This window comes from Leucopleurus acutus (genome assembly GCF_964270905.1).
Source record: "Leucopleurus acutus genome assembly, chromosome: 9".
Lineage (NCBI taxonomy): Eukaryota > Metazoa > Chordata > Mammalia > Artiodactyla > Delphinidae > Leucopleurus > Leucopleurus acutus.
Window position 1 is genome coordinate 14,261,141 of NC_139144.1, and position 556,057 is coordinate 14,817,197.

At 43.0% G+C, this 556,057-nt stretch overlaps 1 protein-coding gene across 1 annotated transcript; it reads left to right on the forward strand.

Moving 5' to 3' along the window:
- Positions 1-146,849: 146,849 nt before the first annotated feature.
- GLI3 (GLI family zinc finger 3) lies at positions 146,850-417,969 on the forward strand (the record flags this gene model as incomplete). Its single annotated transcript, XM_082845989.1, has 15 exons — positions 146,850-146,951; positions 148,059-148,223; positions 228,111-228,353; positions 301,930-302,035; positions 330,241-330,446; positions 333,942-334,088; positions 338,604-338,805; positions 352,029-352,242; positions 353,211-353,324; positions 355,379-355,519; positions 402,893-403,042; positions 404,499-404,663; positions 409,688-409,978; positions 414,412-414,739; positions 415,640-417,969. The coding sequence occupies exons 2-15, from the start codon at positions 148,100-148,102 to the stop codon at positions 417,967-417,969; spliced, it is 4,761 nt and encodes a 1,586-aa protein (XP_082702115.1). The 5' UTR covers positions 146,850-146,951; positions 148,059-148,099.
- Between the last annotated feature and the right edge of the window lie 138,088 nt (positions 417,970-556,057).

The window sequence follows — 556,057 nt, forward strand, 5'->3', positions numbered from 1 at the left end:
AAAGCCTTTTATACTCAGATTTTTCTAATTTCATACTCTAAGGCAATTAATTTTTGACAATGTAAAAATAATTGTGATCTATTTAGGAAAGCACATAGAACGCCACTCAGCAGAAGCATACACAAAGAAAAAGACTTGATCCTATTGCACAATTGTGGCCAATGATTGTACACTTATAAATTTTAAGTACCAATCAGTGATATTAAAAAAAAACTATTTTTCTATGCCTATGTCATGAAGATATTTTCTTATAACAATTTCTATTGGCATTTCAGTTTTGGTCTTTTATCTATCTGGAGGCTATGTTCCTATGCCATTTTTTAAAACTTTTTATCGGAGTATAGTTGCTTTACAATGTTGTGTTAGTTTCTTGCTGTACAGCAAAGTGAATCAGTCATACATATACATATATCCACTCTTTCTTAGATTTCCCTCCCATTTAGCTCACCACAGAGCATTGAGTAGAGTTTCCTGTGTGCTATACAGTAGGTTCTCATTAGTTACCTATTTTATACATAGCAGTGTATATATGTCAGTCCCAATCTCCCAGTTCATCCCACCCTCCTATACCATTTTAGGTAAGGATTCAGTTTCTTTTTTATTTTATTATTTTTTTTTTTGTATAGTGATCATCTTCTTTGCTTGTTGAAATAATTTTCTTCTTTTTTATGCATTAATTTCCACTCATACATGGATCTGAGTTCCCAAGTCTATTCTATTTGTTTTCATGCCAGTCCTACACTCTTGCCATTCTGTGGCTTTGTCTTAATATCAGGGAGAGTGAGTTCTTCTCAAAGTTATCTCCTTGTTAACTTAGCTAGTCACAGATTTTTATCCCTCAAAGGATGTTTAGTAAATCAAGTTCTTTATAAAACTTCCAGTCAGAATTTTGTGTGGGATTGTGTTGAATTATGTTTATTATTTCAGCTCCCATATTTTATGAAATATGATACTTGGTTCTTTTTATGATTTTTTTCCTGCTTTATATTAATAATATCCCCCTTATACCTTGGACATATTATTATGCTTATTATAAATTTGTTGTTGACGTAATCTAATAATTCTCCTTTTTGCAATATGTTTTTCCCTTTTGTTGATGTTTTTTAAGTGGTTGTGTTTTTCTCTTGTCTGTTCTTTTGACCTGTGACTTTAAGTTTCCTTGGGAATATCAGCTACCTTATCCTGTAACGTGCATAGCGAAGGGTCAAAACACACACTCTAGTTCTCATCCTACTAGATAGTTTAGGGGAGAGTAGGGGTGAACCCATATAACTCCACTGATCACCATCTCTTTGCTGTCATGCCACCAGGCAACTGTTGGGCCAGGAAGCCATCTATAAACTCATCCAAAGAAACAGCTCTGGGATTTAGGAGGGTGAGGGGGGTGGTGGATGTTAAAGGCCTGGGCTTGTTGCCACATCTGATTTCCTCAGCTCTGCGGGGCTTCTATGAAGCTCTGATATTTCCCTGTCAATGTGTGGTGTACTATGGCAACCTGCAACAATCTCCCAGCTGAATGGGACAGGCAACAGCCAAATGTAAAATCCTCTTGAGGTTCCATATCTTGATTGAAGTGTGGCTTACCTGGGGTGTACATCTGTCAAACACATTGAACTGTACACTTGAGATCTGTGCATCCCACTGTAAGAACACAATACCTAGGAAAGACGGGACATCTACTATCATCACCCTTATTTTACTGCTATTGAACACTGAGCTGGAAAACTAGCAATTAAAATAAGTTGTAAAACTAAATAAGAATTATAAATATTCAGAAAAAAGATATAATATTATATTTCATTGCTCTTATCGCATTTTCTCTGGAATCCCCAAAAACTCATTGAAAAAAATATTAGAACTACTGAGAGTTTAGTAAGATTGTCAGTTAATCAATAAACCCACACTGATCTATAACTGGGGGCACAGTTCAAATGCTTACAGCATTTTCACCTAATGAAAATGGATGAAAGAAAATAAACTGTTAGGAAGGTAATACAATTTTTTAAATTTTATTGATTGTGGTTTAAACAAGTGATATAAACATCTGTGATACTGAAGATTATATTTTAAATTTGAAGGAGAAAAACTATGAATGGAGAAATCAGAACAATTTTATTTTATATATATTTTTCTCACTTGGGGATGCTGTTTTAAGCCTGAAAAAATGACATATTTTGCATAAAAATATCAATATCAAGCTTTATATTTCCATTGTAATGTGCAGAACAGAATTCAACCTTGAACTCTTTAACTGGGTGCAATATTTAATTTTATATGGTTTCATATTTCATGAGAGAAAACAGCTGCTCACAAATTTAGGAAGTTCCGCACCTAACAGAATCTTTGTACAATGCTTTTTTTATTTAGTGCAATCACATTCCGGATACTTGTAGAATTACGGAATTCTGGCGTAACGATGTAAATATGTACCACAATATTGTACTGAGTTCAGAAACTTTTCTTTGTAGCTGTTCATTCAGTCTTCTTCTGATAAAGAAGAAGTGATCACTATTGGTAATTTTTCTCAAAATATGAAGTCATCACAGTAGACTGTGTAGACTGGTTTAGAGGTTTAAGAGAATTGATTCTGCGGCCAGACCACCTGAATTCTATCCTTGCTTCAACACTCAGGAAGTGTGACCTGGGGCCAATTTCTCAGCATCTCTAGGACTCAGTACATAATTTGTAAAGTGATGAGGCTTATAGCACCTACATCAGCAAGAAGATTAAATTACCTAATATACACAAAGCTCTTAGATGATCCCAGGGCATAGAAAGTTCAGTTATTATTAAGAACCTGTTTTTGAATTCAGTCTTTTAACCCACTATTTAGAAAGTGAATATAGAAACTAAAAATGATAAAATCTTTTGGATGGCGGAATCCAAATATATATGGATGGCTGTGCATACGTAAGTGTCGGTTGTGTATGTGTGTATATATATATGGATATACTCTTTATTAATGTTTGTATTCACTTGGATCCAGTAATTCTTCCTATGGGACTGTATCATGTGTCTAAATAATAATCATTTCAGTGTCAAAACAAACAGACACCAAAGAACAAATAAACAACCCAGAAACTTACTTGACTCAACAGGAGGGAGACATTATTAAGTCAGAACCTAAGAGAAACATTTGAGGTCAAGTTTGAGACAGACTCGTGAACCGGAGGCCTCAAGAACACAGGCAGCTCTCATCCCATCTTTCTCTTTACCCTAGGACAAACTCTCTGGGGAGGGGGTGTGAGAAGAGCCTCTAAGAAGGGAAATAGAGGAGTAATGGGAAGCTTTTGTAGTAGGCTAAAGAAATAATCATGAATTGTACAAAGATGTACCCAAAAACTTGTTTATAAAAATAATATATGTCATACAATGTCTAAATGTATTGTCCAAATTATAGTAAAATAGCTAGGCATTTAAATTACATTAGAGAAGACTATTTAATAATATGGAGAATCAGTTACTACATAATCTCTATTATTATGGAAAAATACGTATTTCAAAAAATGATAAATATGATGTGAATTACATTTACATTTAAATTATAAATATAGCCTGCAAATGATCTGGTTTCACCAGCATGCAACTAAAAATTAAGGGGATACTGCTTTTTCATGTTCAGTAACGACGGAGAAGTGGTTCAAATGGACTACACAAAATACCTGGTCATTTCTGCCCTTTCCACAGGTCCTTTCACTCGGTGTTTCTGGGGACTCCTGGTGGTTGGTGCCAGCATCTCAGCCAGTGGTCTGGTTTCCTTTATGGTTCTGTCGTCCCCTGGGACATCGCTTGCCCTCCTACAAGGGCCTTCAGCAGTCTCAAGGCTCCTTGCCTCATGCTTACTGCTCCCTGCTCTCGTCTGTGTCCCCGTTGTGGGCACAGACTCTACTCCATTACCTAGATCAATAGAAAGGGTTAGGCTGTAACTTTCTATGAGACATTAGTTAAATTTCATGGATAAGTAAAGGTAATATCACAAAGGTTAAGGCTAGACATGGCCATGCAAAGAGCCCACCTACAAGGCTTGGTTGGGGGGTGGGTCCTCGAAGAGCATCCTCACTTTGTAACCTGATCACCTCCCCAGGCTGGGGACCCCTCTTGACCTGAGCCCTGGGAGAGCTTTGGGAGTCTCCTTGCCTCAGATCCTCAGCCCAACCTCCAGGAAACTCCTAAAGAGAGACTCCCCCTCCCCTTATCCCATTTCATGATTCACATTTAAAACATTTTTAAAATTAGTTTGTTTTTACTGAGATAAAACTCACACACTAAAATTCACCATCTTGCGGGGGTGGGATGAATTGGGAGATTGGGATTGACGTATATACACTATTGATACAATGTATATGACAGGTAACTAACGAGAACATACTGTATAGCACAGGGAGCTCTACTCAATGTTCTGCGGTGACTTAAATGGGAAGGAGATCCAAAAAAGAGGAGATATATGTACATGCTTAGCTGATACACTTTGCTGTATAGCAGAAACTAACACAACATTGTAATGAAGTTACACCGTCTTAAAGTGTACAATTTAGTGGGGTTGTTTTTAGCATATTCACAGAGTTCTGAAACCACCACCACCATCTAATTCCAGAATATTTTCTCTGATTCCCTTTTCAATCCTTATTTCCCATTCCTGGTATTTGAGAACAAGTTTGAGAACCTCACGTCTAAACTGGTGGTTCTCAAAGTTTAGCAATATCCAAATCCCCTGAAGGGCTTAACACACCACCTGCTGGTTTCTGATTCTGCAGAGCTGGGATGGTGCCTGAGAATCTGCATTTCTAACAAGTTCTCAGGTGATGCAGCTGCTGCTGGTCTGGGGACCACACTTGGAGAACCACTGACCTGGATATTTTAAAAACTTAGTTTTCAATCATTTTAATCTACCTTTGAGATTTAGTTTGCCCGCTAGTCTTTCAGATTCCAGTCTTCTGTAGAAGGTGGGATTTTAGGATCTGTGCACTAGGGAGGGCTCTTCCCTCCACTGGGTCCCCGGGAGCTGTGACTACCACTCTGCTCCCATCACAGACTGTCTGCTGCTGTCACGCTTGTGTTACCAGTGTTGAACTTGGGATCTGTCCTGGGCTCACTTGGAGCCCGGTGGCCCTTCAGCTCTCACCGGTCCTACATACCCTGCCGGAACTGACCCTGCCTTTGCTTGCGGAGGGTCACTTTGTCCCCCCTCGACAGGCCCCATGGCCAGCCCATGGGGCTGACGGACTCAGCATCACAGCCTTTCTCTGTTGGACCACGCTGCTCTCCCCTTTTAGCTCTGCCTCTAACAGGAGGACAGCAAGGTCCCCGTGCCCCAAGGTCCCTCCAGGCTTTGCATCCTGGAGCAGAGGGATGAGAGCGCCCTCTGATGATAAAGAACCACTGGACGAGAGGGAAACGCCCTCAGCGACTCCAGGACTCTCAGATGGAGGAACCGGCAGAAGCCAGGGCTGGGAGGCGGGGTCCCAGTTTCTCAAGCACGACCTCCGCTCTCCCTTACAGCAATCATGCTCCTTCTCTGCTCTCTTTTCTGCTTAGCTGCCCTCCTTAGAGGTGGCTCCCTTTTTCTTTTCTTTTTTTTTTTTTTTTTTGATGATGTGGACCATTTTTAAAGTCTTTGTTGAATTTGTTACCATATTGCTTCTGTTTTATGTTTTGGTTTTTTGGCTGCGAAGCATGTGGGATCTTAGCTCCCTGACTGCTGCATTGGAAGGCGAAGTCTTAACCACTGGACCACCAGGGAATTTCCCAAGGTGGCTCACTTCTGACTTGCAGGTGTTATGGCATAGTCCTGAATCCTTCCTGTGAAGTGCCTCTTGCCTGATCATCAGACCAGGGTGTGGCTGGGGGTGCGGGCAGCTGGATCACCTGCTGCTAGCTGAGCCACAGGCTCTCAGGCCACAACCCAGACTTACCGAATCAGAAACTCCAGGGATGGGACGCGAGAAGCCGCACTTGAACGGGCACCCCAGATAACTCTATGTACACTCAATTTGAGGTCGTCTGTACTAGGCTAATAGCCACAGAAACTGAGGGATAGAAACTGTGCTGTTGACCAGCGTATTTTCACCACATGGCACACAGCATGTGCAGGAGTCACTGTACAGAGGACTGGGTTCCACAGTGGGGATGGGGTGGGGGACAATCATAGGTATAGTGACATGATGCTTGCAAATTGTGCGTGTGTGCGCGCGCACGCGTGTCATCTCAGCACCACCTGAGTCCTCTTTGGCTCTGGAGCAGACCCCTGCTTTTGCTTGGACACTGCTCACCAGAAGTGATTGGGTGCTTTAAACACCAAAGTCACAGCCTGTTGCTTGCATGAGAAGAGAGTCACAGAAACCAAGACCCACGTAAGGTCAGAGGCAGGGTACCCTTCTCTGGTTTGCCATTTTCTCTGGAGCAATTGCTGGTGGAGTGAGTGAGTGGCCAGGACTGTGCTGGCTAGATGTTCTCTCTCTGTCCTTGTGTGGTTACATTCACGGAAGCTAAAAGCACACATTACACGCCTCCACTGTGAACACAAATAAATGTTTGTTGGAGGAATGAAGGAACAACACGTGGCAGTGCATGGTCTGCAATGAACTTTCTATAATAAAGAAAAATAGCTGTCCTGTAGATCGTACTTTTCACGCACCAGGTCCTGTTCCAAACATTTTCCATATAAGACTCAATAAAATCTTTGATTTTATTATTTTTCTCTTTTAAATTAAATCTTTGATTTAAAAAAAAAAAAAGTTTCCCATTCGACAGAAGCGCAGGCACAGAGATGAAGGAACTCACTCAAAGTCCCAGAGGCAGGGGCTGAGGCAGGGGCTGAACCTCAGCAGTCAGTTACAGCATCTGGGTGTTTGGCCATCTCCCCCTTGGCTCCCTGAACACATATACCAGGGGATTCGAGGGCATTTCTGAAAGTCTTCCTCAGCCAGTCCCCCTTTCATGAGCACATATGGATGTCCCCCTGAATCAAACTGGAAAACCAGGTACAAATATTTCCAGAGACAGAAGCCACCTTCTACGCTAAGGCATGTTTCCTCCAGCATGTTTTGTACTGGTGAGGAATTGGTGGTTGGCTGGATTGAGATAACTCTCTTTTTCTTTGAAAACCTCACACACAAAAGAACCCCACAGCTCCTACTTAGTTTGCTTTTTCCTGCACTTTATATTATGTTGCATTCAGTGGAATTTTGATATTTCAAGTCATTGTAAATTTTATAGCTAAATAAACACCCCAATTGCAGGCTTTACTGTGTAGTCAGGGTTAGGTGTAAACATGAGAAGCTTTAGTGGAATTATTATAATACCTGTTTGTAGTTCAAGATTATAAAAATTCTGCTTAAATAAAGTAGTACATATAACCTACATAACATTAAGTTATATCATAATCATTCTTCTACACACACAAAATTTGAAGGCATTCCACTGATAATGATGGAGAGTTTCAATAATTTGTACCTTTTCTAACAGAACTAGAGTCTGTTTTGCTTGTTAAAATGCACAGTGATTTACAATAGTCAAAACTGCATTTGGCAACAAGTTATGTTGAAGACAAGATAGTAGGAAATATTTTCTTGATTAGATAGCGGTTGGTGCAAATTCTTTCCAGCTTTGGCGAAACAAAAGTTAGCAATTGAAAGCATATCAGATGATGCATCAATTTCCCATAAACAGAAGACTGTGCAACCTACTTTATTGAAAACACCTTTATGCGGAGCTAGATTTAATCTCTCAATTTGAGAAACAGTGCCATGAAATAAGACGTTTGCATGCAAAATCCACAGATTTCCAGTGGAAATATAAAACAAAGAAGCGCTCTGTTCCCTTGGGGACGGCACCTATCTTGGATTTGTTTTTTCTCTGATGTTCTTGCATGGTTTTATCAGTGGCTTCGGGGAAGCGAAACAGCAGTTTGCTTCCTTCAGAACAAAGGCTTGGAGAATTAGGAAAAAAGAAGAAGATAATATATTAAAAGTAGTTCCCCTACTGTTCTTTATATTTGTTATGGATTTCCTGAGGAGTAATCATTGTTTCAGATAATTTGTCTTTGAATGATTTTAATATTTAATCTAGCAACTAAATATGACCTGACTTTATGCTTTGTTTTCTTGGTTTTTGTTTTTCTAAATCACACATGCAAATGTTTCTTGAGGAAGGCAAGTCTTAACTATGTAAAACTGAAAAGAGTGTGGACTTAAGCAAACTATACATTTTTCCTAAGTGGCTAGTTACTTTACCAAAAATAAAAGCGAAACTTTACTAACATCTTTAAGTTTATTTGGTAATTAAAATATTTAGCACACGATATGTGTCTGATAAATGAATAAATGACAAATAGGACATGGTCCCATGGTCAAGGTCCACTAATGTAGTGGTGCATAACTGGTGTATATTATAAACATGGTGCCCAGGGAGAAAATACATCCTTTCCAGCACATGCACCTTATTGGCTATATGGCAACCATATTGGTTTCTCCTCTTTGTTTCTGTAACAAGACAGTCATTTCATATGCTGTCAAATTTATTGATTTCTATTTTCAGTTGTTAAATGCTCCAAAGTTCTACCTACTTATTTAAAGCACTGCTGCAAAAATGTCTAGTGTTTCACAGTCCATTTTATAAAAATATGACAGAAATATGTATTTCTGTCTACATATTTATTTGTGTCTTAATAGGCAATCTTAGGTAAAGTAAGTGTAATTTCTTACCAAAGCAATTTAGCCAAATTTAGTTAATTATCTGAAGCCATAATATCGTGATGTGCTTGGACGGTTTTCCCTAAATACTATTTCCCATGAAAGGGAACCAGGCAATCTTGGAGAAATCTCCAATTCCACATCTGATTCCTATAGCTGGAAATGTACAAGATAAGCCTGGATTATCTCAAGATTGTGTCAAAAAGACATAGAGCATTTGAAGAGGTTTCCCTGGCTAAAAGTGGGACAATTTCAGCATCAGAAAGCATTGATATCCTAAAACAAGTAAATAAAATGAGCCAAAGAAAAAAGTCAAGCACATAGACAATACAAATACAAACAGCAATATAAAAGCCTGAGGTCAAAAACAATAATTCGGGGGACTTCCCTGGTGGCACAGTGGTTAAGAATCTGCCTGCCAATGCAGGGGACTCGGGTTCGAGCCCTGGTCCGGGAAGATCCCACATGCCATGGAGCAACTAAGCCTGTGCGCCACAATTACTGAGCCTGCGCTCTACATCCTGCGAGCCACAACTACTGAGCCTATGTGCCACAACTACTGAAGCGCATGTGCTTAGAGCCAGTGCTCTGCAACAAGAGAAGCCACCGCAATGAGAAGCCTGCGCACCGCAACGAAGAGTAGCCCCCACTCGCCGCAAACAGAGAAAGCCCAGGTGCAGCAATGAAGACCCAATGCAGCCAAAAAAAATAAATAAAATCTTAAAAAAATAATAAGAATAATTCATGTTACAGGTAGTAATGAGACATAGGGGACATTTTAAGTTATTAAAAGTACAATTCACAATAAATATATATCAATCATAAAGATTCATGTGATAAACAATATGTCTGAATATTTAAATTAAAAATGAAAATGAAACATGACAAAAACATAATAGTAGAAGATGTGGACATATCTCCCAGCTTTTGTCAAGGGATTACACAAATGTTTTAAGAATGTATAAGAAATTTTATTAAGGCAATAAATAACTATTATTTTTAAAATGTTTTTAATTTTTCTTTTTTACCTTATAAGCAGAAAGTATCATTTTGTTTGCTGTGTCCATGAATAGTTTTTAGAAAATGATCTTATTTTAAGCCACATATTAAATTTCAATTTATTTGGAAAAACACATTCTCTGTCTTCAATAAAATAAAATTAGAGGTAGTGGTAAGGGTTTAAATAAAGAATTCCTCCAATTAGAAATTTTACAATGGCATTCTAAATGACTTCTAAGTTAAAGTGGAAATAAAAACTGCATATATAAAAATTTTGTAAAAATTAAAATGCCAATTCAAGAAACTTCAACAAGATGTTAAAGTTTTGCTCAGAAGGGATTGTGTATCGAGATGGCTTTATTAATCTCAATACCTAATGATGTAAATGACTGTATTATTCAAAACTCAAGGACTAGAAAAAGAATAAACATTGAAAACTAAAGAAAGGATAATAATAATTTCTACATTCATAAATTGACAAAATGCCATCAGGTCTAATCAGGAAAATACAGAAGAATACAAAAGTATATACAACATTAGGCACAAGAATGAGGATAGAGAGACATATAGATAAGAATTTTAAAATTATATTGACTTAAAAATGTTATAGCTATATCTCAAAAATATATCAATGTAAATTTCGGATATAGTACATACTTAAATATTTTTAAATCACTAAAATAAAAAAGGGAATATTAATGTTAACCTTGGATGGAGACAGATTTTCTGAGCATTACAACAAATGCAAAACCCAAAATGTTAAGCATTAGAAGACTTGAGAGTTTGTCTACAGCCAACTCTGGATCAGTGCAGACAGATTCAATAAGTGAGTGGCAGTGAGAAGAGCAAGTGACCCAATAAAAGACCAATGAACATGTCTTTTTTGGATGCTCGAGGCCAACCATTCAATCCAGAGTGAGATGGGGCTCCCACACTGGCTTGGATTTGGTGGAAGATATTTCCAGCAATGCCACTTCCAACCATATTAAAAAAATTTTTTTTCAGTCAAGCAGGGTATATTTCCTATGAACCAGCCAGGTCAACTGGCTCAGACCCAGTGTTTTTGAGCAAATGCTTATTTGTTTTAATAGACCTTAGTTTTCAGAGCAGTCTTAGGTTCACAGCAAAACTGAGTGGAAAGTCCAGGGATCCAGGGACTCAAATGATGTCATCCAGACATGATCTGACTCCCTGCATCCTGTGTGTTGGCTTCATTTTCAGGTAAGCTTGTCTCATGGATGGCAAAATTGGGCCCCCGGGAGCATTAGGCCATGCTGTGCCAGTCCTTTCCTCCTGGAATCCTGTCGTGGTAAGAAAAAAAATGTTTAAAAAAAGCAGAAAACTCCTTTTAGAGGAGAGAAAAGTCTTTGCTGAGCAGAACACCTTGAGGAGGATTTGTGGATATAGAAAGACGCACTGGGGTCATGGCCAGTTGGGCTAGAAGAAACACGTATTTTATTATCAAATCAGGACACTTTGGAGGGTAAGAGGGAGTACTATTAATCACTTCACTGGAAAACAGGTATCATCTGGCATCGTTCCCTATAAACTAAGCATATGCTCCCCTTCTGAAGAAATGAAGCCAAGAGGTAACTAAACTGTTGTGCAAAAAAAAAAAAAAAAGCACGATGAGATGACTAAATGACTGACCATACCAAACGCTGGTGAACCCATGGAGCATCTGAAACTCTCACACATTGCTAGCGGAAGCGAGATGGTACCTACTGGTATTTGCCAAAGAAAACTGAAGTCACAAAACCCAAAGATTTGTACGTGAATGTTCGTTGGAGCTCCATTTGTAATAGCCCCAAACCCAGAAAGAATCCAAGTCCATCAGCACACAAATGAATAAACACGCTGTGGCGTATCCATGCAATGGAATGCTACTCAGCAATAGAGACACATAGCTCTTGACGTACACAACAATGTGAATTCATCTCAGAATCATTACACTGAGTGCAAGAAGCCAGGCTAAGAAAGAGAACAAATTGTATGATTCCACTCATATAAAACTCAAGAAAATACAAGCTAATCTATATACAGAAAGAATGTAGATCAGCAATTGCCTGGGGAGAGAGCTAGAAAAAAGAATGGATGAAAAGGGGCACAAGGAAACTTTTGAGAATGAGGGAAATGTTTGAGAGGTGATAGTTTTGTGGGGTATGTATGTCAAACCTAATAGAATTGTACAGTTTAAATATGTGTAGTTTTGTGCACTTCAATTAGACCATAAAAAAGTTGGAAAACTTCTAAAAAATAAAAATAAGTGAGGTTTTTTTTTTTGGAGAGGTGGGGATTGGAGTAGTTTGAGCCAGGGTAGAGAGGAGGAGGTTGAAGGGGGAGTGAAGGGGCCCAAGAAGAAGCAGAGTCTGAAGCTAACCGAAGAGACCAGTGCCCATTCCCCAGTTGGGCTGGGGCCCCTGGAGAGAGGGTACCAAAATGCTGCCAGACGAATGATATCTGACAGTCTACTTTATCTGCTGCAGTATGCTCTGATGTAACCTTCATACTACACCCTACGTCTTTAATACGAAATGGCCTTGGATGAGCGCCGTTTAGGGGATATAAAGGAGCTGAATCCCTGATTCAGGATAGTGAGAAGGGACAGCTAAAATACGCAACATGAGAGAAAGATGCAGGATTCACTGGCAGCACAGAATCAGTCTGAAATGAACCAGTGAAATATGACTTTCAAGACTCATCACTGAGATTTGGAATTTGGCTTAAGGTCCCAGCACACAGGGAAGCGGGGGATTTGAGACAGTGTCATTGGACTTTTGAAGGCTGTTAGAGCCTGACTGACACCTGAGTTACATGACTATGTCAAAGGGCAGCGGTCCCGTCATTCCAACCAAGTGCTGCATTTTGGAGCCGCTGCTCTTTATAACCATTTTCACCTGGGGTCAAAGAGATCAAGGTCAATGGCCTTCTGCATCTCAGTCATCGGTTTCAAAGGTAAATTTCGATTCAGGGGGAGGGAGAGGTGGTGGAAGATGAGAAGGAAAAGCAGTTTTCAATTTTCAATTTCAATACCCACGGTGCCAACACTGGAAATGCCGTAATGAGCAAGACACTTGAGTCCTCTATTCCCAGAGCAGAGAAGCCAGCAGGAACATAGACGTTAAATCGGGAAGAGCGATGCATGCTAGCATAAAGAAGGGAGGAAGGGAATTCCAATGTGAATTAAAAATAACTGAGTCTAGGGGACTTCCCTGGGATGTAAAGGGTAGGATGGGATTTGAAACATGAATAGGGAATGTGCCCCACCCCCAAACACTCCCACACGCTGTCCTTGCAGAGCAGTCCCCATTCCCCAGTCACTGAGGTTCAGCCAGGCTGCTGACAGCTACCCTGGCACCAACACTTGTGCACCGGCCAAGCTGGATACCGTCCTGAATATTGGTGTGACAAAGCAACATCTCCTACTGCTGTGGCCTCAACAGTAGGTTTGTCACTCTCTACCACAGTGGGCTCCTGTGTTCCCAAACTGATGAAACAACCAGGCATTGGCAGTATGGTAAGTCCCCTACGTACGAATGAGTTCTGTTCCTACAGCACATTCCTAAGTCCAATTTGTTTGTAAGTCCAGCAAAGTTAGTCTAGGTACCCAACAAACACAATGGGCCATATAGTACCTTAATATAATAGGTTTATAATACTCTTCACACAAATAATACATAAAAAACAAACACAAAAAAATAAACATTTTTAATCTTACAGTACAGTACCTTGAAAAGTACATTAGTCCAGTACAACGGCTGGCATCCAGGGGCACATTCACATCTTTGAAAATTCGCAACTTGAAGGTTCGTATGTAGGGAACTTACTGTACACTTGAATATTCTAAATCAGAGCCTGCCTTCCTGGGAGTCATGGCATGGGATGGCACAGAAGGGCCACAGATGGACACCGTGGGCGATGGTAATAGACATGCCTTCAGCCTCCACGTTTAGTCATGGAATGTTACTTCCTCTTCTGCTCTTGTATATAGACACTCAGCCATGAGTCCCACTGTCAGAAGCACTTTTATCTGGTTCTCTGAGTCCACTGCTCTACCACAGAGCAGCCTGTGCTGGACTGTTACATTGGTGACCCCCAGTGAATCATGCTTCCTGGTATCCTCATCCCTATGTAATTCCTTCTCCCATTGATTCTGGGCTTGACCATGTGACTTGCTTGGACCGGCGGGACATTAGCAAGAGTAAGGCAAGCACAGGTTTGATGAGCACCTGCCCACTGGGTCCTGTCCTCTTGAACTGTTCCCTGTTGGAATTCAGCTGCCATGTTATAGACAGGGAAGTTCTTGCTCTTCTGTTGGGAGAGAGGGGCCACGGGGAGAAGAACTAAGGCATCCCAGCCCACAATCAGCACTGAGGCCTCAGGTGTGTGAGAGAGGCCTTCCGGAAACTTCCAGCCCAGCCCAGGCACCAGCTGGCTGAACCAGCAAGAATGGGAGAAGTCCAGCAGAAGCCACAGAAGCAGAGAGACCACTTAGCGGAGGCCTGCCAACCCACAGGGCCATGAAAAAGAATACACCGCTATTGTTTTAGACTTACAAATACTGAAGTCCTTGCCTCACAACAACAGTTATCTTATAGATGTGCCCTCAGGCCTTGTTTTCCCAGACTTGTCCACACTGAGCCTCCATCAGTTCATCAATGACATCTCAGATTTTCCTACCCGGGTGCTGGTTCCCATGGGGGTTTCTGTTCATGGGTCCCCAGTCTAGTAAATTGTGATTATTTGTATCCACCTGTCTGGGTCTCCAATTTGGAGGAAAGGGTTTCGCCCTGTGACTCCAATTCTCCAGCAGATGTAGAAAGAGTCGTTGATTTTTAGTTTTTCAGCTTTTTACTTGATGCTATGATAGAGTGACAACTTCCAAGCTCTTTCCATGCCAGATTGGAAATTGGAACCTGGAAATCCAATGCTGGTTTTTTAATTGAGATTATATTGATAAGCAAAATTAAACTAATTGTTTAACATATTAATAGTTGGCTTTTTTCTGCTTTTATTCTTAGAACAATTTTCCTGTGGATGCTATGTTTTCTGGTACAAGTTTTTGAGTTGATCACTGAGGGCAGATACCTACCGATTTTCATTCTATGATTGCAATTTTCCCTTTCATGGGAAGCCACAGGGTAGGGTGCTCTTCTGACAGATGTGATATCCTCCAGGTTGGCAGGTAATGCCCTCAAGTGGAAGTGATCAAAGTGCTTCCCCGGTCACATTACCTACACAGTCTCTCAAAAGGAAGCAGGCCTCCTTTGCAGGAGCAAAACGTAACTAAGTAGAGGGCTTCCCTGGTGGCGCAGTGGTTAAGAATCCGCCTGTCAAGGCAGGGGACACGGTTCGATCCCTGGTCCAGGAAGAGCCCGCGTGCCACAACTACTGAGCCTGTCTGCCACAACTACTGAAGCCTACGCGCCTCAAGCCTGTGCTCCACAACCATGAGAAGCCATGACAATGAGAAGCTCACGCACCACAACCGCAACTACAGAAAGCCCGCGCACAGCAACGAAGACACAACACAGCCAAAAATAAATAAATAAATTTATTAAAAAAAAAAAAAAACAACTAAGTAGAGGTGGATTCCATCCTCACTTTCCCCAGCTCCACTAGAGGCTGCACTAAGGAAGTGTGGGCAGATTCCGTCCATCCTCTGTTTCTTTATTTGCTCCACTTCTCCTGCAACTGATTCCATTGATGAAAAGTAGAAGCTCTGGATAACTGTAGAAATGGAGGTGCTGATGACAGCCATGGCTTGGGAGTGAAGGGTTAGGGTGACTCCCATTGCTTTGGAAAGCAGAATTTTCACGGTAAGAACAGGTACTGATTTTATAGAAGTGAGGATAAATACCCAGATGTATTCATTAGAGTCCTACCAGCTTCTTCAAGAGATAAACTGCAAATCAAATTAACACAGTAGAAGTGTGTTTCTCACTCACATTAAGTCCATTTGGCAGTTAACTGAGCAGGGAATAGGGAGGGAAGCTCTGCTCCATGAGGTCATTCATGGAGCCAGGCTCCTCCGTCTCGTGGTTCTTCCATCCTCTGGAGCCTCAGAACCCTCTCCACTCAGTCAGAAGACGAAGTGGAGAATCATGCAGGAGGTTTTATGAGCCCGGCTGGTAAACAGGACCCACCATACCTGGTCGTATGGCCACAGCTAACTGAAAGGGATGCCGGGGAATGTAGTCTTGCAGTAAATGAGAAGATAAACATTGGGTTTGGTGAACACCTAGTCAACTCCTTTTATACCAAGATAAGGGTAGACAGACTGACAAGTCTTTGCTTCCTACATTAGTGACTGTGTTTTAAAGGATTAATGTGCATTAGCCACAGATTGTGTTTTTCAGCATACTCTTCTGTTTTTTATGAATGTCCTAATATTTATTTATTTTTAACGTCTTTATTGGAGTATAATTGCTTTACAATGGTGTGTTAGTTTCTGCTGTATAGCAAAGTGAATCAGCTATATGTACACATATAGCCCCATATCCCCTCCCTCTGCGTCTCCCTCCCACCCTCCCTATCCCACCCCTCTAGGTGGTCACAAAGCACCGAGCTGCTCTCCCTGTGCTATGCGGCTGCTTCCCACTAGCTATCTACCTTACGTTTGGTAGTGTATATATGTCCATGCCACTCTCTCACTTCGTCCCAGCTTACCCTTCCCCCTCCCTGTGTCCTCAAGTCCATTCTCTACATCTGCGTCTTTATTCCTCTCCTGCCCCCAGGTTCTTCAGAACCTTTTTTTTTTTTAGACTCCATATATATGTGTTAGCATATGGTATTTGTTTTTCTCTTTCTGACATACTTCACTCTGTATGACAGACTCTAGGTCCCTCCACCTCACTACAGATAACTCAATTTCATTCCTTTTTATGGCTGAGTAATATTCCATTGTATATATGTGCCACATCTTCTTTATCCATTCATCTGTCAATGGACACTTAGGTCAGCATACTTTTCTTATATAAGCCATAATTAGTCAAAACTTCCACCGAGAAAATAGTTGCAATTCATATGTATCTGACAAGAACTCTCATCTTGAATACATTAACAATTTCTAAAATCAATAAGAAAAAAAGAAAAACAACTTTTTAAATTTTTATTTTATTTTGGAATACAGTTGATTAACAATGTTGTGTTAGTTGCAGGTGTACAACAAAGCGATTCAGTTATGCATATACCTATATGCATTCTTTTTCAAATTCTTTTCCCATTTAGGTTATTACAGAATACTGAATAGAGTTCCCTGTGCTATACAGTAGGTCCTTGTTGTTTCCCTATTTTAAATATAGTAGTGTGCATCTGTTAATCCCAAACTCCTAATTTATCCCTTGCCCCCCACCTTTCCCCTTTGGTAACCATAAGTTTGTTTTCTATGTCTGTGAGTCTGTTTCTGAAAAAACAACTTTTTTTTTTTTTTAATGTTCAAAGGACAAGAAAAGGCATTTCACAGAAGTTATCAAAATGGTGCCTAACATCATCAGAGAAATCCATATTAAAAGCTAAATGAGATCCACCATAGAGCCATCAGAATGGTGATAGTTGAATTTTCAATTCTTATTTTTAAAAAACTGGAAATACCAACTATTGGAGAGAATATGGAGCAATGGGAATTCTCGTATGTGTTGGCAGGTCATAAAGCATTACAACCACTTTACAAAAATGTTTTGCCAGTCTCTACCAAACCTATATATCTAAACTGTAATCCACCAATGTCCAACTCAGGAATTGAGTGGATTCCAATTCCAAAAGAATCAAAGGTGTATATCCACTAAGAGCCTTGTTTCTGAGTTTCCATAGAGCTATATTTATAGCTGGGATTTTTAAAATGTACATTAGTAAGAGAATTGGCTAGCTAAAATGGGCTAACTGATCTGGGTGGTACCTACACTGAAGTTTTGTGCATTTTCACTGCATGTAAGTATTTTTAGACCTGAATTTTTTAAACATCAGGTTTCTTGAGGAAGAATTGAGGTAAAATTTCCCCTTTTTGTTCAGTTTCATAAGTTTTGACAAATGTATATACCACCATAATCAATATATTTCCATCACTCCAAAAAGACTCTTAATGGCTATTTGCAGTCAGTTTCCTCCTTCCAGCCCCTAGCATCCACTGATCTGAGTTCTAAAGTTATGTGTTTTCTAGGTTGTCATATAAATGGAATCATACTTTATGTAGAATTTTTGTGTCTGGCATCTTTCACTCAGCGGAATTCTTTTCAGATTAATTTGGAATGCATATATCAGTACTTCATTCCTTTTCACTGTTTAGTACTATTCCTTTGTTACGGATTTAGCACTCTTTGTTTATCCATTCACTAGTTGATGGATGTTAGAGTTGTTTCCAGGTTGGGTCAATTACGAATAAAACTGCTGTAAACATTTACATAATTTAGCCTTTCCAAATGATGTGTAGTATCATTTTGATTTTAATTTGCCTTTACCTAAATAATGATGTTGACCATCATCTACACGTTTATTTGCCATTTGTAAATCTTTTTTTGCAAAGTGACTGTTCAAATCTTTTGCCCATTATTCGTTGGGTTGTTGCATTTCTAGCAAACAGTATGTAACAGTTACGTGTTTTGTAAACAAGCCCTTTTTCTGACATGTGTTTTGCAAGTAATCTTTCTCAATCTGCACTTGCCTTTTTATTTCCTTACCAGGTGTCTTTCAAAGGACAAAGGATTTTAATTTCAATGAGATCCAATTTATCATTTTTTTTAATGATTTCTGTTTTCTGTATCCTAAGAAATATTTGCTTAACCCAAAGTCACGCAAATTTCTTCTGTGAATGCAAATCAAAACTACAATGAGGTATCACCTCACACCAGTCAGAATGGCCATCATCAAAAAATCTACAAACAATAAATGCTGGAGAGGGTATGGAGAAAAGGGAACCCTCTTGCACTGTTGGTGGGAATGTAAATTGATACAGCCACTATGGAGAACAGTATGGAGGTTCCTTAAAAAACTAAAAATAGAACTATCATATGACCCAGCAATCCCACTACTGGGCATATACCCTGAGAAAACCATAATTCAAAAAGAGTCATGTACCAAAATGTTCATTGCAGCTCTATTTACAATAGCCAGGGCATGGAAGCAACCTAAGTGTCCATCAACAGATGAATGGATAAAGAAGATGTGGCACATATATACAATGGAATATTACTCAGCCATAAAAAGAAATGAAATTGAGTTATTTGTAGTGAGGTAGATGGACCTAGAGTCTGTCATACAGAGTGAAGTAAGTCAGAAAGAAAGACAAATACCCTATGCTAACACACGTATGTGGAATCTAAAAAAAAAAAAAAAAAAAATGGTTCTGAAGCACCTAGAGGCAGGACAGGAATAAAGACACAGACGTAGAGAATGCCCTTGAGGACACGGGGATGGGGGAGGGTAAGCTGGGACTAAGTGAGAGAGTCATGGACATATATACACTACTAAATGTAAAATAGCTAGTGGGAAGCAGCTGCATAGCACAGGGAGATCAGCTCAGTGCTTTGTGACCACCTAGAGGGGTGGGATAGGGAGGGTGGGAGGGAGACACAAGAGGGAGGAGATGTGGGGATATATGTATACATATAGCTGATTCACTTTCTTATAAAGCAGAAACTAACACACCATTGTAAAGCAATTATACTCCAATAAAGATGTTTAAAAATTTTTTTTCTTCTGTGTTTTCTTTTGGAGGTGATAACCAATTTTAGGTCTGTGCCTTTGCCAGTTAATTACCACTCAGCTCCAAATTCATCCTCTTTGCCTGCTCTGTGAAAATGGATCTGGGCCCATTGTATATTTTTTCTTTGCCTTTTTGGCACTGAAGGCTTGTCAATAGAGGGTACTAGAGAGTATTTACTAGCTGTATTTATAGTAGCAGGAGGCCAACGGGTGGAGATCTTGCTACTCCCCTTCATCTGCCCGGCGCCAGGCTGGCTCCTTGCTCACTGGTCTCTTGACATGTTCTTCCCTCTGAAATCCAGTAGGGAAGAAGAGTTTGCTTCCTGCTTCTAGAGTGCTCACACCACAGGCTCCTGCAACACACACAACATCTCCAGGGCTAGCTCCTGCAGTGCTCTGTGGTCAGGGCACCCAGCAGCCAACAACATCCCCTGGCAACCCCTAGGGCCATTGTGTAGGTCAGTGCCTCCCTATGAACAGGTCCTAGAGGGCAGTTGTCCAGCATGTCCCACCAGCACAGCACACAGTGACTCTTTGTCATCAGGCACCCACAGCCATGTCCTAACAACATCTATATCTCAGCCCTGGAGACAGTGGCTGATCTTGATATCTGCTATGTCTCTATTGCTTAGTGTTGTTATTTCTCACAAGCCAATCCATTGTTACTGTAATCCCTGAATATAAAGAATATAAAGTCAATACTTCTTAATATTAACTTTTCCTTGTTTTGGTATGGTGTGAGTTATTAGTGAAAGATATTATATGGATATCCATCGTCCTAAAACCATTTGTTGAAAAGACTATTTCTTTCATTTAATTACCTTGGGGTCTTTGTCAAACATCAATTGACCGTACATGTGTAAGGTCTATGTTTGGTATTTATGTTCTATCTCATTGATCTATTTGTCTTTTAATTCATCAATACCATATCTTGATTATTGTGATTTTTATATTAAATCTTGAAATTAGCTAGTATAAATCCTCCAACTTTATCCTTCTCTTTCAGTGTGGTTTTGATCATATTTGGTCCTTTGCTTTTCTGTGTAGAATCAACTTACTGATTTCTACCAAAAAAAAGAAGAAAAATCCGATGTTGACTGAGATGACCCTGAATCTATAGATCAATTTGTGATGAACCAACATCTTAGCAATACAGAGATTTACAATCCATGAACATGATATAGCTCCTCTTTTATTTAAATCTACTTTGACTTCTCTCATAAATGTTTTATAGCTTTAACATACATATCTTGCATGTATTTTGTATTAAGTATTAGGTATTTTAAGAGTTAAGGATTTTGTATTAAGTATTTCATGTTTTGTTGTCATAAATAGTACTTTAAATTGTTTTAATTTTAATTTTTAAAACACTTTTTTAATATTGGCTTTGTATCCTATGACCTTGCTAATGTTACCAGTTAATTTTAGGAGCTTTTTTTGGAGATGCTTCAGGATTTTCCACTGGCTTAGTCAGTTTGAGATGCTATGACAAAGTACTATAGACTAGGTGGTTTATAAACAATAGAAACTTATTTCTCACAGTTCTGGAGGCTGGAAGTCCAAGATCAGAGTACCAGCATTGTCAGGTTTTGGTACAAGCCCTCTTCTGGGGTTGCATACAGCTGACATCTCATATTCTCACATGGTAGAAAGAGTGTTAGCTAGCTCTCTAGATTATTTTTATAAGGACTCTGATCCCATTCATGAGAGCTGCACCTTCATAACTTAATTACCTCCCAAAGGCCCCATCTCTAAACACTGTCACATTGGGATTAGAGTTTGAACATATGAATTTGGGCAGGGGGGACACAAACATTCAGTCCATTGCATCTACGTAGACCATCATTTGATCTGCAACTAAACACATATTTATTTCTTCCTTTCCAGTCTGTATGCTTCCCTCCTTTTTCTTCTCTTGTTGCATTGGCTAGTAACTCCACTAAAAAGGTTGAATAGGAGTGGTGAGAGCCAACAGCTTTGCTTTGTTTACAGTCTTAGAGTGAAAGCATTCAACCTTTCATTAAGACAAAATAATTAGAAATGTCAGCTATAAGTTTTTCTCCTACATGCCTTCCATCATGTTAGGAAAGTTCCTGTTTATTCCCAACTTGCTGAGAGTTTTATCATGAATGGATCTTAAAGTCTGTAAAATGCCTTTTGTGCATTTATTCAGATTATCATATGGATTTTCTCTTTTAGTCTGTTGATATGGTGAATTACATGGCTTGGTCTTCGAATGTTGAACCTTGCGTATCAGGGATTCCCAGCGTGTTGCTTAAGCTAAAAAGCCTTGACATTCAAATTAGTTAGAACACATAATCAGTTATGATTAGTAATGATTTATCATACAAGCTATGAGGTTTTTTTAAATAGATCTTTATTGGAGTATAATTGCTTCACAATACTGTGTTAGTTTCTGAAGATGTGGCACATATATACAAGCTTTGAGTATTATTCATTCAGTTCTTCAACAAGTATTTATTGAGACCTACTATTCTCCTGAATTAGGTGGTTAGGAAGATCTGTGCTTGGTTTTCTAGTGAGATAGTCCTGACTCTATAAGTTTTTAGCTATACGACCTTCAGCAAGTCATTTCACTTTTCAAAGCTTCATTTTTTAAAAAAACAAAGCATCAAACAGAAACAATAATTATACTTGCCTTATCCTAGATTCCCACAGGGCTCATTTCTTTCAGTTCTATTCTCCTGGAACCATCTTACAGAAGGCTTCTTTGACCACCCATGAAATGAGGCTCTTCTCTCACTCCCTTACTCCCAGATTTTTTCCATGACACTTCAGGTATGAATTCATACTTTCTGAGCCTGTCCAGTACAATTTAATCTCCACAAGTTCAAAGTCTTCTGCTTTCAATACTAGTTCCCAAAGCCTAGAGGTATACCTGATATGGAGATATGATCAAATTGTATGTTGAATGAAGAATAAACTAAATGAGATTGTACATGAAAAGCATGCAAGCCTTATCTGGCACAAGATAGATGTTCATTAAAACTAACTCTTAATATAAATATGTATTCTTCATTGTGCTTTCTCATATATGTTCCGATCACGAATTGTCAGGTCCCAGCAGATGGCACACTCAAACAGGGTATTTAAGGAGAGTAATAAATCGTTTTTTTTTACAAAAGGTGACTTTAGGTGGAGAAGTTTTAAGGGAAACCAGTGAAGGAAAGAGAGGGCTAGATAACAAGAGGGGCAGACTTTGGGGAATGGACCCCATCATAGGGCAAATGCATATAGACCCTAACATCACTCCTCTCCAACTACTGGCTGAGCCCAGAAACCAGAGGGCAAGGGAACCCCAGTGAGGTGCTCCACAACGGCCAACCTTTCAGGGAAAGAGACAGAGTGGAGAGGTGTAAAATAGATCTGGAGGGGAATATGCAAACTGTCCGGCACCCATAACACACGAACCAATTTTCCAAGTTTAAATGCTCAACAACCAGGACATTTTACAAAGTGCTACCCTTCTAGGCTACCTTTTGGCAACATCTTTTTGCCCAATCCTTTCCCTCCTTGACCTAGCTCTAGAAGGGTTGTTTGGCTGAATGCAATCCTTGGGTGAAATTGCTTTGTTCCTCTGAGATTCTAAGGAGAGCACATTCATAAGGACCACTGTAGTTCTCCCAGGCAGTTTCCTGGTTCTCTTCCTCCGATCTGTGTCTTTTGCCATACAAAATAAAAGAGAGCTGCGAACCCGGCAGCCAACTGCATTCATGTAGCATGCAGTATGTCTGTGCATTGTTAAGCAGCTGCTACAGTTTCCCCCAGAGGTTGCTACATTTCAGAGCTGGATGAGGTAATGGGGATATTTAGCCCAAATTAAGCTTGTAAAAGTGCTTTGGGAATCTTTGGAATGAAAAGGACCGTGCATACACAAAGTTCGCTATTAATTACACGATGTATGCCCAGGGTTGGGAAAAGATCTCTGCATGGGTGTCTCCCACTAGTAAATATGACTATTTCTTTGCTTGGACAAGATTAATCTGACAACTGAAATGCAGTAAAATAAACTTTAGGCAGTATTAGTGGTAGAAAAATTTGAGATCATTCCCCTACCTACAAATTGCAAATACTGATAATTATTACATCATCGAGACTAGGGGAGGGTATAACGGCAGTAATATGTATGAATTCATTTATGAGGAGTTTTTCTGAGGTGTCAAATAACATTCTTGGAATGGTAGCTAGATCATGACAAGGTTCCTTGTCATGCAAGGCTGGTTACAGAACCATCCACCTGCAAATGAATTGCAACTTATCCCTCTGTCTGGGTTATATCTTGAAATACAGTCAGGCAGGACTCAATTTGTTGAGTGGACTGAGGGGCCTGAAGACAGTCAGACAGACTGAGGGCTGGGGCTTTAAAACCAGACCTTCCCTCCTGCAGTGGGACAGGTGGTAGGCAGCTTAGCCCAGTTACTGATGCTTGGAGGAAGTCCAGCCCAGCAGGCAGAGTTTAGCTTCTAAGAGAGAGGCAAGAGGCCAGGCCAATAGTCAATTTCAGAGAGTTTACCAGGAAGGTCCTCATGGGATAGAACAGTACAAGCAGGAATGGCAGATACATGGAAACCCAAACGGGCAAGGACCACCATGGATGTCCCTCAGCGAGCGGCTCCAGCTCAGATTGTTACTTTACAGAAGGAACACTGGCAACTGTAAGCCAGAGATGGGGGTAAGAGGCAGGAGGTCTATGGAGAAAGACACCCAGGTGCAGGGAACATCACTCCTCCAGAATTCCTATATAAAGTGCATTTGGGGAAGGCAATCTTGTTGGAAGGGGAAGTTTGAGGCTGTGTTTACACAGAACTTTACATAAAGTTGATAAGATAACAGTTTTCCATATCACAGAACATAGTAATTATGGAAGAAAGGGGATTACAGCCCTACTCACCCACACATACTCATACACACTCACACTCACACACACATATACACACACACTCACAAACTACCTCCATGCACTACTAGTAGCCCAAAACTAGCCAACAGAATTAAAGTCCAGAGTTAGTGCTGGTAAGGAGACAGCAAGACTGAGGTCAGGATCTCAGCTCCGTCAGCTCTGCCAAGTACCAGGTGATGCCTAAAAGGTCCAACCTGATACACCCGCTATGTTTCTGACATTCACTCCCAATGGTCCTTTTCACCTGCATGTACAATACAACGGAAAGGCTTGTGGAATGATCATCTCTGCAGCATTCCCTGAGCCATACATAGTAAGGGAAATTAGATCCTTGAGCAGAAGGATGCATTCAAGACTCTTCACACCCAATATATCTCATCCACCTTCTCCCTTATCACTTTCCCCAGTAATTAATGCCTAACATGTCCTGCTGGCCTGAGGATGTCTCTTCTGGGATCAAAAACCTCCCAACAAACAAAAGCCCAGGACCAGATGACTTCACAGGCGAATTCTGTCAAACATTTAGAGAAGAGTTAACACCTAAACTTCTGAAACTATTCTGAAAAATCGCAAAGGAACGCTCCCAAGCTCATTCTATGAGGCCACCATCACCCTGATACCAAAACCAGACAGATATCTCAAAAACAGAAAATTACAGGCCCAGTATCACTGATGATCATAGATGCAAAAATCCTGAGGATGTTTCTTGAACCGCATCTAATTCAGGGGTGTTTGGACTCCAGAACACCTAAGCAAACTTTTGTTTTTAGTCTCTTTTTTCACAGGTTGTGTCAGTTTTATGCATAAGACTCTGGGCTGAGGACCCACACCCTGAGCCTCAAGAAGCGAGAAAACTCCAGCTTCCATTATAGAGCCGGTTCCTTGTGACCATGGCCCCTGGCACCATCTTCAACAGAATTTTCCTGACACCCAGTAAGACACCCCAGTACAGCCCCGAACCGTGGACTTGTGCTAATGGGTCAAGATTACCTATAAAGTTGGAAATAAATAGAGGTGCCCGGGCCCATCCATGGAGATCCAGTACTGTAGATTTGAGGTGGTATCTGGGCACTGAACCAGAGGCAAGAATGCAATCAGTCAAAATCCAAATGACAGCCATTATGGAATGAAAAAGATTTCTAAGAGTTCCCGGTGATATATTCTTCTGCATGAAGGGATGAAGAGAATTTGAATTCAGGAAACACAGGTCTTTCGCACTGTATTCTGTTCTGCATGCAAAATTGTACAGCCCTCTACACCATTGCATGTTCTCTGTGCATTTCTCCTTCGTTTGAAAACCAAGGGGGGAAAGTGGCAGGGGTGGTGGTGGTGGGATGAACTGGGAGATTGGGATTGACATGTATACACTAATATGTAGAAAATGGATAGCTAATAAGAACCTGCTGTATAAAAAAATAAATTAAATAAAATTCAAAGAAAGAGAAAACTTGGCAACCAGGAAGTGATTGCTGTCATTGCCGGCTGGGCAGGGGCACTACTCCACAGCAGCCCTAAACACGGAGCCTCTGGCCCTGTGTTGTGTGTGGATTTCAGGGATCTGTCCTGAGTGTCAACTAAATTCGTCTTGACCTTAGAACAGATGTTTCCACTTAATTTTTCAGAGCCACAGACAGTAATCAACTTACAGCAAATCTTGGTCTCAAATATAGCCAGCCACCTGGCTTCCCAGAGCAAAACCGGCGGCATTTCAGCAAATCTCCGGATGGAGAACTTGGAGGAAAGAAGAGAAATGTAATGCTTTGTAAATGCCAGGCGTGGTAGGTACACAGAAAGAAAACATTGATTTAGATCAGAAAGAATGCAAGATACATTCTATAATCAAGGACCTTGGTGTCCGAACAGGATCCCCTTAGGAGATGAAGCTCAGAGACGGTGTTCCTCAGATGTAATGTGCGTACAAACCACCTGGGTGCTTCTTAAGAGGCAGATTCAGATTCAGTGTTTGGTCCTGAGACTCTGCATTTCTAAAAGCGTCCCAGATGATACTGAGGCTCCGGTCCAACAGCCACATTCTGGTCACGAGACCCAGGCCACAGGCCTCTGAGCCACGTTCAGTAGACAGATCATCAGCGTTGGGGAATCATCAGCCAGAGACCACAGTGACCTGAAGGCCAAAGAGGAACTCGATCTTCACCAGGCTCTCCAAGGGACAGAGGCCTTCCCATCCATGGAGATGCAAAGTAATCTTGTATCCTCTCTCTCCCTCTCTTTCTGATCAGAGCCCCAAATAACCTGTCCTAGAGACTCCAATGTCTTGCAATTGTGAGTTAAGTAAAGGAGACATTAAGATGATTTCAAATTTCGAATAAAAATTGAGTCTGTTTCTTAGGCCATGTTTAATTCAAGCTCTTGCCATTGATTTTTGGGGGGGGATGGGGGTTGGATTCAACTACATCATCACTTTCACCCTTTCTACACAAATGAAGGGCTGATGAGTTGGATTTTAGGAGGAACTGGGTGAGTGTTCTGCTCAGTGCCTGCCGTATTCAGTCCCCCAATCTCCTTGAGACAAATGGCAGCTGGCTTGGTTTCAGACTGCTGCCCCAGGTCCATGTGGGGACTGAATTCATGACTGGGATGCATTAGAACAACCATGGTAAAGCAACTGAGCAATGGACCAATGAATGTGACTAATGATGCCGAAAATTCAGCCTCTGTGCACTGGTGTGGAATTGAATCTCAGAGACAAAGTTTTGGGTGAAGTAGAAAAAATTAGCTTTATTGCTTTGCCAAGCAAAGGGGGACACAGCGGGCTCATGCCTCAAAAACTCTGTCCCAGCCCGGGCGGGGGGTCGGGCGGGGGAGTGGGATTTGGTGAGGAGTTTTATAGCGAAGGTTCAAGGGCAGGGTTGCTGATGAGAATCAGGGTGCGTGCGGGGCCTGCACTCCTGTAATCTGGCCCGAAGTGGTCTCGTGATGAGCTTCTGTGGTTATCAAACTGTGACCCCTGGAATGAAAAATGCTAACATCTTCCATTTGTTGGGGGTTTTAGTTCTGCAGAAGATCTCAAAGATATTGTTATGCGTAACCCTTGAGGTGGAGTCAGGACCCTGCCCCAAAGCTGTACTATTGTTTCTTGACTGCTCCTCCCTTGTGTCTGCATCCCCTCCCTTCTCTGATTAGCAACTGTTCAATCCGCCCTTCGAAACTCAGGGAAGGTCATTGAGGCTGGAGTCTATTCCTTACCAACAAGAAATGGGGGGCACAGAAAGGCTTCCATGACCAGGAGCTCCACAGGGTCCTGCTCGGTTTCACTAACAGGAAAAGCCAATTCTGGTAAGGCAGGGCCTCAGATCCCAGGGCTGAAAACATGATGTTTAATGCTACCCCAAGTATGATACACAATCACCTAACGCATTCACTAAAGGGCAGAACTGTGGCTGCCTGTTTGCTATGCCTATCTGAATCTTTCCCTCCTTCCACTCTGACAGCTCATGTAGCTGGCCTGATTCCCCTTATCATGGTATTTTTGTAAGTCAAAATTTAATACATATTTGTTGAACCATTTTTTCACTGTAGTCATAAAGAAGAAAAATGATTCTCTCCAAAAAAAGTCTTGCTAGGATTTATCAATGGAATATGGAATTTATCAGAGTCAAGCTGGTAGAACCCACCATGTTGCCCATCCCCCTGCTGTAGGCATGACTAATACTTAGACATCCCTGCTTATTAAGACCTTTTGTGTTATTTTATAATAAGCATTAGAGAAACAGATTCTATAACCTTCTTAAAGACTGTCATTACAGTTAAGAGCATCTACAGTAAGGAGATTCTTCTGCCACCTGATTGTATTTCTTTGCACTGACAGTTTTAAAAGAAAAAAAGGAAACAAAGGATCACAATGCAACTACCATGAATTCTGCTTCCAATATCACACCTGTGAGTGGACATCTTTCTTAGCACATTCCCTTATAGGTCCTAGAACAGAATGACAAAACCACTATTCAGTTCCACAAATAAGCAAGCTCTAACGAGCAAAACCACCAAGTTCCTGGCACTAACAGTTTCCTGGCATTCTTTTTTGACCAATATAAATAAAATATGGTTTTTGAAAAATCTATGCTTATGTTGAATATATCAGTTTGCATATTCAAAGAAAGACAAAGAGGAGCTTGGGATTCACGTACACACACTACGATATGTAAGATAGATAACTAACAAGGACCTACTGTTAGCACAGGGAACTCTACTCAACATTCTGTGATAACCTATATGAGAAAAAAATCTGCAAAAGAATAAATATACATCTATGTATAACTGAATCACTTTGCTGTACAGCTGAAACTAACACAACATTGTAAATCAACTATAATCCAATAAAAATTTTTAAAAATTAAAAAAAAAAGACACAGACCACAGCAATATGGCAGCCACCAGCCATGTCCACATACATCTAAATTAATTCAAATCAGGTTATATTAAAAGTTTAATTCTTCAATCGCATTAGCCACATTTCAAGTGCTCAATATGGACAGCTAGTAACTATTTTGTGTAAGTGCAGACATAGAACATTTCCACATCAGAAGAAACTTTTGTTGGACAATGTTGGTCTAAAAGGATGCATAGCGGATAGTAACTATTACGGATACCCCAGAATATTAGTGGTGATTATCTCTAGAAATTGAGACTGGAGGGTGGTGGAAATGTTGTTTTCTAATTTATGTACTATTGGCTTCGGTTACTTTAAGGAGTCTTATTTACTTTTATTCTTTTTTTAACATGAAAATCCTGAAGGTTGGTGAGGAATCTAACTTTAGTTAAATGTATTGTGGAGCCACGTTGGGTCAATGTGTCCTGTTTCTTTATGTGCATTTAGGAATCGAGCTCTTTTTCAGTAGATATGGAGTATGCCCATGTGAGCACTGCCTCATGATCAAAGCAGAATCATTCTCACTGTTTTTCCCATTTCTATTCTATGAATAAAGGAATGAAGGAACATAAGCTTGGAAGCACAATTCTAAGTTGAATTGAGTTTAACAAAAATGCATTGAGCTTCTGTTGTGGTCTGCCCTGTGTATCAGAGTATAAGCATGAATGTCACCCTTGAGGACCTTACAGTCTGGTGGGAAGACAGGTCTAGGAACAGATTACTCCAAGGTAGGGAGGCAGGTGTGATGACGGAGGTACATGTAGCAAGTGACAGGAATCCAAAAAGGGTCATTAGCCCCACCCTGAAGAGCAGAAAAGTCATAGCTCAAATGACTTAGAAAAGGGGAGTACATATTAATGAGGAAAAGGAGGCATTTGGGGAAGGAGAAGAAATCCATGCTTGGAAAATGATATGAGCAAAGGAAGGGGTTAAAACAGAGGAGGGTAGTACACTCCCCAGGCAGGGTGGCCCCAATGGGACAGGCCACCCTGTGGCTGAAAGGCTTATGCTCTGCCTGACTCTGGAAGGGATGGACACTGCAGTCTTGGTGAGAACAGCATGAGCTGTCATGTCCAACAGCCCTGGGTCTGAATCCCAGCCACTTTCCTTCGCAGTTAATTGAATGTGTAAGCCACCTCACTGATGCAAGTCTTCTTTCTCTCTGTGCAAAATGCCCAGTCATACCCAGCTGGCAGGATGGAGTGAGGACCAAGCAGGATAAGATGCGTAAAGCACAGCACACTGCCGGCCCTGATGCCCTGTGATGCTCTATCACTTTCTTCTTTTATCCCAATTGTACCATTTACTAAAGCATTTCATTCCTGGGACTCATGGAAGAGGTAGAATCATGATAACAACATCACCAGCATCATTACGCTGAGCATCCTTTCTGCTCATCGTCCCTGTGTCAAGGGCCATCACCGTACCCGTCTCTATCCTCCTAACAAGTCCCTGCAGGAAGAATGATTCCCCTCCCTGCCACTTTGTAGCAGGGAAAGCTGAAGCTTGGAGTGGTAAAGTGACATTCCCAAGCTCCCACGCCCAAACAGAAGCCCCAGAACTTGCAGCAATGTCTGCCTGCAGGCAAGCCTGCCTGGGGACCTCTGCGCGCTGCGCTTCTGCAAGAGGAGTAGCTGAGCATCATTTTGAGGCAGCCGAGGATCCACTTTTCAGAAGAGATTTTGGAAACAGTTCGAACAACAAAGAATTATCATTCATGATCTCAGTTCCCTGAAGGACCGTGCACAGGACTCTGTTTTAAAAAGTACAGAGTTTCTCTTAGGATAATATGTCTGCGTGATTTAATTTTGTCCCCAAGGCAGAAAGGGTAGCCTGATTGGAAAGCCAAGCTCTAGCAAGGCTCTAGCAAGCCTGGGCAGACTTCCGGCCACCCCCACCCCCCAGCCTCCAGGGGCTCTAGGCGGCTGCAGGGTGGGCTCTAGGAGACCCTAGACTCCAGCTGTTCAAATTCTGATCAAGGAGTCATTCAAATAACAATAATTGCAATGATAGCTGAAAGCAGTTTCTCCATCGACAGTAGGCAACACAGATACCTCTTCAAACCCCCGGAGCCCAGCCTCAGGTGCCGACCCAGCCCAGCTCCAAGCCAAAGAGCTGACGGGCTGGAGCCACGAGCCGGGACCCTCTTAGTGTCGGCTGGAGCCCATCCACCACCCTCTCCCGCGCTGCCCTTTCCGGGCACCTCCCAGGGCCCTCTGCCTCTGGCCAGCGTCTTGTTTCAAGAGAGAACAGAGGGAGCCACAAGCCCGGGAAGGACACTTTTAATCAGTTACCAGATGCCTTTGAACTTCAGCATGAGTCCCCCTCAAGGTGTGCTTCAAATTTAAAGTGGAAGCCGTGGAGAGAAGCAGTCTGAGATAATCGGAACCAGAGTGGCAAACGCCAGGCGTGCACGTGTGCATCAGCCAGGCCCCCAAGCCCCGTCCTGCAGACACAGACATTAGACACAGGACTCGGGAGCTCCGGCTCTGCTCTGAGGATCACTCTGTAACTGCTGGGATGCGGCTACGGAACAAGAGGCCACCCCGCTGAGTCCCCGCTGGGACCAACATACCTCTAGGGCCCCAAACCCAGTGGGTTTGTCATCTGTGAGCAAGAGATGCTGATTATCATTCTGTTTTTTCAATTTATTTTTATTGAAGTTTAGCTGATTTACAACAGTGTGTTAATTTCTGCTGGACAGCAAAGTGAGTCAGTTCTACGTATATATACAATCTTTTTCATATTCTTTTCCATTATGGTTTATCCCGGGATACTGAATATAGTTCCCTGTGCTCTACAGTAAAACACTGTTGTTTATCCATTCTCTATATAGAGTTTGCATCTGCTCTGATTATCATTCTCAATATAGTTGTTTATTATTGGCATCCCGAGACTAAACAATTACTCTGAGGCAGTAAACATTGTCCAAAGCACTTTAGCAATAACCCCTCATTTAACCTCACCCAAAACCTTGCAAGGAAGGAAGCACCATCCCCTCTGTACAAATTAGGAAACCAAAGCTCAGAGAAGTTAAATAAACTGGCCCAGAAGACGCAGCACTGCGCGGTGGAATCGGGGTTACTAAGGACATATTGTGATGATTAGGAAAGAAGGGCTGGAGAGCAGAAAGCTGGCTTTAGAGCAAAGGATGTTTGTTAATTGGCTTTAAGTGACATCTGTGCAATTAGTCCTCATGTCGAACTGATCTTAATTTCCTCTGGGCCATGGATCTCCCATCAGGAAAATGGGACTCACGGCTCTGCCCGTTAAGACCTCCTCGCTAATTAATTGACTCACCTATAACCTCTACGTGCAAGGTCTCGACTCTTAATCGTGAAGCACTTACATCTCTCTGCTCTTTCAAAGAAAACTTCACAAAAGGCGTGCAGGCTGTGTGGTGTATGTGCACACATGGGTTAAGATGCAGTATCTATTTAGCCAGTGGTCCCCAACGCAGGCGGTGTATTGGATACTCTGGAAATCACGTTTTAAGTGATGGGGGGTGGGTGCTGAAGAGAACATGTCCCTTTAGAAGAAATAATGAGGTCTTTGTCTAATTGCTCATTCATCACAGGATTTTATCTCAGTCTGCCAGCCCACGAAAAGGAAAAGGCAGCCACTGATTTAGCCTTAGTTCATCTACGACTTTAACCAGCATGTGCTTCTAATGAAGCGAAGACTTTCTGGGCTGGAGAATTTACTGGTCTAGAAGGTAACCGAATGTTCCATCACCTCCTCTAATTGGACAGTAATAAAAATGTCACAAACGGTGTCAATTACCCATTGATGGGTTGCTTTCCTCCTATGTACCTTTTAAGACAGCAAGTGGTTCTGGAAAATACTCCAGGCTGCTTTTTTCTACCTCCAACTCTCCCCACACCCAGTAATATTTCTTTCCAAAGTGACAAGGAGAGAGTGTCTCTTGTTGGTGTCTGGTCATTAAATATCTGTCGGAATCCCTGACTTAGGTTGGGTCCAGACACTCAATCACAGAATGGGGGCGGCGGGGGTGGGGGGGAAGTCAAAATAAAAGCAAAAAGTGAGTGTTGGTTAATTATGATCTAAAAAGTCAATAAAGTCATCTGATGGCAGATTTAGGGGAACTCATTAGAGAGTGGAATTCCATTGTGGAGAAAAGCAAGCTGCTATAGCTCCAGAACCAGCGCGTTTCATTAGGGTCTTCAAATGGGATGAGAGAAATGCCTCCAGGGCGTGAGTCCCCCCGCCCTCCATCCCAGCAGCCTACCAGTGGAGCATCTGTAAAGCATTTGCAGGAATAAGTCAAGAAGTAAGAAAAGAATAAGATAGCCAGGTATCCAGCGCAAGCTGCTTTCTTCTCATTTCACAGAATGAAATCCCTTACTTAAGAAAGCCAGACAAACTTAAGGACCCTAAGGACTGCAGGGGCTGCGGCGGCCACGGTGTTTTGCTCGGCCAGCATTAGGCATCTTAAAGCCATAGGCACCAGGGAGAGCCGTGTGACACTTTCGTGTGTGTGACCATTTTGAGTGTGGCTATTAATAAGAAACCGAATAGTGCAAGGCTGCAGAAGATGACAGTGAAAACTCCTTGTGAACCATATAGTATATATTTGTTTAAGAGTGGAATTTGGTCTGGAACTTAAATCTCCCAAGGCAAAGCTATAAAACAGGCAGTGTTTATCTTTGGCTTCTTACTGCCAGAATCCTCTCCTTTTGGGGGCCCTCTGTTCCCCGCATGTTTGTCCTCATGGCTCAGGGTCCTGTTCCTCAGCCTCTTAAAACTTACCTACCCATCTTTTATGGATCAAGCGCCCAGCTTGTGACACCTTGCTAGGGCTATGGGGGAGTGATCAAAAGATGAGCAAACTGGAGTCTGTGTCTCCCGGGATCTGTTAATATTGTTGGAGAAACAAGAGATGAACATATGCCAAGCAACCATCCTACTCTGTCCGAGCCATTCCTTAAAAGAAAATGTCCGGTTCTCCCCATTTATCAGACAAGGTGATCTGATATGAGGCTCGCAAAATCTGTACCTGAACATATATACCCAGATCCCCATACTAAAAACAAAGAAGCAAGGCAGTGAATTATAACAGTATGTTTATACTACTGGGTGTGCTTACATGGGTCCATTTCTATTGTCCAGCCCTTAGGAATCAGATTTTCTCTGCCTTCAAACATGGAACTAAAAAGCTGGCATGACATATTTCTCTGAAGCTGGTGCCTTCCCTGGAAGGTAGGGATTTCACGAATCAATGTGAAATAGATGGGCCCCAAAATGGAAAAAGAAATGGGGGGGGGGGAGAAAACATACCCATTAAAGGAGAAAAGAATTCAATTATATTAATGCTCAAGTACAAATTAAACAACTGTGAGTGTCATTTTTCACCTATGGTTAGTGTCCAAAATTGGTGACGGGTTAGTGAAAAGGGGACAGCAGTTTGCTGCTTGGCGCAAGTGTAAACGGGGACAATTTTTTTATGGAGCCATTTTCTGATCAGTAATCGTCAAAATGTTCATAGCCTTGGGCCTGGTAATTCTCCTTCCAAGAATGTATCCTTAGAAAATAAGCTCAGATGCATTTGAGGATTTAAGCACAAAAGCATCCAGCACACATCCCCGCCCCCAAGCATGGCTGCCTCGCCCGGGCTGGGCTGCCAGGAAGCCTCCTGCACCAACTTCCCCCCTGGGAGCAGCTTACACTTTTCAAACACACTGAAGGAATCCAGATGTGCTCCTGACCTCCCGATGGTCTAACGTCATGTCGGCCCTCGATCCTTTAACCTAAGGGCTATTAGCAGGTTTCTGCCTGTGTCTCTGCCACTTACTCTGTCTGCACACTGCCCCTCTTCCACTGAGGGTGAGTCATGAGCTTGCCTTTTCTTTCAATTCATCCTCCTTATGCAGAAATTCCTGGAGATTTTGTGTGCACATTTCAGCCCGACCAAGCATCAGCACTGGCTGCAGTTTTTCCTCTTCTTCTTCTATCGGTCATTCAATTTACTTTTTTAAATTTTTATTTATTTATTTTTGGCTGCGTTGGGTCTTCCTTGCTGTTCACAGGCTTTCTCTAGTTGTGGCGAGCGGGGGCTACTCTTCGCTGTGGTGCGCAGGCTTCTCATTGCAGTGGCTTCTCTTGTTGCGGAACACAGGCTCTAGGCGCGTGGGGTTCAGTAGTTGTGGCTCGTGGGCTCAGCAGTTGTGGTGCATGGGCTTCGTTGCTCCACGGCATGTGGGATCTTCCTGGATCAGGGCGCAAACCCGTGTCCCCTGCATTGGCAGGCGGATTCTTAACCACCGTGCCACCAGGGAAGCCCCTTTATCGGTTATTTTAATGGGGATCTGGAAGGAGAGGAATTAAGACACTTGTTTTGACATAACATTCTTACCCAGAAGTCCTGGGTTGCTTTTCTAAAACAAAAGAGCATCAGAGGGAGGCGAAGAGGGAGGAGAGAGGGGAGATCCATTTGCGTGGCTCCTCTTCATAATTGCAGATAAGTTGCTGCAAGTTTGTCTGTTGGTGTGAGTTATTTTAAACAGTTTGCCACTTGTCTGGATGTTACTGAGCAGGGATTTGCGGGGGAGGGGATTGGAACAGAAAGAAAAATAGCTGCAGACTTCTGGTGAAGAGTAGATTTAGATGGGACACCATGATGCAAGGGAAGGGATTGGTTTGCCAGGAAGGACCTTTAGAATCTGGAGTCAAGATAACTGGCATCCTGAGAAGTCACACAGAGTCAGTGAAGTACACCAAAGAGCAAAAGGGAGAGAGGTTTCTAAAAGTCTTATTTTGTCCCCTCTTGCAAATTTTCCTACAAATCTGGTGGTAGCAGCCATCTCCTTTGCAATCCCTGAATCAAAGGTCCACCTTGATGAATTGCACGAAGATATTCGGCTACACAAAATCGATTTCCTCAGAGAGCGATTAATTTTGTTGGCTATTTTGAAAGTGAGAAGTGGATAGCCAAATGCTGTCAGCGTAATGTACAGATTTGACAGAATACAACCCGAGCTGTGTAGAAGCAGTGTTGGCTTTACAAAACACTTTAGAACATACTAAACCATGCAGTTGTAGTTTCTTTGTCTTTTAATATTCATCTGAGGTCTACAGACTTCTTTTTTCCATCTTCAAACGACCCGTAGTTGATCTTCTCTAGAGGGTCTTGCGCTCTGTTACGGCGCCTCCTAGTAAAGATAGCCATGCAGATAGGGAAACTCCAGGCTTGATTTGGTGGTTATTACTTTTGAATCACTGAGAACCCTCACAAAATTGTCATTGAGTTCAACAAAATTTGTCATAACATCAGTGGTGTGCGTGTGTGTGTGTGTGTGTGTGTGTATAAAAATCTTTTTTAAAACCAGGCTGATTATAACTGGAAAATGCTTGAGAAAAAAACAAAGCTGATCAAGGAAATTTGGGTGATGTTTAACAGCTGTTTCCTGGGTACATATCTGTTATATTTTTTCAACCACAATTAAATGTGATTTTAAGAATCATTTGGTATTTAAATAATATACTATGATTGTCATATGGAATTTTAATTAAATGCACATTTTCTTCTAAAATATGAAGCGTTACCACTGTGAGAAGACCTTTTCTCTCCTAAGAACATTTTTTAAGAGTAATGTTCCCTGTGATTCAGTAAAAACAAAAAAATTCTTTTCCAATGTTATTTACCCTCCTCCACTAATCCAGCATTTGATGAGTCTTAAGGGACTAAAAGACAAGAATTTTAAACCAAGTAAGTGTTCTCATAATCTCCAAATGAGGATAATGAAAACAGCGCACAGAAGGATATGTTTAAGATAAAACATTCTTCAAGTAAATAGCACATAAGAAGCAGAAGTTACTTCCACTCTGTCTCTGTTCCAGGCATTTCCTATACGCCATGTTTGTAAAGCAGTCACATTCCATCTTCTTTACCTTTGTTCTCCTTCTCTTTGGGAAACTTTATATCTTATATGTTTTCCCCCAGCTTTCAAAGGCTCTGAACTTCGATCTTAGTTAAAAGCAAGCTTGTAAATGGCACTGGTCAAATCAGCATCCGTCCTTCCCAGACTCCAGAAAATCATTGTTTGCGTGCTCATCACGTCTGTGTGCTAAAAACCCCTCTACTTTCTATAATTTTATAGAATCATTTTTCAAGTATCGTTTTTCTGGTGGCGTCCTTTTATGATTCCTGCCACCTGTTCACCTATTCTTACCTCTGGTTTCAGTGTGTCTACTGAACTATGAGCAGCCCAGGAGCTAAGGATTGGTGTTGGAAATCAAACGCCTGATGCATTCAATGATAATTAAAAAATTAAAAAACTAAAATGTGCAATAATTCCCCTTCATAAAGCGGCAGGAGTTCCGGCAGCTGCCTTTTCTTTTTGTCCTTCTGTTTGCTCTTCATCTTCCTGGAAATCCAAGAACCCTTCCTGTTAGAAGCATGTAAACCAGATTTCAGCCCCATTTCAGAGTGAAAGACAGTTTGTCATGCGAGTAGTGAAAATCAGACAACTTCCAGTTATTTTTTAAAGCCGAGGGTTAGCATACGAAAGGGAAAACATTGAGCCTGGTGAATAGCTACTGAATCTCTCTCCTATGGCTAGAAGGAGGGAGGAAATTATGAGAGGCAGGGGAGAGGCAGCAAGAAGCCTCACCTGGTCGAGAAGGATTCCTTGAACCTCAGGTTAGGTAATAAAATGTCTCTTCCCCTTGGCATAGGGAGCCTGACACCAGCTGAGCTGAGAGGCAAACAAGAAGTTGAAGTCTGTAAAACCTAGAAGGGATTCCATGTGAGCCACCAAATGCAGGGAGCAGAGCAGATATCATAGGGTAGCGTATGGAATCAAGGACTAGAGGACCAGAGAGGCAAGATCATGGAATCAAGTGCTAGAGCTCCCCAGAATGTCAACCAGTGTCCTTAGTGACATTCCCTAGAGTACCATCATGTTCACCAGGGCAGAGGGCCAGGATGAGGTGTGAAGGGCAGGGTCTGGGACGCAGCAACAAACACCAAAAGGTGGGGGTAAAGAGGTATCTCTGGTACCTGGAAAGACCACAAGAACCATGTTTGAGAATTGGCAGGCGGTGCATAGATGTGAAAAGAGAGTGTAATCTCTCTCCTATTCCCATATACATCTCTACTGCTAAGGTAGGAAAGTAAGCTTAGGATGAAAAATATGTGGAATAAAATCTAACACGTCCTTCTTCTTAGCCCACAGTGAGCACTGCTTATGGACTATGGGACTCTCTGCATAACCAAGTTTCAGAATTCTTTTTAATGCAGCCTTCTAAGTTCTTAAGGACCGCTAGGAGTTAACACTCAAGTTAAACCCACTTGCCCTCTCTACTTCATGCTGTTCTTTGATACAGACAGTCCCTGCATCTCTTCCTTCTCTAGTTACTTGTTGGCTGTTGGTGACATAGCATAGTCGTAGGGTTGGCTCATACCAGCTCACAGTGCCAAGTGTTAAATTTTCAGGAATCTTGCAAGACAGTTGTTAATCACAGCCATCTTTAAGAGTTAAATTATATAGGGAATCCCCTGGTGGTCCAGTGGTTAGGATTCCAGGCTTTCATTGCCAGGGGTCCGAGTTCAATCCCTTGTTGGGGAACTGAGATCCTACAAGCTGTGCAGTGCAGCCAAAAAACAAGAGTTAAATTATATTCAAAACAAGTAAATACTCAAAACTCCCCGCTTCCTAATTATTTTACTACTACCTGTGAGGTTACTTACATCTATTGTATCTATATGACGGACATACTATTACCTGTGCTCTTGAAGTTATTTATTACATTTCTTGTATCTGTATGGTGGAGAGATCTGTTGTATCTTTTTTTTTAATGCTCTGCCATGAGACATCTCTTCCTCACCTCACTGTTCAGTGGCAGTATTGGTCGTTCAAAATTGGCCAGGGTGTAAATACCACTGAAATAGGCAAACACTGTAAATCAGCCCTTTTTACTCCTCCAGGATAGCCTGTTATCCAACATTTATCAGCACACTACTGGAAACAGTATTGCTTGAAGTTGGGGAAAATGTTGGAGGAGTGGAAGCTAGACATTTGAGAAGACATCATCTGGTGAAAGAGTAGAGTGAGACTTGCTGTGAGGATTGGCTTTTGTGTGCTTATCTTGGTGTGCTCCATGGGCAAATCAGCACCATTTACAGGCTTAGTGAAAGGGTCAACAGTCAGTGCCTCTGAAGGCACCATTCAGCTTACCAAATGAAAAAGTGCATCACAAATGATGGATTTTTCTGTAAATTGTCATGGAGGACCCTTGAGATGATTCTCATGGGAGAAATGAATAGAGTACAGGTGGCCAGGAAAGGAATGGAAATTAATATAAATCAACATAAAGAAACTACAAAACAAAAAGAGGAATTGGAGATAATAGTGATGATATAAAAAAATAGGTATGTGGAAGATGCCCCAAATAAATATTTTAGAGGAAATACTAACGCAGATGGAAGAACCAAAGCCATGGCATTGCTCCTTTTTTGATCATGCTTGACAGGGTAAGCCAGTGGATGTCAGTGGTGTTCCCTAGAGAATTCAGAATGTAGGTCAGAACCGAAAAGGAGGTTCAAGATTACAGAAGACCAGGTTCCCCTACCCTCTCACCGGGGCAGCTATTTTTCTCATTTCACATTGAGTTTTCTAATATGACTCCACTTGAAGAAGGGTTTCCTCTGATTTCAAAAAATGGGGGAAACATGAAAAAACTAACTATTGGGTTTCTAGCTCTTTAATTGAAACATGAATTTATAATCAAAGTCATTACAAGAATCCTATCAAGCATTATCATTAAAAATATTATTGAAGAATCCATTTTAAACGCAACAGCTCTAAATTATCTACCTATTCATGAACCCCTGAATGTGCTGTGCTGAATGTGGTGTGCTTCGTGCATAACTATTTTTAATATCTTCACATTGAAACCCATAGTTTGATTAATACTTTTTTGCCATCTATTAAAACCTTTGCTGATTTTTTTAAAGTAGGAATCAGGTATGAAAGGCCGAACGAGCAGAAACGAGCCATCTCACGTAGGGTCTTTAAAATGCGGGTCTGTAATTTCAGTTGAGGGTGACGTGATTAGATTTGCATTTTGAAAATGGACCCTGATTCAATGTGGAAAACAGATTTGAAAGGGCTAAGGATGGATATGGGAAGATTAGTTAGGAGACAATTAAAATGGTCCAGATTTACTATTGTGGAGACGTGAAGATGTACAAAAGTGGATAAAAGATATCTGGGAAGTAAAATAAGCAAGACTTTTAAAAAGAAGGAAGTGTAAAGAATGACTCTTGGGTTGCTGAACTATGCAACTGAAAGAGAGAACTGAGTTATACAACTGAGATACGGAACTCTAAAAGAAGAACACGAGGGGAGGAGGAAAATTATGAATCCAATTTGGGTATACTGTCTTTGAGACATCTCTGAGGTTTTCAAAAGGAGATTTAAGGTAAGCAAGTGGATACTATGCCTCTGGAGCTCAGAAAGAGACATTATGCTCATAAATTTATAATTCACATACCATAAGTCACCCATTTAAAGTGTACCATTCAATGGTTTATAGTATATTGACAGAGTTGGTAATCATTACCACAACCAATTTTAGAACATCTTTATCACCAGAAAAGAACCCTATTCCTATAAGAAGTCACACCCAATTTTTCCCTCACCCTATCCATAGGCAATTACTAACCTACTTTTGATATTGTGGACTTACATATTCTAAACATTTTATGTAAATGGAATCACAAAATATGTGGTCTTTTGTGTCTGGCTTCTTTCAGGTAGCATGTTTCCATGATTCATCCGTATTGTAACATGTATCATACTTTATTTTTTTTATAGCTGAATACTATTTCATTGTATGGGTATAACATAGATACCACATTATGTTTACCCAATCATAGGCTCATAGACATTTAGGTTATTTCTACTTTGGGGTTATTATGATTAATGCTGAGACAAACATTTGTTAATGAGTTTTTGTGCGGACATATATTTTCATTAACCTTGACTGTATACTTAGGAGTGAAATTGCTGGGTCATGTGAAAATTCCATGTTTCGCATTTTGGGGAAATGTCAAACTGTACTCTGCAGTGGTTGTACCACTTTACTTCCCACCATCAGTGTATGAAAGTTCCAATTTCTCCATATCCATGCCAACACTTGTTATTGTCCAGTTTTTAAAGTATAGCCATTCTTAAAGGTGTGAAGTGGCATCTCATGTGTTTTGATTTGCATTTCTCTAATGATTAATGATGGTGAGTATATTTTCATGTGCTTAGTGACCCATTGCATATCTTCTGTGGAGAAACATCTATTTAAATCCTTTACTCATTTTTAATTGGGTTATTTGGGTTTTTACTGTAAATATTTTTATATATTCTAGATACAAGTCCTTTTATCAGATATATGATTTGCAAATATGTTCTCTCATTCTTTTCACTTCCTTGATAGTGTCCTCTGGTGCACAAAAATGTTTAGTTTTTTTGGAAATAAAATTCCTTTTTTCTATGGTTGTTTATGCTTTTGGAATCACATCCACCATTGCCTAATTCAAGATCACAAAGATTTAAATCTATGATTTCTTTTAAGAGTTTTATAGTTTTTGATGTTACATTTAAGTGTTTGATCAATTTTGAATTAATTTTTGTATACGGAGTGAGGAAAGTGTCCAACTTTATCCCTTTGCATGTGGTTATTCAGTTACCCAGCACCATTTGTTAAAAGGACTGTTTTCCCCATTGAACTGTCTTAACATCCTTGATGAAAATCAATTGACCATAAATGTAAGGGTCTGTTTCTTGATTCTTAATTATATTCCATTGATATATGTCCATTAATATGCCAGTATCACATTGTCTTTCTGCAAAGCTGAATATTGCAACTCTGTAGTAAGTCTTGAAATCAGGAAATATGAGTACCCCAACTTTGTTCTTCTGTTTTCAAGATTGTTTTGGCTATACTGAGTCCCTTACATTTCCCTACAAGTTTAAGGATCAGCTTATTAACTTCTGGGGAAAAAAATGCAGCTGGGATTTTGATAAGGATTTCATTACTTCTGTAGACAAACTTGGGGAGTGCTTACACTTAACAATCTTGTCTTCCAATCCATAAACATGGAATGTCCTTTCATTAGGTCTTATCTAATTTCTTTCAAAAATGTTTAGTAGTTTAAAGTGTACAAATCTTGCATTTTTTGTTAAATTTATTCCATTCCTCAATAGTTTATTCTTTGTATGTTATTTTAAATGAAATTTTTTGAATTTTATTTCTAGATTGTTCATTGATAGACATACAACTTATTTTGGTATTTAGATCTTGTATCCTGCAACACTGTTGAACTTGTTTAACAGCTCTAAAAGGGTGTTTTTTTTGTTTGTTTTTCTGAATTCCTTAGCATTTTCTGTATAAAAGATCAGATCATCTGAAAAATAGTAGCTCTCCTTTCCAGTTTGAATTTGTTTCTTTCTTTCTTCCTTTTTTTTTTCTTGCTTACTTGCCCTGGCTAGGAACTTCAGTACAATGTTGAAGACAAATGGTGAGAGCAGACCTCCTTGTCCTTTTCCTTTCCTTAATTTTGAAGAATTCTTTTGCTGGATATAGAATTCTCGGGTAACAGTCTTTTTCTTTCAACACATTGAATGCATTATCCCACTGCCTCTTGGCCTCCATGATTTCTTTTTTTTAAAAAAATAAATTTATTTATTTATTTATTTTTGGCTGAGTTGGGTCTTTGTTGCTGCGCGTGGGCTTTCTCTAGTTGTGGCGAGCGGGGCTACTTTTCGTTGCGTTGCGCGGGCTTCTCATTGCGGTGGCTTCTCTTGTTGCGGAGCACGGGCTCTAGGCGTGCAGGGTTCAGTAGTTGTGGCGCATGGGCTTAATTGCTCTGCAGCATGTGGGATCTTCCCAGAGCAGGGCTCGAACCTGTGTCCCCTGCATTGGCAGGCGGATTGTTAACCACTGCACCACCAGGGGAGCCCTCCTCCATGATTTCTGATGAGAAATTAGCTGTGAATCTTATTGAGGCTTCCTTGTACGTGATGCTTTTCTCTCGCTGCTTTCAAGATTCTCTCTTCGGCTCTGACTTTTGACAGTTTGATTACAATGTGTCCAGCTGTGAATCTCTTTGATTTTGTCGTATTTGGAATTTGTTGAACTTCTTAGATTCACAGATTAATGCTTTTCATCAAATTTGGGAAATTTGGGGTCTATTTGGTGAGACATTTTTTACACACTTTCCTTTAGTTCTTTAAACATAGTTTTCTTTAGTGCTTTGAACATATTTTAAATAACTGACTTAAACTTTTTGTCTAGTGAGTCTAATGTCTGGGATTCCTCAGGACTCTTTCTATTGGCTGCTTCTTTCCTGTATATGGGCCATACTTTCTTTTTTATTTCCATATCTCACTTTTTGTGTTGAAAAACTGGACGATTTAACTAATACTATAGGGCAACTGTCAGATTCTTCTCCCTCCCCAGGGTTTGTTGTCATTGCTGTTTATTGTTATTGCTTTGCCACTGCTATTTTTTGGCAACTTCCCTGAACTCATTCTGTTAACTCTGAGTTGTTTGTTGTGTGTGCCATTGAAATCTCTTCCTGGTTAATTTAGTGGTCAGCTAATGATAAGACAAATATTTCCTTAAATGCCTGGAACCAATAATCTCCCAGTCTTTGCCAAGGGCCTCTGTGTAGGTGTTGGAGTATACCTTCTGCCTTTAAATGAGGACACTACTGTTCACAGGTGTTATGAAAAATGGCACAAGTTCAGTAAATGCAAGTGGATGCAAGGTAAGAACCAGGAATTTTTGACTTCATACTCTTCTGGGACACCACACATGTTTAAATTTTAATCTTCAAAAGTTAATGAAGAGGAGGAAGGAGTATCTACACTCATTGAGGCTCCATCATGCCACACACTAGCCAATACTTAAATAAATGTTATTTCACTTTACCTGTCCCAAAACACTGCAAGGAATCAGAAATATGGAGATGTTAAAAAATCTGATAAAGTCACACCTTTAGAAAATGCCCAGAACATAGATGTTTAATAACAGTTTATAAAAAGATGAATACAAGTGGCAGAATCTGGCTCTAGTTCTGATGGATGACCCTCTTCTCTTCTATAATACTATCTAGCTATACTGATAGGCATGGAGCAACATATGTGATTCCTCATACACAACTGGGTTGTTTTTTTTTTTTTTCCAGTCTATTAAAGAAGCAGACCCTGGAAGAATCAGATCCTTGCTTTGGTAGGGCAAGGAGATAAGAAAGTCAGGCTATTGCAGTGCCCAAAGCAACAGGCCAGTTTAAAAGCCTGGAGAATGCTACATGGTAAAGATAGGGCACCTGGCAAGCAAAGTCTTTGCTTTCCACCTACAACTAGGGCCGCCTAAAAGCCACTCTTCTGTTAGTCTTAAATTCGAACAATGATTTCACAACAATCTTTTCTATTTTCATCAACTGAAAAGATGAAAGATTCCAAAGAAGGTGGGAAGAGCACTTCAAAATTTCACCTCACAACTCTTTTGGATCACAGGAGTTTTATTTTCTTGGCAGTGAAGAACTGAAAGGTCAATAAAAAGGCACAATATTTTATAGGGTTCTTCACTGATGGGTTATTCTTTAAATGCCAAGGAAGGAAACAAATAACACGCCTATTTAATTAAAGCATGCCCAAAGCCTGTGCACAGCTGTGTCAGAAGCACCTCCGCAGAACTGTTAATGAGAGGGTCAGAGTTAACACATAAGGGCACTTCTACAAAAGTCTCAACAATTACTAGTCATCTGCTTCCAACTTCCTTGCCTTAATCTCCAGGATGTAAGTAGGGATGAAAATGCACAGTCACTTGATTTACCTACAAGATCAACTTGGGGGAAACAATGTGAGAATTTAAGACAAATGGTTGGAGAAGTGATGAGCTTCAATGAGTAAAAATAAAGGGTAGTCTGGTAAAGAAGGGCAAGAAATCAACGCAGGATCAGAGACAAGGCCCTGCAAAACCAGGCTCTGCCCACCAGTCTGGCCTGATCTCTGCCACCTACATACGCACTTTTCTCCATCCCTAAAGTGAGCTACCTGGGTTCCCCAAGCCAGTGATAGCAGTTATAAAACACTGCCTTCACACCCAAAGCTGTTTCAGAATTCAAGGACGTGATTTCTTTCAGTTGATCTACTGTAGTTTGTTCTCCCACCTTCCCCTCCAAGAACCCTCTGCTGCTCAAACTGTGAACATACCTTGTTTCTCAGACCCCGTGTCTTTGTGGACCAGACCCTCCATTTTTTTCTTTTTTCTTTATTTTATTTTACTTATTTATTTGCCACACCATGCAGCATGCAGGATCTTAGTTCCCCAACCAGGGATCGAACCCACGCCCCCTGCAGTGGAAGTGGGGAGTCCTAGCCACTGGACCACCAGGGAATTCCCAACTCTCCACTCCTTTCAACCTCCTTGTCTGGCCTTATCCCACACACTCATCAGAGCCCCGTCCAATAACACCTTCTTCCTGGAAGTCTTACCAAATAAATCCTGCTCATTTGCCTCAACCCATTAGCCTCTGGGGACACTCTGTGTTCACTCTCTGTCCCACTCATGTAGTCTCCGCTGACCCTTTTTATTCAACTTGCATGTTTCCTTCCTACAGGATTCAAGTACAAACACAGTAACCCGTGGATTTTTCTACTGATGCTTCCAGGGCCTTATGTTAATTCTCTGTGACTTGAAAACTGAAGGTCCTTTGACATATTGAGTCCACATTTATTTTCATAAGGGTGAATTGATTATGTGAATAAATAAAGTACTAATAAAGTACTCATTTTTGAATGATACGGTTTTGGTAATTTATAATTGTGGTTGAAATATTTGAGGTCACATTCTATTCCAGGTTAGAATGACCTGATTCTTCTTACAATATTTGGTTATGTCATTAACTTTATTAGGCCCATATTAAGTCATTTTGGTGAGTCGTTTTAAAAGCAAAGGGTTAAAACTTACAATAAGGTCTAGAACTAATAACTAATAGCTATACTGAGAACAAATTCTGACCCATGCCTACATTAGATGCTATGAGACTATAGGAGCATGACACACAGATCCAGCCAGAAGTGCATCTGTACATAACAGCTGGAGTTTTAGGAAAAGCCAATATCCAACACCTATCTGGGCTGAATTGTGCCCCCCTCCCAAATTAATATGTTGAAGTCTTAGCTCCTAGTACCTTGGAACGTGACCAAATTTGGAGATAGGGTCTTCAAAGAGGTAATTAAGTTAAAATGAGGTCATTAGGATGATTCCTAACCCAATAAGACTGGCATCCTTATAAAAAAAGAGAAGATTAGAACTCAGACAGGGACAGAGGGAAGATGAGGTGAGGACACAGGGAGAAGATGGTCTTCTACAAGACAAGGAGAGAGACGTCAGAAGAAACCGACACCTTGATCTTGGACTTCTAGCCTCCAGAACTGTGAGGAAACAAATTTCTGTTGTTTTAGCCACCCAATCCGTGGTACTTTGTTATGGCAGCCCTAACAAACTAAGACAATACCTCTTCTCTTCTTCCAAGTTCAAAGTCCATTGAGAGAGAGACACAGGAGTCAGTCATATCAACAGGAAAACACTATGTTTATTCCTGACTGATCATGTTGAAGACCATGGCTTTAGTTCTATGACTCAAATGCCTTGGTAATACCCCTTTTTAAATTAGGCAAATTTTCCAACCAGTTTCAGGTATAGCCAGACAACCTCAGGCCCTGGAATTAGGTCCCTTACTATGTGGCACAGAACAGACCAGAATGTATGCCTCTTACGAAGACGAAGATCTGAAAGAGAAAGAAAGAAGGAGCTGAGTTCATTTTCTTCTAGAAAATTCACCAGCAACATAGGACTGAGGGTATAGAAGGAGGCCAGGAGTGTTACTACCAGAAGTTGCTAGTCATGGAAACAGAAAGAGTGGGGTTAAGTACCCCACACAACAATCCTCAGGGGTTTTGCTTTCTTGACTTGTTTGGGGTAAGTGCTAAGACTATGGTCAACCAGGGATATGACCATTTCTCCTAGGAGAGAGAAGATTTAACATCACAGAGCTGGTCTATGTGCATACATCCCAAGCCCCACTGATTCCATCAAACGTCATCAGGATTACCCGGAGAATGAGAGCAGCCAGTCAATGCCAATTGTCCACGATGGACAGTCAGGAGGTTAATTGTAGGACTGTGTTTATCATATCTGTGTCAGAGGGTGGAAGGTGGACCTCATCTATGCTTCCTTCCCAGAGAGAGGCAGCATTTGCATTTTATAATATTAAGTTTAATATTCTGATGGAAGAGGAAATGCTAAAAAGCTATTATATGGTTATTAAATTTAAGAAAAAACTGAACCATTTGTTTAATAAAATCCTGACCTTTAGAAGAGAAAAAATTATCCATAGCAAGTCAAGTTTAAGTTAAAACTATATTCACCAAAAAAGCAAGTTATTTATCTTTTATATTTGAAATTAGATGCACTTTCAATGTGCTTATTAAGTTCAGCCATAAGAGAGAATGCGTGATTATCTTCTTTTCTAAACTTTTACTGAAATAAGAGTGAAAGTGAATAAAGGTGAATTAGTCTATAGTAGCACTGAGAACAGGAGGGAAACCATCAAAACACAGATTTCTGATTAATTTCTTGAAGATACAGAGATAGGAGTGCTTTGAAAGAAAGCAGTAGCTATGAATGTGCTTAGGAAAGGCTGCAATAAAGGTGGGAAACATTGATTCTCCTCAGTGGAACCAGAGAACTTCCAAGCCCAAAGTCAGAAAGTACAGAATATAGATGTGAGCCATGTGGCATAAACCCTTGGGGTAGGTAATTAATTAAAAACTGCCCACAGAACAGCTGATCCCATTCTCCCATTCATAGCGCTGAGAGACTGGAAATAAGAGCCTCAGTCCTCATAGCAAAACTGGAAGTTTATCCTCCAAAGAGACTGAGCACTGTGCCCTGGAAAGGCTGAGCCTCCAAATATTGGCACCCCAAAGAAGGGTGTTCCATGTTTGGCACCAAGGAGAATGGTCAGCCTGCTTATACTTTCTGCCCTTATACCCGAGAACAGGGTTGCTCAGCAGTGGCACTGTTGATATTTTAGGCTGGATACTTCTTTGGGAGCTTTCTTTGCACTGTAGGATGCTTACCGGTATCCCTGGTCTCTACCCTAGTAACACAGTAGTAACCCCATTTGTGACCACCAAAAATGTCTTTGGACATTGCCAAATATTTTTTGGGGGACAAAATCATCCCTGGTTGATACAGCTGCCCCTGAATGAAGTGTAAAGATGAGCCCTGCCCGCAAACACAAAACTGGAAGTTGGAATTGAAGAGAAACAGCAGTTGGGGAAAAACATCTACACCTGTTCTTCATAAGTGTGAATGGACAATCAAGATCCTCAGATATTTGAGGAAAATCAAGTACAAAATTAAAAGGTAATCAAATACAATGATGGACCCTAAGAGAAACAGATATTTATTATCCAAAGACAAAAAGAAAACTTTTCAAAAAATATAATTAATATGCTCAAGAAGTTTTGAAGATAATGGATCTGTAAAATTTTTTTAAAGATTTTAGTTTTAAAAATGACCTTCAGAGAAGAAGGAAGATTTTGTGGAAATGAAAATATGATCCCTTCCCTCCGAAACAAATGTACACACTTGATAGAAGCTCTAAAAATTAAATTCAAAGAAAATAACTTGAAACTAGAACAAAAATATCAGAAATAGAAAATATAAAAAAAGAGTTTAAGAAGTATCAGGGATAAACTCAAAGCTTAACATCTGTTTAACAGGAGTTCTGGAAAAGAGAAAACCGAATGGAGGGAATAAAAAGGAGAAAGAGGAGATTTCTCAAAGCTTAAGAAAGATGCTAGTCTTCAAACTGAAAACAAATCCCACTCTTAGACTCATCTTAGAACAATGAGGATGAAAAAGTATCCTAACATCTTCAGAAGGCAGAGGGATGTCAGTGTTTATTTACAAATAAACAGTAATCAGAATAGTCGAGTCCTTACGTGAATGACAGATGGAAACAGAGCAATGGTTCAAGTTCTGAGGGATATGACTTCTTAACATAAAATTCTATGGTCAGCACAGTTGTCAGGTTTTTTTCCTACACACCTTTTCTGAAAGGGTGACTGAGGGTGTGCTGTAAAAAAACGAAACTGGGATCTAAACAAGGAAAGGTAGGAGAGCCAAGAAAAAGTGAGACTAAGCCAGAAGTGAAATGAAAATAAATTTCAGAGTGAACTCTGTTCAGTCAAAACTGGAAATGAAGTCTAAAGTCTCTGAAAGACCCTCTTCAAGAAGAAAGTGAATTCCACTCAATCCATAATTAAGAAATTGGGAGATTGAAGCAATACGCCAGAAGATTGTTTTTAACATGTAACCATTCATTGGCAAGGGCTACTTTGCCATCCTTACAGTGACAGTGGCAAAACCACTTCTCAAAATTACAAAGGAATTCACAAAATGGGTCTGGGGAATCAGTATTAGGATTAGATTAATCTGCAAGTTTTATAACGTCTTGTCTTGGTTGTTTTGGGCTTCTATAATGAAATACCACAAACTGGGTAGTTTATAAAAAACAGAAATGCATTTCTAACAGTTCTGGAGGCTAGAAGTCCATGATCAAGGTGCAAGCCCAAGATCAAGGTGCAAGCATGGTCATGTGCTCATGAGGGCCCTCTTTCTGGTTCATAGCTGGGGTCTTCTTGTTGTATCCTCACTGGTAGAAGGGGCCAGGGGTGTCGCCAGAGCCTCTTTTGTGAAGGCATTAATCCCATTCATGAAGGCTCTGCAGCTCCCAAAGGCCCCACCTCCTAATACCAACATCTTTGAGGGGGGAGTTAGGATTTTACATATGAGCTTAGAGGGGACACAAACATTCAGACCACAGCATATTCTATAAGAAGTGTAAAATTCTTAGGCCTAAAAATGGGTTTAAAGTGTTGAGAAGATGAAATAGCATAATAGCACACAAAAGCAACAAGTAAGAATGAAAGCTAGTAAGAATTCCATGTAGACACGTGGGAAAATAGTATTTGTTGAGTAATCATAGCTTATTTTTAGTCACTTTGGAAGCTGTTTTTCAGTCATTATCAGCTTAATCCTCACAATAATTTTAAGAGGTGGTTATGGTTATCACAATTTTACTTATTAAGAGATTAAGTAACTTGCTCCAGGTCTCAAAACTGTAAGTAGCAGAATCAGCCTTCTCAATCAGGCCTGCTTGTGGTTATTATAAACTCTGGGCTTCGTTTTCTCCATTCTACCTGTATGAGGGATGTATAAACCTAACTGACCATATGCAAGGTATCAATTATGTCAGAGGAAAGACACAAAATTCATATCAGACACTTCTCTAAAGACCTGAAGCCCCATAGTTGGCTCATTCTGAGATATTATCAGGAGAAAGGAATATTTCCCTTCCTGGGTACACAACAATAAAAGGTCATCTACAATGCTTATCCATATACCTCAAGAACAACTTCATAAAATCAGAGAAAGTCCACGAAAAAGCAATTAAAATGACCAAAGGGCTAGATGCACTGTTTTATTAAGCTAGACTAAAAGGATTGTGAAATTATTGGTATAAAGAAAATCATAGACTGTAAACAAGAAAATACTTAATCCTGCCAGGATAGTAGATCAAGCAGACATCTCAAAAGTCTTTCCAAAAAGGAAAATTTAGGTAAAAGTAAAGGAAGAAGAGCAAATAACCCAATCTTAAAAAAGACAAAAGATTTAAAGAAACATTTCTCCTAAAAAGATATACAAATGGCCAAAATCCTATGAAAAGATGTTCAACATCATTAGTTATTAGGGAAATGCAAATCAAACCATAATGAGATACTACTACACACCCACTAGGATGGCTATTATCAAAAGAAACAGACAATGACAAGTGTGGACAAGGATGTCAAGAAATATGAACACTCATACATTGCTGGTAGGAATGTATAATGATGAACCCAATCTGGAAAACAATTTGTCAGTTCCTCAAAAAAAAAAAAAAAGGTACCATATGACCTAAGAGTTCCATTTTTAGATGTACACCAAAATGAAATGAAATATGTCCACACAGAAACTTACCCATGATTGTTCATGGCAGCTTTATTCATAGTAGCCAGAAAGTAGAAAAAAACACAATATCCATCAACTGCTGAGTGGATGAACAAAATGTATTATAGCCATCCAGTAGAATATTATAAAAACAAATAAATAACTGACACATATTACAATATGGATAAAACCTGAAAAAATTATGCAAAATGAAAGAAGTCAGACACAAGACACTACATAGTATATGATTACATTTATATGAAATGTCCAGAATAGGCAAATCCGTAGAGACAGTAAGAAGATTAGTGGTTGTCTAGGGCTAGAGGGAAGAGGGAACATTGAATAAGAGCTAATGAGTACAGGGTATTTTTTGGGGGTGATTAAATATTCTAAAATTAGATGTGCACAATCTGTGAATGTAATAAAAAACGTTGAATTGTAAAGTTTAAATGAACGAATTTTATGGTGTAAGAATTATATATTAATAAAGCTGTCTTATAAAAGAAGTAAAAGATGATTGACTATCCATTCATGATAAAACTCTCAGTAATAGAAATAGGGGGAAACTTCTTCAACTTGATCAACAACATCTACAAAAAACCTGCAAGTAGCATCATACTTAATGGTGAGAAACTTGATGCTTTCACATTATGACCAGGAACAAAGCAAGGATACCTTCTCACCACTCCTTTTCAACATGGTACTGGAAGTGCTAGCTAATGCAGTAAGTAAAGAAAAGATATACTGACTGGGAGGAAGAAATAAAATTGTCTTAGTTCACAGACTACATGATTGTCTATTTAGAAAATCTGAAAGGATTGACAAAAAAATTCCTGGACCTAATAAGTGATTACAGCAAGGTTTCAGGACACAAGGTTAATATATAAAAGTCAATTGCTTTCCCATATAACAGCAATCAACAACTGGAATTTGAAATTAAAAGCACAATACAGTCATGGACATATATACACTAACAAACGTAAGGTAGATAGCTAGTGGGAAGCAGTCGCATGGCACAGGGATATCGGCTCGGTGCTTTGTGACCGCCTGGAGGGGTGGGATAGGGAGGGTGGGAGGGAGGGAGACGCAAGAGGGAAGAGATATGGGAACATATGTATATGTATAACTGATTCACTTTGTTATAAAGCAGAAACTAACACACCATTGTAAAGCAATTATACCCCAATAAAGATGTTAAAAAAAAAAAGGCACAATACAATTTATACTAGCACCACCCAAAATAAAATTCTCATGTGTAAATCTAAAAAAAAAAAATTACAAGATCTATATGTGAAAAACTGCAAAATTCTGATGAACAAAATATAAAAAGAACTATATAAATGGAGAGATATTCCATGTTCATGGATAGGAAGACTCAATATTGTCAAGATGCCAGTTCTTCCCAACTTGATCTATAGATCAATGCAATACAAATCAAAATCTCAGCAAGCTACTTAGTGGATATTGAAAAACTGATTGTAAAGTTTATATGAAGAGGCATAAGACCCAGAGCAGCCAACACAATATTGAAGAATAAAGTTCTGACACCTCCCAGCTTCAAGACTTACTATAAAGCTACAGTAATCAAGACAGTGTGGTGTTGGCAAAAGAACAGACAACTAGATCAGTGGAATAGAACAGAAAGCCCAGAAATAGATTCCCATAAATATAGTCAACTGATCTCTGACAAAGAAAAAAAGGCCATACAATAGAGCAAAGAGAGTCTTTCCAACAAATGGTGCTAGAACAACTGGACATCCACTTGCAAAAAAAAGAATCTAGATGCAGACCTCACGCTCTTCGTAAAAATTAACTCAAAATGGATCACAGACCTAAATGTGAAAAAAAAACCCAAAATACTATAAAACTCTTGGAAGATAACATAGGCAAAAACCTAGATGGCCTTGAGTTTGGCAGTGACTTTTTAGACACAACACCAAAGGTATGATCCATGAAATAAAGAATTGTTAAGTTAGACTTCATTAAGTTAAAAATTTCTGCTCCACAAAAGACACTATCAAGATGACGAAAAAACCCACAGGATAGTAGAAAATATTTGCAAAAGACACATCTGATAAAGGACTGTTATCCAAAATACACCAAAAACAAACAAACAAAAAACCCCACTTAAAACTCAACAATAAGAAAGCAAACAAGCTAATCAAAACAGAATGGTATTGGCATAAAAACATATAGATCAATGAAACAAAAGAGAGTCCAGAAATAAACTCACACATATATGTCTATTAATTTACTACAAAGGAGGCAAAAATATACAATGGGGAAAAATAGTCTCTTCAATGAATGGTATAGGGAACATTGGATATTCACATGCAAAAGAAGAAAACTGGACCGCTATTTTACATCCACAACGTTATCTTACATCTTAACTCAAAATGGATTAAAGACTTGAAAGTAAGACCGGAAACCTGAAACCACAGAACTCCTAAAAGAAAACATAGGCAGTGAGCTCCTTGACATTGGTCTTAGCAAAGATTTCTTGGACCCGACTCTAAAGGCAAGAGCAATAAAAGCAAAAATAAACTGAGAATACATCAAACTAAAAAGTTTCTGCACAGCGAAGGAAATCATCAACAAACCAAAGGCTACCTACGGAATGGGAGAAAATATTTGCAAATCATGTATCTGATAAGGCGTTAAAATAAAAATACATAAATAATTCCTACAACTCAGTGACCAAAACAAATCTGAGTGAAAAATGGACAGGTGATCTGAATAGACTTTTTTTCCAAAGAAGACATACAGATGGCCAACAGGCATAAGAAAAGATGCTCAACATCGCTAATCATCAGGGAAATGCAAATCAAAACCACAATGAGGTATCACCTCATGCCTGTTAGAATGGCTATTATCGAAAAGACAAAAAAATAACATAAAAGTGTTGGTGAGAGTGTGGAGAAAAGGGAACGCTTGTGCGCTGTTGAGGGGGAATGTAAATTAGTGCAGCCACTATGGAAAACAATATGGAGGGTCCTCAAAAAAATTAAAAATAGAACTCCACATGATCCAGCAATTCCACTTCTGGGTATTTATCCAAAGAAAACAAAAACACTAAGTCAAAAAGTGTTATACACCCCTGTATTCATTGCAGCATTATTTACAATAGCCAAGATACAGAAACAACGTAAGTGTCCATTGATAGGTGAATGCATAAAGATGTGTTAAGTATATACAATGGACTACTACTGGGTCATAAAAAAGAATGAAATCTTGCCATTTGCAACAACATGGATGAAGCTTGAGGGTATTATGCTAAGTGAAATAAGTCAGGCATAGAAAAACAAACACCATATGATTTCACTTATACGTGGAATCAAAAAACAAAACAAAACAAAAATCATAGATACAGAGAATAGATTGGTGATTGCCAGAGAAAGAGGGGTTTGGAGGGTGGGCAAAATTGGTGAAGGGAATTAAGAGGTACAAACTTTCATTTATAAAATAAATAAGTCATGGTGAGGTACCGTACAGCATGATGATTATGATCCCTATTGTACTGCATATTTGAAAGTTGCTTACAGAGTAGATTTTGAAGGTTCTCATCCCAAGGGAAAAAAAAATTGTAATTTTGTATGGTGATGCACGGTAACTAGACTTAATATTGTGATCATTTCACAATGTATACAAATATCAAATTATTTTCTTGTACACCTGAAACTGATGTAATATTATATGTCAATTATACTTCAATAATTTTATTTAAAAAAACCAACAAGCTGATTAAAAAGCAAAGACTTGGGCTTCCCTGGTGGCGCAGTGGTTTTGACAGTCCGCCTGCTGGTTCAGGGGACACGGGTTCGTGCCCTGGTCCGGGAGGATCCCACATGCCGCGGAGCGGCTGGTCCCGTGAGCCATGGCCGCTGAGCCTGCGCGTCCGGAGCCTCTGCTCCGCAGTGGGAGAGGCCACAATGGTGAGAGGCCCGTGTACCGCAAAAAAAAAAAAAAAAAAAGCCAAAGACTTTAACAGACACCTCACCGAAGAAGATATACAGATCTCAAATAAGCAAATGAAAAGATGCTCCACATCATATGTCATCAGCAAAATGCAAATTAAAACAACGAGATACCACTACACACCTATTAGAATGGCCAAAATTCAGAACACTGACAACAGCAAATAATGGTGAGGCTGTGGAGCAACAGGAGCTCTTATTTATTGCTGTTGAGAGTGCAAAATGCAAGTATTGCAGCTTTGAAAGACAGTCTGGCAGTTTCTTTGAAAGCTAAACATCTTTTACTATATGATCCAGCAATAGCACTCCTTGGTATCTACCCAAAGAAGCTGAAAACTTAATGTCCACCAAAATAACCTACTTGAGGATGTTTATAGCAGCCTTGTTCATAATTGCCAAAACTTGAAAGCAACCAAGATGTCCTTCAGTAGGTGAATGAATAATAAACCATAGTGCATCCAGACAATGGAATATTATTTAGCCCTAAAAAGAAATGAGCTATCAAGCCATGAAAAGACATGGAGGAGCCCTGAATGCATATTTCTCAGTGAAAGAAGACAATTTGAAAAAGCTACATGCTATATGGTTCCAACTATATGACATTCTGGAAAAGGGAAAACTATGGAGATAATATAAAGATCAGTGGTTGCCAGGGGTTAGTGAGCAGGGAAGGATGAAAAGGCAGAGCACAGAGTTAGGTCAGTGAGACTACTCTGGTATGATATTATAATGACGGATACATGTCATTATACATTTTTCCAAACCCATAGAATGCACACCACCAAGAGTGAACCCTAATGTAAACTATGGACTTTACGTGACAATTATGTGTCAATGTAGATTCATCGATTTTAACAACTGTACCACTCTGGTGGGCATGTTGTTAATAAGGGGGGCTATGCATGCGTGGGGACAGGGGATAAATGCGAAATCTCTGTACCTTCCATTCAATTTTGCTTTGAACCCCAAACCACCCTAAAAAAATCAAAGTCTATATTTCTTTTAAAAAAGGGAAGAATCATTTTATACATTTATGGAATTCTTTTCCTCCAAGAAGTGATAGAGGCCAGAAATAAAGGTAAGTCTACACACAGTGAGGTAACAAATGGCATATAATGTGTTATGATGAAAAGTAAGGCTATTTTGAAGATTTCCATAATCTTTAGAAGTTAAGCCTTCTAAAGAGATAATGATCTCCCACAAAATGTTTCCTTTGTGTTAATTTTATGAGATAAAATATTGGGCAGAGTAAACCATTAGAGTGATGTTGAATAATTCTTTCTCTCTTTCTCCTCACTAACCCCCCCCCCAATTTTCCCAGCAGAATTAAGAAAGGTTACTAATTACAAGGATAGAAAAAAGAAAGAGTAACATTCCTCTTCTATGGTGGCCCTAAAAATAATATAGTACAGAATAGCAAAGGGCCACAGGACACCTGAGAATTCTAGAAGTTTCTACATGAAGACTTTGAAGCAAAATGAAAAATATCACAGTGCAGGTAACACAATCAAAGGAAATGTTTTCTCCACACTGTTTACACTCTCTCACTCCCAAGGAAAACAAAACCCTCACAATCATGCACTCAAGACAAATTTTATGTGGACAGAAAATCAGTTGTTCAACTTTTTTTTAAAGAAGTCATTGCAATATTATTTCATGAAGGTTGGAAGATGATGAGCCATTGTTTGTTCAATGAATATTTAAGTGGTATAGTTTACCAGAGTCTCACCACAGCGCAGTTTTGTGTGTGCAGCACAGCTGGAAGCAAAAATGCACACAAAAGAGAAAAAACAAACCACTGAGTTATTAAGCTGAGACAGTAGAGTAACAATGAAACCAGTCTGGATTTTTTTTTTCCTTTTCCACATAAGATACTATTTGTTTGAATAAACAGTGCATTCTTTGCATTGAAATAAACTTAATTTTAAACAGCAGAGGGAAGAGGACAGATGAAACTAAACCAAACATAAAACAAAACCAGAGATCATTAAAAAAGGGACTTCAAACCAAATTTTTATTCAATTAAGACAACACCCAACAACAGAAATCTGGGAAGGATGTTGATGCAAGGACCAAACTCTTTCTTTTTTTCCAAATCTAACTAATCAATTGAGGTGGATGGCCTCCAACTACCTATATAAATGGAAAAGATCATCATATGTCCCAATGGAGCCATGTGACAAGAGAAGCTTTAACTGCTTACAAGATGTGGTGGTTACTTACAGAAAACCTGAAAACAATACGTGCTTCCCGGCTCTCTAACTCGTAACTGGAACCCAGGAGGTTACAAAAACAAATGCCACATTTTTCCGAGTCTAAACAAACTCCTTTGAAGTGTCATCAGCCTATGAAATGCACCTCTGTTCCCTTCTGCAAAGGGAGCATAGGGAGATTACAGAAAGAACTCCTCTGAGGAGAGAGAGACTTTCTTGCATATTTTAGAAATCCGTGGCTGCCTCAAGGGACATCCATTATCCTAATCTTACCCAAGTCTCAACTACTTCTCAAGCTCTGGCCGAAAGGCAAACCTTCTCCAACATGTTCTAATTATTGGATTAATTTTCATTCACTCAATCGTTGTTGACTCATCACCTTCTTTAGCACAGGATACAAGTACTACCCAGCGCAAACTACCACCACAATCTGCCTCTATTACTTTAAGGAAATGTAACTTTCAGAAGGTAGACAGTAGGGGATAAACGGGAAATGTGACCCACTTGAAGCTAGGAGGTGAAGGGCTTCCAAGGAGATCCTAAGACCTTCATGACAGCCCCAATCTCTATGGCACTGAGAGGCTGGGGTTGGCCCAAGCAAAACAATGATCAGATTTATCTTCTCTATCTTTGGCTGTAGGTGTTTCTTTGCAGCTTTGAGGACTGGCTAGAGCAAAATTTAATGGCTTTTAGAGGTGGAGCTCTTTCTGGCAACAGAAAGCCAGGATCTAAAAAATGGATGGATTTGTGAGTGATTTGATTTTGAGAAATATAGACTTAATTCCTTCCTCAGTCTCCAGTTACCTTTCTCTTTTGCTTATGTAACACTAAAACCAGGAGGGGAGGTAAAGATTTTTCAAATTCACTAATGTGGTTTTTTTTTTTTTTTTTTTTTAAGAAATACAGAAATAGTGGAGGATTTAGTCATTTGAACCAACTTTCTTGCTAAAATAGTTAGAAAAGCAGTTCAGAATATCAGAAAATTTAAAAAAGTAGTTCAGAATATATTTGAAAGCATAGAGAGCTAATAAGTTAGTGAAAAACTACCATGCCAGGATCTGATCGAGGATAAAAACTCAGAAGAATTTTCCTTGGGGGTATTTGCTGAAAATGAAGGGAATGGCTCAAAAGCTAAGTAACATTTTAGTACCCTCACAAAATTATCAAAATAGAGATGGGAATCTAGGGCTCAACACAGTGAGAAGGTCCTGGAAAACTCCTAGCACTCTTCTTAGGACCTCAAACATCTGGTCTTAGAATTAAGAATGAATTGAAATAGTCAGGTTCTTGCAGGGGATTCAGCTCAGCTTTGAATCATTGTTGGATTAAGGTGATCCCATTTTCCTAAAGTATCAGGCTTCCTAGAGTGATGGTGCCCTCACATCTCTGACAAAGACAAACATGAATTCTCTGTAGGGAAGGAGAATCTCATACTAGGCTTCAAATTATTTTTAGAAACTGCTGTGAAACTACATTGTCCAACAGAGAGTTAAAAGTAACCAGGCATACAAAGAAACAAGATACCATGAATGAAAGGCAGCAGGTAAAAAAGATAGGTGATAGAAATAGATGTTGGAGGTATACAATTCAGATTTTTAAATAATGCTCCTTACTATGTTTCAGAAGATAAAGTAATCAACACATCCCGATTTGTTTTAGTATTGAAAGTCCCATGTCCCAGGAAACCCCTCATTCCTGGCAAAATGAAGGTTTGTCACCCTAGAAAAGACAACACTGAAAATTTTAGCAAAAGAACTGGAAACTATTTTAAAAATGTAAATTCTACTAATTAAAAATACAATAACTGAAATTAGGAACTCAATAAATAGGATTTATAGCACACACACACTAGAAGAGAGAAATAATAAACTAAAATTTGGTCAGAAAAAAATATCTAGAAAGAAAAAAATATCCAGGAATCAAAAATAGAAAAAGGAGAGTGAGGAGTATAAAGAACAGGGAAGGGGCCTAAAATACGTGTACTTTGATTTCCAAAAGAAGAGGGGAGACAAAGTGTGTTGAAATCAATACTTTAAAAGATAATGACTGAAAATATTTCTAAACTGAAGAAAGACATAAAGCCATAGAGTCAAAAAGCACTATGAACAACAGGCAGGAGGAAATCCTAGGCCCATCACAGTAAAAGTGCTAAAAACTACAGAAAAGAGAGAGTTTTTAAATTGTCAGAGGAAAGTGACAGGTGACTTACTGCCAATAGTGACAATCTGACATCTAGCTTCTAAATAGAAAAAAACTATCCAGAAAACAATGGAAATATACCTCTGAGGTAATAAAGGAGAATGATTTCTAGGATATTGGATAATATCAAACACCTAAATCTGAATCTCTTAAAAAATACTTCAAAAACTATAAAGAACAAGAAAGAAAGCAAATTAAGCCACCTATGCCTAGAACATGACTGAGAAACAAAGAAGACTACAAACATAAAATTCCACGTGGGTAAGAAAACAAACTGCAAAACCAGCAGAGCCAGCTCCAGAGCACATGCTGGAGCAGCAGCACAGGAAGCCTGAAAAAGAAAATAAAACAGGAAAGTGTATCCTGGTGTTAAAAGTGATGACTAAGGATTACATTGTATCACCAACCCCCTCAAAAATGAGTTCAACTGGGAATGGAGAAATATTTAGAACACGTCTAAGACCTAGCTGATTTCTCTGACATATGGGTAATTAAAACAAAAAGAAAAGAGTGTAGGACCACATGTTGGGGTCTCAGGAAGACAGCACTTCTAGCACAGAGGGGGCTGATTTTAAAGTGGTGGTAGTATTTGGTGGTCATGAGAAAGGAGAGGTTATAAGCAGTGAAAATTAAGGGCTTACAGAAAACAAATCACAAATTCAGAACGTATACCAACCTCTTTCCGCCCCCTCCACAAAGAAAAGGGAACTATCATCTTTTAAAATTGCACATTATTATGCTAAAGAAAAGGGTGTTCTTGAACTAATAAATCAATTAAGCTACCCAAACCCATCATATCTTCCTTCAATTGTTTGTCCAGAAAAAAAAAGAGACATTTCAAAACAGCACATAACATCCATACAAGCTAATAATAGGAGAAAACAGAAAATAAAAATCAAATATTTCAGCTGATGAAAATTCTCGCCACGAAACAACCACAAAATACACTACCCCAAACTAAAATAAATATCTTTAGGCAAGAAAATATATGTATTTTTCAGTTATACTGGGAAAATTTTTAAAACAAAAAGTAGAAGGACATAAAAACATGACCATGTAGAACAGGAGTTGACAGAACTCAGGAAAAAACTTCTTTTACAAAAGACAAAATCCTCTAAAAAATAAAAACATAACTAGAATATGTCAGAGGGAGAATAGATTTGATTGAAAATATAACAATGGGAATTGAGAGGAATAAAAACAACTAAGAAAAAAATAACAAAAAGTCAGAGGTAAATAGGATCAGAGTGAAGAAAAATGGATGTAAAAAGACAGGCAAATATCCAACATACATATAACTGGAGTCCCAGGATGGGAATGGGGGTGGGGATAGGGGGGCAGATAAAAGAAAATGAAAGCAATGGAATTGAATACATATTTTAAACCATAATGAATAAAATTTCCTGAAATAAAAGAATCTGAATCTACAAAAGATTCAGAAAAGAAAGAGCTCACCATGTACCTGAAAAAATTGGTTTTGAATTGTCATCTCCAATATGTATTATAAATATTAGAAAAGTGTTTCTGTATCTGTAGGCAAAAAACCAAGTCACAAAGGAAAGACATGCAGGTTAGCAAAAGACATTGCCACAGAAATATGCAAGGTGAGACAGCAAAATTTTCAAGGAACTTGAGGAAAAAAATTATGAATGAAGAATTTTATATCCAGCCAAGCTCTCCTTGTAATACCCATTTTACACATGCATAATCTCAGTAAATATTGTACTTACAAGCCATTCCTAAGGAAGCAAGTAGAGGATCAGTTTCATATGATTAAAAGACAACAAGATAAACTGCAGCAAAAGGGCTGTCAGTGACAATTGAATATATCAAATTGTAGATCTAAGACTAAAACAAAAGTGGGAAAAGGAAGGAAAAATAGTATGTAAATGTTATATGTTATAACAAACAACCAAAATAAATGGAAATATAGGGAGAAAAAAAGAGGAAAGTAGGAAAGAAATCTATTTTATTATTACATAGAAAATGGGGGGAGTCAAAGGATATGTTTTAAAACAGACTAAATAGTAGAAGCCCCACCCGCAAAAAAACTAAGTACTAAGGACGTTATATAATGTAATAGTAATAAAGTAAGCAATAGAACAAAAATACAAACTTTCCTAAAAATCAAAATGAAGTATAACATGGAGCAAATAAAACAGATAACATAAAGAAAGAAACACAGTAAATATAACAAAAGACACACAATAAATATAACATAAAATAATATGCCGTACCAGTCTTATAAATAAACATAAAAGGACATAAAACACCTATTAAAAGAAAAGACCCTCAGATTTCTTCCAATGGCAAAATTCAGCTCTATGCCGAATGCAATTAATACACCAAAAATTAAAGTGGTCCTGAGAGGCTAAAAATAAAGGGATAGGCAGGGAGGGGATATGGGGATATATGTATACATATAGCTGATTTACTTTGTTATACAGCAGAAACTAACACAACATTGTAAAGCAATTATACTCCAATAAAGATGTTAAAAAAAAGGAAAAAGATACACGCAAAAAAAAAAAAAAAAAAGGATAGGCAAATGTACACCAGGCAAATGCAAATATTATGAAATCAAGGATAGAGAACCTGGGGCTTCCCTGGTGGCACAGTGGTTAAGAATCTGCCTGTCAATGCAGGGGACACAGGTTAGAGCCCTGGTCCAGGAAGACCCCACATGCCACGTAGCAACTAAGCCCGTGTGCCACAACTACTGAGCCTGTGCTCTAGGACCCATGTGCCATAACTACTGAGCCCATGTGCCACAGCTACTGAAGCCCATGTGCCACAGCTACTGAAGCCCATGGCCTAGAGCCCGTGCTCTGCAACAAGAGAAGACACCTCAATAAGAAGCCTGCGCACTGCAACAAAGAGTAGCTCCTGCTTGCCACAACTAGAGAAAGCCCACGTGCAGCAACGAAGACACAACGCAGCCAAAGTAATAAATAAATTAATTAAATTAAAAAAAAAAGGATAGAGAGCCTGACAGCAGATAAGATTAAATTTACATGGTAAAGAAAAATATGCTCTAATGCTAGCGTCAATAATTTACAATGAAGACACAACAGTTATAAATGCTTACGCAGAAAGTACAAATGACTCTTTAAAAAGCAGACTACAATAGATGCAAAGAGAAATGAACAAAAATACATTCGGAATAGGAGATTTTGAAACAGTAGGCAAGTGGACAAAAAATAAATTATGCTATAAAAGTCCTAAACAATATCATCCATAAAATAATATTTGGGGCCATATATTGACATTTTCACACATATATATAATTTTTGTAGTGATGTCTTCTCCAGATTTATCATATCTAACTAGATCACAAAGGAAATTTCAACAATTTCTATGCAAGTTCTAAGTAGAAATTAATACAAAATTTTAAATGCGTTGGAAATTTTTTTAAAGGAACACCTCTCTTCTAAAGAACTCATGTAAAAAATGAAAAAAGACTAAAATTGCAGAAGGTCTAACAAATGACAATACTACATATTGAAATAGATGGAATACAATTAAAGAATTGATTAGGGAAAAATAATAGCCTTAAATAGTGGCTTATCAGCAACCAAAATTGAAGAATAAAATTATAAGAATTAAATGATAGCCTCTACAAAACTAGAAAAATGTGTAACTAGACAAGGATGGAAATAATAATAAAAGCAGAATAAATACAGTATAAATTACAGAGATAAATACAACTAATGAATAAACCAAAATGCTGTTTCATTAAGGAAATAAATCGCCTACAGAAACAAACTACAAATTTCTACAGTAGAAATTTACTTAAGGAAAGAAATGAAAAATATACAAAACAGGAAATGATAAGGCAGCAGTAACCATTAAAAGAGATGAAAGTTTCAAAATAATAAAGGACTACTTTGAACAACTCTATGCAATTTGAAAACCAAGATCCAATGAAAAGAGTAATTTCCTTGGGGAAATACAATTTGCAAAAGTTTGCTCCAGTAGAGATAGAAAGTCTAAACCATCCAGTTTATGTAAAAGAACTTAAAAAGTTATCAGTAACAACCCCACAAAAAAGTCCCAAGTCAGAAAATTTCCTAGGAAATTCTACCAAAAATCTAAACACCAGATAATCAAAATGCTACATATATTATTTCAGAAAATAGGAGAGCAAAAATGGAAACCTCAAAACATTTATGAAGCTAGTATAACGATGATAACTAAAACTGGTAAAGATAACATAAACAAAAGGATCTACAGATAAATTATTAGAAATAATACTTGATATAAACATATAAAATGTAATATTATTTCTATATATCAGCAATCAAATCTGTAATAACATCACTTGTGATATCAAACACACATCAATGTATCTAACAAAGAATGCAAAAAATCCAAGCCAAAAAAGTACATATATACATACATGTATATAATTATTGAGAGTTTAAGAGAATGAAAGGTAAATCACAGACTGGCAGAAAATATTTGCAGAACTGATCTGATAAAGGGTGTGTATTCAAAATAACACAAAGAGCTCTGAAACTCCATAATAAGAAAACAAACACTTCAATTAACAGTTGGTGAAAGATCGAAATGGACACCTCAACAAAGAAAATGTATATACGGTAAATAAGCAAGTGAAAAGCATATCAACATTATATATAATTATGAAATTGCAAAATAAGAAAATGAGATATCACTACATATCTACTGGAATGGCAAAAAATCCAGAAAACAATATCAAATACTGGCAAAGATGTGGAAATACGGGAACTCTCATTGATTGCGGGTGGGAATGCAAAATGGTACAGCCACTTTGGAAGACAGCATGGCGGTTTCCTACAAAGCTAAACACAGTCTTACCATAAGATTCAGCAATTAGGCTCCTAGTTGAGTTGAAAACTTATATTCACACACAAACTTTCTCATAAATGTTAACAGCAGCTTTATTCATAATCACCAAAATCTGAAATAACAAAGATGTACCTCAATAGGAGAATGGATAAACAAACTATAGTACGTTGATTCAAAGGAACATGATTTAGCAATAAAAAGAAATGAACTATGAAGCCTCAGAAAGGCTTGGAGGAGCCTTAAATGAATATGGCTAAGTGAAAGAAGTCAGTCTGAAAAGGCAACATACTCTATGATTCCAACTGTGTGACATCTAGAAAAGGCAAAACTATAGAGACAGTAAAAAAAAAAAAAAAAAAAAATCAGTGGTTGCCTGGGCTTCAGGAGGAGATGGGCAGTAATGAATAGGTGAAACACACAAGCTTCATAGGGCAATGAAACTATTCTGTACAATAGTGTAATGGCAGATTCATGATACTATGCATTGTCAAAAGTGATAGAACTGTACAAAACAAATCTCACTGAAAGTCTGGATTTTAGCTAACAATAATGTATCAGTAATCATTCTTTAATTGTAGCAAATGTACCACACTAATGTACGATGTTAATAATGGGAAACTTAGCGCGGGGCAGATGGTAATATAGCAATTCTCTGTAATATCTCATTACGTTACTAAAACTGTTGTAAAATACTGAATCTTTTTTTAAACTATACTAAGCAAACAATAAAGACCTAAATAAATATTCATGAATTAAGACAATAATAGATTCTATGTAATACCTGTCAAAGCCTAGCAGTTGTTACTGTTTTGGGGAGTTTGGTTTGGTTTGGTTTTGGTGACGCTTTACAATCTGGTTCTAAAATTTGTGTAGAAATGCAAAGTAGCTAAGGCAATGTTCAAGAGAAAAGGACAAGTTTGAGGACTTACTCTACAAGATATTAAGACTTGTTTTAAGCCTACAGTAATTAAGATAGTATGAAATTTTTACAAAAATAAATAGAACAATGGAATGAAATATAGCATCCAAGAACAGACCCACATGCATAGGTATACTTGATTGATAACAAAGGTGGCACTATAGAATAGTTGAAAAAAGATGTTCTTTTCAGTCAGGGGTGTTGAGAAAATTGAAAATCCATGTGGGGAAAAAAAAAATGAATCTTAATCCCTACCTCACTCTATAACAAATCTCAGTTCCAAATAGACTGTGGAGTCGTATGCTGAAAGTAAAGCAAGAGAACTTCTAGAACAGTTCTTAGCCTGCGGTAAGAACAGATTCCTGAAGAGTCTGCAGCTCAACTCCAGAAAGTTCAGAAACTTGAATGGGGGAAAAAAATGCATGTTTAGTTTTACTAATTTATAACTCAATTTGTTATTTCCTTCGATTTATCAATATGGGCAAAAAACCACAGTAATGTTAACAGTAACCGTCAAAACGACACCAATAGCAATCACAGATATTTTCATATCAATATAGTAAGTACAGATATTACATATATCTTGATATGTCATTTATTTTTATCCCTACTTCAAAATTATTGAATATGTGTAGCTAAGTTTCTGGAGGAGACATTGCTCTGTCATAGGGCATGTTGTAGCTACTGATCTCCAAGATGCTGAATCCATTTACATCCCACCAACAGTGTGTGAGAACCCGTTTTTCAACTCTCACCAATACTCTGTATTACTTTGTGTTTTGATCTTTGCCAACTGAATATGTAAAAAATTGGCCTCTAATTTAAATTTACACTTTTTTATTTTTGCAGTACGCGGGCCTCTCACTGTTGTGGCCTCTCCCGTTGCGGAGCACAGGCTCCGGACGCGCAGGCTCAGCGGCCATGGCTCACGGGCCCAGCCGCTCCGCGGCACGTGGGATCTTCCCGGACCGGGGCACGAACCCGTGTCCCCTGCATCGGCAGGCGGACTCTCAACCACTGCGCCGCCAGGGAAGCCCTACACTTATTATTAAAGGTAAGTTTGCACATCTTTTCATATCTTTATAAACTTGTTTTTCTGTGAACTATTCATCTAGATAACACAGTTCCTTGGTTCCAAAGTCAAAAGTTGTAAAATGAGATACATTAAAATTTTCCTCCTATCCCTTGTCTCTCCACTATCCAGTGGCCCGCTCTCTTAAGCAACAAATGTCATTACTCCTATATGTACCCTTGCCAAAAATATTCTACGTATAATGTGGGAGTGTGTGTTTCCCTTATTTTTCCCCAAATGGTGGTTTACCATACATAATCTTCTGCTTAAATCAAAGATTTCTGAAGACTTTTGGAGGTTTTCTCTCATCCCAGCTGACCAAGTGGAGGCATGTAATAGACACGATAATTCCTACCATCCAGATACAACAAAGGAGGCTTAAATGCGGATGGCAGGAAGAAACCAGGAGAAGGAGGTCTGTTTCTAAGAAGCGTTTTTCCTAAAGAGTCTGCCCTGAAGCTGTTTCTGCCCACCAGAAACCATAGGGATAAACAGCCCCTCCCAAAGTGCTGAGAAAAAAACCCCAGCAGATGTACAGCCGTGACCTGAGCACATCAAGAGGGGCACAGCACAGACGTGGGAGTCCTAGACAGCAAAGGGGACATAGGATGGCCAGTCTGAGGCCAGACAGGTGAGAAGGTAGCTAGCAGGGGTGGGATGGCAGCACACCGCAAGCAGAATTCGGACTCATGAAGGCAGGCTTCCGCCCTCTGCCTGGGCACAGCGTGGTGCAAGGGCGAACTGCAGAGGCCCAGAGCTGCCAGGGTAACAGCAGCAGTGGGAGTCACAGACGCACAAAACGCCCTGGGACCAGGACTTGGCACTGAGAAAATGCAGAGCAGCACGAGATCCCGGAACAGACCACATGAGTCAGGCACCGGGGGTGGGGCTTAGTCCCACACCATTATTCCAACTGAGACGAGGCCTCCAGGCACTGTGGTCACCCAGGAGGGATGAGTGATTAAACAAGATCTTACCTGCACTCTGCCTATTGTAGTAACTAGTTATGTGCGGGTCTAAATTATTTAGGAGGTAGATTTTTATGTACTCACCCATAGGATTGTGTGATGTTGCTCAGCTTAGCTCCCTTCCTTGTTTTTCAGTATTCCTAACCAAAGAACTTCATCAGTTGTTGGAAAACTGAAATCCGTAAACTAGCGATAATTATCCAAACTGACCATCCACTTGTGCTATGAACGCCTCAATGGAGCTACCTTCACATCAGTTCGTTCTTTTGTCCTGCAGACATTGATCAGTGTTAAGTACCTACTATGTTCCAGGGAAAGTGATGGAAGCTGAGGGCATGACAAGTGAAGCAGACAGTCCCAACCCTCCAGGAATCCAATCTGTTATGGGTAAGAGAGACAAATGAAAGCAAACTGTTAAAATTCAGTACAAAAAGTTCTGCAATAAAAATATTAACTGAGTGCTTACAGAGGAAGGAGTCACCAATTCTGCCTGAAGTTTTCAGGAAAAGATTCCCAGAGGAAATGAAATATGAGCTAGGTCTTAAAAAGAGACTTTTAGGAGTTTATTAGGCAGAGAAGTGGGGGAAGGCATTCCTGGATGGGAGAAGAGTTAAGTATAAATGCAGAGTCATATCTGGGCGTTGCATCTCCAGGGAAGACTCAAAGTTCACTGTAGCTGATGCCATGGTACTCGGTGAGAGGAGAAGTTTCGGGAAAAGAGGGAAAAGTGCCAAACTGTTAAAGCATCCAGGAAACCAGCAAGACCCAGCCCAGATGGATTTGAACGAGAGGAACCAGTGGCCAAGTACCCACCTAGGCAGGAAATGCAATCAGTTGGAGAGAACACTGAGAACCACCAGTGATGCAGACCCTTGGGATGCACTGTCCAGCTAGGAACCACCTGGAATGGGATTTTGCAGGTCATCAAAATTTTGCACATTAGTGCTGAGCAGGAATTACCCCTCCCATCCTTACCCTACACCAGTGCTTTTCAACCAAGGCAGGTGGTTGAAAATGTCACAACTCAGGGAGCTATGCATCTGTCTAGTAGGTAGAGGTCAGAGATGCTGTTAAACATCCTACCACACACAGGCCAGCCCCCAGAGCAGAGAATTATCTGGGCCTAATGTCAATCATGCCCATGGTGAGAAACCTGTGGTACACAGAAATATTTAACCACATATGGATCTCACATTAGAGGCACTACTGCACAATGGTGACATCCCTTTTCAAATCCAAGACATATAGCATAATTATTTACAGCAGCTTAAGTACTTCTTCTTCTATCTTCCTATCTTTTCCTCTTCCCCCGCCCTGAACTTTAACTTCCTGAACTGCTGGATCATCTGCTAACCACCTACTTCTGCAATCCGACATCCTCTCTTCCATTCTTGGCTTCCTGCCCCTTTGCATCCGTAATAATACCCTGTACTATACTGTCTTCACAGTGTTCAGCATGCTCTCACCTGCATTTGGTACTTTTACCCTAACAACAATCCTGTGGGGATGAGACAGGCACCGTCAGAACATCTTGTCGGTGAGGAACCCAGATCACATAACAAGCAGAGCCAACAGTCAGACCTCCAATCTGGACTGACTCTGGCATTAATGCTCTCTTACCCACCCACCTACCCACTGCAGCAGGTTGCCTTCAAACTTTTTAATTTGAGGCTAAAAACTGCCATAAAGGGGGGAAGGATAAATTAAGAGGCTGGGATTAACGTGTACACACTACCGTGTATAAAATAGCTAACCAACAAGGACCTACTGCTTAGCACAGGCAACTCTACTCAATAGTATGTAATAACCTATAATGGAAAAGAATCTGAAAAAGAATATCTATATATATATGTATATATGTACATATATACATATATATATGTATGTATATATAACTGAATTGCTATGCTGTACGCCTGAAACTTACATGATATTGTAAATCAACTATGCTTCAAAATAAAAGTTTTTTAGAAAACTGCCATAAAATGCTGACCCCTGTGTAAGCAATTTTAATATTTAATGGATCTATGTGTTCAGTGATGTTTCAATTACACAGTGAGACTTAACAGTTCTGTTCGTTAGATGTCATGTCTTTTTAAGGATTATTATAGATGAGAGTGACGCTCACTTTCTATTTCTTCCTTCTGCTTTTATTTTTTTAACATCTTTATTAGAGAATAATTGCTTGACAATGGTGTGTCAGTTTCTGCTTTATAACCAAGTGAATCAGTTATACATATGTCCCCAGACCTCTTCCCTCTTGCAACTCCCTCCCTCCCACCCTCCCTATCCCACCCCTCTAGGTGCTCACAAAGCACGGAGCTGATCTCCCTGGGCTATGTGGCTACTTCCCACTAGCTATCTATTTTACGTTTCGTAGTGCATATATGTCTGTGCCACTCTCTCACTTTCTCCCAGCTTACCCTTCCCCCTCTTCGTATCCTCAAGTCCATTCTCTAGTAGGTCTACATCTTTATTCCCATCTTGCCCCTAGGTTCTTCTGACCATTTTCATTTTTTTTGTTTTTTGTTTTTTTTTTAGATTCCATACATATGTGTTAGCATACAGTATTTGTTTTTCTCTTTCTGACTTACTTCACTCTGTATGACAGTCTCTAGGTCCATCCACCACACTACAAATAACTCAGTTTCGTTCCTTTTTATGGCTGAGTAATATTCCATTGTATATATGTGCCACATCTTCTTTATCCATTCATCTGTTGATGGACACTTAGGTTGCTTCCATGTCCTGGCTATTGTAAATAGAGTTGCAATGAACATTGTGGTATATGACTCTTTTTGAATTATGGGTTTCTCAGGGTATCTGCCCAGTAGTGGGATTGCTGAGTCGTATGGTAGTTCTATTTTTAATTTTTTTCAGGAACCCCCATACTGTTCTCCATAGTGGCTGTATCAATTTATATTCCCACCAACAGTGCAAGACGGTTCCCTTTTCTCCACACTCTCTCCAGCATTTATTGTTTGTAGATATTTTGATGATGGCCATTCTGACCAGTATGAGATGATATCTCATTGTAGTTTGATTTGCATTTCTCTAACGATTAATGATGTTGAACATTCTTTCATGAGTTTGTTGGAAATCTATATATCTTCTTTGGAGAAATGTCTATTTAGGTCTTCTGCCCATTTTTGGATTGGGTTGTTTGTTTTTCAATATTGAGCTGCATGATTGCTTGTATGTTTTGGAGATTAATCCTTTGTCAGTTGCTTCATTTGCAAATATTTTCTCCCATTCTGAGGGTTGTCTTTTGGTCTTGTTTATGGTTTCCTTTGCTGTGCAAAAGCTTTTAAGTTTCATTAGGTCCCATTTATTTATTTTTGTTTTTATTTCCATTACTCTAGGAGGTGGGTCAAAAAAGATCTTGCTGTGATTTATGTCAAAGAGTGTTCTTCCTATGTTTTCCTCTAAGGGTTTTGTAGTGTCTGGTCTTACATTTAGGTCTTTAATCCATTTAGAGTTTCTTTTTGTGTATGGTGTTAGGAAGTGTTCTAATTTCATTCTTTTACATGTAGCTGTCCAGTTTTCCCAGCACCACTTATTGCAGAGGTTGTCCCTTCTCCACTGTACATTCCTGCCTCCTTTATCAAAGATAAGGTGACCATATGTGCGTGGGTTCATCTCTGGGCTTTCTATCCTGTTCCATTGATCTATATTTCTGTTTTTGTGCCAGTACCATGCTGTCTTGATTACTGTAGCGTTGTAGTATAGTCTGAAGTCAGGGAGCCTGATTCCTCCAGCTCCGTTTTTCTTTCTCAAGATTGCTTTGCTATTCGGGGTCTTTTGTGTTCCATACAAATTGTGAAATTTTTGTTCTAGTTCTGTGAAAAATGCCAGTGGTAGTTTGATATAGGGATTGCATTGAATCTGTAGATTGCTTTGTGTAGTAGAGTCATTTTCACAATGTTGATTCTTCCAGTCCAAGAACATGGTATATCTCTCCATCTATTTGTATCATCTTAGTTTCTTTCATCAGTGTCTTATAATTTTCTGCATACAGGTCTTTTGTCTCCTTAGGTAGGTTTATTCCTAGATATTTTATTCTTTTTGTTGCAATGGTAAATGGGAGTGTTTTCTTAATTTCACTTTCAGATTTTTCATCATTAGTGTATAGGAATGCAAGAGATTTCTGTGCATTAATTTTGTATCCTGCTACTTTACCAGATTCATTGATTAGCTCTAGTAGTTTTCTGGTAGCATCTTTAGGATTCTCTATGTATAGTATGATGTCATCTGCAAACAGTGACAGCTTTACTTCTTTTCCAATTTGGATTCTTTTTATTTCTTTTTCTTCTCTGCTGTGGCTAAAACTTCCAAAATTATGTTGAATAATAGTGGTGAGAGTGGGCAACCTTGTCTTGCTCCTAATCTTAGTGGAAATGGTTTCAGTTTTTCACCATTGAGGACAAGGTTGGCTGTGGGTTCATCATATATGGCCTTTATTATGTTGAGGAAAGTTCCTTCTATGACTACTTTCTGGGGGGTTTTATCAAAAATGGGTGTTGAATTTTGTCAAAAGCTTTCTCTGCATCTATTGAGATGATCATATGGTTTTTCTCCTTCAATTTGTTAATATGGTGTATCACGTTGATTGATTTGCATATATTGAAGAATCCTTGCATTCCTGGGATAAACCCCACTTGATCATAGTGTATGATCCTTTTTTTCTTTTTTTTTGCGGTACATGGGCCTCTCACTGTTTGGGCCTCTCCTGTTGCGGAGCACAGGCTCCAGATGTGCAGGCTCAGTGGCCCAGCTGCTCTGTGGCTTGTGGGATCTTCCCAGACCGGGGCATGAGCCTGTGTCCCCTGCATCGGCAGGCGGACTCCCAACCACCGTGCCACCAGGGAAGCCCTATGATCCTTTTAATGTGCTGTTGGATTCTGTTTGCTAGTACTTTGTTCAGGATTTTTGCATCTATGTTCATCAGTGATATTGGCCTGTAGTTTTCTTTCTTTGTGATATCTTTGTCTGGTTTTGGTATCAGAGTGATGGTGGCCTCGTAGAATGAGTTTGGGAGTGTTCCTCCCTCTGCTATATTTTGGAGGAGTTTGAGAAGGATAAGTGTTAGCTCTTCTCTAAATGTTTGATAGAATTCACCTGTGAAGCCATCTGGTCCTGGGCTTTTGTTTGTTGGAAGATTTTTAATCACAGTTTCAATTTCAGTGCTTGTGATTGCTCTGTTCATATATTCTATTTCTTCCTGGTTCAGTCTCAGAAGGTTGTGCTTTTCTAAGAATTTGTCCAGCAAATTTTACAGCATACTGTAGACAGCATATATACGGGTCTTGTTTTTTTATCCATTCAGCCAGTCTATGTCTTTTGGTTGGAGCGTTTAGTCCATTTACATTTAAGGTAATTATTGATATGTATGTTCCTATTACCATTTTCTTAATTGTTTTGGGTTTATTATTGTAGGTCTTTTCCTTCTCTTGTGTTTCCTGCCTAGAGAAGTTCCTTTAGCATTTGTTGTAAAGCTGGTTTGGTGGTGGTGAATTCTCTTAGTTTTTGCTTGTCTGTAAAGCTTTTAATTTCTCCATCAAATCTGAATGAGATCCTTGCTGGGTAGAGTAATCCTGGTTGTAGGTTTTTCTCTTTCATCACTTTAAATATGTCCTGCCACTCCCTTCTGGCTTGCAGAGTTTCTGCTGAAAGGTCAGCTGTTAACCTTATGGGGATTCCCTTGTATGTTACTTGTTGTTTTTCCCTTGCTGCTTATAATATTTGTTCTTTGTATTTTATTTTTGATAGTTTGATTAATATGTGTCTTGGCGTGTTTCTCCTTGGATTTATCCTGTATGGGACTCTCTGTGCTTCCTGGACTTGACTATTTCCTTTCCCATGTTAGTGAAATTTTCAACTATAATCACTTCAAATATTTTCTCAGTCCCTTTCTTTTTCTCTTCTTCTGGAACCCTTATAATTCGAATGTTGGTGTGTTTAATGTTGTCCCAGAGGCCTCTGAGACTGTCCTCAGTTCTTTTCATTCTTTTTTCTTTATTCTCCTCTGCAGTAGTTATTTCCACTATTTTATCTTCCAGGTCACTTATCCGTTCTTCTGCCTCAGTTATACTGCTATTGATCCCTTCTAGAGAATTTTTAATTTCATTTATTGTGTTGTTCATCTCTGTTTGTTTGCTCTTTAGTTCTTCTAGGTCCTTGTTAAATGTTTCTTGTATTTTCTCCATTCTATTTCCAAGATTTTGGATCATCTTTACTATTATTATTCTGAATTCTTTTTCAGGTAGACTTTCCTCTTCATTTGTTAGGTCTGGTGGGTTTTTATCTTGCTCCTTCATCTGCTGTGTGTTTCTCTGTCTTCTCATTTTGCTTATCTTACTGTGTTTGGGGTCTTCTTTTTGCAGGCTGCAGGTTCGTAGTTCCTGTTGTTTTTGGTGTCTGTCCCCAGTGGCTAAGGTTGGTTCAGAGTGTTGTGTAGGCTTCCTGGTGGAGGGGAATAGTGCCTGTGTTCTGGTGGATGAAGCTGGATCTTGTCTTTCTGGTGGGCAGGTTCACGTCTGGTGGTGTGTTTTGGGATGTCTGTGGCCTTATTATGATTTTAGGCAGCCTCTGTCCTAATGGATGGCGTTGTTTTCCTGTCTTGCTAATTGTTTGGCATAGGGTGTCCTACAGTGTAGCTTGCTGGTCGTTGAGTGGATCTGGGTCTTGGCATTGAGATGGAGATCTCTGGGAGATCTTCGCCATTTGATATTACCTCTCTTGTGGACCAGTGTCCTGAACCTGGCTCTCCCACCTCAGAGGCACAGCCCTGATGCCTGGCTGGAGCGCCAAGAGCCTGTCCTCCACACAGCTCAGAATAAAAGGGAGAAAAAAAAGAAAGAAAGAAGAAGATAAAATAAAATAAAGTAAAATAAAATAAATTTATTAAAATAAAAAATAATTATTAAGAAAAAAAAATTTTTTTAAGTAATGAAAACAAAATGGACAGACAGAACCCTAGGACAAATGGTAAAAGCAAAGCTATACAGACAAAGTCACACACAGAAGCATACACATACACACTCACAAAAAGAAAAAAAGGGAAAAATATATATATACCTTTGCTCCCAAAGTCCACCTCCTCAATTTGGGATGATTCGTTGTCTATTCATGTATTCCACAGATGCAGGTACATCAGTTGATTGTGGAGCTTTAATCCGCTGCTCCTGAGGCTGCTGGGAGAGATTTCCCTTTCTCTTCTCTGTTTGCACAGCTCCCAGGGGCTCAGCTTTGGATGTGGCCCCGCCTCTGCGTGTAGGTCGCCGGAGGGCGTCTGTTCTTCGCTCAGACAGGCCGGGGTTAAAGGAGCCGCTGATTAGGGGCTCTGGCTCACTCAGGCCGGGCGGAGGGAGGGGCGCGGAGTGTGCGGGGCGGGCCTGCGGCGGCAGAGGCCTGCGTGACGTTGCACCAGCCTGAGGCGCGCCGTGCGTTCTCCCGGGGAAGTTGACCCTGGATCCCGGGACCCTGGCAGTGGCGGGCTGCACAGGCTCCCCGGAAGGGGGGTGTGGAGAGTGACCTGTGCTCGCACACAGGCTTCTTGGTGGCGGCAGCAGCAGCCTTAGCGTCTCATGCCCGTCTCTGAGGTCCGAGCTTTTAGCCGCGGCTCGCGCCCGTCTCTGGAGCTCCTTTAAGCAGCGCTCTGAATCCCCTCTCCTCGCGCACCAGGAAACAAAGAGGTAAGAAAAAGTCTCTTGCCTCTTCGGCAGGTCCAGACTTTTCCCCGGACTCCCTCCCAGCCAGCCGTGGTGCACTAGCCCCCTGCAGGCTGTGTTCACGCCGCCAACCCCAGTCCTCTCCCGGCGCTCCGACCGAAGCCCGAGCCTCAGCTCCCAGCCCCGCTCGCCCCGGCGGGTGAGCAGACAAGCCTCTCGGCTGGTGAGTGCCGGTCGGCACCGATCCTCTGTGCGGGAGTCTCCCCTCTTTGCCCCCCGCACCCCTGTTGCTGTGCACTCCTCTGCGACTCCGAAGCTTCCCCCCTCCGCCACCCGCAGTCTCCGCCCGCGAAGGGGCTTCCTAGTGTGTGGGAACCTTTCCTCCTTCACAGCTCCCTCCCACTGGTGCAGGTTGCGTCCCTGTTCTTTTGTCTCTGTTTGTTTTTCTTTGGCCCTACCCAGGTACGTGGGGAGTTTCTTGCCTTTTGGGAGGTCTGAGGTCTTCTGCCAGCATTCAGTAGGTGTTCTGTAGGAGTTGTTCCCTGTGTAGATGTATTTCTGGTGCATCTGTGGGGAGGAAGGTGATCTCCGCGTCTTACTCTTCCGCCATCTTGAAGCTCCTCCCCTCCTTCTGTTTAATGACTCGATGCTTAATGAATAAACACAGTTGTGCGTAGGATACCTGATGAGAGTCTTTCCAGTCCCAGCCACCTTTCTGCAAGTACTCCTTCCTTTGTTCCAGATCTGCACGGTTCAGAGGGAGCTGTTGGTACCCATGGTTGACTCCTTCGGGTACTGTCAGTGAGTCCAGGGCCTTAGAGCTGGACCAAATTGGGCCAGAGTCCTTTCCCTGAAAGTTGACATTGAGACCACAAGTAGCATTTAGCCTCTCCCCAGGTGGCTACAACACGTAACCTTGGGAGCTATCAGTTTTCATGTATTAAACATGTGGAGAAAAAAAATAAACTAGTTTGTAGAAACAGTATAATGAAGCAGATGACCAAACATAAAAAGAAATGGGTATTTATACACAAAAGAATGTAATTAGACCCCTTCCTTACACCATGCACAAAAATTAACTCAAAATGAATCATGGAATAAATGTAAGTGCTAAAATTATTGGAGGAAAACACGAGTAGTATACTTGAAAGTTGCTAAGAAAGTAATTCTTAAATGTTCTCAAAAAAATGGTAATTACGTGACACAATGACGGTGTTAGCTAATGCTATAGTGGTAATCATTTTGTAAGATATAAATGTATGAAATCAATATATTGTATACCTTAAACTTACAGTTATATGTCAATTATATCTCAGTAAAGCTGCAGGGAATATAAAAATTAAAGAAAAGAAAAAAATATAAGTAAAGCTTCATGACCTTGGGGTAGGCAACAACTTTTTAGAAATAATACCAAAACCACAAGCAACAAAATAAAAATAGATAAACTGGACTTCATTAAGACTTTTGGGCTTCAAAGAACATGAAAAAAAGTTAAAAGACAACCCATAGAATGATGGAAAATATTTGTAAATTGTATATCTGATAAGAGAATTGTATCCAGAAAATATCATGAACTCTTATAACTCAACAATAAAAAGATAACCCAGTTGAAAAGCAGGCAGACAGTCTGAAGAGCGATTTCTCCAAAGAAAATATACACATGAACAATAAGGACAGAAAAAGATACTCAATGCCATTAGTCATCAGGGGCTAATCAGAACCACAAGAAGATACCACCTCATACCCGCTAAGATGGTTATAATCAAAAAAGCAAAAAATAGCAAGCATTGACAAGGATGTGGAGAAATTGGAACACTTTCTTGTACGTTGCTGGTGGGAATGTAAAATGGTTCAGCCACTGTCTTTGTCAGTTCAGGCTGCTATAATAAAATAGTACAGAGTGGGTGGCTTAAACAAAATCCTGAGTCGCACAGAGGAATGAAGCTTCTCATGTGTGAAGGTCACTCCAGTGTTATTTCTCATGTGAAAGTACTCTAATTTTCTCATGTGGGTGTAACCATCCTTTCTTCTAAGCTCTCGTCATTGTTTGTAAAGTTCTCCACTTAAACATCCATCATATTGGATTGGCATTTTCTGCAAGAAAACTGAAACTTCTAGATAATGAGATACTTTTTCCAAGTCTTTTTTACCAGGTGCCAAAGCTGGCAGGGATTCTAAACAAGTAGATAAATGCTAGGGTGTGGGTCTTTAGCAAGAGCTTGGTCAAAGGAGTAGCTCCTGGGCCAGCAGGTACCAGTGTGATGAATCAATCAGTATTCCTCCTGAACCATGGGTGCCCATGAAGTACTGGTTAAGTATTTTGAATGTCAGCTCTGGCATTGGTTACCCAAATCATCCTGCAGTAGGAAAAGCTATATCCTTGGGCTTAGCAAAGTGTCAAAAAAGAAGTCACCTAGAGATTGTCATATCTCATTTAAAACGGTTAACCAATAAGGACCTACTGTATAGCACAGGGAACTCTGCTCAATATTCTGTAACAACCTAATTGGGAAAAGAATTTGAAAAAGAATAGATACGTGTATACGTTTAACTGAATCATTTTGTTGTACACCGGAAACTAACACAACATTGTTCGTCAGCCGTACTCCAATATTAAATAAATAGTTAACGATAAAAAAGAAGTCAGAGCTTTAGAAATAGAGGAAGGTGAGGTCAGGAGCCAAAGAGACTTAAGAAGAGAAACCAAAGTGAGGGGAAGCACCAAAGGTACGGGGGTGGGCGTGGCGGATCTAAGTAAAGGGAACGTGATGGGCGAAAGACCGTAGGTTCTGCATTCCCAGTTCCACTCCCAAATGTTCTCCTTACTTGCTTTGAGATCTAATTACATAAGGTAACCTCTTTGGTTCCCATTTTCCAAATTAGTAAAATGGCGGTTTTATAACCTACTTTTCAGAATTGCTAAAAGAACTGGAGGAATGAACATTTCTCTTCTGTAATAAGGTAATAAAGCCATATTAGGGCATGTCTACATGGGGTCCTAGAACATTTCAAAAAACACAGTAATTAGCTATTCAGCAAAAACTATTAATCGTTATCCTATGGTATCTCTATCTTGTATCTTCCTCTATCAGTATGTTTCTCAGGGTGCAGTATCATTAACTTGCTCTCAGTCTTTCTCTCCTCTGAGGCCCTGGGTTATTTGTGGGCAGGGACTTTATCCCAATTGTGTAGTACAATGCATGCCTTTCCCAAAGGAGGTGTTCCATAAGGATTTGGTGAATGATGTAAGTGAATTTATTGAATGGACCTTGGGTAAGACCAGGAGAAAACAACCTGAATAAAGTTGAGGCAGAACAATATAAGCAGATACAAAAGTCACAATTATATTTTCCATGCCCAGGATGCTATGGAAGGAATGGGAAGTATCTGTGCTCTGCCTTTAGCTGAGTCATAAAGGATGAGTAGGAATTAGTCATGTAAACAAGATGTGGAAAGGAATTCCAGGCAGAAAGAGCAGGATGGAGGTGTGGAAATGTGAACAAATGCCAGCAGGTAGTTTGTGTGCATTCGAGGGAGGGAGGGGAGCAGAGTCTGTGGTCAGGAGTGAGGCTGTTAACCTTGCTAAGAACTTCAGATTTCATCCTAGGGTAAGGGAAAGCTGTTAATGAGGTTTAGACAGAAAAATAAGTGATAGTATTGCCATGAAAGAAAAACAAATATGGAGCACAGATCAAAGACAACCTAGGGGAAAAAGGGAGACCAGTTTGAAGGCTATTGCAATCCTCTTCTTGGGAGATGATGAGAGACTGAAGAAACAGAAGAGAGGGACTAAAGGTGGCAAGTTCTCTGGGGTGCTTGGCTAAAGCAGGGCCATGTTTATAAGCCCAGAGCTTCACCAATGACCATGAAGTAAAGCATTAAGGGGATACATTTTCTTAATTAATTAAGACCGTATCTTCTGAGTAATTGACATTAGTGTTGTTCTAATTGAGATATAATTTACATACAGTAAAATATACTCTTTCTAGTAGACAGTTCTATTAATTTAACAAATGGACACAGTAAACAACTACCACCACAATCAATACATAGCTAAATTCCATCACTGTAAGAAATTTCTTTAAAGCTTCTCCCCACTCCCAGCCCTACCCATCTTGTTTTCTGTTCCTACAGTTTTTCTTTTTCTGTAATAGAATGTCTTATAAATGGAATCATAGAGTATGTGACTTTTAAATCTGGCTTCTTTCACTTATCACAATGTACTTGACATGCTTCCATGATGCTGTGTGTATAAATTAGTTTGACTTTTTATTGCTGAGTAGTATTCCAATGTATACCATTGTTTGCTTATCTGTTTATCTGTTTAAGACTTCCAGTTTGGGGCCATTATGAATAAAGGCTTTATAAATATTTATGTACAGGCTTTCATGTGACCATAACTTTTCATTTCACTTGGCTAAGTAAATAAAAGTGGGTTTGCGGGGTACTATGGGAAATATTATGCTGACCTTAGTAGAAACTGTCAAACTGCTTTCCAAAGTGGCTGTAGCATTTTGCATCCCTGCCAGTATTGTATAAGGATTCCAGTTACCCCTGACCCTCTCCAGGGTTTGGAGTAAACATATTGTCGGTATGTTTGGTTTTGTGTTTTGTTTGGAGTAGTTGTTGTTATTGCTTTTAGCCATTCTAATAGGTGTATGCTAGTAACTCACTGTGGTTTTAATTTGCATTTCTCTAATGTTAAGGATGTTGAGTATCTTTTCATGTGCTAACCTGCCATTCATATCTTTTCCTTGGTGAAGTGTCTATTTAAACCTCTGCTCATTTTTTTTGAGTTGTTTATTTTCTCATGATTGAGTTTCGAGAATTATCTATATATTCTGGATACAAGGCCTATGTCAGATGTTTGCTTTACAGATATTTCCTCTCTGTCTATGGCTTAGTTTTCATTCTCTTCATAGTGACTTCAGAGAGCAGAAGTGTTTAATTTTGATGGAACCCTGTTTATCTTTTTTTTTTCTTTTATGGACTGTGCTCTGGGTATCATATCTAAGAAATCTTCTCTCAACCCAAGATTACAAAGATTTTGTTCTGTGTTTTATTATGGATGTTTAATAGGTTTTTTTTCTTTTTTTAATATCTTTATTGGAGTATAATTGCTTTACGATGTTGTGTTAGTTTCTGCTGCACAACAAAGTGAATCAGCTATATGTATACATATATCCCTATATCCCCTCCCTCTTGAGCCTCCCTCCCACCCTCCCTATCCCACCCCTCTAGGTGGTCACAAAGCACCAAGCTGATCTCCTAGTGCTATGCAGCTGCTTCCCACTAACTATCTGTTTTACATTTGGTAGTGTCTATATGTCCATGCCACTCTCTCACTTCGTCCCAGCTTACCCTTCCCCCCTGGCCTGTGTCTTCAAGTCCGTTCTCTAGGTCCGAGTCGTTAATCCTGCCCTACCACTAGGTTCATCAGTACCATTTGTTTAGATTCCATATATGTGCGTTAGGACACGGTATTTATTTTTCTATTTCTGACTCACTAGTTTTAGATTTTATGTTTAGGTTTATGATCCATACTGAGTTAATTTTTGTATATGGTACCTGATAATAGGTGTCGAACTACAGTTTAGAAAATGGTAGTTTGTATTCCTCATCCTAGTCATTTTGCCTAAAAACTAAAGAAGGAATTTCCTTCTCTCCAAACTTCCTTCAATGCAGCTCAAAAGTGGAAGAGATAGGGCTTCCATGGGGTCTCAGTGGTTAGAAGTCCGGCTGCCAATGCAGGGGACACGGGTTCGATCCCTGGTCCGGGAAGATCTCACATGCCACAGAGCAACTGAGCCCGTGTGCCACAACTACTGAGCCCGTGCACCTAGAGCCCGTGCCCCACAACAAGAGAAGCCACCGCAATGAGAAGCCCATGCACCGCAATGAAGAGTAGCCCCTGCTCCCCGCAACTGGAGAAAGCCTCCATGCAGCAACAAAGACCCAAAGCAGCCAAAAATAAAATAAATAAATTTTTTTAAAAAGGTGGAAGAGATAACATTCGGTCCGATCCCAGATAACCTACAGATCTACTTAAAAGAATTCTAGTAGATGACTGGGTTTCCTAAACATTTCATTGTTTATCTAGAGTAAATAATCAGTGAGTCTAGCTTTATCATTATAGCTTGTTTTTTATGATTCCTATAAAACTATCATAGAATAATACTAAGCTCAGGATGATTCTTTGATTTCTGCTTTTTGAATCTCCAGCTTAAGACTTATACTCTTGTGGCAAGTTTATCTGTTGTAAGTCTCCCATGCTATTCCCTGATAAGTTATTGGGAATTAAATGAAAAGCCTAACATTCCCCACAAAGATCTAATGTGGTTTGCTCCTCTGACCCCAAGCTCTTAGCCCTGGTGATACATTAATTAAGAGGGCTGCCGGTCAGTTTTATAACTAAAATGTTGATATTTTGAGAAATAATTCTCACCACTTAAGCTAGATAGCAAAGCAGATAGCTGTAATAGGCTTATCTGTATGAGTCAACAATAACATCTGAGGTGGGTTTTTGGATTTTTTTAACAAGATAGAGAACTAAGTGCTTCCAACTAGAGGAGATGACATTTGAATTTCAAGCTACAGTGGTGTGTTTTGTATTTGGACAAGTACTTTGAGTTGAGGACTAGGTTAAACATGGGGCAGAATTTACTGGGCTGTTCATTGCAAAGGTTCTTAATTAGCATTGCCATTAGCAGAGCTAAAGCTGATAAGGGGCAGGCCAGGAGGTAGCTAGTCTTCCAGTGTAAAAGGGATAGGAAAATACTACTGTGGCCACGAACTATCCTGGAAATAACGAGAGGTGGGGAAAACCTTATTTTATAGAGTTCTCATGGAGAATATGACATGACTGTAAGAACTTTGGTGGACCACTCACAGGGTGCACTGGGCTGAAGCTTCCGGAGGGGAGGAAAAAAAGGTCCATGACAACACGAACCTGTAACTGCCCGCTAAGGTGTTGAGGGTCATCTTTTTTCTTGGGAGGAGTCTATGCATAAGACTCTAGGTCCTTGACAGTCCTTTCCCCGAAATGGATGTCAAATACTCAGTTTTTAAATATCATATTAAGGTCCCCCAAATTATTAGTCTGTGTGGAGGTTCCCATGTAGCCAGCTCTGCCCTTACCTTGAAGTAGTGAATGACATTGCCGAAACCTTAATCCAGAGAGTTAACGGATTTCAAGAGAGATGTAGTAAAGACAGACAGTATGCAATTCAAATTTGATGTTCAAGCTAAGTTTGTCCCTTGAGCTGCAACTATTTAGGCATTGGTTAGGAGAAATGTTGTATCTGGAACCAAAGGATGAGTTCGGTTTGTGGTTTGGTTGGTTGGTTGGTTGGTTGGTTCGTTTGGGGGCTGTGTTGCACTTGGGGAAGTGGATGAGGGTGTCTATTTCCAGACATCTAAAATCTGATTAGATTTAAGAGGTAGGTGTGGATGCCATGGTAAGAGCTGTACACTCATGATCTAGGAGACCAACTAGAATGACAAATGTACTCTTCACACCCCCCTATAAATGATGCCTGAGAAGCTCTGGGATGTAGGTAGCGGTTGGCATTCGCCCACTTTATACAATGGGCAGTGCTGTCGGGGGATGTGGAGCAGAGCTTAGCTGGATGGTGTCTCCCGAGTATCCCTGCTCAATCTCTGAGTCCCCCTCAAGCCCCTGGGGGCGGGGGGAAGAGATGACCCACTCTTCCTTCTTACCCTATCTCTGCAGCACCTTAGGAAAAATGATTCCATCAGACATAATCAATGTCCAAAAGGGGAAGTTGAAAAGGCTGGAGAGTGAGGGCCATGCAGATCTACCCATGGCTGGTATTTGCTGGAACAATCCTGTAGTGGCTTCAGGACTTGGAGTTCACGTTAGCTTCCAATCTCCATTCTACAGTATTTCCTTATTGGGGTAGAAGATTTGAAATGTTTCCTTTGATTTTAGGTTGGCTGCCTAAAATATAAGTTCTTCTGTAAGAAGAACTTATAGACAGACACATGACAATTTTAAGAATGACTATGACCCAAGCCGTTTGGTAAGCATGTCACCATTCTTAGAAGTAGAAGTCAGCTTCTATTTGCTTCTATTTCTTTTAATTCTGTGAGGAAACATAAACCACATACTCATAGCGTCTTGAGATGAATCATTCCTATGACAAGAATCTGAACGCATTGCCATCCACTGGGCATCTTAACCTCCCTGGGATGCCAAGAAGAGCAGCTACTGACAGCCATTGATGTGAACTTCTGCAAATCACACACTCTCTGATGCTTCAGTTGCCCCAGTCTTAAAGTAGTACCCTAACATTTGCAACTGCTACCCTCCATCCCCCAACACACACACACACACGCACACTCACAAAGCAGGCTAAATAACTAAAGATAAATAATATGCTGGTCACTCAATGGGGGTGAAGGGTACTAAAAGAACATAAAGGGACATTAGGAACCAAACTCCCACCCTGCACACTCAACCAGGAGAGAACTGAGCACCTATGATTATTAAATAATATTGTCTTGGACAGGAGCCAGGGTGCCCAAGACTCTTTTTCTGTAGCACCATTAAAGGCATGAGAATCAAAAGAAGGTAATTTCCCAGCTATAATCGGCCCTTCATTACAAGCCAGCTCTGGGTTTGGGGGGTGAGTAATTAGCCTCTTCCTCAGAATTACTTCCCCTCCTTACATCACCCCTACCTTATATCTTGGCTATAGCTTCCCCTCCAAGAAGCACGGAATTCCTGCAGTCACCCCCTCCATCCCTGAGAGGTCTCTGCATTTCTGTTTCTTTGCTGGCTCTAGAGCAGCTCTGATTTACTTCCATCTTTCTCCAACTAGTTCTCCTAGTGCCAGTTATTGAAGGATAGCCTTCTACTTCTAAATACACATCCTAACAAGCATAAATCTGTAATCAGTTTGGGGACGTGATTAAAAAATGTATTTAAATTTGTTGCAGTAGTGATGGGGCAGAAGATAGGAGGCCTGGGGGGAGGATGTCCGGCCAGCTGCTCAGAGAGAGCCTTGTAAGAGCCGATACCACCGTAATGGAGTCCACATGTTCCAAGAGCTGGACCGCGGCAGGTGAGACATGCAAAGTGGATTTGGTCAGTTTTCCACAGTGTATAAAACTTAGGGAACAGAACCCGTATTAACCAAACTCACTAAATTAGTGGTTGCCAAAACCAGCATTTCTGCTCATCTTTTTTTTTTTTTTTTTTGCGGTACGCGGGCCTCTCACTGTTGTGGCCTCTCCCGTTGTGGAGCACAGGCTCCGGACGCGCAGGCTCAGCGGCCATGGCTCACGGGCCCAGCCGCTCCGCGGCATGTGGGATCCTCCCGGACCGGGGCACGAACCCGTGTCCCCTGCATCTGCAGGCGGACTCTCAACCACTGCGCCACCAGGGAAGCCCATCTGCTCATCATTTTTACAGGTTAACAGGGAACATGCAAGTAGACCCATGTTTCCGCCAGCTAACAGTACATTTTATCCTCCAAAACAAACCCTTCCAGGAAGACAACCAAGAGAAGGTTTGGCTACTGCCCTGCTTCTGGGAAGTGTGTCCACCGACAGGTGACATCAGCAGCTTTGGGGATGCTTGCTGAGCTCTCTGGGGAGACTGCCAGCAAATCTGTGCTTTATTGAACTCTCTCAGTGATTCTTATGCCTGCCGGTTCAAGCTCTGGCCAAAAGGCAAAGCTTCTCCAGCATGTTCTAATTATTGGATTAATTTTCATTCACTCAATCGTTGTTGACTCATCACCTTCTTTAGCACAGGATACAAGTACTACCCAGCGCAAACTACCACCACAATCTGCCTCTTTTACCTTAAGGAAATGTAACTTTCAGAAGGTAGACAGTAGGGGATAAACAGGAAATATGACCCACTTGAAGCTAGGAGGTGAAGGGCTTCCAAGGAGATCCTAAGACCTCCATGACAGCCCCAATCCCTATGGCACTGAGAGGCTGGGGTTGGCCCAAGCAAAACAATGATCAGATTTATCTTCTCTATCTTTGGCTGTAGGTATTTCTTTGCAGCTTTGAGGACTGGCTAGAGCAAAATTTGATGGTTTTTAGAGGTGGAGCTCTTTCTGGCAACAGAAAGCCAGGGCCTAAAGAATGGATGGATTTGTGAGTGATTTATTTTGAGAAATACAGACTTAATGATTCCCTACTAGGTCTCCATCTACCTTTCTCGGAGGAACTTGAACAAGAAGTTGCGCAGAAGATCCCTTAATCCTACAAACATTAGTGAGCCTCTCCTCTGTGGGAACATGGTGGTAAAGAAAGAAATCCTCTTCCTGAGGGAACTCATCATCTTATCTGGCAACAAAACATCTAGAGATGTTCAGTGCAACACAGGGCAGGATGCTAGAGCTACACACAGGCTTCTATTAGAACACCTGGGAAGAAAATCCAGACTGGCATGAAAGAAAGTAAAAATAAACAAAGATTTCCCATCTAAGAGACTTTTCATGGAAGAATATGAACTAGCCAGATAGATACAATGGGGAAGGGTTTTATCATAAAAAAAAAAACTTTGGGTATTTTAATTCCCCAAAGTTAGGGAACTGGTTTACTCATCCAAATTGAAATTTGAAAGTCTCTTTTCTTTTCTTCTTTTTCTTTTATTGAAGCATAGTTGATTTTCAAAGTTGTGTTAATTTCTACTGTACAGCAAAGTGATTCAGTTATATGCATATATATATTGTTTTTCATATTCTTTTCTCTTACGGTTTGTCGCACGATATTGAATATAGTTCCCTGTGCTATACAGTAGGACTTTGTTATTTATCTATTCTCTATATAATAGTTTGCACCTGTTAATCCCAAACTCCCAATCCACCCCTCCCCCACCCCCATATTTTATTTTTTTTTTAGGCTTTGGATTCTTTCTGACTTTAAACAAAACATGAAGCAGATGTTATATGCGTAAAGCAGCTAAAAGCAAAGTTGCACTGAATGCGCTCCAAGTGGGGACCCTCAGCCCCTTGCCCGTTTCTCCCAGTACCATTTGCGGGGACCCTGGACAATGGCAAGTTAAGTAAGAACATGCAGCGCTGGGGAAAATTCTGGGAGGTCCGCTAGTAAGTGAAGGAGCAGATCACAACCCGGGCGCTCACTCTGCAAGGTCATCTTCCAAAGTGCACATTCCTAGCCTGATGGATGGACCTGGGGCAGGTGATGGGGTTTGGTGGGGGAGACATGCAGGCTGGGTGGTCACACACATGCCAGGCCCTCGTGGGACATGAAGAGGACAGGCCAGGGGACCACGATTTCTTGCCACTTTCCATCATGGAACATGGAGGAGCCCAAGAATTCTGTTTCCGTCCTTGGGCTTCCAATTTGTTTTGAAGGTTTATGTGTCAAAGTAGGAGAGAACATATTTTATTTAACAGTTGGTTGGCTTGACTTTTAACCTTGGAATATTGAGACATATGGTATGAGGATCTCTGTTTGTACTCTTGTTTCAGGCCCTGAAAATATTAGGGGTGACTTGTTTTTCTTAAATTGACAGTGCCAACCCCATCATGTTTTATTTTGCGTTGTGCTTGCTGAATAAATATTTATTTAACCTTTTATTTTAAACTTTCTACATAATTACAGTTTAGGTGTGTCTTTTTAAAGCAGCATATAATTCCATATTTTTTTAGCCCAATCTGACAATTTTTTTTTATCTTACTTGGGACAATTATTTATTTAGTTTTATTATCTTCTTTTCTACTTTTTCAATATTTCTTATGATTACTTGCTTTTTACACTTCCTTGTCTTTGTTTTGCTATATGTTTATTTATCCTCCCCAAAGATTTGAAAGGTATGCATCCTGTTGCAATTCTATTTCCTGTTACATTTAAGTTAAAAAAAACTCATTCCTCTATTGAAATAAAAAATGGAAAGTTATCTTTTTACTCCTCATTGTTGGAAAAAGAATCTTATTCCAGTTTTCTTTCCTTCACTTCCCATTCCTTACTAATATAAAATGAGATTTTCAAACCAGATTGTTATTAATTTTCTTCATTTTACAGAGTCCTTTTCAGAAATTATTTTTGACGAGAATTAGATCCTGTAATAATATTTATTTTTTTCTTCCAAATTTTCATCCTTGAGATCTTAATTTGATTCAGCTTTCAGTAAGGAGAGTATACGTCAAGTAAGTTTTAATTGAAATTTTAGTTGAATAGCTGTAATTTCACATGCAGTTGTAAGAAATAATACAGAGCGATCCCACTTACGCTTTACTTGGTTACCCTAATGTCTTGTTGAAAAACTTCAATACAATATCATAACCGAGACATTGACATCAATACAATCGACAGATCTTATCCAGATTTCTCCAATCTTATTACTTGTACTCACTCGTTTGTGTTTGTAAGTGTGTTTATTTCTACACAATTTTATCACATGTAAGTTTGTGTATCCACCACCACGGTCAAGGTGCAGAGCAGTTCCTGCGCCACAAAGATCCCTCTTGCTGCCCTTGATCACCCCACCCACCTCCCCCCTACCTTCACCCTTATCCAGTCCCTAACCCCTGGCAATGACTAATCTGTCCTCCGTCTCTTTTTTTTTCTTTTTCGTTTCAACAATGTTATATAAATGGAATCGTACAGTACGTTACATTCGGGAGGTGGCTCTTTTCACTAAGCGTAATTCTCTAGAGATAAATCCAAGTTGTTGCAGGCATCCACGGTTTGTTCCTTTTGATTGCTGAGTAGTATTCTATGGTCTGTAGCACAGTTGAACCATTCATCTTTTGAAGGACATCTGGCTGCTTCCAGTTTGGGGTTATTACAAATAAAATTTCTATGAAAGTTGGTGTTCAGGATTTGTGTGAACCTAAGTTTTTATTTCTCTGGGATAAATGCCAAAAGTGTAATTGCGAAATCATTTGGTAATTGCAAGTTTCATTTGATATGAAACTACCAGATTGTTTTTCAGAGTGGCTGTACCATTTGACTCAAGCAATTTTCAAAAGAAAGATATGAATTTATATTTTCTGGGCCCTTATTTATCTCCAAATGTCTCTCTGTTGTCTTCACACATATGATAAATTGGCTGGGAAAATGTACTTGTTTCACAATAGTTTTTCCTTAAAGTTCTATAGAATTTGTTCCAACATCTTCTAATAGTCTATGTTTCAGAGAAACCTGTGTCTAGCTCAAATTTCTTTGAAGACAACCAGTTTTTCCTGTTTGGTTACTTCATATGATGCTTTTTCTTTGCTTAAAAAAACACATAAGTATATAAAAAACGGTCTCTTTTTAACAATGTTACATGAAATATGGTGTTTTCTATCTCTATTTTTAGGCCTTTGTTTTAGCTCAGAGAAAGTTCCTCAATTGTGTTTTCGATCATCGATTCTGTTAGGTTCTGAGCTCCGCCGTTCTTTGCAGTATTTATTACCTACACTGTCATCATTTTCTTATGTTTGTTCTTTCTTTTTACATTCTAAGAGAGCATTGCAACTTCGGGGTCTTTTTTCTCTTTTGCATCAATCATTCATTTTTGCATAGTGACAATTCACGTATTGAGCAGCTCCAACTGGATTTAACTTTTGCTCTGCAATCTTAATTATATTTCAAACTTTCCATATCACTCATAGCTTCCTTTTTACAACATTCTGTTGTCTTACAGCTCAGAAAATCCTCCCACTGGATTTCTCTGCACCTGCCTCAAGAAGTCGTAACTTCTGTCAGTTGAAGTTACTGAGAATGCTTTTTTTTTTCTGGTTTACATAATAAATTGTTTTCAAAGGCACGTTTCCCCCTGCATTTTCAGAAGATGTTTCCTTCCCTTGTGCTGCAATATTTTTCTCATTTTTTAGTTGAAAATTTAAAATGTTTCTGAACTCACAAAAAGACAAAAGTCACCATTTGAACTATTTTAAAGCATACAGTTCAATGGCTTTTAGTACATTCACAACGCTGTACAGTCATCACCACTGTTTAATTCCAGAACATTTTCATCACCCCCAAAGGAAACCCAGCACTTAGGAAGTAATCACTTCCCATTCCCTCCTACCTTAGTCCTTGGCAACCACTTCTCTGTTTTCTATCTGTAGGGATTCACCCACTCTGGATAATTTATATAAACAGCATCATACACATTGTGGTCATTTACGTCTGGCTTTCTTTCACTTAGCACGTTGTTTTGCAGTATATTTTTAATTAGATTTTTGGCTTTGATCATTATTCTGACCCACATAGATTAATCTGGCCACCACGTTTGTCAAGAGGTAATGTGGCTGAGTTGCTGCCCTGAGTTTTTCCTTGGTGGTTGGGATAAGCTCCTTCTCTACTCTCTATGTAGCAGGAGAGCACATAGATGTGCTGAGATTTTATCTCCATCCCCAGTGCCTGCTGGCTTTCATCAAGTGTAGTTCTGCAGGAATCAGACTGAATCATCTCTCATCTCCACTGGTTAATTTAAGAAAAGCCTGAACGATTTTTAGAAAAAGTAGTTTCTTTGACCAGTGTAAATAAATGTTTAACAATGATAGCTTTGAAAATTGGCTCCTTCTGGAAAGCTAGGGAGCAAAAAAAAAGATCTTTTCAAAACTTCAGTGTTCAGCGAATCCCAGGCCAGGAGAGCAGGGTAACTCCTGCTACCAGGAGTCCTCGAAAAAAGTTATGGACTTTTTTCTTAGAAAAGAGTAGCACATTTGTGGTTACTGATGAAATCACTGAGCTAGGCAGACTTTTCAATTTGGATGTTTCCTAATTGTAAACTTGATGTGTTGGTCTATATCTCCAAGTAGAGTATGACATGACGGCCTGGGTTTTAATTCCTTTTCTTGTTTGATATCTCTAATCAAGTTTAAATAAATAAATTTGCTCTTATGTAAAGTCAAAAAATAATTCAGTGTTCAAGATGGTTTATGTCATTGGAAGGCAGAATATCACAGGGCTGAAGAACTGAGGTTCAGAAGTCTGGCAGACTGGGTGGAAGGTTGCTCTGTGACTGATAGGAAGACAAGTTCCTTAACAATTCTGCACCTTGGTGGAGAGAAATAATAATACCTACATCAGAGTGTCTTTTGGGTAATTAAATGAGTTAAGACACAGCTGACTTATAGGAAAAAAAAATAGGTCGATGACAACTGTTAAATTAGAAAAAAAAAGGTTGATAATGTTAAATTAAAGCATACATTTTCAATCAAATCACAAGACAAATTATTCAGGTTTCATATTTGCTCTCATTTCAGAGACCCCATGATTTTTTCAGCTTTCTTTTGCATTCAGTGTTCAACTATGAAGGAAGCCAGTAGCAACTCAATATTTCTGATTTCTCTCTTCTATACACAAAGTTTGCTCCTGATCTCTTGTTCTCTACTCCCAGAAATATCCTTGTCCAATATCGTCTACATTTTCTGGCAACTCATCATGAGCACACTGCACTTAGGCTATGATATCGCCATGCTCGGTGAAGTTGGAGCAGAGAAATGTGTTCCCGGTGGGGATCCATCTCTGCGTGGTCCAACTCTGCCACCTTCCTGGGGGTAGACAGGGGGCAACTGAATCATCCTCTGGAGGGGTGAGATTTTAGGTTCCCTGGGTAGTTCTGTCAAGCAGCCAAGGAGAAGAGTTACTTTCCTAACATCCATTCCTAAATTTCCTTCCAGGTGTACCATTCTATAAATCAAAGTAAACTTTTTTGTTCTTTTCCTTTTAGCCAGAGTCCTTGACTTCTAGCATTGCAGAAAAGGGCGTGTGATAGACATTTATTTATACTCAAGTTTTGACTCAGTCCCATCTGGGTAAGGACCTGGGCATATCTTCTTTTCAAGAAAGATCATTTTCCAGGAGAAAAGTTGATAATTCTTAGAAATCTAAGGCCTTCTAAAAAGACCTGTGCCTGGGAAAGCACAGCAGGGGAGACAGAGTCAGAGGATCCACATTTTAAAGAAGAGATGAAAAGGTCAGAGAGGCCTTTGGGTTTTGCACATTGGGAAGGAACCACCCACCCACCTTACTAGATAAAAGACTTCCATGCCTTCAAGAAAGTGACTGGGAAGGGATGTTTCTGCCTATTTGGGGTTTTCAGAGCTAAACATCGCAGAGGTTTTTTAAATGTCGTATGTAAGAGACAAGTACTGTACAATGATCAAGCACATCCTGGCCGATGGTCGTATCCCATTAGTAGCCTAGTGGGCTGACCATCTTGGCTCTGATTTTATAAATGATGAAGGCTCTGAGCTTATGTGTGCCTTAATTATCTTTACATAAAAGTTTCCAATTCAGAAAATTAATATGGATGGTTAAATAATACAGTTACCCCTCACCTCCAGAGAATGCAACCATTTGGACCTCATATTACATGGGAACAGAGTCCTACAATCAGAGCTAGCTTTGTTATCCACTGGGCATTTGCTTCGGTCATATTATAGAACTTTTCCAAGTCCTGATTTCCTCAATGCCTGGCCCACGGACCATCATAAATGAATATTAGTTACTTGTATGAATGAATGAATGAAGTATGATGATTAGCTCTGCCGACCTATAAGAATTTTGGTAAGCACCCTTTGAGAAGAGATGGGTTACCATGTTTACAAACTGAAGAGTGTCATTTACAAAAGTAAGGTAGCTATTATTCGAATCAGTAATATCAGTACTAAAACTGATAAAGTATATAAGCAAATAAAAGACCTTTTTGTGACCAAAAGAATGCCTCCAAATCCAAGCACTTGATTTCTTGTATTATATTCATAGAAGAATAAAAGTGTTTTAAAACTATTACTTACTCAAAATCCAAGCACACTGAGAATATGTTTTAAAACATAACAGTTCTTTACAGGATGGTAGTTTGTGATTCTGATCAGAAGCAGCCAGCCCGAAGACTGGACAAGGTGAATGACAGGACAAACAAGAAGTAAGAACTGACAAGCTGACAGTAAGAACAGGGCCTGCAAAAAAAGCTATTAAAACTTCTGGATTCAAGGAGCAGATTATGATTATGTAATTTATGTGCAAGTATCCCACTCTTAGACAACCCTATGAATATCATTTTATTACAGCATTTTGCAACAACTGACTTTATTCACAATGATGAAGACAACTTAATTGGCATGAGTATACTCTAGTTAAAAGGCAAAGAAACGATTAGGACACATCTTAGGGATAATTTCCGTTAAAAATGCTTCTTAAAATTTTGGCTGCTTTAAAGAGCAATTCTCAACATGTGGGAGAGGAGTGATTACCTAATTCTGTATCTCATTTCCTGGGACCTGGGTTTTGTCTGCTGTAAAGGTTCGTATTAAGTGAGCCTACTTACCGCAAGCAACACCTTGGTCTTCCCTCCTACATGCAGCATGTTCCAGCTCATAGTTTCTTTTTTTAATTTTCTTATTTTATTGAAGTATAGTTGATTTACAATGTTGTGTTAATTTCTACTGTACAGCAAAGTGATTCAGTTATACATCTATATACATTCTTTTTAACATTATGGTTTATCACAGGATATTGAATATAGTTCCCTGTGCTATACAGTAGGACCTTGCTGTTCATCCGTTCTCTGTATAATAGTTTGCATCTGCTAATCCCAAACTCCCAATCAGTCCCTCCCCCTTGGTAACCCCGAGGCTGTTCTCTATCTCTGTGAATCTGTCTGTGTTTTGTAGATAAGTTCATTTGTGTCGCATTTTAGATTCCACCTATAAGTGATATCATACGGTATTTGTCTTTCTTTTTCTGACTTACTTCACTTAGTATGATAATCTCTATGTCCATCCATATTGCCGCAGAGGGCATTATTTCATTCTTTTTTAGGGCTGAGTACTATTCCATTGTATACATGTGCCACATCTTCTTTATCCATTCATCTGTCTATGGACATTTAGGTTGTTTCCATGTCTTGGCTATTGTAAATAGTGCAATGAGCACTGGGTGCATGTATCTTTTCGAATTATAGTTTTCTCCGTATATATGTCCAGCAGTGGGATTGCAGGATCCTACAGCTCATAGTTTCTTTTTTTTTTTTAAAGAAGATTTTGGGGGTAGGAGTTTATTAATTAATTTATTTATTTTTGGCTGTGTTGGGTCTTCGTTTCCGTGAGAGGGCTTTCTCTAGTTGTGGCAAGCGGGGGCCACTCTTCATCGCGGTGCATGGGCCTCTCACTATCGCAGCCTCTCTTGTTGCGGAGCACAGGCTCCAGACGCGCAGGCTCAGTAGTTGTGGCTCATGGGCCTAGTTACTCCGCAGCACGTGGGATCCTCCCAGACCAGCGCTCGAACCCGTGTCCCCTGCATTAGCAGGCAGATTCTCAACCACTGAGCCACCAGGGAAGCCCCAGCTCATAGTTTCTTGAAGTATAGTTCATAAAGGTCCTACTAACAAATCTGAAAGTCCATTTGTGAGTTCTTATGGGTAAGTAACATAACTTCATAGATCCTTACCACTTGGTGCTATTTATTTATAACTTACTAATGGAGATATTAAAGATAATGAAAATTTGGTGTTCAGAGACTAAAATCAGCAAGTTCCCTGAGTTTCTTGAAGATTCTAAATCAGTATTCTTCTAAATACATGACCATCACACAAGGCTCTGTGGCTTGGCAAAGGTCCTACCGTGCATGTACACGTAGGTTACAAAATGTCCAATTTGGGGAGAAATTTCCACTTTGTTATTAGTTTTGCTGTCTCGAGTCAGTTGTAATTTTTAATTGTTGCTCTTTTTGCTTTTTAAAATATAAATGATAATTTATCTTCTGCTAGTAGTTCATTGTGTTGTGGGTTGCTTGGTTAATGACAGCATGGTGAGACATAGTTGCATCAATAATATTCTGACATAAAACTTGCAGTTACTGAGCTTGAACACATGCGTGTCTTGGGTTTCACACATGACTCATTCTCTATAAAAATGTATACAAAAAATGCTCCGTTGTTTGGTTTTGCACAAGCCCTCTGCATTTGTGCTGTTTATACTATTAAAGTAGCTATAATGAAATTACTGGGCTATTTTTTAAGTTTATAGAGTATAATATCATAATATAAAACTGTGATAGAAGCTAACCATTTTCTCCTGTAAAGTAAATAAACAATTCACAGGTGCTTCTAGCAAGTTTACTTATGTAGTTTAGTCCCCTCTAATGCTTCCTTATCTCAGAGTTATTTTATACTAAGACAGAAAGGGAGATAACGGAGCTGGGGGTAGGGAGGAAAGGAGTCTTCTAAATCACTAAAACCATACGGCTCTCCAGAATGAATCATTCTGTGCGGATTCCAGATAACTAAAGTCCTGATGTACACGGAGAACTGTCCAAAACGTTTTTGCCCAAAAGCTTATAAACAAGCTGTAAACAAACACATGTGACTCTGTTGCCCTGCAGCTGGAATCTCCTGACTCTCCTGGCTGGTCCTCTGAACATGCAGAAGAGAATTTACTTCAGGATCGTTTTAATCAGCCTGAGGTTCTCTGCTGGTCAGAGGAGTGTAGAAATTTACATTCCCCAGAATGCACTGTCCGTCCTCAGCCCGGGATTCTCAGCTCAGATCCCTCCCCACCCCCAGGGTGCAGGCCTTTTCTAATCCCCTCCCTCTTCCTTCCAGATGGCAGGTCAGGCCCCTCAGACACCCTCGCTCCCTCCTACAGCGTAATGTTTTGGGCCTAGTTTCTGTCTCCCAGCCTTGTCTCTTTCCGTGGATACAAACAGAACAAAATCTTCTCTTTAATTTGTGACCTTAACTTCAGCCTTTATGCTGCCTTGAAGATTTTCCTTGGGTAGTCCGTGAAGGGGCGGTCTAATCACTTTTCACACCTGCCCCGGAAGGTCTGTGTCCTGGGCAGAGCTTCCAGAACATTCCTTGGAGGCGTTGTTTGGGCCTGGTGCTGCAGCTGATTGTCCCATGATGACAATGACAGACATACACAGAAGCTAATGCTGTTCATGAACTCTTCCCATCTCTGTCCTCAGCACACAACTTCATGGCCCTGACTACAAGATACAAAGGCAGTCTGCCCTGTATTCCTGTTGAGTTTCAGGAAGTGATGTAGAAAAATGTGGCAGTGAACAGCCCCCATAAGTGATGACTGTCTAGCTTTCTGGTTGGGTCTGAGGCAGTGGTCACAGAGTAGGGAAGCCAGAGATGAAATGCTTTGTCTTCTTACTTCCATCAATTTTTTTGAGCAAGAATGTTGTGTTTTAACAAGGTGATGGGTGGGTAAGCTACCAACCCTTGTTCTTAAATCCCTCTCCACTAGCCTTATAGTTTGGGAAAATTCCTCAAAGATTGGAATTTTAACCTAATTAAAATTAGAATTTTAATTTAACCAGGCTAATTCCTTTTGTGAGGTATATATGTGTGTGTCTGTACCATTTTAGTAAGTTAGAATAGACCAGACACTGTCATTTTTTTTAAGTGTATTTAACAAAGTATTTAAATTGAAAGCAGGAACATCCAGTTTCAAAAGGTATTTTTGAGTGTCTTCTCCCATAGCTCTATTACAACGACTAGGAAAAAAAAAATTAAAGCAGCTGTGAAAGCCAGGGATCACAGGCAATATTTTGGAAAAGTCTTGGAAGTATTGCTAAAATTACTACCAAGCAGATTTAGTGAGAGCTGGATAGAGAAACAGAACTTGTTTCTACATGCTTTACCTTTTAAAATATAAGATCCCCTTTCCCAAAGTACGTAGGAAGAAGTTTAAAATTTCTCCCACCATCTACTTCTAACTGGGACATCCATGGTCTACAGCTTGTGGAGAAAAAGAAAATCTGTCCAGCCATCATTGCCAAGATACAAATGCTCCTGCTTTCACCATGTCCATTCCATGCCCCACTCCTACCAGCATTCTCTTTCTACATTTGTCTAGAGGTCCCAGCTAATGGGAGAAGAAGGTCTGTTTCTTGGACAGAGTTTCCTGTCCATTTGGAAGAGGCATTGTCTTAAATGGCTCTGGTACTGAATGGGAGAGACATGCAGTCCTAAGACCGATTTTCTGATCATTTGAATGACAGCCATATACAGAAACCTTTCCTGTTAAGTGGACTCTTCCCTTCTTGTTACTAAGCCCAAGGGAAAACAGAAGAGAATACATTTTACTCACAGGTAGGTAGAGAGCAAGATCCCAAAGGCCATGTACCCTGGACTGAGAGTCTTACATGCGTGTATCTGTTGAAGGAGCCTCTTTTTAGATAAAATGTAAAGGTTTCCCTAAGTCTAAGAGAACTAAGCAAAGAACAGGTAAATGAATATTCCCCTTGATTCTAGAAGAACAGAAGAAGATAAATGCCTGTAAGAAAGGAACTGACAGCATTGACCTCCCCTAAGGCTCTCCATCTGGGAGGAATCTACATGAACTCAAGTGCAAGTGCATGGGACCAAGGGTCTGGGTGGGTCTCATGTTATTAAAGGATAATTAAAGAGAAAACAAGCACACAGTGGCATGGAATGGAGAAAATGCACAGGGCACCACAAGGAAAAAGAGTTGTTTTTTGTTTTTTGTTCTTTTTGCGGTACGTGGGCCTCTCGCTGTTGTGGCCTCTCCCGTTGCGGAGCACAGGCTCCGGACGCACAGGGTCAGCGGCCATGGCTCACGGGCCCAGCCGCTCCGCAGCATGTGGGATCTTCCCGGACCGGGGCAGGAACCCATGTCCCCTGCATCGGCAGGCGGACTCTCACCCACTGCGCCACCAGGGAAGCCCGAAAAAGAGTATTTTTATCTGTTTTAGAGGCACAGTTCACCTCTGAAAATGATTTTTGACAGGAAACACAAGGCCATTTCAAAAAAGGGCTTCTTGGTGTTCTCAGTAAAACAGGAATTTACAGCTCCTGAAAAAAGGGAGAATAGGCTTGTATGGAAAGATCAAAGATAAAGAAAAGATGCAAAAACAACAGCCCAAGAAATAGGCTGAGGGATAAATTGAAACTAAAGCAACGCTAATTTTGAAAAAGTACGAAGCAATGGAAATTAAAATACTAACAGCAGAATTAAGGGTAATTTTAATTTTATTATTCAGGATTTTTCTGCATTCTCTAAAGTAACTATCTTTTCATAAATAGGAAAAATAAAAGTAATAACGCTATTGTGTTTTAATTATAAAAAGCAATATAATAATGTAGTAGAAAAACTTAACAACAGGAAAGATGTATAAGTCACCCCTATTATCATTACATGAACTCTCTTCCTTATTTCTTTCACATTTATATTTTATATGTTTTAATCATGCTATAAATACATTGTTTCAATTTATGTTGTTTAGGGATTTCTGTTCATTTTATTTTGCTGCATAATCTTCACAAGTGTTCATTTAATGGCTGCAAAACATTCCACCCCAAAGCTATTCAGTAATATGCTTAATGTCTCTCTTATTGATGGACATTTAAGTGACTTTCAAAGTTTTAAAATATGAATGATGCTCAAATAAACACTTTTGTATATGCAATCTTTTACTTTTAGATTGGTTTCATAATTTAGATTCCCTGCAGTTATTATGGTTCTTCTTAGTCCTAACAATGACTCTTCTAAATTAGGTATTATTATCATCTTCATTTTAATGGAAGAGGAAATTCAGCCTTAGAGAAGGTGAGCACTTGCCCAAGTCCCACCGTTGATGTGTGGTAGAACCGTGTTCACACATGGCTATCTGCAGGGGCAGTTCACACTGCCACATTTCTTTCCAAAGTAGGTTCTTTGCAGATTAACATTGCTAATTGCCACGGCTGACAGTTCCCATTTCAGGGCACCTTTACCAGCAATTGGGTATTTATGTTACATTTTTGATGATTTAATAAGCCAGGGTGGGATGGAGGGGAAAATAACAAATTTTTGTCCTGATCTTGGCATGCTACACAATGGTACTCTTTGCTGATTATTAAGATCACTAAGAGGATTGTCTAAATGCAGAGCAGTGCCTTCAAATGATGAGAAACTAGACTCATTCTGACTCATACTATAAGCGGGAGCTATTCAACACAAATCAGAAACAAAAACACAGAGCCCAAAAGAACTTAAATTGAAATTCTTGCAAGAATAAAATTAATGAACTAAAAGTAATCTATATGGCAGTGGATGCCATGCTCTAGATACAATGTATTAGACTAAAAAGCCTCTTCAAAAGTTTCCAGAGAAGAAATCCTGTGGAGTCACTGAACAGGGGTTTTGGTATGAAAGCCATGACTCAAAACTGCAGATTTCTACATAACAAAATTCATAACAGCTCTAACAGTCTCTCAGATTGCCTTATATGAAAATTGTCTGTATTCCTAAGGGGAAAAGAACAGTTACCAAAATAAATTCTAAGGGAATAAGAAATAAAGTAACCTGCCTGTATCTCTATAACATTCAGATTGGAAAAAAATGTATTTCACCCCAAAGTACTCGATTCCTGATTGTAGAACACCATAGCCATCAGGTGACTACTTTATATTTACCACAAAGATGAGAGCTTTTCTACCATATGATCCTGCAATCCCACTCCTGGGCATATATCGAGAGAAAAACATGGTCCAAAAGGAGACATCCACCCCAATGTTCACTGAAGCACTGTTTACAATAGCCAAGATATGGAAGCAACCTAAATGTCCATCGACAGATGCATGGATAAAGAAGATGTGGCATATAGACCACATGCAGAGAAAGACAGACGAGATGAAAAGGCAGAGGGCTATGTACCAGATGAAGGAACAAGATAAAACCCCAGAAAAACAACTAAATGAAGTGGAGATAGGCAACCTTCCAGAAAAAGAATCCAGATTAATGATAGTGAAGATGATCCAGGACCTCGGAAAAAGAATGGAGGCAAAGATCAAGAAGATGCAAGAAATGTTTAACAAAGACCTAGAAGAATTAAAGAACAAACAAACAGAGATGAACAATACAATAACTGAAATGAAAAATACACTAGAAGGGGGCTTCCCTGGTGGCACAGTGGTTGGGAGTCCACCTGCAGATGCAGAGGGCGCGGGTTCGTGCCCCAGTCCGGGAGGATCCCACGTGCTGTGGAGCGGCTGGGCCCGTGGGCCATGGCTGCTGGGCCTGCGTGTCCGGAGCCTGTGCTCCACAACAGGAGAGGCCACAACAGTGAGAGGCCCGCATACCGCAAAAAGAAAAAAAAAAAAATGAAGGTGTGACATGTATATACAATGGAATATTACTCAGCCATAAAAAAAGAATGAAATAATGCCCTTTGCAGCAACATGGATGGACCTAGAGATTATCATACTAAGTGAAGTAAGTCAGACAGAGAAAGAAAAATAGTATATGATATCACTTATATGTGGAATCTTAAAAAATAAAGGTACGAACTTATTTACAAAACAGAAATAGACTCACAGACATAGAAAACCAACTTATGGTTACCAAAGGGGAAAAGGGTGGAGAGGGATAAATGAGGGATTTGGGATTAACATATATTAATATATGGGGAAATGGGGAGTTATTGGTTAATAGGCATAATGTTTCAGTTTTGCAAGATGAAAAAGTCGTAGAGATTGGTTGCATGACAAAATGAATGTTCTTGATACTCCAGAACTATACACTTAAAAATAATTTGAATGGTAATAAATACATAATAATGAATAAATAAGTATACTGAGAACACGTATTGCACACGCACTGTATGCCAGGTTCTGTACCAGTGTATTTTAGATTCCATGTCAGAAAAGCATCTCGAAATACAAATGCCTGTGCTTTGCTTTTCTTCTCTTCCTTGTTCAGCTCCCACAAAACCTGAAGGAGAAAGAGGACAGTTTAAACAGAGAGAAAGAAATTGTCAGTGTTCGGTGTTTTAACTTCCAAAATAAGTTCTTGATCCCAGATCCAAAACAAAACTTTTGAGAGCCAAAGTTTTTGATATGCAAGAGGAAAGTTTTCAAGAGAAGAAAAGGCGATTAAGAAGCAAATAGAGAAGGCCTGAGAGTAAGGAGGGCAGAGGATTTGTGCCAGAAGCAGGGCTTGAAAAGAAGATGGCGGAAGACCAGGCTCCCACGCTCCACCCCCACCCCTCAGGCTGACAGAGTAGGTCAACCAGACTCCAAGGCTGGAACATTCCACCAGAGGAGTAGAACGGGGCTGGGCACCGAGAGCAGGTAACTCCTACCGCCAGGTAGACTGAGCTCATCTAAGTTGCACACTTGTGACCTGGCCGGTACTGGGTCCCATTCCACCTGCCCCATTAACAGACTCTTTTCAGGAGGTGCTGCCCTGGAATGGTTGAGAGAGTGCTTAACCCCTTCACCTGTGTGTGACTGTGGGCAAGTTACAACCTGTGGGTCTTAGAAGCAGAGCTGCTTCTTGTGCACATGACTTACAGAGGAGTTGTTCCCTGGCAAAACCAGGAAGAAGTGAGGGAAGCAGAGGAGAAGGAGGAGAGGTTGGGGAAGATGGGCAAAAGAGGTGGGAGCAGCTGACATGTAGCCTTGAGAGACTTTATCTCGCACCTGAGAGGAATTCCAGATGGGTACGACAAAGGAAATGGCAGCAAGGCAGGATTTAAAAACTAACTAGCTTAGAATTTACGAGAATTAAAGAAAGACATGAGTCATCCTAGAAAGTATGAATTGGGTGTCCAGAATATATACAACTCAACTGATCTGGGTGAACCTACAGAACTTTAAAGATAAAAATAGTGTCAAAATCTAACAGAGAGGAGAGACTGTTTACCCACCAAAAAAATAGCACTTATGGAGACAGCAGTTTTCTTGCAAGTAGCAAGTGAAGCCAAAGGTTTAGGAAGTCGTATCTTTAAAGTGCTGAGAAGGAGGAGGAGAAGGGACAGGGGGAGGAGGAGAAGGAGGAGAGTGGAGGAGGGGGAGGGGAGGCGAGGGGGAGGGAAGAAGAGGAAGGAGGGGGAGAGAAGGAGACGAAGAAGGAGGAGGAGGGGGAGGGGAGGGAGGAGGGGGAGGAAGGGGAAGGAGAGGGGAGAAGGAGGAGGAGGAGGGAGGGGGAGGGGGAGGGGGAGGGGAGGGGAGAAGGAGGAGGAGGAGGGAGGGGGAGGGGAGGGGAGGGGGGAGGAGGGAGGGGGAGGGGGAGGGGGAGGGGAGGGGAGAAGGAGGAGGAGGAGGGAGGGGGAGGGGAGGGGAGGGGGGAGGGGAGGGGAGGGGGAGGGGAGGGGAGGGGGAGGGGAGGGAGGAGGGGAGGGGAGGGAGGAGGGGAGGGGAGGGGGAGGGGAGGGGAGGGAGGAGGGGAGGGGAGGGGGAGGGGAGGGAGGAGGGGAAGGAAGGGGAGGGGGAGGGGAGAAGAGGAAGGACAGGGAGAGAAGGAGGAGACGAGGAAGGAGGAGGGGGAAGGGGAGGGGAGGGAGGAGCTATTGACCTAGAATCCTAAACTTCTCTAAACTACTATTAAGGATTGAGAACCAAATAAAGTCATGTTCAGTAGTTGAGAAACAAAAACAGATTATTACTCATGGACCTTCACCAGAAAAAAGTGCAAATGGATGAAACATAGCAAGGAGAAAAATAAATCAAAAAGACCGGAATATGATGTAGGAAAGAATGAGAGTCCAGAAATATATCCTCAAATTTATGGTTATTCAGTGCTCAACAAAGGTGCCAAGACACTTCAAAAGGGAAAGTGTACTCTTTTCAACAATTGGTGCTGCAGTAATTAAATAGCCACATACAAAATGATGGACTTGGACCCTCACCTCACATTATATATAAAATTAATCCCAAATGGATTAAAAACCCAAATCTAAGAGCTAAATTATACAACTTGTCAAACCATAAGAAATGATCTTCAAGGTACTGGGATGGACGAAGTGTTCTTAGATAGGACACCAAAGCATAGTATAAAAGAAAAAAACCTGATAAATTGGATTTCGTCAACATTTAAAACTTTTGTGTTCCAGAATACATAAAGAACTCATAGCTCATTAAAAAGACAAATAATTCATTTAAAAATGGCCAAAAGATTTTAATAGACATTTCATTTAAAAAGATATGCAAAAGGGTATAAAGCATATGAAAAGATGCTACAGTCATTAGGGAAATGCAAATTAAAACCACATGGGGGCTTCCCTGGTGGCGCAGTGGTTGAGAGTCTGCTTGCCGATGCAGGGGACACAGGTTCGTGCCCCGGTCTGGGAAGATCCCACATGCCGTGGAGCGGTTGGGCCCGTGAGCCATAGCCGCCGAGCCTGCGTGTCCAGAGCCTGTGCTCCACAACGGGAGAGGCCACAACAGTGAGAGGCCCGCATACCACAAAAAAAAAAAAAAAAAAAAAAAAAACCCACATGGGACACCACTACACACTCACTGGAAAAAAAGACAAGACAATCAAGTGTTGGTGAAAAACTAGACCCCTCATAAATTGCTGGTCATAATGTAAAATGGTCTGACCACTTTGGAAAAGAATTCATCAGTTTCTTAAAAAGTCAAATATGACTTACCATACAACCCTGCAATTTCACTTCTAGGAATCTACTCAAAAGAAATGAAAACATAAATACACATGAAGACATGCCTGTGAATGCAGCATCATTCATCATAGCCCCAAACTGTAAACAAGATGAATGTCCATCAAGTGGCGAATGAATAAACAAAATGTGGGGCACCTATACAATGGAATACTATTCAGCAATGAAAAAGAATAAACATGCTACAACACAGATGCATGTTCCCTATTGCTCTGTAAAAATGAGGAACAGAAATGCTGGTTTTGACAACCACGTTCTTAGTGAGTTTGGTTAATACGAGTTCTTTTCCCTGAGTTTTATACACTATGGAAAACTGACCAAATCCACTTTGCATGTCTCACCCACCACAGTCCAGCTCTTGGAACATGTGGACCCCATTACGGTGGTATCGGCTCTTACAAGGCTCTCTCTGAGCAGCTGGCCAGACACCCTCCCCCCAGGCATCCTATCTTCTGCCCCAACACTACTGCAACAAATGAAGTACGTTTCTCTTTCTAATCACTTCCCAAACTGATTACAGATTTATGCTTGTTAGGATGTGTGTTTAGAAGCAGAAGACTATTCTTCAATAATTGACACTAGAGGAGAACTAGTGGGAAAAAAATGGAAGTAAATCAGAGCTGTTCTAGAACAAGCAAAGAAACAAATGCAGAGATCTCTCAGGTATGAAGGGGGTGACTGCAGGAGTTCCGTGCTTCCTGCAGGGGAAGTCATAGCCAAGATGTAAGGTAGGGGTGATGTAAGGAGGGGAAGTAATTCTGAGGAAAGTATCACATGTATAAAGATCTTCGATGCAAGAACGAGATCAGCAGGTTGTGAGGTAAATGAAGAACACTAGTGCAGATGGAGTATATAGTAAAGGCTGGAATGTAGCATGAGATCAGGATAGACCCATGATTTAGGTTTCATTATAGTAACTTTTTTGGGTTTTACTTTAAGAGCAATGAGAAATAATTGAAAAATTTTAAACTAAGCAGTAATGTGATTACATTATATGGATTTTTAGGAAAATCACTCGTTACTATAGATCAAGGGTCAGCCAACTTTTTCTGTAAAGAGCCAGATAATGAATATTTTATGCTTCTGAGCAACACAGTCCTTGTCCAGCTATGCAGTGCTGTCTTTGTGGCACAAACGCTGCCAGAGATAAATGTAAACAAATGAGCTTGGCTGTGTACCAATAAACTTTATTTGCAAAAACAAGCAGCAGGCAGGACTTTTCCTTCAAATTCTAATTTGGCCACCCCTGCTACAGATGGATAATGGATTAGAGAAAAAGGCAAATCTGGAGTTAAAGAAACCAGGTTAGAAGATAAGTGAAAAATTTAAGTGAGATCATGCAATATTTATCTTTCTGTGTCTGTCTTATTTCACTTAACATAATGCCCTCCTGTTTTGTCCATGTGGTCGTAAATGGCAGGATCTCCTTTTGTTTTTAAAAGCTGAATAATACTCCGTTGTATATTCATAGTAACAGAATGGTGGTAAGTAGAATGTGGTTGCTGGGGCTGGGGGGAGGGTGTCACGGGAAGTTATTATTTAATGGGTACAAAGTTTCAGTTTTGCAAGATGAAAAGGGTTCTGGAGATGGATGGTGGCGATGCACAACAATATGAACGTCTTAATACCATGAAACTATGCACTTAAAATGGTTAAGATGGTCAATTTCACGTTATGTGTATTTTACCTGAATAAAATCTGGTGGGGGGGAAAGAAGGCAAGGGGAAAATGTTACATCTCACATTAGGGTTAGCAGTAGAATTGTACAGTTGACTCCAGACAGAAATTACATTGTATACAATGAGGAGAGGTAGAGGGAGGGGTCAAGAATAACCCCTGGCGGCCGTCGCTGGGGAGACGGTGGTCCTCTCTGTATCTCGGTGGAGAAGTAAATGTGGGCCTGGGATGCGGAAGCACAATATTTGGAGGAAATGAGAATCACAGAATCTAAGTGTTATTGACATGTAGGTGAAATAGTCCAACAGTAAATGGTCATTTGCAGGATGCTTCAAAGCATTCTGTGGGGAGAATTCCCCCCCAAAGACCAATAGAATGGAAAAAGGAATGCTCATATTCTCTCCGGCATGCCTGAGGTTCCCTCCACTCTCTGGGACCATTTTAGGCTCTAGCAAATTTGCACAGGTGGGTGGGGTCAGATGTATGGAATTTGGCCCTTATTCCATCAGCAGTGGAAAGCTGTTAGAAGGCTTCCCATCAATGGGAGGGAGTATGGGGACTTCCCTGGTGGTCCAGTGGTTAAGATTCTGTGATCCCAATGCAGGGGACACGGGTTCGATCCCTGGTTGGGGAACTAAAATCCCGCATGCTGCACAGCGTGGCCAAAAATTAAATTAAATTTTAAAAAGGCGGGGGACGAGCATCTGACTGCCATTTTAGGACGCTGTGGCAGTGGTCGAGGCATAAACTTAGGTAGACTGTCAGTCAATCGATCAATCAATACTGAGGTCCTGCTACCAAGCACTGTGGTAAACGATGGAGTGCTAGAGGAGAAGAAAAGATGGATTTAAGAGCTATTTTATAGAAAAAAAACAAAATGGAAGCGACTTGCTGACTGCTTAAGGGGAATTTTAGAAGAGGGATATAATTTTATATTAAAGCAAAGTTAGGAATTCGAGTGACCAGGAGAATTAGTACCCATGAGGGAAACAGGAAAATTTAGAAAGTTGGCTAGTATAAAGGCCAAGGTGAAAGATGTTACATTCTAATTGCTGTGCATTTGTGTTGACTTTGGACTTCCAGTAGGTTCCTTAGGAACCATCAGCACCAAGATGTAAGTTGATGCCAAGGGACCTGATGGATTTTTTTAAGGGGGCATAAAGAGAGAAAAGAAAGGACCAAAATGGAATTTCTCTGTCATGAACTTATCTTGCTATGAACCAAAGGGCAAGAGAAAGATGTGAAGCAAAAAAAAAGGGGGCAGAGTGAGGCACTTTCCCAGGTGAAGAAGGATCACGTAGCTACATGAAAACCATCAAGAGTTTTCATATATGAACCTTGTTTCTCTTCCAAATGTGTTCTCTCCTTCTCCACTGTCTCTCTTAGTTCAAGCCATCAGCATCTCCCTCCTGGATCACTACAGTATTCTTTTAACCCACCTCCACGCTTCTGGTCCATTTAAGATAGGAAAAAAGAGAGAACCACTGTTCTTTGATTAGACAATGAAATACTCAGTGTTCCACCCATCGCAATGGTCCGACTTAATCATAGTTATTTATCTATCTATAGCTCCCACTGTTAGCTCACCCAGAGTGCACGCTTATGACTTCTACCTCTGCATCTGATACCTGAGATGCCTAACAAAAACAGATGAGATTTTTTTTCCCTCCTGTCAAATGAAGTCAGAAATGTTGGGGCTTCTCAGGAAGATGGCCAGTAATGCCTTCCAGGAGTGGGAAATACATTTCATGGGCCTGGCTGAGGATGGAGGAGGGAATGAGTAGTTAGGAAATGGAGACAGAAGATGCAGACAATCATTTCCATCATTTTGGCAATAAAAGGAAGGGGAAATACAGGGCAGTGCATAAAAGAGAAAATAGGTTCAAACCAACATTTTTTGGCTTCCTCACTTCCCATTTCCTCCAGTCTGGCTCTTCACTAACCATTTCACAGAAACTTCTCTAGTTAAAGTTACTAATAACTTTTACTGCTGAATCCACAGCACATTCAAATGCTTAGCTTCCTTGACGTCGTTGATGAGCATATCCGCTTGCAGCTCAGTAGGACGGCCTGTCTTCTAGAAGTACTCTCTTTCTTGTCCTCCTGTGTCATCATGCTAACTTACCTGTAAGATAGGATTTTCTTCCTGCCTTTTGGGCCACCCCTTAGCTGATGCCTTATTCACCTGCATTCACTCTCCACATTGGAGATCAAAGCTTTGAACTGGGTCCCCTCGTCTTTCATGCTACATTCTTGCCCTGACTACCTCATCCATCCCAATGACTTTGAATCCCACCTATACGTCAATGACTCTCTTCTCTTTAAAAAAAAAATTTTTTTTAGTCCACTATATATCCAGACATCATCCCATAACTATCTCACAAATACCTGAATGTATGTTCACAATTCAGTTCTTTATACTTCTTCTCAAATCCCAGTAAAATGGTATATACTTGCTCAAGAAAGACGACTGAGAACCGTAATTCTCTCCTCCCTCTTGTTCACCTTGCCTTCACATCCAGTTTTTAACCAGGGCCTGTCAATACTACTTACAGAATACATAATCATCCACCTCCTTCCCTCTGTCTCCACTGCCACCGCCTGGTTTAAACCACCATCAGCTCTCACCTGGGGTGACTACAAGTAACACCTACTGGGCTTTCAGCTTCCATTGCCTTTCAATTCATCTACACACACCACACTTTGGATCATATTTCTACTTCACTCAAAACCCCTCATACCTAGGGTTAAAGATGAAATTCCCCCAGGTGGCCCATAGGGCCTTATAAGATCCGACCACTGTTTGTTTCTCCAGCCCTACTTCAGGCCACTCCTATCCACACATGCTCATGACACAGCCCACGGGTTTCTGTATTACATACACCAATTCCTTCCTGACTGAAAACCTTGGAGATGTGATTTCCTAACACTAGAATCCATTCTCTGCTCCTGTCCACGTCCTTGCCAACTCCTAACTCAATTCGCGTGCCCTCAGTTTAAATATCCTTTGTTCAGAGCACAACCGTCTACCACTTTCCAAACAGAATTAAGCAATTTGATGCCGCCATTAAATTCTCTTCTGGTGTCCTGTGTCCTGTGTTTTCCTTCATAGCATTTAGCACAGTTAGTCTCTATACATATATTCATTTGTTTGTCATCTTTCTTCCCTACTAGCCTATAAGCTCCACGAATCCAGGAACCATATTTCATCTCTAATCAATAGCTCTTAGCCCAGGACTGGCATGTAGCAAGTACCATAAATAAATAAAAATAAATGTTTGTGAGATGAATAGATAAATAAGTGAATATTAAGTGATGGAGAATGAAAGAGAAAAAGCTTTCGAGCTTAAAGACAATTAAACCAATATCTAAATTCACACTACTCTATATAAAATAGATAACTAACAAGGACCTACTGTATAGCAATATTCAGTATTTTATAATAACCTATAAAGGAAAAGAATCTGAAAAAAATAGATATAGATGTATGTATAACTGAATCACTTTGCTGGACACCTGAAACTAACACAACATTATAAATCAATTATACTTCAGTAAAAAAAAAGATAATTTATATTTTATTTATTTTTATTTATTTATTTGTTTATTTTTGGTTGCATTGGGTCTTTGTTGCTGCGCAGAAGCTTTCTCAAGTTGTGGTGAGCAGGGGCTTCTCATTGCGGTGGCTTCTCTTGCTGCGGAGCACGGGCTCTAGGCACGTGGGCTCAGTAGTTGTGGCTCGTGGGCTCAGTAGTTGTGGCTCGTGGGCTCCAGAGCACAGGCTCAGCAGTTGTGGTGTGTGGGCTTAGTTGCTCCATGGCATGTGGGATCTTCCCGGACCAGGGCTCAAACCCGTGTCCCCTGCATTGGCAGGCGGATTCTTAATCACTGTGCCAGCAGGGAGGTCCCGATAATTTTTAAAAATAACAAAATAGTAAATTCAGTCACTAAGCAACTGATGTTGAACTCAAGGATTGGGGAGTAATAACCCTGAGGAACAGGTTCAGAGTACTTCACGTGCAAGGTCACTTAATTCACATAAAGCCTCTGAGCTTACAAATGAGGAAGCTGGGAAATAGAAATGTTAATTAATTTACCCCAAAGACACAGAGCTGGGAAGAGGAGAAACTGGGATTCCAATCCAGGCCATCTGGCTCCAGAGCCTTCACGCTTAAGCACTATGTAATTCAGAACTTCCCAGATGGTGAGCCAGGAATGAGCTGCAGAGGTGCCAACAGAAATCGATTCGTTTAGCCATGGGGCAGCCAGGCTGGTGGCCTCGGGCGGTGAGCAGCTTTGTCCGGGGCTCCTCAGAGCATGGCAGAGGAAGTCTGATGTCATACCGCTGTCCGACGGCAGGAGTCAGGAGCCCTGACTCAGGCCGGACCACGTGCGGACATCCTGATCCCCGGTGCAGCAGCTGCAGAGGGTGCCACTGTGCACCGTGGACAAGGCGCTCCCGGTGCAGGCAGGTGCACCGGGGGCGTGGCCAGCAGCTCAAGATGCTGAGGGGAGAGGGGCAGAGGAGGAAGGCCGGAAACTCTGCCTGCATCTAAGGGAATACACCTGTCCAGGCGCGGCTGCTGCCACCGTCCTTTCGGGCGCCTCAGCTGGCTGCATGGGGGCCCCCCTGACACCCCACGTGCCTTCTGCTGACTCAAGCTTCATCGGAAATGCTTTATTACTAACGGTTTGCCTGCTTTGGAAATCCATTCTCATTTCCACCTCTGTCCATGAAAGAAAAAGAAGAGCTCTTAGATATCTTAATATAGTTTCAACTTTTGTACCTCTTTGCATGGTGGTAAAATAAAACATCTAAAACGTTTTATTACCTGCTGGTGTGAACAAATTTTCTGTTGATGGCCACCAACAGGACTTTGAAGAAATGCACACGGAGAACTCTTTGAGTGGAGTTCCTTGTGGACATTTAAAGCACCAAACCTGTTATTAAAAAGTTATCTTGGTGGAAGCAAGATCAAGTTTTTCACCAAAAATGTTGAAAAAATTTTAGAACTTTTACATAAATTTTATATTAATATCTTCTTAATACTTTTCATTTTATTTTTCTTGTCATGATTACATAATATAAAGAAAATGTAAGTAATTTTCATCAAGCATCATATAGACACCCCCAAATTTTATCCAGTGGTCACTTTCTGTGTGTACAATGAGAAAAAAGTTGAGGACTCCCTCTCTGCAGCGTTTTCTATGTGAAGGGTGTTCATTTTGTGATGCACTTACTTCATAGGTATGGTCCCAGTCAATCATACTAGATAAGCTGCAGTTACTTCTGAACCCACCATAATTTCTCTTGCTGTTTTCTCTGTGTAGAGGTTAAGAACTAAAGCTCTGGAACCAGGATGCCTGGTTTGAATCCCAGCTTTGCCACTTATTAGCTGTGTGACACTGAGATGGCAACCTAACCTCTCTGTTTTATCATGGGGAAAGGGCATCATAATAGTAACCACCACAGAATTGAGGTAATACAGATAAACAGGTCAGAATTATGTCCAGCATATAGTAAGCACCCCAAGAATATCAGCTATGGTCATTGCTCTCTCCCACTTTCTCCTCTCTGCCCTTCCTTATCCTGCCTTTGCCTGCCTGAGTCGTACTCAACTGTATGACCTCAGCTGACATGTCATTTCCTCTAACTAGCCTTCCCTGTCCACCCTAGCCTAGGCTACCACTCCCTTAGGAGCTCATGGAGCCCATAGTATCGCCCCTGACATAGCACTTAGCGCAGTGCTTGGTAATTTTCATTTTCTTGTCTATTGCCCACCACAGCACCATTAGAGCAAGGTCCTTTAGAGCAGGAACTGTTGCATTAGCTTGTGAATTCCCAGCGCCTGTTATGGTGTCTGGTACTCAATAACCAGTCAATGAATGAACGTTCCAAATGGAAGAACCCCATTCTGTGCTGTTTCCATAGCAATGACTCTGGAAGACAGGAAGAAGACAGGTGACTTTCCTAACAGGTGTTAGAAGTCTGATTACAGAAGTAAGTATCCATGATATTTTCTTACTCATTCTCTCAATCCCAACTTCCCATTGACCTTCATGTTGGGAAAAATAGCATCCCTTTTTTTTCCCACGCAAATTCATTCAGCTGCCCTTTCGTGACTTTCTGTCTCCCAGCACTGTCTGTAGCTCAGAAGAAAGTCTGGGAACTTTGGTGTTAGCCATGGGCTGGGCTGTATGTGGGTAGAAGTTTCTTGATGCCCAGGCAATGGGTGGAGCATATGTCACGAGTGCGACTGCTCTGGCTGCGTGGAGGTCGGTTAAGCTGGGCTCTGAGCCAGTGCCTGAGAAAGGGTAGCAAGGGCTGGTCCACACCTCTCAGCATGGTGATGACTCCCGGGTGACAGCTGCAGAAGGTTCTGGACTCTGATGTGGTCAGCAAATTGGAGTCCAGCTGCCTTAATGCAATATGTGTTTGTCAAAGCTTTCCCATTCTTGCCTCGAATTGCCCAAGTTCACATCGTCTGTCGTTTCCTACACTTGGACTCCTGAAGATGTCAGGTTTATTTGTTTGTGGTTTGTTGGGACTGTTTTGTTTTCATTTTCAGGAGTAAAAATAGCAAAGGGAAAACAAGTGGTCCATCGTATGAATACTGATTTTCCAAACGGAACACTGATTTTCACAAGTGGGCCTTGTGTGATCCTTTACTCACTTCAGTGCCATGGGGTAACTGGGAAAGAGAAGAAGGAAATGAAAGGAAGGAAAGAAACTCACTTTTTAAAGTAAAATATGTGTGTGCGTGTGTGTGTGCGCACATGTGTGTGTACTTGCATGGGGTTTAGAAGAGCAGAAAGCAAGACAGGGAGCTAACATTTATTCAGCATTCGCTCTGCTCAGACTCCAAGCTGAGCCCTCCATGTGGTACCCCACTCAGGCCTAATGGCCACCCTGTGAGGTAGGTGGTGGCCCCTGCATTTCCACACAAAGATGCAGAAAAGTTAAGTAACAACGTCAAGGTACATTTTGAAAGTAGGTCTTTTATTTATTTATTTATAGTTTGCATTAAAATTTTTAATACAGTTTTAAAGTTAATTTCCATCTACAGTTACTACAAAATATTGGCTATATTTTCCATGTTGTACAATACATCCTTGAGCCTGTCTTACACCCAAAAGTTTGTACCTCCCATTTCCCCACCCCTATATTGCCCGCCCTTCCCTCGGCCCGCTGGTAACCACTAGTTGGTTCTCTATATCTGTGAGTCTGCTTTTTTTTGTATTCACTAGTTTGTTGTATTTTTTAGATTCCACATATAAGTGAGATCATAAGGTATCTGTCTTTCTGTGTCTGATTTATTTCACTGAGCATAATACCCTCGAAGTCCATCTATGTTGCTACAAGTGGCAAAATTTCATTCTTTTTTTATGGCTGAGTGATATTCCATTGTATATATATACCACATTTTTTTTATCCATTAACCCGTTGATGGACACTAAGGTTGCTTCCATATCTTGGCAACTGTAAATAGCGCTGCTATGAACATTGAGGTGCATGTATCTTTTCCAATTAGTTTTTTTTTGGGGGGGGGGGTGGAGGGGATATATATACCTAAGAGTGGAATTGCCGGGCCATATGGTAGTTCAACTTGTAGTTTTTTGAGAAACCTCCATACTGCTTTGCACAGTGGCCTCACCAATTTGAAAGTAGGTCTTTCAGACTTGAATCCCCAACCACTTTTTTCCCCACTAAGACAGGTTAGCACACACACAAGCCAGATTTGGCCCTCTACCTGTTTTGGTACAGCTGCAAGCTAAGAAGCGTTTTATCTTTTTAAAGGGTTGGGAAAAAATATCAAAAGAAGAATAGCATTTTGTGACACATGAAAATAATGAAAACTATATGAGATTCAAATGTCAGTGTCCATAAATAGATTTACTGGAACACAGGCCCACCCATTCATTTACTGTTGTCTCTGGCTGCAGAGTGGAGAAGTTAAGCAAACTGTGTGGCCTGAAAAGTCTAAAATATTTACTATCAGGTCTTTTACAGAAAAAGAGGTTTGCCAGCCCCTGTTGTCAGGGAATGATTTTGAAAGGCTGTAGTTGCTTCGGAAAGTTTATTAAGAAGGAGAAAAAGGGCATTTCTCACTAGGCACTCTGATCTGAAGTGGCGGGTGTGAGGCCTCTGCATGAAGCATCCTGGGAACAAGTAAAACTAGACGAAGCACAAAGGAAAAGAAAAGAAAAAAAAAGCAAACTGCAAACCCTCTGGAAAAAATGCCTCTGCACCTCTAGCTCTTGCCGGGGTTGGCGTCTTCAGTGGCGTCTCCTATTGCAGGGGGACCTTCAAGATGGCAGAGAAGTAAGACGTGGAGATCCCTTCCTCCCAAAAAGTATGTTCCTACAGAACACCTACTGAACGCTGGAAGAAGACCTCAGACTTCCCAAAAGGCAAGAAAATCCCCACGTACCTGGCCATGTGGCAGACAGGGTCTTGGTGCTCTGGCCTGGTGTCAGTCCTGAGCCTCTAAGGTAGGAGAGCCGAGTTCAGGACATTGTTCCACCAGAGACGTCCTGGCCCCACGTAACATCAATCGGCGAGAGCTCTCCTAGATATCTCCGTCTCAGTGCTAAGACCCAGCTCCACTCAACGACCAGCAAGCTGCAGTGCTGAATACCCTATGCCAAACAACTAGCAAGACAGGAACACAACCCCACCCATTAGCAGAGAGGTTGCCTAAAATCATAATAAGGCCACAGACACCACAAAACACCCTGCCAGACGAGGCCCTGCTCACCAGAAAGAGAAGATCCAGCCCCACCCACCAGAACACAGGCACCAGTCCCCTCCACAAGGAAGCCTACACAACCCACTGAACCAACCTCACCCACTGAGGGCAGACACCAAAAACAACAGGAACTACAAGCCTGCAGCCTGTGAAAAGGAGACCCCAAACACAGTAAGTTAAGCAAAATGAGAAGACAGAGAAATACGCAGCAGATGAAGGAGCAGAGTAAAAACCCACCAGACCAAACAAATGAAGAGGAAATAGGCAGTCTACCTGAAAAAGGATTCAGAGTAATGATAGTAAAGATGATCCAAAATCTTGGAAACAGAATGGAGAAAATACAAGAAACGTTTAACAAGGACCTAGAAGAACTAAAGAGCAAACAAACAGAGATGAACAACACAATAAATGACATTAAAAATACTCTAGAAGGAATCAATAGCAGTATAACTGAGGCAGAAAAATGGATAAGTGACCTGGAAGATAAAATAGTGGCACTAACTACCGCAGAGCAGAAAAAAAGAAAAAAGAATGAAAAGAATTGAAGACAGTCTCAGAGACCTCTGGGACAACATTAAATGCACCAACATTCAAATTATAGGAGTCCCAGAAGAAGAAGAGAAAAAGAAAGGGCCTGAGAAAATATTTGAAGAGATTATAGTTGAAAACTTCCCTAACATGGAAAAGGAAATAGTCAATCAAGTCCAGGAAGCACAGAGAGTCCCATACAGGATAAATCCAAGGAGAAATACGCCAAGACACATATTAATCAAACTGTCAAAAATTAAATACAAAGAAAACATATTAAAAGCAGCAAGGGAAAAACAACAAATAACACACAAGGGAATCCCCATAAGGTTAACAGCTGATCTTTCAGCAGAAACTCTGCAAGCCAGAAGGGAGTGGCAGGACATATTGAAAGTGTTGAAGGAGAAAAACCTGCAACCAAGATTACTCTACCCAGCAAGGATCTCATTCAGATTTGATGGAGAAATTAAAACCTTTACAGACAAGCAAAAGCTGAGAGAGTTCAGCACCACCAAACCAGCTCTACAACAACTGCTAAAGGAACTTCTCTAGGCAGAAAACACAAGGGAAGGAAAAGACCTACAATAACAAACCCAAAACAATTAAGAAAATGGTAATAGGAACATACATATCAATAATTACCTTAAATGTAAATGGATTAAATGCTGCAACCAAAAGACATAGACTAGCTGAATAGATACAAAAACAAGACCCATCCATATGCTGTCTATAAGAGACCCACTTCAGACCTAGGGACACATACAGACTGAAAGTGAGGGTATGGAAAAAGATATTTCATGCAAATGGAAATCAAAGGAAAGCTGGAGTAGCAATTCTCATATCAGACAAAATAGACTTTAAAATAAAGACAATTACAAGAGACAAGGAAGGGCACTACATAATGATCAAGGGATCAATCCAAGAAGAAGATATAACAATTGTAAATATTTATGCACCCAACATAGGAGCACCTCAATACATAAGGGAAGTGCTAACAGCCGTAAAAGGGGAAATCGACAGTAGCACAATAATAGTAGGTGACTTTAAAATCCCACTTTCACCAATGGACAGATCATCCAAAGTGAAAATAAATAAGGAAACACAAGCTTTAAATGATACATTAAACAAGATGGACTTAATTGATATTTATAGAACATTCCATCCAAAAACAACAGAATACACTTTCTTCTTAAGTGTTCATGGAACATTCTCCAGAACAGATCATATCTTGGGTCACAAATCAAACCTGGGTAAATTTAAGAAAATCGAAACTGTATCAAGTATCTTTTCTGAGCACAACACTAGGAGACTAGATATTAATTACAGGAAAAAAATCTGTAAAAAGTACAAACACATGGAGGCTAAACAACACACTTCTAAATAACCAAGAGATCACTGAAGAAATCAAAGTGGAAATCAAAAAATACCTGGAAAAAAATGACAATGAAAACACGATGACTCGAAACCTATGGAATGAAGGAAAAGCAGTTCTAAGAGGGAAGTTTATAGCTATAAAAGCCTACCTCAAGAAACAAGAAACATCTCAAACAAACAACCTTACATCTAACCTTACATCTTAACCTAACCTTACATCTAAAGCAAGAAACAAGAAACATCTCAAACAAACAACCTTACATCTAACCTTACATCTTAACCTAACCTTACATCTAAAGCAATTAGAGGAACAAGAACAAAAAGACCCCAAAGTTAGCAGAAGGAAAGAAATCATAAAGATCCTAACCTTACATCTAAAGCAATTAGAGGAACAAGAACAAAAAGACCCCAAAGTTAGCAGAAGGAAAGAAATCATAAAGATCAGATCAGACATAAATGAAAAAGAAATGAAGGAAACAATAGCAAAGATCAACAGAACTAAAAGCTGGTTCTTTGAGAAGATAAACAAAATTGATAAACCATTAGCCAGACTCATCAGGAAAAAAAGGGGGAAGACTCAAATCAATAGAATTTGAAATGAAGAAGGGGAAGTAACAACTGACTCTGCAGAAATACAAAGGATCATGAGACATTACTACAAGCAACTATATGCCAATAAAATGGACAACCTGGAAGAAATGGACAAATTCTTAGAAAAGCACAACCTTCTGAGACGGAACCAAGAAGAAATAGAAAATATAAACAGAGCAATCACAAACACTGAAATTGAAACTGTGATTAAAAATCTTCCAACAAACAAAAGTCCAGGACCAGATGGCTTCACAGGTGAATTCTAGCAAACATTTAGAGAAGAGCTAACACCTATCCTTCTCAAACTCTGTCAAAATATAGTAAAGGGAGGAACACTCCCAAACTCATTCTATGAGGCCACCATCACCCTGATACCAAAACCAGACAAAGATGTCACAAAAAAAGAAAACTACAGGCCAATATCACTGATAACATAGATGCAAAAATCCTCCACAAAATACTAGCAAACAGAATCCATCACACATTAAAAGGATCATACACCATGATCAAGTGGGGTTTATCCCAGGAATACAAGGATTCTTCAGTATATGCAAATCAATAAGTGTGATACACCATATTAACAAATTGAAGGATAAAAACCATGTGATCGGGTTTCCCTGGTGGTGCAGTGGTTGAGAGTCCGCCTGCCGATGCAGGAGACACGGGTTCGTGCCCCGGTCCGGGAAGATCCCACGTGCCACGGAACAGCTGGGCCCATGAGCCATGGCCGCTGAGCCTGTGCGTCGGGAGCCTGTGCTCCCCAACGGGAGAGGCCACAACAGTGAGAGGCCCGCGTAATGCACAAAAGAAAAAAACCATATGATAATCTCAACAGATGCAGAAAAAGCTTTTGACAGAATTCAACACCCATTTATGATAAAAACCCTCCAGAAAGTAGGCACAGAGGGAACCTGCCTCAACATAATGAAGGCCATATACGACAAACCCACAGCAAGCATCATTCTCAATGGTGAAAAACTGAAACCATTTCCACCAAGAATAGGAAAAAGACAAGGTTGCCCACTCTCACCACTATTATTCAACATAGTTCTGGAAGTTTTAGCCATGGCACTCAGAGAAGAAAAAAAAATAAAAGGAATCCAAATCAGAAAAGAAGAAGTAAAACTGTCACTGTTTGCAGATGACATGACACTATACCTAGAGAATCCTAAAGACGTTACTAGAAAATGATTAGAGCTAATCAATGAATTTGGTAAAGTAGCAGGATACAAAATTAATGTACAGAAATCTCTTGCATTCCTATACACTAACGATGAAAAATCTGAAAGAGAAATTAAGGAAACACTCCCATTTACCACCGCAACAAAAAGAATAAAGTACGTAGGAATAAACCTACCTAAGGAGACAAAAAACCTGTATGCAGAAAACCATAAGACACTGATGAGAGAAATTAAAGACATTACAAACAGATGGAGAGATATACCATGTTCTTGGACTGGAAGAATCAACACTGTGAAAATGATTATACTACCCAAAGCAATCTACAGATTCAATGCAATCCCTGTCAAGCTACCAATGGCATTTTTCACAGAAGTAGAACAAAAACTTTCACAATTTGTATGGAACACAAAAGACCCCGAATAGCCAAAGCAATCTTGAGAAAGGATAACGGAGCTGGAGGAATCAGGTTCCCTGACTTCAGACTATACCACAAAACTACAGTAATCAAGACAGCATGGTGCTGGCACAAAAACAGAAATATAGATCAATGGAACAGGATAGAAAGCCCAGAGATAAACCCACACACATATGGTCACCTTATCTTTAATAAAGGAGGCAAGAAAATACAATGGAGAAAAGACAGCCTCTTCAGTAAGTAGTGCTGGGAAAACTGGACAGCTACATGTAAAGGAATGAAAGTAGAAAACTCCCTAACATCATACACAAAAATAAACTCAGAATGGATTAAAAACTTAAATGTAAGGCCAGACACCATCAAACTCTTAGAGGAAAACATAGGCAGAACACTCTATGACATAAATCACAGCAAGATCCTTGTTGACCCACCTCCTAGAGAAATGGAAATAAAAACAAAAATAAACAAATGGGACCTAATGAAACTTAAAAGCTTTTGCACAGTAAAGGAAACCATAAACAAGACAAAAAGGCAACCCTCAGAATGGGAGAAAATATTTGCAAACAAAGCAACTGACAAAGGATTAATCTCCAAAACATAAAAGTAGTTCATGCAGCTCAATATCAAAAAACCAAACAACCCAATCCAAAAAGGGCAGAAGACCTAAATAGACATTTCTCCAAAGAAGATATACAGATTGCCAACAAACACATGAAAGGATGCTCAACATCACTAATCATTAGAGAAATGCAAATCAAAACTACAATGAGGTATCACCTCACACCAGTCAGAATGGCCATTATCAAAAAATTTACAAACAGTAAATGCTGGAGAGGGTGTGGAGTAAAGGGAGCCATCTTACACTGTTGGTGGGAATGTAAATTGATGCAGCCACTATGGAGAACAGTATGGAGGTTCCTTAAAAAACTACAAATAGGGGCTTCCCTGGTGGCACAGTGGTTGGGAATCCGCCTGCCGATGCACGGGACGCGGGTTTGTGCCCCGGTCCGGGAGTATCCCACATGCCGTGGAGCGGCTAGGCCCGTGAGCCATGGCCGCTGGGCCTGCGCGTCCGGAGCCTGTGCTCCACGGCAGGAGGGGCCACAACAGTGAGAGGCCTGCGTACTGCAAAAACAAAACAAACAAACAAACAAAAAAACTAAAAATAGAACTACCATATGACCCAACAATCCCAGTACTGCACATATACCCCGAGAAAACCATAATTCAAAAAGAAACATATACCACAGTGTTCATTGCAGCACTATTTACAATAGCCAGGACATGGAATCAACCTAAGTGTCCATAGACAGATGAATGGATAAAGAAGATGTGGCACATATATGCAATGGAATATTACTCAGCCATAAAAAGACACACAATTGAGTTATTTGTAGTGAGGTGGATGGACCTAGAGTCTGTCATACAGAGTGAAGTAAGTCAGAAAGAGAAAAACAAATACCGTATGCTAACACACATATATGGAATCTGAAAAAAAGAAAAAAGGTTCTAATGAACCTAGGGGCAGGACAGGAATAAAGACACAGATGTAGAGAATGGACTTGAGGACACGGGGCGGGGGAAGGGTAAGCTGGGATGAAGTGAGAGAGTGGCACTGACATATAGACACTACCAAATGTAAAATAGCTAGCTAGTGGGAAGCAGCCGCATAGCACAGGGAGATCAGCTCGGTGTTTTGTGACCACCTAGAGGGGTGGGATAGGGAGGGTGGGAGGGAGACGCAAGAGGGAGGGGATATGGGGATATATGTATATGTATAACTGATTCACTTTGTTATACAGCAGCAACTAACACAACATTGTAAAACAATTATACTCCAATAAAGATGTTAAAAAAAAAATAGCAGGAAAAGGAATCATTTTGTCCCCTAAAATATCCTCCTAAATGCTCAGAAGGATAACAGAATTATGAAATAGATGTCAAATCAATATCTTATTGTAATAAAAATACTAATATTGGGTCACATGGATGATAAAATAACTTTTCCCTCTCCTCTATGCATATGTTTTCCCATTTCTCATAGGTATTTACATGTTTAATTTTGCAGGGTGTCGCCGGGGACGAACTTAGCAGAGAGGAAAGATGGAGCCGTGGTCCTGGCTTTGCTCCTAAGTACATTAAACTAATCACTTTGATTTAAATTTCCTTATCTCCAAATTGGGGGCTGGACAAGATAATCCCAAAGGTCCCCTACAGTCATAAAATGATAGGCCTCTGTGACTTAGAACATATCACTGAGGTTTATAGCAGTTATGGCTTTGCATTTATGGTAGATCAGTGGCCATATTTATGATTTATTTGACTCCAAATCCTTAGTCAATATCTCAACTCCCAATTACGGCATTGTCCCTATAGGAAAATCTGAGCAACTTTATGATGATTTGATTCTCAAGAAGATTTCCAGGGATGCATTGAGGGAAAAACTGTAGAAACTTTTATAGTTCTATAGTTTATTACCAATTTGAGATTTGAGGGTGTTTAGGAAAAGACAAAAAGTACACTGGTATGACTTTTAAATGGGCACTAATTATTTTTTTCCGTTAAATAATATACCTCTTGTAATTGACAATGAAAATATTGAATCATTTTTTCCAGAGTGTTCCATCCATTGACCTATATGCGGATCCAGACATCGAAACAAATACTCATTGTGTTTCTTAGATGTACATACGTCTTTCAGGGCTCTGGGTCTGTTCTGATTGGTGGATCAGCTCGGAAGGTTGAGAAGTAGAACTGTAATTCTATCAAGGGCAAGTTCACATTTTATTCTATACTGCCACTGCGTTGTTCCCTTCCTTCAGGCAGAGTTGCCGTGATTATCTGTAAAGAGAAACTCCTGCAGGGAGTCTGCCCAGAGCTGGGGCTCCAGGCCAGAACATGCAATGCCTATTTTCCCTGGGGAAACAGCTGAGCTGCAGGAATGGGTGGAAGTGGTCAGTAGCCCCTCTGCCCAATGCAGTGTCAATGATTTCTACTTTGGGTTTCGTGTCAACCCATTATAAAATTAAGTACCAGGTCATGTGCAACAAATTTCAATGGAAACAATAAAGATGCAGAAACCTGGTAATGAATTGAAAAGAAATGGAATATTCTGCATTCTTTCTTTCTGTAACATTGTTTGCTTTGATCCCCCCTGAGATCTAAGGATGTTTGTAGCTGGATGAGCTGCTTGAAGCCTCTCAATACATTAGGTGATGACTGTACAGGATCGTGGTTAGAAGTTCTTTTTTTTTTTTTTATTTACTGGGGTATAGTTGCCTCACGATGTTATGCTAGTTTCTGCTGTACAGCAAAGTGAATCAGCCATATGTATACACTTATCTCCTCCCTTCTGGAGTTCCCTCCCATATAAGACACCACAGAACATCAAGTAGAGTTCCCTGCTCTATACAGCAGGCGCTCACTAGTTTCTCTTCCATACATAGCAGTGTATACATGTCAATCCCAATCTCCCAATTCATCCCACTCCGCTTCCCCCTCCTTGGTGTCCATAGTTTGTTCTCTACATCTGTGTCTCTATTTCTGCTTTGCAAATAGGTTCATCTGTACCATTTTTCTAGATTCCACATATATGCGTTAATATATATTTGTTTTTCTCTTTCTGACTTACTTCACTCTGTATGACAGTCTCTAGGTCCTTCCATGTCTCTACAAATGACCCAATTTAATTCCTTTTTATGGCTGAGTAATATTCCATTGTATATATATACCACATCTACTTTATCCGTTCATCTGTTGATAGACATTTAGGTTGCTTCCAGATCCAGGCTATTGTAAATAGTGCTGCAATGAACATTGGGGTGCATGCGTCTGTTTGAATTATGGTTTTTCTCAGGGTATGTGCCCAGTAGTGGGATTGCTGGGTCATATGGTAGTTCTTAATCAAGAAGTAGCCTGGAAACTCACACCAAGTTGTCTACATCAGTCCTGGGGAACCTTGTTTGCAAGCTAGAACTGGCCCCAGCCCCATGCAGCTGGGGGATGGAGGAAAAACATCACGTTTTATTTCAGTGATTGCAGAATGCAGTTTAAGAAGAAGTGAGCTTGGGGCTTCCCTGGTGGTGCAGTGGTTGAGAGTCCACCTGCCGATGCAGGGGACGCGGGTTCGTGCCCCGGTCCGGGAAGATCCCACATGCCGCGGAGAGGCTGGGCCCGTGAGCCATGGCCGCTGAGCCTGTGCGTCCGGAGCCTGTGCTCCACAGCGGGAGAGGCCACAACAGTGAGAGGCCCGCGTACCGCAAAAAAAAAAAAAAAAAAAAAGAAGAAGAAGAAGCGAGCTCAAAGCCCTTCTACTACACCATCTTGTCCCGAGATGAGAATGCAGGTTACAATGTTCATCTTCTCCCGTCTACCAGCCACCTCTAAATACCTTGCCAATTTCCCCCTCAAAACAAAAGAAACAATGTTAGCCGCTGCATTGACCCCCAAGCTTTGAGAAAACAGACATTAGGTAGGCCTGCCCCCTGTAAAACCAGCTGAACAGAATCAGTCAAAATTTATGGTGCAAATAATTTTAGACTGTATTAGACTGTATTTAGACTATAGTAATGAAAACATTAACATGTAAGTCACTGGTCCAAGAAATCCACATCCCAAATTCCCAAAGGAGTCTTTTTGTTAACATTTCAAGTACAACCTTTTTTTGATTTTGTTTTTACAGTTATATGCCTGGGATACACCAAATTTTAAGCAATATACCTGGTCAGGACTAGAGGGACCTCAAAAACGGTACATACCATGTTTTTAAAAAGGGAAGGAGGGAAGGTATGGCTGAGGGACAGAAGATGTTATCTGGAAAAATCTTCCTACTTGTTATGGTTGGTCAATCAAAATGGTACACATACAGCCAGAGGTTCCCAGGTCAGCTGCATTGCTACCAACCCAAACTTCCCTCTTCACAGTAATTCATCCCCACTCTCTGAACACCTATTATCTACTGGATTCAATCCTCCACTCACCTGAAACTGCTTTCCAAAGGCACCAATAGGTCCCACTTTTTCACTGAGGATCAAAGCTGACTTACTATGACGTATAATGTCATGGTGTCTAAACTCTTAGTGCTCAAAGTGAGACCTTCAGGTACACATCATCTCATCACCTGGGGCTTCTTAGAAAGGCAGGACCTCTGGTTCTACCCCAGGCCACTGAAGCAGATTGTACCTTGTACAGAGATCTCCAGGTAACTGAGATGCACACTAATGTTTGAGAGGCACCATAGCGCCTTCCTTCCTCACCTCCTCCCCAGCATCCGTGCCTGGCACATATTAGATGCTCATTAAATGCTGATTCAGGAAATCAAATTGCCAAATCTGATAGCTGCTTTTTCATGCTCACGTCATTTAACCTCTCCTTATATCTGAACAGTGGCCACTTCATTCTTCAACAGCCCTTCCTTTCTTTTTTTTTGGTGGGGGGGGGCGTGGTGTCTGGTTTATTCAAACAGTCAGGATTCCCACCAAGGAACAGAAACTGACTAGCTGGGAGCTGTGGGGGTGAACAGGGCAGGGATATCCAATGCTTCTTTTCTTGGTTTCCTTTCTACTGCTCCAGCTTCACCTTCTCAGTCTCACTTGCTGTATCATCATTAGTCAATCACTTAAGTGTCGTCATTGCCCAGGGTTGGATCACATTGTCTTATTCGGGTCTATCTGCTTCTCCTGTTGGATCCATCTTTTCCCATAATTTTCACTAATAAGTATTTAGGATTCCAACGTATTTAGAATTTATCTCCAGCTCAAACCTGTCTGGCTTCTTTATCTCAACTCCATGTTTATGTATCTAGTATCCTCAGAATATTTCTAACTCGTTACCACACAGACTTCAAACTTGAAATATCAGAATGATACATATTCACCCTGCCTTGCCTACTACAGTTCCCCTCATCTCTACCATCTCATGCTCTTCAATCCTGTCCTTTACGTGAGGTTGATGCCACCATCTCATCACCAACGTGAGGAAGTGGAAATTAGGCTACACTCTGAGACACTCCCTACAGAGCAAACCGATCACCAAGTCCTAATTCCTACATCCAGGTTTATTGGATTCATCCCATGGGATTTTTGACATGAATCTGAGGTAAGAGAGCCATCCCCTCTCCAGGGTCTGAAGCCACAAGTGGTAAACTTTCTTTTCTTCTCACCTGAGGTCATGTGTTCTACCATGTGGTTGGAGAAACCCAGTTCTCAGCAAGACACTCTAGCCAAAGCACAGAGAAATCTAGAGAGAAGAGATGCTCTGAAGGTCATCTGCATCGTTTCTTCCTGGAACTTGTAAAAAGAGACCCATGAACTTCAGATAACTGAGGGGCCACAGCAGGAGCCACCATGTTCAAAGGCCTGTGATTACAGACCAGCTTGCTTGGGGGGCTGGTGCATAACAGATCAGGTGCATATAAACCCACCCTCAGAAGGTGTCAGGGACATCATAAAATTTTGCCAGATAGTCCCAGCAGAAAGAAGATGGTCCCTTAAGAAAAAGATGATCCAATAAACCTTTAACTCTCAAAGGACTAAAACTGTATGAACTGTTGAAGATAACAGTTGTTTTGGGGGCCTTCAAAAATGTTATTTAGAGAGGAGAACATAATATTGGGGATTCCTTTGGGTGCGAGTGTTGTAGGTCCAATGTGTTTCTATTTTTCACATCTGTACAGTGTGTTCTCTTAAAACCAATATGGCTCCATGATAGGACGCAGTTTTTCCTGTTTTACTCTTAGTAGGCTATGTGTAGTGCTCAGAGACAGCCTTGTCCAGTAGAAAATACGCACTTGTTAGTAAATGAATAAATGAATGAATGAATTTTCACATGTGAGTTGATGCTGTTTTGACCATTCCTCTGCATATAGAGATAAGCTGGGAGAGAGTTAAAACTGAGGGCTGAAAAGCAGTGTTTGGGACCAGGAGGTGGGTTTGGTTGAACCCTGTGAAGATGTCAGTGGTGGGCTGATAGGACTCTCTATTCCCCTATTAAGAGGAATGGGTGTGGCGTGGGGACCCCTCTCCTCGTGGCAGGGGTGGAAACAGATCCCAGGGATTCGGGTTTTATTAGATCTATGCATCAAGTCTTTGAATGAGCAATGGTAGATCTATACTAGGTGCAAGTTGGTGAGGGAGGAACAGAGGGTGTGGGGAAGGGGCCCAGCTCCAGAGAATGTGGTCTTTAAGAGTTTACTCTACGTGGGTCTCTGCCCAACCTAATTTCAATCAAGCTTGAGCTGAGGATGTTCCTTCTAGTCTCTGTGACCTTTATGGCACTCAAGCTCGCCAGCTCCTATTTGAGCAGAATACATCCAGCTTCATGTCTTTATAGTCTGTCTCTTCTCATGGCACTCCATCTATCTACCTGTCATTTGTCTATCTATCTATCTATCTATCTATCTTTCTATTATCTATCTACCTACCTATCATCTATCTGTTTACCTCTCATCTATCTATCTTACTCATTTAAGACATGTTTATTGAGATCCTACCATGGATTTACTCTAAGTATCATTAAAAAGTGGGGGGAAAGAAGTCAAGTTGAGTGTCTATGTGCCAGGCAGGGAATAAGTATTATCTAACTGAATTTTCTAAATCATTTTTTAAAGTAAGTCTTATGATTCGGCTTTACCTCTAGGGAACTGCAGCTCAGAGGGGTTGAGTAGTTTGCCCAGAAACTTATGGCCGAAAAGGGGCAGAACTAAGATTGACTTTGATTCTTTAATCCTAGGCTTCGTCACCAACACCAAACTGAATTTTAAGTGTAAGAGAGCTCCGTGTTGACTCGATAGTAAGGGGGTGGACTAAATCTTTTCCTTCCATTACTCCTGTAATTGGGATCTTGTGGAAATGAGATAAGAATGGGAAAGCCCAGTCCACCATAAACCAGGAGACACTTTTGTGAAGACTCTTGGAAAGCATGCCGGAGCTGTCGGTTAGGATTCTGGGACATGAATCATTTCCCTTAGGAAACGTTGGTGTCTGTGCCCATTCCTGCTCCAGAGCATGGTATAATAGACAATACAAAATAAAGAGTTAGTCTCTAAAACCCCTAAAACCTGTTCTTAACAGAACCTTTATTGTGAAAGGTACCTTGTCCAAGCTGAGCACCCTCCCTTCCGTTTTGAGAAACATGCAGGAATTTAATTACTGCCCAGATCTCTCTTATTTGTGCAAGCTTGAATAGAATCTTCATGGCCTGGCTTCTTCTCTGGGAGACTTTTTAACCTTGTTGACTATCTCCCTAGCACCTTTCCGATCAACACTGTGATTATTTTTTAAATGATCACATTTTTTAAAAGAAAGGTGTTTTATTCCAGCTTTCTGGCACAGCCTTCTGATAAGACCAGAATCTGGATAATCCAGGCTAACTAACCAAGTTTTGCCTTAACTGCCTGGCCCATATAAAGATAATTTACTCAATTCTCCACTTCATTTTGCAAGTGCAGAGGAAATCTGACTGCAGAAGCTCAAGCACTGTTAATTCAAGTTAACAAGCAACTAAGACTGCGGTGCATTTGGTATTTCAAGCTCAACCTTGAGTTTACTTTACTGCCTTCATACGAACGTGCTCATGGCGTGCCTCTCTTTGAAATGTGCTCCACAGATAGGTACCACATGTAACCTTGTATATTTCTGTTCTAAAACATATCTAATATTGGTGGAGCTTAAGAAGTGGGCAGAAGGAATATTTTTTATTCGGTATGTCAAATGGTAAATAAGTGGAGCATATGTTTCTCTCCATGGTGTCTTGGGAACTGAAGCAACATGTAGAATCAACACTTTCAAATGTGATGTGAAACTTGAAGGAAAGAAAAATAAATGCAGCGTGCGGTTCTTAATTCACGCGGGAGTAGAATTATGAGCTAAGCATATACGGACACTTCATTATAATAATATGCCTTTAAAACCAGGATCTTGAAACCCTTTTTGACATCACCTAAGGCCGCGGGATTAATTTCCTGGGTCAAGTGGAATATAAGCAAAGCCAACACTGACCTTCTGTCCTGGAATCTGGCAGGCTCTGCCTACCTCCCAGCCTCTGGCCATGCTCCTTCCTCGGCCTCCCTCTGCCTGGACCACACCGCCAGACTCAGCACTGCTCTGCATCCTTGGGTCTCAGCCTCAGTCACCTCCTCAGGGAAGCCCTCCATGACTCCTCCATTTATAGCAGCCTCCCCCCCCCCCCCCGAAATCTGTCACGTACTGCCCTGTTCTTGTCCTCCATGGTGCCCTCTAGAGTCTAAGCTCTGTGAGGGCAAGGAATGTGACCACTGGCTCACCGCCATAGGCCCAGTGAACTTGGGCAGCCTGTCTCATAGCACATGCTCCCTGCACGTTTGTTGAATGAATACATGATCGAACGGAGAATCAACCAGAGTCCCTTGGGTGTAAGCAACCCAAACTAGGAAGGAAACCTCACCTCTTCACTGAGCCTTGCCTACACAGTGATCCTGCAGGCCAGGCCTGTTGATGGTTTGTATAAAGAAAAATCTAGAGTAGCCAAGGGTCGGGTGCTGTGGACCTTTGTTGCTTTTGAAGGTTGTAGTGGTAAATGATTTCTAAACGATTGTGAGCATGGCAGAGTAACAGGTTATCTGGAATTGGCAGGTGGTTTCTTTGGGGGAGAAATTTTTCTCCCAAGAGCTCTTTGTGAGTAAGACTCTTGAAATAGTTTTGTGACTTTGACTATTTTGGAAAAAAAACAAAAACCAAAAAAACTGTTCCAAACAAGTCACACTTTTATAGGGGAAGTAGAACAGAGACTGGAAACCCTACCTCTCAAGTGTCTTCCTTACTGAGTGTGAAGAGGCTGTGACTGGTAACATGGAGCTCAGTTGGCATAAAAAGGAGAAAGAAGAAATCTGCTTTTCTTGGCATCTCTTAATCCATACAGCAGGCCCGTCCCTTTCTAATCTGCCATCTCATTTCCTTCTCACAAAAACTCTGGGCGATGGATATCATTATTTCCAATGTACGGATGGGCAAACTGAGTGAGTTGACTTGGCAAAGTTACAAAGCTAGTGATGGTGGAGGAAGGATTTAAATCCAGGTCTGTTCTGTCTCGGAGGCTTCTGACTAATATGAAAGCCCCAAAGAAGTGAGACTGTTAGTTATTATCATAAAAAGCTGAACCATATGTTACAGGTTATGGATAGGTAGAGAAAGAGATGGAGAGAGATAGAGACAAAGAGCTAGAGACAGAGAGATAGAGATGGGGAAAAAGAAAGAGAGAGAGAGAGGGTCCTATCTTCCACCTTCTGTATGTGACTGTGCTTCTCTACTCAGCCACAATGGACCCTGGAAGAGCCATGAAAGGAGTGTTACAATAACAAAGGTATAAAAGTAATCACTGGCTCGGAGCTCTCAGCTGTTGGGATAGTGGGACACAGAGGACCTATATCCTTCCTGTCCCCCACTAGGTTCTCTGGTTGAGGAATGTTCTCCCATGGCCAAGATGAGCTCTGCTGGAACATCTCTGCTGCTGCTGGCTGGCCTTGCTACTACTTGGGGGTTGAGACTCCATTTTTCTTCCCGTCACCATTCATGTTAACCCCTCACTCTGGTCTCAGAGCTCCTCCTCTGAACCCCATGGTTATTGAGGTGGGGGAGGTCCCTCTTTCCATACAATGGTTCCCAAGCAAATGACCACTGCTTCTTGTCTTTTCTTGAAATATCCCAGTTCTTCATTACATTCCCAGGTTCATGGCCTCAGTTTTGTCAGTTTCTTATGTAGCAAATACAGGAGGTTTCATTCACCAAAACTCCTCATAGGAATTCCTCCTGCTCCTTTGGAAAAGAAATACACTGATGAGTTGCCGGGTGTATGTGTGGAGGTTTAAGGGAGTAAGAGTCAAAAGATAAGATGAGCTCATGAGCTCCTATGGATGTCCTAAGCCACTTTCTAAGGAAGATGAGTCCTGGAATCTCTCAGAACACCCAATTTAGAGGCGCAGAAGCAGATTGCTCTAAGAAAAGGGAAATCAGTGGGACTGGGTACCGATCAGGAGAAGATAAATTAATGTAGTAGGGGCACAGCCGGAGACAAATGAAGGACAAAGTTTAGAGGGAAATGTTGCCGATATCTGGTGTGATGTGTTTGATGTTACCTCCCCTCCTTTATAGGCTGTTTATAAAAACGCTCGGTAAAACCTACAGTATGTGTCAGTGGATTATTTAGGGCAAAACCAAGCAAACTCAAAATGTTTTCAGGAAGGAGATGGATGATGCAAACATGTGTAGCTGCAAGTAGGCTGTGGCGAAATGAAGAGTCCAGGGCAAAATGTACTCATGCCCATGAAATAATAGACATCGGCAGACAACATGTGTCCCACGCGCCACTGCTTGTTACCTTAGCTTTATGGAAACTCAAAGAAGTACCGAGCACTGCTGCCAGGTGGCTGGGAGCTGATGACAAAGGCACTGGGGCAGATCCTGGGCAAAGAGACACGGAAGAGGCAAGAGAAACCAGCATGTCATGTGAATAAGCTCCTGGGGACGGAGGGTGAGACCTCAAGAAACAGATGCTGGCCACTCAACTGCTTTGTTTGAGACACAGAGAGAAAAACTAGTTTTATTTTTGAAAGAGAGGGATGGAGAAAAATCACCCTTGAGCTACCCAAATCATCACTAAAATGTACCAAGCTCCCTCTGTGCCTGCTGTAGGTGGGTTTCCTGTGGATTGGGCAAGGGGCAGTGTCATGCAGCATCCACAGGGGGGTCTGAACTTTGCTGCAATCCAAAGGGAGGGTTTTAGGTCTTCCCAACTTGTGGGATTGGCTGAGGTCCAAGCCAATTATAGCTACATCTCCAAGGTGAAGAGGGACACAGCCCACATCTGGGTTACATTTAGAATCCCAATGTTGTAGGAAGATGCAGGAATAAGTTATGCGGGTGCTGAGTGAGAGACCCTTGGAGGGCACCTGTGCGATGCACTTTACAGCATTCTCCCTCTTGGCAAGCGGCCAGTCAGCGTGGGGAAGCTTGGGCTGTCCATTCTGGGCCAACTCAGAGAGGGTTTCTTTCCCTGGGGCGCTTGCAAGACGTGTGTGTGTGTGTGTGTGTGTGTGTGTGTGTGTGTGTGTGGCTGGGGGTGTCTGCCTGGGTCCCCCAGTACTATCCCTACGTGCACACTGGTGGCTGCAGTGCATGCAGAAACACCACGTCCAGGAAATGAGAAGGGTGCAGCAGGAAACCTAAAGGGGCTGAGGTGCCTTCAGGACGTCAGATCAGCTCAGTCTAGGAATCAGTTGTCTTGGCCCTGGGGGTGAATCGGAAGAGAGCACTTTAGGAAACTAGGAGTCAGAGGAGAGAGGGGGAGGGAGAGAGAACGATGAGTAGAGCGACACTGGGGTCTGGAACGCTGGCTCCTGCTGTATCTCCTTTGCACCCCTCCAAGGGCCGAATTCCCCTTCTCCTTGTACTGACATCCATGAGATAGCTCCAAAGTCAGGGCTTCCTGGCTGGGAGGGAGGTCTGCCTTTTCCAGCTGCTCCCACTCGTGGCGGGGGATAGGTCAGCTGCGGGGAGCATGGTTGGATGGAAGAAACCTTATTGTCTTTGGAGTCTAGTTCTCTAATGCAGCCTGGATGGTATTTCTATTCTCATCATTTCTCAAAGTGGTGAGACTCCTTAACTGGCACCTACAAACTTCCGAAAGACATACAGACAGACAGATGTTAAAGGTCCTAGTTTCAACATTAAGCTATGTTCTCTACTGAATTTGGAAACATTTGGAAATTGGCTGGTTGTGTTGTCTGTAAGGAGTCTATTTGCATGCCAGACTGAGAAGCCTCCCAGAAAATAACTCACCATAAGTGTAGACAGTATGTGGCAGATAGGCTTGGTCCAATAGTGAACCATCACTGGTGAATGGGTGGGTGGATGGGGAGGTGGATGGATGGATGAATGGACGGATGAATGGACAGATGGACGGGTGAGTGAGTGGGTGGCTGGCTGGCTGGCTGGGTGGATGCACGGGGATAGGGATGTGAAGGTTTGCATTTTCATTATGAACATTTATTATCTTGAGTTTGTAGATGAAAAAGGTATGAATCCTTGAGCTATTTTCAGAAAAAGAAATTGGTGGGATATTCATACACGAGGACAAAATATTAAGAAAACTTGTGATCACGTGTAACTTCAAAGAACAAGAAAATCCTTCTCCCCACACAGATGTGGGCTGCACTGACTTCAGCGTGCTGAGGATGCCCCAGAACATGGTGGACTGAATGTGTCACCTCCCAGTAGGCAGCCCTACGTTGGGCAACTGAAGCAGAGGTGACAGTCCTGCATGTATGGGAGGGGAGCAGTGGAAAATGTGATAGTCTTGCATTTACAGGAAGGGAGGAAGAATATGGTGGCTATCATGTTGGGCTTTATAGAGGACTTATGCTAACTGTTCACCTGGCATGCAACTCTCCCCCTTGCCTGGCCAAGAGGAATATTGCATCCCCTTGGCCAAGGTGATTATTCCCTGGGAATGCAAACAGTGAGACGGACTGTGTAAAATGCAGCTGCCTCTGGCCACCATCCTTGGTTGCCTAAAAAACATTGGCATGAAGTGTGAATAAAGCCTAACTGAAAGATGGAAACAGGACTCGGCTGACACTGTTTGAGCCGCTGGATCCTACCTTGCCTGAAACCTACCTAGACACTTCTGGACTTTTCAGTCAACAAAACACCCATTCCCCACTTTAAATTTAACTTAAGGCAATTTGAGTTGGGATTTTGTCACTTGCAGCTGGGAGCTTATCAATACACATGAAATTGTACTTGGAATTCCCCAATAATTAATAGGGGGCTTATGTGAAGAGAGATGGAAGAGCTGTAATAGTAAGTGAGGGCAAGAAGAGTCATTATGGATAAGCACACAGGACAGGGCAAAAAAATACAGAGGAGCATGCAAAGTTTGTTCTCAGGTTCATCCTTTGTCCTCTCAGTTGCAGATCCTTCATCCTCTTCTGTCACTTTCAGTATTTTTATGGGTTGAATTGTGTCCCCCAGAAAGATACGTTAAAGTTCTAACTCCTGTATTCTCTCAGAAAGTGATCTGATTCGGAAACAGGGTTGTGGAGATGCACTTAGTTAAGATGAGGTCATACTGGAGTAGGGTGGGCTTCTAATCTGACTGGTGTCCTTAGGAAGAGGAGAGAGAGAGAAACAAAGGGAGGACGCCATACGCCTATAGAGTCAGAGGTTGGAGTGAAGCAGTAGCAAGCCAGGAAACACCAGGGACTGACAGACATCACCAGAAGCTAGGAAGATGCAAGGAAAGACCTTCTCCTAGAGGTTTCAGAGGGAGCACGGCCTTGCTGAGACCTGGACTTCTAGCCTCAAGAACTGTGAGGCAATGGATATCTGTTGCTTTAAGCCACCCAGTTTGTGGTCCTTTGTTATAAGCAGCCCTAGCAAACTCATACTAAGATCTTCAAGTCTCCTGCTTCATCCAATTTGTTGCCAAAAGACATACAAACAAAAACTGTCTTATAAGCTTCATCATTTTGAAGACATATATATATATATATATGTTTAACATATATATATATGTTAAAATGTATTAGGACATTTGCGTTTGAAAAGAGAACTGATGAAAGCTCTCAGTAAGTGACTCTATAATGGTGGAATTTTAGACATGGACGAAGGCCTGTAAATCTGTAAGGGCCTGTTTATCATTGCAAGGTTACACTATTGAGCGTCAGGGTGACTTTGCGGTTTTTAGAGCTGTCTGAGGAGCCATTGAAGAAAACAAGGCTAGAGGGCTGGGCCCTGAGATCCCACCCAACTGCAACCAGAGTAGCCTTCTTTTGTATTTTGGGATTCCATACAAGATTTCCTTTGGAAAAATAATTTTTGTGTTAATATAGATGGAAAGTCGTTGCATTACGGCAGTATTTAACTCACACGAGGGCTAACCAAGTTTTTTATTTCCGCTACTATTTCTGCCAAATGTTCCCACTCACGTATATGTTTACCACTAAAGCAGAAAACTGTTCATTTCTGTCAAGAATCTAAGGTGAGGACCCAGGAACACACAGGAGACACCAGCTTTATTTCTCCTCTTGTTTTTAGCTATTCTGATGGGCATAAGGGGGAAAGATGAGCTGCTTTTTCTTCTTGTCTTTTTAAACCTGAGAATCAAGATCTTCACGATCCAAAATGTGCAAAAGACTTTTAAGTAAAAGTCAAAATATCTAGTTTATTCCAGTTGTTGATTTATTGGCTGTCTGTCTCCTTTTTATTTATTTATTTGCCATTGGGTGAACAGAGGAGGCTATCAGGATGTATTATTTGCATTCATGTGATTGAGGCAGAAGCAGTACTTGAATACAAAAAAATACTGTGACTGATGCTGGAGTATATACAGGAAGTGTAATAATAATTCTTACACATTTGTGTCCCTTTCTACTTTCACACGCATTATCTCATTGGAAACCCTTACAAATCCTGGGAGGTATGTGGCCTGGTTTTCCTATCACTATCCCACAGATGGGCTCAGACAATCCTCCCAGGCCTAAGGCCAGTTAGTGGGGGGAAGCTGGGACCACCACCCATGTATCCTGAGACCCCTGCTCTGTATGATGAGTCAGTGGTGAGTTTTTTTTTTTTTTCCAAGCATGGTGAGGTAGAGAGAGAAATCGTAAAATGAACGGCTAAAAAGGACCTTCAGCCCTCCTTTATCTTCACTGCTTCTACCATAAAAGCTTAAGTCAGGGTCTGCTTCTGTGGAGTCTTTGAGATAAGCAACAAGTCCCAGGAAACAAATAGTGAATAACACCATCAGTTCCCTTCAAAATTCTCCAGTTAAGCATTTGAATCTCAAAATGCTCTTCAGATCCTAATAGCTAATCGTTCATCCACCTACGGCTCTTCTTTCAGTCAAGATGCTCCTCGAGTCAACACAAGTGCACCCTGAGCTCCGAGGCGCTGCTGGCGGCCGGTGGGTGCGTGGAATCTCAGGTTACCCCACGAAGAACGGATTTAGGGATGCCACAGGGGTTTTCTTTCCTTTCTTTCTCCCCCCTCCCTTTGTTTCCCCCCATGGGAACTCTCTTTTTTGGGTTACAGGTCCAGGTTGAGTACACTGAAAGGGAACAGTTGGATGCAGGCTGGCCGGTTGAGAATAGAGGGAAAATTTTTTTTTCTGGTGTGGGCCGCTGAAAATCAATCAGGGACAGAGACACTTTGTAGCTCAGGGAAAAGCACCACGTTGGAGTCCAGGCTCCAAGCCCGGGGTCTTTGTTTTTGTGTCCTTTATAAAGTAGCCCATGGGGACAGCAGGCTGTGTAGTGGGAGCTCCCACTTCCCAGATTTGGCCCCAAAGGGCAGATGAGTCCGGTGGAGAGAAAATCCCTGAACTTTCAAAAGCATCCTTTGGCGAAAGGGGGAGTTTCAGGGTTGGCCTGGGGAAATGTACAAGGAGTGGGCGAGCCAAGGAGGGGGGGGTTGTGATCTGAGAGGCCTTAAAAGAAGAAAAAGGGAGCCCAAACTGGGAGCGGGGAGAAAAGGGAGCGGGAGAACCGGGCTGGGAGGCGATGGGAGCTGGGAGACGCCGCCGGGGCACGCGGGGCGCGGGCTGGCGGGGGCGTCCCGGCGGTGTGGCGAGCGCGGGCGGGGAGGGCGGCGGTGACCTCACGCCCGGGCCCCCTTCCCTTCGCCGGGTGGGTGGGGCCTCGGCGCGCCGAGCGGGCGCGGGGTCAAGGAGGGGGAAGAGGAGGGGCAGGCTTGAATGTGTCCGTGTGAGGATCGGGGAGGGGCGGAGGAGGCGGAGGGCGGGGAGGGAGCGCGCGCGTGGCTCGGGGCGCCCGGGCTCCCCCCCCGCCAGCCCCCGACCCCGGCCCGCGCCGCCTCTTCGCCACCGCCCGCGTCGCCGCTGGGACCCGCTGCGGGCGCGGGGACGCGGCGGGCGGGGAATCGCGGGCACCCGGCGCGGCCTGCAGGGAGCAAGAAAGCAAAAGTAAGGCGAGCCGCACTCCTCCAAGTTTTCCCAACTTCGCCCCCTGCGGCGGCAGGCGTCCTGCTGCTCGGCGCGTCCCCACCGCGCCGCCGGAGAGGGGCCGAAAGAAAAGGGACGGGGCGGGGGCGGGGGCGGGGGAAGAGGGAGCACGAGCGAGAGCCGAGAGTACGGCAACATCTGTTAAAACTTGGGGGAGGAGGAGCGCGGGGAGGAGGAGGAGGAAGAGGAGGGAAGGAGGGAGCGCGAGGGAGGGAAGCGCAGAGCCGAAGAGCAACTTTTCCACCCGTGAGTAGCGCAGGCTGCGCGGGTCCGGGCGGGGGGCGCCTCCAAGCCCGCGCGGGTTTCCAGGCCGGGATGGGACCTTATTCCAGAAAGTCGATTGGATGCCAGGAGGGGAGTGCGGTGGGGGCTTTCTTTCTTTCTCTTTCTCCTCCCTCCCGCGGGTGAACCAAATCAGAACTGTCACTCAGGGCCTGTGAGTCAGAAGGGATCGGATTACACGATCCCTGAAACCGATGCCGGAGCCGCACGAGCGGGCGGGAGCGGGCAGGGGCAGCGCCACCGCCACCGCCGCCGGCGCGCTCGCACCCTCGCCCTCGCGCCCCCTCGCCGCCCCGACCCGCCCTCCCCGCGCGCCCGGCGGCCGCCTGCGCCGCACCATGCCCGCCGCCGGCACCCCCCGCGCCCTGCCCGGCCGCTCGCCGTAGCCCGAGCCGCCCGCGGCCGCGCGGAGCCCGGAGCTGCCCGCCCGCGCCCCGGACGCGGGTCTATGGGAAGTTCGGGGACTTGACAGCCGCCGCCGCCGCAGGTACGTCCCGCCTGAAGTTCTTTGTTTCGCGGGGCTCCGCACCCGGGAGCCCGCTCCGGCGGCCGCGCCCGCGCCTCCGGGTCGACAGGGGGGGGTCCCCGACGGGGGGCGCGGGAGGAACTGAATATGGCTGTCTCGAGGCGCCCAGATTTCGGGAGCAGCGGGTAAGGCGTCGGAGCGAGTGTTCACTTCGCCCCCTCCTGCTCGCCTTCCCAGCGTCTGACTCGGCGCGGCCATCCGGAGACGGACTGGAGAATTTCATCTCCCGAAGTTGGGGCAGGGCGGGGTGGGGGAAGAAGTTTGCAGCAGCCGCGGCGACGGGGCCCCAAGCCCCCACTCCCCACCCCGAGGGCTTAAAGGAACTCCGCTAGCCCCCGGGGCCCCGGCGCCCGCCTTCGCACTGTTGCATCCCCCCGGGGGGCCGGGCGCGGAAGGCGGCGGGCCGCGAGGTGGGTGCGCGCGGGGAGCGCCGCGGCGGGGGCTTCCTCCAGCCTGCGCTTCCCATCCGAGGGAGGCGCGCCTCCGTCCTGAGAGAGGAAAAGTGAAAGCTGTACCATCTGTGTATGATTTGGGATTCTTTCATTTCTTTTCTTTTCCAGGGACAGCATTAAAAAAAAAAATAAATAAAAGAAAGAAAAAAAGAAAACAAAAGAAAGAAAAGCACTAGAAGCTGCAGGGAGTGAGCTGTGGAAGTTGGGCGGGGGGTAACCGTGGCCCCTGCAATAATCATTTAAGAGGCCGCGTTTTCACCGAGCAGAGTTGGGTATGAATCACTCTGCAGGGGACAGTTACTTTTTGCAGTTGCAGAGGGCACAGGGCCGGGAGGAGGTGGAGAGGGAATAAATATTTACCCAAACTTGGAGAGTTTGTGAAGCGACTTCTAAGCAGATTGCCAGATGCCGAAGCTCCACCGCACACCCAGGCCTTTTATGCTCCCCTGAACTTTGTGCTCACGTCCCTGATTACACCTCATTTGGGAGATGCCATCCCGAGAGCAGCTGGACCCACGCTTCCCTTGCTGACCCCGTGTAGACAGAGCATGAAGGAGGCATCCTCCCCGCAACTCCTCCCGCCCGCCCCCAGGGTCTCATCTCCCGGGTGTGCAGTCCCGAACAGACTCTGGCCTTGGGTACAGCGCTCGTGGCCCTCTGCCAGTTTATATGTACATATATTTATGTAAAACATTTTCTCCCAGCTCTCTGCCAGCTGTTCCACATTTTCCAGCTGCCATTTCAGTTTGAAATGATGGACTGTCCGCATCTCCAAGTAAAAGAGCCCTTTAGTCGGAGGTATGGAGGGTCGGCCGCTGTGCAGAGACCTGCGCAGTGCCATTTGCCGGACTGGTTCTAGAAAACACCTTCTGCTCTCCTTTATCTTTCTTCCTTCTTCTCCCCAGTTCGTCTCTGCAGAGCCGTTTGCTGGAAATTCGTGGTAATTAGGCTTTTCCCTCCCAATGTGATTTTGGACAGAATTGGGATGTTTTTGAGATCCCTGAAATAAGTGTCTGGTGGAAATCAGTTAACTTTTAAAAAGCGTTCCAGCTTGAGTGCCTTGGGCATGGCCGGTGCGGCCCTCTGCCATGGTCCTTTCTGTCTGTTTAGGGCAGAAACTATTCGTGGTCCCCATGTTACACTTTTTGTGTTGTTTGAAGTCTTAGCATATTATAGACGGAAATCTTCAAGAATTGGCCTAAAGTATTAATTTCGAGTATTTATGTAATTGCTCTGTAATTTGAATAGGTGCCTTATTGATTGATTCCTGTAATTATTTCATTTAGGTTTTAAATTAAAAATTAATAATGGTCTGACAGTTTCTTAATTACACGTGTCAAGATTATTTTGAAGGAGGAAAATGCTATGTTTCAAAGTAGTGGAATAACCTCAAAATCGCTTCATCTTTCTGAAGCAGAACAGTATTTCAGTTGAGGCCCTTTATTAAAGCAGTGGTGATTGGCTTTCCAATGTAAACTGTGTGAAGTATCTAAAGAATTTGTTTATGTTAGGAAATATTGGTGTTAACCTGGTACACAAACACTTTGGCCAGTTGGACTATAGTCAGACCTGAAACAAACATGAACTAACATTTAAATTAGTTGTAATAGCATACTTATAGGGAGAAGAGGTTTATTTTATACTAAAAGCTATTTAATTAGAAACTGCCTGCCTAAGGGAAGATCCTTTGAGGGTATATGATTCTTGAAGTCAGCCTAGGGAAGCTTTGGTTTCAGATGCCTGAGTAGGTCCAGTGTGAGAGGTGTCCAGTGAAATTTCACACACGCAGAAGCACTTTAAACGGTATAGATTGTATTCTTATGAAAGCCTAGTAGATTCAACTCAGATACCTACGACTTCCTGGTACCTTTAACATGTTTGTGTTCCTTGATCGAACCCTGACATAAACACATTTTTCCAGTATGTCGAAATTGCAAAGGTCTACAGACAGAAATGAGAAAATTCAGTACTGATGAAGAATGACTCTGGTGAATTATTTCATTACTTATTTAATGAAAGAGTCATTAATTTATCAGTTTGATGCCCAAGCCTAAAAGTTGAACTTTCCTTTGTTTCTTGGCCAGTTTTCTCAATTACCTGCATGCTGTAAGGGTTTCAGACTTCCTCTGTGCTTTGCCATTTAGGGGTCCTTACAATCTATGTGAGGTATCCTGCTTACTGAGATTCCCCTTGCCCCCCTTTTTTAAGGATAGGGTTTGGGAGTTTACGAAAGGAAACAATTTAATGATCATTGTGCCATGCACTCGCTTATATGGAGACAGTAATGTACTAAGAAAAACCAGTCTTGAAGGAAAAGTGAATCAGTGAGTCATGAAATCCTCAAGAAAACCTTAGTAATGGAATGTTAATGCTTTTAGACTATAGTAGATTATCTTAAAAGTCAGCCTTTTCTTCTTTATGCAATTGTTGTAAATCCCCAGCTAAAGAATTCTTTGAAGGAGGTTTTAGTTTTGCTGGCATCCATATTCTATAGTCAGTCTGATTTGTTTTGGAAGATTCAAGAAATTTTCTGCCAACTTACATATATCATGAGAGTCAATTAAAATGCTGACATGACTGTAGAAGAAATTGTGCGTGCGTGTGTGTGTGTGTGTGTGTGTGTGTGTGTGTGTGTGTGTGTGTGTGTCTATTTCATTTGTTAAGCACAAGATTCCACTCTAATAATGACTTCAGGTTGTCTTTTCATTAAAGGCTACTAGAAGATGCTGCCCTTCACTTCCTGTTGTCATTTTTCCAGATGAAAATTGATTTGTTCTAGTTTCAAAGCAAATAAAGGGAGACAGAATAAACAACAACAGGGCAGGGGGAGCACCACAAACTTCTCTCCAGCACTTTCAGTGTATTTTTCATCTCTACTTGTATTTGATGGGCCTGTGAAATAGAGCTGTAGACTGGCGAAGACTTTAAATGAAATTTCACACTTTGATGATTTTTTTTTTAACTTTGATATATTGACAGCAAAAGGAGCCGCAAAGCTTTTTTAGAACTTGAGCAGTAACGCCAAGCAGCAGTCAAACGTCTCTGTGCATTTGTGTTTAACTGCAGAAGAAAAACATGTCCGTGGGCAGTAGAGGTTCTTATCAACCCCCTAATCCCAGATCCCAGCAAACCTTGAGGGCATGCCTCAGATCTTGCTGAAATCACTGTAGACTCGCACAGTTTGCAGATTAAATATGCTATGTGTTCCTGGCTCCAATAACAGGTTTATGAGCTCACCAAGCTTCCTGTTTTAAGATCCTTTTCTTAAGTTTTTAGAAGCTGTTAAAGGCAATGCTCTAACAGTAAGTGGTACTTGCTAATTTAGAGACACTCTAGATATTTCATGCCCTCTTTCGAAATTGCCAAAATTATGATTTTTCCATCTAAGGGCTGGTTTTACAGGGTTATAAGGGAGGGGAGCCGTTGGGAAGAAATTGGATGTTAACTGTGTTGGCAAGTGTATTCGATTGCAAACCTTACGTGGTGTCTCTATTGTTTCAAGGCACTTCTCCTTTGCCTCGCCCCTTAAACTTGGGCTTTTTTCACTTGTAATTCTAAATGCACTATATTTTAGTGTCACACTTCTTAGCTACTCATGACCACTCTCGGGGTTTTTTTTTTCTTTAATGTGAAAGTGTTTTTTGTTCTGTGTGTGTATATTTCGACCCAACAAAACGTTCCAGAAAATCTATGGCTCTCTAAAGAAACTGAATGAACAGGCCATTACCTAGTTAATAAGGTGGCATTGGAACATTCCAGTCCCCTCCTGAAAGGCAATATTGTGTTGAGCTCCACATATGCATCTGCAGTATCTGGAGTTGTGTCCTCACATCAGGGTGCTTTTGCATTTTGCATACGGAGTCATAATTAAAAAAGGAAAATACTCACATCATAGTCCAAGACATGTCACATAATTCCCAAGAGAACTCGAGCCAATTTTGTGCTTAAAGGTTATTCAATGAATGAAATTGTGAAAGCCCATTTGTCAGAGTACTGCATGGTTTCTGTTAGTTTTCAAGCCCCAAATTCATTGTATGCCCGGCCAGCATCAGTCATCAGGGCATTAGCGCTGCCTCCAGGCCATGTGGCCCAGCACCTCTTCACACCATTATAGCCTTGAAAGTGTACTCTGTCGACTTGTAGAATTACTGCTCTGATTTCTGCTTGGCTGGGTTTGAGGTAAGTCCCCTCCCTACCTTCTAGCTGACTGTAATCCTTGCTTTCTTTTAAAGCTCCTTTCCAGAGATTGAGGGGAAAACTTTCTTAAGGGGCCTATTGGCATCACACTGTGGTTTCGTTGCGGCGTGCAGTGTACATGTAAATTGTACCTGCAGTAAATTGGATTGATGGCTAGCCTTAAACCGCTAGTGGGCTTTTCTTTTCTTTTCTTTACTTTTTTCTTTGGCGGGGGGGGGGGGGGGGGGGTGTTGGCATGCGTGTTTGTGTGTGTGTGTGTGTGTGTGTGTGTGTGACACAGGAGTATGTTTGAAACATCAGCATTTGTTGGTATATTTGGGTAATTTTTATGCTGCAAAATGAAATTAAATAATGGGAGATAAGTGGCCTTTTATTTAAATCTCTGGCCTGTTGGAGTACCTTCAGAAGGCAGTGTGACATCTTATTTGTTTATTTTCATGTGGAAATCTGCAGCTTTAGCTACTTGAACTTTGGGGGGAGATTGCAGAAAACACCTAACAATATTCCAGAGTGCTGTACGTTACAAACTACGGATTTTTACGAAAAGAGACTGAAAACTCACAGTTCAGATGAAAGCTAATTCTCCAGTTGTCGTAATGAAGGAATGAAGCAGTTAAACCATATTCTCGATTTCAGCTTGTGGCATTTTAGAAAAGAATAATTCAGTCTCAAGGGAGTTACCTGTGTGTCGAGGAACCTCAGGCAGTAGCTCGAGAATGAAGCCTTAATGAACTAAGATGTGTGGAAGTCTGAATGGAGCGTGGACCAGGCCACGCCACTTCAGGACAACATCTGCTGTTTGAACTGTGAGGTTCAAATGACATCCCACACCAGGGCATTTCACTGGGAGGGTGCATCGTTTGGTATAGTTTACATTGGCGGTTTTGTACATGATTGGTGGGCAGGGGCCAAAAAGTAAGACAGCTGTAGAATTCTGCAAAGTTGATAGGCTGAGTGGACCAGGGGGGAATTGTTACTGAATAAGCCCTGATTAAAAATCCTTAAGTTATGAAAAATGTGCTTTTCAAGTTGCAGTTAAGATTCAAGAATCCCCAGTTTAAAAATCGGGAGGATGAAGTATGATGAACAGTACCAGACAAAAGAAATAAGTACCTTTGGGAGATCTGCAGCTGATTTTAACACCCAGCAGATATTGGTCTCCTATTTGTGATGATTTAAAAGTATATTCCTATGCATAGAACATGTATTCTACTCTCTCAAGCTTGATTGTAAAGGCACACCTGATTCTAGGAGCCAAAAGTTATAGAAGTTCTCTAAGAAGGATCTTTAAATGTAGGGATGTTTTTCTTCTGAAAATGTATGAAAACTTTTAATACCTGTACACCCTAGGGAAGTGAGACAAGGGTCACCTTTGATCAGTCATGCTGTTTTCGTGATATACGTAGGTTTAAGGGAAATGCAGTTTTCATGAGCTTAGCGGGATCTATAGACCAATAACTGACCTAAAGATGTCCTTTTCTGTCTGGGATTGTCTGTCTCCAGCAAGCCCACAGAAAGTCGGGGATGCCAGCTCATTCCTTCATGGCACCTGCTATGCAGGGCACTCCCTGCAAAGCCTAACCAAAGTACACGGAACTGGTGTTTCATAGTTTTTGCAAAACTCAGAAACAGTAACAAGTATGAAATAGAGACCTTTACCCTTCAACTGTTTCTCATAAAGTCCTCCTGGCAGCAGAGAACGTCAGAGTAGCCGATGATCTTTCCTTTTAAATACACATGGCAGAAAAGTAAAACTGGCACACAGAATGCAATTTGTGATTTTAACGCTAGTAGCAGTGATGACTTCACGTCAAATAATGCTTTTCAGTAGTCGAAGTTAATTAAATATATGGGTTTCTTAAAAGTTGAGATGTAGTTAATCTACTAAAACCAAACTCAGTCCGTAGCCAGGCAATTACTTCCCCTTAGAGTAATTCCATTCCCTTTCGAGGGACGTCTGTCATGAACACTGTTTATCTGAGATTAGGAGCTTCAGAAACTGGGAAAGAAAGATCCGAAAGCAATAGGCAGCAGATTTGGGGAACCCTCTAGGCTATGAAAGACCATTTTTGGCAACTTGAACAGATAGGAGCTTTCTTACTTGCAGTTACGGCTTTAGGCTTCCGGCTTTCCTAATCAGGGGGGCGGGGGGAATCTCATGTAAAGGTAAAATAATTGCACATTTAAAAATACTATAGTTAAAAATTCATGAAGATTTCATTAAGAACTTACGGAGTTGAGCTTGCCGGAAAGAAAGGCAGTGCAGACAGGGGAGGGAGAGGAAGCCTTAGGAATCTTGGGAACTGTTGGTGTGTCACAGAAGTTATGCATATCTAATTGATTTTAAGTTCAGAAAGGTATTTCGAGCGCCAGGAAACATCAACCACATTACCAACCTATAAGAGGTTTTCTGTAAAGCATGATTACATGAAATCCACTGAAGTGTTTCAAATTCCCTAAATTTGGCTCATGGAAACTCATGCTGTTTCTCACTTCCAGAATTGCTCAAAAGTTAAAATCAGCATTAGTTTGTGCTTCTTGATTTTCAAAAAAAACCAAAAAAACCCAGAGCTTTTCCTAGAGCGGTCATGTTCTTTAGGAACTGAATTTTAATGCTGCAGGAAGGTATAACTATTTAATAGCAATTTTACCTATAACGGTTGCTCTCGGACTGGTGTCTTGAAGGAACAGGTAATCTGCTAGTAAGTAATACAGTATGAGAGAAATGTCGCTTTTCAGTGTTACGGTGGCAGCGCCTTAGAAATCCTTACACAGGCTAGTTCCTCTGGATTTTTGAAATATTAGCATACTAGGAAGATCATTCAGCTTGTTAATATACGGGCAGGTGTAAGTAAAGGTACTTTCTCTGGAGGAAAGTCTTATTCCTCTTGAGCAAAGAGTTCCCTGGGTTGCAGAGAATCATTACTCGCTTAAGGCCTCATCGCCATGCTGTTCAAAGTGCTGCCCCTTCCTCCTGGAATGCCTCTTTTTTCTGATCCCTCCTTGGCAATAGCTGTTTTAACCCATCAGAAACTGATCAGGTTGCCACGAATCAGGCTTTTAACTTAGTTGTTTTAAATCTTTAAATGCATTAAGAAAAAAAAAAAAAGGAAAACCCAAATTCAGGCCACTGAAAAATAAACCAGCTGGATTAGGGAAATAAATGAAGTAGTCTGCTGTTCACAAAGGATGCATTATATCAGTTTATAACTACTGTTTCATTTCACCTTCGATTAGAAAGTCGTTTTATACAGTTCAAACATCATTTCAAACGTTGGTTTTAGCCCTGGCGCTTCCTTTTGAACATTGTAAGGGTTTAACCCATCATGGAATCCTGCTTGTATGCGCATTCCCAGGGTTCACTGCAGAGATCTGCAAGGGGAAAGGCTGATTTTTGCACATGTTCCCAGAATTGCGATTTCTCACGCTCTCCATTTACTGTCTAAAGCCTCGTGGTTAAGGTTGAACTTTGGAACCCCACTGAGGGCCCTCCTCCCCTAGAGCCCATGAGATGGGTCTGTGCCTACACCATTCACAACACCTAATCTATGTGGGGCAGCTGATGAACGAACAACATTGGGAACAGGGTTAAGAGCCGGTGAAGCGAGTTAGAAGTTTGGTGAAGTGACGCACACAGCCAGGGCTTTCCTGAAGACGTCAAGGGTTCCGCAGTGTTGTACTGTAGTGCCGAACAGAGGGTGTTGCCTTGCAAAGTGCCCGGAAAGTTGCCTCTCTCTCCGAATTCAGCCAGTGAAGCAGTTGTGTGACTGCCTGCGGGGCGGCCACCGACCGCTGTCTGCTGGAGATGCTGCCCAGTTGTGCCGAGAGTTTTCCAGTGCCCGGGGAGCCGGTGACCGGGGTGATGCAGAGTGCAGAGGGCTGCTCTTCGGGCGGCGGAGGCCCTGCAGGGTTCCGATCGTCCGGCCCCTGCTCTGCGCTTTCCGGGGGGACGCTGCCGGAGGGCGGATCCGAGCGGGGCCGGCCGATTCCGAGGAACCAGCGCTGCGCGGCCGGGCGCTCCGGGCTCGGGGCGCTGACCGGGAGCTGTGGCCGGGTCTGCCCGCGCCGGGGAGGGAGCAGACGGCGAGGCGGGCGCCCCGGGGCCTCCGCTGCACCGACTGCGACCGCGTGCGGGGAGCGGGGCCCGCACGGCGACGCCGGGATCCCGGCGGGGTGGGGGGGAGGCGGCTGGGACGCGGAGACGCGGCCGAGATGTGAAGACGCGGACCCTGGAACCGTGCGGGGAACAGAAAGGAAGCTGGCGTGGAAGCGCAGGTTGCCAGCGCTTCCAGGCAGCACTGACCACAGCCCACTGCTTACTAAATGGAAAAAGAAGCACACAAATGACAACTTATCTTTGCAAAGATGAAAGTTCTTGGGTTTTTTTTTGTTTTGTTTTTGTATTTTTTAATTGCAGCTGCAAGTGGCCACTCTCAAGAGAGGGCCACCCGAGGCTTTGCAGGGGTGGGGTGGGGGGGTGCTGTTTCCAATGCAGGTCTTCCCCCCTCCCTGCCATTTCTCCAAATTGGTAATAAATGTTGCAGCTTTTCTTTGGGTGCCTTTCAAGTGGAGACATGCACTACAGCATCACCTGGTCAGTGGCTCCAGGATAGGACGTCTCGTTTGGTAGGAGGTTGACGCAAGTTCAGATTTATAATCTAGAAAGGAAAGACCCTCCTGTGGGCAGGTTGCTAGTAGGAGAGGGATTACTTTTAAAAGAGGGTCCGGAAATAATTGTGCCCTGGGTTTAGGCCTCGGGAAAATTACAGAAGGATCAGGGACAGCTGAATGGGGAAAAGCCATGACTGTTTGCTTTCAAGAAGGCATTTTCATTCCTGCATTTACCTATGAAACGTCAGGCTTTAGCAGGTCATCTTAGCAGAGCGGTTTTTCCTGGCTGCAGGGTTTTTTGTTTTGTTTTGTGTTTGTTTTTCCCATATACCCAAGCTGCTGGGACTCAAACATCAGCTACAAATAGTTTTTCTTTTTTCTCTTTTTTTCCATAAGCATAAAAAGTCAAGGGGCATGCCAGCAAATCTTGCATGTAATGTTGCAGTGATGAAAAGGATTGAGGGAGAACAGTTTGGCCCTGTAAGAAAGGGAGCAGGGTCTAAAAGTCTCATTTCATTCACATCTAAAAACCAGTGGCATGTTTTCCTCAGAGAAAGATCTTTGAAGTGAAGCAGAACCAAAAAGTTCTCCTTGAGAGTTACGTTCTAAATAAATTATACTTTATTATTTAGGAAACGCCAGGTTTTATAAGGAGTCCTATAGGCTACGGCCCTAGTTATGTATGTTTTAGGATTCCATCAGGAATTTTTACTGGTCACTTCTGTACCTCATGCTTTCCTGTATCAACTCAGGACAGTGTTTCCCAACTCGGCTGAGTATTCTATGAAAAAATTGCCACCCCAGCTAGAAGCAAGCACTCTTTTCTGCTCCCTAACTCTTGGTGCAGAGTTTTGATGAGGTGTGAGAGTCTAGAATGTTAAAACTTTCTCCCTTAGGGCTTCCCTGGTGGCGCAGTGGTTAAGAATCCTCCTGCCAATGCAGGGGACATGGGTTCGAGCTCTGGTCCGGGAAGATCCCACATGCCGCGGAGCAGCTAAGTCCGTGCGCCACAACTGCTGAGCCCGTGTGCCACAGCTACTGAAGCCCACATGCCTAGATAGAGTCTGTGCTCCGCGACAAGAGAAGCCACCGCAGTGAGAAGCCCGCGCACTGCAATGAAGACCCAACACAGCCAAAAGTAAATAAATAAATAAATTTATTTAAAAAAACCCAACTTTCTCCTTTGTAACTGACAGGAACAAAGTTGGGTTTTTATCAGTAAAATAAGCTGATATAATTTATAGGGATATACAGGAAGCAGATGTCTGCCTTGGCAAGTTGCCAGTTTTATAGCCTTGTTCCAAGCATAAACCACACTTTTAAATAATTAGTTACTAACTAATGAGATCCAAAAATCAGTTGTCAAAATAGAAGAAGGGGGTAGACTTTTGAGTGACCAAGGGTCTATTTTTTTAAAAATCCATTTTGAACAGGGGGTGGGGGGAGGAATTAGTGTTCTCCAAGACCATTAATTAGTGCGATTTCAATCAGCGCCTGGGGCTTTACCTCTTCTCACTGAGCCTCTCTCCGGTGATGAGTATTTGGAGGCTTTTTATTGCTTTGTTAAAATGAAGTCTTTCGCTTGGGGGGAAAACCAACAACTCCACAAAAACCAAGTTTGTCAAGGAGCTTTGGTGACTTGTCTCTTCGCTACTATTAATTAGTTCCCTCTCCTAAGGAAGAGACAAGAATCCCATCTCTTCATGGCTTTTTTTTTCTTTCCCCCCTCTGGTCCATTAGCTTGTCTCTGTGTCCAGTATTCGTAAATTCCATCCAGATTCCACCGGTAAAACTGTATTTGTGTTTTGAGGGAAACAATTATAGTAAGTGCCCCCTTTCCTCCAAAATGGTTGAGAATGGAGTGTTTTGATTAATTAAATATTCCTATTAAAGTTTTTAGTTTTGATATAATTTGCCAGTTTACAAAGAAACAGGCTATAAAAGAAAAGATATGTAGCTAAATCTATGACAATTAAGATTTAAGACACTGCTGAATTGTCTGGGTCATGGGATCATTGCTGGATCGCTTACTACTCAGTAAATATTCTTACAGGTATGAGGTGCTGGGTAGATAGCCCGGCCTTTGGAGTTTAGGGTCCAGAGGGGAAGACGGACATTCAACAAAGATTCCTGACCGATGCAGAGTTCATTATTGGGATGGCAGTTGGGATAGGCTCTTCTGGGCTGTTGGAATTCAGTACTTCATCCAATGTGCCAAGACTTCAGTGAGGACCACCTACAGTACTGGGTACAGAGCAGCAAACAAAAAATAGGTAGAGCAGTTGTCTGCGAGCTTCACTGAAGCTGATAGTCACCAGTGCTGTTTCAGATAAAGGTTCCAGTGGTCACCTCAGAGACATCAGGGGTTGGACCTGCAGCTCTGAATGTTTTGCAAGCACCGAAACAAGGCTGATGCAGGTGGCTTTTGTACCACGCTGAGAAACAGTGCCATGGAGTGGGTTGAACTGTTCTCGTGGCATGCTTTAAAAATGATCTTTAAGTCAATTTGGGGGGAGCATGTAAAAAATTTAGAGAATCATTCTGAGATTGGTAGAGCTAGAAGGGGTGGTTGAGAATTTCTCCTACAGGGGTTCTTTAACTGGTTTGGAGGGCCTGTGATCCCTTGGAAATCAAATGGACAGTTTTTGGTGCACTTAAGGGGATTCTGGGGGGAGAGGGTCCGTAAGGTTTAACATATTCTTAAAGAGGACTGGACACCCCCCATTCCCACCTCCAAGGTGAAGTCCCACTGTGTGACACTGTCATGTGACAGATGAGGAAACTGAGGCACTGGACAACTCCAGGGGGTGCCAATCAGGCCCTCCCCTGTGGACTTGTGTACGGTGGCAGCCTTGAGAAAAGAAGGTCTATATTCCTTCACTGTTGTGATCTATGGGGGCTCTTTTTTTTTTTTTTTTTTTTTTGCAGTACGCGGGCCTCTCACTGTTGTGGCCTCTCCCGTTGCGGAGCACAGGCTCCGGACGCGCAGGCTCAGCAGCCATGCCTCACGGGCCCAGCCGCTCGGCGGCATGTGGGATCTTCCCGGACCGGGGCACGAACCCGTGTCCCCTGCATTGGCAGGCGGACTCTAAACCGCTGCGCCACCAGGGAAGCCCCTATGGGGACTCTTTGAGGGATGTTTCTGCATTCAGAGTGGATCTTGTAATTGATATGTACATTTAACCTAGGGCTTCTTTTTGTCTTTTTTATTCTAGAAAAGCTGTTGTAAATAACTTGTGTGTTTTACGGTGAATGCCACTGGATAATCAAGGAAAAGAAATGGAACTTACTGGAAGAACTGGTGCTCCAGGGCCATGAGGCCTCTGGGCCTTCAGCTTTTCCAGTTACTTATCCCAGATTGCAGTTCCCTTGCAAGTTTGAGTTAAGGATGACTAAAAATCTTCCGTCTGGTACTTTAACTCTTTTAGTCTGTGAAGCACTCGCTTGTTTTATTTCTCTAATCCTTGTTTTGATGGAACACGGTGGCCTCCGCTAAATGTAGAAAACAGGCAGGTGACTCCACGGAAGAAATGCCCACAATCTAGAGAGCTTGAGGGAAACGTGCTAGAGAGGAGACTTGTCATCTTCTCTTGTATTCTTTGTAGGTGTAGATCATGACTGCCAAAAAAGAACGTGAACCAAACAGAGTGAAAATTGATGAATGATGAGTTAGGGCGATTATCACATGAATGAAGCTGGTGAAAGACAGACTAACTGCCCTTGCCTTTAGCTGAGTTTTAATATTTCTTAAGTGGTTCCAGCCTTTGCTGTGGGTGATCTTTTGCCTTTTCCTGTGGGATCCAGAGTGTGTTGTTCTATCACCTTTGTTTGTTTTAAAAATGTAACTTAAATGAATGGAAACGTTCTGCTGTTTTAAGAAAGCTTAAAGTGTATGGCTTTCCTGAAAGAATTAGGTTTAAGAGGCATGTTGCGATTCACATATCTTGGTGAGGGAAGCAAAATCATCGACCAGAATTCTCTGATTCAGAATTTGGAGTTGGGCTTGGATGGGAGAAATTGTCGGTCACTCTTTAAAACATCTAACTAATAACTAAAAAACTTCCCTGGCTTGGAAAGTTGTCCTACTGCCCCTTCATAGAAAAGTGGCCACTTTCTTATAAGTGTCGGAGACATTTGTAGATGTGGCTTGAAGGAGTAATGTGACGCTTGGATTTCTCACCGTAAACACAGCTGAAGATGGAGATATTTAGACCATTTAATAACAAATGCCCAGTAGGATTTTGGGAGAAGTCCCACATTATGGACGAGTCCCTTTCTCCTCCTTTTGCACGTGTAGACAGAATTCGCCTGGCTTGTTACTAGCACTTTGAGGCCTTTTTGCAAGAAAGCCAGCGGGTAAGGGGCTTCCAGATTTTGAATTAGCTGATGCTCCAGGCACCTCCTCAGGTGACAGGTGAAGTGGCCTTTGGAGTGGGATTTCCTTTTTCCCCTTCTTATTTGAAATTGATGGCGCTGCTGTTTTTGTAGGGGTTCCTGGTCGCCCAGAGCTGAAGTAATGAGAAGGCGTCATGGAGGCCCAGTCCCAGAGCTCCACGACCACTGAGAAGAAGAAAGTGGAGAATTCCATAGTGAAATACTCCACTCGATCAGACGTCAGCGAGAAAGCCGTGGCCTCCAGCACCACTTCCAATGGTGAGCGGCCACGGGGATTACCAACAGTCAAGCCTACAGTCCTTTTCTGTGCTCTGCATTCCTTGCGAGTTGAGCATTTGCACCTGGACCCGTGTTTGTGCTCTGAGAGCTGAAGAGCGCAGATGGAGGTGGAGGTTGGGGTGCGGGCTCGGGGTGGCCAGGCTGTAGCCATCTCTGTTTTGGCGCTGAAACTACACGTTTTCTTCCAGATTTGCTAATTCGAGATGTAAATGTGATAGGTTATTTATTATAGGAAGTTCCTGTTTTGGCATTTTGGAAATCATCTTGATGAGTCTGGCTGGGGTTCAAAATACTCTGCATTTCCCATGGAAAGTCTCTACTCGTCAGGATAATCAGTTATCAGTTATTACAAAAGACACAAGAGTTGCCTTGTCCAAATTAGTGATAGGGTCCCCTGCAGACCCCAAACCCTAAGGAGTCCGCTCGAAAGGATTTTAAAAGTTGTTAACGGTTGAGCCTCATCTAGTTTCTGAGTTGCAGGTTTTGCTGTTGGCATATAAAAATTTAACGTCCTTAATTTGCGTTTAGAGATACAGAAAGCCAACTGTTTTACATGCTGTATGTTTTAATATTTTAAGCAAAGTGTTGAGAGGCATTTCAATTCAAGCATGGAGCACTGAAAATAAATTCCAGAGCCCCCTCTGGTAAAAACAGACTGAATAAGTAAAGAGTAACCTTCACTTCCTTTCCCTGCCTTTCGGCTCTGGAAGGCCAGCAGCGCCTTGGCTTTTTGTAGATTTCATAGCCACCCTGGCCTCTGCGAATCGCTCTCCGCTTTGCCATGTGCCCTTAGGAAGAATGGGCTGGTCTCAGTCCTGGACACTGCCTACCTGGGTACAAGGTTTTGCATCTGCTGAGCCAACCTGCGCCCTCCCTCCCTGTGCATTTATATTTTATTTATTCCAAAAAGATTTGACTAGGCTGATTTCCAATTTTTTTTAATTTTATTTTTTATAATTTTTTAAATTTATTTTTGGCTGTGTTGGGTCTTCGTTTCTGTGCGAGGGCTTTCTCTAGTTGCAGCGAGCCGGGGCCGCTCTTCATCGCGGTGCGCGGGCCTCTCACTATCGCGGCCTCTCTTGTTGCGGAGCAGAGGCTCCAGACGTGCAGGCTCAGTAGCTGCGGCGCACGGGCTTAGTTGCTCCGCGGCATGTGGGATCTTCCCAGACCAGGGCTCGAACCCGTGTCCTCTGCATTGGCAGGCAGATTCTAAACCACTGCGCCACCAGGGAAGGCCCTCCAATTTTTTACATACAATGGGAGAGTGAGAATCTGCTTTGGAAGGTAACAGCCCAGAAGTGTAGGCTGTGAGGGCAGACATCCAATAAAAAAGCTGCACCTTCCTGTCTGAACTGTGGCATTGCCTGGCCCTGCCCTCTGTGCCCATCCTGGTCCACAGTGTGTGCTGCTCACTTTTCTCCTTCCCCGATGTCACCAGTGCGCACTGCTGGCTTGACCGGGCCAGGGGAGGGGCTGGCATTAAACCTTTCGGCTAATGAGTCCCATTTTGAATTGATCCTTCAGGGAGATCTATTTATGTCTGAGTTAAAATAATGAATTTACTTTACATACATACGAAACTATATTTCTTTCTTGATTCGTGGTCTTTCAACTCAGGACTAGAGCTTATTTTAATAGAGCCAGATTTTTGCATTATTCCTGTGATGAGGTTATAGAAGGCATATTTTCTCCTTAAAAAAGCAAGCTGTGGCCCTTGTTTCTTTTCTCTGGAATTTGTAAAAAATTAGACACGTCTATTTCAGAAATAGAATCAGTCTGTGCCATGTAGGTGATTTGGTAATTTTAATAGCAAATTTGTAGGAATAATCGCTTTCTGGATATCATGCTTAACGCAACATCGACGTTGGGTGATTTTTATAGCAGTGTGTGTGAGTGTGAGTGCGTGTGAGTGAGTGAGCGTGTAAGTGTGTGCGTGAGAACAGGCTGCACCACGTGGAGCCTCCGTAAACCACTGTCCTTTCTGGGAATTTCAGCGGAGTAGCAATAGCGATCTGTCCTTATGAAGGTGCTGCCCCTTGGGTGATTCTGGCCATTGGACACCTGCTGGGCAGATATTTGGTGCCGTTGCCTTTGTCTGGAGCTGCTCTGACCATGAGTTCTGCCCATTAACCTGCTTAGGGTGACCAGGAACAGAACTAACCTAATCAGCCCAGCAGCCAGGAAGCCACTGGGGAACAAGTATCCAGGGAAGAAACAGTCATGGTTTATAAAAGTTAGTCCTTGAGTCCGAAGTAACCACAGAACTGACTCCGAAACCGAATTCCACGGGCTTCCCACCCTGATCAGCTCGGGTCCTTGAAGTACCTCCTAAATGGGTGTAAGACACGTCCTACCTTGGGGCAAAAACCTCATTAGTCAGGTTTGCAGGGCTTCTGCGTGAATGATAGCTGTCCTAGAATCCTGTGAGCTCTGACCATTTTTTCAGTGTTCTATTTCTTGTAAGAGATTGACTCCTTTTTGTTTTGGAGTAACATAAAGAGCCAACCAAATAGAGAAAAATGGAAGTGGTGTTTCTGAAATATCAATGGCAATCCTGCTGGAAGATTCCAGGAAAACCAGCAAACAAGTTTAAAGGTGGGAAAAATTGAAACAAATAAACCTTTTTCTTTGTGATTGCTTTCCATAAGCAATGCGAATCATTGTAATGATTTTTTTTTTTTTTACGAAGTCCTCAGCAGGATTCATCTAACTAGTTCAGAGCCTCTTTATGGCCCCAGGATCATGCTTAGGAGGGTGTGGAATGGCCCAAATTCTTTGTTCTGCCAGCTTCTACCTGGTGGCACGCTGCCCTTTGCTCTCAGCTCTGGTCCCACAGCTAGTCTGGGGGCTTTGGTCTGTGGTTTGGTTTGGGTTTAAGAGCTGGTGTGGGGGGCAGGCTTTCAAAGGTTGGTATACTGTCATTGCTATGGTCATCCATCCGTCCGTCTATTCTGTCTGTCTCCCGTTCTGTCTTTTCTCTGCAAACATTTCAGAAGGGCTTGGATACCTCCACTGACGCCCTTCACAAAAAGGAAGTGAAAATTACTTGGATCCTATAATAGGTAGTACCAATTGCTACTGTTCCCAGGGGGTTCTTAGGCTTTCCTTACAAAGTTCTGCAATTCAGAGACTTGTAAATGAACAATGAAAAATGAGTTCCTCACCAAGATATATTACGGAGGTAACCTGTGTATTTCTTCTCCCGTCCACAATTTCAAGATTAAAATAAAACAAACAAAAACGTTTCGCTATTGGCGCTGTTACGTTGCCTTAATTAACTTTTCCAGCCATTATGTGCTGCAGTTTATTCCTGATTGTGAGCCTTCCAGCCAGACCATGCACATTCCTCTGCATGTCCTTACAGATCTGTTTTCTTACTTTTCTCAGCCAGGTATCTACTCCTAGAATAACAGTCATACAGAGTTCTGTTTAAACGCACACATACACAGGAACCAAAATGTATGGTTCAAAAACCTTAAACGACATTTTAAGGAAGGATTTGCCTTTAGACCTTGAAATTTAAAATAACACAAGTGAAAAACTGTTCTAAATCTTCTATGGGTAAAACACAGCCAAACTGATTTTTGTAACATTTAAGAACCTGTATCAACATATGAAGCGTTCAGTATACTTACTCAGGAACCACAGTGTTTGCTTCATGTGTTATAGTTTGATTTTAAGCTCTAGTGTTATTTATGAAACATAAATGACAAAAGAGAAGACATTCAGTTTTCTGAATATTTGTTCAGTGCAGTTGACACGTAGATGATCATTTCTGGCGTCCAAGATGGTGTCTTTCACATATAAAGTGTGCATTCATATCTTAGGTGTCATTGTTTACTTAAAAATCTCAAATCTGTTAATATGCTAGTACCTTAAGTAAAATGCCTTAATGATCTGTTTCTTTCAGGTATGGATTCATTACTTTCCAAGCTGCCTATTGTGTTTTGTAAATAATAGACATGTTTTAATCTAGGTGTTCCAATGTATTAAACATTCTCATTGTCCTATAAAATTTCCTTTAATGACTTGCAAATACTGACTTTTCAGTGTGAAATGTTTTATTTCATTTTTGGCCTATGATTTTTTTTAAAGGAGTAATCTGATATTTCTTATTAACCTACCACTCTGCTTTAAAAGAGAAAGCAGCTAATAATAAGCATATGTAGGTCCTGCTTTGGGGATCTTTTATCAGATCTGATAGTTATTGAGAACATACCTTAAAGTGATAGAAAGCAGAAATTATCTTAATGGTGATGCAATATGAAACCAAAGTTGATAGATTAATAATGGAGAGGAAGTTCCCTGTTCACTTTGATTCTTTCAAAAGGAGGGCTTGGTTCTCCTCTGCTTAAAAAAAAAATTCTTTGAGGTTTCTAAGGGGAAAGTGTTGTGGTTTGCAAATACGTAGGAGATTTTTTTTTTTTTTAATTTTAACTTTTGGTCACTTCCTGGCCTTGTGATTTTCTTTCAAACTGTCCAGTAACTCCTATGAGTGTTAATCAGGATATCTGTTGGTCTCCTGGCTGGGAGTAAGATAGCTCAGAATTTTGTTAAGAGTTGGGAATTCATCGGCTGTTCACCGCCAAGATCTCTTGTCTCTTTTTGTCCTTTTTTATGGTAAGAGTTTATGTACCTAATTCTGCTCAGAAGTGGGTGGACAGTTCACAGCAGAAAGCCTGTAGGTTGTGAGTTTTAGGTTTCCTGTCCCTTTAGATGTTCAATCCCTTTTTTCTTGGCCACATCCCATTTCCTAGCACATGACAGACGGACAGATAGATGGAAAGGACTTTCAGATAACGTGGTTTCACACTGTAGGGTGTTGGATAGGAGCACCCCTGGGGTTTGGGTTGAAAGTTTGGACTGAGTTCTGACAACACCAAGGACTAGCTTGGTGCGTGTGGGCAAATTCACTTCTCAAAGTCTCAGTTTCTTCATCTGTTTAGCAAGATACTAATTAGACCCACTTCACAGGATCTCCAGGCGGATTAAGTGAGGCAATGCCTGTACCTTTCTGGTAGGACTGCACACGGTAAGAGCTTAGCCATCGTTATTAAGACAAAGCATGGGGATGAATTAAATGTTATGAATCCAAAACAAAACGATTGTGTTTTCTTGAAAATATACATAGGTTTTGAAATTAAGGGGAAAACGTTTGGCAAAAGTAATTTTAAATTTGCTGGACTCTCCGAAAAATAGTTCAAGGTGTTTCACAGAGCCCCCAAATGACCGAGTTTACACATCTTAAGGAAGAGCTATTAAAAATTTTTTTTTTCTCTACCTTCCTTCCAAATGCCTTCTCAAGCCAGAAAATAGGGAAGGCAATTTTGAGAAAATTTATTTTGATTTCTTTAACCTTGAAAACTACCATTGATTATGTCTTAACACTAGAAACAGCATATGGTACATCCCTTTTCTTGAGTCTTCTTTTGGGGTAAACTGTTTCCTTTCAGGTTGTGGTACCCATTTATAGGGTAGTTTGTGCTGCATTAAATTTTATGCTTTTTAAAAGAGCTTTCATGTTTTTAAGCCAACTAACTCATGGCAAATAATCTGATTCTCGTAAGAGCGCTGACTCTTTTGAGCTCCAGACTCATGTGTTCCTTTACCTGGCAACCTCTGTCTTCTTATTTTGGCTGAGTGTATCAGCTTCCTGTGGTCATCCAGGCTTGAAACCCCACGGTCACCTCTGACCCCTTCCAACCTCCGGCTTCCCGTGTCCTACCAGTTTTGAGGTCCTGGTAGATTTTCCTCTGTAATTATTCACCCACGTGTCCCTTTGGGCCACCCTACTGCACAATGCTATTTCAAACCTCACTACCTCATGCCTAGACAGTTAAAGTGGCCTTCTCTCCAATCGCTCGGCCCTGATTCATGGAGTTGCTCTTACCCGATTAATCTTTTTACGGTTATGCCACACCCCTACTCTAGAACCTTCAGTGATTCCCAGCTACTTATAAAATAAAATTCAAAATCCTTCGCTTAGGGCTTCCCCGGTGGCACAGTGGTTGGGAGTCCGCCTGCCGATGCAGGGGACGCGGGCTCGTGCCCCGGTCCGGGAGGATCCCACGTGCCGCGGAGCAGCTGGGCCCGTGAGCCATGGCCACTGAGCCTGCACGTCCAGAGCCTGTGCTCCGCAACGGGAGAGGCCACAACAGTGAGAGGCCCGCGTACCGCAAAAAAAAAAAAAAAAAAATCCTTCGCTTAATATTGAGTTATCTTCCAAAATCAGACCCCAGTCTGCCTCTCCAGTCTCTCCAATCTGATTTACTGCGACTCGGCTTTCCCATCTATAACCTGTGCTGTAGCCAGTTGGAAGGACTCCTTGCCTTCACACTGCTCCTGCATAGAATGACCTTTATTCTTAACATCGGGGCACGTTGCATGTTTACCTTCTTCTCAAATGCGACTCTGCCCTCCATCTTTCCATATGATCTTGTGTCCTTTGGGGAGCTACCTAATAACACTTGGTTTGGGGAGGCTTATTTTATTTATTACTATTTTAATCAATAGACTATATTTTAGAGAAGTTATAGATTTACAGAAACATTGATCAGAAAGTACACAGAGTTCTTATATACCCCTTCCCCCCCTCCCAGTTTCCCCTATTAACATTTTGTAATGGTGTAATACGTTTGTTACAATTGAGGAAGTAATATAGATACACGATGATTAACTACAGTCCATGGTTTCCATGAGGGTTCATTCTTTGTGTTGTGTGTCCTATGGGTTTTGACAAATATATAATGTCCTGTAGCTGCCATTAGAGACTAGTTGCACCCCTCAAGTTTCCCTATGCCCCATTTATTCATCCCTCCCACCTTCCACATAACACTTGAAACTTTTCGACATGGCACCTGGTTTGTCTTTTCCCTGCCTCCACCTCATCCTCCTTTAGTATTTTGGGCTTGGAGGGCCCCAGCCTACACAGTACACAGACCTGCCGGAACTTTCCTCGGCTCAGTGGGGCAGGGGGCATGTGCAGAGCAGCAGTGGTGTGGATGCCAGGGTTCGACCCTGGCTCCGCCCCTTTATCACTGTGTGATCTTGGGCTAATAACTTAACATCTCTGAGGCTGGCACAGTAAGGACTCAAACATGGTAGCTATTTTTAGGAATGGTAATAGCCTCTTCTGGATAAAATCTGGCAGGATTTAATATAGTGACACTTTTCATCTCACTCCTTTCAACACAACATCATTTGTTAATAATCTGTGCATGGTTAAGCTTGAATCCGATGGAGAGAGTTAGAGGGTGTTGGCTTACAGAAAATCTTTAAAATGTGGGGGCCATCAGGACCTAGCTTCACAGACAAGGAAATGATAGGAGCTGGGATCAGGAAACAGTACCTCAAATCACTGATCCTGAAATTGGCACAAGTTGGATTTAAAGAATCACATTTTCAGGCCTACCCCTCATTCATAAATACGCCTTCCCATTATGGGATAAAGTCAGTAATTCTGTGCAATGGGCTTCGCTGAGGGCAAGGCTGCTCTTCTCTCTTGCGTATAGCTATTGGATTTCTCCTCCGAAAACAATTCTTGGGTGCTCCGAGAAATCAGGAATAAATCTCAACCCCTCCTTGCCACAGTTTTCCAGACTTGGGAGTGAAAAGAAGCCACAGCATTATGTGTTCAGCTTGTGGGAAGTTTCTGGGTTGCCCTGATTACTTGTGATCCAGTGATGTGAGTATTTCACATTTTCAGAGAGAAATTGGTCAGAATCAGAAACAGGAACCAAAGAGTTGAAACTCGGGGCCAAAATGGAGCTTGTGGGAGGGCAGTGTCTCTCTGGGGAAGTATCTCGGTGGCCTTCTGCTGGGTACCACTTTGAGCCCCTACTTGGGGGGAGGGCTTTTGTTCCAGGGCTTCTAGAGGGTGAGACCGGGAGTGTTGGGAACCACGAGGGTCCCAGGCAGAGAAGGAGGTGGGTGATGGTGAAAGCAAAACGCTTCCCTTTGTCGTATTTACGTGGAAATCTTGCCAAGTCCCCCTGCTGTAATTTCTGTTTTTAAAACTTTACATACAGCATCATTTACTTTTTTTTGGTGTACACTTCAGTGAGTTTTGACAGATCCATAAAGTTCTGTAATTACCGCCACAGTCAGGGCGCAGAACGAACGGTTCCAGGCCCGTCCCCCCCAAATTTTGACAAATACTTGTTTTTAAACTCAGTGTAGTAATAGTTACCTTATGAGTCACTGATAATAATAGAAAGCGTTAGAACTGTAGAAGTTGCTTGATGTTATGGGGTTTTTTGTTTTTAAAAAAATCCGTGAGTTTTTAGATCCTGTTCGCTATACTCACTGTGAGTTTTCTTTTCCTTTCTATCTAAATATTTCATATAGAATTAGTAGTAGAACTAACATGTTCTTAAACACTGCCCAGAAACATATAACCTTCTGTCTCTGCCAGTCTGAGTCTTTTTCGAGTGTCCAGTCAATGTATTGTTTCCTTTTAGGCCAGTTGAAGATGCCATTTTATACTTAAAACTACAAGGCAGTCATATTAATGAGGGTTTTTTTGTTTTTGTTGTTTTGTACCATGAATGAGCAGGAGTGTGTTAGAATGAGAACATTTAATGCAGCTCTAACCTAGAAGGAAAGTATCCAAGGCTTTGTTAGGTCTTTCTCTTTTTTTTTTTGGTAAATCATTCTTTTCCCCTTTACTTTTATAGATAGGACTTCATCTCAGGTAGGGGAAATTTTTCTATAAAAGTTATTCTTACTCTGACTTAGGCTGCTGTTCTTTTTCACTCTTTTTTTTTTTTTTTTCTCTTTCTTTGACTCTTTCCTCTTCTTGGTCTCTTTCTTTTTTTTTTTTTCCCCCTTTAGTTGTAGAAAGTTGAGTTCCATCCCAATTATTAAATCTTAGGAGACCATTCCCACATGGTTCCGTAAATGGTAGCTTCATCCTGCGTTCTTTCATCTCTTCCCCTGCTCTCTGGCTTGACAGTTGAAAAGGTCTGACTGTGCCACACAATGGTTTGATTGGTTTCTCTGGGGGAGACTTTTCCCTGCCTCATCATTCGCCAGGCAGGTGGACCAGAAAGTCTCTTGATTCTTTTGTTGCCTCTCAAAGTCCGAGGTCTTTGACTGAATAAATCCGCCGTCATGGGATAATTTGCTAAAAGGAGTCTGAAAGATGTGAGAGAAAAGCCTCCCGACTTGGGTGCTGCATTAATGAAATCACGGGGCCTTGGAGTTTGCAATTGAAAAATCACCAGGAATGCAATGGGTGGAGACGGGGCTTCTTTTATTTCCCATAATAAACTTTTAGTTCTATCATTTAAAGCACGCCTAGCCCTTTGCTGGCCCACTGGCCCGAGTGTGGTTTTTTTTTTTTTTTTTTATACCCATGTTTCAGGGGACAGCCCTGTCCGACTGAAAGCCATTTGGGTGCTGTGTCTAGTTAGTCATTAGATTATTACTAGTAGATGGAAAGAATTCCATATGACAGGACTAAGGTTGAGTTAACACAGGACGAAAAGTAATTTACAGATAGGCTGTCCCCAGCCATCTTTGTAGTGCCTGATAAGGTTTCATTTCAGAATGGATAGGCGACATTTCCACTTACGGGCCCATTCTGCGACACCTGTGATAACAGCTTCTGGATCCTAATTGAAATTGGTTTCAAAATGGATTTTCACTTTTCTCTGTCTGTGGAAAATATTGAATGGACTCAGAGCTGCCACAGAAAACCCCGGACCTTGGAAAATGGAGCGGGAGGCTAGGATCATCTTTCATAACAGTGTCGATGATATGACAGTTTTGTTATCTGTCTTATTAATGAAATCATTGATCATCTGATGAGGGAGATAATAAACTACATTTCCCACCCAGCCCCCCACCAGTGTTCCCGAAACGCAATTAGATTCGGATTACCAATAAGGAGGGGGGGGGAAAAAACAAACAACTATGGAACTCAAGTCGTCAAGGTCGATGAAAAGTTTTCCTTACCCAAGGGACCATTTCAGATCAGAACATTATGAGTGATTGCAATCCAAGTATTTTGAAATTATAGAAAGCCAGCGTTGTATCTGAAGACTGTCTTTTTGTCCAAGTCACCAGCATTTTTAGTAAAGACCTATAAAGTGAAATTCACAAGTAGAAAGGGCAGTTCTGAATGAAGTGCTTTTGTAATGGGGAGAATGGGGGAAAAAATCCCCAGATTCTCTCCTCCACCCCTAGGGTGAAGGGATTTGGGGCTTGTCCTGGGTGGGTATAGTGGGCGAGGAGGACCAAACTGAAGGAAACGTAGCTTATTGTCTGTCCCTCTCTTAAAGCGCTCTGGGAATCCTAGTAAGATGGGAATTCGGTTTGGGTTTAATGAGGGGGCTCTATTGTTTGGTGTTGGGCTGCTTTGGAATGTGCTCTCTTGTTCCTCTCCAAGGAGGGGAAGAGATGCTGATGACTCTCATGTTTCATGGTGAATTGTATTCTTAGGTGTTTCTCCATTCTCAGAGCCAGCAAGGATCAATCCAGTCCCATCTGAGCTTGAAAGAGGAGCTGTGATCAAAGGCTCTAATGATGTCACTGGTCTCTGGTGATTGATTAGGTACAGAAGTTCTAGAGAATTCTGCCTTTCCTTATCATTTCCAATTCATTAGTGTCTACCATTAGGGTAGCTAGCTCTTCATTTCTGTAAAATTAGAGAAAAGAATGATATATTTAAAAAAGATATATAAAAAGATAAAAGAATGATATATAAAAATGATATATAAAAAATGATATCTTTTTCTTCTGGATCTGTCTATCTATCTATGTCTATTTTTTTTTTAAGTTTATTGGAACCATGGCTGCCTTTTATAAGCAGTCTTCCCCTTTAAGTATACTGCAGAGAAGCAGAGTTCGCTATATAAATTGGGGTAAGTATTTGGGAATTTAAATTGGGATAGTATTTGAGAGTGAAAACAGTTCCATTGTTTCCAAAGCCGTTTAAGCATATATAGGTAATTACATGTTAGGTCAACGTTAAATATATTTAAATATTTTATTACCTTGGAAATTTATGATTTTAGGACTTTTTAAGTTCTTTTAGTTATTTTTATGGAACTATCTAACATTTTTCCTCTTGCCATTGAAAAAGAAAAACAAATGCATTTCATGCCAAGAGGTGACAAATCTTACAACTGGGGAAGATGCAGCTTGAAAGAAAATCATAAAAAACCGAGAGAGAGCCTGAGAGATCTCTTTCTGGAACTGCTCTTGACTGTACTGTAACTATTGGCTTAGATCCACCTGGGGTGGGGATTGATTGCAAAAGCATTGAAAAAAATTCTGTTTTGGGAGGCTCTGCAGCCCAAGGAAGAAAAGTTGAATGGAAAATGGAGAATGTGAATTACATTAAAGTGACTGTTACCTTCTATCTTTGCTGTTGATTGTCAAGGACTATTGCCTCCTGCTTGCTTAGAGCTAATTTCTTTCATAGAGAACTTCATTTTGAGAACTGCTCTCTGAGTAGGACTGATAAATGTGTTTATAGTGTAGGGTGAGTATCTAAAGAGAAGTGATCATGCAAATGAGCCTTTGGGAAGAGATGGTGAGGCAATTATGAATACTAAGCTTTAATGGATGTCAAAGACTCCCCTTTCACAGAATATTTTTGTTCTATTGGCAGTGATAAGAAAAATAATCCCAGACTCTTGCCCGTAACCAAAAGAGAACTTCTAGAAAGAATACAACAAAGGCATGGTTAAAATAATGGGACTTCCAGCAATGTAAACATTTTCTGGTAAAACAGGAATCTAATATTCAGTTGAAGATTTCTTCCAAGCATTTAAAAACTAGAAAACACACAGTGGCCCATTTCACATTAAGTTTAAATCAAATCTGTCTTTAAAAAAACTAATGTTTCTAGGCTTGTTTTCAAATTCTGGCAAGATTTAGAGCAGTAGAAAAGTTCCTTTCCTATAAATGTTGACAGCAGTTCCGGTGGAGGCTAACAATGTTTTATAAATAGAGTTTGCTTAGCAAAAACCATATGTACGCCTAGTGAAATAAGCTCACATTTATTTATGTTTTGATTTATAGAAAACATGTGCCCCTTGACAAAGCCTTTGGGCTCTTTTCCGCAATTAAAAGGAATCATGCTTGAGAAAAATAGCTACCGTCTTAACGGGAAACTTTTTCACATCAGTTGAAAGCATTTTCTTTGATCACTTTCACACAAATTGAGAATATTTTCATCCATCAGCTTGACCCCCAAAATTGGGTGAATTGAAAAAAAGATGTCTATAAATATGTACACATACACACGCGTATCAGCATATATATTGGTTGAATATTGGGGAATCCCAGATTTTTAAATCTTGGGTAATAGGAGAGTGGTAGTGTACAGTTTGGTAGCAGGAATTATTTTATTTCATTTTTATTTAAAAAATTTTATTGATGCTTATTCTTGCTGTGTCTAGTGTTGGTGCAGCATGCGGTGGTCTCCTGTTTGGTTTGATTTGGGTTTTTCAGACTGAAGACGGGCACAGATTCTGTGTGTACCTGTTACTCGGCCTTCATCTAGCTAAAATAGCTGAAAAATATCTCTATCTTGATTCTCTTTCGAGCAAAACAGACAATAAGGCAAAAGAAGGATAAGAAGGTGGTTTGCAAATCTCTCATCCCTGTCCTTTGAAGAAAAGACTTCAGAAGTCTTTTTTGTATTTTTTTTTTTAAGAAGAAGACTGTATAATTTAGTTTAAAAGATGTTCCTTTTGCTTATTGATCTTTCAGGAAGTTCAGGATCGGGAGCGTGTTGCTGAGAAGAAAAAAAACCCTTTTTTACCTTAAGAAAGAAGTGGTTATATTTGCTGGGACCAGGCTACAAAATACTGTTCTGTTTCTATTCTAGACTAGACTGGATCAATGGTTTTCACACTGCTGGGGGCGTGGGAGGAGGGTGCGGAGAAAGTCAGTGTTTAAATTTGAGAACTTCGGGCTTCCCTGGTGGCGCAGCGGTTGAGAGTCCGCCTGCCGATGCAGGGGACGCGGGTTCGTGCCCCAGTGTGGGAAGGTCCCACATGCCGCAGAGCGGCTGGGCTCGTGAGCCATGGCCGCTGAGCCTGTGCGTCCGGAGCCCGTGCTCCGCAACGGGAGAGTCCACAACAGTGAGAGGCCCGCGTACCGCAAAAAAATAAAATAAAATAAAAATAAATATGAAAACTTCATGATACGTGAGTATACTAATGATACAAGTACAAATCTTACATGTAAGGGCTAGTATAATTTGGTACCTTGTTTTAACTGGGGGTGGGGGGGTTATTTTTAGTTACAAGTGAGAGATTATATGTGCTTAAAAAAGTTAAATTAAAAAAATTTTTATTGAAGTATAGTTGATTTACAGTGTTGTGTTAGTTTCAGGTATATAGCAAAGTGATTCAGTTTTACATATATGTGTATATATATATACACACACACATATACATGTATATATATCTATATATAGAGATAGATTCTTTTTTCAGAATCTCTTCCATTATAGGTTATTACAAGATATTGAATATAGTTCCCTGAGCTATGCAGTAGGTCCTTGAGAGTTAAATTTTTAGAGAAACTCTTTCTCATGAAGGTGATGTCAGTGTCCCACACCCTAGGAAAGCCTAGCTCCTAGCACCATGCCCTCAGGAATAAGTACCATTGAGTCTGGTGGCTGATGTCTCTAGGCCAGCATGGCATGTAAGAGGAGTGAACCATCTTTTACAGCATGGGGGCTTCATTGGGAATCCAGGAACCCTTGAGGTTCATGCTTCAGAGAATGGGCCAACCCTCTGAAATTACTTTATGCAAGACTTTATGGGCGTGAGCCTATATCCTTTGTTCAGGTTCTTAAAGAGACTTGTAACCTAGTATTTGCCAGAGCCACTGGTCTGCAGGCAGGCTTTGGAGCTCTGACTTCCTTCAGGGAAATACTGATTGAATGATTAGAATTGCTCTTTGAAAGGATGATGGTCTATGAGAAGAGAGCCTCTTAAGGGTGAGGGGAGATGAAAATGAATCTTTCTCATGTAATATGTGATGTGATAACCATAGTCGTGACCCAGCTTACTTTATAGAGGCCACACATTAGGAAGTCAAAAGACTGCTTCCACATCACTTTATTGTTTTTTTTTTTTTTTTTTTTTTTTGCGGTTCGCGGGCCTCTCACTGTTGTGGCCTCTCCCATTGCGGAGTACGCGCAGGCTCAGCGGCCATGGCTCACGGGCCCAGGCCCAGCCGCTCCGCGGCATGTGGGATCTTCCCGGACTGGGGCACGAACCCGCGTCCCCTGCATCGGCAGGCGGACTCTCAACCACTGCGCCACCAGGGAAGCCCCACTTTATTGTTTTAAACGAGGAACTTGAGTATCTGATTTAAAGAGCTTTTCCCCACGAAACTCTTGTGTCTGTGACATTCACCTAAGGTTCCCTAGGAATTTAGAAGAGTGAAAAAAGACAGGAAAGATGTCAGGTAGATGAGAGGCACTTGAAAGGGATGAGTTAACATAATCTCAGTTGAAAAAGGGAAATCCACCATTCTCTTTAATCTATATCAGTCACATGTATGTGTCCCTCTTGGGTTAAAAGCTACCGAAGATTGTGTTTAGGCCAAGATGTGTGGTCATACTGTTAAGTCAAAATAATACCAAGTATTTTGGAGGGCTGTCTATAGCTATTAGTTTCAGGTGCACGGGTAGGGAGATTTTTGCCCCGTTTTGACTGAATTGCGGATAATTACACAGAGTTGCCACAAAAGCAGTGGATCCTCTGAAATCTGAGATGTGCGTGTCCTTGATTTAGACCTGGTATCATTCGTTACTGACCTGATTTCCTGCACTGGTCTTCCTGGGAGTACTTGGGCATGGCTGGAAGGAACATTTGACTCTTGAGTGAGACTAACTCTTCCCAGACCACAGTCCTCTTTTAAACGTCCCAAACATCCTCCGAGAGGGGTCTGCCTAGTTCTCTGTTTGGCATCTGGTTTGATGTCGTTACATTTTATCACGGCCTCGCTGAGAGCTTTAGCAAATTTCTTTGATGCTAATTTAGTCGCTTTAAACTCTGGAGTGGAAAAAAAAGAAACAAAACCAAGAATACAATAAACTTTGATTGCTAGTCTCCTAAACACTGCATCTCTCAAGTAACCCATATTTGTCGTTATTTTTTGAGAATGGAATTTATAGGGGGGAGCTGTTCAGATACAGCCCAGGGAAGGGGGCAGAGTCAAAGGCCAGAAGACACCGCCCTTCGCAGGTTGCCTTGGGGAGATGCTGCACCCTCCAAGGAAGGTGAGATGGTTCCTTATACTATAATTATTAAAATAATGCATTTTCAGGGAATTCCTCAGCAGGCCAGTGGTTAGGACTCGTCACCCTCACTGCCAAGGACCTGGGTTCAGTCCCTGGCCGGGCAACCAAGATCCCACAAGCTGTGCTTCCAAGTGTCCAAAATCATAATCATAATGCATTTTCGAAAGCGTTTCAGTGAAAGTGGAACGTAAAGGGGTATGGGCAGTGAAGGACGTGCTCACCACAGCCCGAGACCTTAGAACTACCTTTCTTATTCTCTGCTTTCCTCTCTCTTGAAGTTTTTTTTTGTGTGTGTTGAGTTTTATAAAAGGAATACCTGCTCATTGGGAAATTTAGAAATGCACAAAGAAAAACATGGGCGTGTCCGGGAATCTCACCACCCAGAGATAACCTTGGTTAACATTTTGGTATATTTTCAGGTTTTTTTCCTCCATTTTCTGTGTCAAGTCCTACAGGTTCAGGTGACCATATGTTTGGGGGATATTCCTATGTCATGTGCTACTTTTCTCCAACCTGACTTTAATGGGGATGTAATTTATTCACCCACTCCTCTTATCATTTATGTTCTTCTTCCACTTGTAAATAAGGATGTGGTGAAAATCCTTAAACAATCTGTATGCTTTGAATACCTCTTATCAAATTAACTCCAAGAAATGTCGCAACTTATATTTCCATCAGCTGTTGATGTGTGCTCACTTTCAGAAATGCTTATTAATACGAGTGAAATCTTTTTAAAGAAAATATGATTGGTGAAAACGTCACCTCATTTTTAAAATGTTTTTCACTGAAGTGTAATATGCAGAGAGAAGAGTTCATATAGTGTAAGTGAGCAGCTTTGATGAATTTTCCCGATGTGAACACATCATGTAAACAGCACGCGGATCAAGAAAAAAAACACTACCAGTTTTTCTCTGGATATATGCCCAGGAGTGGGATTGCTGGATCATTTGGTAGCTCTATTTTTAGGTTTTTAAGGAACCTCCATACTGTTCTCCATAGTGGCTGCACTAATTTACATTCCCACCAACAGTGTAGGAGGGTTCCCTTTTCTCCACACCCTCTCCAGCATTTATTGTTTGTAGATTTTTTGATGATGGCCATTCTGACGGGTGTGAGGGGATACCTCATTGTAGTTCTGATTTGCATTTCTCTAATAATTAGCGATGTTGAACATCTTTTCACGTGCCTCTTGGCCATCTGTATGTTTTCTTTGGAGAAATGTCTATTTAGGTCTTCTGCCCATTTTTTGATTGGGTTGTCATACTGAGTGGAGTAAGTCAGACAGAGAAAGACAAATATCGTATGATATCTGATACCCATTACATGTGGAGTCTCAAAAAAATGACACAAATGAACTCATTTACAAAACAGAAATGGACTCACAGAAGTAGAGAACAAACTTATGGTTACCAGGGGGGAAGGGAGGGGAGGGATAGTTAGGGAGTTTGGGATTAACATGTATACACTGCTATATTTAAAATGGGTAACCAACAAGGACCTACTGTATAGCACAGGGAACTCTGCTCAGTATTATGTAACAATTTAAATCGTTTGAAAAAGAATAGATACATGAATGTGTATAACTGAATCATTTTGCTCTACACCTGAAACTAACACAACATGGTTAATCAACTATACTCCAATATAAAATAAAGTTAAAAAAATAAAATAAAAATAATCCCCAAAAAACCCCACCACTACCAGTGTCTGGAAAGGATGTCTCACGTCCTGGTCAGTTACTTCTCCGGCTCCAAGGGCTGGCTCTGTTCAGCCCTTCTACTGCTGAGGGGCACCTGGATGGTTTCCAGCGTGAGGAGGGTTGGCTGTTAGGTACCTGCCTTTTGGTGGACCTGTGTGCACATTTCTGTTGGTTACGTACCTAGAATACAATTGCTGCATCCTAGGGCTGCATATATTTAGCTTTAATAGATACTGTTCAGTAGTTTTCCCAAGTGGTTGTACAGAATTTTTCCTCATTCTTGCCAAACTAGGTATTTTCTGTATTTTTCATCTTGGCCATTCTGTTGGCTGTGTAGTATTCAGTTGTGGTTTTAATTGGTTCCAGATGACTAAGGGAGTTAAGCATCTTTTTAGGTATGTATTGGTCATCTTAATATGCTCTTTTGTGAAGACTCTGTTGTGTCTGTTGGAAACGTTTTTAAAAATTTGTACTTCTTTGAGGGTAAATAATTATTTAGTAGTTGTTCTCTCACTGATTTTGAAATGATACCTATATCTGACATTGCCTTAAAATATTTTATAGCTTCTTATTCTGAACTCTTTTATGCTATTGACCTGTTTGTTCTTTAGCCAGTAAGTACCACACTCTCAGACGTTATGACATATATTTTATTTGAGAGTGCCGTTATCTTTTATGATTCTTCCTTTTCAAATGCTTCTTGGCTCTTTTCCAAGTTTTTGCTTCTAGAAGAATTTTAGGACTTCTTTTAAAATTTGCAGCTACTTGTTTATGAATTCATCCATACGTAGTAAAAGTATAAAAACATGAACGGATGCAATTAATTTCAGCAATAGAGGTTGCCTCTGAGGAGAGTGGAAGGGGAATGAGATGGGGAGGGTTCAGATGTATCTGTACCATCTTACTTCTTGAAAGAGAAAAGGTTTTAAGCAAATGTGGCAGAATATTAACATGTGTTAAATCTGGGCGGTGGGTATCCTGATGTTACTTATATTATTCTCTGAAATATGTCATGATGAAAAGATTCCCCTTTGGGATTTTATTTGGAATATATTCAGCGAGCTTATCTAGGCTTTGTAACTCTACTGGCTATAAGAAACAGCCTTGATTGCTTTTCTGCCTCATTTTCACAAGGTTACTCTCTTCCCAGACATACATCAAAGCGCACATAAATGCACACTCTCTTTGGCGCCCGCGTTCTGCATTCATCTTCAGAAGTATTTTTTAAAAAATCTGTCTCTTAGGGCTTCCCTGGTGGCACAGTGGTTGAGAGTCCGCCTGCCGATGCAGGGGATGCGGGTTCGTGCCCCGGTCCGGGAAGATCCCCCATGCCGCGGAGCGGCTGGGCCCGTGAGCCATGGCCACTGAGCCTGCGCGTGCAGAGCCTGTGCTCCGCAACGGGAGAGGCCACAACAGTGAGAGGCCCGCGTACCGCAAAAACAAACAAACAACAAAAAAAATCTGTCACTTATAAGAAAATACGTCGGAAATCACAGTTGGCAAGACCTAACAGGTGTTTGCTTTCTTTTCACCTTTTATACTTTAACATGTCCTGGAAGCAATTTAGTTTTACTTCTGTCTCATCTGTGTTGAATTGAAAGTTGCAGGTACATCGATAAGTACTTGGGTTAATGTAAATACCTCTTGTATTCTCTCAGGACAGATCTGATGCTCCAGCTTCTTGGCATCAGGCTAGGTTTTTATCAGGCGCCAGCAGCTGCCCTCTCTGTGCCTTGACAGTGGTATCTGTTACGTGGTGGCTTTTTCTACTGAAATCAGTCAGTGCCAGGATCAAGGATTAGGAGTGGGTTGAGGGTCTCTGTTATTTGTTTGTTTGTTTGTTGTTGCGAGAAGATTGATTCAATGGAAAAGGCCAAAGGAATCTTGGTACTCTCACTTTTGACCTTGGAGTAACCTTGGTTCACTCACGACTCAGGCGTAGAGGATGTAAGTGGATGTTGGTTGTGGCCAAGTGGAAGAGAGAGATCTGTGAAAGGTCCGGTGTCAGTTTGGTGTGTGCCATGTTGCTATGATGCACGTGGATCCAGCAGAACTTATAAAGAGAGGCGAATCACAGACACCTTTAAGGACACCAAGTAGCAGAATATTCGTGCCTTTGAAGATAGGAAGTGTTGCCTTCAAAGGTGTAATTCCAGTAGCTCCTTAAGCCTCAACTTCATACACTTAAAAGCATGCCTACAACCTGTTGCCTAAAGCTTTTGGAAATAATTTAGAGACATGATTCTTGTTTATTTTCCAAATTTCAGATCATCCAGCATTTTGTTGCCTTTCTGTCTGGGGAGATACACATTCACCAGAGTGATGACAATACGCACAGAAAATTTGCCAGCCCCCAGAGAAATTCGAACTTCCTCCCTTTTTCCCCACAGGAGTGTCTTGGGGAATGGCGCATACAATAGAACTTTTCATGTCTAGGCCCTGCCCAGGGGATTTCTGTCTAATAAGAACCTTTTCTTCTTCTTTTTTTTTTTTTCTTAAGCATACCCATATGGAACAAAGCTCAGGAAGAGGTTGGGGACCGAATGCAGGGAAAGAAAATATAGAAAACCCTGGAGCATCTGAGTTTCCCGAGTTTCCTTTGCACCCAAGTCCAGGCAATTATAAATGAAAGGTTCTATTTTCCTGATGTCCCGCCTGTAGTCAACATTCTTGAATAAAATATGCTTTCTGCTCTAAAGATACTTATAAGTGAAGGTGTAACCACACTGATTTGGTGCAGTATAAATGATACCTACCGAGTATCGAGGAAAGTCTCCTCACTTGAATTAGATCTTTTAAATGTAATTGGTTAAGGCAGGGGTAGACAGGACTCTGGACGGTGAGGGCTGGAGGATAAAATAAAGAAGAAAGATGTTCCAGGTAGAGGGAGCTATGTAAGCAGCCACTTGGAAGTAAGGACGTTCTTGGTGATTTGGGGAATTGATTCCAGTCAATGTAGGTTGCTTATTGGATGGGCATGGGTTGAGGGTAGGGAGCCTGATGATTGAAAATGCTACTGAAGAGGCATATGGAGTCCATATGGTAGAGGCCCATGAATGCACAGCTCAGAAGTTTGGGCTTTATCCTTAAGGAAAATGGGAAGAGGGGAGTGGTAGGGTGTCATCTGTGTAAAGATAACACGTTGGTCCGTGGTGAGAAGGATGGCTTGCCCTGGGGGGGGGAGAAGGGAGGCATCCCGGCCATCAGGAGGCTGCAGTGACCTGGTGGCGAAGTGGAGGGCAAAGGACACCATGCAGAGGAAGGCAAAGAAGAAAGTAGGATTGTGGACAGAGAAATGAGCACGCCTTGGAGGAAGTAATCCGGTTGTAAATGGTTCGATTTCCGGTGTTTATCTGAACTGAACATCCAGAGGCCAGGAGAAAGATGAGGCCTGATGATAAAGATTCGAGATTCATCTCAGAGGAAGGTAGGTGGTAAAGGCAACAGGAATGAGGGAATGGGCTGGAGAAAGGACCATGTCTGTAGCTAAGACTCAGCAGGAACATGGGATGGGGAAGAAGAGATTGAGATAGAGGACCAGGACCAAAGAGGCTGAGGCTGGGCTTCCCTGGCGGCGCAGTGGTTGAGAGTCCGCCTGCCGATGCAGGGGACGCGGGTTCGTGCCCCGGTCCGGGAGGATCCCACATGCCGCAGAGCGGCTGGGCCCGTGAGCCATGGCCGCTGAGCCTGCGCGTCCGGAGCCTGTGCTCCGCAACGGGAGAGGCCACAGCAGTGAGAGGCCTGCGTACAGCAAAAAAAAAAAGAGGCTGAGGTTTTTAGGATGGGGGGAGAGGGGTGTGGCTTCCAATGTGTCAGAGAGGCCAGGAAGATTGAGGGCTGGGAAGAAAACACCGTCTCTGGCAGTTGGCACTTGAAACGCATGCAGCTGTCAAGAGCAAGGTGGACTGGAGGGCAAGACACAGCGGATGTAAGTATAGGCGTATGGGAGCGTGGGAAGGGGAGGTGCCGTGAGCGCGTCACTCTTTAAAGGAAGGAAAGGGGAGAAACAGCTGCTGGAGCAGGAAATAGAGGCAGGTTTAAGGGAATGTGCTTTTAGGATGGAAGGTCTGAGTCTGATTGTAGGTGCAGGGCGGTGAAGGAAGAGGGAGCAGAGGTGTAGGGACGGTGATGCTGAGCGGTGAGGCTGTGCAGGTGCCCTGGGCACAGTGCCTCTCCAGCCGGCCTGCAGTTAGGACATTGGGATCCGCAGCTCTGGCCTCGGGGCTAGTAGTTTAAGCTCCTGGGTGGTTCCAGTGTGCATTCAGACTGTGAATCTCTGCTCTGGGGGATGAGGTGGAAAGGGAACCTTTCATCTGAGAAACATGGGACTCCTGGGTAGAATCTGTGGATAAAACTAGAGGGGGCGGGGAGGGAAATTAAGGTTGCTGCTCCCGCTTTTTCCCATTTTCTCAGTGAAGGATGATAGAAAAGTACCGGGGACGGTTGTAGGCCAGGCAGATCTCTTGTGAGGAATGGGAAAAGGTGCTGAGGACACGTGAGGAGGGTTGTCTAGTCGCATCGGGGGCCCAGCTGTCGTCAGGCAGGGTCATTTTATGACTGCATCCATAAACCCCATCCATTCGTGGCAGCTTCTAGCAGAGCAGAGGGAACAGGTGGCTGGCCTAGTGTTAGGGGTTGGCAGCCCAGAGGTCTAGAGGGTACAGGGAAGGATGGATGTGTGTTTCCCATCTGCACTCTCACCCCGTCTACCTGGTGATACACATGTGCGTCCGGAAGGTTCACAAACTTCAGTCTTTTTCTTTCGTGCGAGGGTACAGTGACAAGGTAGCCCTTGTAGAGATGAGACCTGTAACCTTGCTTCCCTTCATAGGATGCTAACCAACTCTGCTAGCCTATCATTGACATAGAATGAATCAAATCAGTACTGACTACGGCCCTGACATGAATTGCTTGCTTTTAGTAGAATTGCTGTCTTGCGTGTGTGTGTGTGTGTGCGTGTGTGTGTGTGTGTGTGTGTGTGTGAGAGAGAGAGAGAGAGAGAGAGAGAGAGAGAAAGAAAGAGATCTTATGAATTTCAGGTGAGGTCAGATTTTGGGGAAAACATTAACCAAAGAAAGGCCAATCCTCTATCTTTGAAATCTTGTTGTAATCTGATTTACTGTAAGTTTTAAGCATTAATTAAAAAAAAAACAAAACACAGATTGCTTTTCACTTGGGTGTGTATCTAAATCTACTCTGATCTCATATCTTTTTGTATGGAATTTTAAATTCTTTTATAAGGGAAGCATGTTAAAATAGCTGCTGTTTTGGGTTTTGTTCATGCATTGCTTAGCATTTCTTAAAATGAGTGGCTAGGATTTGAATTTGTCTCAACATAGAAGGACGCTGGAGAGGTACTTAGAGCTGAGTTTTATACACACACATTCACCTACACACACTCACTCACTCATCTCCCTTCCGTTCCGCAGTTGATGTTGCTTAAAGGCTTGGAGCCCAGCAGGAGAGAACAGTCAAGGAGCATTGACTAAGGCCGGGTGGGGGAGGAGTAGTGATCTGACCTCATGCTGACGATCTTGGCAGCTAGAGAAGGAAATCTGCGCCCTGAAGGGCCCATCAAGTAGCTGGGTGTGTCAAAACCATGCAGGAGGTGGCAGGTTAGTACCGGCAGAAAACGGCCAAGGACTAGACCAGGGGCACAAAATAGCACTTTCCCCGCCAGCTGCCCCTTTTAGAAAGCAGATTATTTTTGAACTTATTTACAAAACAGAAACAGACCCACAGACATAGAAAACAAACATATGGTTACCAAAGGGGAAGGAGGGGGCAGGGATGAGTTGGGAGGTTGGGATCGACACATACACACTACTATATATAAAAGAGATAAACAACAAGGGCCTACTGTGCAGCACAGGGAAATCTACTGCGTATTTTGTGATAACCCATAAGAGAAAAGAATCTGAAAAAGAATATATATGTATGTATAACTGAACACTTTGCTGTACACTGGAAACTAACACAACATTGTAAATCAACTCTACTCCAATAAAAAAAAAGAAAGCAGATTATTTTCCTGGGAGAATCCACTGGTAGGTAAGTGGAGAAGGTCAGCATACAGGACGCCTGGAAGGAGGAAGCCAGAGAGGTCTGAAGTACAGGTGATGCCCCCGCAAAGCCCCGTGGAGACCCCCAACACCCAGGCATCCCTTGCCCTGTGGGAAGACTTGCCCTGTGCACTTGCAGGACCAACTAGGCAATTTCATGGTTTCTCCTTCTTTCTTTCTTATATTAATGATGCTGGAGTGACAGCTTTGGGGATTTCAGTGTGGGGACAGATATACATGTGAAGTCCTAGTAGTTGCTTCCTGAAAAATAGCTTCAGAGGAGCAGGGGGCCGAGCCTTAGGCATCTTTGTTTCCTTGAACCAAAATAGGTTCAGTGTTTCGGAATTCAGAAAGCATGACCATCTTATTAAACCAAAGAAGGAGCTTCTTGTGGACAGCGTGGATGTCTGGGAAGGAGGGCAGGAGTTAAAGAAAGAACCATTCTGGTTGACGAGCTCCCAGCCTGTGCCTTATACTTCCTCACTGCCGTCACGGCCCGGAGTTTGTGTTGGGTCTTTCAGAGAAATTTCCTGTGCTTACGCTGAGATGTCATTCCATTCACCGCAAAACCCAGCCTGGGTCCCATTTTACAGATAAGGAAACTGGGGCTGGGAGACTGCTTTTTCCAAGGTCTCCTGGCTGGGCAGAAGCAGGCCTGCCCCGGTCTCCTGCTCTCCTGGCTCTTGGCCTCTTGACCAAGGTGGGATGGGGTGGGGACCGAGGAAGTGGTGGACTCTTATATTTTTGCGTCTTGAATCAAAGATCAAGAATGGCAGTATATGAGAAATGATCATTTTCTGTCGGGTAAAGTTTAGTTGCCAACCACTATGACGTTCTCACTATATATATATGTTGCATAGATGCCACTGAGTGTGTGTTTTTTCTGTTTTTGAATCAGCGCACAGCATACATGTTTTTCCTCTCTAAAATCTGTGTGCTTTTTTTGCCTTTGGATGGAAAACTGAAACATATGATTCCATCTCAACGCAACAAACTGAAAAAAGGACTACTTTGAAGTACAAATGACGGTATCCGAAAATACTTTAAAAGGCACCGAAAACACTCAGTTTAAGGCAGCCATATCGTGTCATTGCTGGTGGCCAAGCTTGGCCAAGCGTTCGGTTTTAGAAGGAGGAACTTCACCAGTTTCACAGCTGTGGCAACAACAATTTCTCCCTCGCTGGTTGAATCTGTCAATTGCCTAGCAAGTTTTGGCTACTTCTTTTTTCATTGCTATTAGTTAATACTGAGATGTTCATTATCTTGTCGTCTTTCAGATCCTAGAACACGTAGACCAGGGGACCCTTCCATCCTGCTGGGAAAGGTTCATGCATTTCAGTGTCTCCTTGTGTCTTCAGACAGGCTCATCTTGAACCAATCCAGATATAAATGTCAGTTTTTTTCCTGAAAAGTCTTGCCTGAAGGAGCTTCTTCTGTTTCATTAGCCCACGGTGCCCAGGAGTCGTGAGAGAGTTAGAAGAAGCCTGGACACCTGTACAACCTCTCTCAATCTGAATGGCCAGACCAGAGCCCAGTATGAGAAGCATTCTTTCAGACACAAGAAGACAGTTCTTGCCAGCTTTATTTTCAGTGTATAGAATTCATCATTCTTAAATTCAATATTTGAATTTAAGTGTAGGTTTGAGTCCCATCTCCACCAATTACTATCTGTGATTTTTGAGCAATTCAATTGAGCTCTCTGAATTTTAGTTTCAGCATCCATAAAACAGATATAAAAATATATCCCTGGGGCTTCCCTGGTGGCGCAGTGGTTGGGGGTCCGCCTGCCGATGCAGGGGACGTGGGTTTGTGCCCCGGTCCTGGAAGATCCCACGTGCCGCGGAGCGGCTGGGCCCGTGAGCCATGGCCGCTGAGCCTGTGCGTCCAGAGCCTGTGCTCCGCAACGGGAGAGGCCACAACAGTGAGAGGCCCGCGTACCGCAAAAAACAACAACAAGTGCCACTAACACTTTTTAACTGGCTAGTGATTTTCATCAGTTTTGCAGGTGAAAAGGTAGGGTTAGTGGAAAGCTGACTTCAGAATCTTTGGGGAGCAAAGCTTCTCGGGACATAGTTGATGTTAAGAGAATTAGAGAGGTTTTCCAATCCATTCCGTTCTCTGCCTCCTATGGGGTCCTCCCTGAAGAGGCAGGAGAATGCTGAAATGATAGCCCATCTGCGGTACAGACCTGGGCCCTGCTGGGGGCTGGGGCGAATCTGCACGGACGGTGCTTATGTTGTGGCCACATGTATCCGCCTCCCTGACCAGCAAATGCCCAGATGCCCCTTACGGCCACTGCCCAGGCCGTGTGTCTTCTCCCCCATCTCCCAGGTCACGTGAGGAGTCAGTGTCCCATCAGGATGAGGTGCAGAGCAAGCATACCACGGATAAGATGCTTCAGATGTGAAAACGGGTCACTGGAGTCATACGTCTAATGAGTGCATGTCTCAGATTCATTACCATTTTTGTGGCCAGCATTAAAACGCTTGTGTGAATCCTTCCCCTCCCGTTTTGGTTTTTATCAGAGAGATGTTTTTCTTTTTTTAATGTTCTTTTTAAAAATATTTTAAAAAAATTGAAGTATAGTTGATATTACAACATTTCAGGTGTACAACGAAGTGATTCAGTTTATCTTATCTATCCACCCATCTATCTATCTTTCAGATTCTTTCCATTATAGGTTATTACAAGATACGGAATATAGTTCCCTGTGCTATACAGTAGGTCCTTGTGGTTTACCTGTTTTATATACAGCAGTGTGCATGTGCATCTGTTAATCCCATACTCCTAATTTATCCCTCCCCCTTCTTTCCCCTTTGGTAACCATAAGTTTGTTTTCTATGTCTGTGAGTCTATTTCTGTTTTGTAAATGAGTTCAGTTGTATCATTTTTTTTAGATTCCACATATATGTGCTATCATATGATATTTGTTTCTCTGTCTGGCTTACTTCGCTTAGTATGATAATCTCTAGTTCCATCCATTTTGCTACAGATGGCATTATTTCATGCTTTTTTATGGCTGAGCAGTATTCCATTGTATATATGTACCACATCTTCTTTATCCTTTCATCTCTTGATGGACACTTAGGTTGCTTCCATGTCTTGGTTGTTGTAAATAGTGCTGCTGTGAACTTTGGGGTGCATGTGTCTCTTCAAATTAGAGTTTTCGTCTTTTCTGGTTATATGCCCAGGAATGGGATTGCAGGATCACATGGTAACTCTGTTTTTAGTTTTTTAAGCCACCTCCATACTGTTCTCCATAGTGGCTGCGCCAATTTACCTTCCCACCAACAGTGTAGGAGGTTTCAGAGAGAGATTTTTCTTAATGGTTAAGAGCTCTAGTACACAGGCACCCCTCGCCCACCCAAGGTGCAGGAATCTGTGAACCATCGCTCCTAGAGATGGCGAACTCTTAGGTCTTGAAGTCCATCCTTCTTCGATGTACACATCTTTCGGTAAGAGCCCAGGAAGTGCTGCCGCCATCACTCCTCAGGAGGGATGAAGCCTTCACAGGGCCGCCCATTCCATTTTCAGAGCATTTTTATTATTAGAATATCCTTCCTTGTGTGGCGCAAAGACCCACCTCCCATCACTTCAGCCGCATCTGCGCTCTCCCCTCCCTGCTGCCTTCGAAGGCACTTTAGGTGATGGATTTGGGAAGGGCGAGTGATTCTCTGGCCTCTGCATCCGCACGAGTTAGTGCTACTCTTCTCCCACAGATACGTACAAACATCTGAAGAATAAGGCGCTGAGGCCTCTGGGGTGTCTGAGTGTCCACTGTCTGTCCCCACGAGCTGGACACGCATCTCAGAACGAAAGCGCACCGTATGGCTGAGCGATGCTGCTCCCGTTACCACGTGAGATCGGAGCTGGGTCTGGGTAGCCAGATTCCACAGCTGATCGTGACCGAGAAGCGCATCCCTAGGTATCCTTTCCCATCTGCCGCTAAGCCACAGCTCTGCCACCTTGGACTGCAAATGACTTGAGTATTCATTTTTTTGGCTGAAGGATAAGGCCACTGTATTTACCCTCATTACATTTCTTCTTCACCTCAGCCCATCATCACAGGATAAAACTGATGTCACGTGGCTTCTGCCCTCACAGAGCTCCCCATGTCGCAGCTCCACAAGGCTTAGGTAAAAGGAGGGGGCACACACTCACGCCACACACGCACACCACACACACAGTCTTTCATTCACCTGTCCTCTGATTTTGAATGACAGCCATCACACATAATAACTCACGTCAAGTTGCTGTGACTATATGGCAACAAACTGATTGGAATGGAGGAGGAGAAGCCTAGGGGAAGCATGGGGGGTTGTGCCCCGCCGCCCCACCAGCCTTGCAGCCTGCTGCGGAGACAGTGGGGTTGAAGGGAGGGGGGCGGGAGCCGTCTACCCACCTCTGCAGGTGTGTACTGAGGAAAATCAGAGTCCTACTGTGCTTTTGGTGTGCTTTCTGTAAATTTATTAGAACTAGGTACCTTGCCTGGGGCCTGTTATTTACCTTACATCCTAATGTCTGTGTATCAACAATGGAAAATTTTCATCTGCTCCCAAGCAGGCGAGCGGCCTGAAAATCATTTTCAGAAATTTTAGAAATGTTAGTAACCCAACTTTGTGGTGAGCAGCTCAAACCACATCTAACATTTGGATCAAACCGTACGCTTTCAAAGCACGGCCGCCTCTCGCATGTCTCACTGGCATTTTCTAACCATTCTTCATCTTTGCAGTGTATTCTTTTGTTTTTGGTTATTGAGTGATTGCTTTATAGATGCCATTTGTTATCTATCATCATAGGAAATTTAGGGGAAAACACTTTGTCATTCTGTTTGGCAGTGAGATTGTCCCCAGTCTTTTCCTAAGTTTTTTTTTAAAAGAAACTTTTTGAAAGAGGTTTGAGGATTGGAAGCTATGCAGTTTTGATACCATAGATTGTGCTTCATCTGACTGTTTCTAAACTATAAGGGTCTAACATTTCCTGTGCAGGAGAATGAATCTGTGTACATGGTGTGTGTGTGCGCGCCTGCACGTGTGGCTCTCAAGGTATCAAAGTTAGATCCTAGAAGGATGTACTGATTTTTAAGGATTTAGATACCAGATCAATCCCTTGAGGGGAGTTCTGCAGCCTTTATCATCTTGAAAGGCACCACAGCTATTTGCCTAGAAGGCCTTGGTTCCAGATCTTGCCAAACCTCCATGCGATGAGGTAGAGGACCTTTGGAGAACAAAGAAAACTTGTCTTGGCCTGTGAGTGCAGTAATGCAGTCCTCCCACATCCCCTGGGTTCAGCACCCCCGGGATCGGCTCCAGCACTGAGGCAGCTCCTGGGATGGGTACCGGAGTTGGAAAAAATCCCACCCCGTGGGCTTGGTCCTGTCCCGTGCCCACCTGCTCACCTCCAGTGCTTCAGCCTTCCTCCCTGCCCCCGCCCTGTGCTCCCTATCACATTTCCCTTTCTTTTTTCTTCAAAGAACGTAGCTCTGTGAAGTTAGTTATTTTACTTTTTATAAATCTGCGTGTTTACTGTCTGTCTCCGCACCAGGATCTGAGAACCAGCAGCCCCCTTGGTCTTCTCTACATGGTACCTCTGCTTGGACCGGTGGCCAGCACAGGATGGGGACTCAGTAGATTCGTGTTGAATGAATGAGTGGGTCTAAAAATGACCTTAAACCACAGCTGGAGGGATTTAGAATTTTCACTCCTTTTACAGGACACAGTTCTACAGATGATCGATCTTCAGGTTTTGGTGGGTTCTGTTTAATTTGCCGAGCAGATGTGTGTGCCGTATGTTTTGGACAGCTACACCTCTAGTTACCAAAATCGCTCTACTTTGCTCCCAGTTCGGGTCTATCTTTACCATCTTTGACTGGTTTCCATGGAAATAGCAGTGTAGGCTTCATAAAGATTATGTGGAACCTTCCAGAAACATGGAAGGAATCTTCAGGGGTCCTCACAGGTGCTGTAACACCCGGTCACATAGGGTTTTAGTCCAGAATACGAAGGCAGGTGCTTACTTTCAGGGCTGAGATGGGGAAGTCTGAGATGGCCATCAGGCCTACGAGTAGTGAACTGTCCTCTTGCTAATGGGATCACTGACGTGGTCCATCTTGATGTGAGCAGAAGCCAGTACCCTTCCCTGTCTACTCAGCAGGGCTCTCAGCTCTAGTAGCAGGATGTTTGGTTTTGCTTTGATGTTATATAATGAAGAGTGACTTCGTGGGTATCTGAACATACAGCTTCAGGGCTATCCAGTGGTCAGATACCTCTGTTCTCTAGCAAGTAACTTTGGTTATCTAGTGAGTCAGAGGATTACAATAAGAAAAGGGCTTCCAACGCAAGATCCCTGCATTCTCTAGAAAGTGGCCATTGTTTTAGGGCTTTAGCTCAGCTGGGGAATCTGCCTTACCTGGCCTCACCTTGCTTTGGTGTCTGAGGTGCAGCGTCTTGATTGGTATTGGTAAATTAGAGAAAGCCTACAATGGAGTAATTATTTTACATAATTACTCATTTGGCTGCATAGACATTGGATAGCTGCTGATGGGTTGTGAAGACGTGATCTTTCTATGGATCCCAGGAAATTTTATGACATTAATCTTAATGTCATAAATTTTATGACCTTAAGAGGGATACATGTATGGGGAGAGCTGTAGTGGGAAATGGTAGGTTATATAGGCAGAGAAACTTGGATGTGAGTCTCGGTTCTGCCCTTAGTGGCAGGAGCTAGTAAGGCCCAAGGAAAGGTACTTTCTAGGCCTCAGTTTCCTTATTTGTAAAACGGGGATAATAATACTTTTTGAGGCTACTGTCAGTAGTAATAGAATGATGCCCATCAAGGACCTGCAAGGTTGTCAATTTCATGTTCCATTCTCTTGTGCTGGAAACTTTCACTCTCTGGCTTCTTTCCCATTTTGTTCCAGAAAAAAACACGTTGCCCACCAATATTAAACTTGATTTCTTTCTTTTTCTTCTTTTCTCCTCTTTCCCTTATTCCTCCCTTGATGAGAAAGTTACAGGATTCTCTAGCATCTCAAATGAGACATGAAGACACCTAGAAGATGATCTCTTATCAAGTTTACCAACAGAGTTTTTAGAGAAAAATGGGAATCTTCATTCCGAAAACAATAGTTTTCATCCGGTTCATAAGTCGAAGCTAAGAGGAAATTGTAGCAGTAATTTGGAATGACAAAAGTGGTGACCTCTTTAAAATTTATGTAAATCAAATCTTTAATGCTTTTAAAAGTAAATACTGGCCAGTGCTTTTGTGTAATATACTTTTTGGGTGTTGTCCCATTTAAACATAGATTTTTAAAAGGTCTTTTTTGGGAAGTACATCTTCTGTCATTATTTGTTAATCAAGACTCCTTTGTAAGAAGATAAAATATTTAGTCCCTCCTATGTCTGCCCTCCCCTCCACATTTTCCAAAGCTCTTATTTAACCCTGGTGAGAATTGTTAGTTAAGTTGGAAGTGCTGACCCACAGTTACATTTCTTTACCACTGTTTTGCTAAGAGAGATTTACAGTGTATCCATCAATACATTTAGATGCAGGTCCCTTTAAAACATATTTCCCTTATTTTTTTAGGACAAGGAAAATATCTTTAATCCTAACTAATTGAATGGAGTCAGCATTGTTTCCTGAAGCAACTTGGGAACCTTAATTAATTAATTAATCAATTATTATTAATATCCATGCTATCTTATATTAGCGAGGCTGGGAGGCCGTTTTTGCTTTTTGAACCATTAATTTTTGTGTTTAACTTTGTTTAGCTTACTAGAGACATTCCACCTGGACAACCTGGCAACAGATGATGTTTGAAAAGTGATCAAAATGGAAATAAATTCAATTACAGTATTGTAGCTAGAGCCAAGATACATGGAAAATGACATAGTATGTCTGTTGACTTGGCTCCTGGGTTCTGGAGGAGGAAGACAGCACACCAGATTTATTGAATCTTCTCATCCATCCATCCATCCATCCATCCATCCATCCATTTGTTCAGTAAATACTTTTCAGAAACCTCCTCTGTCCCAAACACTGTGCTAAGTACTGAGGGGTGAATTAAACAGAAATGATTTCTGCCCTCAGGAAATGTCTAGTCTGTATACTGATTAATTAAGTTAATTGCTTTCATAATGCAGACCGCAGGGGCACTGGCGCTATTAGGACTGCAGTTGGGTATCAGGGAAGACTTCCTGGAAGAAGGCACATTCAAGCGGAAACCTATAAAGTTAAAAAAAAAAAAAACTGGGTGAAAGCAAAATAAGAATGGCTGAGTAGGTACAGAGGGAAGTTATGGTCCAGACAAAGGGGTTGTAGGTGAGACTTCTCAGAGGTGCAAGGGATCCTTGTGTATTCAGGCAGCTAAAATAACCTTAATGGAACTGGGGACTGGACAGGGAGGTGGTGAGTATTGATAGACGGGGTAAATACATAGAACCCTGGTGATGCAGGTCCAGGAGGTCTTTTGTGGATTTTATCTTAAGGGTAGAGAACAAAGGGTTTAAGTGTGGAAGACAGGATTATATTGGGGTTATATCAGTGTATCTGTCGTGTATATAGTAGTAGGTTAAGAGGGCAGCACGGAAGATAGGAAGACCTGTTGGAAGCTACTGCTTTAACTCACATGCAAACTGGTGGTGGCTTAGAATGGATTGGTGGCGGTGGGGATGAGAGAAGTGGAATGCATCAGAGACATAGATTTGGGAGGGTTTAATAGGACTGTGGAGGTGAAGGAGGGAGGGTCAAGGATGCTACCCAGTGCTCTAGCTTGGGCTCCTTGTGGAGATGGTGTACCATTCACTGAGACAGGAACGGGAGCAGGCTGGGAGACTATGACGGCCTCAATTTGTCAGGTTAAGTTTGAGGGCATCTAAGTGTTTGGCACATTAGAAAAGAGGCCTGGGTTGGAAATGCTGATGGTCATTGAGAAAGCATGAGCTCACAGAAGCAGAACAAGAAGAGATGAAAGTGGGCCTGAACCCCGTGGGAGAGCAGCGCCTGACGCCCAGATAGAGGAAGAAATGCCGTCTTTCCAGAGGCACTTTGCTAAATGAGGATGGGATGGATCTTCTGAGAATGTAAACCATGAAGTTGGGGCCTATCCTTTCTAATTGTAAATATTTATGAGTCTTGTTTCCTTTTCTTAATTCTGTCCTAAGTTTGTTATCCTCAGTTTGATGTTGTACAGGCAAAAATGTGCCTATGATGAGGTTGATCGTTATTGGAACAAATAGAGTGGGTGTCAGATGGAAGGCTTTTCTAAAAGCGATTTGCTGTACAGAATTGCTAGTGGCTGGGACTAGGGCAAGGGACTGTCCTTTATGCATTTTTAAAACATAAAAATCGATATTATTGTCATGGGTAAAAAAGTAAAAAATACCCGCAGGAAAGACTTAAGTTATTTGCTGTGTTTGTATTTCTGGAGAGGGAGGGAAAAGAATAAGCCTTGGGATTTCCCTGGTGGCGCAGTGGTTAAGAATCCGCCTGCAGGGGACACGGGTTCGAGCCCTGGTCCCGGAAGATCCCACATGCCTCGGAGCACCTAAGCCCGTGCGCCACAACTACTGAGCCCACGAGCCACAACTACTGAGCCCACGAGCCACAACTACTGAAGCCTGTGCACCCTACACCTTGTGCTCTGCAGCAAGAGAAGCCACCGCAATGAGAAGCCCGTGCACCGCAACGAAGACCCAACACAGCCAAAATAAAGAAAGAAATAACATAAACATTAAAAAAAAAAAGAAGAAGAAGAAGAAGTCTTTCAGGGGCAGGGGATGGGAGACTTTGGCTCTATCTGTTTTATTTCCTTCAAATTATCGGATGCAAATATGAGAACCTGTTAGCATTGCTTAACATTTGAGTTGTAGGTGACATGAATAACTACCTCATCAATTTTAGTCCTTTTCTGTACCTTTGGAATATTTCATAATTTAAAAAAAAGAAACAGAAGGACGGTGGGATGTTGTATGCGCCGACTGCCTGTTGAGTTTGTTTAGCTCAAAGAATCCAAGGAAACCAGACTAATAACGAGCAATAAATAAATAATAAATAAATGTTTAAAAATAAAAAAACATGAAAAGCATTGGGAGTGTCCAGCCATGCAAACACATTTCTGTGTTCAGAAACCTGGCCTTTGGTGGACATAGATGTTCAGATAGTTCTACATAAAAGTTTCAAAACTTTTGTTTCAGAGACAAAACCAAACATCCGTGCTGCTTGTTGCACATGGAGACGAAGCCCCACCGAGAGCAAATTCATCCTAGAAGGAGGTCTTTGCTTTTCGCTTACCTTTTGCTACCAGTAGAATTCCGGAGTAATTGGATTCAGGAGTTTTGTTGTTTTTTTTTTCTTGGAGCTCCTGATCAAAGCTGTTTCCATCCAAGTGAAGGCAGGATGGCGCACAGGAGACGGGTGCTCTCAGGCTGGGGGCGTGGGGTGGGCAGCGCTTTCAGTCCAGGAGATAGAAGCTTCCTCCAGGGATTTTTAAAAAGCCCTTTTGAATGGGCTCATTGTTTATAAGAACAGCTCCTTAATGGAAAAACAAAAAAGGCAAGAGGGTCTGGAGCACGCTCTCTGCTTTCCTGTGCCGGTCTCATTGTTTATTTGATTTATCAAGTCTCCAGTAGTTGGCTCTGCTCTGTGACCTTCCTTGAGCTATTTCTCTAGAGTATCCATTTACTTTATTTAGAAACATAATATTTAAAAAAGCTGGAGCTGAGTCAAAAAATCATCACCTATTTGATGTGGCTGGTCCCCTGTCTTTTGAAACTTTAAACTTGCCCTGAGGCTTACAGTCTCTGCATCAACAATGTTTCTGGGTCCTGGCTTCTGCTCCCAGAGCCAACTGATCCAAACCGTGGTCCTCAAAGAGCTAGGAAGTGGGGCAGCAGCTCTGCCCACCCCTCTAGGCCGGCTTACACACACCTAGAGGGCACAGTGCCGGAGAAGTTGGTGCAAAGGTACCAGCTGAAGGTGATGCTTGGATGATGGGGGGAAACCTGGTGGACGATGTGGCCCTGAAGTGGGACAGGAAGCATGGGCTGGCGTGGTTCTGTGAAGAGATGTCAGGGAATACAGAATTCATATTGGGCATCCCTTTTTTTTTTTTTAATTTTATTGAAGTATAGCTGATTGACAGTCCTTTCCTTTTTTAATACAGCTGTCGAATTCTTCCTGAGCTCTGCTTCTTCAGATTAAACATTCTGAACCTCTGCTACCTTTTTAAGAAGTTTTCTTAAGATAATTTTTCAGTTATTTTTTTTAACATTTGTTCTCCCACCTCCTTGCTCTTTTTTTTTAACTTTTAATGATAAAGGTTCTAACTATAAAGAAAGTTTGAAGACCAAAGAGTAGATATCAAATATCATTTCATCAGTTGAACACATTAGCTGTTTTAAATTTTAGCATATTTTCTTATGAGTCTTTACCTGTCTGTCGTTATTACGTTTTGTGGGTTCTTTTGTACTTTCTTTATCTTTCTTAAAAGGGGCCACCAAAGGTGTCCGTAGAACTCCATTAGGAAATTGCTTGTGCGAACAAGGAACTGTATGGACACAAGCCTGGAGATGACAAAGACTAGCATCTTAAAGGAGAATTTAATCCCCGTTATTAAAATTTCTTGGCTGGATGTTCACTTCTTTTTCCTCTAGAGGAACTTTAGAATCACGTTATTAAATTCTACCTCCCACCAAGGAAAGCACGCCAACAAAAGTAATATTTTCTTTGTAGAATGTGATTGGAATTACATTAAATCTATTTATTATTTGGGGGCTAATTGACATTTTTATAAAGTACAATTTACCTGTTGTGAAATATGGTGTGTCTTTGTTGAGAAAGGGTCTTCTTGGTGATTGTCAGAAAGTTTTTAATTTTTTTAACATCTTCATATGGTTTGCATGCATTTCTTGCTCTGTTTATTCTTGACATTTTTAAAAGCTTGAGGTAGGAGTGTGCCCTTCAGTGTATTTATTTATTTGACATCCTTAAATTTTTTTTTTTTTTTTTTTTTTTGCGGTACGTGGGCCTCTCACTGCTGTGGCCTCTCCCGGTGCGGAGCACAGGCTCCGGACGCGCAGGCTCAGCGGCCATGGCTCACGGGCCCAGCCGCTCTGCGGCATGTGGGATCTTCCCGGACCGGGGCACGAACCCGCGTCCCCTGCATCGGCAGGCGGGCTCTCAACCACTGCGCCACCAGGGAAACCCCTTAAATTTTTTTAATTGAATGAAAGAGTCTTTAAATTCTGTCGTGCTTTACAATTTTCAAGTTTCACAGCCCTTCAGTTTAACTGGGAGGCAGAGGTGAGATGGAGTGGAAGTGAGTCCTTTTTATTCACTGGACCGGTCTCATATTGGCTCTGTCATGTGCTACCGTGTGACCTGGGTAGGATACGGAATCCTTCTGAGTCTCGGCTTTCTCACCTATCCAATGTGGATCATAATGGTGTCTACTTCTTAGGGTCGTAGTGAAAATTCAATGAGCTAATAGATGTTAAGGGCTTAACACCATTTCTGGCAGTTCATACGTGTTCAAAAAATATCTATTTCTATTAGCTAGTAATTGCTGGTAAATAGGAAAGCTGTTGACTTCTACATATTTATTTTCAGTTGTACGGCTACACTAAATGTCTTATTTGCTCTAATAGTTTTTCTGTTACATCTTCTTGGCTTTCTCGGTTAGACTATAATACTATGTGCCAATAATAATATTTTTCTTTGCTTTTCAATTGCTGTGTACTTGATTTCTGTTTTATATCACATTGAACTGCCTTCAGCTTCCTGGATAATAGAGATTAATAGTGATGATAACCATCTTGGCTGTTACTTTAATATTATTCCTATGTTTTTTTTATCATGCAAAGGAAATATCTTTCTGGTTTGGGTTTGGTACTTTTTTTTTTAAAATCAAGAATGAGCGCTGAATTTTATCACACACCTTTTCAGCATCTTTTGCTTTTATGATACATGATTATTCTCCCTTGACCTATTGATGATCTTTATACATTTTCTCATAATATTTCTTTTTTAAAATTCAATTTATTTAAACTTAAAAAAAAAAGTTCACCCATTTCTCCCATCCGCCTCCACCCTCCGCCTGTGGCAACAACCGATCTGTTCTCTGTATCTATGAGCTTGTTGGTTCTTTTAAATTAATTTTTTCTTAGACTCCACGTATAAGGGAGATCAAACAGTATTTGACTTTCTCTGTCTGACTTACTTCACTTAGCATAATGTCCTCGAGGTCCAACCATGTTATCACATATGGCAAGATTTCATACTTTTCATAATTTTTTAAGGCCAAATAATATTCCATTGTATATATGTAACACATCTTCTTTATCCATTCATCTGTCAACGGACACTTAGGTTGTTTCCATATCTTGGCTATTGTAAATAATGTTGCAGTGAATACAGGGGTGCATATATCTTTTTGACTTAGTGTTTTTTGTTTTCTTTGGATAAATACCCAGAAGTGGAATTGCTGGATCATATGGAGTTCTATTTTTAATTTTTTCGAGGAACCTCCATACTGTTTTCCATAGTGGCTGCACCAATTTACATTCCCACCAGCAGTGTACACACTGCTGTGTGTACACTTCCTTCTTCACATCCTCACCAACACTTGTTATTTTTTTGTCTTTTTGGTAATAGCCATTCTAGTAGGCATGGGGTGATATTTTGTTGTGGTTTTGATTCATATTTCCATGATGATTTTTTTAAGATTTTTTTGATGTGGACCATTTTTAAAGTCTTTATTGAGTTTGTCACAATATTGCTTCTGTTTTATGTTTTGGTTTTTTGGCCCCAAGGCATGTGGGATCTTAGCTCCCCGACCAGGGATCAAACCAGCACCCCCTGCATTGGAAGGCAAAGTCTTGACCACGGGACCACCAGGAAAGTCCCTCCCTGATGATTGACTATGTTGAGCATCTTTTCATGAGCCTGTTGGCCATTTGTATGTCTTATTGGGAAAAATGTCTATTCAGGTGTCCTACCCGCCTTTTAATTGGCTTGTTTGGTTTTTTGCTATTGAGTTGTATGAGTTCTTCATATCGTTTGGATATTAGCCCCTTATCATATATATGATTTGCAAATATTTTCTCCCATTGAGGATGTTGCCTTTTCATCTTGGTGATGGCTGCCTTTGCTGTGCAAAAGCTTTTTAGTTTGATGCAGTCCTACTTGTTTATTTTTGCTTTTGCTTTTGGAGTTACATTAAAAAATTATCATAAAGATCTGTGTCAAGATGGTCAAGTGTCTAATCCATTTTGAGTTAATTTTTGTGTATGGTATAAGATGGTCCAGTTTCAGTCTTTTGCATGTGACTGTCCAGTTTTCCCTATACCATTTATTGAAGAGACTGTCCTTTCCCCATTGTGTATTCTTGGCTCCTTTGTTGTAAATTAATTGGCCGTGTATGCATAGGTTTATTTCTGGGCTTTCTTTTCTGTTCTATCGATCTATGTGTCTGTTTTTATGCCAGTACCCTACTGTTTTAAACACTATAGCTTTTGAATATAGTTTGAAATCAGGGTGCATGATGCCTCCAGCTTTGTTCTTTTTTCCTCAAGATTGCTTTGGCTATTCTGGGTTCTTTATGGTTCCATACAAATGTTAGGATTGTTTGTTTATTTCTGTGAAAAATACCATTGGAATTTTGATAGGAATTGCATCGAATCTGTATATTGCTTTGGGTAGTATGGGCATTTTAACAATATCAATTCTTCCAATTCATGAGCACAGAATACCTTTTCATTTATTTGTGTCGTCTTCAATTTCTTTCATTAATGTCTTGTAGTTTTCAATATATTTCATAATATTTCTAAAATCATGTTTCCTGGTATAAAATCTGTTTGATTCTAGACTTTCTAGACTTGATATGCCAATATTGTATTTAGAAAGTTAGTAGTTTTGTCTATAAATAGTTTTAATTCTTAGGCTTTCTTTTTTTTTTTTTTTGTCCTCACAACATTAGATTTTGGCATTTGGATTGCATTAATTTTTGAAATGAATTAGAACTTTTCCCCAAAATGTTTTCATCTAGAAAGTTTTTTCTAATGTGAAATCATCTGTCCTTTGGAAGTTTGAATAAACTCACACATAAAACTATTCATTGGAAATATATATATATATTTTTTGTGGTACGCGGGCCTCTCGTTGTGGCCTCTCCCGTTGCGGAGCACAGGCTCCGGACGCGCAGGCTCAGCGGCCATGGCTCACGGGCCCAGCCGCTCCGCGGCATGTGGGATCTTCCCGGACCGGGGCACGAACCCGTGTCCCCTGCATCGGCAGGCGGACTCTCAACCACAGCACCACCAGGGAAGCCTGGAAATAATTTTAAATGACTTTTCAGATTCTTCCATTATTATTGGATCTTTCATATTTTCCATCAATTTTGGTCCCTTAGATTTAATCAAGATTCTAAAATTTAATTGCATAGAATTTTTGTAGCTTCATTTTAAAAGGCAGCTCTTCCTTATCTATGTTTATATCTCCCTCTCAAGTTGTGCTTGTATCTTCTATCTTTTAGTCTTATGTAGACTCGCCAGAGGTAGTTTAGTTTATTGTGCCCCTTCTCTACAAACAACCTGCTTTGGACTGTATTTATAAATTCTAATAATTTTCAGTTTGATACTTCATAATTTTTGCATTATTATCATTATTCCTGCTTTTTTTTCAAATTCTAAAAATTTAGTGTGTGATTCCATATATTGGGTCTTATAATAGTAAGACAGTATTCATGACACCAGTTTTGTTACTGCATAAAATGACTGTTGGTAATATTATTTGCAACTGTAAATATGTATTTTATTTTCCCTATAGATTTGTGAGGCATGAAATTGTGTGTGTGTCTGCACACATGTGTATCACATGGGTATGAATGTTCATTATAGGATATATACCCGAATCTATCAAGATGTAAGATAATATGGTATTATAGCTTTCAAAGACTTCAAAGGTAGGTTGATTTTAGACTTTTGGTTCTTACAGTCCAAGAAAGGAAATGGTTTATTCTGTTGTTACCAATAAGCAGGGAGGAAAACAGACTCTTGCTATTCTTGGTAATTTACTCCAGGACTCTGTAAGATTTTGGTAAGAATATTATCACTTCTGTGTCATCAGGTTTTACTTGCTATTTTTTAACCTATTTCCTCTTCTTTATCCTTCAAAGCCATTGGAGTACGAAGTGGGTGTTCTTAGTGATATTTTATATGCTTGATGATATGTATTATATTATCTCCTATGTCTAATTTTCTCCACCAGTCATTTTATCCATTTTTGGCTGATTGCAGCTTCTCCTGATTGCCTTTTATAAATGGAGAATAGAGGGACTTCCCTGGCAGTCCAGTGGTTAAGACTCTGTGCTCCCAATGCAGGGGATGCGGGTTCGATCCCTGGTCGGGGAAGTAAGATTCCGCATGCCATGCGGCACAGACAAAAGAAAAAAATTTTTTAAAAAAATGGAGAATAGAAATAAACCTTTATTTTTATAAGAGTTTTATTAACACTTAGGACAGGAACTCTGAAATGTTCACTGTTGATTAGATTGTTCACATTAGTGGTTTTATGTCTATTTCTATCTTTTTCTGACAGTTTGACTTTCTATACCATCTACATGGCTTGAATGAATGTTTAGGATTTCTGTACATTGCATGTTCTCTCTTAGTTGATGGTCATTCTGTTTTAAGTTTGTCATTCCTTCCAACTATTACACTGGTGGGTTGCACCAGAATTTATTTGATCAATCCTTTATTGTTGCTTACAGAGTCAGCTTTTTAGTTCTCTTTTTACTGTTATAAATAACAGTGCTGTGGTGGCTATCCTTGTAGCTAATTTTTTAGCTCTGATTATTTGTATAAATGTCTTAAAGTAGAATTGCTGGATCAAAGAATAATCACATTTTGAGGCTTTGATACATATTCAAAAAGCCTAAACCAGCTTCCCCTTTCACCAGCCATGTGTGTATTGATATTTTAAATCTTTTTACAGTGCAACAGATGAAATGATAGAGACCTTTCTAAGTAGTTTCCTCAGGCTGTCGTAACAAATTACCACAAACTAGGTGGTTTAAAACAGCAGAAGTCTGTCATACAGAGTGAAGTCAGAAAGAGAAAAAGAAATACCGTATGCCAACGCATATATATGGAATCTAAAAAAAAAAATGGTACTGATAAACCTAGTGGCAGGGCAGTAATAAAGACGTAGACATAGAGAATGTCTTGACTTGAGGGCATGGAGAGTGGGGGGAGAAGCTGGGGTGAAGTGAGAGTAGCAGGGACATGTATACACTACCAAATGTAAAATAGCTAGCTAGTGGGAAGCAGCTGCATAGCACAGGGAGATCAGCTCTGTGCTTTGTGACCACCTAGAGGGGTGGGATGGGGAGGGTGGGAGGGAGGCTCAAGAGGGAGGGGATATGGGGACATGTGTATGCATATGGCTGATTCACTTTGTTATACAATGGAAACTAACACAGTATTGTGAAGCAATTATACTCCAGTAAAGATCTATTAAAAATAAATAAATAAATAATCCAATATGTGTTTATTAAAAAACCCAAAAAACAGAAACTTATTCTCTGAGTTCTGGAGGCCAGAAGTCTGAAATCAAGGTGTGGACAGGGCCGTGCTCCCTCTGAGGGCTCTGGGGAGGCATCTTGCGTTGCTTCTTCCAAATGCTGGTGGGTGCTGGCCGTCCTTGGCTTGTAGACCCATCACTCCAAACAACCTCCATCTTCACGTGGTGTTCTTCTGCCTCTCTCTCTCTGTGTGTGTGTGTGTCTGTGTGACTGCTGGTCTTCTTCTAAGGACACCACTTGGATTTCGGGCCCACCCTAATCCATCATGACCTCATCTAACATAGCTAGTTAAACCTGCAGTGACCCTGTTTGCGGATAAGGTCACATTCTGAAGTTCCCCCTGGATGTGAATTTGGGAGGGGACACTATTCAATGCAGAACAGTTGCCTTTAATTTTTTTTGTTATTCAGTTAAAAGAAAGGAATGGAAATCTGATTAGAAAAGTAAAATCTTACCCAGCAGCCATAGGAATGATTGATTACAGAACAGTTCCCTTTATTTTATGTTGGTATCATCTTCAGGGATAAACTGGATAAGCTTGTTCTTGATGTCTTCTTCCTTATTAATATAGATGTTAAATAGCTATATCCTACATGCCAAACTTATCTATAATATTTTAAAAAATAAAATCTATTGTGTGTTTACTTAGGAGGCAAATAGCTTTCCTTATAGTTTTATTGCTAACCTTTTTTTTTTTTTCTTTGCGGTACGCGGGCCTCTCACTGTTGTGGCCTCTCCTGTTGCGGAGCACAGGCTCCGGACACGCAGGCTCAGCAGCCATGGCTCACGGGCCCAGCTGCTCCGTGGCATGTGGGATCTTCCCAGACCGGGGCACGAACCCGCGTCCCCTGCATTGGCAGGCGGACTCTCAACCACTGCGCCACCAGGGAAGCCCTATTGCTAACCTTTAATGCTACTTAGTCATTTTTATTCTAGACAGCCCAAAACATTTAAAAACTTTCTTTAGTGCAGGGGTCCCTGACCCCCGGGCCGTGGACCACTATCGGTCTGCAGACTGTTAGGAACCGGGTGGCACAGCAGGAGGTGAGTGGAGGGCGAGTAAAGCTTCATCTGCTGCTCCCCATCACTCCCCCATCACTCCCCATTGCTCCCCCATCACTTCCCCATCACTCCTCATCGCTCCCCATCGCTGGTATTACTGCTTGAACCATTACCCCTCCAACCCCCACCCCCCTGCCGTCCGTGGAAAAATTGTCTTCCAGGAAACTGGTCCTTGGTGCCAAAAAGGTTGGGGACCTCTGCTTTAGGGAATTCCCTGGCGGTCCAGTGGTTAAGATTTGGCACAGCACTGCCGTGGGTCTGGCTTCAGTCCCTGGTGGGGGAACTAAGATCCCGCAAGCCACAAGGCTTGGCCGTAAATAATAAATAAATAAATAAAAGCTCTCTTTATCTATCCTTTTACTTAATCCTAAAATACAGAACTCATGGAAGGGAGATGTAGTGGATTTTAAAAGCTGATATGATGTAGAACCAGAAGTCAAGTCTGTTTGAACTAACTGAAAATTGAGGTGTTTACATCTAGGATAAGTTATTTTTTTATTGAGGTATAGTTGCTGTACAATATTTTATAAGTTGCAGGTATGCAATATAGTGATTCACAATTTTTAAGGTCCATTTATAGTTTAAAAATATTGGCTATATTTCCCCTGTTGTATAATGTATCCTTGTAGCCTTTTTCATACCTAATAGTTTGTACCTCTTTGTAGGATATGTTATTTTTAAAGATGGTGTTGTCTAGGCTCACTAAGCCACCTGGATTCATTTGTTGTGAATGTCGTGGGCCTTCCAGTGGCTACACAGGTTGGAGGACTTCAATTTCATGTTCCGTAGCATGGTCATGTGGACGGGCCAGAGGTGGGGTCCCCGAGTCGGGTGGTCCTCATCCCACTGCAGTTTTCTCTGTGTGGTCGTGTGGTTTCCCAGCTTTCTCTCTTCTGGACCTTCTTTTCGCATGTGGCATTGCCTTAAAAATGGCAGAGGATATTTAAAGTTCCCTTTTCCAGTAAAGTCGAGAGCTTCCTTGTCTTTTCTGTAAATCTGCACTGCTGTGCTGGTCCCGGGGGATGCTGACCGCAATGGAGAGGGCAGGTTTTAAGAAATTCAAACTCTGGGTGAAATAGAATACGTAAAAATTCTGTTATAATACCGTGCAACGGATATTATGGTTGAGAGGTTTTAACAGTGCTATGGAGAGACAGAAGAGCGAGGAATCACTGATTTCATTGAAGTGGGTCTTCAGGGGAAGCTGATGAGAGGAGATAAGGTCTTACTGTTTTTTTTGTTTGTTTGTTTCAAATTCTCGCTTCTGCAGTATCAAACAGTGGTTTGGAAGGATGCTACTTGGTTCTGATGTGCCGAGTCCCATTTTAAGGCGGAATTTCATACCTGGAATTTCATCATGCTGATGACCTTAGGCTTGTATGATCATTTGCTTAATGTATGGTGACAGCGAGGCTAAACTCTCAGTCTCTGCTCCCATCAGGCCCCGTCTACACTCGTCACCAGCCAGCTATTTTGAAATCTCTGCTGTTGTCACTTATATGTGGAACCTAAAAAAATGATACAAAAGATCCAGGCACTGGTGCGTCCTGACAGCAGGGACAGGTCAGGACCCTAGGGTCTGCGAGGCTGTATCTGTATAGACGGTCAGCCAAGAAAGCAAGTCCTGGGTTTTGTTTTATAATCACGGTTCTTCGTCCTTGACTAGTAGTGTAGTCCCCGGAGAGGAGGACTGTTGCAAGCTGGAGAGGACCACTGGTGGGGCTAGAGGGTCCTGCACATGTGCCCCGGAGCAGCACATCTGTACAGCATCGGATTGCGCAAGGGAAGCTGAAGCACATCTGGGCGCTTCCAAATTGCACGCAGAAAGCATTTGGATATTTGTACTTCCTTCGCGCTGCAGACAGAAGCTAAAGCTCCTCTGTAGCATCTGAGAACTGCACCCAAAACATCCCTGAGCATCTTGCCATCATTATTAAAAAAATATGGCTTGGAGTGTGGGATCCAAACTGCCACTTGAAAGGCTTCCGAGCATATTTTTGAATCCTCTCGGAATGGATGCTGGAAAAGGAAGCAGGGGAGCATGAAGGAGTGATGGGGAATAAGAAAGCAGCCGGGGTTTGGGGGGGAAGCCGCTTTTTAGATGACTTCCCATGAGTCTGAGAAAATAATACGTGGCTGAGTTACAGAAAGAATACCACTTGTAGATTTTTTCCTTTTTTTTTCACCTTTTTCTTGAAATATAATTGCCATGTAACATGATATTAGTTTCAGGTGTACAACATAATGGTTCAATATATGTATACACTGCAAAGTGATCACCACAGTTAGGTCTAGTTAACATCCATCACCACATACAGTTACATATTTTTTTCTTGTGATGAGAACTTTTAAGATCTGCTCTCCCAGCAACTTCCAAATATACAACACAGAATTATTAACTGTAGTCACTATGCTGTACGTGCAAGGTTAAATTTTTCAACAGCTTTATTGAGATGACTCACACATACTGTCCACCAATTTGAAGTTCGTAAGTCAATGGTTTTTGGTATATTTCAAGAAATGTGCAACCGTCATCACACTCACCTCTAAAACATTTTTATCGCCTCAAAAATAAATAAATCCCGAACCCTTTAGCTATCACTCTCCTCCCCCCGTCCCTCCCACAGCCCTAAACACCACTGATCTGTTTTCTGACTCTAAATTTGCCAATTCTGGCCATTTCAATAAGTGTGGATTCCGACGGCCCCAGGAAAATGTGGTCTGAAATGTCTACAGGAAGAGCATGACCACAGCAAGGTGGGCCCTGAACCCTGGGCACCATAGTTATAAAAAGCCGTCGGTCCAGGCAGAAGAGGGGACCCAGTAGCATAGGGCAGAAGATGCCAGGTGTGCGGACCTTCCCAGCCTGCACACCTGCATGCCTGGGCAGATGGGGGCCAGCGTCCACCTTAACGGCGAAGTTTGTGTTGCGGGTTACGTGGCCTGGGAAGCAGCCTCTGTGATGGAGTCTTGCCTGCAGGCTGCTTATTGCACAGTGTGCCTGAGATGGTCCCTGTGGAAGAGGGGGGAGGAGCAAAAGCGGAGGCAGGGAGAGGTCGAGATGCAGTGCAGGCCGAGCCCCAGCTCTGGCCAGCCCCACAGGGAATTCTGCAACTGGAATGGACCGTAAGAGGTGTCCCGAGTTGGGCTGAGATGGCCAGACCTTCATCCTCTCGCATCGATGAGTTATCAGGTGAGGGCTGCTCCAGGAACAAGGGCGACCTGGAGCAAGACAGCTCTTGCCGCTCGGGCAACCCTGCACGGGCTGAACTGAAGGGTGTTGGCTGACACCAGCTGGGCCGTTCAAGGACGGGGGATCTGGGTTGGGCGTTTTGGTATCCACCGCTGTATATGTTGTGGCTCTGTTCCTTCGTTCGTTAGCTTGCTCGTCCGTTCATTCCGGAAAGCAGTCCATCAGCCACCATGTTCACTGCCCACTGACGGAAACCAGGCGCTGTCCTGAGTCCACTGAACTCAGCACCGAGGACCAGGCCTGCCTTCTAGTCGAGAGACAGTCTGTGCACAGGGAACGCGAGGGTACCAGTTGGACCAGGTGCTCTGATGATCAGGAAAAGGCTGAGATGGTGAGGGACTGAGGGGCCATGAACACCAGAAGACACAGCCATGGGGGAGCCGTGGAGAACAGCGTTGCAGGCGGGGGGATGGCGTTTTCATTTCTCTGTCTAAAACTGTGCTATGTCCAACTTGGTAGTCACTAGCTGTATTTGGCCATTCATAAGTGAAGAGCCTCAGACAGAGAAAGACAAATACCGATGCTATCGCTTACATGTGGACTCTAAAAAAAAGGTACGAATGAACTTATTTACAAAACAGAAACAGACTCACAGACTTCGAAAACAAACTTAGGTCTACCAAAGGGGAAAGGTGGGCGGGAGGGATGAATTAGGAGGTTGGGATTGACAGATACACACTACCATACATAAAATAAATAACAAGGACCTACTGTACAGCCCAGGGAACTCTACTCAGTATTCTGTAATAACCTATAAGGGAAAAGAGTCTGAGAAAAAACAGATATATATGTATCACTGAACCACTTTGCTGTACACCTGAAACTAACACAGCATTGTAAATCACCAATACTCCAATATAAAATAAAAATTTAAAAAATTTAAATAAATTAAAATGGAATCAAATTAAATATGCAGTTCCTTAGTCACACTAGTCGTATATGAAGCGCTCATAGCGCTCATAGCGCTCATGGCTGTCGTATTGGACAGAGCAGATATGGAACATTTCCATCATCATAGAAAGCTCTAGACAGTGCGCTCTAAACCTTAGAATCTAAGATTGACTTGGAATCTTGGGGTCACATTGTAAACTGTGGTGCTCAGGCGAGTCAGAATTTTTGCAGAGAAACTTGTAGATGGGCTTAAACATGAAAAAAGAATGCTACTCCATCTAAAGGAGGAGATATGGGGATATATGTATATGTACAGCTGATTCACTTTGTTATACAGCAGAAACTAACCCACCACTGTAAAGCAATTCTACTCCAATAAAGATGTTAAATATTTAAATCATGTCAGCCATGATCATCTGAATTGCATCTGGAGCTTCCTTTTGTTAGGTAGTAATAATTTTAGTGCAGATAAGAAGTTATGATACTCTGACGTTATCTTTAGAGGATGCCTGTCTTCTAGATTATAGGAGTCTTCAAGCTACAATCCGAGGATTCAATCCAGTCCACTGCCTCTTTGTGTAAATAGAAAGTTTTTGGAACACAGCCGTGCCCATTTGTTTGGGCATGCTGTGGCTTTTTTATTGAAAAATCACATAGTTGTAACAAAATGATGTGAAAAACTGAAAATATCACTTTCTGGCCTTTACAGAAAAAGTTTCAGCCACTGGTCCAGATAATGGGCAAGTGTTTCGAGTACCTTTGCAATTTGGAAATATCTGTGCAGGCCCAGGTTTGCAAAAAGTCTTTTAAGAGTAGTCCTGAATTTCCTGATGCTTCTAAAACCTTTTACGGCTATATACGTTTTTTTTTTTTGTGGTACGCGGGCCTCTCTCTGTTGTGGCCTCTCCCGTGGCGGAGCACAGGCTCCGGACGCGCAGGCTCAGCGGCCATGATTCACGGGCCCAGCCGCTCCGCGGCATGTGGGATCTTCCCGGACCGGGGCACGAACCCGTGTCCCCTGCATCGGCAGGCGGACTCTCAACCACTGCGCCACCAGGGAAGCCAACGGCTATATACTTTTGAGCTGTGATTCTGCTGTATAATTCTGAGCTGAGATTGTCTCAGACTGTTTCTTACTACTTATACCAGACATCCCTAAATTCCAAGGGGAACTGGATATTGAGGAAGCCATCGAGTTTATAAAAAGGATACAGGTCTTACTTCCTTTTAAGCGTCAGTGATATACCTCAGCCCTTGGCAATATCAGTTATGTGTTATCTTTAAGTGAACTAAATAGTATCAGGTCCATATAAAATATTGGGTCTTTATGTATGTAAGCGCATCTTTTCAACATTTTTGGTAATGTTTGCAGTTTACGATGACCATTCCTGAGAAATAAGCATGCTGTTAGAACGAAATAACATTATTCCACTCACTCTCCTTAATTTTTATTTAGTAGACCGTATAAAGGGTAATCACACGTAAAATGTCACTTCCTGGGAGCATCCTCCCCCAGTTCTTTTACTTTCCCATCTTTCTGGAAGACTGTTTGTCTTCTACTCATCACTCCAATAACTCTTTCTTCTGCCTCATTTCTCAGCTGATGATGTTACTTTTCTCCTTTTACTGATGGAAGCCAACCTCCTGCAACCATGTCTACTCAGCTCCCAGCATCGGTGCCCTCACTGTCGGCTGCCCCTGTTCTCACAGGTGATACCTAATGCCAGTTCCTCCAGATGTCCCATCTCTCCCACCATCACTCCCATCATCCTCCGGGCCATCACTCCCACCACCATCCTCACTCTCTTCTATGTCAGCTATTTTGTTTTTCTGCTGGATCGCTCCTATCAGTATATGAACGTCCATCCTCTTAAAAGAAACAAACAACACTCCTTGATCCCCATCACCGCCACCAACTGCCACCCCGGGTTTTTGCAGCAAATTTTCAAAGAGTTGTTCACATTCACTGTCCGTGGCTTCTCTCAGCCATCCCATTTTACACCTGCTCTGGCCTTTCCCCTGATCTCTCTCTCTGTGGCAGCTGCTTTGTCAAGTTCATCAGTGACCCCACGTTGCTAAATCCAGTGGGCAGTTTTCAGTCTCCCATCATCTTGGCCGGTCAGCGGCGTTTGACCCAGCTCGTCACTCCCTCCTCCTCCGTGTTCCTTCTTTCCTTGGTATCCAGCTCATCTCTCCACCTGCTTTCTGCTTTCTGTCGCCTGCTGGTCTGTCTCCTTCGGTGGCTGCTTCTCTTTTCTCCAGACTTTTAATGATGGGGGCCCCAGAGTTCAGTCCCCGGTCCTCTTCTCTCTCTCTCCGCTCCTCCCTTTGGTGAAAGCAAGCAGCCTTAGGAATGGACGTGACATCGGTTTCTTAGCTCCCAGATTTGTGCTTTCAGTCCAGACTTCTCTCCCAAAAAGCCCAGACTCATATATTCAACTATGTTTTAGACATTTCTGTTACAATATCTAATAGACACCTTTAGCATGACATTGATGAACTGAGCTGATTGCCAGCCCCCTCCAACCTGCTGGACCCCCTATTTCCGATCTCCTGTTGATGCCAAGGCCATCCTTCTGTTGTTTAGGCCCAAATGTTGGAACCACGTTCTGTGTCTCTCTCTCTCTTTCACACACACACGCGCATGCACACACGCATCCCAAGTCCAGCTTGTTAGGAAATTCCGGCTGCTTCACCTTCATGAACCACCTGTTCCCTGCTCTCCACCTTGCTGGGAGCCACCTTCAGCTCCTTCCTGGATGACATCTACAGCCCCTGGCCTCCTGCTCCCATCTTTGCCTGCCTACCATCTCTCATCAACATCGAGTCAGAGTGAGCCTTTAAAAACATAAATTGGATTACATCACTCTTCTGTTCAAAGCTCACTAAGCCGGTCACCATTTCACTTGGAGCCAAAGTCCTCACAAAGGCCTCCCAGACCCTGCGTGCTCTGCCCCTCTGCTCACACTCTCCCCATCACTCTGTCTGCCCCATCCACACTGGCCTCCCTCTGGGCTGTTTCCTAAACACACAGGGAAGCTCGTGCTCGGGGCCTCTTGATCTAGCTGTTCCTTCCTCTTCCATATCTATTCTGCTTCCATGCCAGTTTTCCAGGGAGGTCCACCACGATTGCCTTGCCTTCCTTCCCCCGCGTCCTACCCCACTCCCATCACCTGATTTTGCTTGTATCACTCTACAGCAAGCCCCCTACATACGAACCTTCAAGTTGCGAACTTTCAAAGATGCGAACGTGCGTTCGCATGTCCAATCACGTAAGTTAGTTCACGTGTCTGATGTACATTGTCACGTGTGTGCATCCTCTACAAGTGGTTGTGCTTTTGTGTACTTTACTGTACAGTACTGTATAGAGTACAGTAGTACAGGATCTTTAGTTCAAGCCCAGGATGTCCCGGAGCAAGTGTAAAAGCAGAGGTGACGTAGCTGGTACTGCTGAGATTCACGACTCAGGAAATGGCAAGGGGATTTTCTTTATTTGAGGAGGCGCTGTTAGTTTTTGAGGCACAGGACCCAAACGTAGAACGGTACACGAAGGTTGCAGCAGCCATTCAGAATGCAATCCAGTGCTACCATGTCATCTGTGATGAGAAAAAAAGAGCTACTACCCAGACATCACTGGATTGTTTTTTTCAAGAGGATAGATACAATTGAATCCAGCAAGGAACCTGAACCTATGCCATGAACATCAGGCATGAGTGAAATTGCAGCTTGCCCTCCGTCTCCTATTGCTGGCGATCCTGCAGCTCTACCATCTCCCACCTCCTCTCCCTCCTCCAGTCAGTAACTGTTCTTGCCTGTTCACTCGATGCCAGCCCCTGGATACCAGCTGTTGTACTGTACTACTGTACTTTTCAAGGTACTGCACTGTAAGATTAAAAATGTTTATTTTTTGTGTTTGTTTTTTTATGCATTATTTGTGTGTGAAAAGTATTATAAATCTATTACAGTACAGTACTATATAGCCGATTGTGTTAGTTGGGTACCTAGGCTAACTTGGTTGGACTTATGAACAAATTGGACTTAGAACCTGCTCTTGGAACGGAACTCGTTCGTATGTGGGGGACTTACTGTACTTTTTATTTTTCCATATTTCATGCTACCTCTAATATGCTGCCTGTTTCCGCTACTGAACTCTGAGCTCCCAATGAGGGGGGTCCTATCTATTTTGTTGACTGATAAGGCCCAAGGGCCTGGGACGGGGTCTAGTTACTAGATTCTGGTACGCAGTAGGAGCTTAATGCAGATGTGTTGAATGAATGAAGAGACCTTGGTTCAATCTGACGGAGCCCTTCGGTGTGCTCCTCCCGGAAGAGCCCTCCTTTCTTCTTGAGAGGGGATGATCAATTCCTTGGTGATCATAGGCGCCATCTTTTTGTTTTATTGTGTTCTGCCTTAGGTGGTAAGAACAGGCAATCTTTTCGAAGGCGTACGTTCCACGTGATCAGGAGTGTGGCCTCTGCAGTGCTGGTAGCGGCCAAAGGAACGTTCACGTATGACTGTGGACGTCAGCTCCTGCAGCTCGGTGGCCTGCAATCTGCTCTCACGACAGGACCAACTGACTACTTACCGCAAACTGGGGCCCCAGCGGAAGCTATGTGCCTGAAACTTGAGCTAATGTTTAAAACGTTGTGCTTTGGGGGATGCATGTTTTTGTCCTGTCTTTCCCCGGAACTTTTTGTTTCAAAGCAGAGTAGTGGTGCGGGTGACCTCTGGCCCCCTGTGACATTTGCCTGCTATCATTAGCAAGCATCCTCTCAGCTGCGACCCGGCTGGGTCCTCCATGTCCTTGGGCCCAGGAGGCAGCGCATCTGCTCTCTCCACTTGACTTCTCAATTGGGCGGCACCTGAAATCTGTTTTTGCTATCATTTGATGATGTGTCTCATTCAGTTAGTAGACCTTGAGCCCATGAAGGCAGAGCTATGTGGTATCTGTCTTGGGACAACTGACCTCTGGCCCAGTCTCACCCATGTCTGGGTTTAATGAATAATGTTCATAGAATTGTGAGTATAGATACTGCCTGAAGCACAGCCTCTTCAGAAGTTCCACATGAGGCAGACGGAAACCGTTCTGGAGATGGATGGTGGTGAGGGTTCTACCACAATATGAATGTACTTAATACCACTGAACTGTGGTTAGGATAGGGACTTCCCTGGTGGTCCAGTGGTTAAGACTTCGCCTTCCAGTGCAGGGGGTGCCGGTTAGATCCCAGGTCGGAGAACTAAGATCCCACATGCCTCGGGGCCAAAAAACCAAAACATAAAACAGAAGCAATATGGTAACAAATTCAATAAAGACTTTAAAAATAGTCCACATCAAAAAAAAAAAAAAAAAGGGTTAGGATAGTAACCTTTTGTGTGTTTGACCACAATACAAAAAATTGGGGGAAAAGTTATGCATGAGGCATCCCATCAGCATATGATACTGTTGTATTGTTTTACTGGACAAGCCGAGAGATCAGGAGGCTCGGAGAATTTCTACTGGGGGGCGTGGAATTGTTGACATTAGTTTTGCGCTATTAAAAATACCCCTTGGGCTTCCCTGGTGGCGCAGTGGTTGAGAGTCCGCCTGCCGATGCAGGGGACACGAGTTTGTGCCCCGGTCCGGGAAGATCCCACATGCCGCAGAGCGGCTGGGTCCATGAGCCATGGCCGCTGAACCTGTGCGTCCGGAGCCTGTGCTCCACAACGGGAGAGGCCACAACAGTGAGAGGCCCGCGTACCGCAAAAAAAAAAAAAAAAAAAAAAAAAAAATACCCCTTTCTTGTCTCTGCTGATTCATCTATGTTTTATAATTTGGTTCACTCTATCGTTTGTCTTTGGTTTCTGTATCTCTTTGATAAACTGCTTATTCAGGATCCTCCTTCCATCGAATTGAACATTTAAAATTTCTACATTATAAAGCCACAGACAAGTAGAAGTGGAGATCATGGATCAAAGGCTTGGGTCCTGGGGTCAGACTGGGTTTTTAAGCCAGCGCTGCCCTTTACTACATGTGTCCTTGGACTTTTAGCACCTCAGGAAGGTCCCAGGAGGAAGGACCAAGCCTGTCTCGTCGGCTGTCCCCATGTGCCATGTTTTGAATATAGATGTATACTAGACAAAATTATTCTACTAATATTAATTTTTTGGTATAATAATGGTATTGTAGTTCTATAGGAGAATATCCTTATTCTTAAAAGACATGTGCTGAAATACTCAGAGTGGGAAAAACAACAGCAACCTGTTTTTTTCCCTCCATTCTCTACAATTGTTTAAAGAATAAAGTCCAAAGTCAAACCTGGTCTTGTTATCCTAGAAATACTTCTGCCTTACCTAGAAATACTCCTTAGGATTTTTATAAACAAAAGGGTTTTGCTTCTAAATGCAGTTTTAAGTATTGTTTTCAATTTAAATGAAAGTCATTTGAATTTCAAGCATCCCAGGGCAGTGCCTTCATTTGGACCACGATGGTTGCAAGTATCCTAGAGAATTCACAAGTCAAGCAACTCTTTCATGTAAATGTGCATATTTTTTCAGTCTAGAGCAGGCCGATATGACATTTGATATAGAAATAAAAAGTTGCCAAACTTATTTTGGTATGCTGACTTGAGCTCAAGAAATGAAAAGGGGAGAGTAGAATAAATATATTTCATTAAAAAAACAAGTCCCCAGTGGGAGCTCAGCACGTTCGTGAACTGGACAGGAGTCAGTGAATAAACAAACAGGGGCGTCTCCTTACTGTAGTATGTGTTTTCTGTCCAATAGCTTGGCGGATGCCTCGCGATTGCGGGAAAGGTTTCCCAAGTGCCGAGGGGAGAGGGCAGAGCCTCTGTGTTCTTCCTGGTCCCCGGCCCTGGCCTGCTTCCTCAGCCCCCTCTGGGCAGTGGAGCCTCGGAGCTGGGCAGCTAGAGGATGCGATGATCAATAATCCACCTTCAACCCAAGTCCAGAGCAGGCAGCACAACTAGCTGAAGACTCAGGAGGTAGCTCCTTGGAGGAATTCCTCACTGAACTAAGTTTTGGACCTTTTATTTTGCTCAATAGCCTAGGGCTAGAGAAGCAGGTTGTCTGAGACACATGAAAGGTGAGGAAATGGCTGGGAGTCCATTTGCATGACCGATGGGTTTGTGCTGCCTTGGGCATCTGTGTGCATGAATTCCTGTCTTATTCTGCTTTTTTCCCACTAACTGTGGAGTTTTGGGGGGCCAAGCTGGGCCAAGCACCCGGAGAGAGAGATTCTGAAAGAGGAGAAAGTCACATATGTGTGTGTTTGTCAGGGGGAGTGGCGGGGGGTGGAAAGATACTTCCAGGATTCTTGGCCCCAAGGACTGCTTTTGATCCTGGATGGGGGCAGAGGAGAAAGATTAGAAAACTGAGCCGACAGATCTGTTTTCATGAGGAATTTTGTGTGATCTATGGGCCTAAACAGGATTTGTTAGGACCTCGGGGCAAAGGAGCGCACAGAACGGTGGAAGGGGCGTTCTCTGCGCCTCTGCTTGGAACCTGGCACCTTGGTGAATCTTTGCGGCCACCTTTGGGTCAGCACCAGCTTCTGTGGGCTTTGAGTAAAAATGTTAAATGCAGTTGAAGTAGGATTTCGGTCAGGCTGCCCAGGGCATCTGTGTGCTTGTTGGTCACAACGCCTGATTTGATAATCTGGCTGGCCAGCCTGTGTGGCCATCCTTCTCCATCATTCTGTCTGTGACTTGAGCTCAGTCGACAAGTTCAGACCTGCCGCAGTAAGAAGGTGCTGGGGCTTGTACTGTCCAGGGTTGAGCGCGTGTGCTCTGGGATTCGACAGACGCAGGTTTCATCGGATGGCTGTGTGACCTTGAGGAACTTTCTTTCCCTCTCGAGCTTTGGTTTTCTCATTGGCAAATGGGAATAAGAAGATTGTGATGAGGATTTAAGGAAATCAGAGCTCTGAAGTGTTTGTGCAGCCTGACATTCAATAGCTAGTGGTATTGCTGTTCGTACTGTTATCCATCTTAGCGTATGAGTTGGAACCCACTTACTCGTATAGAACGGTTTCTGTTTTTCTATACAAGCTGGTAAGCACTGAACTCATTTCCTGCCCACAGGTTGTATAAGGGAGGCTGCTATCACTTCCATTTTTCAAAATGAAGAAACAGAGGCCCAAAGAGGTGGAGTTTGATTCCTCAGCTCACAGAGCTGGACTGAGTTGCGGCAGGCGAGCATTTCGGGGGAACTGGTCCAGAGCACTTTGTTCTGCCAGTGTCACGGGCACACGGCAGCACTTAAAAACATGTGTATCGCTCCGTTGGTCACAGACACACAGGTGGATGGAACATCACCTAGGTGGTGTGGTGGTGTTTTTTTTTTTTTTAATTGAAGTATACTTGATTTACAGTGTTGTGTTAATTTCAGGTGTACAGCAAAGTGAATCAGCTATACATCTCTCTCTTTCTCTCTCTCTCTCTCTATTCTTTCTTAGATTCTTTTCCATTATAGGTTATTACACAATATTGAGTAGAGTTCCCTGTGCTATACAGCAGGTCCTTGTTGTTTATCTCTTTTATACATAGTAGTGTGTATATGCTAATCTTAAACTCCTAATTTATTCCTTCTCCCACCCTTTCCCCTTCGGTAACCACGAGTTTGTTTTCTACGGCTGTGAGTCTATTTCTGTTCTGTGTATAAGTTCATTTGTATCAATTTTTAGCTACATATCAGTGATGTCCTATGATATTTGTCTTTGTCTGACTTACTTCACTTAGTTTGATAATCTCTAGGTCCAGCCATGTTGCTGCAAATGGCATTATTTTCATTGTTTTTATGGCTGGGTAATAGGTTTTGGTCATCTAGTAGTTTTTCGAGGTCTCTCTTGGACCTTAATATACTCGAAAGGTTGCACAAGATGTGCCTCTCAGGCAGCAGGCTGCCTTTATATAAATCAGGCGGGACAGCTATCCCAGGCCTCTGCAGACAGAGTGCCTGTCAGCATGGGGGGAGAGGTTGGGCTGAGAGCTGACATCTGGAGATCACGTGTCACCGGCATCCCCTTAATCCTCACGGCAAGCGCACTGCCATCGTCACACTTTGCAGATGAGGAAACGGCGCTGGGGAGATCACTCGTGCGCCGAGGGTAGTGAGGACCAGCGCTTGAACCCTGGCAGCCAGGCTCCAGACCTGCGCTATCACCCTCTGTGCGGCCCTGGTGGGGGGGGCGGCTGACGAGCACAGTTCATCAAAAACGCACTCGGAACCGACAGATGAAAGAGGCGGCCTGCGAAGACGCGAAGGTTCCTTTGTGAACCGAAACGAGCTTTAGTTTTCTCTGTGTCAGCAAAGAGCCACCACGAACTCCCAGGTCGCCCACCCCGGCAAAGGGCTGATTTATGAGGATTTGCTCAAGTCTACCAGCTGGTTAACGACAGGACGCTTTTAACGTTTCAAGGGGAGGAAATGAATAAATAGGCGTTGGGGGTGAAGCCAGCCAAGTCCCTGGGGTTGGCTGAAAGGTGAATTCAGTTGAAAGAAGTTTTGACACAAAGCTGACATCTCTAGACCCAGTTCTGAACCAGACCACCCAGTAAACAGAGAGTCAGGAAATTAGGATTTGGGGGGTCCGTTCCCCATTTCTCACAGAGAAGGCTCTTCAAAAGAAATCTCTGTGTGTCTTATTGGGGGGTGGAGGAGGTTATGTGGTTTAGGTGCAATTAGTCAGACGGAAAAGAAAAGCTAGTTGCCCAGATAGTAACAGGTAATGCGCACCTTTACTTCATTTTAAATTTGATAAAATGGCCATTTGAAGTTTTTGAACACTTAGACTATTTATATTTTATATTATATCCTATTAAAGACTTGTGCAATTTGCAAGCCTTTTATCCCATAGAGTACATGAAACCATTCTACAATTTTTTTTTTTAGTCCAATACCATAAGGAATCTACTTTCCATCGCTTTTTTGTCCTTTGGAAGAAATATAAAATGAGGGTGTTTTTGTAGAATTAACATAATGGGCCAAGATTTCTATAATTCTTCAATGTGTCTCAGAAAGAGAAGCCATGAGGCAGTGGTCCAGTGTATAATGACCAAAAACATAAAGTTGTAAGAACTGAAGTGGAAATGGACAAGGTCTGTTTTGGTCCTTAGGTTTTCACAACCATCACTTTTCTTGGGTCGCTTCCACACTGGAGTGAACACAGACCCCTCCTGAGGGCCCTTGGCTGTATTTCGGTTAATGTTCCTGAAGAATTCCCTGAGGTTCTTTCTGCTTTGGGAGAATCAGTGACTCAGAAAACCCTTTGTGCTCATAAGAGGAGCCAGTCTTCTGGCAGGCCCATTTTGGGATTCACATGAGGAAGGGGAAGGAGAACTGGAAAACACAGGAAAAAAATGGTAGGAGACTATGATAATATTTATTTGCTTCTAAATCTGAATAAATGGGCAGCTTTCCACAGAAGCAAACATTGACCACAAACTCGTTATCCAGCTCTGTGCAGGATACGCATTCATTCATGCTGCTGGACTGATTGCAGAGACTCAGAAAGTAGCACTCGTACAATTAAAAAAAATCCCTTTTTAGAAATTAGAGCCAGAATTGGGCCTTAGAAGTAAGTAACTTCTAGTTGCTTGGGATGTAATGAAAGAGAAGGGAGGGAAACGCTCTCAGTGTGTGTTAGGCTTTTCGATTGATTCCTTTAGAACACTTCTTGCCCGTGTGTCTGTCCAGGGCAGCTCTGCGAGCCCAGTCTCTCCAGGTGAGCCAGGCATTTCATGAGCATCTCTGGGGCATGCGCCTGGTGCAGCATGCAAAATAAAAAATAAAGTGTTAACAGTAAATGATGATTTGTGTTCCCTGTACTCCAGAGAAAATCCCAGGTTGGCTGCTGAAGGCTTTCCCCTTCCACCTGGGCAGCCGGTGGGAAGCCCAGGTCCGAGCACGGACCGGGAGAGCTGGGATGCCTTAGTGCTGTCCGTCTCCACTGCACACATTACTGAGGTACAGAGCCTCTGAGATGGGCTATGACCAAGAAGGGGGCCAGTAAAAATGTGTGCAACCCGTACATTTACCAGGATGTGGGATGATTCTGAGACCAGTTCCTCCCTTTAGCCCATTAAGCATCTAACACTTTTTCATTTTACCAGCTAATTCTGCTGGTTGACAGAAATGCCTGTCTCCCAGACTCTCCAACTCTAGGGATACGCCATGGTGACCACCATGATCGTTCTGCATCTCGTCACCCACAGGCAGTGGTGGGGCAGGGAAGGCACGCAGGGGATCTGGCTGAACTGAGATATTTGAACTGGAACAGCACGTGTGAATTCTGCAGAACCCGCTCTCCACTTTTGGAGCAGTTAACATGATTTTATTCTTAGAGTCAGTGTGAGGGCACACTCTGTTCCACTTTTATGGGTGAAAAATACACCCTCTTCTCCTACCCTCCCTGCCAAAAAAGCATCATTAAAATGTAAGAGAGAGTTTTTGGTAGAAACAGTGAAACCAGATCATGCCCCAGTCGTGGGTCCTTTCTTTATTCTCCCCGGTATCTTCAACCTCGACATGGATAATAAATGTCACATGTTTTCTGCATACCCTTGGAAGGAATGCCTTTGGAAGGAATACCCTTGGAAGGAATGCCTTTGGAAGAAAGCTTTGGAAACTGTGTAAACTTGAGTGTTTGTGAGAAGCCCCAGATCCCAGGGCCCTTGATTCTCAGTTCTCTATTCTTTTTATCTCGTTACACTTTCTGTGGCCTGTAGCATGCGAATATGGCTCTCTGATAACAAAAGCGGTACTTAATCGATATAGAAAATATTGAAAAACATAGCTAAAGAAAACAAAAATCATCCTTATTCTATGACTCATGTGTGGATGAAAATGAACATTTTAGTACATTTCCTTCTAGTCTTTTTTCTACACGTATGTATCTTTCACATGGCTTCAGCATAGCGACATAGGAGTTGGAAATTCTCCTATTTTATTCCTTAAGTACTTAGACTCACTACGTCCTTCTCAGTTCCTCATAGGAAAGGACTTTTAAAGTCTTGAAGTTTTCACTTAGGGGGAAGGTTCTGCCCCTTACAGAAGGCAAAAATATGCCACTTAGTGAAACCCGTGATACGGTTACTCCTACGATAGAAAATGCCGTGAAATCGTATCTCATCCAGACTTCTGAACAATCTTTGAAAATTTTGCAATCAAGGTTGCTTTCGAATCTGACACTTACTAGGAGCAGAGGTGAGAAGCTGGGCGGGGTGAACTGATAATACAGTGCCCAGAGCTACATAGGGTCAGGAGGGCCCGGAAATGGTGTGAGTTGGCAATGGAAGACATTGCGGCTTTTATAGAACCATGCAGTTGCACATAGAATGATTAATAAATAACCGTGTGCTGAGTCAACTGGGTCGTTGCTGCAGGGAAGAGAAACAAATGAATCCTCACAGGTTATATTTTGTCTGGGGAATGAGGGTTAAACTGGGTATGTACTCACAGAATGTCTGATACCTCCTTGCCACCCCCAAGGGGGGTTTAACAAAGAAATGCCCAAGCAAATACTTGATTGTGGCGATCACGGTGAGAGTTCTGGCATTTCTTTTCTTTACCATTAACTCATATTTCAAAAAGACCAAAGGCTTTCTTAAAGGGCCAATAAGTACTATATAGAAGAAATTATATTAGGGCTATAATATTTAAGCTTGAAACTGCTCTGAAAAGACACATTTATTTCTGAATTAATCATTCTTTAAAGCTTTTTTTTTTTAATTTTAGAAATAGAAGAGAAGTAAAAACACTCATCATCGACTTCCCAGTGATAACCACGGCTACTAACATTTTGGTACCCACTCCCTGCTCTCTCCCCTCCCAGCCCCTTTTCTCTCTGCTTTGTGGAGATTATTAATCTCCTACTGTGGTCATTTAGGAACTTTATCCCTTCTCTTATAAATCATGTTTCAGTGAACATCCTTGTAGCTATGTCTTTGCCAGGAACCTAAGTTACTGCTTTGGGTACGTACCCAGCAAGGGCAGGATTGGGTCAAGCAGTATATGTAGTTAAGATTTGTCACAGAGGTGTACAAAGATGTGCGTATATAAAATATACTCCTTTTACCCACTGATAACAGTGTTTTCTCCATTACTCAGCCTTTACCAGCACTTCCTAATTTGGTATCAAGGCAAAACCACAAAACAGTATCATATTTCAATTTTCACTTCTTTCATTATGTAATGAAGTAGAAAACTGGTTGCCATTTTCCTACACATTTAAATTTCTTCTTCAATGAATTGCCTCTGCGTGTCAGTTCTGTCCCACCCCCCATTTGGGGAGTTCTTTTTATGATAGAATAACATTAAAAAAAATTTTTTTTAATTGAAGTATAGTTAATTTACAACGTTGAGTTAGTTTCAATTGTATAGCAAAGTGGTTCCCTTATACATATATGTATATATGTGTGTGTGTGTATATATATATATATACGGGTATATATATATATATATATATATATATACGGGTATATTCTTTTTCAGATTCTTTTCCGTTATAGGTTATTACAAGATATTGAGTATAGTTCCCTGTCCTCTACAGTAGGTCTTTGTTGTTTACCTGTTTTATATATAGTAGTTTGTATATGTTAATCTGAAACTCCTAATTTATCTCCCCCACCCACCCCGCCCCGCTATCCCCTTTGGTAACCGTAAGTTTGTTTTCTCTGTCTGTGCATCTATTTCCTTTTTGTAAATAAATTCATTTGTATCATTTTTTTAGATTCCACATATAAGTGATATCATGTGGTATTTCTCTTTCTCTTTCTGACTTGCTTCACTTAGAATGATAATCTCTAGGTCCTTCCATGTTGCGGCAAATGGCATTATCTCGTTCTTTCTTATGGCTGAGTAATATTCCACTGTATATATGTATTGATAGCACAACTTCTTTATTCATTCATCTGTCGACGGACATTTAGGTCATTTCCATGTCTTGACTATTGTAAATAGTGCTGCTGTGAACATTGGGGTTCATGTATCTTTTCAAATTATGGTTTTCTCTGGTTATATGCTCAGGAGTGGGATTGCAGGATCATATAATAACTCTATTTTTAGTTTTTTAAGGAACCTCCATACTGTTCTAGAATAACAGTTTTTATATGTGGCAGATATAAGCTACCTAAAATACACAGCCACAATTTCATATTTAAGAAAGAACGCTTATGAATGGGAGCACATGAGACAGAGCTGAAGAAGAGGACATTTAAGAACTGTCTGGAAGTTTTTAGAACTGATACTTAACCACTTTTTCCTGAAGGAAATACGCATGTAGAAAAATGCTCATATCATAAGTTGCATAGTTCGATGATTTTCACAAACCAAACATGTTTACGAAACCAGCACCAAAACCCAGAAACAGATGGTCACCAGCATCTTTGAGCCCCCATCCCTGACTTCTACCGGCATGGACTAGCTGTGGCTGTTTTTTGTACTTTATAAATATGTTATCTGGCTTCTCCTCTTTTACTCTACATTATGTTTACAGGATTCATCCACATGTTGTGTAGTTTTGGGCGTTCATTCACCTTGTTCTATGCTATTCTGTTGTATGAATAATGCCACAATTGACAAATCCTTCCTGCCATTGACGGGCACTGGCAGTTTCAAACGTTTGGTTACAAATGGTACTGCTGTAACTATTCTAGTTCATGTGTTTCGGCACCCCTGGTGTTGGGAGTGGAGCTGATATCTTAACAAACTTTTCATGGGCTCACATGCTTCTTTTGTCCTCTCCAACTACCTCTCGAGCCGAGTATAGAGCAGCATGGACTTGAAATGCAAGTGTTTCTGTTTTGGCTTTTCCTGCTGTGCCTTTTAGTAAGGATGAGAGTAATGAAGTTCCCTTAACAAGGTACTGATATAAATTGTGGATAATGACTGTTGGCTTCAGCCTGGGCTCTCATCTCTACATGAAGAATTACATTTTCCATTCTGTTATTTTCTTCTTCAGTCCTTGACTCACCCTACTAAATGGAAGGTTCAAATTGTCTTAAGTGGAAAGAGTTTATTAATGTATTGGTCTTACAAGCAACCTCTCTCGGTTTACTAGTTAAATGAAAACCACATCTTTGGGGCAAGAAATTGGATGGAGGCCATGTGCGTGCGTGACTTGAGGTTGAGATGTACCAAATCTAGATCACGCTGCTGTGTGATCTTCTGGTAGAATTAAATAAAAGGCATTAAAAAAATTTATAGCTGCCTTTTACCAGCTTTATGTCTGATTTTTTTTCTCTCTCTAGATTCTTTGGCTGACATGAGTTTTGAAGTTCTGCCATATTCACTTATCAGCCTATGGCAAATGCAGTCCTACCAGAGTGAAGATGAAAGGCCCAGAATTAAAAAAAAAAAAAAAATACATGTGCTACATAAGAATGCCCTACCTTTTAAGGAATTGGAAGAGTTACCTTTATTTCCCTTACCCCTCCCTTGCTCTCTCTCTCTTTTTCTCTGAACGTGTAGAAAAAGGTTCAATTCTTAACTTTTTTGTTAGTCTTTAATCCATCAATTGTATGTATATCTACTTAGCGGTCATCAATGCTTTCCAAAACACATCTAACATGACAATTCAATGTCTCAAGGTGGGCCAAAATGTTTGTTGCCGTATTTCCGATGTTGTGGGTATCTCTGTAAACTACGAATCACTTCGTGTTTCTCTCATCTACATGGGCTAAATTTTCATCTCCACAGCAACTCCCATGAGGTGAATATTGAACGCATGAAAAATCTCCGCCAAGTCTGGGGTAGGGTAGTTCCTATCCGTTTCTCTGGCCCTTTATCTGTTTGCATATTTTCATTCTCCTTGCTTTAGTGTCCGCAATGTTTTATCTGTCCTTGAAGGACACCATCCTTAAATTGATGAATAGCAAGATAATCTTCTTCATTGATAACCTGGCAACAGTAAACAGGGGCTTAAAAGAATCAGAACCAGCCCCTGGGCAAAAGGCTGCCATAGGTGACTCCCCTCTGTCGCTCACTCCCTTGTTTGTCACCCCACCCTGGTTTGGAGCTGTGTTTTCACTTTGGGCATCTTGTTTCTTGGGGTCCCCTTGTCAGGGCCCCACATGGACACCCCAGTGTCCTTTCCTCTGGGGCTTGATTCTAATCAGATAGATGCTGAGCTGCCAGCCCTGGAAACAACATCACTATAAGACAGTAACTGCAAGTCCCACCCCATTCATTCAATTATTTATTCATCCCCAGAATGATGCTCTAGTACCTGTGGTATGCCAGGCAGAAGAGATGCCAGAGCTAGCAAGATTCAGCCCCTGCCCTCTAGGAGCTTATATTCTAGTAATGGAGATGTACAAGTATATAGCTCATTGCAGAGTAGTGTGAGAGATACCTTGTAGGTGTCGGGTGGGGAGGGAAGCAGCCTCAGAGGATGGGGAAGGAGAGAGCTGAAGGTGGTCCCTTTCACTCGGAGCCCTTATTCAGGCCCGGAAGTTTGGGTTGGTTGTGTAGACCCCTGAGCTTCCTGGAAGGTTTGTGAGCAGAGAAGCGACATGTGTTTCTAGAAGGTTTTTAGGCATTGGAGTGAGAATCATCTGGACTTTTAACATTGCTTTGGTTTTCAGAAATCCCCAAAGAGTTTGCTTTTGCACTTTCAAAATTAAGTTTGAATACACGCAATTTTAGGATTCGCAACATTTCCATTTCCCAACGCTTTTGTATTTTCTTCTGTGGTTTGAAGCTTCTTTGCAAGACTGGGTTTTACTTTTTTGATTGAATTTTTCAGAATGTTAGGCTGCTCAGTAATTTTATGGAATCTACTTGCTCACTGTTTTCTTTTTGTAAATAAAATGATTTATTTACTTATTATTTATTTTTGGCTGCGTTGGATCTTCATTGCTGCGTACAGGCTTTCTCTAGTTGCGGCGAGCGGGGGCTACTCTTCGTTGCAGTGCGCGGGCTTCTCTTGTTGAGGAGCACGGGATCTAGGCGCGCGGGCTTCAGTAGTTGTGGCACGCGGGCTCAGTAGTTGTGGCTCACGGGCTCTAGAGTACAGGCTCAGTAGTTGTGGCGCACGGGCTTCGTTGTTCCGTGGCATGTGGGATCTTCCCGGACCAGGGCTCGAACCCAGGTGCCCTGCATTGGCAGGTGGATTCTTAACCACTGAGCCAGCAGGGAAGTCCCTACTTGTTCACTTTTAAGGGAACTTTTAGGTGTTGCTTTCTGCGATCAGCCTGGCAGAGCACAAAAGAAGTTCAAGACTTGATACCACCAGTAACTAGATTTCAATGAGACTAGGCCTAAGCATGGCACAAGTGGGGAAGGAGAACCCCACATGCACCAGCAGTGTATTTTGATTTAATGACATGATAAATTGTCCAGCTCATTTATATTTCATGACCTGATCATTGAAATTAAGCTAATTTGTGACTTCTGCGTTCTCACTTTTCATTGTTTATGTGAAGAAATGATTCCATATTTGGGTTTCAGGAATATGTATTTATGAGGGGGATATTTTAAAAAGTAATTGAATAAAAATCCTCCTAGCTCCCATGAACCTCTTGATGTTTTTGCAAATTATTTCAACTCTTAAAACCTTCAAATAGAACAAATAGCAAGACACTTCACATTGGGTAAGGAAGTATTTTACCAAAAGTTTTGGTGGTTTCTGTGGTTTCTATAGTAGGGTTTTGCTTAAAGCCAAAGATTTGCAGCTGATCTGCTCTACCTGTCAGGAGCTGCAATCTATGAGTAAGCTTTAATTCCTTCATCATTTCATTATTGCTTTCTCTTGCACTAAAAAAACTGCTCCTAGAGTGTGGAGTTTTACTGCATAAATCTAAACCTGTTTTTAGATTTCTTAAGAAATGCATTGAAACATGGAAGTATGCAACCATATTAAAACGCCACCTTTCAAAACTTTATAGTGCAAGTGTATGTACAGGTTTTTTTTTTAGTGATTGTTTTCTATTTATGCTATTAAATTAGAACTTACATTTTTGCACACACGTTGATTTTTCACCCCACAATGAATTTCAAGTCCATCCAGATAGACCCATTAAAGGAATTTACAAAGGCCTGGGATATTCACATTTTGGAGCCATTCAAATGTATTCTTTCTTTATTCGTTTATTTCTTTATTCGTTATTTATTTGGAGCCATTCAAATGTATTCTTTCTTTATTCGTTTATGTATTCTTTCTTTATTCGTTTATTAAAGTGTAGTTGATTTACAATGCTATGTTGGTTTCAGTTGTACAGCAAAGTGATTCAGATTCTTTTCCACCATAGGTCATTACTAGATGTTGAATATAGTTGCCTGTACTGTACAGCAGGTCCTTGTTGTTTATCTGTTCTATATATAGTGGTGTGTATCTGTTAATCCCAAACTCCTAATGTATTCCTCACCGCCCCCCCGCCGCCCCCCCCGCCCCCCCCCACCCCCACCCCCCCCCCCCCCCCGTTGGTAACCATAAGTTTCTATTTTGTAAATAAATTCACATTCAAATGTAAAATATAGAAAAAGACAAGTACACAAAGGTTACTTGAAAAGAGTGGAAGTTCGTGTTGAAGCATCAGGGCAGAGAGGAAGCCATTAAATTGGCCAAATGAGAATTCTTGGAAACCTCACAGACAAATTCAGGAGTTAAGTGCAAGCTACAGAAGGTCAAGGAAAAGAGACGCTGGGGTCAGGAGAGTTTAGGATTATTGCTCGGTGGTTCTGGTGTATACAGAAGAGAGATGGTGTATTGGATAGAGGTGGTGTGGGGTCCAACGAAGACTTTGTCGGAGAAAAGTTGAACAGAGAGAGGCGGCTACACGACAGAGGCAAGTTGGTGATGCGGATGAACATTCCTTGCCGGCACCGGGAGGGGTGTGACAGTCAAGGGTGAGCCTGGAAGGGCACTCTTTAATATGGGGCAGACGAGGAGCAGAATGAAAGGAGAGGCAGGTTCCCGGAGATACGCGCCTGTCTTGGTTTTATTCCGAGTAATTTATGAGGCCCTTGGCAAGGCAGACTATGGCCTGACTCTTATAGAAAGGGGTCAGTACCGCACAGAATCCGTGTTTGGGTGGCAGATCCGTAATTTGTGAATACTGCCGTTATCGGACAGGTTTGTGGTGTAGCTTTGGAGATGAGGTTGAAAGTGTAAAAAAGTGTTTGCTTCTTCCTCTTCTGGGCCACGCCTCCCCAAGAGTCCAGAGCCCATAATGCTTAGGAAGGAAGACAAATAAAGATGAGCTTCCTTTACTCATTGCTCTGTGAGGCTGGCTGCTTGAGAGCCCAGGGGAGGCAACTTCTCTCTGGCTTGAAGTCGCAGTGCTTGCTAACATTCTGTTGAATGAACTGAGAGAGGCATTCATTTTATAGGGAGGGGATATTACATTGGCTAGCTGGACCATACTAGGATTTTTCTTCCTTTCCCTACAAATGATAGAATAGACTAAAGAGACCCAATAGAATTAGTAAAATTGTCCAGGACAATAAAAGTGCCTGGATTATATGTTTTGGTTGCTGTTTCCTGCAGCCCTTCTTGAGAGCTTTAGTGGAACTGGACCAGACAACGAGAAGAGGATGGAAGAATTTTTATCTGAATGGCTTGGCAGGAAACGTAAAGGTTTTCTGCCAAGAAAGAGGAGTTTCCACTTGTGTCAGCAAGATGTGAATGAAAGAAGAAAGAAAAGTGCAAAAAGAAATAAACAAAAAATCATACAGGTGCCTTCAAACCCCAAGGCGCAAGGTTTTGGAGCTCTAGAATCATCCTTAATACTATGCTGTTGAGTTGAATGTATCCCCGAGGGGTTAGAGGGAAGTTGACCAGCCTCTTTGAAAGTCTGAATTAGAGGAGACTCAGCAAAGACTTTCCCAAACCGGATCTTGTCCAAACCTCCTTCAAGAATGTCTGCCTGGTCTATACGCCCACACCCAACAGCTGAACAAGCTCCTTTTCCTTTCCAATAGCCTCCTCCCGACATTGACTTAACTGTCCATTGGTCTACAGCACCAACCCTGTGGCCTGTGTCTCTCTTAGGTGGTTCCAAGTCTAGAAAAATCACAGTCGTAACGGCTGCGAGGGCAACAGCCATTCGTTTTTACTGGTCTGCTTTGCTGGGACACACGGACACCTTGACATGGTTGCATCTGTGTGAATCCAGTGTAGAGAATGGCTGGCCTGGGCCAGTTGGCATGCTTTGTGTCAACTCAAGCAACCCTATACCCCCCTGGATGCAGTTTCTCGCACAAGTTGTCGAAACACTCTCTCGGAACCCTGACTGAATTTGCTTTTGCCTTTTGGTTGGGAGATTCCCAGTTTGGTGGGAACAGGAAGTCTCCAAGCTTGCCGCTTGCAGGTTCCTCCTCCATCCTTATTAGCAAAAATACGTGCCAGTCTGGGTCATCCTGCCTTCAGAAACAGATCAGTAGGGATTAGATCTGGCTCAGCAGAGGGCACGTTCCCTTGTATTTAAAAAAGGCACGTTAAGTAGCTTGATGTGTGGGAAATGACCTGTGTCACCTTCAGCTTTCAGGGAGACTGTGGTACTTTTGACCGAAGTGTACGTGTTTGGTTTGTGATTGTTCTGAAAAGAACAAAACTCAAAACAACCGCAGACACACCCTAAGTTGGATAAGGAAACTGATCTTGAATCACACACATCTCAGATTTTTTATTTAAAATTCATTACTTATCACAGTGCTTAACACACTGAGAGAGGGAAAAGTCAGGAAATGTTTTCTACCTTAAGGTTTAGGAGAAAGGCTCAAATCTTCTCTTCCCCGCCATATAAATTGTCAGGTTTAGAATTATAGGGAACTGATTTGATCGCCAGCTCACTGACCTGTGACTTTGGGGAAGTTCATCTCTCTAAGCCTGTTTCGTTCATCTGTAAAGTAGGATGATGTTAGTACCCACCGTAAGGTTTGGAAGCATCAATACTATTGCTTTGAAATGGTGCTGCCTTATTTTTGGTATGTATTTCTCAGGTGTGCTTCATCGTTTCACTGATGGGGGTCCTGAGATGGGCAAGTCGGGAGTTGGCACACTTTTTCTGGAAAGGGCCAGCTAGTAAATATTTTAGGATTTGCGTGGGCCCTTTGGGCCCTCTGCTCTTATAGGGATAAAGCAGCCACAGACAATACGAAAATGAGTAAGCCTGGCTGGGTTCCCATAAAAGTTTATTCATGGACACTGAAATTTGAATTTCATATACTTTTCACGTGTCATGAAATAGTCTTCCTCTTTTGAATTTTTTTTCAGCTATTTGAAAATGTTCAGTCCATTCTTAGTACACAGGCCATGCAGAAACAGTCTGTGGGTGTAAGTTGCCAACAATCATCCTGAGAGAATTTTCCTGATCATTTTTAGTATTGTTCAGGGAGAAACAGCAAATGTATTTCTTGGGAAGGTTCAAGTGTCTCAAGTCATTGGAGCGAACCAAGCAGAGAAGAGATTGATATTTTCAATGCAAATTTCAAGCAGGCATACTTTGTAAATGTTGATTATGGGCCTGATCCAAGATACATTGAAAAAGTGGGTGAAAGAGATGGCCAGTTAAATTATAGGTCATTAACTTGGATCCTCTTTCTGGTTGTGAAACAGCGATTATTCTCTCCCAAGACCTCCAGCCTGGTGATTGGCGATGGCTCATTTTATATAAGGGGAAGCAGCAGCTCAGAGAAATCCTGTGACTCGCCTGAAGTCCAACCAGTGTAACAGTAGAATCAGTCCTGGAAACTTAGCCATCCACCTCCTGACCCAGGGCACTTGCATCCCACTGTCCTGCTTGGCATGATTATCAAACAGATAATGAGGAGATTAGTGCTGGTACCCGGCATTCATAGATGCTATAATTTATAAAGATCCTTTTCATATTTTGTTTAACCCTCAGGAAACCCTGGCAAGTAAGCAGGGCAAGTTTTATTTTCTGCCCGTTAAGTGAGGCAACTGACAATCTGATATAATTTAAGTTACCCAGGGTCACACACCCACGAATGCTAGAGGCAAGTCTGGGACCTAGGTGTTCTAACTCCTTTTATTATATACCATGTTGCCTTATTATATATACGATACGGCACTTGATGTCATTAATATCCAAACATTAAAAAAAAAAAAATTGAAAAAGAAATAACACCCTGCCCTGGCTCCAGCCCCTGGCAGGGATTTTTAAGTAGAGGTTTGTGTTATGAGAATTTTTTTGCTTTCAGAATGCTGCACGTGCCTCCTGTAAAACGTTGAATTAAATGATTTGATTTTTGGTAAGTGGCCCATGTACGTTTATTATTTATTTATTTTGGTACTTTTTGCTTCAGCTCATTTTGGCTAAACAAAGCACTGCTGTATTTTTATTGCATAGCCCATCATTAAAAGAAATTGAAAAGACGCGTGTTAGTTTGCATAGTGCACGGACGGAAATCTATCTGGCACCTTTAGGAACGGTCACAATTCCTAATAGTGCATTTTAAGGGGTCTGGTTTTGTTCTTGATTAAAAAAAAAAAAAAACTTTCTGAAATTTGCTGTAATTCGATAATCTTCTTTCTTGGGGGAGAGGGTCTCAGCTCACTGTGACCCTGGTGTTATCGACTTACGCAGCACTCCCTTCCGGCCTGTGGGAGGGGAAGTATACTCTGGGGCCACATGACGGGCCTTTCACTTGTTGGTAAATAATCCACGCAAAGCTGCTCCCAAGCGCACGTTTTCCCCTCTTTTCTATAAGCCATATGCTTCTTTAACCATTCGACTTACGCCCCTTGCCATAAACTACACACAGCTTTAACTGTTGGCACTATTGTTAACTTGAACACAAACCAAATACTCAGACGGCTTCTGGCATCTAAGTCCGCAACACAGTCCCCCAGAAGATGGTGGTAAATGTTCCTTTGCACAAATAGCTGTTCAGAACCTGGAGACCCTGGATAACAGGTCCTTTGGTTACAGACTGAAGTCTCCTTTCCTGATAACTTGTATAAGAAGAGGTAGAATAATTTTAACAATGACGATCATCTTCACCTATACGTCTAAGGAAATGACAAGCGAATCAGTGCTCAGCTTTCAGAGACTTTACGGTCGACACTTTGCAGGAGTCACTCATCATTGATAATAGATGAGAAAGTCCCCAAGACCTGGCGCCGAAGGATGGCCTGAGGCGGCTTGCGTAAACTTATTAAGCCTCAGGGTACTTACCTGAATAACTGGGCGGATGGGACTGAGTACCTGGTAGACTGGTGAGCAGCCAATGGGATTAATGCCTTTGCACTGGGCACACGACCTGGCTTTTAGTACAAGCTCAGGAATATGAACAACAGCCGTGGTTTAATGATAATTTCGAATGCACTTTCCCTTTATACCTTTCAGGGGGTGCCCTGGTGAAAGCTGAGTTCCCAAGTTTAGCAGGAAGTGATGTTAGGGCATTTTGGGTACTTGTTTGGAAGGCACTCGTGTATAGGTACAAAATAATTAAAAAGTCGCATAATTTTAAATAAAGGAATTTATTGACATCTCCATAAATCGCAGCATCATTGTAAGGTGTTATTAATGCGTGTGAAAATAGCCTAGCTGGCGCTTACAGTCTTAACAGGTGGGATAAGTAGTTTAAAACAAGACTACAGGAGATAAACGTGTGGGATAATTTTTCAATATATGTGTACTTAATTTGGACTTCTCTAGAGAATTATTGTGAAGGTCATACTTAGGATAGAATTAAAACCAAGAGTAAAAGAAATCGGCTATATCTGCAGTCTAAAGTGGTTGGGAAATACGGAAACATAAAGGAAAAATAATCCATAGAAATATTTTCATGCTATCTTGGTGCGTTTTTTAAACTTAAAAAAATGTGCGTAGGAATAATTATATATTTGTCTTCCTCCCTTAAAAAATTTGGAGGCATGGTGGTCTAGTGGGTGAGTGGACTCTGAATTCCAGTTCAGGCTCTGCCTCTTTCTAGCTGTGTTTTCTTGGATAAATATGCCTCAGTTTTTGTATCTGTATAATGAGAAGCACAACAGTATTTACCTCATAGGACTGGCACGTAACATCTTAGAACAGTACTTGGCATTCAGTAAAATCCTTTCCTTATACTCATTAAAATCCTTGACTGCACTGTGTTTAATGATATAGTATTCCATCCTATCATAAGATAATGGACCTTCATTTTGTTACTGAGTTTTCCCTACTGTAAATAACACTGTGATGAATATCCTTGAATATACATTGTCTTCTTTTCCGATTTTTTTCCCTTAAGATACATCCTGGAAGTGGGATCATTTGATACAGCCGATGATGGAAATATTTTAATAGTGTGAGAAAGTGACTATCCCTTTGTGTCCTCCCTAACACTCAATATTATTGCTTTTGCAATTTGACTGTAATATTCCTCATTGTTTTGGGGTACAAGCTTTATTAGCAAAGGTCTGTAAGTTCCTTTAGGGTAGTAGTTAGTCTCCAGTGTAGCAGAATCCAGTCTGCTACCTGTTTTTCTACAGCCTACGAGCAAAGAATGGCTCTTCACATTTTTCAATGTGATGTGAAAATTACATGAAATTCAGATTTCCGTGTCCATAAATAAAGTAGTGGGACACAGCCATGTTCATTGGTTTATATCTTGTCTGTGGTGGCTTTTATGCTGCAGCGGAGTTGGATGGTTGAGAAGTTCGCAGACGTATGCTAGGGCATTGATCAGAATTCAAATTCAAATTTATTTTATATTTCTTGACGCTGAGTAGAGAGGTCCAACAGCTAGATCTTTAAGTGGGAGCTTTAGAGTCCGACTGCCTGGGCTCCAGGCTCTGCTTGTCTGTGTAACTTGGGTAAGTTAACCCAGCTTCTCTGTACCATAGTTTCTTATCTGGCAAATGAGCAGAATGACATTGTCTTTCTGATCAGGATACAGTGAAGAGTAAGCAAGACAGGTGAAGCCCTCCCTATGTCATAGTAAACAAATTTTAGCTGTATTTCACTGGTACATGGTTAATGGATTTGAATTGGTCGGAAGAATGAGTGAGACTAAAATTGCTTGTATTTTGGAAATGTGGATGAATTTGGTCTTTTGTTTCCTTAATCGCTTTTATTGGGACTTCTTGAATATAAAAATGCATTCCCCTGGCGGTGGGACATTAAGTTCTCCTGAATGTGTCTGGAAAGCTAGCAAAAGGGCAGAAGAAAGGTCTGACTGTCCTGGTTTCTACTCTCATGCAGAGGAGAGTGGACGATTGGTGTCTGCCCCGTCCAGTTGGTCAGAGGAGGGGAGAGCAGCGGGGGTACCAAAGCATCCTGTCGTGGCTGTGACCATAAACATGGGCTTTGGGGGAGATTAGGTTTTGTGACCATTCCTGCTTTTTACTCATAGTATCTGAGCCATTCCTGGAAAGTGTTTCCCAAAGTTGCAGACCTTTGTGGCTAAGTAGCTAGAAGTAGGCTGACCTCTCTAGTAAAAGCGTGAAGAATCAAAACGTGGTGTTTTCATTTGGATTTCTCGAATGCACATTTCATAACTAAGGTCAAAGTGGGCAGTGGCTAGAGGGACCTTTTGTGGTTAGAAACCTGACCCCGGGCAGCCCCTGGCCTTGCCCGGGGGCTGGGTCAGCAGAGGCAAGCGCCCTGGACCATCCCTAATCTTGTCCCAGCGCGGGTGGAACCTCCAGCTCCTTTCAGTACAGTAATGATATTCGCTTGATATTTAAATGCCCTCTCTGGAGGGTCTGATTCCTCCCATGGAGTAAGCGTGGTCTTTAAAATGTTATTAAAAATATAATACCACCATATGCTCAGGCTTTCTTAGTACCCCGCCTTCTAAAAACAAAAAACCAGGCAACGTAAACACACCAGATGAAGCCAGTTAAATTTGTGCTCACCCCTGCAATTTAAAATATGGTGGAAAAGTTAGGAAATGGGACTTTGATGTAGGGACGGGGACAGGGTGGGCGCGAACCTGGGAACCGCCATTCAAAAGTGCGGCCAGAAGAAGCTGTCACACACAGAGATTTTTTCCTGCCTACCTTGAAAAGAAGAGCAGGAATTCCCTGGAGGCCCAGTGGTTAGGACTCCGCGCTTCCGCTGCAGCGGGCATGGGTTCGATCCCTGGTTGGGGAACTAAGATCCCGCAAGCCGCCTGGTGCGGCCAAAAATAAAAAATAAATAAAGGAAGAGCAGGCCCTGCGTCCTCCTGCTGGACAGGAGCTGGGGTAGATCTCCAGGGCGATCGATAGGCTTGGTCCCATTGGAGGATGCAGCTGGCAGCAGCAGCCTGGACCCTCTACCCTTGTGAACAGACATTTCACTCTTTCTGTTATGACTGTGGGTTGCAGATGTCATTATGGAAAGTTAACTGCTCAGGTCTGTAGGTGCAAAGCAAGGAAGAGGGACTCTTCATTCTTTGCTTATAAAACACTCAAACTGGGGCTTCCCTGGTGGCGCAGTGGTTGAGAGTCCGCCTGCCGATGCAGGGGACGCGGGTTCGTGTCCCGGTCTGGGAAGATCCCACGTGCCGCGGAGTGGCTGGGCCCGTGAGCCGTGGCCGCTGAGCCTGCGCGTCCGGAGCCTGTGCTCCGCAACGGGAAAAAAAAAAACACTCAAACTAAGTTCTCAAAGAAATCTCTAATACTTAAATGTTCCTGAGACTGTTACTCGCAGATGGGCATAAATGCACTATTAAGCAGAAGGAAAAAAAATGGGGCCCTCCTGAGAATTTATTGTACTGCCTTTGATGTCACTAATTAACTCACTCTGTGTAAGCAGCGACTAGCAACTAATAGCAGGCTAATAGAAGAAGCTTCGTGACATTTTAGAATTCTTAATGCAAGGAAGGGTCTTCGCGAGCTCAAGGAAAACAAGGAAGATCTCTGTTTTATAGGAGAGCCTGCCGGGACCCTCAGGGGCCTGTTGTGGTCTTTTTTTTTTTTTTTTTTTTCTCTTCCCAGGTACAGGTGGGGCTTGACTAGTGCTTTCTGTCTGGAAGTTTGAAAGCTGGTTCGTAAGGCTGGGTTTGTGCTGGGTGATACTGGACCAGGTCACAGCGACTCTTTGCTGTGCACATCATTAACGCCGAGAAGCATCCTCCCAGAGGTGGGCAGGGGTGTGGACCTCTGATTGGTGAGGGTTCCGAGAGAGGCACAAGGAAAGAGAATGAAAACCCTATAGGCCACAGGGCATGCCTGGTGAGGCCTCATACGTGAAGCTGATGGTGTGATTGGCCCCTGATTTTTCAGATGGCAAGGAGCCCTTATTGTATGATCTTTTTAAAAAGGCAAGAGGCTGCTTGCTATCTGCTGCCCTGGAACAGCCATGTCAGGTTTGCCCTTCCGTTTATCGAAAGTCTCATCTTGCTTTCTCTCCACTCTTTCTATCCCAGGAGCCCCTTTTGAAGCTGGGTGGAGCTCTGTAAGCTGAGTAGTAGGGAGTGAGGCCAGAAATTGCCTTGGGTTCAGTTCTAACCTACACTCGGGAGCAAATAGTTTCTGGTGAAGGGCTGGTGGGATATGGGTCAGTCTGGACTATGTTTTGTACTTTGGCAAAAAGAACTCTAGAAATGTTAAAACAATTATGGCATTCGTACTACTCTGATTGAGGGCGTTTTGTACTCTCTCTCCTTCCCCCTTGGGATCTCCTGGTTGACGAAAGTGGGAAGAGAGAGCTACCCGTTAATCCTTGAGCCCATGATCTTTGAGGGAGGGTTGCCACTTGAATTTCTCCAAAGCTTCACATCCCCCGGCAGCCCGCTCGTGTTGCAGGCCTTGCAGTCGGTTTAAAGGTTGCAGACAAAGCGGAGAGCTCTCCCCCATCCATCTGGGCCACTCCCTCTATCATCACTCATTGTGAATGGGAGATGTATGTGTAGCCGCATAAGGGCGATGTCTGACCCCAAGGACATTGGAAATGTTCTCAGAGAAGGCATTGTTTACTCCTCCCCTTGGAAGCCAAACTCTAAGACATTCTAGGGAGCAGCCTCTGGCTTAGGCATCACTGCAATCAGGATGGAAAGAGGCAAGATTCTGCTTATAAAAACTACAGGAACTTCCCCCCAGCCCCCAACTTCCTGGCATAATTCTACAATGCTTACGAATGTACTTAGCCTCTTCTCTTTCATTTCTGATTTCTCTTTGGTCAAAAGTCTTAGAGAGAATTCTGAAACAGGGAGGCGAGGACTTGGGTTCCACTGGTTTTTATTCAAAGAAAATCAGAATGTAAATAGCCACAGAAATAAAAGCTGACAAGATGCCACCAATGTATAATAGGAAAACATGAAATAATGCTCTTTCCAAACACAGCCTGGCAATTTCCTGGGAGGAGAGCAGAAAACGATGCTCTGTTGCTTGTTCAGAAGAGGAAGCTGGGGCCCCAGGCTTGTGGGAGCACATTAAAAACTGCAGTAACACACAGATGCCATTGGTTGAGCCTCAGCATGTGAAAGGGTGTGTGTGTGTGTGTGTGTAGCCTGTATAGGGCATATGTGTGTCTTCATGCCTGTGGGGATAAGATGCTTCATGGTACTAGGACCCTGAGGTTGGATGTCTCCCTGTGGATTTGTCACTGGGACCCTCTGGGTGCTTCCCAGGAGTAGACTTATGTTGATAAAAACTTAATAGGAGAGTATCAAAGTTTGAAAATGTCTGTGCATCAAAATGTAATTACTTTTTTCCCCCTTTTATGGTGGTTATGGGGGTGGAGGCTGGGAGTGCATCCAAGTTCCAGGTATCTTTCCCCAAACCTGCCTGGGAGCAGACGTCTTGTCCTGTTAACAGGACTTTGTGGCCTCAGTAAGGCGTGGCTGGGATTCCTCTTACATCACTTACTCATCAGGGATGTGGCTGCCTGTTACTGATTAGGAAACTGGACCTAACACCTTGTCCTGCTGCAACAGTGGGTTCTGGTGAGGATCAAGTGAGATGATCTAAATGATAAAGCGCTCTGTAGTGGAAAAGGATTATTTATTTTCTTAAGGAAGGGGGCGACGTCTGCTGGTGAGGGGTCAGGAATAGCCCTCTACGTGTTGATGGAGCCTCAGCCCTGTGTTTTAATCCATTTGAAGACGACTTGATTATATCGTTCAGTTTGGAAATGATGAGCTTTCACAAACGCAGACCTTATTAAACACGGAAATATTATTTTCTTGTTCGAATCCCATTCGCCTCGAAATCTTTTTCAAGTATGCAGTCTTCCCCCCTCCCCCCCACCCTTAACATTTTGTGGCTTCTGTCCCTCTCCCCAGCCGCCCTGTCTTTTGGGCTCACTGAAATCTGAGTGCCACTTTTCTTGGAAAACCTGATATTCTGACTTCAGTTTTGTAATTTAATGATGGAGAGTTTCCTTAGTAAACCAAATTTAGAGTCCTAGAATGCTTATCTTATATCCAGACCTTGAACATAAAAGGCATTTTATACCGCAATTGTTCATTTAATGAGCAATTGCAGAGTGCAGGCCGGTTAAGGGATTGAGCTATATGCACTATTATTGCAAGAAGTATTCCGAAATACCAGAAATAGGACGTAAGCTCTGATCAGGGAGACTGCGAGCACAATTACCTTCTTTTCAAATCCTTCTGTGACACTGCAGGAGGAAAAAGGACTTTGAAACTTGAAAGGAAAGAGCTTGCTTTCAACCTCAAAAGCTAGGAGGAAAGGGCTCTGAAATTTGCTCTGAATTCCCAATTCACCATTAGCCTGTTTCTTCCTTTAGCCTCAAGGCATTCTCCGCTTTTTGAAAAGATGTTAAGAAATTCAGTCACAATAGAGAGCCTAGTTCTGATGTGTTTCCCTCGGTCCATTGAGGTCTGGGCTCCAGCCTTTGTGTGCAGTGAATTGAGCTGAGCATCTAGCTGGTTGGAGAGAGGTGAATGAGCAGTTGCTGTGCAGTGGCGAATTCTGGCATAGAAAGAAGCTCCCCCTCTTCCTTTATTTTCCAGCATGCATTCCTGTACAACCCTTGCTAGTGGCCATATGTGGCATCGAGCCTGTTCTTAAGTCAATACGGGATCCTTGGTTTATTGCAACTCTTGTTAAGTTTGTCTTGTAATTGAAGCTGCTGTTGACCTTGCTTGGGGACCGTTTGTAAAACCGTTTATTTAGCATAAACTGAAATAATAAACCCTCCTTCTCTCGGGCTGATTGTGATAGGGTGACATTAGTTTGATTTAATGATTAGCCAGCCTGACCCTTCTGCTGGAGAGAGCGGGCTTGAATAGAGAGAGTTCACTCCGAAGCACTCAGAAAGAATACTAATGAGCTTGTTAAATTTAGCATGGCTCCAGCCACTTTTAATTCCTCTAATGGGAGCAAGCACTGCCTGGGAGAGGGAGAGGGCCAAGGCGCAGGGGGGCAGGGGGACACCGAGAATGTTCCTCGAGGGTCTGCACCGCTAGAGAAAGCCCACCGAGAGAAGTTTGCAGAAAGTAGCTAGCCAGAGCCTGGGACGAGTTGTAAGTACTTTGTTCTCTTTTGCTCTGTGTCTCCTGTGTCTTGGGGGAAGAGAGGAGTGATGCTTCTAAAACGGGATTTCAAGGGACAGCTTAAAATCCGTGTTCCTTTCAGAGGTGAGCACGTGTACCTCCCGGGAGTTCCTCATCCGCTAATTCGGTCAGGGGGACAGGAGGTGTTCCTGGTTAGTGATGCAGCGTAGGGTTTTACTTTTCTATCTGAAGAATCCTCTGAAACTGTTCTTTCCATTCCGAGGCGAAAGAGCACTTGTTTCCTGGGTCGCGAGGAGAAATCGTCCAGGAGTTTGTGAGCGTCCACAGGCGTGTGTGTGTTGAGTCCTGCTTCAGGCAACACGATTACTTCCTTTAAACCTTCACTGTAAACGGTCTCAGCAGCGTTGGCCACGAGGCCACTTCTGAGTTTGGAGAGCTTATGGCACTAAGCGTGTCCCATGCCATGTGGGTTGCCTTTGGAAGAGCGTGGAAGATCTGCGACAGTTTCTAAAGTGAGATGCAGGGGCAGCTCTCCCTAGGGGGTTAGGAATTCCTTAACTTCCCCTGGAGCGCAGCTCTACAGAAGGCAAGGGGGTCCCAAGTGGGATCCCGATGACAGTTTTGAAAATAATTTTCTCCTGAAGCTTTTAGTGAATTGCATGTCTCAGTGTGACCCCCGAGCTTGCAGCTGTTGAACGGAGAGAGGCATGAACAGTCGCCTTGTGTTTGGCTGTTCACGTCCATTGGCAGATGCTTCTGGAGGACTGGGCTGTTTGCTTACATTTTTGCAGCCGACTTCTGCTTGTTGCCATGGTGGACAGTATGTTTCTGTCAATAATTTGGCCTGGCGTAGCCTGTCTGCTCTGACTCTCAAACTTTATTGAACAACTCAGCTCAACTGAGCAGGATTAGACAGCTCTCGTCTTTTTGGCTTGCTGAAGTGGTTGCTAAATTTATAAGAGCAGGCAGGAATATTGCTTGGAAAGTTTCCTTTCCACTGTAGAGTGCACGCCTTCAAGCCTCTTAGCTGTCTGTACTCTGGGGCATGTGTACTGTCAAGTTTTCATCTGAATGCCCCTCAGAATCAACTCAGTACACGAGATGAACTTCATGAAATAATCGTCTGCTGGAATGTTCTGGAGGGGGAGGGGAGGTGAACATTTGGGAGCATTGACTCTTGTAAAAGTCAGTCTGATGAAAGTTTCCACGTGAAAAAAAATTCTGGCCTGCATTGTACTTTGCTAAGGGAATTCATTCTTGTTTTCAGTATCAAATGTTTGAACTTTGCTGATTTCTTGTTATAATTTGATATTCACGCATGTTGTGTTAACTCTCACGAAGAAAATAATTTTTAGCTAAAACGTCACCCCCCCCCCCGCCCCCGTTTCCACGTACCCCGCCGCACGACTTCCTTCTCCCGCCGGTGGGGAGAAGGTGGGAGGGCTGTGATCAGACCGTGCCAATTACTCAGTGACTCGCGAAGTTGGAGGCAGATGCTATCCGTAGAGGCATCGTGTCGAAGAAACTCACTCTGTTATAGGGATGCAGTTTTAAGAGAAGAAAAGTTAATTTCTTCTAGGAAGATTAAGTCAAGGGAATCCTGTTTTAAACCTGGAACAGATTAGTAGGGCTTGGTTAGTCATCTTGCCCAGAGAATGCTAATTATGTGTCACAGCCCCATTTGATAGGGGCTTTCTGGTTTTCCAGATGAAGGTGCATTCTGCAGAATTTGCCCCTCAGCGCTATACGGTTGGAAGTGGGAATTTGTGTAGGCGCAAATTAGTGGAAAACATGACTTTGGTCATTTGTGCATTATAGGAATTTTTATAAAACCGACTAAGAGTTTTGAAGTGTTTTTGACACCCTTCTGCTTTTACGTCACTGCAAACGCTCGTTCTATAGCCTGCAACTTTACTGCTGATGAAGTATGGGAGTGGCCTAGGGCCTAAAAGTAGTAGTCAGAAGGGAAAATAAAAATGTAGGGGTTTTTTTTTTTTTGAGTTTGTTTTTAAATTAGCAAAAGCGTGGTTGGAATTGCTTTTGTGAAGATCAATGGATGAAAATGTGGGATTGCACCATTTTCTTCTTTAGTAGTTACTTGATAGATTAAACTCATAATTTATCCCATCATTACAAGGTTTTGGGGTGAGGATCTGCACAGAATAACGCTAGAAAAATGTTTCACAGTTATCCAGCAGTAGTCAGCAAAATTACTGTAAAGTCCAGAACATACCGCATTGCCTGTTCAGTTTTGGAAGTCATTTGCTAGGCTAAAAAAAAAATACATTGCTTATTTCTTCAAGTCCCAAACATAGGCAGAAAAATGAGAGTTTCTACTGGCTTTAGGTAGTTCAAATTATTAGTCATCGCAAAACAGTAGTTGTTACTTTAGTTTGTATTTTCCCGCTCATTCAGATGTATAGCTATTCTTCTGAATTTGTCAAAAGAGCTGTGAAACTGCTAAAGCATACTTCTTCTGTTTTCTTCAGAGGCTCTCAGCCAGACATACCTGCTTTCTGGGATACTTTGAAGAGAGGTTTGTGTATTGAGATTAGATGAGTTCACAATCTGCTCATCTAAATAGTACAACAGTATTATTATTTATACCCAAATATAGTTTTTGTTTTGAGAATCAGGAACGGGAAACAGCTTTCAAACGAGGTGTCTAAGCAGTGTCCCAACAGCTTGGTTTCTATCAGCACTTGTCTGCCAGAGCACAGTCTGTGGATTAAACACAGAGCTTGTGTGGGCGTAGTTTAGAGTGTGTGTATGATTCTAACAGATGAAGCGGTCCACTAGTTGTGGGTTCCGATCGCCCGCTCAGTTTGATTTTATGCCTCGGCTCTTTGATCTGCTATTACAGAAAGGTCATCCAATCACATTGGCAGAGAATCATAGGGGACAGATGGAAAGTTCTTACAGATGAAAAGGAGAAGTATTAGGGAGCTGGCATTTCAGCAAGCCATTGCTTACATGTTGGAAGTGACGTCTGGAGCCCACCAGAACATGGATGTAGATCAGTGTGACTGATGCCCTCCACACCCGTAGCCTCACCCCGTTTTCGTCTTAGCTCTCAGCTCTGCTCTGTGGGCGGAAGCAGGAAGTGTCCTGCAAGGGGCACTGTAGGTTTCCATGATTGGCATCTTTATCCCTTGGAACCAATGGGTTTTCTGTCCCATGTCTGGCTCTGTTTCATCTCTCAGTGGGTCACAAATCTGACTTCAAAAAAACCCCAAATCACAAGCACTTTGGGATCGCTTTCTAACGGGTCCTCTTCTGAGGAACAGAGGTCCCTCGCTTCCTAGATCACCCGGAGGCCTGGCTTCCTCAGACCAGGGGAAACTGGACATCCACAGCCCTAGGCTGGCGAAACTTCCAGTTCCATGTGGGACCCGCGGGGATACTGGAGAGTCCCCGCTGAGCCTCCCTGGCAGATTCGGCTGGAAACCGGGGATGAGAATTTGCTGACCCCCTACATCTCAAGTGAATAGGCTCATTTCCTGCCCGCCTTCCTCCTTCGATTTGTGTCTTGGACCCTCATTCATGAGCAGTTCTGGCTTGAGACTGTCCCGTCGTGGTGTAGCTTTCAGAGTTGCCAAGAATGAGAAATAGGCTTCTTTGGCGGGGGTAGATGGACGGAGAGGGAGCCCTAGTTGATGGCCGCTCACAGAGTTTCCGTTTCCCTTCCTTCTTCAGAGGATGAAAGTCCTGGACAGACCTATCACAGAGAGAGAAGAAACGCAGTCACCATGCAGCCACAGAGCGTGCCGGGGCTTGGCAAGATCAGCGAGGAGCCTTCGACATCCAGCGACGAGAGGGCCTCGCTGATCAAGAAGGAGATCCATGGGTCCCTGCCCCACCTGGCCGAGCCCTCCGTCCCCTACCGCGGCGCCGTGTTCGCCATGGACCCCAGGAACGGCTACATGGAGCCTCACTACCGTAAGTGGCCCCCTCCCCGTGGCACTTGCCGTAGGAGCCGCGGCAGGCTCTGCGTGTGTGGGCGTGTGTGGGCACGTGTGTGCATGCGCTTAATGAATGAGGTATTTGGCGTGTATTAATTTATACAAATGGAATTTATACAGACGTTTAATTGACTGTCTGCTTTACTTCTTACTTCTCCCACATCCTGTCCATTCTTCTTTTTAGGGAAAGCCATTTCCCTGCATCCCTAAGCAGCTCTCAGGCCTCGCAGGGGGTTGGAGGGCCGCCGTCAGGAAGGTGTCCATCTGTGGCTAATCCACGTGGACCTTTCCCGGGAACTAGAACCAGGTTTGCTCCACCTAAGTAGATGCTGCTAGAGGAAAACTGGTAGAGGGGGGCAGTTATTGAAGTGGGAGGCATTAGCAGATGTCTTTAACGGCAGCCATTCCCCCTTTTCAGCGATTTGTGTTTGTTTGTTTTTTTGCTTCATTGTTGAGGAGGAACAAACCTCTTCTAACCAACCGAGGCTGAATTCCTTCCTATGGAAGATTTTTCCATGTGTCCTACCTTCTTCTGGAATCAGCAGACCAGAAGACCTCGGAAAGCTCCTTTTCCATCACTCAGAAAGTTTAAGAAATTAATTTAGGGCTCCGAACACACCTATACAACGGTTTTCTCCCAAGGCAGAAACGTAAAGGAACATATACAAGGGTTCAGTTTATTTCTGGCCTGGTTCTAGTTAAAAGAAATGTAATTCGGTGGTGGAGTAATGAAGTTCATATTGAGATGCTCAGGCTTGCAGCTCTTGATTACAGATTTATCACCTTGCCAGGATACAGACCTGCTCCGACTCCAGATGGACCATCGCGCTCCAGGGAGGGGGGACTGGTTTGCGTTTCCCTTTTTCCACATCGTTCAGAAATTTTAGTGTTTTAAGGCAAAAGGTCATTAGCCAGATGACTGATGAGTGAGGACAGCTGATTAGTGCATGGTTTTTGGCTCAAGAAAGTGCCCAGGATAAAAGCTAATTTCATCCCTTCATTAGTTGGCTTGAAGCAGAGGGGAATGTTCACTCATCAGGGTGCAGATCAAAGAGCTTCGCACAACCTTAAGTCTCAGTAAATGCTCCTTCTTTCCTCCCCCCAACGAGAGTATATTGTTGGTAAGGATGGAAGATACATTATTTTCTTCGGTGGAGGGAGATTTCTTTTAAGTGGTCAGAGGCATGGAGGAAAAGGGCTGATGGCTTCTTGTTCGCTTTTAAAAAAGGCTACAACTTCTCTGTTTAAAAAGTGCTTATCAGCCCTGTGGCTACAGTTGTTACTTTTACAGATACAGAAATAAGGAGGAGGCGTGGTGTGTATGTTCCTTTCCTTCCCTCTTTAGAGGTTTCTCTCATTTTATTTGATTTCTCCTTTATTTTCGGAAGGAGAGTTTACAACAGTGTGGGTAGGGTTTTTCTCCGAGCACATTCCCAAGTTTTCTACATTGTATTTTTGTGGATGGGTCTGCATTAGATCTCATCCATGCAGAAAATTGGAGGGACTGTACGTACTCTCGACCTATGTTAATATTCCCGGAGAGTGCGCTTACTTTTGAGAAAAGAGCGAGTCCAGATCGTTCGCCACACGTTCCCTGTCTTGCGTTTGCCCTTCCATGGGAACACAACTTTCCAGCTTTCCCCATGTCATGTTTGTGTTGTGTGTTCGATTCCAGATGCCCACTAATTGGTGAGGTAGTTCATTGGTCAGGACAGCTGCCCGAAGTAGGCAGATGACTGCTAACTTTCTGTCTGTGCCGTCCAACTTGCAGCTTGCCCTCGGCCCGTTTGTTCTAACGCAGCTTGCCCTCGGCCCGTTTGTTCTCCCCGTCATTTGAGGGGCCGGGATCTCTGCACATCTGAGGCCCTCCTTCCCTCTCGGTGGTCCGTGTGTGCGACCCGCCCCCCCTCCCGGGCCTCCAGTGGAGTACGAACTAGTCCGGGGCATTGAAGAACTCTCGGTGGCCCTTGGAACTGTCCACTGTCACCTGTTTAGGGGACATCGCACCCATAGGTTGGTTATGCTTCCGCTTTTCCCACTGCATTTTCAAATCACTGTTAAAATCACACGGTAATTTATAAGCGAGGTAGGTTGTCTGTCACCAAACGCCATTTTGACCCACCCTCTCAACGTACTCACTCAAGTGGACGTGAATAAATGCTGTCGTTACATACGTCGCATGGATGGGGAGACCTAGGGATTATAGCTCAGCAACCAGGGCACTCAGGTTCCAGCCTCGCCGCCTACTGGCCGTGTGACCGTTGCCAAGTAGGCTTGTGCTCTCAGGCCCCTCTAAGGATCCCTTCCTAACTGTTGAATGGGAGTGATGTAAGACCCCCAGTCCCATGGCGTCCTTGTGACAATTAAGCGAGACAATGCCAATAAAATATTGAGTACCATCTCTGGCTCATGGCGAATGCATCGGAATCATTACAGTAGCCGTTTCTCCTCTGCCCCATCTTTCTTCTCCTGTTCCTTCCTCCTTCTTGCCCCTCCTTCCGTTGCGTCGTCATCATCATCATCCATGCCCTCACCACCATCTGTAAGTGATGCGTTCACTCTCCAAACCGACATGTTGTTTTGTTTTGTTTTTGTTTTTTTTTTTTGGTACGCAGGCCTCTCACTGTTCCGGCCTCTCCCGTTGCGGAGCACTGGCTCCGGACGCGCAGGCTCAGCGGCCATGGCTCACGGACCCAGCCGCTCTGCGGCATGTGGGATCCTCCCGGACCGGGGCACGAACCCGCGTCCCCTGCATCGGCAGGCGGACTCTCAACCACTGCACCACCAGGGAAGCCCCCGACGTTTTTTTTGTTTATCAGAGTTGCAGTTGTGTTCGGTTCAGTGCAGACTGGCTTGTCTGCGCCAGACCTGCTTTCCTCCGTCCCTGAGGTCAGCATCTTCTATAAATACAGGTTACAGATGGAGTGAGTTGTAACCCTTAGGGAAAGGGTGTGCGGTTAGCAAGGGGTGCCGTGGCCCTGTGACCAGAATCCTTTCTCGATGAACCTTAGTGGCCAGACTATCATTTTTTTCCTGTTTGGGGAGTAGAGAAATTTTAAAGCTTTTACGTGAGTTGGAGTTTTAACCTTTTAAATTCCTAGCAGAAAGTGTTTCATGTAACAAGTACAAACTTAATACATGTGGAAAAATAAAAAGTATAGGGTTAGGTGTTCATGGTAAATAATTTAAAGATGTCCTAAAACTAAGCCTCAAGGGGTCAGTGGGATATGACTTTATTTCTTCTAGAACCCTGTTGGCTTATTTCATCTTCTACCAGTATAATGAACGTTTTTTTAGGTACCTTGTAATAATATTTATCCACCTCACGTGGATTTAATTATCCAGATAAACGACTGATGGGAAGCTGAAACTGACACATCTTCTAAGAATCTTTTAGTGTGTGAGAAAAGTACCCTCTTTTTTAAATGAGACGTAAAAGTTTGGCCACGTTTCTTTACCTTGTCTCAGTCGGCAGCCTTGTCTAGAACATAAGTTCATTGCAGACCTTCGGTAGCTGACGGTTCAGAGCATCTTTTCAGGCCGTTCCCTTTTCCTTTGAGTCGTCTGCCAGCCCCACCAGACGGTCGGAGGGGAAAGACTCCTCTAATCCAGTGTATCTGGGCATGTGAACTCTCACAGTAATTCCTGCGTTTCTCTGTGGTTGGAAAATGCAGACGTTCCAAGATGCCTAATTTGTGCTTCTATATATACTAACTTTGTATTTCTAACGTGTGGGCAGGCTTCCTGTAAGACCGGAAAAGGGAAAATCGCTTTTCCCCTCAGAAGGACATCTGTAAAATTTTTATTGCACAACACTCTGTTATCCTTGGGTAGGCAATGTTGCATCTTCACAAATTGCACTTAGGCGGGATTCAAAGTATTTTCGGTTTTGTGGGTTGCACTTAAAAAAAAAAAAGGAAAAAGAAAACCCAGGATAGCGGACACTTCAAACATTTGCAACATGTGTTTGGAATAAAATCCTCACTGGGGGATCGGGGGGTTTGTCTCGCCAAGGGTAGCTGTGGATGGGGTGTATGTCAAGGCAGGAAAGTTGATGTTCAAGCTGCATGGCTCAGACCTGGGGTGGTGCTGACAGGCTGGCTGCTGCAGGATCACTAACGCTTTATAATTGGGGAGAGCACGGGAGGGGCCAGATTTGGGGAATCTGACCTCCTTGTCCTGGAGTCAGGATAAGGATCCCCATCTCCGGCCCAAAGATTTCTCAGCAGTTTTATTCTACTCCTGCTTCATCTGTAGCCAGATATTTCAAACCACCATCGCCCCCCGCCCCCCGCCTTCACTTAACCACTGTGCATTTCTTCTTTTATAAACGTACAAGGCAGGTGACATAATAGTTAAAGCATTCCTGTACCCTGGCCGACACTTAACTTTTATTCTCTTCCCCATTACAGAAAACATGTGTTGCATTGTCTTCTGTCTCACTGTGCGGAGTCCAGTTTTTTTAACGGTCCCTGCAGGGGTCTTGGTGGGGAGTTTCTTGGAACCGCCAGTCATGTCATACAGATCCCCTGCTGGTTTTGTTAAAGGCGGGGAGGGTTTAGAGAGATGCCGCCTTTTCTAAAATTTCAGGTCTCTGTTACAGTTTTATCGTTGTGTGAAGACTGCTTTGCTTCTGCCCCCAACTTCTCCCAAGCAGTAATTCCTCCTGGAAAATATGATTCATTCCTCCATGTGAATGCTTTGATTGAAAACATACCGCTGGTATTCTTCCTTATGTTTCCCAGCTCGGATGACAGAACTATTAGTTGCTAATTAGCAAAACCTGAGGAATTAGCTTAACGAAAAGAAACTGAATTTTTAATTGGCTGGCATTTGTCTTCTGTGGAAAGCTGATGTGCTGAGCCCACTTGCCTTCTGATGTGCTAAAAAAAAAAAAAAAAAGGGCATGGAAGATGTTTCTTCTACCTGTCTGTCTTTATACTGGGTGACTTTCCACACTCTTTAGAAATACATTTGCTAAGTGAGGGGAAGGGAAGAGGTGTATTTTACATATTTAGTAGACGTACCTGCTCATGTTTCTTTTACTCTTGGAGTGTCATCTGGAGGCTGTGAAAGACAAAGATGCCTACGAGGCACAAGTGAACAGTTTGGTGTTGACCAAACTGCAAAGGCGGTGACAGTTCCCCTAGCACACAGCTCTGTTCTCATCCAGGCTGTCGTTTCTGTCTTTGGAGAACAGTTGACAAGCCAATCAGGAGTGTTGGGATTGTTTTTTCTTTCCCCCCTTGAAAACTAGAGGGTTTTACCAGAAAGACTGAGGTTGGGTCATACTCTGGGGGCTTTGCCAAGTGTCTTGTATCCTGGGCTGGTCGTCTTGAATTGTGAGGAAGCTGGAGTGGGGAGATGCAGGCAAGTCTAGGAAGTTTTGCAAAACTTACTCGTGAGCTTAAGGATAGCTCCCTGCTAATTTTTGTCCTCTTAGAAATTCAATGTAAGGTTCCAAGCTTTCTTTCAACAACCTGGAGGTAATGTTTTAAGACCAGCAACAGTGAGCCAGTTCCATAGATTTTTTTTTTTACAGAGCTACATTGCAGTGCAACTCTGCAGAAAGCAGTAGAAATTTAGGGATCTTTTTTTTTTTTTTTTTTTTTTTTTGCAGCACGCGGGCCTCTCACTGTTGTGGCCTCTCCCGTTGTGGAGCACAGGCTCCGGACGCGCAGGCTCAGCGGCCATGGATCACGGGCCCAGCCGCTCCGTGGCATGTGGGATCTTCCCGGACCGGGGCACGAACCCGCGTCCCCTGCACCGGCAGGCGGACTCTCAACCACTGCGCCACCAGGGAAGCCCTTAGGGATCATTTTGAGGGGGCTCCAGATTCCGCTCTCCCCGCTGAATCTTGACTACTCTCATACTTGACGTGACTGTGATTCCACGCATGGGTCTTCTGAGATAACGACTGAAACTGGGACCCAATGCGGAGAGGAGCATGTGACCTTTGGAAAAATGAGCTATTGATTTTATCCACTGAATTACTTACTAGGACATACTTATTAGAGGGGACCAGGGAGAAGCCTGAAGGCCATTCCTCCAGGAGAGGAATAGAAAGGAAAGGCAAAGGGAGATCATGTTCTAGAGAGAACCAGTTGGCCTGTCGGTGCCCTGGCCCTGCCCTCTCACCCTCTGTTGTCCACATAGTGCCCCCTGCAGGCAAGTCTGGCTCCTGAAGTCCACTGCTCAGGCCGCCCTGCTCACAGTGTTGTCCTCCCAGAATAATTCTTGTCTTTCCTCCTCACCTTCACGTCCTACTTATTCTTTACTAAAGATGCACTTCCTGTGAAAGACTTCTCTAAGTCCTATCTCACAAGGATCTTTCCCTACCCTGCACTCCAAGTTCACGTGTAACTCTCACCCTGAAACACATCACAGCTATATCCTTGGGTGGTCCGTGTGTGTTGGCCGGATCTCCTTTAGGATAAAGGTGATAGTCCGGGCAGTGCTTTGTTCTTCTATCCACCAGAGTTCCTAGGCAGGACTGGGAGGGCTTGTTAATGCAGAGAAGGGATGAGCGGTTCCTTGCTTGGCCTCAGTCACACCGGAGATGAAGTTAGTCCGGCGCCTGCCGGTCAGAGGTGGCTCCTTGGCAAACTGAAGGGACTGAATGTTCTGCATCCGTTTTATAATTCACTCGTTATATGCAACCTCTGATCCACACTGACTCCCCTCCCCCATCCTTTCTGAATGAACGTAAGCAGGGTTTCAAGTGTTTATAACACATTTATACATTTATAAACAGCAAGAATATTTGCTTCTGCCCACCTATAGCACACTTAAAGCTGCCAGGATGCTCAGACGAGGTGGGATGCGGTACTTTGGAGGAGATTGACACTTTGCTCCCAGAGTTAGATGAGGACCAACTCATTGTAAACACCACGGGATTCTCACAGGAGATTCGCCCCTCCTGTGTGTTTTGAAGCCTGTCTGAAATCAAAGGGGTAGGTCTCTTTTCCTGTAGTTAAGGTGACCATGATATTTGTTTTTTCCCCTTTAGCAAATTTCGGTGATTCGTCTTACCTTCAGTAACCTCTAGGCAATTTACGATTTCGGTAACATCTTTCCCACTCATTAGTGTGCAGGTATGCGTGTAATCCATGGTAGTGGAATCCTCCATCGACAAATAGATCGGGATCGTGAATCCAGTTGTTTAAATATTCCGTGGAGTTATTTTCCTTTTCTAATTTGGCCACCCGCCCACCACCCAACACAAGCGGCAATGTTTTTAGTTGCTTATGATTTCTTTCCCTCCTCCCGTCTCTTCCTCCTTCCTTGAGAAAAAGCACGAGAAACACAGCAATGCCTGCCATTTCATAGCCATCTGCTAACAGCCTTCCAGCCTCTTTTCTAACAGAGGCAACATTATACTTGGCCCCCTCCTTTCTGTTGTATAATTAAAGAATGTTACCTTTGATGTCTCTTGAAAGCTGCATCTCCTGCCTTGCTTTAGCTTTCTTGATCTTGTACCTATAAATCTGTGCTGTATCTTCATCCTCCTTAGTGAAAGGGCTGGATTTTTCTCTTTGTGCCTTGTGCAGTTTGGTTTAATATAGGGCAACCGGTCTGGCATTTTACGGCTCTGTCCTTCTTACATTCTGATAGACTTTGGATTCTTGTGGAACTCTTTGAAAAGTATCCAACTTTCAGTCCTTTTAGCTTTTACATGTGGGTCTCTACATTGGGTCTCTCCTAAAACGCACTGTTCTTATCTTCCTAATATCTTCCCTCCTTTGGGGGGGCCTCCTGGCTTTTTGTTAACCTCCGTTTTTGATGAGTTTCTTCCTCTTAGAAAAAAAATGAAGAAAGTTCTTGACTCACTGAGCTGTTTGTATTTTTGGTTCCCCTGTCAGTCATTTGTTAGTGAATCATGCTTACTGAGTGTCTCTTAAGTGCTGACAAGTGTTGGACAGAAAGAACAAGGTCATTGCTTCATGGAGCTTCAGGCCAATGCGACAATAAGTCAAGTAGATAAGCCCTTCCTTGCCTAAAGTCAGCACAAAGGATGTATCATAAAAGATAGATGCAGGGCCCCTGAAGAGAAGGTAACACACATACCTCACCCAGCCTTGATGGGTCAGGAAGGCTTCCTGGAGGAAGTGACGTCTCTACCTGTGATAGAGAGGTAGAGAGGACTGTTTTTAAAGGCGTGGAGGCCAAAGGAAAACATGTCACTCGTGAGGACCCAAGAGGACTCTGGGGTTGGTGGGTGGAGCTCAGGTCAGGGAGTGGCAGGAGACAGGCTGAAGAGGTTCGGGCCAGTGGGCTCCCTGGGAGCAGATCCTCTTCTGCATGAATCCACGGTGAGCCCTAAGACTTGTTTCATGGCCTTTGCGTATTTAAGCAGATCTTTGGGTAACTATGCTTCCCATCACCAGCCCAGGATTTGTTGCAGAGTTTAATTCACCTCCTCTTTCTGATTTGCCACTGTGATTCCATCCCCAGCCCCTCCCGACTTCTCTGGCTGACTTATCCTGTGGTCCTCAAGGACGTGCTGCTGCTTCCCCTGAGTCGTGTGTTATATTTTCTTTCGAAGACAACAAAATCCATTTCTACTTGTTCTCCAACTGCTGAGTTATTAGGTAACCCTGATCATCACAATAGCTGGGTCTCAAAGTACAAATCCCAAACATTGGGAAATAAATGTGGTTTCATTTCCAGTGAATCAGGAGTGTTCTGTAGCAAGACACGTTTTAACCTCAGAATATAAGATTCACCATAAAATAAAAAAACTTGAGTTTTATTTCATTGAAAAACGCAAATCCCCTAACGTCAGTTGAGCTAGAGGAATTGTGCAAAGGGCCCACGGCAAGGTTGGCGAGAGGGGCCAGAAATAACAAAGTGAAATTCAGCTGGGAAATCAAGTAGCTAATACCACTGGGAGAAAATGAGAACAAAGACTTCCAGGGGTGGGATAAGCCCGCAATCTGGCCTGGACAGAAATAGTCTTAGGGGAGATGGGGGGACCCCTGAGGAGGAACCGGGCCTCTCCATGGAGGGCTGCGGGGCTAATCAGCCGGCATTGTGTAGGTCAGAGGAAGCCCACTCTAGGAAGCTGGGTGTTTACTCGTCCACTTGGGGAGGGGGGGGCAGAATCTGCATCCTGACTGTGTTTGTGACTTGTGAGTGGGATCAAAGGGGGGCCTGCTTTCTAGTTTAGAGAGGAGCAGAGAAGTGTGCATGGAGCGTCCTGGGAAACAGACACCACCTCTTCTTTCCATTTGCTTTCGTGAAATAAACCTGCATTCGAATTCGGCAAGATTTCAGATTTCCTCCCCAATCCCTGTTTTTCCCCTTAAGGTCAGGAATGTCATAGGATGCCATCACTCCCCCCCCCCGACCCCGCCACTCTCCCCCAGCATCTGTGATTCCAGCTTGGCTCGACAAATCTGACCACATAGGTTGACTCTTTTGAGCAAATGTGTAGTTCACGTCTATATTTAATGTACAGGATGTACATCTCACAGCATGTAATGCTGTGGGATACATTTCTGTATAGCCTCTGTGTTTTATCTTTAATGATGTCTTGCGCATAATTTTTGCCCATCACGTTCCACAAATGATGATATAGAGAGATGGTCAATGAGCGGTTGAAGGCACCTGAGTGCCTCCAGTGTCCCCAGCTATTCTGATCATGCCCCAGCTTCAAGTCTTACTCCACTGGGTACATGATGCCTGATCTTCATTCTCATTTCAAAAATTCCATGCATCTTTTTGAGAGTCTGCTACAAGTCAGGCACTGTCTAGGTCCTGAGGGGCCAGCATTTGCCAAGACCGATCAGGTCCGGGCTTTCGTGGAGCCCACATTCCAGCCAGAGGAGATACACACCAAACACAGGGGCAGAGACGTCAACAAGGTGGCACAGTGGGTGCACTGAGTCCACTAAAACAGGTGGCGTGCTGGGGAGAGACTCGGGGTGGAGCACGGCACCTTGGAATGGGCGGGCAGAACAGGGAAGGCCTTCCTGGGTAGTGTTTTTGCAGCTGAGACCCAAGTGATAAAAAGGAGTCAACCTTGGGAAGGTCCAAGGGGAGAGCATTCCACTTAAAAAGTGGAATTCGTGGGTTTGCCATGGCCACGTCCTGGATCAGAGAGAAGGGGTGTGTGGTGGGCAGGCGGGGGAGATGAGTTGAGGGGATCTTTGTAGGCAAATGGAAAGCCAGTGGAGGGAGTGACGTGATTTGATTTTTTACCTGAAGGGATATGTGTGTGGGGATTGTCCTGAAGGGGCGGAGTGTAGAATTAGGGAGACAACTGTCAAGAGGTGTTGCAGTAGCCCAGGTGGGAACTGGTCCCTCTGGCTTAGAAATTATAGGAGGCAGAAATCAAGCCCTCACTTTGTGCCATATGGCATGGGCTTCGTCCTTGAATTCATTAAATCCCGCAACAACCTTATGAGAGGCCACCATGATTTTCCCCAGGGACAGATGAGGAAACTGGGGTCCAGGAAGGCTAAGTCACTTGTCCATTTGTACCTGGTTCAAAGTGGCCGAACCAAGATTCGAACTTACGGAGTTTGCCTCCAGAGCTCAAATCCTTAGCTCTTGCCCCATAACTGCTGAGACTTCAAAATGGCAGTGCAGGTCTGTACAAGGGCCTGGGCAGGCTGGCTCAGCAGGGAACTTAGGGATTCTTCCAGAACCGGATGGTGGTGTTGCCAACGGTGACGGGCAAGGGTCTGGAGGGCCTTGGGAGGGCAGGCTGCCTGCCACGCGGGCCTCTGGGTCTGGACTGTCAGATCCTAACATGGAGAACACAGGTGTGCTCGGGGCTTCCTTTGCCCTTGCTATGTTCCAGGCGTGGCTACGTGGGAGAGAAGGAGAAACTGCTTCTCAGCTGAGACTCTTCCAAAGAATTGGAAGTTACCTATGACCTGAACATGGGGAGGCCTCCTGGTCTTCTGTGTCTCTCTTTTGGGGGGATAAGTGTGTGGGGAAACAGTGGCAGTCACCACAGGCCCATGAGTGGAGCATTGATCGTGTGCCAGGCGCTGGGCTAAGGACCCCATAACACGATCTCATTTAGTTTCCGCACAAACGCATTTGGCACCTGCATTAACTGAGGCTGAGATCTGGAGTGATCACGTGGCTTGCTCCCAGGGCCAGTTTGAGTCTAGATTCCACGGTCCAGGGCTCGGGAGCCAGTGAGGGAGGCCCCACGTGCACTGCTCTCCTACTTGTCTTGTGAAATAAACTCTGTCTCCCCACCGTGTCCCTGTTTCCCTGATAGCTGCAGGGGCTTTGGGGCCATAGGCTGTCTGTTGGATCAAAGATGGATTCGTTCTGTGAACTCTCCATTCCGAAGAGCAGCCTCTGTAAGTAACTGGGGCTTTCACGTGTCACCAGAATAATGCAGTATCTGGACCCACCTAGGCCAGTCTGGGGACAGCTTCTCCAGCTGCACTGAGGCCACCATGCCATCCCTCACCTGTTTTCTCCTGTGACATCAGAGCAGTGGACCGCCCTGCCCCACCCAGGGGAGGAGGCAGGGGAAGAGCATCCCTTATTTATAAGTATGCTTGGAATGTTTATATCGGAGAGGGAGAGAGAGAGAACCATAGTCTTTTCACACAAAGGCATCTTCTTGTCCCACTGATACGGGCAGTTCCTGGTCTCCTGGCTTTGGTGTCTCAGATACACTGAAATAATCCTGGGGAACAGCAGTTAAGCCTGATTAAGAAGCTGGAGGAATGATTTATGAGAAAAGATGAAAAGGACTGAATACGAATAACAGAGCCAGTGCAGGCTAAAGAGACACATAGAGACTCAAATGAGGAAATAGATGCTAAGGAAAGAAAAGACAGAAGCAAATGCATGAAGACAGTCAAGGAGGAGACCAGGGGGCTCCCTTTCTCTCAAGGACCTGCAGGCAAGACTGATGTTTGCTTTAAAGACTAATGTGAGTATCAGACCCTGTCTGCATAGGGTTACAGTTCAGGGGACTTGATCTGACTTGAGATAAATCTGGATCTGGTAATAAAGATACAAGTTGTAATAATGCTTCCCCTGTATCAGGAGAATAAGAAACATTAATGTGGAGACTTTCAAGAGTGACTACCATCCCCTGAGATACTCATAACTAGAGCAGTCTAAAAATTATGGACAGTTGCTTTAAGGTTTTTAGAGAAGGCAGAGGGATGACTTAGATATTTTTATTGATTCCCCAGTGTTAACTTAGCACCACACACAGTAGAAATACAAAGTATGACCCTGGCTCTCGATTTTATATTCTGGGGAGAGATCGCACGAAACAACACATGAAAACAATTAAGCCCCATATCAACAAGTATAAAATAGCAGGATGAAAGGCACGACCCGGGTCCGGGGAGGGTGATTTCTGATTCCAGCGGGGTTTTACAATAGAGCTCTGACTCCATGGCACATTTAAATCCGGTATGAAATTTCTCCTAATGAACATTTCCCTTCTTCCTTCCAAATACCGAATGTATGGACTCTAGGACATTCACATAACACATATGCCAATGCTGCATTTTCTTTCCGCCTGACCTGTTCCAGCTGTGACAAACTTTCATGTCTGACTTCCATTAATTTATGAGGAGTTCTGAAGTGCAATCTGAAATGTTCCCCTGAATTTTTGACTTTGGGGGCGACAGATTTCACGTGAGTTGATCATTACCCTTGCTAACATTTCAGCCAAGCATGGGAGTTTATTACTCTCTAACAAGCTTTCCAGGGTCCTCCGGTGATGTGTGCTTGCCTGCGCTGTCACGACTCCCGAGGGGGTACATAGATAGGCTTTGTCACCGGTCATGTCACACACCCCCCACCCACCGCCACCTGACCGATGGAACCTGAGCGTCCTCAGTGGCTCTCGTCCGGCACACAGTTCCTGCCCTTAAAGTCTAAGAAGCTTGTAAAAAATAGGTTTTCTGGGTTTTTAGAGGCGTGCCCTCTGATCTCGGGCAGGCAGAAGTTTTAGTTGGCATTTTCGTGCCAATGAAAATGCTCCTTCCCTTTCTTCTCCATCTTCGGGTTTTTTTTTTTTTTTTTTTTTTCCTGCGTCATGTGGGGTCCTAGTTCTACGACCAGGGATCAAACCCACAGCCCCTGCAGTGCAAACGCGGAGTCTTAACTACTGGACTGCCAGGGAAGCCCCTCTTCTCCATCTTCTGATGGTTCACAGGAACAAGGAACTGAGTCCAGGTCATGCAAGGTTCAAGGGCAGTTTGGGGTCATTCGCACTAGATTTTTCTTCAACGTGAGTCCGTTTCATGCTTGGTTATGCATCTTAATATTTCATAGTGGTGGCCACGTGTTCTTAGTGTCTGGGAACATGCTCGCTAGGCTGTGAAACGGCCCACCTGTGACCGAGGTGAGTGGTCCGCACTTGCGCTAACCACCCCACAGAGGAAGAGCTGGGAGACCTGCCTTACATAGACCTGCCTTATAGACCTGCCTTTTTGGAAATCCAATAGGATGTTCTTAAAAAATCCATTCTTTTTGGTAACAGCAGAGCCTTGTTCCTTTCATGCTAGTCTCCTTCTATTAATGTTCAGATTTTCTGAAGTTTTCTCTCTTAATGAGTCACCAGGTAAGCGTGAGTCTAGGCATGGATTTCTTTGCTGCTGCCTTCTGTCTCGAATATGAAGATTCTAGAAACTCTGTTAAACAGAGTCTGATATGAGGGCTGTGATTGGCGCCTCTTCGAAGAGTCGAGGTCCTACAGGGTGATGTAGTGTGGAAGCATGGGCACTCCTGTCACGGGAGTTCCCGACACGGGTGGGTAGTGGGCACTTGGTGGGGTTGGGAGTGAGACCCGGATGCAGGTTGGCTAGAGGCTCTGCATTCTGCTTCCTGTGATGGGTTTTGAAGTTCATGACCTTGGAGGCATCAGCCATACTAAAGATCGTATCCTTACCTGTCCTACGTAGCTAATAATATCTGAGACCAAGGTAAAGTAGTTCTCCCCGAGTACTGCTTTATTTGATTGCCAGTCTAGTTTTACAAAGAGCCGAGGTAGAAATAGATTCTGAGAAGTTGGAGCTTCATTTTCTTTTTTTCCCTCTCTAATCTGATGGCTTAGGTGTTATGAGATGAACCGGTTTGCAGGGCAGAAATAGAGACACAGAGGTAGAGGACAAACGTATGGACACCAATGGGGGAAAGCGGCGGGGGGAGGGGGGCGTGGTGGTGGGATGAATTGGGAGATTGGGATTGACATGTATACACTAATATGTATAAAATGGATAACTAATAAGAACCTGCTAAATAAAAAAATAAATAAAATTCGAAAAAAGCTTTGTTTTAAGTTTTATTTGTATTTTTAAAGAATTTCGTTTTTAAAAATTTTTATTGGGGTATAGTTGATTTACAATATTGTGCTAGTTTCAGGTGTACAGCAAAAGTGAATTAGTTATACGTATACGTATATCCACTCTTTTTTTAGATTCTTTTCTCATATAGGCCATTACAGAGTATTGGGTAGAGCTCCCTGTGCTATACAGTAGGTCCTTATTAGTTATCTATTTTACATATAGTAGTGTGTATATGTCAATCCCAGTCTCCCAGTTTATCCCTCCGCTCCCACCCCTTACCATTTGGAAACCATAAATTTGTTTTTGACATATGTAAATCTATTTCTGTTTTGTAGATAAGCTCATAAAGAATTTCATGCTTTAAAGTAAATATTCCTAAAAAAGTGTGTTTTTTTTCTTTTAGAAATGAATATTGCGGGTGGCCTTGTTGTGTTCTGAAACTGGAGGAGAGGCTTTTCGCATTGGAAATAACAGTGGGATATGGTGATATGCAAAGGATTAAAGCAATTGATTCTTTTTTTAAAAAAATTGAAGTATAGTTGATTTACGATGTTCCAGGTGTTCAGCAAAGTGATTCAGTTTTATATATAATGCATATATATACATATATATTCTTTTTTCAGAATCTTTTCCATTATAGGTCATTATAGCATGTTGAATATAGTTCCCTGTGCTCTACAGTAGGTCCTTGTTGTTTATCTATTTTATGTTGCAGTGTGTATCTGTTGATCCCAAGTTCCTAATTTATCCCTCCCCTTCCCCCTTTGGTAGCCATAAGTTCATTTTCTATGTCTGTGAAAGCAATTGATTCTTTTTTTTAAAAAAAATAATACATTTATTTATTTATTTATGGCTGCGTTGGGTCTTCGTTGCTGCACACGGGCTTTCTCTAGTTGCAGCGAGCGGGGGCTACTCTTCGTTTCAGGGCGCGGGCTTCTCATTGCAGTAGCTTCTCTTGTTGCGGAGCACGGGCTCTAGGTGCACAGGCTTCAGTAGTTGTGGCTCGTGGGCTCTAGAGCGCAGGCTCAGTAGTTGTGGCACACGGGCTTAGTTGCTCCGCGGCATGTGGGATCTTCCCGGACCAGGGCTCGAACCTGTGTCCCCTGCATTGGCAGGCAGATTCTCAACCACTGCGCCACCAGGGAAGTCCCACAATTGATTCTCGATAGAGTGGTAAGTGTAAGTGAAGATTCTTTTGTTCATTGAGGGCTTATTTGATTTTAAACACCTTTTAGGGTCTTTTTCTACTCACAGCTAAATGCTTTACAAAATCAACCTGTGAATATTGGCTCATCTCTGTCAAGTGATGTCTGATTTAGTTGAACAGTTAGAGCTGATATCCTGAGGATGCCAAAATGGAATGTAACTTGTGGAGCTATAAGCCTCCAATCCACTCAGGAGTTATAAAGGGATTTTACTAGGATTCCACCCCAGAGTGATTTTCCAAACTGGGAAAGCTGAGTCAGGTACAAGCAAAGGTACAAACTGAACAGGAAAAACTGATTTGTAAAAGCGGACCCTTTTTTTTCTTTTCATATATGGGGATTATTTGATTACTCCAATATTAGTTTGTTATTATCCCTAGAAAAGATCCGGAAAGAAACCTTGAAGTTCTCTTTATAATTTAACATTTTATTATGTTTTTATTAAAATTACATTTATAATGCATGCTCATTTCAACAAATTATAAAGTTCACAAGAGCTTAGGATGCGAAGCTAATGTTGCCCCCCCCCTTCTTGCTCCAACCCCAGGCCAAGGACAGTTTTTGATATTTCTGTTTTAATTGTTTTGATAGACAACAGTTACAGCTCCAGAATGTGCCAGTACCCTTATTTCCTGACATATCAGCTCTAGATATATTTTACTCAGTACAGTTTATTGACTCTCCAATAAGACAGTTAACTTTTAATTTTCTAATACTGTGCTGCTTCTCCTTTCAATATTAATATTATATTAGTGCTAATTGTTTTGCCTAATGGTGATTTTTATAACTTTAAAGACTACCTTAAATCTCTGTTTCTTTTTTCCATCAACTTTTCATAGTAACTTTATTTATTTATTTTTTTAATTTTTGGCTGCATTGGGTCTTTGTTGCTGCGCGCAGGCTTTCTCTAGTTGCGGCGAGCGGGGACCACTCTCCGTTGTGCTGCGCGGGCTTCTCATTGTGCTGGCTTTTCTTTGTTGCGGAGCACGTGGGCTCAGTAGTTGTGGCTTGTGGGCTGTAAAGCGCAGGCTCAGTAGTTGTGGCGCACGGGCTTCGTTGCTCCGCGGCATGTGGGATCTTCCCGGACCAGGGCTCGAACCTGTGTCCCCTGCATTGGCAGGCGGATTCTTAACCACTGTGCCACCGGGGAAGCCCTCATAGTAACTTTTGATTTTACAGTTCAAAAGATGAGGGATATTAAGGTTGCCCGCCTCCCCCTCCCCTGCAATCTCCTGAAGCCAACCTTTCCTATTATAGTGTCAAAGTTGTAATATCTCCATGTATCTTACAATCAGCACCTCATCTGCTATGTTTCTGTTCATAAGTTGACTTTAAAAGTTGAAAATCAATAAAGCATCTCTAGCCTTACAGCTGTGGCAACTCTCCTCCCTGTCACACCGTAGAATGTTAGGATCTCACTTACCTCTTTGTGGTTCCTGACAGTGGTGTGTCCAGTATAAAGAACAAGTGTTTTAATAGCTTGCATGCCTAGTATATTGCTTTTTTGTAGTTGCTTTAGCTTTTCCTCTGTTATTTGCCTTTATAATATCCTTACGTTTTTTTCCCCAACCTCCCAACCACATCTTTTGCCCTTAAGGTGGAATATCCAGCTTTCCTGGGCACTTCGTTCTCCCAGGTAGTCTGGACCAGGTGTCTCAGGACATCCATTCACAATCAGCTGGGTTGGAACCACTGATTCCTGGGTCTGACAAATTTGTCACTCTAAGTTTATTCTTTTATTTTACTGGAGTACATCAAGTAACTTTTCAACAACAGAGGATGTACTTTCTGAGTTCTTGCCTGTGTGAAAATATCTTTATTCTGCCCTTGCTTTGTTTGATCCTTGAGCCAGAATTCTAACTTTAAAAATCTGTTAACATAGAAAGTTGTAGATGAGAAGTCTGATGGGACTTCCCTGGTGGCGCAGTGGTTGGGGGTCCGCCTGCCGATGCAGGGGACGTGGGTTCGTGCCCCACCCCGGGAAGATCCCACATGCCGCGGAGCGGCTGGGCCCGTGAGCCATGGCCGCTGAGCCTGCGCGTCCGGAGCCTGTGCTCCGCAACGGGAGAGGCCCCAGCAGTGAGAGGCCCGCGTACCGCAAAAAAAAAAAAAAAGTCTGATGCCTGTTTGATTTGTATTCTTGTGTAGGAGGCTTATTTTTCCTCTCTGGGAACTTTTGGGAAACTTGGTAGTCAGACGCATGTCCCTAGATGTAGGTATTCTAAAATAAATTAAATTAAATTAACTTTTTGCTCGTTTTGCTTATCACTTGGTGGACCATTCCAATCTGAAGATGCATTCTATATCTCTGGGATGATTTTTATTCTATTATATCTTTTATATCCACCCTGTTTTCTCTGTTTTTTTCTGAGACTCTGCTTTAGTTGAATGTCTGACGTCCTGAGTTTTTTCTCTTTGTCTCTTATCTTTTCTCTCACTGTTTGCTCTCGGTTCTGTGTTCTGGGAAGTTTGCTTGAATTCATTTTTCAGTGCTTTTGGTGACAGTTTCATTTCAGCAATCATATTTTTAATATCTAAGGGCTTTTTAAAAAGAAAACTCTTTTACGGCTCCCTTTTCTCAGCATCTCGCTCTTGTCTTTGGTATGCAGTACTTTCTCAGAACCCTCTAAAAGTTTCCTCCAGGGTTAGGTTTTCTTGTTTATCTTGGTCATTCTTGTTTATGCCCTTCCAGCGCCTCATAAGCCTAGCGATTCTGAGTGTATGTGCTTGTGTTAAAACCTTGGGGATGGAAGCTATCCTGGTTTCCTTTCCTTGGAGTGAGTGTCCTAATCGTGCATATCTATGGCCAGGATCATCTTTTGGGAGATGAAGCAGGACTGTCCACATGCCAGGGCGGGAAGGGCTTGATTCTGGGGAGCAAGGAGAGCCAGCGTGGCTTGGACCGATGAGGGGTCATGGCAACCTGCAGTGGTAAGAGCTGGTATGGCTCTCGTGGGGAGTGCATTTGAGTGAGAGACATGGGTCTGGAAGAAGTCTCCAAAATCCATAATGAACTCGCTTTCCCAGTCCAGTGCATTTGTGGTTTTTTTTTTTGTTTAAACTTTTTATTTTATATTGGAGTATAGTTGCTTAACAATGCTGTGTTAGTTTCAGGTGTACAGCAAAGTGATTCAACTATACATATACATGTATCTATTCTTTTTCAAATTCTTTTCCCATTTAGGTTGTTGCATAGTACACACTGCTGCATTTAAAATGGATAACCAACAAGGACCTACTGTATAGCACAGGGAACTCTGCTCAACACTAGTGCATTTGCTTTTTGAAGAAGAAACATAAAGCTATAGCTCAGGAATGTGCCAGCCACCTGTGCAGGAGACAGGCACAGGAGAGACGCCGGTGTTCCATGTAAAGTTCTGCCCAGTCAAAGTCTCCTCGGCTGGACTGACCACCACCTCTATCTTTGCTCCCTTAAAGAATAATCTAGGCCCCCTCTACAAGCCTCAGTTATAATTCCAGTCTTATCTTCTTTGCATCTTGTAGAAAGTCATTGATATTTCTTGTTCTGATTTTATTATAAGAGTGTGGGTTCTAAAGCCAGACTGCCTGGGTTCCAATCCTGGCTCTGCCACTTCCAACGGTGTGATCCTGGGCAAATTCCTTAGCCTTTCTGAGCGTCGGTCTTCTCATCTTGACAATGATAAGAGCAGCACCTACTTCATAGGCTTGTTTTGAGGATTAAATTAGTTAATATAAATAAAGTTTTTAGAAGCGCCTCGCACAAAATATGTACTCAGTAAATTTTATTATTATTTGTTCATATTTTTATCATCCGACATCCACTTCCATCTATTTATGCCAGAGAGTTCTTCAGAGGGGTGGGTGAGAAATGTGTTTGCCCAGACTGCCATCTCGAACTGGACGTGGTAAATTAAATATTTTGCCTATTTGATCTGCTGCAAAAAGATCTAGAGTCGGTGAAACTTAGGGTCTGGTCCCAGCTCTGTCACCTTCTGACAGTCTGACCTTGAACCAGCACTTAACTCTGGTTTCCTCATCTTTAAAGTGGGGGCACAAATGGCAACCTCTTAAGGTGGTAATGGGAATGACGTGAGAGAATGAACTCAAACACCTAGCGAATCGCCTTCCCTTCTGGGAAAGACCCTTGCATGGTTGCAATTACTTTCACCTCTCCTCTGTCTTGGTTCTCACCCTAAAGAAGATACTCATACACAAGGAGAGTGTAGCTCATGGACTTTCCTCTTCCATTTAGGATCTCTTTTGATGCCACTGAATCCTTCTTTTTAATTTACTTTTAGCTTTTGGGATGCCTTTTATTCTCTTTATGATTTTACAAATTTGAGAAGCTTGAAAATAATGGAATTGAACCCTAACATCTGGGTAGAACCCTACTTCAATAAATACAAGGCATATGGTTATTGTGACATATTTGATGGAGTAATGTACAAAAAAATTTAAGTAGTACAGCTTCCCAAAGGCAACTAACATCCCAGCCAAAAAGTCTTTAAAAAGTCTTATCCTTCCCACAGAAAGGGCCAGTCATTCATTTCCTGAGAAAAGTCTCCCCTCGTTTATTTTTTTTACCCAAATAGACTTTTTTTAAAAAAAGCAACTAATACGGTAGTTTAGTAGAAATTTAAATTACAAATAGTTCAACTCTGGCTAACATCATAACAAACAATTAAAATGGATGATATCGTCAAATTAGATCTTAAATTGAGTGCCCATTCACTACAGACTCGCTACACAGGAAAGTTTTTCTCCTAACATCAGTATCTATATATGTTCCCAGATGTGTCTCTTGCCTTTAGTTATTTCTTTTTTGCATATTAAGTCTATTTTAAAGCCATTGGCTGATACACTGTGTTTTTAATTTATTTTTTAACATGCTCTATTTTAAGGTCCCCACAAAGAAATCATTAACTTGGAGAAATCAGTAATATTATATAAACGTATCTTGCGTTTAAAATGGAAAAGTTATTTTCAACCTGTCCCAGGTACTGTCAGTTAAGTTGGTGCTGTATTGAATCGAGTCTGCATGGTGGAAGCTGGCCATGTTTAAGAGGTGGGCGTAGTGTTGAGGATACACGTGTGCTGGGTAGAAGGGGCCACAGTCCGCAAACAGTTTTACAAGTCAGATCTCATTGAGATGAGGGCAGCGAGTGGATTTCTGAGCTTTAAACACACACCGCCCACCTCACATGAAGTAAATGTCATTGTGTTCCTTTTCTTAACCATGCATCCCTGAAGATCGTGTAATGGGAAAACGTCTTTACCCTGGCTTGGACAGAAGAGGATGAGGCAGGATAAGACCTGGGAGCAGTGGTCCACCCCTTGCAGGGGCCCTCAAGCCCAAGTTGAAAAGGCTGCTTACTGGCAGGGCTGCCTGCAGTGGTGAACTGTGTCAGAAGTGGGAAGATAGGCTGTCCATCAGAGAGCAAGCCCATGGGGTGGAAAGCTGCTGAAAAATGGAAAAGCTAGACATCCCAACTGAGAGAGCTGGAATCGGTTAGTGAGGCCAAGCTGGGGGCGGGCAGTGTGAGGACGTGTGGTTGGAACCCGGGCTGGCACTGAACTGACCCTCATTGTGTTCTCCTGTGGGGTCCTCAGAACCCAGACCAGCAGGCTATGGTAGAAGCTATAGAATTGCTGGTTTATTTCACATGAGGTATATATTTTTCCAAAGTGTTTAACCATTGTACACACAGAACACAAGACCGTGATATACGATAAGATAGGGAGGGTATCTGACTTCTTGCAAAAGAAATATCATGTGTCTGACTCTTTCCCTTTTCCCTTTGGCTACCGGGAAACTCAGATTTAAATGTGCTGCTCAGCTATACTAACTCTATGAGATCTATGACCTGCCTATTTTCTATTTTGCTTTCTCTAGGTCTTGACCATCTGGACTGTTCTCTGACTGGATTTTTATTTAGTTAGCATTTTCTACCTTTTTTGCACAGATTTTTAATGCTGTGTGAAATCTTTGGTGAGAGGAGGCCACATATTAAAATAATACCACCCCTAATCAGTCGCTAAGGAGTGCTAGAATTTCACTAGACATGAGAAATAGTCACAGAAATGAGTATTATTAAAGGCATATGTGGAGACAGATTTGTGTGACAGTGTAAGTAGGTTGTTGAGAAAGCTTGTATTGAATGGATTTGGATGGAAGCAGTGTTCCTTTCCCTTAAATGGAAGACCTTTTCAGAGATACACAGACACTGCCCTTCCTCTTGGTATGATTCGGAAATGTCAGATTCTTCCAGCCTCTGAGAAAGGCCCCACAGGAAACTAGTTCAGCTTTTAAACTTTTCTCACTTGTGGTATATGAGTGTGTTTAATATTTCTCCCTCCAAACACCGTTTTTTTTTTTTTTTTTTTTAAGTTCTTTTAAGTTGAATCAGGTTTGGGGACATTTGCTTGTTGCTATCCTTTTTTCAAGTCCCAGTGTGCACTGACTTGGTAAGCATGTTTTAATATTTAAGAATGTGTAGTCCTCCTGTTAAAAAATGAGATGATTAATCAGTTTCCACAGGATCATTCCTGTGTTTTCAAGTTATCACAGATATGCAGCTTTGGGATTTTGGCTGCCAGCACCATTGAACCCCGACTGTAGAGCTCCTCCACATAAACTCGGTCTAGTTACACTCTCGAAAATAAGAGGCTTGTCTCCCGAGGACCGCTCCCTATTACAGACGGAGTATAATCCTTAACATTGTTTTTCTTTGCTTTCAAATGGCTGGAGACAGTGAGTCAGGAGTGAGAACTCCCTTTGTTTCATGTCCTGTGCATGGCGGGGGAAGAATGTAGCAGGGCAGAAAATGAAGAAAGACATAAAAGGATCTCAGCTCAAGGAGGTCAGATCCATCAGAGGCTTAGCGTTGCCTTCAAAGATGCCTGGGACAGGTGGCAGTTCAAGACAATCACAGCGGCCGCATCCGCTGGAGCTGAGATAAGGGATTTCTCCGGCAGTCTGCTATCTGGTGCCCGTTCGCTTTGATGTAACTCTGCTAGCAAGACTTTGGGGAACGGGCGACTGCCTGCTTCTGTGATAGTCTGCTGTTGTTCAGTCTTTTCAGGTCTCATTACAGTGCTCCTTGAGGATTAATGCTCTTTACGGTTTACATGGATGGTTTTGTCCAGAGGCGCAGCCGGGGACCCATGGTACCACCTGGACAAGGCAGCGGGGCAACCTCTGTTTTCCCTCTGTCCTCCCCGGGTTGCTGATACTGAAACCGTGAACCTTCAGCATCCTTTGCTTCCCTTTCTGGCAATGGCTGAGGTTTTTGTCTTGCTCAGCTTGAGCTCTTCTTTGGAGGCAGTGAACCATTATCACTAAATCATCAGCTTCTGTTACTCATTCATTCTGCTTTTCCAGCTTTTTAATGTATATTGTTTTCACTCTACTCCCCGGTCTACCCTGTCCCTTTTTAGAAAGAAATCATGATGTTGTTTGGCTCTAGAGTATAGTGAGTTCTTTTGACCCATTGCCCTGAAAAACACACTGTGTATAGAAAGATTCCATGGGTGCACCTAGGAAAACATCTATTTGCATAAATTGCATATGTTTGGAACTCTTCATTATAACACACACAGAATAGCAACTCGACAAAACTGCCTCCCGAATTTCATAAGTAAACTTTGTCCTGACACTTTTCGACTTTTAGTCAAGCAGAGCTTTTCACAAACCCTCAACTGGCACTTTAAGGGGGCAAGTGGGGAACTCTGAGACGTGTTTAAAGGGGAGCAAGTGGAGGACTGACTTTTGGTCCCTTGATGCCACACTCAGCTTACTGTACTTGGGGACGGGACAGTTCTGGGAATTAGTAGTGGAACATGGGGACTTCTCATCCCTTTGTTGGTGGTTCAGGGTGCTTTCATTGTCAGTGGCTGAAAGATAATTAACATCCAACGAACTACCTTTTCCCAGCTCCTCTGGTGTCAGTTTGGTTGTTCAGAGAAGGGGGCACTTGGATTGAAACTAGCCCCCTGACTGGTCATCGCTCCCAGACTAAGTGTCATCCACATGCTACTTTGTGCAGGTCAGACTCTTCCCAGATTTGAAATAATCTTAAAGTAACAGAAGCCAGTTAATCCTCAGCAGTCAATATAATGAAGGAAAAAGATGTAGTCATATGGGCCACCAGACATCACAGAGATAATAAGCACGTGCTTGTCTTTTCTGCAAGGGATTGTTTTGTTGTGTGTTTACGTTGATTGAAACTTACCAGTGATCAAAAGGAAAATCACCACCCACCCCCCCGCAAGATAGCAGTTTTGGGGGGTGACTTTCTTACCCGCACAAGTGTCTAATGGAAGGCAAGACAATGGGAAGAGGCAGTTTGGGAGGGTGGTCACACAGAGATGATGACGTGATGGGCTTCTGGGGCCTTGCCTCGAGGGGGACTCTTGAAACTGCAGCATCAGAACTAACTTTGTGGTCCTTATAGAGCCATGAGGAATCCTGAACTTCACGCCAGACCTGCTGAGTTAGAATTTCCAGGAACTGAGTCTGAGATTCTGTGTGTTTAATAAGTTTTCGTACAATAAGAGTGTGAGACCCACTGCTTTAAAAGTTAAAGCGTGATACAAATGAACTTGTCTATAAAACAGAAATAGATTCACAGACATAAAAAACAAACTTATGGTTACCTAAGAGGAAAGGGGAGGGGGAGGAATAAATTAAGGACTTGGGATTAACAGATGCACACCACGGTGTATAAAATAGATCAACAACAACGACCTACTGTATAACACAGGGAACTATATTCAATATTTTGTAATGACCTTTAATGGAAAAGAATCTGAAAAAGAATATATATATGCGCATAACTGAATCACTTTGCTGTACACCTGAAACATTGTAAATCAACTATACTTCAATAAAAACAAAACCAAAAACATATATATGCACAAAGTTTTTAAAAAATTATATTTTCCTCTATGTTAACATTCTAAATAATTTCTAGGAAAAGCAATAATTCTTGAGTTTAGAAGACATTCACATCTTTATTTTAACTTCTAGTATCAATCTAAACCATGGTGACATTTGTTGATTTCTTTCTCATGTTTATGTTTGAATATGGGTCATCTAAGAAAAAGTTATTTCGCACATGTTTCTAATTAATTCATAAACCACATAAAACATAAAAATATTTTTGAAGATATTTTACATTTCCAAGTTATGTAGACTATTAAAATATTCTTCACCACACTTGGATACTTGAATATGAATGAACATATTTTGCGTACAAAATTTTTACAGTATTAGAGATACATATATAATAAAATTTGCACGATAGTGCAAAAAATAAAAAGAGTTAAAGGTGAGATGTCTGTCTCAGTATCTTTAAATACGCAATTGGTAAACATTTAGATTTTCTGTCTTAAAAAGTTTCTATAAATTTACTCACCTGATTGTTACATATTATATCCCTATTTGAATTACACTTTATTTCTGATAGTTGCTTAAATATAAATCTGGATACTTACAAAACAACTTTACTTTTCCTATGTGGTAAAGAAAGTTGGATACCAAATTATTTGATGCTGTGGAAAATTTTTATGTATTATTTTCCAAGTATTGTGCCTAAACTGAATTAGCAACTGGCTTAAGGGTAATTTGTACAGTTGTGTTTCTGTATATCTGAATTTCTCTTTAGGGAATAGAAACATATACCTTTGTATGCATTTTAATACACTTGTGTTTGAATGTGTGTTGTCACCAAAAACACAGACCTTACTAAATACAAAAAGACTGTCATTTGCTAAAATACCAACCAAATTTATGAATTATTTTCCTCTTGTTACTTTTTTTGGCCAAGACTTTGCATTTGTTTTAATGTAAGTTCTCAAATACTGAGACTGCTAGTTTCAGGATGTAGAAATGTTGATTGAGTTTGATTATCTCCAGAAATGGGAAAATATAGCCATGACTGGTGAAAAACGCTGGCCTGATCTGTCTAGTGATCCCACCACAGTGGAAGCTGTTAATTAAAGAGCTGATTAATACATACTTCAGGCATACGTTTTTAAAATAAATGCCGTAATGGACTTAACAATCAATTTTCTTTGATATAAATGCTAACATTTTGTTAATATTTGTAATAAACACTCCAGAACAGTAGCAGCGTGAAATAAGTTTGGAGTAGGACAAGTTCAGTGTTTAACATCCAAGTTTTTCCTTTTGTCCAGTTTGTTTGTAAGGTCTCAAAGATACTCCTGTTCGTTCTAGTAAAAATATTCCATATTCAATCATTTTTCACCCTGCTACAGTTTCTAGGGAAATCTGATCCTCAAAAAATGTGATGTCTTTTCTGATACGTCATTTGATACATAGCAGATTTAGTAAGCCTGGGTTTCCTTAGTCGGTTTTAATAACGGCTCATCTTTTAAAATAGGCCAGTTTTATGCATGCTTCCAATAAAGGAAAGATGGGTGCTGATGACTTGGTTGCTCAGAGGAAAATCCGGTGTGATTTTGGAAGCAGAAAGAACACAGTTCAACTCTTCAGCCATTTGCTTACTGAGATATCTTGTATGAGTCACTTAACACCTCAGTTTTCTTACTGATACCAAGTACCTTCTTCAGAGGCTTGTTGTGCGGGATGGAGCAGATCTGGAGACCTTTTTGGTGTGAAGTGTCTACTTCTCCTAAGCAACTTTAGTACAATATGATGACTATAGTTGACACTGCTGGGTGGTATAGTTGAAAGAGAGTAAGATCCTAAAAGAGTAGATGCTAAGGTTCTAAGAGAGTAGATCCTAAAAGTTCTTATCACAAAGAAAAAAATTGTAACTATATGAGGAGATGGGTAGCTATTAACTACGCTCACTGTGGTCAACCTTTCCTAGTATGTGTGTGTGTGTCAAGACATTATACAGTATACCTTAAACTTACAGGAAGCTGTATGTCAGTTATATCTCAATAAAACAGAAAACAAAACAGACTACTCTGGGCACAGAGCAGGTTAGTTTCCTGCCCCAGCAGTATCACTTTTGGCCAGTTTGGTCATACATACAGGCTTGGTGTTTCTTCTCTAATAAAGATCATACAAAGTCTGATTTTATGTGATGGTTTTATCATCAGAAAAAGTATGTAAAAGCCAGAACTTTCTCTGTAAAATATTTCAGTTAAAAAAGCAAGCTGTTTGATTTTCTTACCTGGCCCATTGTATCGAACAGCATTTTTCATTTTGTCATTTCTTGATGGTCACGAATTTGTTTGCCTTCATGTCACCTAATTGGAGAGAACTTGCTTTAAAGATGCAGATGCCAGTCTGCAGGAGACACGGCCTCCATCAGGGCACAGCGGCTACCCTGTTACTGGTCTCACCAACCATCCACGTGATGCAGCTGCTTGGGATCTTTTCATTTTAAGATACGGGACTTATTAACTACGGATGTGAAAATTAAGAAAGTGCAAGGTGTCCTGCAGAGTTTGCAGCCTCGAGGCAAAGAAGAGGCACCCACCTGCCTGCACGCCACTGTTGGCGTGTTCTGGTTTTACCCCAGGGATTAGAATTTTCCAAGGGCAGCAGCTAGTATTGAGTGAGTGCCCTGTTGCATACCAGGTGCTGCCCGGGTGTTCAGGGCCACTGGTCTTGAAGGAGGAAGGGGCTGTGTGAGGACGGCGCAGCTCTGAAAAGAGCAGATGTCCAGACAGGGTGTTCTTGTCCCCCGGATGGGATCGCGGCTCCCATCCGGATCCTTAGCAGGCTTCAGATGGAAGGAAAGGTGAGAGGGCCCTTGTTAATCCTGGATGGAGGCAGTGTGTCTTCAACCAAGTGTATGAGTGGATGGTAACTGACATTTGTTGGCTAAAATAACATACACTGATATTTCATTTCTGCGAGGAAAGAGGATGAAATGTAATCTAGTTGTCATTACTTGCTATTTTTTTTTATACCTCCCACCTCTGCTGCTCTGAGCTTCTGCCCATCTGTCTGCTAGACCAGTGGTCCTCAAAGTGTGGTCTCAGAACAGCAGCATCTGCATCCCAGAGGGAACTTGTTAGAAATGCAGTCTGGGGCCCTGCCTCAGACCTGCTGAATCAGAAACTCTGGGACTGGTACCCAACGATCCATTTGAACAAGTTCTCTAGGTGAGGCTGACGCAGCTACTGTTTGAGAACCTTTGTGTTAGAGCATCTTGTCAAATGATTTGCATCCCTCGTTCGAATGGGAACAGCAAAGCAGGGAAAGAGCTGTGGTCCAAGTCGGGAAGAGGGAGGATTTTCACCTGCTTGGTTTCTTCTGACTCTTCAAACCCAAAGCAACTCACGGGAGGGGGATTCAGAGACAGGAGCCAGTGAACCTAACATGTCTTTTTTTGTCACTTGTTTAAGTCCCTCCCTTATTAACGTATGACATTATGAGCCTGTCCTTTGATATTGTTTGAACATGTATCCGATTAGCCCTTAGGTTTGCAGGCTGCCGGGCAAGAATGATCATGGAAATTCCATAGGAGAAAATGGTAACTGTTGATCCCCCAATAATGGATTCGTGGAAACTTAAGAATTTAAACAGAAAGTTAAAGATTCACAGGATGAAATCAGCAGGACAGATGCAGAGCCCTGGGTGCGCTTGAATTCCAAGTTAAGTCAGGGCCAACAGCCATTGCGTATGTGTCCAATTTCAGCTTCTTCCTTACAGCCTTTGAAATACCGTTTTGGCCTCTTAATTTAAAGAAATGAAAAAAGCCAAACACTTTATTCTCCCTTACAAGGCATCAAGGAGAGGGGGACCAATAAGCAGGACGTCGCTGGTGGAGTTTAATAAATACTGGTTTACTGCAACCCACAATGGAAAGCAAATACATGCAATTACTTGCAAATTTCTTCAGTGTTTGTACTTATAAATCTCTGCCTAAACCTTCCCAGCTGGGAGTTCAGTTAGTCTTTCTGCTGTGGAACCAGGGCTTTGTTCTGTTCAGCCTCGGCACGGTCTGGAATAATGCAGAAACGTATTAGCGAGATTGCCGCTCCCAAAAGGCATAAGGAAATAACCTTCACTCCTGGCCTTAGGGAAATCAGCCCAATCAGGGTTTGGGTAGATTTCTCGATTAAACAAAGAACTAACTGTGCACAAATTGCACCTTAACCATTTCTGAGGAGTCCACCTTAGAAATGTCTTGCAGATGGAAAGCTGAGATTTTTTAATCAAGGCAGTGGGGCTGCTCAAGTCAAAAAGTCACCAGCATTTTCCCACTGCTCCCCAATTAGCAACCCCCCAAATTAAATCGAAAGTTGCATTTAGAAGCAGTCCACTGCTTTGAACCCTCTTCTCCGGGTTGTCAAACATAGAGGGAAAGAACTCCCTCTGTTCGTGCAAGGGTTCCGGGGGGGTGCGTGGGTGTGTATTTGTGCGTCTGTATGTGTGGATGACTCAGTTCGTCTGGAACACATCCCAGGGGGCTTTGGGCTGTCAGTTTTTATTCCAGCAAATTTCATATTGGGAACCAAACAGGGGGATAGGGAGTCCCTGTGCTTAATGTGGTGTGACTTTATGTGCCCCTAGTCAGATTATTTTGAAATCAAAATCGGGCCCCTGTGTTGCTGTGGAATGTTGTTTAGAATAAGCCTTTTGGAAAGATTTAGTAGATTTCTGCTGATTGTAAGAGATGCTCATGCCAAACCACTGCCCTCGTGACATTTTGAGAGAAATGACTGTGTATTTTGATGGGGGTTCTGGGGATAAGGGAAGGTGTGTCTAGATCCATCCCACTTGTAGTACTTTTTGCTTTAATTCAGCGAAGAGGTCCGTGCTCAGCTAAAAACAGGCGCTCCCAAGCCATCGTGCTCATGGGAAGAACCTCCCGAACTCCTGTCACTGAATTTCAGAAGAGGGCTTATGTTACATGAGGTCTGGTGAGCGCATCCCGGCCCTAATTAGACAGCCCTACATCCTTAGTGTAGTGGGACCACCAAGAATGCTTGTCAGTGTGGTTTACCCGCTCTAAGGTTTTGAGCTCTATTTTGTGGAAAGAAACTGCAGCCCCACTGATTCCACGGAAACTCTTGCGATTCCTCGTGGGAATCAAAACCCAGTCTGAGAAAAACAGACTGGGTTTCCTCAAATGTTCTTTTTGGTTTTCTTAGAAATGCAAGGCATTGGACAAATTCATCAACAAGGTCCCTTTCCCTAGTAATAAACGTCTGAGGGAACGACTCCTTTACAGAAGTCAGAAGACCTGGGTTCAGCTTCTCGACTTTGCAAGGTGGGCTTGCTAGCCCGGCCCTCCCTCCTCTCCCAGCCCAGCTCCACTGCTTTTTCCACAAGGGAGTTGATGCGAGTCCTGCCGGCCTCACGTATCTGGAGACTTTACGTGAGAGCAGATTGAAGGTTTTTGGAGTTTCGGGATGCTTTCAGAATGCTGTTTTTGCAGTTTCTGTTTCCAAACAGTGGTGACAGTCTGTCATTCCATGCTGACAATATCAGACAAGCAAGTTAACCTGGTGGGAATGTAACTGTGGAACTCAGAACGTGGCTGGGACCAGCTGGGGGTACAGTGTGTGAAGATTTGGGGATACCCAGCTGGTGCATATTATTTAAGACAGAGTGGAACTAGGATGCCCATTTTCAGTCAGGGCTCTGCCAGGTCCTGGCTTTGTGACCTCCGACGGTTGGTTGGTTTCCTCTAAACTTCAGGTTTATCACCTGGAAATCGGGGAGAAGTAGATTGTCTTCCCAGATCTGCTGGGAGGAGGTGGCCAGGACTCAACACCATGAGCTGTGTAAGAGCTATTTAGGTTTTTTTTTTTTGGCCGCACTAGGCGGCACGTGGGATCTTAGTTCCCTGACCCGGGATCGAACCTGTGCCCGCTGCACTGGAAGCACAGCTTCTTAACCACTGGACCGTCAAGGAAGTCCCTTTTCTTTTCTTTTTTTTCTGTATAAGCTATTTTGGAGTTAACTTCTGCATGAAAAAAACCTAAATCAATCCGTGGTGAAAAAAGCCTTTGAATATATCTCATTAAGGTTATTAAGCTTTAGAGAGAATGCGAATATTTGCCAACTTGAGCTTGGTATTTTGAGCTTCTATTTTTAAAAGCATCCCCATATTAAAGACAAATTCATCTTATCTTTCTCTGTTTCATGCGTGGCAGAACATTCTGGCAGCTCTTGCCCATATACCTGCATTTGCAGTGTTTGACAACAAACACTGCTATTAGAGTGTACATTTAACAAACTACGGTGTGGTCCTGACACAGAGAAGTCTGTTACTGGGGGCAGCGTATCCTAGACCACAGAATCCACAGTGGCATGTGGGGCATCAAAGTCCCAACTTGTTTTTTGTTTTTTAAATGGCATTTCAGTGTGCACCAGATCCACACCCATCACTTTAAACTCTTCCATAAATTAGCATGTATGGCCTGTGAGATCATACGCTTTACCAGAAGTACTTTCATGTCACCTGGCAGCTGCAGCCTGAAACATCATTTGTTCCATTCACCAGCAAAAGCAGGCAGCAAGCAAGTCAAAACTATTTCTCTTGAAGAGTCCTGGTCTTTTTTAAAGCTTGAGTTTCAGACATCTCCCCCTCCTGCACCCATTGCAGGGAGACTGGATCGCGCCCATCGCATGGGAAGGCTTCCCCGTTTGCAGTGTTCAGTTGTCATTTTTCTTAAAACCGAATTGCAGCTATTAGTGTCTAAGTGGCTTGACATTCTCAAAACTGTTACTAAAAAGCATTTGGTCCTAGTACCGCAACACGTAAAACTACCTGTCAGAGAGCTGCAGGTGTTGTAAATCAAGGACTCAGACGTGTAAGGGTGCACCTGGGTGGTGGGAGTGAAAACACTGCTTAGAAAGGCATCCATGGAATAGAACTGCAAGACCCTTCATTTATTCCTCTCAGTCCTCTTTCTTTCCTGTGCCATTTGCCTTCTTCTCCTTCCTCCTGTCCTTCTGACCAACACATTGAGTGAAATCTCAGCAATCCATATTCCGTGACAGGAATTTTTTAATTTAAGTTTTTTTATTGAAGTATAGTTGATTTACAATGTTGTGTTAGTTTATAGCACAACAATGTTGTGTTAGTTTCTGCTCTACAAAAAAGTGATTCAGTTATCCATACATATGTGTGTATATATATATATACATTCTTTTTATATTCTTTTCCATTATGGTTTATCACAAGATATTGAATATAGTTCCCTATGCTATACAGTAGGACCTTGTTTATCCATTCTAAATGTAATAGTTTGCATCTGCTAACCCCAAACTCCCAGTCCATCCTGCTCCCTCCCCGTCCCCCTTGGCAACTATAAGTCTGATCTCTATGTCTGTGAGTCTGTTTCAGTTTTGTAGAGAAGTTCATTTGTGTCATATTTTAGATCCCACATATAAGTGATATCATATATTTGTCTTTGTCTGACTTACTTCACTTAGTATGATGATCTCTAAGTCCATCCATGTTGCTGCAAATGGCGTTATTTCATTCTTTTTTATGGCTGAGTAGTATTCAGTTGTCTATATGTACCACATCTTCCTTATCCATTCATCCGTCGATGGACATTTAGGTTTCTTCCATGTCTTGGCTATTGTAAATAGTGCTGCTGTGAACATTGGGGTGTGTGTATCTTTTTGAATTACAGTTTTGTCTGGATATAGGCTCAGAAGTGGGATTGCTGGATCGTACGGTAACTCTATTTTTAGTTTTTTAAGGAACCTCCGTACTGATCTCCATAGTGACTGCACCAATTTACATTCCCACCAAAAGTGTAGGAGGGTTCCCTTTTCTCCACACCCTCTCCACCGTTTGTTATTTGTAGACTTTTTGATGATGGCCATTCTGATGGGTGTGAGGTGGTACCTCATTGTAGTTTTGATTTACATTTCTCTAATAATTAACGATGTTGAGCATCTTTTCATGCATGACACAGTAATTTTTAAATGCCGACACCAAAAATTAGTATTGGATCAAAGACCTGAAACTCCCAACAAAGTACGGAACTCTAGCTGGTAGATTGAGCATTCACCCACAATTGAAAGTGTGCGTCAGTGCATTGGAGCCTTTACCCCACCCCGAGGAAGAACACTTTTTAGTTCATGAGTGAGATCTGTCTGTGGATGGCCTGTCATTGGCCAAAGTGGGTGCCTTGATAACTTCATGGGCAGGCGAGAATTGCTCTCAGTTGCTAAGATGGAAGGGGCTTCAAAATGACACACTCAGCTATTGCGAGACCATAGCCTGACCTCTTAGCAAATTATGGGATGTTGAAAGGGATATAGCTTTAACTATGTGTGTTTGTGGATTCTATTGGTGTTTTGATATGTTTTGTATTAATATTCCTGAAAATATGACAAAATAACCTACATAAAAGATGAAAAACCTAATTTGATTTGCAGAATCCTTTGTCCCAGTCTGGTAACTCCTTCCTCTCAGGGGATCTATCTAGAATTTTTTAAATTGTTCATATAACAATAAAAGCAAGTGGGTAACTTTCATGAATGGGTTAAAAAAAAGCTTCCCACATATTTAGAAAGGGGATAAAAACCCTTCAGGTTAATTCAGTTCTCTGCAGAGCTAAAACGTGGGCCCAATCCTCTGGGTATTGGTGAAGGTGTTGAGTTTATTTAGTGTGTTCACCATTTTCAAAGGCCCAGAATTTCTTAGTATAAAAGTAGTTTACAGGGCTTCCCTGGTGGCGCAGTGGTTGAGAGTCCGCCTGCCGGTGCAGGGGACGCGGGTTCGTGCCCCGGTCCGGGAAGATCCCACATGCCGCGGAGCGGCTGGGCCCGCGCGTCCGGAGCCTGTGCTCCGCAGCAGTGAGAGGCCCGTGTACCGCAAAAAAAAGAAAAAGAAAAAGTAGCTCACAAGTGGTTCATCTTGCCCCCTCTCCTCTGTTTCCTCGATGTCTTTTAACTGACACTCACGTTTGATGACATCACATTAAACCCTGGAAGCTCACGGGTTGCTGTTCAGCAAGATTTGAGAGGTTTCCATTGAGCACTTAAATAGGGGACCTAGACCTGCTGGCGTATCACATGGAAATTGTTCTTCTCATTTGAATTTGAGTTTTTCTGACATGTGACGTGTTTGGGACCCAATAGTTTCCATCAAGGCAGGTTTTGCAGAAATGTATGTTCATGGAAAAGATTTTTTGGTAATGTTTTCACCTTGTTGCTTTAGAACGATTTCAAGACAGATCTTTACCAATTAAGGAAGTATCTACAGTGGTCACCTCTGCACTGGTGCTGAGCTCTCCACTGAAGACTGTTCACTGACAGTGTTTTCTTCTTCAGGACTTTTGAGGGAAAACCCAAGACGGCCCCCCACAACCTCTAGCTCAGTCCTATTTTCAATATCGTCGTGGGTAGGTGTGACACATGTTAGTTGCCACCAATCCCAAATTGTATAATGTGCTATGAAAATGAAAACCTCACTGCCAAGTCCTTTTCACTGTCACGTGGGATAAGAAATAAGTCAGGGCGTAGAACTACTTAGGTGTGCCTTTGATCGCTATAAAAGGACCTCATTTAGAGAAGAAATTTTTTGTTGCCCAAGCAACTTAACACGTACCTGGCTTCACAGTCTACCACTGTTCATGAGGCTGGCTCCCTGGGGCACTCTGACCGTAGAGAGCTGGATATACAACCTCCACATAACGCATACCTGATGGAGCGAAGCAGCATCCAGGTCACGTGAGCTATCAGGTGCGTGGAGGACGAGAAGAGAGACGATTTATACAGCATTCTATTTGGAGAAAGGAAGATGCAGCATAGCTAGAAGATTGTGAAAGCGTAGGAAAATGATTTGGGGCCCAGAAAAGGGGCTTGCATTGTTACCAATTTTTGTCCCCTTTCTCTTGTTTCCTCATTATTGAAAATCACATGTTGGTGATTTCTGTTTCAATGATACCCGGCCCCAGCCTACACACAAGGGCACATCTCCATGGATGGATTTCTGCAACAGTTAATACTGGCCAGGGAAGGGCCCCTGAGCAAAACATGACTGTAGGGTTCTGGGGCTTCCACGTCACAGTAAGAGAGTGTCACCTAGAGATGGCCGAGGGACACTTTTCTTCTTCCTACACCTCTTTGCCCTAATAAGCAACTCAGTCCTCCACCGATGTTGCTCTTAAGAAAGCACTTCTGTATTTCTCACGTGTCATGGTGCATACCCATCCTTCCTCAGGCTCTGTTGTTCCTGGATACCTCTTCTCTCCCCGCCAGGCTGGGTGGGATGCATGGTCTTAGTTTCCTCATCTGTAAAACGGGATGACAGTAGTACCTTCTTCAAAGGGTTAACGTGTTTCTAGCCCATAAACTCTTCTGTCATTTACCCAGTGTCACATCATCATTATTTATCAGTTAAATGAATGTGAGTTGGGATTGGAGGTATATTCTGTGGTCATGTCACCTAATCTAGCTCCCTAAATCCCCAAAGAACTGAACCCAGGCCTTGCCCCTCAACAGCTGAAGTTCCCTGCTTGACTTCCTTGCCTGACGACGGTGAGCACAGTTTCCTGGTGCCCAGATATACACGGTGAGGCACAGTCCATTTCAGGAAAAAGACTTGGTTTCCAGAAAAGGTTCATTATCTCTTCATTAGACCCCAGATACATCAGGGCCGTATCAGCCACAGGAAAGGTATTGGTTTTCATCAATACCATCAGACGTTTCCCCAGTTGATGCTCATAGGTGTTGGCGGTATCCAGCACATTCTCTTTTTTCTCAGGCTCTGCTGGCATCCTTGGTGGTTTTACGTTGTTCCCATCTGGCTCGTGTTACCTTGATCTCCAAGGCATTATACCCTGGTGCTGGGTCCCAGGATGGCCAAGCTATGGATCTTTCCATTACAGAGCCTGTGCTGTGCCCTGCCCATGGTGGGCCATCCAGATAGAGCCCTTCCAGTTCACCCAGTGTGTCTGCCATCCTGGCCGTCACCTTATGGACTGTGCTGAAGCCTGAAACCCTTGCCACCTGCTTTCAGGTCCTTTTTCCCGGATGAAAGAGTGTGATCGGACAAAGGGTAGAGCTGGGTGAACTGCTCCAGTACAAAGGGTGCTTAACTTCCTGGGTACTTAGAGGGGCTCTAGAACTAGAGCTCCTCTTGCTGGGTCTCAAGCTCCTGACATTGGCTATTCTAAACATTTTCTCCCTTCCTTAGGCTTCCCATGTCCCCTTAGAAAAGATAAAATTTCTTGAAGTATCCCTTCCATCCTACTCCTGATGTCCGGTTCACGCGTACACTGTAGTGACGGTCTTCTGGCTTTCTATTAATGTTGCTGCCTTATTAATCTCGAAATGCCCAGAGATGCATATTGCCCTCGTGCTCCATGGCCCTGTCTCCCCTTGGCCTGATCTTCACCTGCCACTGGGCACCCGTGAAAACGTTCTGCTTTAATCAGACTGTTTAGCTTGCTTCAGTGCTGCCATTCCCCACATCAGGATGCCCTCTGATCCCAACACCATGCATAGATGCCCTGCTCCTGTTCAGGCCTCTGCCCGGTCTTACTCCTCCCAGAAACCTCTCCTGTAAAGCTTAGTTTGGAGGATAGCTGAAAGGCCTCAAGTTATTACTTTGTCATTATCTATTCCAGCCAACTGTGTGGCGAGTCCTCAGTACTCTTTAATACTCCTTCTCCTACTACGACTGATAGCAATGATGGAGGAAAATTGAGGCTTGGAGAAGATGACTAGCTTTCCAAAGTTGGCAAAATTATGGTAGACCTGAGATATGAACCCAAGTGTGATGGTTTCCAGAGCTTGTGCTATGCCGGGTGCTCCGGCATCCCCACTCTCCCGTCTCCCCAGACTCGCTTGCTACCAGCCGGCAGCGGGATCTGTTTGGTGAAGGAAATGTCTGGGGCATCATGCTGTCTGCTGAACCAACCTTCACTGAATAAATTAACATCCCTCTTTAGGAACAGATCTACTGAAAGAAAGACAACCTGCCTGCGCTATTGATTTATCGCAAGCCCCTTCCTTTCTCTCCATCATTTAAGGTCGGTGTACGGCTTACTTATCTTTTAATCAAAATAATTTTATTTTGAGAATCGTTGATAATCTTTTCATAATATTTGGTCATTTTATTTTAATAATAATTTTATTTTGATGTTTTTGTTTCAGAACATCTTAAGAGAATTGGCAGCGCTAGTATTCACAAAAGCAACTGATGATTGGTTTCCTGTGCTGTATGAGTACCAGGAGGGCAGGCCATTTGGTTCCCTGTTTGTTCTGAATTCCTTGGTTTACTCTAGTTTTCTCTCTCTCTCTTTTTTTTGCGGTACGCGGGCCTCTCACTGTTGTGGCCTCTCCCGTTGCAGAGCACAGGCTCCGGACGCGCAGGCTCAGCGGCCATGGCTCACAGGCCCAGCCGCTCCGCGGTATGTGGGATCTTCCCAGACCGGGGCACGAACCCCTGTCCCCTGCATCGGCAGGCGGACTCTCAACCACTGCGCCACCAGGGAAGCCCTCTAGTTTTCTCTTTGCACCCTGGGCTTTGCCTTCACTGGACTTAGCACAGTTTTTAATGACGTAATTACTTGTGTGATGAATTAACATCTGTCTCCCTCATTCTCGCTAAGGGCAGGAGGGCAAGGGCCACATCTGTGCCGCTGAGGCTGCGTTCTGAGTGTCCAGCACAGTGCCTGGCACAGTAGGTAAAGTCCATATTTGTTGACGTTTAGATAAATGAATGAATGAATGGATGGATGAGTCGGGATGCACCCTTACTCAGGTATCCTGTGTAGGGTTTGCAGAAAACTTGGTTGCAAGAGGATTTTTTTCTATCCAGTTAGATTCTAAAACTGAAAATTAATTTATGCTCAGAAACTACCAATACACTTTGGAAATATCTGAAGGAAGAAGAAAGATGGAGGTTGGTTCCTCTTTCTCTTTGTTACATACATTTTCTATGAGTTTCTTTCACTTACCACTTTGTAGCTTTGGCAATGTTTGCGCCTGTGTTCAGGCAACATATACGATTTTTGCTGTTGTAATAAAACGAGGCATTGTGTAAGAAAGATATGCATATTCCTCACATGTAGTCCCATTAATAGGAAAGTAGTACTTGGTTTCCTATATTAAAGTATCCAAAAGCAGACTAGCCAGCATCCTGTAACAAAAGTATTCGGAATTTTTTGTGTTCTTGGTCAGTATTCCCAGGTGTCAAGGTGAAGTTAAAATCTTTCTTCTTCCAGTGGAAAAACTGTTGTTCACAGTGACTGCTAATAGTGCTAAGTTTAGAGTGCTGTGTTTCTCTTCACCAATAAGCGGTCTAGTTCCGGGATATGGGGTTTATATCTTTATCAGTGTGTATTGCTTCATCTTATTTGCTGATTCTTCACTGTTCTGAAACCTCTTGTCCAATGGTGTTAGTCTCCCTCCCAGGAAACAGGTTTCTCTGGACAAAGGCCGTTTCCACTCTGCTACGTTCTGTTCATTATTTTCACTGTCAGCCCAGAAAGCTCAGCTGGAAAAGGCCAGTGCCCGCTGGGTTTCCTACAGTCACCTCAGTGTCTAATTTTGTGGCTTCAGATGCAGTACGTTACACTGTTATTCATTCCAGTTTCTCGTGGCTCTCGGGTGTAGATCAGCCAAAAACATCAGCTCTATCTTATTACCGCCCATGGGGTCCGTGTGCTCCTTAAATTTCCTGAAGTGCTAGACTTTCAGAAATTCTATTTCTAAACGTGGGATTGCCTGTTCGTGGAAGCAAGGTGGTTTCTCATCTGGATCTCAGCTGCTCTGCAGTTCCCGGGATGAACCACAGATACACTTGTGGACACTGTTAGTTACCTTAGCGTTGTTGGAGGGGTCGGATTAGGAGTTAGGCTGAGGGTTAGGGTTAGGGTTGGGGTTAAGGTTAGGGTTAGCAAGGGCCTTTTATTCAGCTTGGAAAAGAAAACCTGGGCGGGGTGGGGGGGGATGATTAGATTTACTTAAACAGCCATCACAAGGAAAAGCAATTACACTTACTGTGAGTGTCTTCAGAATACAGAGCTGGGACTGATTGACGGGTGAAAGTTAGAGGGAGGCATACTTGCCAGTGTGGAGGGGTTGGAGTTCTCGTCCATAGAGCAATGTGAGAGGGGAGTGGATGGCTTTTTCAGACACCAAGTTCTCAGGCACCATGTTGGGGGTTCCTGCAAGGCAGTGGATTAAACAGGTAACTCTTCAGGTACCTCCAGGTTCTGAAATCCCATGCTTTCATTATGTTAAGTTAAGCCATTTTAGGACAGTTCTCTTTTCTTTTCTTTCCTTTTCTTTCCTTTTCCTTTCATGGAGCAGGGATTGTTGATTCTTTTTGTGGTTCAAGTTAAAGAAGAAGTCTTATCATGGGCCATTTCCTATCCTATTGCTTTGAAATGGTCACACTTTTAGTCCAGTTGAGTTTGGACAGGTAGGGTCGCTGAGTACAGTTGTCCGGGCTGTTCACTGTACAAAGGACCTAAGTAAGAGGACTGAACTTGAGCAGGTACTCTGCTGACCAAACTATGCTTCTACTCAGAGGAAGGGTCCATCTTTCTAATTTGCAAAAAGATACCATCAGCTCACCAAGTTGAGTGCCAGGGGACTGGGTCTCCCCTGAAGAGGCATAGTTTTCTAATATGTGTGAAGATATTGTCCATATAGCAGCTGGTCATGAGTCTGGAGAAAGGTATACCATTTCATTTCATCAGTAGTGGTTCATCAGAACTGACAAAGTTAAGCCTAGACACACCTGCAGTTTTATTGGTGGGCTGCGCTAAATGCAGTGCTGAACGTTGCCACTCATAGTGACAGATTCCATTCAACTCATCAAGCATTCCGATCTTGGAAGTATCTTGAGGATTTGCTGCACTTTCCACTTTACATTTGAATACTTGGCCTTGTGGGGACATGACCCTGTACGTTCTCCTTCTGAGCCCAGGAATTCTTTTTGACTCTTCTGTTCAGTGTCAACCTGTAGGAGCAATATATGTGGTTGAGAAGCAGTTGGGCGTTTATGAATGCCGGGCACCTACAACCTCCCTGGATTCTCAGATGTACCCTCACCAGACTGTGAGTGTGCCTGTGATGAGGATAAACATTAAAGGATCCGATGCACCACAGGCGAGATGGGTTATTTGTAAAAAATAAAAACAGCAACAAACAAAATGAAACAAAACACCCCTCAGGTTGCTACTACAGAGGAGCGGTTCTTTGAACAGGCGCCAGAGATGCCAAGTGTCCCCAGAGACAGGCTCCTTCAGTGTTTCAGCCCCCTCAGCTGTTGTGGCTGTTCCTCCCTCCTCTGGAATGTGCAGGAAATGAACGCGACACACCCACCCATTCACAAAAAAGCCTTGAAGAGAGCCACCTCCCCTCCACAGTTCTTTTCTGCCAGCTCCTGCTCTGTTCGCTGGCCCCTCCCCCTCCGGTCCCCGTCCCTCACCCCCATCCTTGTTCTCAGGCTGCAACAAGGGAGGAGCTGGGGCCTTGCCTGGCCTGCTGCATCAACCCTGGTTGTACCATGACGTATTTTTATTTTATTGAGGCAAAACTGGTATATAACATTACATCAGTTTCAGTACTAAGTGATCACCATGGTAAGTCTAGTTACCATCCATCACCATACAGTTGACCCCCTTCATCCTTTTTGCCCATCCTATAACCCCTTTCTCTTCTGGTAACCACTGGTCCATATGAGTTTTGTTTTGTTTTGTTTGTTCATTTGTTGTGTTTTTTAGATTCCATATGTATGTGAGATCGTACGGTATTGGTCTTTCTCTGTCTGACTTATTTCACTTAGCATAATGCTTTCAAGGTCCATCCGTGTTGTCACAGATGGTAAGATTTCATTACTTTTTACGGGTGAATAATACTTCGTTGTATGTATATACTGCAATTTCTTTATCCATTCATCTATCCCTGGCCACTTAGGTTGTTTTCATATCTTGGCTATTGTAAATAATGCTGAAGTGTACATGGGGGTGCAGATAGCTTTTCAAGTTAGTGTTTTCTTTTCATAAATACTCCCAAAATGGGATCCTCTGCCCATTTTTAATTGGAATGTTTGTTTTTTGCTATTAAGTTCTTTGAGTTCCTTATATATTTTAGATATTAACCCCTTGTCAGATATGTGATTTGCAAACATTTTTCTCCCATTCAGTGGGTCGCCTCTTCATTTTGTTGATGATTGCCTTTGCTGTGCAGAAGCTTTTTAGTTTGAAGTAGTCTCACTTGTTTATTTTTGCTTTTGTTATTTTTGCTTTTGGAGTCAGATCCAAAAATTCAAGGCCAAGACCAATGTCAAGGAATTTACCCCCTATCTTTTCTTTTTGGAGCTTTATGGCTTCAGTTCTTACATCCAAGTCTCTAATCCATTTTGAGTTAATTTTTATGTCTGGCATAAGACAGTCGTCCAGTTTCATTATTTTATGTGTAGCTGGCCAATTTTCCCAACACCATTTGTTGAAGGGACTATCTTTTTCTCCATTGTATATTCTTGCCTCCTTTGTCGTAAATTAATTGACCATAAATGTGTGGGTTTATTTCTGGGCTCTCTATTCTGTTTCACTGATCTATGTGTCTGGTTTTTTCTTTCCCCCCCAATACCCTACTGTTTTAATTACCATAGCTTTGCAATAGTATAGACTGAAATCAGGAAGCACAATGCCTCTGGGTTTATTCTTCTTTCTCTAGTTGCTTTGGCTGTTTTGGGTCTTTTATGGTTCCATACAAATTTTTTTCCTGTGAAAGTGCCATGGGTATTTTAATAGGGATTGCATTGAATCCATAGATTACTTTGGGTAGTATGGACATTTTAACAATGTTAATCTTACAATCCATGAACATGGACTATCTTTCCACTTATTTGAGTCTTCTTTAATTTCTTTCATCAATCTCTTATAGTTTTCAGTGTACAGGTGTTTCAACTCCTTGGTTAAATTTATTCTTAGGGTAAGTCAGAAAGAGAAAAACAAATACTGTATGCTAACGCATATATATGGAATTTAAAAAAGCAGTACAGATGAACCTAGTGGTAGGGCAGGGATAAAGACGCAGACGTAGAGAACAGACTTGAGGGCATGGTGGGGAAGGGGAAGCTGGGATGAAGTGAGAGAGTAGCACTGACATATATACACTACCAAATGTAAAATGGATGGCTAGTGAGAAGCAGCTGCATAGCACAGGGAGATCAGCTCCTGCTTTGTGTCCACCTAGAGGGATGGGATAGGGAGGGTGGGAGGGAGGCTCAAGAGAAGGGGATAGGAGGATATATGTGTACATATAGCTGATTCACTTTGTTGTACAGCAGAAACTAACACAACATTGTAAAGCATTTATACTCCAATAAAGATGTGGAAAAAATTATTCTTAGGTATTTTTATTCTTTTTGATGCAATTTTAAGTGGACTGTTTTCTTAATTTCTCTTTCTGATAGTTTGTTATTAGTGTACAAAAACACAATAGATTTCTGTATGTTGATTCTTGTATACTGCAACCATACAGAATTCATTTATTAGTTTTAATAGTTTTTTGTTTGTTTTGTTTTGTTTTGTTTTTTTGCGGTACGCGGGCCTCTCACTGTTGTGGCCTCTCCCGTTGCGGAGCACAGGCTGCAGACGCACAGGCTGCAGACGCACAGGCTCAGCGGCCATGGCTCACAGGCCCAGCCGCTCTGCGGCATGTGGGATCTTCCCAGACCGGGACATGAACCCGTGTCCCCTGCATCGGCAGGCGGACTCTCAACCATTGCGCCACCAGGGAAGCCCCAGTTTTAATAGTTTTGGTGGAGTCTATAGGGTTTTCTACATATAGTACTATGTAATCTGCCAATAGTGACAATTTCACTTCTTCCTTTCCAATTTGGAGGCCTTTTATTTCTTTTGTCTTACCAAATTACTGTGGCTAGGGCTTCCAATATTATATTAACTGGAAATGGCAAGAGTGAGCATCCTTGTCTACTTCCTGATCTTAAAAGAAAAGTTTTCACCTTTTCGTTCTTGAGTATGATGTTAGCTACGGGTTTGTCATATATGGCCTTTATTAAATTGAGGTATGTTTCCTTTATACCCACTTTGTTGAGAGTTCTTCTCATAAATGGATGTTGAATTTTGTCAGTAAATGCTTTTTATGCATCTTCTGAGATGATTATATGATTGTTCTTCAATTTGTTAATGTGGTGTATCACATTGATTGATTTACAAGTGTCGAACCATCCTTGCATCCGTGGAATAAATCCCGTTTGATTACAGTGTATGATCCTTTTAATTTATTGTTGAATTTGGTTTGCTAATACTTTGTTGGGGATTTTGCATCTAGGTTCATCAAGGATATTGGCTTGCAGATTTCTTTTTTGTGGTATCCTGTCTGGTTTTGGTATCAGGGTAATGCTGGCCTCATAAAATGAGTTTGGCAGCATTCCCTCCACTTCACTTTTTTGGAAGCATTGAGAAGGATAGGTATTAAATCTTCTGTGGCCTATTTCTTAGGCCAAACACTCTTAGTTCCCTGAATTTAATACACTCTGCTCACTGACAAGTTCATTTACGACTTAGTGCCACGGCTTTTATCTGTCCTGACACTTTTGCATTTCACTTCTTTCTTCAGAACCCTTCACTGTTCCTTAATTACTTCAAATCAGTAGTTTCCAAATTTTGGCAGTAAAGTTAAAAAAAATCCTGTGGGAGAGACCACCCTAGGGATACCAAATACGGACAAGAGGGCTGGGATGAGTTGGGATGCTGGAAACATAAAAAAATAACAAAAATATCATCTGCTGTTGCCATCAGTTCAACAAAATGGGCCCCTTTTGCACCATAAGGGCATTAAGCAGAGAACATTCTTTTAAAAGGAATAACTTTAACTGTTGACACCTTCACCACTTTTATTCTAATTTCTTTAGCTTTCTTTTTTTAAAATTTATTCATTTATTTATTTATTTTTGGCTGTGTTGGGTCTTCATTGCTGCACATGGGCTTTCTCTAGTTGCGGCGAGCAGGGGCTACTCTTCATTGTGGTGCACATGCTTCTCATTGCAGTGGCTTGTCTTGTTGCAGAGCACAGGCTCTACGCACGCGGGCTTCAGTAGTTGTGGCACATGAGCTTAGTTGCTCCACAGCATGTGGGATCTTCCTGGACCAGGGATCGAACCCGTGTCTCCTGCATTGGCAGGCAGATTCTTAACCACTGCGCCACCAGGGAAGTCCCTCTTTAGCTTTCTTTAGCTTCTATTCATCCAACATAAATTCAGATTTCCAGCCACTATTTGGAGGCCACTGCTGCAAAGGATTCTAAAATAATGAACTCTTCCTTCCAGCCACAGAATAAAGCCACCAGGGAGCCCAGCTTACCTGGGCAGGAAGCCACCAGATGGATGTCTTGGTCAGGGTCTGTCCCTGTTCATGTGGCCATAAAACCAGAAGTGACCGAGTTTCTGTTGTTCCTTGATGCTGACTTAATCCTCTAACCCTAACCCTAACCCTGTAACCTGCTGTGACTGGGGATCCTGTTGCTCTGCTGCTGTGGCCTCAGTGGTGGCAGCTCAAGGGTCACTGACAGATGTAGGGATGCTGTGAATCTGATCAGGGTGGAGGGTGGGCCCTGAAGCCTTACACAGGAACCATCCCAATCCTGAGGCCACGTACGTGTTCAGCCTCTGGACCTTTCTTTCTCAGAGAAGGTGCAGGTGTCAAATGCTGACAGCAGCATGGACACTGCAGGCCATAAAAAGAGGGTGCTTGCTGGACAGTGAGGAGAGCCTGTGTGATGGCAGAACACACCAGAACCACTGGGAAGTGAGATCAGGAAAACACATGCTCCCTCCTGCCTGCCCAGCTGCTCCCACCCCAGCCTCCTTTGGCTGTTCTACAATTTCGCCTGCTTGGCTGAAAACCAAATGTAAAAGGGATACGAGAAACCTTTAGGGACTCAAAGGAAGGCTCGAAGTTTAGGTGTGTGCTGAGAAAATTGATTTCCTGGTGGAGTGTCTGGGCCCCTCGGATGAGCTGAGGCACTTGGGTGTCAGTCCACACCCTGCTCATTAAAACTGCTTTTCTGTGACCACCCCCCCCCCATGTGGGCTGCTATAAAAGACTTCCATATAGTGGTTGGCTTATAAACAACAGAAGTTTGTTTCATACAGTTCTAGAGGCTGGGGAGTCTAAGATCAGGGTGCTGGTAGATTTGGTGTCTGGTGAGGACCCACTTCCTTGCTCATAGATGGCCATCTTCTCACTGTGTCCTCATATGACAGAAAAAAAGAGCTAGTTAACTCTAGTGTCTCTTCTTAAAATGACACTAATCTTATTCATGAGGGCTCCACCCTCCTGACCTAATTACCTCCCAAAATCATCACACTGGGATTAAGGTAATAATATATGAATTTTGGGGGAACACAAACATTCAGTCCATAACACTGGCAATACCTTGTAACTTTAAATGTTTCCCTATATCTATCCACCTGTAAACATTTGGAAGCCAGGAATTTGAACCTCAGAAATGTGTTTATTAAGTGATGGTTTCATAATCTCACAACCATTACATGTGGTAGTCTCAGGAAATCTCATTAACTCAGTAAATATTTGGAAATGCCTCCTAGGTGCTAGATTCCCTACTGGGTTTATGGGTTTCAGGGGCTAGTAAGACATTTTCTCTTCCCTGTCTTTTTACCCATCATAATGGGAAGTGAGAAGCAGCACTAGAACTGACGCGTGAGAGTAAAACTGGAAAGAAAGGACGTCAGCCAGCTTCCCAGAGTGGGGGACATTTTGGTTGGGTATTAAAGGACCCTGGATACTGAGTATCCAGGTAAGTTCATGTGATGTGTTATTGCCTTTTCTAACATCAATCTTTGATTTAGGTGTAATATAGATCGTCAAAGACGTTAAGTTCAGGATTTTACTGAGTATGATAGATTCTTCACAACTGGCCCATCAGGCACCATTTTTCTAGGTAAGCCTTGTATTCCCTTCAAGTACAGGTAATAAACATCCTCATACACATGGTGTACCGGGTCCTCACACATATTATAGTGAACAATAAAGAAAAGGATACACAGTGAATATTCATAGGTTAGCCGGCGCTCACTTGACCTGTGTCCTAGAGCAAGCATGCCTGTCATCAGCATCATTACTATTTTCTTTTATTGACTTCGCTATTATTTATGGCTAATGCAAATGGCTTATCAAACTGTGGTGCTTTTATTTCCCCTGCTTACTTTTTTCTGAATCTTTTCACATGTCGTTTTATCTCTGAAGCTTGAGAGACAGGTTTAGGGTCCCAGCCTGGCCCTGTGCCACCTTGGACAAGTTATTTCACCTGTTTGTGGTTCCATGTCTGCAGCTGGAAAAATGAAGATTCAGGGCTTCCCTGGTGGCACAGTGGTTGAGAGTCCGCCTGCCGATGCAGGGGACGCGGGTTCGTGCCCCGGTCTGGGAAGATCCCACAAGCCGCGGAGCGGCTGGGCCCGTGAGCCATGGCCGCTGAGCCTGCGCGTCCGGAGCCTGTGCTCCGCAACGGGAGAGGCCACAGCGGTGAGAGGCCCGTGTACCGCAAAAATAAAAAAAAGAAGATTCAAATATCTGCCCACTTGATTAGAATGTTAAAAGAATCCAGTGAGATGGTATGTGTAGAGCATTTGGCACAGGGCTTGGCCAGAGTGGAAGCTCCAAAATGGATTCACGGAGGCTCCCCCATTATCTTGGGTCGCATGAAGCTACGATCGGAAGTTGGATGAAAGCCACAGTCAAAGCACAGCTCCTAGCCCTGCTTCCTTTTTTTTTTTTTTTTTGCGGTACGCGGGCCTCTCACTGCTATGGCCTCTCCCGTTGCGGAGCACAGGCTCCGGACGCGCAGGCTCAGCGGCCATGGCGCACGGGCCCAGCCGCTCCGCGGCACGTGGGATCCTCCCGGACCAGGGCATGAACCCGTGTCCCCTGCATCGGCAGGCGGACTCTCAACCACTGTGCCACCAGGGAAGCCCCCTGCTTCCTTTTCAATGAGATACATTTGGTCTTTGAATCATTTCACTGGATAAATTGGAGATGAGATAAGAAATTCAGCTATTTACAGCCCTGTAGGGTTCTACAGATATGTCCACACAGTTCTGATTCTCCTGACTCAAGAGGTGGGGCTTACTTTTTCTTCCTGGACTTCGTGACAGTTCTAGCAAATAGGGTATGGCAGAAGTGATGGCACGCCCCTTCTGAAATTAGGTTATAAAGGATGGTGGCCCCCATCATGGGTGGTTTTCTTACTGTCTCTTCGACTACCCATTCTGGGGGTAGACAGCTGCCCCATCACAAAGCCTCTTAGGCAGGCTATGGAGAGACCCGCGTGGAGGAACTGGGCTTGCCAGTGACTCCGCATGTGACCTGGGAAGCACATCCTTCCCAGTCAGGCCTCAAGATGACCAATGCCAGGGTTAGCAGCTTGACGGCAACCTCACGAGAGATCCTGAGCCAGAACCACCAAGCTAAGATTACACACGCACAGGAACTGTGAGACTGTAAGTGTCGTTTTCAGCTGGTAAATGTGAGGTCATTTGTTACACAGCAAGGGATGACTAATGCAGGGTCTAATCCGTAGAGTGGAGTTGGAAGCATTTTGATTTTGGAATCTGATGTATGCTGTAATGTTCCTCAGTTGAGTCCCTGCACTGCTATGGTTGGTTCACTGAGACAGCACCCATGTACCTGTATTCAGGTGGTCTTTAGGACTCAGCTTTCAAAAGGACCTTCTCGACTTTGGGGCAAGCCAGAGAGGAGTGCTCTCTACCTGTGGTTCAGATCCCTGTTTCCAAACCTTCTGAAATTTACTTCCTAAGCGGAAACGTTTAGAATCACAGGCAACCTAATCACAAGCATAGGAAGAGAATTGGGGGTAAGCTGACCCAGAGCCTGCCTCCAGCCAGGCAGGGTATTATCCTGACTTTCCTGATGAGGCCCTAAAGTGACTCATGGTGCTGCTCCAGCTGCTCAGCGGCTAAGTTGTGGGTTTTCTTCTCCCATCAGCCAGGGTTATTTGATGGTAAGCAACAAAAACGGATTGCAATTCTTGCGCCAATAGGAACTGCTGGGTTGACATCAGGAGTTTTGATCTATCAGAAAATCCAAAGAAGCAGGTGGCTTTAGAGGCCAGGAGTGGCAGGAGGGCTCTAAAGAGGGGTGGTCTCTTCCAGGGGGAACGAACTCCAGCCGTTTCTCCTTTTCCTCCTCCTGAGGTGGTTCCCAGGAGAGACCTCAGCTATCAGCACCAGGTGCCCTGGCTGTTCCCGGATGGTGAGACTCCTGGCTTTTTGATTGACCCTCCTACAGATCCTAAATACAGTAAAGGAGTAATTTCCCAAAGGAAATCAGATTTTTGGAGAAGAAAGAATGGATACGTATCTCTGGCCAAAAAAAATGACTGAGGCCTCCTGCCATGTGCTTCTCTTTCCTTAGATGTTCTGAGAATTTGTTTTGGCGGTACGCGGGCCTCTCACTGTTGTGGCCTCTCCCGTTGTGGAGCACAGGCTCAGTGGCCATGGCTTACGGGCCCAGCCGCTCCGCGGCATGTGGGATCTTCCCGGACCGGGGCACGAACCCACGTCCCCTGCATCGGCAGGCGGACTCTCAACCACTGCGCCGCCAGGGAAGCCCCTGAGAATGTTTATATCCTTTGTTTCTTGTAAATATTCACCTCTACTCCTGCCCAACAGGAGAACAGAACATGGACTTCTCTCCAAGAGTTGCTGATGTACCCTGGCCTTCCTAAAACGAGATAGTGACATTTCCTAGGGCTCCCATAACAAAGTACCACAGACGGGGTGGATTAAAACCACAGAAATGTATTCTCTCACAGTCCTGGAGGCTGGAAGCCCGAAACCAAGGTGTTGGCAGGGCCATTCTCCCTCTGAAACCTCTAGAGAGGATGCTCCTTCCTTGCTTGTTCCAGCTTCTAGTGGCCACAGGTGTTCCTTGGCCGTGGCAGCATCACTCCAGTCTTTGCCTGTCTTCCTGTGGCCTTCTGCCTGTGTGTGTCTATGTCCAAATCCCCTCCTCCTAGAGAGACAGTAGTCCTATTGATTTAGGGCCCACCCTAACGATCTCATCTAACTTGATTACTTTCACAAAGACTGTGTTTCCCCATAAGATCACATTCACACATTCCAGGGGTTAGAGCTTGAGCGTATCTTTTCGGGGGACATGATTCAGCCCACAAAACCAGGTGACTCATGACATCCTTGTTCGGCAGCATACAAGATGGGCACGTGCTGCTGAATTTTCACAATCATCAGGGACCTTTACTTGTGCTTTGGCTGCACTGGACAGCTCGCAGAACACTACTCTTAGCTTCCTGAGAAAACATTTGGCGGGGATCCCCTGGTCTTAACTGACTGGTTTTGATTTGCACAAAAGCGAGTATCATGTTCGTGGAGATAGAGTACTCTAGTGTGTACATGCTTTTCACAGAAGCTTCTAGAATATCAGACTGTGTTTTGAAAGCATGTTTTTTTTGTTGTTTTGTTTTTTGCGGTACGCGGGCCTCTGACTGCTGTGGCCTCTCCCGTTGCGGAGCACAGGCTCCGGACGCGCAGGCTCAGCGGCCATGGCTCACGGGCCCAGCCGCTCCGCGGCATGTGGGATCTTCCCGGACCGGGGCACGAGCCCGTGTCCCCTGCATTGGCAGGCGGACTCTCAACCACTGCGCCACCAGGGAAGCCCACATGTTTTGTTTTAAATGTTATTTATTTATTTATTGGTCGCGCGGCTTGGGGGATCTTAGTTCCCCGACTCGGGATTGAACTCCGGCCCTCAGCAGTGAAAGTGCAGAGTCCTAACCACTGGACTGCCAGGGAATCCCCATTAAATTTTACAACATTATATATTAATTTTGAAAATTGTGATGTTACAGCAGAAAACAAACCTAGTTCATAACAAATATTGTTACTGCTCAAAAAAAACTGTTCTGTGCGCTCTATTTTATGTATTGATTGATTGAGTCATTAATTGGTTGGGGGATGGATTTTCTGCCATAAATACAATATGGGAGATGGCACTGGATTCAAAAGAAGTGATCATTCAAGGTTAGCGTCATGGTCAGAGGGTGAAATCTTGCCTTGCATTTGTATTTCCCACTCCTGATTTTTGGCCCTAAGCTCATCAGACATGAGGTTGGTATGGGTACAGCTTCTGGTTTCTCTGCAAATGGCGATTCCAGGGATTCCCTTTGTGGGTGATATAGAAATTGGTGAAGGCTGAAGTCTTTGGGGGCAGAGCTCTCCTGGCCTCTGCAGGCCATGCTGCTGATGGGGGTGTGGCTGTGAGAGGGGTCCAGTCCCTGGAGGGGGAGCTGCAGAGACCATTTTCATGGATGTCCCGCTGTTAGAGTCCCAGGACCACACATGGATGTCACCCCTTCTTTTTTTTTTTTAATAGAAGCTCTGCTTTATTGAAGTGTCATTACTTTTTCTGGTGTTGAGGAGGCCCACACTGCACAGCTTGCACGATCTTAGTTCCCTGTCCAGGGATTGAACCCGGGCCCCTGGCAGCAGACGCTTGGAGTCCTAACCACTGGACCGCCAGGGAAGTCCCCAGAAGCCACCACTTCTGTTCAACCAACCTTAGGTGTTCCAGCCCCACAATACGTGAGGAGACTGAGTAGGAAATGGCCTGTGACCTTTGCCACATGTCCTCTCTGGAGCCAGGCAGGATAAGGAGAATCCTGTGCTGGCCTCGTCTGAAGCACAGTGTTGATTCTGGGTTCTCTTGGGGTAGCTCAGCAATCGGATTCATTAGGGAATTAGGGACATTTAAAACTTTTTCAGTAAAAAGCACTATGAAAAACAAGGCATGCTGCTAATGAAAAATGGTAGAGACCCTAAATTGACAGAGCACTTTCCAGGTCACAGGCACTTTTAGATGCAGTATCTCAGTTTGCTTTGGATTCCGGAAATGACCTGTGGTTGGATACAGCAGGTTTGAGACCTGAGAAAGTGGACGTTCAAAGAAATGGGATCATCTGTGTAACTTATCCCTGGAGGTGTCCTCAGAGCTCCTTGCTGTAGGTTCCCCGGGTCGGTACACCAGGAAGCAGCAAAGAATGGATCGCCTCCCAAATTCCATAGGGGAGGAAATGGGGACTCAGAAACCTCCAGAGGCAGGGCCCCAAAGGTCCTGAATCAGTAAGTGGTTGAAATGGGGCTGACACTTGGGGCTCCTTTTTCCATTATTATGGGTCTCTCTTTAGTACATTCTAGAGACAGAGAGATGGCGGGGGGCAGGGGTGAACTTTTTTATTCTTTCTTTTTGTATTGAAGTATAATTGATGTACAGTGATTCAGGTGTACAACAAAGTGATTCAGTTTTATTTATACATATGTGTATATACATAATATATATATATAATATATATGCACATTCTTTTTCAGATTCTTTTCCATTATAGGTTATTACAAGATATTGAACATAGTTCCTGTGCTATAAGTAGGCTCTTGTTTATTTTATATATAGTAGTGTATATTCTATATATAGAATTAATCTCAAATTCCCAATTTATCCCTCCCCCCTCTTTCCCCTTTGGTAACCATAAGTTTATTTTCTATGTCAGTGAGTCTATTTCTGTTTTATAAATAAGTTCATTTGTATCATTTTTTAAAATTCCACATGTAAGTGATATCATATGATATTTGTCTTTGTCTACTCACTTCACTTAGTATGGTCATCCGTCCATGATCCATCCATGTTGCCACTATGGCATTATTTCATTCTTTTTTGTGGCCGCATAATATTCCATTGTCTATATGTACCACGTCTTCTTTATCCGTTCGTCTGTCCATGGAGGGACCTTTTTTGTCTTTGAATCCGGGTTGGTTAAATGTGTGTGGAAGTGGAGCCTGCATTCCCTCCAGCTTTCTGGTGGGCACTCAGCATACTTCTTCCTTTCTCTGTGGGTAGCAGCAACTGGATACAGTGGAAAACAGATATGCCCTAGAGCTCTGACGTTTGGGGTTTGGATCCTAGCTCCTCTGCTTGTCAGCTGTGAGGCTGGGGGCCTTGTGCTTGGTCTCTCTGAGGAGGAACCTCCTTACCTGAGAAGATAATATCCTGTGCTTCCTGGGATTGTCATGGGAATTGAATAAGGCGAATAAAGATGATTTTCCTCCCCTTGGGTGTCGAGTATAGAGCATCCCGTGCATCTGTTCTATAGGGTGTCACTGGGGTATCCTGGAAGGACAAGGCAGGAACAGAACTGAGATGCTTTCCTCAGAGATGTCATGGAAAGGAACCGAGGGTCATAAAGACAAGTTCCACGCAGTCGTGTCAGTACTCACTTCAGGATGGAGAAAATGGCATGATAATTTTTAAGAAGTCATCTTTTTCTCTTTCAAACCTGCCTGGAGGTAGAAGGCTTGGGAGAGATATTTGGTTAAAATTTAGATCAGTACGTGGAGCTTGCCACAGTCTCACCCAGTAATGTCTAGGAGGGGAGATCCTGGCCATTTCCTTGGTCGTGGAAGCCGTAGGTGGGGTGGGCTTCGTGCTTCTGGCTCTGGAGGGCTAGGAGGGCTGCTGATACCCAGGGGAGGGACATGGCCTGGGCCTCCCCCGCCTCCCCCTCCAGCATCCTCTCCTGTCTCATCGGAGCCTGGGTGAGGGCCTGTGGGGCTGGGACCGTCTGGGGTCTGATGCCTGCTGTTCTGAGTCTCGCATCTTCCCCTCACGCCTCTCCATCCTCCAGGGGGAGTGACTGTCTCTAATAGGGTGGCTCTGACAGATGCTGTGGGGATTCTGAGTTTGGGATAATGAGCTGTCATATGTCATTTCCCTTAAACACAATAGTACAAATATTTTGATCAAACATTTTCTCCAGCTGTTGAGCGAAAGCAATAAAAGCAGCAGGGAGTACCAGTGAATTCACTGGTTTTTGAAATGTTTGAGTCTGGAAAAGCTGTTGCCTGTTAACTCTTTCTGTCTCTGCCTCTCTTCACGCTCCTTTTCCTGGCCGCTCTGATTCCCCACAGCATGTATAGGGCTGTAAATAAAGAGACCGACTTTAGGGCCTTGAAGGGGCTGAAATTGACCACAGCTTTTATTAAACGTCCCTTCTGCTGGCCTCAGAGCAGTCGCAGCTGCCGTCACCTCCTAAAACCCGCTTGGTCTGGCCACTGCAGCCAACCCCCAGGCCCTACGTGCCTCTGCCTCTCTCCCCGGGTACAGAACCCAAGGACTCTGGACTCACATGCAACTGTTAGGCGACCGTCTTTTGAGACAGACTACTGCTTAGGAGCTCCTGGAACTTGGTTCTTCCTCCTGGTTGGAATCAGGTTCCTCGGTTGATTTCCCTTGTAGATTTCTCCGTCTCATCCTGTTTGCTCTCTGCGCTCTGACCTGGCTGCTGGAATCTCTTCCTTGCTTCTCTTTAGAAAGAAAGGGATGCGGCCCCATCATGAGCCTTTCAGGGGGCAAAGGAGGCGCAGTGAGGGATCTGGGGGGACCCTGGGGCACAAGCTCCTGGCTGATCACAGCAATTCTGCTTGGCGGTAAGAAGGAGGCAAGGGGTCTGACCATTCTGAATGCATCCTCCTAGCAGAAATTCCTAGAAGGAATAGGCTGTACACCATCTTTTTTTGGTTAAACTCTGACCGCACTTTTAAAAGAGCCCTCTGTGTCACTACTCTGTAATAACCTATATGGGTAAAGAATCTGAAAAAGAATAAATATATGTATGTGTACAACGGAATCACTTTGCTGTGCACCAGCAACCAACACAACATTCTAAATCAACTGTATACTCCAATAAAGTTAACAAATAAATAAATAAATGAAAGAGCCATCTCTGACTCTGCATTGCCACTGGGTCTGACGTTCCTCACGTGAGCCTGGGGTGGAAAAGATCGGGGTTTTCTACCTGACGCCTTTTAAAGTGGCGCTGGCGGTCCAGTGGTTAAGACTCGGCACTTCCAATGCAGGGGGCAAGAGTTTGATCCCTGGTCAGGGAACTAAGATCCCACATGCCTCGGGTGCAGCGAAAATAAATAAATAAAGCGTCTTTGAAGCCCCTTTCCATTCTCTCCCTTTCTTGAACGGGGGCTAACCTGCTTCCTGTCCTGGGTTCTAGGAAGGCTGACGCATCAGTGCTGTCCTCTGACTTGTGTCTTCCAGCCCAGGCTGTGGCTGCTGTCATTCCCCTCCGCTTACAGTGTGCTCAGATGCCTCTCAACTGTAAAAAACTCCTCCCTGACCCTCGGTTTTCTCTACCTGCTGCCCCGTCTCCGGCCCTCTCTGCTCCCTCTGCAGCCACACTTCTGGGGCGTGTCACGGTCTCCACGTCCCCAGCTCCCACGACTGCATCATCCGCCGCAGTGCGGGTCCTCTGCTCTCGGGAGGTACCCCTTCACATCCCCTCACTGCCGGCTCCCCGGAGGCTCTGATCCCAGCTTAGCTTCATCCTCTTCCTCTGCTCATCCTTGAACCGTTGGCCTCCCTCCGGACGGCCTCTGATCTCGTCCGGTACCCTCCCCCTGTCCGATTTCACTCACTCCGTTGGCATCCACTGCCCCTGCGATGGCATCTCCTATTCCAGGGCAGACTTGGCTCTGGGATTCCAGACCTGAATCCACCTCCCTCCACACCCCCAAACCCCGCCTGTCCCAGCCTGAACCCGTTCCTGCCCACTGGTTCTTCCCAGGCCTCTGCCTACCTTTTCTCTCGGTTCCCACCACTGTCAACAGGGACCCTAGAAGTCAGCCCAGCCTTCTTTTTTTCTGTTCTTACCCATATCCATTCATCCTTCTTCACTGGAGTCTCCAACCATTCATTTGTAGTCCCACTGCCCGGCCCTAGTGTCAGGGCTTTTGTATCTCTTACTTCCCCACCTAATTTCATCCACTCCAACCCGTTCTCCACCTTTCCACCAAAGTAGTATTTGCAGAATGCACGTCTGATCATTTCGGTCTCCTGTGTCAGCCCTCGCAGCTCACTGGCACAGCATGCAAGATGCTCCGTGGCCTGGCCTTGTTTTCTTCCACGCGGCTCTAGAACCGTGGTTCCCAGAGTGCGGTCCCCCAGACCGGCAGCTTCAGCGTCACCTGGGAACTTGCTAGAAAGGCAGATTCTCACTCTCCTCCCCTCCCTAGGCCTCCTGAATCAGAGACTCTGGAGGGTGGGCCCCGCCAATTTGCCTTTTAAGGAGGCCTCCGGGTGACGAGAGGCACACTGCCGTTTGAGGACCAGTGCTCTAAAGCGGTTCTGGGTCTTCAGGGTCACCGGACACACCCTGCTGCTTCACGCCGTCTCTCTGTGCGTTTTCTCAGCTTGCTCTTACTCATCTTTCTGTGCAAGGCTTTTCCTCAAGGAGAGGAGGTTTCTCTGACCTTCTTCCCTCCCCACCGGCCCCCCCCCCATACTCACTGCTCACCTGAGTGCCATCTTTTCACCGGGACTCTTTGAGCTGGTGTCCTTGTTCCTGGCTTTGTGACCAGTGGATCCCCAGGCTTCTCTTGGGCAGAATGGCCTATTATTAGGCTCCCCCTGTTTCCAGGGCCCCCATGGTGCCTGGGACCCAGCAGTGCTGGTTAGGCTTGTATGTGAATCCATCTTTACTTATTCATGTATGGAGTAATCAACCAGTGATTGAATCCTGAGCTGGTATTTTTAGGGAACGGGTGACGGAAACCGCCCACCTCGGCCAGGCACGGTAATAACTGCTTGCATGAGTTGTCTCACACCAGGAGGTCCTGATAAGGAGCACACGGCTGCTGCTGAAGACTAACTGGGAGAACTCGGGAGGGGCCGAAAGGAGGGAGGAGGTCACAGCCCATAATAAACCCTGCCAACCTCCCAGAATCCCTCACGCAGGAATCCCTCTTGGCTGAGAGATGCACGTGCCACCAGGAAGGACCCTGAGTCAGATCAAATATGGGCCAAGCAAGATGACTGGCCAGGGACAACCTGGAAAGCTAACCCCATCACCGTAAAACCAGCGGCTGCGAGCCACGTGGCAGCGCGGTCCTCCTGGGTTCCCTTACCCTGACGCTCTCTGCCCGGGGGGTCCCTTCCCAATAAAGTCTTTTGCTTTGTCAGTACGTGTGTCACCTCAGACAATTCATTTTCGAACGTTAGACAAGAGCCCACTCTTGGGCCCTGGAAGGGGTCCCCCTTCTGATAACAGTATGACTGAAGCAGCCCAGGAAAGAATTCCGGGTTCTAGCTATCCTAGTTCAAATGGAAAGATTCAGAGTCGTTGAAGAGCTGAGAATAGATGATTTCTCAAGGAAGCAGTTCTTTGAAGGACAGCACAAGTAAGGTGGTAACATTACAGGAACGACTGTGACTCTTTTCCTATAACTTTCCTTTCACCCAAGATGCTTCTTGGACAGAGTCACTGTTCCTTGTCCCTGACATTACTTCTCCTTCGTTCCTTTCTCTTTTCCTTCATAGGATAGCACAGAACTATGGCAGATTTTCAGTGTTGTTTTTCCGCTTTGAAGAAGGGCGTTATGGCATAGGCTCTCAGTCCTGAGTTTATTTGGTCATGTAGCCCTTTAACGATTTTTTTTTTTTTTTTTTTTTTGCGGTGCGCGGACCTCTCACTGCTGTGGCCTCTCGCGTTGCGGAGCACAGGCTCCGGATGCGCAGGCTCAGCGGCCATGGCTCACGGGCCCAGCCGCTCTGCGGCATGTGGGATCCTCCCAGACCGGGGCACGAACCCGTGACCCCTGCATCGGCAGGCGGACTCCCAACCACTGCGCCACCAGGGAAGCCCCCTTTAATGATTTTTTTTTACCCCCCCCCACCGAGGACCACTGGATGTGGATAGGGAAACAGGGAGACTTCCTTTTGGGGGCACAAAGATTTGTCTTAAAGCTCTAAGACATAAGCATTCCCCTGCTCTTTAGGTTCCGCATTGGGGTGTGTGTGTGTTTTTTTCTTTTGTAGATTTATTACATTAGCACTTAATTACTCTTCATGACAGTATTAAATTTCATGAGTGATTTATAGTTTTAATAGAGATTTGTATGATTTATTGCAGTTGGCATTTGAGGTTTACCAACTTCTTAAAAGCCATAAGTACTGGAATTGCTTACTCTGACCCTTTTCGGCACAAGCAGGACATGGGTGAAACCACAAATTCAAGTATAATAGGGATGCGTGCCTGGCCTGGACCATTTTTGTTTGATGTTACCGTCTCCTGTTGTGATGTGTGTGTATGTGTGGGGCCGTGGTGGCAGGTATGTGTGTTCTTAGAGAAAAAAGAAAGTGGATCCCTTCTGTTTTTTAATTTACTTTTTATTTAAACTTTTTATTTTATGTTGGAGTATAGTTGATTAACAATGTTGTGTTAGTTTCAGGTGTACAGCAAAGAGATTCAGTTAGACACATACATATATCTGTTCTTTTTCAAATTCTTTTCCCTTTCAGGGTGTTACATAATATCGAGCAGAGTTTCCTGTGTTACACAGTAGGTCCTTGTTCGTTATCCATCTTAAATATAGCAGTTTATATATGTCAATCCCTAACTCTCTAATATGAGCCCCAGATGGTTTCCTGTGCCCTGGACGGGTGGGTGTGACATGAAGGCCTGAGATACAGCGGCCTGGAGGAAGCTGGGGACAGGTGTGGGTCAATCCCATCTGCCATGGGGTTCCCAGCTCAGGCCTGCAGGGCCCGGCTGGAGCAGTCATGACCAGCCTGCTGTCCACAGGTGCTGCATGCTTCAGTGGGCCGCCCACCCCATTCTGGGCTCTCACAGCTACTGGAGAAGCACCAGTTTAACCGGCACGTGACCTGTCCCCCAGTTTACCCCAAGATTTTGTTGGGAGAATGTTGACTCCTGCTTCTGAGCTGGAATCCTGAGAACACACCCAGCATGGTCTTGGTTCTCTTGTCCTTTCCTGCACTTTCTCTCAAGTGCTATCCCTGGCTGCCCTGGCCCTGGTGTTTTGCCCAGGCCCAACTTTGCAGCTGTGTCTCAGACGAATATTATTTCCATGGGATGTGGGTTCGTTATTTTAAACTGGGGATAGGTAAGCTGCTCGCTTGGGCATTTTCCTAGAAGACTCGATCCGCTCGTACTCCTAGAGAAAAAGGGTGTGCCCTCCAGGCTCTGCCTTCGCCAGAGAGAGGCCCAGTTGGATAATCCTCTAAGGGCCCTCAGCCTCCGGGCCGATAATCTCTTCGGGGTTATCTGTTAATTACCAGTGAATGTGTGAAGTATTTGTGAAAAGGCTTTTGAAGTGAGCTGCACGCGTTGCCCTCCCTCCAGGGCTGCAGCCCAGGCCTCCTTCCCAGGGCAGAGGGTTTCTGGGCCCGGTGCGGGTCCCCCTCAAGTGCTGGTATTCTCTTGCTAAATTGTTTGCCTTTCTAATGAAGTGAACTGTTTGTTTGACTCTGCTTGGAGGAAGGTATTTAACTGGGGGACTAAAGTAAACGTTGGAGACATTCAAATAAGCCACGCATCTCTGCTTTGTGAAGTGAAGGAAAACAGTTTGGCCTCGTTCACCTCCGGGAAGAGTCCTTAAGTTACTGTTTAAGTAATAAACGGAGCCCAGCCAGCGGGTATTGCCCGGCCAGTCTGGGGCTTTTCTGCTTGCCCCGGCGGGACTGGGAATTTCTCTGCCAAGGCCACAGAGGAGGAGAGAGCCGCTCCAGTCTAGCAGTTAGTAATTGTGATTTATTTATGTGTAGAGGGACGTCTGCTTGGTTCAGTCTCGATGAAAACAAGCCAATTAGCCCCTCTGGATGGCTGGGGGATGGCGGGGTGATTTTGCTAGCCATGGGGAAGGCTAGAGGGAGAGTGTCATAGGGGATCCAGCCTGGGTCCACCTGGCCAAGCTAGCTGGAGACCTGCTACATGTGAGCCGGGTCCCCGATATCTGGGAGAAGTGTCTGAGATGATGCGGGGATGATGGACCCCAGAGGATGTACGGCTGAGACGGGGCCCCCAGAAGGAAGGCCCGCCCTTCTCCTGCCTCGGGACGTGGGGTGAAGGTGTCTGTGAGTGATGCCCTTTAGCTACTCGTGGCTTTTGTTATGGGGAAGCGTGAAGTGGCGGGAGTACCCAGGAGGGGAAGTGTAGCTGTATGCAGGGCAGGCTGCGTCACTGGTGGGACCCAGTGTCCAAAGAAGATTCCGGTCCTTGCTCAGAAATTATGAAGAATTTCAGGAGGGTGACAGCAGAGCATCAAGCCAAGCGTGGGGCCTTCTGAATGGGGGCCCGGGCTGCATGTCCAGGAAGCTGGCGCTCTGGAGAAGGCTTGGCGGTCAGGCTGGACCTGAGGTCCAGCTTTGTCAGTTCCTACCTGAGGGCTGTTCAAAAAGCAATATTCAACTGAGTAAATTTTAAAGATCTTAGTGGCGTTTTCCGTCGATTTATGAATAGGCAGCATCCCACCTAGCGGAGAGGAGGGGGCTCTGAGGAGTGGTACAAAGTAAGAGACTTTTATAGGCAGAAGGGAGCGGGGACAGAGAGTTACACTCGCAGAAAGTGGCATGGTTGCGACAGAGGTCATTTTCCTTGAGGGGACGGGATGACGTCACCAGTGCCGACCAGGTGATTTCTGATTGACTAGGTTAAGGTTCCATTTCTGGGGGAGGCCAGAACTATAATTCGGTCTCAGCTTGGTGGGTTTGGTGGAGCTTAGCATAAGCGACTCCACGTTGGGCACGTTGTCTTGTTTTTTGCATAGTGCCTTTCACTTCCTTTCTTCTCTGATGACTGCTCATTGTGAAGTAGGGGTAGTTATACCTACTTCACTGGGTTGTCTTGTAATGTAAATAAAAAATATCTGAACAGCGTTTAGGGTAACCCTGCGCACAGAGTGAATGCTCAAAAAATGATAGCTGTTTATTATTTGAATGTCTCTGTGGCTGTCATTTTTTTCCCTCCCCTAATGGTTGAGCTGACAACAGTGTATGGCTGGTCTGGAATCTGGGGGACAGAGTTGAGTATTTGCCACAGAAATTACTTAAAGACAAAGGATGGAGAAACTTCCCATGCCTCATGATCAGTGAAGGCTTGAGCGCAAGGGAGGGACGTGGGGGAAGCAATCAGATCGGGTCCAAAGCTTAAGAGGCTCATGTGGAGATGCCAACTATCAACGTCCATTTGGGTGTCTGGATTGAAGACGAAGGACTTAGAAATAAAAAGAACCCCTAAACGTGAGGTCTTTAGATTTTATGAACAACCTTCACCTTTGTCACTTGGCCTCTTGGACAATTCTGTGGAGTAAATAGGGCTGCATCTTACTGGCTTTATTTTATGAGTGAAAAAAAATCTCTACTATGATGATAGTCATTTGTTTCTATGTACTTCTATAAAATATGGTTTAAAACGGGAAGCCTTTTCAGCTGCACGTGCAGATGGAGAACAGACATGCCTTATAAGGGCTACAGCGTGCATTGTTCAGTGTGCTGCGTGTTTGGCTTTCTCCTGATTTCTGAGAAGGTGAAACTGAAGGATGGGTTTTCTAAGGTTTCGTACTGCGAGGGTGATACATGTGCAAATGTATATTGGCTCCGAGATGACCAGTAGGGCATCATCAGTTTTGTCTATTGAGTGGTATTAGTTATTAAACCCATGCTCTGTTTTACATACATTGGGGTTCTCATATGATCACTCTTTGAGTCTTTGTTAATACTTGCAAACAGCAAAGTGTGAGAAGCATCCTTGCTCCTTAGAAATGTGTCTGGGCTCCACTCTCTGACAAGTGGAAGCTCATTGAGAAGGTGCAGGATGGGGTCCTCTCTGTAAGGATGTGCCCACTAGTACCGGGGAAGGTGCATACCCATGTATCGGGGCTATAGTCCCTGGGACTGTAGGTGGACTGGGGTACCAGAAGTAGGTATGGACTCCAGAAGTAGACCATGTTGTCTGTCCTCAGGGGCCCATAGGCACAGATGGACATCACTGAAGTTTAGATACTTACCAAGTATAGTTTGTAAAGACTGGGTCCCGTGTAGTTGGTCTGGAAACCAGGGTCACTTTGGGGACAGGAAGGAGAGGACCCACATGGAGATCACATTGAAAACATATAGAGCCTGGGTCTTTTGAGACAAGGTAAGAAGCTGTCGAGTCCTGATGGAGGGCCTTGGGGAGAACTGCCAGTTAGGTCACCCTCTGAGGCAGCGTAACTGTCAAGCATCACAGCAGAGCTAGGGGGTAGCATGGAAGCAGAAGGGGCATAGGCTGTCCTGGTGGCAATAGGGGAGGAGGGCAGGAGAGCTTGGGCCTTAGGGAAACACAGGCAGCAGATGACCCAGACAAAGCCCTGCTCAGTGAAAGCAGTCTCGAGACCACTGACCTCTCCAGGAAGGGGGGCCCACCTGAACACACTAGAAGGTTTGTTGACACCCCTCAGATCTCCATTGCTCCCTGTCCTGAAGTAGAATGCTGACGATGTGGATTCCTCTTGGAGGTTTTTGAGCAGTTCAGCTCGTCCGGACGGTAGGAAACATGAGAGGAAGAGGGACAGGAATGGCCTCTGTCCTCTGTGGACAGGGCTGGGGTTGTACCAGAAGCCCGGGGAGGCCAGTGCCTCTTGTCTGCAGTGTAGCTTCACTGTCCAAGGGCATTGCCATGCCAGCAGATGCTCTCAGGGACAGTGGGTCAGAGAAATCCTGAAACTCATCCGGCATCCCGAAAGGAATGGGGCTAAAAAAATCAAGCTAAGAAGTCCAGTGAGGGAGGGAAGAAGGGAAGGGTAGCCAGCAAGAAAGGAAGTCCCAGGTGTGAACCCTGGGGAGTGGAGGTCAGTGGTAGTTGTGGACCCCCGTGCATGCAGCTCTGGGCTTTCTGTCCACACACCCAGGAGCGTGCACAGGGCAGCATCAGGGTGGAGGAAGGGGTCCCAAGTGCAGCTCGGGGGCTGTGCGTGGACAGGGAAGGAAGGAGGTGGTCAGGTAAGTCACATGACAGTGGCCGTTGAAGGGCTGACAGTCAAATGGGCCTCACGTTCCAATGAAGGTGGGCAGAGAGTTCAGGTGTGGTATTGGGATGAACTTGAAATAGGTTTTGATTTTATTTTTCCTTTGAATTTTCTCCTTTCTTGGTCCATGCTATCAGTGTAATAATTCTTTTTTAAAAAATTAATTGTTATTGGAGTACAGCTGCTTTACAATGTTGTGTTAGTTTCTGCTGTAAGGCAAAGTGAATCAGCTACACGTATACATAGATCCTCTCTTTTTTGGATTTCCTTCCCGTTTAGGTCACCACGGAGCACTGAGTAGAGTTCCCTGTGCTATACAGTAGGTTCTCATTAGTTATCTGTTTTATACATAGTAGTGTATATAGGTCAATCCCAATCTCCCAATTCATCCCACCCCCCCCCCCCCCAGTGTAATAATTCTATAAACTCAGCCTTTATTCATGGGCCAGAGGAAGCCTCAGGTATTGAGAGCTTCCAAATTTTGGCTATCTAATCATTAACCGTGGGGATGCCAGAGGTGCAAATACCACAGCTGGCGCTCAGAGCACCATCTTTAAGCAGAAACTTATTTCCCTCATATGATACCATCTGATACATGCTCACATAGCCGACGTCTTTGAGGGCGTGTGTACCACGTATGCCTAGTGGCTGATGTAAGATTGCAGGGGAAAGAGACATCTAAGAAAAATCGGGAATGTTTTGGTACTTGCGTTCTTTCCCCCTTAGAAATGGGAGATTCTCTCCCTCTTCTCCCATTTCCTTGCTCATCCGTACAAGGGAATCACTTCACGTCGAGTGCTTTATTATTTTGCAATCCTGGGGAAAGAAGCACTTAAATAAACTCTTCGCTTAAAAGCTTTGTGTGTTCCTGCTTCATGGTGCTTTAGCGGCAGTGAGAATTCAGGGTTTAAGGGGCAGGAAAGTGGAGCCTTTCAGGGCTCTCAGTGTGCAATCAACGTGCTGGAATTTCAATGGATTCCAAAGGCGTAACAATAATAGCATTAAGAACAGACCAGGGCCTTTGATGTTATTGACAATAAAAGGGGGAGAGGGGGCGAAGCGGCCCCTGTCATTTCTGTCATGAGCTTTTAAACTTTTGACCTCTAACCTTTTGTGTCAAAGAGCTTTCTCCATATGGGTGTTAGCAGCCTGCTCAAGTCTCCTGAATTCACTGGAGCGTCCACGTTTCCTTGGTGGGAAAGGACATTCAGCGTCTTGGAAAAGACCCAACGTGGGGCGCTTATTGCGGACTGCCCACCATTGTCTGCTCCATCTTAGGGGGATGGCAGGGTGGGATGGGGTGAGGACACCACACGTCCACATGAGGTGACTCCAGCCTGGCGGGAAGCGGGCAGCCTTGCGGGGATAGAAGGTGAACTTCAGAGCTATGATTTAGCTCAGGGTATGCAGGCATCTGCCTGGAGTTGGCTCTGGGCGTGGGGTGCCTGGAAGCTGCATGGGGAGGATTCGGAAAGATGGTGGGGCCTTTGGGGTGCCCTGGTTTGGCCTGTTAGGCAGATGGAAGGGTCCTGCAGTGCCAGACGGGCCTGGTTCACTGCGGCTATTATTTGGCCTCAGTTTCCTTTCTTGTCTTTCCTTCCTCCTTCACCTTTCTGATAAGAAACATGAATTGAGTTCCTACTGGGTGTGTGGTACAGTGAGCCTCTTCTGCCCTCGAGCCCCAGACAGCCTGGGAGGGAACGCAGATGGTTCTGGTCTGACAGCAGTGTCAGGGCAGGGCCTCATCCCCAGGTGGCCTGGCATGGTCCAGGAACACAGTGAGTGCCCCTCCTGTGTGTGTGTTTATCCGCCACAGCTGTGCGTACAGCGTGGGCTTCAGTGTGAGGGAGAGCTTCTGAGTAGGAACACAGGGCCTTCAGCAGGCTTAGCATCAGGGAGAGAGGAGATGTGGGTAAATAGAGTTTGTCCGGGGCGGTCCCCAATAACCTGAAGAATGAAGAAGGGAAGAAGGAGCAAGTGGTTCCCACAGGGACTCAGGGAGGCTTGACTGAAGGGGTGACATTTGCACTGAGTCTTGAAGAGAGAGTTGGATTCGGAGAAGGGGGAGAACTTCTCAAGCAAGGCGCAGCATAAGCCATAACAATGAAGGCAGCCCTGCATCTCGGACGGGGAAGTACTCTGAATGTAGCTGGGGGTTGGGGGCCTTGAATGCCATGGTAAAGGGTTGGGCGGGGCTGGGAAGGCTCTCCTGGACCACTGCAGATCTGGGGAGCAGGAAGGACCATGGTCCAGTCTAAGGCTTAGGGATGTAAGTCTGGAGAATATCGTTTAGAGAAGAGATGATAAGAAGCCTGAGCTCTGACTGTGTCATGGTAAGAAGCAGAATGGCTAAGAGTAGGGGCTTTGGAGTAAAAAGGACGCCAGCTCTGCCACTCTGTCCCTGCATTTCATTTCTTTGGATAAGGCCCTTAACCAGTTCCCTTGTCTGGAAGAATGGGCAGACTCATTCCTGCTCTCCAGGGTCAAAGGAAGAAATAGATGAGCTCGTGAGTGTAAAAGGCTTATTTATTTAGCCCAGCACCTGACATATATTAAAGTATTCACTAATTGTCCTTATACTCATGATTGTTTTAGTATCATTAATTTCTATTAATGGGGCAAACCTTCGAAGACCTTTAGTTGTTGATGGACAGGAACTAAAATGGGGTGGGTGGTGGAGGAAGAGTCTACAATCTACTCCGCGACAGCTTCTCGCCTGATTTTGAGCGGAATGAATGTGGACCTCATTCATTATTTAATGGCCACGCAGACTCTGACCAACACACCCTGAAGGTCACTGCTGGTTTTCCAGTGCCTTCCAAATATTTCTCAGGGTGGACTTGGATGGGTGGTTTCTCTTTGACTTAGCGGCCTTGTTCTCTGCTGTGGAACTCTGGAGAGAAAGGTAAAGGTGAGCTCTCTGATGCTCTGAGCCACAGCGCAGGCAGTTACCACGCAGGAGGCCGGGGTTTGCGTGCCTGAGAGCTCTTCCTGATTCCTGGTTCGGAGCAGGATTTGAGCCTCGAGGTGGGGCTCCACGACGGTGTCTGGGGCTGTGCTGGGAGTGCCAACTCTGGGGGTGGAATAGAAAAAACACCGACTTGCATCACAAGGCTTTGGTTTCTGTGACTTTGGGTACCTCATTTAGCTTTTCTGAGCAGATAATGGAATATTCCCTTCGTAGCCCTCAGGATCGTGTGATAATAGGAAATAAAGAGAAACAAGACTTAGGGGGATAATAATAAAGCCTTGGAAGTGATGATTTTAGGGGTGTCAAGAGGATCCCATGAAGAAACGGACGTGAGTTTTATGAAACGTAAAGCATTGTATTCCTTTGCTTTTATATTTTGCTACCTGCTTCTGCTAATTTTGCAACATTGAAAAAAAAACATTTGGAAGCTCTTTTTTGAGTTATTTTAGACAGGACACAGCTTCTAGATCTCATCATCATTGTTAATTGTCGGTTTACTAGCTAAACCAGGCAACCTCTGAATTCATTGTGTCTCTAAGGCTTCTGTAGTTAGAGCTGAGATACCAGATGCTTTCCTGGAAACGTTTTATTCTCTGCCTTCACTTCATCAGCGTTAAGAATCCCAGATGTGTTGGGCTTCCCTGGTGGCGCAGTGGTTGAGAGTCCGCCTGCCGATGCCGGGGACGCGGGTTCGTGCCCCGGTCCGGGAAGATCCCACATGCCGCGGAGCGGCTGGGCCCGTGAGCCATGGCCGCTGGGCCTGCACGTCTGGAGTCTGTGCTCCGCAACGGGAGAGGCCACAACGGTGCGAGGCCCGCGTACCGAAAAAAAAAAAAAAAAAGACTCCCAAATGTGTATTTTTGAAGCTATGAATTTTGCTTTTAAATTGTGCTATACAAAAAAATGGTCATTCACATAAGAATTTGTCACTGGTAAGAAGTTCCATGCTTTCATAAGAACATACACCATTAGCATAGTTCAAGTAAATGGATTTGTCACTTTTAAATATAGTGACTCCTTATATGTTTTCATGTGATTTCCCTTGGACAGTTTTGCAGTTTCAGTATAATGGCTGTAAACCTTCTCTTATTTCTCTTTGCTGCTTTTCCCTCTGTTTATTTTTTTCTCTGATCTTGGCAGGAAAGCTGGAAACAACAAAAATATGATGGCTGCATATATATGGGATCATAGGCAAGGCGCATTCCACAGGCTGCGGATGGAAGGATTTTATTGGTCGGTCAGTAGGCAGATGTGGTCTATTTCTGCCATTGGGAATCCAATGGATGTGATTTTTAGTTGAGAAGCTTGCAAAGACTAGTGGATAAAAGAAATTAAAAGGGACCAGGAAGGGGCGAGCTCAACTGTTTGTTCACTACCCAGGATACATTTGAGGTAGTAAAGGCAGATTTCTTGTTAATTTACTTGCAGAGGGCTATTTGTCATTTTCTTGTGGAAACACATAATTATGTTTGTAAAAGGATCATGGCCTGGATGGATTGTGATATGACCAGAGTGTAGTGCTGGGTAGCACTTAGATCTATTTAAAATATTAGATTAATTTAATATATCTGCATGCTTGGCACAGAAGAAATAATAGATTGCTATCTGAAAAGGACTTCCCTGGCAGTCCAGTGGTTAGGACTCTGCACTTCCACTGCAGGGGGCACGGGTTTGATCCCTGGTCAGGGAACTAAGATCTCACATGCCATGCGGTGAGGCCAAAAAAAAGAGGAGTCAGGAATGTTGGGTGGTTGCCAGAAGTAAAAATTGCTTGGGTTTTATACATAACATAGTTTTGTTAATCAGCTTTCTACGTAACTTCGTGTATGTTTTACTTATAAGGAAACCTAAATTTGCAAATGTTAAGTGTTTATTGCCATCATTTGCTAGATTTACAGTCAATTTCATCCATTATCATTTTTATCTTAGAATTTATTTATGATAAATAAAATCACAGGGTAAGTATCCTTTTTCTGAATAATTGTCAGATTGGACACTTCTACTGTAGAGATTTTTTAAGTCACACAAATAGGCATATCGGTATTTCACACATACAGTGTTATCACTCAGAAACTACGTATCCATAAAAAAAAAATGGTGTGTGGTTTTTCTGAGTTGTAAACATTTCTGAGAATTACTTTCTTGGGGTATGCTAAGGACAGGGTTTGTCAAACCGTTTTCTGTAGGGCCAAAAGAAATATATTAGGTTTCGTGGGCCATGTGTTTCTCTGTCGCAGCTCTCCAACTGTGTCTCTGCAGTTTGCAGTTTGAAGGCAGCCATATGCAGTATGCAAACGAAATGGCACCTGTATTCCAATAAAACTTTATTTATAAAAACTGCCCAGGGGCTTCCCTGGTGGCGCAATGGTTAAGAATCCTCCTGCCAATGCAGGGGAAACGGGTTTGAGTCCTGGTCCGGGAAGATCCCACATGCTGCAGAGCAGCTAAGCCCATGCACCACAACTGCTGAGCCTGCACTCTGGAGCCCGCGAGACACAACTACTGAGCCCATGTGCCACAACTACTGAAGCCCGTGTGCCTAGAGCCTGTGATCCACAACAAGAGAAGCCACCGCAATGAGAAGCCCGCACATCGCAACAAAGAGTAGTCCCCGCTCGCCGCAACTAGAGAAAACCCGCGCGCGGCAACAAAGACCCAACACAGCCAAAAATAAATAAATAAAGTAAATAGATTAATTTAAAAAAAAGAAATTTAAAAACTGCCCAGTGCAGGAGTTTCCCCCCCATAGCGTATGCTCCACAAGTTAAACTTCCTGCCATGGTATAAAGAGACAAAATAATAGATCTTTTTTATGCAAGGCATCTATCAGATGTCTCGAGTATACTATAACTGCATTTCCTTAAAACTTGCACCGCATTACAGAGGGTCTTATAAACAAGATGATCTACACTAACGACGCTGGAGATGCTTCCAGCTGCACACAACATGCATGTAGGACTGGAAAGAAGATTCCTGTTGCTCCATGAAGCGCTTGCTTCATGGGATGATGCCACCTGGATGTCCAGCAAGCCCACAGCTGGTCCCTTTGGGGTTCCACGCCTTAGATTCTGCTCATAGCAGACCAGCAGGGCCACATGCTTTAGACATTCCCGGTCAGGCATCCCGGGGCTGTCCTCAGAGGGGCAGACGAGCCCCTTGTTGGTGCTGTGTTATCCACAGGCATATTCCTGTCCACGGTATAATCCTGTCCACAGGCAGGAACACAAGGATGTCTGAATGGGGAGTCAGTCTGGGTGTGGAGTCCGTCCACATGGATGTGTTCCTTAGGCCACTGAGCCCTGGAAAAGGTCTTGCAGGTGTCAAGGTAATGATTGGAGACACTCAGCGGGGGAAGAGGCAGAGATGACACTTGGGTGCCACTCCACCATCTCATCGGAGTGGTGAGGGCCCCTCTCTCCCCCTCTTGAGACCTCTCCTTTGACAGATGCCGGATGATTCCTTTGGTTTTGGCAAAGTGGATGTTGCCCACGTTGGGTTTTAAGATTTCTACTGATGGCAGGCAATTGAGTGAATTGGAGGGGACTGGACATTCCTACAGGCAGGGCTGACCCTAGTGACAAGAAAAATCATCTCTAGTGCAGGTCTAGAGTAAATTCCAAAGTCAGTGAACAGATGACTTCAGGATTTAAATAAGCCAGGAGAATTTATGCCCTGGGCAGTTTACTCTTGTGGGTCTTCCTGTATTGTGTCCTGGGCACTTTCAGGCCACTCAAATATCATGAGGTGAATTATTCCTTCAGGGCACAAATGGAGGGGACTTTGATCTCTCTTTTTTAATCTACAATTTTTGTATGTAAATTTCAAACCTTAAAAGACAGTTTCCCAGAATGGCATCGGAGAGATCTCATAGCCTGAGGATATTAAAACTATTTCTTGGGAGAAGGATGCAACAACTGAAGATAAACCTCCCAGTGTCTTTTCCTGGCCACAGGTTTTATGATCAGCCCAGGCTGTTGTGAGGAGACCTAACAATCAATGCCTCTCATTCCTAATGAGAGGCTCACCGCACAGCCTGATGACAGCCAGTGTGAAATCGAATACTGACAACTATACCCAGCACAAATATTGTTACTATGCATTTCAGTTTAAACATGTGTCAAGCCAGTTACATATTTATGGGGTTTAAAGACTCTTCCACTCGTGCCTAGGATAATAGGCACTCTGCAAATCTCCCTTTAGTCTAAGAGGAATTTGGTCCAATAGTCAAACCTCTTGCGAGTCTGTAATAAATCATCTTTGCCGCCCAAAGCATGGACAGTTGACTGCTTCCCACTGCTCCCCAGACTTCCCCCACCTGGCAGAGTGTTAATTCCTTCAGTAAAATTGATTCCCCCAGTTCTGCACATTATTCTCCCTGTCTTCCATTTAGCCCGTTAGGTTGCTGACAGCAGAGTACACAGCACTTAGCAGCTGGTTTGTGGAACCATCAGTCAGGAAATTGTATGATAAATAGGAGGGAGCCAGGTTTAGCGGCACTTCCTTCTGCTTCAGCAGTTTTTGCCCGACTTTGGAAAAGTCATCATGTGGTGTTTTGTCAAGGGCCAGAGCAGGAGATGGCTGCGGTGCGGTGACTTATTACACATACCCCTGAGTTATGATGTTCTGCAGCTGTGCTGCTCATGTGTAAATAATAAACCGGGAGGTGGGTAATTATGGCGGCTGCTGGCGACATGGGCCTGTTCTCGTCCTGTGGGTTTTCTTGGACAGCTTCTTGGGCTCGTGATGGAATATACTGCGATCTTCCACATAGAAACGACCAGCTGAGATGCAAGGGAAGCACTCCATGTTTGAGGAGTGGCAAGCATTTTCTTTTCTTGAGAGGTGTGTTGGGATTAATGTCATGTGATGCCACATATGTTAAAGGACATGCTCGTCCTGCTTTTTATTCTTCGTTTTTACTGTTAAGCTGTGGTCAAGCGTGTCTTGAATTGGAAGAGGGCTGTTACATTGCGTTTACCAGAAAGCGGCTTAAGAGGTGTGATTTCCACTGATAACTGACATGAGGTGTAATTGTTTGCACAGACTTTGTTGGTCCAGGAGACCAATAGTAATTTTAGTTATTTTCAACTAAATCGAGAAGGAAACAAATAGAAATAAAAATGCTTAAACTAAAATCAGATGTCTTTGATGAAATCAGATCATATCCATATTTTTTGGCTCTCTATTTAACCTGATTCCAGAATATGGAATTCATCAATTTCCTTGGGACATAAATAAACATTTCGAGTAAACAGTGCTGCAAGATGCATCGCATACTTTCATTCAGAATTAACTTTCAAACTCACAAAGCACACTCAACGGTGAGAAATGACTACTAAATGCCCCAGGAATTCCTAACCCTAACCCTAACCCTTTTCTCTTAAATAGTTTTTCAATGCTGGGTCATTTTCTCTCTCATTCTGAAAGAAAGAGAGAGGGTGAGAGAGAGTGAGAGCGACAGTGAATTTAAATCCTGTTAATGTCTTAAAAGTAAAAGGATGGCAATGCCTTTAAATATCTGTAATAGTCTTGTAGTTTTCCTTGGGGTAAAGATTTATACTGCTTGGGTACATGCTTTTGATTTTATTGAATTATGTGCCTGGTTTTCACCCCCTATGCATGTAATCTTTGCAATGTTATTATAAATACTCATATAAAAAAATAATGATTGTTATTTCCTGGATATATGAGGCATATATTGAATGTACAATCAGTTCACACATTTTGAGCCCTGGTGTGTGTGAAAAATCTGGATTTGTGCTTCTTCTTAATTCACAGCTGCACCCACATAGAGAAGAGCAGATACAGTTAACACCCACTTATCTGTTGCAGAGAATTTAATCACACAGCATACAGCCAAGAGCCAGGAAGTAAAGAAGTGAAAATATCTTCCAACTCTGACATGGTTGTCACAAAGTCCCTCAAAACGCCATATAGGGCTTCCCTGGTGGTGCAGTGGTTGAGAGTCCGCCTGCAGATGCAGGGGACGCGGGTTCGTGCCCCGGTCCGGGAAGATCCCACATGCCGCGGAGCGGCTGGGCCCGTGAGCCATGGCCGCTGAGCCTGCGCGTCCGGAGCCTGTGCTCCGCCACGGGAGAGGCCACAACAGTGAGAGGCCACAACAGTGAGAGGCCCGCGTACCGCAAAAAACAAAACAAAACAAAAAAAAACGCCATGTAAAATGATGTGTGGGAAAAACCTTAGCAGGTGTGTCAGACGGTATGAATGCTTAATTTACACCCAGTTCCTAGTAGGTTTATTCCTCCAGGTTCCAAGTGCCCATGACACGTGTTAAGTTTGAAGTCTGCTGGAAACAACCTTGTTCGAATCAGCAGTGACCACTAACAGGCGAAGAAGAGAAAGAACTAGGCTTGGGTGTGCTCGCCATCTCCCTGACCCCCGATCCCCGTGACCTCAGGCCCACCTGATCCCGAATGCCAATGATTCATTTGGGCCTGTTCGAAATTTAAAATCAGGAAACATTCACTGAGTAGGTGTCAGACTTTCAAACTCATGAAAAAGATTACTCCACTCACTTTTACGTTGTTTTAGGAAAGATACATCATTTTCTAACAAAATGGTTAAATGAAATAGGACATTTGGGCTCTGCAGGACATTGCTGGGTAAACTTTTCAACTTAGCACACCAACTATCAAGATTTGTGTTACCAAAAAAACCAATTCCAACATCCTCTCATATTAAATCCTAAGTGGTGCATTTAAAATATAAATGATTTTTTCATATGGACTTTATAAAATGTATAAAGTGTGATCAGGCAGTCAGCACATCCCTCACCTGTTGAATTTGCAGCATCGTTGTACGTTATGATATCATGGTGACAGTGATGAGACATTACTAAGATACTTCCTTTTCTCCCTTGTATCGCTCCCTCCCTGCTTTATCGTATGACAAGCACAAAATACAGTGAGTAATTGACATTTTCAGTGCTGTAGAACCTCTTCTTCTGGGTTCTAAATCTGGTGGAACTTGGCTTTGGGTGCCTTCATAGTGCTGTCAGTGCTGTCATGCTGTACATTAATAGTTTTTCTCTCTTATTTTTTCCTCCTAACCATATTCTTAGATTCTCAAAGGAAGGCAACAGGGGCAAAGTCTCAAAAAAGGAAAGTAAGACATCATAATTATTTTTTTTAAAGTTCTTTTGTTTACATTCTGAAAGATGCTTGTTGAAGAAAATTTGGAAAAAAGAGAAATGTATAGGGAGGAAAATGAAAACCACTTGAATTCAACAAACACATGTATAATGGTCACCCCCAGGACTTAAGGAAGTTCACGGTGGGAGGTGCAGTCACACCCTAATCTATGTTTGATACACCCACTCCCCTGCCCCGCGTGGAGGTTCTGTGTCACTTTCTCCATCCGTCGCTCAGAGCCTGTGTGCAGGGCGTCATTTGGAATTGCCTTTGCCGCCTACCACACTCGGCAAAATCTTCAGACTTTTAGCAGAAGCTCAAAGCCCTTCTGAGGCACGTTTGGTGTACACGTCAATTCCTGGGAGTGTTTCTTGAGCAGCAGCGACATGATAGGTACATGCCGGCTTCCAGGACGACCACATGTGGAGGGTAGCATTTGCAGCACGAGTTCCGAGTTCCTGTATGTTTGCTGTCTTATCGGGCTCTGAGCCGTGGAGGCTCACCTCCTGATTTTGGATTTCTTTACTGACTGCTTCTTGAAACTCAGGAAGAACTTTAGTCTCGGTGGTGCTTCTCATGGTAAAATCTGGTAAAACTATTTTCAGTTCTTGCAGTGAATTACTATTTAGAAAAAAAAGCTTATTTTCAGATTTGTCAGAGGTAATCAGGGCGAGTAAATGGAGGTAGAGAACTATTGTAAGTACGTGCATACACGGGAACCCCAAAACAGTGATGGCTGAGAGTGGGAGGGGAGGCTGGTGTGGGTCTCAAGGGAATGCTGGGGCCGCAGGGAAGGGACCTTCAGTGTGCGCCAAACCCCCCTCTGTCAGGCCAGGTAGCATTTCTCTGGCCAGCCTATACATTTGCTGCCCCTGTGTTGGGATTCCGGAGGCCTGACCTAGAACAAGATGGAGGGGGAGCATGCATTTAAAATTTTAAAGAGTGTGTGTGGGGCTTCCCTGGTGGCGCAGTGGTTGAGAGTCTGCCTGCCGATGCAGGGGACGCGGGTTCGTGCCCCGGTCCGGGAAGATCCCACATGCCGTGGAGCGGCTGGGCCCGTGAGCCATGGCTGCTGAGCCTGCGCGTCCGGAGCCTGTGCTCTGCAACGGGAGAGGCTGCAACGGGAGAGGCCACAACAGTGAGAGGCACGCGTACTGCAAAAAAAAAACTCTGTGTGTGTGTGTGTATACACGTGCCATGGATTCTAGCAGAGACTTTTGTTTTTTTATTTAACATCTTTATTGGAGTATAATTGCTTTACAATGGTGTGTTAGTTTCTGCTTTATAACATAGTGAATCAGCTATACATATACATATATCCCCATATCTCCTCCCTCTTGTGTCTCTCTCCCACCCTCCCTGTCCCACCCCTCTAGGTGGTCACAGAGCACCGAGCTGATCTCCCTGTGCTATGCGGCTGCTTCCCACTAGCTATCTACCTTACGTTTGGTAGTGTATATATGTCCACGCCACTCTCTCACTTCGTCCCAGCTTACCCTACCCTCTCCCTGTGTCCTCAAGTCCATTTTCTACATCTGCGTCTTTACTCCTGTCCTAGCAGGGAACTTTTGAACATGACTCTTTTCCTTACAAAGCATCATGGGTATGGGAGAAATGAAAGCTAGTAGTGATATTACGTCTTTGTCTGAAACTCTCTTGACAGTGTCATTTTAAAATTAAAAAGTGGGGAATTCCCTGGCGGTCCAGTGGTTAGGACTCTGTGCTTTCACTGCCGAGGGCCCGGGGTTCAATCCCTGGCTGGGGAGCTACGATCCCACAAGCCGCGTGGCGAGGCCAAAAATAAAAATTAAAAATAAAAAAGCGTCTTGGAGTCTGTTCCTCTTGGCTTTGTGGCGGCCCTTGCCCTCTGGCCGGCCTCTTGCAGGGTAGAAGCACGTGTTGTTTCTCTTTCTTGCTTTCCTGCTTGCGTCCAAGTTGCATCCAGAGGCTTTACTGCCTCGGGTGCTGGTATTAGTATCTGCTTGGTTCTGAGCTGTAAAGAATTCTTCCACACATTCTTCAGGTAGATTCGGCATCAGTTGTGAAGACTGTGTTAGCAGTGTGGTTTCATGGATTGGCATTCCATTTCAGAGGGTTCCATTTATACAGGCTGTACTTTCTTTCTTTTTCAGACCCTCCTCATCTCTTTCCTGCATTCCATCCTCCCGTACCAATCGATGCAAGACACCACGAGGGCCGTTACCATTACGATCCGTCTCCGATCCCTCCATTGCACGTGTAAGTATTACCACTTTACCCGTCAAAGAAACAGCACAAAATTCTGGCTTTCACCATCTCAGGATTTTTGTTACCAGCACAGCTACTGGTCTTTGAAGATGTGATAGAAGTCTAAGATTTACTTTTGAAATACAGCAAGCCTGTATGTTCCTGGACTCACTGAAGCAAATCCCCGCTGCTTCCTGAAGAATGCCTGTCACACTAGGTGGCTGGCAGGTATTTCTTATATAGTTTTGCTGACATGTGTTCCATGGGCTGTAAATACTAAATTAAAAAATTGGGCCTAATGGAAGGTTACCACTCAGGATGTGTATTTGGTCGAGAGCGGGTGTGAAGTTTTTCATGCTCCAATTTCTGTTATGGGAAGGTCCTGTTCCAGGGATGAGGATGCATCGTAATGAAATGTTCATGGTAAATTTTCATAGCCCCTGTGGTGTGTACACCAACGGTCACTTGATTGATGGGAATGTCACCCAAACAAAATGGCAAATGTGATCGAGCACATAGTTTACACAAAGATAAAAGGAGAGGATGGGGGTGATAACATACATTAGAAAAGGAAGAAGAAAAGCCAGACATCATATATGAGGCTAAAAAAAATGATACAAACGAACTTATTTACAAAACAGAAACAGACTCACAGACCTAGGAAATAAACTTATGCTTACCAAAGGGGAAAGGTGCAGGGGAGGGATAAATTGGGAGTTTGGGATTGACATATACACGCTCCTATATTTAAAATAGATAACCAACAAGGACCTACTGTATAGCACAGAGAACTCTGCTCAATATTCTGTAATAACCTAAATGGGAAAAGAATTTTAAAAAGAATAGGTACATGTATATGTATAACTGAATCACTTTGCTGTACTCCTGAAACTAACACAACGTTGTTAATTAACTAGACTCCAATATAAAATTAAAAAAGAAAAAAAGGAAGAAGAAAATATCCTGGAAATCAACGTGATCTTACTCAGGTTAGGGGGGAAAGATGATCAGGTAGTCAGGATAGCCCTCACCTAAACTAAAATGGTCTTCGTTTGCAGTATTGTCCAGAAAACTGATATATACTATTAACAAGGGGAGTCAATCTTCGGGAACCGCTGACGGTTATGAATGGTACATGTATATGTATAACTGAATCACTTTGCTGTACTCCTGAAACTAACACAACATTGTTAATTAACTAGACTCCAATATAAAATAATGTATACATGTATATGTATATGTATAACTGTATAACTGTATACATGTATATGTATAACTGAATCACTTTGCTGTACTCCTGAAACTAACACAACGTTGTTAATTAACTAGACTCCAATATAAAATAAAAATTAAAAAAGAAAAAAAGGAAGAAGAAAATATCCTGGAAATCAACGTGATCTTACTCAGGTTAGGGGGGAAAGATGATCAGGTAGTCAGGATAGCCCTCACCTAAACTAAAATGGTCTTCGTTTGCAGTATTGTCCAGAAAACTGATATATACTATTAACAAGGGGAGTCAATCTTCGGGAGCCGCTGACCGTTATGAATGGCTTTGATATTACATTTAGTCGTATCTGGTAATCACCCTTCATTCTGAGACAGTAAAGTTAGAAAAGCCCAAACAGTACTTTGAAGAATACTGCTAGTTATTTGGATGGTAGATTGCATCTCCATGGCTCTTAGTTACAGCTGTGTAATTACATATACGCCAAAGAAAAATGAAGTTGTTTTAAAACAAGTCCTCCTCTGTGAACAGAATTAATTGATATTAACAACCCTAACGATATGCCCAAGTACACATATAATATTTTATCCACAGTTTTCTGGATCTATCTCCCATTACTGAATTGTAATTTCAGAGCAGATTTGCCTGGAGGTAAGTCATAAATCTGTGTTCAGATTTCTATAAGCATTAAAGGAGAAGTGGATATTTAGGGAGAGAGAATGCAGAAACTTGTGACTTTATTCTTCAACTTTTCACTAGAACACAAGTAAGTATTTACAGGCTTCTAAAGCCTGCTAAAAATACACTCAAATAAAACCAAGACGCCAATTGAAAGCCCCCTAATACAAAGGGAAGGAAATTATCATTTCAGGCCGAAACCTGCTATGGAATTCATCCTGTTCTACCAAAGTTGTGCAGTACAGATGGGACCACAAGGGTCTCAGACGAGGATCTGCCCTGTGGTACAGAGCCAGCAAGGGCCCACCAGGCCTGGGAGATGCAGATGATTTCTCCCAGACTCCAGTCTCTGAAGTGCTGAAGTAATTTAAATCAGATTTTCTATGGGATTTCAGAGTGCTTCACTCTTAAAAAATTATAGAGAAATTAGAAAAGTTATAGAGAAATTTCAAAAAGTGAGTTTATATGATAGAATAAACTAGTTCCTCTGCATTCATTATGGTTTGCCTTGTAATTCAATTCAAATATGAATTTATCAGTAAAAATCTCAAGTCTTGGTTCTTTGGCAGAATGTAAGAACAGCAAGCCCTCGTATAGATCACACTGTATGTTCTAGGCCCTAATTGCTGTATCCAAAGAATTAGCTCGCTAGAGATAAAAACACCACAGGATAAGGCAGGTCAAGTTTGGAGAATCCTAGGGGAGAGGGCTGCATTTTCTACAGGACTGCCGAGCAGGGATTTTTATAGATTTTAATATAGTCAACCCTTTGTGTCTTCCGGTTCTGCATCTGAGGGTTCAACCAACCTTGGATTGAAAATATTGGAGAAGAAAATTCCAGAAAGTTCCAAAAAGCAGAACTCGAATTTGCAGCACACTGGCAACTATTTTCAGAGCATTTCCATTGTAGTAGGTATTATAAGTAATCCGGAGGTGATTTAAAGTATCCAGGAGGATGTTCATAGGTTACACGCAAACACTATGCCATTTAATATAAGGGATTTGAGGATCCACGGATTTTGGTATCCGTGAGGGTTGTGGAACCAGTGCCCTTCAGATCCCGAGGGATGGTCGTCCTTCCTGCTTTTTCAGCCAAGCTTTAGGATAATTTTGGAGCAATTGACTAAATTGTTCTCTAGCTGCCTAAATGTTTAGTTACCAAAGATTCATGATGTACGGCTTGTAGATAGTCCTGAGCCTCCCAACACACGCTCTGGAGGTGCTAGGGGAGCGTCATTGCTGGGCACAGGGCGTGCTGAGCACGTGCTTTGTGGTCTCCTGGGACTGCTCGGCATAGCGGGGTCCTGGGTGGAGACACTGAGCTTTTGGAGTAGGCTCTGGGAAGCTAGGGTCAGTGTCACCTCTGTGCCTTATAATGTGACATTCTGTCTGTATTACCCTCAATGGTCTCCCCTCCCTGCTTGGCAAACACTGGTCAAACTCCTCACCCTCAAGGCCTAATTCAAAATCACTTCTGCTGGCTGTCCCAGAGGCTGTTCCTCAGAGAACCTTGTGTGCCTTTATCGCAGCCAAATCCTCTTGCCTGGTCAGTTATTGTTTAGCAGTCACTGCCCCTGCTAGATTTGCAGGCATTGCCTAACCCTCGGCCAGGCACTCAGTAAAGCATGCTCAGTAGACCTTCAAGGTCATTTTAGGCGTGGAGGGTAATCTAGGCAAATATAGCTTGGTTACTAAAATCTTAAAAGCGCATCTTTGCCAAGGGGCTAAAGCAGTAGCCTGGAAAAATAAAATGATTTTATCTAGAAGTTGAATTCCAAAATGCTTGTTTTATAATTAGCTTCTAGAAAATGAGATCAAGTGAGCTTACGGAGTTTTTAGAATAAATATTTTTAATTATAAGTAGACAACATCTGGGGATATTCTCATTGTTTCGTGCACAGGATTGTTCTTGTGGTGTCAACTTCAACAATTAAATTGTAAGTCTCCTGAAACAGGATGTGTGTTGATGATGGAAATGCCAACAGGTCTCTGTTTAGAAGGATGGCAGACACTGCGATAATTATGCTATCGTATCCTATCATTAATGATTCTATTGAAAGAGGTTTGTAAATTGCTCCTCTTTTTAGATAAACCAGCCTGTATTAAGGCGTCAATGATATGGTGCAGAATTAAATTAGAATCTCAGAAAATGAAATATGCTCTGTATTAGCTGTTTGACACTTAATTTGCCTCTGAATGAGTACAGGAAATCACAAATTAACCTGCCTTTGTTTTTCCAACCATGGCTTATTAGGTGTTAGAACAACTGCAATTACAGCCTAATAATAACCACCAAGCCTTATAAATATGTACGGAAATGCGTCAGTGTGTGTTAAAGAGCCCAGTTTGTTAAACGGAATGCCTTTAGCTTACCCGATTTCCTCTCACAGTGTTCTCCAGAGTGTATGGTCAGGCAGTGTTAGACAGAGTATAGACATTTAAATTGTTACCAATACAGTACTGGAAATAATGTTAGAATGTATTAGGATTTCCTTTCTTAACTCGAAATCATGAATTCAGATGTGGGATTTCTAAGGGGGACGTGGAACGTCAGTGTCATCTTTCCCTGAGTTGTCATGTAAAGGTTGTCAGAAAAATGTATGATTCCTGCCTTATGTTTATTTAATTCAAGTAGTTTGAAAATTAAGAAACACTGGATATGGGGAATTTTCCCTTTTCTTCTGAAAGTTATTCTCCCCGGAATTCACCAGAACTTATGTTCAACAGCTAATTGGAGTGTCTTGTTCTCTCTCAAATCATTTGCTTTGACCACAGAGTCCATGTTTTATTAAGCCATGTAGAAAAAAGTACAATGTTTTAGAAAAATATCAATGAGTATATTTTATGACGTTGCTGAGATCGTTTGGAGCGTTAATGATAGAACCTGAACCTGTAGCCACATGGTCAAGGCAGAAATTTCATGTGGTTATTTCTACTTCTTGGTCTTCTCTCTGCTTCCTGCTCTGCACTGTTTCCATCAGGGCTGTGGGGTTGCATAACTCCAGGAGCTATCGTTGTAACCTACGGAAATTGATGGTGTTCTCTAGGCTAAGGATTACTACTTGTTTTAAAATTCCACTTGGAGACGCAGACATAGAGAATGGACTTGAGGACACGGGGAGGGGGAAGGGTAAGCTGGGACGAAGTGAGAGAGTGGCATGGACATATATACACTACCAAATGTAAAATAGCTAGCTAGTGGGAAGCAGCCGCATAGCACAGGGAGATCAGCTCTGTGCTTTGTGACCACCTAGAGGGGTGGGATAGGGAGGGTGGGATAGGCAAGAGGGAGGAGATATGGGGATATATGTATACGCAAGAGGGAGGAGATATGGGGATGTATGTATACGTATAGCTGATTCACCTTGTTATAAAGCAGAAACTCACACACAATTGTAAAGCAATTATACTTCAATAAAGATGTTGAAAAAAATAAAATAAATAAATAAATTTTAAAAATAAAATAAAATAAAATTCTACTTGGAAATTTAGACAATGGGAATATTACCTCCCTCTCCACTAGAAACAGTTGTATCTTCAAGTGACTACTTTCACATTAATGAAGAAAGCACTCTTTCTCTTGCATTTTGAGTGTGTGCTTTTTTTTTCTTTGCTTTAGTGTTAGAATGCATTTAAGCACGCTTACTTTTGAAAGTAATTTTTTTGTTTGTTTTGTTTTGTCTTTTGGCCGCACTGCATGACGCGCGGGATCTTAGTTCCCTGACCAGGGATCGAACCCGTGCCCCCATGCAGTGGAAGCACAGAGTCTTAACCACTGGACCGCCAGGAAAGTCCCCAAAATATCGATCTTTTCCATACAGGTTTTTTGAGCCCAAGTTTCCCCATTTATGGACCAATATGAATTGCGGACTGTCCGTCTGCTTCTGCTGAGCTTGGCAATTCATTTTTAAAAGCAGGATCAGCCTCGGTTACTAATTGATTACAATAATTCGAGCCCCACAGATCTTGACAGTGGAGCTGAGAGCTACCCTGGTCTCGTGCTGTGGATGCGAGCAGCGCTGCATCCCAAGCCAGCACTCCGACAGTCTGTCGCACTTCACCATCCACTTAACTAATTCATTTTACAAAATCAGCTTCATCTCTTCTCTCCTGGGGGAAATGAGTACTCGTGTTCTCTTCTACTCAGCTGCTCTTTCTTCTCTGAGTTGAGTCAACGTGCCTCTTTCCAAGGCTGCCTGACTCACTGGAATTATTTCACCGAAGTGTGAAGAGCTGCTTCTCCCACTAAAAGTGGTCCACTTCCTGGCCCCTGGGGAGAGGACAGGACACGGTAGATCATTAATATGAGCCGGGAGAGAGAGGGATTTGGAAATAAATGAGGCTCCCCCCGCCGCCACCATGGTTATGACTGCCTTTTAGGGTTCCGAGCGGGGAGACCAGTAGCAAGTTGGGAGTAAGAATAAATACATTTCTTTCCAGACAGAGGAAGCGCTAGGAAAAGATAGAGTATGATGGCGAAAGCTTAGAGAAAGAAAGTGGAAGTGGATGACCGGAACTACTACTCAGTTTCCCTCCGTCCTCTCCTCCCTCCCTGGATTCAGCACCTTGTGTGAGTTGCTTAGTGGGAATTCATCTAATAATCATTCCAAAGCAGCCTTCAACCTAGCCATCTACTTAAAACTTGGTGATGGGCTCATAATACGTAATAGTGATTTCATTATTTTCATTCACAGGGAAAGCCTCCAGTAAAAATGTAGAGATTGAGCAAAACCTTGTATTTGTATTGGGGGGCGTAACTTGTGTGGAATATTTTAATAGTACAATTTAAAATTAACACAGGCAAGTCCTTTTCCCCCATGTTTGTGCTCTACCGTAAACGTTATTGAGACTGATGAAGTGTGATGACATATCAGATTTCGGGCATACCTTTTTTTATTGTGCTTTGCAGATATTTAATTTTTTTACACATTGGAGGTTTCTGGAAACCCTGTACTGAGCAAGTCTATGGAGACATCTTTCCAACGGTATTTGCTCACTGATAGTTAGCATTTTTTAGCAATAAAATATTTTTTAATGAAGCCATGCACATTGGCTTTTTCTGAGACATAATGCTATTGCACACGTAATAGACTACATCATACTGTAAACATAACTTTTATGTGCACTGGGAAACCAAAAATTCATGTGATGCGCTTTATTTCCTTTATTATGATTATTATTTCCTTTATTATGATCTGGAACCCATAATATCTCCCAGGTAGGCCTACACATCAAATACTGTAGCTAACATTTTGTAACACTCACCTCCACCCTCCAAAATAAGAAAAGAAAAAAGAAGAGAAAAGAGAAGAAAAGAAAATGAACTAGGTTATAATCACATCTCTTGGGGGCAAAGACCACCTGTGTATGTCTTTGCATTTGCTAGGGTGAGCCCGTGCCTTTGCAGAGTGGCTCCTGGATAAATATTGTTTTCCATGGTGATAATGGGCTCTCCTTTTTTAGGCCAGTGCAGGATGACTGCCATCCTCTTTCTTTTGTTTTTCTTGGTTTACTTTGGTAGAGCGTGTCACCTCATGCCAACAAAGCTAGCACACTGAGGGCTCAAAATCAAAAGCTCGATTCCTTCTGAAGATGATGTTAATATAAATACCTACTGCAGTGTCAGATGCTCTCCACTGCCAAGTGAATTCCCTGATATTAAATTAGTTACTGGTTGTGAAGGTCTGAGGTCACCTTATGTGACTAGGTACCATTGAACTTAATAGCTGCTTCTCAGGCCCCTCACGTGGAAATAAAATTAATGAAATTATCTTTAATTGATAATGTAATATGAATACCAAAATTCCAAATATATGGGGGAAAAAGAAATGACAAGACCATTCACATAAAAAATATAATAATGGCCATAACTGACTTTTTTTTTTTTTTTTTTTTGCGGTACGCAGGCCTCTCACTGCTGTGGCCTCTCCCGTTGCGGAGCACAGGCTCCGGACGCACAGGCTCAGCGGCCATGGCTCATGGGCCCAGCCGCTCCGCGGCATGGGGGATCTCCCCGGACCGGGGCACGAACCCGTGTCCCCTGAATCGGCAGGCGGACCCTCAACCACTGCGCCACCAGGGAAGCCCCCATAACTGACATTTTTGACTACTTACTGTGGGCACAATTTTAGAAACTTTACAAAACTATCTCACGTAGTACTTAGAATATTCAGCCCTAGGATGGAGTTATTATCACTAGCCTCCTTTCCAAGATATGGAAACCTTGACACAGAGAAGTTAATGGTTGTGCCATTATTTAAACCTAGACATCAAACACTACACTCCTTGCACTTGACTTTCCTCCTCTGCTCATGAAAACGAACACTGGGGCCTTTGGTGCTCTAGTTTATGCTTACTGGATGAGCCCAAATAGTTCTAACAATACCTGATAGGAAATTTTCAGTGTCACTGGCTGTCATCGTCTTCTGCAGAATTCTAAGATAGGAACATGGCAGTGAGGAGAAGAGCTGGAAGAAGCCTTGTCTGTAGCAAAACAAAACAAAATTAGATACACATCAAGGTTTGCTACTGTAGAACTTGTAACCCCCAACAGCTGGACATTTATATATCCAGCTACCTGGAGTATTGGGTGAATTGTGATTCATCCACTTGGTAGAATATTGAAAAAAAACAGTAGCATTTGAGAAGACCATATGAAAACATGGATAAATAATGGTCACTGATTACAGCTGTGTACCCTATAAAATGTAAGCCATGTTGGATGAGATCATAACATGTATCTGCCTGGAACCTTCTTCCCTAAGATGTCCATGGCTTGCTCCCTTACTTCATACAGTTCCCTGCACAGGCATCTCCTCATCAGAGAGGTCTTCAATGAAGAACCGTCTAATGAACAGGGATTGACAAACTATGGCCTGTGAGCCAAATTCGGCCCATGGCTTGTCTTATTGGAATCTAGTGACTGCCGCTTACTTACTATTGTCTATGGCAGCTTTAGCAATCAAGGGCAGAGATGAGTAGCTGAGATAAAAGACATGGCCCGCAAAGTCTAAAATACAAACTTTCTCAAGGCCTGATCTAAAATAACACCCCCTTTCTAGCCTCACTACCCGCTTTCTCTGCCTTATTTTTCTTTTTTTTATAAGTGATGCCATGCACCATATTTTCAACTTTCAGGCGTTCCCACTGCTATTCCCAACATTTCTTGTTGCATATCGTATCAGTTCACAAAAAAGAAAATAAGTCTTATTGTTTGGGTATCATTTCTTATGATCAACTGAAAAAATGTAAAGTCTGCCTCATTTTCAAGCACTACCATAGACCACGTACATCCACAGTTCCCAGTCTAAGTATGAAAATATTGGTGAGTTTCAATTCCTAAACTTTAAAAATTTTGATGAGCTGGCGGTATCAATGCAGATGAACCCACCCACACTTTACTTTGCATTAAGAAATGAACATGAGGAAAATAAATGGTACTCCAAGGGCATACTACTTTTTTCTGTTTTGCAATATTCCTTTCTTTAAAAAAAATTATTGAAGTATAGTTGATGTACAGTGTGTTAATTTCTGCTGTACAGCAAAGTGGTTCAGTTGTACATATATATGCATTCTTTTTCATATTCTTTTCCATTATGGTTTATCTCAGGATATTGAATATAGTTCCCTGTGCTCTACAGTAGGACCTTGTTGTTTATCCATCCTATGTAGAATAGTTTTGTCTTACAGTATTTCTAATGACTGAAATATTGAATTTGGTCATTGGTTACAGAGAAAGCAGGCCCTAATTATAGTGCATATTCAGAGAGTCTGAGAGCCAGCTTCTTGGATAAATTCCTGTGTTCTTTGTGCTGGGCTCAGCAGTCCGGCCGGGAGCAGATATTGACTGAAGGTATTCACGGCCACTGAACCAGAAGCTGCCAGCTCTATAGAGCCTGCCGTCCAGCCTGTTGCAGGGGCCTGGGGGGCACTGGACTGTAACAGACTTTTTTCTTTGTGTACAATGCTTCCACTCATGTTAAGCCTGGCTTCAAAGAAAACAGAAATTTACTGCCATCGTTGTATTTAGTTTTCAAAGTATGCATTGGAGAGAATTGAACTTTCACAGAATTTGTCCCAATGGGAAGGCACTTTCCGGTTAGTTTTTAGGTGATAAATACCACCCAAACCCAAGCTGCCTGCAGCTCTTCCTCTGTGGCCATCCCTCCCTCACTTAGGTAACAGAACCTGCTTTTTCCAAACCTAAACAAAGACATGCCATTTCCTATAGCCGCTCAGCAGGCTGAGTTCATTTCAGACCCTTCCCCAGGGGAACAAAGGCTGGGGACACAGGGCTGCCTGTCACTCATTTCTTTTTGTTATTGCTGCATCCCCACCCCTGCCCCCAGTGAAATTCATACAGAAAAAAAAAAAAAATACAATGTTCGCAGATTTGTTTCCAGGAACCTGCCTGCTAACTTTTTGAATCCTAAGTAACAAATTAGCTAGATTTTTGCATCTTTGGTGATCCGAGCCAGCTAAGCATACTAAAAGGAAAGAGCAAGAGGAAAGTCTGTTTTCAGACTCATCCTCTGAGTCCAAGGGTACTGATGTGTTGCAGAACATGCATTAGATAACAGTATTGAAAATAAATTTGAAATAAATATATGGACCATTTTTAGTTCCGATGTGATCTTTGTCAGAGGCATATCGGAACAGTAATGGGCATCGTGACATTGCAGTAAAAATTAACCAGTTAAATGGTGCATTGGTCCCATGTTTACCTCCTGCTTTAACCCAGCGGAACTGGTGACACTGTATCAATGTTTGTAACACTGGTGTTGATAAACGTCAAGTGTAATGAGAGATCTATACCCTTCACCTCCATCTCTCCTCTCCCACGGTCTCTGTTTGTCTCCCTGTCTCTCTCTCTCTCCCTCCACACAGCTAGGGAAATTGAACTCAGAAGGGTAGGAAGTGGCAGGAACTGCCTTAGGGCATGAGAGTACAGTCCTCCCTTTGTATCCGTGGGGAATTGGTTCCAGGACCCCCACTGGATACCAAAATCTAAGGCTGCTCAAGCCCCTTATATAAAATGATATGGTATTAGCATATAACCTATGCACATCCTCCCATAAACTTCACATCATCTCTAGATTACTTATAATACCTAATACAGTGTAAGTGTTGACATAAACAGTTGCCAGCATGCTGCAATTTCCAAGTTTTGCTTTCTGGAACTTTCCAGAAATTTTTTTCCCCCAAATATTTTCTGTCCATGGTTGGTTGAAACCCATGGATGTGAAACCCCAGATACAGAGGGCTGACTGTACCTTTCCAGTAAAGAAAAAAAATAAGGATCTCTCATCCAAAGCTATAGATTTTCTAACATTCAGCCACTAATATTCTGGGTAATGAAACATCCCACATGTTTATGAGTTATAGATATTTAAAACTTTCTTATCCAACTACAGAGAGATTATAATTTCATTAAAAATTTTGCCATTGGGACTGTTATAGGGAATAGGAACTTAGCCTCCATCTGAAAATCTAATTCATTAATACCAAAATGAATGAGCGGCAGGCAGTTGAAGGCATTCTTTTACAAGTTCACCTGTGAGGGTCCCTCAGCGCTGGTTGCTAGTGGGTACCTGTGAATAGTTCCTAAGGAACCTGACACCGCCCACCCGCCCCCCAGGCCCCAGTCATTCCTAAGTAGTAAGAGCTTCTGCCTGAGGGAGTTATAGTAACTCAGTGCATTAAATAATTCCCAGGGCCTGACAAGGTTCATGTGTGTCTTCTACTACCTAGAATGAGTTTAGCACTAACTAGAGAATCACCATCTTCCAAATACATTCAAATAGTATTCAAATATTGCCAAGTTCACCAGAAGTGAACAGTATCTTTATTATGGAAGGTGGGAAAAGAGATGTACTGACGGTTAAATGACCTGCCAAATGATTTGCAAAACAAATCACCAAACCCTGTTGCTTGAATATGATTTACATTTTGAAGACAGGGTCCAAAGAAAGCATTCCTAGCTTCCTAAAATGCTTCTTGCCTCTATTCAAAGAGACCTCTGACTCCCCCATGAACAAAATCCCCATCTTCCTAGCATACATGGTTTTCAACATAAACTGTGCACACCCGTGAAAGTTTTCAGAAACAGATTCAAAGGTTAAATCAGGACAAAAGGCAATCAGACTTCTAAAGAGGTCTCTGATTTTTAAAGGTTTTTCCTACTGTATTTACCTGGGATATAACACATGAAAATTAGGATTATATGAGATTGTGTTAATATTAACATTTTCAGTTTCTTTAACGTAAGCGGTTTCTGTTATTTCACTATGCACACACACACACATATGTATACTCACATACATATATACACACACACACTATATATATATATATATATATATATACACACACACTCACATACATATATAAACACATACACCCCCAAAACACACACATATATATATTCATATACACATATACACACACTATACATACACACTCACATACATGTATAAACACAGACACACATACACACCCCCAAAACACACACACACATATATTCATATACATATATACACACACACTATATGTATTTACATGCTCACATACACATATAAGCACACACACATATTCATATACATATATATACACACTATATATATTTACATGCTCACATACACATATAAGCACACACACATATATATTTGTATACATATATACACACACACTATATATATATATATATTTACATGCTCACATACACATATAAGCACACACACACACATACACGGTGCTGACGTCTGTCCATTTTTCTCGTGGTCATCTCAGCCTGTCCTGGAGCTTAGCTGATAAAAGACTGCATGATCTCCTTCATGGAAGTAGTCAAGAGGAGAAAAGAAAGTCAGCCTGAAGTATTTTAATCTTGTTTTAATGATCAAAATCTGATCACTCAGACTTTGGATTTCAGGGCTGCTGAGATACATGTATCAATAGTTACTGGATGGAGTGAAGAAGAGTCCAATTCAAGAGTTTGCCAGATGTCAGGGAATCGGGGGTATGGGGGTTGCTGAAAGCAGAGGCCCAACCTCAGGCCTAAGGCTGCACTGAGCTCTATGGAGGGATTCTCTCCAAGTCGACAGGCACCCGGGTGGTGACGTCCCTTGCTGCTTGTGAGACTTTTCAAAGTGAAAGTCCTTGAGCCCTTCATGAGTCTCTCTCCATCTCGGGGGTGTGCAGAGCAGGCTGTGTGTCTCTGACCAAGACGGGTCGTACACTGGTGAGGGCCTTTCCGTGACCTGAAACACAGTCAGAAATTACACTGCACCGTTTTTAATTTGGCTGGACTTCCCCACCTACCCCCATCTTTGGACCCAGACAAACATAGGAATGTTCCGTTATTTTGATTATTGTTGTTTGGTGTTTCTTTGTTTGCTGGGAGGAGGAAGGTGAGAGGAAGTTGAATTGGAAAGACAGAAAACTAGAGTCTGGTCCCTTCTCCCCCAGTGCAGGAGGGAAACGTCCTTCAGGGTCTGTTTGCTTTGCAAGGGTGTTCTTTGATGAGGTCTTTGTCTGGGGGACCCCACTGAAGTCTCAGTGTACTCAAGCTTTAGAAAAGGCTATTGGCCCGTCTTTGTTTTCTTTGTTGAACTGTTTATTTTGCTTTCTTCCCACGAGGTTCCCTGGCCTCGCTCTGATAGCGCTTTTCTGCATGAATTACATTCCTCGGAGCCAAGTCTCCGAATTCTTCCAGCCCATTTGATTCCGGCCTGGGTGATTAGTCCACAGCTTCCAAGTGCCGTGGACCTCTGCTAAGCAGAGTGCTTGTAAGTGCCCCTAACACGGAGACCTAAAGACATTTTGTAACCTCATTAGCGAGAGGGTAGTGCTTCATTCTGGTTTAAAAACATAGACACAGACCTACTAGAGCATGGGCTTGAGGATATGGGAGGGGGAAGGGTAAGCTGTGACAAAGCGAGAGAGTGGCATGGACATATATACACTACCAAACGTAAAATAGATAGCTCGTGGGAAGCAGCCGCACAGCACAGGGAGATCAGCTGGGTGCTTTGTGACCACCTAGAGGGGCGGGATAAGGAGGGTGGGAGGGAGGGAGACGCAAAAGGGAAGAGATATGGGGATACATGTATATGTATAGCTGATTCACTTTGTTATAAAGCAGAAACTAACACACCATTGTAAAGCAATTATACTCCAATAAAGATGTAAAATAAATAAATAAATACATACATTATATGAAAAAAATAAAAACACAGCTGCTGTTGAATCATCGCTAGCTTGAAACTCACGGAAGGAGGGTACTAGTCCCTTCACCGTGACTCAGGCTCTTGAAAGAGGACAGTTCAGGTTCATATACTCATGCCGAATTCAGTAACATAAATTGTCCTGGGCCGGGTGGGAGGGGAGCCCGCTAGCTCCATTCAAGTTAAATCTACATCTGGAATTTCATAATTATTTTGTACAAAATGCATGTCTGTGTAGAAATAACGAACAACAATAATGAAAAGGATGCAGATGTCCTAATCATGGCCGTTATATTTTCTTGTGCGTATGTTTTCTGAAGTACGATTTATGACTGAGACAGAGATGGGCAGTGAACAGACTTACGAATTATGGTTTTTTTAACCTCTACTAATATAGTTTAAATATTTGATTCTTTAATGAATTATGCCTTCGTGATAGGTATTGTGAAAGCATTGCGATACCGCCAGAAAAAATTCAGCTGTCTTAAGAACAAAATTCTCTAAGGGGTCTGTTCACCTGTTTTGAACCATTTTTTAACCCATGAGAAACTTGACTCTGACATGCAGGTAGGGTGTGCTGTACCTAACAGGGAACCTCCATTTGTTGACAATGTGCCTGGAAGTGGTTTTGACTTGAAACTTCCCGAAAGAGGACCAAGGAGTTTTTCAGAGATGACTGAACGTGCAATCTGTGATGAAAATTATATGCAGCGTGAATGCCCGTATAGACACAGAAGCTCTTCCTTAAGGAACTGGGGAAGGTCCCGAGGCGTGTGGCCAGGGCCTGGTTCCGGTTTCTTGGGATCCTTTATCTTCTTGCTGGTCCTGGTTCGAACTGAGCTCTTGGTGTCAGTTGGAATGGCTGCGTACTGCGGGGCCCAGTCTTTCTGTGAGAGTCTGTGTTCTCTTTGGCAAATAAATGCATCCACTCTGCGGGATCACGGTGCTTCTTTACACGGGGAGGATTTGTTTGGAAGATGGGAATTAAACCTCTTTTGGCTACAAGAGGCCCTTCCTCCTTGGAGTGGGCTCTGAAAACAGATCCCCCAGGGAGCCAAAACACAGCTGTTGGAATACTTCCTGTGTAACACAATGAAACATCCCTTACAAGTAGGACTGGATTACAGCTTTGCTGAGTAATCGCCTCTGAGCATTCCTCCTCTCCACCCAATAGAATGTTGGTGACATTAGCCCATGATAATGCTTTTTTTCCGGGTTTCAAAGTGTAATTCCTGAAAATACCAACCTAACTCGATTCCAACCTAACTCGATTGGCTTCGGATGAGCCTCTGTATAAGCTGTTTTCACAATAAATGTGGGCCTCACTCATTTCCATCTCGGCTCTGCCGCAGATCCACTGGGTCCTTGAACACGGGCCCTGACCTCTCTGGGTCTCCTTGTTTTCATCTGTGAAGTAAAACCATTGAATTAAATGATCTTTCAGGTGCCTTCTAACATCCCACGGTTATGGAAAGTTGAGGTTTGTTCATGGTTTTTTCCCTTAGAAGAGGAATCTATGAAAACATCCTGGCCCTGATATGTACATGCCCACATGCCAGTTTTTTCTCCTACTCTCTTTCCTCCTGTGAAGATCTTCTGGGAGAGTCTTGCACAAACTCTGGTGGTACCTCCTGCTTTTTTCCCCACACTCTCTAGTGATGCCTTACACATCCCTGGGCCACCAGCGCACAGGGCCACTGGGCGCCTTGTGTGCCCCGTGAATCTGTGAATGTTCAAATCAATTCCCTTTGGAGTGAAAAGGTCACTGGAAAATCATACTGTCCTGGTTGTGTAAAAGCCTCAATAATGCTAAAATATAAGTGCATTTAAGCATGGATGCATGTACTTGTATTTGTCTTGGAGTAATTTTCCTTTGTGTTTACAATTATAGACTTGATTTGAATCCAGCTTGGGTATTTACTATCAGATTACCTACTCTGTCCAAGCCCAGTTGAATTATTCAGTCCCATGTGAATCAAGTATTCAATGAAGGAGCAAACAGATAGCACATAACACAGCCTCTGGCACGTCATAAGTGTTTGACAAATGGCAGAATGACCGAATACGTGGCTATCACCATATTTAAGCCATCTATTCTAAGTTCATCTTTTCTGCACCTTTTAACATCTCTGAAATTGGAATGTATCTTACAGTCTGTTGTATTTTACGATTGCTACTGGGAAGTGGCAGTCATGAGGAAGTTTCAAGTATCTCTTTTTTTAAATTTAATTTAGTTTCATTTTGTTAGTTTCAGGTGTACAGCAACAGGTATCTCAATAAACTTACTTTGCCTTAGATTTTCCTTTTTGTGCAAGTACTGCAGTGATATATGACAAAGCCTCTGTCCGAATAAGCCTGAAAGAACTCTTTTCATAAATATAAAGTAAAAATTGAAGGTGATAAGGAAGAACCATCCTTCTGAGTGGTTCCTAAAATAATGCTGGGTCTTTAGATCAATAGCATCTTAGCTTTGATGAAATACAGTATACATCATATATATATTGACTGTGTAGGTTTGTAATCAACAAAAAAATTATTTCATCGTCGAGGATTTCTTTCCCCCAAGAACCCAGCTGATTTTTCCTCAATGTTGTAATAAAGGACCCAGTTGCAGACCGTAAAGTTAAAATGTAAAGAGAGTGTTTTCAAAATGCTCTTGCTGCCTGAATCATACGAAATGAAAAAGGAGGCCAACTTCAGCCTGAAAGGGTATAAAGCAAGGAAGTATATGTTGCCTGCTGGTTGTGTTGGTGTATTTGTGCAGATGCATAGCACAGGCTCTCAGAGGGTAAGACTTCATGATTAATGGTGTTTATTCTTGACAGAAGCCTCCTTTATTTATCTGCAATACAGTTTAGCGATTTTATCAGGCACCTGAATGAGAAATATTCAGTCATACCAATATTGCAGTGTAAATTGAGTAGAGTCACTTTTTATTATATCTTTCTGCCTTATCATCTGCACAGTAATTTTCTAGCAGAGGTTTGATATGGAAAGGCTGGATTTAGCTGTACTTGACACAAAGCCTCTTCAATTTCCCCTAAAAGTTCAGGCTGCTCTTAGAAATGTGTGTGTGTGTGTGTGTGTGTGTGTCTGTGTGTGTATATAATATATAAACCCTCTCTGTTATCCAAGCAATTTCAGGATATGAAAGAATAAAGATAAAATGCACAAACCTGGATGGGAAAAGTGTTGTTAATATAAAAACATCTAATAGCCATGAACTCACTGCTAAAAGCTCCTTTAGGGTTTAAGCTGAGGCTCAGTACCGAACGGTTTACATGGTCGCAATTTTTGCTCATCCATCATCATCCAAATCCAATCAACATAAAGCCAGACGCTTTCATTTCTCCAGGGAGAAATATCAGAGTTGAAGACCAGAGTGGCCAGGGGCAGGGGAACATCAGTCGCAGTGATGATGGCAATGCCATTCAAAAGAGGGAGACGCAAGAGGGAGGAGATATGGGGATGTATGTATACGTATAGCTGATTCACTTTGTTATACAGCAGCAACTAACACACCATTGTAAAGCAATTCTACTCCAATAAAGGTGTTAAAAAAATAAAAAGTGGAAAAAAAAAAGAGGGAGCAAAAGACATAGAAAACAAACTTATGGTGACCAAAGGGGAGCAGGGGGAGGGATAAATCAGGAGTTTGGGCTTAACATATACACACTACTATATATAAAATAAATAACTAACAAGGACCTACCATATATAGCACAGGGAACTATACTCAATATCTTATAATAACCTATAATGGAAAAGAATCAGAAAAAGAATATATATATAACTGACTCAGCTGTACACCTGAAACTAACGCAACATTGTAAATCAACTATGTTTCAATCAAATTTTTTTTAAAAAATGAAAAGAAGAGGGAGCAAAGAAGGAAAATGAGACTCAAGTGAAGTGTCACTAAATGTTCAAACTAAACTTTATTCAAGTTACAGACTTGGTAACATGAATTGTCACAGCTGCTCAAAGGCAGACGGACACAAATGGTTTGAATCATAGAAAACATTGGATTTTAGGACCAAAAGATACTTTGACCCTGGTGGGTGGAGTGGAGATCATCTCATCCAGATCCTCACATTCTACAGATGAGAAAAGTAAAGCCCAAAGAGCTGTCTTCAGAAAGGCTGTGGTCCCATGCAGGTTCTCTGAGGGTAATCTGAACAGGTGATTTCCACACATCATACAGATATTCCCAGTAAGTTCAATCCATCCTTACTTGTGGTGTCAGAAGACTTGCTTTTATGGGGAAGAACAGAGTGCAGCCATAGGCTGTGTGCTTCCTTTTCCAGTGGCCAGACGGATCTTCAACCTCTCACGATGTTATTCCCTTTGCCTGCAGCAAAGTTCTCCGAAGCCAGGATGACAAGAACCCTAGGACATTGCTGTGTCCTTATGTAGAGCTTAACGCTTCTTTCCTATGGAATGATATAGACAAATTGTTCCCCCAGGACATTAGATCGTTAGATATACACCTTTCATATTTAACTTATTTTGGAAAAGTTTGACGCCCTCAGTATGTAACTGAAAGTGGGGTCTGGCCGCTCACCGCTCAAAAGCCAATAAAGAGGCAAGGTTGGTGGAAAGGAGAGTTTGCTTTATTTTATAGCCCTTGAGAAGGAACTAAAAGTCCTTGACTATGCTTAACGACTAAATTATTATTAGTTGGTCTCCTTTGACTGCTTTCCTTTGTTTCTCCATTTTCTCACTTCTCTGATGAAACTTATTTTTTGGCTAAAGTCTTCCACAGACAAAAGGCAGGCAGAGGACATGGGTTGCGCGGGCGGAGCAAAGACCATAGGGTCCTGTTCCATTTCAAGAAGGGTTAAAAGTCTAGAATATCAAGAAGCGTGCCTGGGATATAAAGTCTTGATCAACAGGAAGTAGAGTCTCAGAAGATCTAATTCCAGTTAAATCTAAAGAGATGGCACTCTAAAAGGGCCTCTTACTTTCACCTTTACTAAGCCAGAGGCCCCGAGCAAACCTGGGGGATCTTCTTCTGGAGGAGAGCTATTTAGATAATAATAGTTCCTTGATGGACATCTCTGTTATCACTTAAAATAGGGGTGATTTAAAGCATGAGGGAAAGTGTGAGTCAGAGGCGTCTTGCCAAGGATGATAAGAGACAACCCAGTAAACACTCTAGTCTGTAGTTAACAGTCATCATCATAATTACAAGGATTATGATGATGATGGTCCCAGAGAAAAAGTCCACACCAGCTCCTGTCCTGGAAGACACACCTGAGCTCAGCGTGCCAGACTGCTGTGGATAAAGGATTTATTCGAGCTGGTTCTTGAAGTAATGTTTACAAAATTATCAGTTAAAACAGAAGCCTCATCCCTCCTTGGGTCAGCATTCCAGATGCACCCTGTCTTTGTTATAAATATCCTCCATACCATCTATAAGAGGACTCAACGTGAAGCAAGTATTAAACTGTGGAACCTAACTTCCTGTTTCTAATTAATTATGTCCACTCAGTATCTGAAGCCTCCAGCTGGGAGGCTTCTCACTTAAATCCTGGCGTGGGGCTCTTGAGATGTTTTAAGTACCTGTTGACGTTAAATGGTGGAAATTTCCAGGTAAATGATACAAGCACAGGCTTGTTTGTTTAGTTAATTAAATCAGCAGTTCTAATTGAATCTTGTGTACTACTTTACTGTCCTTTTTCCTTGTACCTGGCGGGTATTGTGGCTCAAATCCTACCAGAGGGTGTCATGGTTGATAGAATTCTACATTATCAGAAAACGTTAACACCTGAAAGAAAGAAGGAAAGAAGGAAAGAAAGGAGGAAAGGAGGAAAGAAGGAAGGAAGGAAGGAAGGAAGGAAAGAAAGGAAGGAAGGAAGGAAAGAAAGGAAGGAAGGAAGGAAGGAAGGAAGGAAGGAAAGAAAGAAAGTAAAAAGAAAGAAAAGAAAGGGAAGAAAGAGAAGAAAGAAAATGTAACACTGAGGAACAAACGCCATAGGACCCAGAGATTTTCTAGATGCTGTAATTTCATGAGACTCAGTCCTTGGTCACTCCACACTGCTGTGTTTCAACATCTTTCTGTTTTAAAGTGTGTTTTCTTCTTGGAAAAGGACATTAGTTTGCCATTTTGCCTGCTGTTTGGGGGGTATTGGTAATTCATCAAATTCCAAACAATTCCAATCTATTAGAATCAGTGGAAAGTTGGCAGGAATGTCAGAGAAATCAGACTTTGACATTTTCATCCCCGCACCTCCACGTTTTCTTTTTTCATGGCAGTGAAGTTACAGCATAATCATGCCCTTGAATTTACTTTCAGGGGGAAAAAGAAAATCCCATCCATTTTACTATGGTCAGGTAAAGTCACTAATCTCTTTGCTTTGTCCAAAGAGGTTTGGGGGGACCCTCCTAGATGACACCAAGGATGTCAGGAGAGCTGAACCCAGGCCGGCTCCAGAACTGAGGAAAGGAATGCACGAGGATGCAATGAAAGCAGCGTGGCTTTAGCCTTGACCACCCAGAGCTCTAGTAGCAACAGCAGCAGTAGGAATGAGCGTGTTGGTCATAGGGACCAACATTTACTGAGAACTTACCACGTAACAGGTCCCCGGCTAAAGGCTTTATGTATATTTTCTTATTAAACATTAAATAGTACAGCTCTTGGGCTTCCCTGGTGGCGCAGTGTTGAGAGTTCGCCTGCCGATGCAGGGGACACGGGTTCGTGCCCTGGTGTGGGAAGATCCCACATGCCGTGGAGTGGCTGGGCCCGTGAGCCATGGCCGCTGAGCCTGCGCATCCGGAGCCTGTGCTCCACAACGGGAGAGGCCACAACAGTGAGAGGCCCGTGTACTGCAAAAAATAAAAAATAAAATAAATAAGAAGGTCATTCTCAAATCCCTTGAAATGATGTTTCCCCATTAAAACAAATATTTCTCTCCCTCTCTTTTTTTTTTTTTTGTTAAAGAAATCAACCATAGCCCTTGAATTCTCCCTCTAAGAAAATATTCAGCCTCTTAGCATTAACGTGTACATTAAGTGATGTCCCTTCACCTTCAGTGGCTACTTCTATCCAAATCTTATCTACTCTTGGTAGCACAGTTCATGTTGCATATTTTACGTAACCAGACGGCATCCTGGAAGGCTCCTGTTGATGGATTTTGACCCATCAGATAAGACTTGTTCTCTATGCACTTTATGTGTGTGTGCCTTCGCCTCCCCCCATTTGACTATAAACTCTTGGAGAGCAGGGACCAAATGACCATATATTATGTTTCTTGAAATCCCCCAAAGTGCTAAAATCATAATGGATTCTTAGTAAATGTATTTTCAATAAAATGTATATCGAATGAACATCTCATTGAAATATTCATCTGTGTGGTTATACATGTAGCTTTTCAAAATTGAAATCCAATATGGTAAACTTGTAAAAGGCCTAGGTCAGTTAAAAATTCATGGGAAATACTCTTTACCTGCAGAGAAGATGAAAATGAGGTTTGAAACTGAACCATCTTATCAGCTAGCAGTTTCCCTGGCAGTTCCATGGAGCAGATATTTCCAGAGGTGTGGACAAGGTTAAGGGCTCGGAAAGTGATAGTAGCAGGACTAGCAAAAGTTTGAGGAGGTTACCAGCCCCAGCCTGAAGGTGCAGGCAGAGGACAAGGGCAATGAGGGCTAGAGCCAAGGAAGAAGGGTCGCACTTGGGGAGCGGGGCCCTTGCGGGGAAGAATGCCAGCAGCAGAACTGTAACTAGTGGAAGGAAGTGAGGGGAGTTCCTACCCTGACTTGTCTCCCCTCTGCCCCCAGTTCCTGCCGGTGCATCTGCGTAGTGGAATCCCGAGGGAAAGGGAGCCTGCTGATTCAGACCACAGAGTGCAGCCTTCAGGGCACGCAGAGGTTCCGGGTTGAAGGCTGGCAAAGTGGGAAATAACCAGCACACCCATGTGTACATTGCAGGGGCGCGTGATGATTCTGGGGCAGCAGTTATCCGAAAACTCACCTTGAATAGAGAAAAAGACCAAGTTCAGGACTATGCAGATTTCCAACGGTGTCTAGTGTATGAGCCGCGGACATTTTCGTTATTTGTTTCTGTCGCTGTATGGAAAGCAACATGTTTTATTACAAATTTGGTTTATTAGAACTGTGCTTATTGAGTAATTAATTAGTTGATTAAAAATACATTATAAGGGGTAGCTCCCCTTTGTTGCCTGTTAAGCCACTACTTGAATATGAAGAGTGTGTACTTTTTATGGAAAGAACAAAATTAAACAAAAATTAACTTATGTAGAAAAAAAAAACCCAGCATCTCAGTCTTCGGGTAGTTGAAGCTCTCATGCGTACCGCAGAATGCAAGGGGTATGTGTACATTTCCAGTGTTCCAAGCAACATGAAAGCGAATTGTAATAATCCAACCTATAAACCTTGTTTAATGCCCTCATAATGGGTAATGCAAGTGATGGAATACTGTGATTTTAATCTTGGCATTTTAGTAACCCAATAAGATAGATGAAAAGGCAGTAACAAATTAGATTATATAATGATATTTCATTTTAACTAAGAAGTCCAGTTACTCTCTGCAATACATGTTTTTTTGTTTTTAGGTTTATCATAGTATAATGTTTAAAAGGCTCTAATAAGAATCTCTACTCTTTTCATTGTAATCTATTTTCATGACTTTATAAAAGGATTAATCCAAAGTTAAATTATTTCCACAAACAAACACAAACTTTATATTACTTTATTGTCTTTGGGGAGAACATAAAAATAATTCCCATCTGCTTTCTTGTCTGAAGCTATACTTCATTTATCCATTGGGCGATATGGAAACAAAATGGCAGCCACGCCTTGGGTCTTCATGGCCTTGGGAAGACAGAGAGGTGGAAGCAGTATAGGGGACGTTATCCCTCGATGGGCAGGCTGGGGTCTTAAATGCATGAGCCAAGATGCAGGGGTCATGGAACCATAGCTCCTCCCCTCGGTGATGCTCTGACCACCCAGAAAACCCTCTACAACTTGGACATCTTTTTCCTAGACAGCAGTTTTATGATTTAGTTTGAGAGGGTCACAGGCCTATTTCTGTACTCTTTGGCTACAACATAAATAGCGTGGGATCCCTGTTCTTGGAGCAGTTCTAAATTTCAGTGTTCTTCCCGGAATGTTTGTTAGTTGTTTGTTTTTTTTCCTCCATGGTTTGTGTTTGCCTTCCAACCACAGAGCCACATACAGCCCCAGAAAAGAGAGAACCGAAAGCTACAAAGGCAGAGAGAGTCATGAGAGGCCAACAGTAATCTTCAATTCAATCTCTGTGTGTATCTACTAAAAATATAAACCGAGAAAGTGACACCTATAATTTTTTTTCCTCGTGCGCCTGTAATCCACACATGAAGATGTTTAGCAAGCTTGACAAATATTTACCAGGTCAACTTTAGGATAGTTTGTGAAATGATATATGTCATTTATATGGAAAACTTGGTGACTGCCTTCCTGACATTTCCCACCTTTTCTTTCTTCAATAGAATTCACCCCTCTGGCCGTCAACTTGAATGGCTCTTTCTTCCAGCAGTGAATACACATCTGCCTATTAAATGTAAAGTCTTCCCTTTCAGATTTGCTTTACAGTTAAAAGCAAAATAAATGACCAATGATCTAGATGCCAAGAATTTGGAAATGACTCTGTTAGGGAAGGTTAAAAGCAGCTTTATGGAAAAATTGTAGTTTATGTATGTTTACATCCATGTCAGGTGGCTGCCACGGCCATTGTAGTTCAAGGCTGGGTGCTCAGCTTCGACGACTTAGAAAGCCATTCTTGTCAGTCTTCGGTGCTAGAGGAGGGTCATGCTAGCCCAACTCACAAGAGCCTGATTTGGAGACAGAATGAATAAGTCATCAACTTTCAGTGAGAAATTGAACAGCAAGGAAATGAGAACACCAGTCTCCAAAAGTCTTGCTATTTGGACATTTGTTTGCTGAACTGAAAACAGGTGACACACAAAAAAGTTGATGGACGGTTCTTGCAATCACCAAGAACATGAGTGCCCTGTGCCAGTGGTGACAGCAGCCCTGGCAGAGAACTGTCATTGTTCCACGTTGTGTATAAGGAAACACGCCTCAGTGACAGAGTCAAGGATGAGCCTGAGTTCAAGTCCAGTTCCTTCAGAGCTCTTGCCTATAATGATAACTGAGTTCATGTTCTTAACCACCTTGTGTGGTTTTATGATTTTGAGTGGAGGTCCTGGGAACCCCGAGGAGATGCTCCCAGGATACTGACAGGTTGGGGAACAAAGCAGACAGGTGTGTTCACACCATACGATTTGCTTTGAAAAAAGGGTTCCAATAGTTCAGTGTTTGAAAATCACATAGTATGCTATATTTGCCATCCCTCATATGCGTGTGTGTGTGTATGTGTATGTATGAGTATATATGTACATATATACGTTTGTCTCTGTTGTATATGTGTATATATTAGGAGTGGAATATATTAGTATAGTTTGTGAAGTAAGTTGTATGCACGTCTTCAGCATTTATTAGATACTAGCTCAGTACATGAGGCTTTAGTTATATTCACTTGCCAAGACCCCCAGGAGGTAGGTATCCTCCCCATTGGACTATTTAGGACGAGAAGGTGGTGAGTATCACGGCCAAGGTCACACAGCTGCTGTCCCATCCACGTCGGTTCCCCTTCAGCCCTGAGCCCTCCCATCGTACCACTGCTCTGATGGTCTGACTCAGCTGTCCCGAGAATTCCTGATGACCCTTCCCTGAATGACCCTCATTAAACATCTTCCTGTTGTATCCTGGGGGTGGCTGGCCTTTGACTACTAGATGGTTCTTTTCTTTAGGGCAGTTGATATCTTGCAGCTTTCTTTTTTTTTTTTTTTTTTTTTTGAATCGGAGTATAATTGCTTTACAATGGTGTGTCAGTTTCTGCTGTATAACAAAGTGAATCAGTTATACATATACATATGTTCCCATATCTCTTCCCTCTTGCGTCTCCCTCCCTCCCACCCTCCCTATCCCACCCCTCCAGGCGGTCACAAAGCACCGAGCTGATCTCCCTGTGCTATGCAGCTGCTTCCCACTAGCAATCTACCTTACGTTTGGTAGTGTATATATGTCCATGCCTCTCTCTTGCTTTGTCACAGCTCACCCTTCCCCCTCCCCATATCCTCAAGTCCATTCTCCAGTAGGTCTGTGTCTTTATTCCCGTCTTACCCCTAGGTTCTTCATGACATTTTTTTTTCTTAAATTCCATATATATGTGTTAGCATACGGTATTTGTTTTTCTCTTTCTGACTTACTTCACTCTGCATGACAGACTCTAGGTCTATCCACCTCATTACAAATAGCTCAGTTTTGTTCCTTTTTATGGCTGAGTAATATTCCATTGTATATAATGCCACATCTTCTTTATCCATTCATCCGGTGATGGACACTTAGGTTGTTTCCATTTGCAGCTTTCTTAGTTGCATTCCTGTCTGAAAGCATGTCCCACCATCTCGTTGAGAAATAGGTGACTCCATGCTTTCCCAGCATCATCTCCGGAGGGGAGGGACAGGCATGGGTACGACATTCACCAGAGTGCGTGGAGTTTCCTGACTTCGTCTCCAAATCCTGGAGGGACCAACCCTCTTCTCTGCTGTTGCTCCTGAGGGGTGTGGAAGGGAGGATGGAGCCTGGGCATTCCTGCTGGGGAAGATGTGTCCAGATCTTGATTCCTTACTCATCGACTAGTTACCCTCAGTCTTCCTGTGAGAACAGGTCAGATGAAAGTGAAAGGGGGGGAGGCAGACATCAGGCATCCACAGATCTGTGAGGAGAGAAAAGCATCAGCTGTCTCCTGGCTTGCCTGCTTCTTTGGGACTGGTGAGCACCCCAGCCCGATATCTATAATCTTCATGCTGTTCTAAGTGCCGATTTTTTTCCATCCATGATTCTGCAATGGAATCTAGGCTTCTGGGAATATTCTTACTACCATGCTCAATTCTAGAACTTGAGACAAATTACAGGTTCCAATTTTTTGCCTAACGAAGAAACCAATTAGCAATGTCATTGCTTCACTGATTTTTAGTTCATAGTGTTCAGACTGAGTTTCTCGTGGATCCTAAGAAAAGCTTGTCTAGGAAGTATCATCTCATGGATGTCTTGAAAGGTCTGCTTTTTTATATTTCTGCGGCACCTGTCTCTCATCATAAATCTACAAATGAGCCTGTTCCTTGATAATCATCACTTGCGAATCGGATTGGAAGGATTGATTTTCCTTTGTGGTAGAAAATGAATGAATGAATTCGAGCGTCTGGTGTGCTCTAAGGTAGTGACAGGTCTAAATGGACCGTCAGACTTAACCAGTGACACAGAGCTAACTTATTTTGTAGTAAAGAGCTAAAATAGGATAGACTCATAGGTCTTGCCAATTTCTATTTAAGAACAAGGAATTTTTACTGATTTTTGAGTGGGTATGGAAAGCCTCAAGTTGTTTGGAAAAGAAATAGCTATTTTCAGGTGGTGACTTCTCACTCTGCCAACATGTAAATTTAGAAAACTCTGGATTTTTATTTTATTTCACCCAAAGTGACATCTGAAGAACAAATAAAAAGCCTCTTTTTTTTTTTTTTAAGTTCAAAACGAAAAAAAGAGTAAGAAGGAACAAGTAAGAAAATCCTCTCCCTCCCGTGTGTTTTAACCTCTTTGATTTTCTACTGAGAAGATTCATGATCTGAGCTTTGGGTTCATTTAACTCGGTGCCCTTCGAGGAGCTGGCTTCTCCCAGGACTCTGTTCTGACGGGGCTGGGGGCCAGAGCCCAGCTGCGGCTGCATGTGCCTTTGCTTGGGAGGCGGGATGAGAAAATGTGTTTCTCCTCCCTTTCCTTTCACTCCTGAAGCCAGCGCCACAAGAGGAGTTTGCAGTTCTCAGAACATCCCTCTCTATCACGGTCTCGCCTTTTTATGGCCATATTCTCTGTGAATGAAAAAAGGGAAAGTACAAGTGTTCAGCCCGTCAGAGCCAGTTCACTGGATTATCCACACAAAACGTTTTCTATTAGAGGAGGAACAGGGCGGCGAGGCTGGGGGGGGGGGGCGGTTCCACAGACTGGCCGTTCTAGAAATGCCTGTCCCTGGGGCTTGGGGGTGGCTCTGGGGAGGGAATTCCCTGGAGTGGATGAGGTATGGTGACAGCAAGGTGTGCCTTAGCATTTATTTTCATCAGCCAGAAGCTTACATTCTACCTTTGCTCATTATAACTAAGGCATGAGCTTGATCAAAACCCTGACCTTTTCCAACTTTCTAACCCCAGGAGTGCTTCGTTACGGATTGTTCACTGAACGCGGCTGATCAGGAAGCCAGCCACATGCAGAACGGCTGTGAGAGGAAGCTGCCTCCCAGGGCTGCGGCTCACGGAGCAGGGGGGCTGCCTTCAAAACAGGGAAACCCATATCTGTGAAACTGGGTTTGCTCGCAACCTCAAGACCCAGAACACTCAAGCTGGAGCACCTATGTATAGAGTGTCAATTTCATGTTTCTTACAGACTTTTGCAATTAGTCTCTTTTCTCATTTGTAGGCATCTCTGCCATGTGCATGCACAGACTCCCAGACCAGAAGAATCTTCCTTCCTTTCTTCTCTCTCCATCCCTCCCTTCCTAGCTTCCTTCCTTCCTCCCTCCCTCCTTCCTTTCTTTCTTTTTCTTTCTTTCTTTCTTTTTTTTTTTTTTCTTTTTAATGCAGTACCATTATGGTGAGAGAGACGTTCAATGGTAAAATTAACATCCAGGTCAAATGGAAAATAGAATCACAGCAACTACTTTAAGCTCAGATGCCTGTTTAGAATTTCTTCTCATGAGGAAAACCAAAGGGGTTTATTCTCCTATATTCCGAGTGCCAGGAAACTTCTCAGAGGTCTGTTTTCTTTGCCCAAATAATTGCATAGTAGCATTCTACCTACACGATGTCACCATGATCTTAAGGTCCTAGTGCTGGAAATGTATATGCCTGATCTTCTTTCCCCCAAGACGCCTTGAGTTCACATAAAATTTTACTTATTTTCTTTCACAGACAGCCTCTGCCTACGGAGCTCTTGGTCTCATGCGTATACCTCTTCTGTGTGCTTTTCTTTTTCCCTAGGCCTTCTGCCTTATCTAGTAGCCCCACGTATTCCGACCTGCCCTTCATCAGGATCTCCCCGCATCGGAATCCCGCTGCAGCTTCTGAGTCCCCCTTCAGCCCTCCGCATCCCTACATCAACCCCTACATGGACTACATCCGGTCCCTACACAGCAGCCCGTCCCTCTCCATGATTTCGGCTGCCCGCGGGCTGAGCCCCACAGATGGTGAGTCTCAGACCAGCCTGTCTGCTTCCATACGTCATGCCTCTGCAGGAACGTGGCATAGAGTAACTGATGCTTCTTGAGTCCCGTGTGCCAGGCGCTGTGCTAAGTGATGTGATTACGTGCTTTCATTTCAGCCTCATGACACCTCCATGAGGGTGGGATATTATGCCCATTTTCAGGTGAGGATGAGGGCAGAGGGTCCAAGTAACTTGAAACCTGGTTCACTGGCTAGTAAGTGGCAGAGGTGGTACTCAGAGCCAGAATGCGCTGACGCCCAAATCCTTGCGCTCATTCACTGCTGTTCTGTGGCTTCACGTATATTTGGATTGGCCCTGTTGCCATTCCCACATTGTGCATGTGTAACCAGCACATTTTGCTCCCCTTCTGATGAACGCTTTTCTGTGCTGCATGTCTGAAGGACACGTGTATACAGATGTGTCCACTGGAGCCACACTTTGCAAACTCCGGTGCGCATAGGTATCCCCTGGGGATGGTGATAAAATACTGCTCTCTTTGGGGTGGGTCCAGGTGCGGCCTGAGGTTCTGCACTTCTGAGAAGCTCCCAGGTGATTTCAGTGCTGCTGGTCTAGGGACCACGCTCTGAGCTGCAAGGTCGTAGAGAACATGATGGGCCGGCTCTGTTGTATGCACCCTCTGTCTTTGACCAAATGAACACTGCAAGAGGGATGCGGTGGGACAAGAAACAAACTTTGACCTTAATTCTCTTATACTTGATGTTCATCTTAAGCTCCAAAGCACCAAATTCCTGTTGTTCTGTTGGCCTCCCCATTACTTGTCACCTGACTCTTTTAAATTGGACCTGTGCATTACACAAGTGCCCAATGATAAAATGCTCCTTTGGTTCAGGAAGAGCATTTCCCATCTGACGCACACACATACAAACTCATTTGCCCACAATTGCTAGCGTCTGAGTCAAGGTCCAGGATGGCGTAAGCTGTATTGATGACAGGTAGAGGATTATGAGCTCTCTGCAGCAAACCACAAATCTCTGATGCTTGTGTTGGGGCACAGAGACACACTATGCAGTCCGTCTCACCCAGCAGCACGGTCCACATTCTCCACTCAGACGCTTCCCGAGGCTGGCCGTGCATGGTGGGGATAGTAGATGGAAGCTTCCTGAGGTTTTTCAGTAAATATCCACTCATTCATACAAGAAGCTGTGCTCCAGCAATAGCTGCTGGCTCGCTTTTCTCCCTCTGATTCAATGCAGTGAAAATACTTGCAAGGTCCCTGATGAAGAAGTTTTGCCATTTCGACAAGATTCACACTTTAAAAAGAAAACTGTAAAAGAGTGAGATTGGAGTCCGTTCTGCTTTGGATTTGGTTTTCTAGTGGGAAAAATGGAAAGTCACCTCCATGGAATACTTGAGGGTTCATGGAAGTGACTAATAAGAACAGAGGGAGAGAGGGGTCGAGAGGTCAGCTGACGATGGGCTTGGAATGTTGCCCGGCTTCTGGACATTTAGTGGGGCCACTGAAGTTGGTACCTCTAGTTAAAACATCTTGTCATCTGCTTTCCATAGTATTTGATGATGAATATGACTAAAATATTCTTTGGTTGGTTGTTCTGCCTCTCAGGAGTCCAATTAATACCCAAGTCAGGTCACTAAGATTTGTCTCTTGTGGTCTGTGATTTTTGTATATATCTCTCTGTCTTTACAATGTATGAGAAGTATGTGGACACATATAAAAAAGAATGAAGTAATGCCATTTGCAGCAACATGGATGGACCTAGAGATGATCACACTAAGTGAAGTAAGTCAGAAAGGGAAAGACAAATATCATATGATATCGCTTATATGTAGACTCTAAAAAAAAATGACACAAATGAACCTATTTACAAGACAGAAATAGACTCACAGACATAGAAGACAAACATATGGTTTGGGAAAGGGGGTGGGAGGGATAAATTAGGAGTTTGGGATTAACAGATTCACACTACTATACATAAAATAAACAAGGACCTACTGTATAGCACAAGGAACTATATTCAATATCTTGTAATACTTATAATGGAAAAGAATACGAAAAAGAATATATATATGTGTGTGTGTATAACTGAATCACTTTGCTGTGCACCTGAAACTAACACAACATTGTAAATCAACTCTACTTCAGTAAAAAAATTAAAAAGTACATGGACACAAATGTAAAGCCTACACAGACCTATCACTAGAATGCTAAGTGTTTCTACATCATAATGATAAAATTAGCTTTTATTGATCGAATGCTATGTGCTAAGCACTTTCCATGCACCATTGCCTTCACTGCTCCCAGCAACTTCCTGTGAAGCTGTAAGGGGTGGAGCTGGGATTTGCATCCACATCTTAGTGTATTTGGAGACCACCCTCAGAACTGCTACAGCATCCTGCAGCTTTGGCACATAAATTGGCATGCAGAAACCGATCATTATCCCACTGCTATAGAGCTGACGCTTGCCAGTAAATTGCTCCAGATTGATAGGTGTATTTCTTTTTGATTTTGTAATGAAAAAAAGAGAAAAAAAAAGAGCTTTAAAATTATGGAACACAAAATTGCAGCTTGCCACCGTCATGTGTTATTAAAGCCAGCTGTGCTGCCTTTTCCACTCGTGACCCAGGGTCCTCCAGTTCCTGAGAGCTGACTCAGACCCTCCTGCCAGAAGGCTTAGGGATGTATGTTAAGTATGTCGTGAAGGACGTCATGGTTATCTAAGTTGTTTACGACTGTAAGAAATGTGAAAAAATAACTGCACATACAGTGATTTGATACGACACTTTTTTTTAAGATTATTTATTTTATTTATTTTTGGCTGCGTTGGGTCTTCATTGCTGCGTGCGGGCTTTCTCTATGCAGCGAGCAGGGGCTACTCTTCGTTGCCGTGCGCAGGCTTCTCATGGCAGTGGCTTCTCTTGTTGCGGAGCATGGGCTCTAGGCGCGCGAGCTTCAGTAGTTGTGGCACGCAGGCTCGGTAGTTGTGGCTCACGGGCTTAGTTGCTCCGCGGCATGTGGGATCTTCCCAAGACACTTCTATTTGGGAGAGCAAAATAGGGGAATGAGTGTACAGATACATGCACACATATATTGGGTTGGCCAAAAAGTTCGTTTGGTTAATGAATACGTTGTTCAATAAAGTTCTCGGTGAAAATGAAGAATGTCTTTTATTTTTACGTAAACCCGAACGAACTTTTTGGCCAGCCCAATACAATTTAATCGTTTGGAATTCCTGGTGATTCTTCAAACTCACTTCGAAAGTTTTATCATGTATTTTATTTTTTCTATTCTTTTCCTTCAGTTTTATTTTCGAATCAGTGATATCTGGGAGACTTCAGTGAAAGCATGATTTGAGTTCAGGAAGTTTTCCTAGAAAGAACCGTAAAAGGAATGGCTGATGTGGGCTGCATGGCAAACGGACTTTGGGATGTCTCAGGAAAAGCTTCTTTTTGGCCTTCTTTCAACTAATAACCATGTTTTCTTGTCTCCTCTTCCATCCAGCCCCCCACGCTGGAGTCAGCCCAGCGGAATACTATCATCAGATGGCTCTGTTAGCCGGCCAGCGCAGTCCCTATGCAGACATCATCCCCTCCGCTGCCACCGCCGGCGCAGGGGCCATCCACATGGAGTATCTTCATGCCATGGATAGTAAGTGGCGGGCCCCTCTTCTGTAGTCCTGGGCATGGCCAAGCTAACTCATGAAAGGGAGAGGAAGATACAAAGATGGGTTGATTACCTAACTTTTCAAACCGGAGGAGGAGGAACCACCAATACTTGGGACTCTGGTTGCCTTGGTTTCCTAGGAAGCTTCCACAGATGTGGCCATCCTGAGACTCCCGCTTAACTCACTTCATATCAGTGAACTGGAAGATACAGGCGATTGTAATTTAGCAGATACACAAAAACCTATTCAGCCCTGAGTGTCTTGGTAGCAGAATAAGGGAACGTGTTTGATTAGACGAATGTGCTTCGTCCAGTCATTCCTTGGTTTTATAGATTTTATGCTTTATAAATTAACTAAAAAAGAGACCTATACTTGGTTTTACATTTTTCATTGACTTATTTTTTTCTCATTTTCCACATGTTTTCTTTACATTAAAAAATTCTATCTCATTGAGACCTTTTACGCAGGAAAAATAAAAACATTTCCACATCGGGAAGGGCTACTTTTAGCCCTCTACCTAGCAGTGGAAGAAAATGGGAACATTGGTTGTACTTTATATCACTTTATTTTGGGTCCCTCAAGGCTTATGACATGTCCTTTGTGTCACTTCTCTAGACATATAAACAAGAGCCTATGATTATCATTTTTCAGAACATCCAAGAGTTCTTATTTATTCGGATTCTTTAAGTCCACATCCGTTTGCCAGGTGCCAGGAAGTGAACCTGAAACATCAACCAAGGTGTACATAACGAAACCCTTTGAATACGACGACAGTATGAGTTTGAGTAGGACATATGCTCGAGGTTTTGTTTGTTTCTTCTAGTAGCAGTGATTAATTTGTGATTTTCCATGTAGGGTCTGTTTGGATTCTTCTGTGACAATGGGTGGACCTTGGTCTACTCTCTATTAGTGGTTGATAATTCAGTTCTCAGATTTAGAATAGAGAGAAAATGATTGGTCCACAGGGCATAAAATCTACAGCCTTGGTCCCCTTACTGTCATGAGCTAACTTAGCTGTGTTACATACGAACACAGCTTGAGTGGGTTTCCAATGGGGAGCTCATTACCACACACAGAGTAAGAGAAATGTGTTACATCTTCCGCAGGGATTTTGTTTTCCGCTTTGTAGAAGAGAGAGTTTCCATTTCAGATTCATCATAACCACGTTTCAATTAGGGATTATTGGGGAAAAAAGTTGAGTGTTATTATGCAAATTAGTTATTTAAAAATCTGCAAATAGAGAATTAAAATAAGAGAGAATCCTTGAAAGGTCAGCCCGTATTGCCTTCTCTATTTGATGAGAATGTGTTTAGTCAGGCAATGGCAGTTTTTATCTAAATAAAGGATGAAGTTACCCTTTTACTTTGTAAAAACTAATTAAAGGCATTTTAATTTGCCAGAGTATGTGGTAAATTGATTGTCATTAACTAGGAATTTAGATGTCCTATCATTCATCACATAAAAAGAAACCTCCTTTTTCTTTGTCAGAATCTTTTATTAGAATAGAGAAACAAAACAATTAACAGAAAGCCAGATAGGAGAGATCTGTGTTGGAACAGTAAGAATGCTAGGGCTTAGATTTAAGAAGGAAGCCGTAGGATCAGTGAAGAACTGGGCCACTTCTCTTTCAGCAGTTTTGAAATCCACACCTCGTAGTTTAGCTGTTCCCTTCAACAGATGACCCCAAGTCACTGCCCCAAATGCTGACAACTTTCTCTTTCTAGGGGGTTGTTAGGGGGTTGGGAAGAGCATGATAAAGGGTTGGAAAGTGCGTAAAGTACTATATCCCTGCCCTCTAAAATAGCTGAAATAACATTTAGTTTAATAGAACATAACCAGAATGTTATGTTTTAAATTTAAATCATAGGAGACTTTTGCAAGGGAGGAGTGAAATGACTTTAAATTCCTACATTGGCTCTGCAGTAGCAAAACCAGAGGCAAACTGGGATCGAGCTGGTCATTCTGATCCACTGTTACAGCTCTTCAGGACTCTTCCATTAGCAGAAGCGGCAATAAACTGGATTCAGATGAGCAGCTGACTTTTAAATGTGCCAACAATGGGCCTACCTGGGTTTCAGCCAGCTTCAGGATAGAGTATTTATGTGTTGCACATTAGAATGAACAAGTCTGTTTTATGGCTCTAATTCTACTTTTTGGGATTCTAGTGACCTTTAAAGACAGGAGAGCAAGTAATCCCTATAAGGAATATCCTGGAGAAATCCTAGACACTCATGAAAACCACACTATTTATACTGGTGGAAACTGACTTAAATAAATACCCATCTTGGAGGGAAAAGCAGAGGAGCCGGACCATCCAGGCCTTGGGCAACCTGGAGGCTTCTGTGGAAGGGATGAAGCCAGGCCCTGGGCTCTGTCCTTGGATGATGTGATGGGGATATAGGCCTCTGGTGTTTTATAGCCCTCAGACGGCCTCCTTATCTATTTAGTGTTTTTTAAAAAATCAGGAAATCAGCTCTATCTGGAATGTCCTGTTACTTCTAACTCTGCCAGGGATCACTGAATCCCACTGAGAATGGTTACTCTCGAGGATGATATGGAAACTGACCAGAAGTCTGGTTTGTCCTTGGAATCCTTTGGAAGTGGAATGCATTTCTTCACTGAAAAACTTTTAGGATGAAATTAGCCTCTCATAGTGAGTAAAAAGGAGACATTTATGTGTAAGGCAGATGCCATAATAAAAGTAAGATGCTGGTTTAAATACTAAGAGCTGTGAACATAGTGGGATTGTTATTTTTGTACGACCATGGCCTAAGTCAGGTTGGTAATGAAACTATTCTAAATGAAGAAATTCAATTTTCAATGTGCCTGAAAGAAAGCTTTGAGTAGGTACCACATTTGTCATTCAGATTGGTTTTCCAGTTTCATATACATGGATGGTACTAAGTTCCAGTTTGTGATTTATTTTTATTCACTATAAAGTATATCTATTCATCTCTATAACATTATCTATAGAGTCTTTCATATTCATCTATTGCACTTCATTAAATCATCTCAAAGCATATGTTGGATTGTTATCTTGTATCCAGGTCCATCTCTGGTGAAGAAAATGTTCCCAATGAGTTTTCTGGAGACCAAGTGCCTAGACTTTTTTCTATAAAGAAGGCTTACCTTCTACTTCAGTTTTCCAGGGACCCCAAAATTGCCATGTCCCTGTAAGCAGGTGTACCCATGCTTTGAAATAGAAACCCTCCGTTATTTCTTAAAAGTATCATGTTTGATTTTCCTCTTACCTAGTGGTATTATGTTCTCATTCTGTCATTAAACTTTAGTTTGATGACTCTGTAATATAAATGTGACCTTAGAAAAGGCAGGAGTGGGCCTGTGGGCCACATGCATAGCTCTGCCCTAATTCAAATCTCTACCATCTACCAAACTGAAGGCAAATGGACATTTAATTTTTAACTCTCCATGTAAAAAGTATTGTATTAAGTTGGCAGGTGTTTAAGTGTGATTTACTAACCTCCAGAATAGAACTTCATCAGTGGAATCTTCTTGAAGTCTCAAAACTCTTATAAATGCAGAGAATTAATTAATCGATTGACTGATCTAATAACCAGAGGCTTAAAATTGACTCATGTTATCTTATTATAATGCTTGCAGGGTTTTTCTCCCCCAACCTTGGAAAATCTGTAAACAAGCCACGTCCCAAGCTTTTAAATGTTTCTTGGGACTTAGGCTGTATAGATTATGGGGAATTTAGGGCAGCATTCCTCCATCTCAGTGCTACGGGTGCCAGACGATTCTTCATGGCGGGGGTGCTGCCCTGCCCATTCCCAGGTGTGCAGCAGCTTCCCTGGCCTCTAGATGTTTCTAGCACCCCGTGAGTTGTGATAACCAAAATATCTCCAGATGTTGTCACATGTCCCCTGGGGGCAACATCGCCCCCCCCCCCATCGAGAACCATTAATTTAGGATAACGTATTTATCAGTTTTGTCAGTAAAGCCGTAAGTATTCCGTGGATCAGATAACTACAGAAATCATGGGGAAATGCGGGCATAACTAAGCTGGATTGTTTTAATCTTAGGATACTTTAATTCATTTTTTTCCCTTCGGCTCATTGCCTTAAAACGGTGTGCATTGCGGTGGGGAGGGTGGAGGGCGGTGCGACTGTGGGAACCACTGTCTTTGTCGCTGGCGGTGAATTAATGATGAGCATATCTAAGCAGCTGTCAGATTCATAAATCACTGGAAATGAGAGGGAGAACACATAAAAAGTCTCTCCCTTTTGTTTAGCAATTTATCATTTTGTCTGCACATTAATAAACAGAGCTCCCCCGAGGTAAGCCCCTGGAAGATAAATATTTCTCCCTAATTTCCTCAATTGTACCCAGTAGATCACAAGTGGAGGAGAGAGGTACTTGTCAACGCCAGTCGCCGGCTTCTTATCCTTCACTTCTTCCACGCGGGGTAGTCGGAGCAGATAATGGGTACAGAGTCCAGCCGCAGGTAATCAGGTTCTGTTTTGTTTATACAACAGGCACCAGATTCCCCAGCCCCCGGCTGTCAGCCAGGCCAAGCCGAAAACGTACACTGTCCATATCACCACTGTCCGATCATAGCTTTGACCTTCAGACCATGATCAGGACGTCTCCCAACTCCTTGGTCACCATTCTCAATAATTCCCGCAGCAGCTCTTCAGCAAGTGGCTCTTACGGCCACTTATCTGCAAGTGCAATCAGGTATGTATTTCCCCCAAATCCATGATGTGTTTCTTTAACAAAACGTCACTGCTCGCCTGCACCTTGCGTTTGCGGTACTGACTACCTACAAGGAAGGATTGCAACAGGACACCGGGGAGGACCCGGGATGCGGATGCAGGTTGCATTTCACTACGATGAGTTCCAGAGCCAATTATTGGGCCGAAAAGAATTATTTTGCAGACATCAGTTAGCAGCCCATTTAGAGAAATCGTACTTATTCAGGAATGAAATCCCCTTCCTAGAGACAGTGAGTAATGGCAATCTTTTTATCTTCTTACTAGTTATAGTTCCCTAGAAGGAAAACCAACTTTGTACCTGATTTGGGCACACTTGCAAGGACAGGGACAGAAATCAAAAAAACAGAAGTGGGACTTCCCTGGCGGTCCAGTGGTTAGGACTCCACACTTCCACTGCAGGGGGTGTGGATTCGATTCCTGGTCGGGACACTAAGGTCCCACAGACCGTGCGACATGACCAAAAAAGAGAAAAAAGACCAGACGTGAGTCTTGTCTCACGGGGGAAAAGTGTGCATTGGGAGGAAGAAAGAAAAGGGGACAGAAGGGTTTTAAGTCTAAAGGAATATATGGGTCTTCCATGATTAATATACATATTAGGGAAGCCCTAACAGTCCAGAAAAAGAAAAAATGTGTTAGCAATAGTCACATACCATATTTACTAGAAATGATGAATACCATTATTTTTTGTCCTTAATGTTTCCATTACGGTTTTAATTCTTTGCTTGTTCAGCTATCAACAATCCTCCTTGGCAGGCACGTTAACGTTGAAATATTATAAATCCCCATTTTGATATGATGTCATTTTCTGCAGCATCTGTCTTTTAATATGGTCAGGAAAGTGTGGAAACACGGAACAGAGCAAATAACTCTGCTTGTACGATAGCAGTCCGTACTTACAGAGGGGATTGTTTCAGGGTTAGCTGATGTAGACACGAAGGGAGGCTTTGGAGTCGGGCAAAACTGTAGTCAGATTCCAGCTTTGCCACCCGCTGTGCAGACCTTACTTGCCTGTAGGCTCTGAAATTCAGTCTTCACATTTGTAAACTACAGACAAGACAGCCACTGTAGAGGAAAGGGGTACCTTTTATTAAAGCTGGTGTGTATGGGCAGGGCCTGGATGAAGACCCCTGCCCATGGGCAGAGCCGCAGGAGAACTACTCCTGGTGGTCCGTCCCGAGGATGAGCTACCGGGGCCTGGCCATGCTACCCCCAATGTGATCACCCCAATCTGTCTCCGAGGAAGTACGCCCATCTCCAAACCACGACCTGGCTGTTCTGCACTCCTGGCAGATTTCCCTGGGCTCATAGGTGGCCATCGACCTTATTTCAGTTTGCTGAAATCATATCATTATTATGTGGCTCGACTAGAAGTCATAGCATCAAAGTGGTGGAAATGAGGTCCACAGTGAAATTCACAGGAATGATATTCACACAGAATCACTTGGTGAGCGTTTTTTCTTCCCTTCTGCTCTCTGCCCAGCTACCGTGACTTTTCACAGCCTCTACAGGACTTAGATTCGAAAGCGGTACACAGATAGTCTCAGTGCTGTCTTTATTCTTACCCTGGCGTCTTCACCCGTTTCCTCATCTCCTCACCTTTCCCAGGTAATCTAGTACCAGTCCTTGAGAGACTGTCAGTATCCTGACTTGGAATAATCATTGTCCCCTGCCTCCGAGGAGCTACCACAGATCTGATTATTCTCATTTGAGCTGGAAGCAGAGATTCCTAAGTCCAGTCAGGCCCCAGGAGACCCGTTTGCAGTCAGGTGACCAGGGCCGTCGGGCACACAGGTCTTTCTTCCCTTCAGCGCCTCACCAGTCTGTCTTCTCTCTTGCAATCTGACCTCTCATTCTTCAGTACACAGCCCCTGTGTGCTAGGATAAGATGTAGCTTCTGATGCATATAAAGTAATACAGATAACCCAAGATGAGATCGGCTTGCTGGAACAATACAATAATTAGAAGAATTACGACCGGCACCACCTGCCAGTCCTTTAGCCGGAGTAGCGTTAGTGCTTCACTTGCTCTGTTCCAAGTTTCGCTTTGTGAAATCTAAAGACCGACTGGAGGACTCCTCAGTAAGTGGTAGGGCTGGTGGCTGACGGGAAGGGAAGCAGCATGAAGAAATCTACAAAGGGTAACTTTCTCAAGAGGGAAAGATACAGGAGTGCATCTCATCTCTGCTTTGTACCCAGGGACACGGCAGGCACAAGAAGCGCTCACTGTTTTCATCTGACAGCAGTTTTGGAAAGCGTAGTGTTATTCTTGTCTTATGCATCAGCACGGAGGGTTTTGCAAGAGGACCAGCCCTCCAATTCCTTGCTTTTTAGTTTGCCCCAAACACGTTTGACTTGCACACTTACATGTTTTCTAATCCTAATCTGCTTCTCGTGTTGTCAGTGCATATAGTAATGGGGTCAGTTTCTAAAGATGTTTTTCAGTGTGTAATGACACACATTCAGTTTTCTAAAAAAATCTCCTTCACACGTGTATCCCAGTTCAAATGCTATTCTCTAAGAGGCTGGTAATAGTAGGGACCACCGTTCGAAATTCTTCTGTTTACTCGCTCATCTGGTAGTTGCTATATGTCTCCCTCTACTAGAATACAAATGCCAGAAGGTCTAGGACTGTGTATGTTTTGTTCATGGCCACACTTCCCAGCTCACAACATCTGTGCCCTGTCACCTTGATACCACTCAACAAATATTTCTGGAGTGAATAAATGAAGGAGCTCTTTAATGAGCCATTAGAATTCTAATCGCCCTCCTTATTAAAAGGAAGTTTCCATGTGGTGGATGAATAATGCTGGCTTTCAGAAGGTTATAGTGTATATGGATAGTATATCGTATATCCGTAGGTTGACAGTTACATGGATATACAGAGGGATGGACACAAAATAAAGGGATAAAAAAGCAAATGTCTATCCTCAGTTTGTATATGGTTCTTATGTTTATGTATTTACTTAATAATTCAGACTGCTATAAGAATTCCATATAAAGCACATATTTATTCACAGAAGCTTAGCTACATCTTAAAACATAGTACTTGATTACGGCTAACTGATTAAAACATATTGTCCAAATGTATAGCAAAAGTCTTTTTTATATCATAACTGAGAACATCATTCAGAAAAATAACCCCGTGCACTTAAAAGGATGTTGTGAAATAGTTAACTGTCTCAAAAAGTTCTAACTTCTCCATCACCCTGAAGACTCCTGTCTAAGACTAGACGATTCACATTTATCACATACAGCCTGTTAAGCCCCACCCTCTCTGGTTAAGGCTAGTATTATAAATGTCCAGTTAATGGCGTTAAATTGGAAATAGTTTGACCCCTGCTAATACCTTCCCCTAGAAATCGAGCTCCCATCGGAGGAGAAAGTGCTTCAACTGACCCTCATCTTCCATCTTCTAGCAAAAGTAAAGGGAATGAAGAAATGAGTAATCTGTTCATTTCTAACCCGCCAGTTACAGCTTTCTCACTTTGGGTTTAACGGCGAAGATGAAGATGGCTTCATATCCTTAGTAGTTTCAGGTCTGGTTCGGCCAGGACAGACATCTCAATGAAGATGAGAGCTGAGTGCCCAGAGCGCAGCCTCACAAATCAGTGCGTGTTTTCTGTGGCTGGCACTGACCAGCTCTGCCCGGTGACCAGAGAGCAGGGGTCTTTTCTTCTGCGCGGCGTCAGCCCTCCCAGACATCAGGCCCCGGAGTGAGGATGTATCTGGCAGGTCCAGTGCCACTTCCTGAGAATGGTAGGAATCACCTCGGCCTCCACAGCAGCTTGACTCTGCGCTGTTACCTGCCATGAGTCAACTCATGCGTGTCAGACAAACAACACGAGATGACTTGGGTGGGAAACATCAAAGAATCGATGAATCCACAGCCCAATGACCAGGGTCCTTGAAACTCTCTGACTGCATCTTCTAAAAACGACGAGACAACCTTCTCTTCCCCTAGAATCAGTGAAAATAATGAATCCTCACTAAAAAGGACAGTTTTCATTTACTTCCAGGTGTGGCCATTGGTTTGAGGTAGTCTTCCATTTAGTCCGTTACTCCTTCATTTCGCAAATATTTGACTGCATACTCAACTGTGTGCTGGTTGCTGTGCAGGACGTGAGGGCTGCAGAGATGAATGAGAGACACGATTCCTGTCCTCACGGAACTCACGGAAGGGAAAGGCCTCCAATCAGCACAAGGTTGGAGGTGGGCAGGGCCAGACCATGAGCAGGGTGGACCGCTGATCCCAGAACCGTAGGAAGCCTTCAAGGCCCCGGTGAGGCTGCCTTGTTTCAAGGACCGGGCAGTTTCACAGGCTGAATCAAAGGCGCTCAACTGCTTACATGGGCGAAACTGCCAGGTCTAACTGAATTTCCTCTCCTGTTCCCCTTATATCCTTCTCTCTTAAAAATCCTCCAATGGGAGGTACGACTAAAACGATTGGAAGGAGATGCTATTTATAAGAGGCATATAATAATGTCTGGCGATGTTTTTAAAGCGTTGGTGATGCTTTTTCTGACCATGTCTACGTGGCTGACCAGTTACATGATTTGGGTGCTTCAGGCCACATCTCACTGGAGAGTGTGTTACTGCTATATATGTTCTTGGAGGTTTTGTCTGTTTAGTGGCAACCCAGCTTCTAAAGCCTTTTAGGACTCTTGCATCCTAGAAAGCCTAATGTATTTTTGTCCAAAGCAGTATTGAAAGAGTGCATATGCCTCGGTGTAAACATCGGGATGATACTTAACTCATTTTGTGAGCATGTGGGTCCTTACGCGTGGGCTCATTACTTCTTCCGAGGCTGCTGGGTTTTCCAGTGAACTTGCCCCGGGGGGCTTTTATGGATGGACGTGGAAGCTTTACTTTTTTACTTTCAAATAGAAGCACGTGCATGCGTGTGTGTCCCTATACCGACATGTATACAGATGATAATGGCTGTTGGCCTGTTCTCTGCAAAACCGGGAAGAATTGTTCTTCCTTTGAATGGCAGCTGTGGTACAGTAAATTCCACAGCTGGAACCAGAAAGTGGACGACCTCATTAGTATGACAACCACAAAGTAACCACAAAGTTGGTTTTGATTAGATGCCTCCTTCTCCCCCTTCCTCTCTCTTTCCTTGAAGCCAGTTTCTGAAATTTGGGGGCCCCCATGTTACAGTGTGGACTGTTGCCTGACTCCACCTCCAGTACTGGTTTCATGAACAAGAAATAGGAGAGATGGGACACTGAAAAGGAAATAGCGTCCTTGGATTCGTCAGCCTATAGAAAACTGGGTTAACTGCAACATGAAGTTTTTTTTTTTCTCTTTTATCAAAGTATAGTTAATTTACAATGGTGTGTTAGTTTCAAGTATACAGCAAAGTGATTCAGTTATACATTTGTGTATATATATTCTTTTTCAAATTATTTTCCATTATAGGTTAGAATTTTTTTTTTTTTTTTGCGGTACGCGGGCGTCTCACCACTGTGGCCTCTCCCGTTGCGGAGCACAGGCTCCGGACGTGCAGGCTCAGCGGCTATGGCTCACGGGCCCAGACGCTGCACGGCATGTGGGATCTTCCCGGACCCGGGCACGAACCCGCGTCCCCCGCATCGGCAGGCGGACACCAGGGAAGCCCCATTATAGGTTATTACAAGATATTGAGTATAGTTCCCTGTGTTATGTAGTAGGGCCTTGTTTACCTCTTTTATATATAGTGGAGTGTACATGTTAATCCTAAACTCCTAATTATCTCTCCCCTGCCCCCTTCCTGGTATCCCCTTTGGCAACCATAAATTTGTTCTCTATGCCTATGAGTCTGTTTCTGTTTCGTAGATAAGTTCATTTGTGTCAGCATGTTTTATATTCTACATATAAGTGATATCACATGATATTTGTCTTTCTCTGACTTACTTCACCTGGTATGATAATCTGTAGGTCCATCCATGTTGCTGCAAATGGTATTATTTCATTCTTTTTCATTGCTGAGTAGTGTTCCATTGTATATATATACCACATATTCTTTATTTATTCGTTTGTTGATGGACATTTAGACTGCAGCATGAAGTTTCTTAATCCCAGTGCCCGACCTGAAGAAATACATTATAAAAGCATCACATGAGTTCCTTTTAAGGAAGTCTTAAAAATTCACATCTGAAGAAAACTGACCAACTAGGGCAGTTGAAAAAAAATGTGTGTATAGGTCGTTAGCATTGATTTTACATTTAAAACATTTCCTAAGAATATATAGCTGCCACATACTCTTCTCTCCTCTTCACTTTGGGTAAGAGATGGTGCCTTTGTGACTCAGGCCTTCCTGTGACCACCCATGTCAGGGCTCTGCTCTGGTTTAATTCTCTCATCAATCTCAGGCCAGCCCAGCTCCATGCCTGGTCCTCCAGGTCAGGGAGGGTTTCCGGAGATGAACCTGGAAACTGATGATGAGCCTTTCGGCTGAGTTCCCGGCAACCTCCCTCGTCCTTCCCCACATTAGCACAGAGGAACCCCAGCCCTGAGACTCAGTGGAAGGAGATGTTCCATGCAGCTCTAAGGAAAAACTACGATTTTTTTTTTTTTTGAAAATGGGTAAATGCCATGTGCATTGACATCATTAAACAATAAAAAGAAACTTTTACCTGTAAGTATGCGGTGGCTGGGTGATCCATCCTCTTGCCATCTTTCTTATACTTCCGATTTATTTTTTTCTTTTTTGGCCATGCTGAATGGCATGCGGGATCTTAGTTCGCTGACCAGGGATGGAACCCGCGCCCCCTGCAGTGGAAGCGCAGAGTCCTAACTGCTGGACCGCCAGGGAATTCCCCCGAGTTTTTTGACATTCACTTTTAGTTAGAAACAGACCTCTTCAGTATTGTAATTGGCTCTATCTGCCCTCCCGATATGAAGGACTACAGCGGCTCACATCACGCTGCTTTATTTATTGTACTGGTATTCAGTTATCCAGCCCATCCCCCATCCTCTTATCCTCTGCCATATGCAGAGTTCCTGAAGTGTTTTTAAAAGACATTTCAGGATTGTCTCACATGCTATTTTAATTGGTTTTTATCTTTTTGACTTGAATATTAATGACTTTGAAATGCCTGTATGTATAATAGGGTTGAATACATCTTAACAAATGATCTTCTACAGTATGAACTTTTAGTGTCCCCCACTAATATAGCATTTCTGTAATTAAATATGAATTTACGGATTGATCAGAGAGGCTCTGTACAAATGTTGACGCACATCACTTCCTTGGTGTGAAAAAAATAATGTTTGTTGTGAAAGTCAAGCGTGATGATGGATCTCAAAGTTGTATGTATTGATTACAGTTAATATGTAACTTTCCAGTTACAAATAATTATCTTATTCTTTGGATATATAAAAGGGATCTGTAGAAAGTACTCGGCTAAAACTGGTTGAATTAATGAACGAGTGTGTGGATTTGACGATATTTATTTTTTATTTAAAAAATTTTTTTTATTGAAGTATATTTGGTTTACAGTTGTTGTGTTAATTACTGCTGTATAGCAAATTGATTCAGTTATTCAGTTAAACCTATTATGATGTTTATTTTAGTTGTTTAACATCCTGTCTTTCTAATTACACCCCAGATTTCAACCAGATTGAGCATAGTTGTTGAGATTCCCAGACAGAAGAGTTCCAGATAAGGGAGGGGTTACTGGGCTATTTACTGCAATATTCAGAAATAAGACCCGGTTTGCAAAATTTGACCCCAGTTTGAAAAGTGTATTGACAAAACGTTACTTCGGATTTGTGATGGAGAATAAATACATCAAAACTTTCTTAACGATTCAGACTTTGGGAATTTTAACATTAAATTTTTGGAAAATAGAAGAAATAGTTCCCACTCAGACAGCGATTTGCTGATCACTTTTAACTCAGCTCAGAGCAAAGAATAAAAGGGAAATTGACCTCGGTAGTTATCCTTATTTAGAATTCGGCCCCCAAGTCACTGCCTACCATGTAACGAGTGCTCCTTTAAGGTATTTTATAAAACTAAGACTTCGGTAGCCGTAACTCGGTTTTGATGGGTGAAAATTATACTTGGTGGGAGGACACCACACACACTATAGTCAGAGATCGAAAATCCACATTTTTCTCATTTTCTGCTTTTTAGGAAAATACAGGACAGATTAACATTTGAATTAATTTATTCTGGCTTTCTTTTTTCTTCCTTTTATAATTTTTCAAAAATTCTATTGGAGTCGAGTTGATTTACAATGTTGTTAGTTTCAGGTGTACAGCACAGTGATTCAGTTATACATATACATATATTCATTCATTTTCAGATGTTTTTCCCATATAGGTTATTGCAGACTGTTCTAACTGTGGTCCTAGAAGACTGTTTCTCCAAGTGTTCTGTGAGGAACGCTAGTCTCTAAAATCTCCTCCAAATGTTGCTACGAACCATATCGGGGCTGGGACACTTGGAACACACATTCAAGTATTAAGTAATTCCAGGGACCCCCGGGGCTGTATTCCTCAGACTTTATCACCTTGGTACTTCTTTTTCCTATCCTCCCTAACACTTACTTTTGGGTGACTGTGTTAGCACATTGCTTGGGAAGATCTGGGCCATCTGACACTTTCTAGCGATCTTACCGATTAAATATAGATTAACAGTTGCAAGTCACATTCTTATAAACGTGTGTTTTTAATTATCCCGTCTCTCATGTAGTCATCTAGAAGAGAAGTAAATGCTATAAAAATTTTTTAAATTATACTTGATTAAATGTTGAGTGAAGAGAATTCAAAAATCAGAACATAAACTTAATTGCTCTTCAGTTGATCCAGAGGAAAGAACAGGGTGAGCAGAAATGTAAAGGCTTTGAGGTCATAAAGCTCAGGTGGACCATGTTTTAGACTAGACTGTGTCCTTCTTTTTTTTTTTTTTTTTTTGCTGTACGCGGGCCTCTTACTGTTGTGGCCTCTCCCGTTGCGGAGCGCAGGCTCAGCGGCCATGGCTCACGGGCCCAGCCGCTCCGCGGCATGTGGGATCTTCCCGGACCGGGGCACGAACCCACGACCCCTGTATTGGCAGGCGGACTCTCAACCACTGCGCCACCAGGGAAGCCCGACTGTGTCCTTCTTGAGAGGAGACAGAAGCAATGTATAAAATTTTTCAACAATGTCAATACTTTGTATTTCTAGGAAATTATGGAACGAATACATGAACTGTTTAGGAAGATTTTTTTTTCGGGGCTTCTAAAAAGAGAATTTACTTTTCAAAGAAAATTCTGACCTCTGTAAACCAGCAGTCTGTCCTCAGCAGCTGAAGTTCTATAAAAATGCACAGAGGACTTTTGTACTGTTACTACCTTTGTACTGTTTTATAAACACGTTGTCAAATTGCTTTTCTTTGAAGGGACTGTTCTGAGTTCGGTATGCAGAATAATGGCCCCCAAAGATGTCCACATCTGACTCCCCGGAAGCTGTGAATATATCACCTTACAGGGCCAAAAGAATTGTGTAGCTGTGATTCAGTTAAGAGTTTTTGTTTGTTTTTTTAATAGTCTTCGTAGCAGCTTTGTGTGTAACAGCAAACCACAACACCCTGAGATGCAGCAAAAGACCGTGCATAGAACATATAAGGAGCGTACATAGCAAGCGTGCTATACTTAGACTCTAAGATACTATTCAGCAAAGGAAATGATTGGAGCTCAACTCAATGCAGCAACATGAAAAGATATCACAAACACAATTGTGACCAAAGAAGCTGGACACCAAAGGTTACCTCCAAAGGTTACCACGTAGACTTTAACACATCTGAACTTACAGTGTGTGGCCTTACAGTTTTCCTCAGTTTTGAACTTGCCAGTGGAATCATGCAATAGGTGATCGTTGGTGTCCAGTTAAGGGTTTTGAGATGAGGAGATGATCAGGTGGCCCTAGTATAATCACAAGGGTCCTTATAAAAGGGAGGCAGGAGGGTGTCGGAGTTACAGGGAATCAGAGGAGGAGGTCGGGTTGAGGTGGGACGATGAACCGTGGATGGAAGCAGCCTCTAGAAGCGGGAAGAGGCCAGGTGCCAGGGATTTCCAGAGAAACGCAGTCCTGCCCACCCATCTGAGAATTCTGACCTCTGGAGCTCTGAGATGGCAAGCGTATTTTGTTTTAAAACAACGAAGTTTGTGGTGATGTGTTGCAGCAGCAGCAAGAAACTCATACCTAATGGGGGTGGTTCGGTCACTCACTGACTCATCTCGAGGGGCTGCCCCATGCCAGGCAGTGTTCCGGGCACCAGGGGTCAGTGGGGGACAAGACAGACCAGAGCCCAGATCCCCTAGACCTTCCATTGCAGAGGGAGGGAGAGAATATGGTTTCAGAGAGCCTCATCCTGCAGTGAGAATACAAGTGTCAAACAGCAGAGCATCATGGGGCGAGGAGCTGCAGAGGGGGCTTGTTTTGATGGGGGCCTCAGGCTTAGGAGGTCCCTGTGTCTGAGGAGGTGACACCTAAGCTGGAATTTGAGTGACCAAAAGGAAGCAGCTAGGCTGGCTTCTGGAAAGACACAGCAAGTACCGGGATGCAGAGCTTAGGAAGACAGCTCACTTGGGGTCAGAGAGCAGGGGGTGGTGGCCCCGATCCCCTGGCCCCCCCGCCACCGGTGGGAAGTCCTCGGACGTTCTTTCCATGCACAGGCTTTGTAATCCGGAGCAAGCAGCCTTCCTTCCAGGAGCTGACGGCAGCGCCCGCTCTTGTGGGGTGACACGAGGTCTTCCCCTGTGAGCACTGTTGCCCAGCTCTTTGCACGCAGAGGAGAGAGGGTTTCCCTTAGCAGTCCCTCCTTATGAATAATCAGGGACTGCTAAAAATCGCTGGTCCATCCTGTATGTTCTCATATCCTTTGGAATCTGATAGTTGACATGGATTTTAGGGAAGGTTTATTCCTGTCCCCTGGTTTGACCAGCGAAAACGCAGCCCCAAAAGGGGATGTTACCCACATGGGTTGAAAGCTGTCGCAGCCTCTCCTGCATCTGAGGTCAGAGACTTTGCACCTGGGGATGGGGGCTGCAGCACCAAAGCTGGTCCTTCCTTTTGTCTTCTACATATTTTTAAGAGTAAAAATCGACCTGCTCTGTCTGGCTATTAACATTTGTAAATTGCATTACATACAAAACTGAGGGCATTTTCTGCCTTGTGAAACGTGTTCTCGAATGGTCTGGCTTCTTAATTGGGTCCTGACTTTTTTGAGCCCCCCAATATTGGGCCCCCCAGAATGAGAGGTGTACATGACCCAAGGGGCCCCCTTCCCAAGCCCACCTGCTCGTTCAAGCTCATGAAACTCAGGAAAGATGCATGGAGGTTTGTGCAAAGTCCATATCACATTATAAATATGTGTGTGGTGGGGTCTCTTAGTTTTCCTTTATTTTTTTAATGAACAGAATAAGGTAGTTACACTTAGTAATACCCATTCACCGAAAGGAAAGGTGGGGGGGTGGGTTAAATCATTGTGTTTTTTGATGAATGGCTTGTACACCAAAAAATAAATTGGACAAACTGGCACAGAGCTCAGTGAACATGAAATCAGCTATTAGAAGAAAGCTTGTGAACAAATTCTGAGGCAGATATGCATCTTTTGATTAACGCCCTATCAATCATCCACACAGCTACCTTAGCTGAGTCTTGCTGTAATCATTCATGGTTGCTTTCCGAAACACTGGCAGAAACTATAGCGCTGCAGAAACAGAATATTATTAGTGATTTCTCCCTAACTTACTGTGAACAATGACTGTTTTCACCAGGTTTCTGCTCTCCTTTATTAAAGAAATACAATACAGAATGAAAGGAGAGTTCCTCCAAGCCCTGTGAAATTCTCCTAGGGTATTCTTAATGATATTCAGTCTTAAATGGGCAAGCTATTGTAATGCAAGGCTCTCCGTAGGAATAATAGTAATGTAATCCCATTGAAACCACCTTTTTGTGGATTGTAGTCAAAGGGGCAAAACGTGGAGTCCCATTAATGAAGGGAGTATGTCTTCGGCGTTATTACTTAAAGTTGTTGAAATGGTTTGAATTTTGTTATTGTAATTATTATAGTCTCAGCTAATGCGCTTAACAGCAATAGTAATTAACCCACCAGATTGGGACATTTGCGTGAATTCTACCTTTGACTTTGCAAGAAACCCTGATTCTTTCTGGGCCTTACACAGCAGGATGGAGAGAATATCTACGTGTGTGTATATATACATACATACATATATATATATATATATATATATATATATATATTTCCCCCACTGAGTGTTTTTAAAGGAAGAAATTTTCACAAATGCCATTACAGTGTTTCAGGCATTTTTTTAAGCCATCGGCAGATTCCTCGAGAGCGCTTCTTTCTTTTAAGAGGATTGGATTCCTAAACTATGGTGGTGCAGAGGACGATTTGGCACCGCCTACTAGCCCAGAAATCTTTAGGTGATGGTGTGACTTCCTTAGAACTTCCTGTCGCCCGGGAAATACTCTGGCATAATGAAGTGGTGACAGGCATTAGCATGTATAATGGGCGCTAATAGACATTTAATGCTCCTTAGCTGCAAGAGGGAGCGGATGCTCTCCCATTGGAATATTCCTCAATCAAAGCCCATTGATCACCGATTTCAGCCAGGAGAGGTTAATCCATCAGCTTCTGTAACCAGACGGCACTGATGGAAATTCTTTAGGTGGCATTCAGGATGAACCAAGCTTTCCATCTTTACAAACAAATGAGTGATATGACAAGCATGGTGTTCAAAACACATTTAACCAATTGATTTTCTTTCTTCTTGTAATAAGATCTGGAGACTTATGAAAGCGTGCAGGGGGAGCATAGATGAAAAGAATTGCTCCGTGCATGGGAACATGTGGGATGCGGAGCTGAGAAAAGTACTATAAAGCATGTAGTCACCCATTCTCTTTGTTATAGAAAGTTTGTTATTGCAATAAATAGTTGTTATTGAGCCGATGCCTTTTGCTTCCGTTCTGCTGAAGTTTATCTCAGGTCTGCGTGTCTGTGCCAACGCCCATGCGTGTCCTGTCTGGGCCGTCAGCTTTCTCTAGGAAGTTTCGAGATGTTCGTCGATCATTTTTACCTTTTAATTTAAATGCACAGCCCTGTTGCGATTTGGGGGAAAAAACTAGGTATAAAGGTGCACTGGTCTCTGTGTCCCGTGTAAATGATGGTTTTCCCTTTATCTCCCACCCGCAGCCCTGCCCTGAGCTTCACCTACCCTTCTGCACCCGTGTCTCTCCATATGCATCAGCAGATCTTAAGCCGACAGCAGAGCTTAGGCTCGGCCTTTGGACACAGCCCTCCGCTCATCCACCCCGCCCCAACTTTCCCGACACAGAGGCCTATTCCCGGGATCCCTGCGGTTCTGAACCCTGTCCAGGTCACCTCCGGCCCTTCCGAGTCCTCACAGGTGAGAGAGACAGCTCGATGACCTGGTCTGTCTTGGGAATCATAGAGGAGAGCCACGGGGCCACATCAGCTATGAATACGCGCAGGCCAGTGGCATCCTCACCGCTTCCATACTGCAGCCTGTGGTCCCAACCCAGGGCTGTCATCTTCAGATTCTGTGCCGTGTGTATGCTCCTCAGGAAACGAGAGCTTCTTCCACTGAGTCATTTTAGCCTCGGCGGAAAAGCAGGCTACTGGATCGGGCTTCCCTCTGACCCTGTGCTGTCTATAGCCCATTCAGTAAAAATACATCCCATGAGTGGGTTGCTGTCATCCGGTCCCTTTCCCCTGCACTATTAGAGTTCGTTAAAGCCTGGATCCCAGCTCTTTTCCTCTAGCCTTAAAAAGCCCCAGGGAGTTGCTACTTATGAGTTAAAAACAAAGAGCTGTCTCATGCATGTATATCCTGGCTTTTAAAATATATATATATTGGAGTATGATTGGTTTACAGTGTTGTGTTACTTTCTGCCGTACAGCAGAGTGAATCCGTTATACATATACATGTGTCCACTCTTTTTTAGATTCTTTTCCCATGTAGGTCATTACAGAGCACTGAGTAGAGCTCCCTGTTGCTATACAGTAGGTTCTTATTAGTTATCTGTTTTATATATAATAGTGTGTATATGTCAGTCCCAATCTCCCCTTTATCCCTCCCTCCCCCGCTTCCCCCCTGGTAACTATAAGATTGTTTTCTACCTCTGTGACTCTATTTCTGTTTTGCAAATAAGTTCATTTGTACCATTTTTTCAGTATGTCCTGGCTCTGAACACATACATGTTCTGAACTCTGCTACGTGCAAATACGAGCCCTATCTGTCATCATTCTGGTGCCAGGGACGCTCGCTATTCTCGACTTGTGTGTTTTAGCTGTGGTCCTACTCATTGATCCGAAGTTAATTTTTGTCTCTGTCCCTGCCAATGTGACCCACAGAACAAGCCCACGAGTGAGTCCGCCGTGACCAGCACCGGCGACCTGGTGCATAATAAACGCTCCAAGATCAAAGCTGATGAAGACCTCCCCAGCCCGGGGCCTCGGGGCCAGCAGGTGAGGGAGGCGCCGGCTCTGGCTCCCTCCAGCCTGGCGTCTTTTCACAGCATTGGCTTGTCTACCGCGTTCTTGGCCTTGGACGTTACCCACACGTTTAACAAAAGGCCAGGGCTGGAGTACAACTAGGTTTGTTTCTCCAGCTCAGAAGCAGACACACGAAAATGCAGGCAGCTTTGTGGGGTATAAACTGGAGTAAGTGGGTGGATGTGTTTATTGTTGACCAGGGATGTGAACAGGCTTCGGTCCTTGGCCTTGATCTTGGGCCAGAATTACAAGCTCCTGGCTCTCAGCCTGAGCTGGGCAGACCAGGGATATTCCTTATAATGATCATGTTCTTATTTTTTCTTATGTTGCCACTTGCTACTGGCCAGGAGACCCTGCATAGCCAGGAGGGATCCAGCGACAACTAACCTAACCTAAGGCTACTTAGATTCTTGTTCTTTACCCCAAGTCCTGAAAGGACAACTTTAAAAATTCCAATCTTGTCTCTGCTGTTACTTAGATCCTGAACCTCAATTTTAAAAATGTGTAGATTCGGACTTCCCTGGTGGTGCAGTGGTTAAGAATCCACCTGCGAATGCAGGCGACACGGGTCTGATCCCTGGACCGGAAAGATCCCACATGCCGCGGAGCAACTAAGCCTGTGCGCCACAGCCGCTGAGCCTGCGCTCTAGAGCCCACGAGATGCAACTGCTGAGCCTGCGTGCCACAACTACAGAAGCCCAGGTGCCTAGAGCCTGTGCTCTGCAACAAGAGAAGCCAACGCAATGAGAAGCCCGCCCAGCTCAACGAAGAGTAGCCCCCGCTCGCCACAACTAGAGAAACCCACGTGCAGCAACGAAGACCCAACGCAGCCATAAATTAATTAATTAATTTTTAAAAAAAGAATGTGTAGATTCTGCTCGTAATCCTATCTTGTAGGTTCCCTGGGCCTGATACGGAGCTCCATGAGTATAATTCCCAGAGATAGGGGTTGGACGAGAGTCTGGATGTCCACAGAATCTGGACCTTGCAATGTTCAGGCTGCTTCAGCCCCAACCTGAGAGTGCTTAAGCCCACGTTTCCTTTTTAGGGAGCACTTGGAAGGTGGAACGAATGGGTGTCATGGGCTCTGAGAACCATCCTTCTTCTTGCATGTTGCTGGTTATGCCTAAACACTTGTATACAGCTTTTACCATCTAACCTCAGATTAGATCCCGAATTTGCACACCTCATCATCTCCCAGAATTCTGGAAATCCTTTGTCTTTTCATTTCTGCAAAGCTGCCTTAGAAGACTAGAAAAGACTTTACCGACAAGCTTTAGATGCTATGGTTCTTGGGCAGGGAGTGTACGCTTGGAGACCGGAAGCTGAGCCCAGAAGACATCATCCCTGTAAAACTCCACACAGTGCCTCTCACAGCCTCCAGTGGCAGGGAGAACAGAATCAGAATTAGCAGTAAACCACTTCCCTGGATTCCAACGTAGGAGAATAAACAAATTAATATGCTGAAAAGAATTTAACCGAAAGAACAGTCTTTTGGATAAAAGACTCCATCACCTAGTTTCATTGCTTTTCTTAAGAGATGACATCTTAGGTTGCTCTCACCTTGGTATTCAGGACAGCAAAGTTTGGCCTCAATACCTTACCGACGTTCTGGTTTGGACCGTTGCCTTTAATCACAAGTTAACAACCTTCGAAGGCATATTGAGTAAATCTGAAAAAAATTCACACAAATGATTCCATCTTTGGTTTCTTCAATTCACAAAACCCAGCTGATAGACTTGGGCTCTGTTTTATTTCCCCCCAAAAAAATTGCATCTGGAGGAAGACAAGCCTACGTCGGGTTTTTCATTTCTCTTCTTTTTTTTTTTTTGACTTTTTATTTTATATTGGAGTAGAGTTGATGAACAATGTTGTGATAGCTTCAGGTGTCCAGCAAAGTGGTTGCGCATTTTCCCCTTTAGGTTGTTACAGAATAGTGAGCAGAGTTCCCTTTCTCTTCTGTCTGCCGTCCCATCGTGTCTGATTTTGTGTCTCTTTCTCCTCCCTTCCCCACGCCTGCCTTTCAGGAACAGCCTGAAGGGACAACCCTGGTGAAGGAGGAAGGGGACAAAGAAGAAAGCAAACAGGAGCCTGAAGTCATCTATGAGACAAACTGCCACTGGGAGGGCTGTTCTCGGGAGTTTGACACCCAGGAGCAGCTGGTGCATGTGAGTGAAGGGGGCCGGGAAGGGGGCTTTACAGCTATGTGACCTTTCCTGCGGGGTCAGTTCCCCTGACCCCATGCTGAGTCAAGTTTCTCAGCTAGCAGCCTAGCAAACTGGAGGGGGCTTGATGACTTTCTGAGAATAAAGAGAACTCTGAGCCACTGTGCTTGACCTGTTCAGTCAGCTAAAGCTGAGTGTAAAATTCAATAACGTCTTCAAGAGAGAGTGTAATGACTCTGATCCCATAAGCGAGAAAACACTGTTTTGAGTTAGCGACTTTGATGGTTATTGAGTAATAGTAAGCTGGACATGAATTATTATTAACCTTTTAACCAAGTTTGATTTTAACCAAGACCCAGTAGCAATCGAAAACATCATAGAGGTGGGGGAAGTCCTTTTTCTCCCTCCTCCCTTCCCCTCCCCGACCCTCACCAGCTAAGGAGCCTCCCATGATTTGAGGCGTCAGTTGGTACTTGCTATGAGAAGTGGGTAATGGTTTGCGATAAGCCGTTAGCACAGTTTCTTGACTTGAAGCCAATCCTTGCGGGCCTCACAGTTCCGTGGAAAAAGCAATATCTATTTTAAAATGTGTCTAATGATGTATATTTTTGAAAACTGCAATGTGGTCCGACTGAGAACCTCAGCTCGCCTTCCCACACCAGCTTCAGAAGTCTTTCCCGTACTCCCTTGCCAGTTATTTCAAATAGTGCAGGGTACCCCCGTCTACATAACCTCATGAGCCCCGTTTCCTTGGCCCGTGCTTCGTCTTTGTCTGGCACTTTCTCAGGCCAGTAGACTCTCCCTGGCACATGGGGCCAGGGGCAGTTGAGATGGAAGGGCATTCGCATCATCAAGGGTGACACGATGTCAAAGCACAGGGTTGCATTAAGGCATTGGGATGGTTTGCTGTGTGTAGCCCTTTCATAAGCTTTCAATATGACAGCAAATCTGACAGTAACTTCCTCATGACCCCCCCGCCCCATCACCTACACACACCATACACACCCCCATTCCATTCTCTTTACTTTTACAGTCACTTTTTATTTTTAGATGATCTGTATCGCTTGATAACCCTCCTCCGTTTAAACACTAAGATTATACAATTCCTATTTGTTCTTATCCTCTAATATGTACCACATGCTGCAGTTACATTATAGTGTCAAATATATGGTTTGCCAGGTTTTCAGATCCATCATATACAGAATGTTTTGAGGGCTTACCATGACCTCAGGGTTCCCCCCCCATTTCTTTTTTGATCATGTCTCCTTGTAATAGTATAGAGAGAATTCTAGATTTCTCTGCCCAGCAAGAAACCAGAAAGTCAAATGTTTTTAATTAAGGTATATTTCCAGATTTTTCCATGAACTTAATTTGATTCCTTCTCTTTAATTTGATGCAAGTGTTATTTTTAAGCCAAGCCTGACTTAACAGCCTTTTATTCTTGCTGATTGTTTTAATGGAAACCACAGACATTGTAACACTAAAGGGAAAAAAAAAAAAAAAAAGAAGCTTGGAATTCTTCTTTTAATGTGGGGAAATAAACCCAAAGAAGAAAGAATGCCAAGAATACCCTCAGTGATAGAGTGAGTGAACATCGTACATGAGAAGAACTGGTGGTACAAAACCTGCCGTCATAAACGAGATGCTGCTAGGCAGTGCTGCTTGCCTTTTAAAACATCCTTCTGAGAGAGGACACGGTCTCATGGTGCCTTTTCTGTGGATAAGTCATTGCAGTTTCCAAGGAGCGCTGTGATTGTTGTTCAGCTGTTAGCAAATGAGGAAGGAAATTCCAAGTCTACATTTAAAAGAAATTGTGTTCCTCATCAGAGGGCAGTCTTGAGATAACATGTTGGGGGGTTGTGGTTATACCTTCCCATTTTCCCTGCCTTCTATGTCACATGAAAGCTTTTAAAAGACAGTGGTTATTGCAGTATTTGTATTTAATCTCAGTGGCAAAAGGTTTTAGGTAGGGATGATGCTTTAATAGAGAGATCTGAGTAGTTTTAAGGCAAGGCTGCTTAACCTGTCAACTAAATGGCCACCATGTTGTCTGCTTTCTTATAAAAACTAGGAAATGAATTACATAGACACCGGAATTTTTTAATTCCAAATTGGCAAGAAGAAATTCGTGTCAGGCTTAGGAGAAAATCCAATGTATTATCTTTACGATATTAATTTTAGTCTGAGATAAATTATATGACTTAAGGAAACTTAAGTGAATTAAAAATTTTAACTTACAATAACATAAATAAAGATGCTGGTTTATATCGCTTATTCTCTGCCTTTTCACTCATCATCTGACGTGTAGAAATTCCAAATTTGTACGTGTAAATTGATTTTACTTCACGTGACAGACATATAAGTGCCTTCCTACTCACGGTGAATCTGGTGGCTTCAGCGGTGGCCCCTGGTATATTATTTTTTGTAGACCGAATGAATAGCTAGTTGAAATCCACCTAATTACTTGGGTGGCAGATGGAAAAAAGACCAGTGGCAAAAACCAGTTTTTTAAGGACAGAGGAAGCATGAACTATGTGCATTGCTATGACTCTCCTTGGAGAGAGGACATTTTGTGAATTAGTTGAATTTTCATGCTGCAGACAACCAAGAGGCAAGGTGTTAAACCATTCTGATGCTCTGCCTTATTTATAGCCATGACCCATTCTTTTTCCCCCTCTTACAGTTAATAGAAAGATTCATGATTCTTCATGGTTGTCTATCTAGTGTCTGACAGTCCCGACTGCCTGCGAAAGCAAGTCACTATCTATAATTGATATCCTCCCGTGGAATAGGGTGCTGGCTGCAATTGAAGGGCTTTGCTGAAAGCTCTTAAATCCTGACAAGTTCTCCCCTTGTTCTGGTTCAGTCGCTGAGCTGCACGGTTGGAATTCCAGAGTCATTTGAACTTGGTGCAGAAGGGAGACATGTGTTTCGCATTAGCAAATCAGAGTTGAAGAGGAGAATTAGGGACTCGGCCGACTTTACCTGCCAGGTAGTCTCATTTTCAGCGTAATGCACTCCGTGTTCTCTTGAAAAGATGACCCCATCCCATTACTGTCCGAACAGATGGGCTAAATGTTTCCTTTGCCTTCTCGTCTCCTCTATTTCAAGCCCCTGTCCTTCTCCCGTAGTGTGTTGATTCCAGGTTTGCTGTGGAGTCTTTCTCACTGGGATGTTTAATTAATTCCTCTTCCCAGCAAGATAATTATAATTGGGCTTCATGACTCTCCAGCTAGTATTAAATGTGTCATAAATTTACTTCTATGCCCAGAAGCTAAGGAGACAGATGTATATTTTTGTTAGCTGGTTTTTTGTTGTACTTTGTCCCCTTCTTAGTAGCAGTTAAAATAAGAGAGTAAGAAGGATATAGAGTACAAAAATTAATTAAAGTGCTTTCGATTAAGACGGAATTTATTATTGATTTGTCAAGATGCCAGCCATTTCTCTTCCCTTGATAGCTGGAAAGCGCATAGTCTAACATCTCAAAATAATTTGAAAAGTCCACACTTCCCCTTCAATCCCAAATGAATTAGATCCTCTTTTTTTGCTGTCGTGCATTATCTATTCCCAAACGCACGACTCTTATATCTGATTCTGAAAGTCGTAGAATATCGGTTCGCCCAGTGTGGTTTCTGTTTTTGTTTTGTTTTGTTGGTTTAGCTTTTTTTACTATGGAAAACAACTCAAATTCTGTCTGCTGGCCTTGCTTCTCACAGAGATGAGAAAGGTTTCCCAACCTTCCTGAGACCCATTTCCCTCTTGCATTCATTCTGTCCCGGAAGACAGTTCCAGCTCTGGCCCTTGGATGCTTGAAAAATATCCAGCATGCGTTGCCTGCAGCCCAAGTTAGTCTCAGGTTCTTTGCTTCTGAATGGCGTTGTGTGTACCACTGATGTTCTGAGAGGCTTTTTAAGAAGAGGAGAAAGGAATACATGTGAAGAAAGAGGAACATGTACCTCGGTGTGCGTCACCACTGCCAGGCGTCTAGTTATGCTTGAAAACATAACTGCTGGTATCCGAAAGAGTAAAAATAGTACAATCACCATAGCTAATGCCCACCTGTTTGCTCTGTCACTGTAATTCGCTTAACTTCTATTACACCAACCCAACCCTTTTTTCCCGTTTAAGGAATAACACATATAATATTCTTTCCAAAGGTCTTTAAAAGGTCAAATTGTTTCTTTTACCAGTTTTATTCCCCATCCTGATCCCAGCAGGATAACCTTATCTGCAGGGAGGGCCTGGGCAGTTACACTGTGCGGGCTCTTGTCTCCTGCCTGTAGGGCCGAACAGCAGAGAACACGAGAGGTGTTTATGTGAGTCCCCAGCTTCAACTGGGTGGCATGTACGTCGCTGTACTCCTTCATTTGTATCTTTTAAACGTGGTGTCAAAAATTCACCCTTTTGTACAATGATTGGCCACCTCCTTGGATTTTAAATGCTTTCATATGCTGCAGATTTTGATCTCTAAAAGCGTGCTGAAGTTTCCTTTATCAGAAGAACACAGTTATAATCACCTTTGCTGCCATTTGAACACACATTCTATACATCGGCAGCATGAAAGTGAAAGGCTTTCTTCTTAATATCGTAGAGATTTAGATACAAAGGAAGCACACCTAATCTGCAAAGAACTGATGCGTCCGTAGAAATACGGGAGAGTGTTAGGATGTGGTGAAGACATTATTTTCATATTAATACCGTGTTCCCAAATTTGCATTTTAAATGTTTTCCAGCTAATTTTGATCCCTTTGCTAAAGTTGCATTGTGTATCTTTCCCTAAGAGAAGATGGAGTTTAAGATGTGATTGGGGCCTCCGATAAGAGGCAGAAATAGATTTGTGTGCACATAAAACCTAAAATGAATGAGTGAAGATTTTGATCTCATTTTCCCTACATCAATGCTAGTTAATTTAGTGACTCTAATTATTTGGAAATAACTGCATGGAAAAATGTAGACGAAGAACCACCAACTTCAAAGCCATCCTTTGACAATCGTGCCCCAGGGGTCACGTTCTTTTTCAAGTTACTGGCTAAATTGCACCTGCAGAAATTGTTCCCATAAAGACACTCGGGAGATTAGACTGAGTGGGGGGCATGGAGGGCTGTGTGGTCCACCAGTGAGAGCCTCCCGGCACCAGCGGAATTCTGAGTGGCAGCGCCATCTCTGCCCTGACCCTTGGGATGACCTCCCTGGAACCATTTGACCCTTTAGAACGTTATTTTCTCACTTATCATACTGTGAAACAGCCGTGAAAATAAGTGCCGTCCCCCACGTCCAAGGCCAAACAGAGATCTCATGCAGGAGGCCTAATGAGAAACAGACAGAGGGTCTCAAAGAGGTGACTCGTCTCTCTGTTTTATGTATTTGTGTTTTGCAGGGCGGAGTGGGGGAGGGGTGGGCAGTGGCGCTGTTGGGTTTTGTGGCCTCTGTGTATTAGCTCTAAGGCTTATTTCATATTCATTGTTGCTGAACTGAGGTGTGCATTTGACCGAAGCTGGAGATCCCGTTCTCTTCCCCCAGTGTGGTTCTAATGGATGGGACTTGGCCGAGACATTTCACCTCTTCCAGCCTTGGTTTTAGTAAAAGCAAGGGAAGGATTCAAAGTGGATCGTCCTTAGGCTAAGAATGGCAGGCAGCTTTCATTTCAGGTACAAACCTACTGGCCGGCAGTCACTTGGGGTGCTGAGCTGCGCTCTTCCCCACTTTCAGCTGCAGAGGCAGGGGGGTAAGGATGATGCAAAGCCTGCCATGGACGAGGTTTCGCAGCAGACAGGTACTCACTATATGTTTTCCGAAGTCCTCCAACTCTGTAGATTAAGTGCACTCCAGAACAATTGTGGTTAATTTTTCTAGGGGGTGGTATGTTAATTACTTGAGCAATGATTGAATTATTAAAATTCTCTCTTTACTAATGCTCCTGAACCCGTGAATGAAGAACAACAAATCAATATTTTAAATAAGATATAATGGGTATCGAATCATATCTTAGTTACTTTCTTAAATTTGTTCATCCGTTTTAGACCCCATGAAATATTTCATCAAAACCTTCATCCGAATAACTGTTTACTGCCTTTTGGGGAGGATTTTTCTATCAAAAGCTTTTTGATTGGTTCTGAATGATACTCTAGGTGAGATTCTGGATTCTGCTAATAATTAGTTCCCTGGAATATTCTGTATGGACGCAATTTATACAAGAGAAGATGGTGTCACTTTGGGCTGGGCTGCCTGCCTCACTAAAGTTTACTTGCCAATAGCAGATCTTGCTGATACCACGTATCCTCTTGTTTGTCAGCAAAAGTATGAGCTGACAAACAGCAACTCACTAGAAGAGGGCCTGGGTGCAGCCTTCATACTACCCACTGCCCCAGCTTTGCGGTGGGCACCTGCTAGCGCGACTTAGACCAGAGCCTCCTGGAGTGGTCCTTCTCATTGGGAGGGGGAGACACGGAAACATAAAAGCATAGTGAACAATGTAAATTGGACCTCATGAAGCCATAGAGTGTAGTTGTGATCTTAGGGGCTCAGAAGAGGAAGAAGGGTATGAGGGGTACCCAGAAAGCCTTCTGGGAAACGTGGGAAATATGGTTAAGGTCAAAGCAAAGCAGACCAAATATGCAGGTCAGCTTTTGAGATATGATGACGATGGTGATGGTGATGGTGATGGTGATGGTGATGGTGATGGTGATGGTGATGGTGATGGTGATGATGGTGATGGTGATGACGATGGTGGTGATGGTGATAATGATGGTGATGGCAATGAGGATGAGGATGGTGACAATGAGGATGATGGTGATGATTTTGTAAGAAGAAATAGCACCTTATCTGAAAGAAAACTTTGGCTGACCACTGTTCTCCTGCTATAGTACAATGCACTGCGTTTCAAAGCTGACAGACCTGGGTTCAAAACCTGCTTTCCACACTAGGCATGTTACATTCTTTCTCTTGAAACAAGAATAATAATAGTATTTACTTCATAAAACAGTTGGGGGAATTAGCTTAAAAGTTATGCTCAGTAAAGTGTTAGTGCTTCTCCATATAAAAGTAAAAAGTGTAAAGGTATTTACCGGCTGCTAAGTGCATGTGTGTTGCCCGTGAAAACATGGTTTAGGCTGGTATTCGGGCAGTGTTTGCGTTGGCATGTCACCATGTAGTGAATAACTGCATAAAGATGCTGACCGGGCCCCCAGTTCATGAAACCTAGGAGAGAAGGGCTGGAGAAGTCCCTGGGTCCCTTCCTTGTACTCCAGATCCCTCACTGGACTTGCTTGTGCTGTGTTGAGATTCAGCGCCTCATCCTGTTATGAGTTCAATTGTGCTGACATCCTTCTGAAAGTTCTCCTTAGTGGTTGCCCTAAAACGAGGCTCCCCAACCTGGGCACACGGGGGCAGGGGGTTCTTTGGTGTGGGGACTCTCCTCTTCCTTGTAGGACTGTTAGCAGCATTGCTGACCTCTGGCCACTGGATTCTGGGAGCGCCCCTTCTCCATTGTGACAACCAAAAATGTCTCCAGACATTGCCAAATGTCCCCTGGGAAGGGAGAATTACCCCCAGTTCTGCTCTAATCTTTCCTCTTGCAATGTGGGAAGAAAAAAGCAACAAAAATTTTAAAAGTATATTTGTGATTAAAGATAAATTTTCTCCTGCTCAAATGTACTTTAGAATGTTCGGATTAAAAAGAAAAGATAACCTCATTAAACAGTCTCCAGCAAAAGACTATATGTATTATATATATATTTATAAAAAATATATATATATACACATTCTGTATTACATTTATAGATATTATGTGTGTGCATGTACGTGGTGTGTGTGTGTGTGTGTGTGTGTGTGTGTGTGTGTGGTGTGCATTAATTGGCAGAACTTAATTTTAAAACCACATTTGCTAAGGTTAGGCACACACAGTAGTTCTCAGGAAGTCCCATAACCAGCCAAGCCCTTTGTCTTGGTGGAGAAATTCCATCACTGTTTCTCTTTTTTTTGCAGACCGAGGGAAGTCACTCAGACTTCAGCTTCTGAGACCATGGCAAGCAGGGTTGGAGATCAGGCTCCTGCTTTGACATAAAACAGAGCTCAAAGAACAGAAAGCAATTTTCTAGTGCAAGGACTTTTTGAAGATTCAGAGACATTTAGGCTTTTCTAAGATTAGCTAAATACTGCCATAGATGGATTTTTTTTTTTCGTTTCTAGAATGATTAGTGTTGGCTAGAGAAGAGAATTGTAAGTGGCATATTCTCAAAAGACTATGTATAGGCCAAGGCCTTAAACTTAAGCCATCCCCAGCCCCCCAGTTGACAGTAAAACTAGCATCAGTGAGTGAGGGTGTGGAGAGAATATTGGATGGTGTGTTGGAGATCTATCTTTTATCCCTACATCTGCCAAAAGTTGCTTCTGACGTTGAGTAAGTCACCCTACAACTTCAATCATTAGTTTCTCATCAAAAATGGAGATAATATCTATCTGATTTTCCTCACAAGTTTTTTTGATTTGTTTTTTGTTTGTAAGGATAGAATGAGATCATGTAATGGAAGTGCTTTGTAAACTCTGAAGCATTATTCAAATATAAGGAAGGATAGAATCCATGAGAAGTAGCATTAATAAATCTACCTAATGGAGAGATTAAGGAGACTTTTCACCAGAATAAAAAAGTTTTTAAGTATGTTGGTAATTCAGTTGTGCCCTCTCACCTCTGTAGGCTGTTGATCTTACCTGTTACAGTACATCATCATCATCACCACCTAGTGGCTGCTATACAAATTGCAGGCATAGTATCGAGAAGAAAAAAGCCTCATGCACATCAGACCTATGGACTTCGGGTTGGGGTTGATACACCTTTTTATGTTTATCCCTTTGAGTAAGGAGAACATACAGGGCAGGATGTTCAGGAAGAAATAGAGCAGGCTATTAGGAAGATGATAGATGTACAGGCAGAGCAGTGGGAAGACAAGTAAAGTGAAGGTGCAGAAGAAGGACTGAGAGAAAGGTCTTGTGGAGATCAGATTTGAACATGGTCTTGAAAAGGAAAGTGGATTTAAATAGGGAAAGACCATTGCAGGGAGGAGCTGGAGCTTCCATGTGGAAAAGACAGTAGGAAGAGGTTAATGGTTGCAGAAAATATGGGAGAATTTTATCTCTGAGTCGGTTATATAAGGCTGGGGTTTTTGACACTTCTTGGGGTCAGAAATATAATTACAAAAGGATTCATTCTGTGCCTTTGGACTGAAAAGTGGTAAGTAATGCAGTTATGTTAGAACCAAGTGTGTCTGGAAGGCAGAGGGTAGTGGGAAGTAAGGTTATGGAGCAGAGAAGCACCATTTCATGGGTGACCTGACTGCTAGATTAGCAGTCTGACTTATCTTCCAGATGGAGTGAGGAGAATCAATGTTTCTGATGAGAAAGTTTGAGCCCGCATGAGCTCTAGAAAGAGGAGGGCTGAGCTTTGCACAGCTGTATTTGAAGAGGGCAGGGGTACGAGTAGGGCAGGGCTGGAAGTAAGACTCAGAAGTGGGAATTATTTTAACTTATTTTTTTTCAACCTGGGAGTAGAGTTCGGAGATGTTTCACAATTATGGTTTTCGTAGCTAATGTGGGCATTGTAGACGTTGTTCAGAGATCAGTTTGAAGTTTCCGGTTGCTGACTGGGCACCTGGGAGGTGGTTTTGCCCATGCAACTCCTGTCTCTTATGTGAGTGGACCAGGTAGGTTCATTACTTAAAGCTCCTCAAATCTTGTTGTCTCTCTTAGAAGTAGATTGACCAGGGTTGTTGACCAGTGATCTCTGATGATTTTTGGAAGATGCCTCCTATGGTGTTAGTCAAGATTTTAGCACCCGGGTAGTGATGGTTTTATTGCTACTAGTATCAGTTTTCTTTCTTTGTTGTTTTGTTTTTCTCTGTGCCTATTTTCTGGTTATGGGTACACGATCTCAAGTTCTGAAAATGTCTTTCAAGTCAGGAAAAGGAAACTGTGCCAGCCCTCTTCTGTCAGCTTCAAAGGATTTGGGGGTGGGAGACCTCTTTACACACCTGGTCCAGCCCTGTCTCACCTGCTCCCTCCGTTTCACCTTGAGGGACCTCGGTTTCTTGGGTGTTACCTTCAGCAAGCGTGATGTGTCCCAAGGAGCCAAGCTTTCTCTCCAGGATGAGCAGGAGAACCCTGGCTCAGGAAGAGCAGGTCTTCCCCAGCATCCTTCCCTGGCGGTAGTGAAAGTGTTCACCCTTCCCTCTCCTGGACCACTTGGCCAGACATGGTGCAGTTCCTACCGGCCAGATAAAGCAGTCAAACAGACTGCAAAGAAAACACAGCCCTCCTTGTATTCTCCTTGTGTTCAGCAGAGATAACTTTGCTGGAGTTTCAGTACTGAGTCATTTGGCTTCTGGCAGGCGCTTTAATTGCTAAAATGCAGATTTTTTTTTTTTCTTGATCAAGAAGGGATTATTCTTGTTATCAGTCCAGAGCATCTTAGTTCAAGATGAAAAGCCTTTACTGAATTACAGATGTACGTTTGTACAAAGCTTTTCGGCGATTGACAACTCAAAGAGAAAGTATGATTTATTAGCCTATAATGGCTAACCCTGAGCTATGGTCTAGGTTCTCCCGATTTGTGAAATTGCTTAATATGAACTGCCTTTTATGCCGTTCAAGCCTCAGGTGACTCAAATAAATGTAGTCTCCATTACAGGATATGTTACGGAAGAGGGAAAAAGAAAAGCGGGGAGGGAGGCAAAAGGAGAGAAGTGGCTTCTAAAATTCATCTTGGTGGTGCCTTTTACAGTAGTTTGGCTGATAAGCTGACAGAGGAAAGATTAATAACGAGGCTTGTCGCTATCAGTACCTGCTTGTCGATTCTCTGTAACAGGGCTGTCTGTTCAGCATGGAAATTATTGATTAAATAAAAATTGCTATTAGATTGTGATGTGATCCATAATCACAAACAATGGTGGACATTCCTCTTTTAGATCCTCAGCCATGCATCAAGTTGTTTCTTTTTTTCCCTTGCTGTAATTTATATCGCGCTGACACTTGAGCTCATTAGGACTAGCCTTTCTGCTCGGAGGCAGGAAAGCACGGGCATGCGCAGACCGGCCAGAGTGGGCCGGAGGATGGAAGGACCATTCTGGTCGGGGGCCTGGCCAGTTCATCCACTGGGCAGCAGCAGGGTTTTTGTCTGTTTGTTTGTTTAACTCTCTTTTTTAATTGTGTTAAAATACACGTAGCATAACACTTACCAGGAATACTTTTTTCTAGTTTTCCTGAGTATAATTGAAATATAAAATTGTATATGTTTAAAGTGTACAACATGATAACTTGATATACATATGCGACGTGAAATGATGAACACAGTCAAGTTAATTAACACATCTATCACCTCACAGAGTTACATTTTATTGTGCTGTGATGAAAACACTTAAGGTCTACTGTCTCAGCAAGTTTCAAGTATACAATAGGGTATTCCTAACTATAGTCACCATGCTGTATATAGATCCTCGACTTACTCATCTTATAAATGAAAGTTTGTACCCTTTGACCAGCATCTATTCATTTCCCCCACCCTCCCCCAGACCCTGGCAACCATGACTAATACTGTTTCTATGAGTTTCACTTTATTTTTTATTTTTTTAGATTCCACATATAAGTGACACCATACAGTATTTGTCTTTCTCTATCTGATTTATTTCACTTAGCATAATGCCCTCCAGGTTCATCCATGTTGTCTCAAATGGCAGGGTTTTCTTTTTTTAATGGCTGAGTAATATTCGTTTTTTGAGGAAGCTCCTTACCGTTTTCCATGATGGCTGTACCAATTTATATTCCCACCAATAGTGCACAGAGTTTCCTTTTTCTCCATTTCCTCACCAACATTTGTTACCTCTTGCCTTTTTGATAATAGCTATTCTAACAGGTGTGAGAGTATATCTCACTGTGGTTTTGATTTGCATTTCCCGATGATTAGTGATGCTGAACACCTCTTAACGTACCTGTTGGCCATTCGTATGTCTTCTTTGGAAAAATGTCTAATCAGATCCTTTTAAATTGGATTATTTGGGGTTTGGGGTTTTTTTTTTTTTTTTTTTTTGCTATCAAGTTGGATGACTTCTTTTTTTGGATATTAATCCCTTAACAGATATGCGGTTTGCAGTTTTTTTTCTCCCATTATGTAGGTTGTGTTTTCATTTTGTTTCCTTTGCTGTGCAGAGCTTTTAGTTTGATATGCTCCCACTTGTTTATTTTTGCTTTTGTTGTCTGTGTTATTGGTGTTATATCCAAAAAATCATTCCCAAGACCAATGTTAAGGAGGTTTTTCTTTCTGTTTACTTCAAGGAGCTTTACAGTTTGGGGTCTTTAATCCATTTCAAGTTGGTTTTTTTTTTCTATTTCTGTGGAACATGCCATTGGAATTTTGATAGGGATTGCCTTGAATCTGTAGATCACTTCGGGTACTATGGGTATTTTAGCAATAGTAATTCTTCCAATCCAAGAACAGACTCTTTCCATTTATTTGTGTCTTGTTTAACTTATTTCATCAGTATCTTACAGTTTTCTGTGTACAGATCTTTAACTTCTTCCTTTAACCTCTTTTAAATTTACTCCTAGCTATTTTATTGTTTTTGAAGCTATTGTAAATGGGATTGCTTTTTAAATTTCTCTTTCAGGTGGTTCATGGTTAGTGTGTTAAAACACAACTGATGTTTGTATGTTGATTTTGTATCCTGAAACTTTGCTAAAGTTGTTTATTAGTTCTAACAGTTTTTTGGGTGGACTCTTTGGGTTTTCTATACATAAAATCATGTCATCTGTCAACAGAGACAGTTTTCCTTCATTCCTTCCAATTTTGATGCCTTGTATCTCTTTTTCTTGCCTGATTTCTCTGGGGCTTCCAGTACCATATTGAATAGAAGTGGTGAGAGTGGGTGTACTGATTTTGACCATTTTGAAGTGTGCCGTTCAGCGCCATGTAGCACATTCACAATTGTGTGCCGCCATCGCCACTACCTAGGTCCAGAACATTTTCCTCACTGCCAAAGGGAACTATACCCATAAAGCAATCACTGCTCTTTCTTCTTCCTCCACAGCCCCTGGAAACCACAAATCTACTTTCCGTTTCTGGATTATTTGCTTATTCTGAACATTTTGTAGGAATGAAATCGTATAATATATGATCTTTTGTGTCTTCGTTTTACCACTTACCAGTGTTTTCAGGGTTCATCCACGTTGTAGCATGTGTTAGTGCTTCATCCCTTTTTATGGCCGAACCATGTTCCATTGTCTGACTGTATTACATTTTGTTTATCATCCTTTTATCTGTGGAAACAATTTGGACGTTTTCCACCTGGTGACTACTGTGTTCTTACGAGCATTCGTTTTTCATTTCAACATTTATTTTCCAATCTTTCAGGTGTGTTTCTGCGAGTGAGACTGCTGGCTCATATGGTATTTCTATGTTTAATTTATTTGAGATGCTGCCAAACCTACAGCAGGTTTTAAGCTGTCTTGCACAAGCTCTGCCTTCTCAGGGGGTCTTACCGCTAACCTCATTAGCCCCTTGGATGTACTCATTATTGTGTCCCCACCACCACCTCCCCACCTTGCCTGGGCTCTGCCTACCCTCGCTGGGCTGCAGGCTCAAGCTGGCTGTCTGGGTGCTTCTCTCCAAAGCGACTGGTGGCTCTACCCTCTGTGGGCACGTGGGCGTCACTCGGCAAAGAGGACCATACATCTACTGTCACCACTTTTCCCCCCAAAGGGGTGGGACTGTTTTGGACAAATGCATAGACTAAATATTCAGAGCATTAGGTCATGTGGGCTTGGCCAAACAAAATAGACTGACAGGTTGGCCAAATTTTATATTTAAAGGGCGATTCAGATGCAGTTCTGTTCGGGAGGAATGACCATAGTCCTTTCACAGTAGCTTGTTTGCGGGTTCATAGCTGGATATTAACTTGATTTGTTTTTTGTGGATATTAATTTTATGATCACTTCTAAATGTAGAGTCTTAAAAACGACCTAACCCACTACCTGCCTTTTTTTAAACCAAGTACAGTGAAGTCTAGAAAGGGTCAGGACGTTATCTAAGGCCACTAAACTGGTTAGTGAGTGGCTTTGGTACCAATTAATTTGTTCACTCAAAGACGAATTCTCTTGTTTTAAATGGTTGCTTGGCACATATAATGAAGGCCTGGCCTTTAGACTTCCTAAGCTATTAAATTTACGCATTCTACCATCCCCCACTTCACTCACCTCACCCCTGCCCCCAACACACCGCCTGCCTCTGTCTGTCTGTCTCTCTCTCTCTCCATTTTCCTCTTGCAGGGGAAAGCTGCCTCCAGCACACACACACATTTACTGCAAGTTGGAAACCACTGAAAGTAAATATAACTCTTCATCACAAACATCAGACCCCTTTAATCCAAACAGAGGTGAAAGTCAGATGCCCATCTAGGGCTGATCATCTTGACTCAAGATAAAACTCATGCATTTGTCTTTTGCTTGAGAGAGAATATGTGTGATTGATTATATTAAACTTAGGACTGGAAACAACACTGCAAGAAGGCAGAACTTTTGGAACTTGAAACCCCAAGCTGTCAGTCAGCACTCCCACCCCGCACTTCTGCTGTTGTTTCCTAGTTTGGCTTTAAGCTGTAGCCCTTCACATGGATGGAGGCAAGGATGGGACTTCTCCAGGGTGGAAACAGCCAGCAGGACAGTCCCTTGGTACCAAGGCCCAGTACCAGCTACAGAGGTGCTACCCAGACTGGACAGCCAAGCTTCCTGATGGGCCTGAATAGAGAGCACGAGGCCCTGGAGGGGAAGCGAATGCGAGAGAGTTGGGGGTCACCCAAGAAAGCCCTTCTGACGGAGTAACCGCAGCTTCTCGAAGAAAGCAGGCACCAAGTGTGCAAAATATAGATCCCAGTGGAATTCTTTGATAAAGTTAGACTTTAAGTCATCCATACAGAAGCTAGAAAGAAAGTGCATACGTGGAGACAAGAAAGAGGTGTGGCATAGACGTATCTGACCCGCCTCCAATCCAGTGGCTGGTGGGCAGGTTGAGGGCCTCAAAAGGGCTGCTGTGGAATCTGGGGAAGGGGAGGCGTATTCCTTGGAACTCATGGTTTAGAGGTGACACAGGGCTGTGAAAGCCAAACAGCTCATTTTCTAGTTTGCTCTTGCCTTTGTGTTCATTTGAATGAACACGCACTTGGGACTGGGAACTAAGGGTACATCAGCGATTCACACGAGGCCTGTCCTCTGGGGCTTCCCATCCAAAACGGGGGGACAGCAGGAAAAAGAAGAAGAGTGTCTGTCCAACTGAAAAGGGATGGAGATCATGATTGACAAAGGGGATCAGAAGCCAGCCGAGTGACCAAATCTCTCAAGCAGAGAGGTTTATCCGATGCCAGGGGACTGAAGTTCATTACAAATGGAACCAGGAACCAATATGAGAAATTTTTGAGCAGCTACAAAAAAGTGGGTGACGGGCTGGGAGATTGAAGTTGGTGATATCATTCAGCACTTTCAAAGAGGGCAAGAGAGTGAATTCTGAAAATGACAGGCGGAGGATGTCGAGTCAGTGCTGGAGGAAACTATATTTTTATTGTTAAAAGTTTTTTGTCTTATCACAAGATGAAATAGGAATCACTGGGACCCTCTGGGATCACCAAGAAAAACATTGCACTGGACCGTGCTGATGTTTTCTTTGGCAATTTTGTGAGGCTGGTTGGCCACGAAAATGCAGTAAATACATGTTGGGACCTCAGCAAAACATTTAATAAGCACCTTTGGCCAAGACAGAGAGCGATGGTTGCACTAAGCAGCAGTTAAGAGGCGTATTCATTGGGCTTGCCCCCAGCCCCGTCTTGCTTAGCAGTTTGATGTTTGTTTCCAGGACGGAGTCATAGAATGCAATTATCATCAAAGTTGTTTATGAGGAATTTTCAAATCCGGTTAGTGCCTGAATCAAGATCCTGAAAAATCAAACCACTGAAATCACTCCATGGAGATTTCAAATGATGATAATAACGTAGGGCCTTTAATGAACTCTAAATTCACTTTTACTAGACACGGAGATTTGCCCCCAAAACTAGCTTATGGGATTCTCAACTGCAGAAGAAACAGAAGTACACTTTATTAGAGTCACGCTCAAATTGTTTCAAGAAAATACCACTGAGCTCAGCATTCCAATGTCTAAAGATAATACTGATTGGATCAAGCAGAAATAGACCCAAACGTGCCTTGTGAATAGTGGTTGATAGAACCAAGGAAGAGAGATTTGGGGGTTTCAGGGGGACAGAGAGAGCTGGGGGCATGATAACCGCCTTCAACTATTGGTGGGTGGGTTGCCATCCTGTAGAAGATGGATCTGATCTTTCCCTGATGCGTAGAAACCATAGGGAAACAGATTTAGGTTTAATATAAGGAAAACTAATTTGACAGTAAGAGCTGACCAGAACGCTACCCCAGGAAAGAGAGAGTTCCTGAGCTCAACCTTAGGTATTTAAATTGGACACCATTGGGTGTGGAGTGTTATGAAGGTCATTCAGAGCCTCCCTGGGTTCTGGACTAGATGAATATTAGCCCTTTTAAAGTCTGAGAGAAATTGTTTTATTTTTTAGACATTTCCTGAAGCCAGTCATGTGCTGTGTTCAGAGGAGGAATAGGTTGGTATTTGTCCTTAACTAAGAATTCATGAAATCATCTCAGTTTTAGAACAGTTCTAACAGTCTTTCCTCTCTATTTATTCCAAGCTTTTCCTTTCCTTACTTAAAAATATTTTGTTATAAAACATATTACTAATTAGTAAAATGAATTAGCTGGACAAAGCACTTGAAAGCTGAATCTCTGAGCTCCTCAGATAACAAACTCGGGATAAGAATTTGGGGAGTCGTCAGGCCAGAGAGTTCCCTTGTATTCCAGAACTACCTCTAATCCAAAACTTCTTGGAATTTTGGGTTTTTTCTCATTGTGTTTTAGTATGACTAGTCCTGCTGTGGTTATTATTTATGAAAACTTCCCATAGAATTTGCTTTAGAAATGAGTCTTGTGTGCTGCGTACTTTTAGATCACATCCCTTTTTTTTTTCTGAGATACTTTCCGATAAAAGCGTTAGTGCTAAGGCCATTGACATGGAAAATCATCAAATGTGTTCTGAATACTAGAAAAGGAATTTTTTTTCCTCAAAAAATACCTCAGTTCCCTCTCGGATTTGGACTGTGCCTATGTGGCCTGAGTCTTTTGCAGCATGAAGGATATAAAACTTAGCCTGATCATTCAGAGTGTTGGCATCCTTTTTTTTTTTTTTTTGTCCAGACCGCAGTCCGTATCAGAGCAAGGCCCAGTCTTGTCTTTGTGTTTATTGCAAGCACGCAAGAGATTACATAATGCACTTTAAATTTTCTGCTCTTTCTGTTGTGTAGCAACAAACAGCTCTTGCTGGGTTCTGCTTTTCTCCTTTTTTCCTCTTTTTCTTTAATTTCCTTCCTGCACCTCATTATCTTGATGATTTATTTCACCCATCACCTGTGTTCTGGGCAGAGCTAAGGCATCTGCGGGGATGTTGATTGCTCCTCAGTAGCTAACCAGCCCTTCCTTTTCCTCCTTTCTTTGTGAATCAAGAGATAAGGGTGACCCCTTCATTTTGAGGGGCTGAGCTCAGAACATCTGGAGGATTCCCATTAGTGTGTTTTTTAATAAATTTATTTATTTATGGCTGTGTTGTGTCTTCGTTGAGGTGCGCAGGCTTCTCACTGTGGTGGCTTCTCTTGTTGGGGAGCACAGGCTCTAGGCATGCGGGCTCAGTAGTTGTGGCTCGCGGGCTCTAGAGCGCAGGCTCAGTAGTTGTGGGACATGGGCTTAGTTGCTCCGTGACATGTGGGATCTTCCCGGACCAGGGCTCGAACCCGTGTCCCCTGCACTGGCAGGTGGATTCTTAACCACTGTGCCACCAGGGAAGTCCCCATCAGTGTGTTTTTAATCATCAGAAACTCCTGAAAAACCTTAAGAAATTAGTAAAAAGAACCAAATCAAAATGAACCGTTCTTTACCTAAAGTACTAAGAAAATGTGAAATGCACTTACCAACCACTGTTTCCATGGCCTTCCCCTTTAGGGGTCCAAGCATCAGTAATTTCTTCCCTGAGGAACTTGGGGGCCATCTGATTGGTCCACTTGAAGGGACGGATGTTTTCTCTGGAATCATGTGTTCCAACTTGGTAATAAACCGAAATGACCCTGGCCGCCGAAATCTGGAGGTTCCGTCCCTGTCGGGAATTTAGGCCTGCCCCCTAATATCTGCAGGAGTACAAATAGGGGCTCACATGCTGTGTACCTCAATACTTAGCAGCTGTAAGTCAAACTAAGAAACCGTTCAATAAAATATTTTATACTTTGACCTGGTCTAACATGTCGTCCGAACAACTGGGAAGGCCAGATTTAAGAGAGGATTCTGAGTCCTGTGCCAGGATGTGGTGGCCCAGGGATGACTGTCTCCCACCCCCACTTCTTTCCCCCTCGGGCTCTGGAGAGGCATGGAGACTCCCACCTGCTGGTCCAGACCCCATCCCTATCCCCCCTCAATAGCTAGCCTTTGGTCCAGGGACAGACATACTTGGGAAGATGGCCTGGTTTGTCTTTCGAAGGAGGGACCCCAAGAAGGGTCCTGTCCAGACGTGAGAATCAGGCACAGAGTCTGTTTGTGCAGGGAATTCCAGAATCCCAGGATCTAGAGTGTGGTCCAGAAGAGGCACTGGGCTCCATTCAGGCCTCTCTGACTCCTCTTCCTGGGGGATAGGTGTTCGGCTGGAACAGGCTGGAACCAGACCCTCTGAAGCAGGGTTGCTGAGTCTGGTCTGCAGACCAGCGGCCAGTTCATGGACTGTCCCTGGTCTGTAGGGAGATGAGGAAACTGGGTGCCAGGTGGAAATCAGAGCACCTCTTCCTCCATGGAGAGCATATTGCTTCAGGGCTTCCCTGGTGGCTCAGTAGTTAAGAAGCTGCCTGTCAATGCAGGGGACACGGGTTTGAGCCCTGGTCCGGGAAGATCCCACATGCCACGGAGCAATGAAGCCCGTGGGCCATAACCACTGAGCCTGCGCTCTAGAGCCCGCGAGCCACAACTGCTGAGCCCGCGAGCCACAACTACTGAGCCCGTGAGCCACAACTACTGAGCTCACATGCCACAACTGCTGAGGCCCCCGCGCCTGGAGCCTGTGCTCCACAACAGGAGAGGCCACTACAATGAGAGGCTCACGCACCACAGCGAGGAGTGGCCCCCGCTCCCCTCAACGGGAGAAAGCCCGCGCGCAGCAACAAAGACGCAACTCAGTCAAAAATAAATAAATAAATAAATTTATTTTTAAAAAAAAGAGCATATTGCTTCCAAAAACTGTTAGTCGAACTGAGCAGCATGCTTTGCCAGTCTACGATGAGACACACACACTTTGTTTTCATCCTTGAGGAGCTCTCCTGGGCCCCCGAGGGCCTTTCTGGCTGAGTCTAACGCCAGCCCGGCTCAGTGACCTTGGCTTCTGCCGGTCCCTCAGGTCGTTTCTGGACTAAGAGTCTATGATATCTCCTGTATTTTCATCTCCCTGGATGCCTTACATCTTCCCTCCTTTCCCTAGTAAAACTCTGTAAATAGGTAGAACTTCTCCCACCCTCATGAGTCCGGAGCCTCACCCTAGAGCTGGTAGGGGACTTGGGAACCTGCATTTCTAACCAGCTCCTGGACAAGCCCTGCTCTGCCCTGCCGCCGCTGGCTCTGGAGCAGGTGCGCCACCGGGGCTGGGGGCTTGGGGGGCAGGAGAGCCTGGCCCCCTGGGCTATGTGGCTTAGAGCTCTGGTCCCTTACACACTCGCTTAAGTACAGGAGAATCTGTATTTTAGTTTAGAACCTGTTCCCTGCTCAATTTATTAAGTTCGTTTTGCGATTGACATATACACACTACTTAACTATATTTAAAACGGTTAGCAACAAGGACCGACTGTATAGCAGAGGGAACTCTGCTCAATAATCTGTAATCACCTAAATGGGAAAAGAATTTGAAAAAGAATAGATACGTGTATATGTATAACCGAATCACTTTGTTGTACACCTGAAACTAACACAACGTTGTTAAGCAGCTATACTCCAATATAAAATAAACACTAAAAAAAAAAACCACCTCGTTTTGTTCTCTTTTGAGGGGTGACACATTCAAATGAGATGTTAGTGGTAAAACAATTAGCTTCTTTATGGTAGAAAAGTGCATGAGATTTGATTCTAAGAGCCGTAGCAGCATCCTTTGGCCATGCTGAACTCGGGGCTCTGAGAAGGAAGTGATTTGAAGTATCCGCTTCCTCCTGCCAAAATTGCCTAAGCCCCCTCTCCTCTGCACCCCCGTCCCTTCCACCAACTCTTTTCACCAACTGGAGCCTCCCAGCTGACTCGACTTTGGAGACTAGAGATGAGTAGCCAAAGGGAGAAAGAGAAATGGAACAGGAAGCTGGGGAGGTAGTAAAAAAAATGTCCTTGCCTGCAGCCCACATCCTCCCTTCCCACCCTGGTCAGTGGTTTGTTGGGCCAGAGCCTAGGTGGATGGCGTCTCAGTAACAGACACAAGGAGGCCCCTGGTGAGTAAGCAGCCCTTTTCTAGAGCCGGGTGTCGGCTGCTTCCTGCCAAGTGTGCAAAAGACCAGCCCTGTCCTCGCCCCGCGGGCCCGGTGGAAGTTGAAAGTGCTTCTCCTGGGGTGAGTTCTTGGTCCTTAGGCACCATCCATCCATGTGTGTAGGCCAAAGAAATAACCAGGGCAGTGCAGGCATACGATGGTATCCATTCGAGTCTTGTTAACGCAGTGAGTAATTACAGAGGATGATGATGGCTTAGGTTCTCCAGCATTTTATTTTGTTCTCAAAGCTCCCAGCTTCATTGGAAGTCTTCATTCCAATACACTCATGACTTGCAGACCTGTCATTTGGATCTTGGGATTAAGGGCTTTGTCTGTACTCATAAAACGTTATAAGGCTGCTGGCCTCTATAGATGCATTTAAACTCAAAGAATTCATCAGTTCCAACATGCTGGAAGTTTCTTTCCAAATGTTTTAATTGCAATGCAGTGTAAAATTTAAGAGGGTTCGGGGAGGTAATTAAACATATGCAATTAATGTAGTGTCTAATGGCTCTTCCTATTAATTTTCACAGCCCAGATACTGTTTTTCCTTCATATCCTTCCTTCATATCCAGCCCCATGTGCTCCTTTGCTGTTAATCATACACCAAGGCCACACCATCCACAGGACCTTTGCACCTGCCATTCCCACAGCTGGGATCAGTCTTCTCATAGAATCCACAGACCTTCCTCTAAGCCTCTGCTGAAGTTCTCATGGTATCGAAGAGGTCTCCCCTGACCGGCTTGTAGAAAATGACTCATACGGCCCCTCCATCACTCCCTTAACCTGCTTTGTAACTTTTTACATATCTCATAATCTGAAACATTACTTTTTTAGATTAAAAAATAAAATTATTGAAGTATAGTTCATTTACAATGTTGTGTTAGTTTCAAGTGTACAGCAAAGTGATTCAGTTATACATATATATTATTTTTCAGATTCTTTTCCATTATAGGTTATTACAAGATTTTGAATGTAGTTCCCTGTGCTATACAGTAGGTCCCTGTTGTTTACCTATTTTATATTTAGTAGTGTATATCTGTTAATCCCAAACTCCTGATTTATGTCTCCCCTACCTGTCCACTATCCCCTTTGGTAACTATAAGTTTGTTTTCTATGTCTGTGAGTTTATTTCTGTTTTGTAAATAAGTTCATTTGTATCATTTGTTTTTAGATTCCACATATAAGTGATATCATGATATTTGTCTTTCTCTGTCTGACTTACTTCACTTAGTATGACAATCTCTAGGCCCATCCATGTTGCTGCAAATAGCATTGTTTCATTCTTTCTTATGGCTGAGTAATATTCCATTATATATATATACCACATCTTCTTGAAACATTCTTTTTTAATCAGTGTACTGTCTGCCTTCTACCACAAGGCTGTAAGCACCATGAAAGTAGAATATTTTTTTACTCATTCCCAAGACTGGCCTGGCATATAGTAGGTATTCTGTACATATTATTAAATGAATGCATTAATGAATATTGATTTTCTCCTTAACACCATGGCTTAGAAAATTGTGTGTGTTTGAATTCGGGGTGAAGAATACTTTTTCAATCAGTTAAACACTTTGCTATCCATTCTTAAAATAAACTTTAATAGTTCTAGAATATGGTGAATGTTATACTGATGATATACAGAGGAGAGCCCTTGAAGAAAAGACTATATTCACCTAAGTATTAAATAAGGTTTGGTATTACTAAAGCAACATGGAAACATTAAAGTTCAGATGACTGTTAAAAAAAAAAGACCAAAATAATCCATAATGCCTTCAAAATCAACAAAACCAAAGGCAACTTTTATTAAAAATTTTATAGATTTTCTCTCTTCTTAATCTATTTCTTAGAAATTGAGAATATACTGAGTGTATTGGTATGTGAATTTATATTTTGTACCCTGATTTCATCATATAGATATAATCACCTAATCATTGCTATTTGACATCTAGGATTTTTACAACATTTTTTCGCTATTGGAAATAATAAACATCTTTGTGTAAAGTTCTTTGCTCCTAATTAGGATTGTTCCCTTCAGATAAAATCTTTAAAACAAAGGAACTGAGTTCAACAGATTAACTTAAGGATGATTTTTGACTAAATTTAGAAGAATGTACCATTGGGATTTTGCCTGGAAGTTTGTTAAAATCTCAAACGAAAAGAGTCTATTATCCTCTAAAAATTCAGTTTTCTCATGTAGAAATGGGATATATTTTTTTATTTCTAAGCCTTCTAACTTGATATTTTTCTTCTCTTTTTCTTACCCATTCCTAGGCATGAAATTCCTCCCCCCCCATTCATTATTGCTTTTAATAGAAATTTTAATTTAAATTTTAAATTAAATAGAAAATTAAATTTTCTATTTAATTTAAAATTTTAATTTAAATTTTAATTTAATTTTAAGTTAAATAGACAATTTAATTTAAATTTTAATAGAAATATTGCTTTTAATAGAAAAGGGACTGGGTTTGTTTATTTTTATTGTGTGTACACTCAGCCTCCTGAATCTTGGTGTTCCTAATGGTTCTGTATTTTATTGTCCCAGGTTTTCTAATAATACACTTCTATCATCTGCAAATAATAATAATACCTTCTTTCTAATAGGTATATATTTTGTTTCTGTCTCATTGCATTGGTTATATTTCTTGGTAACTGCTGCTCGGTGCCTGGCTTTAATGGGAATGTCCCTCTAGTTTTCAGTCTTTATATAATCCGTTCGTTTAAGATGGATACAATTTGCGCATGTGAATGAAGTACCCTTCTTTCTGTTCCTAAATGTATACAGATTTTATCTTGAATGGTTATAGTTACTTTATTAACTTTTTGCCACCTAAAGAGATTACCATGTAGTAGGATATAGTTCTTTGTCACTCCAGAATATGCCAGATGAGTTATTCTTCTGATATGTTATAGGATTTAGTTTGTTCTTTTTATTTATAATTTCCCCATTTTTATGACTGAGATTTATATCTTTCTTTTCTTTTTTGTGCTACTTTGGTATCAAAGTCACTCTAGATTTTTCTTTTAATGTTCTTAGTCATTTTCATCTTTTCCATCTCCAGAGAGCATTGCATAGCATAATAGTCTGGTCCTTGAATGTTTGAAATAACATTCCCGTAAAACTGTTTGGGTCTAGAGTCTTTTGAGAATAAAATCATTGGGTAACTTAAAATTTTTTTCTTATGGTTTGAGGAACTTCGCGGTTTTTTACCACTGAGTCAATTTGAATTACGTTTATTTTTCCAGAAAGTCACCCATTTCATTGAGATTTTCAACTTTACTATTTTCACGCTGTGGTTATTTAAACTCTTTGATAAATGCCCTTTGTGTGCTTCATTGTACCACCTTATTTGTTTATTTGTTTGTTTGTTTTTGTGGTTTGTATTTTCTCCCACTTGCTTGGGTATGTCATTGGTTTCATCTTGTATTTTTACTTTTTCCCCCCAAATCCGTTTCTGGGATTAGTTACTAATTCTACTGTTTAAGTTTTAATTTGTATCTTTTTATTTGTTTTTATTTTTAAATTATTCTCTATCATGCTTTCTTGGGCTGATTTTTGCTTTCTCCTTATAATTTCTAAAATGAACTATTATTTTTTTCTTTTTAAATAATAAATGCACTTAAAGATGTTAACTTTCACTTTAATTCACTTTGACTCTCATAAAGTTTGACAGTCCTGCTATTTCAAAATCGTCTGTAGTTATTTTTATGGGTTATTTCTTTCAGTAGATAAGAAGTCACTTAATTGTCAAATATATTTGAGCCCCTGCTATAAGCCAGGCACTGTTCTAGGTTCTGGAGATACATTTGTGACCAAAACAGTCAAAAATCCTTGTCTTTACGGACCCTGCATTTCAGTAATAATGTAGCTTCTACTACTACTAACAGTCAGCAATACTTGGTTTTCAGTCAGGTATTATGTGCCAAGCACTGTACTAAGAGCATGCTGTGTTAACTCATTTCATCCACTCATAACCTAAAATCTCCATTTTATAGATGAAGGACCCAAGTCATAGAGTTTCCGTAGCTTGTCCACTGTCACATTGTCAGTACATAGCAGAGCCAAATGGCTTCTTAATAACTATGCCAACAAGGACACTATGGTTTGTGTGTTCCCTGGACCTAGGATTTTGTTTATTAGCACATTTAAACTTGTGTTAATTTTATCTAGTCAGTAGAGATTTGGGTGTGTGCAATTTCTGCTTTTAATATTTTCACTGTGTGATACACATTCAGTTCTTTGAACATTCTTTCGGACAAGTACAGATAGTCTTAGGCAATGTTCATTCATTCAGCTGTCTTAATGGTGTTAGTCAAAATCTTTTTGTCACCCCTATTTCTTTGTCTGCTTATTCTAAAACTGGTACTGGTGTATTAAATCTCATATGATTATGTTTCTAGCTATATTCTTTATAATTTTAACAGGTTTTGCTTTCTATATTTTGGTGCTTGGTTATTTGGTAGAGAAAAGTGTTGCTTTCCTTTAAGGATTGTACTTTTATCAGTACAACGTTGTTGTTTAATTTGTTTAATATTAAGATTAATATCACTAATGTCACAGCCACCTGTTTATTTTTTAACAATTTCTATAATTTTGTTTTCAGTGACTCCCTGACATTTATAGCTCTGTTTATTACCATCTGAGAGAGTTTGCCTATAGTGGGTAGATTTGAGACATTTATTTTGAATGTGAATTTTCGTGGTTTTTTTTTTTCATGTTTTCTCTGTATGTGTGTGTGGATGTGTGTCTGTATGTGTGTTGCCATATTTTCTTTATTTTTACCATGACCAATTTGAAAGTTAATAGAGTGTTTTAAATATTGGTATACTTGCCTATACATTTATTAAATACACAATTAAATGCATAATTTCTAATTACTGAAAAAGAGATGTCAAAAAATCCCCTACCTGCACGTTATTTTGCAGGACAAATAATTTATTATTTAAGCAATTCTTTCTCTCCTTTTTCTATTCTTCCTTGCGTTTGCCAATTTAATTTGGGCTTATGGACTCAATTATTATACATGTATTAATTTTACTGTGTAAGTCACCTCGCTTATGGTTTTATATGTTTACTTTTTTTTAAAATCAGTTTTATTTATTTTTGGCTGCATTGGGTCTTCATTGCTACACGCGGGCTTTCTCTAGTTGCAGTGAGCGGGGGTTACTCTTCGTTGCAGTGTGCGGGCTTCTCATTGCGGTGGCTTCTCTTGTTGCGGAGCACGGGCTCTAGGCACGTGGGCTTCAGTAGTTGTGGCTCACGGGCTCAGTAGTTGTGGCTCAAGGGCTCAGTAGTTGTGGCCCACAGGCTCTAGAGTGCAGGCTCAGTAGTTGTGGTGCACAGGCTTAGTTGCTCCACGGCATGTGGGATCTTCCTGGAGCAGGGCTCGAACCTGTGTCCCCTGAATTGGCAGGCGGATTCTTAACCAGTGTACCACCAGGGAAGTCCCTATATGTTTACGTTTATAACAGTCTTTTCAACAATCTTTATACTTTGCCCTGAGTGTTCATTTGACTTCTGCTCTTCATCCTTTCATGTAATGGCTTCTTTCTTGAGATCTTTTCTTTTTTTTCCATCTTTTTGTCAAGAGGGAAAACTTTTTAAAAAATTTCCTTCCTACATTAGTAACAATTTAGATGAGTCAAGTTTTGAGGGGGGGAATTTTATTTTCTCTTATACCCCTATAATTCAACATTTTCCACTAATGGGTGGCCAGTGAAAAGCTGGATTAAACATTCAATCATTTCTTGCCACTGGATTATCCAGTCCTTTAATATGTGAGCAGTGCCTCCAGTCCTATTTCTGACCAGCATGTAGCAAAGTTCTGTTCACCTGTGTTTTCCTCTATGGAAGGATACTGCTATATCTTGTTTCTGTTTGTTTCTTGAATTTTTTTTTAATGATGCCAAGTATATCTAGGTCTTTCTACACTCATTTCAGGTCTGGTTTATGCTTAGGCCATTTCATTTGCAATGATTTGGTTTACCTCTACTTTCTTTCTTCTGTTTTTGTCTTTGGGGGTGTGTATGTGTTCGTGCTCCACACCTTGATTTGATTTGATGTGGTTTCTCTGTTCCCCGTCCAGTTCCCTGCTGCGTCCATAGTGGACGCCAGAGGATGCTGAAACATCTTGCTTCCCGCCAGCTTCCCACCTGCTTGTTTCATTACTTGGGTGCTTCTTGCGTGCAGGCATCCTGGCTTCTTTTACCCTATTTGGGAACAGCAAGCAGCTATTTCTAGTTTTCTTTCCTGATTGTTTTTCAATTCATTCTTTATAAACTCTGTTCTCACTCTGAGTCTTTCACAGTCCTTCGCTTTTTGCTGGAAAGAGAAAAATGTTCATGGCCCTCCTGTGATGGTGGATGTTGTTGGCATCTACCTGAATGTAAGGTGTGCTATTCGGCCCCTAGGGTGGTGGCAGATTTCCCATCTCCGCCCATGCCTTTGTTTTAGGCTTTTTTTTAATTACTTTGTGTTTTCTGGGGTTTTTATAATATTATTTGTAGAGTTTCAAATTGAAATACATTCACGTAGTTAAAAAGCCACAAGTTGTAACAGGTATGCATCAAAAAGCCTCCATCTTTTTTTTTTTTAGCAATTGATATGATAATTACACATCATTTTTATTTATCCATTAAAACTGGGATCCCCTAGAGTGCCCTGGTAGGAAAGAATGTGGTTAGACTAGTATTTTTTGTTTGTTTGTATGTTTGTTTGTTTCGGCTGAGCCTGGGGGCTTGCGGGATCTTAGTTCCTCGACCAGGGATGGAACTCAGTGGCCCCTGCAGTGGAAGCGTGGAGTCCTAACCACTGGACCGCCAGGGAAGTCCCAGTTTCCATCTTTTCTTGGTCTCCCAATTCTCAGCTCCCTCTACAAGTAATAACTGTTCTTAATTTTTGTATCTGTCTGGAATTTCTTTAGGGGCACATTAGCAAACACACATATAAAGTCTTACTCTCCGTCCATGCTGTCCGTCTCTCAACGCTATAAACAGAGGGTGTGCTTGGATCAGGTGGTCCCCTCTGTGAACAGGTGGACCGTCCCTTCTGTCCGTCCGGGTGCGAGACCACTGTTGGGTCTTCTCTTGTGGGTACAACGTGTCAGTTGTGGACCCCCATGCATAGCCCTCGGGTCCACGGCAGCTCAGCAAGGAGGCATAGACCATGATGCTTTCAGCGTGTGGTTGACCCCCTCCTACTTCTGGTTCTGTAGAGCAACGTGACTCAGTGTATCCAGTGATGGCATAGACAGTCTAGTGATGGGTAATTGCCTAATTCTGTGGTCCATACAGCCTCAGGAACCCAGGGCCAATGGAATGCAGTAAAATCAATGAAAACCTTTTTCTGCCTTTTTGGGTATTTGTGAGGTCTGGTTCAGAAGATAAATCCAAAGAACCACATTACTTAAGTCAAGACTCTGCTGCTTTAGTAACAGGTCTATGGCGTGAGTCTTCAGTGCTACCGTTGTTCTGTATACAGTGATGGAAGCAGGCATTCTCGGTCATTTTTGTGTGTCTCCCATGTTAATCGAGTTGGTTTCCTTTTTTCTTATGCCATCTGAAGTTAGACTTTTTTTTTTTTTTTTTTGGCTGTACCACGCGGCCTGTGGGATCTTAGTTCCCCGACCACGGATCAAACCCTCGCCCCTGCATTGGAAGCACGGAGTCTTAACCACTGGACCGCCAGGGAGGTCCCTGAAGTTAGACTTTTATTGATAGTAACTTCCTATCATGCAATTAGGTCCAATGGAAAGTGAAGAAAATGGTATGGTACCCTCTTTTCAACAAGAAAGTCCACTCATCTGAATCATCTAATGTATAAACTAAATCAACTTGCAACTTTTTAGGTCACTTGACACTAAATATAGAAAACTGTGGATACACTTCAAGGAGAGTTCAATCATTGTGCCCATCATACTCCATAGAAGCTGAAAACCGATGTGGGAGGAAATGCAGGAAAGGGAAGGGCCATTGAAGTAGATTTGGAGTGAAAAAGAATACTCTCAGGCAGAAGAGAAAGAAACAAAATAATTAAAGTTGTTAGGCCATATTCACCTCAAAGCTGTACTTAACAGAAAGGCGATTTGACTGTTGATGTCCGAAGTTGAAGGATAATTTGGTGAGTAATGTAGAAGGTGAGAATATCCGTGGCCTGAGCATGAAGTTAGCTCTGTCAGTGTAATTTCTATGCAGCCAATATTATGTTAACACCATTTAGAACCTCTGCCAATAAAATTAAGTGCTCTATTGAAATGCTGTGATTCCTTATGTTACTTCCTTGCTAAAAGTCATGCATTTTGTATTTCATAGTCTGGTGAGAGGTGTTAAAGGTGAGAAATGGAATTTATTTTTGAGGCACTAAAGAAGGGAAAGGTTATGTAACGGATGGTTGTGGAATAGGCCCATTCCTGTTTCATTACCAGTTTGTTTGACATAACCCACATCTTGCTGGGGTGAGAAGCAGCTGTTGCGTCCACTCTTGGGCATCCTTTGAATGGTTTTTACAGGCTTTCTGGGCACTTCAGATAAGATGAAGTAAAGGAGCTGGTTTTGAAAATATGTACAAAGAAAATACAGTGTTCTCTGTCACATGCTTGGAATTTGAGCCCGTGGTGAGACTCCCTTAGAAGAGGTACCATATATTGATTACTTCTGCCGTCTCAGTTTACTTGTAAAATAAATGAAGTCAGCCCTTCACCCAAGTCCCTCATGACCACTTCCATCATTTACCGCCTCTTTCTAAGCATTACCCTGAGATGACCTGGTGGACCAGCTTAATGACAACATCTGAACCAAAAAGAATGCCTCATCCTTGACTCTTGCCAAAAGAAGGGAAGAAAAAAAAAAGTCTTTGGGCAGCAGGCACCTAGGAGCTGTCTTGTGCCCTAGAGCCTAAGTTTCCGTCCAAAGCACAGCAAGAAAAACATGGATATGAGAGTTAGATTGAGAAAATCTTTTTAGTGCATCTAGCCGACTCCAGCTACAATGAAATATGAGGAAACTGAGATTATGGGGCCGTATCTTGGATACATGTCGTTCAGCTGAGCACCGTTTCCTGAGCACCTGCCGTGCGGAAGTCACAGTAAAGGCCAGTGGGGCACCAAGATGAATGAGATCCAGTCCTTCGACTCAGGAAGCAGCCTGGAAGGGGGGAAAACCACGCTCGTGCAAAATAAACCCATCCCCAATGTAAAGCAGAAGGTTCCATTAGAGAAATCTCAGAGTTAGGGCACACTTAACCCTAACGTCCAGCTGGGACGCCAGCTCATCCTTTTCCACCTCTTTCTTTCTCGTTGAATTTCCATTGTGTTGTACGCTTTCTTTTTTGCTCGTCTAATCCTAGGATTGCTGAGAGCAGCAGTGGCTCTGATACTCCGTGATCTAGAATGATCGTGGGCTCCGCCAGGGAACGTCAGTAACATTCACTTTAATAAAATGTGAACATTGCCAACCCCTCGGTCACAGGCAGCCTGGCGTAAAAAAGTTGACCTGCGAAGTTGGCAGTCCAGCCATCACATAGCCGCTTTTAAGGATGCTGTAAAATCCTTTCCATAAATAACGTCGAAGAGGCGGGGCGGGAGCTGAACTTCTCCAAATGTCCCCATTCCTTATCAGCCTCCCAACCAGTAAGGCAAGGATGCAGTTCTTTCCTGGGAGATGGCAGTTGAGGTTTAGATTATGTCGTGTATGGAAACATCAGAGGGGGGAAAAAGCCCAAACCTAAACCCCCGTTTAAAAAAAAAAAAACTTTTTATATAGCCATAAAAGGGAAATGGGAACCGCTCACAGCACTCACACCTGAGATGCCGCATCCCTCCCTGCAGCTTTGCAATATGAATAAAAATCCCGGTCTTCTGCCCATCATTTCATGGCCCGTGGACTTGCACAGGAAATCAGGGAAGACTTGTAAAACACTGCATTCACGGAGCTCAAAGTTTTGCTTGACCACACTTACCGCATACAGATGCATCGACTCAAATCGGAACAAGATGTGATCTTACTGAGAAAGAATCCTTATAATATCACGTTACCTCCCCCTGAAAACTCCCCTAAGCATGTACAAAATGCAGAAGACCTAAAGGAGGGTATCGAAGAAAGCCTTTAAGGCTGAGAAGCAAACTGCCTTTGCCTTCCTTGTATCATATTATATATACATATTACAATTATGTCAGCGATTAAAAGCATTGTCATGCCACATTATGAACTGTTTTTATGTTTAGGATTAAATAACTCTCCCCACACCCCTATGGATTCCTTTTATGTCCTCAGGGCAAATCCTTCCTCTGGGTCAGGAATGTAATAAGGTAGGTTTTCCTCTCTCTGGGATATTGTGTCTGTCTCACTGTGTTTAAATTGATGCAGAAAGCTCTTCAGAGCAAAATACAGTATTTTCTTTGTATATGAGCCAGCAGTTGACTAACCCACAGGGAATTCTCTGTGTTGAGCATTTTAAAGGTACAGGTTGGGAATGTTTGAACGGCTGACGTTCAGTGAAAACCACTGGGGAAGTGTATCGGCCATGACTATAGGAAGAGATGCTTTCTCAGGCAGTCATGAGGGGAAAACCATCATTATTCTAAACCAATAATTTTTAAGTGAGAAATTACCTTAGGAAAATTACCCAGCTCGTTTTAATAATAATGGTTCAAGACAGAAATAAAGAGGATTTGCAGTTTGTATAAATGTGTGTACATGTAATTTAAAGGCATTTAGCTTCTGAAAATGAATTTCCTAAAAATAGCCATCCTTCCTCCATCAGATGTTATGAAGTGTTAAACACATCCCTTCTGGGAGTTGAACCACGGACCCTGGGATCCAAAAACAGCAAACTTAGCATTTGAAGTAAAGGGAAATTTCTTTCTGATTTGATAGCTCCTTCCAGACCACCAGTTGCTAGAGGTCAAGGCCATTTCCAACCAAAGATAACTTATTTAACTCTTGTAATGCTAGTTATTGGTTTTGATAGTACCCTGGGTTCTAGGATCTTGGAATACACACAAAGTGTAAACAGGATACACTGTGTGTGTGTGTTTCTGTCTGTCTGTCTGTCTGCAGGAACGCATGTGTTTTCTTCTTTCCCTTCCTTCTTTAAGGATACAGGTCCCTCTCTCCTGTCAGTGTACTTTCTGTAGCATTTCATTAAAAAAAAAAAAACAACTCTGGGAAATCCCCCCTCTGGTGAGCTCTTGGCCCTTTATTTCTGACACACGATCCAACTCTTTTTTGGCTGTGAATTCGCCACCTTTTTTCTAAGTTCCGTCCCTGTGTAGGTGGAAAGTTCAGCCCTGCATTCTGTTCTTACTGCCTATGCCAGGAATTCATGGCACACTCTCTGGTAAGTTACCGAACCTCTCCCAGTGTCAAGAAAAGCCTCCTGAGGGAGATAAAGAATGGGGAGGAGTGAGCCAGACAGAGAGACGTTGGACGAGCAGGTGAGGCACGAGCATTTGTGTGAACAAATGTACTGCGCATACAGCCTACAGGCCATGTGCCCAGAAACAGCCAAGATGGAGGACAAAGCAAGAATGGCCGCGATGCCCGTGCCACCTCCCATGGCCCTGTGCAATGGACTTGATGCCGAACACTCGGCCCCTGTGCCCCTGTGCCAAGTCAAATCTTGGAGACAGAATTTCGGGTGAGGTAGAAAAGAATAGCGTTATTGCTTTGCCAGGCAAAGGGGGACGCCATGGGCTCATGCCCTGTAAAACTGTGTGTCCCCAAACTGAGGGGCCTTGATGAGAAGTTTTATAGCAGTGGTTCGAGGGTTGGGTTGCTGATAAGGATCGGGGTGTGTGCAGGGCCTGCATTCCTTTCATCTGGCCTCAGGTGGTTTCCTGATGAGCTTCTGTGGTTCTTGACGTTATCAAACTGTGACCTTCTCTCTGGAATGAAGAATGCTTCATCAGATAGTTAACATCTTCCATTTGTTGGGGATTTTAGTTCTGCAGAAGAGCTTAAAGATACTGTTATGTGTAGCCCTTGAGGGGGAACCAGGACCCTGCCCCAAGGCTGCACTATTGTTTCTTGACTCTCCTCCCTTGTGTCCACATCCCCTCCCTTCCCTGAGGAGCAACTGTTTGAACCTGCTGTTTGGAATTCAGGGAGGGTCATGGCGGCTGAAGCCTATTCCCCGCAAACAAGAAATGGGGGGCACAGAAAGGTTTCTGTGCCCGGGAGCCCGACAGGGTCCTGCTCTGTTTCAGTACTTGCGGTTGAGTTACCTGAAAAGTGAAATGCACAGAAGTCATTCTGCAGACCATCTAGAAAAGATAACAAACATATAGTACACTGTTACTTTAACCAGGTGACAAAATTTGGACCAAACACTGAGTCTCCATTAGCTTCAGTCTGTGGTTTTGGGGCAAGTGCATTCACTATTGTTCCCCTATAGAGTGTTAACATTCATAAACTTTTAACCAGTTTCTGTGCTGTTATAATCACACTGTATTAATATTCTGTTCAGATATGCAATGTGGAGACAATTAGGCTAGCCACCTATATGTCAGAGGCATGCATTCGCTTGAAGGGGTCAAATGAAACTTTTTAAAAGTTGCATGATTACTCAGTATACACTGGCCACATTTTCCTAGGAAAACGTGCTTATAAAAATATGCTTTATAGAATGAAGCCCTCAAATTAAAAACATATTTTTAGGAATAATTTAGCACTTCTTGAGAAATGAAATTCTTACTTTGGTGGGGAGGTGAAAGGCAAAGCAAAAAAAAAAAAAATGCATAAATGGCTGAAATTCAAGGAAAGTCATCCTCCCCCAGGAGTGATTTCACCATCTGAAAAATAGTGCAAGGAGGGCTGGCTTCCCAGTTCTCTTTTGGAGAGGCCACAAATCACTTCGTACACACATACCCTTAATTTTTAAAATGTTTTTAAAAGTTGCCAGGTTGAAACCTGCATCTCAGTGTAATGCCTTCCTCGTTTATTTGTCCAGCTGAAACTCTATAGGAGCAACCTTACTTCCTTGTTTCTGTCTCTTCAAGCACTTTAGTCATGGAAGGGGGCAAAATTTCCATTTCATTAATGAGATTTCCACAAGCAGATTAAAGAGGAAATATGCCCTTCAGTCTTCTGTTACTTCACAGCATTACATTAGGAAGAAACCTCAGTATAAACTATCCACAAAAACAATAGCCAGGGGGCCAAATTCCAGTGAGATAGAGTGTAGCTTAATCACAAGGTAACTTGGCCTTTTTCTCTCTCCTTCATGGGAAGCTTTATTGAATTATTTCAAAAGAAACCTATGGGAAAACATAAGATTATTTGCTTTCTACAAACAGTGGAACATAACATTGAAAGTTAGGATTACCACTTAAATGTTAGAGCCTTCACCCCAAAGTTACGTCAACATTGTCATGGTGGGCAAAAATAAAGCTTAGAATTCCTTTTCTTTAATAACGAACAGGAACCAACTAAGATAACTTTGAATTATGTCATTACTAGTTCAAAATCTCAATTTACAATTGAAATATAAAAGGGAGCTTTGCTTGGTGGACCCTAAAGGCATATAAGATGCTGAGATTTATCCGATTGTTGGGAGTAGAGGAATCACAGGAAATTGCTTCTGTTTCCTGTGGCTTCTGGTTCTTAAAGCACAAACCTAAGAGGTTGGGAGTATATTGACGCCTGGGACCGCATCCGTTCTAAACGTGGTATTTCCAATAATGGATTCCTCCAACAAATATTAATTGAGCATTTACTATATGCTGGGCACGGTTCCAGGCACTTGGGAAACATCATTGAACGAAATCAGTAAAAATCTCTGCCTGTGTGGAATTGACATTCTTGTGGGAAGGCAGACAATAAATCATACACAATCTCTGTATGTAAATTATAGTATTTAGGGGTGATAAGGTGGGGGGGATAGAGCAGCAGGAAAAGTGGGGTGGACAGTTCAGGGGGGAGGAGGTTGTGTTATAAATGGTGTGGTCAGTCTCATGAGGGAAGCAGCATTCCAAGAAGACTTGAAGGAGGTAAAATAATCTTGAATTAGTGGCCCCATCCTAGATGTAACCCAGGTGTCCCCAAGCTGCCTTTCCGGCCAGGTTGTCCAGCCTCTGAACTGGCATTTTCCTTTAAGGCATTGGCTCTGCACTTCCGTCCACGTTCTGTCCGGTCCCCCCAACCCTGCATGGTCTAGGTGGTCTTGGATTCCCTCTCATTCCATCTCCTGTCTTGCTGGGCACTCGGTCCCCACTGATGCTCCGTTTCCTGCACTCTGTGCACAGGACTGCAAGATGCCGGTGGTCTTTACTTCTTCAGCGCTGCCTATCTCCTTGATGAATGCTGTTACACAGAACTGAATTTTATAGGCAGCCTTGGGGAAAACAAAAAGGGTTCAAAACAGCAAATAGCTTAAAAAAGGAGGACTGCCGACTTCTATCAACCATGCTTTAGCCCCTTCCAGCCTGGGAATGACAAATGAGCCAGTGGTTTCCCTTCTTAAGTTCACGCTCTCCACATGTTCCTAGACATTTTCTCTTTCCTATCTGATCTGTCCAGACTTACTGGAACTGAGAAGCTGCCTCTGGAAGAAAACAGCTTTTACTGCTTTAACTCATCTGTCAACATCTGCCCAGGAGTCTTCCAAATCCACCCAACACGGTCGATGTGCCCCAGTCCCCGCCATTTTGTTCTAGCTCCTTTGTTTTCTCCTTTATTTCCTTTTTTGTTTCCCTATCTCTTCAACACCGGTCTCCCATCCTTTCTAATTGCTGTCCTTCTTCATCCTCTGTACAGTCTCCGTAGGTCAGGGATTTTCAAACTGGGCTTTGTGAAATCCTTAAAATTCTGGGTATTGGGGTCACCAAAGACAATATGGGGTAGGGAAGGGAGCTGCCCTCGTTCTTCAGCTACAACCTTTCTTTGTTTCTTAAATCTTTATGTTTAGACTTGTCTTCTCTATCGGAGATGTCCTGGAAGCACTTCCAATATGTCATGTCTCAAACAGGAACAGAATCTCTCTCAAATCTGTTTGACCTCCCATGCCAGTTATTGTCTCAGAATCTTTCAAGCTAGAAACTTTGGTACCACCTATTATACCTCTCTCTCTAATTCACCCTGCACACATTATTCCAAGGGTCTTTCAAATGGAGCCCCTTCCCGCCAGCCTCATGGCCTCTGCCCTTAGTTGAAGGCCACAGATCTCTCTTGGGTAATTAGAGCAGCTCCCTAAATGGGTTTGCTGTCCAGGTCCTCTATGACACCTACTAGAGTTACCTTTTCTAAACACGAATCTGATCACGGCCCTGCTTAAACCTTCTTTTTGTTGCCTGGGGTCTGCAGCTTAAAGCCATTCACCCCGCCTCATGGAGGGTAGCATGTGAATGAGTTAAGAGTTGATTGAAAAATGGTAAACTGCTCTACATGTTGAAAGCTTGCTAAAGCTGAGAGGTCTAGGGGTTTCCTTTTTATTTTGCTTTGGTAAGACAGGCCTGGAAAAGCTCTGGGCAACGGGCCTGCTAGTTTTCTGTGATGTGGGGACTCGTGCATTCTTCTGGGTGGCTTACTTAATTGCAAAGGTGTCCATGATGTGAAAGCTAATTTTTAAGCAGTATTCCTTTCTGCGTTCTGACAGCCAGTCTTGGACAAGAGCCAGTGGACGTGTCTTATTCAGTCTTGGCTGTTCAGCGTCTAGCGCGGTAACTGTCATGTCATAAATAAGCATTGAGTTAATAGTGAATGAATGAGTCAGCCCAGCAGGACTGTGGGCAGATTTCCAAATGGATAATTTTGCCTGGTTGCCTGCCTCCTTCGTTTCTTCCAATAGTTCTTGAGATTTGCCTGTGTTTGTACCATCAACAGTCACCACTGCCTTCTTTGCGCACACACGCACACCGAATCTTTTTCTGATTGCGGAGGAACTCTCCTGCCACTTTTCACGCAGGAGGATTCTTCCTTTGCAAGGTGATGGGCAGAAGACCTTCAGGTTAGGGTCATGGCCAGGGACGTCGTTTGGACTGGGCTGGACCCAGAATAACTTTTCTATCCCATATCTTCAAAGGATTTCATTAAAACAAAAGATACTCGACTCTTCTCCAGATACTAAAAATAGATTTGAAATCCAAATACGTTTTATTGCATTTGTGATTACTTTCACAAAGATTCTAACCATTAAAATTATGACATCGAAATGAACAAAACAGGATGCCGGCTCAGGGGCTGATTGCTGGAATGTTCAGAATCAGACTTGAGTGGAGGGAACACGGTTGCTTTTATAAAGGTCATGAAGAGTCAAAGTCAAATCGCATCTTTAATTCACCTTTATTTTTTCTGGAGTTTTGAATTTTCTCATAATCATACTGTATGTTTAGGCTCTTTACAAAGAGCAATGCCTGGATATTCAGGTTCCTGGTGATTGCTGCGATCATAAAAATTTTAAAGTTGGCAACTGTACCCAATAGTTTGTTATAACCTATAAGCGAAAAGAATCTGAGAAATAATAGATATATACATGTGTAACTGAATCACTTTGCTGTACACCTGAAACTGACACAACATTGTAAATCAACTATACTTCAGTAAAAAAATTTTAAAAAGAAATTTGATCAGAAAATACATACATACATACATAAATAAATAAAAATTAAGAGGTAATTAAAGGCTAATACTTTGTATGCCTCTAGATAATGGTACTCTTAATATTTTATATCACAAACAGGAAGAGTTTGTATCTCCCTTTGCATTCAGGGAGACTTTAAAAAAAATGAGTCTTCCTTCTTCTTACAGCTAGTCACGGAGTGTGTGTGTGTGTGTGTGTGTGTGTGTGTGTGTGTGAGAAAACATTAAGCTTCTCACATTAAAAGTGCAAGATGTGCTGTTGTAATTATATGATTGTACCTATCTAACCTACCTTTCAAAGTTTTATAACAGAAGAATTATTGTGACAATAAGTTGCAGCGTGTAACTACTATGCAGATACTAGTTGGAATTCTTAGTACACGGAGACACCACCCATTAACCCTCCTTTCTGTCTGTGGCAGAAATCCAAGCCCACAAGGTGGAAGGATTTAAATGCTCTAGGACGCAGTGCGGCTTCTGAAATCTTTTGCTTGGCAATAAAGGCCGTTGCCATGGATGGTAGTGCTTTCCAGATACAGGGGACTCTTAGAAATGACTCCTACATGTGAGTGACTGATTTCATTTGGTCCTTGGGAGAGGTTGCATTTTACGGCCATCTTCCCTGGATCCCTTGTCCCTGCCATTCTTCTCAGCCTAGGAGGTGGTTGAGGAACAGAAGGTGCGGCCTTTGCCAGAGATTCCGGCCTTTTCTGTTTTGGAGCTACACTTTTGGTCAGAAAGCTTGACACTCACTGTTTGGTGGATTTGTTCATTGCAAAGAGATGAAATAGAAGATGCTTTTGGAGAGACTGGTTTTCCAAATTATTTCATTCCATGATTACACAGTTGAAATTGTCTTGCCTGTCTGGAATGAGTAGTATTCTTATTATTTCTAGAACGGGTACTACTCAATCCTTACCTGCTTCACTCTTTGGATTCTTTTTTTTTTTTTTTTCAACCAGGCCCCCCAATCAATTTGCTTAGGGAGAGTTTGTGTTTTTATTGCCTTTTGGGCCGAAACAAAAGTTGATATTTAGAAGAATAAGATAAATAATTAAATGTGCCCGGTAACTTGAGAAATGATGTAAACAGAGTCTTAGAAGCTTGGAGGGTGTGATGAACCCACATTACATCTCTATTTAAAATCTCAATGGGATTCTCAGCTCTTCCAAGAAAAGAAATTCTGAGTCCTTCTTCAACAAAAGCCACCTTATTAAACTGTAAGAGAACCCTCTCAAAAGAGAATTACATCCACGTTTTAGGAAAATAACTTAGAATTCAGAGAGCAGAATTGTAAGAGAAAGAGCGCGTCGGTTCTCACAAGGAATTGGAGACCCTTAATCCATTTTCAAGAATGAGAATGTTTTCTTTTTACCTAAGTGAAATCAATAATACATACATTTTTCTTTTTAAACATTCTTCTCAAAAACTGAAATCTCCTTAATAGTAGATCATTTTAATCATTAATTAATATACTCACTTAATATTAAGCCAGTATATCATTCTGTGTACTTGAGTTTGAACCAGTAACACATGCACTTCTTATGGGGGAGGGGGTATCAGTTTAGATAGATTATGTCACAGATTATCCATTTATACCTAGTTATCTGCTAATTCAGTGTAACAACAAAAGTAAAAACTTAGAGATTCTGAATTACCCGTGCTCGAATTTTCCACAAGCATTTAGTGAATCTTAGCCTATCGCATGCATTAGGAAAATACCAGTTTTTCCATCATGTGCTACTTTGCATTAAAGTCCTCGAACGTACATATGAATTTACCTATTAGCGTACGATGTTTTCATTTTGTTTTGTTTACAACTCTGCACATAGTTTCATTTTCTCCATCTTTCTACTCATTTTTACAACTTGAAAGTTGGTTTCCATTCTCTAAATTCAACACTGCAAAGCGCTTTGTCCAGACATTAACCTTTTTAAAGAACACTGCCTTTCTTACCCATAAAATAAAATAATATCATTACAAATTTATAGATAGAAACAAGATTTTAATAACTGTCAGGGGGACTCCTTGTTAACGAAGAAGCACATATATTTATTTCTTCTCAACCAAGAAACACATTTTAATTTTTATATCACCCTAATTTCTAATATTCACAGATCAGAAATAGGAAAAAATTCTACTTTTAGGAAGAGAGGGCAGTTCTGTACCCAAACTCTTGAGTCCTTTGGATGTTTTTCTGTATAATTTTATACTTAGATCAAAAAACTGAAAGATACTTGGGTATTTTTATTAGCCAGTGTGAACTGAAACAGTCATTTTGTGAGGTCTTCATGAAGATCTCTCCCTCAGCAAACAATTATAGCTTTTTAAATACTCTGCCAGGAAGAATGATGGGTGCCACTGAAACCATTTAAATTATTTTATTTATCTAAAATTAAAGTGCATATTGAGATAAAAGGCCTGTTTCAGCCCTGGTAGTCTCTGATTCCTGCTTTTTTCACTTCTGCCTAGTAAAGCCTTAAGGAATCCTATCACAGGTTCTCCCTAATAAAATCCATGTCATGACAGTTGTAAAACTTCTGCAAATGTTACGTGTGTCAAAGAATACACAAAACAGGGCTTCCCTGGTGGCGCAGTGGTTGGGAATCTGCCTGCTAGTGTGGGGGACGCGAGTTCGAGCCCTGGTCTAGGGGGAATCCCACATGCCACGGAGCGGCTGGGCCCATGAGCCACAACTGCTGGGCCTGCGCGTCTGGAGCCTGTGCTCCGCGGCAGGAGGGCCCGCGATAGTGGGAGGCCCACGCGCCGCTATGGGGGATGGCCCCGGCTTGCCATGGCTAGAGAGGGCCCTCGCACAGAAACGAAGACCCAACACAGCAAAAATAAATTAATTGATTAATAAACTCCTACCCCCAACATCTTCTAAAAATAAATAAATAATAACACCTGGGTTCTAGTCCTAGCTCTGCCACTTACTCTCTCACCTTTAAAAAAAAAAATACACAAAACAAGAAGGTGTATGCCACCTTTCAGATGGGAAGTTTTGAGGGATTCTTGGAGACAGTTTTCTTTTAGGCAAAGCCTTTCAACCCCTCCCTTGAATCAGTCTGAATGTACTTGATTCAAAATTGTTTTTCCCTGTCTCTCCTTTGCAGAAAAATCTCTGGGCAACTAAGTCAAGAGCTAGTCATAGATTGATATTATAAAATCAGGAAACCAGCTGAAAATTGAGCTTCCTTAAAATTGTTTACTTGTTGCTACCCCATCCCACGCCAAACTAGAAGCCTTTCTTAACATACTTCCTGAGCCAATCCTGAGAAGTTTCAAACGATCAAGTTCTGTTAAACGACATTTGTGTGCGGAGAGAGATCATATTTACCTGAACGTTATTTTTCTATAGACCGTAACTCTTTGCTTTTACATGTACCTTGTGCTGTGAAAATCTTGGCAACTTAACCTTGTAGCAACTCTTTTAAGTTGGTGAAAAAGTTCCGTGTTATTTGAGAAACACTAAATACTGACAGAAAGACTGGTGTGTAATGTATACGCCCAGGGGAGCCGTATGGAAATGATGGTGACGTTTGAGTCTGAAGCTTTACATTTCCTGCCTTCGCTGTGTTTAGGTGTGTTTAACCGTAATCTTTTCATTACAACAGTGGAAGGAATTTACCTTCCTGACGTTAAGGAGCCTGGCTTCTTTAGAGAATGAATCGCAAGCAACAGCAAGGTGTTTGCTGATTAACTTTAGCCCGGCAGAGTGTGCACGGGGAGGTGCAAACCTTCCACACACACCTTTGAGCCGTGCTGTAGCCTCTTCTCCGAGGAAGTCGCTTGGAATGGAGGATGCTCGCCTGTCCACGGGACGATGCTTTCTGGGTGGGAGTCGGTGGGGAATCAGGCCAAAGGAGAGGGAGCTAGAAAAGGAAGCAGAAGTGTGCTTCCAAGGTTCACAGACTGCTTGAATAGCAGCTTTATTTGGGGAGCAGTGAACATTCGGGCTAGATGGACAGCATGTGTGTGTTTCCTCTGAAGGGTTAGGAATAGACTGAGGACGAACTGTCAGCTCTGAACTCAGAGTGCAATAAGAAACAAGAAGAAAGGACCCTGATCAGCCCAGTGAAATCCACCGTGGGCTTCCATTTTGCTGCTGGTAAAAGACAAGCTTCAGTTTCCCTCCTGCACCATTGCAGCCTCCGAGGTTGACGCCAACGGCTGGGCTTCCCAGAGAGAAGCCCTGAAAACAAAGTTGTCCCTTCCACTTCCCCAATGGCCAGGCCAACTGGAGTGATTCCCCCCACCTTTCTCCCTGCCCCCCAAGCTCCATGGGGAGTGCAAGAGACAGGAATCCTGGGTCTTAGCTCATCTTGCTACAAACATGATCACGATGGCCAAATACCAGCTTGGTTGGTTGGCTATGGGCTCCTGAGATGTTTTATTTTATTTGTTTCATCAGCCATCAGTTTCCTGGGGCAAATGCTTACAATCCCATTTCATCGGAAAGCTCAGAGTCTGGATTCAGCCTTTCTGGGGGTGCCTGGTCCCGGCATCTTCGTCCTGTTTATTCAGACAGGGAGCGTCCGGACTGGCCCCGCGGAGAGGGTTGGCATCCACCGCCGTAATTTACACTATCTATCTCTTTCTGGCGCTCAGGCCTCTGGCAAATTGCATGTCTTTGTGCTGGATTAGTTTGGAATTTAATCATGCATTATTTTCCTTCCAATTAAATTATTTATATATTTGATTAACCTTTTCACTGCCAGGAAGGCAAATTTTCAGTGAAACCACAAATAAACACAGGCCCATCAAATTTCAGGCCGGCATCCCAGGGGATCGACCTGTTTGTTGAGTGTTAAGAATTCGCTGCATACGACTCTTCTTAACTACCTAGGGTTTTGGTGAGCAAAGAAGGGGTGCTTTTTCCATCCAGTCCCAGGACCATGATGCAGAGGGGGACGTCTGTCTATCTCCCTCCCCTCGTGTTATCCCAGGACCCTGACTTTTATTCCTTTTTACTGCCTTCTCTTTGCTCTGGCGCTGAAACATACCTCCTTCTAATTTTACTTCCTCAGGTTTGAGATCCAGCCTGACCGAGACTGTTAAGGGCTCTGTTAGCCCAGAAAGGAAACTTTGAAGTCATCTCGTTCAGGGAGAGCAAATGATGGCCCACAGGCCAAATCTAGCTACTGCTTGTGTTTGTACAGCCCATGAGCTAAGAATGATTTTTATAGTTCTAAATAATTAGAAAAAAATGTAACGGATACCCCAGGATATGTGAAATTTTCAGCCTCCATAAACAAACAGCTGCACCGTGTGCTGTCTATGCTGCTCTCCTGATCCAGCAGCAGAGGAGAGCTGCCCCAACAGAAACGTTTTGGCCTGCAAAGGCCTAAAATATTTACTCTCTGGCTTTTTACAGAAAAAGTTTGTGGACATCTGATGGAGTTCATCACGCTCATTTTACAGACGAGAAAAATTAAGGCCCGAATAGGTGAATTGTCCAAAGGTACACAGCTTATCACAACTTGGTCTGGGGGGCATCTTCCAATGCACCCACCCCCACATCTCCGAGCTCATGTTTTATAAGATCTGCCCTAAGATGAGCCCTCCATGAGCACCCCACTGCAGAGGCCAAAGCAGCTTTTTTAGCAGAGTAAATATTTAGGACATCTGGACGTGTAAAATCTATGATTTCTTAGAATTTTAAATTTCACCTGAAATCTAGCTTCGGGAAATGTTTTAAGCTCAAAGGTGCAAAATGACATATACACACTACTTACTATATTTAAAATAGATAACCAGCAAGGACCTACTGTATAGCACAGGGAACTCTGCTCAACATTCTGTAATAATCTAAATGGGAAAAGAATTTGAAAAAGAATAGATACATGTATGTATATAACTGAATCACTTTGCTGTACACCTGAAACTCACACAGCATTGTCAATCAGCTCTACCCCAATATAAAGTAAATATTTTCATGAATAAATAAATAACCTAAATAAACAGAAAGATTTCTGTGTTTCTTTGAAGTAATTGATTATGTCTGTGCTCAGTATTTGGACCCTAAAGACAAGGAAGGTGGACCTGTTCCCTGCTGGCTGAGGTCACAGAATCTCATTTAAAGAAAAATAACTTGTAATCTCAATCCAAGCTGGCCCTCAGGAGCGGTTTCAGAAAATTACAAAAGCATATTAGACAGGCCTTAGGTCTACTCTACGGGGCAGAAAGGGAAAATTCCCAAGGTGCTAACCTTTCTGAAAGTGACGTTGCTTCCACGGTCCCGAGAAGCTTGCCTGTCCCTCCCCACACGGAGACAAGACGGGGTGCTGTGTTTACTGATGGGCACTGGATTCCCGCCACTGGGATTTTCAGATATTGTCCCAGAGGCCAAGGCCGATGCAGCTTGGCCAGGTATTAATCTGAAATGGTTTGCGCTTTGCAGTCACTGGCCTCACCAGCCTGTTGTCAGCTCTCCCCTCCCAGCTCGGTGGCAGGTACCTCAGCACCCTGGTCGGCAGCTTCTACAACGTCTCAGCCGCTTTTGGTTACTAAAGTCCCATCCGATTTAAACCTCTAACCTGCTCTCCACTCAGAGCCTCCCCTCCATACACCAGCCAGGCTCACAGCTCTAGGGGGCTGGCAGGCTGTTTCTTCTTCCCCTACCGCACCACCCATCCAGGAGGGGACCTCTTCCCTCTCCTTCTAGAGTCTGGCTCCCTTCAGCATGATGGGGAAGGCAAGAGACAGGGTCCATTGCTTCACTAGCTGCTGGTGGTGCTTCCGTGTCGGTCATCCCCGTTCCCCTGAGTGACTCCAGGTCGCTTGGGGCAGGCGTCCAAGTGCTGGCTTTCTGGTGGGGTGCACTTGAGTTCTATGCAGGGGTCTATCCTACAGTCTCCCTGCTGGACACCTGACCCAGCACTCTGCATTTTAGGTGGGCCCAAGCTTGGCTACCTCACTGGTATCCACTGGACCCCTGGAAACGCGTGCCTTCATACTACACCAAGCAGTGGCAGTGCTGGAAGCCTCCTGCCTCAGCCTGGCCCATCCTCACCTGCCCTCCGTGTTCCTCACCCTGTTCCTCAAAGGCACTAAATTCTGTCCTCCTCCAGGGGTTTCCGTCCATCTTTCTCCCCACCCACACCCTTACCTGCACACTGCCAAGTCTCCACTCATCCTTCAGGCAGGTCCTACTTTAAACACCGCTTCATTGGAGAAGCCAACCCTGGTCTCTGGTGTTCCCCATGGATTTGGGACCTCCTGTTAATTGTTTTTCTGAAACTCTCTTATTTCCCTTCAAAACGCTGATCACAACTATAATTGTACTATAGTCCTTTAAGCCATTATCCGTGCCCCTCCAGTAATTCCGTGTCTCTCCAGTAATTCCGTGTCCCTGCCCTGTAATTTCCTCAGGGCAGGACTCAGGTCTGTCTGATTCCCCAGCACAGGGCCTGGTGTGGAGTGGTACCGAGTACATACGTGTCCATATGTGGGCGATGAATGAAATGTTGGCAGTCGCTGAGTATTTGTTTTATTCTCCCCGGCAAGACGGGGTTCTCACTGGGCTATCATTCAAATCGTTCAAGTCCTTTTGAATTCTTGATGGTATCTTATTTTAAAGTAATATAACACCTGCCTTAATACCTTACTGTACGGATACTGGATGAAATGCATTTGAAGTAAGCTAGGCAAAAGCATCAAGTATAATTTCTCTGGTCCAGAGAAAGTTCAGTTTCTCACATGAGCCAATCAGTCCAACAGATATTTACGGAGGACCCGCCAAGTACCTGGGCCACTGTCGGTTGCTGAGAATATGAAACCGAAAGGTGTAGATCGCGACTCAAGGAGCAGGTTCAGCCCAGATTCTCAGACCGTTTTCCAGTTTTAACTTTGCCTGCCTCCTTTTTTCCATCCTCCTTCGCTCCCCCCCTTCCTTCCTTCATTTTCTTTTCATGCCTATTCATCCAGGAAGCTTGATGCCTAATAACTTGGAAAAATACTGAACCAAGATCAATTTGTATGGAGTGGACTTGTGTGATCATTCATTGCTTTCCCTGGAAAGGTGAATTCATAGAACCTCTCTGTATCATGTGGGCTTAAAGGCTGGGCTCCAGCACCCACCTGGGACAATCCTGGGTGATGTGAATAGATGCAGACATGTTCTCGAAGCATAAATTTAAAGATGGCGTGTTGTCCCCTGGCCGGCACATCTGTTCTCTTCACCCACGTATGTGCCCCTGCACCACGTTTTTAAAAAATTTTTATTGGAGTATAGTTGCTTTACAATGTTGTGTTAGTTTCTGCTGTACAGCAAAGTGGGTCAGCTATACGTATACATAGATCCCCTCTTTTTTTGGATTTCCTTCCCATTTAGGTCACCACAGAGCATTGAGTAGAGTTCCCTGTGCTATACAGTAGGTTCTCATCAGTTATCTATTTTATATATAGTAGTGTATGTGTGTCAGTCCCAATCTCCCAATTCATCCCACCCCCCCTTCCCCCCTTGGTATCCATGTTTGTTCTCTATGTCTGTGTCTCTAGGCTGTCGGACAGAGTGAAGTAAGTCAGAAAGAGAAAAACAAATATTGTATAATATCACTTATATGTGGAACCTAGAAAAATGATACAGATGAACTTATTCCCAGCATCACGTTTAAGAAACACTCATACTGAGGCAGTTGGCTTTCTATAAGAAACACACATCTGTCTGCCAGGGGTTGGGATGCTGTCGTGAACCTGAGTGATTCTGTGTGGTTTCCTCATTGTGTTCAGAGCTCCTGAAAGGGTCCTAGTTGTCTGCCTGCGCCCTGGGCTGTGTCACCCACTCTCCCCTGTTTCTCGGGCTTTCTGAGAGCTGTTCTAGGAGAGGAGAGTACACAGCAATTGCTTTTCTCTGCCCGCATCCAGTTTTAAACTCCCCAAACAGCACAACAGACTGCTTTTTTTTTTTTTTCCCCCTGCGGCAGCCAGCTGCCTAGTGGAATAACTGAGAAAGGTCGAGTGATGGTGGAATTTTACCGCCAGCTCCCCAGAGACCACTCAGTTAGGAACCAGAGCCTACGCAGGAAAGTAATTAAACGTCATGTCACTGTTACGGGGCTCAGGGAACCCAGAGGAGGTTTCTCTCATTGCACACATTTTTTAGTGATGTGTTTCCACGTATGTGGGAGAAAGGACTCACAAAGGCCTTGAATTAAGGCAAATAAAGTATAGAGTGACCAGAGAATGAAAACAACAGTATCAACCTAGGGCACACACTTCCTCCGTCATCCGTGACTGGACATTAAAATCATAGACTCATCTTCCTGGAGTAGACTTGAATTTGGTCCAGATTAAGAACCACCTGTTCCTCTGGCGCTGCTGTAGATTTCACGTGTCTCCTAGTTGTAGGACATTTGATGTATGAATCCAAGGAACTCTATTAAAAAATTATCCTAAAACTTTGAATTGGAGTTCGGGGAAATTCATCTTCATTTTAAAAACCAAATTAACAGAATTCTAGAGCGGGGAAGAACCTTAGAAACTAGGGAATCCATTCCTTTATTTTGTGTATGAGGACAGCAAAGACCCTCAGACACTAAGCGTTTTGTTGACCATCACCTGGCTTTCATCTTCAGCATCAAGGACATTTCTCTGTGATTCTTATCAAAGGGGTGAGTCCACTAATTGGAACTAAAGTGTCGTTTGAAAAAGTGCTTTGGTTTTTCTTGGTCCTTGTTACAGACTGTGTGTGTGTGTGTGTGTGTGTGTGTGCCCTTTCTGCAGTCTTGAGCCACAGCACTAACCCAAGGTGCTACCCAAGGCCTGGAGGGAGTGAGAGCTGGAAGTCACCTCTGTGGTCAGTTCACCTTGACCCCGACTTGGCCGATGAAAGATAACGGAGGCCCAGAGAGGACGTGGGTGTCTCACCCCGTTTCTGCTCTTCTGATGCCCTTGAAGGACTTTTTCTGGGACACCAGGCTTCTTGCAAACCGGGTCACTCCTACAAGTTAGGAAGTATCCCTCCACAGTCAGTAAGAGCAAATTTACTTAAGAAACATCCTCAATATAGTAAAGGTATATAGTAAGGGTTTGCAGTGTAGTAAAGGTACCGTGGAGTCTTTAGGACTTAAGGTTGGGGGATTTGCGGCACTCCGTTCTTTTGCCTTCAGAAAAGAGTAGGACATTTCCATTTTATTTCTCTCTTTCTTTTTCCAAACTCCAGCATATAAATAACGACCATATCCATGGAGAAAAGAAGGAGTTCGTGTGCCGGTGGCTAGATTGCTCGAGAGAACAGAAACCCTTCAAAGCCCAGTACATGTTGGTAGTGCACATGCGCAGGCACACGGGGGAGAAGCCTCACAAATGCACTGTGAGTACCGAAGGGGCGGGGACCAGCTGTCCACTTAGGGGAGTCCTGCACCTGTGGGCCCTTCCTTGTACTCCAGGGGCCGTGCGAGGTGATGAGTGGTGGGAGAAGAGGGTTGGAGTGCTGTTTGTGATAAACTCCTGGGGTCTTGAGAGGGGTTTCCGAAACGGAGGGGAGATGAGAAGTGGAGAAAGGATGCTGACAGCTTTGGGGGATGCTGGAAGGAATTGATCTAGACCCGCCCCGTCCAACACGGTGGCCATGAGACACATGTGCATTTGAGATGTGACTAGAGGAACCACAGAACTGATTTTTAAATTTTAACCTAAAATTTTAAATTTAAATGGCCCCACGTGGCTAACAGCAACTGAGTCAGACAGCCCAGCTCTGCAGAGTGGCAGGCAGGCAGGTGGCAGTGGGGACGTGCCGTCTGGCACTGCGAGTGAGCATCGGGCCACTGGACCTGACCCAGCACCAGTGCCTGTCACACCAGAGCCTTGGGGAGCACGGAGAGGGGCCAGTTTGGACTTGAAAAACTTAAGTTGACTTTTTAAAACTATAACCCTTATAGCTTTAGAGTTTTTCCTCGCCCTCCTAGTCTGTCCCCAGGGCCCAGTACAGACCTAGGAAGGGTTGGGATTCCCACAAGGCTAAGGCTTCTTTCACTGAGGTGCCCGCCAGGCAAGGCTCAGCCCTGGTACTTTACATCTTAAAGGCCCTTTACAAACGGGATCAAATTCCCTGCCTTTGTAGGCACACAAAGCCATATTAATGAACTTTGTGCTGAATCTGAAATCAGTGGGAATTCAAGGAGATCCCTGAGCAGATAATGAAACCCATTGTCCACATTGAGTGGCCTTTAAAAAAAAAAAAAAAAAAGTCCAGGATTTTTACTTAGCCCTGAAAACGCTTTCTCTCGAACGGCCCTGAGCCCCATCTGAATCCCAGTAAAGGCAGAGTTTACTGGACTTTTGTTCATTGGTTTTGAAAAGCCGCCAACCCTCCAAACGTCCCCGTCTTTTTTTTTAATTAATTGATTAATTAATTTTTGGCCGCGTTGGCCCTTCGTTGCTGCGCGCAGGCTTTCTCTAGTTGTGGCGAGCAGGGGCTACTCTCCGGGGGCTACTCTTCGTTGCAGTGCGCGCGGGCTTCTCATCGCGGTGGCTTCTCTTGCTGCGGAGCACGGGCTCTAGGCGCGCAGGCTTCAGTAGTTGTGGCTCGCGGACTCTAGAGCGCAGGCTCAGTCGTTGTGGCGCACGGGCTTAGTTGCTCCACGGCATGTGGGATCTTCCCGGACCGGGGCTCGAACCCATGTCCCCTGCATCGGCAGGCGGACTCTTAACCACTGCGCCACCAGGGAAGTCCCCCAAACGTCCCTGTCTTCCATCCACGCGGAGCGAGTGGGATACATCAGCCTTCATCGTGTGGGATCATCCAGATTTACCTGTTTCCTCCTCAGTTTGAAGGTTGCACAAAGGCCTACTCGAGACTCGAAAACTTGAAAACACACTTGAGATCTCACACTGGAGAGAAACCGTACGTCTGTGAGCACGAAGGTTGCAACAAGGCTTTCTCGAATGCCTCTGATCGCGCCAAGCACCAGAACAGGACACATTCCAATGAGGTAAGGCCCCTCCAGGAGACACGTGTTGGGTCCAGAGCTTGTGGTGGAAATAAAAAATCCTCTGGGGAATGTACTTGGAAACGCAAGCCTGTTCCCTTGTATTTGCTTCTGGCCACTCCCAGCACGAGTGGGTTTGGGGCCCCAAAGGTAGGGCTGAAACCTGGGCCCGGATGGGAGAGACGTGCAGGGTGAAGGGGGAACGAGTTTCACGTTGTTCGGTACTGCCACCTACTGGTCAGACAGCAGGAGCATTTAACTTGGAATTCCATCCACTCGCTCTGCCTGGGAGAACAGGAATGCGTTCAAAGGACGACCCTGTAAGCACCAAGGAGAGATTCAGAAGCAAGGTGTTGACAGCCAACAGCTTACTGCTAAGACAGCCACTTTTATTTGCTTTCTCCAGGTGGTATCTTCAAAGGCGCTTATATCAAAAAAGACTTTTGCAGAGTAACCCACCTTGGCTAAATAGGGCTTCCAGACATCCTAAATTCCAAAGGATCTTGGAAGCTAGAAACCCAGAATGGTTTCTAGTCAGTTATTTAAGATAATATATTGAGTAAAGCTTCATGGTCGTAGTTGGTTCCTGTTGTGTTGTTGTTATTTTTAGATATTTATCCCCCCAAATTTCGGAGAAGCGTAAGAATGAGCGAAAATGCTTTCCAATTCATTTTGTTTACATTTTAATGCACGTCTGCCTGCAGACCTCCAATTTCTCCTTGAAGATCTAGCTTAGATTCTTCCTCGTCTGTGAAGTCTTCTCTTGAATGTACCAGAGATTAACACAAAGGCTCCCCACGTTTGTGGTAGAAATAGGCTAGCTACCCACAATTTGTTCCCATGAGATGTAGTTTTGCCCCACAAAGTAGGTCATCAGTTTGCTTGAAATTGTGTGAGAGGAGCATTTTGACCTTGGCATGACTCTCATCTGGCCCTACAAGGTGCCAATCAGGCCCATTCTTGATCTTCCAGATGGAGAACTGGGAGAGGGAATTTGGTAAAAGTGGACCATTCAGCTCACTGGCCATTGGCTTGAAGGCGGCAGAGATGGTCCTCACCAAGTTTCCTTTCAGCCGAACTGACAGAGCAAAAACATCTCTAAGAGGATTAGCCACACTAAAAAAAAGCACACTCACACGTAAACTCACACACATGAGTTCACTTATACAGACGCTTTCTGAATGGTTCATAGTAGAATAAGGAAGCCTGAGTCCTTTAGGATCTCATTATCGATCCAGTGTTTGCAGATGTTTTAGAGGAGATGCCACATCTCCATCTTTTACGTCAAAAATGCTTTACAGTGTGCGATAGTGGCGGTGTAATCCGCTGTACTTGTTTTGTACCAACTTCTAGGGGGTCTAGCATAGGCAGATCCATAGAGACAGAAAGTAGATGGGTAGTTGCCAGGGGCTGGGCGAAGGGGAATAGGGTGACTGCCAGTACGTGCAGGGTTTCTTCTTGGAATAATGAAGATATTTGGGAATTTGATACTGGGGACGATTGCACAAGATTGTGAACGTACTAAATGCCACTGAATTGTGCAGCTTAAAAGGGTTATTTTTATGGGATGTGAATTAAATCTCAATTTTAAATGTTTTAGGGGATTTGATTAACTTAGAATTTAATTAATATGTTTACATTTCATGTATTTAAGTACAATTATGACTAGAAACTTAGAGGGCATTCATTCCTGTAGATTCTCTCCTGTTACTGTGGATCAGTTTGGGCCCTGGGTATGTTAGGACTTTACATATAAACATAGTGACAGAGCTTTGTATCTTTTTATGGACTTCAAATGTGTGCCCATGTCTCTGCTTTAATTAAGTGCATTATATTTAAACATGAATTCTTCTGTGCAGTAAAAAGTGCAATGTTGTAGAGAGTTTAATATCCATCATGAGATGAAAACATACCTTGGTCCACAATATCTTTCACCAAGGTTGAGCAACTTACCTAAAATAAATTATTAACATTGGCCATAAACCCATAAATATAATTTTATTCACAAACACGTAAATCATTTTTTCTCTGTTCCACATAGAGAAAGCCCTCGTCCTTGCGTATGAATGATGGACGGTTTCAGATACACCAAAATTAAGTGTATCCAGGAAATCCAGACTTGCATCATCAAGCAATTGTAGACAAATCTAGATGTCTTCTTTCATTTCTTTGCTCTCTTATTTGTATCTTAGTTCTTTCACTGAACAAATATTGATAGCTAGTTATCTGCCGAGCACTTTGCTATTCTGGATGAGGCAAGCAGGGTGGAATAGAACAGGAAGGGAGCAGTACCCATTCGGGTAATCTAGGTCTCCTCCCCGCCCCCATGGCTGCCCTGCCCATTTAGGGTCACTGAACCATCGCAGTGGCCTCTGACCGGGCTCCCTACTCCAGAACAGGGAGCTCCCGTTCCTCCCCAAACCAGACGAAGCCAGTTTCTTGGAGCTCTGATTTGGTTGTATCTTCCTCTCCAGAAAGTTCCAGTGGCTCCGTTTTTCCCATAGGAAATGTTTAGACTCCTTAGGCTTGTATTTGCTCTCACTGGACCCAAGCCTTCCCTTTCACCATTCCCTTGACCTCTCACAATGGTGACCATGAATGGAACCTTCCAGACAGCCATGCCTGCATGCCTGAAGTGGTCCTGCTGCTGGACCTTTGCTCTGGCTACTTTTTTTTTTTTTTTTTGTGCATCCTCTTGCCCTCATTTTTATCCTTCAGCATCTTGTTTGTCTTTCAGGACCCAACTACGACGCCTCTTCCTAATCAAATCTCTGTTTATTGAGCACTTATTATGTGCCCCACATCACATCGTGGTAAGCACCGCGTGCACATGGTCTGATTTAGCCCGTACCCTGACCCCATGATCTGGGCGTTATACCCAGATACAGAAACTAAATTGATGCCTCCCACGATCATCCCAAGGGTGATCTGTCCACATCTGTCCACATCCTTCTCTAGCATCCACACTTTGTACTGTAGATAATTCATGCTGTCTTATTTTTCCTACCGTATTTTATACCCCTTGAGATTTGATCCTGTCTTATAAAACTTTGTGCTCAGAGTCTTGCCTATAGTAGGGGCCATTAAATGTTTACCAAAAATTTTATTTGGATACATTCTACACAGTCAAGTAGAATAAGTATCCCCACTTTCACAAAATACCTTTCAGTTCAGGGAGTCAAGAAGGCAATGACAGTACCAAAAGTTAAGTATCCAGGACAGGAAATACGGGTAACTCAGAATCCTGACAACATTTATCTTTACCTACCATTAGATTGCATTTCAGTCAGTCATCACAACAGAATTTGGGGGCCAAGAAACGTAACTGAGTTAATGTGTTTTCTTGTGAAGTTAAGTTTCCTGACCCTGTGTTCTTGGAGTTTTTTTGTAGGTGGCTGTTATATATGTCCACATGCAAGGGCACATGGGCACACATGTATGTTCTGTTGGTCCCGGAAATGCAGGAGCTCATGAACATTAGCAGATTCATTCCACCTCTAGCTGTGTTCCCATTTCCCAGCTAACCCGTGATACGTACATGCAGATATTTATGGGAAGAGTAGCTCTTCAAACATGTAGCACTGGCCTGGCTTTGTGCCCCCTCTCCCTACCCCATGCATTCCTGTCTGTCTGTCACAGCAGCAGCAGAGTGAGCAAAGCACAGGGCCGAGGTCAGATGCTGTACGGTAATAGCACTAATCATCAGAGCCATTCTTCTGTCCCTAATGCATAGAATTTGATGTGCTCATTTCATTATATATATATGCTGCAAATCACACAGGCTCCTGAGTAGAAGTAATTTGTGGTTAATGGGAATCAATTCTACCCAAAAGAATCGCAAATTTGGAGGTGAGGTCTCTCAAGATAATTTCTGGAATCTTTATTTCACTACTTTAGGACATTTCATCATTTTAGGTAGCTCTCAGTCTGTTCTTGGGCTTTTAGGGAAAAAGCATAATTCTATAAGACAGGGAATCTTTAATATAACTGTAATGGATGCATTATATTAAGCATGACTTTTATGACTATTGTTTACCTAATAGCACATATTCTGGTATACACAGAGGTAAATATAGACTCATATAAGTATCCTTGAATATATTAGATTTCAAGGGAAGTAAAGGAAATCACAGTTCTGACGTTGGTCATGAATACAATGCCATGAGTTCTGTGATGCGAGTAAATACTCAGCTATAAGGGTCCATATAATTTTTTATGACTGTATCTGTAGGCTTGATCACTGGCCCACGTAGAAAAGAAAAGTAGCATGAACTAATTTCTAGATCTTAGTACTCGCGAGCAGAGCCTCATGCAGGAATCCTCGTCTCCAGGACGAGATCCATCCGCCCTCATCGGTTTACGAGTAAGCATTCGTGGACACTCCGACAGGGCTTACGACTTCGAAGATCAGAAAGGTCCTGGATATTCTGAGCCCTGAACAACCCCCGCAATTGTAATACAACCCAAAGGAAAGTATTTTAGTGATATCTAACCCGGGAGAGGCTGCAGGCAATTTTTTTTTTTTACGGTGTCAATGTGTAAAGAGCTCATTTTCAAAGGAGGTAGAGTGATACTAGGTCTGAGAACCAGGACATTTGTAAGAAAGGTCTTCACACCAGCTCTCCCCAAAGCGTTCTTCTCATTAAAGGATGGGTGTCTTTTAGCCTTCTTCTGTTATCATCAGCAGTATCATCACCACCATCCTCATCATCAAATTATCCCTTGAGCACCACGTGACACCACGATACTTCTTCCTACTCACAGGATAAATGCTTCCAAGAACATAAGCGCCATTTACATGTTCTCCGCTCACCCTGAGCACTCTCTAAAATAATAATGTATTCAAGCTGGATTCTTAAAGGTTTATTAAACCTTTGCACCACTTAGAGGGTTTTGAACACCTCACAGCCTTGTGAGCGTGCTTTGAAAGAATTAAAAATATAACGAGGAGCCACAAAAGACCGTCGGGCGGGGGGAATAATCGCTTTGATAACAACCTCTTCTTTCATCCTGGGGGCATTTGGCAGAAACCGTACGTGTGCAAAATCCCCGGCTGCACCAAGCGCTACACAGACCCCAGCTCCCTCCGGAAACACGTGAAGACCGTGCACGGCCCAGAGGCTCACGTCACCAAGAAGCAGCGTGGGGACGTGCATCCCAGGCCCCCGGCGCCACGAGATTCCGGCGGCCACTCACAGTCTAGGTCACCCGGCCGGCAGACTCAGGGAGCCCTCGGGGAGCAAAAGGACCTCAGCAACACTACCTCAAAGCGGGAAGAATGCCTCCAAGTGAAAACGGTCAAGGCGGAGAAGCCCATGGTATGTCATTCGCTTTCCTTCCGGTTTTCCCCAACGTTCTCCCAGGTGTTTAAAGGGGCCAGGTAGGGCGCTGAGGGCAGGGGTGAGGGGCGGACTTCACTGCCCCGTTCTCACTGCATCCCACTGTTTGATTTCCGGAGGTCAGAGCTCCCTGAGCCGGATGGCCTACCCCAGGTTGATCTGCACGGCAGAGCTCAGCTCAGAAAAGAGTTCCAGGGTTTCCTAACTGGTTTTTGAAATCCATCTGGAAGCATCCCACCTTGCGGCAGGTCGACAGACACCGCAGTGCACCTTTTCAGCAGGTCTCTGATGTAGAGAATCCTCCGTTCAGTCCTTCTGTAAACATATTTTCTGACTTTTTTGCCCTGGTGACCCCAAGATAAATAAGCCACGGCCCCTATTCTTTATGGGTCTGTAGTCCAGTGGGATAGGGAGACCAAGAAGCAAACACAACTCAGTGTGATGGGGCTTTAAGACAAGTCTGAGTCACAGGGTTCGGAGCCAGTGCACTCGAGGACACGACGGGAAGGCAGAGGGCAGGCGGCCGCCAGGTTCAGTGCTCAGAGAGGCGAAGGACCGCATGCTGGAGGGCAAGACCGGGAGCGGCCAGGCCCCAGCCTTGGGGCCCCGGGGGAATGTGCCAGAGGAAAAAGTGGGGGAGGATATAAAGGGATTTTTTTAGGTTTTCTAAGTTAGAAAAGACAACCCCAGCACCAATCTAGAGACTGGTTGATAGACTTCGAGACCGTATCTGCAGTGGTGCCTGAACTGAGGAGGTGGAAAGCAAGGGAGGGATTTGAAAGACGTCATCAGCAAAAATCATATGGTTGGATGACAAATAGGAGACATGGATTAAGCTACTGTTGCAGCTCCTTTCAAACTTCACTTGGTGATTTTGCCTTATGCCTGGGCCAGAATGAACTATCTAAAATTTTTCCAAAGACAACGAGAAAAATGAAGAGAGTAGCGATCAGAGGAGATTTAGTACATTTGTATTTGGCATATGTATAATGCAGTCAGCTCTGCGCTTTGGGTTCTAGTCTGTCAATCTCGGGATGTGGAAGCAACGTACTAGATAGAAGTCACAGGCTTAAACTTCCAGATGCATGGAAATGACCAGACAGGCAGATTTCTACTCAGTTCAAAGAAGCATTTGCTTCAAATGAGAAAAGTCCAAGAATTGTATGGACATCCTATGAATTCCTAAGTTATGTCACCATGTAGCGGTATGTCTGGGCGGGAATTAATGCACATAAAACTTCAGAATCGATAGAGTGGAATTTAATGACTTACTGAGTTTGTCTTTAAACTCTTACGAGTCTTAGAAAGTGACACTAAGTCTAGCCCAAAATCATGCAAATAATCTATCCAGATGTATCATTATTTCCCAGTGGGTAGCCCTACTTTGCTTTTAAAAAAACACCTTAGTAAGAAGTTTATATACGTGTTATGACTGATCACTATACTTTTGAATTAATCAATTTGTAAACTGTGTTTTGTGTACTTTTTTGGGGGGGGGAGCATTTATCAATTTCCTAAAATAAAGTCCACCTATATAATAATTGTGCAAAAGATTCAACCGTTTATCCTCAAGTGTTTAATGAAACAAGGAAAGTGAATTTGTGGTCTCCTAGATTATGTCATTGAAAGACAACGATTTATGTTTTTAGGACATCCTAGGAACCCAGAATCCCTTGTACTTTTACTGTACATCCATAGCAAAAAAAGTTTTAAAAAAAAGAAAAGAAAAGAAAACTTATCTCTTCTCCAAACACCCATTCTTTAAAAAGAAAATTGGTAGAAATAAAAATTTACAGTGGGGCTTCCCTGGTGGCGCAGTGGTTGGGAGTCCGCCTGCCGATGCAGGGGACACGGGTTTGTGTCCCGGTCTGGGAAGATCCCACGTGCTGTGGAGCGGCTGGGCCCGTGAGCCATGGCCGCTGAGCCTGTGCGTCCGGAGCCTGTGCTCCGCAACGGGAGAGGCCACAACAGTGACAGGCCCGCGTACCGCAAAAAAAAAAAAAAAAAAAAAATTACAGTGATTTTGCTCAGTGACATCTGAGGTTCTCCAAGATGTGAAATATTTTATAAAATAATTAAATCATAGAAACAAAGGGCTGGAAAGAGTTCACAGAGACTGAGACTAGACCCCTTATATTACCGGTGTGGAAACTGAGGCTCAGTGAGGTTAATAAATTAATCAAATTTCCACGGGAGACTATTTTATGAATATGTACACACACATGTAAATATAAGTAGATATCTTCATAGGCGTTTACTAAGGTACAGATATACATTTCTAATATTCTTTCTTCAAAAACTTGTCTTTGATTTGCTCATCATGCTATAAATTAAATTCTTTCTCCTTTTTTTCTTCTTATTCCACTTCTCTTCTGTGTAATGCTCCTAAATGTCTTCTTCTCACTTCCTAAGGACAGTGGGTAATAAGGTGAGGGAATTTTGGCTTCTCTGCTCTCTTTGTTTTGTTTTCATTTAACTTTTATTTGTTTCACTTTTCTTTCGTCTTTGTCCTTTGTGATATTTTTAGTAGTGGACGTTACTCAGATATGTTTCCAACATAGCAGTGATGTGTTTTGAACATTCAGCATGTGGAAAATGTGGAGTTAGATGTTGAAATCCATCATTCTATTTGTCTAGGTTTTCATAATAAATCACACTGGGGCCGACCAAGCAGATGTTCTCAAAGACTATTTAATTGTCATATTGACTAGTGTAAATTTATGCTTGGACCAGACGTGCACCACCTTCTTAGAGCAAGATCTGAATACACTTGTGGGCAGTTTAATCTATATTGAAACGTCTGCGCTCCTTTACTCATTTCCTAATTGTAGGTGCGTGTGAGCCTTCTTCTGGGCCCTGTGGAAGTGTGAGCCTGCATGTGCGTGTGTACATACACACAGATTCACATCCACACACACACATGCTGATTTGACAATCCAAGGGTAAAAGACATCCAAAGCCCTGGATGATCTAAGTTCTCTGCAAAGGAGCAGGTGGTCTGGCCCTTCAGGACACTGCAGAAGCAAAAACGTAAGACAGGCTTCATGCATTCACGATCACATTTGTGTATCTTATTTTTCTCTGCTTGGTTGCCCAGGACACACTTAGTGTACCATGTGGTGCTCGCTTAGAAAGTGTTCATTTGCTTGGGTGTATGTACTGTGTTCTCAGAAAAACTGTTCCACGGAAAATGACTGTGTCCAGACCCCTTGCTGACAGCACTGTGGTTCCACCAGAGACCACAGCCGTCTATACTGGAGTGTGTGTAGTTATCTGTCCCTGCTCTTGGGCTGCTGTCAGGCTTTAGTTTTTAGGTAACACCGGAGAGGGTGCTGCAGAAGAATGGAAGGGAGGCCGGTCTGGGAGTCTAGGTCATCACAGTGTTCGCTTTGTGACTTTGGGCAGTCACTGAACTTCTCTGAACATCACTTTTCTTATCTCTGCCTAAAGGATTAGAGTGTTTATCCACCAGGGCACCACTGGAATTTTAGATGGGCCAGTTCCAGGTTGTGTGGACTGCTCAATGCAGGCCATTCTATAGAGGGCTCCCAAATGTGGAGACAGTGAGCTTTCCAGTCCCCACGGCCAGGGGCCCGTGGAGGGCGTTCTTTCCCTGAGAACCAGTGGACCAGATTAAGTTCCCATCGAGTTGCAGAACTGGCTTACCCAGTCCACTTGGTTGGGGTTAGGGAGACCGGGCCCATTTCTCCTAGTGCAATGCGGATCCTCTCTGGCTATAGCAGAAGCCAAGTGATTGAAGTTTTCCCTCTCACAACTGCTTTTACCTACACCCTGCTTGGAGTTCTACAAAGCAAGAAAATGTAGAAGGAAAGTAGAGAGGTTACAACAGCCCGGAATAGTATAGAAGGGCTGGTTGGAGGGGAGTTAACGTGTGCTCTTAGAACATATATTCCGAGGACTAAAGCGATTATAATAACTGCTAACGCTCTCCGAGCCAATTAATTACTGTCATCCAGGTCTTTTTGAACTTTGTGTGTTTTCAGGGCTTTACACCTCTTTCCCACAACAATCCCTAGGATAAATAAGTTGTCCCCATTTTCTGGATAAGCAAACTGACGTTTAGAGTGGCTAAGTAATTTGCCCAAAGGATAAAGTCATGGAGGTGGGGTGGGAACCAACAAGGAAGTGTGATGCAGAGCCGGCATTTGGGGCAGGGTTCCGTGGCTGATACATCATATCCGGCACCCCCGCTGTCCATTCCCTCCGCTGCACGTCCGCCGGCAGCGCGGTCACTGAGGTTGAGGGAGGCCGCCTCCACTCACCGGCACGTAGTTCTCCTCATCCCACCCACTGAGAATCCCGCAGGACTTGGTCTGCGTGATCTCTCGTCCTCCGCTCCCTGGCCTTTATCATTCGGCTGACATTTCTTTCCTTTCCTCTTGACCGGACAGACATCTCAGCCAAGCCCTGGTGGTCAGTCTTCATGCAGCAGCCAGCAGTCCCCCATCAGCAACTATTCCAACAGTGGGCTCGAGCTTCCTGTAACCGATGGAGGTGGTATGGGCGACCTCAGTGCCATTGACGAAACCCCAATCATGGACTCGACCATTTCCACTGCAACCACCGCCCTCGCTTTGCAAGCCCGGAGGAACCCGGCAGGGACCAAATGGATGGAGCACGTCAAGCTAGAAAGACTCAAACAAGTGAATGGAATGCTTCCGCGACTGCATCCCATTCTACCCCCCAAAGCCCCTGCGGTCTCTCCTCTCATAGGAAACGGTGAGCTCTGGCCAGTCCTCGTGTCTGCGCAGGGTTTTCTGTTCTTTCAGGGGCAGCCGGAGCACTAAGCAGACCCGGGCCCTTGGTTTTTGCATTTGCTTGTTTCCCCACCAGCCCTAAAATGATGCTGGAACCATAAATATTAGTGTTGCCTTTCTGGAGAGTCCATGTTTTAAAAGCAGGCAGTAAGAGGTTAATCCTGAAATGAAAAGTAAGACTGTGCATGACTCGTATTCTGATGGTGAAATCATACCTCTCAGACCAGGGGAAGGAAATCCCAGCCACAGAGGCATCCCGGGTTAGCACCTGTCTCTGGCTTCCACAGTCTGCAGCCAGGAGGTCAGCAGTCACTTTGACTGATGGCCCAGTTCAGAGAAAGGCAAGCCATCTTTGTCACCGTCGGCCCCCAGTCAGTTTGTGTTTCTGAGATCACACTCAAAATCGGCAGCATAACCCAAGGGTGAACCTCCCCCACCCTACCTACTCAGGTGCGCTACACCCGCATATGATGTCATGGGGAAGCCCTGAGCTTACATATATGCCTTCTGCCCTGGTACTTCCTATAACTTGAGCACTGTATATACTTCCAGGGACCCTTCACTTGGCCCTTACACTGCACCAGTGAAGGAGCTTAACTCATCCAGGGAGTTGTTCCTGTTTTCTTTAAACCAGGCGTGGGCCATGTACAGCTCCCACCTGCTCTTGTAAATAAAGTTTTATTGGCACCCAGCCTCACCCACCCCTTTACTACTGTCCCCAGGCCCTTTGGTGCTGCAGGGCAGCGATGGGTAACCTTGGCCGAGGCCGCCCGGCCCCAGAAACCGAAAAGAGTCACTGTTCGCCGACACCTGTGTTAAGTCATCCTGAAATGAACCCCTGTCTCCCCGGCTTTCTGTGCAGGCACGCAGCCCAGTACCAGCTGCAGTCTGGGCGGGCCCCCGCCCCTTCTCCCGAACAGAAGCGACCTTTCTGGGGTGGACATCACCATGTTGAACCTGCTCAACCGGAGAGACAGCAGCGCCAGCACCATCAGCTCCGCCTACCTGAGCAGCCGCCGCTCCTCCGGCATCTCGCCCTGCTTCTCCAGCCGCCGGTCCAGCGAGGCGTCCCAGGCCGAGGGGCGGCCCCAGAACGTGAGCGTGGCCGACTCCTACGACCCCATCTCCACCGACGCCTCGCGCAGGTCCAGCGAGGCCAGCCAGGGCGACGGCCTGCCCAGCCTGCTCAGCCTCACACCCGCCCAGCAGTACCGCCTGAAGGCCAAGTACGCCGCTGCCACGGGCGGTCCGCCGCCCACCCCGCTGCCCAACATGGAGAGGATGAGCCTCAAGACCCGGATGGCCCTGCTGAGCGATGGCAGGGAGCCCGCGGGGACCCTGCCGCCCGTACATCCTCCCCGGAGATGCAGCGACGGCGGCGCCCACGGGTACGGCCGGCGCCCGCTGCTGCCCCAGGATGCGCTGGGCAATGGCGTGAGAAGAGCCAGCGACCCGGTGCGGACGGCATCCGAGAGCCTCTCCCTGCCCCGGGTGCAGCGGTTCAACAGCCTTAACAGCTTCAACCCTCCGGTGTTGCCTCCATCCCTGGAGAAGCGTAATCTAGTGCTTCAGAACTACACGCGGCCAGACGGGGGCCAGTCCCGACACTTCCACGCGTCTCCCTGTCCCCCGAGCATTTCTGAGAACGTCACCCTGGAGTCCCTGGCCATGGACGCCGATGTGGGCCTGAACGATGAGGATCTCCTGCCCGACGACGTGGTGCAGTATTTAAATTCCCAGAACCCAGTCGGGTATGGGCAGCACTTCCCGGGCACCGTCTCTGATGACAGCAAAGTCCCCCACGGGCCCAGCTTGGGGAGCGGGCCCGGCGACTTTGACCCCCTTGGGCTGCCCGGCAGCCACGCCAGCCAGCAGTATCGCGGACTGGAGCCGCCCTGCACTGATGCCGGTAAATCCGACCTGCCCATTCAGTGGAACGAAGTCAGCTCAGGCAGCGCCGACCTGTCCTCCTCCAAGCTGAAATGCGGCCAGCGGTCCACAGCGCAGCACGCCCGCGCCTTCGGGTTGTACAGCCACGTGGGCGTCCACCCACAGAATCCCTTGAGGAGCGGGGCTGGCCCGGCCGGGGGGTATCCGACCCCCGGGGAGCACGGCGGCTCCTTCGGGGGCCCGGAGCACTTGGTGAGCCACGGCGGCGGCGGCGGAGCTGCGGGCACCAACGGGAACGCCTTCCACGAACAGCCCTATAAGGCCCAGCAGTATGGGAACTGCCTGGCCCGGCAGCCCGGCTTGCTCGACGGGGCCTGCGGTGCCGGGATGCAGGCAGCAAAGCTGAAAAGCATCCCCGTGCAAGGGAGCGGGAGCCAGCCGGATTTTGGCCTGTCGGCACCGAATGAGTCAGCTGGCAGCACGGTGAACGGCATGCCCAGCCCAGACCCGGTGGGACAGGGATACCTGGCGCATCAGCTCCTCAGTGACGGCATGCACCCCCAGGGGGCAGGCCGCCCCGGGCAGCACATGCTGGGGCACGGTAGCGCTACCTCACATATCCACGTCTATCAAGGGCCAGAAAGCGGCCTGCCAGGGCCTCCCAGCACCGGCATCCAGCCGTCGAGCCTGGCAGCCGTCAGGGGCTACCAGCCGTGTGCCAGCTACGGGGGCAGCCGGCGCCAGGCTGGGCCGAGGGGCGGCCTCGCTCTGCAGCCAGGACAGCTCAGTGACCCAAGTCAGACCTGCAGGGTGAATGGCATCAAGATGGAGATGCCAGGGCAGCCCCATCAGCTCTATTCGAATGTGCAGAGTTACTCTGGTCAGTTCTATGACCAAACCATTGGCTTCGGTCAGCAAGACATGAAAACTGGGTCCTTCTCCGTGTCAGAAGCCAACTGCCTGCTCCAGGGGGCGAGCGCCGAAAACTCTGAATTACTCTCCCCAGGTGCTAACCAGGTGACGAGCACAGTGGACAGCCTCGACAGCCACGACCTGGAAGGGGTGCAGATTGATTTCGACGCTATCATAGATGACGCGGACCACGCCAGCCTGATGTCAGGAGCCCTGAGCCCGAGTATCATTCAGAACCTTTCTCACAGCTCGTCCCGCCTCACCACGCCACGCGCCGCCCTCCCGTTGCCAGCTCTGTCTCTGAGCACCACCAACATGGCAATCGGGGACATGAGTTCTCTGCTGACCTCCCTCGCGGAAGAAAGCAAATTCCTTGCAGTTATGCAGTAGGCATTAGGGGGAAAAAAAAAAAAGACTGCCAAGAGACCTGAAACTTTAGGAGTTTAAAAGATTAAATTGACCCTTTTTTTTTTTGGCTGTTTCGTTTTCGTTTTTTTTAGTTCTGTATATGTTTTAGCAATCTCATCTCACCTAACTGGGATGTGTTTCAAGTATATTCCTTTTATGGAAAAGGACTCTGAAAAACCCTAAAGTATTCTAGGGAGAAACTGTCTTCCATTTCAGTTTTGAATCAGTATTGTTACACTCGAAACACCCTCTTTTTTAAAAAACTGTAAGCCTGCCCCCCTCCTTTTTTTTTTAGTAAACCGGTGTAAGTGTGTGATGTGCATGTTCTTTCTTTCTTTTTGGAGAGAGGGCAGATGAAAGGATTTGACATGTTTCTCTGTTACTCCAAGGAAATAGGAACTGGTGTGCTTGTGACCAAGGGGTTATACTTCCAGCTTTTTTCCATTTTCCTTTATGTGTGTCCAACGTTTGTTTTCGTGTTTTGTTTCTTTTGTTTTTTAATTCCCACACTGGGCACGAGAATCAGAACATGGAGAGGGAGTTCGGGAATCTCTTGTGAGTGTACTGTATCAGAGGTCACAGGTTTTTGAGATGCTCCTTGCCCGCAGTTCAGTTCAGAGCATGCTTTAGACAGATACACACAGGTCGAAATTTGGGACTCCTGCACATGACATGGTGTGCCCACCACTGGGGTTTAAAATTCTTCCTGTCCATACGTGAGCTTGGGGTGGGTACGTCTGTACGACAGTTCTCAGTTATCGACCTTGCCTCCTGTCTCTCTTTCTGTCCGTGAATGTTCAGTGCTCTTCCAGGGAGACGGGGAAGGGCGCTGGGTGACACTCAGACATACGCTGTTACTTTCATCTGTTCTGGTAAGAAGGTAGGTGGACTGCAGATTCAAGCTACCCTGGAGAATTTGTTTGGGGAATATTTGTGGGTTTGCGTATTTGTTGATAGTTCCATTTCTTGCCCCATTTTCATAGATAACTGAGAATTGATGATATCTAGTTCTGAGTATATAGGTACTTAACCCCACAACTGGCTATGTCATTAACATATGTTAATTCCACTATAGCGAAGGAGTATTTCTATTCTAAGTGCCCTATTTTAGGGGATTTATAAAACTTGGTTGTAAAAGAAAAAAGCTCACAGACAAAGATATTTGGAATAAATCGCTTCAGATACTTTTAGTATTTAAAAGCACTAGGGAAGAAGTTTTGTAGCTGTGTGGATACCTTTCTTTTGCACCCTATCTATGAAGTGATGCATCCATTTAAGAAGTTAAGTGTTGTATGCAGTTTGTCCTTCATGTGGACTTAATCTGGACTTTTTTGGATTAAAACATTTAAAGATTTAAAAAGTGCAGCTACTCCCCAGGTGCAGTTGCTACACATAAAAGACATACTATGTGTGCAGAGTATGTGGATTATCCAGCATTTTACTTTTAAAAATACGTAAGCTATGAAAATAAAACATCGACACCTCAGACTACCTGCTGTATGCTGTCCCCTTGACCCTGGAGTTGGATTTTTCCAAAGTGATTCATGAGTCCATTATGTGGCTTTTTCCCTTTATTCCTGCCATTTAAATGAGTATTAGACAAAATCAAATAAAAGTATTAAATAGAAAGAATATTAGGAGCAGTCCATTTTTCTCATGTTTACGTTCTCTCATTTGGACCAAGAATCTCAGTGTGGAAGTAAAATTGCCCTTTGGGACTTTGGCTAAGACAGTCGGTTTGCTTTCAACTAAATGAAAGCAGAGAGATGCTGAGGTTCTCCGGCCATCCCCACCCCCTTCCCCGTGCAACACCTACATTTAAATCAAAGGAAGCATCCACTTCAGAACAGAGTCTAAAATCAAAAGACAAGTAGTGATCTGAGCGAGGAGAGTTGAGTCTCTACCACTTTTTAATGGAAAGATCAAGGCATTTTCTGTGTTCTTCACACAGGTCATGATCTGGTTACAAAATCAGTAATCCATTCCATGAATCTTGTTTTTGCCACGAACTCAAAATCTCCAGGTCCTGGTCTGAGCTTGCACGCCCCTGTGGCTTAATCCAATCCCTGTCTTCCTTCTCCTCCATCTGAATCCTTTCCCAAGTAGCATTCCTAGATGTGTCCTGCATTTATCAATTGCTATAATTTCCCATGTCACCTTTGCCACTACATGGAAGGATGGATGGAGCCTGGGATGAGCACGGTTGTCACCTCGTGCCTCTGTTTTTCCTTTGGTTTCTGGTGATTCTCCGGGTTACCCCCTATCTTTTTCTCTTCATACTTTGTTTTCTTTGCTCCCGCCTTCAGATTTGCAGGAGACACTCATGCTTCAGCTCAGTATTTGGCTTCTCTCAGTATGGAAATCTCAGAAAGATGGAGGAAAGGAGAGGTGGAAGAGGAAAGTGTATGTTTTCAATCTGTTGTGATAGTGTAAGGAAGATCTTCTGGGGCCACTTACAAGTGTCCCGTCTGGACATGGATCTCTGTAGACTTGGTGTCTCCTGTGATGGAACCCATCCCCAGCCTCCAGTCTTCTCTCCACTTCCCTGTCCCTTGCATTTAGGGAGATAACACCACCTCTCTAGGGTCCTGGCTACTTCGTAATGCAGGCTCATACACGGTACCGCCGTTTGGCATCCATGTTAAGCATGTCGAATCCATTTTGTTTTCTAAAGAACTAATTATACTGTCCCTGCTCCTCACTCACTGGCTCACCCTCTTGAGCTGCAGAGTTTCGATTCTTGCGATGTATGTGCCTTATTTTATGTTAATGTCGTCGAAGCGAGGGACCACTTGGTGTTGCCCAGTCAGGGCTCGAGGCTGCGTGCTCCCCAGACAAGAGCACACGATTGTAGCAGAGTCTGAGCTGTCTTGTAACCTGGCTTCCCATGTTGTTTTGAACTGATAGGAGGATGTCCTCTTCTGACAAGTTACTGTTGTGTATCCTGCAAACATGTAAGATAAAATACGAGTTCATTGTTTTCACCTTTTTTAGATTTTTTAAAAAATAAAATGTGTAATCCTTTTTTTAAAAGAAACACGTGTAAATACATTTAAGTATTGTAGGCATAGTGTTTGGACGTGGCCGGCCCCGGGCCTTCCTCGGATTAGCCTGCAGCCCGTGCAATGCCCACCCGCGCCCACCTCTAGCCCGGGGCTGCAGCCCCGCCACAGATGGACTCTACTTTTGCTTTCAGAACCACTTAGTCTTTTTATAACAAAGAGAAAGAACAATGTTTCTTACAATGTCAATAAAAAACTCTTTGTACTGAAATTTCTTGTAGGTGGTTTATTTAATTCACAGTTGAATGGGAAAAGGGCTTTCTTTGGAAAAATCCAGAACCTGTTTAGACCCAGGCCCCCTGACCCCCGACACACACACACACACACACACACACACACACACACACACACACACACACGCACGCACGCAGAGGGAACTTTTGCTCTGAGACCCAGATTCCTCATCCCAAAGATGGAGAATGGGGCAGTACACCCTGCTAGGGTGTGAGGACAGGGGACCTGGGAGGCACACCAGTTGTAACCTGGACTGATTTTCTTAATTTTATCTCTGCCAAACTCTAGGAGGAAAGACATGAATAGGTTTAATGTCTAACAACTTGTCCCTCTTTCATATATTATCCTCTCATTTCAGAGATACCCTACCACATGTCAAGAGAAAATCTGACATGGTAGAAGCCTACCTTTATGGGGTTTTTAATAACTGACATCAGACAGAAACATAAGCTATTTCTCTCATTTGTCTTTTCTTGTCAGCTTGCCATAGTTTTCTCCAGATCACTATAAAAGACTCCAAAAGAGTTCCCTTCCTCTTCCTGAGTAGCATCAGGTGTCTTTTGAGCCAGCAGCTGAAGGCATTGGTTGTTGCTGGGAAGGACAGGTGGTCCTGGTTGTGACTATCACAGGGCTACAAAGATGGGTGCAGCCCTCACGCACAGGTGCACACACACGCACAGGTGCAGTAGCACTGTCTCAGGGAACCTCCTGTCCCGTGGGTGGTGAATGTTTCTCTCCTTGTCCTATAGCAGAGATTGTCCAGTCATAGGGATGTTTCATGCTTTTCTCATTCACGAAGGAGAATTTCCTCCCATAAATCCAAAATTCTTTGCTTTCATAACTAGATCCTTCCCATAAGGTGTCCAAATGCGTTCAGAAAAAAATAGGAACTTATGCCCTGTCTTAGGTATAAATTGTCAGCTTACAAAGAAGCGTACGAGGTAGCAAGTTAAAATAAATAAGACAAATGAGGCTAATAGAAGGAAAAAGTATGAAATGGGACACTCCTGGGAATGAGGCGTATGACGGACTCCTGTAAGTTCATGTGAGCAGACCGCAGGTACCACTCACAGCTTTGTTTAAAAGATGCCTCCTGTAAAGGAGATGTGAAGGAGGCAGAGTCAGGTAAAATGGCAAAGCTGCAATCCATTTGGTATTTCATAAAGATTTATATTAAGTCATTTTGGTTCCAAGATGTTATGTGTTACCCAGAAAGGAATATGACAGGAGAATTCTGGTATTAAGATGGAAAATTTTAACCAAGTGCCAAAATGTCTTATTCATCCCTTTTTTTCCTCCATGGCTTTCTCTTTATTTTCTTGGCAGTTTTCCCCCTTTGGTTTGTTAAAAAAAAAAATTCAACTGAGTAAATCTGAAGATCTAATTGGCTCTATTAAACTGCTCATGAGTGGAGCACCATATCCTCTAGGAGGCAGAGAGAGACTCCTAGGTTTGTGCAAAATGGAAGGCTTTTATGGAAAAGAGAGTGGGACAAGAAAGTCATTAACGAGAGAAAAATGAAAGTTCACTGGAGGAAAGTGAGCATTGGGATGATGACGGCCCCTTGTTGGCTGAGCTGCATTTGTTCATGGTCGGGAAGAAAATCTTCCTTCTTCCTACTGGAGCAGTAAAGTTGTTGTACTTCCTGTTTGGGAGTACAAGGTTGTCTCTTCCTGTGGGGGTCTGTAATTGACATCTTCCTGTTTGGGGTAATTGACAAGGAGTGGTAGTATTCTGTACTCCAGTTTTCTTTGAGGTTTCCCTTTCACTAATTTTCACAGGTTTTACTTTATGGTATAGTCACTATTCCAAATACAACCTGAGCTAATCTCTCCTTTAATGTTAGCTTTCTTAAAATTTCATTTTACCAGCATAAACCTGGTTTATGCCTTCTCTACCTAGTTATTCAAACTCTTTACTATTTTTAGGAATAGTCATAGAATCTAGAATAGAATCTGGTTTTAGGCTTTTTTTTTTTTCTTTCCATATGGTTTGTGGCCCATACTCACCCAGCAGAGGCATGGAATCTTAGGTTCTCCAAATTTTCTCACCCTTCCCTGAATCTTCCACTCCCTCCCTTAGAGCTTCCAACCTTCCTCAATGCCCAGAGGTAGTTTATGATGGTCTCCGCCTTCAGAGAACTTACAGTTTATCTGGGGATATTAGACAGACAAGAGTTACACATTCCATTCGTTCAGCAGCGCTGCCTTGATGTCTACTATCCCATTCAGATTCCCTGCTAGGGACTGGAGACGGGAAGATGAACCAAGCAGCGGATCCGTAGGCTTGTATTGCAGTGGGAGGGACAGACGTGTAACCACAGAATACAACGGCATGCCGTAACAAGAAGACATTCAAAGGCAGGTTCCGTTTGGGGCGTTATCCATCTGAGGTGCATATGGCAGGGCTTCTCAACCTCGGGATTGTTGACATTTGGGGCCAGAGAATTCTTTGTGGTGGGGGACTGTCCCATGTACTGCAGGATGTTTAGTGGCATCCCTAGCCAGTACGCACTACCCCCAAGTTGTAACATCCAAAAATGTCTCTGGACATAGCTACATGTCCCTTGGAGAGAAAATAATTCCAGATTGAGAAGTTCTGGCTTAAGGAGTGAAAATACAAGGAGACACATACTGTAGGCAGGTGCCCAGAAGAGAGATTTAAGTACCAACCCAGACTTGGGAGCCTGTGGTATACAGGAGAGAGATGAAGCAAAGGGTAAGAGCACCATTAACAGGCACAGGGATTGAACAAGAGGGAGCCTGAGGGGCTTCGCTGGTGGCGCAGTGGTTGAGAGTCTGCCTGCCGATGCAGGGGACACGGGTTCGTGCCCCGGTCCGGGAAGATCCCACATGCCGTGGAGCGGCTGGGCCCGTGAGCCATGGCCGCTTAGCCTGCACGTCCGGAGCCTGTGCTCCGCAACGGGAGAGGCCACAGCAGTGAGAGGCCCACGTACTGATAAAAAAGCAAGCATGCAATTAAGCTGTGACATCATGCTTCCTATCCTCTAAGAGACAGATTACAATTGCAGTGGTGTCATGGGCACCTCGGAGAGTATGAAATACGTTAACTCCAAGGGAAAGAGACTGGAGAGGTGGAAAGTTGGATTTTTCTTGTAGTTGTTCCCCTTCCTTTCTTCCATTTTTTCCTTTTTCCCTTCTTTCTTTCTTCCCTCCCTTCCTTCCTTCCTTCCTTCATGCAAAAGGCTTGACCGTGTTAATCATCCAATAGGAAAGAGGCAGAGGAGAGGGGGTGCTTGATGTCGCCGTGAACAAAGCAAGCATCATTGGAACTACCTGGACCGCAGGATGGAGGCTTCTCCGGGGAAATGAGGGAAGGACTGAAGGATGCAGGCAGGTTTAGACAGAAGCGAGGTATGGGTACCTCGAGGCTGAGGGAATTCAACAGTGACTTAGGCATGTGAAGACACAGGATGGCCTGGCACATGTCAGGAAGGCCAGTGACCTTGAACTGGGCCTTCAGAACGAGTAGACAGTAAAGAAGGGAGTGGAAGGTAGGAGGGAAGCATGAAGTCGTGTGAGGCTCACCCGTTCACACCGCCTGCTCCATGCCTACAGGATCCAGATCCGATTAACCGGGGGACAAGACTCAGGTGGGAGATGATTGTGACCTTTGGGGGGAAAATAACTTAAATACCTTTTGGCGGTGATGGTGGGTGGCATGTGGAAGGGAGGGGCAGTGGAGGTGATGCCCTTGGACTCAGACAGGAAGAGCCCAGTGCTGCTGTGCCTTAGGGAGACAGGAGAGCGGGCAAGCGAGGGCCCCTCAGCATTTTCCTCCCATTCCCCAGGAGGTGGGGTCCAGCCCAGCCCTGCAAAGGCAGAGTAAGCCCAAGGGAGCTGGAGTGCTAGGGAGAACAGGGACCCGCCGAGCTCTCCATCACTGGCTCGTCACCAAGTGAACAAGAAACTTTATGTGGTATTTCCAGTTAAGAGTGCATAGAGGGTTTGGTTGGTTTTTTTTTTTACATTTTCATATTAGGAGACTATTTTAACAAAGTAACAGGCGTGCTTCCCCACTCTTATCTCTGCTTCCCACCTGCCACGGCAGCTCTGCAGGGCTCAGCTCACACCTCCTTCTTGCTTCTAATTTCCCTTTTGCTGGAGGTTTCCCAGGCCCGGGCTCCGTGAATACGTGTGAGGTAGCCTGGAAAGCTAGCCAAGCAAGCTGGAAGAAGTACTGGCAGACCCGGAGAGCCGGCCAGCCTCGCCCCAGCGCCGGCCCCTCGGGAGAGAGGCCCGCGGCTGCCCGGGTCCACAGCCACTGCCGGGCCAGGGCAGGGAAGCGGGGGGGATTGGCTGTGCTCTCTTCCCGAGATGCTTCTGTCTGATCCGGCTTCTTAGTCAAGCTCTAGCTGAAGAAAGATTCCCCGGCCACCCCAATTAGAAGCAGCTAAACCCCTAGCCTGTCCCTGCTTTGAAAAAAGCTCTGGAGTTGGCATGAGGGCTTCTGATGCCAGTGGTAAAGGGATAGCACAGGTTCTCTGTGCCTGAACCATTGAAATAAAAGCCCCCGAAGATGTGTTTGGTTGTAGTTTTGACCCAGTGCATCACTGGTGTCTACTAATTTCCCTGACTACCAGCTGGAGGGCTTAGGAAACTTTATCTTCTCTGAGGCCAGGGGGAGGGAGGCAGGAGAGAACCCCACAGACTTCTCCTTCTTTGCTGGGCCTGCCTTGGAGCCCCTGCACTTCTGCAAGGTAGGAGACGCCTAAGAAGACGGGAAAGGGTCAGCTTGCCCCTGGAGCAGCCCCACGGGCCTCCAGATCAGTGATCTTCCCCCGCAGCTGGGAATCCTCCGGTGTTCAGTCTCAGCCCATGTGATCCGTGCTCAGCAGTTGCGCCCTGGCTCCTCCCATTTGGCAGGCGCAGGCCCGCAGCCCTCAGGGCTTGCAAGGGCCAAATGCACTGCAGAGGTGTGATTCATTGAGTTCCCAGAGGAAAGAGAGGCAGCCAGCTGGCAGAGGAGTACTGAACAGCCAGTCCAAGGAATTCCGTTGCTGTTTGGACGGCGATGAGCAGCTAGCTACCTCACTTCTCCTCCTCCCCCGCGGAGGCGAGGGGATGGAGGCCGGCCAGGGCTTGGGGGGCAGAGGAAAGGAGCCAGGCTGGCTTCACTGACCACCAAGATAAGGGTCTGTGGCCATGTCCCCAGGGAGTCAAGGCAAGAAATCCTTGCATTTTCATTTGAAGATGATTCTGGGTGCCCCCAAATGTTTATCCGAAACACCCCAAGATGCATTGCCCAGAGGTAATGTTTTAATAAGCATCAAACTTGTTAGGCAAGAAAAATAATATTGGCTAACAAACAAAACAAGCCCAGCGTGTACGTTACAGGTCAGCGATGGTCTAGTCTCCCGGATAGGAGATTTCTTTCCCCTGCACGTTGACTATCTTAGGCTCTCCGGGTGTCTACCAGTTACAAATCCATGGTAGAGTCATTCTTAACCCTGTGACATTTAAGAAACTGGCTGCTCCTTGAACCCAGGCCCCTGGACACCTCCCACTTGATCCACACCCTACACAGATGATGTCATGAACCATCCCGGTAAAGATTTCCCCTGAAGTTCACGCAAAGAACCAACCCCAAGGACCCCATCCAAGCTCCCTCCCCTTCCAGCTTAGCTTCCTGCATCCCTTGAATTGAGGTAACAGGTAACAGGGTGATCCTTTTTCAACTACCTCTGCCCTACCTGCAGGGCAAACAAACAACACTGTCTCCGAATCCCAAGGCAGTTGGGAGAAGAACAGAATGTTCCATTGACTTTCAAGACAGAAGGTCAAGGAACAGCCTTTCCTTGGGTTGCCTCGACCTGGGCTGTCTTCACTTGCTGTGCAGTTTTAGACGATTTAGTATCACTTTCCACTGTTCCGACTGAAAGGCCGACGGCTTCCAACACGGCGGCCTTCCAGCTGGTTGGAAAGGCGTTCTGAGGCTCTCTTAAATCAACTGGGCTTAACTTTCAGCCAAAAGGAAGGTTTTCGAAAATAAGCTGATTTCAGTCCCTCCTTACTGGCCTTGTGCACCAGGATTCCAGCTTCATTCAGACACAGGGTTTCCCTTTCAAAGAAGAAGTACAAAAGGGGTACAGGCAAGGGGGTTGCTCTGATCCCACCCCCAGCTGGCCCCTCCCCCTGGATGGTGATGTTAGCACAGATCCCGTAAGTTAAGACCTCAGTCTTCTACAAAATTGCCCCTATTTCAGAAAGTCCGCCATAGGTTCAAGGGGGTCCCCAGGTCACTTGCACTTCTGACTGACTAGCGACAAATGTAGGCGTTCCCGTGACCCCTCAGGTCGATACTTCTCCAGAATGACCCACGACTCAGGAAAGTGCTCTACTTATGTTTACACTTTTATTACAAAGGATGCAACTCAGGAAGAGCCGAAGGAGGGGATATATAGCTTGAGGTCTCTGGGGGTACCCTGAATGCAGAGCTTCCGTGCTCCACCACATGTGGAGTCAGCGCCTGTCACCTTCTGGGCACGTCAGTGTGGCCCCCATGGAGAAGCTCCACTGAGCCTCAGCGCCCAGAGGTTTTATCAGGGTTTCATCATGTAGGCACAATTGATCAAATCACTGGCCACGTGATTAAAAGCAATCTCCAGCCCCCATCCCCTGCCCAGACGCCAGGCTGGCTCAAAGTCCCAACCCTCTGATTTCATGGTTGGTTTCTCTGGTAACCAGCCCCCAGCCCTGAAGTCACCTTGGAGACACCAAGTGTCACCTCATGAACATAAACTCAAGTGTGACCCCACGGGCTCGTGAATAACAGAAGCACTGTTATCACTGGGGAGATCCCAGGGGCTTAAATCTCCCCAAGTTCTTTACTACACAACAGAGAGCTCCTTGGAAATGCCTAGAAAGGAAGCTCTGAGGTCCTGGCTCACCAGAGAAGAGCCAGCCCTGGCTGGCATGGGGACAGTGTGCCAGCATCTCCTCCGCTAGCTGGATGTCATCCTCTGAGCATCAGTGGTGTCACCTGCAAATGTGGCTTAGTTATTTCTGTCTACCCCAGAGTTATCACGAGGAGGGCTTCAGATGGTGGATAGAAAAATGCCTGGCATGTGGAGGAGCCAGCGAGCATTCAATGCACATGTTTATCCCTCACCCGGGCAATGATTCCACATGATTGAAGTGCAGGAAAGGAGACCCACAATGTACAGGAAGATGGAGGTCCCCAGAGCCAGGGATCTTACAAAGGGATGCATTTACGCCTTAACCCGCCAGCCAACCTGACTGCTTGCCAACTCTTGACTCACAAAGCCAACAGACGTGTGCACCTGGGTCAGAGTTCTCAGACTGAGAACAGAACGCTAAAAAGATATTTCCGTCTAGACCGACCTCAGAGGAGTCAACAGGTCCACAGAAGCAAATACTGAAGCTGGTATTTTACCCAAACGTCTGAGATGCAACAGGTTCCTGGTAAACAGTAGTGCTAGAATTTGGATCTTTTTTTTTTTTTTTTTTAAAGAAGATGCCGGGGGTAGGAGTTTATTAATTAATTTATTTATTTTGGCTGCGTTGGGTCTTCATTTCTGTGCGAGGGCTTTCTCTAGTTGTGGCAAGCGGGGGCCACTCTTCATCACGGTGCGCAGGCCTCTCACCATCGCGGCCTCTCCCTTTGCGGAGCGCAGGCTCAGTAGTTGTGGCTCACGCGCCTAGCCGCTCCGCGGCATGCGGGATCCTCCCAGACCAGGGCTTGAACCCGTGTCCCCTGCATCAGCAGGCAGACTCTCAACCACTGCGCCACCAGGGAAGCCCTCTAGAATTTAGATCTTTTAATCCTGGGAGAGCAAAAGAATATGACTTATTTACAAGTCCTCTACGGACTTGTAACGAGTTCCGTTCCGAGAGCATGTTCATAAGTTCAATTCGTCCGTAGGTCCAACAAAGTTAGCCTAGGTACCCAACTAACACAATCGGCGATATACTGCTGCTTTTCCACTTAATCTGGATATCCTGGGCTTGAAATAAAGATACTGTACTACGGTACTCTCTACAGTACTGTACAGTAAAGCACACAAAAGCACAACTACTTGTAGAGGTTGCACGCACATGACAATGTACGCCAGACAGGTGAACTAACTTACGCGATTGGACGTGTGAATGCACGTTAGCATCTTCGAAAGTTCGCACCTTACTGTATTTATTTATTTGTTTGTTTGTTTTCTTTTGGTCATGCCACGAGGCTTGGGGGATCTTAGTGCCCTGACTAGGGATTGCACCCGGGCCCACGGCAGCGAAAGTGTCGAGTCCCAACCACTGGACGGCCAGGGAATTCCCCAAGTATGACTTTTTAAAAAGACGTTTTATTACCATGCATACGCACACACACACACACAAATACATTTACAGAATCCAGATCCACCCTGCTGCCCTTTCCGTCTCTGCCCTCCGCCACAGCAGGGCAGCAGGACCCACACTTCTTTGTCTGGTCTCAAGATCAGAGCTCAGAGACAATCCCCATGGAGCCTCACCAAACACCATTCCAACTTCATCCTCAGCTAGTTGCTTGCAGTAGTTTTGAAAGCGGAGGATCATTTCTTCACACTTATTTTATCACTAATTTTGTTCTTTGGATGCTTCAAGTATTTAGAATTTAAGATAAATTATCTTCTGTAGAATAAGACCCAGTGGTTAAGTCTGATGATTAGAAACATATCCCTGTTCTGTGCAAAGACAGCCACTCAATATTTTGGTGTGTCTTCTCCCAGGCTTTTTGGTGATGCATTTCTTTGTTCCAAATAACATTTATTTTCTTATTATAAAATGAATACATACTCTTTGTGGAAAACAGAAAAAAAAATCAGAAAAAAAATGGCAACCACCCAGAAATCACTGCTGTCAACTTTTTGTGATCTAGTTCTGGGTCTTCCTTATACAGGTAACATTCAATGATGAACATTTTTCCATGTCATTAAAAATTACAGTAAAACATGTGGCTATGGGCAAGGGAATGGAAAGACCGGTGACGGGGGGTCAGGAGATGGGACCATTGCTTCTGTGCCAAGGTCCTCCTACCTCTTGGCTGCAGGCTGGCCACATTCTTTCTTTCTTTGAGCTTGTGTATCTGTAATAACATCACGATTTTCACACTCAGCCTAAGATACAGAAGAGGCAGACAAACGCTGCTCTGTGCCTGGTGGCTACTGGAAAAATGGGTGATCAGTGGGCAAGAAATGAGGCACTCATTAAAGGTGGAGTCACAAGAGCAGGGGCTCTGGCACTGAGACCCAGTGAAGCTCTCCAGCTGAGTAGCAGCTCAGTCCCTGAGCTCCCCAGGAGGCAGACAAGCCGGATCAGAAGATAAAGGAACGTACACTACAGGCTGCTGAGGACAAGATGGGTAATCCGTGCCTCTCCACCTACCCCAGATCCTACAACACGCAAGGCTGGAAAATGCTCACCAAGGTTCCAGGGTACCTTGATAATCTTTCCGAACCTCCGCTCACTCCTGCAGGCCACGTGCGCATATGCAAAACCGCAGCGGAAACCTGATTGGCTGCTGGCAGCGTCCGCGGGAAAGGCTAGGGATGCGCTGAGGGCCAAGGACCCCGTTATCTCAGCGGCTGGAAACAGTCACCTGCAGTCCCGCCCGCGCTGCCTGCCCTCTTGTCACTGTCATGGGCACCACCCTACACATGCTTCCACAGGCGCTGGCAGGACAGGGGTCTGCGCCCCTGGAGGTGGCTGAGGTAGAGGAATGGGGGTGTGGGGAGCCGGCGGCCGAGGTTTCGGGGGAGAGCAGACCGGCTGAGGGGCCTACAGTCTAGGTCACTCAGGGCAGCGTGTTGGATTCTCCTGGAGCCTCCGTATCACCCTCTGGCTGGAGCTTGGACCACAGGCGGCTGACAAGCGAGACCCAGGGGAGCGTGGCCTGGGGGTGTGGAACTTTGGAACGGGGTGGGGGGCTTTTATGATGGAGACACTTTGAGATGGCCTGAACCACGGCCAAACTTTAACATGCTGGTGCAGAGGCGGTGCCCGGCCACACCTCCCCCACGTTCCCGTGCCTTCCTGTGCATTTCAGCATTGCCGTCTCCCACCCAGTCCTTCCCCGCTGCCCCCCTCCATGACATCCACGCCACCTGCTGCTTTCTTTACTTGGAATCACGCACAGTGTCTGCACGTTAACCCCGCAGTGTCCAACAGCTGCCTGAGTGGCCCTTGGTCCAACATACTAACCCGCAGGGGCTACTGGTTCAGTGCCTGGCTTGGCTTCCTTGCACTTCTCCCCGGACAGCGGGACAGACAAGCAGAGAGAGGCCTCGGGACTTCCAGAACTAGCCCCCCGGAGAGTCAAGGACAGTGTTTATTGAGTACTTACTACCGGTGTGTCCAAAAAGAACATCATAAGTTCTTGTCTTAAGGACCTGTCTTAAGGACCCCACAGTCCAGATGGGAAGAAAGAAAAGCACGCAATAATTCCTGGAGACAGTGAGACGTGTTGTGAGAGCAGAGGCCCGGGGTGTCAAGGAGGGACAGAGCTGCCAGCGTCAGTGAAAACAAGGCGAGCGGAGTCTTGTACGCTGCCGGTGGCACCAGGCAAGCAGTGCACGTTAATACTCTGGACGTCAGGGAAGGGCTCTAAGGATACAAGCGAAGGTCGGGACGGGTAGGTGTCTTTCAGAAGATGCAGAGGTGGTGGAGGAAGGTATAGGAATTGGTGTGAGACGGCAAAGTGGACCCCGCGGCTGGGGGCAGGAAACAGACAAGTCTGGCCAGAGAAGGAAGGGGATTGACAAGAGCAAAAACTCAGGGCTACGACCCCCGATGAAGGAACCTGGGCTTGGTCCCGAGGACCAGAACTGAAGGGAAACTGCAGGTAAAGTAGGGGGTGTGCTTTGGGGGAGCATTTAGAAGGCAGAGTAAGTCAGTGGTCCCCAGTCTAGAAGCCATCACTTTGGGAGTAAGGAAGCCCCAAGTACCATGAGAACAGGCTGGTCTTTGGGAGTTGAGGATCCAAAGGCAGGGTCTGTTGCACCGCGATGGCAAGAGAAAAATTCCTGATCCTCTGCTGCCATCTCTAGCTCCCAAGGTCGAGGAGAGAAAAGAAGGTGAAGTGCACGTGCAGAACATTCAGCCATCAGATACAATTTCTAAAATTTGACCGCCACTTTTCTCCCTCCCTGCACACTCCCCTCATCCCACATTCGGAGAGCTCCCCAGGGGCACAGCCAACCCGGAGGGCGTTCAATAGTGGCTTCTCAGGGGGCAAAACTGAAACGTCTCAGCCCCTACATTCTGAGCTGCTACTGCCACCCCGTGGTGGAATCAGGAATTACACCCACTCCTCCTACCCGGTTAAGAGCCCCCAAGCCCACCTCCACCTCTACCTCTGCCCCTCTGGCTGATGGAAAAAGAACAGGTGGACCCAACGCATAGGAAATGTTTCCCTGTCGGAAAGTGTAATGGAAAGGTTGAACGTTAGGTAAAAAATAGTATCTTGGGAGAGGGGAGTCTTAGTTCAAATGCGCCTGGGAATTCTAAATTTTATGAAATGAAACTTATTTAATATAAAATAGATGACCAGCAAGGACCTACTGTATAGCACAGGGAATTATACTCAATATTTTGTAATAACTTATAAGGGAAAAGAATCTGGAAAAGAGTATATATATCTATATCAATCACTTTGCTGTCCACCTGAAACTAACACAACATTGTAAATCAACTATACTTGAATTAAAAAAAAAAAGAAGTAAAAAAAAACTTATTTAGAGAAACATCTCTCTCGCTGATACTGTGATTTCCCTTCATCGGAACCAGAGACACTGTCTTTGTTTTTTTACTAAATACAAACAGGAGAGCTTCCCTGGGCTGCCTGGGTTGGGGAGGTGGGTGTGGGGTGGCAGTAGCCCCACTGCTGACCACACCTGCGTACAGTCTGGATAGAGCCATCCAGTCCAGTGGACTGGGACAGCCCTCAGCCTCTCTGTTGATTCTGTTTGCCCCGTCCCTGGAGTGATCCAATCCAGTATTTCCTAGAGTGTCCTCGTGTATTTATCATTTCCCTTCTCTTTTTACAGCTGTGGCTCCGTTGTTTGGAAGGCATAAACAGGACGCCCTCGGTCAGTGCCTCCATGGAACGGGGTGTGAGCAGATTTGCAAGGAACCACGAGTTGCAACAGGATGAGGATGAATTCTGGAACCACAGCTATGAGTTCAAGTTGCACCCCAGAGGTGCAGGTGACTCTGAGTGAGTTATTTAACCTCCTGTGAGCCTCTGTTTCCTCATCTGTAAAATGGGGCTGCTCTCTATCTAGCAGATGGGTTGTAAGGATCAAACGAGGTGTGTTTTCTCTCTAGTGCACTCACTCCAGACCATTTGACAAGGTCCTCTTCCCCTTATTCCCTGGACTGTTTAAACTAATGGGCTGTGACCCCTATAGTCATGTCCAGGTAATCTTTTCCAACACGGATGTAAGAGAAGTCTGTACAGCCGGAAGTATGTGGCAACCCTGCCCTCCCAAAGGAAAGGACAGGTACAGGTCGTGGTGACAATCACAGGTCATGGTGATGACCGTGGGTGCCCTAGAGGAAGCCCACGGATGAGGAAATTAAGGAATTTGAAGAGCAGAAGGTAAGAGAGATTAAGGCAAGTGCCCAAGGTTCCCTACCTGGTCTTACAGAGCGAGGTGGGGTGCTCAGCCAGGGTGGGGGCAGGGCTCACGCATCCGCCAGTTCACTGGGCTGCCTCCCTGGGGACAGCAGATGAGGGGAGAGGGCTACAGACTCAGAGGGAGGAGGGTCTTTTGACCCTGGACGTGCAGGGCGAGCTGGATCTGTGGGTGAGAGGCAGGTGGGGTTTCAGGTGAGGTGTCGCAGCAAAGGCCAGGGAGAGGAGATGAGAGCGGGCAGAACAAGGTCATGGGCAGTCGGGGTGAGATGGGGGCTGCCGGACCCAGGGTGCTGGGGGAGGGAGCCCGTGGATGGGGGGGAGTGGCACGAGGATGACTAGCTGTCCTGGGGCCATGCTGAGGGCAAGGAGACATCGTGTGCAAACGTCCAGGAGGTCAGGGAGTCGGAGCGCCTGTGCGTGGGCATCTCATACTCAGAGTTCACCTCTGATGGCCTTGTTCATTTATCAAAACAGAAATGATTTACTTCTAGGTGAAAGGAAGGAGAAAGACAGAAAAGAAACGTAATAGACTGTCCCAGACAGGACCCAGCACCTTCAGGACAAAGGTCAGCCACCCCTCCCTTGCCCATTGATCGATCTATGATTCTTTGTCTTTATACCCTTCTCCGAGTTGTCTGGGCAACCAAGGAAACATTTTCCTGCCACTAAGAATGCCTCAGTATTATGTAACAACCTAAATGGGAAAATAACTTGAAAAGAGAATAGATACGTGTATACGTATAAGTGAACCACTTTGCTGTACACCCGAAACTAACAGTATTGTGAATCAACCATACTCCAGTGTAAAATGAAAAGTTTAAAAAAAAAAGAATTACTCAGACTGCAGCTGTTGTGGACTTTTTGGTCAGGAAGTTCAGTTTTATCACTCCGGGGAAGTTCTGTCAAGAGAGTCAGTGAGGTCCATGACTTAGAACCAGCGAAGTGGAGGCCTGTTTTTTTGGAATAAAACTGCTTTGAGGTGTGGAAGAAGGGAGCCCAGGGAGAAACGGTGGTCACACATCGCCCCCTGGTGTCCGCAGCGTTTATTGCATGTCAGCTGCCTCTAAAGGCCGGGAAGGGCGGCAGGACGTCCGGGCTCACCTTACCTAACAAAACTCCTTCTTCCTAGGTCTTACGTGGGCCTCTCGCTGCTGTGGCCTCTCCCGTTGCGGAGCACAGGCTCCGGAGGCGCAGGCTCACCGGCCATGGCTCACGAGCCCAGCCGCTCCGCAGCATGTGGGATCTTCCCGGACCAGGGCACGAACCCGTGTCCCCGGCATCAGCAGGCGGACTTTCAACCACTGCGCCACCAGGGAAGTCCCTTCCTAACTCTTTTGTGTTTCTTACAAGTGTTCATCCCAGCAGTCAATGATGAGAACCAGTTTCTGTGTTTACCACTTATTTGCACACTAGTTGGTTGCACAACCCCACCTGGGAGGCGGTCTGTGTGATAGTTAAAAAGCACGCACTTGTGTGAGTTAGCGTGAAGGAGTCAACCTTCAAACCACGTGGAATTAGTACCAAGCAAATGAAGTACCAATGAGAGGCAAAATTAAGGTGGATCAGAAATTGACAGCCTTGCAAAGGAAGTCAATCTTCAAAGAAGTGAATGGAGCAAAAGTGCAGAGAGACGCACCAGTGAGACACTGCATGGAGAGAGACTGAGAGAAGATACAGAGAAATACCAGGTGACTTTCTCTTTTCCACTGGACGTGGAGTTACTTCTTACATGCAGGTTCCATAAGTTTTCCTATATGTTGGCTGCTGCCTGTCTAGGAGACAGCAAATCAGTGCTTGTTAAAGGGCCCCTCAAAGATCCTTCGCGTTAGAATCCCTTGGGCTGCTGCTCGAACAGAAAAATTCCTGGGCCCTGGCCCATCCAAATTGCTGGCCGCTAGGGATCGACATTTTTGAGAGGCTCCCCCAATGATTTAGGGGTCCAGACTCTCCTTTCCAGTGCAGAGCATGCATGGCTTTGGAGTACAAGATGATATGTTTTCCTATTTCTCGTGCTTCTTCTTTTGGATTACGTGTCTGGAACAGTGTGGAGGTGGTCATTACGGCCTGTAATTTGGGAGGTGACCATGACTCATTTGCCTGTGTCCTCACTCCTTCTTAGTGATTCCCTTCACCTGGAGTTTAAACTTGGCCGTGTTCAATCACCTCCTCCAACAGCAAGCATTCTCTCTTGCCCGTGGACTTGCAGGCACATGCAGTGAATTTCCCACAGTATCTGAGGAGGCATTGCTTACCTCCACTGGAACACCCAGCCATGTCCACCAATATCCCCATCCTGTACCCTGGAATGTTCCCTCACCCTGCCCTAACTTCCCCGCCCAGAGGAGCCAGAGGTGGGAATTTCTAGGTATCTAGTCCCCTCTCTGATCTCTCTCTCTCTCCTCCATAGAACCTCCTGCCATAAAAGCTTCTGTGTATGGAGGCAGAAGGGCAAGAGATAGGATAGTTCTATGAAGGGAAAGCTGATAGACATCAAGGCATTTCATATTTAAAAATAGTAGCTCCACACTTAGGGTGTCCTGTATCTTGGATATTATATGTTAAGCTATTTACTCTGCAAATGTCTCCAAGTGCACCAGCTCATCTATGTCTTCCAACACCCTGAGAGATAGCTACGGGATCTCATTTTACAGATAAGGAGAGTGAACCTCAGAGAGGTTTAGGAACTTGCTCAAGGTCACACAGCAAGTAAGTAGAGGAAACAGTGTCAGAGCCCACAAAGACAGGAGAGAAAAACTCAGTGATCTGAGTCATGACACTGGAGTCCTATTCCACCCCTTTTGAAATCACTAACCATGTAGCTTAACGTAAATCTTTTGCTTTTTCTGAACTTCACTTCCTTTCTATGAAAATGTGATGGTTGAGCTACGCAGACTTGATCAACTCTTTTCTGGATACTCATTTACCCACTTGTCCTAGGTCAGGTTTCTCTGCTGGTCTTGTGGCTTACTGGTCAGTGACTCAGACCCACATCCTTGAGGGATCTGAGCCCTTAGTACCATGACATTCTCCAACCACGGCTGCTTCTCTGTTTCTTGCCAAATTCGGTCTGAGAGTAACGAGAGATGGCTGGATCACGTGGGGTCAACCCTTTCTTGCCCTCATTGCATAACAGCAACCGTACCTCCTTCTAAATGTCAGGGCCAATGAAACCTGCAAGTCAGGTGATTCCTTTCTGAACTGATGGACTCCTGACACAAGGAGCCTAAAGTTATCAGGCTTCAGACAGAGCTCAGCGTTGAATGGGGTCCTTCCAATGTTTCTTGTGATCCTTGTCTGGGAATCAGGATTTCTACTTATGCAGAGCCTCACGTTTTAGGGATGGAAAGCTCAGTTTCCCCAAGTGGACCTTTGGGAATAATGGTGAGCAAGACGCTGCCTATTTCAATCTCGTGCTTCCTGGACTCTTTGTATTCTACTTGTCAGGGTAAGAACATAGTGTAGGATTTAGTGTGTACACTTCACATGGAGGACGTGTCCCATTCTTACATGGCATCATCTCCAAGGTGGCGCTAAGGCTGATCATTCCATGGCTCTCTCAGGCTGGCAGCTTCCGGTGGTGTGGTATGCCATAGAATCATGGGTCCTGTGACATCCTGCTACAGCTCCTTTGTCACACTTGGTGTGAAGCAATGCTCTACGGAATCCCATGCTGGCGGGTCAAATACTCTGCAAGCCTTTGGATAGGAGCCTGCAAGCAAGAAAAACGAACCTGTACTCAGAATATCTGCGTATCCAATCAAGATGTCTTTCTACCCCTTCAAGGATGGAAACGGTCTCGTGTAATCACCTTGCAACCAAGTAGCCATCTGAGAAATGCTGCCATATTCCATGGCTCAGCACTGGTGTCTGTTGCTGGTACGTACGGCAGCAGCAGTAGCTAATCAGACTTGCTGGGTGGGAACCTGGCTGTGGGACCCATGCATAAGCTCCTTCTGAATACACTGGTCATGAGCTCATTGCACCAGATCTGAGGTGGCCAGTGACAGAAGGTGGCTGTTGTTGAGTCTTATGGTCATTCTGTCTATCTAGTTGTCTACAGGCTCTTTAGTGGGGGCTGCTTTCTGGCGGGTATTAAAATGTGATACAAAATCTTCATGTATGATGCCCGCTCCATGGGCTGACACACATGCCTCTTCCACAGACTCCTTATTCCTGATCTGCTAATCTGTTTCCCCATGGCCATGACCGACAGCCAAACCATTCACTACTGCCCATGAGTCTGTCTATAGTCTCACCTCAGATCACTTTTCCTTCCACACAAAGTGAATGACCACGTGCATTACCCAAGCTCTGCCCATCAGGAGGATCCACCTTCACCACTGACTTTCAGGGTCATCATCTGAGCCCGGCCGTATTTCAGGATATAGTCTATTTTCACCTTGCACCCACATACTTAGCCAACCCTTCTGTGAACCAAACTTGGCCTGCCTCCTCTTCTGCCAATCATAACTGCTGAAGAGGAGATTCCAATACAGCAGTGATCATTGACATGGGGGTCTGGGCCACGCGCCCCTGCAATTACTTGCACCCTCTTCCCATCCCTGTTTGTTCTGGTCTTGGACATGCCACATCTAACGTAAGGTGAATTGTTGATGAGCCCACCTGACCTTACGGCCTCATGGATCTAACCCAGCTCACGATGGGCCGTTCTGGCTCCATAGTTGATCACGTGATGTCCTATCGTTCTGCCCTCTAAGATATCCCAGTAACAGGAGCTACTTTCCAAACAGTGTATAATTCTCTACTGCAGATGAGATGGCCTTGTACCAGAACCATCGCAGGAATGCATGCCGCGATTTTCCCATCAGGGCTTGCCAGAAACTCTACACCAGATCCCACTGAAGCCATAGGTGCTTTGAGGTCATATAGCCCACGTGGAAAGACGGTTTTCACTGCAGCCTGAACGTGTTATGGAGTTCTGATCTGCTCACAGCCCTGCTCAAAGAACAATGTGATACTCTGAAGAACTGTTACATAAATGAGCCAGAGATGGCCTCTGTATGTGAGCCCCTAGATGGTTTATTCTTCACAGCAAGCTGAGACTGATAAGCTCAAAACCCACTGGAGTCAAACTCAAAATTTTACTCGTTCAATTGTATTAAACATAGCTCAAATAATTGTAGCCACTTAGAGCCTGCTTGCTTTGTATACCCTGCCAAACTACACCCATCCTCTGATAGCACAGAGAAGCCTCAGGGCTATAAGAAAATCCCAAGCCTTGCTGTCCTTTGGAGCTCTCTGACCCAGAGATTCCCTGCTGTCCTGCTGAGTGACATCACTTAGATCCATAAATCCCCTTCTGCCCATGAAACATATTTGAAAATGTTCCAGAATTGATTGTTGTGATGGCTGACCAACTCTGAATATACAACCACCATTGAATTATGTAGTTTAAATAGGTGAAGTGTATGGTATATGAATTATATCGCAATAAAGATACAAAACTATAAAAAAAAAAGGCAGGGTCAATTCTATGATTGAGTATCTACATAAATCTTTTTTTTTTTTTTCTTTTTGCGGTATGCGGGCCTCTCAGGGTTGTGGCCTCACCCGTTGCGGAGCACAGGCTCCGGACGCACAGGCTCAGCGGCCTTGGCTCACGGGCCCAGCCGCTCCGCGGCATGTGGGATCCTCCCGGACCGGGGCACGAACCCGCGTCCCCTGCATTGGCAGGCAGACTCTCAACCACTGCACCACCAGGGAAGCCCTATGTAAATCTTATCTAGAGAGGGAAGAGCAGAACAAGGATAAAACTGTGCTTCATAAAGACGTAAGTGGTAAAGTCACTCATTTTTGTCAAGAGGGGGACTTGCAGTGTTTTGTCATTGACATAGCGATCTTGGCTTTGTCTGTGCTTAGACAAAAGTCTGGAGCAGCCTGGCTTTGTCTCACTTTATCAAGTTCTAAAACTGACCTTGCCTGACACCGATGCTGGCTGACATTGGTGAGACTGCCGGGGACCCACCCACCGGCGGAATAATGCAGACCAGCTGTGAGTGCCAACAAGCCTCTACCAGCTCTTAAGTGCTGGACCAGTTCTTGGATGTCAGGGGCTGATTCTCTCCTTTCCCACACGGATGCTGGGGAGGTTATGGGGGTGCTTCGGTGGGCTTGTGATCCCCTGAAATTATGTGCCACGTTTCAGAGTGAGAGCATGAATTCTTACAGTGAGAAAATCCATAGAATTTATTGGATTCTTTAAAGTGGTCTGTAACCAGAAAAGATTAAAAAACACTGGCCCAGGTTAAAATGTGAAAAACAACAAATATGAACCCCTGATGCTCCAGACATTTTAGGGGCAGCTAGAGTAAGAGGCTAGAGGATGCCGTAGGGGCTGAGGAGCCCTGATGAGACAAAAAGGAAACTGACCAAGACGGATGAGTGCTTGAAGCCCCGGGCGGGGGGGTGGGGGGGGGGTGGGGGGGGTGGGATGCTTCAGATGCCGCCTATGTCTGTATCAGCAAGGACCACAGAGAAGTCGGGAGAGGTCAAAACCAGACCAAGTTAATTACAGAGTTACGTCTTGGGGCTGAGCCATCAGTGTGGGCTACTATCCCAAGAGATACTTTTGTAAGAAAAATCGGTATTCATTTTCCCTGAATGGTTTAGTCATCGACCTGCACGAAATACCTTATGGTTTTCGGTTGCTTTGGGTCTGTGAATTTGAGGCGCCACATTTCCTTCTCCAGAGGCAGGGTCAGGATACAAAGGTCATGGGTCTCTGTGAGTTACTGAGAAAGCCAGGCCGGCTGTGAGCCTCCTGGAGCTGGCTCTCCCAGACCAGCTCCCTGACTCACCCCATCCATCCTTCAGTGAGCTATGGAGGGTGACAAGAAATGGAAACTGTAAAACTTCCCAACTGAACGCTTCTGAAGCAGCCATCAGGGAAACAGGAAGCTGCACACCTCATAGGTCTGTGTCTCCAACTTATGGATGTGTTCACTTCATTCAGCCAGGAAGAATTTGCTCACAGCTCTGCCCCACCTGGAAAAAAAAAAAAAAAAAGCCAGAGATGGGTTTTCCTGGAACAGAGCGGTCTCTCCTCATCAACGACGTGGTTCCCAGCTTCTACCTGCCTCCACTTCACACGGGAAGAAGTGGAGGGGGAGAGGTTAGTTCTCCTTCTGACTGTATTGGGAATATTTCTCAACCAGCTCAAGGACTCTGATTATGACCCAAGATCAAGATTCCAAGTGAGAATCCATTACTTGCCATCCAATTTTGTTCCTTTTAAGCCTAGAATATTAGAAAGATTCTGTAGCTAATATTTACTGAATACTTACTGTTTACCAAATAAATACTTGACACACATCAGCTCATTTAATCCACACAACTCTATTCTATAAGTGTTATCATTATCATGATTCTGCAGATGAGAAAGTGAGGCTTGGAGAATTTAACTCTAAGTCCTACGATTACTTATTCCATACATACTGTATAGCTCTATTCCATAAGAATGCTATTATTATAAATATTCCCCCTATTATTGATTCAATAAATAACAGTATGATTCCCATTTTATAGAAGAGAAGATCAGGCACAGAGCATGTTACTAACTTGCCCAAAGTCACACAGCTAAAGCTCTAAGGGGGCTGTCACTGTCGTATATGGGAATCTCTGCCTTTCCTCTCATGAGCAGCGTATTGTTGACTAGTACTCACCTTTCCGGCAAATGCCAGAGGCTCAGAAGAGCTCAGGTGGCTGTGATGGGGGTGCTCGGTCAGGCACATGTCGGTGTGGCCTCGGTCTTTCACAGCAGGACCTCGGGCATCAGCAGTGGGCAGTGGTACCCACGTGGGGTGGGAGGACAGCTCTCAGATCAGGGTGTCTGTGCAGCAGCCTCCACTGGGGGCTGTTACCTTTTTCTCATTCTGCAGATCACATCCCTGCCTGAGTGGGATGAGGATGGTTACCATTCCAGTGAATTTTCTATTCTATTAGTTAAGCTGTTGAGTGTTTCAATTATGTAAACTTTCACTCAGCATCTAAGAGCTGTGTGAATAAACCTGCCAGACGCAATGATAATACTGAGAGTCAAAAAATATATATCGTAATGCCCAAATACCAGTGGACCCAGTCTTGGATCTGAAAGTCTTGTGAAATGAGTCCTGGAACTGAAGGGTCTGAGGTATCAGGATGTGTGCATAGATGCCCTGAACAGATAAATGCCCTTTGGAGATAGAGGACTTGGAAGAAAAAAAAAAATCTATATCTATATCTATATCTATCTATATCTATGTATACATATGTATGTATATATATACACACATATTTTATATATAGGCTGATATAAAAAATATATATCTTGGGCTTCCCTGGTAGCACAGTGGTTGAGAGTCTGCCTGATGATGCAGGGGACACGGGTTCGTGCCCTGGTCCGGGAGGATCCCACATGCAGCGGAGCAGCTGGGCCCGTCAGCCATGGCCGCTGAGCCTGCACGTCTGGAGCCAGTGCTCCGCAACAGGAGAGGCCACAAAAGTGAGAGGCCCGCGTACCGCAAAAAAAAAAAAAATATATATATGTATACATATGTATGTGTATATATACACACATTTTATATATAGGCTGATATAAAAATATATAAAGAAAGGAAAGTACCTCCCATATGAGCAGACTGGAACATGAAGATGTTTCCTGAGCACATCGGCATTACAGAACTTCCATAAACTCCTTGACCTTGCAAAATTGGCAAACACCAAGCATTATGAGCACTTATCCACGAAGTTGATTTTCTTTTTAACTTTTTTATCTTATATCAGAATCTAGTTGATTAACAATGTTGTGTTAGTTTCAAACGCACAGCAAAGTGATTCAGTGACACATATACCTGTATCCTTTTTCAAATCCTTTTCCCATGTAGGCTGTTACATAACATTGAGCAGAGTTCCCTTCGGTATACAGTAGGTCCTTGCTGGTTATCCATTTTAAATACAGCAGTGTGTACATGTCTTTGCAACGTACATGGCTATAGCATGGACTTCTGTAAGGCAATCTGGAGTGGCTGATGGGATGCGGCGGCAGAATATTTCGATGGCAAAATGTAGGTAGAGAGAAAAGAGAGGATTCTCCATGAATCTGAGTCCCTGGTTTGAAATGGAGACCTCACTAAATATCACATTAGCTATACATCAGAGCAAATATGATACTATATCTATCATGAGACTTCTAGTTCTTCCCCAATACACTTACTTTAAAGAAGTATTAGCCCAAAATGTGATGTTTAATTGAAATGTACTCCCGTTTAATTTGCCTGTCACCAATTATATTTTCCTTAGAAATTAAGGCTTGAGAATGTGTGGTTATAATCTTCAGATATATTAGAGAGCTGTACTGAAAACTCTCTGGAGTGGTGTAAGCAGATAGGTTAGGGCATCCCCGGAGAAAGGGAACCAAGCATGGCTTTCTTGACATAAGAGAAGCCATTTTGGCCTAAGACGTTTTGTGATCTACACCTGGCCACAGTACTTGCCCTGGAGCAGTTCTCAGTAATTAACAATCTTAAGGGAACAAAGGAATGCAGGAACAGAAAAAAAGGCGGTCAAACAATACTGCAGAGATAAAGCAGATTTCTAGTTCCCCCTCAAGGGATACACATAATAATATACCTTGGAGTTCTGCAGGAACTAAGACCCCCCACCCAAGTGGAGGACGGAAGGATGGTGTTGACCCTCCAGACTTCAAGCCACTAAGGCTGGGACTCTGTCGACCTTTGCCCCAATTCTATGCTGAATTCTCCTCTGCTCAAACCCCTTCATGAATATGCATGTGACCTTAGCTTAAAATGTCCGCAATTTTGCTGTTCGGGTAGACACTGCTTTGGGGAAAAAACCCAGCGCCCTCCTTACTTGCTGCAAGTAATAAATCCTTCCTTCTCCAGCACTTTGGTTTGGCTGTGTCTATAAGCTCGACACCCACCAAGAGGTGAACCCAGTTTCTGGGTAACAATGGTACATCCCTCAGCTGATGCACAAAGTGAGAGGGGTGAGCCATCTGCACACCTGATCTTCATGGACAGCAAAGGATGACACGTCCTCAAACACGCCACAAACTGAAGGGTAAGCAACCCCTTGACAGCCAAATAATTTTGCTTGAATAGTGTAAATTTGGCCTCCTGTAATTTTGCATATCGTGGGAAGGGGGGAAGTGACTTTTCATGGTGGGAGCAGACGGCATTGTCAGGATGACGTGCGGTGACACACCGGGTGACGCCGAATCAGGCTTTGCTTTTGCAAGGCCAGGTGGAGGTACGTCTCTGGAATGGAGTGCGAAATAGTACAAGTGAGAAAGTGGAGCAGATAGGATATGCAGGTCCCAAGTCCAAGATCAGAGATGCGCACGCACTCTCTAAGGAAGGGCAGAGAACGTCAGATGCAGAAAGCCAGCAGCCAGGGACTGTTAGCAGAGCCTAAGAGCACTGGCTGGAGAGAGAACAAAGAGTTAGGATTCTTAAAAGAGGAATAGAATGAGGTTATGGAGGGAGGTGCCTGGAGGGCAGGTAGTTCTGATGAGAAACCACAAGAATTATTCACAGAACCCAAGAAGTGAAGGATCTGCGTCCTTGACCGTCTAATTGCAGGCCAGTGGCAAAAACTGACTCCGGCTGGAGGATGCAGGTAGCCTGTAAGAGCAGAGGAGGGAACTTTCAGGTTACAGAAGGGAGTGGAGACAAGGGAAGATCAGAAAGGGACGTTTGGCAATAAAAATCTTTCCCAGACAATCGAGAAAGTTCAAACTATCCAGGGTTTCCTGTTGGCTTCAATCTGCACATGGTGGCACCCTTGAGTTTTGCACTTGGATCAGAGAGTGTTCTGGACTGAAATGACCCAGGTGATGGAAAGACAGGGAGCCTATACAGGCCACAGTGGCTTGATCGTTGACTCCCTTCATCAGCAGGGCGGGGCTCTCAGCTTCAGGTACTTGAGTTCAGTCTTTCCACTACGAATCCAAAATGGCTGGGGCTGGGGGGACACCAAGGCACGTGGAAGGAGGGAGGGACGAGATTCGTAAGATGAATAAAAGATCTAATGCGGAGAAAAATCACCCTGACTGCAGTGGCGAAGTTAGAGTCTGAGAACGTGGCCACTCTGAGACGACCCTGTGTGCCTGTCTAACCCTTCGATCTATGAAAAACCCACCTTTATTTAGTGATTTTGCTACACGAGCTTCTCAGTGTCATCAACAGAGCAGTTGTTTCCCTTTAAGCTCAACGTCTATCAGGACATGTTTGAGGAGTTTAGGTCACAGCACCTAAACACGGAGCTCATTGCCTGAGCCTAACAGCCCTGATGCTCTAATAACAACACCACTAACGTCACTCTACTACTAATAATAATAACCTCACAACAGCAAACACCTATAGAGCCCTTGTTACTTGCTGGGCACTACTCTGTGCACTTTGAATGTACTATTACCTTATGAACCCTGCAGAAACCTTAGGAGGTTTCTGTAAGAAACCTTAAGGAAACTTCTGTAAGTAACCTTAGAAGGTTTCTCATTTTCAGTAAAATGAGAAAAAGTCCTCATTTTACTGTTGAAGAAACTGAGGTTCAGAGAGGTTAAGAGACTTGCCCAAGGCCACACAGCTTAGACTATTTGCTGGAGTTAGAATTTGAGACTAAGCAGTCTGGCCCCAAAGTATGTGCTCTTAGCCCAATACATGATCTGAGTATAGACAGGTGTGATCAAGCCCACCTGGTAGAATGGAATATGTTCCTGGACAGCAGTGGACGCTGTACTCTACCCCCAAGAAGCCAGCTTGCAATGTACCTCAGAGGCCTTTATTTCTCTTGATTTCAAATTCCTCAAATAGCGATAGTAATACCTCTCTCGCCTACGTCGTCGGGTTTTGGGTTATAGCACATGAAATCAGTTTAGGGAAGGGCTTGGTAAATTGTGAAGGAGTGTGAGGTTGCAAGTGGTTGTTATGGCTCCATGGAAACTTCTTATCACAGCACAGTGAATGGCCAGCCTAGCGTAAGACCGTACGATCACTGTCACTCACAAAGGGCAGCATATTCATTTTTCTATGTCACTGGGAAAGTAAAAACAGGAAGCATCCCAGCTTCTGGAGTGATGGGCTTGAGTCAGAAGACATTACCCTGACCCATTATGATAACTTAATTATGTTCTCTTTGGGAAAGACCATAAAAGGCTAATGTACTCCGGGTAGTGATGACATTAAGGGGCACTGGTGAATATCCATCATCTTTGGGGTTATTACACTACATTCCTTGCACTATCTCTCAGGAAGATTTCCAAAGAGCACAAAGAATCTTACTCTCTGACTTGTGAGTCTTACTCCAAAAGTAGGCATGGTCCTAGATAGAAACTTTCTTCTTCAAAAAACTAATGTGAGTGCCTCAGAACTCAAGGCCACAAGTTTAATTTCAATTCACATCTGGGTGACGAAATCTTCTACTAATAACTGTTCAAAGGCTGAAAAGGAAGACATTGGTCAAGTTGGGAAGCTCCCGGGAGACACATCAGCCTCAAATCACAGCCACAGCAGACACCATCTAACGGCCTTGATGACTCTTCAGTAGACACATGGAAGATATACATCACAGAGAGTAAATTTGAGTGAAAAATAGGAGAAAACACATGTTCAGAAGAAGAAATATCCTGAGGAACATTCGTTTAAAACTATGTCATTTAAAAGTTCAAGTATTGCTGATAAAAAACACATATTCTATGTTTGTTGGATAGAATGCTCCATATTAGATCAATTAGGGCTACCAGATCTCCAAGACCCATTAATTCATTTAGTAATTTTTCATTTAAAAGATAATAATCACAATAAATTGATATTAACAAAATAAAACAAAGAAAAATAATAAACACAAAACTTTTAAAGATAAATATTTAAGAAAATATGTGATCACTCTTATTTGTTAAATTTTATTCTGTATCTCTACCCTTGCTTTTCTTCTTTCAGAAGCATATTCCCTGGAAGTTCTTTTGAGGAACTCTTTGGATGGTAAACTTCCACAATCTTTACAAGTTTGAAAATGCCATCATTTTCCTCCCACTCTTCAATAATAGTTTAGCTGGGTATAAGCTCCAAGCTTAATGGTTATTTTTCCTCTACTCTTGGAAGACATCTTTGAGAAGGCTGCTGTCTAATTTTCATTCCTTTCTAGGAACTATTTTATCATTTATTTTATCAGTCTCAAAGGCTTTAAGATTTTCTCGTTATCTGATTTTATTTCCTTTATCTGTTTTATTTTATATGTTATAATGATATTGATACTTCTGGGTGTGAGACCATCTTTATTCTTGGTATTTGGTATCTATTTTCAATCTCAAGACTTTCTTATTCCTCATTTCTGTAAAATTCTTTTCTAATGTTGCTTCTTTCCTACCATTTCTTTCATTCTTTTTCGTGGAACTCCTTTCAGACATAAGCTGAGTATTTAAATGATCCTCCATGTCTCTGAACTGGACTTTCTTTCTTGCTCTGTTTTTTAAATCTTTGTGTCTTTCTGTGATGTGTTCTAGTCTTAATCCTGTTAGATACAGAGGGCAATGCTCTTGTCCCCCTATATGGCATTAGCAACCTAAGATTGTGATGTTTTTCATGTGAAAATAAAGCACATATGTCTGTTGAACAACTAAAGTTGTAAACTGAAGACTGAAACTCTTATTTAAGCAAGTATCGCACTGCCTTATGGACTCCAGTAACTCTTTAGCATGCCATGAAGGAACAATTCCAATCTGACCTAAGGCCTCCAGACACACCTCCTGCAACTTGCACACGCTTTCCCTTTTTAACTGTGTAGACACAACGTTCCTTCATGACTTCAAGTCTTTGTATATGCTATTTCCTTCTCCTGGGATGCCTGAACACCTTTTGAGACCCACTTCAAAACCAACATTTCTGTGAGATCATTCCCAAGTTCACCAGAATCCGCACTTTTCTCCTTGCTCCACAAAGTCTATAAAATCACAACATACTGTAATTTTCTACTTACAAGTCTATTTCTCTAAGGAGACTTTAAGAGCTATTTGAGGGCAAAAAATAACAGTCTCTGTATATCCAGCAGATCATTGCCTGTCAAAGTTGTCATGAAATGTTTTTTGGATAAGTTTTCAATGACAAAGAGAATTCATTATGGTTTAAAATGAATCTCCTTCTTCTTCTAAATTTTCCTCTGGACCACCCTCCACTGACAGTTGGAGCTGCTTTTGATTTGGTAGTGTTCATTTTTTTTTCTCCCAGGAGGTTGCAATCACATCCTGCACAGAGGAACCAGCAAACCCAGCTCTGTCCTCTCATTATATGGACTCTGACGCTCTTTTGCAAACGCTTGAGTTCAGCAAGTTCCCAGTCATATTCAGCAATGACACTTCCCCTGTTGCATTTTGAAGCCAACACGAGAAAGACAATCTGTTTGGTTTTGATTGGTTAACACTCAACTGGTCAAAAATGTGTTTTGTAACACATAGTTCATGTCCAAGAGGTCTTGCGAGATTTCCAAAGCTTTTCCCACACCATTTTTCTTCTCACTCTCAAAAAAAGAAACACTGTTTTGCCAAAAACAGATTACCTCAATTCTCAAAAAGGACTGCTCTTGACTAGGAATCTTCAACCCACGAGAGTTCATTCGGGGCCTCATCTCGGCCAAAACTCACATCCATGTTGCCTGTTGCATATCTAATTGGCCTCCGGCTCAAGAAGCCAAGCTGAGTAGCATCATCACCTCTGCATCCATCCCTCAAGGCTGCCGGCCCTGAGTCAGCATGGACTGGAGATAAACAGGACACTGAGTGGGAAAGTGGACCCGGGAAACGCCTGAGGATCTACGTACTGGAAATGTTCTCTGATGGCCAGCTGTGGTCACAAGCACTATTGGCCACAGGGCAGCCTAAGATTCTTTTCTTTTTTAAGCCAAATGAGGACTGGTTGGACTTCACCTCAAATTGTATCTTGTCACCAGGTAGAACTGGCCTGGAGGAAAAGACAAGCAAAATTCCAGAATAAAGAACTCCCTGTTTATTCACAACAGGAGCAACTTCACATAAAACCTGAGGTTCTCAATCGTTAAAATGCCTTTAAAATGGTTTTGTAGAAAGGAAACAAGAATTAATGTAAAATTGTGTCAAAGCAAAAAAAAAGTGCAGGGGAGGAATATATTAGGAGGTTGGTATTAACATAAACACACTACTATATATAAAATAGATCATCAACAAGGACCTATTGCATAACACAGGGAACTCTACTCAATACTCTGTAATGTTACAGTGTAATATTCTGAGAAAAGAATCTGAAAAAGAATAGATATATGAATATGTATAACTGAATCACTTAGCTGTGCACCTGAAACTAACACAACATTGTAAATCAACTATACTCCAATATAAAATAAAAATTTTAAAAAATTGCTATGGAGAAAAAGAAAGAAAGAAAGAGTTGGAAATGTATATAACCTGTAGAAATCAAAAAAGTGACTAAGTTATATTAGTTAGTCATAGTTGAACTGTTATAAACAGGATGCTGAATGATTTTTTTCTCAAGGAAGGTCAAACTGAGAGACATAGAGTATCTTTCTCACCACGCTAGCCTCATTGACAACTGCCAGAGATATGTCTTTTCCGGAACAATACAAGAGCCTCCCAGAATCTGACCTCTGCCTCCCCAGTGCCATCATACCTACTACTTACTGTCAGAGAACTTTATCTGAAGTGCATATCTGGTCATTCCAGTCTGCTACTAAAACCCTGCTTAAAATATCTTACCTTGACCTCTAGAGTCCACCATGACCCACTATATCTCACACAGCTCCCCACATGCAGCCAGCCTACAGTCTGGCCAAAGCAGGCTAAGGGACATAGGTTATACACATGATTATTAATAAATCTAGTGAGTGTTACTAAAGAAATAAAGGAAGGAATACAGATATATTTAAAAAACAGACACTAAACAATAAAGTATGTGTATAGTACTAGAAATGAAAAGTATGGTCATTGAACTGAAGCCCTTAATAGACAGTTGAAATGGTAGAGATTGTAGAGAGAATGAGTGAATTGAAGGACAGAGCAGGAGAAATCACCCATGAAGTGGCACAAAAAGATGAAGAAATAAGATGTTAAGAGTTATGGAAAAGAGAGGATTCAACATTTCTTTAGTAGCAGTTCTCAAAAGAAATAAACTAGAGAGTCAGACAGGAGCAAATTTGAAGAGGCTATGATTGATAATTTCCCAAGATTGAAGGAATACATAAATCTAGGATTGAAGAGCCACAGCTTGAAGAAGTAAACCCAAAGTTGAAAAAAAATATATCCGCATATCCACACATTATATCAAAACTTTAGAATTACCAAAGAGAAAAATTCTAATAACAATCAGAAGGAAAAGACAGATTCTTTTGAAAGGAACAAAAATTAGACCAGCAGAAGGGTTCTCCACAGCAAAATGAGACAAATCAATGAGAAAATATCTTCAAAGCGTGGAGGCAAAAACCCCGTCATTTTAGAATTCTACACACCATGATATTATAATTTAACAGTGAAGGTGAAATAGAGACATTTTTGGACAAAGCCTGAGAGAATTTACTACTCACAGGTCTATTATTGGCTGTAGTTCAGTAAGAAGTGAATTTAATCCAAAGGAAGGAGTGATATGTGGAGATGAACTTGAACGCTATCTTGGAGGCAAAACTTACTTTACCTAACTCCCAGACCAGGGCTCCTGATAAAGTGGAGAGAGGCAGAGTACGCTCTTGGGAGACTTTATCACAAGTGCTGCTTTCAATTTCTACTGTCGTTTCAACATTTTCTCAATGTTGATGAGAACTAAGGGTATATTTATTTAGCCCTTAGTTCACTGGGTTACTGATTTCTAGCAGCTGGGTGCCTCCAATAAGGTTTGGGAATTTAACTAAACAGTTATTTTGTGTCAGGGTAAAAGTTGGAGTCACTCCAATTAAATTCTGGAAACATCTTAGCAGAATCTATTTATGGCAAAAACACTGGTTCTTCATTTTCATTTCTGCGTTCTAAATTTACAATCTACTTGTAAGTTTTGTAAGGATTCCTGTAGGGACCATTTTTATCATTAACAGGATGTAGAAAGAGCACGACACAGAATAAGCAAGGGTATTTCCAGTGTCTCCATATTGGCATTATGAACTTGTACAAGTTACATACCTTCTACGAATTATAATTTTCTTCATCTGTAGTATGGAGATAATAATCATTTCCTCTCTGAGTTATTGTGACAATTAAGGAGACTATTGTATGTGCACTCCTCCCAGCTACATGTCATATCAGAAAGTCCAGCACTGGTGCCCAGGAAAACTGTTCCCTGGGACCCAGGAGTGTAGGAGTGTAGGCCTCACCTCGCCTTGACTCTTGTGTGAGTGCACAGCTGACAGTAATCCCCCCAGCACCATGCCCACCCCATCCACCTCTTTAGAAATCTGAGATTTCAGGTCATGGGAACTGTGTCCAAAGCCACTTCCTTTGACTCTGTGGAATCTATATCAGTTGTGGTCACTGAGTGTACAAGAAGGGGGTCCTCATCTGGGATGAGTGTTGTCAGACAATTTCTGGTCATGGGCATCACGCATCCTAACCTACCGAGTTTCCCCAAAAATGTATCATAGACGTGTGGCTTTCCTTCTCTTTCAGGTCAGTTTCCCCCATAGCGTCTGTGACTCATACGAGTAACACACGCTCTTCTCATGGGAACTGATGTTTATTCACAGTCCTGAGCAACACTTTGCCTAACCCAATGGTGTAAGGATTTTAGCTTTCTGAACAGAAGCAACTTACATAACTAATGTAGTTTAGGAGAAAGAAATTCTCAGCATCCTCTGGTGGTACCATACCCTGTACTATGGAAAAATGACTTGGAATTGACTATTTGGGTCCAGTGACTGACATATGAATGGGGCTTGAGTGGTCCCTTTGCCTCTCTTCCCAGCTTAGTGGTGAAAAAGAATATTTGTTTATATGATGTGAAAGGACATAAAGGAAAAGGGGAGAGAAGGAAGGAACTGAAGGAACCTAGCATGTGCCTTGCATACGGTCTGTGCAAGGTTGTGGAAGGTTCTGGGCGGGTGTTACCCTATGATGCTCCCATTTTATAGATGATAAATCAAGGAGGTCGAGTAACTATAAATCCAGTGCTTTTTCTAGCATACCATCTTGGGATATTATAGTTCGCCCAGCTTTGAATTTCGATTGTAGAGGAAGCTCTGTGTGAGTGACACTTTAGGATACTCAAAGGACTTAATCCCTGCCCTTTAGGGACTTGTGATCTCGTAGGGGTCAAAGATCATAAGTGCTGATTGACAAACAGATGCTGATTGACAAATGGATGCAATGGTTCCCAAGAGCAAGCAGCCTGCCAGACCTTCCTAGAGGGCATTTGGAAATTAGGATGACCTGGGCTGCCACTGTGACTGGAAGGTGCTTTAGGCTGAATGGGCAAGGGCTGGTGATGCTAAAGATCTCTACTGTGTGAGACAGTTGAACAAAAGGGAACTTATTCCCTCCCCAAATGCCAAGCTTTGCCTGTGGAGGAAATTCTTGTTTAGATAGAAGCTTAAAAAAATTAAAGTAGAACTACCATATGACCCAGCAATCCCACTATTGGGCATATACCCTGAGAACACCATAATTCAAAAAGAGTCTTGTACCACAATGTTCACTGCAGCTCTATTTACAACAGCCAGGACATGGAAGCAACCTAAGTGCCCATCGACAGAGGAATGGATAAAGAAGATGTGGCACATATCTACAATGGAATATTACTCAGCCATAAAAAGAAAGGAAATTGAGTTATTTGTAGTGAGGTGGATGGACCTAGAGTCTGTCATACACAGTGAAGTAAGTCAGAAAGAGAAAAACAAATACCGTATGCTAACACATATATATGGAATCTAAAAAAAAAAAAAGGGTTCTGAAGAACCTAGGGGCAGGATGGGAATAAAGACGCAGACCTACTAGAGAGTGGACTTGAGGACATGCGGAGGGGGAAGGGTAAGCTGGGACAAAGTGAGAGAGTGGCATGGACTTATATATACTACCCAATGTAAAATAGATAGCTAGTGGGAAGCAGCCGCATAGCACAGGGAGATTAGCTCAGTGCTTTGTGACCACCTAGAGGGCTGGGATAGGGAGGGTGGGAGGGGGGGAGATGCAAGAGGGAGGAGATGTGGGGATATATGTATATGTATAGCTGATTCACTGCAGAAACTAACACACCATTGTAAAACAATTCTACTCCAATAAAGACGCTAAAATAAAAAAAGGAAATGCGGTAAGAATTTGGAACAAAAATAATTCTAGATTCATGGAAGAAAAAGTCTGCCTCCAGGAGGAACTCTCAACTGTACTTTTAAGGAGAGATTGGATTTAGATGTTAGACATGTGGCAAGGAGACTTTCTAAGTAGGTAATACTTGCATCATTTTTCCTGATACAACATACCAGTGGTGATGATTGACGAGCTCTGAAGCAAGGAATGGAAGGGCAGGATGGTTAAGGAAATGTCTGGCAGCTTGATGAAAATGCATGGAGAAGAATGCCATTGGCATGGTTCAGACCAAGTCCAGTCTGGGCCTGGAGAAGGAAAAAGTGAATCAGAGGTTTAGAATTTAGAGCTGGAAAGGATCTTGGGTGTTATCTAGCCTTGTATTTCATAAAATATTCCTCAGAACTCTTGTCTCACAAGATGCTCAATGATGAAAAAAAAAAAAAACCTCCCATCAATTATGTTTAAGAAATATAGAAAACCACATTCCCCTGGGTAAATTAGAGCCCAACGCATCTGGGAAGTCCTATGCTAAAGACACCTGCTACCTGAGGTTTTCCAAACATAATTTTACCTTTAAACACTACTTATATCTAACAGTTCTAATGTTCTGGAAAATTCATTCTGGGAACCAATGATCTAGTCTTATCCTTACGTATCACAAATAGTAAACTGAAGCTTGTGAAAGCTAAGTGACTTATCCGAGGAGAGACCCAGAGCTAAAGAACTGATTTCAGTGGCCCTTATCACTTTATAAATTTTAAAAATATACATTAATATCTATTCTGCACATAATGGAAATGAACATTACATATCTAATTACTGTTTACTCAACAGAGCATTAAACCCATACACTTCAGAAAAATTCTCAACCGAAGAAGGATTTTTAGAGACTAACTTTCCATCAAGGAGCAACTCCCACTCCTGCACGCATCCTGGATCCTGGATTTTATACTTTACGAGAGTTTCGTTTTTGCTCTCAATCTGCGTTTTTTGCTTCCTTGTAATACAACAGCTAACAATAATGAAACACAGTTGATGTTCCAGGCTCTGTGTGAAGGGCTTCGTATGCATTTTCTCTGTTAATCCTAACAACAGTTCTACAAGCTAGTTGACATTATCATCGCATTCGAAGCCGAGGAAGCTGCGACTCAGAGAAGTAAGGAACTCGCCAAAGTTACAGAACTCCTAGGTGAAGGAGCTGAGTATCTGACCCAGGTCTGGCTGACTCCAAAGCTTATAGGCTTAACCACTATATCTTCACAATATTCAGGAAGCTCTGTGGATTTAGAAGATTCCACACTGACGTCTCAAACCGTTCCATATCATCAAGTCCCATTAGGAAAAGCAAGGGACTCAATGGCTAAAGACCTCATACTAAGGCACTGACATGTTGAGCGAGCCTCCAGCCTGCTAGTTATTCTATGGCCTTCTGTAAATCATGAGGAAAAGAGGTGGGACTTTGTGTCGTCAACTTGGAAAAAGACAGCAGAAGCCAGAGTTGCATCATCAGGTTAGGTCTGTGACTGACCACCTACTTTGTCATCACTTGACCAGTTGAGTAAAATAGCCCATGAGAAGAAGTATCAAGGACTCACGTGCACACATACAGGCATGCTATATTTTTGCCTTCCCTTTTATTGGGGACCTCTTACGGAATGCTGTGGGAAAACACTCCGTTCCTGAAGTTCCATTGACTACCAATGAAGATGTCTAGACTAACTCTTGCTGAGAAACCGTAATTCAGAAAGACACAGACCCTGCCGCAATTGTACTTGTGAATTTCATTTTGTTTTCATTTTTTCTAAGTGAAATTGCCTCAGAAAATTGGAGGGCTATCTTACTTGCCATGTGTAGAACTGATTAGATATGAAAATAATTCATCTTCTTATAGGTAGACATTGGGATTAACCTTCAAGGAAAACTAACATCAGAGTACTAAAATCTTCCACGTGCAGAGTGTGTACGTTCAAAAACTATGGTCACACCCATTTCCTCTCTCTGATCCTCACGAGAGCGTTTGAACGCTGGCAGGGCTGTTAGTATGAGTCTTTTTCCTAGCCATTCATTCATCCATCAACTATGTATTGAGTGCCTATTTTGTGCCAGGCGCTGGCAATGCACTAGCAAACGAGGTAGGTAGGTTCTTTGCTCTTAGGAAACTTGTATTCTACCAGGGGTGGCAGTCAATGAAAGAATGAATACATAATAAGTAATTAAATAAGGAAATAAGATGGAAGAGCCATAGGTGCTACTTCAATGCAAGGGACACATAGGTGCTGTGAGATAGAGAGCCTGGGCAGATACCTCAGATGGGGTGGTCAAGGAAGGATCTCAGAGCAGGGACATTTTAGCCTGAGACCTAAATGATAAGGAGCTAGATCTGCAAGGATAGGGCCACCCATTCTGCATAGATAGGAAAATTGAGACTCAAATAGATTCAGTGACTAAAGATTATATAGTTAGCCCATGATGGACTTAGACTTCAACCTTAAGTTTCTGAGTCCAAGACCAGTGCTATTTCTGTCCACCATCTCCTTCAACAGTAAACATGGCAAAATACATAAATAATGCTCATCACTGCTTTTGTACGCTAGGAGCACCAGGTTAAATAATATAAATGGTCATTTTGATAATTTAATACTTACATGTGGATTATTAAATTTCTTCTAAATGAGTAAGGCAATTGTAGTTTGAACTTTTAAGAAATATGTAGTTAAACTGGACCCCTGCCTCGATGATGGCTTATTTTCTGATCAAAAGGAATTTATACAACAGCATTTCCAAGAGGTTCTTTCTTCTTTCCGCCTCCTTCCCTCTCATATTTAAGTATCTCTTGGTTTCAGGCAGGAACAATGCATAACAGCCCTGACTGTTCTGCCCAATCCCTAGAACTTATAATTTCTCGTTTCCTCTCTACTAGTAGCATGCTGGATGATGCAAAATATTTGAGACTCTCTTTGCAAATCTATTAACAGGATTATAAGGCAAGCCTTTTTGGTGGAACAATACTGCTGTTACAGCTTGAAAAATTACCCTGGAGTTCATGACCATAGGTGATTAAGGAATCTTTTAAAATTCCTTAAGTGAGTTTAAGTGTTGACAAGAATCCTTCCAGGATGGGTTAAATATAAATTCAAGAAGGGGGAAAAAATACATATATATATAATATATATAACACATATGTATAAATGTGTATACATATGTAATATGTATATTATATATATTACACATATGTATATAAAGACAAGAGCTCTTAGAGGCTCTTTCTGATTCTTTGTAGGAAAAAGAAGCAATTAATACATGTACATTTAACAAAATCATTTGGTATTGGGACTTAAAATTTTCATTCAAATTGCGAAAGACACAAAAATATCATGTCTAATAAACACCTAATTAAATGATAGTCATAATTGACCAAAAAACTTGTTTAATTAGTTTTTGTTGGTATTAATTCATATAAGTATACAATTTTAAAGTAATTTAATTTTATTTATTTATTTTTATTGAAGTATAGTTGATTTACAACAGTGTATTAGTTTCAGGTGTACAATATAGTTATTCAGTATTTGTATAGATTACACTCCATTAAAAGTTATTATAAAATAATGGCTATAATTCCCTGTGCTGTACAATCTATCCTTGCTGCTTATCTATTTTATACACAATAGTTTGTATCTCTTAGTCCCATACCCCTATCTGGCCCCTACAGCTTCCCTTACTCCACTGGTAACCACTAATTTGTTTTCTACCTCTGTGAGTCGATTTCTATTTCACTATATACATTGGTTTGTTTTATTTGTTGGATTCCACATATAAGTGATATCATGCAGTATTTATGTTTCTCTGTCTGACTTATTTCACTAAGCATAATATTCATAGTCCATCCATGTTGCTGCAAATTGCAGAATTTCATCCTTTTTATGCCTAATATACATTATACCATATATATATATATATACAAAAATAAACTCAAAATGAATGAAAGACCTAAATGTAAAAGCTGAAATCATAAAAATCCTAGAAGAAAAGTAGGCAGAACACTCTTTGATATGATTCGTAGCATGGTTTATTTTTGGGTCTGTCTCCTAAGGCAAAAGAAATAAAAGCAAAAATAAACAATGGGATGTAATTAAACTTAAAAGCGTTTGCACAGCAAAGGAAACTATCGACAAAACAAAAAGGCAACCTACTGAAAGGTAGAAAATATTTACAAATGATATGACCACAAGGGGTCAATATCTAAAACATATAAACATCTCATACAACTCAATATCAAAAACATAAACAACCTGATTTAAAAAATGAGCAGAAGGGCCTTCCCTGGTGGCGCAGTGGTTAAGAATCCGCCTGCCAATGCAGGGGACACGGGTTCGAGCCCTCGTCCAGGAAGATCCTACATGCCGTGGAGCAACTAAGCCCGTGCGCCACAACTACTGAGCCCACGTGCCACAACTACTGAAACACGTGTGCCTAGAGCCCGTGCTCCGCAACAAGAGAAGCCACTGCAATGAGAAGCCCGTGCACCACAACAAAGACCCAACGCAGCCGAAAGTAAATTAATTAATTTTAAAAAATGAGCAGAAGACCTGAACAGACATTTTTCCAAAGAAGTCCTATGGATGACTAACAGGCATGTGAAAAGATGCTCAACATTGCTAATCATCAGAGAAATGCAAATCAAAACCACGAGATACCACTTCACACCTGTCAGAATGGTCATCATCGAAAAGTCTACAAATAACAAATGTTGGTGAGGCTGTAGAGAAAAGGGAACCCTTGTAAACTGTTGGTGGGAATGTAAGCTGGTGCAGCAACTGTAGAAAACAATACAGAGCTTCCTCTAAACACTAGAAATAGAACTACCATAGACCCAGCAATTCCACTCCTGAGTATATCAGTAGAGCCAGAAAAAAAATGAAAACGCTGATTTGAAAAGATACAAGCACCCTAAAATCCACATTTTAATGTGAATTACTTCATACACTATACACTTAACCTTTTTGTTAATATTAATTCATAAGCTATTCAATTAACTATTTTAACATGAATTGCTTCCATAGTTTTTAATGTATTCACAAGGTTACATAACCATCACCAGTATCTAATTCTAGAACACTGTTATCATCTCAAAAAGAAGGCCTCTGGCAACTAGCAATTGCTTCTCTTTCTTTACGGATTTGCCTATACTGGACATCTCCTATGAATGAAACCAAACAATAGGTGGCCTTTTGTGTCTGTCATCTTTTATGTAGCATGTTTTCAAGACTCATCCTTGTTGTAGCAAGTACCAACACTTCATCCATTTTACGGCTGAATCGTATTCCATTATGTTGGATAGCCCACACTTATTTATGCCTTCATTGGTTGATGGACATTTGGTTTGCTTCCTTTTTTTGGGCTATTAAGAATAATCCTGCTATGAACATTTGTGTACTCGTTTTTGCGTGGACATATGTTTTCACTACTCTTGGGTATATACCTAGGAGTAGAATTGCTAGGTCACCTGGTAACACTCTGTTTAACTTTTTGAAAAATTGCCCGACTGTCTGGCACAGCAGCTATACTATTTTCCATTCCCATCAGCAGTGTATGCAGATTCCAATTTCTCCACTTCTTCATCAGCACTTATTATTATTTTTTTGTTTGTGGTTATTTCCTTGTGCTATCTCATGAGTGGTATCTCATTGCAGTTTTGGTTACATTTCCCTAGTGATTAACGATATTGAGCATCTTTTTGTGTACTTATTGGCCAGTCGTATATTTTCTTTGGAGAAACCTCTATTTCAGTCATTTGCCCATTTTTAAATTGGGTTCTGTTTCTTTTTATTTTCAGTTATAAGATTTTTGTGTGTATTCTGGATACTAGACCCTTGTCAGATATAGATTTTGCAAATATTTTCCCTAATTCTGTGGATGTTAATTCACTGTTATAGGTTCTGTACGGTTATGGATCTGGACTACAATTGTTAGTATAGCATTCGTGTATTATTTTTGTCTGCATATCACTCCTTCTTCCCTCCTCTTTAGCTGACGACACTCTCCTCTTCCCTTCCATCTGTGAGTTTCCAGCCTAATCATCCTTCCTTCCCTCCCCAGTGCCTGATTCCCTCATGTCCAGGACCCAGGCTAAGCCAATTAAAACCCATCGCCAGAATTTTTCACTTTGGTTGGAGGCTATTTAAAGATCCTTTTCCCCTCTGCTCGAAAACCTGTGAGTATGTAACAGAACTGCTTTCTTCATGTTCCCCGCATGGCAAAAAGCCCTTTGGTAGTAAGAGAGTGAAATCCACAAGCAGAGAAGCAAAGCAGGGAAAGACAGAGCTGTGGCTGTCCATTTGTCCCCAGCTACGCCCCTGACCTTCTTTGTTGTGTGAGCAACTAAAGTCCTTTTCAGGCTTGACTGAGCTGAAGTTATCTGTCACTTGTAGTGTAATACTCACTGACTAATGGAGTATGTATATGGCTTATCGAAGATATTACCAGCAGCTCTTGCATAGCGAGAGTTTGTAATTGTTAGTCTGTGGGAAGAAATGCAAGGAAAATACAACTGGGTAGAATTTGGGAAAACACAGACTAACACATCTGGGGAAACAGGATAATATGTTTGAGTTTATGGGAAAGAGACTTGCAGGGAAAAGAGTCATTCCAAAGTAGTTGCAATGAATGGCAGTTGACAGTGAATCATACTATATGAATCGATGATATGAAATGACAAGTAAAACAGCCTTTGAGGTATGGAAGAGATGCCAGTCAAAGGTACTGTGAGTCACAGACATTTGTGTTATGCATCCTTTGCAGAGCCCTCCATGGAGACCAGTTGTCAGAACCAGCTGGCATGTCTCACATATGAATGTGACTGTTTTTTCTCCTTCTCCCTTCTGTGTCATCTCTCTGTATCTTTCTCTATTCTTCCTCTATTCTCCCCTAACAATCTATCCTTTGGTCCTTTTTTTTTTTAAAAGATTGAAAAGACCAGGTAGGTATTATGAATAAACAGAACCAACAAGTAGTCCTTCCCTCTTTCTTTGTTAGTAATTTTCTTTTTTAAAATTAATTTTCATTGAAGTATAGTTGATTTACAATGTCGTGTTAGTTTCTGCTGTACAACAGAGGGAATCAGTTATACGTGGGGCTCAAATCGCCCCATTCCAGGGACTATTACTGTTACTTTTCATTCTGTTGTCAGTGTGAAGCTGGCTAAGAATGATGGAGGATTTATGGAGTGTTTCTGTGATCTAAAATGCACAGGCTTGGATATGGTGCACAAAATCCTGCCTATGGCAAGCAGCAAAGTGCGTCCTCTTAGAAGACTGTCTCTGCATTTTTGGATGGGCTCTTTCCTCTCTGGAAATCAATGAATGTGTTGGACTCAATGGGAGGGTAGGTGAGTGGTCACTTCAAGATACTGGAACCAGTGTACTGCAGGAATAAAACAGTACTGGGTTAATATCTCAAAAATATCACCCACATCACACATGGATCTGTGCATAGTTGAGAAGGAGATGGAAGAGCTAAACCTACACAAGAATAGCTGCCCACGTCTTTGTCCTTTAAGTGTGAAATTAAAAATTATAGAGTCTAAGTAATAGTAAATTTCCTAAGACATCCCCCAAGAAATGCACCATTGTATAATGTAGAACAGTATGACGGTACAAGAGGAAGCAGGCTCAGGAAGAGGGGGAGAAATGTCTGACACAGCCTTCTCAGTCACAACTCATCTAACTAAGACAGAAAGACTCTAGTATTTTAATATTTTTTCTCTATAAGTTGCTTAGATTCAATATTTAAGATCCTTCATATATTTTTTGACTCACAAGTGTCAATGTTTCCTGTTCAAAAGTATAAGTTTAAAACCCTCTAGAGCATTGTTTGGTTGAGTTACAACCCCGGGGTCATGTGGAGCCCACCAACAATTGTAGTTGAGATTCTGGGGTTGAGAGTGAGCAAAGGAGAGTTAAGAGTGCCCCCTACGACCTGGAATATCGTCAAGTATATTTCTGTCTGGGGAACAGCATATACTTGCTTCAGGAAAGGAGTATCTGAAGCTTGGGTCTTGAATGAATGATTTTTTTCTTTTGTCTGGTTGATCTATATTGTTGAAGGTGGGGTATTGACGTCCCCCACTATTATCGTATTGCTTATTTCTCCCTTCAGATCTGTTAGCATTTGCTTAATATATTTAGATGCTCCAAGTGCTCCAATATTGGCTGCACATACGTACATGATTATATTTTCTTGATGAATTATATTTTCTTGATGAATTGAGCTTTTTTATCATGATATATTGACCTTCTTTGTTTTTTGTTACAATCTTTGGCTTAAAGTCTATGTTATCTGACATAAGTATAACTACCTCTACTCTCTTTTGGTTTGCGCTTGCATGGATACGTTTTTTCTATCTTTGCCCTTTGAGCCTATATGTACCCTTAAAGCTAAAGTGAGTCTCCTGTAAGCAGCATATAAGGGGGTCTTGGGTTTTTTGTTGTTGTTTGTTTTATCCATCCATATACTTCTTGTCTTGTGACTGGAGAATTCAATATATTTACATTTAGAGGAATTGATAGGTAAGGACTTACTAATGCCCTCTTATTGTTACATTCCTCTTATTCTTTTCCTCCTCTCTTGCTGTCTCCCTTTGTGAACTGATGATTTTCTACAGTGGTATGCTTTGATTCTCTTCTCTTTATCTTTTGTGAATCTACTGTAGGTTTTGTGGTTACCATGACGCCTGTATCTCATAGATATAACATCTCAGATATAACAGTCTATTTTATGCTGATAACAACTTAACTTCAATCACATTGAAAAACGCAACCCTTTTACTCCCTTCTTTTATGTTTCTGATGTCACAGTTTACATCTTTTTATATTGCATATCCATGAACCATTATTGTACCTTAGCTATTTTTAATCCTTTTATCCTTTAACCTTTATGCTTGAGTTAAGTGGTTAGCACATAACCACATTACAGTTTTAGGGTATACGCTTACTTTTAACAGGGTGTTGTATGTTTTCATGTTACTCGTTAGCCTCCGTTTATTTAAGCTTGAAGAAATCATTACATCATTTCTTATAAGGCATGTGTAGTGGTGATGAATGGTGCATGGAGCCCGGTGATGGATGTCAGGTTGGCAACATGCAGGTGCACAGCTGGAGGGATCAGCCCTGAGCGCATGCACAGCAGTGAGGGTCAGCTGCAGGGACCTGGGCTGGTGTTTTGCATTCACGTAGCCACGAAGGCCTTGGCTGCTTGCAAGTGCAGATCCCAGGATCCGGCAGGTAGGGGAGGAAACGGAAAGGGACTCAGGTGACTGGTGCCTGTCAATGCAAATACCTGTGTGGGGCAAAAGCTGGTGAAATCTGCAGGGGTCCATGGTGGCTGTTCTAGCCATTGGTTTCTCCAGTGGCGAAAGCTGATGGGGTCGTCCACAGAGCAGATCACTGGGAACTGGGGTTAGTCCTGCTTCTTGCCTGATATTAGTAACCCTTGCCCCTTTTTTCCTTGTCCCCAGTCATCTCTATACTTCTCAGCTTTGCTGGCTTCTCCAGAGGGACTGAGGTAGTCACAAAGCTACTCATGGAAGCATTGTTTGAATAGCAAGAGACTAGATACAAGAAAATGCTCATAAGCGGGCCTAGTTAAAGAAACCATGGGGCATTCATGCAATGGAATCACTCTATGCAGGCATAAAGGAGAATAGGGGCTCCTTTGTGTATCAGTATGAAATGTATTCAAGACACATTCTTAAATGGAAAAAGTACAGTGCAGAATTTTGTGTAAATATGTTACCGTTTGTGTAAAAAAAGGAAAAACATACATGTAAGCATTTTCCTTTGGCCTTGGTGGGGTTTTTTTGCCCCCGCAGGGGGAAAAAAAAAAAACTGAAAAGGAGAGGAACTTTGGGAAGGAGGATTATTTGTTGTTTCCGGAAAATAGCACAGTGAGTTTTCTCAGCTTAGGTACTTATAACAACAGGTGATCCATGACACTTTGTATATTAATTCCAGATGTTATGACAGCAATCTCAAGTTCAGGAAAGCTAACAAAAGAAACTTTCTCTTGCCTCTTCCAGACTTTCATCCCCCCATCAATGGCTCAGAAGAGGTGTACCATCCACCAGAAGCCCTGATGTTAGAAATGGAGATAACCAAGCCCTTGGCAACATAATTTCTATTCTGAGTGTGAAATATGTGTGAGGATATTGTGATACGGGGAAGATAATAAATCATGGGATCTGTACCCCCAGCATGCTCAGAATATTGTTGGAGAGACAAGACAAACATTCCTTGAGAGCACTAAAGAGAGGAGGAATCCACTAACGTGACTAACGTGAGTTTTCTTAAATCCACCCACATATCTGGATTGATCGGGAAAAGCCAATAAAGATCCCAAGAGATTGTGTATAGAAAGCACTTTGTAAACTGTAAGGTCCTATGTAGCGTGAAATGAAAAATATTGCCTGCTATGCCAGTAAACAAAAGACGTTGTTGTAGGCATCAAGCAATCCCGTAGGGTGAGCCCTGTGGGAACTCAGGATGGGGACAAATGGGCTGCCCACTGCCAAGCTCTCAGCCACTGCAGTCACCCCCAACTATACACCCTGAGGGGATTCAGGATGGGGAAAATCAGGATACTGCTCCTAGATAGTTAAGCTGCATATCAAAGGCATGACTTCAATAAGCCCAGAGTCTTGCATCTTCCCATATATAGAAAACTGCTAAATTCTTTAACTTGAGATATCTGATTTTCTTTAATTAACAGTAATCTTTTGAAGTTCCGTCTACCTGATATTTGTTGCAAAACGTCCTGTATATCCTGGCTTCTCCCTTTACCTCTTGGGAGCCGTCTCTCAGAGGCTGTGTTCCAGGAACAAGTCCTCAGTTTTGTCCACCAAATAAAACATAACTCTCAACTTTTAGGTTGTTCTTTCTTTTTTATTTCAGTTGATAGTAGATACTGTAATTTACTTTGGTTGTGCTTTTTTTTTTTTCAGTCGACAGTAGATACTGTAATTTACTTTGGTTAGGGAAGACTTCACAAAGGAGGTAGGTACAGAAGCCTGAGCCGGAAGCATGGGTGGCAGGTGGCAGAGGGGTGAGGAAGGGCCTTGCAGGTGGGGAGATACAGGTGTTGCTGGGAAGCAGGAGTAGGCGTGGTCAGGAGAGGTGGGCGAGCTCTCCTCACAGCCGACTTGAAAGGTTGGTGTTGGTCTCCATGTTACAGCTGAGGACGTCAGGGAGCCAAGGTAGTGAAACCAAGCAGGACCCTGTGGGGCTCCTGGGCGCTTAAGCCTTTCTGTGTCCCCTGTTTCTTGTTTGTAGATAATAGGCTTCAGCCGCCATGACCGTCCCTGAGTTCCAAAGGGCAGGTTCAAGCAGTTGCTAATCAGCGAAGGGAGGGGATGCAGAGACAAGGGAGGACAAGTCAAGAAACAATAGTGCAGCCTTGGGGCAGGGTCCTGGTTCCGACTCAAGGGCTACACATAACAGTATCTTTGAGCTCTTCTGCAGAACTAAAATCCCCAACGAGTGGAAGCTGTTAACTACTTCATGAAGCATTCTTCATTCCAGAGAGAAGGTCACAGTTTGATAACGTCAAGAACCACAGAAGCTCATCAGAAAACCACCTGAGGCCAGATTAAAGGAATGCAGGCCCTGCACACAACCCTGCCCTTGAACCTTTTTGAGGGCACGAGCCCATGGTTTCCCCCTTTGCCTGATAAAGCAGTAAAGCTAACTCTTCTACTTTACCCAAACTCTTGTCTCTGAGATCTGATTCGGCACAGGTGCACAGAGGCTGAATTTTCAGCATTAGTGGGAAGCTTGGCAAAAGACATGGTTAATGACAGTCCAGGTCTGTAGCTCTTTCCACTTACGCTATGAGAATCTAATCTGAGGTTTCAAGCTCAAAGTCACAGCTCAAGTTCAACCAGCTCCAGGCTTCACATTTTTCTTCTGAAACTCAACCTGCTACTCTCAGCTGGCATCAGCAGAGTGCGCGGCATGGAGAAGTGAGCTTGGAGGAGACCCATCTTGTAGGTCTTGTCGTGCTTTATAGAAGCTTCTGGGAGAGCAGGGAGCATGGAGGCCCACAGACCAGACTGCCTGATGACCTGGAGGGCTGATTTCCAGTCTTGTTGTTAAAGAGAATTTAGGGAAGCCAAAAAGACACAAAGCAGCAAGAAAAAAATTAAATGAAAGCAACAGAAGAAATAAGGCAAAGGGAAGATAGGAGAGAAAGAGGAATCTGGAAGCGTGGTTACTCCACACAATACATGCTGTAGTTTCCGTGCATTTGCTAGAACGGACCCTGCATTTGGCGCTACACTGCGTGAACAGGGAAACAAAACCAGTCAGATGAGCTGTGGCTTCTCTGGCCACACAAAGGTGGATGGAGGCCTTGCTTTGTCACCTTACACCCAGGAGAAGGCAGAGGAAGTAAGGGAGCCTGGCCTCCTGCCCTAAAGACATTGGCTGGCAGCACAGGCTTACAGAGGGGCGGGGCAGGGGCTGGGGCGGAAGCTGGCCTGCAGTGACAGTGAACCAGTGTTGCTGAGGAGCCGTCAGAGGTAGAGCAGCCCAGCCCCCCTGGTTCTTCTAAGCCTGAGACAGCTGGCCAGGCTGCTGGGGAATCACAGCACCGCTGGGGAGCCTATTCCCGACAGGGCCCCACTTGCAGGCCTGCGGGTGAGCCTTCCGGGCGCTGCTCTTGGGAATCCGTCCCATCTGTCCTGCCCTGAAATCCCCATTCCTGGGTGCTTAGCTGTTCAGGCAGCCGCCTCGCTGGCGAAGAGGCTGCGCCCCGGAGAGAGAGCCAGGGAAAGGGAGGGCCCCGCTCGGAAGCTAAGGCAAACAGATCAGGAGCAATCTGGACTCTGCACCTGCCACATGGATGAACTGTTCTGTGTCCAAGGTTTTGCGATTAGAAAAACATGACTTTGCTGCCTGGAAGCTCTCTGAACGCAATGCTGAGATGCAAAGTAGAGGGGAGAGAAGAGGAAATGATTCCCTTCCTCTCTCTAGTTTTTTCCTACTTTATACTCTCCACCCTCCTCCCCCCAGATTTGTAAAACGCACACGTGCACACACACACACCCTGATGGGTTAAGTGAAAACAGTGCCCCAGGCGGGTTGAAATGCTGTGTTTGCGGGGTCCGCCAGGAAGCTGGTGCTCTTTTCCTAAGGAGCTGTAGCTTCTTACTCTGGCCTGCAGCCGCAGCTTCCCTTTGGTGTTGCCGAAAGCACTTAGCCAGCCTCCGACGGAGCCCAGCCCCCCCGCCTGCACAAAGGAGCTGAGTCATCCTTTATGGCTACATTGGCTCAGCGGTTCCCTAAGCCTCTCTCAGGTGGTCAGGAGGGAGCCTGGAGTTTCTGGGAGCACAGTGCAGACTCCAGGGGTGAAGCTCCCTCCTCGGTGGTGGGCTGAGGCTGGCAGGGCGGCTGAGAGCCCTAAGCATCTGGGTCAGGAATACTCATTCTCTCCGAGCTCCGAGCCCTCTCGGCCTTGCGGGGTCCATTTACTTATCTGTGCTGCAGGTGGTGGCTTTCTTAGTCCTGACCCTCAGCCACGCCCAGGAAGGAACTGAGTGTGCTTAGGGCCTGTTTGGGACCACTCTTGGTCACGCTGAGGAAGGGAGATCCTGTTTGTGTATTTCTGTGCAATATATGTGTCCTCAGCTGAATAAATCTTCCTTTGCAGAAGCAAAGGCTGATGATTTGGGAGACGCGTTCGTTTGCACTTAGCAGGTGGCAACTTAGGACCTGGTGTACAGTTGTTCTGCTTATTCTCTGGCCCAAGGATATTAAGTCCTCGCCCATCTGGAAGGTCATCTGTTTACTCAAAGTCTACCGATTTAGAAATTAATCACTGGGCTTCCCTGGTGGCACAGTGGTTAGGAATCTGCCTGCCAATGCAGGAAACACGAGCTTGAGCCCCGGTCCGGGAAGATCCCACGTGCCGCGGAGCAGATAAGCCCGTGAGCCGCAACTACTGAGCCTGCACTCTAGAGCCCGCGAGCCACAACTACTGAGCCCGCATACCACAACTACTGAAGCCCATGCACCTAGAGCCCATGCTCCGCAACAAGAGAAGCCACCACAATGAGAAGCCTGTACACCACAATGAAGAGTAGCCCCCGCTCGCCGCAACTAGAGAAAGCCTGCACACAGCAACGAAGACCCAACACAGCCAAAAATAAACATAAAATAAATAAATTTGTAAAAAGAAGAAGAAGTTAATCACACCCAACAAATACCTTCACGGCAAAAACTTGACTGGTGTTTGACCAAATATCTGGATACCTTGGCCTGGTTAAGTCAACACATCAAATGAACCCTCACACAGGTGATCCAGTGAGTCATTTAATGCCTCCTAGCCTCTGTTTGCTTCCTATTAATGGGGATAATGTAGCACCCACCTCACAGGGATTTAGACAGAATTAAAGGAGACCGTGTCCGATGAGCAGCCTTGACATTGCCCCGCTCATGGTAGACAGTATTGCCTTCAAGCCTCACCCTTATTCCAACCATGTTTTGCCCCAAAGGAAGGGCCGTGTGACAAAAGAGATTCCAAGTGTCCAGCCTTTCTTGCTCTTTCCACACCCATCTCAGTGGAGAGGAGGCTCTACTCTCTTTTCCCTGTCCCTGGAGGCTGGCCGAGTGTGATCCCTTCATTCCATTCCCATACCCTCTGGAAAAGGGGGTTGAAGGGATGGAAATTGCTGAGGTCAAAGTCGCATATAGACTCCTTAAAGGAAGGATGGGAGAAAGCTAGATCGGAAGTGGAATTCTGCTCCTAGTAGATTTTGTACCCCAGTCCCCCTTCCAGACTCTGGCTCCACACAGGCTCTGGAATCACAAAGGCCGGAACCCAGGATTTTATTTCTAGCAAGGGGCCTCTGAGTCTGAAGACACTGCTGGTGTATGTGCACATATGCTGCTGTGCCTTTGGCTTTTGTTCTCATTTCCTTGAAATAGAGATGATTTTGTGTGATTAAAAAAAAATGCTTAAATGTGAGACCCATAGACCTCCTTCTATTTTAAGCAAAATTAGCTTTCTTTTTCTGTAAAAAAAGGAAGAAAAAATATTGCCCATCATGTGTGTGGCCTGAACACAACCCTCCAAACATCTTAAAGGTTATCCATCAAGGTTTTGAAAAGGAAATATATTATTCTTAATGGTTCTTATCTTATTATTATGTAATACTTTATGGATTTATTTTTTAACTTATCATCTTATGCCAGAAAGGGCCATTTGGCTTATTTTTATTGGTAGACTGAAACAAAACTAAATATGTGGGACTATGTTTACTATTTTGGACCTTATTCTCTATTACTTTGCCTTTCAACTTGAAAAGGAATTTTGTGCTACGGATAAACGTCTGGCCCCGGTCAACGGTGCTCCCTTCAGGCCAGGAGGGAACGCCTAAGAGAATTCCGGACCAGCAGGCGGCCGTATATTTCTTGCTTAATCCTGTGTGCGTGGGCGAAGTATCAGGCAAAGGTATAAATAAAATGTTCTAACTCCGCATATGGTATTTGGGGTTGAAAAATCCTTCATAAACTTTTTCCATTCCTATCAGCAGTTTTATTCATTATGGGACATCCAGTAACTCTCCTTTTGGGATTATTTGAGAGGCAGCAACAACTTATGAAAAGAGCATTCTGGCTGTAAGATTCAGTGTAAAGATTGACTGCCTGTGGGCGAGTAATCCCCATATAGCCGATCTAAAATGTTCAGTGTGATTTCCCCCTTTCGTCGGCTTTCCTGTCCTCAGGTGCATGGATTCTTCAGTAGCGTAGCCATAATGACGGGAAGATGCCTTCCCCTTCCCCCCATTGGACCAGGATCGGGTCCACGGGCTAGCAGATGGGTTTTCTCCCTTCTGTCTGTACCCAGCTTGTGTTTTTACTAACATGGGGGTCCACAGCAGGAAATCAGGCCCAAAGGATATCATTTCAAAAATTTAACAGTGCATCACTCTGGCGAGCTCCCTGTCTGGCACATCACCACTGGGTGTTGGATGTTTGGACAGATCAAGAGGAGGGAGCATCAGACCAGATGGTGCCACACCCTCTTCTCTGTCATCTTCCATCTCTAAGCATCACCAATCACCTGTCCTTTCGCTACAAGGACACTGCCTCTGCTTAGGTCATTTCTGTTCCTCCAGACAGGTGTCCTCAGCTGCAGTGAGACCACATTCAACATCCTTAGAGAAGGATCTTGTAGCTAATAAACTAGTAAGCTTCATCCTCAGGGCCTCTCCCTACACAGTCCCCCTTCCAAGAGCCAGAGGAGGCCTAACAATGTGTTCACATAGTCACTTATATATTTTAAGTGTATTAACAGTAAGATAAATGTACTCACCGTTGGTTAAGACTGTTTTCTGTTTCCATTCCAACTTCCCCAACCTAGCTACTGTGGTGGGGTTTGTGTAGTCAGGCATTTGGGGGCTCCAGCTAAAAAGAAGTGGAGTTGGGAATACATTTGGTTTGGATTTAGTAGGGGATACTTTTGTGATTGGCGGTAGTTTCCAATTGCAGGGAAGTTATAGCGAGCCATCCTGGTGTAGAAATGACCTCTAAGAATACTCCTTTGGCTTCCTGGGCTGAGGTACCCAGCTCTGGGACACGAGGTAAGTTGAGTGTGTCCTACAGCATCTGACACCGAAAGTTAGTGCAGCTTCAAAGAGAAGCAAAATTTAAGATGCACAGAGCAGGAGGCCAGTCTGTAAAGATTGTTACAAACATCCATTACATAAAATTGTAAGCAGAGGACTTCATTTTCAGTAACAACCAGTCAAAACAGAAGTTCTCTCCTTTCCGGAATAGAATACATCATGCTATGTATACAGTTATAAAGACACCATACCGTGTTTTTCTCTTTTAATGCAAAAGAGATTTCTTGGAATTGCCATGTTTTAACCCATGTTTGTGGTGTGTTTTTTCACAATCTAAAATTTGTATTTTGTTGTGGTTTATTCTCATTCTAAATAGGTGTTTGCTTTTGTACCTAATTATAGATCCTCAGTTTTGAATCCTTTGGCTTTACGAGGGCCCCCCGATTGTATAATCTTCAGGCTCCAGAAAATGTTCAGAAGCCACTGACTGTCCTCCGGACTGTGGTCAGGTTGGTCCTCTTACAGTAGAAGTGCGCCCTGGTGATGACTGCGTAATGTGAACACTTGGGTGACTTTCATCTTTTCATAACCTGCACAAGCTGTCCTCCCCTCCTGGGCACCGGAGATCCCTCACGCCCAGGGCTCCTGGAACGTGCTGCCCCGTTTGGCCTTCACCTCCTTTGACCGCGTGGGTCCCCCTAATGACAATAACTCCTTCAGTATTGGTTTGTTCGATAAACTTCTATGCGTCGTTCACCAAGCAGCAAGGCAGAAGATCACTCAGGTGAGTCGGAAACTTGCCAGGACTCGAGTTGGGTGGCGTGGCCGGAAGGGCTGTAAGTGTTCACAAATGGCTTTTTCACAGCAGCTGGGCTTGGTCTGTTTGAAGGGCAAGAGCACAGCGGCCAGTGGGAAGCGTACCTCACATCCCTGGGGGCTGGCTCCTTGGCTGGCCTCGAGCAGGAGCTTAACCCCTGGTGCTGATGAGAGCTGGACCACTATCGTATGCTGGTAATCATTGACAGTAGTTCCCAAAAAAAGCCTTGTGAAAATGTTATGCCTTATGTAACAGCAGAGTAACGTAGAATATAACATAGCTACATTTCATAAACCATTTACTATGGCTTTGTAACAATTGCATACTCATATTTTAAGGGACAGGTGAAGTTACTACTTCCTGAAGTGTACTGCTGCTCCCCTTTTGTCTTAGGTAACATGGAGTAGTGATACCCATTTTTCTGCATCGTAATACACTTGTCTAGGGATGCCTAGACAATTAGAAAATTGGACTACATTTCTTAAGAGTTAGTGTTTTACTAACTCAGATCAGTTTTGTGGACCCTCTCTTCCTTAGATGTAAATGATATTAGTTCACTGTTAAATGAAATAAAGTGGGCATTTTAAAACTAGGGCCATCAGAAGGTGGCCCAACACTGGGATGCGAATTCCTCCCTTTCTGACCTTCTGGTCTCCCCTTAGGCTACATCCCAGCTGCAGTGGCCATCTGGTCTGGGTCCAGGCACCTTCAGATCCCCTCCTGCCCCTCTCACCCTCTCACCCACACTTCCTGACACTCTCGTTTTGTTCCTCCTTTCGAAGCCAGAGCTGGGGAAACACCCCAGAGAGAGTCTTTTATTTCTCCTTTCTTCTTCATTTATCAAGGTTGTCTCACTATTTTCCCCCCTTTGATTAGTCCGCTGAGAAAATGGTTTCTATAAATAGACGTCAGCTTATATTTGTGACTCAAGGGTCCACATCACATGTGACAAAACACAGCAGCAAGTGCGGTTGTAGACGCTCTTTGATTTCCTGCGGCAGTATTATTAGCAGCAACACCGATGATGACAAGGCAAAGGCTGATTATTGTTTACACGGTAACTAAAGCCTTTTCAGGCAAGCACTTCTTCCCTATTCAGTGGGTGCTTTCATTAATCACAGAGCTGTTATACTAAATGAAGCCATTTCAGGTGATTTTCTCCTCTTCATTTCCTTTCTCGTCTTCTGTCTGAGTGTATAATCCAATCTTCCCTTTAGTTTAGGGATTTACATGTAAGGAAGATTAGGCCAAGTTACAATCCCCACCCTCAACCCCTTAGAAGGCACGCTAGGAATCAAGAAAAGACATAAGGAGACTCTGGGAAACTTCCAGGCCAAAGAAAGCAAATGTTAAATCTATCATTCTTTAAGTGTGTCCTTGGACAACTTTGCAAAGCTCTCCTGTGATTAGCTTTTTGGGGAAAAATGAAAACACATTCCTTTGCATCCCCAAATGCATGCACTTTATCTCGTCTTCCAGATATCCAACTGGCCTGTTTGAAGCCCACCCTCAACCCCAGTCTCTCTACCCGATCTGGGAAACAAAACGCTTCACCTCTCCTCACTCCCAAGAGCTGCGACTCTGTGTGGATAAATCTGCTCTTCAGATTTGCTGTTTCTGATATTATCTTACTTAGTTAAGCTGCAGGAGGGGTCCTAAGAACGTGGTCTGGTATGGTATGTACCTGTCCTCAAGGCAAGCAGAAGTTCACCACTGCTCTGTCAACTTGACCGTGAGGAATGAATCAGGTAGGAACGCTGCCCCTGGCTTCTTCTGTCCAGGTTCAGAGTTTTATCAGTGAGATCAGGTTGGGAGCTGGAACCCCTGAAGTGTACTCGCTCAGTCAGGGCTGAGAAGTTGCCAGGACTCCTAGACTTACTTTAAATGCCTACCGGGTGATGGGGGCTTTCGGGCCACTGGAGGACTGACATGAGATCGATGACAATTTCCCCAATACAGCATCACCCAGTTGGACTTGAAACCAAATGATAAACACCAGAGAATCATAATCACCCAGTAATCAAGAGTGAAATGGTTTCAAGGACATTGACTGTTATTCCAACAAAACAGCCATCCAATGTTCAGCTCTAGAAAATTCTGATCTTGCTTTCATCTTTTGTAAGTAATAAGGGTTACAGTAGGATCAAGGGTGCAGGCTGGGAGTGTAAGATAAATGACAATGTACCACGCCTTCTAGAGAACACAGAAAGGAGACTATTTATTTTATGCAAAAATAGTTATAACTCTTAGATATGCTCAGCAGATCTATTTTGCCCCCAAAGATAAGTAGCCTTTCTTTCTCTTTCACATAATTAATAGTTTCTTATCTGTAGTTCCCTTGTTTAAGTTCTGCAGCAAGGCAGAGTAGAAGCAAAGCAAGGGAATATTTGATATGTTAATTATGAGGTTATGACATTATTAAGTGTACCCCGAATACAAGTGGCCTCAAAGATTCTGCAATCTGTGCCAAAAAGGAAGCACAGAGCTGCTGCAAAACATTCAAGGAGGGACCATTTCTAGAAGTTTCTTATTTATCCATCATTCCTTTGAGTAGACCTGAGGAGGTTCCTTTACCTTCTTCTATCTGGCCACACTTTAAATTTACATATTGAGTAACTGTCTCTGGGAGATGGAGGGAATGGGCCCACCACCATGCTGTGAGGTTAAGACGGGAGGGAGGCTTTAACCTAGCAAGACATATGCTGAACACACAGGGCTGCTTGTTGGCCTATGGTTTCATTGGGTCCCCAGAAGCCCACATCAGTTGAGAGCCAGTAACAGGCCAAGAGGAGGTTGCCCGAGAGAAGCAGGCAGGCTGGCCTTAGCCTGAGAATTTCTTTCTGTGGTACCTGCACAGGGAAGGAGGGGCCTGACCAAGAGGCAAAGGGAAGTTTTTGCTGCTTCCAATTTCTGCAATAACCTGGCTTGGACTTTAAGCCGCTTCTTTCTAGAGGTGGAGCGAGCTCCTCCTGTTTCTAGAGGTGGAGCGAGCTCCTCCTGTTTTTCTTTCTCTTGGGCTAAACCACTCAGTGCCAAAGTCTTCAGTCAAATCGATGATTTCATCTTCCTTTAAATCTTGTTGCTTGCCACAAATTGTGTTTTTTTATTTTGAACTTGAAGGAGAGAAGTTTGAAACAAAGCACTTTTTTCATATTGTACATCAGATATTCATTTTATCTGAATTCAAAAATGAATCCAATGAGTAGAAATAAAAATTCTGCCCACTTTCTAGGGCAAACCACCTCTCCCATACATCTTATAATCAGCCACTGTGTTTTTATTTTTATTTATTTATTTATTTTTCACATCTTTATTGGAGTATAATTGCTTTACAATGGTGTGTTAGTTTCTGCTTCATAACAAAGTGAATCAGTTATACATAGGCATGTATCCCCATATCTCTTCCCTCTTGTATCTCCCACCCTCCCACCCTCCCTATCCCACCCCTCTAGATGGCCACAAACCACCCATCCGCCACTGTGTTTTACACACATATCTGTATGCCCAGCCCGCCTCTAGTCCAGGGCGCCTTTCAAAGACCAATCTGATTTTCTCACACCTGGCAGGCAGGGGGCGCTGTGGCCTGGGGGTGGTGGGAACTTCTACTCTCCGAATGCTTCTGCAAATTCAGCTGCCTCTGGGACCTTCTCCAAAGCATTTCCCTGCTCTACCCCACCCTCTCCACGTCTTTCCACTCCATCCTCCCTTCTTAGTTTCCAGCGGTGTTCTAGAATCTCTCCACCGGGGCCCAAGCCCCACCTGCATCTGTCATCCAACACTGGACTTCCACAGAGCCTCTTACTAGCTGACCTGGCGACCCTCTGCACATGCTACATGCGATTTTTCCAAATGGCTGGCCTTTGACAAGCCCCAATTATATTTTGTCAATCGCTTTTTTTCTTCAATTTTTCAATCCCTCGTGTTTTTTTTTTTTTCTTTGCAGTACGCAGGCCCCTCACTGTTGTGGCCTCTCCCGTTGTGGAGCACAGGCTCCGGACGCGCAGGCTCAGCGGCCATGGCTCACGGGCCCAGCCGCTCCGCGCCATGTGGGACCTTCCCGGACCGGGGCACGAACCCGTGTGCCCTGCATCGGCAGGCGGATTCCCAACCACTGCGCCACCAGGGAAGCCCCCTTGTGTATTTTAAGAGGAAATTTAATCTGCTTCTGGTTCGTTTGCAATTACAGTAACTCATCGGAACCTTGCGTGGTAAGACTTATTTGATGTTCAAGAAGTCTTCTGAACTTTCTCAGAGGACTTTAAAGACATTCTTCCTAGAAGCTGGAAGTAGCCTTTGGCTGGCTATAAAAAACTTCAACATGACATGGGGTGCGTTCAAGAGCTAGATGAGCTCAAATGTGTTTTCTCACTCCCATGAAGCAGTGGTTCAGGGTGGACTTGGTTCTTGAATGCCCCAGGAAGAACTTTAACTGGAGCTGCTTCTGCCTGGAGGGCAGAGTCTCCTGGAGGGCCAGCAGTTACAGGGTGGGTTGAGGAGGGGGGCCTGGAGAAGGTGACTTTAGAACTTCAGCCCTTTAGGGTAACCCCTGAACATGAATGTGACTGTGAAAAATCCCACATCCAATCATCCCAGTTCCTGATAAGTCTGAACTCAGCAAAGTCCTTAGACACATATACTCACACACACACATCCCAGTGAAATAACCAACAGAACCGGATGGTGGCAGAAGTGGGGACTGTGAATGCAAATAGGTCTTTGGGGACGGAAGTCCCTGGAAGTGGAGCTGACTGTGGAAATGATGTGCGGACAATTGAAACAGGGGCTGGAGTTTCCATTCCAGGCCATTGTAAGAGGAATGAGGAGAATAATTTTAACCGCTCTTTCTGTGCTCGGGAGGGGAAACTGCACACAGACTGCAGTGTAAACTGGACATCGGGAAGCCTAGACTTACGGGAAGGCTGCAGACAAGGACTCAAGGACCTGAGGAAGGGCTGGGGAAGCAAACGTCCTGCTGAGTGTTCTCTGGGGAACTGTGTCTCTAATGGTGCCAAACAACCAGTACCTTCTGCTCACTCTTTGCAGGATCCAAGTGGAAACTGGGGCTTGGCTGGATCTGCCCCTGTTTGCTACGCAGTCAGTCTGCATCGTTACTAGCTGGAGTCCACTCTGATTGGGCAGTACCCCTACTGAGTCAGTGGTCAATTATCAATATGTTGTAGCTTTCTTTTCTGATTTAAACCTTGTAATCCCATCCTATAGATAAGCTTCTGAGAGCATCTTTGGGGATGCAGTGACAAGCAGAGAATTCTTTTGATTAATTCCACAGGCGGCTTCACTTCCAGCAACTTCCGTCCAGACATGTGTCTTCCACCAGAACAATGTTATACAGAGGACATGGCAGGAGTCACAGCAGAAGAAGTTACGAGAAAAAAAAAACAATGAAGTAAAGAAGAGAGATCCAGTTTGATCACGGTTAGTGGAGACAAGCTACAGACCACCCTCTGACGTACACCATCCCTGATTCAACCGTGTTGAGATTTGGATTCCGAGTGAAGTCAGATAGGAGATTTCTCTCCGGGGTGAAGGCTGCTGCATGTGGAGAGCTGTGGACCCCTTCTCAAAGCAAGCAGCAGGGCTTCCCTGGTGGCGCAGTGGTTGAGAGTCCACCCGCCGATGCAGGGGACACGGGTTCGTGCCCCGGTCCAGGAGGATCCCACGTGCCGCGGAGCGGCTGGACCCGTGAGCCATGGCCGCTGAGCCTGCGCGTCCGGAGCCTGTGCTCCACAACGGGAGAGGCCACAACAGTGAGAGGCCCGCGTACTGCAAAAAAATAAATAAATAAAATAAAACAAAACAAGCAGCAGTCAGCTCAGTTCCCGTCCTTGCCACCCGAACCCTTTTACTTCCTCACCACATTTCTAAATCCTACTCACCCCTCAAGTCCAGCTCAATCCCCATCTTTCCACGAAGACTTCCTGGGTCTCCGAAGTCCCCGTGGTGCCCCTGTTCATCTCTCTGCCCTGCATACTGGTAGATCATAAAGTTTTATTGACGTTTCCTTGCACTGCTATTCTCCTTTTTATAGATGTTGGTCTGGTCTCCTCCAGTCACATGGTTAAATTCTCCACGACTTAGGGTTGTATCTATACCATGTTGGTTTCCTACCAGCCTAGCAGAGAACCTTCATTAACCAACTGTATGAAAGGCTGTGAGGCTCCCTGAACCCTCTGGGCCTTAAGGTGGCTCCAGGTGGCCACACTGACTAGTTTTAGGGTGGAAAATAGACTCTTGGGCTCTGGAGGAAAGAGGCAGGGAACAGGCTACAGCAGAAACCAGAACCTGAGAGGTATCCTTGCTGGGGGAGCAGTTGTGTGTGAAGGTGGGTGCAGAGAAGGGCACTTATCTGTGTGTCCAGTGCAGCAGGGGAATCGAAGTCTGTGGCAGAACAAAAGCAAGCTGACTCTTTGGCTTTAGGTGCATCTGGCCAGATAATATGAGGCAGCCTGGAATTGCCACCATCCCCATTGGGAGTTTTTTTTCCCCCCATCTGCGACCTTTTACCCAAATAAGGATGCAGATCAACAACACGGTGGGTGTTGGGCTTTATATTCTCGTCCCCTTTCTCTCTCTCATGCAGGATAAACACAAGTGACCCCAAGGAGGGATACTATTATAATTAGCATCACTATCATTTAAATCAAACTCTACTTAATTATACATTTTTATGAAATGAGGTTTGCCCAATCTCAAGTCTAGGATCATTTTCGGTCACTACCTGAGACCCACTATTTATATATAATGCCACCTTATTTTTAATTTATTCTTTTCTATAATTTTTACTGTATCTGTAACTCCACATATTTTATCTACATCAGGGATTATCTATGCCCAGCAAAGTGGGCCAAAAGGGAACACGCTGTGAAAGAGAGGAAAGCAGAGACGTCAGGCGAGAAAGATTTGCAGAAAGTGTGAGAAGCCAAATGCCTTGTTAACTTCCCAGTTCTACTAAGAGTCAAATCAAATGGCAGAAACATTGATGCTGGGTTGGAAGATATGGATGTAGTTGTTCATCTGGACACGGGCAAGGTCACATATGTCTTTGCGGAGGAAGCGAGATTGGAGTTCTTTGAGGAGTGAGTTGGAGGTGAGAAAGACACCGGTGAGGACAACTTAATACAACAAACTAGTGAATGCAACCAAAAAGAAGCAGACTCACAGATACAGAGAACAAACTAGCGGTTACCAGTGGCGAGGCGGGGAGGGACAATACAGGGGTGTGGGAGTGGGAGGTACGAACCATTGGGTGTAAGACAAGCTCCAGGATGTATTGTGCAACACGGAGAATATAGCCAGTGTTTTGTAATAACTGTAAACGGAAAGTAACCTTTAAAAATTGCATAAAATTTTTTTCTTACTTTACACCAAAAAAAAAAAAAAAAAAAGAATGCTTAGCTATGAAAGAGAGAAGATGAATGAGCTAGGAAGGAGTTTGCTTTGCTTTGTGGACTTTTCTCCTTAACGTTCCACTATGTTGCAGGACTTGTTCACTCTCTTCTCCTCTCACCCAGATTCTGGTCTGTTCCTCCAAAATATCTGTCCTTTTCTAATGCTAAGGACTTTTGTTCTCCATACCAAATCAGACTCCAAGCCCGCCTTTGCATTGCCTCACCCAGCAGGATCACCATACTCCACCCTGGTGTCATACTCCTTAGCCTGACCTGCTAAACCTGGAAAGGCTCCATCCTTAAAAATAGGAAAATCTAGATGAAGCTTAAAAATTAGCTTTTTTTTTTCTCTTAAAATAGTTCCAGTCAAAAACAATTACTTAGGCAGGTCTCTACCTCCACCCTCCTCCATAAGTAAAAAAAAAAAAAAAGTAGAAAAATTTATTCTATCCTTCTCTTTAGCTATTTAGCAGATGGCCAAGGGCTGTGTGTGTGTGTGTGTGTGTATGTGTGTGTGTGTGTGACAGAGAGAGAGAGAGAGAGAGAGAGAGAGAGAGAAGGGAAGGCATAGGCTACAAAGAAATTGAGAATCAGTCAGAGGCACCTCTTCTTGTAATTATTCTGCTCTCCAACTACATTGTTGGCAGGTGTGTATGGAAGCATCTTGCATCACCAAATTCCAATCCAGGCCTGAAAGTTACAAGACAGGATATAACAGCCGTTTGTGCTTTCTTTTCTTATACATTGGAAATTTCTTTTCTTATACAATGGAAAATCTAGTAGATTTTCCATTAATCTTAGGGTATTCTGGGTGAACACTTTTAAGTACAAGGAATTTTTTTCTTCTTCCTTCTCAAGAGTTATATGTTAACTTTTATTTCATGTCCAATTTGCATGGCTGGGACTTCAGAACAATGTTAACTAAATTAAGAAAAAATGGACATTTTTGTCTTGTTCCTGAATTCTCATGTTTCAGCATGAATTTTGATATTGGCTTAGTATCCATATTCTTCTTTGTGTTATGAAAACATCCACTTATTCTTAGTAGAGTGTTTGTTTGTTTTGTTTTAACATGAAGAATGAGTGTTGAATGCTGGAGAATGCATTTTCAGGATCTACTATAATGCTAATATGATTTTTTCCTTGCACCCACTGAGATAAACTTTGGAGTTTCTAATCCTAAACCAATCTTGCATTCTTATAATAAATTCAACTTGCTCACAAACACTTATTTGTTGGTTGTTCTTGGACTAACTGGGTTTTGTTTAAAACGTTTAGGATTATGTAAGACAATTATTTAGTGTCCGTGTTTACAAAGGAATGTTTATGTTATCTTCTATTATATTGTCAAATTTTAATATAGCAGCTACGTTAAAATGAAGTAGATTGCTTCTTATAGTTTTCTAAGTACTAGATTACTTATATAGCATATTAGTTAGAATAATACTAGCTAGTTGCTACAACAAACACCAGTCTCAGAGCTTTAACCCAGCACGTTCATATCCAGTGTGGGTACAGTTAGATGTGGGCAGGTGTGGTGTGTCCTGGAGCTAGCTCACTCAGGCTCATAAGAACTGACTACAAGCATCTCCTCCTGACAATGTGTCTAAAATCAGCCCTACTCAGAACACTTACAGTAAGAGAGAGCATGGAAGGTCCTATAGGTCCTTTTATACGTCAGGCCTGGAAGTGACATCCTTCATTTCTGCTGACATCCCATTGGCCAGAACTTGTCACAGGGGCCCCCTTAGATGCAAAGAACATGAAACAGCTGAATGTCATCCTTCTATGTGTACGAGTAGGTCTCCTTTGGGACATGCAGTTCGGTCCCATGGACTGTCTATTATGGTACCAGGACTAACTATTCTTATTACTATAGCATCACATTTTTAGATCAAGTTCTTCCTTACTTGTTTTTTTCCCCAATATTTTATTTGCTATCTTTGGCCATTTGTGTTTCCAGATTGATTTTAGAATTCATTTGTCAAATTCCAAGAAAAAAGATTGCATTTATATTTTATTAAATTGCATTTAGTTTATAGATTATTTGGGGGTAAAACTAACAAACTGATGCAGATATTACACGAATATGTTAACTAATAATAAATAACTTTGTAATTCCTGGAATTAAACCTCCTAGGTCACTTTGTATTATCCTTTTAAGAGACAGTCAAATTGAATGGATACTATTTGATTTAGAATTTTTACATGTAATTGACAAACAGGATTGGCATCATGTCTGTCTGTCTGTCTCTCCTTCCCCTCCCTTTTCATACCATTGTCAGATTTTATTACTAACTTGAGAAAACTAATTGAGAATGGTCTCATCATCCTTTTTTCTTCTTTATAATGGCCAGGAAATTATTCATTCCTTGAAGCTATCTGATATTGATTTTTTTTGATTTTATTGATTTTTATTGATTTTATTTTATTTATTTTATTTTATTTTTAAATTTTTGGCTGCACTGCGTGGCAGGCAGGATCTTAGTATTTGAAAGTTGCAGAGAGTAGCTCTTAAAAGGTCTAATCACAAGGAAACAATTTAACTATATATGGTGACAGATGTTAACTAGACTTACTGTGATGATCATTTTGCAATATATACAAATATCAAATCATTATGTCGTACATCTGAAACTAATACAATGTTATATGTCAACTATACCTCAATAAAATAAAGAAAATAAAATATGATTCCTCTAATTATCAGTGTCAAAAATTAAGCAGTATCAGCTGATCTCCCGGATGAGCAAAGTAAATATTTTAACTTCTTCTGACCCTCTCCCTCATCTCTTTCTTATTTTAATGTACAGTTTGCCCAGAGCAGGCACTCAATAAATGTTTAAATCAATGAATAATTAGAAAATAGACAAATGTGATTAATCAGCCCTTCTCCAACACCAGCTACAGAATGTATATATTCATAACGCACCACCTTCGGATGGATAGTGGGTTTCTCCTCATTCAAATGGCAAGTTCACTGAGGGCAGCGTCCACTATGGTGCTAGGCATTTAAAATGTCCCATGTGTGCTTATGAAATGAATGCAAATTATTCATGAGAAAAGAAGTCTTCCATTGTATTGGTAGGACATCAGAAATAAGAAACATAGGATTGCCTTGGTCTCCATCTGTTGCTTGTTGTCTAGTACTAATGGCGAATGGAAACTTTCATCCAGCCTAACACTGACTGAATAGTGTGTCAGTTTCACAAAGTGTGCAAATGAGGGAAATTTAGGAAACACAAAATAACTGTTATATTCAATGTCAAAGAGGAATTACACCCCGTCTCTGGAAGTGGAGGCTTTGGTACACTTCATGTACCACCATCTTTTCCCCACAAATGATAATTTGCAATGTAATGTATAATAAGGCTACCGCTATCCTGGTTTGCCAGGGACTGAAGGATTTCCCAGATGAGGGGCTTTCAGTGCTGAAACCAGGAAAGTCTTAGGCAAATCTGAAAAGTCTCAGACAAATCAGGAGGAGCTGGTTACCCTAAGTATAGAGCCGAACACATATAACATGCTTTATATCATAGATAGTAAACAGCATATTATATAACAATGAAGATGTAATGAGACCCAGCATTAAGCTGAAATTTTTGAAACGCAGGTTATGAACTGACTATAGCATTGTTTCCACAGAAGGTAGAATTCATGCATCAAGTGATTTTTTTTTTTTTTTTTTTTTTGCGGTACGCGGGCCTCTCGCTGTTGTGGCCTCTCCCGTTGCGGAGCACAGGCTCCGGACGCGCAGGCTCAGCGGCCATGGCTCACGGGCCCAGCCGCTCCGCGGCATGTGGGATCTTCCCGGACCGGGGCATGAACCCGCGTCCCCTGCATCGACAGGAGGACTCTCAACCACTGCGCCACCAGGGAAGCCCTCAAGTGATTTTTTAAAATGGTGTAAGAGTGTTTTGATCAGTGGTCTAATTCTGAATCACTGGTGGTATTTATAGACTTGGAGGGCAAGGATGCCCATGTCGATCAGTTTGCCATGGTGATTAACCATCGTCACCCAGGTTTATGAGACCATGTTGGAACCTACAGACTCTTTCTGACTCTAGTCTGCTGTCATCAGAAATGCCACAAATTTACCAAAAGTGCCAAGTCACCGGACCCATGGGGTTAGTTCATTTAGAAAACAGAACTGGATTTCCTACCAAGATCCAGAAAAACATTGAAAACATAAAACAGCAAAAATCTGTGGCGTGTTTGCAAAAAATGAAAACTCTAACCCTGATCTAAACCAGACTGTTTTCCTCCTGGCTCCCTCCCTTTTTCCCTTAATTAAGCTAACTGGAAAGGAAAGGCTTTCATCAGACCAAAACGGCAATCTCCCTACCCTAATCTCTAGGACAAAACAGAGAATCTGGTCTGGAATTGAATTTGAAATATTAAAGAAAAATGACTACCAGCTTAATGCTGTCACCGTTCTGTGTTTATTTTTCTTTCTTTTATGTCTGATGTCAAGGAGAAAATAATGTCATCTGCTGGAAATGTGAGCATGTTTGCATTTTGAGATAATTAGAATTAATGTTGGAGGGCCAAACTAACACCAAACAATCCTGTGCTTCCCATGTGTGTAAAACATTTTGTAATGACTTTCACTTAATCTGGGAGCCTGGCAGGCTGCCACAAACCACCTAGATCCAAACAGCAGAGTTTCTTTCTCAACAAGAACAAAACGTATATGCTGGAAGTTAGAAATCAGAACATCAGGAAAACAGAGCTCTACAAATCCCTTTATCCATTTGGGTTTTTCCTCCATCTCTTTCCTTCTTTTCCAGCTCGGATGGCAGTGCTTCTAGCGCTTTTAGCGATGATCATTCATCTCACAGCTAGTGTAAAGGCAGGACTTTTAGAGGAAGGGGCAGAAATGAATTTTCCTCCAGGAGCTGTAAACTCTGGGAACCTCGTGCCGAGCCTTCATCTGAGAGATTCATTGGGAGAGGCGCAAACATAATGGTCATTTGTGTGGGGAAGACAGTAGTTGACAGGATGTTTGACTTTTCGATAGGCTGTTTTGCCAACTGTACACACGATGTGAATCGTGCATTAAAAAAATCTCTTGCTTAAAATCTTTCAGTAGCCTCTCAACACTCAGAGGGTAATTCCAGACTCCTAAACCCCTTGGCGTGAGGCCCAAGGCTTTTCTTGCAATAGGTCATCTTTCATGCCCTGGTTTCTTTTCCCTGCCGCCCATCCCACATACCACAGGTCACAGATATCAAATGCTTTACAGTGCCCTGTTCTCGTTGTGCTGGTCCACGGACACACGCTTCCCTCCATTTGGAAACTCCTATTATCCTTCATGTGTAACCGAACACTTAGCATCTAGTGTTGGTGTTCAATATTTTTATTGAATGAATTCCAAAATTCAGCTCCAATGTCATTTCCTCTGAATCCCCAGGATGGAATAAGGAGTCTGATCTCTGTGGGTCCACAATGCCTTGAATGTGCTTTTGGTACAGTGGTTCACAACCAGGTGTGATTTTTTCTCCCAGGAACAGTTGATAACATCTGGAGGCACTTTTGGTCAGTACACTGGGGGGACACTACTGGCATCTACTGGGCGGAAGTTAGGGATATTGGTGAACCTTCCATGCTACACAGGACAGTCCTCTACAACGAAGAAATATCTGACGCAAGATATTAATAATGCCAAGGTGGAGAAACACTCTTTAGCATCTCATCTTCTGAGATAGTCACCTTAGGGACATCTGTTTACTCTATGAGACAGTAAGCTCGTTGACATCAAGGACTATATCTTAATTACCTTTGCATCCCCATTATCCTTCACGATGTTGGGCATGTACAGATGCTCAATGAGAGTTGAATGAAACGGATAATGGAAGAAAGGAATGATGCATTGCAGACGTATTCAGTAGTGATCATTCTCCAAGGAATTATGAAAAATAAAGATATGGCTTGTTCCTAGACATGACCAACTGGAAGATAAGCTCAAAGAAGTTGCCCAGTTTCCAGGAAGTGGCATCTCTCCACTTTTTCCACTTCAAAGGGATTGCTTTCTAATGATGCGTAACCAGCAGTGCCACGTTGGAAAGTACCTTCTGCCTTGGGAGAAGTAGCTTCTACCTCATTGCCCTTTTCTTAGCTCCTAAAATTCATTTCTTAGCTCCTAAAATTCTATTTTTATGCCAGCTCTTGAAATCATGGTCTCTTTGTGATTGGTGTAGCTACAACATTTCAGAATGCCCCATAAATAGGCCCCATTTGGGAGCTTTTGGAAGTACTATTTTGATACCTCCTCCGCATACTCACTTGGACTCCAGCCATTTGTCAGGGAAACCATTTGAAAAGGCAATTTGGAAGCCCACCCACAGGATCCCAGTAGCTTTTTCTTCTCGCTGATGGTATTAGGCTAAAATTGGTCTGGTTTTGACCTTACCCACCCCTCTGACTAAATAAGTAGATTATGTTTAGAATAAGAACTTGAAGCAAAATGGTCCAACTGTGAAGTCTTTGCTCCTCAGAAAACTTCACAGGGACCTCCTCTTCACTTTGCAATTCCTCCACAGAATTGTGTTTTGCTTGGAAACACTACAAGCAAATTATGTTCAAAGTTGGTGTCTGCCATAATGAAAATGTGAGGGGTACAATTTTCATTTAAAGTTTGTCTTCCCAGGAGGAATACCCTGTTTTGCTGAAAATTTGAGTTGGGATTATCCTTACCAACCAAATAAAAGCATGCACAATTCTGTTTAGATTCCCACAAGAATTAAGTTCACTCCACATGGGCAAAACTTTTCCATCTTTCCTTTAGAGAATTCTACCCAATTGTCTTCTTGAAACGTGAATTTATTATATTGAAGACTATGCATTTAACGTAATAAAACAATTTACGAAACTTAATGAATGTTTCACAATAGCCCTTTGTTTATTTGAAAGCATAACAAACAATTATTACATATTACGATGTGCAAACAAGAGATGGGGATTCAGGGAAGGATAACACAGGAAATTTACATTATCGCCAAGAAACTTTGATTGGGACCCCGGGAAGCGTAGAGGCAAAAGGCCTTCAGAGAGAATATGGCAGTGAATGGTTGACAGATGTTATTTCAGCGGCAGAGAAGTGAGGAATTCGGAAAATGAGGAAAATAGAAACGTAAATTTCTTATAGATGCTTCATTAAAGAAGAGGAAGAGATCAATGTTTCTTCATACCCTCTTCCAGACCCTCGTGTAGCTTTGTTTCTCTAGTTCGGTATCCTCAAAGCTGGACTGGTTTATCATGTGTCATCTCCGTTCTCTGATATCATCATCTTCTGGGGGACAGAAGACGTATTGCTCAATGCCGGATCTCTGTAGTGGATATCACAGCGTCTGCTACAGAGATTTCAGTGGACCTTACTTTAAGAGAAAGTGATAACTACCCATGATGCCTTACATACACTGGGCAGAAGTGCTCACGTTAATAACATAAAAGAGGAAACAAGACATCAGAGAGTGTGCTATTCAGGTTCCCTCCCAGTATCCGAAAGTAGAGTGTTCCTGTGAAACCTTCCGTAAGCCGAAATGATAAAGCGAAGAAGCAATTACTTTAGGACACATCTTGCTAAGGGCTGCACAAAATAAATTGAGATGAAGCATGGATGCTCACAGACACAGGTCAAGGTGATGGTGGCTTGATGCTGAGATGCTGAGTGTAGTTCCCGGGGGAGGAGCCTGACAGGGCCGCTCTCACTGCTCAGAGCGTCTGCTGCCTCTATAGTGACTAGATGCAGAACAAACCCTGATGCTATTTTTGCTTTTTGCCTTTTTTCGTAGAAGTGAAACATCCTCTTCCGATTTCTTTCGGTTAGTGAAAGCACGTACTAACGTGGGTCTTTCGTAAAAAGAGGGTGCAAGGAGGTGGCACAGTGGATCGTAGGTTTGCAAGAGTCACCCCCCCACCATCTGATGCTTCCTTGCACTGTGCCGAAGTCCAATTGCTTTTGTCCCCTTCTGGGCTTATAGAGGATAAAAATGTGCCATGTGTCCCCACTTTAGGTAGCTTATTCAGTTTTATTCTCCCATGAACATTCCTGAAATGACTAAATTCAAAACAATTTGAAAGCCACCTTAAAAATAAAATTGAAACCCACAAGTCAGTGCCGTCGTCTCTTTCTTCATGGCCTAATTCACAACTTCTTTAGAGTCTGGAATTTACTCCAAGGCAATTCTGCAAATATTCTGTGCTTAATTGCAGCTTGGAGTTTGAGATCATTATTCATGCTCATGAACTGCGTTGAATTTACACATAAATTTTACTTGTCCCATTTACTAATTACTGAGAAGGAGTAATGTGACGGCATCTTAATCTAGGAAAAACATCTCAAGTGCTTTTGCACACGTTTTACATTTAGCATAACCTAAAACACATTTCCCCACAAAACTTTCCCCCTTAACTCTTAAGCCCCTGAGTATTTCAATGGAAACGCAATACTTTTTATCTGGATTCATTTACACTCTCATTTACTCATCAGCATGGTGTTTTGTAAGAGATATTTAATATTCTCCAAGAGCCCTTTTTACTTCTGCACATTTCAAAGTTTTTCCTGTAGGAAACACTGTGTTCCAAGCCATAAATTGAGCCTGAATCCAGAAAACAGGAGTTGGGGGAAGCCGTAAATTCCAAATGAATTCCAAGTGGTACTGAGCTCAATTGCCCATTACCCATATGATGTGGTTTCCACAACAGGAAGTGAGTAGCAAGGGTGAAGGAGACTGAGCCCGGTGACATTGACTGGGATTCGGCGCTCATGCTTAGCAAAGGGTAACTTGTGGTCTCACTCTCACTTTGTTGATTCTAGGACAGCTTCAAGAAACAGGCGTCACAACTGATGAGTCCTCTCTGGGAGTAGTAAGCTGTCCAGAGTGACTTTCTCCTACGGGAAGGAAAGGGCCAGCATGGTGAGTACGCTGCCTGTCACAGTGGCCAAAGGACGCTCCCACCCATGACCATGGGCAGCATCATAGCCGACTTTACCCTTCCTGAAACGGATCCAGGCTTAGAGCTGACTCTCCTGTCACATTTCTTTTGATCAAAAGTGTTCGAAATCAATTCTAGTGAGCTCTTTTAAAAATAAGTGTATTGGAAAGATACCAGGCCTCCCTTGAAATTCAAGGAAAAGTTGAAAATGCAGCTCCTTAAGATGTGGCCAAAGGGACAGTGTAAGGAAGCTGCTAGGAGCCCAGGTTTTGGGCTGAACCCTGCAGGCCTGCAAGCCCTGTAGTTGCCCAGCCTCAAGACAAGAAAGAGCCCAGTGACGGCGACAGAGACGTCAATGGTTTAATTCATATGGGGATCTTACATGTGTGAAGCAAGGTCCTGGAGGGATGCCCCACCTGTGTGGCAGACATTGGGCAGGACGTGGCATCCGTCTTCGCTACCTGGGGGAGGGAGAAGTTACCAGGTACAGAGGGCATTTATGCCAGGTTGGCTCATCAGTTACCAGGGAAACCAGCAGAGGGACAAACCCCTTTGATAAACCATCACAGTAGCACTAGTTCTGATCTAAGGATTAGAAGGATCACTAGCTGGGCCAGGGGCAAGTCTGTAGACATTTACTGATTAGGCTCTATTCACGTGAGTAGGGTGTGGGTGAGGCAGAGACTTGTCCAGCAGGGGATGTACAGAGAGCAAGAGAACAGCCATCCTGAGTGGCCTGAACGTACACCAAGGCGGATGGGGCAAATCACACAACATGAAATACAGCCGAGCAGATGCCCAGATGGTATCTAGTGGTACTATTCTAAACTAATCATTCCGCAAGTGACCACCCTTCCAGCTGACTAATCTCTGGTTTGTTCCTTTTCTTCTTTTCTTCAATATGGAGATTGTGGCTTCCCTATGTTCTTTGGTTTAAAAAATTATGTTATTCTTATAATTGATGATTTGTCTGTAGAATTGACTATATTATTATCACCTTCAGATTTAACATTAAAAAGTTGCTATTGCCTTCTGTATATAATCTGTTCATGGCTTCTCCTGAGACTTTGGGTTCCTAATATGATGAAACTATTTCTGTAACTGATTCACACTGTCCATTAAGAACAAGCCTCAGTATAGCACAATTTGAGTCTTCAAATTCCCTCCCAGTCCAAATGCTTGTAATTGTTGGACTTTTCTTAGTGACAAGCACGCCCCAATGCCTGAGAAGCCTGGTTCAAAACAGATCAGTTAGTTTTTCTCTTTTAATTATTTACTTTTCAGTCAAAACCAACTGTTGAATTATTGGATCAATCAGTATACTTCCCCAAATGTATATGCACATGAAGCTAGCACATCATTATTAGATAATTAGATAGAGCCATACATTTTTATATATATATATATATATATATATATATATTTTTTTTTTTTTTTGCGGTACACGGGCCTCTCACTGTTGTGGCCTCTCTCGTTGCGGAGCACAGGCTCCGGAGGCGCAGGCTCAGCGGCCATGGCTCACGGACCCAGCCGCTCTGCGGCATGTGGGATCTTCCCGGACCGGGGCACGAACCCGCGTCCCCTGCATCGGCAGGCAGACTCTCAACCACTGTGCCACCAGGGAAGCCCCATACATTTATATTTTTATAAAATTAATGAGAACCACTAAAAATTTGATGATAGAAAATTAATAGTCTGTTTTGAATGACTTCAATCCATGCGTTTTAAACGTGATAAATTTTTGCTGGGACTTCCAGGCGGCCAGTGATACTGAAGGCTCAGATTCAAGGGTTGGTAATGAGAGAATGCAGAGACTCTAAAAGGCTCCCTGACTATAAGACAAGCGAATCCACGCATCTGCTCATCAGTCACATTGGCTTCCCAGCCTCCCTAGGTAACGTTTACTCCTAGCAACCTCAGTCCTTGTAAAAAATCTTATCCTCCATCTAAAAAGCAGACCTATTCAAGGGCTGCAAATAAAAGACAGCCTTATTAAAGGCTTTTCTGTTGTGCTTGCTAACAGGACTCCAAAGTGTTCATCCTTGGGAGTCATCATGTCCACGTTCTTAGGGTTGAAAAATCAGAGAAGTAACTAATGTATTCTTTCTCTTCTCTCTGACTTTACTGGGTCAAGAGAAAAACCTGTAAACAGAGCTTGCTTTAATCATCGGCCAAACACATGGATCCAAGGTTTACCCCCAAGGGGAGGAGATCTTAGAGGCAGTCCTAGGGAATAACTTTACCCATAAGAAGCAAAACATAGACTTAAGCAAGCACCTTCTCCTTAGGTGGACACAGGTTCAAAATTTTAAATATCTAGGAAGACGATATTCTTAAGGGAACAAGCATTAAGGATAAAGGTATGTGTTAGTGGTAGAGATATATAATACAATATAATATAATATATATAATAATATATATTATATTATATAATATATAATATAAGATATAAGGTATATAATATAATATAAGATATATAATATAATATAATGTAAAATAATATTTCATCTATTCTCAATATGGGACCACACACTTCCACAAATTAACCTGGGTCTGAAAGAAAGTGATCTCTGTGGTCAAATGAGAATTTGAATTTAAAATGCTTTAAAATGTGTTCCTCACCAAGTACAACTTTTTGCACAGAAGGTCAAGAAATATATTATGGTTCAAAAATATCTATTGTAGGGCTTCCCTGGTGGCGCAATGGTTGAGAGTCCGCCTGCCGATGCAGGGGACACGGGTTCGTGCCCCGGTCCGGGAAGATCCCACATGCCGCAGAGCGGCTGGGCCCGTGAGCCATGGCCGCTGAGCCTGCGCGTCCGGAGCCTGTGCTCTGCAACGGGAGAGGCCACAACAGTGAGAGGCCTGCGTACCGCTAAAAAAAAAAAAAAAAAAAAAAAAAAATCTATTGTAAAATTATCTTAAAAAAAACTATCTTAAAACCATAAGGTGAAAGGATCTTTCAAGATATAGCTGCACAACGCTGGCTTCAAAAATGAGAGAGATAAGGACTTAGAGAATGAATTTTTCAAAATGGCATAACCGTTATATGGCAGATTTCAGAGCAGAATTGGATTTCATGACTTCCCATATTCTTTTAATTTTATTTTTTATTGAAATATAGTTGATTTACAATGTTGCGTTAGTTTCCCATATACAATAAAGTGATTCATTCATATATATATATATATATATATATATATATTCTTTTTCAGATTCTTTTCCCTTATAGGTTATTACAAGATATTGAGTATACTTCCCTGTGCTATACAGTAGGCCCTATTGGTTTTTTTTATACATAGTAGTGTGTATATGTTAATCCCAAATTCCTAATTTATTCCCCCACTGTCAATAGTCTTCTCCAGTTTGATTGGGGTTAATGTATGAATTCTGATTTAAGGACTTATAAAAATTATTTACAATTCCACCATCAAGTGCTGTCTGTACTCTCTTTGTACTGAGATCTCACGGAGGTTAGGAAGAAGAGTAACAGAATTTATGCCCTAAATAATGTGTGACCTAAATAACAATATGAATATCAGGATCCATCACCCTTTGAAAATGTCAATTCAAGTAAAATATTTTTCATAAAATGTTGTCAATGACTTTTGTTTTTTTTGCTGTACGCAGGCCGCTCACTGTTGTGGCTTCTCCTGTTGCGGAGCACAGGCTCCAGACACGCAGGCTTAGCAGCCATGGCTCACGGGCCCAGCCGCTCTGCAGCATGTGGGATCTTCCCGGACCGGGGCACGAACCCGCGTTCCCCGCATAAGTAGGCCGACTCTCAACCACTGCACCACCAGGGAAGCCCTCAATGACTTTTAAAAAATAGAGTTTTATGTTTACTTCCACTTGAATACAAAGAATAATTCAACATTTGTGGGGCTAACGTTGAAAAAAAGAAGGCCTTTGTTCAGTCTCAGTTTCTTTACCTATATTATGGGGAAAATAATTCTTAATTTGTCATGAGCAATATGGGAGTTCCATGAGATAATGTGTGCAAGGCATCTAGAATCGTGCCTGGCACACAGTATGTATTCAGCGAACGCTGGTTTCCTTGAGGAATATTAAAATCCTTCTAATATCTATGACTTGACTACTTCAAATCTTTTTTGAATAAAACAGGGCAGAAATTCATTGATACACAAAGAGAGCTGGAATGAATTCTACAACTGTTGGTTGAAGATATGCATTTAGTTACTTTTACTTGTCTTGGGCTGTGTCAACATGGCCACCCGACTTCAGATCTCCAGCCCTTAGTGTGCTGGCCTTTTATGAGGTTGGCTTGCAGGTATGTTGGGGAACAAAGAGCCCAAATTCACTTCTCTGTACGTTAGTTGGTCCTTCATATACCCACTGTACCGGGTTGAAGGGTGTCTTCCACTCAAGATCTTATTTGGAAATAGGGTCTTTTGCAGATGTCAAGTTAAGATGAGGTCATACTGCATTAGTTTTGGACCTAAATCCAATATGACTCTGTCCGCATAAGAAGAGAAGACAGAGACACAGAAGGAGGATTGCACATGTGAAGGTGGAGGCAGAGATTGGAGTTATGATGCCATAAGCCAAGGAATGAATGACAAGAATGGCTGGCAACCACCAAGCAGTGCATGAAGATTCCTCCCCTAAAGTCTTCAGAGAGAGCATGGCCCTGCAGACTCCTTGATTTCAGATTTAAGTCTCCAGAACCATGAAATAATGCATTTCTATGGTTTTAAACCATCCAATTTGTGGTAATTTGTTTCGGCAGGGAAATGAACACACTTGCTCATACAAACTCATGGGTGTTTGGCAACGATTATGCAGACCATCCTCTGCACTGGACCAGTGAGATTTGTATTCCCTTAGTAATCCTCATTTGTGCCCAAATATAGGACTTGGATTTGTGTCATCTACACCATTCTTGTTATTTCGTTCAGAGAGAGAATGTTGAGAGATGAGGTCACCTCTGGTGTCTTTTCCAAGGAGTCCAGACTAATTTTCTCCCCTTGAATCTCAGCACTCAGACTTTCCCTGAGATAAGTTTGCAGTTCTCATGAAGCAGAAAACTGCAAAGTCCAGAAGGCCTTGGAGAGATATCATTAATGTGCAAATCTCTGACAACTGACAAGTTCAGGCAAGAAAATATTTTTGGTGAATTGACCTTGTGGATATTAAAGTGGGTTTCAGGATTTGGAACTTCCCTATTTGAGCTTCCCTCTTGACCATCTTCTATAGCGATTGCACAAGACTTGACGTGAAAAGCAGGCTTCTTTTCACCCAAGCATTTTGTTTCCACAGGATTTTTCAGTTCATGTCAAATTAAGCATGTGTGTTCAGACTTAGGTAAGGGTCTGACTTCATTCAGACAGTGTTACATGGGAACACAAAGGGCGGGGTATGAAAAAATAAATAAATCTCCTCAGAACTTACTGGAAGCAAAGGAAGGATACATACAAACATACATAAATTCAAATCCATGTTTCTCATTGGACTCTTTTATTCCAGTTTTCACTGTATTAATAGACTATTGCAATAATCTTCAAATTGGGCCTCTATAGCTTTTCTCAGCCAAACTGTACTTTTGACAAACAAATCTGCATACAGCCCAGGGCTGGAATGGAAGATCGGAAAATGAAGAAAGGCCAGACTTCTGTCTTTGAGAACTCATGTTTCTGCAAAAACCAGGTGCACACAACTGAGGATAAACTATAAATGTAAAAGGACTATGGCTATAGAGAAAAAGATCACATAATTTTTCTTGAGAGGGTCAGTCTTCAAGGACAAATGAAAGAATATTTGAACTGGTCTTAGGAAGTAAGCAGGTGTAAGAAAGTGGGGGAGAGAGAGAGAGAGAGAGAGAAGAAACAGGGGGAGAGAAAGAGAGAGAGAGAGAGAGAGAGAGAGAGAACCAAGCCTCTTAAATCCATGTACCTTCCTGGAAGCTCTGTGTCAGACTAGATTAATCTACCTGCTGCTGCATGGCTCGATCCATGTCATCCCCCGGCTTGTGAAACATCACTGTCTGCCCTGACTCTGACTCGCCACCCATTGCTTCTGCAGTGCAGTCCTGACACCTCAGCTGGAATTTAAGACCTCACACCATCACATCTCAGTTGTATTCCTGTTACACCCATACCCCACCCACTCCTTTGCTGCATCAGCAGACTGGTGCCCAGGACTTTGCCTCTATGGCTCCAGGTTCACCCGTTCCTTCCCCATTCTCATCCCCACTGCTAGTGTTTCAAAACCCAGCTGGGCATCACCTCCTTCAGGAAGTCTCCCTTCTTTCCTTCCGGTAAAGGTGTTCTTCAGGTTTCCAGATTCCCAAAGCACTTCATCTGACCCTCTCCCACGATATGTGTGATAGGTTGTGTTCTATTTCACACATATTCGCTGCTCTCACAACTGCACCCATCCCTGTGTCCCCTCCCTGGTGCCCCATTGACATGAGATATGGCTGGTGACTTCCTCAGACCCTTGGAATGTGAGAGGGAGTTGATCTCAGGAGGTCTTGGCCTGCAGCGGCTTGAAGCAGGATTTTGGTTCCCAGCCAAAGATTGAAGCCAGGCCACGGCAGTGAGAATGCTGAATCCTAGCTATTAGACCACCAGGGACCAGTGGCCAGTGACAAGGCCCCTGGCCCGTTGACTTTGTAGAAATGAATTCCCACAAAGAAACGGAAAGTAGGGAAACAAGTAAAGTGTTTATTAGGAGGAAAAAGTACGTGTGAACAGGCGCACATGGGCCAGCTCAGAGAGAGAGAGTTGCGCCCTTGTGGTAGTTTGAATCACTTATATGGGGCATTTCTTCTGGGTTTCCTCTGGCCAATCATCTTGCTTGGCCTGGTTCTGAGTCCGTATTTGGTTTATCTCAGCATCCTCCCACGTGTGCACGCACATCTCTTAGCCAAGATGGATTCCTGCAAAGAGGCCTACGGGTAGGTTGACATCATTCCCTTTTGACCTCCAAGGAGCATTGCTGTGCATATGTAGTCGGGAAGGTCTCCTTGACCTCAACAATGAGGACTATGTGGTCTCTATCTTTTATCTGGGCAGGGCCCAGCCTCTCCTGTTATCCTCCTGCTATTATCTTCATCTTGGAGCATCTGTCCACAGGGGACAGACACCAGAGGCTCAGCCTGGGGCCCATCTATCTCCTGCCTCAGAGTGACATGTCACTTCTGTGCAGAAGCTTTACAGGCATCCACATGGTGTGTCCACGGGACCATGTCTCAGAAGGGGCTGCTCCTTCTGCCTGATTCCAGGAAAGTTGGCAGCCTATGGACCCAAAACATGGCAGATCCATAAAGGACTTCCCCACACAGGAACGGATGAGAGCCACTGAGAGCTTGTGGTTATATTATCACAGCGTAGTCTCTCAAAAGATGATTTCTACAACAGGTTTCACATTCTACCTTACATGACCAATGTTTTTATATGTGCCTTTTCTTCTCTATTAGAGCGTGAGCTCCCTGTAGAATCTGTGTGTGATCCATCTTTGGGTTATCGCTCTCATCATGGTGCCTGCCATTCAGTAGTTGCTCATTGACTCATTTAGCAGACGAGTGAGTGACTGTAGGAAGTATGAGCGTGTGATGCATGAGTGTGCGGGGCTAGGGGTGGGAGGGCTGTGAAGATGAGAGGAAGAACCAGCCCATTTTCTAGTTCAAGTTAGTCCTGACTCTTTATCATTAAGGCTTCCTGCCCTGCTGGGCTATATTATCAATTAGTCAGTTGGAAGTTTAGTTTTCATTTAGAGATTTAGTTTATAGTCTTCAAGATGAAGAGCAGAATTTATTTTGAGAGGATAGACTCTGAAAAGGGTATAACCAAAACATTAGATTAACAAAGTGATATTTTAGGATAAAGGTATGTTAACATCATAACCTGATATGATAAAAATAACAGTTTGATAACTAGAACACTGTCAGCCTGTCATGACAAGATGTAAGTTGCTGGAGTGAAATTTGCTGGTGATCCTAGCACTTGTTGGGTCAGGGGACACTTGTTCATTTCTTATGGAGCAGAGCAGGGAGAGAGGGAGAGAGACAGAGACAGAGAGAGTACAAGGCCAGGCATGTGGCTGTCTTGGGAGTCGTCCATAAGAAAGTGAAAGAACACAACAGTAGGAAGCTGAAGGTTAACATGAGATGCATAGGGGTTTTCCACTTGGAATGGAATGTTTCTTTCAGGATCAAGGTAATCAGCATAAATAAAGTCCTTGGTGGTGGAAACTCCAACGAATGAGGAAAGTGTCAACAAGGGAAAGCATAATCCTTATTCATCTGCCAGACCCAAGGGTACAAGGTCAATAAGGCTTTCATTTCTTCTTTCCATTCAATCCTCTGCCTGTTCTGACCTGATCAGAAAACATCTAGCAAGTGCAGGGTCAGCGGAGAGGCAAATGTCAGTAAGAAAAGAAAGAAGTGCTTACCATCTTCCTTGAGACTGCAGCTCTCAAGACTAAGGAGGAAATAGAGGACATTGAAAACTTTGGTGTTTTGATTAATTCTTGGTCTGGACATTCTGACTTCAGAATCAAGACTTTTATAGTTATCAGTTAAGATCTACTGCATGTCTATTTTCTAAGCAGAAAATTCTTGGGCCATCTCAAGTTTTCATCTAGGGGCAATGGAGGGTAACCTCTTTAAATAATTGTAATGAAATAATGTCAGATGAATAACAATATTAACATAATATTAAATTGTATGTCAAGTCCATGACAGTTGTGCATATTCAAATACAAGTTAAATCCATTTTGGCAACAGAATTAAAGACCCATTCACGACAACAGCAAGGTTTACCACGTGGAGAGGGGCACCTGGTAAAGGAAGAAGGAAACTAGAAAACCTACTGAAAAGGGGGTTTGAACCACCTGGTGCCCCTTGGAAGCAGGTGTCTTGAGGGACTGGGAAGTCTCTGGATTTATAGAGCACCAGCTCAGGAAAAAAGCAGATGGCTTTCACCCAAAGAAGGACCTCAAGGCAGCACCAGTGATATTCTCATTACCACTGTAAATGTTAGCTAAGCCTCAACTGTCTGTATTCCTGCTCCCCTTTCCAACGTTAGGAGAGGGAATGCGGAAGAAGGAAGTCTTGCCAAAATCTGAGAGAGTAAAGCATTGTCTGAATTCCACATTCGTGATGCAATTTCAACAGTAGTTTTAATTGCTGGTTCAGGTAACTCTGGGCAAGTCAACGAGGGAATGATTGAAGTACAGAGGAAATGTTTCCTGAGTTACCAGGAAAATCCTAATCCAAATTCCTTCCGTCCTCACTCTGCCCAGAGTGGCAGCAGGTAAGCCAGGCTTCCTTCCCAACTTCCTGCCTCACTTCCTGTCATTTCCAGAGAGCTGCTCAATTCTGATGTCTTTCTTAGAATGATCTTACTTCCTGGCTCTATTCTCCCCAGACAACTTTTTCTTCTCACTTTGATTAGGGAGAAGAAGAAGTAGGGATTTATGGGGCCAAAAAATGCAGGGACCTGCAGTGACCTGACACAAGAGAAAAGAGAAAAGAAATCTGGTGAAGCTGCTAAGAGTAAGGCACTTCAGATTCTTTCACACTCTTCCTGATCACTGAGGGGGATGGTAGAATCTTACACTTTAAAATGCGTGACCATTGCAAATCTATTGCATCTGTGTGTCCCAGCACCAGTGTCATGTGCAGGCTGGCTCCTCACAGAGCACATTGTGGTAGGAAGGACACAAGCTTTGGGGTAGGACAAACTCAAGCTCGAATTCCAGCTCTGACAGCTGTTGGAGTTTGCACATTCACACACTCAGTCATTGATTACTACAATACCCTTTCTTAAAGCACCTTCCATGTGTGGAGTGATGGGGAGATGCTGGGGCCACATGGCTCCAGGAGATGAGTGCCTGCCCTCTAGCAATTCTTAGCGTAGTAGGGGAGATGGCCATTGTGACAGATAGAGTACAGTGTGACTAACACACAGATGGAGATACGTGGAGGTCTTCCTGCTACCCACTTGCAGACGGAACACCATTCACTGAGGCAGAAGTAGAGAATGAATGAGAATTTAATGGCTGGACATTGGCTGAGTGGAGGATACTAGGTGTCTGTTAATTCCCAGAGGACTGGAAAGACATGGTGCACAGTACACCCTTGGCACAGAGTGGTAGTGGGAAGAGGTTGGATGTAGGGATGGAAAGGCAAACATGGGCAAGGTCATGGGATCACGGAAGGCCCTATAAACCATGCTAAAGAGTTTATATTTTATCCTACATACAATAAGAACCACTAAAGTGTTTTATGCCAGGGAAAACCGTGATCATATTTATATTTTAGAAATATTTATCTGAAGGAAGTATTTGAAGGGAGAGATTGAAGCCATGAGGAAAGTTAGGATATTATTGCAATTGTTCAGGTGAAAAATAAAAAATTTCTGAACTCAAGTGGGAATGGAGAGGAAATGTCTGAAGTTGAGTTCCCAAAGTAGCAGACCTGAAGATAAGACTTTGAGTGCATGTGGTTTATTTTGAAGAGTACAGAAATAGAAGGGTAAAGCCTGGGAAGTGGCAGAAAGAAGGAAGCCAAGAAAGGCTGCCCAAATGATCAGATTACCTCTCTGGGGTTGAGGCTGAATTTACCCGGGAATCTGTACAGAGTGTACTAATAGTTGCCCCATCGGAGGGGTGGGGAAGAGGGGGTATTCATCCACTAACTTCTGTCCATCATTGGTTAGGAACCTCTCCTAAGGGCATTAGCTCTTTGACGCACTAGGCCTGCTTTACACATACGCAGAGAAGTAGGAAACAAGCTTGACATTCTATCCCAAATGCCAGCAAACAAACCTAGTATTTATCTAGAAAAATAAACAAATGAAAGAATAGTCAAGAAAATGTTGAAAAAGAAAGAGAACTGTTTAGGAATTTACCTACCAGTTACAATCTGCATTGTGCTTTCAAAAATTACAGAGAAAGTAGTGTGATTCTCATGCATAAGGTGATAGTTGGAAGAATGAAATGGAAACATGGGAGTTAACAACATGGGAAAATGTCCTTAAAATGCAATTAAATTTTTAAAAAATTGGTCTTCTCAGTCTATCGTCAAAAAGAACACAAATAACAAATGCTGGAGAGGATGTGGAGAAAGGAGAACCCTAGTACATTGTTGGTGGGAATGTAAATTGGTGCAGCCACTGTGGAAAACAGTATGGAGGTTTCTAAAAAAAACTAAAACTACAACTACCATATGATCCAGCAATTCCACTCCTGGGTATTTATCCAAAAAACACTAATTTGAAAAGATACATGCACCCCCATTTCATAGCAGCATTTATTTACAATAGCCAACCTATGGAATCAACCTAAGTGTCCATCAACAGATGAATGCATGATGTGGTATATATAGAGAGAATGGAATATTACTCAGCCATAAAAAAGTATTAAATTTTGCCATTTGCAGCAATGGATAGACTTGGAAGGCATTATGCTTAAGGGAATAATTCCGACAGAGAATGACAAATACTGTATAATATCACTTATATGTTGACTCTAAAAAAGACAACAAACTAGTGAATATAACAAAAAAGAAGCAGACCCACAAATCTAGAGAACAAACTGGTGCTGCCAGTGGGGAGAGAGGCGGAAAGGGACAGTATACAGGTAGGGGATTAAGAGGTAGAAGCTATAATGTATACAGTAAGCTACAAGGATATAGTGTACAACATGGGGACTATAGCCAATATTTCATAATAACTCTCAATGGAGTATAACCTTGAAAAATTGTGAATCACTCTGTTGTACACCTGTAACATATAATATTGTACAGCAACTATACTTTAATAAAAAATAATGTCTATTCAAAGGAAAGAAAGAAAACATAAAAAATATTAACAGAAATATCTGTAGTTTGTGGATCGCCCATGAGTTTTCATATTCATCTGCCTATTTGTATTTTGTAAGTTTTCAGCAATGATCGATATGGATTTTAAAATCAAGAAAAGGTCTCGTTTTCAAAAGAAAAAAAAAAGAGAAGACAAAGAATCCTGCCAGCTCCAGGAGAGCATCCATCTGTCTTTTGGAAAGGTCCTTCCATGAGCTGCCTCAAGCTGCTTTGTGCTCTTTTCTCTGTGTGGGCAGAAACAGAATAAAACGCTGATCTTGAGGAAACGCTGGGAGATGCTATCAGAGAGAAATTAAGAAGTAATTTTGAATGGAGATTGGAGGATTTGTCAACAAACTGGAGGGAATCCAGAGAGGAACCGAGGAATAACTGAAGACCTGGGGCTGAAGGCTGGACTTGCGAGTAGAGATGAAAAGAATATGTGTTTAGCTTGGCTAGATTCTAAGGAGAGACTTAGAAACAGCATTGGAGTCCAATCAAACCGCCGTTAACTACTGCCAGGCACATCCTCATCCTAAGTGACCCTGAAAGGTCAAAACAACCTCTTAAAATTTCCAGTGCTTTTTAGTTCAACCTGAGGTTAGAGACCATATCTTCCACACAGCACAGATTGCTTTTGCATGGATGCCAAGAGCTTGTCTTCGAAGTGCATTAAGGATGCAAATACTGTGGAGAGGAAGTGAGTCTCTAAGGGCAGCTCGAAAGCATCCCCATGACAGAGGATGCTGACGGGGCCAGAATGAGCAGGGGTTTTTCCCAGGTTTGTATGGCACGATGCTCTAATAAAATGGTTTATTCTTCCTGTGGTTCACTTTTCATGCTTGTTTTGTGTTTATCTGCGGAAACAGAGGGCCACTTAGAGTGATGGCAAAAAAGAGAAGCAGAAAGAAACAGCAAAGTGAGGCCAAGTGAGTTCCTGGGAGAGACCCAGGGAGGTGCCCAGAGGGAGAGAGGGGTTGATAACCAGCCAGAAAAATCATAATTAGATTGGGATAAAAACTTGAGGGGAGAGAACCGGAACAGGCAGCCAGAAGGGAGGGGAACGACAGAGAGGGCCCAGTGATCTGTCCTGGGTTGGGGAACAGTAGGAGGTCTGACTCACTGGTACTAGTCAGACCATTTAAAGGAGAACAGAGATTCATGGCAAGGCAGCACTGTTTATTTTTAATATGGACTTGTATTTTGGTAACAGAAAGGGGAAGAAAAGCAAAAGGGAATTTAGAGCGGAGCTTGGGAGCTCTGCACTGAATCTTGAGAACCTCTCAAAGAAAGGCTGTGATCAACGGCCTGTGGCTGAGCTGGGGCTGCTCTGTCCTCCTATGGTTGAACCTTGACCACAGGGAAAGACATCGTCAGGCATCGTCAGCCAAATGTAGGAACTTTTTGCTTTGGTTGCAGCACTCTGAGGCACTTAAACCCTGACACCAGGGCACGTACTTAGGAGGCTTTTTCGATGGAAGCTTCGCAACCTTGCCTGGCCAACGATCTAGACCTCTCCAGCATTGCACAAAAGCATGTCTTCGTGATTTCTCTTGCTTCATTCTTGTCCTGCTTGTTTAGGAAAATGTCACTAAGTAATAAAAAAGTAAACATTTGTACTTATCATTCTATGGTTTGATTACAAATATTAGGAAAAAGTCTTAAAGGAAGAGGTTTAAAAATTCTCAAACTTAAATTGCTTTTTTCACTTAAATAGCAATATGGACATTCACTAGGAAACACTCCATTTCAAAATGACAAAGATGCACAGTACGAGAAAACAATGTGTCCTATCCTAGAAAAATACATATTTGTAATATTGGCTCGAAGCCTGGTATACCTAGTCTCTTCATTGACGATGCTCACGTCTAGAGATCAGCGGAATGACTTGCTTACTCTTGGGGGTAAGCTTTTCTGGATTTAAACATGATTCTTTTGAAATACGATGCACTCGTACATTTGTAATTAAATAAATATACCCAAATCAGGGATGTGCACTCAGTGATAGGAGTGAAAGACCCAAACCATTTGGGTACCACTCCTGTAGACTACAACGTATGGTGGGTTTCTTTGAGCACAGCACTAAGGAAGAGGAAAGTTACAGAGAAACCTGGGTTAAGGTCAAGAAGCCTGGGTTAAATTCATTAGAATCACCTTAGGAACGTTTAAAAGATACAGACTCTTGGGATTTATCCCAGCGCTACTAAGTAGGAACTTCATACTGAGACCTAGGAATCTGTATTTTTGAAATCCTTTTAACGTCTAGACTAGGATTGTGAATAGTGGGCTAGAGCACATTCTGTTTCTTGCCTCTAGTTACTGAATATGTTCTAAGTGTGATTACCAATTTAGCATAAAAAACTACCTCCGTCAGAGCTCAGCATGTCTTTTAGAGGCAACTAAAGTGACCTCTTCCATAATGAATGAGCTGATTTCTCCTGACATTTGGATCACTAATTCTGTCTAATAACTTTGGAATTTACACAGTTGGTTGTACAGTAGATGCAATTCAGACGTCTTCTTGAATAAAGATGCCACAGAGATTCCTACTGGCATTTTTCACCATGTCAAGTTTATTAGGGTGAGTTAATAAGCAAATACGTCCTTTTTTTTCAGGTGAACGTTACTCTAAATATTTACAAAACATGTAAATATTTCAGCAGCTCTCTTGGGGCCCCAAGCCTGTCGGTTGTTTACTGCATGAAAATGTAGTTGCTGACTTTTCCTGAGTAAATGAATTTTAGGGTATCCTGAGATGTTCTGCGATATGGAAGAAAGGAAGAGAGAGAATGGGAGCAAGGTGGTGGGGGAATGTTGGCCATTGACTCACTGTCACCAACACTGAGTAAGACTCTTGACCTTTGGGTGTCTCAGTGAACGAACCCACATGGGAAGAAGCAGTGGGAAAACGTAACATGGTCAAAATGGCCACGAGGTCTCCTGGGTAAATACATGATGATATTGGAGTTGAGAGTTCTTGTGACCTTTTGTGGCTTCTTTAGTCTGGGGAGTCACTATCATTGCAGGAGCCAGCCTTGTCATTTTCACTTTGTGGTGAGCGGGGAGCTCTTTGATGTGTAACTCTGGGATCACTGTGGGAGCTAAGAAAAGAGTAACCCCTCGTCACCCACCCACAGCTCCAGTTGTCTCCGGAATAAGTGGCAGAGAGGCTTCGTGCAGTCAGTTTTTGAAAAATCAGTTCTCTTGTACCCATTGTAAAGGGTGCAGTTGGAAAAGTTTTGACACATGTACACACCTGTGTAACCACCACCTCAGTCAAGATATAGAATCTTCTCTTCACCCCCAAAAGATCCTTTGTGCCCCTTCTCAGGCAGTCTCCCTCTACTCCCAGCTCCAGGCATTTCTTGATAGTCTTCTGCCCAATTGTGTTAGTCAATGGACAAGTGCAGCAACTTTCCCAGGCCTGGGAGTCTGGGAAAAACTACTGGAGTAGAAGGTAGCATCCAGGAGTCGAGGGAACCTGGGTAGGCACAGAGAAGGGCGAAATGAGCACCAGTGTAGATCCCAAGACTAGATACTGAAGCAAGGTTGTCTTCCATCCCACTGACTTTCCTGGGGTAATTTTCCCTGGAGAAGCAGCCTTGCAGGATGTTGGAGGAGATTTACCAAGTTGGAGTAAACATAATCACATGAAGGAAGTGCACCAATCACGCAGTGGTGGATTGTGGGTGGAGCTGGGGTGGACCCCAGACACACAGCCCCTACTGGACTGAGGCACGCATTCCTCCAGCTGCTGGACTGCTGCCTGGCTTGGCTCGCAGCCACGTCTCTCTCTAGGAACAGCTCTGGGCTGAGAGAGCAGCCCTGCCCATGGCTATTACCTTCGTCCCTGGGGACAGCCTCCAGGTGAGGACTGGTCTGATGTGAAGGTACAGCCTCAGTCCCTTGCCTCAGTTTGGGACCTCTTGGGAGGGCCATCCCAGCTCCCATGCTCACTGTGGAATCATCTGTGGTCCTGATGCAACTTCACTGTCCTTCACCTCCTTTCTCTGCCCATCCCCTTTGTCCTCACTCCCTTACAGCTGATGCCCGGAGTGCATTCACCCATGTATCGTTAATACTGCTCTCAGATCCTATTTCTGAAGACTCTCAACAATGACACTCGTGTTTATGCAGTGGTCACTGTGCTAGCCCTAGCTTTCCAGAGATCATTTCTCTAAACCTGCTCAATAAGTCTACAACACAGCTACCCTTAGGATCTGCATTGTAAGGTGAGACATCTGAAATCATCTGTCAAAGTTCACAGATATTAAACCTGCAGTGGAAATGGGGCATGGCAAAGAGCGGTGCTTTGGAGCTCTACCAGACCAGACTTTGTGAGTTTGCAGGATTTAGGTCCTCCAGGTTGGGGACCCTTTTTGTGGCCACGGGAAATACCCTCCTTCCCCAGCCAGTCTTTGGGAGGTATAAGCGAAGGCAGGATACCTGGGTTTGCCATCACAGAAGAATGGCAAAGAAGCATAGTCCAGTTTTGCATTTTGCAAGAGAGATTTTTGGTTTTGTATTTTTGATGTGAAAATAGTGATTGGAAAATACCTTTTCCCCGCTGTGCTTTGCTTTCTGTCAAGTTCAGTACCACCAAGACCCAAATGAACATTACTTGGCAAGCTTCCAAACTAAACACCTCCCAGCCAGGCGCCTAATAATGGAAAGGAGCATGTGGTGGGAAAGATTCTTATGGACGTTTTGTGGAAATAAACTGATGAAGTTGCAAAAACAATCATTTCTTCCTTGCTCCTTAAATCTCAATAAATGAGATTAAATCTACAAGCCCGCTTTTGCTGTTGAGTTGGAAATTTTAATTCCAAATGGCTAGCTTTGACTAGTAACATCTTAAGGGGTTCAAGAAAGTTTGTATCTTTCTTAGGGAAGCTCCTGTATTATAAAAAAAAGCTCCAAAATACAGGACATTTTTCAAAAGTGCATTATAACTAGCTTCATATCTATTTGTTGGGGCTTATAAGGTATCTGGGTGCTGTTGTATGAAAATTATAAATAATTTAAAAATTATTCATTCGTACATTTAAAAAAAGTAAAGCCACCCACCTTACCATAAAAACTTCAGGAACCTGGAGTAAAGTTAGTGATATTTGCAAATTCTCTATTCCTTTGACTTAAATGAATCATGTCTTTATTTAAGTCCTCAGAAATGAACGTTTCCAATTGTATATACACATCTATATTTCTCTGTACTGATGTCTCAGACAGATCTTCCTTACTTGGGAGATACATATTTGTGATTATTTACATGAATATCATCTGCATTTAGGTTTTGACAAAGCCAGGAGCATGGTTCATGCCAGCCACCTCCTTTTTCTTTCTGTAGAAATAATGTCTGTTTTACACCCGTGTGTGGACTGACTGGAAATGCATTTATTTTGAAATTAATTAAAGGCAAGGAAATATTTTCAGAAACCTGTCACAAAGGCCTAAAAATTTTAGCCTTTTGCCTTAAAAATAAATAAAAATAAAAATGGACTTTAGGGCTTCCCTGGTGGCGCAGTGGTTGAGAGTCCGCCTGCCGATGCAGGGGACACGGGTTCGTGCCCCGGTTCGGGAAGATCCCACATGTCAGGGAGCGGCTGGGCCTGTGAGCCACGGCCGCTGGGCCTGTGCGTCCGGAGCCTGTGCTCCGCAACAGGAGAGGCCACGACAGTGAGAGGCCTGCGTACCGCAAAAAAAAAAAAAAAAAAAGGACATTTTCTGAAGACTGCTTTGTTAAAAAAGAATGGTCAGAAGAAATGAATTTCCAAAGTTTTGCAAGCATGGTCACTGGTGGAGGGGAAATCCTGTCTATTGAACAGACTTCTTTTACTTTTCTCATAACTAAGACGTTTTTCCATTCGAGGAAGGGTGAGGCCAACTCCTTGGAGCTACGTGGAACTTTCATTCATGCACCATGTTGAGTTCAAGGTGCAAAGTCATGAAGGGTAATTCATATTCATAGTGACCTCTTTACTCAGATGGACCTACTGGGGGAAGTCATTAAATATTTGCTGGTGAAAATTTTGCTTAGCTCAATGTTTACATGTAAAGTTCATAAAAATAGCACTACAGATCTGGGTGGGGATGAGTCAGATTCAGAACTAAGAAATTTGTAATCTGTGAGTTTCTAAAGAAATCTTTTGGAGCCAAAAGACAAGGAAGTATCACAATGGTCTCGTTTTCTAGGATTTCACACAGTGCCTCTTTTTAAATATTCCACACTGCTTGAATAATACTTATACTCTTTGGTTTTATTTCAGAATTCAGCTTTACCCTTGTTTTTCCCCAGGCCATACTGGCCTAATATAATTTAATTCATTTCTTTCAGTCCCCATTCATCATGTATTCATTCAAGAGATATTTGTTGATTTTCTACTATGTATTGGCCAATGGGGATTCAGTAACAAACTCTTCGGACTTAAGAGCTAAATCAAGAAAATAATTTTTGGTTGTGAGAAGGGCTAGTTAGGAATAAATAATGGTATTAGAGGGAGTAAGAGGTGGCAGTTGAAGTAGGAAAGGCTTGTGTTATAGGGTGACAAGACGTGGTCATATCTAAAGCACAGGAAGGAACCAGCTGTGCAGAAAGCCCAGGGGTGCCTGGCATCCCAGCATGCAAAGGGGACCAGGTGCGAGAGCTCTGAGATGCTTAGGGCTTTGGCATGTTCTGAGAACAGAATGGATCCATTTTCGCTTGAGTGTAGGGAGTGAGATGAGATTGGTAAGAGGCGTAGATTCTCTTCCAGATGCAATGGACACCCTGAAGAGGAGGAGTGATGAGATCTGACTTTCATTAAATCACAGTAAGAATAACAACCAAAAACCCCAACAGTTAAGGGCTTCACATACACCCCTGAAATTTTTCGTCTTCTACTCCTTATAATTTTCTCTTTGTTATCAGGGAACTCCTAGATATCCTTATATGTGCTCCTAAGTTTCCAGTTTGTGGCATCTGCTTTCCTCCATCCTGACATTCTCAACACTCACAGAAACCTCCCTGATCATGTTATGGCTTCATCCCACTTAGCTCAAGATGCTCTTGTCACTGGGTTGATAGCATACTTCCTGGAAGAAGCTGTTGCCCTATCATTTTTTCATGCTGGCAGCTCTGTAATTGGCTTTATCAGTGTTCCTTTGCTACCTTCCATCAGTGCCCACAAGCAAGAGAAAGGACATACACTCCTTTCACTTGTGTTCAAGGGTGCGAGGGTATGGGAGACAGGTAGGACCGGCTGGTTTGGGAGCCAGCCATGGACGGGGAAATATGATGGAGCGTTATGACAGCAAGTGTTGAAGAAACCTATCCACAGCAGATTCAACGGTGGCACACACTTCCCAGAATGCAGGACAGGTAGAATCCAAGAGCACCTGTTTGAGTTCTTGCAATTCCAAAACCGGCTGTTGAGGATACTCTCAATCTAACTCTTAAGATTTCTAAATCAAAAACTACATCTGAGAAACAGTTTATTCATTTATGTTCCTGGAGTATATTGGGGGAGGGATTTGCAAGTGGTGCTAATAAATGTGCTCAAAGATGTCACCCGGCATGTAGTGATGGTGATGTCGTGGGTTTCCATCTGGGAAGATGGAAGTCCAAGGAAAAGGTGTCAGTTGTATTTGATGGAAGTTCTCAGAATTTGTTGCATTTTGTGGGGTGCGTGAGTCCTATGACTCACCCTTCCTCTCAGGAGTGGGAATCTTTGAATAGTGTCCATCCACACATCATGAATTTAGTCCTGGGTTTGACCAGACTAGAGCTGCCCTTCTTGGCAATCTCCCCCACCCTTCTAAGGGCGGATCTAATTGTAGCAGGAGAAACTCTGTGATTCTCTGTAGCCTTGGAAAAATAGAATGAATAGGGAGTGCTTTGGTTAGAGTTTCCTTAGGAAAAATTATTGTAGGGAATTTGTGGAAAAACACTGCTTTGCAATCTCAGAGCTACGCAAAATATCGGGTAACTAAATATAGAAGAGTGTTCACAATCTTGCAGGTCCTGACGTCTGGCTAAAAGTGAGTTCTGGGAGGGGGTGATGTCTTCTCTCTTTCTTTTCTTCTCTCTCTCTTTTTAATTTTTCTTCCTTGGTCAGCCTTGTAAGCTTAACCACGGATGATTATCCAACAAGAATCTTAATTGTTGTTCTAACACAAGTTCTTACTTAATTTGAAAGAATGTTTGGTGTTAATGAAATTTCCCTCTGAAAAAAAATAATAGCTGACATGAAAAAGGGGCTGTTCCACAGACTAAAAGAACTCACAGATGCATCTTTCATGAAATGTTTTACAAAGTGTGTCAAGGTCAAAGGAATGTCACAATCACCCAATGTTCTCAGTATGAAATGTAGAGTAAGTCAGTTCAAGGCTTTTGTGTGGTGGGTTGGAAAATCTTGTTCTTTGCGCCCCCTGAAAGAGAGCTTTATCAATATAAGGAAACTGAAATGGATGTAAAATAAATCTTCTCAACTGTAAGATGTGTAAGGCTTGAAATTCACTTCTAAGTAGAATCATTAAAATATATTCTTTGGTCAACTTTTCTTCCATTTTTTAACCTTTCTTCCCTAAGGCAATTAAAAATAATAAAAATTTGTAGAAAAAAGTGGGGAGGGATACCTGTAATCATTCTCTTTCTTCTTTTCTTTATATGTATGTATAGTTGATTCTCCTTATCTGTGGCTGTTACGTTCTATAAAGTACTAAAAACACTGAATTAGGGAATATTGAGCCATTGCTCCTAGGATAAATGCAAGGTTAGGTTCCTGCAAGTTTCTGGGCACAATATTTTCATCAACTGATCAATATGTAACCCTGTTTTAAGTGTGTTTCTGTTTAAAGACATCTTGTTTCATATACATTATTGGTTTCTGAACATGGAACTCATGGCTAACAACTATAACTTATGACTAAATGAATCTTAATTAACACACATATTACTGCAATTTGGAAAAAAATTCAGAACCCTGTCACAAAGATTTTATGAAATATGCTGGCCCTTGGCATAGGTTGGTTCTCAAGACTCCTTGGATTCCAAGAAATCTGAAACTCTTTGTAGGCTGGTCAAGCCAACAGAAGTTTTATCGAGTAGAAATCCCTTTTCTTGGAAATTCTTCAGGACTCAGACAGAGGTTGACTAGGATCCTAGCTTCTGGGAATTATTAGATTATTCACCTTTGAGAAAGATTGAAAAATAGGAATTTCCCCTTTATGAAATAATTGTCATGAGGAATCAAGCAACATGCTCTCGGTTTGAGGGGTGTTGATGTAGATTTGCTAAACTTCCTAATTTTGCACTTCCTAGAATGTTTCAATTTCCACGAAGACAGATGACATTTGTATTTCACTCTAGCATTTATGGGTACTTTAAGGAACTAGAAACCGGGAGACAGGGGACTCACAAAAAACTCTTCTCTCCTTTTGACGAGTTTACTTCTGCTTGCTTCCCCCTGCCCCTAATGATAATTTTCATCGTCATTTTTCGTCCTCTTAACTCAAAAGAGAACGACTCTTGGCCTTCCTGACAGTGACTCAAAATGAAATGAAATAAAAACGTATAACTGACTTTATGCAATCAAGCATAAGATCTTTTCAGCTGAATTTATTTCACCTGTAATGGATTTCTAAGATAAGCAAACCCAGAAGATACAGGGTGGTCTGGTTGGTGTAAATTACTTGATGCCTTTGTTCTGTTTTCCTCATTAGAATGATCATGATAATGGTAACTATTCTCCCTGATTTATTGGAAAGATGCTGCATTCAGGCATGCTGTTTTTAAGAGGCTGCAGAGCTAATAGAGGGGTCACATGGCTCATTTACCTAGAGTACATTGTTGATGCCCTGAGTTGCTGGAGGGACAGCTTGCGCTGAATTGATTTGTAACCAGAGTTTCCCTAGACCTCATAAGTTTTTGGCAGCAAATACTTTTGTTACCAAACCAAACTCGGGTCCACTCACTCTTCTTCCTCCCACTTTGAATAAATAGAAGTCAGCAGGACTTTCGTCACCTCTCACTTCCGCTCAGTTCAAGTTTCTGTCCGCACATGTGTGCACGTGTCATTTGGAGGCAAACGGAAAGGCTGGGTTAGATCAGTCACTGCGCCAGAGTGTTTCTTCATTTCCTAGACTGGGAGTGGCAACCGAGTGCAGTTTTCCATATGGACCAAAGCATCATTCTCTCTAAATTCATCTACAGTGCATCCTTATCCCACAACCTGTCACTGTGCAGCTCCTGCCTTCAGTCTGGGTTCTAACTGTTGGACGCCGGCTGCTGAGGACGTACACTGTACAAAAAGCCCACGGTCATGTTCACAAGCTGTGACGATGGTTCATCCATTTCCTTACTTTCTCATTACACACCCATCTACTTCCAGATGATCTTCTGTTTCTGTGAACACAGACACACACACACACACGCACGCACACGCGTATCAGCTTTCTCTGTTTATTTCCTCTGAAGTCACATTGCACAAGTGTGAAAGCTGAAAAAATCCCACTTCCTTACCAGCCCGTTGAAACTTTCCTGACTACAGTCCCAAGTAACCACAATAGGCAATGAGTTAACATTGCAGTTTGGGAGAATTTCCCCACCCTCCTCTCGTGTCAATGAGGCATAAAGTTCCCAGCCAATTTCTCCATCCGACCCTACCATTCCCGGAAACCTCTTTCCAAAGACATCAATGGGAAGATGTGAAAGAGGGGCTTGCCTGAGCATGGAGACAGGGATCTGATATGATCTAGTGGCTCTCCCTGGTTGGCTCTCCCTCCCAACTTGCTGCCTGGTTTTGAACTTTGTCACTAGCTTCGTATAAGGATGCAAGCCCCTGAGTTCTCCAAACAAAATAAAAATAAAAAATAAAGAGAAGTTACCATTCTTTTTTGGAAATATTTTGAGCGTGAAAATTTCAAGCATTGGCCTCGTACATAAAAATCCCAGTTGACTTGAGATAAAACTATAAGCCACGATTTCAATACGAAGAGCTTTTCTAAACACACTCATATACATACACAATATAGCCAACAGCCAGAACAAGACCTAATCTCTTAAGTGTTAAAGGGCAAACATCCTTCCCTTCTCCCTACTCTCTCTCAGCCTTGAGTCAAGAGGATGGGCTGCATGTTTTAAGTTAGATACAGATTTAGTTTTTCGCAAACTGGGTGAGAAAAATTCTTAGGATTATGCTTTCTTGTGAGTCAGGTTACCATGCCACATGTAATAGTATTGTGCAAAGCCAACTGCCTCTGTAAGACGCAGGGAGTTAAGACTCTAATAGTGATGTGGTATGCAGGTAGAAAATGGTCAAGGCTTCCCCATGATCTTTTATGGGGCAGAAATTATTCACTATGGCATAGAAGCTCAGGAATTCAAGGGAATGCAGATTCTCAGATCACACACCCCCAACACAAACTTTGAATCAGGATGGGTGCCCTCTTTGAACTATGACACCAGGCACATGACATTGCTTAAGCAATGTCCATCACAAGGGGATAATTATTTCCTTTACTTTGTAGCCTTGTTAACCACAGAAGTTCAACCCCATGACATTTTCTACAGAATGAGAACAAATAATCCTAAAATTTATATGGAACCAGAAAAGACCCTGAATAGTCAAAGCAATCTTGAGAAAAATGAACATGGAAATATCATGCTTCCTGACTTCAGACTATGCTATAAAGCCAAGTAATCGAAATAACATGGTACTGGCATGAGCACTGACGCATAGATCAATGGAACAGAATGGAGAACCCAGAAATAAACCCATGCACTTATGGTCAATTAATCTATGACAGAGGATGCAAGAATATGCAATGGAGAAAAGAGAGTCTCTTCAATAAGTGATGCTGAGAAAACTGGAAAGCTATGTGCAAAAGAATGAAATTAGAATATTTTCTCACACCATATACAAAAATAAATCTAAAATGGATTAAAGACCTAAATATAAGACTGGAAACCATAAAACTCCTAGAAGAAAACATAGGCAAAACTCTCGTTGACATAAATCCTAGCAATATTTTTTTAATATCTGTCTCCTCGGGCAAAGGAAACAAAAGCAAAAATAAACAAATGGGACCTAATTAAACTTGAAAGTTTTTGCACAGCAAGGGAAACCATTCACTTAAATTCAAAAACTCTGTGGTTGAAAAAAATTCCGAAACATCCACACTTTATAGTACAATATATAACTAACACTTAGGACAAGACATGAGACAATCACAGAGCCATAGAAACCTCTCTGTGTGTTCCCAAACAGAATTCCTCGTTCCCTAGGAGAAATAACCATGATTCTGACTTCTGTGATAATCATTTTCTCTTTTTTCTTTACAGTTTTACTACCTGTGTAGGCATTTCTAAACAAGAGTTTAGTTTTGAATTATACATAAACTGAATTATATGTATGATTTCTTTTATCTTGCTTCTTTTGTACAAATTATGCTTATAAAACCCATCCACATTATTGTATAGCCTTAATGCAGTTCTTTTCTCTGCTGTATAATATGCCACTATCTAAATAGATCACAATTTAGTCACCCATTCTCCTTTTGATGAACATACAGATTTTCCCCCAGGTTTTAGATATTATTAGCAATTTGTAATTGATGTTCTTGTTCTTTATCTTGGTGCACATATGCATAATTTTCCTTTGAATTTGTATACGTGAGTGCACACACACACAAATGTACACATATTGGAGGTCCTTGCTTTGCACAGAACCATGTTAACTAAAACATGTACATATCAGAACTGCATCCTTACTTTGCAGGTTCTGCATTACTTCAGTTGTCATGGAAGTATGCAAAGTGAAGACAAAGTTTTAATATGCAAAAGTATCACAATACAGTATTATGCCATGCAAGAACTATCTGTAAATACACACATATCCCTGGGAGTGGAATTCTTGGATCATAGGAATTCACATCCTCAAGCTCATTAAATAGTACCCACCTGTTTTCCAAAGTGGTTGTATTAATTTACTTTTCTGTCAGCATAAGAGTAGACGTTTTCCCACGTCCTTACACAATCTTGGCATTTCGCTGATTAGTTGTGAAGGTGAGCGCCTTGTTAAGTGTTTTGTTAGCTGTCTGTATTTCACTTAGATGAAATGTTAGCTTATCTATTTTTATATCTTTCTGTTAGGTTGTTTTTCTTCCCTTATTTACTTATAAAGGTTCTTTATATATTCTGATATGTTCTTTGCTCATGTGTTGTAAATATCTTTTTCAATTTTATGGTATTATTTGATGAACAAAAGCTCTCAATTTTAAATGGAGTTAGATTTAATAATATTTTCTTTTATAGTTATGTTTTGTGATTGCTTAAGAAAGTCTATCCTACCCTAAAGTCTAGAAGATTTTTACTTAAATATTTTCCTAAGAATTTTAAGATCTTGATTTTGAGATTTAGGCACTTAATTCATGTGGAGTTGATTTTTATTTATAGTTGAGGTATAAATTGTGCAGACAATTTTTCCATATTCATTTGTAAGAAAGCTTTCTTTCCATAATAATCTGCCGTGCCACACTGTCATATTTCAAAAGCCCTTGAATATCAAGTGCAGCTGTTTCTGGATTCTTTATTCTCTTCCACTGGCTAATTTATTTACTCCTGAACAAACTCTAGGTTGCCCAGTTACTACAGCTTTATAATGAGTCTTCCATAATCACTCTCTTCAGAAGTGTTTTTGCCATTCATAGGCCTTTGTTCTCTCAGTGACACTTTAAAATCAACCTATCAAATTTCATGAGATTTTAATCAAGGTTGTAAGAAATCTACAGATCAAGTAGGGTCAAATTGACCTTTTCAGGGAACTAAATCTTCCTGACCATGAACATAGTATTCCTTTCAATTTATTCAGATTTTCTTTAATACCCTTGAGTAAGGATTATTTTGTGTACAGGTCTTATACATATTTTGCTACATTTATTCTCAGAAACTTGACAGATTTTTCTATTGTAACTTTCTGTTATAAATGTTATCTTTTTAAAATTATGTTTTTGAAGTATTTACTGCATAACTGCTGGTAAGGAACCATTCCCTTTAAAATTAGGTAGTAGATAATGTTCCTCCCTATCACTTCTATAGTCAACATTATATTGGAGACCTTAGCTAGCACAATGATACAAGAAAAGATATTAAAAGCATTATGTTTGGAGAAGAGGGTCATGATTTACAAACAATATCATTGTACACATAAAACACAGATGTATCTATGGATAAATTACTTTAAAAAATAGATGGATCATCAAGTTGACCAGATATAAGACTGATATATTGTACCTCTTAGTAGTATTTAGATTCCATATGACCAAAATGTAATATCTAGGAGACATAGGGAAACATATGTCCTGGTACAATAGCATTCTATAAAAATGTGTTCTGTTTTATGGGTTTGGTTTACCATTTAACCAATTCACTGTACAGAAGCCAGAATCCTTACATTTTCAGATGGGATTCAAACAAGTTAGTATCTGTCTATACCAGTATACAAAGGGAATTATTTAGCACAGAACTTTATAAAGACCACAAAAAATTAGTTGAGAATGACCAAATCCACGCTATGGAATGAGACTATACACAAACTACTCAATTATAGTGAGAAGAGTCATTATATTAATACAACACACTGCAAGTAACAGTTTTATTCTGACTACAACTTCTAATTCCTTCTAGTAGAATTGGCGAGACATGTAAGGATGGTAGAGTTAAGGGTCTTTGTCTAAATTCCATTCATTTTGCTGTTGTCGTTGGCCAGATTCTGGATTTTCTGCTGATCCCTTTCTTAGTGTCTGATGTGAATTTGCATTGGGATAGTCACCTCTTTACAACTCTTAATATCAAGCTAGATATTAGGGGGCTTTTGTTTTGCTTTGTTTTCAATTTCTTAGCATTATTTTAATAAAGAGCCTATATCATGCTCTACCCCAGATCCATGCACTTGTGGACTTTAAGAGCTTCTCTCCTTCTTTTCTTCCTGGAAAATGCCAGCAGCTGCTGCTTATTATAAAGGAAATCGTTAGTCTGTCTATTTGTGTAAGAGTTCATCCTTCTGTTCTAGCTCACTGTTTTCTCCTCTTCCCCTTTCAGGTGGGATAAAAGCAGTTTCCAGATTCCTAATAGCTCTGATTCTACATGGAAAACTGCCCAAATTCATAGTGGCCAGGGGAGTCCATGGCATCTCTTTATCCCATTTGCAAACTTCTCAGTACAGTGGGCCCTCCATATCTGCAGGGTTCCCAGTTCACGGAATTTTATATAAGGGGCTTGAGCATCCACAGATTTTTGTATCTCCAGGTGTCATGGAACCAATGCCCCACAGATACCGAAGGATGACTATAATGACTTTATCTCACCATTTTACAGTTTAAACTTTTCCATGCCTACTGTTGGGTGAGTTGCAAACCCCCTCCATATCTCTATTTTAAAAGTTGCTGAGCTCTGTTTACATGGCTTTGATTAAAGCCACGTTTAAAAAACACAACATCTCCCTTTTGTTCATTGCAACACTATTACAATAGCCAGGACGTGGAAGCAACCTAAATATCCATCAACAGAGAAAAGGATAAAGAAGATGTGGTACATATAAACAATGGAATATTACTCAGCCATAAAAAGGAATGAAATTGGGTCATTTGTAGAGAGACATGGATGGACTTAGAGACTGTCATAGAGAGTGAAGTAAGTCAGAAAGAGAAAAACAAATATTGTATATTAACGCATATATGTGGAATCTGAAAAAATTGGTATAGACGATCTTATTTACAAAGCAGAAATAGAGACACAGACATAGGGAACAAATGTATGGATGCCAAGGGGGAAAGGGATGGTTACCAAGGGATGAATTGGGAGATTGGGATTGACATATATACACTATTGATACCATGTATAAAGTAGATAACTAGTGAGAACCTACTGTATAGCACAGGGAACTCTACTCAGTGCTCCATGGTGACCTAAATGAGAAGGAAATCCAAAAAAGAGGGGTTATATGTATACATACAGCTGATTCACTTTGCTGTACAGTATACAGTAACACAATATTGTAATGCAACTATACTCCCTTAAAAATTAAAAATATATAAAAATTAAAAATATAAAAAAAATTAAAAATAATAAATTACAATCTCAAATTACTTGCATAAAGGTATGGACACAGTTCTAATAGTACTACTTTTAAAATTAAAGAGATATATTTTAGACCAAAAAAAATCAACAGAAAAAAAACTGCAATGGTAATGAGAAAGATAAAATGCCTGGGAATAAAATTAAAATTTTGATGTTCTCAAGGTAGTGGATTTTAAGCCTCCCGCAGACTCCATCTCGAAAACACCCTCAGTAATTACTGACCTAGCAACTACTGCACATCTGTTCTGGACTTCAATTTGTAAGATCCAAATGCCCAGGAAGCTTGGCTATCTTACACTGTTGTTGATGTAATTGTTTGCTGTTTCAATACTCCTGTTTGCCAACAAATATCATAGGAACGTTCCCACTGTCACAGTTGGGCCATCAGAGGATGATGGAATGTTATTCCCCTAAGTCACAGGATGGCTCAGGTAAGAACTGTTCTAAGCACACAACACTGAACAGTGCATTTCCTGAGAGGATTACCTGGATGAGCATAAGGTTATCCAGATAAACCTGTTTCTGCTTATATCTCTAAGAAATACAGGTTTTCCTCCCTCAGCTTAAAGGAGACACGGACAAATCTATTATTTCTCTATATTAAAAGTGGCATAAATGAAAGCAGGTTCAAGCAGTTTAAAAACCATCACAAAAAGAGCATGAAAGTATGGAGGAATCATTCAACCCTAAATTGCAAGAACTTCATATTTTAAAACATTGATGATAAAGCTGGGCATATGCTCCCTTTTTTAGTGGAAAAAAGCCCAGTAGGCTCATGTCAGATGAAAATTATATTTCTTTACCTAGTTCTCACAGGCATATTTGACTGATGATTTAAACTAATGAGGCAGTGACAAACCTTCACTTTGCATTGCAAATGGAGCAGAGAAACACACGATTCAGTAGGAATATGGATTTAATAGCTGTGAACATAAACTATACCACGATAAAGGTCAGAATTGTGTTTTCTCTTCCCATAGGAAATAGAATCAAAATATCAGTAAAGGCATCCCTTTGAAATTCCTAGATCATACCATAAATAGGAAGAAGCCTTGGCAATAAACATTATCTTTGTAAAAAGTCATCCTCTTTGCAGGGGTGTGCTGGTTTCTGCTTTGCGGCATGGTGAATCAGCCATGCATGTGCATATGTCCCCGTGTCTCCTCCCTCTTGAGTCTCTCTCCCATTATACCCTAATAAAGATGTGAAAAATAATAATAATAATTTAACTTCTATATGTTTAGGTTTGTTTGTTGTTGCTTTGGAAATTGTTGCTTTGATTGTTGTTCTATTTTTTTTTTTAATTTGGGGGAAGTGTAAGAGTGGTTTGCTTATTTATCATAAAAAAATTTGACTCTTTTAAAAACAAAAAAGAAAAGTCATCCTCTTTCCTGACTCTAGAACTAAAAAAGGATTAATGTTATTTATATGATACCTAGTTTACATGGGAAGAGAACTTTAGGCCTGTAAAAGTTTTTCTTTAACCTTGTCAGCATATATTATATGAAAATAATGTAAAATTTAAAAAGAAAACACATTCAAATTAGTCTTGGTTTATTTGTATTAACCAATTTGTTAAGTGTTTCTACACTTTCTCCGCTGAATGTGTTATAAAGAGAAGTCTTCGGAACCTAGAAGGTTGGGATGACACAAAATAAAACTACAATCTATAGACTTGTAAAAAAAAATTTTTTTGCAAAATCTATGTGAAAAAAATTTTAAATCACTGACAGACAAAAAGGGCATATCATATTCTTGGATAGGAAAATTCAATATCTTAATGAGGTCAGTTCTCCCTCAATCAATCTATAAATTTAATGTGAGCCCAACAGAAATACTACTGGGATAATTTTTAGAACTAGATAAACTGATTTTTTTTTTTCCCCTGCGGTACGCGGGCCTCTCACTGCTGTGGCCTCTCCCGCTGCAGAGCACAGGCTCCGGACGCGCAGGCTCAGCGGCCATGGCTCACGGGCCCAGCCACTCCGCGGCATGTGGGATCTTCCCGGACCGGGGCACGAACCCGCGTCCCCCCGCATCGGTAGGCGGACTCTCAACCACTGCGCCACCAGGGAAGCCCGATAAACTGATTTTCAAGTTCATGAGTAAATAACTGTGAAAGGATAGGCCAGAAATTTCTGAAGAGAAAAATTAATTGGAGGATATTAGGTATATTTATGATGTAAATCTACAGTAATTAAAACATCGTGGCATGAGAGTATAAATAAGCAAACAGATAAATATTATTGCTCAGAAACTGATCCAAAGACATATGGGGACTTAGTATGTGAAAAAGTCATCACTGAATATTAGTGAGAAAATATGGGTTATTAAATTAGTGATGTTCAACATTTGGATATTTATTAGGGAAAAATACCATACTGGATTCTTATCTCTCTCCTTACATTAAAATGAATATAAAATAGGCAAACTACAAAAATACTGGAAGAGAATTTTCAACTAATCTTCATAGGAGGAAGGCCTTTTTCAACATGGCAGAAAAATCAGATAAGAAACTACTGATAAATTTATAAATTTAATTAAAAAACAATAAAATAGTTCTGTCAAGATTTCTTGTGCTATTTGAATATAATTATGAATTCTAATGCTTAAATATTACTCTATCTGAATAAGTATTTCTATACTTGTTAAAATAAAAATGTGGTTGGGTAGAAGAAAGATTTTATTACTCTCTCAATTAAATGCTGGCTACTTGAACCACAAGACCATCTTCATATTTTGAGTTTTATTTTAGTTTTAGTTTTTGTTTCTCTCTCTCTCTCTCTCTCTCTCTCTCTCGTTTTTAAAGACAAAGTAGCCAGAAGGAATAGGCTCTTGAATGCTGGTATCATAAATCCAAGCCTATGACGCAGGTCCTATAAGATCATAGCACCACGTAACCCTGAAGGTAAACGGCATCCTTGTGTTTCATCGGAGTGATGCTTCGTAAACTTGTCAAAGTTTCTGTAGTTATGAGAGAGAGAGACAGAAACAGAGGGAGAGACAGAGGGAACTCTTGGGCACTTTCAGTCTGATGCTCACTCATTCATTCTGTCATGTCTTCAACAAATATTTATTGTATAGCTATTGTGTAGATGTTGCTGAGTGTGGGGAAGATTGTTGCCATCCCCGCCCTCATGGAACTAGCAGACTCTCAGAAAGAGAGGAGAGGTTTCCTTTTTGAGTCAAAGACAAATATGTAAGTTGATACTTAGTAGACTTGACATGATGTATATTGCCTGGGTCTGTTTCAGATCAGCTTGGTCTTTCTAAAGTATGACTGGGACCCAGAGCTTGTGCCATTAGTCATTTTTTGAAGAATTGGCAGTTGAAAGTGATCAACGAATTCATGCTATTGTTTAATCACGTTCTTATAAGCATTTTCTTAAATTCCAGACTTGGTAATAATTTTATGAGTTGCTAAAGACACTTTTTCTATTCACTGCTTATAGTGATGACGACAGTAACGTGTATGTTTAGAGTGACAAATTTAATCTAACCCGTTATCAGATTCATCTCTCCATCCATTTTTGTGGGGATATGACTAAATGAGGAGAAGAAAGTGATTGTCTACTCATTTTGGGGTTCTAGGGTTTTTTTTAAGCATCATACATGAGTTTCTTGTTATTTGATTAAAGAATGTATTAGGGTTACTTAGGTGAGATACCCCTAAAACTATATAACTGGGTATGCCTGAGTTTTCTCCTTTATATTAACTGGCTGTTAATTTTTTGTCTGTTAATAGATATCTAACTAACTTTGCAAAGACCATTCAAAGGCCTCTCCTAGTTCCTTGAACTCTATTTGCTTTCTCAGTATCTTCTCCCTTTTGGAGCCCTAAAGTAACCTAGTAAGTAATTCAAAGGTGAGTCAGGTACTGGGTAGCATTTTCAGAGCAGAATGCTAGCCTGGTAAGGTGTCCTGGTTTCCATACAGAAAAAGTCCACCATAGGTCATAAAACTAGACCTGTAGTAACAATCACTAATATTTAATAAATCACCAAATGGTTTGAAAACCTGTTCAAATATTTGGTACCACCCACAAAAGCAGTCATAATAAACTGTTTGGTTATCAAAATCACATAACATAATTGTTGGCATTATCACATTCATTTGTTTTCTTATTCTCTCTTTTTGGAAACAAAATTCTTGGTTTGAAAAACAACTTTCAGTGACATTTCCTATTTTGAGTTGTGATGTGAATTTTAAGTAAAAAATAAACTTGAGGCAGTGATAAAAATGACATTGGACCTTTTCTAAAAATAAGAGATCACAAACTATAATTTTAAATGAGTCACTGCTGATTAATATAATAATAATTTCATAGGGAATTTAGTGCAATGTGTACAGAAAAGCCACTATGGAAACTCATAAAAGTGCTGTGGTTTATCAAAGTTTTAGATTAATTTTTTTGTAAGAGAAATGACTTGGAAACTATAAACATGAACTTGGGTTTAGCAAGGGGAATTTTGGATTTTCAAAGAAGTAGCCAAGGTCCTGACTTATTTATACTGGCCAGGACGTTAGTTTCTAATGTCCTAAGAAATATTGAGTGTATGTGCTTCAAATAATGTTAGAAATGGATATTCCAGCACCTGCCAAGAACGTTGCCATTGTGTCTGTCCATATAATGGGTGTTTGGATGTTAAAAGCCTTGAATTTAATATGGAATCTGCTCTGGCCCACATGTCAGGGTCAACAATTTGGTCAGCCCAGCCAAGTATTAGAAATATGTAGGAAAAATAGCCTCCCAATTTTAAAGCAGCTTTATCCAACGTTAGTTGGTTATATATTCCATGGGAATTCTACAATATAACAGGGGGCTTTGCCCTTAGTGATAGCCACTGGCCACAGGGACCCAACTGCCGGTGAAAAGTAACTTCCAAGATCCTAATTGAAATCGGCATTCAGAGCACCTCTGCTCAATATCTCAACATCTGGGAACAATACGTAAGTTATTTTGTTGACAGTTTCCTGTATAAACTAGATTAAAATCTCAGGCTGTTTCTGGATAGGAAGAAGGTTAGGATTAGGTCAGTGGTGCTCCTGATGAATTGGGAAATCTTCATGGAGGCAAGTTTTAAGTTGCCTTGAAACGTCTATGTAAAACTCATCAATCGGGGACCAAAAGGAGATCTCACCAATGGGACCCAACACTACCAGGTGCAGGTAAAGGTGTGAAAAACACCTCGCACCTCTTAAAATGCCTTCAAATTAATTTCAGCTGTTAAAACCTCTGAACCCACATTATGTAATTTCTCTTGCTGTGGGGTTGCAACCATCATATATCTTAATTATGCAGAAGGAAGTTAAGTCACGAAGGATGGGTGATTTCCCAAAGACTTGGGAGGAAATTTAATTAGAACGTTAATTAGACCTGGTAACTTTCTCTTTTCCCGTAAGTTCTCTTTTGATTGGAGACAAGATGGTGGAGTAGAAGGACATGAGCTCACCTCCTATCACCAAAACCACAACTAACTGCTGAGCAACCATCAACAAAAAAAGACTGGAACCTACCAAGAAAGATATTTCCGTAAGTTCTTTTCTGGTTTTTCTGGTTGGGTAAGGAAATACCTACTTGGGTAAGCAGGTACCCAGTATAAACTACCCCATTGCCAGAAGGAGCCTCCTATGTCAGATGAAGATCTGGGCAGAAAATACCTGCTGATGAAGAGATGCAGACAGAGGAGACACACCTGAAAGAAGATAATCATCATATCTTAATAGTAGACTTCGTGGTTGACACTCCCTCCCTCCCCCAACCGTTCTATCCTTCACATGATGAATCTAACCACTGAAGGTAATTTCCCCCCTGGCCAGTATTTGGTTCAGGAATTGTTGAGCCTAAACCAACCAGGGCCAGTGAAATGTCAGGAGAGCTCAGGATAGCTTAAAAAATCTGGTTGAGAGAGGAGAGCAAGAAAGGGAAAGAGAATACATATACACATACAGTTATGTGCACAAACATAACGGGTGGGTATGGAGAGGAAACACCTCCAACACCACTGAATACCTCCTCATCTCCGCATCCCTGGGCAACCTCAGACATGAACAGAGAGGGATGTTTTCTTCATTGCTACTGGGAAACCAGCCTTAGAATAAATTGACCTTGTTGAGACAAGTAGAGCAGGGAGACACAGATCCTTAGATCTCCTTGATGATGACCAAGAGCTACTACATCAACCCTCCCTGAAGCCCTTTAACTTCTGCTCTTCCTGTAATGTGAGTTAAAACATGTTCTCCTTTGAGTTGGGTTTCTACACTTGTAATAGAAACCCTAATCAACATACCCTAATACTTATTAATTTGCTTCACATCACATTGCTTTTTGGGATCTGGGTTCTGGTCAGTCACCTTCCCCACACACCCCAATCTCTTTTTTTTTACACTCCAATCTCTTGTCTGCCCCTCTCTGCAGCCCAGCAGTTGACCACTTTGGGCTGCCTCCCTAGTTCTGGTGCTCTCTGGCTTCCAGGTGGGTTCAGCCAGTGGGAATCACCAGCAGGATACGGGAGGACACAGGAAGACACTGGGGTAACATTCCAACCAACTTAGAAGCTGCCTTTCTGTTGGCAGCTGTGCCCTCCATGACCGTAGCTCCCAGAGGGGGATTCTCCTCCTTGGGCGCAGGAACTCTTTCCTGCCTCGTTTCTTCATCCCCGGGTGGCAACAGCTTCCCTCTGTTGCCTACCTCTGGCTGCCTCAGCATCTCGTGTCCATTCCTTTAAGTTTGTCCATTCCTCTGCAGGTCACCTTTCATGAAGTCTCTCCATTCAGACTCTCTGTGGGGAATTCTGTTTTTTTTCCAAAAATATGACTGATGTAGTCTGCCTTCTGCCTGACATTTTGCTTTCATTCATTAGAAGTTATAAAACCCTCCAACCCTGAACTATAAACTGTCGCTATTCAGGGCAGAGATCGGGGTTTGGTGGGGAATTTGCAGGCTTTCTCCTTCTGCTTATTGGTTGACTTTGGATGAGAGAGGGAGTGGCAATTTTTAAATGCAATTATTTGAGGTTTTGTGGACCATGCAGTTTCTGGTGTAACTGTCAACTCTGCTGATCTTAAAATAAATGGGTGTGGATGTGTCCCAATGAAACTTTATTTACACCAACAGGTGGTGGGCCAGATTTGGTCCCTGGGTTACAGTTTGTCAGTCTCTGAGTTAGTTCATTTGATTTATGACCTAAAGTACGGGAATATGTTAGTCTCCTTGACAGTTTCAAAACAAATTGCTTTGGGAGGCATATTAGTTTTTTATTAAAAAGTGACTTGTATATGATGTCATTCTAGGCAGATAAGTTTTATGTCAAATACAGCATGGAAGAAAACTTTCTTTCCTCTACCAACAGAAAGCCACTTCATGGATGCCATGCTGTCACCAGGATGGGAGCTCTCACCATTGGCTGGCCCTTCCCAACTCCCCTCTGGAGCCTGAGCTAGACTATTATGTCCAGAGAAAGGCACGGGGTTTTGGAAGCCACTTTATAATGCTTACTAGGTTTTGTCAAGCATGGACAGGGATGAGGCAGTCGCCCACAGTTGTTTCTGAGGCCAGAGGAAAATTTAGATTGGTAAGCTCCTGAAATCTCAGGTCTTCCTAGAAGCCTTCTTAGATTTTTCAAGGTCAAGACTGCCTCTCCCTCTGTGGTGCTCTCATAGGACTCTCCCTGTACACATCTTGGAGCTGTTATTACGTTTTGGTGCGTGGTAAGTAAGCAGTACACATATCAGCCTTCAGGTCCTAGATGGTATGGGTCTAGAGGACAGAGCTAGACTCAATCGTCTTTCCAAGTGCCAAGCACTGAGCCTCACACATGGTGGCGGCTCATAGCTTAAGTAATTGAGCTCTGTTTAATTTCTCAATAATTCTATTTAATCTTAGGCATACCTTCCACATTGCCTAGGACAAGAACATAAAGGGAGGTTCATATACCACATGGCTAAATATTTAAAAGTTACAAATATCATACGATATCACTTATATGTGGAATCTAAAAAAAATAAAAAGGTACAAATGAACTTATTTACAAAAAGAAGTAGAGGGCTTCCCTGGTGGCGCAGTGGTTGGGGGTCTGCCTGCTGATGCAGGGGACACGGGTTCGTGCCCCGGTCTGGGAAGATCCCACATGCCGCGGAGCGGCTGGGCCTGTGAGCCATGGCCGCTGAGCCTGTGCGTCTGGAGCCTGTGCTCCGCAGCAGGAGAGGCCACAACAGTGAGAGCCCCGCGTACCGCAAAAAAAAAAAAAAAGAAGTAGAGTCACAGATGTAGAAAACAAATTTATGGTTACCAGGGGGGAAAGTAGGGGTAGAGATAAATTGGGAGATTGGGACTGACATATGCACACTACTATATATAAAATAGATAACTAACAAGAACCTGCTGTATAGCACAGGGAACTCTACTCAACACTATGTAATGACCTATATGGGAAAAGAATCTTAAAAAAAAAAAAAGTCGATATATGTATATGTATAATTGATTCACTTTGCTGTATACCTGAAACTAATACAACATTGTAAATCAACTATACTCCAATAAAAATTAAAAAAAAAAAAGTTACAAATTGAACCATGTCTATGGCCTGGCTTGTCATTCCACCCCTGGGCCCACTGCCTGCTCGTTGGGAGTCACACTTGTTTTTTTGGGCAATGCTCTCACCCGGGCCAGCCCTGCTGTCTTCAGCCTGAGAGGTTGCATGGACCTCCCGGGGCAGAGCAAGGGGGAAGCCGGGCCCAAACTCAAGAGTGCTGGGCTGGCCTGGGGGAATCTGGGGTGAGCACCTACCCCAGCTTCCTCGGGAGACAGGCTGAGCTGGGTCATTTCCCTTAGGCTACACTCGTCTGACTCAGGTCTTACAGGTTGCTCCAAGGGGCTTCTAGAGTCACACAATCTTAAGAATAGGTCAGCAAGAGAACAAGTATCTGGGGAACTGGTCTGCTAGACGTCTACTTTGGGTGATGGAGGGTGGCCAACTTAAATAAAAGCACATATTCTGCTCTCCTGAGGCAGTGGCTGCGATCATAGCCAACCCTTCCCACCCCTACACCCTCTCCTTCCTCTCTCTCTCTCTCTCTCTCTCTCTCTCTCTCTCTCTCTCACACACACACACACACACACACACACACTCACACACACACAAGCATTTTCAACCCTGCTTCCTCTGCCCCGGAGGAAGTTCGGAGCGGAGATCATTTCCGCTCTCACTATTGTCTCCCATAATCCATATTTGTTCAAATAGGGACCAAACTTCCTAAAATCTCTCAGCACAGACAAGGAACATGAAGGAGCTTTTATTGTAGAGTTTGTGATCTCTGGTGCACAGTGGGCAGGGACCATCTTCACCAGGTCCAAGGGCAGCACCAGGACCCAGAAAGTGCCCTTGGAGGATATCACATGCATCTTCCCAGTAAATCTGCCCACTGAACAAATCATTCCCATTAAAGCTTTGTGCTATGGTTGGGGTACACCGGGGGTCTGATCCACCTGCAGGGCTTGCTAAAGTCCAGTCTGCTGGAGGCCACCTTCAGAGTTTCTCATTCAGTAGGTAGGTCTTGGGTAAGACCCCCAAATTCACACGTGTAACAAGTTCCCAGTGGACGCTGCTTGTCTGGGGCCCACGCTTTGAGAAGCACTGGTGTAGATGATTGTGTAGTCAGTGGAGAACCCAAAATAGCCATGGCCCTCATTCCGCAGACAGGCAATGGGTTACCCTAGCTGGCAACGACCCTAGGATATTGTTAGAAACTTGATCTTTAGTAGCTGGGAAAAGAAGGAAAACATGTAAAGCTGCAAGCAATTTCCAGTCTCTAAGGGTAGGGACATGCATTTACCTCAGAGGCAAATTGTTGCTTTCGGTCTGGGAAAACCACTTGAGTCTGCCATTTATTTACAAAAATATAAATCAAATATTCACCCACCGTTCTAGAGGGAAATGTGAAGTCAGGATTAACCCAAACACAGCTGTTTGAGACTGAGAAGTTAAGTGTTCTATTTGATATAAATTTGGGGGGAGCATTGGGTCAGACTTCTGTCTGGGAGACATAGTTGTCTGGTGGGGCGGTGGGGGGGGGGGGGTGGATGGGGGAGGGGTGCATGTTCCAGCATTTCTAGGCCTGCCTCATTCTAAGGGCGCTTGGCTTCGAGCTGTACAGTATTCTTGCAGCTTTGTGTGTGTGGTGGTTGTTTTCCAGAACTTGAGCTGAGACCCAAGGACTAAGAAAAGAGGGGCAACTCCACCAGGCGTGTGGTGTGTCTCACACAGGGTTATTTCTGTCAGAATAATCCACCACGTAATGAAGCTTAACTATGATTTTCTGTTGTAGTTTTTCTTGCTGGGGTTTTCCTCTGGAGGAAATTAATATTTTTAATGTTAGTCTAATAGGTGGTTCAGCCTGGGAAAATAAAAATAAGAAAGGGGGAGATGTACGTCCTCTGAGTGAGGGAAGGGATGCTCCTCTCTGGGCCTAAGGGTACTTGGGTCTGGATTGCAAGGCCAGCTAGTCCTATTGGTGATGGTGGGAAGGGGACACAGGCAGACTGCTTATAAGGGTCCTTGAAGACAGTTCAGGACTGTGGACTCTGAAAGTCACCAAGTCCAGTCCAGGGTTGCACTTTCCTTCTCTAATATCTGAGTTTTTGGTGAGGTATTGTTCAAAGTTGGGGTTTAATCTTTGTTGGGACATGAGGGTTGTTACCATGGAGCTAATTGGCCAAGAGGTCAGGGCTCCTGTCTGTGGCCACTTCTCAAGGAGAGTGGACCTCCTTGAGAGGGTAGGGGTTATCCAAAGATTGCTGCAGGGTGGAGCAGAGAAAAAAGGGGTCCAGCTACGCACAAAATGACACCATGGTGAGAAGGGACAAAGTTCTTTCAGGTTGGAGCTCCAGGTCAACCATAATTTTGAAGTCGTGGCATGATAAAACTGAATATTTGAGCAGCCAGTGGAATATAGTTGGTCGGTTTGGTTAATAACTAGACGTAATTTAGAAACAGGCATTGTATGTGAACACCCACCCTAAAGATCAGAGACAAGGAGAAAGTGTTCCCTTCCTTTAATAGCATAAGGTAATTCAAGTCCTCCTGACAAGTGAATATATCCAAATAGCTGTCTCAGCAAGAAATGGAATTTTTTATCTGGAGATCTTAGATAGGAAATGAAGTTTCATTGTATAAGCTTCAAAAACTCCCTCTAATTAGGCAATATGATTTCCATCCATTCTATTAATCTTTCATGGCACATAGATAAAAACCTAAACATAGAAGGAAATAAAAGCATGTAAGAGCAACAGAAGGGGTTGAGTAGGTGCAGAAGGTCATGAAAGAAAATCAATTTTCCTGTAATTTACTTGAGAGCTCCAAAAATAACAAACAAATATCAATTTGGAACCAGATTCTTTCCTTCTCCATCATGGCTTCCAGGGACCAGAAGACCGGACAAGGCCATCCAGAAGGTGGGACGTCTTGATTTTAGCCAAAGTAAGCATGCTTGTGCAGAAAACCAAAACAATTGGGGAAGAAGAAGCCAACATGTAACACATGCTGATTCAGTGAAAAAGTGAATTTATATCTAGTACATCAAAGGGTTGGATCAAGGACAGCACAGCGAGGGTGCAGGAGCCTTGGAGACCATCACCAATTACTCACGCTGGGAGGCAAGTGGCTTATGTAGAACGCAGTCATCTACTGCTTAACGAGAGGGAGTAATTATTTTCTACTGAAGGAGTTCTGTATGTCCATTGGTTTCTTGATCTTAAAAATCGCAAAAGAAATGAGTATATTACACAACTGTTTTCAGGAAGATGGAAGCTATTATTTTCTTTAGTAATTGCCCTTTCCTGCTGTACACCTGAAACGAATGCAACATTGTAAATCAACTATACTCCAATAAAATTAAAATTTTAAAAAATTCCATGAAAAGAGGGAAAAGATTATCATGCATTAAGCTAATAGTCTCTTTATATGGTAGATAAGGGGGGCAACCAGAATGACCATCTGTGATTAAGCAGGAAGTGTGGTTATGTTGGGGGAAGGGGTCACTGATACTCCTCCTTGACTTACCATGACCTCATACTTCTACCCTGTCTGCTGACAATGGTGTTTATAACACATGACCTTCCACTTAAGAGTAATAAATCTAGACCTATTTAAGTAAAAAAAAAAAAAAAAAGTCTTTCCTCTAAGAATTACAGTAACATTACATGGGACATACAACTAAGTCCAGGCCTTGTGTACAGAACAAGGTACAATCTTCATTGAGTTGTTTCTTGACCTATGCCTCAGTGTCTCCTTTTGCAAAAGATTTATATTGCATTGAGTCTGGGAAACATTTTTTAAACATTTCTTTACCCCATTAATGTGAAAATTTGAGGGGCATTGTTTTCCACTTAGAATATGTTATAGACTCACTGACATTAGATGGTGTTTCTTGACCGTACTATTCTCCCCTGCTAACACAATTTCCTTGGGAAAATCTACTGGTGTGTCATTATCATTTAATCATCCTTTTCTCCTAGAGACTTCAGAGCTTCTTTCCAGTATTTTCCTATCCGTGTCCAGGACCTCCATCTGAAGCAGTGATGATTCTTCTTTGAACAATGGAGATAGTGTAGGACACATGAGTGAAATTTGCCCAGAGTCCTGCTGTGGGTCAGGGTGGAGTCACCCTTTGATCTTTGGGCTTTAGACTCTCAACCAGGGCTTCCTGCCTGGGCAAGAAGAATGTCCCACTTCTGATGGTCATGGACCTTTGGTGGAGTTGACCATGTGTCACTATTTGTTATGGGGAAGATACTGTTTCTATAGCATCAAACAGTGACATGTAATAGAAGCATTACAGGAATGTTCAAGAATTGAGGAGACGAAGACATTCTACTTTGTTGGAATTTTTCAAACTAAGTTTTTGTCACACTGCAAATGTTTCTCCTTAGTTTGTAAGACCCTTGTATTCCAGAGGCTACCAAACAGTTCTGATTAGCTGATCTTTCACTCATCAGAATAGTTGTTTTACAAGCTCTGTTTTGCTGCCAAAGTATTTGGGGTGACGTTTAAAAGAATATTTTGAAAGAATGTTCCTTTGAAGTTCTGAAATTGTCTTTTTGGCAAATGTGGATGGAATTTACATTCTAATTCAACTCTTCACAGATAATTCATTAAGTTTTTTGTGGACTCTCATCTCGGATATCTTATTATCCATCTGGCAATATGATCTTTTATAATATGAACCAAAATATAAGCTGTTGAATCTACTGTCTGAGAAGAAAGCACTAGAAAAGTGTGCCCAGGATCCCCAAAGCATGAAGTATAATACGTTTGTACACGTGCCACTGAGTGCCGACTTTTCAATGCACCACAATCCATGTTTGGAAGAATAAAAAGCATGACCTTTATTTCAAGGAGTTTAACTTTGAATGAGGAGAAGGAAACTCACAAAAAGCTAATACACACTGTACTGGGGACAAAGTGCCACAAAAGTAGAGAGGAGGAAAGATCATTTCATGTGAGACAAGAAATTCTTCGTGGCTAAGATTCCCTTTGAACTACCAGTGATTGGGGGTGTCAAACCGGGGGAAGAGGCCCAGGGCTCTCACTGCAGGGGGACTGAAGGAAACAGGAGCTAATTCAGGAAACAGTTATTGGTCTGATGAGACTGAAGCACAGGTTTTCCACCTTTGTTGCCCTCTCCAAAAATTCTCACAAAGCATTAAGGGGAGAGAATCCATCACAGTGTACCAACTGTAAAGATCTGTGTGGTCTTTTTACAGCCCCCATTTTATAGCTAGTGGATTGAAAAGCCTGTCACACGCCACGTGCAAAGGACAGAGTGGCTGGTTGCAATTTAGAGCATGATGGCCTAATGGGCCCTGGGGATGCTGGTTGGCATGTAGGTTACCAGCAGACGGGGGCACACCCTTGACCTCCTCACCATGCCCCTGGATCTGTGCCTGCTTTTCAGGTCTAGAAATTTGCCTTTGCCTCTGGGAATACTTTACTGTAAAAGAGAGACCTATCACTTTGCCCAGATTGTTTGCAATTCCCGATCAGCATGTTCTCTTCCGGTGCAGATTTATTAACTGACTATAGGGGATCTATCATTATGGTGAATGAGATACTTACGTTGGTTATTAAAAGGATGTGTCTCCTGATAAGTATGCAAGACTTACCATTGAGGGCTGGGAAGACAGGACTGGAGATATGTTTCCATTTCCATGTAAAAATAAAAAGAAATAAGCTTTACTAACATAACATTAAGCCTCTGGGTGTGCCTGTCAGATTCTCACGGCACTCTCTCCAAGTGTGGGTATGAGGCCACAGGGACAGTAGGCAGGGCCTCAGTCGTTTGCTATCACTAAGACTTACATTTATAATCTTATTCTATTGCATTTTATTTTACTATATTATTGAGTTTAAACTAAATAGCAAGTATCTTTTAAAAATTCTGCAAAATCGTGAATGGAAGCTATTTCTAATAATGCAAACCCAAATAAAATCCTAAAAGTGGATAGGGCAATGACCTTTCCTCCAAGCCCTTCTGCCACATAATGAAGTTAAAAACACGACAGCATATTGTAATCTGTTAAGAAATTGGCCCAAATCATTATAATCACCAAGAAAACTTTTTAGATAGAAATTTACAAGACCTGTTGTTGAGGATAATCTGGCTCTAAGAGTATATTGTGCCTGGAGATATTATTAATAACAGTAGTGAGTAAATGTGATTCATAAATAAATACATATGTATTGAGATATATACTTAAAATGTTACAGACACTGACTAAGGGCATCCTCTTGTCTGTGTTAGACACCCAATAAGATTAAAAGCACCCCGCAACAAGGACCTACTGTATAGCACAGGGAACTATAGTCAATGTCTTGTAATAACCTATAATGGAATAGAATCTGAAAAAATAATATATAAATTATATATATCAATCTATATAATATAAAATATTTTATATAAATATAGGATATATATTATTTCTGTGGACATACTTTTAACCCATTATATTTTGATTTTGTTGAGCCTTAAGTGAGAGAGATCCCTGTCACCATACTGTTGTTCCCAGGGTAGAAGTGAAAGTCATATTACAAGATGACGCTCTCAAATAAGATGGCAATAGCTACAGCAGCCTGGAGATGTGTTCCCATCCAGAGCTTCTCACCTTTGATTTGGAGTAGTGAGTTAGTGGTTAAGAAAACAAATATAGGGCTTCCCTGGTGGCGCAGTGATTGAGAGTCCGCCTGCTGATGTAGGGGACACGGGTTCGTGCCCCAGTCCGGGAAGACCCCACATGCCGCGGGGCAGCTGGGCCCGTGAGCCATGGCCTCTGAGCCTGAGCGTCCGGAGCCTGTGCTCCGCAACGGGAGAGGCCACAACAGTGAGAGGCCCGCGTACCGCGAAAAAACATATATATATATATATGAGAAGGGCATGGAGTATACCATTTCATAATGAAATGAGTGCTTCAATCTGTGATGACAAACATGCTTGGCATCAGTCCAAGTCCTTCAGTGGATTACCTGGTACATCAATGCAAAGTGGGCTTAATTGTTTCCTGCAAGTGGTGGCAAGCAGGTTATCTGAATGAGCTAGTTGAGTTTACCAAACACCTTACTTTTCAGGGAGCAAGTATGCCCCCGAGAAGGTGGCTCACTGTTCCTCTGCAATTGATGTCACCCTACAAGAACTGTTACCTTCCCTTTAGTGCCTTGCCTGTCTCCTTTAAGGAAGCTTGCCTCTCCCTCTGCCTTTGCCGTTCAAGGTCTCTGGATGGAACTGTACTTAGGGAGGTTGGCTAATGGGATCTCTCTCTGCATTCTACTGAGGATTTTAATCTAACTCTTGGCTTCTCTGCAGGATGTAGCAGGTCCTAATTGAAGCCCAATAACACAGAAATCAATTTAGAGGCCAGAGCCCTGCTTCTGGCAAGTCTTGCAGGACTGAGCCTCTTAGCTTGATGAATATAGCTCTTTTTCATTCCTGTAAGCATCATAGAGCAAGACCAACTAGGTTCCTGCCAGCTCGCCTGTTAGCTCTCCCTCATAGGACAGTGGAACCAGGAAAGTGTCTCACCGTATGTGGGAGGGTGTTGAAATACATGGAAGAGTGGCAGAAAGGAGGCTGAACACCAAGACTAAACATTTTGGTAAGATTGAGGAGTTGGCTTTTGGGAGGGAGGTACTTTAATGGAATTAGGATTGGTCGCTGCTTATCACCATCAACAAGGTTAGGGATGAAAGAATGAGTGCAATAGCATGGAATTCAAAAGAACAATCCTGCGTATGCCATTCCAAATAGAGGTGCCGGTGATCAAAGTCAACGTTGGTGCCAAGAAGCAGCTCTTAATGGTCTCCACCTGCTTTAAACTGTCTTAAAACATTCTGAAAATTTCCCTTTTCTTTTCTTCATGAGAGAATAGGGGATAGGAGTGTTGAGGGGGGTGTGTGTGTGTGTGTGTGTGTGTGTGTGTGTGTGCGCGCGTGCACACGCGTCCACACGCATGCACGTGTGCAAGTGTTCATGTTCTCATAAGTACACCCTCGTCTTGGCCCATGTGTGTTTGTCATAAAACTTGAAAGAAGTACAAGTTTTAGCTGGAAGGAAAGCTTTTTATAGCAACGTTATAAATCACTTCAAGGAGTGATTCTCAGTTAAGAGCTGACAGCTCCCTCGTGAAGTGACCATGCCAGGCCTGCCATTCAAAGAAGCTTGGAGACCAGTCTCGTTTGTCATCTAAAATGAAAGTGATATGTTCTTGGGGATGTCACATGAGAAGGCAAGATGGAATGTTCCTGCCATTTGCACTATCTTTGGATGAAACAAGAAGGAGGTGTTAGTATGATGTAATATATAATATTGAGCAGGAAGTGATGAGCAGTTGTATACTGGGCTACTGTCTGAGGCAGAGTGGAAACGGAACTGCTGTTTATTGTAACACAATGGATGCCTGACTAACATGTTTCTCTTCAGTAAAGGATCCCTTTGCAGTAGGGACTCCAAGCACAGAGTTCTCTCTGTGAACTCCGAGCACAGAGAGAAATTTAGACTCAGATGTCTCAAGCTGTGGGTGGAAATCCATAGCACAGTTGTTGTTAAATTTGACAAAGTATCATGGAAGTCAACAAAGACAGTCATAGCAGCCCATTGAGAAAGGCTCCTCTTTAAGCAAGAGATTAAGTCATCGGTCTTTGAAGCAGGAAGTGGACCTCCCAGAATACCAGGCCCAACAGTTATGAATAATGGAGGACACACAATGTCTAGACCAGATAAGAACTCATCCCAAATCCCTCTTTCTGTAAAGGAACTGGAGACATATCAGAAACCACTGTCATCTCCATTAGAGTTTATGGACATAACTGTGAAAACCTAACTGCAGTGAAAATTAGGATGAAAACAGAAAAGTAGTGGATTTTTTTTAAAAAAGCATTAGAATAATTTTTAAAATAAAAAATAAATATTGATTGCCAAAAAGCTGTTGTCTTTTTCTTGCCATATCCGTTACTTTATGGAGAGACAAATATTAAAACGAGTTTATTAATAGAGTAAACAAGTCATAAACAATGTCAGTTAGAGGCAGAGGCAGTTCCAGGAAAAAGGATGTGGATGCTGTTCTCCACCCATTATTAGAAATCCTTGCTGAAGAAGCCTCTGTTGCCTTCAGGGCTAGCAAAGACACTGTCACGTATTGCTGTTCCTGTGCCTCCTCTAAGCTGAGGCACGGGGCCAAGGTCGGGCGTGTGTTCGCCATTTTCAGTGTAGCTAAGAATCTTCCTTCTAACTGGAACTGTGATACCCTCCTGCTTCTTTTCATCTGCAATCCTCCCAACAGTGTTAACCAGTGCCTTCCTTGCTTGATGTCATGTAAGATCTAAAAAATCAAAAACACTGGGAAAATACACACAGTCAGGGGGGGAAATGTCAGAAACTACTGCATCCTTATTTTTGAAAAGTACTAATCTCTGCCTCACTTTACTCCTTTATATGATGAATTTATACACATGTAATCTACATATAGCTTTAATGGATCTGTATCAATCTTGAATAGCTTGAGAAATGCCTGTGATTCTCATGACAGAGTGCAGGATCTATTCTCTAAGTCTGGTCATCTACACAACCTGAATCGGTAGGCTTTCCCTGAGTTTTCGCCGCCGAGACCCTATTGCACATAGCAGACAAGACCAAGGTAAGAAGCATCTTTGCACCCCTCTGCTTTGTGAGGCTTATTTCCTTCTGGGCAGGCAGTGTGTTCAATGGCTCCACCAGATGGGATGCTGAACGCTGTCAGCACCTCTTTCACCCCAATGTGTCTCTGTGTGGGAGAGGAAGCCACGCAGGAGACAAGGACGAAAGAGGAGGACAGGGTCCTCTTTGAACTAAAAGTGTGGCACTCGTGAAAGCAACAGGAAGAAGTTTGAGTTCAAGAATTTGGAGATGGGGATGCAATGCCTCATTAATCAGGGGAGGTGGACCTGGGACACCTGGGGTCGTTTCCTTTTCCTGGACTAGACAGCAACTTTGCAGATGTTCCCACCACCCCGCTCCCTCGCCACCCCCGCTCTGTTAATTTCACTGACTTAACACTTTTGCAAAATGAAAAACAAAATCAAGGCTCTTGTTATTAGAGTCTCGCTCTTCTCTGTTCCAGCCCGATATGGAGAGGCCCAGAATGGTCCCCCCCGTCCGGTGTCCTCAGTCTCCTTCCCACGTTCCCCTCTCTGACAAGGCATCTTAAATCTGTTAATAAGTGAAGGGAGACATTCCTCAGTCCCCAGCCTTGCATCCTTTCTCTGGGTCTTCCGTCCACCTTTAGTAACACGGAGCTTAAAGTGCCTGTTTGATGGCAAAGCTGGGGAAAAGGCTGTCTCTCTCATCCCTGTTACAGGTACTTTTCCGTAATCTAGTGATTCTTCCTGAATAGCTGGTCTCCCTTTTCTTTTTAAGGTCCTGTTTAACCGCCCTTTCCCACTTGATTCTTGGGTCTGCGCTTTCAGTGATGTTGCCATGCAAACACCTCAGCGTTCTTCTTCCCTTGAGCAAAACTTCTCAGGAACTGGCCAAAATGTGAGCTGGAGCTACCTGGGGGTACCGGTCATACGTTCAACACATGTAGAGGCCGCAAAAAGCATTTTCTCAGTGCATTTCTTTACGTTAATGCACTTTGAAATCTAATAATATTTCATTTAGGGGAAAAGTAAATTGTGCTCTGTCGATGAGGCAGATCATTACTTCCCCATTTGCTGACGTGAGCGTGCATGCTGGCCCTCATAACTCAGATGCCACAAACACACCCGTCAGTGTCACGTGATGTGAATTCTTTTTCTAATAAACAGCACCCGATATTGTGCTGATTCAGGTATGGTACGTCACCCAGACCTCTAGTAAGCCATAACGCGTATTTGTAAAGTTCCTGGCTGGTTGCGAAATACGGTTTATAATATTTCTTTCCCTCTGTGAAGCTAAATTATTTATTTCAGTCAAACTCCTAGGCATTTCGTGTTTACACTCTTTGTGAAGGAGTGGCAAAACATTGTGGTTAAGAGTTTAGGCTTTGGAGTCAGAAAGATCTAGATCAGAATCCAGGCTCTGTTGTGATCAGCTGAATGGCTTTTTGCAACTTGTATGCTCTTGGAACTCCTCTGAAAGTGAGCGATTGTCAGACTGGCCTGGTGGAAGCTGTTTGTCTTTTAGAATGTTGGATTAAGTAATGCAGATGACATCAGCTGTATAGCACCTGGCATCTGTAAAGATAACTTACTGATACATTCAGTTAATTTAATCCTAGGGCATGGTGGCGAGGCACCATCCACAGGGTATTCAGGAAGTAGTCACCTTCTTAATATCATAACCTCCTAGGAGAATATTCCATCTCTACGTTGGACATCTATAGGCATCACACCCTGTGGTTGTCCCCCTTTATCTCTCACATCTCAGTGCACATCTTTCTCTCCCAGGCATTCAGTGTCATCCTTGACACCATCTTCTCCCTCTTCCCTAAGCCAATCCATCAGCTAGCCTTATGGATTTGTCCCCTGAAATTCACACTTCTCTCTGTATCTACAGCCACCAATGCCTCTTGCCCAGGGTACCGCACAAGCCTCCCAGCTTCTCTTCTTATGTTCAGCCTCCCTCCTCAGCTGCTTCTCTACAGAGTAGTGATCTCTGAAAAAAATGCAATTGGAAAAAAATTCCCCCAGTCAAGCCTCTGCTTAAATCTCTTCCTTAACCTTGTCCTAAGACCAAGGCTGCTAAGCTGATTCTCCAGGCCCTGTGGATACACCTCTGCCTATCCGCCTGGCTTCGTCTGCGTCCCTCTCCTTCTGCATCCAAACACATCAGTGTCCTCCTCCCAGCAACAGGAAGCCTTGACCGAGCAACGGTTTCTTTTCCCTTCTTGCAGCTACTTTTATACTTATAATCAGGAGAGAAGAATTCAAAACTTCCCTTTTTTGTTTTTTTCCCTAAGGGCATGGAGATGTTTAGTGAATTCATATTTTCCAAAGACATTTTTTGGAGAGTCTCAGATGAAATGTCAAAAACAAGCCCAACGTATTATTCTGATTTGAACTAGGTCCAAACAACGTTGGGATTTCTAGTAGGACTGAAATGATTAAACCAACAGCCATTCCCTTAGCATGTGTGAACTTCAATCTCAAGGCCAAAGTCTAGCTAGAAAAGTGCTGACGTTTTGAAATGTTATACAGCAGAAAAAGGTAGTGGAATGTTTTGGTAACCTCAAAAAATATTTAGTTTGGGATTCAATCCCAGGTGTCGAGGCAAGTTTGTCAGGTGTTGGTGATGTATCCAAAGGTGGATACATAACTCACCAGGGACCAGGAGTTTCAAACCCCCCTTAGACGCGAGGATCCCAGGGTCTAGAGCAGAAAGCTGTTCTATAGTAATTTCTGCTTGGTACCCCAACAGAGCCCTCCTCCTTTATTCCTGCTGCCGTTCTGATACCTCCATGTTATCCTCATTCACTCCTGGCCAGTGCCTGGAGGTAAGCCCAGAGGGAGCCAGGTAACTAATGAGAGCGTGGCTGGAGTTAAGCTTCAGAGGGTAGTGAGAACAGGCACCGGAGGGCGCTCAGCTATCCACAAAAGTCTCTATACCTGATAGCCACCTAGGATGCGAACTCCCAATTCTTCTGATGTTTATAGGTATCTTCTGGCTGATACGCAGATGTCATATCCCTGCCACCCCATGGGTGGACAGTTGGTAGGGACATGGCCAGGGATGGTTGGCGTGTGCGATGCTGGAGTTTTCTCATCAATTCCCTCTCTAGCTGCATCTAAATTTCACCAGCAAGAATATTGGAATTGTTAACTGTTTTTGATTTGGGTCGATTTATTTCAACTATGGAAGGCTTCAAGCTTCAAAGGTAAGCTTTTCTACTTCTACCAAAATCCATTGGCCATTTATGGGAATGGAATTTTATGATGCTTTTTGTTTTTAACATCTTTGTTGGAGTATAATTGCTTTACAATGGTGTGTTAGTTTCTGCTGTATAACGAAGTGAATCAGCCATACGTATACATATATCCCCATATCTCCTCCCTCCGCGTCTCCCTCCCACCCTCCCTATCCCACCCCTCTAGGGGGTCACAAAGCACGGAGCTGCTCTCCCTGTGCTATGTGGCTTTATGATGCCTTTTGAAGGTTAAAGGAGGTCTTCCCAGGCCCTTTCGATTAGGTTAGGTCCCTCTGATATGCCCTGCATAGCATTTGCTCTTTGTTCACCACAGTTAGCCCACCTGTGATAATTAGTTTAATATCCTTATTCCCTGCCAGACTGTATGCACCATGTCTGCACATGAGCCCTGCCCATCTTATCCACTGTTGTTGTTTCCCCACGTGCTGTACCTATAGTAGGCACTAAATATGTGTATGTGATATAAAAAGATGATAGATAGATGATAGATAGATAGATAGACATTTGATCTATCCATCTATCTAGAGCATGGATGAATAAAATAAGCCAAAACCAGATCATATGCCATCAAATGGGACATCCTACAATATTAGTATATTAGTATGGGGCTTAAAATGATGAAATTTACTGCTGCATTTTAACCATGGAATCTTAGAACCTACTTATATCAATGTAAAAATAATAATTTATAATAATAAAAGTACAGCTAAGGATGCTCACAGTATGCTACAGCAATGTTCTAGTACTTTACCTACATTCAATCATATCATTCTCATCACAGCCGTAGGAGGTAGGTATTATTATCCCCAATTTACAGATGAGCAAACTGAGGCTCAGAGAAGTTGGAGATTTGTCAACTGGTAAGGGGAAGAGTGGGGTTTCCACCCAGCTCTGTTCTCTCAACCCTATTGCTTTAGATTGGATAAGATTCCATCCCAGTCCGGAGGGAGTTACCAGCAGTTACGTAGCATTTGAAAAGCTAAATCAAAACACAAGGCAATAAGATCTCTGTGGAGACAGGGCATTAGTAATTGTTACATGAATTGTACTCCATCCTAAATGCCACGGTGCAGAGGAAGTGGGGAGAGAGGGCCAGGGCCTGGAACAGCCTGGGAAGGTTCCATGGAGAGCAGCTGACCCTGAACGTAGTCCAGAAGGATGGATGCAGTGTGGATGGGGGGAAGGGTAAGGAGAGTCACAAAGGATAAAGTGAACAAATGTGCCACGTTGAAAGTTTTTTTTTAAACATGGATTCAATATAATAAACGAAGTACTGTCCCAAAACACAGATTTTTCTCTGCCTCTGAGAAGACTGTGGGATTTGGAGTTGCATAAGTAGCAACATTTTTCCCCACGTTTGTTTTCTCCAGCTATAAAATGGAATTATTACTTGCCATGTTCCTCCCCCTTATAGGTGGTGAAAGGGTTAAAGGATTCCATAAAGTGTTAAGGGCTTCTTAAAGGAGTTATGCAAGAACAAATGATCATCATCATCACTGTTTTTGCTGTTGGTTTTTATTATCATTATTGTAAAACTGTTCCCGGGGAGGCGTAACTTTTAGGGTGGTCACAGCCTGCTCCATTAACTGTCTGCATCGTGATCCACCTGCTGGAAGAGGCCGGACAGAACCTTGGCCTTTGCAGGTCCTTCTTCCAGCAATTCCTGCCACTCCAGAAGGTTCCCTGTGGCCAGAATCTGCTACCCATCTCTCTTTGACCAGGACTGGCTCATCGTTTATGCGTTTTTCCCCCCCAGCACATACACTGTTTTAAAAAACTAATTAGTTACTGATATTTAAATATCAGTACATTTCAGATATGAATCTAGAATTCCAGCTTCCCATCTGCAGAAGAACTGGCAACAATGGGCCCACATTTAGCGCCCGCCGCAGCGAGAATCAGCGGGTCCATTGAAGGTACATCTATGCCCTGACCAGGCCCCACGTGGCCTTTGTTGTCATGGGGGTGATCGCCAGTCCTGCGGGCAGCTGGGTCTTTTGGCTACACCTGTCTATTTTCCACCCAAAGGACTGCCAGGCCTGGGGTGAGCTGCCAATGAGGGCCACACTAGGTGAGGAAGGTGGCAGGGCTGGGCCCAACAGCACAGATGTGGCATTACTGATAGTCAGTCCAAAGGGACTGAGACAAAGAGAGAAAGAAAGGATCTGAATTTAGAGCCTGGAGCCGAAGACCAGAGCCAGGAAGTGGAGGTGCTAGGCACCTCCCATGGGATAATGGAAGCCCACAGCATCAGTTCTGGAGAACGTTCTAGGAGCCAGAGTGTCTGCTGGGGCATGCCCTTCTATAACACTGTTTATTTTTTTATTTTTTAATTTTTTTTGCTATCTACAAGAGACACATTTTAGTTTATTTTTATTTATTTATTTAATTGAAGTAGAGTTGATTTACAATGCTGTGTTAGTTTCAGGTGTACAGCAAAGTGATTCAGTTATATAGATATAAAATTTTTCAGATTCTTTCCCATTATAGGGTATTATAAGATATTGAATACAGTTCCCTGTGCTACACAGTAGACCCTTGAGGCTTGCTTACCTAACACCATTTATTTTGATTAGATAGTTCATACTTTTACATTATAGACACTAGGAAATTACATACATTTGTGGTTTTGCATATGTGCACACCTACACTCACACCCAAGCCCCCACCAGTGATCCTGACTTAATAACTGGGGTGGAAGCAGGGTGACAGCCTTGTGTGAAAGCTCCCGGCCCAGCACTTCCAACATGTGATGAAAACCACCACTCTAGGTGAGCTAAGCTTCCTCCTGGCACCCTATTTCCATTCAGTGATCTTGGTCTGACCCCAGAAGTTGAACATTCTCTAAATAACTCAGTTCCTTTTGCATAAAACTCCTTCCTCTTTCGGTTCCCTGCTATGGTATCTGGATGGATGAAAGCAGTTTTCTGTGTCTCTGGTCTGGCTGATTTCTCTTTGGGGCCTATGGATGACATCTTTTGTCCTCCTGGTCACTTGCAACTTGAGCTGGTCCCTGGTGGAACATGACCTGGCCACCATTGATGTGGTCAGGGTCTGACAGCCTCCCTGGCTGACATAGCCCCAGCCTGCCTCATGTAAGTGCATAAACCCGTCAGGGCCAACGCCACTTGTGAAGCCGAATCCGTCCTCTGTACCCCAATAATGAATTAAATCTCAGAGACAGAGTTTTGGGTGAAGTAGAAAAGAATAACTTTATTGCTTTGCCAGGCAAAGGGGGCCACAGCAGGCCCTCAAAACTCTGTGTCCCAATTTGGAGGGCTTAGTGAGGAGTTTTATAGCAATGTTTCAACGAGGGTGTAATCAGCTCATGGACATACTTCTGATAGGTTAGTGGTGAGGCCATCGGGAGTCACCATCATCAACCTTCTGGTTCCAACCGTTCTGGGGTCTTCATGCTTGTGGGCAGCATGCAGTTAACTTCTCCCACCTGGTGTGGGTTTCAGTATCTGCAAAACAGCTCAAAGATATTGTTCTGTGTATCCCTTGATACACAGAACCAGGACCTTGCTGCAAGGCTGCAGTATCGTTTCTCAACTGCCCCTCCCTTGTCTCCACATGCCCTCCCTTCCCTAATTAGCAATTGTTTGAACCTGACCATTGGAACTCAGGGAAGGTCATGGAGGATGAATAAAGCCTGTTTCCTGTAACCAAGAAATGGTGCGGGGAGGGGGGTACAGAAAAGTTTTTGTGCCCAGGAACCCTACAGGGTCCTGCAGAGGCAGCTCCCAAGAGGATCTCCTCCAAGGTCTAATACAATTGAAACAAACACACCCTGACCTCAGTTTTCCCCATGATCTTCAAAGCTCCCCCCTGGTTTCCGAACTCCTGCCTCTCCTGCCTTTTGCTCCATTTCTCATCCCAGAATTTCTGTGGTTCTCAGGGGGGAATTTCCCTCTCCTTCCCCTCCGTGTATGTTTGGGATCCCCATGTCACATCTTCTTGCCTGACCCTGGCTTTATGAAGACTCAGCCAATAGGAATCTCACAGTTAAGGAGACCTAACTCAGGAAGGTATGACTGTCTTCATTACAGATTAATTTTCACTCATTCTTCTTTCTTCAAATGTGCTTCGCTCTTCTTCCCCCACTTGTCCTTTAAGATGAAGGACCTGGAACATTTCTCTTATTAGATCTGGTACCCTTTGTGGGCAAGACGTCTCTTTGGTCCAACTCTGTAAGACAAATTCCCATATAAGCAGTATTCGGGACATTTGTAAGAGTTCCTTGAAGTTCATAGCTGCTCTACATAATGGAATTTTGTGTTTGAATTGGAAGAAAAGGATATGGTATTCATTGGAGCTGTTCACAGGTATTCTGACCCTCCTTCTGGGTGCAAGGAATCTCCTTCATCTGCGGGAAGACAGGTTTGTCCGTAGGATTTCCCTTGGCCAATGAGATGTGAAAGCCAATTCTGGCCAGCCCTTTAACAGCCAATTTGAGCTTCACCGTGGCCTTGGTGTCCTCTGACAACGTGTTGGGCAATGTTCTAGGGGTGGCTGCACCGTCAGCTGAGGTCCTGGATTGAGAACATGAATGGGGCAGCAGAAAACTACCCAACTCTCACTGGACATGTGGATGAGTAAGAAACAAATCTTTGCTGTTTTGAGCCTCTGAGATTCGAGGTCGTCTGTTACCACATCAGAAAGGAGCCCATCCCGAGTAAAGTGAATAAGCAGCGTGTGTTTGGACATATGCAGCCAGGACCGCAGACACACCTCCCACCCAGCTCCAGCACTGGTTTTTCCTTCGCTCTCTCTCCTTCTCTTTTAATTAGCTTATTTGTATCGAATATTGAAATCATCCTTTTAGAAGATAGATTATAAGTCCAAAATCACTCATCAATTGAAGAAATGGACTAAAACGAAATCTTCGGTGGGAATAACAACAACAAGAGAAAAAAAGGACATGAGATTGGTGGGTTGTGCCCTCCAGTTTGCCCTTTGCCATCATGTTTCCTAGGAAACTTGGAGCAGGGATGCTCCAGGCACAGACACAAGCTTCTCTGAGCAGCACCTCTTCGCGTCCTGCCTGCCCCGCTGTTTCTCATCTTGACCTCCCTCTTCTCCGATCCCCACGGAGCAGGACAGACCCAAACCTGAGGGGTTCTAATCGCTCTGCTTCTGGAATATGGAATTTAGAGCTAGTTAGTCCAGAGCAGCCAGCCCTCCGTCATGCCTCATTTGGGCTTCACATGGCTTTTCTGGCTGAGATGACAAAGGCATTTTTATGCTGCTGTTTTCCCATCACAAAGCCTGTGATTTCTTTCACCAAAGTAGCAAAGCAAAGCTGCCCATCTTTCTAGTTAAAAAGTCCCAGACTGAAACGTTACACCATTGAAATACCTTTAATTATCCCAGATTGCTAACCCCCTTCTCCAAGGTACCATCTCTCTGCATATCTTCCTAGAAACAGGTGCCTGCTACCTGAGCCCCACTTTTCTTATTTTTAGTGGATTTACCTTTTTGCCATTTTATATTATTTTTCATTCTAAACTTCCTTAAAAGAAGACTCAAGGAGGACAAGAAGGATGTGTTTCTATTTCAAGATAAGAAATAAAATACCTGAGAGGCTAAGCAAAGTAGCCCAGAGCCAGAATGGAATAGCTGTACCTTGAAATCTTTTCCTTTTGCTCAATGTAGGCTAACATCTGATTTTTCTAGAAATGTCTTTAAATTTCAGCGTCCACGAGGTTAACCCAAATCAGTTCAGGAAAAGAGCAATCGTTTCCTATAGTGACACTAAAACAACTTCCCCCCAGGACTCCCCATAGGAAGGAGACTGTACGAAGTAATGACAACATCCTCTCTGTAAACGGGACAGATTTCCGTTGTCACTTCTAATTTCCTTTAGTATAGGATGATGACATACTATCCTATACTATACTATACAGATTAGACTTGGCCAAACAATCCATGGGCGTGGGGTGAAACTGAGTGGTAGAATTATGCTATCCAGGAACTCAGCTCTCTAATCAGCTGGCTGATTAGAGATGTGTTTCAAACTACCTAGAAGGAAAAGATAAGCCCTCTGTGTATTCTTGTTTATCTGGTCAAGCTTCTGAAAGACATAGGGCAGCAGTGAGTTGGAGAATATCTCCCTAACCAGACATGGAGTGCAGGTATTTTATGTGGCTAGTTAAGTGCAAAGCCATATATTCTTTTCAGTCAGCAGCTTCCTTAATGCAAACAGTACAATGAAATAAGGTCAAAGAACAATTCAGTAAGAAGTCTAGACAGTCAAAAAGTAAACAAGGTCAGGCTCTCTTAGTGCTGGTGGCCACATGAATGAATACACTACTAGGTAGGCATTTTAGGAACAGAAAAACATAGGTATACACTTTGACCCAGCTAATCTATTTCTAGATTGTTTCCTGAGGGATTATTTAAGAATGTGTGCAAATATTAATAGAAAATGCTATTTGTTCTATAACTGTGTAAATTAATGAGAAAAGAATGAAAACACTCTAAGTCTCCAATGGTAAATTGTGCTACCTGCATGGAACGGAGTAATATTCCACTATTTAAAATGATGTCTTAGACAAATGTTTATGGACAGGGTCAGTGTACATTATATGCAGCTGAATTCCATATAGAGTATGAGGTGTGATCTCACTTTTATGAAAACTAGTATCCATGTGTTATAAGCATGTGTAATAGTTATTTTTAATATGAAACATTTTGTTCCCTCCGCACACTTCTTTCCACTAAGCTCTTTGCATCGCCATTTCCTTTTCAGATTCCATACCTTTCTAGTCACTTTCAGTTATTACAAGTACTCTCCAATTTAAAATTTCAAACTTAAATTCAGGTCCAATTTCGTCACCTGGTTCTTAGGTGTCAGCCTGAAGAAGGTGGAAGGTGATAGCTCTGCTCCTCTAGGGGGAACAGGCCATGGCCAGTCCTCTCCTTGTTGGAGCCTTTGCTGCCATGGCTAACACCAACTGACAGCACTGCCCTCTGTGGGGTGGCCATCCAGATGTAGACTCTTCAGAGTTCCCGGAAGAGCTTCACAAAACCTCCCAACTGCACACTTTCCTTATGTAGTGAATCAATGCTCAGTGAGTCAATACTCATTGTCAGTTGCCACCATGCACAGCTACGTACATTTTCCTCCTGGGATCTCCTTGCTAAGTGGGAAGGAGGGCAAGACAGGCTTGACCCAGGTATCTTCTGTGGTTTCCACTTCACCCCACAGGAGACACATGCCTCCAGGACATGTCAAATTGTGCAGGTGCGAGCTGCCCCACTGACACCCCCTCTTGCCAGACTGCCCTCCCTTTTATGTTCATTTCTTTTGCTAATTAGGCAGAGTCTGTTAAGCAATTTCACCACCTAAGTAGACATCCAACTGGAGAGTTTATGCCAGTTACCCCATGTTGCAAGCAGCCCCAATCTGCTTCAGTGACTCTCTTGGAACTGTCCTCACTTAACTTTGAAGAGAGAAGAGCATGACCATCCTCATTAGAGGAAATAAAAACAATAACAACAAAACAACCAAACAAAATCCTTCTTACTCTAAATCTAAACACTCTACAAGGCCAACTGCACTTCATCAAAATTAAAAATTTTGTACCTCAAAGAACACTATCAAGAGAGTGAAAAGACAACCTATAGAACTGAAGGAAATATTTGCAAATCATATATCTGGTAAGGATTTTTATCCAGAATATATAAAGAACAATTTACAACTCAACAACATAAAGATAATCTGATTAAAAACGGCCAAAGGACTTGAATAGACATTTCTCCAAAGAAGACATCCAAATGGCCAACAAGCACATGAAAAGATGCTCAACATCATTAGTTATTAGGGAAATGTAAATCAAAATCACAAGATACTATTTCATACCCACTAGGATGGCTATAACAAAAAGAAAGAAAGAGAGGGAAAAGGAAGAAAGGAAGGAAGGAAGGAAGGAAGGAAGGAAGAAAGAAAGAAAGAAAGAAAGAAAGAAAGAAAGAAAGAAAGAAAGAAAGAAAGAAAGAAAGAAAGAAAGAAAGAAAGAAAGGAAGGAAGGAAGGAAGGAAGAAAGAAAGGAAGAAAGAAAGGAAAGAAGGAAGAAAGGATGAAAGAAAGGAAACAACACGTTTGGGGAGGATGTGGGAAATTGGAACCCTTTATTTACATTGCTGGTAGGAGTGTAAAATCATGCAGCCGCTCGGGAAAACAGATTCGTGATTTTACAAATAGATAAATATAGAATTACTACATTGCCCAGTAATTCCACTCTATATACACGAAAGAACTGAGAGCAGATATTCAAACAAAAACCTGGACACAAATGTGCATAGCGCTATTATTTATAGTAGGCAAAAGACAGAAACAATTCAAACATCCATCAACAGATGAATGGATAAATAAAATGTGGTATAGCCATACAATGGAGTATTAATCAGCCATAAAAAGGAATTAAGTATTGATATGTTACAACAAGAGTGAACCCTGAAGACATTATGCTCAGTGACAAACGCCAGACACAAAATGCCACGTATTATATGATTCCATTTATATGAAATATTCAGAATAGACCAATCCACAGAGACAGAACATAGATTGGTGGTTGCTAGGCGCTGGGCCGGGAGGGGAGGATTGGGGGTGATCGCTTAAGCGTACGGGATTTCCTTTTGGGGGGATGAAGATGTTCTGGTGATGGTGATGATGGTTGCTCAACTGTGTGAATGCACTTAATGCCACCGAATTATGCACTTTAAAATAAAGTGATGAATTTTATGTCATGTGTATTTTACCACAATTAAAAAAAAATCAGAAAGCCAAATGTTGTGATAAAATAATTACACATATTTTCCACCTCTCTTATCATGTGAAGGAATTTCCTGAGTTATTCTTCTGGCCTCTCAGTCTTGGTTCAGTCCCTTCCTCCTTCTCTCTCTGGGATCAACCTGTCCTAAGGACGACGCTCATCAGAATGGGTCGCCCTGATGGAGACCTGCTCTTGCCCAGCATGGCCTGTGATGGGCTAAGTTGGCCTCATTCAGGGAAGAGGTCTTAGCAAGAGCACTTGACTGTATCTAAATCATGTCGTCCAGACAAACTTACAGATAAGAAACTTGCCGTTTGCTCTCTTCTGACTTCTTCATCTGTCTCTCCAGATATCAAATTTTAAGTTGGGTAGGAAGAAGGATACCTCCCCCAAAACTCTTCCCCCAAGACCCCAACAGATCCATAGTTATTAAGCAGAGTGCATGGCCACAACTAACCTCTAAACATCTTAAAGTATGTGCCAGCAAACACCTTGACAATTGAAAAGAGAAATCGAGCCAGAAAAATACCAAAGAACATCTGTCTTTGAACAACAAGACTTCCTGATGCAGCCTGCAAGTTAACTTGTCAATTGTGCTTTATATAATCAAATAGGTTGGCCTATTCTCTATGATTTATTAATTATACACTAATTAAAATTAGAGAGACATTTAGGAAAGAAAAACATTTAAACCTCTTTATCACTGCCTGTGTTTCTTCATTCCTCTCTCTACTTTCCCTCTACTGTGTGTCACGTCACCCATTTTTGGAGAGCATGACTTAACAGGAGGTAGTATAGGACTGGGAAGGCAAATTAACACCTAGAACAGAAATAAGTTTTCAATAAGTCAATAATATGGTATCACATTTTTCATTTTAAAAGCTTGCTGTTGGAATCCCCCAAAGTATTCCAAAGCAAAAAACATAACATTTTTATAAAACTGCTCTCTGATTGGATGCTTTAAAAAGCCTTAGTCGCACACCAAAAGGGATACAAGAAAACTTGGAAAGAACTTGTATAAAGAGTGTAAAGAAGAGTTGAGTTTAAAACATGAAAAGATGACATTAGAGATGGAAAATCTGATTGGCAATAAAATAAGTATCTTTACAGATTCCGAGGGCTTTTACTTAGGGAATAACGTGTCATTTTTTTTTTTTTTTTTTTTTTTTTTGCGGTACGCGGGCCTCTCACTGTTGTGGTCTCTCCCGTTGCGGAGCACAGGCTCCGGACGCGCAGGCTCAGCGGCCATGGCTCACGGGCCCAGCCGCTCCGCGGCATGTGGGATCTTCCCAGACCGGGGCACGAACCCACGTCCCCTGCATCGGCAGGCAGACTCTCAACCACTGCGCCACCAGGGAAGCCCACGTGTCATCGTTTTTGTCTCTTTGGTCATAGCAATTGAATTTTCTTCTAGAAAAGGAATGGCTTCCTTCCACTGAGAACCACTGAAAATAAGAATGAGTTCTCAGCAGAGGCTGGAGAGTTTGTACATCGATGTTGGTGTTCGAGGGACGTTCTCAGTGTGCTGGCTTGGTGCAAGCTCATGTGTGAAAGGCATGCTGGAAAGGATGGCTTGTGTTCATTTCTGTCCCCAGTTCTGTTAAGAACGTTATTAGTTGCTGAAGTGCAGAGTGGGTAGAAGAAGGGGACAAAAAGGCAGCCCAAGTGCTCCCAGCAGATTTTGTTCTGTTTTCTTATAATAACAACACTGATTACTATGACTATGTTCTCTACACCTGGGAATTTGTAGGAATCCTCTCAACAATCCACGTGATCTCCAATTTTATATTCTATAGGGAACTGTGCCCTCTTTCTGAGACAGAGAATCTTGGAGGGGCCAACACCTATGGCTCCAAAGAGGAAGGAATGTGACCCCACGTAACTGTTGTAAATGCAGTGGTGTGGGTGAGAGTCTCAGTGACAAATGGGCCATACACACTGTCACCAGTTAGGTTTGCATGCTTCACGGTAAGTTTTACAAGCTCAATCCTTAGATCTGACCAAAGTAAAAGTGGAAAGACTCAAGTTCGTATAATTAGGAAAGATATATTTTGTTCCTATACAAATTAAGTTCATTTTTTTTAAAGACACTGCAATATCTACTAAAATTAGTATTGACTATAGCCTGCCATGTGGGAATTTTTCTTGCAGGTATCTATCCTGGAGAAGAATCCATATGTTTACACAACAGGGTTCATTGAAGTATTATCTCTCACCCTGAATCATTGATAGCAACCTTAACACACAGCAATGGTGAATTTATCTGTGGTGTACTCATTCCATGAAATATTACACAATAGTTATAATGAAGGAGGTAGAATCGTATATTTAGACACAGAAGATGTCTTAGCTATCTTGCTAAATGAGAAAGTTTCATAAAGATACATAAAGTATGATTCTATTTGTGTAAATAAAAATACATAAAACCAAACTGTATATAGAGATAGAGATATAAGAATGTTTGAAAACTTCCCATGTGCCAATCGCTGTACTAATGGCTTTGTATATACTATCTCATTTAAAACTCAGAATAGTTCCATAAGGTGTATAGTATTATTATCTACACTACAGATGAGGAAACTGTGGCCCAGAGGTTAAGTAACATGCCCCAAGGTCACTATGTAAGCATATGAAAATACATAGAAAAAGTCCAAGAAGGGTATACAGAAAAGTGATAATAGGATTATTTTCTGGAAGGGGAATAAGCTTGGATAGGAGTCAATGGTGGCTGTAGTTTTTTACAAAAAATAATTCATTTGTATATCTTAGTTCTGGCTGCAATAACAAAATACTATAGACGGGGTGGCTTAAACAACAAACATTTATTTCTCACAGTACTGGAGGCTGGAAAGTCCAAGATAAAGGTGCCACAGATTTGGTGTTTGGTGAGAGCTCTCTTTGGGCTTGTAGACAGCCACCTCTCTCTGTGCTCACGTGTCTTTCCTCCCTGTGTGAAGGTGGAAAGAGAGGGGGCTCTGGTCTCTTTCTCTTCTTGTAAGGGCGCTAATCCCATCATGGGAGATCCATGCTCATGACCTCACCTAAATCTAATTACCTGCTAAGGTCCCCACCTCCAAATACCATCACATTGTGGACTAGGGCCTCAACATATGAATTTTGGAAAACCACAGCCATTCATCCATAGCAAGGGATGTGAGTGTGATTGTGTGTGTGTGGGGGGGGGTGTATACACACAAACATACACAGATAAAGTATTTACTTTCTTTAATGTAAGAAAAAGTAAAAATAGAAAGGAAAAAGAAAAGTGACTGTTCTTTCATTATTTCTTTGTATTAGATCTTTATTGGAATATAATTGCTTCACAATACTGTGTTAGTTTCTGTTGTACAACAAAGCGAATCAGCCGTATGCATACACGTGTCCCCATATCCCCTCCCTCTTGAGCCTCCCTCCCACCCTCCCTACCCCACCCCTCTAGGTCCTCGCAAAGCACCGAGCTGATCTCCCTGTGCTATGCTGCTGCTTCCCACCAGCCAATTATTTTACATTCTGTAGTGTATATATGTCAAGGTTACTCTCACTTCGCCCCAGCTTCGCCCTCCCACCCCCTGTGGAGAACAGTATGGAGGTTCCTTAAAAAACTAAAACTAGAACTACCCTATGACCCAGCAATCCCATTACTGGGCATATACCCTGAGAAAACCACAATTCTTCTTTCTTTCTAAACCTTAATGGAATAAGTAAGAAATTTGATTATTCTTTCCTAGGGTAAATAAATGTAAAAGAAGACAGAAATTGCCTTTTGTAAAACTCTACATGACACCTACTAAGTTGTCCATTATCGAACAAATGGAAAATGAGTATTGGCGTGGAGAAATTGGAATTCTCATGCATTGCTGGTGTCTTTAATTTTCCCTCAGCCTTTCTTGTATAAGAGACATTCTGGATGCGATATTCTGATTGGACTTCTCCCTCTCGTCCCCAGCACTTTGAAGATACCATTCCACTGGCTTTTGGCTTCCACTATTGCTGATGAGAAGCCTGCTGCCAGTTTAATTGTTGTTCCTTTGTAGATGAACTACCTTTTCTCTCTGGCTGCAGCTACTATTATTATTAATTATAATTATTATTACCATCAGTCTCTGAGGTTTTGCAATATAAAGTGTCTAGATGTTGTTTTTAAAATCAATACTTACATAAATTTTATTTTGACTTCTTGGGATTCCTTGTGATTTTTCTCAGTGTAGATTCTTTCTTCCATCTTCTCTGGAATATTTCTTTTTCCATATCTTTTCCATGCAGCCTTTCCTCCATTCTCTCTATTCTCTGCTTCTGGGACTCTAATATGATATATGTTCAAACTTCTCATTCTAAAGCTCTTAATGTTTTCCCTCTCTGTCTCTGTGTGCTGCATTTTGAATAGTTTCTTAAAATCTGTTTTCCAGGTCAACAATTCTCCATAATTTATTTAAACATTGTGTACAACTACTTTTTGTACTCTGTCTTATAATTACAATATCTAAACTCCATGAACATTTAAATCTCTTGGTGTTGTATATGTTTTCTGCCAACTCTCCTGCCTGAAGTTTTTTCACTTGTGCATTTGGTTGATCTTAACTGGAGGCCTAAGCTGAGAATTCTTTTTTCTAGAGAGAATTTGTGTTTAATTCAGCCAGGGAACTGTTATTCTGAGACAGTTGTCACCTCCTTGTGGGTCCCAGGCTTCACAAGTGCTTCAGAGCCAAAAGCCGGTTTCCAGCGTAAGGTGTTTTGTTCTGTTTTATTTTTCTCTTAGAGATATCTTTACAATCTGTCAGTCTCACATTACCAATTTTCTTTTACTATAGAATGTGTAGCAAGAGAACCACTCAGGGTTCCTGTCCTCTGTATTGCTGGCAATAGAAATCTCTGCTTTATTTCAGTTTATTTTACATTATGTCAAATTTATTTAGCAAAATAAAGGGCCCGGCACTAAATAATAGGAAAGATGAGATCCTTTAACCCATCTCCATAAACCAAATCATTTTAATAACACAAGAAAAAGATGGTTTGTATCCAGAGACTGGTAGCATGAATATTTTAACATTATTAATTCTTCCAATTCATGAACACAGTATATCTTTCCATTTATTTGTATTGTCTTCAACTTCTTTCATTGATGTCTTAGAGTTTTCAGAGTACAGTTCTCTCACTTTTTTGGTTAAATTTATTCCTAGGTATTTCATTCTTTTTGATGTCATTGCAAATGGGATTATTTTCTTGACTTCTCTTTCTGATAGTTCATTATTAGTGTATAGAAATGCAACAGATTTCTGTAAATTAATCTTGTAAACTGCAACTTTACTGAATTCACCTGACATTATTTAATTCACTAATTAATGAGGAAACCAGTAAGATGTTGCAACCTCTCTGAGAGATAACTGAGAATCTGAAAAATCTACTAGCCTATTTTCTGCTGTTCTTTCTTCTGTCACTATGACTTAGTATCATTGTTGAACACAGATGGTCCTGCCTAGTCTGATGTGATGCCTTGCTACCCTTGAGATGCACTGTTGGTTTTGCAGTAATCACCCAGTGTGTAGTGAAAGTGAGGAAGGGAGAAGAGGTTCTGGCTCTTGGTGTTACAGTTCCTCAGATGCAGTGCTGCTGCAGAGTAGCGTCTGAATGGGTCACAATGGTTCTTCAAGTGAGGACCACTCCGCTCCCTGCAAACCAGACTCCAAAAGAAAACATTTGTCAAAGGAAAATGGGGGTCTGGCTCCCTCAGAGAAAAGGTTTTGGAGCATGTTCCTAAACAGATCTTCTGGAAGTAGGTCAGTGTTCTGTAGAGGTGGCTGTTTGTGTGAATCTAAAGTGTAGCAAATTGAATGCTTGGGACTGCTCTCTCTTAACATCTCTAACGACTAGGAGGTCTATTGGCTACATCATCTTATTCATAATTCCATCTGGAGATTTGCAACTTGTCAATATCAGTCTTCAGTCTCCTCCCTTCTCAGCTCAAGTTGGCTTTCCGCATGAGAATAAAGAGCTTAGATAAATTTCGTGTTCATGTCTCAGTTAAGTACTTTCATCCTAAAGAAGGATTTCAGTACGTGCTCTTCCATGACCACAGTCAATGGCAGGGAATTCCTGATTCCGTTAAAAAAAGACTTCACTAATGTTTCTCTCATTTTTGTTTTTTGTTTTTTTTTTTGCGGTACGCGGGCCTCTCACTGCTGTGGCCTCTCCCGTTGCGGAGCACAGGCTCCAGACACGCAGGCTCAGCGGCCATGGCTCACGGGCCCAGCCGCTCCGCGGCATGTGGGATCTTCCCGGACCGGGGCACGAACCTGTGTCCCCTGCATCGGCAGGCGGACTCTCAACCACTGCGCCACCAGGGAAGCCCTGTTTCTCTCATTTTTAAAAAAAATTTATTTTTATTTATTTATTTTTGACTGCCTTGGGTCTCCGTTGCTGCGCTCAGGCTTTCTTCAGTTGTGGCGAGCGGGGCCTACTCTTCGTTGTGGTGCGCAGGCTTCTCAGTGCCGTGGCTTCTCTGCACAGCCTCTAGGCACGTGGCCTTCAGTAGTTGTGGTGCATGGGCTCAGTAGTTGTGGCGCACAGGCTTAGTTGCTCCATGGCATGTGGGATCTTCCCAGACTAGGGCTCGAACCCGTGTCCCCTGCATTGGCAGGCAGATTCTTAACCACTGTGCCACCAGGGAAGCCCCTGATGTTGTTTTAAACATATTTTAAGGAAGCAAATCTTAGGATGATAACTGCCCATTCACACGATTATTTATATTTCCCTTATTTATATCTCTTCTAACGTCATAACTGAACTTCTTTCCCTTTTCTGGTGATTTCCCCCTCCTACTTCTTCATTGCCCTCATTCTCATTGCCAGTGTTTCATTTTCCCACCAGTGCTTTCCAATGAAAGGAAACCTTTCTAGTTTATTCCAAATAACAACTCTATCCACAGCCCCCTATATACTTTCTCTTTACAATTGACCTTTTCTTTACTTCAGCAATTCTGTAAACCCTCAAAGAATTATTGGGAGCCTTTCTTTTTTGGGGTCATTATCTGCTAATTGATGTCCACATTCTCCACTATGTAAGGGAAAAATTTTATGGACATATTTTTAAGTTCCTGATCATTTTGGCAATAAGAAATTACAGTTTCTCATTATCCTCTAAACTGCACATTTCCTCTTTTTTTTTTTTTACGTCCTTATTGGAGTATAATTGCTTTACAATGGTGTGTTAGTTTCTGCTTTATAACAAAGTGAATCAGTTATACATATACATATGTTCCCATATCTCTTCCCTCTTGCGTCTCCCTCCCTCCCACCCTCCCTATCCCACCCCTCTAGGTGGTCACAAAGCACCGAGCTGATCTCCCTGTGCTATGCGGCTGCTTCCCATTAGCTAGCTATTTTATGTTTGGTAGTGTATATATGTCCATGCCACTCTCTCACTTCGTCACAGCTTACCCTTCCCCCTCCCCATATCCTCAAGTCCATTCTCTAGTAGGTCTGTGTCTTTATTCCTGTCTTACCCCTAGGTTCTTCATGACATTTTTTTTCTTAAATTCCATATATATGTGTTAGCATACGGTATTTGTCTTTCTCTTTCTGACTTACTTCACTCTGTATGACAGACAGACAGGAATATTACAATATTAATACTCATTTTGAGAAACAATTTGCATTACCCAATGTATAATCAATTATCATCTGATTCATACAGAAACTCAGGGAATGAAATTAGATGGATATATAAGCCATCTCTTTCTTTTATATTCAAATAAATGCCCAAAAAATGGTTATATACTTCCAGGTATTTCTATTTCTTTGGGAATATTTAGTGAATGTGTGGAATTTTAATGTTTAAGTCTTAAACCTTTAGCAACCAATTCCTCAGAATTTATTAGAGTTTTATGGAGTCAGTAATCCTACATATAAATATTACAATAAAGAGGTTAAATAGGTCACTGCTTTAAAAATATGACATTACTGCAGTAATGTACATTACTCACCTCACTGGAAACAAACAAGCAAAGAAAATACAACCTTCAGACACATTTAATCTATAGGTAAAGTCATTCAGGGACCAATAAAAGTATTTTATTCTCTATGGGAAGCTATGTATAATGTGCCTGGTGGGCGTTTATAGTTCTGTAGTTAGTGAGTGAATACTAACTAATTATAGTTATAAACTGGGCAAAAATATACATCTCTACTAAGGGAGGCTGATTTGTTACCCCTATTTACCAGATAAACAAACTGAGGAACAAGAATAAAAAAATGTTCTTTCTCGACCTTTAAGTTTACTGTTGGCTCAGATAATAACTCATTCGTTCCGGTAGGACATTCTTCCCCTCCTGTTTTTCCTCCTTCTCATGCGGCAAGTTCAATGCCATAAGTCCACTGTTTATTCTTTTTTAAATTAGAGTTTCTCTTCTCTTCATTGACCCTCAATGTTTTTCATTTCCTTGGTGGAACATCCACAATGTCTTTGGGATCCATGATTACCTTCTCGGAGACAGAATGAAGGACTGAAAACTGTATGAGGCAGAGGATGGGTTTCATTGGCCAATGTAAGAAACCCATTACTTGACAGAGCCAGTGCGATTTTCATAGGATTAACTCTGAGAAAGATCTAGTAGTCATCGTTTTAAAAACATTACTAAAAATGTGTCAGATTTAAAAAACAATGCCGCAATTATGTTTGGGGAAATCTCCGTTTGTGGGGAGTGAACGTTCACAAAGCATTGCTGTGGTGGAGGGCTGTGGAGGGGCTGGGGGAGGGGCTGATGTCTGGCAGCCCGGAGGAGGACGCAGATGTAGACTCAACTTCCCAGGGGACTTCACAATAAGATTTGGTGTTCTTCATAATGTGGTAAGGTGAGTTAGAGTTGAATATCATCTTCCAGGAGCCATATGCCTGGAGACGTTTATAGTACACCTACTACAGAAATGAAGTCAGTGGTAGAGCCAGAATTAAAACTTAGGACATCTGAGGATCCCGGATCTGCTCTCAGCCATTTAGCCATAAAGGGGATGAATTGAGTCACCAGCGCAAACTCTGGGGGAGGGGCCTTAAAATAATTTCTTCTGACTATGCTACATCTTATCTTGCCACATTGTGGGTGACAGAGCCTGTCCTCATTATCTTATGCCCAAGCATGAGCCCTTGTGTAGGAGAAGTGAGAAAAGTGAAGTCTGGGGTGTGATTTTGATTGTCATGTGGGAAGAGGATGGAAGCGACTCCCTCCCCATGGACCAGGGATCTGAGTGAGCAGGGCTTTCGGGATAGATCCAGGCACCACACTCTTTTCTCTGCCTGGGAGCTGAGAGTGCAACTCCTACTTCCTTGGCCACAGACACACATTTTTAATGACATCAGTTGAGCAGCAGACAATTGGATCTGACTTTTAGTTGCATTCTGCTTCCCAGAAACTCTACCTCCTCATTGGTAAAGACAATGTCACCGCCTTTGGGGTCACAGGTATCTTTCTTTGAGGAGATATCCAAACTCTACATAAAAGTTCTTAGGAGGATATGACCCACTTCCCAGCTTGTGCAAAATAAGGTCTCATTCCCCCTTATGTCCAAATCATATGACTCCCTATCTCTGTTCTACTAAGGCTTGCCCTCTGGAGGTACCCAACCAATGCTTTCTCATTGGAAGGGGACCAGTAGCAATTAATAACCCTTACAGAGGAGGAAATGGGAAAGTTTGGCCATTTCCCCTGAGGGAGACTTTCTCTAGCGTGGTCGCCCATGCATGGTGTTACCACCAAGGCAGGAAGACAAGCTTTCCAGGGCAAGGCCTCCACTACTCATAGAGCTCCAAGGCACTGAAGCCCACCCCGACCCCACCTCTGCATCCAAGGTGTGAGGGGAATTGCTTCCCCACAGGAAGGATTCTTCTCATCCAGGGTTGCTTCACACCAAGCCAGTCCAAACTGCAAGACGTAATCCTATCACTTTGCACTCATGCACAGATGGTTTCCCCAGGGCACACTGTGGTACCCAGACACTGGTCCATATGGGTCATAGAACTTCTGCAGCCAGGTGAAGCTCTTCCCATCAACACGAGCCCTGAGTCTGACTTTAAATCCAACTCTCCTGGGAGCCCCTTTTGGTCATCTGTTGGTCTTACTCAGGGCCACCCCAGGCCATCAGACATCCTCTAAGAACTTGGAACCTCAAAGCTTCATTTCTTCCTCTTCAAGATGGCTATTTGGCCTCGGTATGAATCTACTGATGCAGAGGAGAGGGGCAAGCCCAGCTTTATCCATCCATAGAGGTGATGCTGACAGCTTGCCTTGCCAACAACAAAACCCCTATGTGCTTGTCTAACTTGACATATTTAAAGTGACTGCTTATTTTTTCCTTGAACAAACACAGAGGACTGTTATGCTGCCAAAATGAGAAATGACTAGTGCAATGTGCTGTTTAATGTAAGTTTTCTAAAATAAATAAATAAATAAAACAAAGTAAACAAACCCAAAGATTCACCCCCCTGAACAGTACTGCTGTGAGTGATGTAGTCACCTCAATGGAAGCAATAGAGGCGCTGTTGTTGAGGAAGAAGACGGACTATTTCTGAGAAAACTGAGAAAGTAACCACCAACGTAGATGTTCTGAGTATGTCAGGGATCAAGAGAAAGTGCGTTGACTGAACAGTATTCCATTGTGTATGTGTGTGTATATATATATATATACACACACACACAGAGCACATCTTCTTTATCCATTTATCTATCGATGGACATTTAGGTTGCTTCCATGTCTTGGCTACTGTGAATAGTGCTGCTATGAACATTGGGGTGCGTGTATCTTTTCCAATTAGAGTTTTCTCTGGATATATGCCCAGGAGTGGGATTGCAAGATCACACGGCAACGCTATTTTTTGTTTTTTAAGGAACCTCCATACTGTTCTCCATAGTGGCTGCACTAATTTACATTCCCAC